This window comes from Meles meles, chromosome 3 (assembly GCF_922984935.1).
Source record: "Meles meles chromosome 3, mMelMel3.1 paternal haplotype, whole genome shotgun sequence".
NCBI classification, from domain to species: Eukaryota; Metazoa; Chordata; class Mammalia; order Carnivora; family Mustelidae; genus Meles; species Meles meles.
This window is the reverse complement of record NC_060068.1, coordinates 99387288-99956481: the sequence shown is the minus strand read 5'-3', so window position 1 is coordinate 99956481 and position 569194 is coordinate 99387288. Positions and strand designations below refer to the sequence as shown.

The window sequence follows — 569194 nt, the reverse complement described above, 5'->3', positions numbered from 1 at the left end:
TAGAGAAAGGAAATAATATGGAGACAGAAAGTAGAATAGTGGTTCCTGGGGCCAGGGGTAGGAAAGGGAGTGAGCACAAATGAGCCCACAGGATCTTTTGGGGGTGATGGAAGTAAATTAAAATTGGATGGTTACACAATTCTGTAAGTGTACTAAAAATTTTTGACTTGTCCACTCAAAATGAGTAGATTTTATGGTATGTAAATTATACCTTGATAAAGTTTTGTTTTGTTTTAGAAGAGTGATTTGGGTTGGAGGATAGGTAAAGAGCAGATAGGTCCCTGCTCTTAGAATGCTCAAGAGGCTCCAGTAGAGGGGTCTTCTAATCTGAGACGGTGATTTACAAAAACAAATGATAGAGCCAGGGAGAGGAATTGCGGTTTAGAAGGAACAAACCAAAGGATGGTCCTGGGCGGGGAAGGAGGATAGATGAGGGCCACAGGGAGAAAGGGAGAGGTCTCAGAATTTGCTGTCTCTGGTGCCGGTTCCCAGCTTGCAAATGGACTCCCAACACAGTCTTTCCCCTCTACTCCACACTCACGCCGAGACCCCAGAAACTGCATCCACCACCTCCTTTCCAGCAAAAGCCTCCAGGGACGCCAGGATGTTTTTCCTGACAGGGACGCCACCTATAGCACTGATGCTAAGAGGAAGCCCCTGGTAATGGAGCAGCATTAATAAAACAACAGATGATTTAGGGCATAGACGTTAAAAAAACAAAATTTCAAGTTGCAGAGCTGCCTGGGCGGCTCAGTCGGTTGTGTCTGCCTTGGGCTCAGTTCATCATCCCAGGGTCCTAGGATTGAGCTCCAGATCAGGCTCCTTGCTCAGTGGGGAGTCTGCTTCTCTCTCTGCCCCTCCCCCTGCTCATGGTCAAGTGCTTTCTCTTGAATAAATAAATAAAATCTTAAAAAAAAATTCAAGTTGTAAAGGACCTCAACAGTTTAAACTTCAAAAGAACCCAGACAAAGCAAATCAGTGGCCACGCTTTTAAGTGGCTTTAAAAAAATTTTAATTCCAGTGGAGTTAACCTAGTGTTACATAAGTTTCAGGTGTGCCTAAGTGGCTTTTGATAAAAGCAGAGCCGAGTGGGATCTCTTCCAGGACTGGGCCAGGTTTACCCGACAGCTCGGGTCCAGAAAATGGTGAATGATACTAGCAGTCATTTACTGGGGGAGTCCTCAGTGCCAACCGTGGGGCTCCACGTTCTGCAGGGAATCCTCAGGACAGTTCCGGAGTGGGGCACTGCTCCGACCGCCTTCTTACAGATGGGGACTCTGAGGCACATAGACCCGAAATTATTTGCCTGTGGGTCTGTAGATCACACAGCCAGTAGATGACAGAGTTGGGACCCCAGTGGGTCCGGCCCCAGAGTTAGGGACACAGAGGTGGTGTTCACAAAGAGCGTGCTATCCTGTCCCCCTAAAGAATCAACTGGGGGGGTACTTCCTGTTCATCATGTTTCTGAAACTGGTAGGGTTCAGCTCAGCAACAGGTGTTAAGCTCTTTGGCTCTGGGAATACAAAGCTTGTGTACTTTCCTTTCAGTGAATATTTACCGAGCCTCTCCTCTGCGCTGAGCCCTAAACATCCGTGCTAGACCTTGGCCCCCCAGGTGATGGAAGAGTCTCTTTTCTTAGGGACCCGCAATCCAGGTGGAGGGGTGAACCGGCGGGAAAGTTCAGGGACAGGGCAGTAAGAGGCTGGCTGTGGTGGGGCCTTCCTGTGCAGGGGCCCCTGGAGCAAACCAAGAGTCGGTGGGGGGCATCTCAGCCGGGACCTCAGCCCTGCCCCTACCTGCCCGTCTGCTAGATCTTCGTGGAGTTCATGCATGCATGTATTCGGTGTCCCTGTAGGACAAGCAGCAGAAAATAGCTCTTTCTTACCGGAGAAGTTAGCAGGGTTGCCGTCGGGTCCTTGAGAGTTAATGCCTCCATCTGCCTGCAGGTTTGCAGGCTCGAAACACTGCAGGTGCAGCTCGGGGAGGCGCAGAGTGGGTGGGGCTGGGCTTTGCGGGGTGGGGTGGGGTGGGGGGGCTGCTGCCAGGGAACTCACTGAACTTGCCCAGCCCCGGCTGCGGGCCGCTCTGTAGGTTAGCTCTCCGCGGTCCCAACGCCCTGCCGCCCCCTCACTCCCGCTCCCACTGTTGAAGAGGGTCACTGAGCACGGTTGGTGACGGCTTTGCTGTGTGGAGGGTTCCTTTTCCCCAGGGCCCTGGTCATGCTATTTTTTGGGACCACAGTCACCTTGCTTGTGTGGAGTCGCTTTGGCCGTGGGTCTTCCTGACCGGCACGTCCCATTACTGCGGATTTAGGGTCTTGGAGGGTTGTTTCAGGCCGCAGATGCCAGCTGAGTGGCAGTCTGTCTCTAAGGTAAGTGTTGACCAGGTCTGGCTGGGTCTAGAGGGGCCACTCCTACAAAACAGCACCCCTCCTCCTGTTTCTGCTGTTGGTTATGTGCCTCTGAAGTCCAGGGTCCCGCTGGCTGTCCTGCAGATTTCAAATTCCACAGAATGCGAGTCTGGAGATTGGGAGCCTGCCCCGAAAACACGAGACTGTTCTAATTGAAAGAGACCCCTCTGCCTTGTGTGTTGCTCCGACCGTGGACTTGACTTGTCCTATGCAGGCCCCTGGCCCCTGGCTAGCCGGGCGCAGGCTGGTGGGCTGCTGGGCTGATGCTTCTTGTTCTACCCATCGTCTTGCACTTTTTCCTGCCATGGATTTTGTTTTTGTTTATTAACAAAAATTATTCATGTTTTGATTTTTATGGAGGAGAAAATTTGGACGTCAATGTGAAGGCTCTTTGGGAAGCATGAGGATGGTAGGAAGAGAAGGCCGTGGATGCCCCTTGCCCATTTAAGCAGAACTTGAAAAAAATCACTCCTAGGCCCATTGGGACACAGCTGTGGTCCATATTGGGATGTGTTTTCTTTGAGCTTTTTTTTTCTTTCCTGAGAGGTTGTTTTTTTTCTGTTGTTACAGTGCACATGATAATTGTAGCTATGATCTTTGTTATAATGTAATGAGAGGCCCCGTCAAAAAGACCCTGGAGTCTCAGGGACTGATGTCACCACAGTGACATCACCACAGTGAAGATGACACGTGCTGGTTTTTTGTTGGTGCACACTGTCTTAGAAGAAGAGTCTTTTCAGCAGATAAAAGACTGAAATATTTCTTTAGGTACAGAAAGGTTAAAATCCTACTTTGGACACAGTCAGCCCATCCCTGGCTCCAGGTCTTTGTCTTGATAGGGTGTTATTTGTGGTTGGTTCTTACAGAATGACAGGTCCCATCATTTAGAGGAAAATCTAATTTAAAGAAAACAAAACACAATTCCTTTGCTATGTCCATTTCTTTGACCTTCTTTTTATAAAAAAGAACTGGATTGAACTATGACTCACATGCCTTACCAGCTGCATCAAGTGTACACTTCAGTGGTTTTTGATATTTTACTCTTGGCACCTTGGTGCCCATCCTGATGAGATGATTTCGTCGGCACTGACTAGAACCATTTCCATGACCGTCAAATCCAGCAGGTGGCGCGTGGCATCGTCAACAAACCTCCCAGCCCAGGATCGGCTGGGGAAGGAATACGCGGTGTTCAGAGCTATGGCGGTCGTCTGGTTTCCTGTGTCAGGTTAAGGAAAAAGAAAGGATGTTGTCATCCCTGAGTTTGGGAATTGCCTTTCTTTTAAAGACGGGAGAGCAGCTCTTGTGAGCTGAGCTATAGGTTTTGTCCTTCCTGTTGACTCTGGGAGGGATAAAAAGTTAAAAAATCTTGTTAACATCCTTAATGACTAAATATCACACTGCAAATCTTTGAAATGTTTGGATGGAGGGGAAGGAAGGCAAGGACTTGATTCCAAATATTTCAACTGGGTACATACAATGTTGGTTTGGGGAGCTTTGAGGCTGAGTGTGTTAACATACAAAAAATTAATCTTTTCAGCCCTTCATTATAAATCCTTGGTGAAAGTTCAGGACATTCTTCTAAAACTTTTCTACTTTATGCATTATTTTACCCCCGTGCTGAGTACTTGTAATTGATAAGAGTTGAAATATGCAAGTTGGAATTACTCTCATGAAGTAGGTCTCTAATTTTTACTGTCATAATTTTTTTAATTAGGTAAAGGAATGGATATTATCATCACTTTGTAGAAGAAAGTAAAGCACCCCAGAGATTTTGACCTGATAGTAGTTACACAATGGGTTACCGGTGGAACTAAACTACACCATGGATTCCTGATTCTGGTTCCAGCTCCTCTTACCAGGTAAGACTCTCAGTGGGACATCAGTACCTTGACAGATGATTTCAGGCTCTCTGTTCAGCGGGGGGTCTGCTTCTCCCTCTCCTCTATGCTTGTATTCTCTATTGGTTTCCTATTCCTGCTATAATAAATTACCATGAACTTAGCGCCTTAAAACAGTATAAACCACCTTACAGTCCTGGAGATCGAAATTCCTAAAGTCAAGTGTCAGCAGGGTTGAGTTCTTTCTTGGAGCTATGGGGGAGAATCCTTATTTTTTCCAGCTCCTAGAAGACACCTGCTTTCCTTGGTTTGTGGTCTGTCCTCCATCTGCAAAGCCAGCAACACAACATCTCCCTCCAAAACCCCCTCTGGTTTTCTTATGGCGTCTCCTTCTCTGACTCTGAGCCTACTGCCTCCCTCCCTCACTGAAAGCACCGCTGTGATTACATCGTGGCCACTAGATCATCCAGGGTCATGTTCCCATCTCAAAATCCTTACCTCACATCTGAAAAGTCCTTTTTTGCCATGTAAAGTCCTTTTTTGCCATGTAACCAATATTCACAGGTTCCTAGGGCACAGGCATCTTTGGTGGGAGGGGGGTTATTCTCTTCTGTGTGTTCTTAAAAAATAAAAAAGGTTGGTGGTTAGAGCTGACATTTGTTGAGACTTTCATATTTGTGAAACACTTCCCTAAATTTTATGTGTATTATCTCATTATCGTGACAATACTAAGGAATTCGGTTATTCTCAAACCGAGGCTCAAAGGTAAATGACTTGTTCAAGGTCACACTGCTGTAAGTGATAGTGCTAGAATTCAAACTCACATCTGTGTGATGCTAGAGTTAGAGTCCTAAGGTTCCCTGATATTAATATTCTGATATGTAAGGCAGGGGGTGTGGGTGCGGAATTTTCTAGAATGAACTTAGTCAGCCTTATAGCATCTTACTATATTAGTGTTCTTCAGAACACTTTATGAAATGATGAACTTGGTGGCCTTGATAGTGTTATCTGTGATGGCAATCTTCTGTATCTGTACTTTCCAATACTGTAGCCACCAGATACCTGTGGCAACTAAGCCCTTGAAATGCTGTTAGGATAGCTAAGGGACTGAACTGTAAATTTCCTATGGGGGTTGGTGCTGGGTGGCTCAGTCCTTTAAGCGACCGCCTTTGGCTCAGGTCATGGTGAAATCCTGGGATGGAGTCCTGGAATGGAGCCCCACTTTGGGCTCCCAGCTCAGCGGGGAGCCTGCCTCTCCCTCTCCTTCTGCCCCTCCCCCTACTCGTGTGTGCTCAGACTCGCCCTCTCTCAAATGCTTCTGCGAAGGATGTGCTTTTGGGTGGAAGATGACAGTAAAACAGGAATTTAGCTGTCATGAGAAAAGCCAGTGGAGATCTGTAGACCATCAAGTTCCAGTCTTTGATACACTATTTTGGTTGTTGGTTAGCTGACTGTGTCCTGTAAACATGGATGTCCTAGTGGAAGCATTCTTAATTGTTCAACAAGAATCTGTGAAGCTGGTGGTGCCTGGGTGGCTCAGTCATTAAGCGTCTGCCTTCGGCTCAGGTCATGACCTCAGAGTCCTGGGACCTAGTCCTGCATCTGGCTCTCTGTTCAGCGGGGGGTCTGCTTCTCCCTCTCCTCTATGCTTGTGCTCTCTCTCACTATCTCTGTCTCTCTCTCTCAAATAAATAAAACCTTTTAAAAAAATCTATGAAGCCATTCTATATAACTGTGGGTAAATCAGAGCAGTAGGACTAAGATCTTATAAAGTCTTTGAAGTCAATCTCTTTGGGGACACAGTATGTACTTTGATGAATGATCATCCGTTGTGTTACATAAGACAATACCAATGGAAATGCAAAGCAAGTACCAAGTTAATACTGTGGTCAATGGGGCTGACTCTTAATTTAGCTATGGAAAACCTTTTTTCAGATGAAATCTTAGGCAGGAGCCCAAAATTTGCAATAGATATAATGAAGCAGGAGTTGAGTGAATCATGGTCCTATTATCTGAGCTCTCTTCACTTACTATTGAGGTCCCTGAGGTGCATTTCTGAAATTCCAGAGTATATCAGTCACTGACAGAATCTAGAAAAGAGGTTAAAAGCTCAGAGGCAGGAAGTTCCTGGGTTTCTCAGGGAAGGCTGTCTGGGAGAAATGAGATGTGACACCTCCCAGATGACTTTATATGCATATTTTCAAATATATATTGTATGTAATTTTGTAGAGATGTAAATTTGCTTTTTCATATTCTCTCATAAATAACTTGGAACAATGGATCTACATCTTTGAAATGGCTGCTGAGTGTTCTGTCACATGTTTTTATGGGACTGGGTATAAGTTTGGGAGGAAGGGATTTTTTAAGGATTTTATGTCACTGATTGGAGTCAGGCCATTCCTGTCAACCTTGTGTATGTTCCTTACTTAGAACCAAACTTAGCGATTACCAGAGAGCCATTCTTGCCCATTAATGCCTCATGATGCTGGAGATGATTGAACTGGGTTTAAATCTTGCTACAGTCACCTGCATTTCCTGTATCAAGTGGGTACTGGGGTTACCTGGACAACTGAATATTGAATCTTGGGGTTCTTCACATTATCCATTATAAAGGCTTTGCTCACTGAATCTTGAGCACTTCATTTCATGAAGTAACTAATTCAAAGTCATGTAGTCAGTAAGTGATAGGCCTCGGATTTGACCTCAGGTGGCCTATCTTTGGCATTTGAGCTCCAAAACATTAATGTGTCTTCAAAATAAATTTTCTAATAACCGTAACCCTAGGTAATGAATTACCAAGGGGAGCTATGGGATCAGCTCCTGGGGAATGGTAGAAATTGTATAATAGACACAGAAACAGTTAGTTATTAGAAATAACTATTAGTTATTAGTATATTAGTCTAATAATTAGTTATTAGAAATAACTAGTGAATTAGTTATTTCTCCTGTGATAATGACTAGAATCTAGAGATTTTCTCATTAGAATCTCCTTTCAACTGCAGTCCTGTTTTCTAGAAAACAGTTCATCTGGTGAAGATGCTTCCATATATTTATTTCTGCATATTTACAAACAAACTTATATATATGTACCCAGTTGTGAATGGGATCCTATTAGATTCCATCAGGCAGAATTCTGTTCAGAGTATTTATTATGCTTATTATTTATTACTATTTAGTTATTAATAAATACTATAAAATACCCAGTAACTTGTCTTTAGAATTAATACTTGACATACTTCCTAAAATCAGACAAGTTTTTAAAAAATTTGTTTTGTCTTGTTTTTTAAGCAAATTCTATGTACAGTGTGGGGCTTGGACTCACCTGAGTTATTAAGGGTGATATTAAGGGTCGCCTGCTCTACCAACAGCCAGGCGCCCGGGAGTCAAATAACTTCTTGGTCTTGTTTTTTGACTTATATGGACAAACACCAATGACTGTCATAAAGCCTCCATGGGGCGCCTGGGTGGCTCAGTGGTTTAAGCCGCTGCTTTCGGCTCAGGTCATGATCTCGGGGTCCTGGGATCGAGTCCCACGTCGGGCTCTCTGCACTGAAGGGAGCCTGCTTCCCTCTCACTCTCTCTGCCTGCCTCTCTGCCTACTTGTGATCTCTCTCTGTCAAAATTAATAAATAAAATCTTTAAAAAAAAAAAAATAAAGCCTCCACTCCAACAAAGCCTGATACTTTTGAATACATTTTGGCATGCTTACTGATGTCTTTTGCTATTTCATTTGTGCTGTGTTTGAGACCTGTACTTCCGGTCACCACCGCAGTTTGATTTTTCCAGTTCCCATCCATTTTTAGTAGAAGTTCATGTAATCTACAGTGCAGTAACTCAGCTCTATCAAGAGGACGCGGCTGCTAAGCCTGAACGACTGTTGAGCACGCATCGCCCCCTGGTGGTAGCCGGAGGTACTGGCTCAGCGGATGGAAAACAGCGTGAACATTGTGTTCTCCAGGTTGTTGTTGAGTGCCAGTGAGTAACTGGCAAAAACAGGGGTGGCATGAAGGCGAGGGACTATTGTTGAAGGGAACAAAGACAAAAAATACTTTTAATTATGATAAAGACATTTCATTATAGAGAGAGGAAAACGAACACCGAGAAAAAAAGGTTAAAGATGCTTATGAGAGGGCAGGTGTACAGCCTTCTAAATTGTGCATTGAGGACCAGAAGCTTTGGTCTTCTTGGGAGCTTGTTAGAAATGCAGAACCCCAGGTCCCACCCCATAGCCACAGAGTCAGAATCTGCATTTCCTAAGACCTCAGCTGATTCATGTGCACCGTAAAGTGTGAGAAACGCTGGCACAGAGGACAAGTGTTGAGCTCTTGGACTTGAGATTCAGATAGAGCTGCGCTGGGATCCCAGTTCTGCCGATCCCTAGCCGTGTGCCCTTGAAAAAGTGACAAGTGCTTCGGCTTCCTCAGCTGTAAGTGAAGAAGACGTTGGATTATTGTAAGGCAGCCATCACCACCGTCACTGTCAACATTGAATGAGGGCTCACACGTCCCAGGCACTGTTCTGAGTTCTTCTTAATGAGATCTTGAAGGCTGTCTGTCTGGTGAATGGTAAATGCTCTTCAGTGGAAAAAAGGCTGGGTCATGATGACTGTAATCCTCCTGCAGCACGGTGTTGGAGCAAGCAGGTGGAATGGAAATGCCTCAACAGAAGACCTGAAGACTGTAGGGTTGGCAGGTGGGGGCCGAGGGCCGAGGCCTTGGAGGAGCTTTAAGGGCTGAATTCTCAAACTTGACCCCTCTTCATTTGTGCTGCAAAAAAGATTATTTAAGAAGAAACCAGTCTTCAGAATTCTTGCTTAATCCAATAAACAATAGGAAATCTGTTTAAAACAGTGGGCCTGAAATCTTTTGGTCTGAGGATTCCTTTACACTCTTCAAAATTATTGAGCTCCCCCGCTTAGAGTTTTTGTTGTGGGTTATATCTGCCAATATTGATCTTATTGGAAACTAAAAGCTGAGAAATTTTAAAAATATTAATTCATTTAATGATAGGTTAACATAAGTAGTAGTTTTTTTTGTAAGAAGTAACACTTTCTCTTTTTAAAAATTTTTATTTTTAAAATTTCTTTGCAGTGTCCCAGAATTCATTGTTTATGCACCACACCCGGTGCTCCATGCAACTCGTGCCCTCCTTAATACCCACCACCAGACTCACCCAACCCCCCACCCTCTCCTCTCCAAACCCTCAGTTCGTTTCTCAGGGTCCACAGTCTCTCATGCTTCATCTCCTCGAATTTCCCCCAACTCCCTTCTCCTCTCCATCTCCCCATGACCTCCGTGTTACTCCCTATGCTCCACAAACAAGCGATAATTAACTCTCTGCTATTTCACTCAGCGTAATCTCTTCCAGTCCCATCCATGTTGATACAAAGGTTGGATATTCATCCTTTCTGATGGAGGCATAATACTCTACTATATATATGGACCATATCTTCTTTATCCATTCATCTGCTGAAGGGCATCTTGGTTCTTTCCACAGTTTGGCCACTATGACCATTGCTGCTATCTACACTGGGGTACAGATGACCCTTCTTTTCACTACATCTGTATCTTTGGGGTAAATACTCAGTAGTGCAATTGCAGGGTCATAGGGAAGCTCTGTTTTTAATTTCTTAAGGAATCTCCACACTGTTTTCCAAAGTGGTTGCATGAACTTGCATCCCCACCAACAGTGTAAGAGGGTTCGCCTTTCTCCACATCCTTTCCTACACTTGTTTACTGTCTTTTTGATTTTGGCCATTCTAACTGGTGTAAGGTGGCATCTCAATGTGGTTTTGAATTGAATTTCCCTGATGGCTAGTGATGATGAACATTTTTTCATGTGTCTGTTAGCCATTTATAACAACACTTTCTAAAAGAAGAAAATTCTAGTGAGCTGTGTGGAATATTGTATGTCTTTGCAAATCTCCTTAACGCCTGGTTCAATAGAAGAGAGCTGGATTCTCCTATCCACTTCTCAGTCTGTTGAAGTATCATTCATCATGGAGATTCTAGGAAACTCCATTGTACACTCATGAAAGCAGGAGACTAAGAAAGGCAAATAACATTTTAGTATTATTAGAAAAGGGTTTTGATCTCGTGGGTCTCCTCTAAGGGTCTCGGGGACTCCCAGGAAACTGGTAGTTTAAAAGGTGAAAACATGTTCTTCATAAGCAAAAAGATGTAGTTGAAGACAAACTATTCTTTGAGATTGATTAATTGCTTAATGGGCCAGAGCTCTGCTGGGACCCCAGGTTGTACTTGTTCTGCATGAAATGGTTTCTGTGAGCATTAGACTTTTCAGCTTTGCTAAATTGGTTTGGGGGTTTATTGTGTTTCCTCAGGAGTCTTTAACTGGGTGCACTTGGCAAATTACCTTTAGGTTTCCAATTCAGCTGCAAAATATTTGACATTTTACATTTTTGGGCTGTTCAGCTGCTAGTTAGGAATGTGGTGATTAACTTGCAGGGTGGGATCCAAGCATTGCTTGGCTTTCCTGTCATATTTTATCTTCTAGAGGGAAGAGAATGGTAGTAAAAATAGAGCAGAAATCTCTAATTAAATATATGTCTTTCAAAATAGAACTGCCGGGGTAGCCTGTTTGGCTCAGTTGGTGGAGCCTCTGACTCTTGATCTTGGGGTTGTGAGTTTAAGCCCCACCTTGGGGAGAGAGTTTACCTAAAAAACATAGTCAATAAATAAAAATAAAAAAAAATTGAGCTGTCAAAGTGTGTTAAGTTGGAGTGGGCTATAAAAATCTTTGCATGCTGATTGGGAAGGTCTTGTAAGGTAGTGATAATGCCTTGCTTGGAGAGCTGCATTTGGCATGAGTTCAGGGACAAAGAGCCTCTGGTGTTTTGGTCCCTTTTTTGTGCCTGCTCCTTTGAGCCATGTTGGGACAAGAAGGTAAGCATCCAGTCTTTAGGGTAGGTGAATGCAGTGTTGCTCATTAAACTTGAGGACCAAATTGATATGTGTTAATCTTTTTTTAAAAAAGATTTTTATTTTTATTTATTTATTTCACAGACAGAAAGATCACAAGAAGGCAGAGAGAGGGGGAAGCAGGCTCCCTGCCGAGCAGAGCGCCCAATGTGGGGCTCAATCCCAGGACCCTGAGATCATGACCTGAGCCGAAGGCAGAGGCTTTAACCCACTGAGCCACCCAGGCGCCCCGATATGTGTTAATCTTATTCAGGAATACCAGGGGAAATTATTTCAAACAGACTCTTTTGGGGGGGGAACCCCACAAGACCTTGTTATACAAATGTCACAATTCTGAATTTTCTTCACAAATCTTAACTGTAATAAGAGAGCAAGTTGTATGTTTGGCATGAGCGTTCACTTCTTAAACGGTTGTCTGTTAAGGTCAAATTCAGTTTGTATTTCTTGAACGCCTACCCTGTGATGCTAGAAGAAGTTCGGGAATACGGCGAAAGAGAATTTTGTTTCTGAGAGGCTGACCTAATTGCAGCTGGTAAAGAGCAGACTGGACGGCGGTAGCTTTGTGCAGTTGCACGGATTTGCCAGCAGAGGGCGAGGGACAGCAGCACCTTGCTGCTGAGGCCACAAACGCTGTGTAACCCCTGCGAATTCTAATACCTATATAGGGTGTGGGCGGTAGAGACTTCTGTGAATCCGAGCAGGGTTCTAAGTTTCAAAGGACTAGGTTGCACTCATTGCTAGCTAATGGTTGCCTTGTATGAAGAAAGCCCCATTTTTGGTCAGATGTGCTTTTTCAAGAGAAGAAGGTCCAGATTTCTTTGTGAAATTTTGTGACTCAAAAAAAGTTCTTAATTTCTTTTAAAGCATCATTCAGACAAAAACAAAAAACAAAACAAAACAAAAAGCAAAAAAAAAAAAAAAACAACCCCAAAACAACAAAAAAAAACACATGTTCGTGAGCTGAATTTGCCCTGTGGTCTACCAGGACGTATAGAATCCTAGGATTATAAATGGTCCAGACTTACTCCTCTTTTTAGGAAAGGAAATTACCATCGTCTTTCTTTATAAGGGAGGAGAGTGGCATAGAGAAAACAAAGGTAGAGTTGTTTTAATATTTCAGGGGAAAGTCACACAGCTCTGAATCATGAGGAGATTAAAATTTCAAGGTGATGATAAACTTTTGTTTTGGAATCCTGACATGGGAGTTGAGCTCTTAGTCAAGAATTCTCCATCAACAAATTCCTTTTTGAGTGTTTATAAGTATTTATAATTGCTAAATATTTCCAACACGTCTCCTGTTGTGGGAATGACCATGCAATCTAGGTTAGTGGGATTGTTTGTCTCTGACATATTCTGTCTCGTTTCCCCTGACTGTTTGCATCCAAGTCAGTATGGTTTCTTGACTTGCGACTTGGGGAGCGTGGTGACCCTCTGGCTGATGCCCCAGTGTTGACCCTCACGTCCTGCTGCTCCTGCCTTCTCACAGATCTGTCCACATTTACTTTGGTCTTCCTCCAGATGGTTCTTTGTTCTTTCTATCTGTGCAGCAACTCGAATTTGGTCAAGTTTTTCCTGCTTCCGTGTTCCTTTTTACTCTTGAAATGCTTCAGTGGCTTCTGACTGCTCATGAGGTTAAAGTGAAAACTCTCTGTAGCCTGGTCCCTGCCTGCTCTTCTGATTGATCTTAACCATGTCCTCTGCTCTGCCCCCTAGCCACCTGGCCATGAATGTGTAGACCACATTTTCTTCCTCTCAGCTTTGGAATGAAACTGTTTTAAACCCTGGAATAGAGCTTGAGTTAAAGTTGAAGCCACAAGCCGTAAGCTCTCTGGCACACGATGAGAAAGGCTGAGTAAAGGGGATATTAACAGAAGCATTAAAAAATTTTTTTAAAAAAATATTTTATTTATTTATTTGACAGAGAGAGAGAGATCACAAGCAGGCAGAGAGACAGGCAGAGAGAGACGGGGAAGCAGGCTTCCCGCTGAGCAAAGAGCCCGATGCGGGGTTCGATCTCAGCACCCTGAGATCATGACCTGAGCCAAAGGCAGAGGCTTAACCTACTGAGCCACCCAGGTGCCTTAAAAAAATTTTTTTTTAAAAAGGTTTTATTTATTAGAGCAAGGCTTGATCCCAGGACCCCAAGATCATGACCTGAGCAACCCAGGTGCCCCTATATAAGTGTTTTTGAATTTGGGTTATTCTTGATCTTATATTAGAGACATAAAGGAAAGGCTAGAGGATAATGACACAGGAAAACATATAATTTTTTAAAATATTTTATTTATTTGACAGAGAGAAATCACAACTAGGCAGAGAGGCAGGCAGAGAGAGAGGAGGAAGCAGGCTCCCCGCGGAGCAGAGAGCCCGATGTGGGGCTCGATCCCAGGACCCCGAGATCATGACCTGAGCCGAAGGCAGAGGCTTTAACCCACTGAGCCACCCAGGCACCCTGGAAAACATATAATTTGAATGAAATCTCCATTGCTCATCTTTCCAGCATAAAGGTAAACTTTTAAGTGTTCACTTAAAAAGGGCAAAGAACTTTTCTGTAATATTCAGGGGTTGGCTTAAAGAGTTATCGTCTTGGAAACAACTTGACTTTGTAAGGAAAATAGCATATAGCATATGTTAACATGTTTGTAGAAGAATATGGATCACTAAATTTGTGATACTAACCAAAGACCATGAGTTAACTAGTCTTCCTATAATTAACCAAACAATACATTTAAAAATAAAAACAAATAAATATTATGAATCTTGGATGCACTCTTCTGCTCCCAGTGGTATAGATCAGCGGTGCCCTGTAGTATTTTCTGTGGTGATGGAAATGTTCACCTTTTGTAGTGCCCGGTAGGAAATGGGCTAGTGCAATTAAGGAACTGAATACTTGGTTGTGATTTTTAATTAAACTTTCAATTAAATTATTAAATTATTTAATTAAACTTTTAAATTTTAATTGGACTAGCCACATGTGTGTGTTGGCTACTGCTATGGTCTGAATGTCTGTGTTTCCCCTTCCCCCTTCCCCAACTCATGTTGAAATCCTAACTCCCAAGGTGATGGTTTTAGGGGGGAAGGTGATTAGGTTATGAGGGTGGAGCCCTCCCGAATGTGATTATTCCCATTACAATGAGAGGAAGTCTACCACCCAGAAGAGAGCCCTCATCTGACCACGCGGTGCCCTGATAACGGACCGCAGCATCCAGTCCATTTCTGTTTCTGAGCTTCCCAGTCTGCGGTATTTTGTTGCAACAGCCTGAACAGATGAAGACAGCTACTAGCTAAAGATGACTTGGTTGTTAAGAAAGTGCCCAGAAGACTTTGCTTCTTCAGGATTTACTTTTGTAAGTCAAAATGCATGGGTGATTTTAACAGGTGAATTTGAAAGTCTTGTGTGAACATGTTATTCTGACATCAGGCCTGCGCATGCCCACTGCCGGGAAGAGGCTTTCCCCCTCTTTCCCAAGCTGCCTTTCCTCCTCCTTCAGATCTTTCAGAAGCACCGCTTCTTCTGGGAAACTTGGCCTGATATTTCTTGGGAGACCCCGTCTCCCCTCAACAGCACCAGCTCTTCCCCTCCCTGGAGTAAACGTGTGCTGGGAGGCATGGCGGAGAGGCAAAGAAAAGGTGAGTTCCCCGGATAGGTGGCAATTGCTTTGGGCATGACTGTGCCGAACCTGGCGACGATGCAGGAGGTTTTCCATTTGCGGTGGCAGGCGGGGAGGTGCTGCCTCGCACTGTTGTCCTAATAGAGACTTCTGGGGAGCAGGGGGACTGAAGCTGGAAGATGGGAGACTTAGAACGTGCGAGGATGTGGTCATTCCGAAACAGTGGAATTGCTGGGGCTGGTCCAAAGCCTTGTGGAGAGCGGGGAGGTTGATTTACTATGATTCCAACCTGCTCGGGTGAGGCTTTCCAGGTGTGCGCGTAGAGGATGTTGATGGTTGGTACTTTAGGGTTGGGGTTTTGCCAAATCGGGAGCAAAAGAGGTCAGACACGTTGGAATCAGGAAAAATTGCTCTTCGTTTCTGCTCTGTTGTTGAGACATCTGGGGCTTCTTGGTGAATGTGAGCTGACTGTGGATGTGAAATCTTGGTGACGGACTCCGTTTGCTTCCCTTGTCTCTGTTGGTTGGGGGGGGGGGGTCCACAGAAGCAGCAGAGTATGTAGGTCCCACCCTCTTCCCAGGCCCTCGGCTGACTCAGGATGGAATTGTAGGGCATTGCTCTTGCTGCACAGGAGAAACCCGATGTGACGTCATCTTTGCGACATCCATACGCCACCCTCTGACTTAGAAATAGTGATGGTGAGAGACAAAATGCTTCTGACAGGGGAAGTGAATGAACCGGACTTTCACCTTTGGGGACCTAATGATTCAGCGACGACAAAGCTCTGCAGATATCTCATCCGGGATTCCTATTTATCTGGAAGGAACCAAGCTTATTGCCTGCTGGGTGGTTTCTGGCGGTCAGTCCGCAGGTGTGGTGTGTGTGATGGGACAACCCGGCTGACAGTGTGGGTAAGAGTCCCCTGGGGAGGTGGTTGCTGAAACGGGCCAGCCCTTCTGTGGCTGTGGCATGGCAGCTCAGTGAGAAACAGCTCCGTGGCACCTGAGGCCCTAAGCCCTGCCAGCTGCTGCTTCCTCAGGCTCTGCCTTGTTCTCTTGTTTTCATTTTTTTAAAAAAAGATTTTAATTATCCATTTGAGAGAGAGAGTGATAGAGTGAGCCTGAGCAAGGGGAGCAGCAGAGGGAGAAGCAGGCCTCCCACTGAGCAAGGGACCCAATGTGGGGCTCGATCCCAGGACCCTGAGATCATGACCAGAGCCAAAGGCAGAGGCTTAAATGACTGAGTCACCCAGGCGCCCCTCGTTTTCATTTAACAAGGATGATGTCCTTTTACTTTAAATCATTTCTTAGATGTATAGATACAATGAATGAATTCCAAAACAAGAAATAGGAAGGAGCTGGGTTTTCCTTGGCCTTCTGTCTGTGACTGCAGCCTTGCCGTCCTTTCCCCAGAGATGATGATTGAAATTAGTTGAGTGTGTATCTCTGTACATGGTTGGATTTGGCTTCTGCGTTGCTGAGGATTTAGATTTGGCTGTCTGTGATAGGGAAACTCAAATAAAAATAGCCCAAGTAAGCTGGACGTTTCTTTGTCACATAAGGAAAGTCTGGATGCAGCAGTCCAGGCTCTCACGGTGTCATCAGGGACCCAGGCACCTGTCTGCCAGCCCCTGTCCATTCTCTCCATCCTCAGGGTCACCTCCTGGGCCAATATGATGGCAAGAGCATTATTTCATTCTCTCCACATCCAAGGCCAGATGAGGAAAGAAGGGGGGGTTCTTACTTGCCCTTATTTCTGATTATGGCTCATTGACCCGGATTTAGTCATTAGGGCTATATTGACTTGCAAGAGATGCCAGGAACTGTAGTCTCTCAGGCAAATTCATTGCTACAATAAGTAAAGTCACAATTCTGTTATGAAAAAACAGCAGAGAAGGCAACTGGCAATTCCGTCAGGCAAACGTGTGTATATAAAAGTAGGTAGCATTATTTTTATTGATCATATCACACATAGGATTTTTCATCTTCTTTTTTCCTGAAACAATATGTTTTAGAGATTGTAACATGTTAGGACACACGGGTCTGTGTGTTTTTCATGGTTGCATAGTATTCCACATCACCAAAATATTGTGACTTGTTGAGCTCTTTCTCTGGGGGAAATCACTTAGGTTCTCTTCAGCTTTTCACTATTAGTAGTGTGGCCACGAACACCCTCAGATGAGGTTTTCTTGTGCATATTTGTGTGTTTTTTTTAGTCTATTCAGGCTGCTGTATCAAATCGGCAGACTGAGTGGCTTACACACAAAAGGCTCTTATTGCTCACATTTCTGGAGGCTGGAAGTTCGGGATCAGGGGGCAGCATGGTCTGGTTCTGCTGCGGGCTCTCTCCCAGGCTGCAGGCTCCCAACACCTTGCTGGGTCCTCACGTGGTAGGCGGAGCTGGGAAGCTCCGTGAGGTCTCCGAGGGCACCAAATGCCTTCATGAGAGCTCTACCTTCACGACCTCACCACAGATGACCTCCCGGAGACCCCACCACCTAACACCATCACAGTGGGTGGAAGGATTCCAACATGTGAATTTGGGGAGGACGTAACTCTTCACACCCTAGCAGGTGTCTTCTGGAAGACAGCCTGAGAAGTGAAATTGGTGAGTTGAATTTGACGCACGTTCACAGGGTATCTGGTAAGGCCGGATTCGCCTCCGAGCTGGCTATCCAGTCCTCCTCTCTCTGTAGGGGAGAGTACTACCTCACTTACCTTTGCCTATACTGGATGTTACATTTCTGGAAGGTTTGGGGCCCCTTATACCGGCCTCAAAGAAATGCCTGTTGAGACTAAAGATTTTGCCGGTAGATAGGTAAATTAGTTTTTATCTACAACTCCAAACTTCTTGTCTGTTAAGCAATTTTACCACTAACTTTGTTTCTAGTTTTGAGCTGCCTAGCTACATCTGGGTCATGGGGGCAACAGGATTTGTGTCGATCAGAGAACTCTGTGTCCTGAGAGCCCGTTAGTACCAGCTCACGCTTACTGAGCATTTCCTATATGCTTGACATGCTTATGTCCAAAGATCTTACGTGTTTTGTTGACCTCAGTAGATAGGGACCTTCCTCCCCACCTCCAAAGACGGGGAAAAGGACATACCAAGGAGAGGAAGTAAATTGGCCAGTGTTTCCCAGGGAGAAATGGCAGTGTCGGGATTCAAACAAGGCTGGCTAAGATCTCTTACAGCAACCTGAAATGCTGCACAAGCCTGTGGCCATTGAACATTTTAAACACAACCATTTTGACTGTCCCCATATGCACAGCACTCTGATAATGAGCGTTGTGGTTGCTGTGAGTAGGGAAAGGGACAAAGGAGTGAATGGGAGGGTTAAGGGCCATGCAGACAGCCCTGTCCTTGCTTTCAGGGTCAGCTCCTAGTGGGGAAGAGAGTGGGGGACTCAGCTAGTACTTGCCCGAGCACCTTCTGTCAATATGGACCTCATATTGCATAGTAAACTCTGTGTGCTAGGGCATTTCCTGGGCAGGTGAAGGTCCCTTTGCATGGAGTGGGGTAGGTCGTGGCAATTTCTGGAGAACCTATGTAGAAGCCACTGTATGCAAGAGCCTCCTAACCCCTCTTCCCTGCTGCCTTTGTCTCACACAGAAGGAGTGGCCTTTCAAAAATGGAAATCATACAGTGTCCTTTTACTCTGACACTTATTTTCTTGCTGGAATATGTTAGATGTTCTCATTTCAAGATCTTTACCTATGTTCTTTCTCTGGAATGCCATTCCTGGAGATCTTCTCAAGGCAGGCTTTGGGTCCTTGGAGGGAGGTGTTTCCTCCCCCGATCTGTTATCCCAGTGACAGCCATGTGGCCCCTCTGCCCCTGACCTCCTCTACTCCCTGGAGGGTCCTCACCTGCAAGTCCTCACGCATCACCGGCGTGTCTGCCCCATGAGGACACCTGAGTCCTTTGTTCACATTCGCATCTCTGCTTGGAAGAGTCTGACACAGTGAATGGTGCTTATGTGAACGAGGAATGCAGAGGGTCAGGTAGATCAAGGTGTAATTTGTTTGCAGCTTGGTTCCTTAGAACCAGCTTTTTCCTTTGAGGTGTAGGGGAAAATGAATATGTAATAGGCAACTGCTATCTGGCAAATAAATACGCAGTTTGACCTATAGGATCTCAGGCGAAGCTCACCATAATCCTGTGAGGAAATCGTTTCCCTTGGGCGTATGGGGAAGCTGAGGTAATGGGCATAGTCAGGACCGGAGGGCCTCCCCACCTCCCCCGCCAAGCTCTGGCCCTTCTCACTGCTTGGGAACTCAAGATTTCTAGCGGGTTTCTACTTCTTTGACACTACCCAGTTGGGTTCCTTAAAGATTCATGAACAAGGGGCGCCTGGGTGGCTCAGTGGGTTAAAGCCTCTGCCTTCGGCTTGGGTCATGATCCCAGGTCCTGGGATGGAGCCCTGCATGCTCTCTGCTTGACGGGGAGCCTGCTTCCCTTCCTCTCTCTCTGCCTGGCTCTCTGCTTACTTGTGATCTTTGTCTGTCAAATAAATAAATAAAATCTTAAAGATTCATGAGCAAGTAGTGCCTTCAATAAAAAAAAATAAAGGTGAGGGTCTCAGAACCAAATCCCTTTGGGAAACACCAGCAAAACTGTATCCTACTTTTAGCAAAAAACAATTACTCTCTCTTCCCTTGTGCTTGGATCTTAGCCGATCAGCTATTTTTACTTTTTAAAGTAGAAGCAAACAAAGCACTCCTCAGTTTTCTTGGGTGGCAAGTATCTGCCCTCCTACGTTCCCAATCTGCCCAGTTTTGCCACTAAATAAATTCTGTTAGACCGGCCTGGCTTGGCAGGAGACGACACATTATGTCGGTGTATTTAAAAAGTGGGTAATTCATTTGTTAAATGAATACGGCAATTATTAATTTCAATTTATCCTGTTTATTGGGAACAGCTGTTCATTAACATTTATTTAACTGCTAATTCTAGAGCCAGACTAATTACCTCAAACACAGCGCTGTGGTGTTCTGTACGGAGCAGCAGCCTAACCGCCCTGCCTGCCAGAAGACAAAAATAGTGAGCTCTCCGGGCTGCTGTTCTGCAGGTGACCAGGTGGGGGCTCTCCTCAGTCAGAGTTCAGACCCTGTGCCACAGATTTGTCCTCAGGGCAGAAAAGCCACCAGATGCTCTCTGGCCGCAGTGGCAAATTGTCCCTAGTGGCCAGGCAGGCAAAAAAATAAAATAAACAACAAAAAATTAAATAAAATAAAAATAAAATAAAATAGAAATGGTAAGGTCTAAGAACTCAAACAGCATCACTGGCTACATTTGTTACTATACTTTTGATTGACATAGAGCTGGAGAAATGTTCCTTAATAGTATAATATCACAAGCATGTATAATAATATCACAAGCATGGTGATAAACGGACCTTGATCCTCAGTCTGAAATTCATGGGACTGGTGGGAGTTGAAGCAAACTGGAGAGTGTCCCCCTGGAGGTCGGGCAGGGGTTTGGGAACTTCTTTCCAGAGGAGCTGGTTGGGAGTGTGGGCCCCAAACGGTCAGCTCTTTTAATTTTTCAAAAGCAACGGGATATACAGATTTTTATGTGAAATCTCCCCAAGTTTAGATGTTAGCTCAAATGGTAAAGGAGTACATAGTATATAATAAAAGAATATGACTGTGCCTTGAGGCCTAGCTGTTTGCAGATTTTGGATGAAGGCTGTCCCAAGATTTGTTTTCTCTGCAGGTAATAATCAGGTGGCTGGTGAATAGACTTGACTTCTGAGAGTAAATCTAATTTATTTGATTTTTCAGTCATTTCTTTGGTCTCACTACAAATATTCATCTTAAGCAAACTTGTTAACCTGTCTGTGCTTTATCATCTTTGTTTGTGAGACAAAAGAGTTTTGTTTTTTTTTTTTTTTGAGGTCTAAATGAAATTTTCATGATCTCCAACTTTAATATGACTTAAAACTATGTAAGAAACATGCAATTTACAGGATAAATTTCTTTGCTTTTCTTTCTATAAAAATAGTAAAGTAATTTTCATGTAGAAGCCATTTTGCTTTGGATTTTTTTTTTCCTTCTTCTCTTTTCTTTCTTTTCTTTTTTTGTCTCTTTTATAGACAAATCGTCTTGGCCATGGTCAAGAGGACCTCAGCTACAGTGTGTATGAGGATTATTCAAGGTCCTTGTAAAAATGCAGGTGCCAAGCCTGCTGGGGTTCTGATTACGTACTTTTGGCATCTGGTGGTATGCACCCCCATTGTCTCTGGGGCAGAGGGTCCCTGGAGCAAGCTTTGAGAATCTCGTGCTTGGTACTGGTGTCCATCACCTTCTCTGTCCCCATACTCCTCCCTCATGTGGGTGAATAAGCTAAAATCCACATTCTCCTGTCTCTCTGGCCATTTGGATTCTTGATGGAATTTCAGGTCCTGGCCAGGGGATGACCTTGAGATTTTGAAGGTAGTAGGGAGGCAAAGACCATTCTTTTTGTTTGCCCTGAGGTTTTTGTGCTGCCAATAAATGTGAATGTTGGTAGCAGCTGGACTCCATGTTCACTGTTTGTTCTTTTCTTCTGTTGTCTGGCTTCAGCTGTGGTGGTAACCATGGAAACAGCTACGGCTTGGTAGTTCCCTGGCAATCATAGTTCCTGCTCTCTGGATCATGGTTGTGATAGCTGATCATGTTCAAAGCAGAACCTCTTGGAGTCAGTATAAGTTAGGTTCTGCTGGGTAACAAACAACCTCAAAAATCTTAAGTGGTTTATCACAACAAAAGTTTGTTTCTTGTTTATGCTGTGTGCCCTGTGTAGATTGGCGAGGGTTGTGCTTTGTGTCTTCTCACTCTAATCTTCAGACAGATGAGGTAACCATCAACTTAGTCTTGACTAGGTGCCATGCAGAGGGACCAAGGGGGTGGAGGGGGGTTGCCTGGCAATTAGCTGCTCTGACCTGGAAGCAATGCTTGTCTCTTACTTTGAGAAATCAGTGATCAGAGCTATTCTCAAGTTTCACTAATCATCAAGGGGCTAGGAAGTGGTCTCTGAGATGGAGAGCTGAACTCCTTGGTGAGCAGGACTTAAGATTCCCACAGATGTCTAGAGGCAGCTCTTTAAATTACATTTATCTAACTCTTTGAGTGATTTTTTTTTCCCCCAACATCTAATCCCGGAATTCAATTTCAGTCTTTTCAAGATGCCTCGAGTGGTTTTTGTTTTCTGCACCAGTTTCTGACCAGTTAATAAATGCCACCAGTTTCTGACCAGTAAATAAAGGCCACCTTACGCTTATTCTTCCCCTACTGTGTATACTCATGACACACATATACTATCCTGAATTTGTATTAGTTTACATACATAATTATATTCTTTGAAAATGCTTAATCCCATTATGTGCTCACCTTTGATATTTCCACCTTAATCATCTCCATTACTTAAATGCTCTTTCTTATGTTTGTATAACTATGGCGTATATACCATCCATCAGAACTCTGGATTTCCAGAGTCCCTCCCCTCTGTGCATGACCCCTTTAGCAACCTTTCAGCTCAAGCCCCCATGACCACACTTCACAGAGGAGCTCTACACTCTCTGTCCAGCCAGTATAGTCTGATAGTTAGAGGGTAGCCCCTGGAGCTAGCTCTGCCATTTCTAGTAGTGTGACCCTTGGAAACTTCTCAATCTCTCTATGTCTCATTTTTGTGTGTATAAACTGGAGGTATTTTCTGTATAAGAGAGTTCTTTGAGCATAGATCTTTTAGAATGGTCTGGTTCATGATCAGTAAATTTTACTCAATTATACATTGTCCAGTGTTCAAAAAAAATAGGAGACAGAAATGATCCAATAGATGGTTTTGTTGTAGCACATAGCCTGAACATAGGTTGTCTTTAACTGACGTAGCTATATTCTTTTTTTTTTTTTTTAAGATTTTTAAATTTGATTTATTTCACAGACAGAGATCACAAGTAGGCAGAGAGGCAGGCAGAGAGAGTGGGGGAAGCAGGCTCCCTGCTGAGCAGAGAGCCTGATGTGGGGCTCTATCCCAGGACCCTGAGATCATGACCTGAGCCAAAGGCAGCGGCTTTAACCCACTGAGCCACCCAGGCACCCTGACATAGGTATACTCTTGTAGTTATCTTTGCATCTCAAAGACAAAGTCTTGGCTAATTGCTAGTATGTCTCTTACTACCTCATTCACACTGAGGAATAGTTAAATAGTGAATGAAGTTTGAAAAACCCTGATCCAGTCCATTAGCATACTTCTACCTTCTGGACAATTCTGGGGCCTCTTTAGTGAAGAGCTTATTCATCCCCGTCCAAAGTTTGTTAAGTTTTGTAGTTTGTAGTTTTTCTACAGCAGTGAGGGCTCAAGAGTGAATGTTGATCAGGAAGCACCTTTCTTATGCTGATACCCAAATTAACAGGCCTTGCTGATTTTACTGGTTTGCTCCTAGGCAAGCCCCTTACTAATAGATTAAATTGATTTGTTTCCCTCAAAGCTCAGCTCTCTTTCCTCTCTCCCTTGTTTCTGTTAGTGGTGCCACCATTTTCCTGGGTAAGTTTTGTATTTCAACTTCTCAGGATTGGTTGCCCGGAAAGAAAAATTTTTAGAAATCTGAAAAAATAGATTGAAGATCAGTCATAATTATCTTCCTTGGGTACAGGTTAGGCAGAAGTGGGCCAACTTGATCACTTCCTTAGCTATAATCACACTGGGCATTCAGTTTCTTAGCTATGACTTTATTTCCTCCATTAAATCTTTCTGGGGTGTATTTCTTCACTTTCCCACTGGTCAATTTCTACTCCCCATGAAGACCTAATGAAAACCTTACATTTCTTCTTTTTCTAACGGCAGTTTTAGGTTACAACAAAATCAAGAGGAAGTTAAATAGATTTCCCATCTATGCACTGTACCCATACATGTATAGCCTCCCCCATTATTAACAATCCCCACCAGAGTGTGTATTTTTCACCACAGATGAACTTCCATTAATTATAACCCTTTGAAGTCCAGAGTTTACCTTAGGGTTCACTCTTGGTGTTGAACATTTTGTGGGTTTGGATAAATGATTAATTCCATGTACCCATCATTATATTATGCAAAATATTTTCTAAAATTTCTAAATTTCTAAAAATTCCTTTGTGTTCTACCTGTTCACATGCTTCCCCTCAACCACTGAGCTTTTTGTTGTCTCTGTAGTTTTGTCTTTTTTTCCCAAGAATGTTAGACAGTTGGAATTATATAGTATGATTTTTTTAAAGGTAGACTTTTCAAATTGGCTTCTTTCACTTAGAATTATGCATTTCAGTTTCTTCCATTTGACAGAGAGAGATCACAAGTAGGCAGAGAGGCAAGCAGAGAGAGAGAGAGAGAGAGAGAGAGAGGAGGAAGCAGGCTCCCCGCCAAGCAGAGAGCCTGATGCGGGACTCGATCCCAGGACTCTGGGATCATGACCTGAGCCGAAGGCAGAGGCTTAAACCACTGAGCCACCCAGGTGCCCCATCTTCCATGTCTTCTTATGGCTTGATCACTCATGTCTTTTTAGTGGATAATATTTCATTGTCTTGATGTACCAATCAATGTACCTACTCAACCTACAAGGATGTCTTGCTTGTTTCCAAGTGTTTGCAATTATGAATAAAACAGGTATGAATATCCAAGTGCAGATTTTGTGTATAGATAAGTTTTCAGCACCTTTGGGTAAATACCAAGGTGTGTGATTGTTGGATCATATGGTAAGAATATGTTTAGTTCTAAAAGAAACTTCCTTTTTTGACAACTTTGGAAACTGTCTTCCAAAGTAGCTGTACTATTTTGCATTCTCTCTTCAGCAACGTATTGTTATGCCCAAGTTTTCACGTCCGAGAGATCACCAAGGAGCCAACACCGATGCAGTCACACAAGGGTTTATTTTACAAGCTTAAGCTTGGGCCCAAGTATACCCGGCACTGTGGAGTAGGGACTTGGACCCCGAGGCTAGTTAAGGCAAGGGTTTTTATGGGTCATTATAAGAGGCATGGGGCGGGGGAGGAGGAGAAGTTTCAGACTTTTCTGCAGTAAGCTGATGAGCTATTCCTGGGGTGTTGCATGGTGAGGGTACTTTCTTGGAACTAAAGCAGGGTGGGGGTTCCTGGAACTAAAGTAAAGTAGGGCAAGTTCAGCCCTTGGGCCTGAGATGGCTGCCAAAGCTAAGATGGCTGTACTTGTGCTAATGCTAAACCTGAGGTGGGATGGCCTTAATTTTCTTGGCCTCCACAGTATGAGGGTTAGATTTTTAACTATTAGATTTTTAATATAATTAGATTTTTGTTTATAGATGTGTTTTTAAAACTAGGTTGGGTTTTATGGATGGCAGGGGTGAACCACATCTTATTGTCATTTGTATAATCTTCATTGTCTTATTCATCGAGGCTTGAACAATAACACTGGATTTGAGAATTTTTGTCCTTCGATTGGTTGGCATGTGACGGATGGGTCTAGGGACGTAAATAGTTACTAGTTAACAATGAGGTTCAGAGACTTTGCAATTTTCTAGGAAGGAATGCAGATATGGCAAGTTATAACTGCCTGACGAAAGTTTTCCTGTCTACCTACCCATCCCCTCTTGACCTGGGTACCAATTCACATTCTTTGCTTCTCAGCTCCTTTGCTGCATTAGGTTAGAGAAACCTTATTTGTCCTCTCTGAGGAACTTTCCCTTCTGTTAGCAGTGATCACTTTTACATTTTGCATTTCTTTGCTTTTCTTTCTATAATCACTGAGTTTTTCTGCCAAAAGTCTGGAGACTTCCAGTATTCCCTGACTGTCTTTGCTCTTCATTGCGTCCCCAGAACACGTTACTGCTCCCAGCAGATGGGAAGCACTGGATAGTTACCATTTGGATGATACGCTATCCAGTGTATTAACTCTTAACTAAAGTTTGATTAGTTAATCTCCATCATTTTGCACTATCACTATCACAACTTGGGTTACACCTTGAACGTACTAGGATGGGTGAAAGATCCGGCATGGGGAAGTGGGTGGGGAAGTGAAGTATCTTTAAATAAATTATATATTCTAGATTATAGTAACTTTAAACACAATACTAATTTTCTATTGATTTCACTAAATCTTACCCAACACTGAATATGTGTTTTTTTTTTTTTTTTTTCCTTGACTGTGATGTCTCTTCTGAGCTCTCTAAGGCTTCAGGTTCACCATTAATACACGATCATATACCTTGGCTACATGGAAAACAAGCAATTCAAAGATATCTTAGGGCTGCTAGAAGTAACTCAAATCATACATTGAAGAGAATAATCCCCTTTCAGATTGTTAAAAGACCACAGTTTCTAAGGTATTACTTCACTTTTAATTTTAGTTCAAAGCCACTGATGAATAGGACTTGAACCATTGGTGAGAATTTTGCCCTTAAAAAAATCCCCATTGTACACAGCAGAGAGATGCAAAGAATTAATTGCCAGGTCGACCTTCATCTGCCTAGTTACATTGAGCTACTCCCGAGACTTCAGCTATATTTTTGATGCAAACAGCTTGCAAGCATACCCATATTCTTTTGAAATCATAAGGATTGAGCCTACATGTTAACTTCAGAGGACCTCAGATCTATCTTGCTTACACTTGGGACTTGAGGCAAATCATTCAAATGGAAGAAACTTCATGAGCAGAACTGAGGACCCTGATTATGGTGTGGTGGAAACTGCAACGTGGAGGGGAGGCCCTGGCATAATAGCACCAGTTTTGCTGTAGAGCTGGAGATGGTCCCCCAGTGTCCAGGTGGACTACGATGCATACCAAGAATGGTTCATGAGTGGCCTTGGTATTCCTTTAAAAAAAAAAAAAAGTTTGGGGCACCTGGGTGGCTCAGTGGGTTAAGCCGCTGCCTTCAGCTCAGGTCATGATCTCAGGGTCCTGGGATCGAGTCCCGCATCGGGCTCTCTGCTCAGCAGCGAGCCTGCTTCCCTCTCTCTCTCTCTGCCTGCCTCTCTGTCTACTTGTAATTTCTCTCTGTCAAATAAATAAATAAAATCTTTAAAAAAAAAAATAAAATAAAAAAAAAAAGTTTTATTTTTTATTTATTTGACAGAGAGATCACAAGTAGGCAGAAAGGCAGGCAGAGAGAGAGGGGAAGCAGGCTCCCTGCCGAGCAGAGAGCTGGATGCAGGGCTCGATCCCAGGACTCTGAGATCATGACCTGAGCCGAAGGTAGAGGCTTAACCCACTGAGCCACCCAGGCACCCCTATGCCTTGGTATTCTTTTTATTTATTTATTTATTTATTTGACACAGAGAGATCACAAGTAGGCAGAGAGGCAGGCAGAGAGAGATGGGGAAGCAGGCTCGCCGCTGAGCAGAGAGCCCGATGCGGGGCTCGATCCCAGGACCCTGAGATCATGACCTGAGCCGAAGGCAGCGGCTTAATCCACTGAGCCACCCAGGCGCCCCTGCCTTGGTATTCTTAACAGAGGCATTGGCCACTGTTGAGTGTCTACAGTTGTATCCTCTCCCCATGATCCCTCATCATGAATTCATAAAAAATGAGTCTATTTTTTTCAACTGCCTGTCTCACCCCTGGTGGCCAGAGTGGTAGTTGCTAAAAATAATGATAATTATAGCAATAATAGGAGCTGCCATTTATTGGCCATCTGCTCTATTCTTAGCCCGGTGCTAAGGGCTTTCTGGTGTCAGGTTGTTTATCCTTAAACCATCCTGTTGTCATGGATATGTCTCAAGACGGGAAAGTTGGCTTGGTGCTTATTTTCATGGGATTCTCCGTGGTGTGAGGTAGTGCCCTATCCCCAGGGCTGTCATACTTCCTCTCTCTCTACCTACAGCAGGCAGGTTAGTCAAGCAGACACTCAGACTGGCTTCTGAACTTGAGCATGAACATGAGAGACAAGAGGGCAAAGACAGGAATGATGAAATCTGTTTGGACTGCTGGTAGTAGTGTTCTGGACAGACTTACGGCCTTGTCTGTAGAGCACTGGGAGCTCTTGGTGAACTTCCATGTGTGCCCATTTATACTTTCGTAGATTCTCTTACAGTCTTCTTGACTGCAGCCAAGTATCGGGTCATCTCTATAAACTGAGAACTTTTATACCTATTTCACAGAACGGGAAACTGAAACTTACATAAATTATTGACCAAGGTTATATACAAGTATGTTGCAGGGCTGGGTATCTTACAGACAATGGATATCAGAATAAGTTGCTTCCATTGACCATCCATTGTCCAGGGTAAGGGACTCTTAGCTCTGCTTCTGTTGTCCATTAGACATGGTCACAGCATCCCAGAAATACAACAGAATGGCCTAGTCTTCACAAAGGACGTGTGATGAGATAAGCTGCCTTGATTTTCTTTACCCAGGTTGATCTATTAGACGTCACCCTCATCCTTTTCCTGTTCCCCTTTAAAAGCACCAAAGGATTGCAAACCCATGGGAGATATCAAATTAAACATAATTTTTTTGTTTCTTGAAATCTACAGTTCCAATTAAGAGAAAAAAACCACAACTGCATAAAACTTCATCACTGGAGCCCCAAGACAGGAAGCAGCCATAAAACGGTGACACACTGGAAACAAATTACATGCATTTATCAGTAAATGGGGCTGTGTATGCTAATGGGCTTCAGCTTGGGAACTTGAGGCTTGGCTGCATCAGGCTGGTTAAAAGCACAATTCATTACCAGGAGCCAGTGAAGGATACACTTTCAGAGCTTAGTGGCTGCTGTGGGTCCCCCAAGAGCAGCTTAGAGTGTGCGTATTTCTTTGGAATGAATTCTGCTGGACCGTGGTTGTGAAGAGGCTTCAGGGCAACAGGACCACCCTGACCCAGCCTAGGCATCGAACCCAAGATGGGCACTTCTCGGGTTCCTGGGATGTGTCCATTACTGTGCTAGGAGTTTATGGGTTGTTTTTGGTTTTGTTTGTCCTTGAATCCTCCAGACAACATTTTGAGACAGGCAGATGACCACCCTATTTTATAAGTGAGGAAATGGGGATGTGGAATTGTCCCTTGCTGAAGGTCCCATAGGAAGGAATCAGTACATCTTGATCCCAGTTTTTAGGTCTCCCTTGGCAGGCTGCCTTACCTCCCAGGACCTGTTTCTGAGGAAGAGGAGCTCTAATAGTCAAAGCATTTGTGAGCATGGGCTTTCAAATTGGGCAGACCTGGCTTCAATCTCTTCCTCTAACTGTGGGACAGATTAGACCTCCCACCATCTGTTTCTTTGTTCCATGGGGTTTTAATATGTTGTTGGGAGACATCACATTGGACCAATATGTGCCACAGTGTGGGGCCCATGTTGACAGTCAATGGTCATTGATACTGCTGCTCTTATTTTCAATGTGACTTGCCTTTGAGGCTTCTACATTCTTTGTGTTTATTAACCTCTGTCTATCTAAAGGACTGCAGGGATTCCTTTTCCCAGCTCTCAACTGTTCAAACTGTCGTCCCAATTCATGGACATTTACAGAGCTTTCCTGTGTTAATGCTGTGGACCTGAGTGCTGTCTGGAGTCAAATCAAAGTGGAATTCTATTCGTGAAGACTACTTCTTTTATTATTTTTTTAAATTGCATGTGACAAGATAAAATTCAAACAAATAAGAGCAAAACTGTCTTGAACTGAAGAGTGTATTTGGTTTCAGATCTGGCTTGATCTAGGCACGTGGTAGTAGGCATGTGGTAGGCACCTGGTGTGTCTTTCTGCTTCTATGCCCACGTTGCTTTCACTCTGTGTTAGCTCAGTTCAAACCTGAAACTAGTGATTACAATTCTGTATCTCAGGTTCATGTCCTTGGGAAAAGTGAGAGAATCCTTGAAAGTCCCAGGATTCACTCTAGACTAGCTGAGACAATTGCCTCCAACCTCACTGTTGAGTCCAAGGGGACTGACTTAATGATTGGTCTTAACAGAGGTGGACCCCACCCAAAGGACTGTGCTGAGAGGGAAGGCCGTCCTTTAAAAGGAACTGGGGTGGGCCTGCAGAAGGAAGGAGATGGGTGCTGGGTGACAAAATAACCAAATCCTGACAAGAACATAGTCTCTTGTCTTTCTGGTATGGTCTAGTGCAGGGATCCGCAAACTTCTGGAAAGGGCCAGATAGTAAATGTTTTAGGCTTTGTGGGCCATGTGGTCACTATTCAACTCTGTTGTTAGAGTGTAAAACAGTAGGAGGCAATTTGTAAATGAATGAGCATGGCTGCTTTCCAATAAAACTTTATTCATGGACATGGATTTGAATTGCATAATTTTCATGTGTTGTGGAATATTCTTTTGATTTTCTTGAACTGATAAAAATATAAAAGCCATGTCCCAGCTTGAAGATCCTACAAGAACAGGCAGCAGGCTGCATTTGGCCCACCCCTGGTCTACAGGTTAAAAACAAAAAATTTCCCAGCCCTCCCATTTCCTCCCATTGCCATGTTTTTGTTTGTTTGTTTAAATTTTAGGTAGTTCACATACAGGGCAATATTGGTTTCAGGAGTAGAATTCAGTGATTCATCACTTATGTAGAACACCCAGTGCTCATCACGAGTGCCCTCCTTAATCTCCATCATCCAACTAACCCACCGCCCCACCCACCTCCCTCCATCACCCCTCAGTTTGTTCTCTATTGTTAATAGTCTCTTAGAGCTTGTTTCCCTCTATCTTTTGCCACCCCACCCATATGTTCCTCTGTTTTCTTTCTTAAATTCCACATATGAGTGAGATCATATGGTATTTAGTCTTTGTCCAACTGACTGACTTAACTTAGTGTCATACACTTTAGCTCCATCCAAGTTGTTGTAAATGGCATTGCCGTAGTTATTTATCTCCTATCCCACCATTAGCAGGAGAAGTAGGACAGCCCAGGGGGGAGCCATTGCTCCAGTGTTTCATAGGTAGTGATACTCAGTCCCAAGTACCGATGAGCAGTTTTGTATTTAATGGGATTTTGTGGCCACTCCAGATTTTTATGTTGGACATGCCTATGAATTTTCTCTGTTTCATAAGTCCTGGCAGGCCCTTTAATCAATCACCAAGTATTTTCTTGATTTTCAGTCAGTCTTCTAAATAGCCACAGGAGGCAGAAAGAGGGGAAGAACCTTTGGATCTACTCTCTCTCTCACTCTTAACTATAGTCGAAGTAAAATTCTTGTTATTCTGCAAGAAAAAAATTAATAGTTTTCATTTAAAAACTTGAGCTCTTTCTCTTCCATGTATGTGAGTTTGTTGGAGGCAAATTATAAGTATTGAGATTTCCAGAAGACCAGCATTTAAGACTAAGCAGTAAGTCGTAGAGCTACTTTCAGATGTTTTTCTTTCTCTAGTAGTCTAGAAAAAAATCTGGAAAATACCTTTGTAAAAATTCAAGTCTAATTGATATAGAGTGTAATAATGTTTTAGGTGTACAATATAATTCAAGAACTCTATGCATTTCTCAGTGCTCATCAAGTAAGTGTATTTTTAATCAGGATCATTTATTTCAAGCCATCCCTCACCTGCCTCCCCTCTGGCAACCACCAGTTCCCTATAGTTAAGAGTCTGGTGGTTTTTTGTTTTTGTTTTTGTTTTTTTGGTCTCTTTTTGCCCCTTTGTTCATTTGTTTTGTTTTTTAAGTGCCACATAAGATAGAAACTATATGGTATTTACCTTTCTCTGACTTACTTCACTTCACTTACTTTACAGTGTAATACTTTCTAGATCCATCCATGTTATGGCAAATGGCAAGATTTTATTCTTTTTTATGGCTGAATAATATTTCTCTCTCTCTCTCTCTCTGTGTGTGTGTGTGTGTGTGTGTGTGTGTGGTGTGGTGTGCACACACATATGCCACATCTTCTTTATCCATTCTTTGATCAATGAACACTTGGGCGGTTTCCATAATTTGGTTATTGTATATAGCGCTGCTGTAAACATCAGGGTGCATGAATCCTTTTGAATTTGTATTTCTGTATTCTTGGGTAAGTACACAGCAGTGCAATTGCTGAATCATAGGGTAGTTCTATTTTTCACTTTTTGAGGAATCTTCATTCTGTTTTCCACAGTGACTGCATTAGTTTGCATTCCTACCAACAGTGCATGAGGATTCCTATTTCTCCACATCCTCACTAGCACCTGTTGTTTCTTGTTTTGTAGATTTTAGCCAGTCTGACAGGTGTGAGGTGTTAGCTCATTGTGCTTTTGATTTGCATTCCCCTGATGAGGGATGGTGAATATTTTTCATGTGTCTTTTGGCCATCTGAGTGTCTTATTATTTTTTTTTAAACATATAATGTATTATTAGCCCCAGTGGTACAGGTCTGTGAATCGCCAGGTTTACACACTTCACAGCATTCACCATAGCACATACCCTCCCCAATGTCCATAACCCAACCACACTCTCCCGATCCTCCTCTCCCCACAATTCTCAGTTTGTTTTGAGAGATTAAGAGTCTCTTATGGTTTGTCTCCCTTCCGATCCCATCTTGTTTCATTTTTTCCTTCCCTACCCCCCAAACCCCCCACTTTGCCTCTCAACTTCTTCATATCAGGGAGATCATATGATAATTGTCTTTCTCTGATTGACTTAATTTCGCTCAGCATAATACCCTCTAGTTCCATCCACATCGCAAATGGCAAGATTTTATCTCTTTTGATGGCTGCATAGTATTCCATTGTATATATATATACCACCTCTTCTTTATCCATTCATCTGTTGATGGATATCTGGGTTCTTTCCTTAGTTTGGCTATTGTGGACATTGCTGCTATAAACATTTGGGTGCATGTGCCCCTTGGCATCACTGCATTTGTATCTTTATTGTAAATAACCTGTTTTGCAATTGTTGGGTCAAAGGGTAGCTCTATTTTCAACTTTTTGAGGAAACTCCCTGTTGTTTTCCAGAGTGGTTGCACCAGCTTACATTCCCACCAACAGCGTAGGAGGGTTCCCCTTTCTCTGCATCCTCACCAGAATCTGTTGTTTCCTGATTTGTTGATTTTAGCCATTCTGACTGGTGTGAGGTGGTATCTCATTGTGGTTTTGACTTGTATTTCCCTGATGCTGAGTGATATGGAACACATTTTCATTTGTTTGTTGGCCATCTGGATGTCTTCTTTGCGGAAATGTCTGTTCATGTCCTCTACCCATTTCTTGATTGGACTATTTGTTGTTTGGGTGTTGAGTTTGATAAGTTCTTTAAAGATTTTGGATACTAGTCCTTTATCTGGTATGTTATTTGCAAATATCTTCTCCCATTCTGTCAGTTGTCTTTTGGTTTTGTTGACTGTTTCTTTTGCTGTGCAAAAGCTTTTGATCTTGATGAAGTCCAATAGTTCATTTTTGCCCTTCCTTCCCTTGCCCTTGGCGATGTATCTAGGAGGAGTTGCTGTGGCAGAGGTCAAAGAGGTTGTTGCCTGTGTTCTCAAGGATTTTGATGGATTCCTGTCTCACACTGAGGTCCTTCATCCATTTTGAGTCTATTTTTGTGTGTGGTATAAGGAAATGGTCCAATTTCATTCTTCTGCATGTGACTGGCCAATTTTCCCAACACCATTTGTTGAAGAGACTGTCTTTCTTCCATTGGATATTTTTTCCTGCTTTGTTGAAGATTAGTTGACCATAGAGTTGAGGGTCCATTTCTGGGCTCTCTATTCTCTTCCATTGATCTACGTGTCTGTTTTTGTGCCAGTACCATACTATCTTGATGATGATAGCTTTGTAATAGAGCTTGAAGTCTGGAATTATGATGCCACCAACTTTAGCTTTCTTTTTCAACATTCTTCTGGCTATTTGGAGTCTTTTCTGGTTCCATATAAATTTTAGGATTGCTTATTCCATTTCTTTGAAAAAAATTAATGGTATTTTGATAGGGATTGCACTAAATGTATAGATTACTTTAGGTAGCAAAGACATTTTCACAATATTTGTTCTTCCAATCCATGAATATGGGACATTTTTCCATTTCTTTGTGTCTTCCTCAATTTCTTTCATGATTACTTTATAGTTTTCTGAGTACAGATTCTTAGCCTCTTTGGTTAGGTTTATTCCTAGGTATCTCATGGTTTTGGGTGCAGTTGTAAATGGGATCAACTCCTTAATCTCTCTTTCTTCTGTCTTGTTGGTGTATAGAAATGCAACTGATTTCTGTGCATTGATTTTCTATCCTGACACTTTACTGAATTCCTGTACCAGTTATAGCAGTTTTGGAGTGGAGTATTTTGGGTTTTCCACATAAAGTATTATATCATCTGCAGAGAGTTATAGTTTGACTTCTTCTTTGCCAATTTGGATGCCTTTAATTTCTTTTTTGTTGTCTGATTGCTGAGGCTAGGACTTCTAGTACTATGTTGAACAGCAGTGGTGATAGTGGACAGCCCTGCCATGTTCCTGACCTTAGCAGAAAAGCTCTCAGTTTTTCTCCATAGAGAATGATATTTGCGGTGGGTTTTTCATAGATGGCTTTGATGATATTGAGGTATGTGCCCTCTATCCCTACACTTTGAAGAGTTTTGATCAAGAAAGGATGTTGTACTTCGGCAAATGCTTTTTCAGCATCTATTGAGAGTATCATATGGTTCTTGTTCTTTCTTTTATTAATGTGTTGTATCACATTGATTGATTTGCAGATGTTGAACCAACCTTGCAGCCCTGGAATAAATCCCACTTGGTCGTGGTGAATAATCCTCTTAATGTGCTGTTGGATCCTATTTGCTAGTATTTTGGTGAGAATTTTTGTATCCATGTTCATCAAGGATATTGGTCTATAATTCTCTTTTTTGATGGGGTCTTTATCTGGTTTTGGGATCAAGGTAATGCTAGCCTCATAAAATGGGTTTGGAAGTTTTCCTTCCATTTCTATTTTTTGGAACAGTTTCAGGAGAATAGGAATTAATTCTTTAAATGCTTGGTAGAATTCTCCTGGGAAGCCATCTGGCCCTGGGCTCTTGTTCTTTGGGAAATTTTTGATGACTGCTTCAATCTCCTTACTGGTTATGGGTCTGTTCAGGTTTTCTATTTCATCCTGGTTCAGTTGTGGTAGTTTATATGTCTCTATGAATGCACCCATTTCTTCCAGATTGTCAAATTTGCTGGTGTATCATTGCTCATAAAATATTCTTATAATTGTTTGTATTTCTCTGATATTGGTTGTGATCTCTCCTCTTTCATTTATGATTTTATTAATTTGTGTCCTTTCTCTTTCCTTTTTGATAATTCTGTCCAGGGGTTTATCAGTCTTATCAATTCTTTCAAAGAACCAGCTCCTAGTTTTGTTGATCTGTTCTATTGTTTTCTTTGGTTTCTATTTTATTGGTTTCTGCTCTGATCTTTATTGTTTCTCTTCTCCTGCTGGGTTTAGGCTTTCTTTGTTCTTTCTCCAGCTCCTTTAGGTATAGGGTTAGGTTGTGTATTTGAGACCTTTCTTATTTCTTGAGAAAGGCTTGTATTGCTATGTATTTTCCTCTCAGGACCGCCTTTGCTGTGTCCCACAGATTTTGAACCGTTGTGTTTCCATTATCATTTGTTTCCATGAATTTTTCCAATTCTTCTTTAATTTCCTGGTTGACCCATTCATTCTTTAGAAGGATGCTATTTAGCCTCCATGTATTTGCGTTCTTCCCAAATTTCCTCTTGTGATTGAGTTCTAGCTTCAGAGCATTGTGGTCTGAAAATGTGCAGGGAATGATCCCAATCTTTTGGTACCGGTTGAGACCTGATTGTGACCCAGGATGTGATCTAGTCTGGAGAATGTTCCATGTGCCCTAATGTGCATTCTGTTGCTTTGGGATGGAATGTTCTGAATATATCTGTGATGTCCATCTGGTCCAGTGTGTCATTTAAGGGCTTTATTTCCTTGTTGAACTTTTGTTTGGATGCTCTGTCCATTTGTGTGAAAGTTCCCTACTATTATAGTATTATTGTTGATGTGTTTCTTTGATTTTGTTATTAATTCATTTATGTAGTTGGCTGCTCCCATGTTAGGGGCATAGATATTTAAAATTGTTAGATCTTCTTGTTCGACAGACCCTTTGAGTATGATACAGTGTCCTTCTTCATCTCTTATTACAGTCTTTGGCTTAAAATCTAATTTATCTGATACAAGGATTGCTACCCTAGCTTTCTTTTGATATACATTACCATGATAAATTGTTTTCCACCTCCTCACTGTAAATCTGGAGGTGTCTTTGGGTCTAAAATAAGTTTCTTGTAGACAGCATATTGATGGGAGTTTTTTTTTTTTTTTTTTAATCCATTCTGATACCCTGTGTCTTTTGATTGGGACATTTAGCCCATTTACATTCAGGGTAACTATTGAGAGATATGAATTTAATGCCATTGTATTGCCTGTAAGGTGACTGTTACTATATATTGTCTCTGTTCCTTTCTGGTCTACTACTTTTAGGTTCTCCCTTTGCTTAGAGGACCCCTTTCAATATTTCCTGTAGAGCTGGTTGAATGTTTACAAACTCTTTTTGTTTTTGTTTGTCCTGGAAGCTTTTTATCTCTCTTTCTATTTTCAATGATAGCCTAGCTGAATAGAGTATTCTTGGCTGCATGTTTTTCTCATTTAGTGCTTTGAATATATCATGCCAGTTCTTTCTGGCCTGTCAGGTCTCTGTGGATAAGTCTGCTGCCAATCGAATATTTTTACCACTGTATGTTACAGACTTCTTGTCCCGGGTGGCTTTCAGGATTTTCTCTTTGTCACTAAGACTTGTAAGTTATACTATTAGATGATGGGGTGTGGACCTATTCTTACTGATTTTGAGGGGGGTTCTCAGTACCTCCTGGATTTTGGTGCTTTTTCCCTTTGCCATATTAGGGAAATTCTCTACAATAATTTGCCCCAATATACCTTCTGCTCCACTTCCTCTTTCTTCTTCTTCTGTAATCCCAATTATTCTAATATTGTTTCGTCTTATGGTATCACTTATCTCTCGAATTCTTCCCTTGTGGTCCAGTAGTTGTTTGTCTCTCTTTTGCTCAGCTTCTTTATTCTCCATCATTTGGTCTTCTATCTCACTAATTCTCTCTTCTGCCTCATTTATCCTAGCAGTAAGAGCCTCCATTTCTTATTGCACCTCATTAATAGCTTTTTTGATTTCAGCTTGGTTAGATTTTAGTTCTTTTATTTCTCCAGAAAGGGCTTTTATTTTTCCAGACAGAGATTCTCTAATATCTTCCATGCCTTTTTCAAGCCCAGCTAGCACCTTGAGAATCATCATTCTGAACTCTAGATCTGACATATTACCAACATCCGTATTGATTAGGCCCCTAGCCTTCAGTACTGTCTCTTATTCTTTTTTTTGTGGTGAGTTTTTCCGCCTTGTCATTTTATCCAGATAAGAATATATGAACAAGAGAATAAAATACTAAAAGGGTGGCAAAGACCCCAGGAAAATGTGTGTTAACCAAATCAGAAGAGACCCCAAATCGTGGGGAGAACAAAGGGAGTAAAAAGAAGTTCAAAAAAAAAATTAAAAGAAAAGAAAATATGTATAATAGACTGGTAAATAGAACAGAGCCACCTACTTGATTTTGGGAGTATTTTGGTCTCTTAGAAGAAACTAAAATTTTAAAGAAATTTTAAAATTTTAAAGAAATTTTAAAGAAAGGAAAATTTTAAAGAAAGGAAAACATATATATATATATATATATATATATATATATACACACAAACAAAAATAAGAGTAAACACGATGAAGGGATGGAATATGACTGTAAAGATGAAAATTTTTAAAAAATTCTAAAAATGTTGATAAGTTGGTTGGGAAAAGAAAGAAAAAGAAAAATGGAGAGAATTTGCTCAGGCTGGAGACTAGAACAAACCCTGTGCTAGATTTAGGGTATATTTTGATCTATTAGAAGAAGTTATATCCCAAAATTTTTTAGAAGAAAAAACCCTATGTGTATACAAAAGATAAAGTTAGATGCAATGAAGGGTAAAATATGACTATAATAATAAAGGTTCAAAAAGATTTTAATTTTTACTTTTTAAAAAAAGATTTTGTTTAGTTATTTGACAGAGAGAGAGAGAGATCATAAGTAGGCAGAGAGAGAGGGAGAAGCAGGCTCCCTGCTGAGCAGAGTGCACGATTTGGGACTTGATCCCAGGACACTGAGATCATGACCTGAGTTGGCTTAACCCACTGAGCTACCCAGGCGCCCTCAAAAATATTTTTTTTTTAAAGAAAGGTATTGTTAAGATAAACTACTTAAAAAATGTTAAAAGAGAAAAGAGTAAAAGTTTAAAAAATTAGAATAAGAACAAAAATAAAATTAAAATATTTTAATTAACTTTGCAAGACTAAAGAATCATGGGGAGAAAGCCATGAATATCATGCTTTGCTTTCCCCTCCTCTGGAATTCAGTTGTTCTCCTTGATCAGTGAGCTTGGTCTTGGCAGGATTTCTTGCTGATCTTCTGTGGGATGGGCCTGTTCTAGTGATTCTCAAGTGTCTTTGCCAGAGGTGGAATTGCGCTGCCCTTGCCAGGGGCCCGGCTAAATAATCTGCTCTGGTTTGCTCTCAGGAGCTTTTGTTCCCTGAACGCTTTCCATAGAGCTCTGGAGGACAGGAATGAAAATGGTGGCCTCCCAACCTCCAGCCCGGAGGAGCCGAGAGCTTGGGGCCCCACTTCTCAGTGTGCCTACGGAGGAAAGCGCTCAATCACTCCTCCCTGGTCTCTGGTCACTATCCAAGTTCACCCAGCCCATGACAGAGCATTTCTGTCTCTGACACACAGCTGTGTTTGGAGTCTCCAAATCCAACAGATCCCTGCCACTCTTTCAGGGGGCCTTCCCTGGATCTGCCACTTGTGGGGTCCCTGCTCAAAGAGCAGTGGTCTGACTGTGCCACAGATCACAGTTTAAGGTAACCCTGAGCTGAGAGCTCACTCCTCTGCTCCATTTCTGTAGCCATCTTCCCTGTTCTAATACCTGCGAGCTCTGCTACTCTCAGACACCCCTGATCCTTCTGTGACCCTGTGGGATCTGAGACCACACTGTCCCCGCGAGGGAACTACCTCCCACTTAGCCTCTGGAGTGACATCCCTCAGTGGAGCAGACTTCTAAAAGTTTGGATTTTGTGCTGTGCTGTTCCTCCGCTTGCCGGGAGCTGGCCCCTCCCCCTGTGGTCTATCTTCCCTTGGCTTTGGATTCACTTCTTCTCAGGTCCTACCTTTTAGAAAGTGGTTGATTTTCTGTTTCTAGAACTGCTGCTCCTCTTCTCTTTGATCTCCTGTTGGACTTGTAGGTGTTCAAAATGGTTTGATAACTATCTATCTGAACTCCTGCAACCTGCTGTCGTCTCAGCCTGCTACTCCTCCACCATCTTGACTCCTCCCCTTCATCCTTCCTGGATGTCTTCCTTGGAGAAATGTCCCTTCATGTCTTCTGCCCATTTTTAAATTGGATTATTTTCTTTCTGGGTGTTGAGTTTTATAGGTTCTTTATATATTTTGGATACTAACCCTTTATTAGATATGTCATTTGAAAATATCTTGTCACATTCTGTAGGTTGCCTTTTAGTTTTGTTGATTATTTCCTTCACTATGTGGAAGCTTTTTATTTTCATGTAGTCCCCAAAAGATTTTTTTTTTTAATTTTGTTTCTCTTACTTCAGAAGACATATTAATAAAGAGGTTATTTGGGCCAATATCAGAGAAGTGACTTCCTGAGTTCTCTTCTAGGATTTTTATCTTTCAGGTCTCATATGTAGGTCTTTAATCCATTTTGAATTTATTTTTGTGTATTATGGTGTAAGAAAGTGGTACAGTTTCATTCTGTTGCATGTTGCTGTCTGAACACCATATGTTGAAGAGACATTCTTTTTCCCATTGGACATTCTTTCCTACTTTGTCAAAGATTAATTGACATAAAATTATGGGTTCATTTCTGGGTTTTCTATTCCCTTGATCTATGTGTCTATTTTGGTGCCAGTACCATACTATTTTGATTATTACAGCTTTGTAATATAACTTGAAGTCTAGAATTGTGATTCCTCCAGCTCAGTTTATTTTAGCTTTTTGGGGTGTTTTGTCATTCCAGACAAATTTTAGGATTGTTGTTCTAGCTCTATGAAAAATGCTGTTGGTATTTTAGTAGGGATTGCAGGGAATTATATTTTCAATTTTTTTGAGGAACCTGTATTTTCCACAAGGGTTTCACCAGTCTATATTCCCAACAGTGCATGAGGGTTCCTTTTTCTCCACATCCTTACCAATACTTGTTATTTCTTGTATTTGTGATTTTAGCCACTCTGACAGGTGTGAGGTGACTAACTCATTGAATTTTGATTTGCATTTTCCTGATGATTAGATTAGTGATGTTGAGCATCTTTTCATATGTCTGTTGGCCATTTATATGTTTTCTTTGGAAAAATATCTCTTCAGGTCCTCTGCCTATTTTTTAATAGGATTATTTTTGGTGTTGAGTTATATAAATCCTTTGTGTATTTTGGATATTAACTCCTAATCAGAATTATACTTTGCATTTTATCTTCTCTCCTTCACTCTGTTGTCTTTCCATTTTGTTGATGGATTTTTGCTGGTTTCTTATGATAGACAAAACTTTTTCTTTTGGTATACCCACAATAGTTTCATTTTGCTTTTGTTTCTCTTGCTAGTTTCTATAGTTGATGTCAAGGAAATTACTATCTATATTTTCTTCTAGGAATTTGATGGTTTCAGGTCTCATATTTAGTTTTTTTTTTTAAGATTTATTTATTCATTTTAGAGAGAGAGTGAGTGAGCAAGAACGGGGGTGGGGGGGCAGAAGGAGAGAACCTTCAAGTTGACTCTTTGCTGAGTGCAGAGCCTAACATTGGGCTTGATCTCAAGATCCATGAGATCACAACCTGAGTGGAAACCAAGAGTTGGATGCTTGGTTGAGCCACACAGACACCCCTCACATTTAGGTCTTTTACTATTTTGATTTTGTTTTTGTGTATGGTGTAACAAAGTGGTCCAATTTCATTCTTTTGCATGTAGCTGTCCAGTTTTCCTGGAGGCATTTCCTGAAGATTCTTTTTCTCTTTTTTTCCCCATGGCATATTCTTGCTTTCTTTGTTGTATATTAATTGACCATATAATTGTGTGTTTATTTCTGGATCTATATTTTGTTCTATTGATCTCTATGTCTACTTTTGTGCCAGTACCATACTGTTTTGATTATTATAGCTTTGTAATATATCTTGAAATCTGAGATTGTTACATCTCTAGCTTTGTTGTCTTTCTCAAGACTACTTTGGCTTTCAGGGTCTTTTGTCATTCCATACACATTGTAAGATTATTTGTTCTAGTTCTAGTTCTATGAAAGATGCTATTGGTATTTTAATAGGCAATGTGTAGATTTCTTTGGGTAGTTGAACAGTTTAACAATATTCTCCTAATCCATGACCATGCGATATCTTTCTATTTACTTGTATCTTCTTCAATTTCCATCATCAGTGTCATATAGTTTTTCAAATACTGGTATTTCACCTCCTTGGTTAAGTTTACAGGTACTATTATTTTTTATTTAGGTATTTTATTATTTTGGTGCAATTATAAATGAGATTGTTTTCTTTTTTTTTTTTTAAAGATTTTATTTATTTGTCAGAGAGAGAGAGAGGGAGAGAGAGCGAGTGAGCACAGGCAGACAGAGTGGTAGGCAGAGGCAGAGGGAGAAGCAGGCTCCCTGCTGAGCCAGGAGCCGGATATGGGACTCGATCCCAGGCCACTGGGATCATGACCTGAGCTGAAGGCAGCTGCTAACCAACTGAGCCACCCAGGCGTCCTGGGATTGTTTTCTTAATTGCTCTGTCTGCTGCTTGATTATTAGTGTATGGAAATGGAATGAATTTCTGTATATTGATATTATGTCCTGCAACTTTACTTAATACATTTATCAGTTCTAGTAGTTTTTTTTTTTTTTTTTTGGTGGAGTCTTTAGGGTTTACAATATATAATATTATGTCATGTGCGAATAGTGAAAATTTTACTTTTTCCTTAACAATTTGGATACTTTATTTCTCATCTGATTACTGTGGCTGGAACTTACAGTACTGTGTTAAAAGTGGTGAGAGTAGACATCTTTCTCTTACTCTTGGTCTTAGAGGAGAAGCTCTCTGTTTTTCAACCTTTGAGTATGATGTTAGCTGTGGGTTTTTCCTGTATGGCCTTTATTATGTTTAGATATGTTCCCTCTAAACCTGCATTGTTAGGAGTTTTTAAAATCATGAATGGATGTTGTACTTTGTCAAAAGCTTTTGATATATCTGATGAGGTCATCATGTTTTTATCCTTGGTTTTGTTAATGTCATATATCACAATTGATCTGTGAGTTTTTTCTTTTAAAACTTATTTATTTATTTTTAAGTAATCTCTACAGCCACTGTGGGGCTCAAACTCATGACCTCAAGATCAAGAGTTAGACTTCCACTGACTGAGCCAGCCACATGCCCCCAATTAGTGAAATTTGAATCTTTCTTGCATCCCTGGAATAAATCCCACTTTGTCATGGTGAATGGTTTTTATAATGTATTGTTGGATTCAGTTTGGTATAGTCTTTAAAGTCTATTTTGTCTGACCGAAGTATTGCTACCCTATCTTTATTTTAGTCTCTTCTGAGTGATAAATTCTTTTCCATCCCTTCAGTTTCAGTTTTCATGTGTCTATGTCTGAAGTGAATCTCTTGTAGGTAGCATATAGTTTTTTTTTTAGTCACCCTTTCTCTTTTGATTAGAAGATTTAATTCATTTTCACTTAATGTACTTATTAATAGGTATGCCATTTTATTACTCATTTTATAGTTGGTTTTGTAGTTCATATTTTTTTTTCTCCTGCTCACTTTCCTTGTGGTGTGATGGCTTTCTTTAATGTTATGCTTGAATTTTTTTCTTTATTTTTTTCTATTTATCTATTACAGGTTTCTGATTTGTGGTTAACAATAAGTTTATATGTAACATCCTTTACATATAACAGTCTATACTAAGTTGATGATTGCTTAAGTTTGAACCCATTATAAAAGAACTAAATTTTTACTCTCCATTCCTCCCTCTCAGGTTTTACTTATATGATGTCATATTTACTTATATGATGTCATATGTTATGACATATTATGATGTCATAACCTTTTTTATTTTTAGTTTTTAAAGTAAGCTCTATGCCCAATGTGGGACTTGAAGTCAGGACCTGGAGATCAAGAGTTGCATGCTCTAACAAATAACATGGAGGACATGGGGAGATGGAGAGGAGAGGGAGTTGAGGGAAACTGGAAGGGGAGATGAACCATGAAAGACTATGGACTCTGAAAAACAACCAGAGGGTTATGAAGGGGTGGCGGGAGGGGGTGGGGTGGGGTGGGAGGTTGAGGAACCAGGTGGTGGGTAATAGGGAGGGCACGTACTGCATGGAGCACTGGGTGTGATGCCAAAACAATGAACACTGTTATGCTGTAAATAAGCAAATAAAAATAAATAAATTAATTAAAAAAAAAAAAAAAGAGTTGCATGCTCTACTGACTGAGCCAGCCACATGCCCCATCTTTTCTTATGTTAGTATTTACCTGTGACCTATTGTCATTTTCTTATTTTCTTATTCCTGATTTTGGTCTTTTTATTTTTTTCCTGCTTCCTTCTATTAGGAATTCCTAAAGAATTCACTTTAGTGTTTCATGGAAGGATGGTTTAGTGGTGATGAACTCTAACTCGTATTTGGGGGATTCTCCCTCTCCCTTCTGAATGATTGCTTTGCTGACTTGAATATTCTTGGTTGCACTTTTTTTTTCATTTTGCACTTTGAATTTATCATGACACTACCTTCGGGCCTTTAAAGTTTCTGCTGGGGGCACCTGGGTGGCTCAGTTGGTTGAGCGACTGCCTTCAGCTCAGGTCATGATCCCAGAGTCCCGGGATCGAGTCCCACATCAGGCTCCCAGCTCCATGGGGAGTCTGCTTCTCCCTCTGACCTCCCCTCTCATGCTCTCTCACTCTCTCTCTCTCAAAAAAAATTAAAAAAAAAAGTTTCTGCTGAAAAACTAGCTGATAGCCTTATAGGGTTTCTCTTGTATATTTGTATTTTTTCTCTTGCAGCTTTTAAAATTCTCTATTTATCTCCACTTTTTGCCATTTTAATTATTATGTGTCTTCATGTAGTCCTCTTTGTGTTGATTTTTTTGAGTGCTCTCTGTGCCTCCTTGATCTGGATGCCTGTTTCCTTCTCCAGATTAGGGACATTTTCAGCAATTATTTTTTCAAAAATTTGTGCCTCCTTTTCTCTCTCTTCTTCTGGGATCCCTATTACCCTTGATGATGTCATTGAATTCCTTTTACCTAGTCTCATTTTTAAAAAATTTTTTTTACTTATTTATTTGAGACAGAGAGAGAAAGAGCACACAAGTGGGGGGAGGAGCAGAATGAAAGGGATAAGCAGATTCCATGCTGAGTGCAGAGCCTGACATGGGGCTTGATCCTATGACCCTGAGATCATGACCTGAGCTGAAATCAAGTCTGATGCTCAACCAACTGAGTCACTCAGGTGCCCCAACTTATTCTCATTTTTTTTATTATTTGCTTTTCTTTTTGCTGTTCAACTTGGTTGCTTTCTATTACTCTGTCTTCCAACTTGTTGATTGTTTTTTTTTTTTTTTTTGCTTCCCTTATTCTACTCTTGATTCCCTCCCTCTGGTGTATTTTTATTTCAGAATTAGAGTTTTTAATCTCTGGTTCTTTTTAATATTTTCTATCTGTTGTTTGAAGTTCTCACTGTCATCCTTCATTCTTTACTCAAGACCAGTAGGTATCATTATGACTATTATATGAATTTTCTATCAGGCATGTGGCTTATCTTCATTTTGTTTAGCTCTTTTGCTATGATTTGTCCTGTTCTTTCATTTGAGATATAATCCTAGTCTCCTCATTTTGTCTGACTCTGTTTTTGTTTCTCTGGGTTAGAAATGTCAGCTATATCTCCTGATCTTGAAAGTAGTGGCCTTATGAAGAAGAGGGCTTTTAGTGTCCTGTCAGACAATACCCGCCTCTCACCAAAACCAGACATTTAAGGGGTGTCTCCTGTGTGTGTTGCATGCATCCTATTCTTATGGCTGAACCACATTTGTCTTTGGTCTAGTTGTCCACAATGGCTCTTTGCCCATTGTGGGTGAGGTGTTATCCTTGTGCTCTCAAGGGGGATGTCTGGGGCCTCCTTGGGTTTATAGTTGGGTCAGACCAAGTGTTTGCCCTTAGCTCATTTGTGGGGGTTGTGACCATACCCAACTGCAGGGCTCTCCCCTGCAATATCCTCTGGGGTATGGCTTGCAGTCAGGCCAGATGTCTGCCCCCACCCCACTGCTGGGGCTGCAGTTGACTTGGTGTGTGTGGTTATATTCCCCCATTCCCAGGGCAGGAGTCAGTCACTCTGCGGCACTTGTTGCTATCCTGCCTGCTTGAAAAACAAGTTATGTGAGACATTGTTTTGGAGGGGCCAGAGGGATAGATCCACAGGAGAACACAGGGGTGTGATGCAGCTTTAAAAAGCTAGATAGAGAGTGTTTCTGCAGATGTCAGCTTATCTAGGTAATGGGGGTGGGGAGAAATAGCACCCAACAACTCTTTTGTTCTCATAAGGATCCTTGGCCCTCCTGCACATGTTTTAAGATTAGTAAATGTTTTTCCTGTATAGTCCAGGTGTTTTTCCACACTGCTGCTTCTATGATCTCTCAGTAGGATTGTTTGTTATGCTGCCTTTTTAAGAGTGAAGACTCAGTTTCCTATTTCCTTATGGCTCTCCCACAGCTGAGTCGGCTGACTTTTAAAATCCCTGGATGCATGTGGAATTTAAGAAAGAAAACAGATGAGCATATGGGAATGGGGAAAAGAAAAAAAAATGGACAGAGGGGAACAAGCCATAAGTGACTCTTAATGACAGCGAACAAACTGAGGGTTGGTGGAGGGAGGTGGGTGGGGGATGGGCTAGATGGGTGATAGAGATTAAAGAGGGCGCTTGTGGTGAGCACTGAGTGTTGTATGTAAGTGATGAGCCACTGAATTCTACTCTAGAAGCCAATATTGCACTATATGTTAACTAACAAAATTTAAATAATGAAAAAATTAAACTACCTTGATCTAAACTCCGTTGGTTGTATAAACTCAAGAAGTTAAGTCCCACTGGTTTTCAAAGCCAAATATTATGGGGACTTCTCTTCCAAGTGCAGGTCCCTTGTGTCTGGGGTGCCTGGTTGGGGTCTGTTCTTTTCTCTTCTCTGTGCTCGTTGTGTCCCTCCCACTTCTGGTTAGTCTTGCTGGGAGTTTTGTTCCCTATACAGTCTCTATCTCTCCTACTGTGTTTAGTGTGGCCTTCTCTCTACAGTTAACTGTGGAGACTCTGGCCAGTCATGTAGTTTTCTGGGTCAGTTGCACTCATGTGGCTGTTACCTAGATGTATCCATGCGAGGAAGTGAGCTTAGGGTCCTCCCACTTTGACATCTTCTCAGGCTCCTCTGTATTAAGCAAATATCTTTAATTACTCATAAAGCTGAATTTGTTTCAAAGTTTTCATTTTGATTTTTTTTAAAAATGGAGACTATGTCCTTCCTATCTTTGTTATATTTTTTAATCTTTTTTTTCTTTAATAATCTCTACAGCCAATGTGTGCCTCAGACTCATGATCCCAAGATCAAGAGTCATATGCTCTATTGATTGAGCCAGCCACATGCCCCTTGTTCTTTTTCTAAAAAAATGATAGTAAAGGTAAGGTATTATTCTTCTATCCCCCCAAGACAAAAAGGCAAAATAATAATGACAACAACAAAAACTCCCCCAAACATGTGGATCTCCATTTTGGGGTTGGGTAGGTACAATTCATGAAATTCAAAGGTCTGAAAAATTCAAAGATCTAAAATAGGAAATTGAGTTCCATACTTTTATTTTTATTTATTATTATTATTTTTTAAAAAGATTTTATTTATTTGACAGAGCACAAACAGGGGGAATGGCAGGAAGAGAGGGAGAAGGAGAAGCAGGCCTCCTCGCTGAGCAGAGAGCTCCACGGGGAGCTTAATCCCAGACCCCGGGATTATGACCAGAGCTGAAGGCGGACACTTAATTTACTGAGCCACCCAGGTGCCCTGAGTTCCATACTTTAAGACACATATATATATACACATATATATATATGTATATGTATGTATGTATGTATGTGTATGTATATATGTTAATATGTTCTTATTCACATATATATGAATATGAATGACATTTTAAAAAGATTTATTTATTTTAGAGAGAGAGAGTTGAAGCTTAGTGGTGAGGAGCAGAGGGTGAGGGAGACAGAAACTCAGCCAGACCTGCATTGAGTGCGGGACCTGTGGCGAGGCTTGATCTCATGACCAGGAGATCATGACCTGAGCAGATATCCTGAGCAGAGTTGGCTGCTCAACCAACTTTACCACCCAGGTGGTCCCATCTTTCTTTTATATGAAAATTTTGAGTAGGAAACACTAGCTTATATGTATTTATTTATAAATTGTATATCTCTTACTGATTCCATATAGGTTAAATATTAGTAAAACATAAATACTTATATTTTTGAATTAATATAATGTATTTCCATTCTTCAATGGGCCAATTTGCATTTTGAAGGCCATTGGTTTGGTTTAGGAGATCAGAGCTTTAACAAGAAACTTCTGAATTTTAAAAAGTCAGAAAAGAATATCTCTTTTTTTTTTTTTTAAGATTTTATTTATTTATTTGACAGAGAGAGAGATCACAAGTAGACAGACAGGCAGGCAGAGAGAGAGGAGGAAGCAGGCTCCCTGCGGAGCAGAGAGCCCGATGTGGGGCTCGATCCCAGGACCCTGAGACCATGACCTGAGCCGAAGGCAGCGGCTTAATCCACTGAGCCACCCAGGCGCCCCAGAAAAGAATATCTCTTTAGCCTGTCCTGGCATCTGTAGATGGCCTTCAGATCATTTATGACCCTCTGGGGTCCTATGCAATGTGGTGTATATATAGTTATTTATCTAGAGTTTGAGTCATCACTTGAATCAGATTCTCAAAGATTAGGATCTCCAGAGAAAACTACTAATCCAGTCCAGCTGTTCCAAAAGACAGAAAAGAAAGAAAATTGCCAGAGTCAAGTAAATTCTGAACTCAGATGATATTTGCATTTACTGAATTCCTATTTCATTGCTTTTAGGACTGCTCAGATCTCTCTATCTAAATCTCATTTTGGGAGGATTAGGTATTCACAGACTATATAACATATCTTTTTTTTTTTTTAAATTTTTTTTTTATTTCTTTGACAGAGAGAAATCACAACTAGGCAGAGAGGCAGGCAGAGAGAGAGGAGGAAGCAGGCTCCCTGCCCAGCAGAGAGCCCGATGCGGGGCTCGATCCCAGGACCCTGGGACCATGACCTGAGCTGAAGGCAGAGGCTTTAACCCACTGAGCCACCCAGGCGCCCCTATATAACATATCTTGATTGTAGATTTTTTTTGCATTTTTAAGCGTTAGCAATACTTTATTGAAGAATAATTTTCAGAGTAAAATGCACAATTTTTAAATGTATAGCTTGGTAAATTCTGACAAATGCATACACCTAAGTAATCATCACCCAGGTTTAGATGCATGATTTTTCTATCACTTTAGGATCTTCTCCTGTTTCCCTTTGCAGGCACCCCTTCCTTCCCACCAGAGGCAATTGCTACTATGATACCTATCACTGGAGATTATTTTGGTCTAGATTTGAATTGTATATAAATAGAAACGTGGTATACAGTTCTTTTTTGGTGACTGATGTCTTCAGTATAATAATTTTGATACTCAAATAGTTGCATGTAGAAGTCCTTTTCTATTGTTAAGAAGTATTCTGTTGTCCAGATACATCATAGTTAATATAGTCTCTTGCTAGTAGGTATTTGAAGCATTTTGTCTTTGGTTATTATGAATAGTAATGCTGTGGACATTTGTATACATGTGTTTTGTGAACATACATGTTCATTTCTCTTAGAAATATTTCAGAAGTGAAATTTCTGGTTAGTAAGTGGGTAAGCGTTATTTAATTTGATTAGAAGCAGCAGAACTGTTTTTGTTTGTTTGTTTTTTACAGTGATGGTACTATTTTATATTCCCACTGAATGTACATGAGAGTTCAAGGTGCTCTGTATCCTTGACCACATTTGATACTGTTTATGTTTTAAAATTTTGTTATTCTGATGGATGTGTTGTGTTCTTCTCTTTACCTCCATTTTAATGGTTCTGAATTTCAGACACTTTTAAGGGTTAATATCAAAAGAAGGAGATTTATCAGGCAGAGGAATAAGTAAGGACAGATTAGAGGTTGTCTCTGACTCGTCAAATTCAAACTCAAAGTCCAAAGAAGGCATCTGTTCAGTTGTAAACTTGCCTGAGAGATTTATTTGGTAGCACCATTTTAGGTAGCGCTAAATTAAATGTGGATATCTCTTTTTTTCCCTTTTTTAAAAATTTAAATTCAGTTAGTTAACATATAATGTATTATCTGTTTCAAGGGTACTGGTCTGTTATTCATCAGTTTTACATAATACCCAGTGCTCATTACAATTTTACCCTCCCCAATGTCCATCACTTAGTTACCCCATCCCTCCACCACCCTCCACTCCAGCAACCCTCAGTTTGTTTCCTATGATTAAAAGTCTATTACGGATTGTCTCCCTCTCTGGTTTCATCTTGTTTCATTTTTTCCTCTCTTGCCCTATGATCCTCTGTCTTGTTTCTTAAATTCCACATTATCAGTGAGGCCATATGATAATGTCTTTCTCTGACTGACTTATTTCACTTAGCATAATACCCTCTAGTTCCATCCATGTCATTGCAAATGGCAAGATTTCATTTTTTGATTACTGTGTAATATTTCATTTTATATGTATATAAAGATTTGGATATCTCATTACTAGTCAAAGTGTCTTCAAAGAGATCACACTATACTGTAACATTGAAACAAAAGGTATTGTATATACAGGCTACCACCCATTGCAACTAAAGGCAGATCTTTCTAAATGCTTTGGAGTAGTTGATAGAATTTTTTAAGTTCAAAGAAGTGGGTGACAATTCATGTGCCTGAACTTCCTTGACTGACTTTAGTCAAAAGCTGTTTAACTTCCAGTGGCATGTATTTCAGTTAAGAAAAATACAAATGATGAGTTTAGCTGAATAGGAAATGAAGATAAATGTTACTATACTTTGATTTGCCTTAAAAGTATTTTTTTAAGCTAGACATACACATGATTTTAAATTCAAGTTTTGAAGGTAAACAGTTAAATATGTCCTTCTTCTTTTGTCTTCCTCGGGAAAGACCAGTGTTAGGATTCTTGTGTGTGAACTTCAGGATATGTTCTATACAAAAAAACAAGAAAATGTCTGTCTTCCCTTGCTGCTACCTGGTCCTCCTCCTTTTCTTCTTCTTTAAGAGATGAATGGGAGCGCAGGAGGCATGTGGTTCAGTAGTATGCTTTTCCCACTTAAAATATACTTTGATTTACTTTGAAATTTTATTCCTGTTCCCAACTAGTAACAGAGGTGTCAAGAATATAGCTGTGGGTTAGGGAAAGCTAAGTGTTACTACGATGCCAACAAGACTGCCCAAGGCCAAAAGTGATGCAGAAGCATCTTGATGAACTAGGCTAAGTCTCAAACATTGCTTGAACGGCTTCAGGAAGAGCTATATTGTTTATATGAATCCAGATATGCAGTTAGTACTTACTAAGTTAAAAATCATAGCACCTTTCCTATAATTTCTTTTTTAATTCCTTAAAATGTTATTTTGTTGGTGGTACCTCCTTCATTGTGAGGAAGATGAAATTCTAGGTATCTTTTCTTGGTTCAGGAACTGAACACTGCCTGTCTCTAGTGTCTAGAACCCTCTGAGAAGTTGGTCAAAGTTGTGAACTTTTACCCCAGAAAAATCCATATAGGTACAGATAAATTGATAGGGTTCTTAGATTACTCAAAGCAAATTGGTGCAAGTTTCTTGAAGCAGTCAGCTCTGATTTGTCTGGGGGAATAAAGGAAGATTGGGTTCTGTTGGTCGTCCCTCTCTTGGGATTGTTAGCACTGGGCCTATCATTTTTATTACTTTAGGAACTATCATAAATAAAAAAGCTAATGATAACTTTTGGGGGGGCACAGGTTAGAAGGTATAAGCTTACAAACGATTTACTCCCATAATTTCCTTTGGAATAACACATTTGTGTTTGGCTATTTAGAAATTACAAGCAGTAATATAGTTCTTAAGGGAATGAGCTTGATGTCAGAATGACAGAGGACAAGAGAAAGAGATCCAAACTCTGTTCTTCTACTTACTTTGCACATAATAATTGATACTTTGTTAGCCTCCCTTTTTAAATCTATAGAGTAGGGATAACCTTTCTGGGTTGGTGTGAAGATTATATGAAGTAACAAATGAAGCACAGTGTTGAGGTAAAAATGAGATCATTTATTATGTCAATTCTGCCCCAGTGACTGAAATCCTTCATATTTTGGGATTGTATTAGATGAATCCCTATCATATTCATGATTATTTTAAAAGATTAGTGATCTAATCACCTTGAGACTGAGAAGTTCAAGATCATGATTGCCAAATGGCACAAGGATAGTTAGAAACATGTGCTTGGAGTCCCACTGGCCACTGAAGAAAATGGGTTTATAGGGATACTAAAAATGTTAAATAAAGTTTGTGGAACGGAATGATCATTGTAATCGTAAACTCAGCATCTTTCTTGTATTCATACACATTGGTCTTCTCAATGCTAAGAAGCTTTTTATTATCACTGTTAAGCAACTTAAATGGGATCCCATTCATAACAGCAAGCTAGTAAACTAAATAGTGTGACATATGCTTGTTCTTGGGTTGGTCTCATGATTCTTGAAATTTAAAAGAAGGCTTAGAAGTATTCCATTCATGCAAGATTTGTTGACAACAGTGTGTTTCCCAAATTAGGCAGGTTCTCCTTATCTTTCTTGTTCAAGGCAAAACTCATCTGGCAGTCACTTACTGTTTTTCAACCTGAACAGGGAAGAGTCTAGCAGGGATTCTGAACCTAAGCAGGATTTTGCCAAGCCTCTGTGTGTGTGCACGTGCGTGCGCTCTTGGGTGCATAAGCATGCCTGTGCGTGTGTATCTGTGTGTGTGTGTCTGCATTTGTATTCTTTTCCAGTCATCTTCTAACTCAGAAGGGAAAAGACACTAAGAAATAAGGGCATGAGAAGTCCATTCATCACTGGGGTCTGCCTCTCTGCCTGACGAGTGGCTCCCTAGGGAGTCTTAACCAGGTGCTACGGAGTCCAAGTTCTTCTCCCCACCCCACCCCCAACAATCCTGGGAACACTGTAATTTGAGCCTGTTCTGTCACCTTCACCCCCAGGCTTTGCAGGATCTCCCCTCCCCCATTCATCTCTGGGCCCATCAGGGATGCGGGCAAAGGAAGCATTAAAACGGATAGATTGATAGCCATAGGATCCCATTGATCTTTATACGTGTTGAATATTATGTCAATTTTTCATCACTCAGAGATATCATTGCAGGGAAAAATCACATTAAGAGGAGCCAGGAAAAACGAAAGCTTGTAAATTCCTACCTGACGTAGTTTCTGGCAGCTCTAGAATTCAGTGCCAGGTCCTCTGCAGGTGTGTGTGTGTTGGGGGCGGGGGGTCTTGTTGGAATGCAGGAGACAGACTTTCTTTTAAAGATCTTTCTTCTCCAGCTTAACTTCCCACCAGCAAAAAAGCACCTTCCCATAAGGAGACATGCTGGATGAGTCTGTAAACATAATCCTTTGAAGCTTACTTCTAATTCTGACACCACCAAGACTTGGATATGTCTGAAAAGTGAGATCTTTCTCTCTGTTGACTCCTCAGTGAAGCATTTGCTTTACTCTTGGATGATACCAAAAATAGGTTTCAGAGAAGGTGGCCAATACTACAGGTAAATAGGAGTCAACCGAATATACAGAGCAATGGATGGAGAATGTGGGAGGGCAAGGACTCTGCCACCACGCCTGGACTCAACCTTTCCAAACCTTTGTTTCCTCATTTTGTGAGTTTAGGGATCATACCAACGTCAGTGGGTGGTTATGAAGAATAAATTAGGTAACGTAACTCACATAATTATGAATCCCCTAAGCCCATGGAGCTGCCTGTCCACCCTCCCTTCCTTCTTCCTCCCTTCTTTCCTTCCTTACTTCCTTTCCTCCTTTCCTTCCTCCCCTCCTGCACTCCCTCCCTCCCTTCCTTTTTAAAATAAAAAGATCTTTTTATTATATAGGAGACGAATGATGGAGCAGAGTATACCACCCTAGTCCTAGAAGGCCATAGGACAGGATGGATCCTAAAGGTTCATGATTTGCCCATTTCTCAGCTCCTGGGGTTATAGGAGTGCAAACTTCTAGGTTGTTGAAAATTACCCGATTTATTTAGTTTTCTTTTATCTCTTTAAAAAAAAAATAGACCTCTCTCCTTTCCCCCGCCCTCCCTTCCCCCATTATCTCCTTCTTCACTTGGCCCCTTCTTGGAGTTAAAGTCATGCTATCTGACAGGATGAAGTGGTGTCCTAGGTGACATGGAAGGGACGTGAAAAGCAGGGGGATGAGAAGCTGGTCTGGTTCTCCTCCAGTCCTGGACAAGCAGCCATTGATTGACGTTCTCTCTTGTGGGAGGCCCATAAGCAGTCTTACAGATTGTCTGAAGGCTCCTGAGGAGGAACATCTCTGCTTCTGGAGTGTTCTGTGCTGCACAGGGCTTCTCTTGGAGGCCTGGTCCTGCAGGCACTGCTCCCCTTTGCCAGCCTCCTTCCCACCACTAGATGTGAGTCCCTCATATCACTCCCCCAGAGAAATACCAACCCAGGGGCCATCCTTCCACTATGCGCACGTGCACTCAGTAGATATTGTCGGGGCTCCTGGCCGGTGCCTCACGAACATGGAGCCTCCATTCTGGCAGGAATGATCTGCCAAAAATGAGTCCCCAGCAAGTACACGGAGGAAGATTTTAAAGAATATTGAATAGGGACCTGGCAGATGCATTCCCGATAACAAGTAAATTAGCTTGTTACTGTTGCTGCTGTTCTTACTATTTTTTATTGACTTAACATAAAAAAGTCCTGGACCCATTAAAACAAAACATCAAATGGTGGTTCTGATATTTTGCCGTGTTCAGCTGGCCATGGAATCAGAGATGACAAGGACTTTAGAGAACATTTTCCCCAGTCCCTTGATGGAACTAGACAGACGCATTTGAAAAGACCCTTTGATTTCTTGAGGCTGCCTGCTTCTCAGAGGGTGTTTGAGTGATGGGAGCCATGCAAAGATGTGCTCAGAGATTTCTTGGTCCAGTAAGCAAGACATACAGCATATGAGATTCCCTTCTTGTAGATTCATAAACTGCATAATAAAGGCTTTGAGTCTTGTAATAAAGAAATCTGCCAGTCCTTGTTTATGGCAGCATTTCCCATGGCTTTGACTGAAGAATCTTCCGGCTATGGCCGTCCCAGCCTATAGGCATTCCTTGGTGCATTCTTGGAGACACTAGCTTAGCTAAAGGAAGCCACATTTGAAATAGGTTTGGTTTCCTGAGACATTTCCTAGAAGGAGAGATGTCAGCAACATCTCCTGGCCGAAGGCTGGAGCAGAGAGGCCGTTAGCGTTAGAGGATCTTTCCTCCCCTCCCTCGGCAGTGTCTGGCTTCCCTCTGACTTCAAGCCTCTACTTACCTGGGATGTGATATTTCTCATCCAGCTCCAAACAGGAGGGACTTTTAGGAAAAGAAATCCCTCAGGAATCCAGAAATTTTTTACAAACGAGGAGGCATATCATCTGCCCATGTAGGTTGTGAAAATATCAGAAACCTTATTTAAAACGGAGCCCGCCAGCCCTGTAGGGGGAGCTCTGATGTCCTTATACTCCTTGTAGTCTCGGTAACCAGCAGGAGGAGGGAAGGTAATTCCTATGTTGACAAGGAAGGACATTTTTTACCTAGGAATTTCATCTCCTGCTTTTGAGATGCAGATCTCTCCCCGCCCCAGTAACTGCACACTAACCCCTGCTTGCAGCCAGTGAGAAACCGCCACCATGTCTAACTCTTGTTCGTCTCCAAAAACTTTTGTTAAAAACATCACTCCCTGATATCCCCCTAAAACCTAACAAAATCTGACCTCTGTCTCCTCAGACTCACTTGCGGTTTCACCACAGCTCCCATGCCTCAAATGGCGATTTTTCTGCTGTCAAATCAACTCATTTTGCTCCTAGGATAACTGGCTGTCTTATTTTTAAGGTTGACACGGTTGATTGGTGAACTCAGATCTAAATGAATTGGGCTTCATCCTGCAGCCTTCCTGTCCTCTCCCTGCCCTGGTCCTGGGGAACTCTGTCCTCCCAATCAGTGTGGGAAGGTAAGGGGAAGTTTGCATGGAGCTGACAGCTAAGACAAAAAGCTGTGGAAATAGGATAAAAAATGGAATATCCTTGGGGTGCCTGGGTGGCCGAGAGGGTTAAGCTTCTGCCTTTGGTTCATGTCATGATCTCAGGGTCCTGGGACCGAGCCCTGCATCGAGACCCACATTGAGCCCTGCATTGAGCTCTACATCAGGCTTTGTAGTACGGGAAAATAATGAGGGATGTCAACGTAATTTTTCAGATGAGAATAATTTGGGTAAAGACTTAGATCATAAGTTCATAATATATACTATCTCCCTCAGTCTCCCAACAATGCCAGGATTCAGGTTCCATTATATTTCCACTTGACAGGTGAGGCAGTCTCAGAAATGTTACGTGATTCGCTCAAGGTCACACAACCTGTAAAGAAGGGAGAATTATCCAACTCTAGGCTCAAAGCTCTAAGACAGAATGTGATATGGCTTGGGTTGTGTGTGTGTGTGTGTGTACTTGCTCATGTGTTTGTGTTTGGAGGTATTTGAGAACATATCAAACAGCAGTTAATATTTTTATCAGTTCTATCTGGTCAGCTATAACTCTTATTTGGACAGCTCATGGTATGTTTGCTGAAAGCTAAAGCTACTAAAGTAGTTGACAATATTAATTTCATTAGTGTACTTTGATTTTGTAGGCAGCGTGTAGGTAAAGTCAATAAAAAATCATCTTAGGTTGCTATGAATTCTATGATAGTGGGCTCGAGTGGATGTTCTGTTTTTTTAAATTGCACGAAAGCCACCAATCTACAAGTCTACTTGATATCTCCTGGTACCCAGTGCTCTTGCATTCATCTTTGTTCATTGCTTGGATGTGAAGCGAACTGCCTGGAGCTGGTTACAGAGGCCTCAATTCAGAAATCTGAAGCCGTTATTAGAAAACAGGTGCACTGACTTACCAAGAGGAGAGGGAGGGAGAGAAAGGTTTGCCCTAGAGAGAAGGAGGGTTGTGATGGGTTGGTTAGGACCTGTAAACAAGGATCTGAGCCCCAGGCTCCTCTGGCTGTTGGCGAGTCAGCACAGATACTCAGTAACAGTGTTGTTCAACGTGTTGAAGGTCTGTGCCATTTGTACTTTTGACAGGAGTTTATGAGACATGTTAAAGCCATTCCCTGTCGTCGCTCGAGGAAATAATGTCATAAGATCCAATCTTCTTTGTGTTCCATTTTGTGAGGTGCTTCCTGCAAAAATAGCTTTTATGTGACCCAAAGCCCTTGGCTACTGCTGGTTTCTCCTAACCAGTGCAGACCAGCCTCACTGAGCAGGAGGCCCTCGCATGTGATTTTCAGAAGGGAATGTGTATTTGAAGGGATTTCACGGTTCTTTTTTGCCAAGAATCGAGAACAGCTGAGCCTGACTGTTTTGGGTAACCAAGAAAATACTCGGGGTTTGAGTCTCACTTTTTTGTTCTCCATGGGTGGTTAAGAGTATGGGTTTTGAAGCAGGATTTTTTTTTTTTTTAAAGATTCATGTCTTCTTGTCTTGCCAGCTGTTAATCGTGGGCAACAGAGGGAACACCTTTTTCTTTCTCATCTGTAAAATAGGGATAATGCTAACATCTCCTAGGGATGTTGTCAGGATACTTAAAATATTTTGCAGGCCTGACACAGAGTTAGCATTTAGTAAATGATATTTACCGTAAGAATCTGTCTTTTTCCTCTGGCTCACCGTTTTCCTTGCCTTAGCTCATAGTTTGGAGAAGCTGATAGGTTCCTTGGTTGTGTATAATTTCCTTCCTTGCCTTTTGCTCTCTAAAAACTACCTTGTTTGTTTATTGATTTGTTTAGTTGTTTCGTGTCTCTCTCCTCCCCTGTGGTGCAAGCTGGGTCTGGTGTGGGCCTGTGTGCACGATCCCTGGTGTCCTTGCTCATGTTGGTGAGCTCAGTGAGTGTTCACCAGGCTCTCCACATGTGTTACTGACTCACTGTCACCCATTTCAGTCACTTGCCTTCTCTTTCTTCTCTGGGATCCCCACATAAAGAGTGATTTTAGTTCAGACTGAAGGGTCCAGGCAAGGATGAGAGCAGAAAGATGACATTTGCTTTGGGTTGTTTTGATGACATCTTGGGTTAGGAGAACTTCTGAGGAAAGTAGGATGAAGACCACTAGGGCTTTTTTCTCTTCAGAAACTCATGTGAATGTATACATTAGGACCAGTCTCAAGGCCAAGAAAATTGCCTGAGCAATTTGGTAAAAAAAGAAGGCACACTCATAAGGATTCAGGAATGTTTTTTGGGATCTAAGGGCATGGATATCATCAGGCCTCGGGAGAGGACTGGGACCAAGGACCCTGGCACAGACATCTGCTTCTGTCTTGTACCTTTGCTGGTTGGCTTCTGCCTCATTGAAATGCAGTGTTTCTCAAATTGTAACTGAAACACAGGCAAAAAAGTGAATTACACCAAAATGAGAAAAAGAAGTCCTCATGTTCATTATTAGATTCCATAGTCTTAAAATTGCTTTGTCAGAATGCTCTGAGGGTTCCTGAGTGTTTACATACTCTCCATTTCTGTTCTTGATTCCCGCCAGACAGCTGCCACGGAGCTGGGTGGGCAGGCGTGACTGTTGCTCACGTGGCAGCTACAGAGTCCCTCACCTTGGCAGGCAAGTCCACACTCTGTTGCCAGAACCCAGACCAAAGTGAACTGTCATCTCAGAGCCTCCATGTGTGGCTCAGGCTTTTCTTAAAGGCCCTTCATGATCCTCTGGTCTGTGTGGCTGTGGCCGCTAGGTGGGGGCACAGAGTGAAAACATGGTAGCTGGGGGAGTGTCCTTGTGGGAACACAGTGAAGCAGTGAGCTGAGAAAATCCCTGAGAATGTGTCCTAAGGGGTGGTTTCCAGCACTACTGATTTCCTTTTCTCCTGAAAAAAGGCATCAGGGACCCCAAAAGGTATGTTTGAGTGTGTGAGTATGGAGGAGATAAATCATAAGCTTCTTTCCAGATTCCTCTCACCGGCGTCTTTGTAGGAAGGGGAGTGTTTCTACCGAGTGTACACTTCCTGCCAGCTGGGCTACTCCCATTTCTATGTCCCAGTATTTTTTTCAGCATATAACTTCCTGGCACTGACTCTTTAAATTTCGTGTGTGTGTGTGTGTGTGTGTGTGTAGATTAACTTTCTGTTCTGTGAAATGTCCATATGGAATATGGTCAGGCAAAGGTCTATATTTTTCCAGCATGGGTGATAGTTCAAAAACCTAGAGTAAGGGGAGTTACTAGAGTAAGGGCAGATGCCTAGAGTAAGTCGTAAATGAATTTGTCAGTGTCTTTCCTTAATTTACCTAAGAAAAGGGTGTAAGAGTATAAGATTATATGGACATAGGCCCTAGTTATAATTAATGCTCCTCTTTTCCATCTTTGTCTTCTTTGTAGAACTGGTCTACACAAAGATTTTGTGTAGAGACTTAGGACAGGGGAACCTGGGTGGCTCAGTTGGTTAAGAATCTGCCTTCAGCACAGGTCATGATCCCAGGGTCCTTAGATGGAGTCCTGCATCGGGCTCCCTGCTCAGCGGGGAGTCTACTACTCCCTCCCACTCTACCTGTTCCTGCTTGTGTTCTCTCTCTCTCAAAAGTAAGTAAAATCTGAAGAGACTTAGGACAATTTAAGTCCATTTATTTATTTTTAATTAATTAATTAATTAATTAATTAATTAATTTTAGGAGACAGAAAGTTTTATTACAGCTCCAATCAGAAGAGGAATAATACTTCTCTTTTGCAGATAAGCATTTGTCTGCTCAATATTTTCAGTTTTAATGGAGATTCTCATTGTTCTCATCTCTTCTCGTTTATTTTCACAGCAACCTGAGGTGACAGCAAAATAGTCATTTAGAAAACTAAAATGGAATGGGTAACTTATGTTCTTAAAATATTAGTACACTGAATTACAAATGTAATTCTTCCCAATTAAATAATATTAAATTGGGTATGTAAACTTTTAAAAAAATTTATTTATTTTTTCAGTAAAACAGTATTCATTGTTTTTGCATAACACCCAGTGCTCCATGCAATACGTGCCCTCCCTACTACCCACCACCTGGTTCCCCCAACCTCCCACCCCCACCCCTTCAAAACCCTCAGGTTGTTTTTCAGAGTCCATAGTCTCTTATGGTTTGCCTCCCCTTCCAATTTCCTTCAACTTCCTTCTCCTCTCCATCTCCCAATGTCCTCCATGTCATTTGTTATGCTCCACAAATAAGTAAAACCATACGATACTTGACTCTCTCTGCTTGACTTATTTCACTCAGCATAATCACTTCCAGTCCCGTCCATGTTGCTACAAAAGTTGGGTATTCATCCGTTCGTTCTTTTTGTTTTTTAATAAACATATAATGTATTTTTATCCCCAGGGGTACAGGTCTGTGAATCACCAGTTTTACACACTTCACAGCACTCACCATAGCACATACCCTCCCCAATGTCCATAACCCCCTCCCCCTCTCCCAACCCCACCTCCCCCCAGCAACCCCCAGTTTGTTTTGTGAGATTAAGAGTCATTTATGGTTTGTCTCCCTCCCAATCCCATCTTGTTTCATTTATTCTTCTCCTATCCCCCTAACCCCCCATGTTGCATCTCCACGTCCTCATATCAGGGAGATCATATGATAGTTGTCTTTCTCCGATTGACTTATTTCACTAAGCATGATACCCTCTAGTTCCATCCACGTCGTCACAAATGGCAAGATTTCATTTCTTTTGATGGCTGCATAGTATTCCATTGTGTATATATACCACCTCTTCTTTATCCATTCATCTGTTGATGGACATCTAGGTTCTTTCCATAGTTTGGCTATTGTAGACATTGCTGCTATAAACATTCAGGTGCACGTGCCCCTTCAGATCACTACGTTTGTATCTTTAGGGTAAATACCCAGTAGTGCAATTTCTGGGTCATAGGGTAGTTCTATTTTCAACATTTTGAGGAACCTCCATGCTGTTTTCCAGAGTGGTTACACCAGCTTGCATTCCCACCAACAGTGTAGGAGGGTTCCCCTTTCTCCGCATCCTCGCCAGCATCTGTCATTTCCTGACTTGTTAATTTTAGCCATTCTGACTGGTGTGAGGTGATATCTCATTGTGGTTTTGATTTGTATTTCCCTGATGCCGAGTGACGTGGAGCACTTTTTCATGTGTCTGTTGGCCATCTGGATGTCTTCTTTGCAGAAATGTTTCTTCATGTCCTCTGCCCATTTCTTGATTGGATTGTTTGTTCTTTGGGTGTTGAGTTTGCTAAGTTCATTATAGATTTTAGATACTAGCCCGTTATCTGATATGTCATTTGCAAATATCTTCTCCCATTCTGTTAGTTGTCTTTTGGTTTTGTTAACTGTTTCCTTTGCCGTGCAAAAGCTTTTGATCTTGATGAAATCCCAATAGTTCATTTTTGCCCTTGCTTCCCTTGCCTTTGCTGATGTTTCTAGGAAGATGTTGCTGCGGCTGAGGTCGAAGAGGTTGCTGCCTGTGTTCTCCTCAAGGATTTTAATGGATTCCTTTCTCACATTGAGGTCCTTCATCCATTTGAGTCTATTTTCATGTGTGGTGTAAGGAAGTGGTCCAATTCCATTTTTCTGCATGTGGCTGTCCAATTTTCCCAGCACTATTTATTGAAGAGGCTGTCTTTTTTCCATTGGACATTCTTTCCTGCTTTGTCGAAGATGAGTTGACCATAGAGTTGAGGGTCTATTTCTGGGCTCTCTATTCTGTTCCATTGATCTATGTGTCTGTTTTTGTGCCAGTACCATGCTGTCTTGATGATGACAACTTTTAATAGAGCTTGAAGTCCAGAATTGTGATGCCACCCACTTTGGCTTTCTTTTTCAATATTCCTTTGGCTATTCGAGGTCTTTTCTGGTTCCATATAAATTTTAGGATTATTTGTTCCATTTCTTTGAAAAAAATGGATGGTATTTTGATAGGGATTGCATTAAATGTGTAGATTGCTTTATGTAGCATGGACATTTTCACAATATTTGTTCTTCCAATCCATGAATATGGGACATTTTTCCATTTCTTTGTGTCCTCCTCAATTTCTTTCATGAGTACTTTATAGTTTTCTGCATATAGATTCTTAGCCTCTTTGGTTAGGTTTATTCCTAGGTATCTTATAGTTTTGGGTGCAATTATAAATGGGATTGACTCCTAATTTCTCTTTCTTCTGTCTTGTTGTTGGTGTACAGAAATGCAACTGATTTCTGTGCATTGATTTTATATCCTGACACTTTACTGAATTCCTGGACAAGTTCTAGCAGTTTTGGAGTGGAGTATTTTGGGTTTTCCACATATAGTATCATTTCATCTGTGAAGAGTGATAGTTTGACTTCTTCTTTGCCGATTTGGATGCCTTTAATTTCTTTTTGTTGTCTGATTGCTGAGGCTGAGGCTGTCAACCACTGTTGAATAGCAGTGTTGATAATGGACATCCCTGCCGTGTTCCTGACCTTAATGGAAAAGCTTTCAGTTTTTCTCCATTGAGAATGATATTTGCGGTGGGTTTTTCATAGATGGCTTTGATAATATTGAGGTATGTGCCCTCTATCCCTATACTTTGAAGAGTTTTGATCAGGAAGGGATGCTGTACTTTGTCAAATGCTTTTTCAGCATCTATTGAGAGTATCATATGGTTCTTGTTCTTTCTTTTATTAATGTGTTGTATCACATTGATTGATTTGCAGATGTTGAACCAACCCTGCAGCCCTGGAATAAACCCCACTTGATCATGGTGAATAATCCTTTTAATGTACTGTTGAATTCTATTGGCTAGTATTTTGGTGAGAATTTTTGCATCCGTGTTCATCAAGGATATTGGTCTGTAGTTCTCTTTTTTCGTGGGATCCTTGTCTGGTTTTGGGATCAAGGTGATGCTGGCCTCATAAAATGAGTTTGGAAGTTTTCCTTCCATTTCTATTTTTTGGAACAGTTTCAGGAGAATAGGAATTAGTTCTTCTTTAAATGTTTGGTAGAATTCCCCTGGGAAGCCGTCTGGCCCTGGGCTTTTGTTTATTTGGAGATTTTTGATGACTGTTTCAATCTCCTTACTGGTTATGGGCCTGCTCAGGTTTTCTATTTCTTCCTGGTTAAGTTGTGGTAGTTTATATGTCTCTAGGAATGCATCCATTTCTTCCAGATTGTCAAATTTGTTGGCATAGAGTTGCTCATAGTATGTTCTTATAATTGTCTGTATTTCTTTGGTGTTAGTTGTGATCTCTCCTCTTTCATTCATGATTTTATTTGTTTGGGTCCTTTCTCTTTTCTTTTTGATAAGTTTGGCCAGGGGTTTATCAATCTTATTGATTCTTTCAAAGAACCAGCTCCTAGTTTCATTGATTTTTTTCTATTGTTTTTTTGGTTTCTATTTCATTGATTTCTGCTCTGATCTTTATGATTTCTCTTCTCCTGCTAGGTTTAGGGTTTCTTTCTTGTTCTTTCTCCAGCTCCTTTAGGTGTAGGGTTAGGTTGTGTACTTGAGACCTTTCTTGTTTCTTGAGAAATGCTTGTACCACTATATATTTTCCTCTCAGGACTGCCTTTGCTGTGTCCCACAGATTTTGAACCATTGTGTTTTCATTATCATTTGTTTTCATGAATTTTTTCAATTCTTCTTTAATTTCCTGGTTGACCCATTCATTCTTTAGAAGGATGCTGTTTAGTCTCCATGTATTTGGGTTCTTTCCAAATTTCCTCTTGTGATTGAGTTCTAGCTTCAGAGCATTGTGGTCTGAAAATATGCAGGGAATGATCCTAATCTTTTGATATTGGTTGAGACCTGATTTGTGACCCAGGATGTGATCTATTCTGGAGAATGTTCCATGTGCACTAGAGAAGAATGTGTATTCTGTTGCTTTGGGATGAAATGTTCCGAATATATCTGTGATGTCCATCTGGTCCAGTGTGTCATTTAAGGCCTTTATTTCCTTGTTGATCTTTTGCTTGGATGATCTGTCCATTTCAGTGAGGGGAGTGTTCAAGTCCCCTACTATTATTGTAGTATTATTGATGTGTTTCTTTGATTTTGTTATTAATTGCTTTATATAGTTGGCTGCTCCCACGTTAGGGGCATAGATATTTAAAATTGTTAGATCTTCTTGTTGGACAGACCCTTTGAGTAGGATATAGTGTCCTTCCTCATCTCTTATTATAGTCTTTGGCTTAAAATCTAATTGATCTGATATAAGGATTGCCACCCCAGCTTTCTTCTGATGCCCATTAGCATGGTAAATTGTTTTCCACCCCCTCACTTTAAATCTGGAGGTGTCTTCGCGTCTAAAATGAGTTTCTTGTAGGCAACATATAGATGGGTTTTGTTTTTTTATCCATTGTGATACCCTGTATCTTTTGATTGGGGCATTTAGCCCATTAACATTCAGGGTAACTATTGAGAGATATGAATTTAGTGCCATTATTAGCCTGTACGGTGACTGTTACTGTATATTGTCTCTGTACCTTTCTGATCTACTACTTTTAGGCTCTCTCTTTGCTTAGAGGACCGCTTTCAATATTTCCTGTAGAGCTGGTTGAATGTTTACAAACTCTTTTTGTTTTTGTTTGTCCTGGAAGCTTTTTATCTCTCTTTCTATTTTCAATGATAGCCTAGCTGGATAGAGTATTCTTGGCTGCATGTTTTTCTCGTTTAGTGCTCTGAATATATCATGCCAGCTCTTTCTGGCCTGCCAGGTCTCTGTGGATAAGTCTGTTGCCAATCTAATATTTTTACCATTGTATGTTACAGACTTCTTTTCCCAGGCTGCTTTCAGGATTTTCTCTTTGTCACTAAGACTTGTTAATTTTACTATTAGGTGACGGGGTGTGGACCTATTCTTGTTGATTTTGAGGGGGGTTCTCTGCACCTCCTGGATTTTGATGCTTGTTCCCTTTGCCATATTAGGGAAATTCTCTCCAATAGACCTTCTGCTCCCCTCTCTCTTTCTTCTTCTTCTGGAATCCCAGTTATTCTAATGTTGTTTCGTCTTATGGTGTCACTTATCTCTCGAATTCTCCCCTCGTGGTCCAGTAGCTGTTTGTCCCTCTTTTGCTCAGCTTCTTTATTCTCTGTCATCTGGTCTTCTATATCACTAATTCTTTCTTCTGCCTCATTTATCCTAGCAGTGAGAGCCTCCATTTTTGATTGCACCTCATTAATAGCTTTTTTGATTTCAACTTGGTTAGATTTTAGTTCTTTAATTTCTCCAGGAAGGGCTTTTATATCTCCAGAGAGGGTTTCTCTAATATCTTCCATGCCTTTTTCGAGCCCGGCTAGAACGTTCAGAATCGTCATTCTGAACTCTTGATCTGACATATTACCAATGTCTGTGTTGATTAGGTCCCTAGCCTTTGGTACTGCCTCTTGTTCTTTTGTTTGTGGTGATTTTTTCCGCCTTGTCATTTTGTCCAGATAAGAGGATATGAAGGATCAAATAAAATACTAAAAGGGTGGTAAAGACCCCAGAAAAATGCACTGTAACCAAATCAGAAGAGACCCCAAATTGTGGGGGGGAGAAAGGGGATAAAAAGAGGTTCAGAAAAAAAGAAAAAAATTTAAAAAATAAAATAAAAAATATAAAAAAGAAAGAAAAAAATATATTTTAGATAAACTAGTCAAAAAACGTTAAAAAAGAAAAGGGTAAAAGTTTTAAAAAATTTAGCAGCAGAAGAAAAAAGAATGAAAAAAAATTGAAAAAAAAATTGAATTAACCGCAAGACTAAAGAATCATGGGGAGAAAGCCATGAGTTATGTGCTTTGCTTTCTCTTCCTCTGGAATTCTGGTGCTGTCTTAGGTATTGAACCTGCTTTCCTTGATAGATGAACTTCGTCCTGGCTGGATATTTTGTTTATCTTCTGGGGGAGGGGCCTGTTTTAGTGACTCTCAAGTGTCTTTGCCCGAGGCGGGATTGTACCACCCTTACCGGGGGCCGGACTAAGTAATCCGCTCGGGTTCACTTTTGGGAGCTTCTGTTCCCTGAACGCTTTCCGTAGAGTTCCGGAGGACGGGAATGAAAATGGCGGCCTCCTAGTCTCCGGCCCGGAGGAGCCGAGAGCCCGGGGCCCCACTCCTCAGTGTGCCCCCAGAGGACAGCACCAAATCACTCCTGTATCCCCGGCCTCCAGTCACGCTCCGAACTCACCTAGCCCGGGACCAGTTCAAGGTAACCCTGAGCTGAGAGCTCAGTCCTCGGCTCTGTCTCTGCAGCCGGCTTCTCCGTTCTAACACCTGCGAGCTCTGTGACACTCTGACACCCTCGATCCTTCTGTGACCCTGCGGGACCTGGGGCCACGCTGACCCCGCGTGGGCTTCACCCAGGTTTAGTCTCTGGAGCGATGTCCCTCAGTGGAACAGACTTTTAAAGTCCTGATTTTGTGCTCCGTTGCTCCGCTGCTTGCCGGGAGCTGGCCCCTCCCCCCGCGGTCTATCTTCCCATCGTTTTGGATTCTCTTCTCCGCCAGTCCTACCTTTCAGAAAGTGGTTGATTTTCTGTTTCTAGAATTGCTGTTCTTCTTCTCTTCGATCTCCGGTTGGATTTGTAGGTGTTTGCAATGTTTAGATAAGCTATCTAGCTGATCTCCTGCTACCTGATATAGTCTCAGCCTGCTACTTCTCCGCCATCTTGACTCCTTGGGTATGTAAAGTTTTTTTTTAAAGATTTTATTTATTTATTTGACAGACAGAGATCACAAGTAGGCAGAGAGACAGGTAGAGAAAGAGAGGGGAAGAAGCAGGCTCCATGCCAAGCAGAGAACCTAACGCGGGGCTCGATCCCAGGACCCTGAGATCATGACCCGAGCCGAAGGCAGAGGCTTTAACCCACTGAGCCACCCAGGCGCCCCAGTATGTAAACTTTTTAAATGTAATTTGTTCTGCTGCACATCTCTTTTCTCTGCAACACTTATTTTTTTTTAAGTGACATGCCACTATTACAGAATTTGAAAGCTGAACTTGTGGCAAAATGAAAGTACCTTCAGTTTAAATCAGATTTCTGACTTGTAACAGGAAATTAAAAGTTGTAAGAAAGGAAAAATTTTTAAAATTTTATTTTCATTTCAGTATAGTTAACATACAATGTTATATTAATTTCAGGTGTATAGTATAGGGACAGAAAAATTCTGTAGGTCACCCAGTGCTCACCACAGAAGGACACTCCTTAATTCCCACCACCTGTTTCACCCATCTCCCACTTTCCACCCCATGACCTCCCCTCTGGTAACCTTCAGTTTGTTCACAGTAGTGGAGAGTCTGTTTCTTGGCTTGTCTCGCTCTCTGTCTTTTTTTTTTTTTCCCCCTCGCTTGTTTGTGTTTTTTCATAAATTTCACATATGAGTGAGGTCGTATGGTATTCGTTTTTCTCTGATGTATTTCACTTAGTATTATACTCTCTAGGTCCATCCATGTCATTGTTAATTGAAAGATTTCATTCATTTTTAAAAAGATTTAAAAAATTTATTTATTTGAGAGAGAGTGAAAGTGAGAGAGATCTCAGAGGGAGTGGCAGAGGGAGAATCAGACTCCTGCTGAGCAGAGAGAACAAAGCAGGACTTGATCCTAGCACCCTGGGACCATGACCTGAGCTGAAGGCAGACACTTAACCGACTGAGCCAACTGGTGCCCCTAAATTCATTCTTTTTAATGGCTGAGTAATATCCATCACATACACTTCTTTATTCATTTATCTGTCAATGGACACTTGGGCTTCCTCCATAATTTGACTATTGTAAATAATGCTATGCTGCTATGTACACAGGGGTGCATGTATCCCTTTGAATTCATGTTTTGTATTTTTTGGGTAGATACCCAGAAGTTCAATCACTCGATCAAAGAGTAGTTCTATTTTTAATTTTTTTGAGGAACCTCCATACTGGTTTCCACAATGATTGCACCAGTTTGCACTCCCACCAACCATGCAAAGGGGTTCCTTTTTCTCCACATCCTCTCCAACACTTGTTGTTTTTTTGTGTTTTTGATTTAACCATTCTGACAGTTGTGAAGTGATACCTCACTGTGGTTTTGATTTGCATTTCCCTAATGATAATGATGTTGAGTGTCATTCCATGTGTTTGTCATCTGGATGTCTTCTTGGGAGAAATGTCTGTTCATGTCTTCTGCCCAATTTTAAATATTTGTTTTTGTTTTTTGGGTGTTGAATTTTACAAGTTCCTTATCTGTTTTGGATACTAACCCTTTATTTGATAGGCCATTTGCAAATACCTGCTCCCTTTTAGTTTTGTTTGCTGTGCAACAAATTTGCATTTTGATGTAGTCTCAATAGGTTATTTTCACTTTTATCCCTTGCTTCAGGAGACATATCTAGAAAAATGTTACTAAGGCTAGTGCCAAAGAAATTACTGCCTATCTTTTCTTTTTGGAATTTTGTGGGTTCAAGTCTCACATTTAGGTCTTTAATCCATTTTGAGTTTATTTTTATGTATGGTGTAAGAAAGTGGTCCAGTTTCATTTTTGAAATGAAATTTCATTTTTGCATGTAGCTGTTTCCAGTTTTCCTGGCACCATTTGTTGAAAAACATTGCATATTCTTGCCTCCTTTGTTGTAAATTAATTGACTGGAAAAGCATGGGTTTATTTCTAGACTCTCCATTCTCTTCTTTTGATCTATGTGTCTATTTTCATGCCAGTACCACAGTGTTTTGATTACTACAGCTTTGTAGTAGTTTGTTTTGAAATAGAGGATTGTGATATCTCCAGCTGTGTTCCTTTTCTCCAGATTGTTTTGGCTTTTTGGGGTCTTTTGAAATTCCATACAAATATTAGGATCATTTGTTCTAGTGTTGTGGAAAATGCTATTGGTGCTTTGATGGAGATTGCATTGAATCTGTAGATTGTTTGGGGGGTAGTTATGAACATTTTAAACAATATTCTTCCAACTCATGAGCACAGAATGCCTTTCTATCAGTGTTGTCTTCAGTTTCTTTCATTGATGTTTTATAGTTTTCAGAAGGCAAGTTTCTCACCTCCTTAAGTTTATTCTTAAGTATTTTATTCTTTTTGGTGCAGTTGTAAATGGAGATGTTTTCTTTTTCTGTTACTTCGTTATTAGTGTGTAGAAATGTAACTTGTTTCTGCGCATTAATTTTATGTCCTGCAACTTTACTGAAATCATTTATACAAACAGTCTTTTGGTAGAGTCTTGAGGGTTTGCTATGTATATAGTATCATATCATCTGCCAGTAGTGACAGTTGTACTTCTTCATTGCCAGTTTGGATGACTTTTATTTTTTTCTTGTCTAAATGTTCTGGCAAGGAATTCTCGTATTTTGTTGAACAAAAATGGTGAGAGAGGACTTCCTTGTTTTGTTCTTGATCTCATATAAAAAACCCCGAGTTTTTCACCATTGAGAATGATGTTAGTTTTGAGAGTTATATATGGCCTTTATTATGCCAAAGTATGTCCCATGTACACCCATTTGTTGAGTTTTTCATGAAAGGGTCTTGAATTTTGTCACATTGCTTTTCTGCATCTATCAAGATCAATATATGATTTCTATGTTTTGTTCTGTTAATGTGGTATATCATGTTGATCGATTTAAAAATGTTGAAACAATCTTGTATCCCTGGAATGAATCCCACTTGATAATGGTGAAAGATCTTTTAATGCATTGATAAATTTGGTTTGCTTATATTTTATTGATGATATTTTCATCTATGTTCATCAGGGATATTGGCCTATGGTTTTCTTTTTTGGTAGTGTCTTTGGTTTTGGTATCAGGGTAATACTGGCCTGGTAGAATATATCTGAAAACTTTTCTTTTCTTCTTTGTTTTTGTTTTGTTTGTTTGTTTTTGGACTATTTAGAGGAGAATATGTCTTAACTCTTCTTTATTATTTATTTATTTATTTTTAAAGATTATATATTTTTATTTGACAGAGAAATCACAGGTAGGCGGGGGGGGGGGGGGAAGCAGGCTTCCCGCTGAGCATAGAGCCCAATGCAGGACTCGATCCCAGGACCCTGAGATCATGACTTGAACAGAAGACAGAGGCTTAAACCACTGAGCCACCCAGACACCCCTTAACTCTTCTTTATTTTATTTATTTATTTTTTCAAATTTCTTTTCAGCGTAACAGTATTCATTGTTTATGCATCACACCCAGTGCTCCATGCAATACATGCCCTCCCTAATACTCACCACCTTGTTCCCCCAACCTCCCACCCCCCCCCGCCCCTTCAGACCCTTAGGTTGTTTTTCAGAGTCCATAGTCTCTCATGGATCACCTCCCCTTCCAATTTCCCTCAACTCCGTTCTCCTCTCCATCTCCCCATGTCCTCTGTGTTATTTGTTATGCTCCACAAATAAGTGAAACCATATGATAATTGACTCTCCCTGCTTGACTTATTTCACTCAGCATAATCTCTTCCATTCCCGTCCATGTTGCTACAAAAGTTGGTTATTCATCCTTTCTGATGGAGGCATAATACTCCATAGTGTATATGGACCACATCTTCCTTATCCATTTGTCCGCTGAAGGGCATCTTGGTTCTCTCCACAGTTTGGCGACCGTGGCCATTGCTGCTGTAAACATTGGGGTACAGATGGCCCTTCTTTTCACTACATCTGTATCTTTGGGATAAATACCCAGCAGTGCAATTGCAGGGTCATAGGAAATCTCTATTTTTAATTTCTTGAGGAATCTCCACACTGTTCTCCAAAGTGGCTCACCAACTTACATTCCCACCGACAGTGTAAGAGGGTTCCCCTTTCTCCACATCCTCTCCAACACATGTTGTTTCCTGTCTTGCTAATTTTGGCCATTCTAACTGGTGTAAGGTGGTATCTCAATGTGGTTTTAATTTGAATCTCCCTGATGGCTAGTGATGATGAGCATTTTTTCATGTGTCTGATAGCCATTTGTATGTCTTCATTGGAGAAGTGTCTGTTCATATCTTCTGCCCATTTTTTGATATGATTATCCGTTTTGTGTGTGTTGAGTTTGAGGAGTTCTTTATAGATCCTAGATATCAACCTTTTGTCTGTACTGTCATTTGCAAATATCTTCTCCCATTCCGTGGGTTGCCTCTGTAACTCTTCTTTAAATGCTTGGTTGACTTTACCTGTGAATGCATCTGATCCTGGACTTTTGTTTGGTGGGAGTTTTTAAATTACTAAGTCAATTTTATTACTACTAATTGGTCCGTTCAGATTTTCTGTTTCTTCCTGATTCACCTTTGGATGATTTGATGTTTTTAGGAAATTATCCATTTTTCTAGGTTGTCCAGTTTGTTGACATACACTTTTACATAGTAGTTTTTTATAGTCCTTTGTATTTCCATGGTGTTTGTTGCTACTATTTCTACTTTGTTTCTGATTTTATTTATTAGAGCTTTCTCTCTTTTTTTCCTTGATGGGGCTGGGTAAGGCTTGTCGAATTTGTTTATGTTTTCAAAGAACCAGTTCTTGTTTTCATTCATCTTTTCTATTGTATTTTTAGTCTTTATGTCATTTACTCCTATTCTGATCTTCATGATTTCCTTTCTTCTACTAACCTTTAACTTTGTTTTTCTTTCTCTAGTTCTTTTAGGTATAAGATTAGATTGTTAATTTGAGCTTTTTCTTGTTTCTTGAGATAGGCCTACATTGCTGTAAATTTCCATTTTAGAACTGCTTTCACTGTGTCTCAAGTATTTTAAATCCTTGTGTTTTTATATTCCTTTCTCTGATGTATTTTTTGGTTTTCTCTTTTATTTCTTTGTTGACCGCTGGTTGTTAGTAGGTTTAGACTCCATTTGTTGGTATTTTTTCCAGTTATGGTTTTGTGATTGATTTCTAATTTTATACTGTTTTGTTTGGAAAAGGTGCATAATGTGATTTCAATCTTATTAAATTTGAGATTTTTTTTTTTTGTGGTGTGATTTGTGACCTATCCTTAAGAATGTTCTATGTACATTGAAAAGATTGTGTATGTTGTTGGTTTTGAGTGAAATGTTCTCTACAGATCTCTTAAATCCACCTGGTCTAATGTATTACTTAGAGACACTGTTTCCTTATTGATATTCTGCCTGAATGACCTCACCATTGATGTAAGTGGAATGTTTAAGTCCCCTACAATTATTGTAGTAATGTCAGTTTCTCCCTTTATGTCTGTGAATATTTTCTTTACTTAGGGGGTCCTCTGTTGGGTGAGTAGATATTTACAATTGTTAGGTCCTCTGTTGGATTGATCCTTTCATCATTACGTAATGCCCTTCTTTGTTGTTTTTAAAGGCTACTTTTTCTGATACAAGTATTGTTATCCTAGCTTCTTTTTTTTCACTCTCATTTGCATAAAATAATAACTTTTTCTATTCTTACATTATTAGTTTGTGTGTATCTTTAGGTCTGAAGTCAGTCTCTTGGAGGAAGCATACAGATGGGTCCCCTCTTTTTTTTTTTTTTTAATCCATTTCACCACCCTATGTTTTTTATAGGAGCATTTATATGATTTACATTTAAAGTAATTATTAATACCTATATCCTTATCACTGTTTGGTTAATTGTTTTCTGGTTGTTTTGTAGTTCCTTTCTGTTCCTTTCGACTTGTTCTCTTACCTTGTGATTGACTCTTTTTTTTTAAGAGTTATGCTTGACTTCCTTTTTATTTTTTGTGTATCTGTAACAGGCTTTGGGTTTGTAGACCTCGGACTTCCAGGGCTGGTGTGGGTTGGGGTCCAAGGGCTTGCTGAGGTGGCAGGCTGGCCAAGGCACCTGGAACGTGCTCTGGTTGGTATGAGGAAGGTGGACAGGGAACCTAAACTATGATGCTCGCCAGCCCCTCAGACCTGGAGAGAGTTCCAGCAGCTCCTTGGTCTTTTTTGGGGAAAACAATCTATAGTCAGGTCAGGTCAGACAGATCTTCTCATGGTTCCTCAGCACTGCCCTGCCCACTGCAGTTCACTACATCAGGAGGAGGGGTTCCCTTCATTACTGTCCTTCTGTCTCTCTTGCTTTTCTCTGTGTGATCTGTTTGTGTGTTTGTAGTGTTTGTTTTTGCAGAGCAGTAGCTGCTCATCGAGCACTCCATTCTTCTATGCCTCTTCAGGAAGAATGGCTTTATCAATAAATATAGATTGGTATGTTCATGAGGCAATAAGTTCAGGGTCTCTCTATGTCACCATCTTGAGCCAGAAGCCCCTAGAGTTCAGTTTGTCAGCTGCCAAGTGTTACCGTGGTATGGTAATCCCATGGATAAGAAGTGAAGTATTATAGGTGAATAACTGAGTGTAGGGTTTGAAGTAAAGCTGTTGGACTCGAATCCTGTCTATCTGTCTCCAGTTCTAAGTGGAGACCGAAGAAATTCACTGGGGGAGGGTCGAAGGAGAGAAATGATGACTCCAGTCTGAGAAGACTCAGGGAAGGCTTCCTTTCTGGCATTCGAAGTAAACTCGGGGGATACTCCCACTGATGCTGCTGGCTACTTTTATAAAAGCCATTTCTTGCTTCTTCCTTGCCAAAAGAACCTGCTGTTTTTGGACAAGCTATCCTTCCCCAGTGTGACTCACAGATTTATTCTGTTTGATTTAAACCATAGGATGGCTAACAGTTACTTGTTTCTGTAAATAAAGTTTATTGGGATGAATTGTCCGTGGGTTTATGTTTTGTCTATGGCCACTTTGCACTGCAGAGGCAGAGCTGAGTGGTTGTGATGGAGCCCACACAGCCCATAAAACCTGAAATATTTGTAATGTGGCCCTTTTACAGAAAAAAAAAAGTGTTGATCTCTGATGTAAGTCATTGTGGCATTTTCAGTCCTCTTTCCATGGAGTGTCTGATTTAGGGATGAGGATGCAGCACAATTTTGGCCAGGAAGAATGGGCTAAGGAATCTGCTGGGTTTCCTTAGTAACCAAAAGAGGCTCTCAAGAAGGCCCCCCAGTTCTGCTAGATGTGTTTTTGACTGGGTGTGATCCCTCACGTTGAAGGTAATGTTGTGAGCTTAAGAGAGTGAGCCTTAAGAGCAAGAGGGTGTATTGAGGATGTCAGACTGATATACTGGAAAGTGTTTGTGTCCTTGATGGTGTCTCATAGCTGCCAAAGTAAAGATTCCTGGAACCATCTTCTCTCCAGATTCTTTGGATACATGGCATAATAAATTTTCGCTTCAGCCAATTGAGTCAGGGTTTTCTTATTTGCAGTCAGGAGCGGTAGGAAAATAACTGCAGACACAGTGTAAAGAACACATCTGAGTGTTGTAAAGCAGAGACTACTGAAAGAGGTTTCTGTCTACTTGACTGAGAACTACTGCTTTAGAGCAGGAGCTCTGCTATTAACCAAAGTGTGGTCCCTGAAATGACAGCACCAGCATTACTAGTTAGAGAACTAGGGAACTGGTTAGAGATGGAGATCCTGAGGCCTCACCCCAGATCTACTGAAAAAGAACCTTTGTTGGGGTGGGCCCAGTAATCTGGGTTTTAATGAGCCCTCCAGATTCTGATGCACGCTCTCCTTGGAGGACCACTGCTCTAGACAGGTCACAGATAGCTGTGAAATTACTAGGGATTTTTTCCCCTTTGCAAACGAAGGGTACCGTTTATTGGAGAAGAAGGAATGCATCAGAATAATTCTTTGGGGAGGTAGTAATGGTATTCATACCATGTGAGTTAAGAATTTGTGAAATATGGAGTATTGCTAGCAATAAGCTAATTAAATTTTAAAGAAGAAAAGAAAGGGTCCAGGTTCTTGGCTCATTTGCATTCTGAATACAAAAGGCCCTCTTTCTATGAATGTAAAACAAATCAAATTAATTATGCCAATGTTGTTTTCCACTGTAGATTAAGGACATTACATTCATCAGTGACACTGTACATTTTGAAGTCTATTAATTATCACTTCCTGGGGTAGAGGGGAAACTTGTTCTTTAGCAGCCTTTGCTGACCTCATTCTTGCAAACAGCATAATTTGAACCTTCTAAGAGAAAAGGTACTTGGTAAGGAAAAATAGAATGTAGGAAGATTTCAGGTTTTTCTGCAAGCAGTTTAAAGTATATGGATTTAAAATGGAAAAAAAATCATAAATGAAAACTTCGAAATGGGGACCACGCATTGGAAGATTTACAGGTCCTTGGCAAATTTCTTTATCACAAACATACACCAAGAGAAGATTTACAAAGCTCATCGGTCTGACTCAAGATCAGCCCTAAAAGTCATGACCTAAAGCAGGAAGAAAGAGGTGTCATTTCACATGCTGACTTTGATTGATTGATAGAAACTGCTCAGGTCCTGTTTTGGGGACAAAACACGTTTGTCTTAATCAGCCCAGGCTACAATAACAAAATACCACAGTGGCTGCCTTAAATAACAGGCATTTATTTCTCACCCTGTTGGAGACTGGAAGTCCAAGGTCAATGTGCCAGCAAAGTCAATGTCTGCGGGGGTTCCCTTGTAGGTTTGCTTATGGCTACTTGTCACCGTGTACTCACGTGGCCTTGTCTTAATGTGTGCAGGTAGAGGGAAGAGAGGAAACCAGTTCTTTGATGTCTTTTCTTATAAAGGCACTGATATTATCATGAAGGCTCCACACTCATGATCTCAGCGAACCTTAATTACCTTTCAAAGGCTCCATTTTCCAAATAGCATCAGACTGGAGGGCTTATGGCTTCAGGGTAGGAATTTGGGGTCAGTGAACACAACTAAGTCCATAGCCCTATCTCAGGTCCTGTCTGGCTTGGGGAGAAGGAAAGCTGTGTTGGATTGGTAATGTCTGTAATGGGCACAGGAATGACTGAGTTTTACATTGTTGGTGTTTGGTAATTATTACCCTTACCCTGATTTCACTTTTAGTCAGATGGAGTAACTTCAGTAATAACAGAAATTCAGCTCAAACTGTTTTAAGCAAGAAAGAGAACTTACTACTTCACGTAACTGAGTAGGGTTTTGGGTCCTGTTTGATCTCGTGCTGAAATGACACAAGGCTGGGTTTCTCAGCACCGTTGACAACACTCAAGGTGATCATGGTGACAGCAGCTAACACACGCAGCCCTTCAGTGTGCTGGGTTCTGTTTTAAGCACTTCAGATTTACTACATTTAATCCTCATAATGAGCATATGAGTAGGCGATAGCATTAATTCCATTTACAGATGAAAAGATGCGGGCATGGAGTTATTAACTTGTTCAGGACTCTGCAAGTAGTAGAGTCAAGATTTGAGTCTGTGTGATGTTTCTAGTGCCCATACTCTAAACCAGCGTCTGGCAAACCATGCCCCATGGGCCAAATCCTATGTCCATCCATTTTTAAAAAATTTAATTTTATTTTTTTTCAGTGATCCAAAATTAATTGTTTATGCACCACACCCAGTGCTCCATGCATTACGTGCCCTCCTTAATACCCACCACCAGGCTCACCCAACCCCCCATCCCTCTCCCCTCCAAAACCCTCAGTCTGTCTCTCAGAGTTCACGGTCTTTCATGGTTCATCTCTCCCTCTGATATCATCTTTGGTGAATTAACTCCAAGTCTATTACCCACTTTTCTATTGGATTTCTGGGTTTTGTTTGTTTTAGTTTTCCTTTTTAGATTTAAATTTTAACTTATTTTTTGCCTGGTGTTCTCAGTTTTTTTAATTGATTATTTTAAAGCTTATTATGGTAGTTGACATATAAATGATTCAGCAGTTCTGTACATTACTCAGTGATCACCACAATTAGTCTCCATCTGTCACCATACAATGTTATTAGAATATTATTGGTATCTCAATATTTTATTCCCCAGGCTGTACTTTTTTTTTTTTTTTTTTTTTTGGTGCAAAATGGTTGTTTATTAAAGCACGGGGGCAGGACCCATGGGCAGAAAGAGCTACCCTGGGGTTCTAAGGAGTGGCCCATTATATGCTTGCAAGTTGGGAGGGGGTTAGGGGTGGCATAATTCTCTAAGGAATTTTGGAAGCTAGGTTTTTAGGACCTTGAGGGGCTAGTTATTTTTGGGAAAAAATTATTCATTACTTGTAATAAAACCTTTTCATGAGACCTTTTAGATGTATATCAGTGGGCCATATGCTTGGGAATGATTGTCAACACTATCTTGGAGGGTTTAGAGATAAAGTTTCCAAAGGAATTGTTAAAGTAGACTTACAGGATCTTGGTTGACTTAATTTACTTAGCATAGTACTCTCTAGGTCCGTCCCTGTTGTCCCAGATGTCAGTATTTTAGATTTTATCCATTCTATTATGCGTGTAGTTGTTTTATACAGTTGTTTCTAGTGTTTTAATTTGTCTTATCCAATGACTTTTGCTTGTTAGTCATCTGTATATCTTTTTTTTTTAAAGATTTTATTTATTTCAGAGACACAGAGGAGAGAGAGCACACAAGCATGAGTGGGGTGGGGCAGAGGGAGAAGCAGACACCCCACTGAGCAGGGAGCCCACATGGGACTCCATCCCAGGACCCTGAGACCATGACCCGAGCTGAAGGCAGATGCTTAACCGACTGAGCCACCCAGGCACCCAGTCATCCGCATATCTTTTTGGTTAAGTGTCTGTTAAGATATTTTCTACCTTTTTAAAAACTAGCTTTTATATTGAGGTATAGTTGACACACACTACTAGTTTCGAGTGTAGAGTATAGTGATCTGACATCTTTTATGTTATGCTGTGCTCACAAGTGTAGCTACCATCTGTCATCATATAGCACTACTATAATATGACTAATTATATTCCCTATGCTCTACCTTTCAGTCTGGTGACTGATTCTACAACTGGAAGCCTGCACCTTCCACTCCCTTTTGCACTTTTTGACAATCCCTCTTTCTGCCTCCCCTCTGGCAGCCAGCACTTTTCTGTTCTTATCAATCTGTTTCAGCTTTCCCGCTTTTTAGTATTTGTTGATTTGTTTTTTACGTTCCACATATAAGTGAAATTACATTGGGTTTGTCTTTCTGTGACTTACTTTACTTAGCATGATACCTTCTAGGTCATCCATGTTGTTACAAATGGCAACATCTCATTTTTATGGCCAATATTCCATGTGCTATACACCATATCTTCTTTATTTGTTCATTTATTGATAAACATGTGGATTGCTTCCATATCTTGATGACTTTAAATAATGCTGCAATAAAAATAAGAGTGCATGTATCTTTTTGAATTGATAAATACCCACTAGTGGCATTACTGGATCATATCATATTTCTATTTTTAATTTTTTGAGGAATCTCCATACTGTTTTCCACAGTGGTTACAGCAGTTAAGTTTCTACCAACAGAGCACTATGTTTCTTCTTTCTCCACATCATCTCCAGCTCTTAATATTTCTTGTCTTTTTGATTCTAGGCATTCTGACAGTTGTGAGATGGTATTTCACTGTGGTTTTGGTTTGCATTTCCCTTATGATGAGTGATGTTGAGTATCTTTTGATGTGTCTGCTGGTCATCTGTATGTCTTGTTCAGAAAATGTCTCTTCCAGTTTTTAATTTTACTTGGATTATTTGGGCTTTTTTTGATATTACAAAATTTCTGTATGCATTTTGGATGTTAATTCTTTATTGGATGTATCATTTGTAATTGTCTTCTCCCATTCGGTAGGTTGCCTTTTTGTTTGTTGATGGTTTCCTTCACTGTGCAAAAGTGTTCATTTCGGCATAGTCTCAGTAGTTTGTTTTTGCTTTTGTTTGTCTTGCCTGAGGAGGTATATCTATAAATACATTGCTAAGGCATCTAAGAGATTACTGCCTATGTTTTATTCTAGGAATTTGATGATTTCAGGTCTCACATTTAGGTCCTTAATCTCTTTCTTTCAACATTGAGAGTGATGTTAGCTATGGGTTTGTCATATATAGCCTTCATTAAGTTGAGCTATGTTTCCTCTAACCCACTTTGTTGAGAGTTTTTATCATGAAAAGATGTTGAATTTTGTGAAATGGTTTTTCTGCATCCATTGAGATTATCATATGATTTTTATATTTTATTTCGTTAATGTGGTCTACCATGTTGATTTGTGGATATTGAACCATCCTTGCGTCTCTGAAATAAATCCCACTCAATCATCATGAATGATCCTTTTAAGGTACTGTTGAATGCAGTTTGCTAATATTTTGTTGAGAATTTTTGCATCTGTGTTTATCAGGGTTCATGCTTTCATTGGTCTTTTCCATTTTTTTTTAAGTTTCTATGTCTTTTATTTGCACTCTGATCTTTACTATTTCTTCCTTCCACTAACTTTAGGCTTTGTTTGTTCTTTTCTAGTTCCTTCAGGTGTGCACTTTTGATTTTTTATTTGAGCTTTTTCTTGTTTCTTGAGATAGGCCTGAATTGCTATGAATTTCTCTCTTTGAACTGCTTTTGCTTTGTCCCAGAGATTTTGGACTCTTGTGCTTTCATTTTTGTTTTTCTCCATGAATTTTTTGTCTTCCTCTTTAAGTTTTGCATTCACCCATTGTTGGTTAATAGCATATGGTTTAGCTTCACATTTTTTTTTTTTTTTGCATTTTTTCCCCTTATGATTGATTTCTAATTTTATACCACTGTGATTGGAAAAGATGCATGATGTAATTTAGTCTTCTAAAATTTGTTGAGACTTGTTTTGTAACTGACATGTGATCTCTCCTTTCCTGTAGAATATCCTGTAGAACATTCCATCTGCTTTTGAAAAGAATGTGTATTCTCGTGTTTTGGATGAAATATTCCATATATACCTGTTAAGTCCTGCTCCTCTGAAGCATTGTTCAGTGACACACTTTCCTTCTTGACTTTCTGCCTGAATGAGCTATCCACTCAGGTAAATGGGGGTGTTAAAATCCCCTACTATTATCATATTACTGTCAGTTTCTTCTTTTATGTATGTTAATATTTGTTTTAGGAATTTAGGTTTTCTTATGCTGGGTACATAAATATTACCATTAAAAATTCTCTTGTTGCATTAATCGTTTTATCATTATGTAATGCCATTCTTTGTCTCTTGTTACAGTCTTTGTTTTTAAGTCTATTTTGTTTGACACAGTTATTACCACCCTAGATTTCTTTTCACTTTCATCCAAATGGAATGTGTTTTTCCATGCCTTTGCTTCCAGTCCGTATATGCCTTTAGGTCTGAAGTGAGTCTCTTGTTTGCAGCATATAGGTACTGTTTATTCAGATGGGTGGTGTTTATTTATCCATCTGTCACTCACTGTCTTTTGATAGAAACATTTAGACCATTTACATTTAAAATAATTACTGATACGTATAGGTTTATTGTCATTTTCTTAATTGTTTTCTTGCTGTTTTTGTAGTTCTCGGTTCCATTTTTATTCTTGGACTCTCTTTCTTTATGGTTGATGACTTGCTTTAGTGTCACATTTGTCTTTCTCTTTATTTTCTTGTGTATCTATTACAGGTTTTGGTCGGTGGTTACCACGAAGTTCATCTATAACATCCTCAGTATATAGCAGTCCATATTAAGTGGATGGCATCTTAAGTTTGAACACATTCTAAAAGATTTTCATCTTTACCCACCCTCTCCTGTTTTATGTAGGTGTTGTCATATTTTACATCTTTCTATTTTGTGAGTCCCCTTACCTAATTTTCAAGATATAATTGATTTTACTAGTTTTGTCTTTTAACCTTCATACTAGCTTTATAAGTGATTATTCCACTCTTATTGTATGTTGGCTTTTACTCATGAAATTTTTTCCTTTTATTATTTTCTTCTGATTATGGTATTTTTTTTTTTTTCACTCAAAGAAGTCCCTTTAACGTTTCTTCTGGTTTAGTGGTAATGAAGTCCTTTTAACTTCTGTTGGTATTTGTAAGTCTTTTCTCTGCTTCAAATATGAATGGTAACCTTGCTAGGTAGAGTATCTTGGTTGTAGATTTTTTTTTTCTTTAAGCACTTTGAACATATTATCCTACTCCTTCTGGCCTGCAAGGATTTTTCTGAAAAATCAGCTGATAGCCTTAATGGAGTTTCCCTTGTATGTTACTACTGCTTTTAAATTCTTTAACTTTAGTCCTTGACATTAATCATTATGTGACATGGCTGGATCTTGTACTCATCTTGTTGGGAACTCTCTGTGCTTCTTGAATCTGAATGTCTGTTTCAGGTTAAGGAAGTTTTCAGTTATTATTTTTTTCAAGTACATGTTCTCCCCTTTTCTTTCTTCTCCTTCTGGGAACCGTATAATATGAAGGTTTCCTGATATTGTTGAATAAATTCTTTAACATATCCCTTTTCTAAAAAAAAATATTTTTTCTTTTTGCTAATCAGCTTGGGTGCTTTCCATTATCCTGGCTTCCAGATGACTGAAATGTTTTCTGCATTCTCTAATCTACTGTTGATTTCCTCCAGTGGGTTTTTCAGTTTGGTTATTGTATTCTTCATCTCTGAGTCATTCTGTTTTAAATATATATATATATATATATATATATATATATATATTTAATCTCTGTTGAAGTTCTCACTGCCTTTATCCACTCTTCTCTCTAGTCCAGTGAAACATCTTTATAACCATTACTTTGAACTCTTTGTCATGTAGATTGGTTATTTCCATTTTGGTTGGTTCATTTTTTTTAGGTTTTGTCTTGTTGTTTTGTTTGGAGCATATTCCTCTGTTTCCTCATTTTGCCTTTCTGTGCTTGTTTCAACGAATAGGCAGAATAGCTACTTCTCCTGATCTTGAAGGATTGTTCTTGTTTATGCTCATCCCCTGTGTAGACAGTGTTGGGTGACCTTGGCTGGCTGGCAGCAGCTGTGGCTGGTGTGGGCTGGGGTCTCCAGGCACTGTGTTGGGGCTGCACTGTAGGGAGGGCTGGAGCTGAAGTGGGTGTGGGCTCGGGTGATGTCAGAACTCTCTGCATAAGAAGTGCCCTGTCTGGACAGCTAAAGCTGCAGTAGGTACAAGGCAGGGGTTTCCAGGGTTCTACATATAGAAGTTACCCTGGTAGGATAGCTGAAGCTAAAGTGGGGATAAGCCAGGAGGTCCTGGGGCTCTCCGCAGAAAGAGTACTCTGCATGCTGGCTAAATCCCAGGGGGATGAACCAGCATGTCTTGGGGGTACTCTGTGTTCATGGTGTTTTGGTGGGGTGACTGGAGCTGAAGCAGGCCTGAGCCAGGAGGTCCAGGAGGGGTCTCAGTCTAGGGTAGCTATCAGTTAGTCTGGAGCCAAAGTGGTGTAGGACTGGAGTGTTCTGGGGTGCTTTGCACCTTTGTCACCTTCAGGAGATGGCTGGAGGTGTAGTGAGTGCCAACCAGAGAGGTCTGAGGTGTTCTGCACTGTGGCCAGCTTGGGCTGGTGTGGACTGTGGGCCCTGGGGCTCACTGAGGTGGCAGGCCAGTGATAGTTCCTGGAACCTGCTCTATCCAGGTGGAAAAGGAACTTAAATCAGGTGCTCACCAGCCCCTCTAACCTGAAGAGAGTTCCAGCAGCCCCTCCACTGTTTGGCAAGTTTTGAGGGCTGTTTTCTGTATACTCTAGTTGCCCTCTTAAACTGAGGTGGTTTTTTTTTTTTGTTTGTTTGTTTGTTTTGTGTGTGTGTGTGTGTGTGTGTGTGTGTGTGTGTGTGTCCCTGGTCAGATGAATCTGCTCGCAGCCCCTCAGTACTATCTTTTCCCCACAGCAGTTTGCCATGTGGAAGGTGGGGTTTCCCTTCCTTACTCTATTTTGTTCCCCTTGCCATTCTCAGTGGTCTTTTGTCATATAGAAGCTATTCAGTCTCTTCTTCAGGGAGAATTTTTCTATAAATAGCTGTAGAATTTCTGTGTCCCTGGAGGAGGTGGGTTCAGGGCCTTCCTCTGACACCATCTTGATCGGGAACCCCATTTTTTAAAATTTATGTTTTTTAAAAAATAGATTTATAAGAACCGTATTTTCCAGTGGGAGAATTCTACTCCTTTATCTCGACATATGCTTTGCCCACGGTTCTTGTGACTCTGATGCTTCCTTCTTTATTGCTTGGGATGTATCCCCTTATCCCATGTCTGCTCCCCAGGGCCCTCTTCTCAGCTAGCAGAGTTTTTATCTCCACTCTCTCTGTGCCATCGCCTCCATAAAGGCCAGGACACCTCGATGACTAGCTCTCCATTGTATCCAGTGATATTTAGGTCATAGTATTTTTTTTCCTTGGTGCTTGCTGGTAACCTCTCTCGACCTCATTGCCCTGCTGGCTCCTCAAACTCATTATGTCCCAAATTAGACCCCTTATCTGTCTCTTTTCCTCCCCCTGAACACTAGTCTCATTCCTTTAGTATCTACCTCTTTTCATACCATTGCTTATCGTCTTGTCTATTAACTGTTTGCTCTCATCACCTCAGTTTCTAAGTTATACTAATCTTACCTCTTCGGTTTTTCCTGAACCCTCAGTTCAGGCCCTCACCCTCTTTGCTGGACCACTTCAGCATCTTCCTAAGTAGGCTCCCTGCTTTTCAGTCTTGTCTACTTGACCTGTGTCATTTATACAGTTGCCAGAGTGATCTTCAAAAATGTAATCCCATCTGTGTCAATTCTCTTAAAAATCTTCTGGTGGTACTCCATTGACTGCTGAGTGACACCTAAGTCCTCTAAATGGCCCTCTGCAGTCTCAGCCTGCTACCTCTCCAGTACCTGAGCCAGTCCTAGCCAAGAGCTTTTCAGCAAAATCAAACTGTTCATTGTGTTTAGAGGTTGGTACTTGCCTTTGCTCATGTTTGTGCTCATCTGGTTAGCCCCAACCTCCTTTGGGATTGCACCTCATTTCATCCCGTCCAGGAGGTCAGATGCTCTCACACTTTACATCCACAATAAACTACACATATCTCTACCATTTGCATTAACCATGTTATGTTAAAGTTACCTGTTGGAATTACATTTTTATTAGGCTATCCTTCTTGAGGTTAGGGATCATATCTTTTTAATCTGTGTAGATTAATCAATGGGACATAATCAAGTATGAACAATGGTTTGATGAAGAGAGCGATGGGAACACCTATAACATAGCATTTGATTTTGTGAGTAGATGATAATTAATGTAGCGAATAAATGAAGTGGTCCACCTGTGTGAACCTGTGCCAGTGTGGACTCTAGTGAGACTTGGCATGGGACACGTCTCCCAGCACCACCCCCAGAACTGTCTTTGGCACCATGGGCAGAAATGTTGACAACTCTTTGAGTAGGAATTAAGACTTCATATTCAGAACCTCCACCTAGGCTTGAATAGACCTATTCGTTTTAGGCACATGGAAAAATAACAAAGCAACAAATAGCAAAGTGAAAATAACAAAGCAACAAAGTGAAATAAAGCTCATTTTGGAGATGGTTTCATTCTTGGTCTTCGAGTAACTTTCTGTGCAAACCCTGGGCAGATTACACCACTTCTCTGGGCATGAAAGTACCTGAGTATATCGAAGTGTCCTCACAAACTGTAATAGTCAATTACTTCTTATTACCAGGATAGTTATTCCATCTAAAGTGGTGTTGTGACTGAGGAGTATAACAAGCAGGTGAGAAAGGAAGTCATTACACTCTTATGTGGAGCCATATAATTTTATTACCAACTAAGCCAGCAGAGTTTTAATGTGTAAACGAATCCCCAGTTCTGATATAAAATGCAGTAAAAAAATTTACAACCTTTGTCTCCACGTTGTGTTCTTAAGTAGCTGGGAAGCACGCGCCATTCTGAGGGGAAGAATCATGAATTCAGAAATTATTCTCTAAGAGAGGACGATCTGTTAGTGGGGTGTTGAGGCTGTGTGTGTGTGTATGCACGCATGTGTGCATGATATGTTAGGAAGAATCCATCATTTGTTTAATGCTGGAGAAGATGGAAAAGCTGTAATTGCTTTTCTTGCAGGATTCAACCCTATGTCCCTCTTGGGACATCTTCAGAGACTGATGGGAGTTAGTTAACCATACTTATGCTGGTCAAAATGAAGAGCTGCTTTGAGCCATGTTCTGTTCCTGAAATGGCACATTCTTTTTGTACTTTGGAAGACATTAACTTTTGAACTGAGCTTCCTTTTCCATGATGGACACATTGAGTTTCTATGACATTTGTCACATCTTCAATGAATATACCCATCTTTGAGCTTCCGCTGATTCTTCCATCAACCAGCGTCTCTGATAGAACTAAGTAACCTTTCTGCCTTTTCAAAAAGAATGTGACAAATAAGCAATACCCCTCATCGTGTTAGGAAATGAAGGGCTGAAAAATGGAGGCTGCCATTAGATAAATGCCCCCATGGAATTAAGAAAACAACCCTGGTGTCCTAGCCCTGGCTTCTTCCTGTTAGAGTTCCACCATAGGCTAAAGACCCATGCTACAGTGTACTTTGGGGGCTACTGCTTTGTGACTACTATGTAACGTGACTCAGCCCCGTTTCCCCTCCACTGTGGACCAGGTGCTGTTTAACATGGAGTTGTTTGCTGCTTTCTTTGATATATTCAGGCTGACTGTTCATAAGGTACTTGCACTTACTGTTGGAAACCACTGGTCTAGATGAAATATGACTTTCAATTATGCCAGAGTCAAAGAAGCTGAAATAAGAAAGTCCAATTGGGGGCTCAAGTTTTTTTTTTTTTTTTTTTAACTAGAGTGACTTAAGCCTGGAGAATAAATTCCAGCATTCACACCTCACACGCTCCCCACCAACCAGACCCTCCGCCTCCCTCTAATTTATTGTTGTGCCTCTCAGCTGCCCACAGAGTCTCCATTTCTAGATTGTGGACACCTGGGCAAATGAAAATGCCAATCTTCTCCCATCCCTGTCTTGTTGTATTAGGCATGCACTAGGCTCCAAGTGATTTCTTTGGGGGAACTGCTCGCCTTCCCCCAAGAACATCCCAGGGAAGGTTTTCCTCATCTCTTGCTTCCAAGTGGAAGGGTTGAAAATAATAACTCTTGTCACTTCTCTTTGCCTTGTTATGAGGAATATTTAGTGCTGGTGCTGGGATGTGGGGGTAATATCTTGGGTGTGATAATGTTGCGCCCTGCATCAGTGCACATGGTATTGATTGTAAGCTGTCAACCTTTCTGCACGCTCTGCAGGGTCCCAGAAGCCTAGCGACTGCTGGGAGCTAGTGCATCAGGCAGGGACACATGTGCTCTACGAAGTAACTTTGTAATCTGAGCTTGGTGGCTTGCTCTTAAAGCATCTTGGCTCACTAGCTCTCAATTTTTTTTTTTTTTAAATTTCTTGACTCCTCTGAGTAGTCCTGTGATGCCATATACCAAGGTTCACATTACTCAAACTCCCAGTGGCAAACTGCTCATCTTGTAAGCTTCGTGGGAACAGAGGCTGTGCCTGTCTTCTTCATTCATTTATTTGTTCATTCATTCAACAAATACTTATTGAGCACCTACTATGAGGCAGATACTTCTTTATGCTTTAGGGATACAAAGTGGCCTTGGTCCTCAAGGAACTTAGGGTGGTCAGGAAAGACATCTCTAAGGAGCTGATACTTGAGCTGAATTTATCAGTATATCTCCTGTACCAGGGGGCTTTGTTAATATTTGCTAAGTTAGGAAAATCGTAATTCCTCAAGTGAGTTGTTTATAGCCTAGCTACTGAAGAATCTCTGATATGTAAATTCACTAATGATCGTTATTATTTCTCATATCAAGAGTTACAATCCCTTCACCCTATGTCCCCTTACTTCTCTTGGTCTGCCTCACTACTTTTTACTATTTAAGCATACCAAAATATTCTGAGTTCCTCAGATATATCATGTGTGTGCTTTTTTGTTTGTTTTGTTTTGTTTGCCTTTCCATGTAGTATATTGAGAACTGGAACACTCTTGTCCTTTCTCTTCCCTGGATAATTCATTCCCTATTTATCTATTAAGGATTGCCTTAGGAATCACGTCCTTTTGGTAGCTTCTGGTCTTGGTGAACTGGAGTTACTTCGCATTGTCCCGAAGCCCCAAGATACCCATTAGAGCATGTATCTTGCTGTTTTACAGTCCTAAAAGAACAATAGCAAGAAACATGCATGGGGTGCTTACTGTTTGTCAGGCACCATTCTCATATGTATTAAGCCATTCAGTTCTTTTGTGTACTAAATCATTCAATCTTCATAGTAATTTTATGAAATAGGTGCCATTCTACCCTTATTTTACCAAGGAAAATGAGACCTAGAAATGTCAAGTAATTGGCCAACGGTCATTTAGCTTATTAAGAGGTGGGAGCCCAGTTTCAACCCAAGACAGGCACCCTGAGCTCTTAACCATGACATTCTCCTATTACCACTATCTGTGAGTTTGTGTGTATCCTGCACAATACTGCAAGCCCTTTGAGGACAGGGACTGTCAAGACTGCTTCCCCACACCACTTTGGCGCTGGGCTTTGCAGGTCGTGCATGGTCAATCATTAAATATTTATTGAGTGAATAAATGAACAGATGCCTGAACATGACTCAAACTGAGCAGCTATTTAGAATGCTGAAATAGTGCTTTTCCTTTTGCCCATGAAGCAGTTCCCTTCCGTCACTTCTTCTCCAGGCTTCCTGTGGTTCTCTTTGACCCGCAGAAGGATTTACTAACTCGCTTGGGAAGGAGTGTACCCTGAGCCAATCAGAACAAGAGTCCCAGGACCTGTGGTTGGTCCCAGTTCCTTATGGTCTCTCAGTTTCTGTACAAGGGTGAATCTGGGAGAAGTGCTCTGTCCAGTTTGACTCAAACCAAATGCAGCAGCCCTTATACCTGGGGTCACAACAAAGGGTTATGGTTGGGAGGAAAGGAGCTATGAAACAGACCAATGTTGACTTCTCCGGGAATTGGGGGTAGGGAGTGGGTCAGGAAAATGGCAGTTACTAGATCCCTTATTTCTGGCCTGGTAGTGATTATTGTTCTGACAGCATCGAAGGCAGGAATCAGCAGAGATGGCAGATCACCTTGTTCGGCCACCGGCAGTTTAAGTAATGGTGCGTGGGAGATCTAAATTGGAAGACACTTAAACAGTAATAATAAGGTCAGGGTCACGGGTTGCTGACCTCTGTGAGCCACTTGACTTTACTCTCTGCTTTAGTGACAGATCAAATTTGTATTTGTTGTCAGCTGTCAGGTAATACTTGGTTGCAGAGAGATGGTTTGTATTCTCACAAGTGTTAAAAACAAAAACAAAAACAAGATAGAGTAGCTATGTATTAACCCATCACTGTGATGGAAAAAGTATAGGATCTGGGAAAGGACAGATCTTGATGAAACCTCTGGCTGGGTCACGATGACTGTGTCATTTAACCTTTTTGAGTATGTTTCTCGACTGTAAAAAGGTAACAACAAATTTACCCATCGGGTGATTGTAATGATTTTAAAAAGTGCCTATCCCATGCTTGTCATAGAATCAGTGCCCATAAATATGTTTCTTTTTATTTTTTCCGTCCATTTTACATTGAAATGCAGTACTTGGATATGGGGGCTTAATACACAATTGTTATTGGGTGAATGAAAGAAAGAAGGGCAAGGCAGTTCTGGCAAACTGAAAACAGGTTTCTGATGGAATGAGAGAAACGTCGACTTCCTGCTCTCACGCCATGTCCATTGTTGCTTCAGAACTTCATGTGTGTTGTTTTCTGTACTGGAAATGCCCTATTGCGCTTTGACTGTTGACTCAACCGCTTTAATACTCTGCTGAGATGTCATGTATTCTGAAAATCATTTCTTACCAGTCCTTGTTAACTGTTTCCTTCTTTGTATTATTTCTGCAGTTTACACATACCTCATTGTATTGTAAGTAAGTTAACAACATCCACGTTGCCCCTCTGTGCTGTCACCCCCTGGAGGGTGGGGGTGGGTGGCTTCGATAGCTCAGTAACCTCCACCCCCAGCCCTGCCCCTGGGAGACACGTGCCAGGCACTCACTTCATGAGTGATAGTGATCGACTTATGTATGGGTCAGGACTGGGACTTGCTTTCTGATCAGTAACTTCCACCTATCTGTATAAAATGTGAGATGAGATAGAGGATGAGAACGCTTGTGAACCGTGTAAGCTTAGTGAAGTTATACAATCTCTCTCAGCTTCCTTATCTGGAAGATGGAACCAATAATAGTATTGACATCTAGAATTTCAGGAGTAAATGAATTAACACATGGGAAATTGTTGAACCAAGTCTCGCCCATAATAAGAAGCACTCAGTAACTGTCAGCTATTGTCATATATTAGAAACATATATTTCAAGAGCTCTGGCTTACAAGTCAGATATGTGGAGTTGGAGACCTGGGTCTCTCTCTTCTGTGGCTGGGTTGACAGCTTGAGTCTATTTCCTCACTTCCGAGATGGAAATAACACTGGGATCAACCTCGTGGGCTTAAAGAAGGAAGTTGATGAGACATTACCGGTATGTCCTTCTAGGGAGTATTGTTCCTATTACTGATAATAGTATTGTTCCTATTATTGATAAATTTAAATTTATCAAAGCGATTATAAGTAAATACATTTCTTGTGCTTCTCCCAGTAATTCTGTGAGCTAGGACAGGTGGCTTTCTGAGGATTTGACAGGTGGCATGACTGATGTACACACTGAGTGACTTGAGGGAGCTCCTTAGTTACTTAGCAGGGAGCCAGGGGCAGGATCCACATTCCCTGTCTCCCCGTTCCACGTTCTTTCCATGACCACTCAAGTCATTCCAGTGGAAGGCAGTTCCTGAGACTTGGCTTAGGAGTACGGGGGGAGTGGATTAAGGTCTGGTTAAGGTCTGACAGATGCCCAGTGACTCAGGTGGCAGGGAGAGTGTTCTGGTGGTGAATGTGTGGATTGCACTGTCTTCGGGGGTACTGTCGAAAACACACCTGCCTCAACTACACATGGCCATAATGGAGGATGAAGAATTAGGGAAGGTTCCCTCATTCTGACAGCGGACTATAGTGTCCACCCCAGAGCTTTGCTGTTAGGCCTCTGAGAGCTTTCCTGAGACCTGCAGGCAATCAGCAGAGGGAATAAAAAAGCATGCATCCACAGTGGTGGAGGGAAGTGGGGTAGGAGGGGGGCTTTAGGCAGTTGCCCTGGTGGCTTGAAGGGAGGACAATCGTGGGCTCCCCCTTTGTTGTGACTGAGCAAGTTAGGGTCAACTTTCTGAATAACAGGCCCTAGAGTGTTGAAAAGAAGTACGTTGGAGATAGTTGACTGATTTCATTGGGTACTCAGTTAAAGGAATGTTCACTTCATCCTTGTTCCACCTGACTGCTGTTCTACATTCCATGTGCTGGTTTGCATAATAAGTGTTGATAAGGTTGAGTTAATTATGAGATCAATGAGAGGTTTAAGAAAACCACCAAGGAGAAGAGGCGCAGCTGGAAAAGGTATGCTTTGCCAGGGGTCTTTGCTTAAGGGAATTTCTCTGCAGACGTTGAGCTACTCAGTGCGGACTGCAGGTAGACTGTCTTGTGGAAAAGTCTGTTGCTTAAGAAAATCAATGAGAGGTTTAAAGATGTTCTATTTTCCCCCAGTACAGAGTAATGACAGGAGCCAGACTCGAAGGATTTTAGAAGCAGATGGATTCTTACTGCCTACTCACCTACCTACACCCCACTACTTTGATGCTCACTTATGTCTTTCTTCTTTGTTTCTTTGGATTTCTCTTCCACCTCCAGACAAGAAGGCGTGGATGTCTGTCCAAGTCTAGCTTTTGAAATGTCAGGGACTGTTTCAGTTGGATCCTGTCAAGAGAGCCTTGGGAAGCTGTGGCTCCCTTCCCTCCTCCATCACGGGCCATCTTCCAGTGTAACCTGATGGCTCATACCAAGCAGCAGGACACGCAGTATTTAGTATAAGGATCTTAGAACCAACAAACTGTTGAAAACGTGGCTAGTCAGCTCTCCAGTAGCTTTTAGTGTCAGCTGGAACAGGGACTGAGTGGATGATGACTACCTCTAGTACTGGGGCAGAAGGAAACTGCAACTGAAAATACCTAGTTCATTACCTGCACAGGGCAGATCAGTGCTGATACACGGTGGTGGCGATGGCTGCCTGAGGTCCAGTCTCTAAGGCCTTTCCCTCCTTTTCTGGTCTAGGAGTCTCGTATGTTTTCTTCTGGTGCATCCTTTGTTCAAATAGCTGCTCTCTGCTCTTAACTCTGAGATCTTTAGCAAATTCCTCTCACTCACTGGATCTCAGATTATAAATCTATGTGCTAAAGGTATGGGACTAGTTAGGGGATTTTATGTGGAGTCTATAGGTAGCCTGCAAGGGTGGGGGGCTGTGAATTCCTTAAAACCATGACCAAATTGTTCGTGTATGTGTTGTGGGGAGCACTCTTGGCTGCGGATAGTGAAGAACCACTGTCTGCTGGGACTCTCAGATGCCTCCATATGTTCTCTGACACCAGTTACTCCGTGTCCCCAAGTCTGATAAACATGTTCCCGGGGCTTCACAAAATGATTGTAGGTGGTGCCTGGGTATGATTGTTATGTCACTCGTTATGTGATTATTTTAATGGTGAAAACCCCACTAAAAACGGACATTTCCTGATTATTGTTTCTTCAGAGGAGGCTAAGTCTTGCTTCTAAAAAAGGTGACTTATATGACTAATATTACAGAGGTAGGTTGCTGCCTAAGTCTGAGCAACAGGGATCTCTCCCAACCCCCACCTGGTACCAAGAGAAGAGGGGAGTGTCAGAGGAGCAGAGAAAAGGCCATGAGGCAGTTGATAGTAAACTCTGGACAATAACTCACTGGTCCTTCCAGTTATCCTGATACCACAGTTCTGTAGAAGTTGGAGAAGTTTCTGATCCTCTCTCAGGTCTCCTCCAAGAACATTGTCACAGTCAGGCCAGGAATCCTGCCCAGAGAGCTGACATCTGGGGCCAGTGTGTGGGCAGCGCTTGAAGGGAGGCTCTCATTGCAGGGAAGAGGACAGACACTGAGAACAGAGTCACGTCTTCATCCATGTGCTTCTTCAGGTTTGAGAAGTACTTCTCATGTTTCAGTGTTTCTGAAATTGGGCGGCGTCTTACAAAATGCTGCTCCCTTAAATGCGAGATAGCTGTTACCTTGCCAAGAAGCTGTTATTTAAATGGAGAGTAGCTTAGAATGGAAAGAGGCTTCTGAGACTATTTTTTTCCCTCCTCCCAAGCAAATGACCCTTGCATGTTGGGACTTCTAATGAACACATCAGTCCAAAGAGAATCTCACTGTAAAAGAAACATGCTCATCTCATTTCCTGTTGACAAAAAGGAAATTAAAGGGAAAGCGTCACAGTGACAGGTATAGAGACACTAAAGCCTGGGTCCTGCTTCCTGGGTGCCTCCCACCTCCTCTCTGAGACTCCCCTATCCATTTATAAATCCTTTGGATTCACGGAGTCTCCTGCTCAGAGGTGTGCCACATAAAACCTTCTGGAACTTACGAGTCTGAATTCTAGGCGGCGGGGGAAGGATGAAGCAGACTGCACAGGTTCAAGCCGACTTCACGATACTGTGAAAGATGTCTGACTCCCCCATACTCCGTTTTTGGAGCAAGCGAGCCGTGTGGTGTATTTGTCCAGATGGTGAGCTTGGGGTGGGTTAGAAACACTTGATGAGACGGCACGAATCAGCATGTGCCTCGGCCATTTCTGTGCTGGCTGCAGTGGAGATTGATGGATTGTGACTTTTGGTTACCCAACCCAGGAAGAGGGGAGGGGGCTGCTAAGGAGGCGTGCCCCAGAGGAACAGACCAGCCTTTCTCAGGGGGCCGGGGGTGGTGCGCCATTGCTTCACTTAGAATGCCAGGTAATAAACAACCAGGACCGGCCTTTAGAAGTCAATGCAATAAATAAGCTGGAAAAGGTTGAAGAGAAAAAGCCAATGAACGTGTAAGTGGAGGATTTAAAATGACAAAAAGCAAGAGTAACAAAGCAGCAGATGGAATCTGGCCCCACATGGCCTTGCCAAGCTAACTCTGAGGAGCACTGTGTAGAAAGTGTTCTCTTTATGTCCCCTGGAGCATTCATGGGGTTTCCTGGCCAAATTCTCAGGCTGTTTCTATGGCGTTTCCAGAAAAAAAAAAAAAAAAAAAAAAAAGTTGTGCTGATGTGTCCCCTCCCTTCTCATTCTGTGTCCCCTTCGCTGCCTCATGACATAAATCTCTGCTTCAAATGAGACTGTTAATAAAAAGTGTGGCGGGGGAGGGAGATGCCGACCGCTTGTGATTTTTTCACACAAAAAAGTAGAAATTCTCTAAGAGTAAACGGTGTTTATTTTTTGTTGATTTTTTTCAATCAAATGGAATTGCTTAATTAAAAAAAAAACATCTTTTCTCTTTAAATACTACAGACAACCTCATTTTATCTCAGCAGACACCTAGAAACAAAACACTGGACCCACCAGAGAAAACTGGGCAAGAAAAGCATCAGAAATTCAAGTCAACTATGAAGAATTAGTGTTAGCTGGCAGCTCTCAATTCTAACCAGAAGTGTCTCAGAACCTATTGGGTTTGACAAAAGTTTCTTAGACCTGGGGATCTGGGAAAGTTGGACTCCTTTTAATTCTATCCCAATTGTTTTCTGCATAGGGAAATTAATGTCAATGCATCAAATGAAGACCCAAAGAAACATTTAAAAACATGTCTGACTAGTATTCAGTATGTGAGATTATTAAGTAATAACTTGTCCTCCTAGTTAACCTTGTCCTGGAATATATATAGGTTATTTGTAGCCGCCACTGCTATAATATTTTCTGAAGGGTGCCAAGCCGTATGCAAGATCTTTTTGCTAAAGTCCAGACTGTCGACACTGATCTCGTCTTTTCTCCGCTTGCCCCCTACGCACACTTTCCGTGGTTTTAGGATAGCCCGGGGTTTGCTGTTTTCCCTCGAGGCCTCCAGGGTGACGTCACGCTTGGTGTTTCTGTCGAACATCCTGAAGAAGTTGTTGTAGGAGCCTGTCATGATGACGCTGCGAGGTAGAGAGGAAATAGGGAATCACTGAGGGCTCTGGAGAAAGGCAGGAGCATATCCCCGTTGTCTTTCTGGGGCCAATGACACCACATCGTGGCCAGCGTCTGGCACCATCGTTTTACTAAAAACCAAAACCCAAGATCCCAGACAGACTGGCCAGTGTGACTATCTGTGGTCTCGGTTTTGAATCCCTAAAAGCAACAAGCTCTTGGGCTGGTTTGGAAGTGAAGGCTCATGATAATCCTCCTTGTTACTTACAACTCGGGATGGGTCCCCTTTTGGTTCTTTGGCTCAGTGAGTCCTGTGGTTGTAATGATCCCAGCTCTACCTTCCTTAAGACTGCAAGGCTGGAGAGAGGTCAGGACAGGAGGAGCCCTTTTGAAAACATCGGTTTTGCACACGGAAAGTGTGGTTGTGGGAGTGGGGCTGTGCTGCCGGGCCGCTAAGGCTTTCTGCTGCCCGCACGGTGGGAGAAAGGCCGGTAGAACAGTACACTGAGCCTCGAGCATCCTCCCCCTGCTAAGAACCAGCTCTCAATTTAGCCTTGCCAGCAAACTTTGCTAAAAAATGGATGTCATCGTGCTCTCCCTCAGGAAGAGATAAACAAATTCAAATTTTAGAAGAACTGGGGAGCGCAAAGGCTTGCTAGTGGGTTGACAGATGGTGTCCACATTTTTATAAGAGTTCTCCACCCTCAGGCGGATTTATGATTGACTGAGGGCAGTGACTGCCAAAGCCTTCCAGAAGCAGGGGACTGACTCTTTACGGGTGACAGTTTGCATATAGAGCCAGCCTGGGGTCGGGGTGGAGGGAAAGATCATTCTGTCTCGGTAACAACCAGGGTGGCTGCTGCTGGCGCGTGGGTGCTTGGCCTCATTGGTGGGTGAAGCCCTGGCCGGCTGGTTAGGGTTAGGAGGACAGCGCCGCCTCTGTGTTCACGTGGTGGGAGTGTGCAGACAGGTGCAAGGAAAACTGAGAGCCCAGGGCCACAGCCTGGGGTATGTGTTTCTGGGTGCTGGGTCAGCTGTGCTAGGCAAGCCAGTCAGGGGCTGGCTTGTGTAACTCTGGCCCAGGATATGGACGTGGTGAATGTGTTTGTCTGGGTAGTGGAAGAAGCTGTTGCTATCTTATCAGGCAGGGTGCTGAGCGCTGGAAACACCCCCCCACCCCTATCTTGCTCAGACTTACATAATCTAGATAGGCTTTACACCTGAGGAAAAGGGACTAACTTGCACAGTGTCACACTGGGACGAAATGGCCAGGTTGGGCCTCCCACCCCCATGTGCCTGACCCCAGGGCCCAGCACTCTGCCAGTGGCCTCACTGCTCCCCACGAATGGACAAGGTCTTCCTCTACTATGGCTCAACTTGGTTTAAACAGAGAAAGCCCTTGCTTTTTGGTTTTTGTTGGTTGGTTTGGGAAAAAAAAAATAACAACAAAACACAAAAAAACCCAAACCTCTCAACCTTACCTGAACCAAGAATTTTTTGGTTATGGAAAGAAATAGTGAAGTTATGAAAAGAATGTCAATCTTAGGATTCAGACTCAAAACTTCCTACTCTTGTCCTATTACTTACTAGCCCAGGAGCTGGGGCAGGTCACTTTACCTTGCTGAGCCTCAGTTTACTCAGCTATAAAATGGGGATGATGACAACAACCTTGTCATCCTGTAGTCAGGATTCTGTAACAGGATGTGTGAGAAGGTGACTGATACGTACTTTGTGAGTCTAGGTTAAGATAAGTTATTAGGACAATAACAAATAGAATTTATTAATAATGAAAAAGCAAAGAAATTGTATATGTAAATACAATTTTATATGTACATGTAAATACATGTCTTTATATAAACTACAAATAAAAATTAAAAACACAGGGCCGGGGCCAGCTACTTTTCCCCTTAGGAGCCTCAGTTCATACATCACAGCTTCTCTGCTGTCTCTTCCCTCTGCCCTATAGCAATGGGGTGCTGTGACTTGGGTCCTCTGTGATGTGCGGATTCTTTTCAGGTCTGCTAAGAGGAAGGCACATTTTGGTTCATTGGCAAAGGAAGCCAGGGAATGGCCAGAAACCACTTGTTTTTACTAAACGCTCCAGTCCCTGTATGCCTTGTCCCGACAGAAGGTAGTGTTTGCAAGCACTATGGTAGATGCTGTGTTCCTCAAAACACTAAATCAGCCCCTGGTAGCCTGTATCTCATTCTGGAAGGCGGGGAATCATCTGTATTTGTCAAACTAAAAATGAACTATTAGAAGGTAATATGAAGTATCGTTGAAATAAAAGGCCTTAAAACAATAATAAATCACTTTGAGGGACTATGATAAATGAGGCCAACTAGAATTCAGCTAATGAACCACCACCGGGGTTCACCTGGCCTTTGGCCAGGTCTACACTAGAAGCGTCTAGGGATAATTTTCCATCTAGAAAGCATACTTTGCAATAATTGGAACTGCAATAATTGGAACTGTTTACGCTGGAATTTACTGGTGCATTATTAGCGTTCTTCATTTCGGCCATGTTGACCTAGCTCTGGGGGGCATCTGGTATGTAAGAGATGGGATTTTCTCGTTCATGTCCCATGGTCACCTGTGTCAGTCCTGAAAGAGGATTCAGGGGTCTCACTGCATCCCTCCCTTACATCCAGGTCTGACCTCAAGGGAAACACAGGGACCCACAGAGTGGATTCCTGCCAGGCCCTGGGGCCTGATTCCTACCCCCTTTGACCACGCCGTGCTCGGGATAAATTGCCCAGGACCCACCTCTGGAAGGTTCCCCAGCCACAGAGCTTCTCTTACCTGTCTGATCCATTCCACACACACTCAAATTTATCAAAAATGCAGTCATTTTCGTAGAGGGAGCACAGCTTGCTGCGGAGGTAGTCATGAACCTGTTGGGGAAATACATCAAGAGGGTCAGTTACTATTTTAGAAATGCTCATTTCTGCGAAGACGTCCTCTGGGGATGTGAGCTGTTAGTTCTTCCAGTATACATGTGCCTGGAATCAGACAGCCTGGGTCTGAATCCAGGCTGGGCCCCTCTGCAACCTAGGATTGTCACGCTGGGTTGGTGAGCGGCTTACGTGGTGAGTGTGGATTAAGCAAGCTTGCTTAGGTGGCCTGTGGCCTGCAGAGGGGCCCAGTGGGTGAAGTTCCACTTTCATTAGCAAATATGCACAGAGGATGCCATTCATTTGGTCTTCGATTCAGCCAATGTTTATGGCCTGTGTCCTCTGTGCTTGGGATAGGCAGCGAGCAAACGCCGCTGGCCTGCTCTCATCCTAGCGTGGGGGCAGGTGAGTGTTCACGTGGGCCTCAGGAGGTGACGTCGCAGAAAGGAACACGGAGCTGTGCCATGATAATGGGAGGCAGCAGAGGCAGGCAGGCCAGGGAGAGCCTGGGGGCCGATGATGGCAGGGAGCAGAGCGGGAGGAAGTGGTCAGCCTCTCGGCATGTTTGCAGGGACAAAGGGGAGGATTGGTGGATGGTGCAACTGTGACACATGGAGAGAAGACAGGGGTGAAGATGGCTCCTGGATCTTTGTCTGGAGCCAGTGCAAGGTTGGGTTTGCCCTGTTCATTTCTGGTATGATCACTTGGAGAAGTGTGTGCAAGGTGAGCTGTTGCTGAGACTCGGATATGAAGGCTGCAGTCCCGGAGTACGGGCACTTCTCTCCTGTTTCTATTTTTCAGTGAAATAAGCAGCAAAGCTTGCAGATGAGAACGAAGAAAGGCAGGGATGCTGGGGAATCGAGGCGGCATGGCTGGAAGGCACTGGGGCCCCATGAAGTTCTTGGATGGGAATTTTACATGAGACCGGTCAGCCCGGTTGGGTCATTCACCCTGTGGTCCCGGAGATGTTCTGGGGATTGAAAAGCGCTCTGAGTCATTTGGACAGTGCAAGTATTTCTAACTCTGCAAATGACTGTTCCCAAATAGTCCTGGGTCTTGTCAGGGTAGCTGCCTCATTGCTTTGGTGACAGGAGAATCCATCTGTGGTGGCCCTTCTGGCATTGTGAGGTGGGGGAGCGGACGCGAGGGTGAGGTTTATGTCGTGCACTTGAGATCTCGGCTGTAAATTAACTCCTTGTCGTTCCCTTCCTCTTCTGCCACCATTCGGACATATGACAAGTGTGGCGTGGGAGGCCATTTCTGTCTGCACAGCTGCGGATCTCTCATGATTGTTAAGAGTCTTTGAGCAAAGGAGCAGAAGAGAATATGTGGGCAAAAGAAGGGCTGATTCTTGATCTCGACCATTGTTCGGCAGACCTTTTCTATCAAGGGCCAGAATGTGAATACTTATGTTTTGTGGGCCATAGACTTCTGTGGCGACCTCTCAACTCAGCCCTGGTAATGCAGAAGTAGCCACAGGTCACGTATAAGCAGATGAGTGAGGCTGTGCTCCAATAGCACTTACTTATAAAACAGGTGGGGGACAAGATGAGCCTCTGGGTCCCCTGATCTTTCTTGCCTTTTCCTGATGTCTCATTGACTTGTTTCTGGGTTGTGACAGAGGAAATAGAGAGCTGTGGCTTCTGAAGGGCAGTGTGCCAAGCGGGGAATTAATCCAGTGGGCAATTCAAGCCAAGTGTGTTTTTTTAGTCTAGGCATACCTTGAAGATACTGTGGGTTCTAGACCGCGATAATAAAGTGAATATCATAACAAAGTGAGTAGAAGTTAGGTTTACACTATATTAAGTATGCAATAAACTGCATTATCTTAAAAAAAAAACCAATGTATATACCTTAATTAAAAAATACTTAATTGCTGAAAACAAATGCTAATCATCCGAGATTTCAGGTGGGTTGTCCTCTTGTAGTAGAAGGGCATGCCTCAGTGTTGTCCTGACTGGCCGCAGGGGTGGCTGGTGAAGGCTGGCACGGGGACGGCAGTTTCTTCAAATCAGTCCAAGTGTGCCACATCCATGGCCTGTCTTTCCCAGGATTCTTCTGTAGCATGCGATGTTGTTTAATAGCATTTACCCATAGCAGAACTTCTTTCAAAATTGGAGCCAATTTTTCTCCAACCCTGCCCCTGTTTCATCAACTAAGTTTATGTGATATTCTAAAGCCTTTTCTGAAATTTTAACAATCTCTACAGCATCTTCACCAGTAGATTCCAGCTCAGGAATCCACGTGATCTGCTCATTGGTAAGCAGCAGCTCCTCCTCCTCTCAAGTTCAGTCCCATCCGTAGGCTCCACGTGCTATTTCCACCACAGCTGCAGTGGTTTCCTTCATTTAAGTCTGGGGCCTCCCCAACTTATCCACGAGGATGGGAATCAACTGCTTCCAAACTCCTGTGCATGTTGATAGTTTAACTTCTTCCCGTGAATTCCCTAGAATAACAAATCCTTTCCAGAAGGCTTTGCATTTACTTTGCCTACACCCATCAGAGGAATCACTAGGGCAACTCTAGCCTTATGAAATGTAGTTCTTCTCTAATAAGACTTGAAAGCCGAAATGACTTCTTGATCCATGTGCTGGAGAATGGATGTTATGTTAGCAGGCATGCAACAACATAAATCTTGTACATGAACCTCCGAGCTCTTGGGCGACCAGGTCCATCATCAGTGAGCAGGAGGACTTGGAATCCTTTCTGTTTTTCTGAGCAGTAGGTCTCAAACACTCAGTAAGCCATGTTGTAAACAGAGGGCAGTCATCCAGGCTTTGTTGTTCTGTTTATAGAGCATAAGCAGAGTCGATTTTGCATATTTCTTAAGGGCCCTAGGGTTCTCAGCATGGTAAATGAGCTTTGACTTCAGCTTAGTCACCAGCTGCGTTCGCTTCTAACAGGAAAGTCAGCCTGTCCGTTGATGCTTCGAAGCCAGGTGCTGACTTCTCCTCTCTAGCTATGAAACTCCTTGATGGCGTCTTTTTTCCAATTGAAGGCTGTTTTGTCCACATTGAAAACTGTTGCTTGGTGTAGTCCCCTTCATGAACTGTCTCAGCTAGGTCTTCTGGAGTACTTGTTGTAGCTTCTATATCAGCCCTTGCTGCTAATCTTGTGCTTTCATGTTTTGGAAATGGCTTCTTTCCTTGAACCTTATGAGTGTTTTATAAATGGAACCTCTCCCGAGCTTTACATTTTCTTCTGCAGCCTCTTCACCTCTCTCTGCCTTCACGGAATGGAGGAGAGTTAGGGCCGTGCTCCGGATTGTGCTTTGGCTTAAGGTGATGCTGGGGCTGGCTGGAACTCCTCTCTGAGCACTTAAACTTTCTTCTAAGGCTGTTTCGATTTCTTGTCATTCATTTGTTCACTAGCGTAGCACTTTTAATTCCCTTCAGGAACCCTTCCTTTACAGTCACTGGCAAATGGGCACAAGAGGCCCAGTTTTCAGCTGACTTTGCTTTTTACGTGGCTTCCTCACTATGCTTCCTCACTTCTAGCTTTTGATTTCAAGTGAGCGCTTGAAATCTTTCTTTCACATGAGCACTTTGAAGCCAGGGGTGGGTTATCAACTGGCCTAATTCAATATTGTTGTGTCCAGGGAATGTGGAGGCCAGAGAAGGAGGGATGGGGGAAGGGCAGGTTGGTGGAGCAGCAAAACACACACAACAGAAATTATTGGATCTCACCATCTCATATGGGCACTCTGTGTGGCACCTCAACACAGTTAAAGTAGTAATGTCAGAGATCACTCATCACAGAATTGTCCTAGCATGTACTACTACTACTACTACTACTACTACTACTACTACTACTACTACTACTAGAGCTTGAAAATGGTAATGGTGACACAGACTTGAAATGAGCAAGTGATGTTGGAAAAACAATGCTGGTAGATTTACTCAATGCAGTGCTGCCGTCAACTTCAATTTGAATATATGTATAAAAAAGGCAGCATTTGGAAGTGTAATAAAATGAGACATGTCTGTATTCCAGCTCTCCTACTTTTTGGAGAAAAAAATGAGCCAAATAGCTCCTTATTTTCAGCCTTCTCCCCCTCTACTCATTCCACTGATCTGATATGGAGCACTATTCAGGCAAGACATGGGTATATTTTGAGGACGGAGAAACTAGTTTTGAAAACAAATGGTTAAGCAGGTTTCTAGGATGCAGAACTCCTCAGAATCCTACAAGGGTCAAGGAATGGTAAAATTATAAGAAATGGAGAGTCATTATTTTATCTCACTATAATCACTAAAATTTGTTTTTTGTTTTTTTTTTGGCTCAGTCTATGTTCTTCACAAATTTTTCTTGACATACAAACTTTTGCCTTTGGCCTTCTGTCTTATAGAAACATCACAGGTGAATAATAAGCATCAAAACATGTGTGCTTTGGAAGTGTGGTCCATTAGTAGGAACCACATTGCCAAAAACTCTGAATAATTCTTGAAAGACAAAGTCAGGAGAGATCTGAAGGAAAATCCAGTCTAAGCCAGTATTTTCTCCTTCCCAGCAGCTAAATTTTGGTAAGCTCCTACTGCCTTGACTTGATGTCATCTAAAGAAAAAGAACACCGACCATGAAGGTATGTTACGTTTACATTCTGTGGCTCAAACAAAAAATAAAACCTTAGGGAAACAAGATGGACCTCTGTCCATCAGAGAAGAGGATAAGGTAAGATACATTGAGATACATCTAGAACACAGAGCAAGAGAAAACTTAAACTCACCCAATTTGATGCTTTTTTCTTCACGTTCCAAGTATTTGTTGTCCACGTTCCTATTGTGTATGGCCTTCTAGACACTAAACTGAGCCTCCCAACATAGAGGTTCTCAGATTATGAGCCACATGATGTGACTTGCCACGACCCTAATTATACCTGTGGAGGCCTTGTGTTGTAGATAATGGGACTGTTCATGAGGCCCAGCAAGTGGGAACTCTGCTGGTTGGTTCTGAGATTTCAGCGGTCAACAAACTTCTTTTGTAAAGAGTCACATAGCGGGTATTTTAAGCTCGTGGGTTATATCATCTCTGTCACACCTGTTGAACTCTTCCCTCGTAGTGTGAAAGCAACCATGTACCCACGATCAGGTGTGGCAGTAGTTTCAGCAAAACTTTTGACTAAAACAGATGGAGACTGGATTTGGCCTACCAGCCACCATTTGCCAACCCTTGTTTTGTAGGAGAGCTTGAAAAGAGCTGATGATACTGATGTTGACAGAAAAGAACTAATGATACTTAAGTCTACAGTTTCTCCTTCCTGGAAAGATGCTGGAGACCAGTGGACGCGTGTATGAAAATACAGAACAGGCACATTACTTAGTCCCCTCCCCAGGGAAAGCATTAGTAACTGGTGATGGATTATTTCCCACGGGGCCAGCCTTCACCATCTTTTTCAACAATGTTCTAGAAATTCAGTCACAGTTTATTTGCCATCTCTTACATAGTATGTTACCAATCTAGGTATAGTATATAAATTTGACTAAATTGTTTTGAAATATGCTATCTAAAGTTACACTTCTGTAATATTTCATTTCAGTATGTGTGTTATGAGACTTGTCTCAAAGTGTTTGACAAAGAGCATTTCCACATCTACCGGCAGCTGCACTTGCTTTGAGAATCACGCTCTTAAAATGCTGATTATTCCATGTCATAGTGAGCTTACTGGGTTCTAAACCCAGCTTTGCTCTTAAAGCCTTTCTCTAAAATGAAAGTACTAATTGCTCCTGCCACTGAAGAGACTAAATCCAGTTTTCTGTCATCCAGGCTCACCACCAGGCCACAACTCTGTCCATACCACCCACACTCCAGTTCTAGTTGTCATTGTCCTTTGTAACATGAGAGGTGTGCTGGAAGAGGACACTCAAGTTGGCTTCACCCTGGGCTGAACGTGAAGGTAAGAGCTTTGAGGCAGTTGCTGTGAAGTGGGGCTCTGAAGTCTAGCAGGATCTGGGGGGCAGGTGGTTCCAACCACAGACTATCTCAAGCACCTACATCCTCTTGAATTCTGGCCCCAAAACCTTCTCACAGCACCCTGCATTACTCACAGTTGGTCAAAGTTCTTGGTGTCCTCAATCTTCTCTCTGAATTTCTTCTGAAAGATTGGCTTGTCCTGTGGCCACTCTTGTGTCAAAGTGGGGTAAGTGGGCTCCCTGCTACTCCAGACAATGATTCTTGTTCTAAAGCCCTCAGTCCTTTGAAGCCATGTCACCAACCAAACTCCCTGCTGACTACCTTGTTACAGTCAGCAACAGTTCTGAGTTCCTCTGTCACATTCCTTGAAGCAATTCTAGCACCTGGATCTCCTACCATTATTCTTCCTGGATCATTAATCTGGTCTCTCAGTTACTTGGCCTCATCATTTTCAATGTGTTTTATCCCTTGCTTCCTTGGCCACATGATGTGACTTGCCATGACCCTACTTATACCTGTTGAACAAGTCCTGCTCTATTGCTACCTCTTTTTTTAGTTCACTATCTTTACCATCTGGATTCTATCAATTTTTCAGATCCACTTTTCGGTCTACTTTCCTTCATCCATTATTTCCTTCCTCATGTATCTGCGGTTCAGTGGTCCATCTCTCTCCTTCCATTTTACTCAACTGGATCCCTGAGCAACCCTGCCTCTCTCATGGATGAGTATTTTATAGTTTTCTTTATCACTCAGCTAATGACCTTGCTTCTTATTTTATGAGAAAACAGAAGCAACAAGAAGAAACCATCTATGGCTACCATCACAATGCGTCCGTCGCTATTTACTCTTCTCTCCTTCCTTTGATGGATGAATCACCCATCTTCCCACCTATAGCCTTCTGCAATGGACTCTGTTCCCTCAAGGAGTCAGCTGCTTGACTCTCCTGGCTTATTCCCTTCAGCATCAAAGATGCTGTGATAACTTCCTTATGCCTATATCCCATTCTCCTGTTGCCCTTTAGACTAAAATCCCTTGGAAGGACTACATGTAGTCCTTCTATTTATAGTCTCTCTCAAAACCCACTCCAATCAGACCTTCATTAATACCATTCACCTACACCTATCTCATTGCTAAATCCAATGGCCATTTTCAGTCCTTTCCTACTTGATTCAGCATTTGGTAGTTGGTGATTCCTCCTCCTTGAAATCATCTCTTTACTTGGCTCCTAGAACCTTACTCTCACACTTCCTCTTCCCAACCTGTGAACACTGGGCTCCCAGGGCACGGTCCTGACTGCTGCTTTTCTCTAAGCTAAGGTATACCCAAACTGAGACTGATCTGTTTACTTGGAATTTCTGGGTGTTTACTTGGCTCTACATGTCCCAAACTGAATCTTGATTCCCTCATCTACATAAAATGGCACCACCATTTTCCTAATTGCTCAGGATAAAAACCTTGGAATGATTCCTGGTGCTTCTTTTTCTCTTACATCACACATCCAATTTGTTGTCCAATCCTGTTCTACTATCAGCCCTTGCCAGAATATTGCAACAATATTGTTAACTGTTCTACCTCCTCCCACTCCCCCTATCGTCTCTCCTTCCCAACCCAACCGGAATGTTAGTCAGTGATGAAAATATTCTGGAATTGGAGGGAGATGAGGTTTTCACAGCCTTGTGAATACACTAATGTACTTTGAAAGGGTGAATATCGTGGTATCTGAATTATGGCTCAAGAAAAAATATGTAACTTAAATTCCTCTATCTAAAATTTTCATACCTCTTTTAATCTAGACCAAAATATCTTTAAAAAAGACTAGTTTATCCCTGCCTGTTGAGCTTTGCTTCTATTGCGCTCTTACTGAAATGTGTTTCTTCAAATCCTTTCTGCCTCAAAGTCTGGTCTTCATCTTCTAAAAAAAAGCCATTCTATTCTAAACACTGCCTTCTCCTTTGTTCCCTTTGTCCATAAATCTACCAGCTGTTTTGCCAATACTTAAGCCAACAAACTGTGTTGTCTTCTTGCCTCTTCTTTCCTCCATACTGAATTAGCAAGTGTGCCTCACAGACTTTCCTCCTACTTCTCTATCTACATGCCACCATTTCAGTGCCAATAGCGATCATCTCCTCTTGTCATTTCCAATGTAAAACCTTCTAATGGTTTCCGTTGCACTCAGCCTGAAGACAAAATAACCAAATCTTCTTTACCAGGGCTTACATTTCCAGACTCTTCTTTCTGCCCGTGTTCTATATTTAATATACAAAGAACTCCTTTCTGAACATAGCATCTATGAACATACTATTGTTTTGGCTAGTTTGACCTGGCTTGTCAGGCGGACTGATGCTGTGGCTCCATGGTCTTGGGACTATGGAGCCTGAGTGGGTCCCAACCTGTTTCCGTGGTGACCTTATCGGGTCTATGGCGAGCCCTTCAGGGCACCAGTCCGGGGTTTATATGGACTTGCTATGGCTAAGAGGCATCCAAGTCTCCTCCGGGAGGGTGGACAGGCAGGCATCTGACTGGTCTCTTCTCGGGAGGGGGACCCACGCTTTGTCTGTTTCTGCACCACCGCACCCATGAACATCACTGTGGGATCAAGGCAGAGTAAACCTACAAAGATTTTAAAAAGGGGGGCACCTGGCTGGCTCAGTGGGTTAAGCCTCTGCCTTCAGCCAGGGTCATGATCTCAGGGTCCTGGGATCGAGCCCCGCATCGGGCTTTCTTCTTAGCGGGGAGCCTGCTTCCTCCTCTCTCTGCCTGCCTCTCTGCCTACTTGTGATCTCTCTCTGTCAAACAATGAAAATCTTTTAAAAAATTTTTTAAAAAGGGATTTTTCAGAAGATGATGGAGTTAAGATGCATCCAGGCAAATTGAGAACTCTATGTGAGTTAGAATGGCCCACTTTAATGTCACATGGCCTTCAGAAGGGACACTGGATGTCCCAACAGTTCATCAGGTGTGACGAATTGTAACAGGGGAGCCAGGACACCCTGACCAGTTTCTGTACTGACTAGGAATTGCCCAGACCCTCCCCACTGGGTGCGATTCGCTTGCAATAGGCAGGGACAGGCCAGGGTCTTAACTGCCTCATCCAGGTGGCCCACAAAGACCAACAGAAACCCCAGCCTCCACAGATCCTCACTAGAGCTCCCTAGGATAAACCGTGCCCCTCCGTAGGCACCCCCGAGGCCATCAACATATGGCTCCCTCCAGCTCCAAACACTCCACCACCGTCAGTCTCCCTAGTGCCCCAGGCCCAGAGGATCCACTTTCTCCAGGACCAGTGGCCAGGCTTCACCCCAGACCAGGCCAAACACCCTCCAAATGCCAGTACGAGGGAAGCGAGAACCCGAGAGGCACGATAAAAACGGGATAGTCCAGCCCGGCCGTTCCATGCTGTATTATGAAGCCCACCTGTTCATTCTGGGAAAGGGTTCTCAGAGTGGCCCTGATGGCAGGTCTATAAGGCCGAGAGGCCCCAATCACCAAAAGGGGAGATCCCAGACCCTCTTGGCCAGTGATCAATGTGCCTACTGTGGAGGAAAGAGTCATTAAAAAAACCTAAATGTCCCAACCAGGTTAAGGCCCAAAAGCCCAGCTGCTACAAGGAAAAACCCCCCAAAGGGGACCTTATAGACCTTGCTGAAATAGACTCAGACCAAGGGGGACCAGGCTGTTTTCTTCTTAGCCCCCATGAGCCCATGGCCAAATAGGGGGCCAACCCGTGACTTCTATGGTTATACTGGGGCTGAGCACTCTGTTGTCATCTCCCTCATGGCCCCTTTCAGCAAAAGACTGCAACCATCCTTGGGGCTACCAGGACACGGACAATACAGCAGCCCTCTTGCCAGGTTCGTCAGTGTAAACTCGGGGGATTTTGTTAGTTACCTGATTGCCCCATCCCCCTCCTGGGCCGAGATATACTCTCTAAGCTTGGGGCTCAGATAAACTTGGAGGCCACCGGGCACACCAGCCTCCAATTAAACCGAGGGCAAAAGGAGATGGGGACTCGGTGCCAGCAATTACCACACCGAAAAAAATGAAGGCTATTCAGTGCCCAGGCCCAGCCAAATGGCCAGCCGGAGTTGAGGCTCACCTTCAGTATGGGCTAAAGACAGCCCACATGGACTAGCCCAGAACTGGGCCCCTATCCTTATTGAACTGATCCCGGGAGCCCAACACTAGAGGCAAAGGCAATGCCCCCTCCAACAAAAAGCTAAGATTGGCATTCTAGAACATCTGGCCAGACTTAAAGAAGCAGGTATTCTAATCGAGTGCCAGTCGGCCTGGACCACCCCACTCCCGCCAGTTAAGAAGCCAGGAGGGGGATATCGACCAGTCCAAGACCTGTGGTCCATCAACAAGGTAGCCGTCTCCCTGCACCCAGTGGTCTTCTAAAGGAAGTAGCAATCCTGCATTGTAAGGGACACCAGAAAGGAGACGACCCCATAGCATGGGCAAATCATCTGGCAGATGTGGCTGCCGAGACCACAGCTGGTAAGCACATGGACGGAGCCCCTTCCCTCACCATGGTCCTGACACCCCCGGAAGAAGTCCTTCTGCCCAGTTACACTAAAAAGAAAAAAAGGGCCATGGCTAAGGGAGCCACCCTGACTAAAAAGGGATGGTGGGTGATGCCAGATGGACGCGTCTTCATCCCAACAGCAATAGGAGGGCATTTAGTCAAAAAAGACCACCCACTCACCCACCTGGGAAAAACTGCATTAGAGGCCCTCCTCCAGAAGCACGGCTGCATCAGCCAGCTGCCAACCCTGGGCCGAGCAACCAGTGAGCGAAGCACAACCTATATAGAGCTATATATAATGCACCACGGCCCCCGCCAGGTATCCAGAGGAGGGGAGTAACCCCTCTCAAAGATCTAGAAATAGACTTCACAGCCGTGCAGCCGAGCAGGGGGGTTCAGATGTCTCCTAGTGATATTCTCTAAATGGGTCAAGGTCTTCCTGACCAGGACTGAGCAAAGCGGGGAAGTAACCAAAGTTCTCTTGTGGGAGATCGTGCCCCAGTTCGGCCTGCCATTAACAATCCATAGTACCAGTGAGCCCGTACTGTGCAGGTCTTGACCGTGTCTCTCACCAACACTTGGAGGCTCCATACCGCCTAATGGCCCCAAAGCTCTGGGGAAGTAAAGTGAATGAATTGCACCTTCAAGGGAACTTCAGCAAAGTTTTGTCAGGAGACTAGCCTCCCAGGGCCAGATCTGCTGCCCCTGGCCCTCCGTGCCCGCTGCACACCTGGGACACTAGGTTATTCCCCTTTCAAAATAGTGTATGGATGGCCTCCCCTGTGCCTGGGGAGCCTTCCAGGAAACTTACATCAGATTGGGGATAAAAAAAAGACAATTTCAGGCCCTGGGGGCCACCCTAAGTAAATGACAAAGGTAATACCATTGAGAGGACCCCAATCTCCTTAGGGTCCCAGGTGCACTCCTTCCAGGCAGGAGACTCAGTCTGGATCAAAGACTGAAAAAAGGGATCCCCTCAAACCACAGTGGACAAGGCTTCACTGTTATTCTAACCTTCCCTACTGCCCTTAAAGTCTCTGGTGTCACCCCGTGGGTCCACCACTCCAGAGTGAAAAAAGCCCATCTCTCAGACGAAGAGCCACACCAGTGGGAAGTCCTGCGAAACCCCGCAGATGCACTCTGCCTTCGCCTCCGACGAGACCCCAGCGACGGATGGACACCTGCTCGCTATGACCCCTAGTTCTCACCAGCACGATATCCCTCATCCTAGGGGTCGGACTCTACCCTGTTGCCCCTTCTGACTGGACTTTCCTCAGAGACGCCATTGTTGTGGTTTACGGAATGATCCTAGGGTATTTTACTGCCCTTACTTGTCCACAGGTTTTATCTGCTGTCTGGCTAGCCACGGTGGCGCCCTCTAAGGTTGTGGACCCCACTTTCATAGGCCCTCTGCTGTCTACTCTGAAGCACATTTCACTACGGTTTTCCTGACCCTAGTCAGTCCTGGTCTTTGGCTCTCCTCACTGCCTTCAGTTTGCCCGACCCAGTGAGGGGCAGGGGGCAAACTCTCGCATTACCATAACCGGCAAACGGTTCCCTTGGTTCTCCCCTCCTCATCGGCCTCGTCCTTATGCTCCTCACAGTAGCATTTAGTCCTTGTATTTTTAATGCCCTCACCAGTTTACCACTGCACCAATTGCCAAGGTCAGACTCCAGATGCTCCTTACTCACTACTGCCCTGTAGATAATATAGACGATGCCCTCTAAACCAGGTGTTTAAAGGGGCATCAAAGGGGGGGAATGATAAGGAAAATCTGTGTTCTGAGGCGGCTGACCAATCCAGCAGGAGAATCCCAGTACTGGCCCCAGGGCCATTCCGGGTTCCCCCCTCGCCCCACCGGCTGCCACCCCAAGAGTGGCACAGATACAGAAGTATAAGTGTATAAACAACGCCCTTTTTTTTTGTGCTCAGGGCCCAGACCTTGAGCAATTACTCTCTTCTGGGCCCACCGGTGTGAAATAAACCTCCGATCCTCGAAGCTTTCCGAGTGCCCCTTGGTTGTTTTGGGCAGGATCCAGCCTGCATTCCGTAACACCAGTACCATCTCGAGCATCACCACCTACGCAGTCCCCTGTTCATCCCTGGGCTTCTCCACCAGACCGTCGGCTCTAGGATAGCAGCACCATTGCTGTTTTGTGTACTTTCTACGTATACTATGCAGCCCACATTAAACGCTCAGTAGATACGGATTAAATTGAATTCAAGCTCCCTCCTTATGTACCCTTGTCTAATACCCTACGGCACTTACAGACTGCACCGTTTTATTCAATATACATGACATGATGATGTACGGTCTCTTACTCTTACGCATTGTAAGCCTTTGCAGCCAGAAGCTGATGTGGAGGTCTGCAAAGGAAGTGCTTTATGTACCTGTGGGTAGGTAGTGGTCCATACCTGGTAAGTCTCAATGGGGCGGTTTTCCATGTTGAGATCCCAGACTTTAACGGTCAGATAGTCTCTGGTCATGATATACCTCCCACTGTGGCTGAACTTCACATCCGAAATCGAAGAGATAATTTCAGAGAAAAACGACCTGTTGCTTGGATCTTCAGGCTCTTCAAAAACTGCAGAACCGAAGCAAAAACAAGAGAAAATAAGTACATCCTTATCAACTAACTCTACCACGTCTGGGCCAGCCAGAAAGCCAGCAGTCTCACTGGAGTAGAATCTGCAGGATGTAAGTAAGTTACTGATAGAGAACCTGGAAGCAGAAAGAACGTTCACTGGTTTTTGCATTTTCTTTCTCATGGAAGGACTCGCCCAGGACCCGTACCATCCAGAGGTCGGGCACAGAGCCTTGCCAAGCTCTAAGTCGACATACCTAACTATTTCACAATTTCCCTGGTCTCTGCGTGTCACTGCTCCTATCAACATTGGAGTCATCTGAGATGCTTAAAAAATGTGTTTAAGATACATAAGATTTTTGAGATATAAAACTATGTACCATAAAATCTGCTCATTTGTAGTTTAGAGTTCATTGGTTTTTTTCAGTATAATCACATAATTGTATAAGCATCACCACAGTCTACATTTCAAGCAATTTCATCAACTGCCCCCCCCACCCCCGAATTCCATACCCATTTGTAGTTAGTCATCATTCCTTACTCCTGCAGCCCTAGGAAATGACTAATCTGTTTTCTTGTTCTATGGAATTGCCTAATTTCCCATAAATGGAATTACAGGAGATGGAGTTTCCCTGTGACGGTTGCTTTCCTTCGGTACCCCCGTTGCCATGGTTTACCCGTGCTGTCGTAGGTCTCAGCCCTTCACTCCTGTTTACAGCAGAATATGGCTACATATCCATTGTATGGATACACCACATGTGGTATATCGATTTAACACTTGATAAACACCTGGGTTTCTACTTTGTGGCTACTATGAATATTCATGGACAGGCTTGTGTGTGGGTATTTATTTTCATATCTCTAGGTCAGTTTTTCCTCGTGGCTCTGAGCCTCACCTGATTTCCACTTTAGAGGAATGAACGCAAGCCTCCTCAGCTGGACAGCAGATCCCATCAGAAGCGGCTGTCCTGTGTCTGTCTACCTTGATTTTGAACTTCTCTGGTTCTAACTGAATGTACAGAATAAAGCTTAGGTATATCTTTTTTTTTTTTTTAAGATTTTATTTATTTATTTGACAGAGAGAGATCATAAGTAGGCAGAAAGGCAGGCAGAGAGAGAGGAAGAAGCAGGCTCCCTGCCAAGCAGAGAGCCCTATGGCTCAATCCCAGGACCCTGAGATCACGACCTGAGCCGAAGGCAGAGGCTTAACCCACTGAGCCACCCAGGCGCCCCAAAGCTTAGGTATATCTTGACCTTTCCCATTTCTATGCCCGATTGTTCTGCCTTCCTTGACTCAAACTCTTGAGTCCCTCAGAGTGTGAGGGACTCACAGATCTCATCTCTCACTACTATCTTAGCCTTAAATGATCTTTTTGTGGAAAAGCCCCCCCTACCCCAACTCGGTCTGGCCTGCTTTTTTAATAGGAGCTCAGGTACCCTCCCATTATTATTTAACAATCCTTGCATTTGCTTTTATCTCAACTGCTTTGTCAGCTTCTTTCTATGGACTGAAAGTCTTCCACACAAATGTTCAATAAACATGTGTTGCTTGATTAGAACCAAAGCTAGATCAGTGAATGAATTCTTTGCTGTCTGGGGGCTCAGCATATCTGATGGGGAGTTAGGTGCGTTTGTCCATACTTACTTTTAACCTATAACAATGGTAATTGAGTATGGTTCCACTTAACAAGTGTTTGTATCACAATGTTAGGCTACATGGAACACCATTCTGCAAGGTAACACATCCTCAGAGCTCTTTCTCGCTCAACACACTTAGAAAACCTAAGCTATAGTAATTTGCCTTTCAAACCTCGCTGAATTAAACTCTCAGCCAAACCAAAATACTAATTGTCACCTCACCATTTAAGAGAACCACAAAAACCCCTCATCAATCAGAACTGAATTGAGAATTAAAGCCACTGACACAGAAAAACCTCTTGGACATTAAGCATTCAGGAAGGCCCTTGGACTCTGAGAACATAATCGAGAACTAGATCTTCACATTAGTTTCTCCTGCACAGAACCTCATGAGGGTTGGGGACTTTTGAACTCCAGGCAGGCCCCATGCAAACATCTCAACAGACAAGTGGGAGCCTTGACGCATGGTCCTCTCCACCTGATGCACCTGTCGTAGATGGGACGGGATCAGCACACTGGCCCCTGCAGTCCATCAGTTTCTGCCTCTGTCACTTACCAGCTGTTCACATTTTATTTCCTACTCCAAGATTTCAGTTTTCCCAGCTGCAGAAGGGGGATGCATATTTCTTAGAACATATGATTGGCACACTGTAGGTTCTCAATAAATGTCAGGAGCTATTTTTATCCTCATTAGCATGTACTGGTTCTGTATCAGCCAATCATATTTTATTCCAGACTGAGACTTGGGGACTGAGAACTATAGAACTTGTGGGCTATTTCAGTGACATAAAGAATGTTTACAAGGTTATACTAGCAATCTGTTCTCTGTATACAGGGCTCATTTGGGATGCTAGGGCAGCGACCTCATAAAGCCCCAAAACGACAGCCCCAGAAGATGGAGCGGAAATGAAAGAAGACAATTCTCTCATCAGCCTACCACTAATTACTGTGTATGACCCAAGAGGGCAGGTTCTAGACAATGGACCAGCCATCACAGCACTTTGTGGCTTATTCCCTGTCTGTGCATATCCAAGTTTTAACATCCACTCCATGACTTCGTTTCATTCATTCATTCATTCATTCAGCAGCAACATTTCACAGTGTTGATAATGACTGTTTACAGGAAGCTTCCTATGTTCCAGGCTCTGCGCTTTACCTGTTTAATTCCATTTAGTCCTTACACTAATCTTCTCCCATAGGAACGATGCTCACAGATGTGAAAGACGAAGGCACAGAGAGGTTTTGTAACCCATCTGCGGACAGCACAGCTCAAGTGGGGGTAGAGCTGCATTTTGCACACAAATCCACCTGACTTCAAAGCCCTTGTTCTTAACCATGATGTAATTCTGCCCTGTCTCATGCCCAAGACCTTATTGGTGTAGCTCTGAACAGGCAACCAGGGTAGAGTCTACATAGAATCATGGAATCACAAAGCCAGAAGGCTCTTTCCCCCGGTTATCACACTGGATATTTTTTATTGTGTATTAATTAGATGATAGCGGGTAGAGGGGTGAATGGTGACTGCTCCCACCCTATCCTTTTCATATAGCCAAAGTCCTCAACAGAATCAGCTCATTTCCAACACAGTAGAAATACAGTTTCTACAATAAGGGCTCATGAGTTCAAGCTTTACATCATTATCAGCAAGCATAGGTTGGGGACCTCAGGACTTTGTATGACTCAAGACCCTCATATCGCAATAAGTCCAGACCCCCAGGCCATCTCTCACCCCTGGATTCTAATCCCTGTGGCCTGTCAGCAGCAAGACAACCTTTCTTCTCAATGCCCCTCTCCGCCAGTTTATATGCACTGGCTTTTAATGTATTTTGTGTCCCCTAAGATATAAGCTCTATGAGGGGAGGGGTTTTTATTTTGCCCTGCTGTAGTCCCTGAAACACAAGACATGCTCACTAAATATGTTAGCTGGACGAATACTGACAAGTTATTTTTAATTTCTACAGGAAGATAATATTTATTAACTTACTAGGTCCTGAAAGGAAAAAGCAATGCTCTATTCTCCTCGACTTTGTTCCAATTCTTTGAAAAGTATGAATAAATAAATACCTTCCATATCTTCCATTATCTGTAATTCAAGGTTTTTACTAATTCAGCCTGAACAATCATTTATCAGCTATTTGAGTATCTTTTACATGCATGCACACATATGCACAGAGCACTTAGTAAATCACCTAGAACATACAAAGTTTTTTTTTTTTTGGGGGGGGGGATGGACACATGCCAGGCCCTATATACCAAGGACACCAGGAGAAAGATCAAGTCCTACTCTCATGGAACTCACAGGCTAGAGGAAAGGACAAATGTTAACTGATCACATTTAGTTATAGACACAAGTAAGTGAGATTTTTACAGCATTATCGGAGGGAAAGAAAGGTGCTGGGGACCCAGCTGGAACACCACTGTGTGTTCCATGTAATTTACTAAACACATGGTACAAAAAGATTGAGTGCCTGGGCATTTTTCTTGGAGAGCCTTGGCTTAGCATTAACAATCCTGCTGACCTACATGGTTTTCAACTAGCTTCTAGAACATAAAGCCATTGGGAGGAGAAAAGAAGAGATCTTTGATATAGCAAAGACAAGTTTTGTTTCCTTTGTGAGGAAGGACTCTGGATGAGAATCCTAACAGCCCAGACTGAAGCAGTGGGGATGTGTCAGATTTGCCAACAGAGAGCTTGTGTCTCAGAGACCCCAATGACGACACTAACAGCAGTAATGGTATCTATACTTTCTGGTCCTCAGGCTTTGTATACATGATCCCACTTACACTCACACTTATAAGGAAGGTACTCTCACTGCCCTTACTTAGAGATGAGACCGGCCAAGCGAGGCCTAGTAGCTTGTTCAGGATCATATGGTTAGTGAGCAGTAGACAGAGGCTTTCAAAGGACCCCCTGTCTGCCTCCTTGTCACACTGTCTCCACAATCAGCCCTTCCCTTGCTCCGTCAATATCATTTCCCTGTTCAAACAACTGAATCAAAGTGGGCTCCCTACTTTTCTAGATGTACCTATGAGTGCGCACTTCTGTTCATCTACTCCTTCTTACCTTCCCATGTGCCCATATGGGAAATTGGAAAGACGATCAGCCTGGGAGTCATGGATGTTATGTTGGAATCCAGGCTGGACACAAATTAGCAGCCCCTAATAATACCTACTACTTGTTGAACAATTAAACTGTGTGCTTTGTATACATTAACTTACTCAATATTCACAGGTATTATGTCCAGTTTGGACAAATCAGTCTAGTCAGTCAACTCAGGCATGCGTTCTATTGCTCATAGGAGGCAGAGCAAGGATTTTAACTTGGTCTGTTGCCAGTTTATGTTTTTAACCTCTGATCTGCCTCTCATTTCAAAGGCTGGACCATCACTTGCTCTCTGGACCCATTTTCTTGTCTGTCATATGAAGGAGGTAGGATTGTCTACCAAGTGCCTCCCACCTCTCAGATCGTAAGATTGGTGAATCTCAGAGGTCTTGTCTTTTAATTTTCTTCTACCAATGCCCCTGTACTCTAGGCTAGTCTTCCCAAGATAACTTCAGCAGAGTACTCAGGAATACATTAGGAATTCTGGAATCTGAGGTCAAAAGAGCTTGGAAAACTCCTACTCAGTTTTGGGGGTTGACAATGCAATTAGCCTATTAGAGATGCTGAGGAGTCCTGCACACAGAAAAAATTTATTCTTTAGGAATTCAGGTTTTTCATCTTATGCGCTACCAAATTTTGGATGGATCATTCTTTGTTATGGGGCACTATAGGATCTTTAACATCATCCCTGGCTTCTGCCCACTAATTCCCTAAGCCCCAGATGGGACAGTCCAAAATGGCTTCAGAAATGGCCAACTGTGTCCTGGGAGGGTATGACTTGCCCTTGGTTGAGAACCAACAGCTTTTGTCCTGTCTTCACATCTTATTCGATCACACCATCTCCCTCCCCACTATTTCAATGTATTTTTTTTTCCCCACACATAACTTGAAGCCTATCATTTCTCTAGTATAGAGTTCCTCAGAATACCTGGGGTTATGATGCTATAGGCAAAAGCAACCGACACTTCTTTTAAGTCCTACAGGGTATATTAGGTGTCCCGTACAGAAAGAGTTTGTGTTATAATCTGTGCAGCTAGGAACATGTCTGCATGTAACTAAGCATATTCTCCTTAATGGAGTCTGGCAGAGCACTGTTCACCTGAGACAACTCAGACCACAGGATAACTGAAGATGGGATCGCAATCCTGGGAAAGAGGGGAAGCGATGAGACTGAGGAAGAGTTCAGAAGAAAACTGTTGAGAGAGGAGCAAGATGGTGGAGGAATAGGAGATCTAAATTTCATCTTGTCCCAGGAGTTCAGCTAGATAGGTATCAAACCATGCTGAACACCTACAAACTCAACTGGAGATCGAAGAAAAGAAGAACAGCAATTCTATGAACAGAAAAGCTCTCTCTTTCCGGAAGGTAGGACATGTGGAGAAGTGAATCTGACCTGATACATGGGAAGATAGATCACGGCGGGGGAGGGACCGCCTCCCGACAAGCAGTGGAGTACACAATTGAAATGTTAGAAGTCTGCTCCACTAAGGGATGTTGCTCCAGAGGATAAGCAGGGTGGAGTCCTCACGGGGACAGTGTGGTCTCAGGACCCTCAGGGTCACACACAGATCAGGGGTGTCTGAGTGTGGCAGAGCTCCCAGGTATCAGAGTGGGGAAGTCAGCATTCACTTATATAAAAACAGTAGTTTCCAATGAAACTAGGAGTTGGTTCTTTGAAAGAATTAATAAGATTGATGACCCCTGGCCAGACTTATCAAAAAGAAAAGAGAAAGGATCCACATTAACAAAATCATGAAGGAAAGAGGAGAGATCACAACCAACACTGAAGAAATACAAACAATTATAAGAACATATTATGAGCAACTATATGCCAGCAAATTTGACAATCTGGAAGAAATGGATGCATTCCTAGAGATGTATAAGCTACCAAAACTGAACCAGGAAGAACTAGAAAACCTGAACAGACACAGAGCCAGTAAGGAGATTGAAGCAGTGCTCAAAAATCTCCCAACAAACAAGAGCCCAGGGCCAGATGGCTTCCCAGGTGAATTCTACCAAACAGTTAAAGACAAATTAATACCTATTCTCCTGAAACTGTTCCAAAAAATAGAAATGGAAGGAAAACTTCCAAACTCATTTTATGAGGCTAACATTACCTTGATCCCCAAACCAGACAAAGACCCCATCAAAAAAGAGAATTACAGACCAATATCCTTGATGAACACAGAAAATTCTCACCAAAACACTACCCAATAGGATCCAACAGTACATTAAGAGGATTATTCACCACGACCAAGTGGGATTTATTCCAGGGCTGCAAGGTTGGTTCAACATCCACAAATCAATCAATGTGATACAATACATTAATAAAAGAAAGAACAAGTACCATATGATCCTTTCAATAGATGCTGAAAAAGCATTTGACAAAGTAAAGCATCCTTTCTTGATCAAAACTCTTCAAAGTATAGAGATGGAGGGTGCATACCTCAACATCATCAAAGCCATCTATGAAAAACCCACCGTGAATATCATTCTCAATGGGGAAAACTGAGAGCTTTTCCGCTAAGGTCAGGAACACAGCAGGGATGTCCATTATCACCACTGCTATTCTACATAGTACTAGAAGTCCTAGCCTCAGCATTCTGACAACAAAAAGAGATAAAAGTCATCTGAATTGGCAAAGAAGCAGTCAAACACTCACTCTTTGCAGATGATGTAATACTTTATGTGGAAAACCCAAAAGACTCCACTCCAAAACTGCTAGAACTCATATAGGAATTCAGTAAAGTGTCAGGATATAAAATCAATGCACATAAATCAGTTGCATTTCTATACACCAACAAGACAAAAGAAAGAGAAATTAAGGAGTCGATCCCATTTACAACTGCACCCAAAACTGTAAGATGCCTACGAATAAGCCTAACCAAAGAGGCAAAGAATCTGTACTCAGAAAACTATAAAGCACTAATGATAGAAATTGAGGAAGACACAAAGAAATGTAAAAATGTTCCATGCTCATGGATTGGAAGAACAAATATTGTGAAAATGTCTATGCTACCCAAAGCAATCTACATGTTTAATGCAATTCCTATCAAAATACCATCAATTTTTTTTCAAAGAAATGGAACAGTAATCCTTAAATTTATATGGAACAGAAAATACTCTGAATAGCCAGAGGAATGTTGAAAAACAAAGTTAAAGTTGGTGGCATCACAATTCCGGACTTCAAGCTCTATTACAAAGCTGTCATCATCAAAACAGCATGGTACTGGCACAAAAGGACACATAGATCAATGGAACAGAATAGAGAGGCCAGAAATGGACCCTCAACTCTATGGTCAACTAATCTTCAACAAAGCAGGAAAGAATGTCCAATGGAAGAAAGACAGTCTCTTCAACAAATGGTGGTGGGAAATTGGACAGTTACATGCAGAAAAATGACAGTGGACCATTTCCTTACACCACACACAAAAACAGACTCAAAATGGATGAAGGACCTCAATGTGAGAAAGGAATCCATCAAAATCCTTGAGGAGAGCACAGGCAGCAACCTCTTCCACCTCACCCGCAGCAAATTCTTCCTAGAAACATTGCCAAAGGCAAGGGAAGCAAGGGCAAAAATGAACTATTGGGACTTCATCAAGATCAAAGGCTTTTGCACAGCTAAGGACACACAGTCAACAAAACCAAAAGACAACCGAAAGATTGGGAAAAGATATTTGCAAATGACATATCAGATAAGGGTTAGTATCCAAAATCTATAAACAACTTATCAAACTCAACACCCAAAGAACAAAGACTCTAATAAAGAAATGGGCAGAAGAGATGGAGAGACATTTCTGCAAAGAAGACACCCAAATGGCTAACAGACACATGAAAAAGTTGTCAATATCACTTGGCATCAGGGAAATACAAATCAAAGCCACAGTCAGAGACCAGCTCACACCAGTCAGAATGGCCAAAAATAACCAGTCAGGACATGACAGGTATTAGTGAGGATACGGAGAAAGGGGAACCCTCCTACACTGTTGGTGGGAATGCAAGCTGGTGCAGCCACTCTGGGAAACAGTATGGAGTCTTCAAAAGTTGAAAATAGAGCTACCTTACAACCCAGTTGCAATCGCACTGCTGGGTATTTACCCTAAAGATACAAACACAGTGATCTGAAGAGGCATGTGCACCCGAATGTTTATAGCAGCAATGTCCACAATAGCCAAACTATGGAAAGAACCTAGATGTCCATCAACAGATAAATGAATAAAGAAGATGTGGTATATACACAATGAAATACTATGCAGCCATCAACCCCCCTGAAATCTTGTCATTTGCAACAATATGGATGGAACTAGAGGGTATTATGCTGAGCGAAATAAGTTAGAGAAAGACAATTATCGTATGATCTCTCTGCTATGAGGAATCTGAGAGGGAGGGCAGGGATTCATGGAGGGAAGGGAGGGAAAAATGAAACAAGATGGGACCGGGGAGGGAGATAAACCGTAAGAGACTCTTAATCTCAGGAAACAAACTGAGGGTTGCTGGAGGGGTGGGGGAGGGAGAGGGTGGCTGGGTGATGGACACTGGGGAAGGTATGTGCTACGGTGAGTGCTGTGAATTGTGTAAGACTGATGATTCACAGACCTGCACCCTTGGAGGAAGTAATACATTATACATTAATAGAAAAATAATAATTAAAAAAAGAAGAAAACTGTTGACTTGGGAGAAACCGAAAGCTAAAACCTCGTACATTACAACAGGGACAGAAGGTGACGGGAAGCATGCAGGGTGCCTGTGTGGGTTCTGGGGCCAGGAGAAGAGAGGCTGGAGGGAATCTCGAGTCTGTGCAGGGTGTTCCTATGTGTGGTTCCTTTCACGGGACCTCATGCTGGATGCTGTCCTGGAACTCCTGTCCAAGGTGCCATGGCTAAGAGGACAGGTGGTCCCAGGCTCAGCAGGCCCAGGCTGAACTCCAGCTCTATTGCTTCTAAGTTACGAAGCCTTGACAAGTGGTTTGCCTACTTTCTAGCTTCGTTTTCCTTAGCTGCCAAATGGAGCTAAGAGGAGTACCCACCTTGGAGGGGAGATGAGATAGATCTTTTGGGCTGAGCATGTGGCCTCATGCCTGGACCCGCAATTATAGGGAAGAAGATGCTGCTTAGGGAAGTGTGGTGTGAGAAGGGCCCAAACCCTCCTGTGTTCTCCCATTGGAGTCAGATCGGAAGAGCTACTAGTTGTGAAATGGATTTCTCTGTCTTCTAACCGCACCGGCACACAGACATGCAACAGCTTGTCCTGGACTATCCCTCGGAACGCACCTTCCCTGGGACAAGTGGTGGTGGCTGGCTGGCACGCGATGTCACTGCCGCCCTGGCTTGGGTGACTCAGGCAGAGGAGAGGCAGCATAAAGGAGAGAAGGCAGGCAGATGTGAAGGTGGGTTCATGATGACAGAGGCACAGACTCAGAATCACGCATGGGGTTTTAAAGGGCTCACTTGCGCTGACGCATCTTTTCCAGAGAAGGACAGCTGGCAGGCTTTTCTGGTGGAGACATGGCTGACTACCTCCCTGTGGTGGGGACACAACTAGAGAGGGGGGCAGATGGCAATTTTCCTTCAGAGAGATGCGGGCAACAGTCTTGCCCCTGGAGAGAAAAGGCCCGACGACCAAGATGCAGCCAGTCATCTGTCCTACCCAGAAGCCACATCCAGTCATTCTGCCCAATGAGAGAAATGGCCAGTGATTTTCCCAGGGAGGGTAAGAACTCCCACGGACTGATCATGCTGGCCTTCCTCCAGCTGAGGACAGTGAGAGAAGCTTCAGAATGAATTAGTGGGAATATACTACCACGGGCCTCAAGGCACCATCCCCAGACACGGGCTGCAGAATGGCAGAGGTCTGAGGTCACAGAGACTGAGATCAGATTAAGTCTCAGGATTTTGTGTTGAGAAAGAGTGACGCCCAGTGACTCAACCTTAGTGATTTGCTCTTCATACAGCCCTTCATTAGTTCTACAAATAAGTGTTCAGCAGTGAGTACCGCTGGAACCCAACGCACAGCATCATGGAGAGTAAGCGATACATCTAGAAGGGATTATGCTGGTCCCTGACTTTTCTATAACTTTGCAGAATAGGTCAGCATATAGGATATACTTTACCAACAGATCTTCTAATAAACAATCATTCAACGTTAAGAAATAGTGAGTCAACCCTCCCCCCCTTTTCTTCAGACAAAAGAAATTGACTACAACTCAGAGGGAGGAGACATAAGGAATATGTCTTATATGTCTTAGGAGACATGACAGGCGGGTGGGGTCTGATCTAGCTGATGGGATCGGGGAAGGCTTGGTTACAGGCTGAAGCTTGAGGGATCAATAAGCACTAGATAGATCAGAGGCCAGCAAACCTTCCAGGTAAAGAGCATGTAGCAAGAATTTTAGGCTTTAAGGGCCATTCAGTCTCTGTCACAGCTATCATAGTGTGAAAGCAGCGCAGATTATCTGTAAACAGATGGCCATATATTCCTATCAAGTGCTCCTCGTGGACACCAAATTTCAGTTTCGTGTAATTTTTACAGGTCATGAGACAGTATGGTTCCTCTTCGTTCAACCATTTCAAAATGCCAAACCCTCATTCTTCACGAGAGTTGTGCAAAAACAGCTGGTGGGCCAGATTTAGCCTGGAGACCCTAGATTGCGGACCCCTGATGTCGATGGTCGGGGGATGGTCAGGGTGCCTATGCTAGACAGGGCAGTCAGCAGGAATCAGCCCATTTCAGGGGGACAGTGGGATCGGAGGACAGCTGTTGGCACAGAGACATCCGTGGAAAGCATGGAGGATGAGACTGTGGCTTAGTGACGGCAAACGTGCTTTCCTCCAGGGCATGTGCGAGGTGGGTACCGGCAGATACGCTTGGGCTAGAATCTGTGGCCCGCCCCTTACAGGCCGGATGATTTTTTTCAAGTTTCCATAGCTTTCTGAGATTCAGATTCCTTATCTTTAAAATGCAGATATCATTTTAAGAAGCAGAGGTAGAAAAGCAGATAGAATGCCTACTGAAGCGGCTGGCCACGGTCAGCATCAACCAACACCAACGTTGCACAGTCTTCAACCCACATGCGCTTAAGGCGTGTGGACAGGCGTGGGGGTCATGAAAGTGAGCGAGAGAGGCGAGGACCCTGTGTGCTTTGGTTCTGTCTTCAACAAAGAGGGGACCCGTGGTTGAAATCTTTTTTTTTTTTTAAGATTTTATTTGTTTTGTTGGCAGAGAGATAGCGAGATAGGGAATATAAGCAGGGAGAGTGGGAGAGGGAGAAGCAGGCTTTCCACTGAGCAGAGAACCTGATGCAGGTCTTGATTCCAGGACCCTGGGATCATGACCTGAGCCAAAGGCAGACGCTTAACCAACTGAGCCACCCAGGTGACCCCCGTCCCGACTTTCTTTTTCAAAGAAAGAAAAGTTGTTTGTTTCTTCTGTGGTTGGTAGAAAAGTCTCCCTAAGCCAAAGATATCTATGCCTTCATTCCTGGAATCTGTGATTATCTTAGACGGCCAAAGGGAATTAAGGTTGCGAACCACCTGGCCTTAAAATGGGGAGATTATGCTAGGTTATCTGGATGTGCCTTAAGGAGTGGAAAGGGGCCCCATAAGGGAAAGAAGAGGCAGAGTGACCCAGTGGAACAAAGTTTCCACAGTCGCCTCTGGCTTTGAAGCTGGAGTAAAGGGGCTGGGAGCCAAGGTATGTGGGCTGCTTCTAGAATCTGAAAGAGGCAACAAAAATGGCTTCTCCCACAGAGCCTCCAGAAAAGAACAGAACCCTGCAGGCACCTTGATTTTAGCCCCGTGTCACACATCCTGGATTTCTGACCTTCAGAACTATAAGATAATTTTGTATCGTTTGAGATCATGACAGTTACTATGTTTGTGGTAACTTGTTACAGCAGCAAGAGGAAATTAATACGCCTCTTTCCCCATATTACCATCAAGGGAAGGGGACAGAGTGTGTATGCTCTCTTGCCCAACCAGACTCTCGGAATCTGCTCTGATGTCCCTGGGCCTCGAGGCAGCTCTGTCTCCCCATTGGTCCCTCTCAGCAGGGCTACTCCTCCAGCTGGTCCAGAAAGTAAGACAGCATGAGCTATGACCAGTCTGCTGCTTTTAGGGGAGCTGGTGAACCAGCACCGTTGGGCACCCTCTCCTCCCCGCATTCCTTCCCCTGCCCTGCTGCTGCACCCAGAGGCTGACATGGTCCAGAGGAACCAAGACAGAGCAGCTGCAAAGAGAACAAGCCAGGGGGCCAGACACCAGGAGGATGGAGCAGAACATGAGGCTACTTGTGATCCCCTGAGTGCTGGACATTCTTCCCAAAGCAATACCACTTCCCTGCAAAGATGCCTACCCTGCCTCCTCTCCCTGACTCCCTACTGCCAACAGCCTCATCGGCTCTGGGGTTAGACACTGATCATGAAGGAGCCTCAGTTGGACTCTGTGCTCTACAGAGAGGGGAAGCAGGAACCTGTGTTCTGTGGAGGGCGTACTTGGCAATCTAAAGGCTGAATTGGGGCCAACATCCCCAGATAAGTATATTAATCAAGGCCTGTCTGTCCTTCCTTTGGGAGGAATAATCACTTATTGGCCAAGCGGGGCTGCTGCCTTTCTGAGAACTGTCATTCTGGAAGGATGTTGATTGGAGATTTCGGAGCACATGATCTCCAGCCTACAGCGGGGGGAGGGAGGCAGCACCCGTCCACAGTACATGATGCCTTGGCAGTGGGAGTCTCATGAAGAAATCTTTTAACAGTGAGGCGTGGCTTCACTAATGCTCTCTGATTTGGTCTTTCCCTCCAGTACACCCTCTCTCTCTAAGGTGGGTGACTAGCAAATGGTGGGTCCTCATGCCCGCCGCTGTGTGCGTTCCTATAGCGACTGGGCTGTTGGGACATGACAACAGTGTCCTCAGGTCTCTGGGCTCACTCTGTACATGACAGGCTAGAGCCTTCTTGTCTCCCTAATTTCTGTCTCTGTCTCTCTCTCTCTCTCTCAAAATTTGTTCCCAGCAGGAAGCTTTGTGCAGCTGTTCCAAGAGAGGCTTGAGTTCCCTGGGGAGCTTCAGCCCAAGTGGAAGGGACTGTGAGTGTGTGGTCGTTATTAGGGGTGATTGCTGGGAAGCCGGTTGTCATGGCATCACAGAGACCAGACCTGCACTCCCAAGATGTCACCATTTCCCAGGCCAGATACATAATCACTGCAATGAGAGGCAGAAACACGGAAAGGAGAGAGGGGCGGCTCCCTGCTGATGGTAATCTCCTTGCAGAGTGAAGTCAGGGGTTCAAGGCTGAGTTGGGGGGGGGGTCCATCTGGACATGGGCCAGGTGTGGGGAGGAGAGGGAGCTGGTGTCAGCTGGTTATCGCTTCATTGTATTCTCATGGCTCTGCGGCAATGCCTGTGTTCCCGGCACTGCTTTCTACAGGAAAACATTGTTCCTAACCCACAGACAGTCAGACTCCTGTCTTGAATGTTCCTGGAGCTCCTGTGCATGGTATGGTATTAGCAACCATGTTGGAGTGGACGGAGAAATAGCCTTGCACCTGCCAGGCACTGTGCTAAGCGCTTTATGCATGTGATACTCCATTGTATTCTCTCAACATTTCTGTTTTACAGATGAAGAAATGAGGCTCCAAGAGTCACCTACTCCTAGCGCAGGCCAGGAGGGGCAGAGCAGGAATGTGAACCCAGCTACAGCTCTCAGGGCCACTACCATGCCCCATTCTACATCGTTTGTCCTCTAGTCCCATGACCAGGAAGGGTGAGCCCTTCACCCCAGAAATGGCAGGCACCAGAAGGCAGGGTTCCAGTACAAGCAATGAGTGGTTGAAATATTAAACGTCTGATCTGGGCATCATTAGCTCTGTGCTCTCACCCATCACGGGATTAGCCAGGACGGAGCTATCTCTTTATAGTAACACAGAGCTGCAGGGGCAAAGTGGAGGACAGTCACCAGACTGACAGCCCCTTATTACCAGCTGGCTATGCCCTCTCTCGTTCCTCACTGGCTCTATACACACCATCCCCAGATGGGCTCCCCTTCCCTCCAAAGAGCCTCCAGGACCTCAGAGAGAGGAAGCATTTTGCCATCGTTGCAGAAAATAAAGGCTGTGTCCCTCAGCAAGCACTCTGGCTTAATGACTTGCTCAGGGGGAGGACAGGAGGGACGGTCTGTATCCCGTTCTCATAGGGAATTTGGCTGAAGACGACGCTCACACACTTCCCTGCAGCACACTCTGGGCCCCTGCTCAGCGGGGGCTCAGGAAACACGGGAGCCGAGCTCTGTTGATGTCTGGAAAGCCAGACTCTACCCGAGGAGTGCCTGAGCCCTCCTCTGCCCTCCCAGGACCTGGCTTACCCAGCCGCCACGCCCTCTGGCCTGGTGAGGCAACCAGGGGCAGTATCTCAACGATGGGTATTCTTTCTCAACAGCTTCAGCCATGGGCTTTAGACCTGGGTCTGAATCTGGCTTCCGCCTATGACTAGACCTTTGACTTTGCCGAAGTTACTTGCTTTCTTGAGCCCTCATTTTCTCGTCTCTAACTCTGAGTTCACGGATTGTTGGGGAAAGAATAAAATACTAATAAATACTGAGTGCTTTCTGTGGGCCAGGCTTTATCTCACCGAATCCTCCTAACAGTCTAATAATGCAGGCTCCAGTCTTGTCCCTGTGGCGTAGAGGGAGACACTGAGGCTTACAGAGCTTACTGCAAGAAGTTAGACCCACACCGGGTTTGTCTGACCCCAGAACCAGGACCACAGCTACTGACCACAGGAGTGTGCATCCTCTTCCTATCCTCATTAAAACCTGGTTTCCAAACCACAAGCCTCACTGATACCTATAACTGGCCTTTAGGATTTACCCTCATAAACCTCAACAGAGCTGGGAACTCCATACCAGAAAGCTACTATGTGGCTGTTCTGGTCCACTGCTTCCTCTCGCGCTCCCTGTCTCTTCTTCTCCCTCCCACTGCCCCCCACCGGTCTCCTTCTGGACACCGGATTCAGAACCAGTCCCTTCCCTCCCTGAACTTCAAGAGCAGAGCTCTCATGTTCTCATCAGGACACCAAAGTCAGAACATCAAAAAACATTACGATATGACCCTTAAAGGGGGTTATTATCTAGACCTCAGTATTAAATAATATATGATTTTGTACTCTCGGCATGTATACAGGCCACAAATATTTCAGGAAGACTTCTAGGAGGAAAGATTACAACTGAGAAAATTCTGAGGGTCAGCTCATTTGCTTTTCCTAGGCACCGGGACAAGATAACACCCTACATCTTCATTTTCATCCTTGGCTTCAGAAACACAGCCCTAGTGTATTGTCAGGTGCATGCTACATTTTATCTGATGTTTGTTCTTTTATGAACAAGTCTCCTATCATTCGTTCATGAATTAGCATGCGGGAAATGTTGGGTGCTGTTCAAGGGTGCTGGAATGCTTCTGCTCCTTCCTGACCTCCCTGGGTATGCGCAACCGTGTGCTGTATTAACACACATCTGTATTTCTGTGGCTCTACACCGACACAAATACAGAAGTATCCCAGCAAACAGGGACTAAAAGATGCCGTGATTTGGAACTTTGAGGAATACCCAGGATACACGGAGGATATCTGGCATTGCAGTTCATTTTAACCATGTAACATGATAGTCAGCATAAATACTACGTAGTCAGCGGTTGCGCTCTCAGACACTGGGAATCTGAGTTCACATTCAAATTAAAACGAAGTTTATGTTAGAAACACCCATAGCTGGGGTGCCTGGGTGGCTCAGCGGGTTAAAGCCTCTGCCTCCGGCTCAGGTCATGATCCCAGTGGGATCGAGCCCCACATCCGGCTCTCTGCTCAGCAGGGAGCCTGCTTCCCCCCTCCCCCACCCTCGCCGCCTGCCTCTCTGCCTACTTGTGATCTCTGTCAAATAAGTAAATAAAATCTTAAAAAAAAAAAAAGAAACATCCATAGTTTCATATCCTCCTATGTGATGGAGGTAAGTCCACCAAACCAAGGGCTGCTTCTTCCATGGCTGCTTATCCCTCTGTGTTGAACACAACACCCGACTCATATTTATTGACCGGTTGGTTCCTTGCTTTGTTTGATCTCACCATCTTTTTCTCCCAAGCTGGGTGATCCTGTCTTCCCTTATGTCAACTCTTCAATGACAATTTCATGACATTTTGGGGATTTTGAAATGATACCAAAATTTCAAGATGAACGCGTTGACCCCAGAATTGAAGATGACCACCCATAAGATAAATCCTATTCAAATCTTTATGTTCAGGTTAAAGACGTGCCAGAAGATAGAAGAAAGTATCATTATAAGCTTGGTGGGGGTGAGCTTTCCCCTGCCCTCTGCTGCCTCTGGGCTGTGCTTGAGGACAATGGGAGGCTGGCAGGTGCTCAGCGTAATTCAGCAGATAAAGGGACCTGCACTGACGGGGCTGGGAGCTGCGTGAGTGGACAGCAGATCTCACAACTCAGTTGTTGATGCCACCTACTGAGCTGTCAAAATGGAATTATGTGAACAGCACAGGGGACTCGAATTAGCTGATATACTTAAACATGGGTCAATTACACACGTGAGAGATTCCCCATTCCCTTCTCTATCCTCCAGTGCTGGGCAAGTACGGAAGGTGGCCGTATTCATTAGAGGAAGAAATAAACCCACGATCTTTCGTCGGTGTATTAGATTTAATGTTTCTGGGTGTTCATTTCCTCAAGCTGCAACAAAAAGGAGGAACTACTCTGAACTCACAGGGTTTTGTGAAGATCAGTATGATAAAAAATGGAAGGGGCTCTGTAAATGATAAAATGCTAAACCATAAAAGGTATTGATATAATTGTTATGCCTTTTTTTAGGTGAATCTTATGTCCACAGAATTTGCGAGCTTCCTTCCCAAACGGTCTTTCCACTAGTCTATGCCAGCTCATTCACTGCCCTCCCTCTGGGCGTGTGCTTAGACCAAAATGCTGGGCATCATCCTGGATTCCTCCCTTTACCTCGCCTTCCGTGTCTAGGTTTCAAACAAGTCAGTTCACTTTCCACTCAAAGCACAGCCCACACGAGTCCAGTTTAAATCTAAGCCGCTGTTCTCTCTTGCCTGGACCATTTGATGCCTCTTCTCCCAGCATCCACTTTTCTTCCTCACATTTCATTCTTTCCATATCCTGAGTGACATATTTATAAGTCTACACATGGTACTTTTTTTTTTTTAAGATTTTATCTACTTATTTGACAGAGAGAGAGTGAGTAAGTAAGCATGAGGGAGAGGCAGAGGGAGAAGCAGACTCCTTACTGAGCAGGGAGCCCGATGCGGGGCTCAATTCCAGGACCCCGAGATCATGACCTGAGCCGAAGGCAGATGCCTAACCGACTGAGCCACCCAGGCTCCCCAAGTATGCATGGTAATCCTTCGCACAAACCTTCTTAGATTTCCTCTTTCCACTTAAAATAAAAGGCAAATGCCTTACCTTGCCAATAGGGCTACCAAGTTGCCCGAGTCCTAAGCCCTTAGCATGGCATACCCTGGGGATGAGGCCTGCAGATTATGTGGGGTGACCCCTGAATCCTAGTGATCTCCTAGTGACCTCTCATCAGTTCCCAGCAGAGTCCTCTGTGACCTGAGCTACCAGCCTGCTCCCCCCAGTTCCCTTCTTGCTGCTCCCCTCACCACACTACAGACAGAAAAACCAGTCTTCCTTTACCCCTCATCCTGGCAAGCACAGTCCAGAATCACAGCCTCTGCATTCATTGCCACTGCTTCTCCAGGAACACTTTTTACCAGATCTCACCTTAGCTTACTGGCCTGTGTGTATGTTCTCCATCTATCCATCCACTGGGACAGGGTGCCATGGGGCAGGAGGTATTCTCCTGGTGCCTAGACACAGAGCCTGGCACACCGTAGCCACAATCAGTATTTGTCAAATAAATGACTAGCTGGTTGATTATCATCATTTCAGAGACTCCTCTGCGCTTTATTTTGCCTACCTACAAATGCCAGTGCATTCCCAAAGCTAGAAATGGGTGAACACAGATGAGGTCAACCACCTTCTCATATATATAAAATGTGAGCCTTTTCATTTATATAAAAAGAAACGCCACGTGCAAACTTATCAAACTGCATGACTAGAGCTGTTCGATGTGCATTTGCTTAACACCTTCACTAGGCTAAGTGCAACAGGGACAAATAAAGAGCTTCAACCATTTAGTGGGGCAGATGGCCATGGAAACAGAATTTCAACTGATAGTATCAGGTGGTCAGATGGAGGGCACTGAGTCCTACTTGGTGAAACGTGAAGATGACGGTAGGCAGGGTTGACTCCTGAAGGAGGTCCATGTCCTAATCCCCAGAATTCACGAATATTTTACTTTTCATTACAAGGGGGAATTAAGATTGTAAATGAAATTAAGGTTGCTCATCAGCTGACCTTAAACTAAAATTAGTCTGGATTACCTGGACAGGTGCGGTACCCTCATAGAAGACCTTACAAGGGAAGAGGAAGGCAGAAGAGCCAAGTCAGAGATGTGTTATGCTAAAGGACGTGTCCCACTGTCATGGACTTTCAGATAAAGGGACCAGAAGCCAAGGAATGGGTGTAGCCTCTTAGAAGTTCAAAAAACGAAGACACGGACTCTCCTTTAGAGATTCCAGAAGAACACAGCCCTGCCAACACCTTGGTTTTAGCCCGTGGGACCCATGTCAGACTTTTGACCTACAGAATAATTAGGTGATATATTCACGTTGTTTTTAGTCATGAAACTTGTGATAATTTGTTATAGCACCCAGAGGAAACTGATACACAGAAGAAGAGGTGAACTTTCTGATGTCACCTGTGGTAGTAATAGACAGGCTACTCTAAGACCTATCCTGCCCAGGCCAAGGCTTCTCTTGTGGGGACATTTCTTCCAGGTATCCCTTAACTAAGGTTCTCTTGAATCTCAAGGTCAGGATGCTTTGCCAGTGAAAGCTTGTCATAGGTGAGGATGACAGGCAACTTGGCTTTGAGATGTCCCACGCCCAAAGCAGCCAGGTCCACTTACAACGTCATGGCCAGCCTTTCCCATCCCTTGTCTCTGGGGCTTCAGCCACATGCCTGAGCCACTTGTGGCTACACTCCCTTCTCACCTAAGGCCCCTAGTGAGGGAGAGAGCAGGGCCTGGGAAGGTGTCAACTGCTAATGAATGACACTTGCCTCCAAAATTAATAAGCCTTCTAGTTCTTAGGAAAATGCACTCAACTGGAGTCTCCAGGATGACTAATTGACAGAACTGGCTAAATTAATCAAAAATGGAAATGAGGTTGGGGAAAGGGGGAAGGGATTCTATTTTTACTCTGTGGCTTGGATCTTGGCTGCTCTGTTGTTAATGGCTGCTAAGCTTGAATGGGGTAGACACTGGGTTGGGGTGAGGGGAGGGCTGGTTTTAGTGAATTCTACTCCTTATAGCAAGTCTCTGGCTTTTCTCCAGGAGGGGGTGGTGTCTGTGTGTTTGTAATCCTGTCATCAGGCAAAAGCATTTTAATAAAGGGCCTTGTTTTTTTCACCTCACCGCCCCTAAAATAAACACTGTTAATTCTGTGAACCCCTTTTGGAAGCTGTGTCAAACCTCAGAGGTTTTAAGATTCATTGCACTGCATTGCCACTGATGTCTTCGGGCACATTCCATCAGAGACCAGGGAATGAACCGCAGCTTTATTAAGGGATCTAGTGGTCTAGGGAAGTGGGACTTGGCAATCGTTTGTAGATGAGGGTGAAGAACGAGATAGTGGATTTCATGTTCTCTGCAAGCGCAGAGTTAGTCCTGCAGTTGGAAATTACCGGGCTGGGGGATCCAGCTGATGGGGATTATATGAAATGGAGCCCTGTGAAATAATCCTTCTGGGTATTAGCAAAAGGTCACACTCCTTCGCTACCTGCCAAAGAGCCAGGAAAAGAATTGATTCTTCTCTTGGAAGCAGACAGACCTGGGTTCAAATGTTATTTTCTTCATTGTGATATGGGGCGCATGTCCGCACCTCTCTGTGCCTCATCTGGAAACAGCAGTTACCAGAACGAGTCTTCGTGGGTTGTCATGGGCTTAAACGAAATACAGGAGAGTCATACCCCCTCTACTATACACACGTCTGGAGGAAAATGGAATTTCAGATCTGGATTTTTAGGTTGGGCATCAAACTGTATCCCATCCACAACAGAATCAGGCTGTTCTAATGACTACACCATTCACTAGAACAACTCAGACTTGATGGCTTCGAGAGGTCCTATCTTTCCCCCATGACATGAAAAAGTCAGATCACCTTCACACCAGCCCCCTGACCACAGAGGGAGGTGCCCTGCAGGGTTGGTGCTGACTGTCCCTAGCCAGGAAGCCTGCTTTGTTTTCCTCTGGATGAGGGAGTGTTGAGGGTCCTATCTTGACTCTATGCAGCAGACTCACCGGTATGGCCTGGAAGGATGGGCCTCCCATCACTGTTGCCCACAGCCGCCTGGCCCCTCACCCTGGCCTTCTCTCCTCTCTTGGCTTACACCCCACTGCTCCCTACCCTACTCCCCCCCAGCTTGAGTTCTCCTCTTACCTCCCTGGTAGCTCGTACTCAGCCTCCTGTCAAAACCACCCGCTCTTCCCCGGTCCCTCTGGTGCATGTTGCTGAGCCCTAGGTCTCTGTCCGGGACTGTCTGCTCCTCCCCACTGACACCCTCTCCCCCAAGCCACTCACCCCCTCCCAGCAGCTCATGACTCCTAAATTCTCTCTTCAGCCCGCACCTCCCTCCTGATGTCCACACTCAGGTGTCCACGTGTTGCAGACCTCCCGACACGGGCGGGGCAGAGACTCCTCAATCTGGTGCCACCCAAAGACAATGCCTGGTCGTTCCACATCAACCTGCTCCTGCCTCAGTCTCCTCATCCCACTGTATGTCACCACTATGCCCTATGTCGCTCCAGACCAAAACCCATGAGTTATCTGAGGTTCCTCTGTTTCTAGACCTCTCCACCACCGGCCTCTCAGTGGTTCCGTGGAGCTCTGCCTCCTCAGGAGATTCTGCCTCTGTGCACTTCCTACCCCTTGTGTGCCCCTGCCCTGGTCAGAGTCCCTATCATTTCTTGTCCCAGCTGAGGGGAGAGCCTGCTCACTAGTCTCTCTGCTCCTAGCCTTGCCTCCCCCTAGAGTACTGGCCACTTCTCTGCTCAGAACCATCTACTGGCTTCCACCTCACTCTAAACAGAATCCAGGCGCTCCTCCTGGTCTACGATATGACCTCCTCTGGCCCTCAGCCTTTTCTGCCTCCTCCTCCACTCCGAGGCTCCGCCCACCAGCTCCCATCCTCTGGTCTTTCTTCTGTTCTTCCAACACACAAGGTTGTTCCCATGTGAGGGCCTTCATGCTTCGATGTTATCTCTGTTTGTCTGCTTCTGACAATGCAAGTCTCAGGTCTAAGGCTTTCCCCACCACTGTATGCAAATACCTCCAACCAGCGACTCCTTAACCCTGTTTATTTCTGCAGCGTTTGTCACTGGGTGACAGGAATGCATTCATTCGTACACTGGCATGTCCCCCCTCGCCCCAACTGGCATGTGAGCTCTGTCAAGACAGGCGTGACTAGGTGTTGAATAAATCGTAGCTGAGTAAGTGATTTCTGGCGTCTTGGTTAAGGGGTACAGGTCTGGGTCACACCCCAGCTCTGTCGCTGGAGAGCTTTTCGTGTTCTGTCACAAGAGGAACATCTGGTGGCCATCAGAATATCATCTCCCCTCTTCGTCATCTGTAAAATGTGACTCGTGATGGTATGCCCCTCACAAGGCCGTCAGGAGGTCTGAATGAGCTCGCTCCTTAGCTTACTTCCTGGGTGTCGTAACATGTTCTAGAAGTTAGCTGAGGTAGTGGCCCCGGACATGACTCCACCGACGGCTGTTGCTGCCGCTGCTCTTGTTCCCACTCTTAAAAGACACATGTGGAAGGGGAGCAGGGCAGCACCAGCATCCCAACCCTACCTGACACGGGGCTCACACAGGCCGGGCACTGTTCTAAGGCTTCACAGTGCTCTCTCCTGGCAGCCCCACAAGGTCTACCCAGAAGGTATGCATTCCCACCAGTCCTGTTTTATAGACTAGGAAACTGAGGCACAGAGAGATTAAGAAACCTGTTCTGGGTCACCCAGTTGGGCCACAGTGGACACCAGACTGACTTCCCTCCCCGATGCTGGCACCGTCTAAGCTCATGCGCTCAGTTTAGTCTGGAAGAAGGGAAGAAAGCCCCGAGCTCACAGGGAACGCTGTGGACTGAATGTGTGTCCTCTCTGCTATATTCATGTGTTGAATCCTCATCCCCAGTGTGATGGGATTCGTAAGTGGGGCCTTGGGGAGGTGATGAGGTCCCGAGTGGAGCCCTCACGAATGGGAACAGTGCTTTTATAAAACAGAGTCCCTGGAGAGCTCCCTCCCCCCCCCACCACGTGAGGACACAGCACGGTGACAGCTGTCTATGAACCAGGAGGCAGGTCCCCACCGGACACAGAATCTGCCTGGGCCTTGATCTTGGACTTGCAGCCTCCGGAATGGAGAGACATACAGGTGGGGTGTTTAAGCCCCCCAGTCTGTAGTCTACCACAGCAGCTTAAATGGATGAAGATGAGGTACACCCAGGGGGGCTGTTCATGGCCTCCCCCATCCCGGTACCTAAGACAGGTCCTGTCAAAGGGTGTGTGTGGAGGGAGCCCTAGGATTCCACTCTTGGAGCTCAGCATCCCCGTGGGGCTCTCCTGTTACCACAGACTTCAAATCGGAGAAGTGCAAATACAGCCCTGAGGGGAATGTGGAAGGCAGGCAGGGTGCCCGTGTCTCAGGATTCTGACCTCATTCCTGCCTGCCAGTCTCCATCTACACCCACTCTCTTCACCTGGCTGCATTCCTGTCCGCAGGTTGTTCGCAAGTCCAGTCTCTAGGGGCACCCTAGAGGTCCTAGAGGGACACCCTGCCCCCTCTTTTCTCCATTTCCATTTGAGGTTTTCACCTGCCCCTTTTCTCAATCACAGCAAGTGAGCCTGGGACCCACACCTGCCATTGCGGCTCCCAGGGCCGTGCTCCTGATGATAATCCTGTCTTCTGTTAGGCGCTGTGTTGTGTCCCTCACTGACCAAATTCTTATGTTGAAGCCCTGACTCCGAATAGGTCAGAACGTAACTGTATTGGGGCAGAGGGTCTTTAAAGAGGGAATTTACATTCAAATGACATCCCTAGGGTGGGCCCTAATCCAATGGGACTGGTGTCCTGGGAAGAAGGGAGTTTTGGACACAGACACATGCCAAGCGAAGAGGCTGTGCGGATACCGGGAGAAGACAGTCATCAGTAAGCCAGGTCTAGAGTAGACCCTTTCCGCACAGCACTCAGAGGTGAACCCTGTCAACGCTCTGACATAGGGCTTCTGGTGCCAGGGCTTCTAGGGCCAGAGCTGGAGATGATTAGGTCTGTGTGTTTAAGTCACCCAGTTTGTGGGACGTTGCTGCAGCAAGGCTAGTAAACAAATACACCCTCTTTCATCGGTCTTTTCCCATCCGCCTGCCTTTCTACCACGGATGTTCGGTGAAACCCTACAGTGGCCGGCACTACATGAAGCATTGATAATTCAGTGGTTGGTAAGATACGGTCCCTACCCTCATGGAGATTACATCCTAGTTGTGGGGACAGAAAAGGAAAAGCAAACATCTAGAGATGGATGCTATGAAAAAATAAAGAAATAAAACAGGGTAACGAGATATAAATAGGGTATAAGTGAGGTAAAAAGGGAAGTCCTCTCTGAGGAGGTCAGATTTTCCCAGAGACCTAAAAAAAATGAGAACAGTCCAGACAAGTAGGAACATGCTGGAAGAGCATTCCAGGCAGAGGAATAGCCTGTGCAAAGGTCCTGAGGTGTGTTAGAAGTTCAGGAAGAAGACCCATGTGGCTAGACTATGGGGAGCTGAGGTCAGAGAGGTGGGCAGGGACCAGATTCATGCAATGTACTGGGAAGGAGTTCAGATGTCATTTCTCTTTCATTTCCTAGGTTGTCACTGGTCCCATCTGGCCAGTTTCTCCACTCACCTGCCAATGGTCATGAATCGAGAAGGAAAAGCATGGTTCAGCCCAGCCAAGGACTGCTGCCATCCGCACCCTATTGTTTCAGGCATTAAAATCTCAAACAGAAAACCCAACTCTTGTCGCTACCGCCAGAAGGGAAAATAGGGAGATGAGGGAGCGAAGCATCCCTTCCAACCCCTGCTGAGTATGCAGAGTGAGGGACATATGGAAATTAATATATGCAGCTCTGATCACACGGATCTCCTTGGTATTTTGATTAAACGCCGACGGTTATTAAATACTCTCCTTCTCAGAGCTCATCTCCAAAAGCCAATGTTGCTTTTCATTCTGAACTCTGATGAACTGTCTCAATTCTGTTCACACACCTTGGCTGAGCCATCGTCGGCTGGCGTTTGAGGAGGATGGAGAAAATCAATATGAAATGTCAGGCGAGAGGTCAGACTGAGCTCGTTTTCCCAGCCGGCAGGAGCCGGGCCGCCGCTGCAGCTGAACAAAAGGGGGTGTGCACTGAAGAAGGTCGGCACTTTGGCCGAGTCAGGAAAATGAATTTTGTTCGCTTCTTAATTAGATTAGGAGGCTGGCGGCTGGCAGCTCAGAGCCCTGCGGCTGTCGGTGTCCGGGTGGGGGTGTGGCGAGGCAGGGCTGCGGCACAGGCCCATGGCCTGCTAGCTAGCTCCCATGCCCCCCTGGGGACTATCTCCGGGCTCTGCTTCTCTAGGGCTGGGTGACCCAGGCTGCACGGAGCAGCCTGTGGCTGAGCAGGCCTCCTGCTTCCATGGGCCAGATAACCCTTCCCTGTTCCTTTGCAGGGGGCTTCTCATGGGTCAGGTCACAGCTCAGCAGTTACTGCCTGGGGTGTACGCTCCTTGTCTCATTCCCTCCTAGCATCATGGGCCTCTCTTTCATGCTACTTTTTAATAGCTGAAATGTCTTGTTTGTTATTCCCCGATGAATGAGTCTTTCTTCCTTCATGCGAAGGTTTAATTTTATGTATCAACCTGACCGAGCCCTGTGGTGCCCAGATATTTGGTCAAGCATTATTCTAGGTATTTCTGTGAAAGTGTTTTTGGATGGCTTCTATGTTCAAATTGAAAGACAGTAAAGCAGATCACCCTCCCTAATGTGGGTGGGTCTCTTCCAATCAGTTGAAGGTCTGAACAGAACGAAAGGCTGACGGCCCTCCCCAAATAAGAGTGAATTCTTTTTAAGAGGCAATGTGGGAAGCTTAGGGGGTAGGGAAGGAAAAAAAATGAAACAAGATGGGATCAGGAGGGAGACAAACCATAAGAGACTCTTAATCTCACAAAACAAACTGAGGGTTGCTGGGGGGAGGGGTGTGGAGAGAGGGGTGGGGGAGGGGATGGTTGGGTTGTTATGGACATTGGGGAGGGTATGTGCTTTGGTGAGTGCTGTAAAGTGTGTAAACCTGGCGATTCACAGACCTGAACCCCTGGGGCTAATAATACATTATATGTTAATTAAAAAAAAAAAAAAGGGAATTCTTCTGCCTGACTCCTTTGAGCTGGGGCATTCCTTTATTCCTGGCTTTGCATCTGAACTGAAAACACTGGTTCTTCCTGGGTCACGGGCCTGCTGGCCTTTGAACTAAAACTATACCATCAGCTCTCCTGGGTCTTGAGTCCTTGGACTTGCACTGGAAATACACCACCTGTGGACTTGTGGGTCTCCTGCTATACCACTGTGGATCTTGGGACTTGTCGGCCTCTAATTTCATGAGCCAAATACTTCTAATTAATCTCTCTCTTACATGCACACACACATAGGTATCTAGGAGATACCTATCTACCTATCTAATCTATCTACCTACTTACCTACTTATCCCCACCTATTGGTTCTGTTTGTCTGCAGAACTCTCACTAACAAAGACAGGAAGCTCTAAGAGGGAGGAAACCAGGTATGATTTCACTCACATTGTGTCTCCAGTCTCTTAAAGTACCTGATGTATATAGTAGGTGCTCAATAAAAACTACTTAAACAGATGACTAATGAGGCTTCATATATCTGGAAAAAGGTTGAGGCTTTCATGCTGTGCCCCAGCTGCAGGCCTGGAACAAGGGGATTTGGGTCGTATGTGTCCCTTCCTGCCTCTTGCGTGCCTGGCAGATGCCTGCATCCCACACACGTGATGACATTTACTTCTCGTGAACCACCAGCCCGAGGAGGCTGTCTTGATGATTTCTACTTTCAAATGAGGAACATGGGGCTCAGAAGGATTAAATAACTTGCCCGAGGTCACCTAGTAATTGAATGTCAGAGTGGAGTTCTGTTTCCAAAGCTTCTGCTCAAAACCTTTCCAGCTCTGGCAGCTTCTAAGGCCTTGTCCTTTTCCCACACTTAAGGGTTCAGGATTCATCCCACCTCCTCAATGTTTGAGTCTGACTCCTAAGCCCAGGCTCGTGTCTGCCACACTGGGCCATGAGGACACTGGGCCCCTCGTGCCATCTCCCACATCCACTCTGGTCAGCAGCCCAGCAGCCAGATCTGCCTTCACTCACCAGAGAGGTCGGCCCCCTGAGGTAGTTCACGTCACCCCACACAGAGCATGTCCCCCACTGAATCCCAACTCTTCACTGTGTCCCAGTGTGGCTTCTCAACGGTCCCTGTTCCACACGCTGTTTAAGTCATCCTCAGGCGTTAATGCCCTTACTGAGTAAGTCGTTACTGAGCACCTCCTTATGCGCCAGGCGTTGGCAATGTGATGTGAGTAAAAACAGATTTAGTTCTTGGGGCACCTGGGTGGCTCAGTGGGTTAAGCCTCTGCCTTCGGCTCAGGTCATGATCTCAGGTCCTGGGATCGAGCCCCGCATCAGGCTCTCTGCTTGGCAGGGAGCCTGCTTCCTCCTCTCTCTCTGCCTGCCTCTCTGCCTACTTATGATCTCTCTGTCAAACAAATAAATAAAATCTTTAAAAAAAAAACAGATTTCGTTCTTAACCTCAGAGGAGCGGTGTCTAGAAGGGGAGAACAATGAACAACCAGTATCCATGTACCACGAGTGCCAAACTCTGATATGTCGCCCACGGTTATTTTTAAAAAAGGTTCCTTTCCCTCTTCCCTTCTTTCTGATTTCCATAGCCACCACCCTTACGTAGGTTATGAATTGCCTTTGTATTGAGACGAATGCAAAATGTTCTAATTGTCCTTTCTTCCCACCACGACTGTGTTCATCTTCCATAAAACATAAATTCTGTCACTCTGTTCTCCAGCCAAATGATCTCAACTCACTCTCTACATACTAGGGACTGTGTTTCTCAACCTGGGCTGCATGGATGTATCTGAGGGGGAGGAAGATACAGGGATGCAACAGGCAGTTCAGAAAGCCACAGGCTGTACACTGTATCTTTTGGACACATCCATTTTGCTTGAAATCTGGGAGTGGCAGGAGAAATGTAATTATTAAATCAAACTGAAAATCAACATTCTATGGGAGTAAAATGCACTATTCCTGTGAAATTTCAGGATAGAAAAATAAGACTTCAGAGTAGGTCTGTGGTGGTCGGCACCTCCCCCAGGGACTCTGGCCTCGGCTGTTCTGTCTGTGCGGATGGGCCGGGCCACCCAGGGCCTGCGGGAGAGGTTGGACTGCTGCTGGAGGCCCTTCCTGCTCTGCGGCCAGGTTCACGGCCAGACCCGCAAGCTGTGTGTACTCGGGTGAAATGCTTAAGAAGCACTGGCTGCCTCAGGAGCCAGACTCTGAGTGTGGTGTCCGTACTCAATGAGTAAATGAACAAACACATGAATGAGTGAATACATGAAGTCATGCGCAATTTAACTTTGATCTTCAAGGACCAACCTGATACAAACCATCACCGCTCTTTTACCTCTTTCTTTGATATTCGTTCCCCCAAACCTGATTCTATATGAAGGTTCCATGTAACTTCCTAACTTCAGCCTTTTGCCCATCCTGTCTGCACCACCCAGCACCGTCCCCCCTTCCCACCTAACCAGATCCTACGTGTGTTCAGAAGGACTACTCAGCCTCTGCTTTCCTTGTGACATCTATCACAAGTGTCCCACCTCTGCGGAACAGCCCAACCCCTGTCTCCACCACTCATTTGAGTGTTAAAACTGTGCCTGAAATGTTGCCTGGGTCCATCTCAGGTCATGAGCCAAATTTTACATGCACCAAATGCAGGAGATGACTTAGCTTTGCAGTGGACCCCTCAGAGTTCTCAACAGTAGAAGACACATCACGGATACAAGAAAATCATGCTGAAGGACTGAGAAGGGATTTTAGTCTAGATATGTAGTTCTCAACCAGGAGCAATTTTCTCCCCCACCCACAACCCCCGGTATTTCACGACATCAGCAGATCATTCTGGTTGTCCCAACTTGCTTTGGCCACTCACAACCAGTGGGGAGAAGGACAGAGAAGCTAAACATTATACAAAGGACAACACCCTTCTCCGAAGAACTATGCGCCCCAGACTCAACAGTACTGTTGTTAGAAATCCCTGTCTACACGATAGTATCCTCCTAACTTGTTTCCTTGTCTCTCTTTTCTCCCTCTTAGAGGCCAGCCTCTGACTGGGAGAAATCCTGATCTCGTTACTCCCTTGGTTACTCCAGTGGCTGCTCACCGGGTTGGAGAAAACACTCAAGTTCTTCGAGACGACCATACGATCGGACTCCTGCATCCCTCCCGAGCTCCAACTCACTTCCTTCTCCAAGTCCTTCCCTATGTACCAGCCTTCTCACTCACCCTGCAATCCAGCAAACGTTCCGATCTTTCGTGCCCCAGCACTTTTGCCCATGCTGATCCCTCTGCCTTGAATATGTTTCCTCTCACCAGCTTAGGTAAGTTAAGCCCTGCTCGAAGATCAGTGCCATCCCCCGCAGGAGCACATATTTATTAATCTTCTCTCATGTGCCAGGCCCTGGTTTAGGTGCTGGGGACACAGCTATGAAGAAGACAGAACAGGTCCAAAGAGCTAACGGTCTAGAAAGGCGCTCTCCAACAGAACTTCCACTGTGATGGCAATGTCCTACACGGGTACTAACATGATAGCCATGTGCCACATGTGGCTACCGAGCACTTGGAATGTAGATGATCTGAATTGAAATCTGCTGTAAGCACAGAATACACAACTGTTCATCGTTCCTCTAGGCCCCACGGCAAACTCATGCGATGGAAGTTGCCGTTTTACCTGTTTTGGAGATGAGAAAACAGGCTCGGAAAGGTTAGGGACAGATGGACATAGTCAGGCAGCCCAGAAGGGGTGACGCCTGGCTTTGACCTGGGTCTGTGCAGCTCCAGAACCCATAGTCTACACACCACCACAGTCTACACACCACCACAGTCTACACACCAGCTCCCCTGTGCGATACTTCTCATGCCCAAAGAGCAAGGAAAAATGATGAAAATGACACAGACATTCACTCCTGTCCTGGCCATACACTGACTCAGTCATCCTATCACTCATGTCAGGGAGTGAATCTGGAAACTGGGACAACGGGAAAGAAAACCTTCATTTCCTGGTCTCCACAGCCAACGGTAGAGGCTAAAAAGCAGAAGCTGATGGGGGAATGAAAAGAGCTTTGGTCCCCTCTGAGCATCTTGGCAGCTTCACGTTACTTAGCCTGACACTAGACATGGATTATCACTGCCTGCAGGCACTTCTCTGGGAGCACTTTCTTTTCTAGAAAGATCCAGGACCACCCTGTCCACCACAGTCTTCGCTGTCGGTGCCAGCACACTTCACCTGCTCACAGTGGTCTTAGAGCCTTTGGCTTCTAAGCACTCAGTCCCCACCAGTTTGGAGCTACTTCTCTCCAACAGTGGCTTGAAAACCTGCACAAACATGACCTTTGAGTCTGGCTGCTGCTTGTTTAACCCATCCCCTTTCTCTGAAGCTCTTCCCCGGTGCCCACGAGGGCCGCTGGGACCTCTAGAGTTCTGGCTCCCAAAGCCACACCCTCTTCAGGAAGGCACGACCCCCTTCCCATGGGTGTTGTTGTTCTTTTTTTTTTTTTAATTGATACGCCCAAAATATGACATTGTGTTAGTTTCAGGCATATGATGTAAGGGTTTGACGTATATATACATCACAAAATAATCACCAATAAGCCTAGTTAACATTCGTCACTCACTGCAGAGAGTTACAAATTCTTTTTCTGGCGAAGAGAACTTTTAAGATCTACTCTCATAGCAAGTTTTTTTTTTTTTTTGTTTTTTTTTTTTTTTTTTTTTTTTTTTTTTTTTTTAAAGATTTTATTTATTTATCTGACAGAGAGAGAGATCACAAGTAGGCAGAGAGGCAGGCAGAGAGAGAGGAGGAAGCAGGCTCACCGCGGAGCAGAGAGCCCGATGTGGGGCTCGATCCCAGGACCCTGAGATCATGACCTGAGCCGAAGGCAGCGGCTTATTCCACTGAGCCACCCAGGCGCCCCTCATAGCAAGTTTTAAATATGCAGCAGACTGTGATTAACCTCGTCACACCCCCAGCCGCCATTCGTGATCGCCTGCCTACTCTCAGCCTCTCACACAGTCCAGGCCCTCTTGACTGCGATGATCTGTCCAGAAGCCACCAGCCCCTGACCAGGACACGCTCCTCCCCCTGCCCCCCACCAGCCTGTCGCAGTGATCCCCAAACTAGTCTCCCTTCAGAGAACTCCTCAAGCTCATTCTCCCCACAGCAGCCAGAGTGATGTTAAAATATAATTCGGATCAGGTCACAAGGTGATGTGACCAGGCTCGTGTCCCATTCACCTGGGGATTCCACAACCTTAAGCGAATGTTGGTGGAACTGAACGTGAAGGGTCACCTGTACCAAAACATTAGATGTGGAGTGGGCTCCTGAGTCAGGCCAACGCCTGGACTTGGCCGCTGGAGGCTGTCAGGTGGGGACGGGGATCCGCGTCCTCTAGGCTCTCCCCTCCTCCTCCCACAGGTCTGGGGTCCGCCCACCCGGCACACCCCATCTGCGGTGTGAACTACTCACATTTGCTGTGCCTGTCACACAAGGCCGACGCCCTCATGTCACACAGCCGGATCGTCCCTTTGCTGCTGCTGTACACGAAGCTGTTGCAGTGATGAGGGTGGAACTCGGCCGCTGTGATCACTTCCGTGAGCTCCTCCATGTTGGCTGGCTTAATGTCCACGATATCTGGCACAGGCGGGTCAAGGACAGAACCGGGACAAAAAGGCAGGACCTCAGGGGTGACGAGAGGCAGCACCGCCTGATTTTCGTGTAACCTGCAAGTGTTTACCACATGCAGGGAATCCCAGAGGAACCCTGAGAGCACACAGGCAGGGCTTTCTGGTCTTGGCAGAGAGGCCCAGGGATGCCCAGGGCTCTGAGGCATCATTAGAACTCCAGTCTCCTTGGCCCCTTAGGATATTTCGTCCTCCCCCCAGGAAGAACATGCCCCATCGACCACCAGACTTATCTGCTCACGCTATCACGCTAACATGTGCTGAACTGCAAAGACTTTCACTTCTCCTCTGACAACAGTGGTCACGAAGCCAGCCCCATTCAGCTAAATAATTCAGTTTACCTGCATCTTTCCCCAGACTGCTGGGCTGATAACTGAGGTCCATAGTAGACTGTGAATCCTCTCCCATGAAATCTCTGAGATCTTTAACAGCACACCGGTGAGAGGAGCAGTGGCTGCTACTACTACTTAGTGAGCACGGACTCTAGGCCCATTGCTGTGCAAAGCAGATCATGTATTTTAGTTCAGTTAAGCCTCAGAACATCGGGATAACCTGTCCCTTCCCGATCCCCATTTGTCAAGGGTGGAGGGGGGGCCTGCCCCATGTCCCATGGCTGGAGGGATGGCACCAAGATTTCCTCTCAGGTGAAAAACTTGTGCTTTCGAGGAATTACGCGCCATTTCGCTCCCCGAAGATACATGGGACCTCACGCTTCCAGAAGCTGTGATTTGCTTTAGAGCTTGGCTGGGAGTTTAAGCACCCCCCAAAAAAGCCCTCCAGTTGTATGGTGGGACCATTTCAGTCTCCCATGGAATACATCTTTGTTGTAGCATCTGTTATTTTTTCCTTCTTTAGTATTTTCCTTTCTGATCAAGAACTATTATAACTCCATTTTTCAAGACCACACCCCTGTATACTGAAATGAAACATCTGGTCTTTGAATTATGGACATGACTCCGTGGGCACGAGGTCTGTCAGGAGGGAAGGGATGGGTCTGTGCCACCCCAGAGCTCGGGGGACCTGCATGCAGGTTGCGGAGGGGCACCTGGCTAAGGCCGAGGTGCTGTCTGAGGACCTGAAACTGCCTGTAAAGGCATGGGCTTATGACATGGATGGGCTGTGACATGGGCTGTCACACGGGAAAGCTGACCAAAGCAATTCCCACTTTTCCTAGACTTCCCCACTCGTGAGCCCCCTTTGTGACTGCGCCCACAGGTACTTCTCCAGTGGGGATCTGCTTAACACGTGTCCTTCCCATTGGCTTCGCTATCAACTCCCTTCGTTCCCTTAGCCTTGTCTAAGCTGTAAGCTTAGAAGTCATGAAACCATGGGTTTAAGGGGCTAGTCACATTTTAAATAATATATGTGAAATAAATGCATATCAATTAAGATAAAAATGTTGGTGTCTGTGCCAGGAGCTCGTCCACCCCGTTTTGGGAAACAGTGCCTCGACTGAACAAGCCATAACGTGACACAGACTCTGCTGTTAGGCTGGGATGGAGGAAAACCTTTTCTGCTTTTCATAAAGTTAGGGGCACAGTTCCCTCCTTGGAGCACACACGAGGTACAAGTAAATGTGCTGGTTTCTCCAGTCACACCAGCGAGGACATAGTCATCGGCTCCCACACGTCTCCTATGCTCCAGCAGGAGATCGGGCGCCATAAGGGCTCTGTAGTCTGTTGTGCCCTTCTCCCCTTCAATTATCTCTCAGAAGCCCTGTCGGGGCTTTCTAAAATTAGTTGGCGACTCAACTAACACTACATTTTACTGCTGTTTCCCCCACCAAACCAGATGCAAATATGACTTGGGTCTCCAGAGCAGGTGGGTCCCCTGGATTCACAAAACACTACCTTTCAACTCGACCGGCTGCCACGGTTTTAAATCTGATTGCAGTTAGCACTGCTTGCTGGGGCGCAGGAGGCTAGGCCCCAGGAGGCCCTAAGCTGCCTCTCTGATGTTCTCTTCTGCCCTCCCCCTACTCCCACACCAGACCGCTGTCCTGGGCTTAGGTGGCCACGGCTCAGGGATCGGGTGAGCAGAGGCTCGCGTGTAGCTGCTGTCAGATCTCATCGCCCTTTGGAAAGAGCCTCTAGAGCCTAGCACGACGGGGAGCATGTTTCTCTTTTCCTAAAATAGGGCACGAAAATCTGGTGTCAGCTTTCTCAACTGCTACCGGGAGAGCTCTAAAAACAAGCCTAACTGGAAGGGATCATTGCTGTGTGGGAGGGGGAGGTGCGACAGCTACTGTTATTTCTTTCTTACCTAAAAATAACGGCCCGAAGTCAGAACGTGTGAAAATGCAGTGCTTAAAGATATCCATGAAAGCAGGAAGGAACATCCTCCAGCACCCAGAACAGCACCAGGGGCATGGGCTCCAGACTCTGCTTCGGGCTGCTTCCTCTGGATCTAGGCTCCCTCCTTCCTGCACTCCCTCGCTCCCTCCCTTCCACCCAAGCTGGACGTTGACGCCTCCCCATCATCCCTCATCCCCAAGCATTGCCCTTTTGACTAGAATGTCTGACTCCACAGGGTTCGGCGATGGCTCCAATTCTCTTTAATAACTGTGATGCCAAGGACAGCAAGAGGATAATAATCAACAGTTAACATTTACTGAGTGCCACGCATTGTCTCATTTGACCTTCATCTCTGCCTTCTGAGGTTAGTACTAGGAACAGGCCTACTCTCCACAGGAGGAAGCAGTAACTGAGGTGAAGTAACCAAGGTCACAGGACTAGCAGGGGGCGGAGCTGGGATTCGAACCCAGGCTGTCTGACTTCAGGGCCTGGGAGCTTGGCCACAGGCTACTCTCCCTCCCCTGAGGAGGGGCCCTTCCAGAGACAGCCCTTCTGACTGCAGTCATCCTGGCTCTGGCTAATCCCAGAGGGCAGCCTGTGTTTTTTAAATTCACTGACCACTTTGGTGGTCACATTTTTCAGAATCAGAGTTTGGACACAGCATCTGACGCAGGATTCCTGTCTCCTATGATGGGATAATTATTTTTTTTCTTTTTTGAACCATCAACTGGAACAGAAACATATGGGATTTCTTGAACTGTTCACTGATGGAGGATATGCTGAGTTCTAAAAAAACATGCAGGAGGGGACTAGTTACCAAAATTCTGCAGCTGATGGGGATGAAGGAATGGGGTATTTCACAACTGCCTCATCCAGAAACCCAGAACCTTATTCTGTTCTAAAGGGAGATGCACGCCTTCGGCATATGTGGTTTTGCCCTTCATGTCGGGAGGGAAAGAGAAAAGAGATAAGCAGTGCGTGGCTTCCTGTATTATCTTGAAAACAGAATGATGCCTTTTGACAGTCAATTTTCTCTTCCCTCTGCTTCAGAACTCTCTATCCAAATTATTTCCCTGTTGTCCCAAAGAACTAAATGGCAAAAGCAAAGCATAACACTGGATTCATGGCTAATATACAAGGCAGACAGCCAACAGATTGCTATTAAATTAACCCTGGGGCTTGACAGATCTGTTCTTCCTGACCCCAACTGCTTATGGCATTCCTTATTAATGCTGAGCCCAGACAAATTACCTCTGCTAACAAAAGGGGTTAATCTGCTTCTCTGTTGGGACTCTGGAGGCAGCTCCGAGGACAGGAGGGGGCACAGCTAGTTTGGCAGCTGAGTTCCATGCTTGGAAGGCGGAAGGAGGGAAGGTGAGGGCATCACTGTGCCAGGCAGGGCCTAAGGCATCATTTAAAATAATAATTGAAGACACTGGGAGGTCACCCCTTATGGGATTGGCTTCAAACAAATAAGAAGCCAGAGTCATAAATTACATCACCAGTGGGGTGAGGGAATGGAGAAGGTAATGGCAGGATGCTAAGGGGTAGCACGGGGACCGTTCAAAAGTCATTTCCTTCATCTCCAATTTGCAAAAAGCTTTCTACCAAAAAAAAAAAAAAAAGTCTACTGCAACACGATAAAAAAAAGAGATCGACAATAAACTGTATATACAGAAATAGGGAAACGAGTAAGTAAATTTTGATCTTTGTTTTTGCAATGAAATTCTAAATCTGTTAAAAAGCTGTGAAACACTGCATCTATAGCATGATCATAAGGTCATTTAAAACTTACACTCTGAAACTGATGAGCCAAAAGGCAAGATTCTAAATGTTAGTAATAGTTCTCTCTGGGTGGGTCTATGAATTTTCAATTATCAGTTATCATTTCCACATTTTCTTTTAATCAAGTAGTATTTCAGGACAGGAAAAGACAAGGTATTATATGAGTTACATAGTATATATCTTTATACTATATATGGTATAAATATATATGTATAGTATAAATATATACATATAAAAATATATATATATAAACTTAGGTGAGAGAAGTTAGATACAAAATATACACACAGTCTGACCAGAGTCATGTAAAAAAAAACAGAGAAAGAGAGACAGAGAGAATACAGAATGGAAGAAAGTGTGGTTAGTATCTTATAGGGATTAGATGGAAGGTCAGCATGTAAGTTACCCTTTAGTAACTCTAGTTTACAAAGGGTAATTTACCTTTCCATTCACTCATTCATTCATTCCTTCACGTAAATCCATAAATATTTACAGAGAAACTGCTAGTACTTTTCTGGGTTGGAGGGGGCAGGGGTGGTTACAGCCATGATCAAAACATCTAAAAAAATCCTCCTGATCTGTGGAGCCTATATCCTAGCAGGGCACATGGTCACAAAGCAAGGCAGATCAACATAATATATAATATACTAGACAGTAATAACTGCTAAGCAGAAAAAGAAAGCAGGGAAGAGAGGGAGAAATGGTACGTGTGTGGGTTGACAGGGTGTGTGTATGTCCTAGGCTGAATGGAAGACGGCTTTCTGGATAAATAGAGTTAAGATTTTTTTCTCCTTTCATTATTTATTTGTTTTTCTCAGCCCTTGTAGTTGAATTAGCTAGCACGATGTTAAATTGTGATGTATATCCCCTGTATATACAACCAAAACTAAGAGGCGAGATTACAGGTGATTCTAATAATCTCCACAATAAATACTTATTTTTAAACAATAAAAAATAAAAAGTAGTTTCCTTGTGTTAGAACCATCCATGAGACAGGTAAGATACCAGAGGCCTGATCTCCATGGGTAAAGTTCAAGATGATACTGGGATAAATACCATACTTGGAACAAAATTGGGTCAGGAGATTGGGATTCAATTTGGATTCCAAGTCTGTTTTGCTTGCAGAACATAGGAAAGCCATTTTTTTCTCTCTCAGTTTTGATTTTTTTCGTCTTTGAATGGGCATAATCCTATTTACTCCAATAACCTCTGAGAATTTTGATTATGAAATAATTTCATGGAGAAAGTTATTAAATAGCTTTACAGTAGACTGAATAATCCCATCTTAAAAAAAAATTATTTTTCCACAGATAGCTTATGCATTAGTTTCGTGGGCTTTTGAAGCTGACGTCCTTGCATGCTTCTGTCTTTATCTGTGCAGATTTTGTTGATAATAACAATATTTCTTTTGTTTTTGTTTTGTTTCATTTCCTTTCTAAGCCCCACCTAAGCCGATCAAGGGCAGGAAAACTGAACAGGAGGCCTTTCTGCAGGCCAGGCTGGAGAGCGGAGTCTACACTGGCCTGGGAAAGACACCCATGTTCAAGAGCAGTTGAAGTTTTTCATGTTGCCGTAGTTAGAGTCTGCCAGTACTGAATGTGGAGAACAGTCTTAACCACATTAGAGTTGGATTTCCTTTTAGGGGACATGAATTGCTCCCCCCCCCCTTTCCAAAGTCTGAATGCAATCTTTGGATATTAAGTACTGATTACCAAGCTTCCAGATCTTATTAGCTGAATGGATGTGTTACTTGATGATAAGACACCAGCAATCTCTGAAGAGGACTCTAAGGGATATTCCTCTTTTAAGAGCTTAAAAAAAGCCAACGTGCAAATATTTATGGAGGGTTTGCCAATTGCTAGGCTCAATATGAGAGACTGACAAAGAGACACATGGTGCCACATTAGTTACTGCTTATGAGTATATAGTGAGCTACAAAAGACACTGGGCTGAGATTATCTTCATGATTTGGGGGAGGAGTACTTGAAAATCCCATAACTGTGGACTCTGCTATTCACGTGACATAGAGTTTGAATTCTTCCATTAGGAAACACCCAGTATTCCCTTCAAAGTTCAGTTCAGATGTTACTTTATGATGCGTTCTAGCCTTTCCTTCATGATTCTCCCTGTCCTGGGTCCTGTGTCCTAGCACCTTGAATATATTTAACATGTAGCCCATTTTATTAGTACTAACTGAGTAATTTGAGATGGTGAGATAGAGGATATCTCACTGGAGTATGAAGTAAGAGTGACTGAGATTTTAATCCCCAAGTCTGTGACCAGCTACATAATCTTGAAAGCCTTTAGACTTGATAGCTCATCTACAGAAAGAGGCCAGAAACTACAAGAGATGATGTGTAGAACATACCTGGTACTTAATACAGGCTCCAAAAATTGTTAGTCTCACCTTCCCTAGTATGAGGACATGTCTGTCTCCCTCCGTCCACATACTTGCTTTGCTGGTTTTGTGATATGTTAACTTGGTTAGGCTGAATCCCTAGTGTTCCCTTTGTAGGATATTTCTGGTTATGGTGGGCTAACACAGGCTCAGGAGGTTTGGAGGACAGAAGGGAAGAAGCAGCTGTTGTGTATCTCTCTCTCTCTCTCTCTCTCTCTCTCTCACACACACACACACACACACACACACACACACACACTCTTCCTCCCACAAGTTCTATTGTTAGGGAATCTGCTGTAAGAGATTCTACAGATGTGATTAAAGACCCCAAGAGGTTGACCTGAAGTTCATCAAAGGAAGATTATCCCAGGTGGGCCTGGATTAATCAGCTGGAAAATATTTAAGGGAAAGCTTAGGCCCTCCCTGAGTAAGTGACTCCTAAAGGCTGCTGGGTTCAAAACTGTTCTGTCTTCCTGACCACAATGTGTGGACAAGCTTCAAATCGTGCTTGTGCTATTCCAACCCACCTGTGATTTTTCCATTCCTGACTGATTCCCTTACAGATCCCGGACCTGCTTGGCCAGCCACACAACTGCAAGGCTAATTCATTTTAATAAGTCAGTCTCTCTCCCACTCCCTCCTGTCCTTTCTCTCTCTCTGTAGGCAGAAAGACAGAAGAACAGATACACACACATACACATGGTGCTCCCCCAAGAGTTTTGCTTCTCTGGTTGAACTCTGATTCATCTACCCTTCAGATTATAAGAGCTATAATACCAGGGATGGAGTTTTACTCATCTTGGCATTTCCAGTACACATAGTAAATGTTCAATAAATGTTTATGGATTTTACTTTAAGTCATTGTGACTTAGCAACCTTCCCTAGGCATAGTTTTTTAAAATGCAGAAAATCCATAGTAGGTCAATAATAGGTCAAGATGCCAGGCCTGGATACTGTAAATCGTTTACCTTTTTTTTTTTAAAGAATGGGATCCAGGCAACAAGATTAGAAGAACAGAGACCTGGGAAAATGTTACAGATAATAATAGCTTCTATTTATTAAGTCTCTTCTCTGTGCCAGGTGCTTGGCTAAGAAGTCGACATGATGATTTCATTTAATACTCACAATAACCTTACAAGATACCTGGTATTATTATCTCCCTTAACAGATGAGGAAATGGAGGGTCGGAGAGATGTTAAGCAACTTTTCAGGTAACACATATTTTAGGAGATAAAACTGGATTCCAATCCACTGAATGTGACTCCTGAGTCTAACTTCCAAGCTAACTATTACTAACTACTAAGCACTCCTAACAACTAAGCTCTACTTCTCTAGGAAGCTCAAAAAGCCCAAGAACTCTGCCTGGCTGCATTCTTGCCTGCTCCCTTGACAACATGAGGTCGAAGGGGCTTTCCCCGTGCAGAGGGAAATCCCTCATCTCATAAAATCCGAGGTATGGCACAGACAGTCAGCAGCCACATAAGCAAAGCACCAGACCTTCGAAAACCTACCAGGGCTGTCACTGGAATGCTCTCCTTTTACACTAGATGCCAGTCTCAGAGTGATATGTACATTTGTGGGTGGAAGCCAGAGCAGCAATAAGGGAGATGAACTGGTATCAGGCCCCACGTTTTCTTCAAAGCCTGGCTTGTAGAATCCCACCAGAATGAAAGGAAGGCCGCTGTCCAAGGTACTACAGAGAGACAAAAGCCAAGAGTTGAGGTCCCCTAATGAGGAAATCAAGTCCAAAAGGGCCTCAGCTTAGTTGACAAATGAAGCTGATGCACAGGGGCTGCTAAGACCAAGGTCATTAATGAAGCACCCTCTGATTCCAGATGTCTTCTCTCAGAGAGATGTTCTGTGTCATGCCCAGAGAACAGACTTCTGTAAGATGTGGCTTCTGCTGACCATTTTAGGCTTGCTTACACTATGTTCCACCACATTCTCTGAGCTCTAGTCACAATGGCCTTTTTAGAGTTCCCCCAACATTGCCATACTCCCTCCTGCCACATGCCCTTTGTACATGCTAGACCAATCTCCCCCGACCTCTTTGCCAAGTTAGCTCATACTCTTTCTCTTTCAGATCTCAACTCAGTCATCAATTCCTCTGCAAAGTCTTCTTTTACTCCCTTGTCTGAATCAGATTTCGAAAAAGAAGCATTCACACAACTGTATTTCCTTTCCTCTGTTTGTAATTATATGCTTATTAGTGTGATTATTTGATGACTGTCATTCTGAAAGCAGGAAATTTCTCTTCACTTTTCTATCCCCATGGCTTAAGTGCAGTGCCGGGCACAGACTAGGTACCCACTATCCAGTTGTTGAGGGCTGTATCTTTACTTTTACTTGACAGGAGCCTGTTAATAGGTCCCATATTGGACTAGGTAAAGGCCCGGTGAACTCATTCTTAGTCCTGAGGAGAGAGTTTCAAGCATCCGAAGTATACCACAGAAAACTAATTTGAAAACTAGGGTTGCTTCTTGCCTTAGAAAATCACTACCATAGCAATGAGTTGTTATTATTATCCTAAAGTAGTTAACCCATTAAGGCCACACGGTCTGACCATTTCAAGACAGAACCTGTTATATGAGACAAAGACAGACTGGCTATGGAGGGAAGGGAGAGGATTCAAGCTGTCACGAGGCCAGGAATGCTTCAATCTGATCTGGTGGTAAACACAAGGCCCTGGGCCTCAGAGATCCTGCAAGTATGTGGGATCTAGAGTAGAATGAGCAACATCTTGAAAAGAACATCCAACTGCAAAACCGAAGGAGGAGTCTAGAATGGAGAAGACCAGACAATGAATGAAGCAGAATAGAATCCACTGTATTATCATTCAACTTTTTTAGTTTCCTTGTTCTTTCCATGATGATCACCCTTGTTTTAAAACCTGTTGATTGCTCATTAGGGCACTGACCTAAGCATATATGTTTCTAAATGCATATATGCCTCTGTATATGTACAAGCATTATATGCGTCCATATACGTACATACATATATAGGTATATACACATATATGGATATATTTTATATGCAGTTGACCCTTGAACAATGTGGGGACTAGGGCCAGAGACACCCGTGCAATCAAAAATCCACATGTAAATTTTGGCTCCCTTAAATCTTAATGACTAATACCTTACTGTTGACCAGAAACCTTACTGATAACCCAAGTTGATTAACACATATTTTACATGCTATATATAATTATAAACTGTATTCTTACAATAAAGCAAGCTAGAGAAAAGAGAACATTATTAAGAATATCATAAGGAAGAGAAAAAGACATTTGTAGTACCGTACTGCATTTATCAAAAAAAATCAGCGTGTAAGTGGACCGGTGTAGTTCAAACCCATGCTGTTGAAGGGTCAATTGTATATATAAAACTTAACCACATACACATATTGAACATATAAATCTTTTAAATATAAATAAATAAAATATAATCTTTTAAAAAGTTCTCACAAGGGAGGTGGGGTTGGGAGAGGGGGAGGGGGGTTATGGACATTGGGGAGGGTATGTGCTATGGAGAGTGCTGTGAAGTGTGTAAACCTGGCGATTCACAGACCTGTACCCCTGGGGATAAAAATACATTATATGTTTATAAAAAAATAAGAAATAAAAACAGATCTGAATAAAAAAAATAGTTCTCACAATCGTCTTTGATAGAGCTCCTCTCTAAAGATCATGAAACAGAGGGCCGGATAAATTAAGAACCATGTTAAAGCTTCCATACTCAGCAAGTGGTAGAGCTGAGAGTGAACTTTGGGACTTAGAGAGCTTCTAGAACTTTTAGGACTCCACAGCTGTGTCCTCAGCTGTAATGCCAGTGTCACCAAATGCCAGGCAGGGGAAGTCATGACTATTTTTTAACCAGACTGCAAGACCGCTTGTCTTACTATTCACTTTTCTTCACATATACTTGCTCTGTAACTTAAGTGGATTTTTCAGGATCTATGAAATCATCAGACTGATATGATAGTTCTATTTTTCTAGTTGTCATGCTCATAAATGCTAATCCTGAAGACAAAGAAAGGCCCCATCGTGCTTAGAAGCCCCTTCACTACATCCCCGTGAACTCCTACTGTTTCCCGGGAGCCCCAGCATTCTAACCCGAACCATGTTTCCTAGCCTTCGTAGTGGATAAGAGGCATCATGGAAATGGCGTTAAACACTGTGTGATTTAATAAGAGCTGCCTGCTGGCTGGTGTTTTTCTGAGGGTGTTTTGAAAGCTGGCTGCGTCCTCCCCCAGAGGTGGCTACACTTCAGTGACAGGAGGCAAAAGGGTCCCAGTTTATACCATCAGCTCTGCACTTAAGGCAGTGTGGTTGAAAAGAACTGTATAGATACCAGTGATCATCATCCTCATGATGACGATGATGATTTTACATATGGCTGCTTTCAGGGTGAGTGGCACAGTCTCATTTGTATGCCAGCATCTGGCAGGCTGTCACACATCTGCAGAATATAACCTAAATTGTGCTATTAATATTTCCCCTTTGCATTCTCCCCAAGGCATCTGTCTCCCCAAATGCCTAAAGAAACCCTCCTCCCTCTTGAAGGCCTAGAGGCAAATCCAGAAAACATGTCACCTAGACTGGGGACAGCAGGCGCTCAGAGAGACAGCAGCTGAGACCAAGCAGATTCCTGGCTCCTGGAAAAGGTGTAAAGGGAGAGAGGGAACCACAACCCACATTCATCCTATTTGCAGCTGAACTTCCAGACAAAATCTGTAGGCAGGTCTTCTGAGGCTCAGACAGTAGGTCGAGTCTGCTCCATGACCAACAGGAGGTGCCAGTCATGGTCCTGAGGATCAGGTCTTAGTGCCTCCATCACAGCCATTGCTTGCTTAAACTGCCTTTCTTAGAAGACCTTGGCAAACCAAGAAACAGACTCTTCCATATAGAGAACAAAGTAATGGTTACTGGAGGGGAGGTGAGTGGGGGATGGGTGAAATAGGTGATAGACGTTAAGGAGGGTCATGATGAGCACTGGGTGACTTATGCTAGTGTTGAATCACCATATTGTACAGCTGAAACTAATATAACACTGTAAGTTAATTAACTGCAATTGAAATAAAGACGTAAGGAAAAAAAAAAGCCTTGGGCAACTATCAAGCACTTTTCCGTGGTGGAGACTAGCTAGCTGTGTACCGAAACCAGGTCTATATATATATATATATATATATATATTTTTTTTTTTTTAAACACACATAGCTACACTACATTTCCCAGCCTGCTTTGCAGTTAGAGGTAGACATGTGACTGACTTCTAACCAATGGGATTCATGCTATTTGAGGGCCTGGCCCAAAAGAGCCTCCTGTGTGGGGTTCTCTACAATATTTCCTTTTGTTGTCTTGACTGCAGGTCAGGCTGGTGACAGTGGGGAGCTGTAAGATGGAAGGACCTATTTCTTTGATTCATAGTTTGGAGGAGGTTGCTTTTTGGTGGTGATGATCATAATGGACTTTATAACAGAAATCATCTTCTTTGTGTTTGAGACACTATGTAGACTATTTTTATCAAAAGATTCATAGCTTTACTATAACGAACGTAATCTTTAAGTGAAATTTCCAGCGTAAATTTCATGATCACTGGGGCACTTGGGCGGCTCAGTCAGTTAAGCATCTGACTCTTGGTTTCAGCTAAGGTGACAATCCCAGGGTTGTGAGATTGAGCTCTGGGTCAGGCTCCCTGCTCAGTAGGGGGTCTCCTTGTTCCTCTCCCTCTGCCCCTCCCCCAGCTCATTCTCTTTAAGTAAATCTTAAAAAAAAGTAATCAACTGTTCACTGGATAGTTCCATTTCAGTGATCTATCACACTTCAAACTTGCCCTGGCTAATCAAAATGTCATTTTCTGTATCTCAGAATGTTCTTAGGTACTCAGATACAAGAATGGATCATATAAAGCCCCTTCTCTCATAGAATTTACACTTAAACATGGGGAAATCCAAAATACACACATGCATGCACACACACACACACAATTTCAAATAGTGATATGTACGTGAAGATAAGAGGGATAGAGGGCTATTGGTAGCTACTTGGTAGTTAATGGGAAAAGGGCCTCTGAGGAGGTGTCATGAGTTTGAAATGTGAACGATGGGATGTAGTTAGCCATGTGAACTCTGGGGACAGAGTATTCCAGAAAGAGGGGACAGCAAATACAAAGAAGAGACATAAGAACAAGGTTTATCCAGGAACAGAAAAGAGATGTGTTGGCTGAAGCAGAGTGAATTCAGGGAGAGTGATATGACAGGATATCAAAGAGGGAGGCAGGGACCAGACCATAGAGAATCTTATAGTTCAAGGTAAAGAACTTGGGTTTTATTCTAAATTCATTGGGAAGTTATTAGAGTGTCTTAAGCAGGGGAAGAATGAAATCTGAATTAAATACTGAAAGGTCCACTCTTTTATGGGAACGTGAACTATATAGAAGATCAAGAAAAAAAGGAGACTAAACAGGAGATTACTGTAGTCACGTAGAGGAGGGGATAGTGTCCTATGCTCATGTAGGGTAGCAGGAGTGGAGAGGGAGAGAGGGCAAGGAGCTGATCTGAGATATACTTCAGAATAAGCACTAGTAGGACTCATAGATTGCGTTGGGGGTAGGGAAGCTGGTTGAGTGAGAGAAGAAAATCCATACTGACTCCCAGGTCAGGTGCTCAGCAGCCTGGATAGAGAAATCATTACCTGAGAATGGGAATTCAAGTGAGGAGTCAGGGTTATGGTGGGATGGGCCACAGGAGAGGTAGGGAATAAATGACCCATCCACATTATGAAACAGAGACTCATTGTAATGGAATTAGAATGTTGGCTCAGATGCTCATTCAACAATTTTCTTGATGTTGCTGGATTTTAGCTAAATAGGGGACAGTAATATTTACATGAGGGGGTTGTTATATCAAATATACCTTTGGTGTATGGGGACTAGAAGGAAGCATGATGGGGACGTGAGGGTTGCTAACACAGTTTAGTTTCTTGATCTGGATGCTCATTATACAGGTGTGCTCTGTGGAAATTCATCAATCTGTAAAATTACAATATATGCACTTCTCAAATGAGAAGTCTTATCTTATAGTTGATAAAGTTGCAACTGACTTGAATTCATGACACACGAATGCCTCTTTGTCAATGAACTGACTCCGAGTTCCAACCTAGAGGCAGCACTGGACCACTACATCAGTAATTCAATACTTCTCTAAGTTTGTTAGGATGAAGGATGGATGCCGACACAACTGAAAAGGGAACAGCCCCCACAACTGCTAGGAGCAGTGGTAGTCATGGCTTCTTTCTCTTCTACTTCCCCCAAAGCTTGATCATACCTGAATACTTATGATTCAAGCCAACTGGTTATTGGCCCTCAGGAAAGGATACTAAAACTTTGATTGGTTATTTCAAAGTTCCAGAGGTTAATCCTCAGGTCATCAGCTGACATGTAGGTCTCATAGTCGCTGTTGACAGATATAGAGTTGATGTGATATGTGTGCGCGTTGGCAAATACTCTTCGTGGGGTGGCCTCCACCATCAGGTCCATGGGTCTTAGGACAGGCACCTGGGATGGAAGAGAAACAGAACACTTCAGAACCAAAACTCTTCACCAGGGAAAACATGTGCACGTTTATGTCCTTCACCATCACACACAAAATCAAGACCGCAGTTAAAAACTTGAGGTTAGAGAAGCAGACTGATAAATCCCAGGTTTCTGTCTCCTCTGCTGCTTTTAGTTTGATTGATTGATTGATTGATTGATTTTGGTCTATTCCTTTCAGTTTTACATCCTTCTCAAAGGTGTCACCATCACTGGCTCCTGAGAAAGTGAGAGAGAACTTACCAGTGCCTAACAGGGGACAGACTAAAAACAAAACAAAACAAACACAAAACACAGATGTGGTCCTTTGCCAGAAAGAAAGTAAAAGGACCAAAATGATTTCCCTTTCAAGGAAGTCATCTCTTGCAACTGAGCGGACTTGACGACTGATTCGTTTGCAGGTGCTCAATTAAGACTTCAGTTCTGGATTTGTTTCAGCCCAGGGGGTGAGGGGAAGAGGGCAGAAACAAAGGTTACATTTACTCATCTCAACAGTGTAACGTTTTATAAAACAGAATTTTCCCAGTTCAGTCTTGGAAGAGCTTAGCTCCTTCCAACTTTTGAGAGTTTTAAAATCAAATAAATAATTCAGAAGAATCAGAGTAGGGGCGCCTGGTTGGCTCAGTGGGTTAAAGCCTCTGCCTTCAGCTCAGGGTCCAGGGATCATGGACTCTTTGCTCAGCAGGGAGCCTGCTTCCCCCTCTCTTTCTGCCTGCGTCTCTGCCTACTTGTGATCTCTGTCTGTGAAATAAATAAATAAAATCTTTTAAAAAAAGAAAAAAAAAAAAAGAAGAATCAGAGTACTCTATTGCTGTCGTGCTAGACAGGCAGCGTGGAGGTAGGAAGAACTAGGGATCCTCCGAACACCAGGAAAGGGACGGGTGGGCAAGTCTTTTGTGAGCCCTCTCCCCCAATTATGGATGATGGTTTTAGAGCATAAGCTCAGGGATGGCAAGTACTGTAAGATCTGGGTTCTCATCACAGATTCATGACACGCTTAAAGGCTGTGTGACCATGGGTGATTAACAGTAATACCCACTACGCCCTAGTTATCAGGAAGGGTAGTTGGGATCTGTGGAGATAATATGTCCTTTTGTTCACCCTCCTTCTCGCTCTTTCAGAGACATTTATTAGGCTATATACAAGGTCCTGGGGGCAGTGGTAGAGCATTTGACTGCAAGGGCCGGGGGGATCCAACTGGTGAGCAAAACCAGACACTTCCTGCCTTCATCCAGCTGGTCTAGATGGAGGAGGTAAATACAAAGTCATGTCATAATAAAATGCAGTAAGTTTCCCAAAGGAGAGGATATCATGCAAGGGGGGATTTAACATGGCCAGAGAGTTCTGGAGAGCTGGTGTGAGGAAGTTTGGGATGGATCACTGTGAAGGATGAGAAGATGTTTACTAGTCCAGGAAGGGAGAGAAGAATGTTCTAGCTGGAGAAAATAGCCCATGCAAAGGTCCTGCGGTGGGGGTAGGACAGGAATGAAGGGCTGATAAGTCAATGTGGGTGAGACAGAGGTAGTGATGGGAACCTTGGTAAGAGATGAAGTAACAGGATAGGTCACAGGCAAGGCTCCTCCTCCAAAAGATTTTTGCTATTATCTTTAGAGAAATGGGCAGAAATAAAAAGACTTTCAGTGACTGTGGTATGATCAAAGTTTTGATGCAATCATTCCTGATGTAAGGTGGAGTACAAGGTAGAGAACAAATGAAGTAAAAAGTTGGAAAGGAAGATGATACACTATCAACACCAGTGAAGGGTGCATCCAAGTCAAGACTTTGTAATGGATTAAAGAAAGTGTCTCTGCTCTTGGGAACTCTCCTCACAAATAGTTATTGGGCATTTACGCCTCTGTGTCAATCATTCTTCATACCCTGTTCCTGGGAATTCTTTCACCACCTCTGTGAAATAGGGACTAGCGGGAGTACTATTGCAAGGAGAAAGTTCAGGTTCAGAGAGTTGAAGTCACCGGCCCAGAGCTGCCCAGCTAGAGGAGGCTGTGGGGGCTCTGAGGCATTGTCAGAATTTACTACGAGCGCCTACTTGACTGCAGAGCTGGTGTTCCTTGCACCGTCTCCCACCACACTCATGTATTGTACGTGACAGGAAGTGATGAATGGTCCCGATGTGACATGAATACACAGCACTGGTATTTGTGGAACCGACAGCATTACTGATAGTAGTAACTGTAGTGGTAGTCCACGAGGTTTACAGTTAAGCTGCCTCTAGCAACCTCAATATGATGTTGTGAGTGTTCCTGGTATTTGAATGGGGGAACGACTCTGTGTGCTTTCCAAAACACATGCCACGCTTTTGTAGTGTGTCATAAAGGAACTCCCCACCTGGTGCTTTGGAGGGCTACCTGTGCTTCCTCTGCTCGCCCCCCATCCCCAGATGTAGCAGAGCTCAAAGTGGGCTCCCCCGGGCCACAGAAGAAATGGAATTTGCAAGGACTTCCCGTGGCTCCTCCTCCTGTCCTCCCTGAGCCTCCTTCATTACGGGGCGGGGGCGCATTGTCTGCAGAGGCTTCCTGTGGCTCTGGTGACAGGGAGGGAGCGTGACAGCCGGGATCAAGAGGCATTACAAAGTGGGAACTGCCAGCCCAGAGCGTCAGCTTAACGTGACGGGGCTGCCTGCTAATTCAGGCTGACATATTCCATGATGTACCACTTAATGGGGAAGGCTCTGTGGAGGTGTCTGGGGAGGGAGCCTCTGATGCTTCCCCCAGATAAGGCAGAGGGAAGAATATCATTCAAGCTAGTCTGGCATCATTCCCATGCCCGGGGTGAGGCCTGGCCACTGCCTGATGATGCCCCTCACGGGAAGGAAGAGGTCTGGTTTAAGCTGGCCGGCAAGCCCATCAGAAAGCCCCATTGGGACCGTGCTTGCCAACTGCTCTGACTACCTAGTGCCTTCTGGGCCAGATAGGGAGAAGAGCCGGGCACTTTGCTCTGATTGGACCCACCGGCGCTCGTCAGGGCTTTCTCTGTACAACATTCATGGACACGACTTCTGTGTCCTGTGCCAGTCACTGTGGTGGAGCACCCTCACCCCCACCCCCGCCCCGAGTCCAGGGCTCTGCTTCACCCAGCCCTCTGCCTTCTCGGGGCAAAGACCCCGGGGAAGATTCTTCTGTTCACCCATTTCCCAGGGAAGTTTCAGGGAGCTAAAGTATCCCGTCCAATGGTCCAATGTCACACGGACAGTCAGCCGAGGGGCTGAACCGAGGCAGTGTGGTTCCTGAGTGAGCACACTACTGTAGACGAAACTACTAGAGGGAAATTAGAAATTGTCATTTTTCAGGTCAAAAATCATCAAATCTCCATAACTGCATGTGGTTCAGCCTAATACTCTGGAAGGACTCTGCTATGGCGACGTGACACTGACTCATGGAACAATGAATCTTGGAAGGGTGCTTAGAGCCTTTCCCAAGGACCATCCGGTGTGTGTGCACGCATGTGTGTGCCCGCATGTGTGTGCGCATGTGTGATGGGGATGGGGATTTAAAGCTTTAAGTTTTTTTTTTTTTTTAAAGATTAATTTATTTGACAGAGATCACAAGCAGGCAGAGAGGCAGGCAGAGAGAGAGAGAGGAGGAAGCAGGCTCCCCGCTGAGCAGAGAGCCCGATGCGGGGCTCATCCCAGGACCCTGGGATCATGACCTGAGCCGAAGGCAGAGGCTTTAACCCGCTGAGCCACCCAGGCGCCCCTGGGGATGGGGATTTAATGAGAGCCCTGGCTGTCTAGGTGTTACCTCCTTCATCACTCTTGACAGTCCGTTGGGATTCCCAATCCTATCTTGCTTAAATAAGTATTTCTGTGAATAAGGCAAGTGTGAAAACAACTGGCTCAGGCAGTACCTACTATGTGCGGATGAGGGAATCAGGACCCGCCGAGGTGAAATGCCTTGTCCAGTCACCCAGAGAGGGGCTGCCGGCACAGTCTGGGGTTCTCCCTCCCATCCCAGAGCTTCTTCTGCCCCCAAACCACGTGCCCAACCCATTTTTATAGGGCCAGAGCCCCCTTTCTGCCAAGTGTCAGAATGAAAACTGGACAAAACCCAGGATCAAGCCAAGACCTTTTAGCATGTAGGTCAAAGTCTCTTCCGAGCCATGCTGGCCATGGTGGGTGAGGCTCAAATCAGCTGAGACCAGGCTGCCCTGCACTCGCAAAGAGAAGAGCATCCCCAGGCCCCAGAGGGCTGTGGGATGCCCTTCACGTCCCTCCTTCAGGTGCCTCCTACTCCTTCTGCACTTGGATTCCGTTTCCCCTCATCGCCCTGAACCTAGTTCCAAAGGAGGATCACGCCAGCCCGGTTGGCAAGACAGCCAGCATTGTATGAGAAAATTAGCTGGAGAGGGTGCCACGTCCCAAGAGAGCAGTCTCAGAGTGTAACCTGCTGAAAGCTGACGCAGCTCTCATCTGTAATATTAGGGCGGTGCGAAGAGCCCAGAGAACCCCATGGCTGCTTCCTCTTCATCGCTGAGGTCTTTGTTCAATATCACCCCAGGAGAGGCCTTCCATGCCCTCCACCTCAGGTTTCACGCGTCCTCACTATCTTCTCACCCAGCCGGCTGCTTAGCAGGTTTTAAACATTTCAGCAACTCATCACTGAATTCTCATGAGCACGCTATGATTTAGCGTGGTAAATATTACGATCCCTGTTGCACAGATGAGGCAACCGAGGCCAGAAAGGTTAAGGAATTTGTGGCAAGTCACACAGCTGGTAGGGATGGCTGGCACACTTGACTCTGGAGTCTAAGCTGTCAGTCAATCTCGATTTTGGGCCCTGGAAGAGCATAGTGGGGTGTGTGGGACTGAGACAAGTAAAGAGACATTTCAGTGCAGGAGCTCTGTGCTGTGATGGAGGCCGCTAGGCACCGCCCAGGCCATGTTGGCCCAATGGGCTCTGTGTCCACCTAGGGAGGTGAAGGGAGACCTCAGAGGGAGAAGGTTATGAAACCGGGCAGGGTGCAAAGGGCTCGCAGGACTCCATTAGGCAGGGCGTGGTGTGGAGAAGGGAGGGGGTATGCTGTACTCAGAGGGACCAGCCCATGCAGAAGCTCAGACAAGAGAAAATGGAAAACGAAGAATGTGTACGTCAGTGTGTGACTCCACGTGTTTCTGGGGGAAGGTGGCTGTGACTTAATGAAGGGCTCAAGTCCCCCCTCTCTATGAGACATGAAGAGAGCCTGAACTGGGGAAGAGGGTGGGTGTGGATGGGGAATGGCTTTTGAGGGAAGACCAGAATGCAGTGCAGGAGGGAGCTGACGGCTGTCTGGGGAATAGCATTCTCAGCGGAGGGAAGAGCAGGTGTGAAAGTCGGAGCCCATGAGGAGGAGGAGGTGGGGGGGGGAGGTAACATTGGCACTTGAGGTTACAGTTCAGGAGGAACAGCAAGGAATCTTTGCGGCTGGGGAGGAGTTCGTAAGGGAGCAATGGCAGCAGACATGGGGTCAGGAATCCGTGCTGCATCACAGACGTGACCGGGAGGCTGAAGGAGCCGTCCAACACACTCGCCTTCCTGCTCAGAAACTCCTTGCTCGCTCTCCCTCTCTCACCACTCCTTCTGTCTCTCCCCACCTGGCCTTTGGTCTTCCCGCCTTGGCTCCTTTCTCATTATCTTTCCTGTCCCTCCTCTTGGAACATACAAGATCATCTTTCAGTCCCCAGAACCCATTTACTAACAAAATGAATGTTGCTGTCATTGGGCTTATTTGGTGACCATGCGGGCGATTCTTCACAATCTTCCATGGCACCGAGGTGGGTGTCGGCGGGTCACAAAGCCCCCCTTCAGAGACACACAGGGAAGCTGTGCAGAATCCTGCAGCCCGCTGCGGCCCCCACTTGAAACGACATCTGTGAAAACGCACAGCAGGAAGAGGCTAGAGGTGAGGACCCCCGTGCCTTTGAGCACCGACTCTTTACAGAGAAAAAACAACAGCTGTGTTTACCATGGCAACCTCCGGTGCCCCAGCAAGCTGACAGACTCGAGGCAAGGCTCAGAGAGCAGAGATGGCCTGATAGGAGCTACAGAACAGAAAGAAGATGGAGCCATGGGGAAGGAAGAGAGAGAGGGTCAGGTGTGGAAGGATGTGAATGGATTTCAGCTGATCGGTAAGCTTGGGTCAAATATGTTTGAGTCCAGCAGGCATGCATTTGAACACCCTTGGTTGTACACATGACATAATCGACATTATGGGGCCTTTTGAGAAAACTGCTATCAGTTTACATCCATGCTTGTTCCATATCTCCTTCTTGTTGTTCAACACAGGCTCCCCACCACTCTCCCAATAGAGGAGAGATACTGAGATACCAACATTTCATATTGGGACTGATAGGCCAAAGGACAGTCACGGGTTACGTGCTCCATGTCCTCACTTAGGGAGGACACAGAGCAATGTCATGACCACACACTGGACCCAGATAGAACCTTCAATAAACACTATTATATGCCAGGCAGTTAGCACACAGAGGGTCCTTAGGAATCTTACTGGAGGCAGATAAAACACAACTGCCTACCCTTTCTCATTGCTCCTAAACAAGCCCTCTGGGGAAGCTGAAACCATGGCTGTTCAACATGGAAAAGAAAGAGAAGAGAGCTGTCTACCACCTCCTTGGTGCAAGGAAACCGTGACCCTGGTGCTCGGGACCACAGGTGTAAGGCTGGGTGGAGAATCTGGGGTGATTTTTCTCTTCCATCCAGAAGCAATAAATGGTTAGGCAGGTGGAGAACCTAGGAAGTCATGGATGCAAGCCTCACTTCAAGGTTGCCACCATGTGTCTCTTTGGGCTTCCTTCAAGGAAATCCTTCACGACTCTCCAATGACAATTACTGTGAGTTCAGGATAAAGCCAGACTTCAGTGTCAAGGAAGACTGAGTAGGTAGCCTGAAAATGGGAGAGCCACTGGGTCCTCCTGTAAGTATCCTTGTTCCCAGACAATACAGCTTTGTGGCAGAGCAGCCATCTTTCAACAGGAGTATGTGATGGCTTCCCAACAACTATAGGGAACAGTTTTCAAGGTGACCATTTTGGGGTGACTGGGTGGCTCAGTCAGTTAAGCGTCTGTCTCTTGATTTTTGGCTCTGAGGGTTGCGTGTTTGCGTTCACACTGGGTGTGGAGCCTGCTTGGGATTCTTTCTCACCCTCCTTCTATTCCCCTCCCCACTCTAAAAAAAACATAAAAAGGCAACCATTTCCTCTTATCTAACTTCCACATATTTTCCTTGCTGAAACCAAATCATCTCAGGAGATACCCACAGCCCATCTCCTTCTCTTTGCAAAAGAAAGACAGAGAAGACATGCATTCACCCATCTCCAGTCCTACTGTGGTGCACCAGCCAAGGTATAAACACTTCTGGGAGAGATAAGTGGATGGTGCTTTTAATCTACACTCCACAAATGTCACCAACCCCAGCTCAATATAGTATGAATTTCTAATAAAGTTTTACTTCTTGTGTTTAATTATTATTTGTCAGAATGATGCGTTTATGTTGTTCAGGTCAGCTGTATTCTATTAATAATATTAGAAACAATTACATCTGTAAGAGAATTTCATATATTCATGGGGGGTACCTGTTTTTGTTGCAGAAATGATCAAAAAAGGCTTTTAGCATTTATTTGGGGGAAGTGAAAATACATGTTTCAAGAAGAAAAGCAATATAAAGTTCTGACTTTTAAAGAACTTGTTCCCATATTCTTTCAATGGACATTGGTGAGCATCTAGTTAAGGTGGTATTTAAATTCCAGTAGATGCATTAAAAAGGCGATATAATGGTTTTACTTTAAACTGCTTACGTTCAAAATACTCCTGAACTCATCTTCTGTAATTATTTACCATTACGATGGAAAATGCTTAGTCGTCTACATATAAATGTTCAGGAAGGCACAGAAGTTTTCAGACATCTTCTAGGGGGTGCATGAACATCAAGTCTACAGTGGTGTGGTGTAAGGGAATTTCGGAAGTAGACCTGGACTTGAATCCTGGGTGAGCCATTTACCAGCCACATGGCCATGGAGAATTTCTTCACCTTTTGCCATGTGAATGGTCCCTTGCATAATGTTACACATGGCAACTCTCAGTAGCTTTTTTGAGAAAACTCAGCACAGGGCCTGAGGTGTACTATCTAGAAAGGAAGAAATATTTAAGAAAAATCTACTTTGGGCAGGACAGTCTTGGGCACTTTGTGTATACCCTCTTACTGAACCTTCACGATGACCCTAAGAGGAAGGTGCTGATATTGTTCCCACTTTCCAGATGTGGATGCTGAAGCACGGGAGGTCATAATGCTCGCTCAAGCTGTGAAGCTGCCCTTGAACGTGGCAGTCTCGCTTCAGCCACTATGGACGCTATTATTAGAATTCTTACCATTAACTGCCAATTGCAGAAATACGGTCCATTTCAAGAGACTGCTAAAGGAAGACTTCAGGACTTTTTCTATTGGCTCTGGGGCTTAGGCGTCCCTTCTATCCACCCAGGGAATTCAGTCATGATTACAGAACCCGGTATTGCCGAGGAAAAGTGGCTAGTGGGATGACTGTTCACTGGGTAGCAATTAACTTCATCGGAAAACAACAACAACAACAACAAAACAGCTGAAGGCTTTTCTGGTTAGGACTTTTCCCAAATAGCTTCTGTCCACATTGTCATGAAAACCCTGGAACAATATGGTCGTTCATCCAATTATCAAACCAACCTGGGAGGCAGAGTCTGGCATTCTGTGTACCCATTATTAAAGGGTAATTCAGTGTAACAAACCAAATCGAGTATGTACAAAGACTGTCAAATAAAATAAACCACTAACAAATTCAATTACTTCCCATTTTCAATGGGAAGAATGCCAGTCATTTTTCATTTTAAAAAATATGCATCTTAATATCATTTTTTTTTAAAAACATGAAAAGCAGCAGGTGAAGGTCTCTTGCACTGTCTACACCATCGTTTATTTTCCACAAGCACATCTTTCCTGGTCCTGGGGCATGTTCTTTCTGAGAATTAATGAAGCATTAAGCCTCGCCCTGGTCAAAAAACTTGTTTCCTCCATGGACCAGTGGTGGATGGAGTTCAGAAAGCAAGAGTGATAGGTTGGCTCCGGTTTATGGCGACAGACCAGAGCTGTTTCCAGCATGAAACTGCCACTCAAGACCAGCCCGCCAAAACCCCCGGGGAATCCTATCCAAATAATATAATTTTTAGATTTCCCTGATCACACCCTTCAACAGCCTCAATATGTCCCTGATTTCTTTTACTGGCTTTGTCATGTAGATTGAAATAAGCCTTAGAGGAAAAACCCCTTTGGACCAAGTCAGGCTTTTGTGCTTCCATTTCTTAAATATCTGAGAATTATATTCTTTCATTTGACAAACATTTATGAAGTGCCAATCACTGCTCTAGGTGGTCCGTGTAGAGAGTGAACAAAACAGATTATTTGCGGCACTTAAAGTCGAATAGAGAAGAAAGACATTAAGGTCTCGAGGTAGATAATCCTGTCAACTGTCACTGCCGTGATAGCAGATGTACAGGGTTTCAAGAGAGGAAACAAAATAATGTTTCATTAAAAAAAAAGGGGGCGGCTCTAATTTAGATTGGGGAATACGGTGAATTGTTTTCAGGGTAGTAAAAGCTCACCTCCCCAGAGCAGGACTCTAGCATCCTCTAATCAGTGGCCAATTTTACCATTGGACAAGAGTGGAGATAGCTTTGGTTGTCACGGCTGGGTGTATGCTCCTGGCATCGAGTGGGCAGAGGCCAAGGATGAGGCTAAATGTTCTGTGAGGTACAGGACAGCCCCCAGCCACAAATCACTATCTGGCCCCCAAATCAACCATTGTGAGGTTGAAAAACCTAGCTCCTAAAGAAATCCATCAGATACAATGTCTAAATCTAGGACAGAAAAAAGAAACCCAGTATTAACTTGTATAATAGGTAGTGAAGAGTTTCTGTTCACAGAGATGTTTGGAATTAAAAAGTATAGATATATGTATACACACACTCATATAGACATAAATACTCATATACATATATACACATATATAATACACACACACACACACACACACACTTTTATGTACTTGGAAGACTTATCCTCTGTTACCAGCTATAAGAATGACATACAACCCATAAAAACTGCCTGAGGAATTAATATATATATATATTTAAACCCAATGTATCAAAGATAGTTTTTATAGCAGACCAACAATTTCATGCTCTTAGTGTCTTTGACTTCTTTTGCCCTTTCTGTGGAAAAGACAGGAAAAATATCTTTCCCTCAGAAGATAAACTCGCTATCTAATTACCAGTCCATGCAGCAGCCTGTAATTCTGCCAGTTTTATCTTTTTTTTTCTCGCAGACACTTCCATTTTCTGCCAACATTGCTATTTCTCAAAGCATGTTTCCCTGTTCACTGTCTTTCCTGTTATTTCCCTTGATGTTTCACATTGTGTAATTCTGCAGGGAAAAAAAGGAGACATCTTAAAATATCCCAGTAGGGGAAAATTTCAATTAACACTTATAGGTGGGGAAGGAGATGGGATGGGAAAAGGGTATAATTTCTGATTAGTTCGGTTAATCACAAAACTGTTTTTGTCTTGTTTTTCAACTGCTATTGATAAGAGTATTTCTAAAATCTATCCACACACTTTCTGCTATCAGTGATTAGCATAAATATCACTGAGTCTTTGATGACCAAAGACTGACACCACCTCAGGAGCATCAGACCACTTTCTGTCATTTGTTACTGTAGAATATACAGAACCAAGAAGAGAAATACAAATCTGATATTTACTTAAAGAATCGTAGATTTGGAAGTCATGACACTGAAAAGACGTGGAGGTGTACAAAGAACTTTGAAACATGGCCTTTCAAGAGATACGCACAAAGCTATACAAGTAGCTAAATGGTGTCAGTTCTGCCTCCCGCCAACAGATGGCGGTACTGATTACTAATGACACCATGTTTTAGAAACAATTAACTTACGAATCACCTTTCAGAATTGCATCCTCTGGTTCCCATTCCTGGCTGCATATCAGAATCAAATGAGACTTCTTATTAAAAATGGATGCCTGGGCCTGACCACTGGTCAGTTAAGTCAGAATGCCTGTGAGGTGGAACCCAAGTAATAATACTTCAAAAGCTCCCTGAGTAATATGTAGAGTCAAGGCTGAGCGCAGCCAATGAATCTGAGGGGTTAGATGGAAGGGTTTCCATACAACAAACTTGTACCAATGGTTACCTTTAGCGATATGAGATTATATGAGCTTAAATTATTATTATTTTAAATATTTTATTTATTTGAGAGAGAGAGAGAGAGAGAGAGAGAGATTGAGAAGCGGGTGGAGGTGAGGGAGAAGCACTGAGGAGGGAGCCTGATGTGGGACTCAATCCCAGGACCCTAGGATCATGATCCGAGCTGAAGGCAGACACTTAACCAACTGACCCACCAAGGTGCCCCGAGTTTAAACTTATTTTTATAGTTCTATACTGACTGAGGTTTTTATGTTAACTTTAAAGAAACACTCTAATGTTTTACATAAACAATTAAGAAGGAAATCATTTATGGAAGACAAAGATGACAGCAGTCAAAATACACAGAAATTTCCTAAAAACTGGTGAAAAGACAACTCATTAAAAATATGGGCACAGGATATGAAGAGAAAATTGAGAGAAAGTGAAAACCAAACGACCAAGAAATATATAGAAGTATGCCAACCTTACTAGTCATCAGGGAGATGCAAGTTAAGTTTGTGAATCTTTAATCTTATTGAAGATTAATCTTGTTAATCTTTAATTTTTACTTACAAAAGTTTTACTATATGCCAGTCACTGTTCTAAGTCTTTATCACTATTAATTCATCAAAACTCGTAACAATTTTATGAGGTAGGTATTCATATCTCTTTACAAAGGAGGAAAATAGACACGAAGCCGTTATGTGTCTTGCTTAAAGTCACACAGGTAGCATGTGCTAGAGCTGAGACAGGTACTTCTGTATTCTAGCAAGAGCATCCTTACCCTTAACAATTACACTCTACCCCCTCATCTGTAGTAGCCTTACTTGGATGGGTAAAAATTACAATGACTAATAATACCCTATCCTGGAAACGACAGGAGCAATTGGGCACTTGCTGGTTGGATTATGAACGGCAAGAAAATTCCAGAAGGTGACCTGGAAGTAGGTATTAAAACAAAATAATGTGCACATCTTTTCATGTGTAAACATCCTACTTTAATGGATATTACTCTACAAAAACGAAACAGTAGCTTGGGATAATACATGTTTGTGCACACTTACTGCAGCACTGTTAGTTATAACTGCACTGTGGCAAAATTTACAAACAACACAAATGTCTATCAGTAAGAGGATGATTTAACAACTTATAGTACACCCATACCTGAAAATATCTGCCATTATTTCAAGGAAGGATTGACCTGAAGAGATGCTGCTATTACTTAGCAGAGTAATGTGTATAGGTCTCAACTTTGTAAAGACAAAACCCAATCCTATCCATCTACTGATGTTAATATGTGCTTGTGTAAGCAAAGAGGAAGGTATGAAAAGACACACACCAAACTAGTAATAGGAATTGCACGAGATGTGGGTCCACAGTTTAGTATTATTTCACTTGTTGCTGTAACCATGAGTTAATTTGGGAGCATAAAAGAAAGAGCAGCAAAATCCCAATGTCTAATGTCTTGCCAGGGCAGGATTCTTAGGATTTTTCAGTCTGCACCAGACTCCTCCTGGGAAGATTCTTTCTGGGAAAAAAGCAGCTCTAATGAGCACAACTTCCTCATTCCTATGAGCTCAGATCTACTTTCTTGCACGGTCTACCTATTCTAGGTCATCAAAGAGCCAGTCCAGCCCCTTCCTCCATACAAAAGCACTTGCAACACTTGAGACCAGCTCTCAACCCATCTTATGGCTCATTAAATAAATTATACCAAGACCCCAATCTTCATACCCCGCCAATGCTAAGGGCTGCTTCATCTCTGCTGAAGCTTTGCTTTACTGAACACATTCACCAGTTCTGACCATAGATTCTTCACACAAAATGTGTGTTTTCCCCTTTAAGTAGTTTAAAACTGATTTACCTCCCTCACAGTACATATCATGTGCTCAATTAAAATTCCCAGGTCTTTTTTTTTCCCCTAAATTAATGTATGTCAAGTCAAAGGTCTTCTACCCTACTTGAGTTTTTTAACTTGAGTATGATTTCCTAAGTTCTCCCTCATCCCCCTCCCCCAGGATTTACCCCTTTATTTTAAAAGTGAAATACGGGGGTGGAGAAATGATACGTGTGTGAGTGTACAAAATTATGAATTGTGGACTCTGGATAACCAGATTTTTCTGTATAATGAAGAAGATGGGTGAATGAGTTCAGAATTTGGAGAACACAGGATTGTGTCCTGTAGTTTGGCTGCAGAATGGGAGGTACCTGAGATCTTCCATTCCCCAACAGCAGGGCTGAATTTGAAATGTAATAATCCTGGAAAAGGAACTGTTACATGACGTGGGTGAGGGAAGAGATAGCTCTGGAGGAGAAGTTTTGCTAGTTCCAAGGAGAGAGAGCAGGGAGAGGCAAAGAACAGAGGTGAAGGAATGGGACCAGAGAGAGAAGAGTGTATTTGAGAAAAGCAGCAGCACATAGGACCTCCAGAGAAAAGGAATGGCAAGATTCCAAAATAGGAATGGAGAAAGAGAAGAAAGCAGCAGGCAGGGGTGTTGAGGGGCAGGAAATCATTGAGTCCAGACGGTTTAGACGTCAAGAAACAGAAACCACCACAAACTTACTTTTTAGAAAAACTCCTATAAAACAAAATCAAGAGGATTATTGTAGGACAGGAAAAGCCTGGGGCTTGTCAGGACTGGAGATGGCATATATGAGATAGAATAGGGATGTGGCATGTTGTCAGGGACCTGGGAACTATGTTTTGCTTTTCTCTGTCTCTCCAGGGCCATCTGGTCTCTCTCTTTCTCTCTCTATTTTTTTAAGAGAGAGAGCATGGTTGCCCCAACCCCCATGTGAGTTGGGGGAGGAGCAGAGGGAGAGAAATCCTCTAGCAGGCTCTCCACTGAGCATGGAGCCCAACACAAGCCTCGACCCCACCACCCCTGATATCATGACCTGAGCTGAAACCAAGAGTCGGATGTTCAACTAACTGGGCCATCCAGGCATCCCTGGGGTGGCCTGGTGTCTTAACCTGCTTTTCCCTGGATGTCTGGCCTTTTCTCCTCTCCTCACCAACAAAAGTTAACTCCATCTGTTCATGAGAATGACTGTGGTTTCCAATGAGTCCCTCTGATCCTGTTTCCATTACATTTTCAAACCAAGTGCTCATCACTATTACAAAGGAGAGGAGGAAGAAAGGTAGGAAGAATGGAAGAGTCAAATCCTTGTAAAGAAATCTCATCTTGGGTACCTGGGTGGCTCAGTGGGTTGAGCCTCTGCCTTCAGCTCAGGTCATGATCCCAGGGTCCTGGGATCGAGCCCCGCATCGGGCTCTCTGCTCAGCAGGGAGCCTGCTCCCCCAACCCTCCTGCCTCTCTGCCTACTTGTGATCTCTGTCAAATAAATAAATCTTAAAAAAAAAAAAAAAAGAAATCTTATCTCTTCCAATTTATGTAATCACCTCCACGCCTCACTTCCAATGACCCCTTTCTTAAGTCCTCCCACAGGCTGACTGTGCCAGTTCATAGAACTTCCCCCATTCCTCATGCACACATATACTCAGACCAGTGGAGAATTTGGCATTTTAAGAGTCCTGTAGAAAAGGATAAATTTTCTAGCTTCCTCTTTCAACCTGGCACTATTCTGACAGCCTTCTTCGAATCATTTCCTGACTAAAGCTCCAAGTATTATAATTCAGACTTCTAACAGTGTCTTGTTCAAGAGCAAAACACAACTGGCCACTCCTCCCTGGATAGAAAAGTTATTGTGTTTGGATGCTGTTGTAACTGCCCTTCAATCTTCTTCAGGCAATGAACCCATTTCTTTTAACTCTCTCTTCCCATCTTCTCTCAATTCCCTAACAACATTACAAATTGTGACTTGTCTGTGGCAATCACATACCTTTTAAGACCACATTGTTACAGTGTATTAAGAATAAGAGTTTAGGGGTGCCTGGGTGGCTCAGTGGATTAAGCTGCTGCCTTAGGCTCAGGTCATGATCTCAGGGTCCTGGAATCGAGCCCCGCATCAGGCTCTCTGCTCCGCAGGGAGCCTGCTTCCTCCTCTCTCTCTGCCTGCCTCTCTGCCTACTTGTGATTTCTCTCTGTCAAATAAATAAATAAAATCTTAAAAAAAAAAAAGAATAAGAGTTTATCCTCAGTAAAATCTGGTAATTACTTCTGGAACAATCAACTATTTTAGATGACTTATGCCTGCTCTGGTTCAACCTAACACTTTTGTGTTATTATTCACTAAGACCCTGGGATGTGTTTTCCACACATTCGCTTCCTCTTTTCATATTCTACGCATGAATGGTAGGATTTTCTCTCTGCATGTACCAGCACTGTGCTTTGCCCTTTTAGAACTGAACGCTATATCCTATCTGTTCCCCTCAAGTTTGTAAGGTGGGCATCCATTTCCTTATTCATTCTTGACCTCTTCTTTGTCCCCGAGTTTTGCAAAATGTGAGCCTGTACAATGGTGGAGAGCAGGAGGGAAGGCGCAAGAATGGAGCTTACAGCCTTCGAGGCTGACTCCTAGGACTATAAACTCTTAATTTTCTTTTTTTCCTGAAGGGAGGAATATGAATTATTTTCTCAAATAGCCAAAGCAGGGGACCCCCTTTAAAAGCCATAAATCTCTGAGGCTAACAGTTAAAAGGAAGGGAAAACTAATCATACAGATGGAAAACAGGACAAATATGCAGTTCATTGAAAATCACTGCAGTTGAACACCAAATTACTCCACCTGATTTCTACTTCTTTCACATTCTCCTGAGAATGCATTTTGCATCTAATCTGGGAATAATAATTATATACTGAATTGCATTAATGTGTGGATTCAACTATATATGCTTAGCATAAAACAGAAAAATGAAAGAAGGAAACAAATTTAAATAACTTTGACTATTGCAACTGCATTTGGCTCAGTGGAGAGAAGCCCTGCACGAGTATGAGGTGGGGAGTCAATCTGTGCTTTCCTCAGACCAGTTGATTGTGGGTCTCATCTCCTAGCATCTTGATATGCTGAATGAGCTATTAGGGTATAGTTAGGGTATAATTAGGTATAATTAGGGATGCCTGGGTGGCTCAGTTATTAAGTGGACGACTTCTGTTTTTGGCTCAGGTCGTTATCTCAGGGTTGTGAAATCAAGCCCTGTGTTGGGCTCCACAGTGGGTATGGAGCCTGATTAAGATTCTCTCTTTCCCTCTCCCCCTGACTCTCCACCTACCCCAGCCCCCACCCACCTATTAAAAAAAAAATAGAGCTGTTTTTCATAAATGGCCTTTCAGATTTTTTTTGGATAGCTTTCTAGTGAACATTATTCTTTTTTTTTTAAGTTTTTTTTTATTTTAAGATTTTATTTATTTATTTGACAGACAGAGATCACAAGTAGGCAGAGAGAGAGGAGGAAACAGGCTCCCTGCCAAGCAGAGAGCCCAAAGCGGGGCTCCATCCCAGGACCCCAGGATCACGACCTGAGCCAAAGGCAGAGGTTTTAACCCACTGCACCATCCAGGTGCCCTTTTAAAGCTTTTTTTTTTTTTTTAAAGATTTTATTTACACGTTATTCTTTATATGGTACATATCTATATAGAATTACTATTTTGTACAGAGATTACAAAAACTAGGTACTGTATATCTTATGGGTGATTTAAGTTTTTTTTAAGGAATATTTGTCAACAAACCTGACTCTTGCATTAGATGACTGTGGAAGCCAGCCTCTTCAAAACTGCCACTTTGCTGTACCTTTTACAAATACCTACGATTTCCCATATGTCACTACCTTCTTTAAGCATCACAAAAATCCCACACAGTTGATACCGTTTTATAAATATTTTATAGATATTTAAAGAATTGAAGTTCGGTGAAGTTAAATGACATAAGTCATAAGGTCATTTGATTAGGATCAGCAGAGATAGGATCCAAGCACAATCTGAATTCATGGACCATACTTTCCTTTTATGTCATGGACTCTAAACTCTTGACATATTTCAAGCTCTTTGGCTTGTATGAGGGGTGTTCTATCTTCTTTTGTCAAGGACTACATAGAGAATGATATTCTAAATACTTTAAAAAGTTAATGTAACTATTTGTAGGCAATATTTGTTGTGCACTTACCAAATGCAAGGCACTATTGGTATACTACAGCTATGAAATAATCTTTATTAGATTATTTCTAAATAACCTAAATTTAAATAAATCTAATTTCTAAGTAGCTCAGAAATAGAGTATAAAACAAAGAGTGAAATAATATAAGCAAATCATCAAATAATTTGTAGGAAGAAGCCAATAACAGGGTCCGGGTAAGTCATGATAAGGACTTTGGAATTCATTCTAAGTGATAAGTGAAACCAGTGGAGGCTGTTAAAATGGGAGTGAGAGATCTTATTTGCATTTTCAAAAGCTCCACCTAAGTACTTTGTGGTTATCAGATTGTTGGTGGGTTGCGGGGAGTGGAGGGTCAGTGAATGTAGGAATAACAATTGGGAGGCTTTTTAACATGGACTGGTGGATATAGGTTAGAAACAAATTAGCAGAACAGAAAGGTAATGAAAGAGAAAAGAAAAAGTTACAGATATAAGTAGCTACCTTGAAGCAAGCACAGTAAAACAGAGAAAGTGGAAATCAGACTTAACAACATGGTTTATAGGCTTGAGGAAATGACAAAAAACAAAATGAAAAGGTACAAAGATATAAAAATCAATGAAGAACCAATTATATATACACAAAACAAAGAGGACCCAATGAATGTATAATTGTTGGTTATAAAAATATCAAAAGAAGTGAACATAAAAAAAGATTAAAATGTATTTATAAAAATTCTGTGAAATAAAGACTCAAACCCAAGATTGAAAAGATGGGAAGGGTATAGTAATCCAAGAAAAATAGAAAGTTCAATACCAAGGCATACCCTAGTGAAGTTATGTTACCCTAAGTATAAAGAGTATCTATGGGTTATGCAGATCTTTAAAATGAGTCAAGTATGAGAAGTAGAAATAAAGACTGGCTTCAGACTTTCCCCCCACAGGAAACTCAATGTCAGAAACAAACCAGTGTCCACAAAGTTATGACAATTTCATATGCTTTCAGGCTGTGATTTAGCATAGAAGCAAACTTTTATGGCAGGCAAAAAAATCAGGGAACACAATATTTTTAAGCTTCTACTAGACTGTAAGCTCCAGGTCTATTTCTAAATTGTTTTCCATTTTATCCTCAGTATCCAGGAAAGATGGCATTACACATAGTAGGTACTGAGCAAGTGTTTGTTGACTGAATGAAAAAAATTTACATAAAGAAAACTGGAGATTTTCTCATTCAGAGATACCTAAACTGATTTTTCATCTTATGTGTCTTAAAGAGAGAAAATACAGATTGTTCACATCTATACTTTAAGACTTAAATTCATTTGTTTTGGGGTAAGGATTACGTATCTTCATTTTGAAAAAGCTTCCTCTTCTTTTTTTTTCCACCTTATCAGCTTTACCCAGACTATTACTTGTTTAACATTTTCTTTAAATGAATCTGCTTTTTATTTAACTTTGTTAGGGAACTTTACATCTAGCAACACATGAAAAAGTTTCTGTGAATTGCAAAAACAAACAAACAAACAAACCAAAAAAAAACCAACCCACCCCCAAACCCAAAACAAAAAAACTATTCTTAATCTACCAAAACTAAAGCAGGAAGAAAGAGAAAATTTGGACAGACCAAATACCCCAATGAAATTGAGTCAGTAAATGAAAAACAAACAAACAAACAAACAAATCCCCCAAAATTAAAGTCTAGGACAAGATAGCTTCACAGACAATTCTACCAAGCACCTAAAGAAGAGTTAATACCTAGTCTCTTTAAACTATTCAAAAAATAGAAGAGGAAGGATAACTCAGATTCATTCTACGAGGCCAGTATCACCCAGTTACCAAAAACAGATAAAAACATTAGCAAAAAGATAAGTACAGGCCAATATCTCTGCTGAGTCCAGATGGAAAAAGTCCCCAACAAAATATCAGCAAACCAAATCCAACAATAAATTTAAAAAATCACAGACCATGATCAAATGGGATTTATTCCAGGGATACAAGGATGGTTCAGTATTTGCAAAACAATTAACATGATACATTACATCACAAAGAGAAAGCATTAAAAAACATGATCATTTCAATAGACTCAGAAAAAAGCAGTTGACAAAGTACAAAATTCATTCATGATAAAAACCCTCCTGCAAGGTGGGTCTAGAGGGAACATACCTCAACATAATAAAGGTCATATATGAAAAATTCACAGCCAACATCATACCCAATGGGGAAAAACTGAGAGCCTTTCCCCTAAGGTCAGGAATAAGACAAGGATGTCTACTGTCACCACTGCTATTCAACATACACCAATCAAACAACGAAAAGAAATAGAAGGCATCTGGATTGGTAAGGAAGAAGAAAAACTCTTGTTATTTGCAGGTGACTTGATAGCATATACAGAAAACCCTAAAGAGTCCATAAAAAACGACTAGAATTGATAAATAAACTCAGGATACAAAATCAATGTGCAGGAATCTGTTGTATTTCTAAACACTAACAATAAAGCCGCAGAAAGTGAAATTAAGAAAACAATCCTAATTACAGTTGTACCCAAAACAATAGAATATCTAGTAATAACTTCAAAAAGGGAGGTTAAAAGACCTACACTTTGAAAACTATAATACAATGATGAAAGAAATTCAAGATGACGCAAAGAAATGGAAAAGACATTCCATGCTCATGGATTAGGAGAACAAATATTAAAATCTACAGACTTAATGTGATCCCTATCAAAATACCAACAGCATTTTTCATAGAGCTGGAAAAAATAATCCTAAAATTTGTATGGAACCACAAAAGACCTCAAATAGCCAGTTTTGAAAAAGAAAAACAAAAGGAGAAATATTGTAATTCAAAACATCAAGTTATATTACAAAGTGGTAGTAGTTAAAACAGTATGGTACTGACATTAAAGTAGACACATTAGTCAATGGAATAGAAAAGAAAACCCAGAAATAAAACTACAACTATATGGTCAATTAATCTTTGATAAAGGAAGAATGAATATACAATGGGAAAAAGCCAGTCTCTTCAACAAATGATGTTGGGAAAACTGGACAGTTACATGCAAAACAATGAAAATGGAACACTTTCTTTCATCATATACAAAAATAAGTGCACAATGGATTGAAGACCTAAATGTGAGACCTGAAATCATAAAAATCCTAGAAGAGGGCATAGGCAGTCATTTCTTTGATATGAGCAATGGCAGTACTTTTCTAGATGTGTCTTCTGAGGCAAGAGAAATAAAAATAACCTATTGGGACTACATAAAAATAAAAAGTTTCTGCACAGTGAAGGAAATAACCAACAAAACTTAAAGACAACCTACTGAATGGGAGAAGGTACTTGCAAATGACATACCTGGATAAAGGGTTAGTATCCAAAATATATGAGGAACTGATATAACTCAACACCCAAAAAACAAATAATACAATTAAAAATGGGTTAAAGACATGAACAGACATTTGTCCAAAGAAGGCATGCAGAAGGCCAACAGACACAGAAAAGATGCTCAACTTACTCACCATCAGGGAAATGCAAATCAAAATTACAATGAGATAGGACCTCTCACCTGTTACAATGGCTAAAACAAAAAATATAAAAAACAACAACTGTTGGTGAGGATATAGAGAAAAAGGAACCCTCTTGCACTGCTGGTGGGAATGCAAACTGATGCAGTCACTGTGGAAAATAGTATGGAGTTTCCTCAGAAAGCTAAAAATAGAATGCCTTACAATCCAGTAATCACACTACTGAGTAGTACCAAAAAGTACGAAAATGTTAATTCAAGGGGATACATGCATTCCTATATTTATAGCAGTATTATTTATAATAGCCAAACTATGGAAGAAACAGAAGTGTCCACTGATAGATGAATGTATAAAGAAGATAAGGAATACTATGCAGTCATAAAAAGAAAATGAAATCTTGCCATTTGCAGCAGCGTACATAGGGCTAGAGAGTATAATGCTAAGTGAAGACAATCAGAGAAAAGACAAATACCATAGGATTTACTCATATGTGGAATTTAAGAAAAAAACAACAAATGAGGAAAGGGGAAAGAGAGAGAGAGACAAACCAAGAACAGACTTAGAGAACAAACTGATGGTTACCAGAAGGGAGGTGGGTGGAGGGATGGGTGAGATAAGTGATGGGGATTAAAGAGGGCACTTATCAAGATGAAAAAATGTTCTTATATTCTAGCCAGATGGGTCACCTGGAAATCCTTAGCTACCTCTCAATCTTAAAAAATCAAAATTTACAGGGGCTAAAAAGTATTTATATCAAAGTGGGACTTTGGGCTTGATACAATCAGAACAATTTTAAAAAGAAACAAGAAAGGAAAAACTTCATGTGTTATGTGATTCAATATTAATTAAAGCTGTGTCTTGTACCAACAGAAATACATAGCCTAGACTTCGGGAACAGAGTGATATTAGACAGTGACCAGCATGGTACTGGGGACACAGTAGGTGATTAATACATATTGGTATCACGTATCAATAGGTAACGTACTTTGTGTCCAGGCACAACAGTGGATCTTTGGAACGGGACAACAAACAAGATGGTCTCAGACTTTCTGTGGCTCAATGCTATTTTATGTGCCTTTACACAGTTGGGAAGTGCTAAATGTTTCCTTTGATGAGTTATTTGCATAAACAAATGGAGAACTGGTACTCCTGGCTGGCCTTGTGTAGCTGCAGATTCCAAACCCAGGAAGGTGTGACGTATGGTCTCTTACTCTTGCTTTCTAGAACCCTAATAGTACCTAATGCTTCGAGGGGGCTTGCCCTATTCCACTCCATCAAGCACATGACGTGATTTATCTCGTGCAATCCTCACTACCACTATATGAAACAAGGACAATCTGTGAGGGGTATCCTCGGACACGGGGTCCCATCCGTCCCGGTGAACAGAAAACCGCCTACCTGGCGATGACCCAACTTTGGCTTTCCTTCTATTGTATCCCTTGCTACTACCATTAAATTCCGTTTCCTTATCGTGGTGTGATCGGAGAAGGAGCGTGGGACTCCAACGGTAGTCTCATTAACTTCAAGCTATTAAAGGGGAAAATGCGGAGAATCCCGGCAGGTGCAGATGAGGCCAGTTGGGCTGAGAATTAAGTGAAATGATAAGCAAGATAAAGGGAGAGAATCAAGAGAAGATTTCACTGGAGGTTAAGAGAAAAATAATGAGCTCTTTTTTAAACACAAAAGAAGGACATAAGTGCTGGAGAAGGAATCCAGGCTGCTGGAGGCTGGCAGGGGGTAATTTATTGATTGACAAGTAAGAATGTGCCCAAAAGAGAAACACAGAGGAGGAAAATTATTTGCTGCAGTTTTCACCATGGGAGATGTCCAAGGAGGCAAAAGATGTAAATTTCCCATGGGAGAAGATTATGAAGTAAGATTCTTCAAGTCCTCCGAAGGAAAAACACTGCCTTTTTTTTTTTTTTTAAAGCCTCCATGTTGTTGATGAACAAGCATCAAACCACCAACTCACACATCAAGAAGTTGGTCTGAAACTGTTTGGAATATAGGAAACTGGGACTAATTATTCCTCAGTCTCATAACGACAGGATCAAAGGAGACCGAGATTCGCTCAGGGAACAGACTCAATGGGTTTCTGTGGGTTCTCCCACAGAAAGGAGGAGAATCTAAGACTGGAGGCAAAGGAAAGGCTTCTCATCGGGGAGCGTGCTGGAGAGGGGATGCCTCAAAGGCCACAGGGAGCGTAAGCAGAGTTGGTCCAAATGTTACAGATGCAAGTTACATGATCTATCTTGACAGGGGAAGTTACCAGCAGAAATGGAGATGCCTAAGGATGGCTAGGGGAAATGGAACCATAGTACAGTTCAGCATGTAAACAAAGGGCGCGGACACCCCTCTCCCCCTTTACAAGGACAATCTGCAGCTGTTCAGGCTGGGGTGGTGATTTAACACTCTCTTGTTAATTTCTAAGTCTTTGAAGGCATCTGACTCTCGGCTCTTCCCAACTATTTACTTATCCTTCACCAGAATGCTTTCGCTTCAAATGACATTCTCTTTTAGATATATTTATAGATCTATAATTTTTTTTGTCTTTAATTATAGAGAAGAAGATAAACCCAGCCCTTGAGTTATGATACCAAATATAGGGAGGCATTTTCATTTTTTAAGGTTACAGATTTAAGCAAGCTAAGTTTACAGACTGTTTGGAATTTCAATCTTTCAACATATAAGGCACTTGCAAATGCTTCTGCATATATATATATATATATATATGAAAAAAATATATATTTTCTTCCCTAGGAGGGCCCAACGCCAATAAAGCTCATCTGTGCATGAGTTATAGCTTTTTCCCTTCTGATAATCAGTAAGAATTATACAAAGGCATAGCATTGTTAGCAAACAGAGAGAGCAATCTAATTCCACCTGATCATTTGTTTTTCCAGAACATATCTTACCACAGATGCTGGCAGGATGGTTTCTATAGAAAAGCGGTCCAATTAAGGGGGAAATTTCTGTTAGGTCAATTTTAATGTCCAATGCGGAATCTGAATTTGTGAATATGAAATAGATTAATAATGCTCTTGTGCCAGGGGAAAAAAGAGAATTCTTTTCTCAGTGGTCAAGAATAGGAGAAAACAGCAAGAGTTTTTTTTTTTTTTTTTTGGTAAGGGAAAGTGAGATACATAAAAGGTTACCTTCAATGCTAACAAAATAAAGACAGGTCTAACATCTGAGCGTGAATCCTTTGACCTAGGTAAAGAATTCTGCACTTTTGCTGACTGATGGCTTGGAGGCGGAGGCAGAGAATCTAAAAGAAGCCTTGTCACCAGAATCCTGGGCCAACTTTTGACAACCTTCCATGAACTATGGGGCTATCATCCTAGAGGCCACTCCCGTCAAAGAAAGGGCTGTAGTTTCTTCTCTAGGAAGCACAGAACTTTTCTCAGCTCAGTGAGAACTTAAAAGTTCACCGGTCACCCAAAAAAGGTTGATAGAGCATGGGAACATACCTCGACTTTATCTAGAGACTCAACCTGATGACTTATTTTCTGTTATCTCCTTATCTTCACTTACAGGGTTTTTCTTTTTTTTTCCTTCCCAGTTAGAGTCTGTCTGTCTGTATGTATTCATATATTTCTGCATCTTTAATGGGAATGTCCTTTAGGCCAGTGATATGAACATTCACTGAAGAATCTTAAATACTGAGGTTGATGTGGCTTAGGCAAATGACCTTGGGTCCTTTGATCGAGTTAGAAGTCTTTCCTTTCCCACCTATTCTCAAAACTATATGTTCTCATCTCAAATTAATAACTGGGGTTTACTGATGATATCTTTGTACTGAGCATTCCTAATTTCCAACCTGAAGCTAGCTATCTAGTACTGAATGGTTAATACTAAAAACCAGATCCTATGCTGGTAAGTACTATGATGTAGGGCCCTCTTGATGGCAAAATTAATACTTTGAAAGCTTAAATAAAAGGCCCAAAGCAGGGGCGCCTGGGTGGCTCACTCCATTAAGCATCTAACTCTGATTATGCCTCAGGTCATGACCTCAGGTTCCCGGGGTTGAGCCCTGCATTGGGCTCTGTGCTTAGTGGGACATCTGCTTGAGGATTCTCTCTTTCCCTTTCCTTCTGCCATGCACCGCTCCCCCCACCCCTCCCTCGGTTGGCTCGCACACACGCTCTTAAAAATAAAATAAATAAAATAAAAGGCCCCAAGCCATACAAAGACAGAGCTGGGATTCGAATGCAGAGTTCTTCCTCTAAACTCTTGTAACTGCTCTACTAGACTGTCTCCCACAACAGTTCCAACTGTGGGCTTTCCCTCCCTTACCAGAGGATAAGTGGAAATAAGTCGGCCTCACATTTCTTCTGGCAACAAGAACATTTTGCTCACACATTCTGAACAAACAAGCAATTATTCTGCTTTATTTTAAAGTATCCATGTGACTTGTTCGCTCAGCTCCCACATCCCTCTGTGTACTGTCTTGACTCATATTTTGGGTTTGTTCAGAGAAAATAGACTGCATTTCTAAGTCCTAGGGAATTTTAACTGGCAGCCAACACATTTTGGGTTGTGTTGTGATTTTGAAGATATGCTTCTCTTTAAAATACATGAAGGCGCAAAAGAAGAAAGGTTCCTCGATCACTGGCAACAGGAATATCTGAGCCGACAAACCACAGTTCCCTTTGAATGCAGGTTCCAGTGACCAAAGCCCCTTTCAGAAGCCTGGGGAACTGGTCTGTGCTGGAGAATGAAGGAGTTCCCCCACAGGTGTGTCTCCTCGGTCTACTGGGGCCCAGAAGACACACAAGGCAGCATTCCTTAAGGTCTGCTGCCCAAGTCAGTAGTCTGGGCTTACTCAGTGCTGGGGCTTCTCCCACTGGAGCCTTCCAAGGCTCCCACATTCTGCTAGCTCTCTGTTATTTTACAGAACCTACCATGAAATGAATATTTGAGTACCATCCGATCATTTTAGGCTTTTCAATTTTTACTGAACACCTTCAGATCTGCTGTCCTTCATTCAAGCCTTTTCTTTCTGTTTTAGATGGTTTTCTGCCCCTAGATACACCTTGATATCCTGGACTGTGGGACAGGAGGTTAGTCTCAGATGGTCCCTGGTTATCTTGGAGATTTTTGGCCAGTGACAGAGAGAAGAAAAATGATGACAATAACCATGATCGCTCTGGTGATGACACAGTAGGGAAATCAAGGAGCACAGAAAAAACACGTGTAATACCAAACGGGCTCCCCCTCTGGAGTGCGGGAAAGCTTTGGTGGCCACTCTTTTAGATGGGTGGTGAGAGCCCTTAGTGAATGCCAGAGAAATAAATCGCCCCTTCCTGGAGCCAGTGGGCATTTGTCTCTGTTGTTCCTCTGGGCACGGGCTCTGTTCTCTCTGCATGGATGGCAGAGCAAATCTTGCTTCGGAGGCAGTCAAGAGCTTTTTAAAATGGTTCTGCACTGCTAACCAACCTCAGTCACTTCTTTCTCTCTGGCCCAGTTCTTGCATGGAAAATTGAGGTAATTTATATGTCGTAAGCAGTCCTGACAGGTGCACTCCGTCTTGGCTTCCTCCAGCCCCAGGACTAATCGGAAGCTTATCTTTTCCTTTGTGTAATAGGGAGCTGTCAGGTTCTATGACCCTCCAAACAATTCAATCACTCATGGGAGGGTTCACCTTGGAGGGAGGACGCCTTCATACTGGAGAAGGTCCGTGGAGGCCACGCCCTGACATGTATCAAAACGGTGGCCAGCGAGAGGCCGGAGGGCGACATGGCCACAGCAACAAGATGCCGCTGGCTTCCTCCATTTAAACCCTTTGCGTCTGCCAATAACTTCCTGGTTTGTGCCGACAGCTTTTCTGCAGTGATGAATATATCTGTCTTGGGTGCTGAACATTCAGCTATCAGTGCAAAGAAGGGCTGTTTCCAAAAAGGACCAGTGCAGAGAGGAAAGGGCTCGCACTGCTCTTGGAAGGGAAGAGCAGATTCCTTGGCAAGGTCTGTGATGCCCAGCACGTCTGGCCACGACCTGCCTGCCTTGTCACCTGCACTGTGCTGTCACCACACATTTCCTCGTGCTCAGGATTCCGGAAACTCTGGCGTTTGTTCCATCTCCTGCTCACCTGTGCAACCTCCCACCTCACCGCCTTGGCCCACAGCACGTCCTCTGCCTGGAATGTCCCTCCCACTCCTCGCCTCACCTACCTCCTGCTTCAGCTCAATTAGTAGTTGCTCAGGAACTTGTTCTCTGCTCTCCCCAAATGGGTCAAAGTCTCCTGTCTGTTCTCCTGTGTACCGTCCACCTCTCTTCAGCAGCCCCCACCGGTGTCAGTTTCATATTGCGGGGGGGGGGGCATTTGATCTGTGCCCTTTCCGACCAAAAGAGACTGTAAGATCCATGAGGGCAAGAACCGGGTCATGTTTGCTGCTGCCGCCTCAGGGCCCGTCGCAAGGCCTGCTTAGAGTAGGGACTCAAGAAATCCTTGAAGATTTAGTGAGACCCGGGTGGTGCGTCTGTTCTTAGTTGATTTGACCATGGCATAGGGCAAAGGTACATTTAATCAGGACTGATGTGACAGTCAACTGTGGCTTCAGGTGCAGGGATGACTTTATTGTGGGAAACAACAATGGGGACCAAATATGGCTGTCTTTGGTTACTTCTGTCTCAGTATCTAACCTCACAACTCCCGAACTCATTGATAATTTTATGTACCCCCACTTCCCTCACTACCCCTCCCCCAATACTTTTCTCAGATGCTCTTTGAATTTGGAGAGCAAATGATTTTTTTTTTTTTTTAAATCAAGCTCTCACATGTTTTCTAAACATCTGCTTGTTTGTAAATGCAATGGAATAATTGGAGGAAGTTGGCTCCCCTTGTGTCGAGATATTTTGGCATTTAAATGGGGCGCCTGGGTGACTCAGTGGGTTAAGCCTCTGCTTTTGGCTCAGGTCATGATCTCAGGGTCCTGGAATCAAGCCCCGCATCGGGCTCTCTGCTCAGCGGGGAGCCTGCTTCCCCCTCTCTCTCTGCCTGCTTCTCCACCTACTTGAGATCTCTGTCAAATAAATAAAATCCTTAAATAGGCAATGTCCTTATTTAATTCAAAGTTGCAGAACTCTGGACCCTGAAATAATGAGAGGAACTGGGATCACAGAGCAGAGAAGCAAATGCTAAGGAGCTCGGGCAGGGCTGACAGCAGCATCAGGCAGGGATGCATCAAGTCGGTACGCTTTTGCTATCAGACAAAGGGGCATAACCACCCAGTTTCTCACGGATGGTCAGCCCCGTGAGGGCAGCCATTTATATCTGGGACCATGGATGTGTAACCTTCCCTTTACAAATGATGATTAGAGAGATGCTAAGCTATACAGAAGGAGACATTTGTGAACAGGGATGGTTTCTAGATCAGCTAATGCAGCGTTCCTGCTGCAAGAGGTTTCTGACAATGTGAATAAAACCTCCATTGGCTCAGATGGTTGAGAACCCTGGATTTTGGGGAAGCTGGATACCATGATGGCTAAAAGGGGGGAGTCTACTATCAGAGAGCCAAGGATGACTTCTTGTTCTGTCCCTTGCTAGTGAGCAACCCTGCACAGACTGTTAAGCAGTTTCCTTATCTGAAATGGCAACAACAGTTTTTTTGGTTTTGTTTTAAAATTTTATTTATTTGTTTTTGGGGAGAGAGGCGGGGATCACATGTGTGAGCGAGTGGGGGCAGGACCAGAGGGAGGGTAAGAAAGAATTATAAGCAGACTCTGTGTGGAGGGCAGAGCCTGATGCGGGGCTCGATCTCACAACCCTGAGAATCACGCTCTAAGTAGAAACCAAGAGTCAATCGCTTAACAGACTGAGCCACCCAGGTATCCCTGGCAACAACATTCTGAAGCTCACGGAGTTCAGGTGAAGCTTCAACAGGGAAGTAAGCAAGGTGTCTGGAGCTGTGCCAGACACCGTTAAGTGCTTAGTTCATGTTAATGAACTTGGAAGTGAAGAATCTTTCCCCATCAATGTGATTCTGAGAGGGCAAGGCAGGAAGAGCAGAGTGAAAATGCCACCAGGTGAACGCCTTCTTCCTTGACCCAGTTCTTCCAGCCAGCGATTCCCGGAGTGAGGTCTACTGCTGTGCAGCTTGAGGTAACAGTGCCACAAGCTGTTTGTTCGTGGTCGACGATAAGACAAGGAGCTTAAGACAGAATCAATGCATTGCCTCCTTCACTGAGAAAGTCCGGGTCTGGAAAATAAAGTGTCAGCTGAACAAGGCAGTGGCTGGGTGACGTGATGATTCATATTCTGGTACTTTATCTGTAGACTGGCACTGGGCCAAAGGCCACATTTTGAGGAGAATGTCATAAAGAAAAGTGATCCCATGAGCTGAGCAAAGGGCTTTTCATGTGATGCCCTTGGTCATGGTCAGCTAAGTTTGGTGGAAAATATCGCATGTCATGTATCTTTTTTGGAGTCTGATATCCTCTATCAGTATATTAAAGGTCCCAAGAAACCCTGAAGTAAATAAATTTGTTTAAATGTGTTTAAGTAGGGGTTTCCCCATATACTCTTGAGCAAAAAACATGTGTGAGAGTGTGTGTGTGAGAATGTGTGTGTGTTTTTATCACTGCCTTTAACATTTTTCTGGTAAAGGATGGAAGCCCATCGGATCACAACGAATGACAAGGGTGTGACCTCATTCTCCTCCGTTCAAGCAAATACAAGTTAACATCCTTAGGTAGAAAGTTCTTTTCCTTCCAGCTCAATCATTCTAAAGAATCCAGAGAATTAAATATTTTTTTCTGTTGATAAAAATCTCCTTTAAACACGGAAGTACCCTTATAAAATGTCTTCCTCCAACCAGGTCCTTTGCACTCCCTCAAAAGGGATCTTCTTATACATTAACCTCTAGGGAAATAGTTAAAATCTTTTTCTCAGATAAGGACAGGTATCGAAAATGCTACATCAATGTATCAGGTAAAGCCTGGTTTGCAACATACAAGGACCAAAGTGATCCTGTCTTCTGAACTTGATGCAAAACCCATCTGTATTCACTATTTTCTACAAAAATTTTATGGATAATGAGCAGGAGCCCTAGAATTTCTTCTGTGGCTTCAAATTAGTTCTTTGCATGAGCTGGTTGCAGAAGGGATCTAGGCACGTATTTCTGATCTCTGGTTCAGCAGGTCTAACTAAGACGATTCCGTTCTCGGTTTTGTGAACGCTCTAAGGTTTCTTGGGCCGTGCATGCCCACACACGCAGACCCGAGCAGGAGTCACTTCAGGGGATGGGACTTATCCCTCTCACCGCAGCAACAGTGAGCTCATATTTCAGAGCCAAGACCTAGTTTGGGGACAGTGTCTTTCCCATCACACTCATAATTCAGGTAATTCCACCTGAAAAATTCAGAAATTGGAGGCCCTTTTCTCCTTGAACCATCCAGTTGTGCCTGGATTTTCTGCTTACTGTAAAAATATACAGAGAGCTAGCTCTTGAAAGGAAAAGATGGGTGAAACTATACTGATAACCTCTCTTTTGAGAAAAGTCCATCTGGGTCTGTGTGGATTAGGTTTGAGACAAGGACAAGATCCTTGCTTGCAGGGCCTGAGAAGGGCCAGCCGCTGGCCTGGCCTGGCCAACCTTACCACACCTCTGAAACGCACACGAGTTAATGACTGACATCAAGAAGGGAACAGATTGCAGTCTAGAATACAGTCCTGGCTCATGACTAGAAGATAAACCGCATAGGCCATGGAAACAACAAATTTTCTTCACTAACAGGATTCTTTTCTTTTTCTAATATTAGTGTGCTTCTCAGCTTCCCAACCGCTATGGGAAATTATATTTACCAGTTCCTATCACATGCAAGAAGCCATGGTAGCCTTCAAAGGGGGTAAGAGCAAGAGACAAAGTGACCTTGATCTTAAACCAGGTATAGGATTCTGCTTATATTTACATTAACACTGGATCTGATTACCACACTGGAAAGGCAGCAGAACAAAGGCAGCTTTCAGATGAAAGAAAATATTTTGTAGCCCAAGAATGCACTCTGAATCTGAGGCAGCTTTGGAGTCAGTACAAACACAAATTCAAAATCAGGCACAATGGATTGCTGGTCCCCTGACGTCACACTGCTTTGAATCTTTACAATTATATTCATCAGACTTTTCCTGAAACTCTTGGTCTCCGGGTGACAGACAAGAGGGGAGGGGAGAGGAGAAAGGGAATAATGCTGACCATCCACTGTTCACAGGGCATCATGCCACATACTGCTGGCATATTACCGTATTTTATTAACAGGAGTGATTTCCATCTTACCAATGACGGCTGATGTGTGGCCTGTTCCCTTTCCTGGAGACCTGCCGTATGGTGTTAAGATCAGAGACTCCGGAGTCCGTGAGAATGTGGTTAAAAATGGGACTGCCACTTAGCATCTATAGCCTGTGAGTAAGTCATTTCAGCTCTGAAGTAAAGTTCTTCATCTGTAAAATGGGTATGACAACAGCACGCCCCCCACAGGGTTGCAGAAGATGGTGTTTGTAATGTACGCAGCAGAAAGTCTGGCACACGGTACATATTTAATGAGTGTCTGCAAAAGAGTTCTCTCTCAGGGCACACTGGCCATCAGGTGGGCTGCCTGCTGATTCCATAAGGACTAGGATGGGGAAAGAACGTGAGTTTTGAAGGGCAGAACCGCTCACAGGCAACCTAAACTTTGATGGCTTGTGGAAGCTTACTCCAAATCAGATCACTCAGAATAGGGCCAACTTTGTTTTGATAATAAGGTTGCCCTCAGATTATTCTATGTAGTACCCTGAGGTAAGGGGAAGGAAGAAGTCAAAGAAAGAACTTCACAATGAAACCAGAGAACCTTCCCCTTGGAGCGGAACTTTCAGGTCATCATCGTGCCAACGCCCCACAAACCCAGGTGGTCTTCGGGACTGGGATAGAGCTGAGAGGTATGGGAAGGTCCCTTGGCTCTGCTCCCGCACGTTCTGAGTCAGTGAGCTGGGAATGATTTAAGCCATCCCAGAGTCTGATCATCACCCAGGTTTGGTAAACCATGACCTAGTTCCAGGCATCCTTTCTGCTCCTCCTTCCCCCAGCACCACATGGGAAACTCACCTGTGCGCAAGACACAAGCAGCTTCTACAGTTTCCTTGACAGGCTGTCCTCTAGTTCCTGCTGACTCAGAGTATGGTTTACATTGCATATTCAGATGAACAGACCAGATATTCTCTTTTGATATGAGAGGAAGGATAGTAAAAACATGAATTCCAGTCCAAACACTACCACTCACCAGCTGTGTGACCTTAAGCACATTACTTAACCTCTCTGACTTCTGGTCTGACATCTCTCTCTCTCTCTTTTTTTAAAAGATTTTACTAATTTATTTGACAGAGAGAGTGAGAGAGCACAAGCAAGGGGAGCAGCAGAGACAGAAGGAAAAACAGGCTCCCTGCTGAGCAGGAAGCCCAATGCGGGGCTCTATCCCAGGACTCTGGGATCATGACCTGAGCTGAAGGCAGACACTTAACCGACTGAGCCACCCAGGCTCCCCTGTTCTCACATCTCTAAAATGAGGTTTATTTCAGTCCCTCCGTAAAGGCTTTATCTCAAAGATAAAATCAGTCAATATATGTACACTGTCCCTGGAACACAGCAAATCCTCAATAAATGTGGGCTCCTCTCATTATTATTCCAACAGAATTAGTTCCTTTGCCCAACATCGAACACAGCTAACATTGTCTCACCGAACACTGGCCAAAGAACAGGACGGAGATATCCCCAACACTCATCCCCACGAGGCGAAGTGCATCAAAATGCAGAGGCTTGTCGGGGAGGGTCGTGCCCGAGGTTCCTGTGGAGTGCTTTCTGATCCCATAACTGAAACCCCATGACACAGACAGATACAATCAGATAATGATGGCAATCAATAATGATAACAGAAATTATTATTTATTTTCATAAACACAGACTATGTGCGTCCCGCTGAGTTACACACATCACATGCCAGCATTCTCTTTTGGGGCAGTCAATCAATGGGAAATCTCAATATCCACCAGCCGGGGCAGGAGGGGGAGGGACGGAGCGAAGGTTGAGAAATTACCCACACCAGAGTGACACGTTCACGGAGTTAATCTAATCCAGGGGGCCATTGCAAGCCTGTGAATATGGAACAGGCTTGATTGATTTTTCACTGCAGTAGCTAAACACTTCATTGTTGTTTGCAACAAATATAAGGAAAGGAAAGATGAAAGTGTGAAAGGGTCGGATATTAAGTCCCAGCACAGCAATAAATCACAAAATGAAGCCTAGAAAAATTAAAAATGGGTAGGGAAAGGCTGTATCTGTGTCCTAAGAGGCTTAGGGTATCAAAGCACAAGAGCCAAAATTAAAATCTGGGCAGGGCTGGCGGATCCTGACTCACCCAGTAATCTTCCCTGAACCTGGGGTTATCCATCGTCCATGGGTACTGTAGAGGTAGCGAGAAAGCATAAGGGTTGTGTCTAGACAGCAAGTATTTGCTTCTCAGAGCCTCAGTTTCCCCCTTTTGTAATGGGGATAATTACATCCTTACCATTAGAAAGAGGAAAATACCAATTCATGTCCTACTTGCCTCCCAGGATCCATGGGAGCATCCAATGAGATCCCCAGCGTGAAAGACCAAATACCCTGCAAGATGCATCTTGGAAACCCCTTCCTAGGCCTATACCTCCTTTCCCTCTGTTCTTCCTCTGATACAGCAAACTTCTGCGCTGGTCTCGCAACCTTTATCCTCTCCACTGTTTCTCAAAGAGCAGCCCAGGGACTGCAACGCACCAGAATCACCTGGGGGGGTTTCAGGAGGGGTCTGGTCAAAGATTCACTGGGTGCAACTCAGACCTTCTATGCCAGAAGCCCTAGAGGGAAGGGACTGTACTCAACAGAGCCTCCCAGGTGCCCATGAGGCATTCTGAATTTAAGAACCACTGTTTCCATTAATTTCTGGTTGCGGGCACTTGCATCCTGTTCCTACCTTCCTCTTGAGGAAAGGGAGGGTGTTTCACTCATCTTTGGGAGATCCACTTGGCAGTACGTACCTAGCATACTACCTGACACACAGCAGGCACTCGCCAAATAGGATAAAATACAGTAAAAAGTTCTACATGTCAGATGCCATCCCCCTTGTTGTCTCAATCAGGGGCCACACAGTACACAGTACTGAGTAATGGGGAAGGTCAGGACCTCTGGGATCACAGAGACCTGGGCTCCATTCTTGGCTTTGTCATTTATTATCTGTGGGGCCTTAAGCCAGTGCTTACCTCCCCGAGCCTCTGTTTACACATCCCGTAAAACGGGCATGATGCCAAGTCACAGGATTGCAATGAAGAAAGAATTGTAAATCACGCATTACACACTCTCAGCCCAGAGCCGGTCCCTAGGAAAGGTTGAATACAAGCAGTTGCTTAACATAACCCCCTGGTGTGTTTAATCAGTTCTTTAGAAAACAGATCAGGTAGTTCACTAGCTGTTTCACTGAAAGGATCACTTTTGGGAAAAGAACTAGTCTGTTTAATCAACCTTACTAAGCCGTGACCTGTTAGCCACAATCCTCAAAATGACCCCTTGTGAGTTCGGAGCTGGCAAACGCTCATGCTGTCCGAAGGTGTCTGATGGTGGCGGGGGGATGGAAGGGGGGGCTTGTGCATGTGTCCAAACAGCCATGGGCAACATTTGCAAACATCAGGGTCACCCTACATGGAAAAATGTTAGTCCAGAATGTCACGTGTGTGTCTGGAGGCTGAGAAGAAGACGGACTCAGTCTCCAGCATCCAGCTCATATATAAAACAGCAGGTCATTTCATCTTTCTAGAAGAGTGCACCCACTGTGTCCCCACCCTGTGACAGACAAACCTTTGCAGCCCTCAGTCCTTGGTTCCCCCTCTTCCCCCAAAGTAAAGCTCATGCATTAAGAAAGCTCTGCTGAAGAAGTCCAAGGTACACAAAGAATGAAATTCCCCTGCTCTCCGATCATGAACGAAGATCTTCTTAGAAGGCAGAAGCTATACGGAATCCTAATGAATTGGATAGATTTGGTTCGCATCCCAGTTCTGCCATTGCTAGCCATGAGATCGTGGGTAAGATCCTTGCCCTCGCTAAGGCTGTTTCCACTTCTGTGTAATGCATTCATTTGACAAATATGTGGCCCTACCACATCCCATGAGTTGTAGGTGCTGGGGCTGCGGGAAGAAAACCCAGTGTGGCTCTTGCTTTCCTGGAGGTGGAGGGGAGGTGGAGGACCAGCAGCAAATACACGGGTGATATCTCAGGCAAGGATACAGACCAGCGAGAAGGGGCAGGGTAAGGCCACCGAGGGTGAAAGGGAAGACCCCAGTGTATGATTTTCCCTAGGGAATTCTAGGAGAGCTTCTCAGAGGAGGCAGGCTTTGGATGATCCAGAGAGAATAAGAGAACTTACCCGGCAGAGTTACTGTTAGACTACATGACCTAAGGATATGAAATCCAACATCTGGGATAGAGTAAGCACCTAATAAACATGGCCATTGTTGTTGTTGTTATTATTATTATTATTAGCTGCAAGGAATATTTGGGTAAACTCCATTAGAAAACTGGAATTCATCACAGCCCCTTCAGTTTTGGCAAGTCACAGCGTGGGAGATCACACCTTCTGATATCTACATTTGTAACTGGTTAAAAAACATTCCAATCTGGCCTAGGTTCCCAGGGCACTGGCAGCGAACCATAATGAGGCAAATAATAACTCCAGGCTCCTCCTGCCGGGAGGAATATGCTAAGTGTGATTTCTCACCACCCAGCTCCCATCCCAGGCTGATGAAGTTACTACAGCTATGAGTTTCTGTTGCCTAGAAAGGGCTCTGAGGGCTGCTTACATCTTGCTAGTGGGAGGCTGGACAGGAAGGCCAGGAGAATCTTGCTAAGCAGAACTCCTGAAGACCCCAGGGTCATTGCTCCTGCACACTGGGGTCAGGGATCTGAAAACCCACTGTGTATGAATGTGGAGGTAGGAGAGAAGGTGGAATGGGTAGGGAGAGAGAGAGACAGGCATCCTGATCTGGAATGATAATGGTACTAATGAGGAAGAAAGCCATTTCAAATCCTCCAACGTGTGTGTTCAAGTGTTAGAGCGATAGCTCTTGATTTTTAGTCCCAGCCTTGGAATCACCAGTTGGCAGGCATTGGGCAAGTCACTTCTCTTTCTGAGTCTGCACCAGATTTAAGGGCGCAGGTCCATGGCAAAGGAGATCAAGATTTGGTTCTCAGTTCTATGTGACCCTGTGCACATTACTTAACCTCTCTGAGCCTCATCTCTACAATGGGTAGTTGATAGCAAACTCTACCGCGGGTGACAGCTAAGGCAGACACAGTGTGCGGCACGATGCATGGGATATAATAAATGCTCAGTAAATACTAGATACCAGCATTTTCACTGGCCCTTCCCCTGGCTGTTCTGAAGGTAAATCAAGGGATTAGGTAAGAAAACATTGGTGATATAAATGGCACTTTACAGCACTAAGGTTTTGTTATTAAATTATCATCATGAGTATTGCTTTGAATGCTATATACTTAGCAGTCAATATGGTTTTCATAGAAGTGCTTCTCATAGCCTTTCTGGATAGTGAGTGATTGGATTTACAAGGCTATCTCTTCTGCGAAAAAAAGAAAAAAAAGGCCACATTCTTGCTTTGAAAAGCTGAGGCTCCTAGCACTGAAACGGAACAGGTTCATTACTCAGTGAGGATTAATTAGCTGTCGGGGATTATTAAATGTTCTCACTCTCAAGACCCACACAGAACTGGAAAGTATGAAAAGTGAGCAAGAGGTAATCGTAAGACAGGGAGGGGGGAAACGCCACAAGTGCTAGCAATGCAAATTTCGAGAGAGGAGCATGTTAGTAAATTACAGTCTGATTAATATCATGTCAGCTCATTCTCTGTTTGGAGTCATTGTTCTGAATCTACGGTCTTCAGGGATGTTGGCGGTTTTTTTTCCTCTACTACTGGAATCAAAACGGAAAGGAGGCTGGCCTTTTCAGTGTTTTCATCCAAAGAAAGCCGCAGTGTGGAGGATTACACTGAAACGTAGGATACTGGAAAGCCTAGGAAAGTAGATTGGGTGAAATCAAATATGGGTATTTACATTATTATAGCAAATGTGTCTCTCAAGTTGATGTAATAACTATTGAAACGATTGAAAAGTAGCAGAGGCCCATAAAAAAATGATAGCTCAGGGGAGCCTTAGAGATGATAAATTCCAGTGACCACAGACCCCTGTCTCAACCCTGATGAGCTTGTGTTAAACACGTAGATCTCACTGGATCTCCTCCCTCTGCTGAAGGGAAATCACTGGGGTCGGGTCCCGGGAATCCGGAGCTCGCACGGTGGATGTAAGAGCACAGACTCTTTAGTCCTTTGTGTGGCAGCCTGGAAACTAAGCCTGGACAGAAGAAATGTGATTTGCTGGCCCAGGGTCACACAGCTGGTTAAGATGAAAGCAAGAACCAGAATTAGGGTTTTCTAACTTGCAACTACACCTCAAGGCCTCCTTCCATGTTTGATGGGTACCGAGCCTGATTCAACATCTCTGCTCTAAGGGAAACATACACACAGGCCTTCTCTTCATCATGGGGGCCACATCTCTGAGCACCAACCACAGGCATACAAAATCCTATGGGATGCCAGGGACGCCAGGAACTACAGATGGCATCTGAGAGGGTCTGTCCACAGAGCAAAGTCAAGGTGACATCCGGGCAGAAGGTCATAGTGTGAACCCCCCAGTGGCACCCACAGGATTGCTAAGTTCCATGGGGCCAAAGATGATCTTATTCCCCTTGGGCAGCTAGCAGATTGTCTGCCACTAACTAGGTATCAGTGATTTGCTTGTGGACTGAGTACAACAGTATAAAAAGTACATGAAAAGGAAAAGAATATGAACTTTCTCATATCAGTAGGGAGTAATAACAGCTATGATAACGATAATGATGAAGATAATATCATACCAACAGCAGGGGACAAACATTAATGAGTGCTTTCTGGGAGTGAGACACTCTAAGGATAAGCACTTTGGCACACACAAGACAGTGTGGATTTCTCACAAAAATCCCAGGAAACAGTGAATCCTTGTAATGCACAGGGACTTGGCAGGCACAAGGACTTTAATTAATATGCCCAAGGTCCCCAGCTGGAAAGCAATGGAAACCACAGTTCTGACCCAGGACAGACTGACTCAGTGTCCAGACTCTTCACTACCCTACCCTTGGCTCTGCAAAACCCCCAAGCCTTTAGAGCATTGGGCCAGCCTGATACGGAAGATTTGCATGGCCGTTCTTTAGGCTGGAGGCACAGGCTGACAAGAGGAAACAGAGCCAGTCAATGCTTATTTGCTCAGAAGACTGAAGACCAGATACCCATGAGTACAGGGTAAACACCAGACAGCTTAGCATTGTGGCCAGCAACGAGGCTGTGTTCACAAAGCAGCTGCTGGGGGTACCGGGGTGGCCCAGTCAGTTGAGTGTTTGACTCTTGGTTTCAGCTCAGATCACAACCTCGGGGTCATGAGACTGAGCCCCATGTTGGGGTCTGCACTTAGCAGGGAGCCTGCTTGAGATTCTCTCCTTCTCCCTCTGCCCTTCCCCCTGCTTACACTTTCTCTCTAAAATAAATAAATAAAATCTTAAAAAAAAAAAGCATCTGCTGCATAAAGAGAGGAACAAAGGAATTAATGAACAAATAAACAAGCGAGCTAATGGGCACACACTGATCATTCAGCTCCCGTATCTGCTTCTAAACCTCGAGTGACAACCTCTTTTCTGCGCATGGGCTGCGCTATGCCTTTTCGGTTTTTGGTCTTCAGTAGAGCAGCTGGTATCTGAAAGCACGTATCTGACACAGTTTTGAAAGCCCCTCGGGGCCAGGGCTGGTCTCAGCATGTGCCTGCTTTGCCTCTCATGTTAAACACATCCAAAACCACTCACCACCGAGTCCTGAACCCCTCTAACCCATCCAGAGAGCCTTCTCTTAAAAGTTTGCTTTTTAGAAATCCATTTTTAACACCATTTTCCTAAGAGACCTTTCCTGGTCTCCCAGAGTCAAATATAATTTCTTCCTCCATTGACAAAACTCTGACACTCCCTGCATTTATCTTACTCTATTTCGTGCCATAAGTATTTTTATAGTAGACCTACAAATCTCTTCTTTACCGGACTGTGGATTTCTGGAGGGCAAGAAGGGAACCATTTAGACCAACAGGCGAGATCACATATTGAAGACCAGCCATGGAAAGAGGGCTTTCCAACCGCGGCACATTTTTAGTCAAGTATGAGGTTTGCTGTATACACAGAGAATCTACAAATAACTTGCCTGACCAAAGTTCAAAAGGGTTAAAGTGACCACATGAGATTCTGGTGAGGAGCAGAATTCAAACCCAGGCCCATTACATTCACAAGTTCACATTCTGAATCACAAGATTCCAGCTTGCCATGTGGATAGTCCCATCCCCTGCCCTTGAATACAAAAGACACTCAGAACATTTTTGATGGAGAGCAGACAGAGGCTGAGGATACAGTAAGGCACGACAGTGGCCACATGGCCAGTCCTGGGGACATAAAGGAAGGACACGCTTCTGCAGTCATCAGAGCTCAGACCTGTCCTCCTCCTACCTCTGCTTTATCTCCTTCACTCACACATGACGGTTGCAACCAAGAGCAGGACGCAGCCCACAGCCACACCGGGGAGTCCTTCCTCGGTGCCCGGTGACCAAGAGAAGCAAAAGACAGGGGCCAAAACTGCCCCGGGACTCACCCTCAAGGTTGTGATGGTGGCGGGATCCCGGAGCCGGCCCTCCTCATCTTTCAGATTGTAACCTTCTGGCCTCTTATCACGCTCGCTGACTTTCCACAGCTTCACGGTTTTATCTGTGGAGGGCAGCCAGAGGAAACCAAATTACAATGAAAACCAGCTTGTCAGGGAGTTTTGTGTGTGGAGGGGTGGGGTGGGGGAAGCAGGGGGAGGTGGAGGTGAGGACGGAAGGAACTGCTGGTCAGGTCAAGGATTCAGGGCATCACCTCATGCTGTCTGGAGGCAGAGCTCATGTTTCAGAACAAAACCATATATTGTGCCTAGACCAGTGGTTTTCCTGATGATGGCCTATGAAATCTGGAGCTTATATTTTATTTTGGTTCATTCAGTAAAATTGTTTTCAACAAAAATATTTATTAAACACTGAACAAGAGCAGTCACATATACAGAACTAGCTGTGTCACTATGTTATTAGCACTGGTCATGGAAAATTTATTTAATGCTCACTACAACTCCGAGAGGTAGGTACCCCCATTTCTGTGTCCCACCCAAGCAAGGACTGTCCTGGCCATGACCTGAAGGGCCCTTGGTGAGCCACACTTCCTCACCCTTTGGGTCTCACTGTCTGCCCCTCTGCCCCCCTCGCCCTGTGCTCCTGCCACACGGCTTCTCTACAGTCCCCATACCTGTTGTCCCCACTCCTGCCTTGGGCTTTGCACTAGCTCTGCCTTTTCCTGGAAAGCCCTTGACCCTCTTCTTCACGTGACTTGTTCCTTCACCCTGCTCTGTTCATGTTCTACCCCTAGAGGGGCCTTTCTGAGCCAGTCGGCATCAGAATGTCCCCACCATTCTCTTCGCCTGCTCCTCCGGCTTCAGGGCCTCGTCTTGCTACTAACTCTGTGATAACGGCTTTGTTTCTTCTCCCTCATGTGAATGTAAGCTCGCCAGAGCCAGGGATTCTGTCTCGTCCATTACTACACATCTAGCACGTACAACGGCGCCCGGGACACAGTATGTTCAGTAACTATTAGGTGCGTGAACGAGTGAGTCCCATCTATACCATGCATCTTGCTAGCCGTACTCAGAGATATCAAGTGGTAAGAACATTCATCCAAAAGCTCCTTTCCCCTTGCAGTCTCCTTGGAATCCCCCAGCTGGAAACTGCCTTTCTCCCCCGTGTGCTGTTCCAGTACTTTCCATCACTGGCTGACACCTGTCATTCGCCATAGCAATAAAGCAGGGCAAGATCTCCAATGGGTACGGGGGTGAGGCAGGCAGGGGGAACGAGTGAGAGGGGCTGGGGGCTCTGGGTGGCAGGAGATGGCACACCCCACCAGCAGATTTTTGATCCCATTTCTAAGAAAACGTGTTTGGGCCAATCAGATCAAGGTGTGGGCCACGTGCCTTTGCAGACTTTCCTGAACGGGTCCTGCATTCATTACTTGTATGCATTCTAGGTTTTCTTATAGGAGGCAGGGACTCGAACGCCTTCCTCCTCTGTATCTTGCTCTGCGCCTGGCCTGCACGGGGTAGGCTTGGGAACCAGACAAGCTTGGGCCAGACGCTCACTCCCTCTCCAGCCAGCCACATGGCCAAGGACAGGGATTCCCAGGGAGCAGGTGTATAGTTTCTTCAAGTGACAAACGGGAGCACCAGATTTATCAGGAAAAAGAGCACAGAATGCCCCATTCAGTGTGAACTTCCGAGAAACAACAAATGACTTTTTAGTATAAGTATGTCCCAAATATTTCAACCTTATAAATAAAGGCACCTAACTTCTCTATGCCTCGGTTTCTTTACTTGTCAGTTGGGGAAAACAGCACCTTCCCCCCGGGGCTCTCAGGAAGACGGAATGGAACACTGGGCATGTAGTGTTGAACACAGGGGTGGCCTGCTAACAATGGTTGGCAAAGGGCGGCTGTTATTAGAATTTGCAAAGGGGGCAACTATTCTCTGATAATAACATGTTGCTCTGTGACTGTGACAGTTTTATCCTGTGGTGATGTCAGCACATCCCGTTTCCTCTGCAATACTGTGGGGAGATAAGCCGCCTCTCCCCCAGCCTCTAGTAGGGTTCCCTTTCTCCATCATCCCCTCATCCCCCTTCTCCACATCTCCTTGCCAAAGACCTGGCCTTCAGAAGTCTGAAATGTACCCCATCCTGAAGTCGGCTTTCAGCAACCAAGGCTACTTTAACAGGTCAGTGCCCCTGTTTCCTATTATCTGGGGACAACTCCAGCTGGTCATGTGTGCTGGCAGATCTGGCCAGGCTGCTAAGTGTAAGGTGTGTGTGCCCTGAACCATGTGCTCCCTCGGCCTGTACTGGGACAGAAGGCAGGGAAGCCTTCCCCAGCCCCAGAGTGGAATTTCTGCACTTCCTGTCCATACGCCGGCAGTCCTCGGCTCTTACCCTTTTTGGATGCCCTGTGCCCGCAGGCGCTGCATTTCAGGGTGAGAAAATGAAACAAAAGCCCTGCTTTATGCAGTGGCTGGATTAGTGACTGGTCAGCTGTGACTAGAACAATGCAAATCAGTGATGTTTAACACCCAATATTTCCTACTGCTGGGTTTTGGAATATATCCTGTCCCCTTTGCAAGGCGATTCTCCTCTTCTTTATTCTTATTATGAACAATACATTGCAACACAGGGAAATAGAGAAACCACAGGTAGAACATAAAGAGTAAGAGTCAACTATAATCCGGGGCGCCTGGGTAGCTCAGTGGGTTGAGCCTCTGCCTTCGGCTCAGGTCATAATTTCAGGGTCCTGGGATTGAGCCCTACATCAGGCTCTCTGCTCAGCAGAGAGCCTACCCCCCCCCTACCTTTCTGCCTACTTATGATCTCTCTCTGTGTCAAATAAATAAATAAAATCTTAAAAAAAAAAGAATCAACTATATATAATCTCTCTGGTCAGGGATAATCCTTGTTAATGTTTCACAGAGATACTTGTATTTTTTCTCTGCGTTTTTTTTGGGGGGGTGGGGTACAAACTTGTAGCAATACTGCATACACAGATTTTGTATTTTCTCATTTCCTTCTTGTATTACACAAGTGGCAAATATAATTGCAAAAAATAAAAATGAGCCAGAAAGTGGAAAAAAAAAAAGAAAAAATTAACATTTCCCTCAATTCTGCTAGACAAAGAACACTATCAGGAAAATTTTGTATACATCCTTTCATTATATTTGTGTGTGCAATTATATCACCTTTTAATATATGTAATGTGCTATGCATAGTTTATAATATGCTTTTTTCCCAATCATACCTATCCATACTAACATCTAGTCCTATAAATATCTACTTTAAAATAATAAGAATTTGTTAATAATTAAAGGTCAAATAAAGGGAGATTTATCAGTAAATTATGGAAAACTCATACAAGTGAATGCTATGCAGTCACTGAAAACGTGATGATATTTTAGAAGAATATTTAACAACCAGGAAGATATTCCTGTTGTTAAGTGTTATATTATTAAGTAAAAAAAAATCTTGCTGCAGAACAGCGTACAGATTAATCTCATTTTTTTTTTTAAAGATTTTATTTTATTTATTTGACAGAGAGAGAGATCGCAAGTAGGCAGAGAGGCAGGCAGAGAGAGAGGAGGAAGCAGGCTCCCTGCGGAGCAGAGAGCCCGACGCGGGGCTCGATCCCAGGACCCTGGGATCATGACCTGAGCCGAAGGCAACGGCTTAATCCACTGAGTCACCCAGGCGCCCCGATTAATCTCATTTTTGTTAAGAAGCAAAAAGATTTATCCATTTATCTACATCTCTGCTTTTTTCTTTAAAAGACATTAATACTGGTTCTTTCTAGGTGTAAACATTGTATTTTCTTCTTTTTGCTTCCCTGTTTTTTTTCTAATTTGTTTTTATGATGAACACACACTATTTCGGTAGCATGCAGAATAAATCAAGTATATCTTTCCCTCTCATTATAAGAATTAAGACAGAAGTAGAAAGCTAGAAGTAGAAAGCAATGTGTTTTCACCTGCCAAGTAATTTCAAAGTCTAGATTCACAATGGAATGTTGGTTTTATTTTTCATGAAAAATGATAAAGTTGAAAATATATGCCAGCAGAACATAAAAACTACACCCAACTGTAATGAGATAAGCACTTTTTTTTTTTTTTTTAAAAGATAATTGATGGCGAATTCAATCCAATTCCCTATGGCTGGGTTGCCTGGAGTCATTCTCGACTTTATTATCACACAATTTTTCTTGACTTAGTATCTTGAAGCTTTGTGGATAAAAAAGTGTAAGAAACATGTGGCTGTTACTATGAGTAATGACTTTTTCTTTTTTCTGGCTCGCTCTCTGAGTAGTTTATCATTACTTGTGGCAGCTTTTAAACACAATCTTATCATCTATCTTCATTTTCTCTTTTGTACAGTAATTCCAATTGTCTTTCATTAATTTTTGCATGTTAACCTATTTGGCTTAAGGGGAATTCTCAACCTCAATATTAGTACAAAAAAGAAAATCACATAAGAACATGGGAATTTTTCTTCTAAGAATCATTTTGAGATGCTGTTGGCATATGAAATAGCATCCCAAATGGGAAGATAATATCCTTGTTAATCAAAAAACTATTTAAAAACTCAATTAACAGAACATTATGCTATATAATTAATCTTCATTGCATTTCAATGATTTCCATCCCATCGCCCTCCCCCCTCAAAGCAGCTAATAAGTCTTTGGATTCTATAGTAATAATCAATAGGGTAAATTTCATAATATGAAGTCAGCTAGACAGAGCAGATACTCAGACAATCTACCTCTGCCTGAAACAATTAAGCCAACATCATCAGAAGTCTCTTTTATTCTAAAGGGTTGGATAGGCAGAGCCTATTTTGCATTTACCAGCGAAACAAACAAAAAAGAGGAAATATTCATGTGGTCTGGCTTTCAAGAAATCAGGGGTGAGAAAAGTAGGGTGAACAATACAGACAGTTCTGAGAAAGAATTAAAGTACTGAGAATCTGGAAAAACAGATGAGTGGAGATCTGGTCATGTTGACATAAGCCACACGGATAGCCTCAAACTGGCTATTTCAGAAGTGCGAGTGTCTAGACTTGGACCCTGGCTTTATAATCAAGAGAGTTTGGGTTCATATATGTTAAAAACTTCTCCCCCCCCTTTTCAGAAGAGTAAAATAAAATTTGTTGTAAAAACTTTAGAAAGTGAAAAATGATAAAAGGAGCAAATCTACAAGACACTCAGCATGCACGATCCAAAATTAATCATGCTAAATCTTGCGATGTGTTTCCTTTCTGACTTCAGGGACACTAATATATGTCTGATCATATTACATACATGTGAGCAATACCTTGTCAGTGCTGGGGATCAGCACAAAGCAAATTCCTAGCTTCTTGACTTATATTTAAATGTATATTCCTCCTAGGCAGACTCACACGTAGGATGAAATGAAGCATTCTTCAGCTTATTTGCTTGATAGAGGGTTTTCAATTTTTATACATTAATCTTCTTAATTTTACGCTAGTCAATTAGTGCCCTTTAGTATATGATTTTATTCTGAACTTTTCTGAGTGTAGATGGCTTCTTTCAGCAAGGGTATTAATGAACCTTAAGGGTAGGTCTTTCCACTGTATAAAGGTTTACCATATTAATACGAATCTCTATCCAACCCTCTATGTCCTCTCTCTCTGACCTAGTTCTATCAACTCCCCCTAAAACAACAAACGGTATCGGAAGAGTGTGGAGGGAGGGAGAGAAGAACAAATCACTTCTTGGTCTATTCTTTGGTAGGCTCCCCACTCTTCTTGACCTGTGCTCCTGGCCTAGAACTTGATGGTGTAAGAGAGACACAGCCATCTCCTTTACAAACCCCCAAATATATTCAGGGATTAATAATTCCTACTCTGTATGCCAAACTCATAGGGATGGCATATTGAGTTTTCTGAAATGTCTTCCCAGAACACTGAGTAAATCTTAAGAAAGGAAGTCATATTCTAAAAACACCTGGAAACCATCTGCATTATCGAAAGCTATGGATAATAGGTCTCTCACATAATTTGGTCATAAATTTGTTATTTTTGAAAAGAGTAAGTGCTATGTACTGGGGGCCTATCCTGGGCCAAGTACTCGGGTAGACATCTTGCAAACGCAGTCTGGAAGTTTTTCAACAGCTTGCAAGGCAATAAGAAAAACTGAGCCCCAGAGAGATTGAAATACATGGTTTGCTGATTTTATCTCTACAAATACCAAACAGGCAAAGTCACCTCCACATACCATTAGTAGACAGAAGGAAGTAGGCTGCATTCTGCTGAGGGAGCCATCTTATTTTATTGATTTTTTCTTCTATTTCTAAGCTCTTCAGGTAATCGAACTCGGGTTCATGGCTCTGGAATGTGCTGTAAACATTGTATTCACCCCTACGATGAACCTGATTTTTGCTCTGTAGGAAGAGAAAAAAAACACATACACACACACACAGAAGATGAAATCACGTAAGCCAACTACAAATTCACCAATTCCTTCTTTTTGGGGGCAGAGTCATTGGGGTGGGATGGGCAGGCCATGTCAGTGTAGAATGAGGGCAGAACCAAGGCAACAAGTTTACCTTAGCTTACTGGCCTCCCCAGCATTTGATCACGAACCCCTCTGTTGGTCAACACTGGGACCTTCAATATAAAACTATTTATTTATAAATTATATGCATGAACTTCTGCACTAATACATGGTATATATAACATACACAGAGGAATAGATATTAAAATAGGATCATTTAGAAATACATATCACTAGAAATTCTAATCTTTTCTTTCTATGTCCTAATGGATGTCTTGGACACCCTTTGGAGTGAGCCATCCCACACCTAAGTCCACACGTCTATTAATCCCTCACAAAGACTCCAAAGCTATGGCATCTGTACCTTTCACTGGCCTTTTAACATCTTACCAGATCCTCAGAGAACCTCAGAGAACCTCTGAGAGGTCGGCAGTGCAGGAAAATGGACAAGAGAGACTCAGAGGTACTAAAACGACCTCTCCAAGGTCACACAGCTTATACACAGCAGTTTTGGTCATCAGATCTCTCCCTCCCCCCATTTTCTTCCGACATGAGCGACAAAACAGACCTGAGTACAGAGATGCCACTGGAGTCCCTGGGAGGACTGTTGGACTTACCCCTTCCGCCCGCCCCTGCTTCCCCCCAGCTCCCTTATGCACAGTGCCCACAGCGGGAACTACATTAAGATGCTATAACGAAACTTTAAAGGAAAGGATCTGTGGAAGGGGGAAAGGGTAAGAAGAAGGGTGGAGAGGAGGACAAAGAAGGTGTTAAAGAAAAAGGAGAAGGGAAAAAAGAAGAGGGAGTTTTTATTTCAGGTGTTTTAGGACCGTATCACCAAGAGCTTCCAGATTCAGGCTTTGCAAAACTGTCCTCACGAATTCAAATTCGGGTCTTACTGAACATGTATGTGTTGCAGAAGCTGGATTCTGAAGAAAACGCTCAATTAAAAAAAGATCATATTTCTGGATGGATATTGAACATCCAAACCCAAGTCTCCATGTACTCAACTTGATGGGTGATGGTGCTGATGGTCTGTATTGAGCATATTTTGAGGGTCCTAGGAGCAAATTCTCCAGGGGTGGAGCGTGCATCACACAAGTCAAAAGCAGGCCTGACTTCCATGTTGTCTCCTGGCTTTGCTTCTCAGGCTTCGCGTTCATTCCAATCCCAAGTCTCACCACAAAGCAGAACACCCAACTGTACGCTCCTTTCATCGACGTCTATTTATTTATGGGACAAAACCATCCTCCTTTGGAATATGTGTCCCCCTTCTACTACCGACTCAGGCTTCCCAAAGAGGTCAGTCAATTAAGACAGGTGAAACCTATAAGAGCTACCGGAAATTGTGGCACGGATTAAGATGGGCAATGTGCTGCTACCCATAAAGGGTAATTTATGTTAAATAGTGGCTCTGGTTCTTCTTTATCATCACTATGGACCTAATTGGGTTTTCTTTTAAGACAGAAGAAGGTTTTTGAAAATCAGTTTTAAAAGGACTTTAAATGCTGATATCCTGCTTACACTACGGAGACAGCCAGTCCACCTTAACAATAAATTTATAAGAATGCTGATTTGCTACCATCCAAATCAGACTGTCAAGTGTGTGTAGTATGTGCCAGACCAATTAGCACTCGGCAGCTCTGGAAAAGCAGGAAAAATTCCAGGTCACGAAGAGCTATTAGTTCCTACTTGCCAACCACATTTTCGTGTTTCCAGGGCCAATGGAATAGGCCTGGTGCCTGATTTAATGCTGAACACTTGAATTTATACAGAACCCCGAGGGATCATGATGCCCTCATAGAAATTAATTGCAAATAATGTGCAATTACCAAATATATCACCTCTAAATGAGGCTTTCCTTTTTTTTTTGAGGGGAGGGGGAACATAAATGGCTTTGAGGCACAAATCAGGCTTTCAACTGCTTGGGAAGTCTCTTGTGAAACCTTCCTCCTGCAGTGGGCCTCCCCCTGCCCTGGGCCTGGTGAATCTGCAAGGCAGGCGGTAACAGATGGGAGAGGTCCTAGAACACACACGGGCCTGCTGGAAGCTCCGGGACCATGCCAGGGGAGGCCAAGGAAATCAGATTGGGCCGAAATTCCCTTCTGACAAAAACAGAAGCAGATACCAAAAAAAAACCCTCAATTTATATGAAAAAGAGAAACAATTCCTAGTGAGAACCAAGTCTCAGTAGGAAATGGGCTTTTTGAGATTCAATTCACTGGAAGTTCAAACTCCTGGTCAGCATGCACAGAGCACGGAGCTCCAGGGACCTTTGTGACACCTGCAGTGAAGCACTGGTCACGTGCATCGTCGAGATGACACCTGGCGGGATCTCACTCCCTTCGGGAGGATGAGCTAACGCTATCTTCTCTACGGACCCCAGGTGTCCTTTTCACATTTGTTGGCAAAGAGCTGTTTTTTTGTTTTTTTTCCCTCCTACATATTCTGCAGGATACCTGAAATCGGGAGACCTTATTTCAATGGCTGGAAGAGAAATCCCACTCAAAGAGGAGTTCTCGGCTCAACAAACAGCCATGGAATTTCACAGGTCAGATGGGAAGTGAGGTCATTTTCAATGTGCAACACCCAGGTTGGGCCAGATTAGGCCATGCCCAGAAAAGGCTCTATTATTAGGTGCTTTTAGGAGCCTGAATGTGGAACTGTTGATGTTAATGACTTTTTGGCAGTTTTTAGTTTGCTAGCAAAGCAGCAAGGTTTAGGGCGACACATGAGGATTAAGGAACAGTAGGAGACCTCCTTTAAAAAGAGAAGAAAATGGGCATTTTGCATTCACTGCCACTTACCTCTTGCTCTCGTTGAAATATTACAACCCGACCCCCCTTGTCCCCTGTCGCTAGTAATTCTCCCGTGTGGTTGAATTCTACCGTAGAGATAATGTCAGCTGAAAAGGAGAAGACAAAGGCAATTAAAGTAACTGCACACTTACTTTGAAACGATAGATAATAGATATACTTTTCTGTGCATTGAAGGGCTCTAGGCTTTGTCTCTGCAGTGGAATTTACAAGGATTTGATGCTCTGTATTTTAAGCGCCACGAGAAATGGCATTTGAGAAAGTCAATTTCCGAGATGCCCACACTGCAGGGTGGGCTCTTGGAACATCTGGAGAGAACAAAAGGGAAAAACACATGCAGACCCTTTTGTTAGGGGCAAGAGATAACGCATTTCTTTAATGGCTCTAGGAAATGGCTTTTTTTTTTTTTTTGGAGAATTTCTACCCCACCCCCACCCCCCACGGACCCACCCAGGATTTTTTGCATTCTCCTTCCTTTTACACAGAGAAACTTCCCCAAACAGGTTTCAGGCATGGCTATTCAGAGCGGGGCTGAGGGCTGTGACACACATGGGTGGAGGGGCCTGGAAGCTCAGACATGGAAAATGAAGGGACGGAGCAGGATTTCACTGGGACACGAGGAGGCAGGAATTCAGGAGGGTCCCCACAAATGCTCCAGCTTGACCCATGCTCCCTCTTTCCTGGAGAGCCCAACACACCCTTTTGGAAGAGCACAGCCTTATTCCAACCCCAGGAGCAAGGTGCTGAGAAACAGGGTCACGAGGTCAGAGGGGACAGGGCAATTTGTACTCTGTATTTCAGAACGAAGAAAATACACAGGCGCCAGGAACCCAGATCACAGATAATTGCTGAAGGAATGCCAGTCTGCCAGGTCTTTCTTCAACCCTGGTTACCCTGGAGGAGCACGGACAGGTAAATTACCTATGATTGGATTTATTAGGGCTATTTTTAGAAAAAATGTCAGAGGTTAATTCCTCTGCAATTATTCTCCTGCAGGGCTCCAACAATTGCTACCAAGAGTGCAAATGAGTTAAAAAAAAAAAAAAAAAAAGAGGCAGGGGAATTATGACGATGGCCTTTGACAGAGGAACATTCTCAAGATTATGTCCATGTGAGGAAAGCAAAGGGGGAAACAGTGAGGTGGAAAGCGAAGGCAATTACTCCTGAATAATTCAAATCTCAAATCTCACTTTAATATCATTTCAGGATTTTTTTTTGTATGACTGGTTTATTCAGGTAAGTTGTGTAAAATTCTCCACTTTGCATGGAATTACCCTGTTCCATATGTGAAAATGCTTCTAATGGTCATTCTTTGTGCAGAAGTAAAACGAGCAGGCACAGGCCACAACCATTTTCAAGCAGGGCATATTTAACAGAACAATTCATGATTTCCTGTTTTGGCCTCTTAGATGTCTGACCTCAGGGGCAGCAAATTCAAAGCCCCACAGAGCCATGCGGAGCCAGGGTGTGAAGCAAACCAGGTGAGGTAGAAAGCCTGTGGCCCCTCTTAAGGGTAAGTGGCTACTCAGCTTACACCAATTGTGGATATGAAATATTTCATGTGTTGTTGGGTTCTTCCATTTTAAAAAGTTTTTTAAAATAATATTTATACTCAATCATTTCAATTTTACATATTGTCAACTTTTTTTTCAAAGCCATGACATTAAAAAAAATAATCTAGTCTGTGGGCTGAATATGTTTTGTGAGTCACGAATCTATGACTTCTGGTCTACCAAGTCTTTCTTCAGGAAAGGCCACCCCATTCCTTACCGATGATCTCAACTAGAACTCTAGTCTGTCCACTCAGGGAGACTCCTCCAAATGAAGGCAACTTCAAGGAAAGACAGTCTAAGCTGTGTGGTTACTCTGTTCCTGATCCAAGTTCAGAAGCCCATTTTGGTAACAAGTGCCCCACTGCGGAGAAAGCAAGCCCAGCAAGGCTGGGAAGCCGGCACCACAAGTGAATTACTAGACCACTTTCCTTTGTTGGAGTGTATGTATGTTAGCAAAGCACTTTCAGGTAAAGAGGAGAGAAGGAGGCTGTTCAGAGTTTGCTGCTGCCTCAGAATGTCCTTCGAAAGCACTTGAGCGCTAGGATATGATTCTAACACTAGTTCCTGCTTCTGGCTTTTCAGTGAGGGTTGAGCAACGGGGCTATTCACGAAGCTTCCTGACTTGCGCAGAAGCTGAAATGGACGTGGCTATTTCTTCTCACTTCAGGCTTCTGTCAGGTACCTCTGCATGAGGCAAAGCTCTCAAACTGCTGAAGACATAAACACTTCCCTGAAGGAAAGAAGGGTGGGGAGGCTGGGTACATTCGTTACCAGAGTCACATTGAGGTCTTTGGGGCCAACAACTGGCTTAACTTCAGTCTACACCCTTCCTGTTAACAGCACTGTTGACACAGGCTCCAGAGTTCTGGAAGGTGCACTGGGAACCAAAAGATGGGCCTTCCCTTTTAGCGAAGTTGGATATCTGAAGGAAGAGTTAAGTACCTTTCCCAAGGTCAGTCTTTGTCTCAGTTTCCAAGAAAATGTTACCCCAAGGGAAACAAAATTCCACTCCCCCAGAGACGACATACACATTTGTCCTTTTGTCCAGACTCTCTGTGAAAATGTCTTCACTCTCCTTTTTGGGGGTACACAGGTCAGAACAAGGTAGGGCTCAAGCTCACAGCCGAGGCACATGATCCAAGCTCATGTTATTAGAACTCTGCCTTACGAGGGATCCAGGCATGGCCCTGCTCCTAAAAATGTCCCATTTATTTTCCAAGTGTTGTAATTATTTGTGCTATGCCTTCCTCAAGAACTTGTGAGAGAGGGGCACCTGGGTGGCTCAGTCATTAAGCGTCTGCCTTCGGCTCAGGTCATGATCTCAGGGTCCTGGGATCAAGCCCCACATCAGGCTCCCTGCTCACCCTCTCCTACTTCCCCTGTGTTCTCTCTCTCGCTGTGTCTCTCTCTGTCAAATAAATAAATACTTAAAAAAAAAAAAAAAAAAACTTGTGAGAGAAAGGCTGATTGGCATGGCAGGATTCTCAAATTCTTTAGTCCTCTTGCCAAGACCTTAGCTTTATTTTAATCCTGCCACTCAGGTGGTATGTATGTTAGGTTGTTTATACCAGCTATTGTCTACCTTCCTTCAGAGCACAGGCCACTGCAGCTCGAGTTAATACCTGTTTTGAACTTTCATGTTTCTGGACTCATTTATCATTGCTAAGCCCGTAGGTGCAACCAGAATGCCTTACCGCCCCATCCATCTCTGCAGATCTTCATCTAGGACTGTTTAATAATTGATGCCAACCTCATGAATCACCCCACATTCCAATTTCAGGACACTCAAACTTCTGATACAAATACTCTTGTCTGCAACAGGCTCTGGGTAGAGCAGCTGAAGTCAGAAAAGCCAGGGCGCTGCAGGTTGAGTATAGAGCTCTTGTTGAGTATAGAGAAGACACGGCGGGAACCATCAACTAGCGAGCCCTACGACAACAACTTCATCTGAGATCACGATCAAAAGTAATCAATTCATCAAATTCAATAGGACGTTCACCTTTAAATGACATGTGTACATGACAACTCATTTTATCAAATGCCGAGCGAAATCACACGTTATATAAGAAGCTGTAAACTGGGGCATTTTCCCGTCTGTTCCATAGAGATGTGGATGAAGTACATGTTTTTGACTTCAAACAAAAACCAGAGGCCAAAAGCAGTTATGGAGGTCAAATGTAGTTAACATGATTTTTTAAAAGGAAACCCCGGGAGGTAACATGTTTGCCCTGTTCCACATTTCTGTGTGCTGATTTCATTTCCACAAGATGGTGGCCCGGTAACCCCATTTCACCGCTAAGCCTGAGTTTTTCTCTCTAAATCAATCTTTGCATCTTACAAAGGTTCCAGACTAGTAAATTCCTACATCAAGTCTCCATTTACCTGAATAATGAAACTGACCTGGCCCTTAGATGCCTATGTTGAGGCTGAAGAAATGGAGGGAACCTCCAGCACATGCCCTAGTCTCTCACTGCTCCCGCGGGGCTGGAGTCCAAGCAATGCCTGGGCTGAGCACAACGATTAGGTGATGTACCATCCAAAGAGCAGGGTGACAATTTCCATAAAATTCTGGCTCAGTTTAAACCTGGAGAGGACCTAAAGCCAAATCCTCGGTGGGACAAGGTCTTACTGACCAGGTCAGGAGCACTGGCCTCTTCACATCAATCATAGAGATGCAGATGAGAAGGTAATGCAATTTAGCCTTCAGAGCCCATTAAATGTTTTATCTCTCATCTAAGAAACATTTGGGAGGTAATACTATAAAGTCATTTACTCTACTGAGGTCAGCTAGCCAGTTCTGTCCACTCAGTACTGGGCTGTCTTCTGGATGGTAAGTTGGGCTCTAGGCAGATCTGTCTGCTTCTGTATCAAAGAGGAGGAGGTGGTCAGCCAAGATGCGAAACAAGTGTCTCAGTGGATGACAATGGCGAAACACGGTAGTGGCTGGAAAGTTTGTGTTGAGTGGGATTTGGGAGGTCACATGCAGGACGAAGGGCTCTGATTAATTGGGACTGGGTCCTGAGTTGCACAGCGAGGGACAGGGGGCAGCATGTGTACCCTTTGTGGTCACTGCCTAGGGGCTTGTAGTTACATTGGCAGTTATTCTGTGGCTCATTAAATAAACAGGGGAGTCTCAGGCTCCTAGCAGGTATTAAAATTACTCCTTCCATCTGCATAAAACTGTGGCCTCCTTCTTGGGCTCTGGTTCACAGCCCAAAGTCAGCATCCATTTTTCTCGGATAGGGTTTTCTCTGTTAAGTTTTGATAAATGAAATAGTGTGTTGGAGTACAGTTTCCATCAAAATAGGGGGATAAAAGGAGGTCTGGTTATGGCCACAGAGGATGTGCCCAAGTATGCCTGCTGGGATTGGGTCAAAATGGCCTAGTTCTTTGAAAATTTTAATACACTCTAAATTAAAAAAAAAAAAATCAGGCAATAAAACAGTACATATGCAATGACTGCAATTTTTAAAAAGTATTGTCGTTTTAAAATATATCTTTTTTTTTTAACTGGTAAAACAATGTTTGCTTATTAAAACTCCCTTTAATACCAAGATGATGCTTAAAACATAAAATGAAATTTCTCTTACAATCTAACTCTCTGGAAAATAATAATTAACTCCTATAAGGACACACACACACACACACACACACACAATTCCAGACCGAAGTCTGTCAGCCAGAGTCCAGAATGACGTTTTAGTGTAAGATGTGAATGATTTAACTTATTATAATCTTCTTTCTAATTTTTCAGGATTTTATAAATTTTTTTTTTATCTGGAATATCCACCTTGAATAATTTTTAACCTGTGAACAATTTTCATTGGTTTTCAAACTGCATAGAAGATTTTAGCGTTTATCTCAGTGCTTCTGTAGACTTAAAAAAAAAAAAATTCTTTCTAATTTCCCAGAGAGTAAAATTCACTCTTTGTGCCATATAGCTTTTGGAGTTTGGACCAATGCATGTGGAGGTGTATCCACGATGCCCAACCATGATAGAGAAGTTTCCAAATGTTAAAAACCATTATGTAAGGACAGAGGCTTCATACTGTTGGTCTCTATGGATAGGGTTCGGTTGGGAACCAAAGCTCCTTCCTCACTAGTGAGAGTCAAAGATTTCATTTTTTAATCTTACTGTTTAGATATTATCACTGTTGAAAATTGTGTCTTCAGAGGGGCAGGAAACAAAACTCACCAACATGCCTTTGTTAGCCCGTACCACAAACCTGGCTTATGCATAAGGTTTTTGGCCCGTGGAGTCAACATTTGCTTTGTACTGAAACAGAACTGTGTTCAGTCCTTCGTTCGGGAGTAGCATTAGCTTCTTAAGTTGGTGTATTTCTCACATTCCTGTAGCTCAGTTCTAGTGACAGAAGTAGTAAATACCAAGCACTGAGCAGTGAAAATAAGCGGATCTCATTTTGCTCACTAGTTTTATTTATTGGCAAGAGCTGCCCAGGGAAGAAGATTCTGATGTCATAGCTGGGCTTGTTCGGAGATTGTGGCGACCAGTTGGTGAATGTCTGGCTTGGGTACGGAAGGAGCCAGTACACAGGCCACGTGCTTGCAGTCCTGACCAGTCCAGTGCGTATCACACACACTCACTGACTGATCCAGACTTGATTCCCTTGTCACCGGACCAGTGCCTGCTCTTTAGATCCTGAATCCTTTTCCTTTCATTTGAATTAATGAATTCTGTGCGTATTGGTTTTAACTTCCATCTGGCGCTGGTATTCCTCCTACATCAAAGAAAGCAGGTAGAAGGGTCCAATAGTCCCCATTCCCAAGATCTTTTCACAAGTGCTGCTTCCTATGCAAATGGCAAGCACGGTGCTGGAAAATGGGCATGGGTTCATGTCAGCCTGCCTGGGAAGACCAAGCATATTAAGGGCAAGCAGGGTGTTAGGACAGATACTTTCAGTTAGCTACTCCCACCAGGTCTTTCTCCCTTGCCTGTTTCCCACTACAGAGGCTGAAAAATCCAGATTCTTGCTTCCCAGACTCTCTTGTGTCTAGGGGTGGCAATGGGAATGAAAGATGGTCTGTGAGGCACATAGGCAAGTCTTCTGGGGGGTAAGGAGGCAGAGATTCTGGGAAGAAGTTTTTCTCCTTGAATAAAAGGAAGGAAGCAAGGGAGGTGTGGTCTTCTGGTTACACTGATATACTCCTTGTGTAGAGCTGCTTTTTTTTTTTTTTTTTAAAGATTTATTTATTTGCGAGAGGGAGACAGCGTGTTAGCAGGGGGGAGGGGAAGAGAGCGGGAGAGAATCTCAAGTAGACTCTCCACTGAGCGTGGAGACAAACATGGGGCTCCATCTCATGACCCTGAAATCATGACCTGAGACAAAACCAAGAGTCAGATGCTCAACCAACTGAGCCATCCAGGAGCCCCCATACTACTGATTTCTCATGTGATTTTATGTGGCCATGATACGTGAAGCTGTGACAGCCATCAGGTGACCATGAGGTGACCAGGGCAGGAGGCTGAATATGACAGAAGAAAGGGACAATGTCCTTGGTGACATCACTGAATGGCAAAACCTACCTCAGGAAGAGCCTATGTCTCAGCTTGTTAAATAATACATACCAAGTGGTAAAAGCCACTGTCAGATAGATTTTCTGTTATTTGCATCTAAATGCATACTAACAGACATGTCTTTCCATCTTTGTTTTCCTCATAGCACTTTGCACGGGGCCAGACTATTAATGTCAGCTGAACTGGGAGAAAAAAAAAAAAGAAGATTCTTGGTCCCGCAGCCTCTGTGCACCAGCTCTCACACACACATTTTCATGTCAGTTTATCACGTGACCAGAGTTCGTTCATAATTGCTTAGTTCCCGGCATCGAAGTGGTTTGTTTCTCCCCCCTTCCCCTGTGTGGAAATGGTACATTACTTGTTCGACCATTCAGATATGAAAGCAGCCTAATGAGCATCCTCCTGCCTTCAACTGGTCATGGGGTCCGTCATAAAATTATGACTTCAAAGGGACTGAGTCATGCTCTCTGTAGGAGCTAAGTTCTCCCGGTTAAGTCTGGGGAGCCCACCATGCTTGCTGAGCTGTGAAAATCCAGATGGTGGGAAGCCAGTGAGTAACGAACGCCATGCTGTTTCTATTAAAATGCACAAAGCTTCCCCACACTGACCAAATCCCCAGCACTAACCGGGTGTGGGATGACCCAAGACATGTGGGTTGATGGAGGCTGCCTTTCATTCAAAATAGGTTCCTACCACACAGAAGCTAAGAAGAAAGTTCCTGTCATTGGGACAAGACCTGCCCAAAGGCAAAGTAGTTTTAGAAATTCTAAGTCCTCCAAACACAGAAAAATCCAGTGGGAAATTGGTAGCAGTCCAGACTTGCCTACAAGCCTGCATGGTTTATAGTGGAATCTGCTGTCAAGGTATCTACCATCTGTTCCCCACTCTCTCAGAAAGCGGAGGAGTAATTAACTGCCCGGGCAATGCAAACTCTGTCCATCATTCAGCTCTATTATCTCACAACATGGGTCTCTAGCACAGACCCTAAAGTCTGTGGGACTCTGGGTCCGAAATAAGAAAGTTAATCAAGACTGTGTGTCCATACAGGAGATCTGGGGCAGGCAATGTGCCACCCAAGCACACATGACATGGAGTCTGTTTGGCACGTCTTTGGTCAACAATTCTGCTGTGCCAGAGGCTCTCAAGTTAGAAAGATGCTGCACCTGCCTTGTGGGAATGAAATGCCCACATGTTTGTGTGTTGGCTCCAATTTTATTTATTTTGGGAAACCTTGTAGGACTTCTCCCAAAACCCAGATGGCCTCCTTTACTTGGCAGCTCCACTGCTCCCCATTCTTCTCCTTCATGACAGCCCTCACCACTTACCATTAGGACTTAGCAACAGTAATAGGACCATTTTAAATGTCGTTCTCAGTCTCTGAATTGTGAAAAGGAACTGACTCATCATTGAACTCAGGCTTAGTGTCTTAATATGTGATGGATGCTTCTCCATTTTTTTCTTTAATCTATCACTGAATGAGAGCTACAGAGAATCAACACCAACATGGGCCACCATAGAGAGAATAACCCTAGACAAAGTGTCAACGAACAAAATATTTATGTTGGAGGAATGTAAGAAACCTATTTTAAGGGGTTTGAGACAATGGGATGTTCTTAGTTTGGGGTGAGTATTTTATGACTTTAGAACCACAGAGACTGATCAGTAAAGAACAGGTTTCATCCTAAAAAGCCTTTGTCATATTGCCGGAGATTTAAGGATCCTATGAATTACAGGAAGAGAAAACATCAAATGGGTTGGTGAAGAGAGGATATCGGGAGAGGGCATGGAGGTAGCAATGACACACCCAAAGTGGATTTGGAGCAAATAGGTCTGAAATGCAAGGAATCTATTTAGTGAACACCTAGTATGTGCACATCATTGGGCTGGGTGACAGGTATTTGCTATAAACAAAACACATATGGTCTTTGCCTTCAAGAAGCTTTCAGCCTAGAGGACTGGAAGCAGTGTAAACAGGTATATGGTAAAAAAAAAAAAAAAAAAAAAGTTGAGAGGTGCCTGGGTGGCCTAGTGGTTTAAAGCTGCTCTCTTTGGCTCAGGTCATGATCTCAGGGTCCTGGGATCGAGCCCCGCATCAGGCTCTCTGCTCAGCAGGGAGCCTGCTTCCTCCTCTCTCTCTGCCTGCCTCTCTGCCTACTTGTCATCTCTGTCTGTCAAATAAACAAATAAAATCCTTAAAAAAAAACATTTTTTAAAAAGTTGGAAAATGGAAAAGAGTTCATTCATCAAACACCCTATAATGGAAGTCTTGGAGCCAGAGAGTAAGAACCCTATTGTTTGACCTAGAAGGCAAAAGGAAGTCGCTAATGAAACTTAACGGTAACTCACATGTCATCCATATTCTTGCATTCAAGAAATCTCCTAGGGGTGCCTGGGTGGCTCAGTTGGTTAGATGGCTGCCTCCAGCTCAGGGGACGATTACAAGGGTCCTGGGATCGAGCCCCACATTGGGCTCCCTGCTCTATGGGGAGTCTGCTTCTCCCTCTGCCACTATCCCCACTCATGTGCATGCACGCTCTAAAAAAATAAAAATCTTAAAAAAAAAAGAACTCTGTATTTTCTCTGCAGGACAAACTGAATAATAAATACAATATGTCCATGTGCTAAATTCTAGATAGGCCTAAAGAATGAAACAAGAATGCAGCAGGACAAGATCTGGATTTTTCCTCCTAAAACATGAAGTTTCTATGTCAAAAACAATAAAGATGCTGCTATCAGTTTACAAGGTATTATACAATGATGATTTTTCAATGGTCTTAGCAAAGAAAATATTAAGTATTGGAACCAAATGTGCCATTTACAGTTCTCTGAATCAGTATTTTTCTTTCTCTCGGATCCTTTCTCTCTTCCCATCCCACTCCCTCCATTCTTCAGTCTCTCTCTCTCTCTGTCTCCATGGCTAGGCGTTGTGGTGTTTTGAAGATTATAAAAAATTATTATTCTCAAGGTGCCTGGCTGGTTCAGTCTGTAGAGTATGTGACCCTTGATCTCGGGGTTGTAAGTCCGAGCCCTATGTTGGGTGTAGAAATTACTTAAAAATAAAATCTTTCAAAAAAAATATTACTCTCGAGGCCATCTGTGGCTCAGTTAGTTAAGTGTCTCTCTTGATTTCAGTCCAGGTCGTGATCTCAGGGTTATGAGACTGAGCCCCACAATGGGCTCTGTGCAGGCTCCCTTAAGATTCTCTCTTTCTCCCTCTGCCCCTCCCCCCCAAAAAATTACTCTTTCTTGGATATGTTTATTTTAAAATACTGAATATAATACTTAACACATAATAGCTAAACAGTAAAAACTAGCATAAATAAACTAGTGTTGATGTCCATCACCAGCATGACACAAAACTTAAAAAAATATTCTTTAGGCAAAAGCACTGTGGTACCTCCTTAGCTGTTTTATATCCACTGAAAACTGGGTATTTATAAAATTCATTATATTTAATTTCATGTTCATGTGGCAATTGAGGTATCAACAAATAATATAAGATGTAGAAAAATCAAGAAATAGTAAGTGTGGATAGATTTATTCATAATTCCACTTATTCACTCAAAAAATATTTGGGGACCATATCTTTCATGTGTTGAACACTACCCTAAGTATTGAATATACATCCATTAGTAAAATAGGTGAAATATTTGTCCTTATGGCACTTACAATCTACTTGTGCAAAAAAACCCCAACAGTCAATGTTATAATAAATTGCATCGTATGTCATGTACTTTGGGAAACAAACAGCTGAGTAAGGGACATCAGGAGTTTGGGAGGTAGGTGGGAAGCTTAGGTTTGAAATACAGGGGTTGTGAGAAGCCTCCCTGAGCCGACTTGAAAGCGAGGAGAGAGGTCACTACGTGGGTGTCTCAAGGAAGAGTGCTTCCTGCCGACAGGGAACAGAAAGAAGATCCTCAGAGAGAAACATACGTGTGTCAATAAACCTGCATAGCCAGAGCCGTGCAAACAAGGGAAAAATGAGATCAGACAAACGACAGACTCAGGTAATGGAAAGCTCTGAGGACCACAGCAAGCACTCTGGCTTTTACTAAAAGTGAAATGGGCACAGCAATGGGTAGATGGTAAATTTTGTGTTATGTTCCCTTGATCACAATTTTTTAAAAAAAGTGAGAAAAAAAATGAAACAGAAGGCCGCTGGAGAGGACTGAGTGGAGGAGTGAGATGGTCTGATGTGCGACAAGTATCACCGGGGGCAGACAGCAGAGGGCTGAAGGAGCCTCAGGAAGGGTGTGGCCATAATCCTGGTGAGAGGTGGGGGTGGCTGGGACCGAGGGCCGGCAGTGAGTGGAGAGCAGTAGCAGATGCTGGATGCATACTGACCCAGTCGACTTCACAGCATTTGCAGATGGACTGGTTGTGGGTACGAAAGACAGGATTCAGGATGATTCCAAGGTTTCTGCCCTTGGCAGCCAGAATGACGGAGTTGCCTTCGCTGAGATGGGAAGTTTGCGGGTGAAGCAAGCATTTTGGGGGAAGACGAGATACTCTGTTTTAGGCGTGTGAAGTAGGAGGGGTTTATAAATAAAGATACTGACTAGATTAATCGGAAATACAGTTTAGAGTTCAGGAGGGGGTCTGAGTTGGGGATATAAACTTGGGAGTTCATTAACATTTCGGATGATATTTAAAGCCATGGGACTGGATGAGATCTCAGGGAGTGAATGTATGAAATAAGAGGAAAGCCAAGGGCTGAACTTTGGGGCATTCCCAATATCTAAGAGGTTGGGAAAAGAGGAGGAATCAGGAAAAGTGAAGAAGGAGCAGCTGGTAAGAGAGAAGGATGATCAAAAAAGCTGAGTGTTGTGGATGCCGGTGAATTTCAGAGGAGAGAGAGATCAACCGTACCAAACACTGCTGATCTGCAAGGTAAAAGCCTTCAAGTGACCTTTGGATTTGAACCTTGGAAGTCATTTTTGATCTTGTCAAGTGGGGTTTCTATGGATCAGTGGGGGTGAGTTTGGTGGAACGTTGGAACGTGTCAGAGTGAATGGGAGGTGGAGAATGAGAGAGAGTTACAGTGGACACTACCCCTCAGGGAGTTTTGCTGAGAAGCCTAGCAAAGAAACGAGGCAGAAGATGGTAAAGGACGTCAGGTCCACAGAGCGTGTATTTATTTATTTATTTATTTATTTATTAAAGATTTATTTATTTATTTGACAGAGAGAGAGATCACAAGTAGGCAGAGAGGCAGGCAGAGAGAGGGGAAGGAAGCAGGCTCCCTGCTGAGCAGAGAGCCTGATGCGGGGCTAGATCCCAGGACCCTGAGATCATGACCTGAGCCGAAGGCAGGGGCTTAACCACTGAGCCACCCAGGCGCCCCTATTTATTTATTTTTAATCATAGAAACAGTGGCATGTGTATATGCTAATGAGAAAGTTTCAGCAGCTAGGGAAAAATGAATGGTGAAGAAGAGAGAAGGTTGAACTTCTGAATGAATGCAGGCACGCATGCTTGAATAAACAAGTCAGTACCCAGGACTGCTCCACCACTGAGAGATGAAATCGAATCTTCCCAGGTTCAATTCCCACCCACGGCAAAAGATGGTTAAGAAGAAAAATGCTATGGAAACCCTATCTTCATAGAAGGTTTAACAGGACCTTCAAAGCACGTAGTATTGCAAGAATTTCTCCCACAGAACAACATATCAGATGTCCATGTGATCACCCTGAATCAAAGAATAATGTTTTGGTTTTCTTTTTGTTTCTTCTTCCCTTCCTGCTTGTCCTCCTCTTCTCTATCCCTCTTTTTCTTCTTTCCTTCCTCCCCTTTCTCTTTTTCCATGTTCCATCCCTCCCTCCTTCCTTCATCTTCCGAGGCCAGGAGCAGAAAGGACTCTATTTCTTCTGTTGCGATACAGCTCTAGGTCCATTACCTCCTGTCTACAGATTGGAGAGAAGGTTGCTCAACTGCATATACTTCTTTTTTTTTCTTTTTAATATTTTTTTAAAAAAATTTATTTATTTGACAGAGAGAGAGATCACAAGTAGGCAGAGAGGCAAGCAGAGAGAGGGGTAAGTAGGTTCCCCGCTGAGCAGAAAGCCCTATGCTGGGCTCCATCCCTGGACCCTGAGAACCATGACCGGAGCTGAAGGCAGAGGCTTTAACCCACTGAACCACCCAGGTGCCCCTCAACTGCATATACTTTCAAATGCTAAGTCAACTTCAAGATCACTTGCACATGGGTAGCCTGACCTCCTCATGGCCTTTCTTGGGTAATTTTCACCATCATTCTTAATATCGCACAGAAAGAAACAAGTCTGTCAGAGCAGAAAGAAAAAACCCATACTCTCTCTGGCCCTGTGGAAGATTTATAGACACTTTGCAAATAGCCAGACCCAGGTGACGGTGCCAGGAACTTTCCAAGTGATTTGCAGATCTCCCTGCCAGGAAGTCAGTCTTCAATGGAAAACTCTTCTGGCTGAACATTCCTTTATTACGGTGTGGCTGCCGGGAGAGGATCACAACTGTCATGCAAAAGACCTTCTGAAATTAACTAGCTATTTGCCTGGCCTTGAGATATTTCAGCCTCAGAAATATACCACTCTATCAAAGTTTTCTTTCAAAACAATGATTTACTGATCTGGTCTACTATGTGCCAGGCATAGTAATAGACCCTTTACCTGAACTCTCTTCCTTAACCTATATTTTCAGGCTCATTTATCGAACACCTTCTTTGGCCAGGATCCATGCTGTGTGTTTTATATGATGTCATCTAAATGTCACTTGGATTCCACGATTTCAGTCTCCTCCTCCATTTTTCAGATGGGGAAATGGCTCAGAGACATGAAATAACTTGCCCACATCTGGAAGGCTAATAGGGGAGCTGGGACTGGTACTCAACTCTGGTCCCAGAGCCTACATTTGTCACCTGCCTTTGCATCCTGCTTCTATTCCCTCTGCCTTCTATTGTTTCTTGTCCCTCCTTGCTTTTGTGGGTCATTCTTTTTTTTTTTTTTTTTTTCCTATCCTGTCTTCGTCTTCCACTCATAGATACTTACGGGCTTTATTTCTTAACCTGGCAGGTTGGATCTTCTGGGTTCAGCCTTAACTTTTCCATCGATCGGCTGTACTCCTTGTCACCCACCCGGCAATTTAGCAACTTTAACTCCAGGACCCTATGCAAATGCAGTCTGTGCTGACTGCCTGTGAAGCAATTTCATTTTCCCCAAGATCTTCTTTCCATTGCGTGTGCCTGCTGACATGTATGTCCCTGGAGGCTAAGATCTTATTCCCCATTTTAGTCCAGGGACACAGCTTAGGGACTGGCACTTAGGAGAGTTGCACAAAATACCTGTTTAGTGGCTGAATGAAAAAGTGAACACACGAATCCTTCAAGGCCAACTCAAATGCCACCTACTCCGTGACACCTCCCGTGAGCTCCCCTGATTGGAACATAATCCCTTCCCCCACACAGCTCCCCCCAAGTCTCTGGACTATCCAGAGGTACTTACGTAGCTATTCCCACGTACACAGCTACATAACAGAATGTACTTGTTCTCTCTCCTTAATGAAATTTATTTCACTAAGGGCACAGTTCCTATTTTACCCATCTTTGGCTCTACCAATAAATGCCATGTAAAACTTGACTAACTCAGTGTTTTCTCACTGGGCACGACTGTTGAATTATGGTACAAATGTTAATAGATGCTTTGCTATTCTGTGTGTGTGCATGATGTTTCTTTAACAAGACGATAAGTTCCTTGAAGACAGAATCCCATTTATTTCTTTAACAGATAGCATCTTTATCAGTATCTAAGATCTCAGAGTGCAGATGATATAAACAGTCCCCATGCGGAGTTCTAATATCCTCACAGGGACAGCTGAATGTTGGCCTATGCAATGCACATCACAGTTCTTCCCGAAAAAGAGAGTCTCACATGCTCCATTTCTGTCTACAGCTTATTATTGTTGTTTTAAAAGGGTCAGGACTGTAGGTTCATGGCCTGGGACATCTTTGAAATAAACCCAGTACTTGAGAAATCAAGTGCCAAGCCCATTTTCAGAAGCACTTTCTCTAAGCACAGCAGATGTAGAGGAGTGGAAATAAGGAACATATTTCCATGTCTGTAAGTACTCTACTTTTGGGGACGTATCAAATACTGATTCCAACCATCTAAGTTATTGCCCTTGGGGAGTATGGAAAAGCTTAGGGCACGAGAGAGCCAGTAACTGTGGAATGCAGTAGCAAAATTCGTTTCTATCCAACACATACTATGAGAGGTTCTTAGCCTTGATTGTGATGCATTGATTATTTCCTGCAAAGTCCACGGTAAGAAATTTATTTTATCAGGTCATAAGAAATAAAACTGTCAAACACTCAAGATACAGACTTAACTGGCCACAATCTCAAATCGTCACCTGAAATTAAATCAAAAGTAAAATGTACCAGAAGCCATTTTAAGGAAACCACTGGAAAATAGAACCTTTTGGTAATTTATCACTAAGCAAACAGTAGAAACTGGCCTTTTTCAGCCACTCAAACCTCATCTTAAATCCTCTCCCTGACCCCCCCACTTCCCTACATTTTAGCACCACCAATTTGCTTTCCGGATCTCGTAAATGCCGTGCTTCCTCCCACTCTGGGGTCTTCAAGCATGCTGCTCTCTCTGCCTTAACTATTACTCTCCCTCCTCCCTTCTCCTTGGCTAGTGCCTATTAATTTTTTAAATTTCAGCTTCACCAGCACTTCCTGAGACAGACCTTTTCAGACAGCGTGTATTAGAGTCAGTCTACACAGCTCTATACCACTTTTTCTTTCCCTTGAAAGCGTCTACCCGAATTCCTTGTTATAGATTTGTTTGGGGGTTTATTGTTAATGTCCGTCTCCCCTATAAGCCTGTAAAATTCACTGGGGCAGGGATCACAAGTAAAAAGGTGAAAAAAAAAGTAATTTTTTTCACCTTGCTATTCCTGCCTGCAGCTCCATCTTTGACGCGTAATTGATGTTCAATGAAAGTATGGTTTTTCTAGAGTATTTGTTAATCGTTACCCTCTAATACTATTCTTGTCCTCATGCATGCACGCATACACACACCACAGACACATTTGGTTTTCAGTCAAATTGGGTGTAGCCGCCCTGTGCAATCATGAAAATTTAAAAACCAAATAAGCCTCCCTCATTCTCTTCAGGATCTTCATTTGCCTTATTCTCCTAAGCTAATCACACACATGAAAACTCACACACTGTAAAATGTATCCACACCCTTCTGATTCTTAAATTCTTCCCTGTCTAAGCCAGTCTCCACCCTGTTCAGTTTTCAGGAAGAAAGAGAATAGAACACCAGAGACCGGGTGGGAAGATCTTTCTACGCCAAGAAGTCTGACCTAGTGAACTATTTCAGTCACACACGCGGTTTGAATTGGACTGCCTGATTGCTGAGCAGGGCTTCCCGGATGAGACAGTTTATTAGCAGCTGAGCCAGCTTCCAGGACCTGTCCCTCTTTACTCGGCATGCCTGCAGTTAGCAGAGTGACAGAGTGAAGGCTGCTTGAGTGCCGGGTGCCAGGGAGTCACACGGAATAAGGGGTCTGAAAGAGCTGGCTACCCAGAGGCACCAGCCACAGCCTTAGGCTCAGGATCCCCGGTGCACGCATCTGAAAATGAGGCTTGCTGTCATTGGAAAACTATTCGCTGAGCACCTTCTCTGTGCCTAATCCTGGGCGTGGTTTTGAGAAGCAATTCTGTGAGTCAACAGCAGTCTCCCGGCCCTGCTTTCAATGCCAGCATCACTGGGCAGAATTCTTTACTTCCTTTCTTCAGCACCGTTTACCTAATCTGTGCGATGGGGGTGGTATTATACAGAGGCTGAAATGAGTCAGTTTATGGAAGGTGCTCAGCATGGACACACACAACCACTAAATAAGAATTAGAATAATGCTTTACCCAAAGTAATATAATGAGTGGTGGACAACATCCCTTTTGATGTCAGAAAGACCCCATTCAGCTTTGCCATTTATGACAGACATGCCTTTGGACAAGTCCGCTGAATTCTCTGAATCTCAGTTTCATTATCTGTAAAATCGAATGATGCAGGTGCCATTCTGGTAGTACGTTATAAACACTAACTACGGAAGGTACGGTGCCGAGCACGGGGCTTAGCACGCCGTAGGCGCTCGGTAACTAAGATCATGTGTTATTGCTCCACGTGGATCGCTACCTTGGATCCCAGAGAAGCAGAGCAAGGCCCCACACTCGGCATCACAGGACCAAAAAGTCCAGAGAACACCAACAGCAGTGTACGGACATATCTGGACAGCGGGATTGTTTTCTTGCAACACCACAATGTTAGTTCACATGAAGATCTCCCATTTGTGGAACAAGATGCTGACATTTAGAAATTAGGAGGTTGTGTAAGAACAATGCAGATTCTCTATTTCTTAGAAATCAATAGATTGGTCCCACTGGACTGGCATCCCCCCACAGCCACTCCTGGCGTGGGCTGGGAAGTAGCTGCCTCCTTTTAGAAGGGCGCAAGGTCTTGAACTGACCTCATCTCCCACCATTCCCTACCATTCCCCAACCTTGAGGCCAACTGTCAGCTCCCCTTTGTCCTCCTAAGGTTGTTCTCTGCCGCTCTGCCTTCATTTGTGATGTTACTTGGCTCCTGTAGGCATCTGAGTTAGCCGTTGCTGGTCTTGGGTGCTTGCGGGCTTCCTCTGGAAATGGATACCTCCATGAGGCTACAGATAAGGAAGCAACCCCTTTCTCCATAGAGCCTGAGGCCATTTGTCTACACTGGCAAACCAGAGTGTGGAATGAGTCAATTCTACAGCTAAAGACTGGCCTCTCCATGGAGCTGAGCACATCCTTAAAGAACAGCCTCCCACCCAAAAGTTGGCCCCATAAATTCACAATTTTACTCACCCCGAGTCTTCTCCAGTTCCATTTAGACTGAGGGTAAAAGATATGGGACAAAGGTTAGGGGTGCTATACAATAATGCTTTAGAGCTGAATTTTCTAAAATATATCCTATGCGTTATCAGTCTCTCAAGATTCTGATCTATGGGTGGAAAATGTCAAAATACTTTTGGGAAATAGCTCACACTTTATCTCACATCTTGGGGACGCATCTGGGCAAATCAGTAAGTCAGAAATCTATAGGAAACAAGTTCATTCATAATCCATCACCGAACACCTACTACGTGCCAGAAACTCTTCTTGGTGTTGGGGATTCAGCACTGATAAATAAGAATGCTGAACTCAGGTAAGTTACTCTACCATGGAATGAAGAAGGATGCTTCCCTCTGTTTTAAAAATTTATCTGACTATGCTATGCTCCTGGGAAATACTGCTACATGCATAGTGAATGTGATTTGCAGAACTTCCAGAACCCCTTCATGATAAAAGCATGGTGGATATTTTTCCCCTATGAATGCCTAAACAAGTAAGACCACTCCAGAACCCTTCTCATTCAGAGAAATCCACAGTTTATTTCTTGAGAAGTCACTGAACTCCCTAGGGCAGACTTATGTGGGAAGAACCAGAGGCTCCCCTGGGGTCTCAGGTGTGGCCAAGGTTTTTCTGAGAATATTATACAAAGGGTTAACTTGACTTTCACCTCCAAAGTGGAGTATTTTTCTCTGCATCTGTTATGACCCAGTTGGAAATGTATTTGTTTTTCACTGTTTAATCTTCTGCATCACCCACTGTTGATTAGATTTAATTAATTTATGTTTCTAATGAATTTAGAAACTCACAGTGCTGTAGCAGGAAAATGTTCAGACAGCATCTGGCCACCAAATGGATTGATTACCTTGTCTGCAAAAGTCTTTCAAACATCTGGGGCCCGATTTTGTGAAACATCCAGAAGCTCTTTCAGACATAAGCAACACCCATTGAGGGGAGAGAGAGGGTACTAGAAACAGGTAGGTTTGCTTTGATTTGTAAATCTGGATTCTGGCACTCCCCCAACATGAAATCACAATTTGCTGCTCATTGGCACAATTTCAATGGTGCCAAACAGACTGATCTGAATGTATTTTGTTTGACATAATCAGAATCTACCAGGCCCGAGCCCAGGCTGCCACCCTGTGAACCTCTTTGGCTCTTCCTTCCATGAGGAGGCTCCCACTGATCATTAAGATGAAACATTTATAGAAAACATTCAGAGAGAAGCATTTTGCTCTCATTCATTCAACAAACATTACTGGGGACCCACTGTGTCTGGCACTGAGCCACTGTACCTCTTCATTAGCTGCTCTTGGCAACCACTCTACAAGGTAGGCAAACATATGACCAAGTACTATACAAAAATAATTACTAACACTAACATCAACACTACTAAGGGGGATATAACAGGGAGAGACAGACACACACATACACACACACTGGACACTATATGAAGCACTTTCTATGCATTAGCTCATTTAACCCTCACAATAAAACCATGAGGTAGATGTCATTATCATCCCCATTTTATAGATAAGAGTACTGAGGCACGGGGAGCTTATGTGACTCACCCAGAGTAACCCAGCAGCCTTTGGCAGAGCCCTGGAGCATAGGCAGTCTACCTCTACTCTGATCCACTTTGCATTACTGGGTCTGCATAACATTTTTGGAAGATCTACTATGTATTAGACACTGCCCTGGGGATTAGCTGCACTACATTTTCATCACTCACATCCTACACAGTGGGTATCACTATTTCCAGTCAGGGAAGCTGAAGCTCAGAAACATGAACTTATCAAGGTCACAAGGAGAGTCAGTAACAGGACTAAGCCTTTAGTCAGGTCTGGAGGACTACAGAGGCCACGTTTTGCCCGCTGTGTCACTTGTTCCTAGACAAGAGGAAAGCGGGGTGCACGCCTTGTAGCGTGCTCAAGGCTGTGCAAGGAAGCCTGCCGGACGAGTCAGAGCAGAGGGGTGGCCTGGCAAGTCAGCATGCCCTAGACCGCTCCAGAAAAAAGGAGATAAAGAATGTAAAAAACCTAAGAAAGTCACTTCATCTTAAAGAAGGAGGGGAAAGATGCTGGAAGTCTCATTGCCTGACTGGTTTTTCTGGCTCAACATCAGAGAGAAATGACGGACAACTTGGTGGGCTACTTACAATAAAAGCAACATGGTGGGCCACACTACTCATCTGAAATGTTCCCAGTGATAGATACTGACTGTTGCGCAATCAGGTGACCAGGATAACACGCTGAGAAGACCTGGTGTGACAGAGGATCATTTACTAGGTCTGGCTACTTCTCTCACTTGAAAAGCCCCTTGTATGTGACCATTTTCCTCTTGCCCAAGCCTCTACCTCAACATGGCCACCTGTCTTCTTTGTTTGCTTGTGCATGCTCCTTCTTCCCTTGGACCCATTTCCCTCCCAATCCCCGTCCTGGTCTGGCTCACCTCCTTTTGTCCTCAAGTCTCAGGTTGGGCACCTGTTCCTCCAGGAAGCCCTCTTTGACTTCCCTACTAAAGTCAAAGTGCCCGTCTAAAGTGCAGCCTGGGCTTCCTCCTATTTTAGTACTTGCTATGAGGGAAAGTAACCGTGTCTCAGTTTGTTGGTCTTCTTACTGAGGGAGTGTGTTGGTTACGGTGGTAGCCCCAAAGTAAGGGTATGGTACACAGTAGGTGTCCAACACACACTGAATGGAATGAACAGAGGGAGGGAGGGATTGTGAACCTTATAATGCCCTCTTGGCTTTAACATCTCTCACCTTCATGGTCCATGCTACATCCTAGAAAGTCATTCATCGGTCTTTAAACCTCCACCATGCCATTTGCTTATTTATTACTTCCTTTGAACACTCACAGACAAGTCAGACAGTGATAACTTGGGGATGTGGAGGAGTTCAGTCAGAGGGGGCATGGAGTCCTAAAAGTGTCCTATACCTTGATCCTTGATCATGGTGATGTGGGTGTATAGGAATGTAAAAATTTTCGAGCTGAACATGAGTAACCAATGCTCTACTCAAAGTAATTAATACTTTAGTATAAATAAACAGAGCCCTTGAAAGCTCACTGCGTTGACAGGATAATATGCAGACCTCTTTGCTCCAGAGTTCAAGGTTCTTCACTCATGGCCCATTCATCAACTTCCTTGTTCAAACTTCCTTCACTAAAACACAGGCCCTGACCATCAGGCAGGTCCCCAAACTCTTGTCACTCACTCCCACCTCTATGCTTAAAATCATGCTGTCTTACCCAAACTGTTCATTTCCCTTCCTTTCTTTTGACCTTTTGGCAGCTCCTCTCATTCTGGAAAGACCAGAATGAATCTTCCTCATGAATCTCAGTAATCTCCCTCATCTCTGAACCTTTGACTACTTTGGTTATTCATACATGACAACATTTCCTGAAGATGGTATGCAACTTGAAGGAAGAGACTTTATCTTATTTCCAATTTTTGTATTTAGTATAGTACCTGGTACAATGGTATTCAGGGTTCTAAATATGTACTTGTTCTGAATACATTGAGGGCCTATGTATGTGCTCAGACCCTCAGCAGTTATTACCTCATATAGAGATTAAAAAGGCAGGTTGCCCGTGTCCTCAAGGATGAAATCTTAGTGTTGCTGCTAAAACCATGAACTTAGGAGTCATGCATGGTTTCAAATCCAGGTTTTGAAACTCACTGGTTCTGTGATTGAGTATATGCAGCTGTTGTCACAAAATCTCTATTTCCTCATCTAAATAATGGGGACTTTCTCATCAGGGTTGTTGTGAGAATTACATAAGAACATAATGATTTTATTAGTGAACACTCACTGCATTAGTCATATTGCCAAATAAGAACAATCCTACCCAAATACAAGTCCATGCTCTTAATAGTGTCAGGCAAAAGATTCAGCCCAGTGACTGATTCATAGGAAACATTGAACACATGGCAGTTCTTACCAGAGTTATTAAACAGAGATATATAGTTTCAGGGAAGAAAACCTATGGACTGGTAAAAATAGAGAAGGCAAGAAAAGTGGGCATATTATGAGATGCATGCACGTGCACATCAACACAGAATGAATTTAATCCAAAAGAAATCCTTTGGGAAATTCCATCACATCCCATTACCACGGTCCCAAAGGCATGAGCTGGCCTCTGATCTTTACATATTTAATATCTTTGAAAAAATTCTGAAACCATAACCATCCTGACATGGTACATGAAGGCAAGTGTATACGGGAGTTGTATGCAAAATCGTTGTACTTTACTTCTGGCTCCCAGAATTCTTTAATCATCGTAATTCCTTGTACTTCTCTACCAACTTTTGACCTTGCGGATAGCTCTTTGATTGCTCAGTTGGATCTGACAGCAAGGAATGGAGAACAGTGAGGAACACGTTCTCTGTGTGCTCTTACACACTCACTGAAAAGACAACAGTTTAATAATTCTAATTCATATATACTTCTACTCATGCAATCAATAATTCATGGCAATTCCTCTGCAGCATTTTAGTGACAACAGAAAGGGCAGTGTGTTTCTTCTCTTCCCTTTGCCTTCCTTTCTTCACTTAGTCGTGCCTGGAGCCCAGAGAGGACAGAATCTCAAGAAAACAGTTTCCATGGTGATTCTTCCTTTGAGTACCCAACTGTATTTCGCTCTTTCTGGAGTGAATTAATGCTTTTTATTGCTTTCATGCTGAATATATTGAAGATTAGATTTGAGTTCCTCTGCCGTGATACAGTTTTATCAGGAAAATAGAAAGAAAAACACAGCATGAAGAAACCCTATCTTTCTTCCACTACACTCTCGGAAAGAAAAAAAAAAAAAGACATTTCAGAGGGAGAAATAACCAGTCACAGGGAAACGGATGGAAGTGTCTGGAAGCTTGGATATGCATATGTGCATCTCAATGTTAGAAAGCCTGTCTTGAAAGGAAATTATCTTAATTCCTCCATATGTTGAAGGTGGTATAAGTTGACCACAAAACACCGAGTTACAGGAAATAACCTGATTTTTAATGTACTAATTTCTTCTCAGAACAGAAAATACAAAAGCACATAGAACAAGGGAAAGCATAATACCTTCCCTACTCTATTCTTTATTAAGGAGTCTTGCTTTCTACTAAAGCTAAATACCTGAACTTCCTTACCATTCAAAATGGTTAGGGGAGGGGCGCCTGGGTGGCTCAGTGGTTTAAGCCGCTGCCTTCGGCTCAGGTCATGATCTCAGGGTCCTGGGATCGAGTCCCGCATCGGGCTCTCTGCTGGGCAGGGAGCCTGCTTCCCTCTCGCTCTCTCTGCCTGCCTCTCTGCCTGCTTGTGATCTCTGTCAAATAAATAAATAAAATCTTAAAAAAAAAAATGGTTAGGGGACTCTCCCAAGATACTCTGAACTTCCTGCCCAAGAACCAGTCCCATTAGTACTTAACATCTACTGTACCGCTTCCCCACCAGACCCTAAAAGGGCGGGGCCTGTGTCTTCCCCACTCAACCCCTTGCACCTACACAGCACTTGGAGGGAATGCAAATGAGGACAAGGAAACTATGAATGGGTAACTCTGAGGCACGGAGGTCTTCCCTGTGAAACATCAACAGGCTGCTGCAACAGAGGAAGAAGGAATCATATAAAATGAGAAACCAATCTCACCAACAGCTATTGGTTTCACAGTCTCTCCTCGGTCTTGAGACAACTGGGAGTTAAAGAGAAGAATTGGTGTTGGGGGGCCGGTTGTGGGCAAAGAGCAGTACCACCCAATGAGGCTTCCTTCTCCACCATTACACACCCACCCCACATGATCTGGAGTCAAGTCATACCTAGGCATCAAATAACTGGAGAAAACTGGGATTTTAGCCAATTTGAGCCAACTAGGAAGCTCCTATGCCAAACTAGGTGGTGTCCCAGGTACAGAAGGGGACAGAACTGAGCACAGGAGTTTTTGCCTCCAGAAAGTTCAGAGTTCAAGAGAGATATTTTGGGGGATCCCTTGGAAGAGGGTATGGCCGAGTATAAACACAGACACCCTTGATTACTGGAAACAGTGCCAACAACTAATATTTACTCATCAGTATGTTAGATACTCTTTTAAGCACCATATATACATGAACTCGCTAGATCATCACAACACAACTACAGGTTAATAATATTAGTTTAATTAACATAGAAAGAAACTGAGGCTGAGGAAAGCTATGTCACTTGCCTAACATCCTAAAGTCACTTAGTAGCGGAGGCAAGCTTCAAATCTGGACAGTATGGTCCTTTAGTCAGTGTCTTATCAACTACAAGGTTCTGACTCAGACTCAGACTCCTGGAATCTCACTTAAGAAAACTAAGAAGTTAGTAGTTAGTAGAAAGTAGTTAGTCTACTTTTGCTATGTAAATTACCCAAAGTCCATTATGTTCATAAATCCTGGGCAATCTGCAGGGTTCTTGGATGGCCATATAAAATCCAGATTCCAAAAAGAAAAGCATATTTTCTGGCTAAATAGATGTGTGAACAAAGTGACTTACATGGCCTTCTAACTCTAACATACATTATGGCTCTGGTTCAAGGAGATGTTTCAAGAGTAAGCACCAAAAGACTGGGGGTTGGGTTTCGTCCTAGAGAACCGGCATACTCCAGTTGTGAGGTGGTTCTACAAAGGGGTCCGTTTGGAACTCATTTTCTAAAGTACCTTTTAGGAAATACAAGATTCACTAACTGTATACTAAATTTCACTCCAGAGAAAATAGTGGCTAGAACAAGCTCTCAGTATATTAGCTCAGAGACTCTTTGATTGTAAAGAGTGTGGATCCCTCAACTATGGTAAACATACCCATTAAAAAGAAAAAGGACAGGAAGGAAGTGTATGAGTTCAGAGTGCAAGATTCTAAAGCTTTAAAATTTGCTTTTGCCTCGTTGAGAGAAATTGCTCAGTTTTCTGTAATAGGTATTTATAATTTCGTTTTCTTTCTTTCTTTATTTTTTTAGGATTTTATTTATTTATTTGACAGAGATCACAAGTAGGCAGAGAGGCAGGCAGAGAGAGAGGGGGAAGGAGGCTCCCTGATGAGCAGAGAACCCAATGCGGGGCTCGATCCCGTGACCTGAGCCGAAGACAGAGGCTTTAACCCACTGAGCCACCCAGGTGCCCCGAGTATTTATAATTTTAACTATTACAAAATAACTCACTTAAAAAAAATGCAATGACTCCCAACAAAAGGAAAACAAAGATGGAAGACAGAAACATTGATTTAGTGACTGTTATCTCTTGGAGATCAAAATTAGGAAGGAAAAAAAGTTTGACCTCCAGCGTTATCTGTCCTACTGCATGACTCGCATACCATACATAGAATATTTTAAATTGAGAGTTTTCTTCCATGGTTAGTAACAAGAATTACTTCTTATTAGGCAGTGAGAAGTGAAGAGTGTTTGTCTATTTTTCACCAAGGCACTGAATGGGGTTCAGAGACCATGTTCTTCCCACACCCATATCTCAGAGTTAACAGATACCTGTGGGTCTGTTGGACCCCAGAGCCTGTTGGTTAACACTGCTCTCCTACCCTTCCCAACCGGACCAAATCATCACCAACATGGGTGAAAGATTCACTTTCATCATTAGAAAGAACAGCCTGAAGAGTCGTGGGGAGTCTGATCAGGAAAGGTAGGCAGAGAGTCTCTGCATTTTCAGACGAAACTGATGAGGTCTTTGAGGCACTAGTGGGAAGGGGGAGGGAGAAAGCTCTAGGCGCCTCCAAGGTGTGAGTTGGGAGAGAAAAACACAGATTAGATATGCCTTCCTGCCGGAGCTACATGTGGCATGCCAGCTGGCTCCTTTTCCAATTGCCTCTTTATTAGCGAATCCAACAATCATATTTTGCTAATCTTCTCATAAATAAAATATCATACATATCAGAAAGGCATCCCTGATGGCAGACTGCACTGTGAGTTCGCTAGAATGGATGAAGGGAAAACACGGCGCTTTTGGGTACGTGTAACCGTCGCAATTACCGGCACTGTAAACGTCGGCAAAACCCGCAGCATGGCTGGGTCCTTGGTGTTCGGTGCCTCCCCAGGAACACAGTCTGCTGCTGGGACTTTGCTGGGTCTTATGGTATCTGTTTAGGGACTCTCTTTTTATAGCACTTGGCAGAAAAATAAAATTATTTTGCCAGAGACTTTATACCGTACTATATCTGTTGCTAAATAATTAGCATCTTAGATAGCAGAGAGAAGGTCAACTCGCATTTCTGAATATTCTCCTCTCCCTCTTCATTTTCCCTGGCCCCCCAGAGAGGATAACTGCGTAATTAAGAGCTCGGGCTTTGGAGTCCGATGGATCTGGGGTCAAAGCACAGTTCTGCCACATATTAACTGTAAGATCTTGGGAGTGTCAGTCACTCTTGGTCCCAATTTTCTCCTTGGTAAACAGTGAAGAAAATCTTGCCTGTTTTATAGCTTAGTGGGGAGGATTCAGTGAGATAATGAAAATAAAGGAGCTAGCACCAGGCCTGGCATCTGTTGAGTCTTTAATAAAGGTTAGGACAGGGGAAGAAATGGGACTTGAGGGACAAAGATGTGGGGGGCAGACTGGGTATGTACATTGAGTTTTTTTTTGCCTTTCATTCCTCCATGAGAAGTTTATCATCTCACAATGGGTTCCAACTCATCTGTCCATATCGTTGGCTATAGCTTTCTTTTCTCCCCCCGAAGTTAGGACCCTAAATATATCCCACTGATGTGATGATTAAGATAAGGTCCAAGGACTTTTCCCTCATTTACTGTTTAAAAACAACCTTTTGTGGAGATTTCTGATGGATCGCAGGGATATTTATGACTCGGGCCTCCTGAAAGGGTCCCTGATGCTGACTCATTCATTACACGGGGAGAGAAGGAGGCAGCTGAAATCATCATTCATTTATTCTGCTTCTCAGTGACGGGGAAAGGTCAGAGGTAAGCCACTCAGCAGCGCAGGGCTCAGTAGGAGAATCAGAATTTCAATAACGTCTCTTGACCACAAGAGAAAAAAGAGTTTTAACAAACATACACTCATGAAAAGGTTTGCAAAGTCCCGCTTAACACAAATGCCGCAGCAGCGCTAAGCGACAGTATTCTATGGGATGCCTCCGGCTCTCAGCTCCCAACTCACAGAAACTCCGGCTCCTCTGCAGAGGAAGTGAAAAAAACCAAGTGACAGCTGACAGACAGGGAGGACGGACAGAAATAGAAAGAAGGCGGGATTTGGAATTTCCGCAGCAACTCAAGGCCTTGCAATGAGGAACGAAGAGCAATCTTGCAGAAATATAAGGGGAAAGAGAAAAGCTTCCCTAAAACAAGAAAAATAAGTGATGATCATTACCTTGCACAGTAACAGCATCCTAACACCACCACCACCAACAGGCTATAATTACCAGTAAAGACAACATCTATTTACTAAATGTAAGTTCAGGGGGCGCCTGGGTGGCTCAGTTGGTTAGGCGGCTGCCTTCAGCTCAGGTCATGATCTCAGAGTCCTGGGATCGAGTCCTGCATAGGGCTCCCTGCTGGAGGGGGTCTGCTTCTCCCTCTCCATCCTCACACTGCTGCCTGCACCCCCAGGCTCATGATCTCTTTTTTCTCAAATAAATAAATAATAAAATCTTTAAAAAAACAAAGAAGTTCAGAAATACGAAAACCAAAAAAAGAGGAAGTACAACAGCTAACACTTCTTTGAGTACTTTGCATCAGGGATGGGGCTACAAAGTCTAAATCTGTCCTTTCACTTCATCTTCAAGCAGTACTGTAAGATTGGTTCTACTCCTACACACACAGCTCAGGAACTCGATCGAGGCTTAAAAAGGTACAGCACTTGCTCACGACCACACAGTTAACCAACGAAAATGGTCTCTAAAGCCCATTTTCTGCTCTCACTGCTTCCGTAAAGCCAAGTTATGTTGAAAGCACTGTCCAGTGCCTATAAATGACTGACATACACATACCATAAAAATCGCTTTGGATTATTCTGCATTACCCTTGGCTCTACGTATAGGATATGAGAGAAAATGTGGGTCTTATTTGGACTTCCAGGCCACTGTGAACCCTTGGCACTGCTACCTTTACAAATGTACATCAGTGGGGCTGCTGTTTCATAATCCATAAACTATAGACAAGTAGCACGTAGCACATTCAGTGTAAATTACACGGCAACAAAGGATAAAATTTATTCTATTTCCAAAGCACAGGGCTGGGTGGTACAAAAAGTTATAATAGCATTTAGAGGATTGTTAAAGTTCACGTGAGGTCAATGTCAACAAATATTTTTGCAAGATATGAAACTGGAGGAGGGGACAGCTACCAAGTTTCAACGCAGCAGATGCTCCCAGCAGAGCCACTTTTGCCCTGTATTTTAAATAAAGGAATAACTTCTCTAGAGCCCATCCATCAACATTTGGTTTTTAGCAAGAAACATATGGTCTAATAAAGTATACACACCAAGGCTTAAGACCAGAGAGACAAGACGATAGGATACAGAGTCCTTGAAAGAAGACTGTTCTTTCTAAGCTTGGGCTAGAGCTTTAGAGCAAACCTCTGTTGGTCAAGCCTGGAGTTGGCATCCAGGTTGAGAAAGGCAGCTGTAGATATAGGGCAGGGAAAGTAAAGCAGGAACACACACACACGCAAACACCCTTGTTCTCATAGTAAGTGACAATTACTATCATGGCGGAATTCTGCTTGCCAGAGACCTACCTCAAGGTCTTTGCAACATACTGGTTGGATAGTACCGATCTTCTGTATTGGATTTAGTTTGAATCATGACAACAATAATAGTAGTAATAGTAGTGGTGATAGCGGGACTAGCAGTAAAGCGATAGGAGAAGTGGTAACAACAGCTAATGTCCATAAGCATTTCAAGGCACTGTTTTAAGTGCTTTATTTATACATATTATCTCACAGGGCTATTGGGAAGGTAAATTAATTAGGTACTATTATTATCCCCCCTTTTAACAGATGGAGAAATCTGTTAAGTACTCTGAGTGTGATACCTCATTTGCTTTCCAAATTACCTATGTCGGTACTCCACCAGTCCCATTTTACAGATGAAGAAACTGAGGCACAGAATGGGTACATGTTCAGAGTTCCACAGCTAATAGGTGAAAGAGCTGGAATTCTCACTCCCAGGGTTGCTTAACTTCAAAGTTCATGTGCTTACCTGCTATCCTGTTGGTGTCAGTATTCCCCCTGATCCCGTGACCATAACCTACCCCCTCCTCCTGGCCTCCAATCCTTCTTTCTCCCACTCTCTGCCTGTTCTAGTGAGACTGAGATGCAACATGTCTACTTGCTCAGCTGACACATGGGATGAAAATCAATTCCTACCTCAAAGGGCTGGTTTGATAATGGAAATCCTACAATACATGGAGAGGGTTTGCGCAGTACCTCCCATTTAGAGACTCGATACCGATTACTGGAATCAGATCACGGCTCTCACCACCCTCCCTGCTCCCTGCCTTTCCTTTCCAGGTCCCGAAGGAAGCTGAGGACGTACTTCCAAGGAAAGGAAATAAGAGGGCCAAGGGTTCATGTGTGAGAGGTGAACTGAACCAGATGAGAGGCAAGGGAGAGGGGGGAGCAGTTTTGGATCTCATTGTTGGGAACTCTCATCTTTTTAATTATTTGTATAAATCACTTGTCTGTGAAAGCACCACACACCAAAGCCTCTGAGTGTGCCGATGATAATAAATTGGGTAGCACAATAAATAGTAAGGGAGCCTAGGCTTCCAAATGAAGAGGATTTAGATCATTTAAATCCTAGGCTATGGGTTGTCAAATCCAGTTTAATACTGGTAAGTGTGGGATAATAACTCATAGCAAACACTCCTCCCATCCCCAACCCCCCAGCCACAGCCCTTCCAACCACTTCTCTCACCCCTTGCAAACAGAAAGAGCACCCCAAGGGGATTTTCAGAATGAGAAGGGATGGTATATACTGACCAGAAATGAGCCCAAGTTATTACATAATAATCCCAGACGCCTCAGCTCGGGCTTAGAGCAAATACGAACAGCTAATAGAAAGCTGCAAGGTTCGATTAGCTGCAAAAGAGATTCTAAATCAGAGCAGGTTTTATACTATTAAATTGGATGGGGAAAAGGAGTCTCACAGTTGGATATAGTGGAGAGATGGAAAGGATTAGGGAAACAGAGCCATGAGCATTGCTGGCTGGCTGAGGAGTGGGCTCGGGGTGGAGTCAACTTGGAGGGCATTAATGTCAAAGCACGAGTCAATTTAGTCATCTGAATGGCCCATTCTCAGTAGATCTGGCCGTCCTTCCAGGACTAAAACATACATTCAGACACAAGGCCTTGAGGGTGACAGAAGTAGGATTCTACTGGGTAACCCTGGAATCTCAGCAGATGGAATAGTTAGTCCTTGCTTGATGTGATGCTGATGCATTATTTCATTAATTCAACAAATATTTATTGAACACCAACTATGTGGCAGGCATTGCTCTGGAGCTGAAGATATACCACTACACAAAACAGACGTGACAGTGACAATACCAGCAACGGACCGTTTACACCATGCCACGTTCTTCATGTGCATTAGCTCCTTCCAGCCTCACAACCATCTTGTGATTCAGTTACTGTTATGAACTGAACTCCCACATGAAGCCCTGACCCACAACGTAATGGCCTTTGAAAGTGGGGCCTTTGGAGGGCGGTCAAGTTTAGATAAGGTCATGAGGATGGGGCCCTCATGATGGGATTAGTGCCCTGAGGAGAGACCAGATACTGGCACAGGATAGAGAGCCCAGAAGTAAACCCGCACTTATATGGTCGATTAATCTACAATAGAGGAGACAAGAATATACAAAGAGGAAAGCACAGTCTCTTCTATAAGTGGTGTTGGGGAAACTGGACAGCCACATGCAAAGGAATGGAACTGGACCACTTTCTTTCACCACACACGAAAATAAACGCAAAGTGGGTGAATGACCTAAATGTGAGACTCGAACCCATAAAAATCCTAGAAGAGGGCACAGGCAGTAATTTCTTTGATATCTGTTGTAGCAACATTTTGCTAGAAAGGTCTCCTGAGGCAAGAGAAACAAAACCGAAAATAAACAATTGGGACTCTATCAACATAAAAAACTTTTGTACAGGGAAAGAAACCAGCAATAAAATGAAAAGACAACCTAACAAATGGGGCAAAATGTTTGCAAACGATATATCCAATAAAGGGTTAATATCCAAAGCATATGAAGAACTTATACAACCCAACACCAAAAAAGCAAACATTCTAATTAAAAAGATGGGCAGGGTAGGATATGGGCATGGGATCAGAGGAAACACACACACACACACACACACACACACTGAAATATTATTACTCAGCCACAAAAAAGGAATGAAATCTTCCCATTTGCAACAACATGGATGGGCCTAGAAGGTATTATGTTAAGTGAAATAAGTCACACGGAGAAAGACAAATACAGTATCATTTCACCTACATGCGGAATCTAAAAAACAAATCAACAAAAACCAAAAAAGCAGAAACAGACCGATAATTACAGGGAACAAACTGGTAGTTGCTGGCTGGGGTATGAGGGTGGAGGGATGGGCAAAAGTTGGGGAAGGGGAAAGGCAAGGGACAGACTTCTGTTATGGAATGAATAAGTCATGGGAATGAAAGGGACAGCACAGGGAATAGAGTCAGTGGTACTGTCATGGCATTGTGTGGTGACATACGGGAGTCACACTTGTGAGCACTGCGTAATGTTGAGAGTTGAGAACTGTCAAGTCACTATGTTACACACATGAATGTAACATTGTATGTCAACCATACATCAATTAAAAAAAAAGAAAAAAAAGGAAAAATAAAATAAAATGACTTAAAAAAAGAAGAGAGGAGACACCAAAGACCTTGCTTTCTCTCTGCCACACGATGACACGGCAAGAAGGTAGCCACCTGCAAGCCAAGAAGAGAGTTCTTGCTAGGGAAGTGAACCAGCCAGCATCTCAACCTTGGACTTCTCAGCCTCCGGACTGTGAGAAATAAATTCCTGTTGCTTAAGTCACCCAGTCTAAGGTATTTTGTTACAGCAGCCTGAGCAGACTTACAGGTACTATTATCATCAGCGTTTTATAAATGGAGACACTGAAGCTCAGGGAGGTTAAGTATCCTGTCCAAATCATGCAGGAAGAATAATCCTGACATCCAAACTTCATCTGTCTAAAGTGCACTGCTTTTATACAGCTTCCAAATGACGAAGTCAGCCCTAACAGCCTCTGTGGGAAGGGATGACATCTCTGCCAGCTTTCCCACACCCCGGCACCACCCCCTTTCCTAAGTGTGTAGGTGGGGATATTTCACAATTGGTATTTGAGCTACAGTGGATTAGAATGCCGTGGCTCTGGTACGGTCTGGTAACTACCACTGGAAGTACCACGGGGCTATGAAATCAGGATGGCAGCTTTGTGTTCTCACCCCTGCTCTGTCACAACCCCATAGGATGCACCTCTGGGTCACTTTTGGATCTCTAATTGGTGCTTTTTAAAAATCAGTAACTTGGGGCGCCTGGGTGGCTCAGTGGATTAGGCCACTGCCTTCGGCTCAGGTCATGATCTCAGGGTCCTGGGATCGAGCCCCGCATCGGGCTCTCTGCTCCGCAGGGAGCCTGCTTCCTCCTCTCTCTCTCTGCCTGCCTCTCTGCCTACTTGTGATCTCTCTCTCTGTCAAATAAATAAATAAAAATTTAAAAAAAAAATCAGTAACTTATTTATTCTCAAGCCCAGTACTGCCCAACAGACGTCATGGGAGCCACATACATAATTTTACATTTTCTAGTAGCAACATTCAAAAGAAAAAACAGGTAGAATTCAACATTTTAATTTACCAAATTTCATGAAAATATTATGATTTTGGGGCACCTGGGTGGCTTAGTCATTAAGCATTGGCTTCGGTTCAGGTCGTGATCCCAGGGTCCTGGGACCCAGCCCTGCATCAGGCTACCTGCTCAGCAGGAAGCTTGCTTCTCCCTCCCCATCCCCCTGCTTGTATTCCCTAACTTGCTATCTCTCTCTCTATCAAATAAATAAATAAAATGCTTAAAAATATTATGATTTCAAAATATAATGAAAGAAAAAAATATTAGTGAGTTCTCTTTCTCTTTTTTCTTTTTTTAAAAAAAATTATTTATTTGTTTGAGGGGAGAGAGAGCAAACAAGAGCATGGGCAGAGGGAGCTCACAATTTGGGAGTAAGTTATATACTATCAAGATTCTCTACAGGGAGCTCTTGTGTTCTCAACATGAGGTTCTTTTTTTTTTTTTTTTCCTTTTTTTAAGATGTATTTATTTATTTGAGAGAGAGAATGAGAGAGAGAGAGAAAGAGAGAACACTGGGGGGGGGGGGGGTCCAGAGGGAGAAGCAGACTCACTGCTGAGCAGGGAGCCTAATGCAGGACTTGATTCTGGGACTTCAGGATTGTGACTGTAACCTGGGCCGAAGGCAGTCACCCAACCAACTGAGCCACCCAAGCGTCCCCCACATGAGGGGACCACATGAGGTTCTTGAAAGAAGGAACTCATAAATTTTTACTCCCCAAAGTATTTTACAGAGTGCTAAGTAAATGACGTGTGATCATCTCTTAATTAACTGGCCCAGCTCTGTTCCTGCTTCTGTGTGTTCCAAGTAACCAAGAGTCAGATTCCTCATGGACAAAGAGTGGCTTGGTCAGACACTGTTGAAGTTCTAATTATAGACAGCACTTCTTAGAGAATAAAGAGGTAGGAGGGTTCTCCATTCTGACTTATACTTGAAAGTCTTATAACTAATTCTGTTGAGAGTTTTTTTATTAAGTTGATTCATTAGTAAATTAGTTCATTCAAAAGTTTATGAACTATTATGCATTAGCCAGTATCACTAGAACTAAAAACATGCTCGTCCCTGCCCTTGAGGGTATCATGTCTGATGAGGAATACAGACAGGTTAGGAGGTAAATGTAGCATAGTACGATAGACACAAAAATAAGGGTAAGTACAGAGTACTATGGTAACAGGTAGGAGAAGCACCTAACGAACTTGAGGGTATCAGGGGAAGTTCCCTGGAGAAAGCATCCAAAGTCTACTGGCAAAGGACAAATCAAAGTCAGCCTGACCAGAGGCAACTGGCTGGCTCACTTGGTTAAGGGTCTGCCTTCAGCTCAGGTCATGATCTCAGGGTCTTGGAATCGACCCCATGTTGGGCTCCCTGCTCACCAGGGAATTTCTGCTCCTTCTCTCTCTCCCCTTCCCCTCACTCTTGCTGTCTCTCTCACTCTCAAATAAATAAATAAAATCTTAAAAAAAAAAAAAAAAAGTCAGCCTGACCAAAGGGTAAAGGATGGAAGAGGGAGGCACACCAGGCAGAGGGGATAACTCATAAGACCCACAGAGCAGTGTACATCTGGGGACCAATAAAGACTTTAATGTGATAGGAGCAAGAATTGCCAGGGCGGGGCAAAAGAAAGAGGTATGTCCACATGAGACTGGAGAAGTAAGATTGAGGTTCATGAGAAAGATCTTCATGGACAACAGCAAGAGGAGACCTCAGGGTTTAAGGAAAGAAATGAGAATTATGCTTAAAGAACATTAGAGTGCTTGCATTGTTTCATCATGATACTTCTCACATTCTGTGGCCACTGTTTGTCTATGTACCTCACCATTATACTGACAGCCTTAAGACAAGGCTCCTATCTCTTTGTATCTCCAGTGCCCCAGTAGACTACCTCCTAGATAACTGATGCTCAAGACTTACTTTCATGAGTGATATATGTAGGGAACCTTGGTAGATTTGAGGGGACTCAGTCTGTTGAGGAGGTATAACCAGAGGGGTCCTTAACTTAGATTGCTTGAAGATCCTGAAATTAGGTGCAAAAATTTGGGTGGAGATATGTACAAGTTTTAGGGACTGAGAGATCATCACTTTCTTGAGATTCTCAGTGGGATAAGACCTCCCAATGACTATGAAGCACTGAATAAATGGAGAACCTTGGGAAATACGGTTTTAGAGCCCCTTCTAGCTCGGGAAGACCTCTCAGAAGCCACCTGTTCAAGGACAGCTCACACTAAAGGCAGCAAAATGAAGGGCAGATGTGGATTTCCAAGTGGAGAAGATGGAGAGGCATAAAAGAGACCAGTTCCGTGGTGGGAAGATGATGTGTGCAACAAAAGGGAAAAGAATCTTGGAGACAGCACAGCAATTTCCTTCATGTCTTCTGAATTAACAATCAATAGCTACCCAATCTTAAAGAAAACTGCCGTTGTAAATGAAGGGCCCTTAGAGGCCCAGAACCCAAGGAAGATCAGGTACTGGTTGTTATTACTGGAAGAGAAAGGACCTTGTGAAACCCACCTCTATCCCTTTCTCTTCCATCAAATTGGGTCTGCTTAAAACTTAAAACTTAAAACAGTATTTTTAAATGATAGCAATCACACACACGCGCACACACACACACACACACACACACACACACACAATTTCTTGCTAGGTATTCATTAAAATTTTACAATAATTCTGTCTCAACGGCAGAAAATTGATTTTTCTTATATTGTCTAACATTTTGAAAAATAATTAGCATGTTTTCCTCTTATAGGCATCACACCTGGAATTCAAATGGATGGAATTCAAAATTCCATTTTGAAGGAAGAATGGTAGGATAAAAAAATGCAAAAAAAAAAAAAAAGACGATGATGGCGATGATGGTCACAGGATAGCAGAGTACTCATTAGTATTTCACAGGCCATAATCATAATCACCACAAACAAACAAACAAGCAAACAATAAAAATGCAGATTCCTGGGTCAGGCCCTGGTTCTAATGAATCAGACTCTTTAAGGAATCCAAAATTTGAATATGCAACTTACAAACTCCCCAGGTAACTCTTATGCTCACCATCGGGATTTTGAAAATACCTAGTCAACAATGGTCAATCACTCTCAATAAGGAAGGTTTGAAACTAGGAAGCAACTTTTTTCTCCATATATCTATATCTATCGATCTATCTATACACACACACACACACACACACGTGTCGTAGACACTAAGAGGGCATGGGGCAGAGGTGAGCTTAACACATCCTCTTAACTTTTCATTTAGTGATTTAGCAAAAGTGATTTTTTTTTCCCACCTTCCAAAACATTTTCATGTACATTTTTAAAAATAAGCTTAAAATCTGAAGTTGGAGGTAACAGTGGCAAGGGAAGGAAGGCAGTATAAATTATGAGCTGACAATGATACGTACCCATACAAATTCCACATTTCTGAGAAAAGAGGATGAAACCACTAATGGCATCCTTGTAGACAGCTATTTTCTTCAAAACCTGGGAATTTTTCACCCTCTTGCCATCTAGATGCCAGGGGAATCAATAGCTAAGAGTATTAATAACAACCCAAGGGGTTGTCTCTCTTAGGGGGTGGTGAGCCATCCCCAGGGCTTCGAGGATCCTGTAGGATCAAGAAGGGCTGGGTTTTCTACAGCTGCCAGTCCTGCCTGTGCTGGAAAATTGCCTTCCAATAACAAGACTACAATTTTAAGTCACCCAACTTTTAATTTATTCTGAAATGTTATATTTGATACACCCTTGTATGTCATCCTAAATTCTTTTGAAACGAAGTGGAGTAAAAATACTCTAGTTCAACGATCCTGTTTTGACAGATCAATATCAGCCTAGTTTCCAAAAATAAACAGGTGGACTGAAAGCTGTTTCTATGCTTCTAGGTAAGAAACCATATTTTCTGTGGAGGGAGACTTGTCTGGGTTTGCATTTCACTGGTGATTCTTCATGGAGGTAATGGGATTTCCTTAATCGAGCCCATTAGACTATCTTCTTGTAATTATCTCAGGGGCGAATCTGTCTATGTAATGGGCTCTGGAGGAATCAAACCTTCAGGTTCTTACAAAGGAAAATGTTGTGTACATGTCAGAAGAAAACCGTTTTGAAGAATTACTGTCTAACCATCTCAACAACAGCCGGGGGAACTTTGTTATGATACTGCAGGAAATTGCTGGATTGGGGACTTTATTGCTCCAAAGGGGATTTCTTTTTTCATGGGCGTTTTAATAAATCTAAAATGTGCATGACGCCAGTGGCACGGGGGACTCCACACCATCTGGTGAGGTTTGGGCAGGCTGCTGCCTGCTCACTATGGGAAGATACCAGAATCTTAAGGTTGGAGAGATTGCCAAAGCTCTGGACGGCTTTGGGTGTAACTAATGATCAGCTCTGCTCCCTTGCTGGATTGGGCTGGCCATTGTCCTGTTTCCTTTCATCAGGACCACAAATGTCCTGACCTGGTGGACACAATTTTTCACCCAGTGCAACCAAAAGATATTCACACTATGTGGTGATATTCCAACTTCCTCATTCTCTCTCCTTTTTTTTTTTTTTTTTGCAAATTTTAATGTGTAGTATAGAGGGAGTAGATCCACAGTTTAGAAAAAATCATGAAAAGCTAAGAATCCAATGGTGATGAACAGATAATAATAAGTAATAGTAATTGTTATGCATTGATTTGACTCCTGGAAAATTCGTATGTTCAAGTCTTGACCCCCATAATGTGATTTTATTTGAAAATAGCATCACTGTAGATATCATTAGTCAAGATGAGATCATGAATGTAGGCCCTAATCCAATATGACTGGTATTCTTATAAAAAGGCGAAACTGGGACAGAGAGATACGCACAGAGGGAGAACGCCGTGTTAACACATAGGAGCCACCGGATGAGGCATCTCGAGGCCAAAGAATGCCAGAGACTGACAGTTCATCATCACCAGAAGCTAGCAAACAGGAGGCCTCAGAAGTGCCCAACCCTGCCAACACTTGATCTCAGACTTCCAGCCTCCAGAACCATACTATAATAAATTTCCATTGTCTAAGCCATGCTTCAACAAAGTTCATGGTACTTTGTCATAGCAGGTCTCATAAATTAACACAGTCCTACATGAACCGGGTTCCATTCTAAGCATTTCGTTTATATTATCTTTGAATCCTCTTCAACAGCAGCCTGTGGTCTAAAGATTGGTGTGACTTATTAATTGGTAGGAAACGAATGGCTGGGCGATGGAGGAAGAATTCTCTTCTTTCCCTTTTTCCCCACCAACAGTACATTCTAGTGGGGTTTTCGCTAACCCTTGGGCTGCAAGGGACTGGGGTGTGAAGTAGAATTCACAGGATATCTGCATGTGTGACTTTGTTTAAAATGTATAAAACTCTCCCACAAGGCTACCAAAAGAAACCATGTTTGGGACTCTCCCCGGTTGTGATGTAGACGAGGACGCTGTTTTCAAAGAAGAAAAGGGGAGGCAGCTCCTGTGTGCCTAATGAGAGGGGGACGGCATGAATTTTAACCCAGGGATTCTGCGGGCATTCTTTACTTCTGGGCTAAATGCCTGCGCCCCCAAGCCTAACCTGATCCAAACCTCTCCAAACCCTAAGGCTCTACAGTGCTTCAATTTTTAAAAATTTCCTTTTTGATACTTCTTCAAACTTATTTCCATTCTCTTCCCTGTCAAGTTGATTTTTCCATGCTTCATTCCAATAGGCCCTTCGCGGGACCAGGAAGAAAACGGACACCACACGATGAAGTCCAAAGGATACGGAACTGTACACCACACCATAAGCTAAAATGTGCCCTAATATGGCCACCAAGTCATTCAGCCAACACGGCGGCCCATCAGGCTGCTTCCATATTGAGTGATCTGTAGTTGGATTACCAAGATTAAACCAGTCCCGATGATGTGCAAAAGTGGGTCCATCTGAGCTTATTGATTCTTTCCCACTGAGAGGGAACCACAGGTTAGTAGGCAGAAATCAATTCGACTGCATTAAGCTAAGCCAAGTGGAGATCTATTCATATCATGCTTGGGAACATCTTTATAAAAATGGCCATTTTTTTTACCTGTATACAGACACATATACTTGTTCATAAATAAATACTATGTATTTGCACAAATAGATACCAGCTTTTTCTTCATTTCTATAATATTTAAAAATCTGAAACAAAATAGTGCAGAACACAAGGCTGTTCTCCCACCTCCAACTGTGATTCTTTTTTTTTTTTTTTTTTTTAAATGAAAGAAGCTATTTGTGTTGGGATGTCGTGTACTTGGCTAGTTTCACAGCACCCCAGATTTCAGGACGGAATGGCAGAGCAGACACGGATACGCTGCAGCCAAAGAGGCAATGGGAGCCATTTGCTCTTGAGGAAATCATCATTTTTGGCTCTTTAGATTAAAGGAACCTGGCTCTAGGCTTCAGTGCACCATCGGGAACACAGAATTCATTCTCTTTTCTCTCCTCCAGTGAGAACACACAGGCTAGGGCTGAAGAGAGCTTTCAGAATGAACAATGGGTGGAAAACACTGCCCTTCTAGCAGTGAGAAATGTGAAATTCCACTCCTACCCGCACATGTGTCACCAGGGAGCCATCCTGTGTGCTCCATCAGGACTGGGACAGGAGCCAGGCCATCACTGGTACTCAGGGGCTCTGCCTTAACCTAAAAAATCATCAGAAGAGCCAAAGGGGGCTTCCTCTTCATTCCTCATCTCTAAGAAGTAAAGAACACCATATTTTACTGCAAGAAACTGTGATTCTCATTGAGAATATCTTAGAGTTCCTTTTTTCCATAGGCAGGCTGTCTATCAACTTCCTTGCCTGTCTTGCCTGCTAAGACATTTATCCTCTGCCTTCATGACCCTTCCCGGCCACTCGGGTTCTTTAAATGCATTGTTGGTTCTCTGGTGGGTGGTCTGTAAACCAACAAAGGCAGCTTCAGCAAACACACGGTCAGCACCACAGAGATCAGGCAGTGAAGAGACTAGGGGTCAAGTTTATGTTCAGTTTAGATTATGAACTGTCCATTCCCAATTCAGTGGAAAAAGCAATCATTGACCAAAACCTTTCAGTGGTTCAGAGCTGCGCACCGTGGCCACAGGAGACGCCTGTGTCTTTGTGGCACAATATAAACTACACCGTCTCATCTGCTTCTAATTACAGTGTACCTTGCGTCCAAGAACACCTTGCGGGAAGGCTGGGTCTGAGTCTGCAAGCCTGGGTTCTCACCCTTGACCTGCCATATGCCCTTGAGCAAGTGACAGAACCTCTCCCAAACCACAGCTTCTTCAAACCTAAAATGAAACACAGGACTTCAACTAATAGTCCCTGGTTTTGAGCTTTTCTTTGTGCACATAAAAATAATAAAGGCTAGATTCACCGTGCTATTACGGGAGACCTGATAAGAAAGTGACTACAGAAGCTTTTGTAAGTTGCTAAGTGACGTATGCTAATTTCTGCCATATGGGCAGGAGAAAACTCTTTAAGAACTTATCCTTGTCATGAGCAGTCTGGTACAACTATCGGTGTCCTGTAATTGACAAATCACTAAACCTCTCCGAACGTTGGGCTCCCCACCTCAACTGCCTGCCTTCCGCAGGAGGAGAAAATTAAGTAAAGGAAGGGTAAATGTGCTTTCAAACCATAAACTGCCCTAGAAACACAAGCAGTTATTGTTTAGAGAACTTGTTCTGACTTTTGGCATTATGATGCACACACTGTTAGTTCTTGGCTCAATGACAGATTTTAATGGGCCTGGCTATGAAAATCTTATAGAGTTATTACATGCTACACCTGTGATGGCCGTGCGGCATGTTAATCAAGACAATTAGGCTGGGGACCCAGAGAGTGGCTTTCCACCACTGTGCACCACCCTCCTCACTTTGAGAGGGAAATTAACAGCTGCTTTATGGTCTTTCATATCATCTCACTTTCTTGGAGAGAGATCCCAATCAGATCCACCTCGACAAAGCGACACCTATCACCGATGCCAGGAAAGACACAACATCTGTGAAGAAATATTAACTTTGACTTTGGAAAGGTTTTTCAGCTGGGAGTAAAAATTTAAAAAAACGTTGCATGCAGCACTAGCTGGATAAAACAGCCCCTGGGGTGACAGCCAGAATCAGAAGAAGAAAGTTGATCTCTTTTAAGTGATATATTGGAGAGAAAAAAGGAACAGGGAATGAGCAGATCAATTTAGCTCTCCAAGAATTTATTCTCCTGTCTGCAAAAGGAGAAGGCAGCTCCCGGGGCAGTACCACTCTGTATGCTCCCAAGCTCCTCATTAACATCAGCTACACAACCCTCTGGAATTTTCTTCCTTCCCCCACCTCTTGATAGGTCCACCTCTTCTGAGAAGCATGACAAATGCATTTTGTTGTCTGGAAATCTTTTCACCCTTGGACAAAACAGACTGGGTTGGTAATTAGTGATTAAAAAAATGGCAAATATAAGTGCTTGTTACTGGGCGGTCATAAGACTCTGAATTTACATGCATTTACATCCTTAGCTCCTGGCAAAAGGCGCTATGCACATAGTTAACACCTGTTTTGCAGACAATGGAAACTGAGGATTTGAAGGGCTAACCTAACAAGCGTCTTCGCAGAGTCTGGCCTGAAATTCAGGTCTCCTGACTGCAAGGTTTCCGTAATATTGTGCTGCTTGTCATCTGTGGAATGGATTTTAATACCCACTACTCAAGGGTTGGGGAGCAGGCCTGACTAGGACTACACTTGTCACCTTCTAGGTGCTTCAATTAGAATTTTAATTATGAGAGAAGAGGAACTTCCTGAATGGCTTACTATCTCTGGAAATGAGCCTGGCATGACAGAGTGCATCTGAAAGAGAGAACATATAAAATGGTTCAGCATCCATTTCATTTGTTTTAAAAATGAATTTATTTATTTATCTGAAAGAGAGAGAGCGCGCGCACACGCACGACCAGGAAGGAAGGAGGGGCAGAAGGAGAGGGAGAAGACGCCCCACTGAGGGTGGAACCTGGATACGGGGCTCGATCCCAGGACCCTAAGCTCACGACCCGAGCCGAAGGCAAATGCTTAACCGACTGAGCCACACAGGCATCCCTCCAGCATCCATTTGCAATCATCTCCTCTGCCTTGGCTGAGTCAGAGGAAATAACGCTTGTGCCCTAAAGATTACTGTCCTGGGGACTCAAGTATGTCCAGTAGCAGGCGGCTCACTCCCACTGGGAAGATCCTGGAGCATGATGTTTCGTCCAGGTCTCCTCTACTTTGCTTTGAAAAGAGGCCATAATGAACCATTATGCCCGCAGCTTGCCGTCTATGCAACCAGTGTGCCCTGTGGTATCAAAGCACACTCGAAGGGTGTTGGGAGATGTTTTAAATTTTGAGGGAAAAACAGCAATATTTAACATCTGTCAGACACTGCAAGAACCAGCATAAGGAAACTCACTATATCAACATTAGTGTCTATTTTTCCCCCTTGAATAACATCGTATTTTTGCAAAGTTGGTTTTGGCAGCTGATGCGATTAAACCCAAGTACTGCACCAAGATCAAGGCAGAACAGACACAAAGGGTGGCGGTGTTGAATCTGATTCCGAGGTTTAGAGGCCGAGCGGAGTCCAACAGGGACATATATGTCGCTGTACATAATTGCCGAATGAAATTAAATATGGTTTCTTTCAATTTATGTGTACTCTTCCCCCCCCCCCCCCCGCCAAACAGTTACTAAATTCTTAGGCTGCGCATACTTGTAAGTAGTCTGGACCAAACTAGTTAATAAACAGAAGTGTGGCGGATTTCATCTGGCCTGGGAACACCATGAGAGCCATGACTGCAAGGACTAAGCATGCACCAACTGAGACACTCGGGCCAGTTCTGCTCGACACCAGCCCTGGTTTACCCTGAAGTGTACCACGGGGGACCCTGCCTCTGATTCTTAACTGCAGGCCCAATACACGCTAGCTCTTCAGCTCCGTAGATGCATGACCCCACTCAATTCATCTGCAAAACAATGTGAGCATGAGACTTCTATGATCCCCCATTTTTCAGATGAGGACAAGAAGCTCAGGGGGGCTAACTGCCCAGGGTCACTTAGCTAATAAGTGGCAGAGCAGGGATTGCATCTAAGGCTGGCAGATTTCCAAAACCTGTATTATACTTTAAGCTTTTAATTTTGAGCTAACTGTAGATTCACATTTCTTCCTTCCTAAGAGATGGTACAAGGAGGTCCTATGTACCTTTTGTTCAACTCTTCCCAATGGCAACATCTTGTGAAACTATAGTACAATATCACAACCAGAGACGGACATCCATACTGTCAAGATACAGACCACACTGCCAGTACGTCCAGGATCACTCATGGTGCCATTTCAGGGCTGCATACCCACTTCCCTCCAACTCCCTCTCCCTCACCCCTGGTAACCACTAATCTTGTCCCCATCTATGTAACAATCTTGAAATGACATAATGAGAGACATGGAAAATAGAGGAGTGGTTGCCAGGGGTGAAGGAGAGGTCTATCATATATCATACCATACCTAAGACTATGGGATTGGATTTTTTTTTTTTTTTAACTCAAGATATTCTTCTGCAGATTAATCCAAACTGTATGTACAAAAAATCTTGGTGGGATTTCTCCTACATACCAATGTGGAGAAAGTTAACATCTTTACTGCATTAAGTAGTCCAGGTCTATGCTTTGAAATACCCAAGTAACAACACTTGTTCATTTTGGGACCGGGGTCACAAATTCCATTGCCCAAAAGGGGCCCATGCACCAGGGATGAAAACATGCTATATCATTCCTTTGCCTGCAAACTGGATATAGACTTTTGTTTCCCTCCCACATGAAAACAATAACTCAACCCAATGTTAGATGACAAGAAATTGTCAACCCTAGCATTAGACATGAATAGGGAGTGGTGGAGATGGTGGCTTGCTTTAGAAAGCACGCCCCCTAGGGCCAGGGTAGCTGCTGCTCAGTTCCTCCAGTTGTTGAGAACGTGGAACAACATTACTATGTCTTCTAAATTTTCAAGAGAAGCTGAAAATCCATTTCTTAAAAATCTAAAATGTTGACAACCACTGCGGATGAAATTAAAACAAAACAGGTGAAACACACACCTCGGTGGGCTGGATCCAGATGACCAGTGGCCTTTCTGGGGTTTCTCAGTTGGAGGAGCCAACAAGAAAAGGTGCTCAGCCTCAAGGAGCTGACATGGCAGCAGGACCCACAGACAGATACCACAAAGCAACAGCTCATGCTCTGCTATCAGTGGGGGCTGCAGAAGCACATGGGAGGACACTTCATTCTGCTCTGGGAGATCAGGGATGGCTCCCTGCGGGACTGAATTTACACAGCACCTCAAAGTAGCTGATTCCATATGTGCTATTTCAACCATAGCGTCTAAAGCAAACATTGGTAGGATCGAAGAGCAGAGTAAAGCTCTATTTCTGCGCATCAGAGAAGGTAATAAAGAGGTCATAGAGTTCAATGTTTCTCCAAATGTCATGTCACTTGTTAGAAGGAATTACAAAGCAAAAGCTTTCCAGAGGTGAATGGCCTCTTGATCATCTTAGAATAATTCCGAGCTTCTTAAAATCACTTACTTGGTCTTGTGGGGTCTGACCCCAGGCTGCCTCTTTGGCCTCCTCTTTTCTCTCCCCACTCCTGACTTCTGTTTTTCCAACACACCAAGACCCATGGTTTTTGCATTTTGTCAGTCAGCCATCCATCTACCCATCCACCTAATCACCCACCCATCCATCCATCCATCCATGAAAAAGTGGTCGAGGACCACCATTCCAGGTACTGCAAATACAAAAGTGAACAAGGCTGATTCATTTCCCACTCCCATGGGGCTTATATTGTAATAGCAGAGACAGAAGGACACACATAACCTGCCCCCTCTGTTATGTGGAGTTCTACAAAACCAAGTTACAAACATAGGCAATTGGAAGCATAGGAAAGAATGGCGATGGCCATTTTCAGTAAGGGTTGGGGAGGCTTCTGGTTAATATGTGAACAGAACGTGAATTACATGATGGAGCAAACCACAAAAGCACAGGGTAGGTGGGGGAGAGCTTTCCAGCAAGGGGAAACCACAAGTGCAAAGCGCCCGAGGTGGGAACATGTTTTGCCTGTTCCTGGAGGAGCGAGAAGGGCAGTGTGCCTGAAGCAGGACAGCGGTAGAAAATGGGGTTGGAGAGGAGGCCAGATGACATGAGATGACAGGAGGCTTCAGTCAGTCCTGGGATTTTACGCTCAGGGTGAGGAGGAGCCACCAAAGGATGTGGACCGGGCAGTGATCGGATCTGACGTATACAGAGTAGACAGTGATGGAGACGTGAAAGTGGAGATTCCTGACAGGAGGTTATTCCAACACTCCAGGTGAGAATGACGATGGGCTGGACCAGAGTGGCAGCCGTGAGGACAGGGAGAAGCTGAGCAACTTGGGACATCTGGAGACAGAGACGACAGGAGTGTAAGAGGAAGGATTCAGGGATGATACCAAGGCTTCTGCCCTGAGTAACTCATACCTTTACTAGCATCCAAGACAATTCTGTGCCTGTACCTTCCCAAGGCTGGCTCCTTACCACAGGTCAGGTCTCAGCACCATATGCCCTCTTTGGAGACGCTCCCCTGACTAACCCCCAACTTGTTAGTTGTTCTCAGTTTAATCTTCATCTGAGGACTTGGGAATATGTGAAATTATCTTATTCATTTTATTTGACTAATTTATCATCTGAATCCCCTGACAGAATGCAGGTTCCGGGAGATAAGGGTCAGATCTAGTTCCCGGCTACATTCTCCATTCTTAATTTGGTGTCTCCATCAAAGGACATGGTCAATGACTATTTGCTGCCTGAGGTTCGGAAGGTGTGAGTCAAGTTAAAGAAGTCTCCAGGTTTTGTCAGTGTGGCTTCTCGCCCCCCGGCCAAGCCTTTAGTAAAGCAATTAGTTAATGAACTAAATCATACTGATGATTCTGTCCAAGATCTGCACCAGGCTCTGCAACAACAGAAATGAGCGAGAAAAGCACAGACCATAGCCCCACGGAGCTCACAGCACCCTGGTGGAGACGACAGCAAACAATCTCCCAGATGTGGGCTTCCACGGTGCCAAGAATTCAGGAGGGATGTGATACCACGTGTGTTCTGGGGAGCTCAAGGAAAGCTTCTGAGAGGAGATCTACAGAAATGGCCACTGAGGCCTCAGGGATCTCTAAGCATAGCATACGCTGTCACTATAGCATTTTCATGGAGCTTCTTGTGAGAAAGAAAAAAAAAAAAAAAACACATCAAGGCGAAAGGTGAACTAGCCCAGCCTTCTCATGCACTAGGGTTCAGCAGGGCTGGGAACCCAGATGGAGACGAGCAGTCATCTCATGAAAGAACTAGAGTTTTGCATTTATTGTGACATTTGAAAAATGGCAATGCTACCTAGCTCAACAGGACTGTTGAGAGAATGAAAAGCATTAATGTCTATAAAGAGCCATGCACAGTGCCTGATACATAAGATGCACAAATTATCTGGTAATAATTACAACAAGATCTCAAAATCTTGCAGGTATTAATCACATTAACACTCTTCCTACATACACATACCAAACAGCATTGTACCTGACCCACAGTAGGGGCTCAATTAATATAGATTGAATGAACGACAGTTGCCTCACTGATACACTACTTTGAATCTGCCCAACCATTCTCACTCATGATTGGACAGTAAAGAAAGAGCAATAAATCAGACCAAATCTTTTCATGTGGCTCACTTGTCCCAGGGTAGGTATCTGCTGTTAATTATTGATAATATTGCTTATTGATCAGGATTGGGAGCTGCAATTAATGATTCTTGCCAGCCAAGGACACTTAGAAGCGCGAACAGAAGGAAGTCAGTCTGGTTATTAGGTTTAAAGGGAGGTTAAGTTATATGGTGGAAGGACTCAGAGGATTCTGTGATTTTATGCATCACTAACTTGCAATAAGAAGGCGCAGCCAAAGTCCAGAAATAGTTGCTGCTAAAATGGCATTTAATTTTGCATTGAAATCCACATGCTGGCTTGTGCATGTGATTTCTCAACTGCTACCATAACAGAGGAAGTCATTTTGAATGAACAATAATCAACCTGGTTCTCCAGGGGCAACTTGTACCTGAGAACCTCTGAGTCCTTTGTAAACAACAGTTAAGCTTCCCTGTCTCCAGAGGGATGAGCTCCTGTATTTTTGTTTAAATCAAGCAGAGTTCAAGCAGAGAGGCTATAATCATGAGCAAAGTTGGAAAATTCTCAGGCCTCTTCCAAAACCCAACTCGAAAAAGGCAAAAATACTCAGGAAGCCCCCTAAGCTATTTGACCTAATAATGTTCTACCACAAGCCCCGGTCCCCACCCCCCCTGCCCCCAACTGTTAGGAATGAATGGTTGGAAATCAGAAAAGTCATTCTGGAGGGCCATCTGATAGCAACGGTTACAGTCAACATACACTTCAACTTGCTAATTCTACTTCAGTGCATTTTTACTGTGAAATCCCGGGATGTGTGCTAAAGAGACACTGGGAAAGCACTCTCATTGCTTTATCTATGGGAGTGAAAATATGAGATCAATCTCAAGGGGTGTGTATCCCGACAGTAAGGATTACATAGATAGTGGGTTAGTACACAGCTGTTGAAAGAGTAGATTGGCACATACACTGAGTCAGTATATATAATCTGTCTATAAGAAGACACATTATTACATGAAAAAGGTAATTGTGGAATCCTATGTGCTATCTGTGGTGGTTTTTAAAATGTGTCCAGAAATTCTCTGATACTCCTTTAGCAGCTGGAGCTTGATTAGCCTCTCCTTGACTGTGGGCCAGACCTAGTGACTCCCTAATGCATAGAATATGGCAGAAATGACCATGGGCCTCTTCCAAGACTAGGTCACGGGGTATTCCTTGATCACGCACGTTTACTCTCTTTTTTTCTTATCACTTGTTCTAGGTGAAGCTAGCTACCACATTGTAAGAACACTCAAGAAGCCTCATGGAGAGGCCCGTGGGGCTGGGAGGGGCTGTGTCATCCATCCAGCAGCCCTGTGAATGGGCCACCAGCAAAGCAGTTCCTGCAGCCCCAGACCAGCCTTCAAAGGACTGTCATCCCAGCTTATATCCTGACTACAGCCTTATCAGAGAGCATATTCCAGGACCCACTAGCTTAGCCACCCCTGCTCCCTCTCAGAAAACACAGAAGATAAAAAGCCTTATTTTGAAGAAAAAAAAAAAGCCTTATTTTGAAGCATTAAGTTTTATGGCAGCAATCGACAACTAGTAATGCCATTTATATAAGCATAAATTGTTTTGGTGTAATACATGCACACATAGAGACAAACACCTGACAAATAGAGAAAGCTCTGGAAAGAGATATGCTAAAGTGACTCCAGGGGTCCCCTCTGAGGGATGGGGTTAGGAGGGCGCAGGGGAACTTAGCTTCACCTCTTCTGTCTGTTTTTGTTGTACAGACTTTATAAATGCTACTGGCTGAGTTTTTTTTCTTAAATACTAAAAGGTTGGAAATATAACTTAAAATTGCACCACTTTGGAATGTCATGGCAAGTCTGATAAGTCTGAGGGTTACCTTTGATCATCTCCAAGAAATAAGGTTGCTTAGCAAACTTGTTTAATAATAAGCAAGGTGATTAGTGGGGCTCTACAACTTTGTTAAGCAGGCCAACTCCAGTCGGTTATTCTTAAAAATCATCTCAGCCTAAGTCGTTTATGTTAAATGATTATTTTTACCTGTATTTCTCATCTATTGGGAAACCAGGTCAAAGAGATCTTTATTTGGACAACACCGATTAGTAATACCCTTACTCTCAAAGAGTAGCCAGAGTCTCTCAGAAGTGACAAAGTTACCTCCACTGAAAATGCCAAGTTATATATTAATACCTGCTGGTCTTACCAAGCAGTTTAAAATCAAAGGGGTTTTATGGTCTGGCCCAGGTTGCACAAATGGTATTTTTAAAGTAACTTTGTATTGGATTTGCTTTAGGCTTGTGCTCATTTGTTTTTCAACTTAGAGCCTGGGGATCTGCACCATCCAGTGTAAGTTTCGTGGAAGGACCCTGATCCCTGTATCTGGTTAGACTGGCTGCAGGCACCAAAGGCTTCATGCATTTTCAGTGGAATGGGGTCCAGAGCTTCGTGCAAAATGCCTTATGGGTGACTGACCAGAAATTCAATCACAGCACATTCATTTCAAAAATCCCTTTCATGTATCATTTAAAAGCAGCCTGCATATTTAAAATTTGCATGTCTCAGATTTTGGAAATGCAAGAGAAGAATGGATTCCTGTTTAGGTTTCAGGACAAGAGGAGGGAATACACAAGAGGCATTTCCTTTCCTTAACTATTGGGTAGATTGATTACTACTGAAACCTTCTGAACCAGCAGTTCCAGAACATAAGCCATTGTCCCACGGAGCTCAGGAATAAGAATAACTAACATTTATAGAGCATTTTACACTCTACAAAGTGTTAGCATTCGCTGCCTCATTTAATAGGCCGAGAGGCCCTTAATTATGCTTTTCTGATGAGGGGACAATGATTCTTTCAATCCCAGCATCTGCAGAGATTACTCTAGTTTCCCTTTCATAGGGACACACTAAAGAGCTCATGACGCCAGCTCAAGCTTCCCCAGCCTGGGAAAGAGTACGCTGGAGCAGGTGTGAGATGGGTTAATTTCCCCGGGCTGCAGCCTGCTCCAAGTTTCTTTCCATGATCTCAAATGTAATATGTGACTCTGCTCTAGGAAGCCAGGAGGGCCCCTCAGCAGCTTGGGAGCCAGATGCCTGCATGAGAATCTTGGCTCTGTCGATCTCCAGCTGCACAGTCCCCAGCAGCTTTGTTTCCTCTCCTAGATATTGAAAATGATTTAACTTCTCAGTTTCCTCATCTGAAAAATGGGGCTGACAATAGTGGTACCATCCTCGTAGGGCTTTCATGAAAATTAAATGGGGGAGTTCAGAAAGAGGGCTTAGGAGTGTGTGCCCTAGAGTCAACACTTTGCCACCATGTCTCCTGTGACAGTGGCGTCACAGCTGGATGGGGCGCGAGACACGTTCGTCATTCATCCGTTCAGGGTATCAGTGAGCAGCTCGCTGATGGGCACAGTGCCAAGCTTGGAGGATATGCCAGATGCATTCCCTCCTGTCCCTCTCCTCACAAGGCTTACACTCCGGTGGAGGAGGTCCAGACAAGACCAAAACGAGATAAAGGCTAATGAAGTGGTAGGAGAGCCAAACTGGAGAGGTGAGCTAGAGTGAGGGCTAGAGGATGGATGGGAGCATGGTATCCTCTGATTTTACGTTGTGAAAATCCAGTCTTTCAAAACATGGGGGGCAGAACCATCCTGGTGGCATGAACTCATGGGTGAGAGCCATGCAGGAGGCAAGAGTGAGGCGGGTCTGAGAGGTAGGTAGGGCTCATAGGCCCTGGCCAAGTGCTGTGGTCCTGTCCTGTGTACACACGGCAGCCACACTTGGGGGGCAACTAAGTCACATGGTTCCACGTCCATCAGATACATGTATGACATTTAGTGCCAATTTATGATATATAATGGTTACACATATAACCATTACACATATACACATAGGTTTAAAGACAGCACTGGCCATTGTGTGTGGTGAGAATGGTGGAATGGAAGGACTAAAGTAGTAACAGAAGAGTAACAGAAGAGACACAGGCCAGCCGGGAAGGACAAAGCGCCAACAGAGTTCTCAGGAACGATGGAGAGAATGGGAAAAGGGAGCATGGCTTGGGGGGACTTTGAAGAGGGCATGGCTTTTACACATGCAGTGCTGCCCGGAAAACACAGATGGCTTCACTAACAGTCGTGTATTGTGCAAAGAGGCCATATGGATCTCCCTGGAGTGCCCCAAATTTAATGTGTGGATCTCGGAAAACTGCAGGTAGATGCAGCATGGAGGAGGAGATGTCGGACTATTTCGTGCCTCCCAAATTACCCTGGTACTTAGACTCGCCGGTGGAATCAAAGCACAAGGAGCTTTCTAAAATAACCATGACTTGATCAGCACCCAAGTAGAATCCTTTGCTCTGACCTCATCTTGGCTTCTTTGGTCTAAGGAAACCTAAAGAGCCTTCCATTTTCTACAAGGCATCAAGGTAAAAGGAAACGCTCCCATGGGCTGAAACCGAGCAAATGTGGGCAGAGCCATGTCGGAATGAAAGGATGGAGGAAGTACATGGAAGTCCCAGGGAGAGCTGAATAGACCGGCACTAACAAAGAGCTTGCATCGTGACACGACGGCTCAGCTAGTTTGGCCCACATCATAGTTCCATTTATGCAATATTTCTGCCTGGTAGGCCACCCCCCACCTCTCAATAGCAACACCAGGGATGGCAGCATTCTCTAGAACTGCTCATACACGCATTCTCTTTGGATGAGCGGTTTATAATGGTCAGATGACAGACATTCCAAATGACTGCCCGGAAGGTTCAACCTGCAGCAGCAAGAGAGCACGTGAACTAGCTTTGGAGGCGTCAGGTTCGAGTCACGCCTCTGCCATGGAACAGCTCTGGGAATCAGGGCGGCAGCCTTCAGCCTTTCAATTTGTTTCCTCTTCGTTGAAAGTTATCAACATCCCCCTCAAAGACTCGTCCTGAGGATGAACTATGGTGTATGTTCAAATAATGGATCAAATTAATAAAACACAAAACAGTGCTACCATCATTATCACTAGATCGGCACGAAGTTGGCTCTGTAGGAGGCAAAAAAAGAAAAAAAAAAAAAAAGAAAGAAAAACAAACAAACCCTGGTCTGATTTCAGCTCACCCCGCATCCCCAGCACCCAGCAGAGTAACACCAGCTAGAAGGAGGGACTCAGTACACACGTGGTGAATGAGAGAAAGAGGCAAGAATGAACGAAAACCACTCTAGGGAACAAATGAACACCCCCGTTTGTGGGGCGGAGATGATCTCTCCCGCTGCAGGGCTGCGGATTCGGAGCAATAGGAGGGGCTAGCTCTGTGCCACACACTAGAACTTCACAGTGAAATCTGGGATGGGACGGGGCCCAACAGCCGCTACTGTCTCCTAAGCACGTCCACATTGGAGCTCTGCTTTGTCCTGCATGGAGTGTGTTTTCAAACGGAATTAAAGCCCCATGCTTTCCTAGTGCGGGCTTTTCGTTCGCTTCCTCAAGCCATCTGCTCTTTTATCTGTCAAAACTTATTGATTTTATTTGAAAACTTTTAATTAGAAGCTTCCAGGCAGGGGCAGAGTTAAGTTTAGACGCTTCCAGCTTGTCTCATCCCTGAACAGCTGCAGTAAGGCAATAAGGCTTAGGATTTAAATTCATTATTATCTCCACGCTGATGTCACTTTCTTTCCCCTGCTCTTGCATTGTTCCAGGATGTTACATAAGGCTTAGGAGCCACCAGACTAACACTGCTTCTTAGAAATGACCTTTCAGGGAATTTTCCTTATGTGATGAGATGCTGGTAAAGCAAGGATAATAAAGAATACACTTCCCTTCTACTTCACCTTTTACCCAAAGATGACTGAAAGCTTAATGAACATTAATTAAGCCGATCTCCTAATGCTCCTGGAAGAAAGAATTATCCACTGCAGAAAACCAAAACTAAATGTAAAGGCCCCTTACCAACACAGTTAGAGTCAGCCAACCACAGAACGGATCCCACCTTCAACCTTCCTCCACTATAGGCTTAGGAAGCTCCTACTCATCCTACAAAACCCTGTTCAGGTATCACCTCCCCTAGGAAACCTCCCATACCTCTACCTTCCATGACCAATTAGGTGCACCCCTTTCCATTCTACTCTCAACATTTTCTGTATGCATCTCCCTACAACACTTATTGAAATTTCTGCAGTTTGCATTCTTTTTTTTTTTTTTTAATTTTATTTATTTGACACAGAGAGATCACAAGCAGAGCGGCAGGCATAGAGAGGGGGGAAGCAGACTCCCTGCTGAGCAGAGAGCCCGATGCGGGGCTCGATCCCAGGACCCCGAGATCATGACCTGAGCTGAAGGCAGAGGCTTAAACCACTGAGCCACCCAGGCGCCCCTGCAGTTTGCATTCTTGTTTTGTCTCCCTAGAGCCCAGTTTACTCAGAATATGCACCCATTTTTCTCACCAAGGACATGTACAAATTCATTATTTTGGTGTTCTCTGAATGTCTCCTGTAGTATGGCACGTAGCAGATATTCAATACATCTACGTTTAACTGGACAAGATTTCTGTTTTGTTTTGGAAACAGATTTTTTAACTTATTTTTAAAGATTTTTTTTTTAAGATTTTATTTTTAAGTAATCTCTACACCCAACATGGGGCTTGAACTTAGAACCCTGGGATCCAGAGTTGCATGCTCTACCGACTGAGCCAGCCGGGTGCCACTAGATTTTACTTTTTTAGAACTGTTGTAGGTTCACAGAAAAATGGAGCAGAAGGTACAGAGATTTCCCATTTACCCCCTGCTTCCACACATGCATAGCCTTCCCCATTACCAACAAGCCCCAGCAGAGTAGTGCATTTGTTACAATTGATGAACCTACACTGACACATCGTTATCACCCAAAGTCCATAGTTTTACATTAGGGCTCACTCTCGGTGTCATACAATCTATGGGTCTGAACAAATGCATAATGACATGTAGCCACCAGCGTGGTATCACACAGCCTAGTTTCGCAGGCCTAAAAATCCTCTGCTCTGCAGGATTCTGTTATCGGTCATCAAAGCACCCTTTCTACAGCGCGGCTAGAAAACTCTTCGCTTCTAATTCAGCACCAAATTGATTTCAAAGGACAAAACAAAAACAGGAGAAGACCTTCTCAACCCAACCTGCTCTAATTTCTCTATAAAATAAACCAACCAGCATCCTCAAGAGCTTGTGGTTAAATTTTGTGGTCTAGACCACACCGAGCAAAGCAGCTTCTACTCTGTTTGCCTTACAAGTGTTTTCAGGGTCCTAAAAGATTTAATACTATGTCTCATGCCTAGACCAGCAGTTTTCATCCTGCTTTGCACAGCAATACTCATTCCTGAAGGGCGCATGTGGGATGCTCTGACTGGCGATCTATCTCCACTTTCTCTTTGACTTGAGAGGGGACAGGGACATCTTTGAGAGGGAAGGACGGTATCCCAATTTGGATCCGCTTTAACTTGCAGAAGAAAGCAAAACATTTGTCAATTCCAGTGCTTTAGCTACCATTAGTAATTATTGTGCTAAGTCTAACCATTCCCATGAAATACCAAGAGTGTGTTACGACACCCTATTATGCCTGTCTGGCCTGATACAGGATTCTGAAGACAGAGCAACCAATGTTCTTATAAGTAACTTTAAGGTCAAAGGAAGAGCTTTTCTTTCTTTCTTTTTTTTTTTTTTGAAGTTGACAAATCATTTTTACATTATGAAAAAATTAAATGAGATAATTGCATACACAGCATTTAGCACAGCATGTAACACAGAGCAAACACCCAATGAATTCAGCTACTCTGTAATAACAACATTAATAATTACTATTTATTGAGAGCTTATTATGTGCTAGGAACTATGCCAACTGAATTTTCTGTTCCTTTTTAAAATTCCTGACAACTCTGTAAGGTATTGTTTTAATCCCTGTGTTACAGTGGGAGTAAATTAAATTTTGTAATTTTCACTGGGTTGCAAGCCATTGTAACTTAGCAGGTGAAGAACAGAGTCTATCTGCCTTCAGAGTCCAATAAACTATCCTGCCACTCTTTAAGGAAACAAGGGGCATTGATTAAGTGTCCATGCCCTATAGTGTGTTCAGCAGGTGCCATACAGGAGGGAATGAACTCTGAGCCCTCCAGCAAATTAGTCTAGTTGAAAACAGCAAGATATCCAGGTGGAAGATGAGTAGTGGTAAGACAGTGTATAGTGAGCTGTCAATTAAGTATTTCATCTCAATGTGCTCCAGGCTTAATGGAGGAAGAGACTAAGGGGTTGGAGAGTTCAGGACAGACCTCAGAACTTGAGATGGACTTGAAACTGTCTGTATGATCTGCATACTCTGCTGTGATTTTGTGAGTGAGGAATGTATTGGAACCACCCTGAAGGGGGTGGGGAGTTCTAAACTTCACTTCCCTACCCCTAACAGACGTACCTAAAGAATTATTGAACAAACTGAGGGTTGCTGGAGGTGGGTAGGAGGGATGGGGTGGCTGGGTGATGGATATTGGGGAGAGTATGTGCTATGGTGAGTGCTGTGAATTGTGTAAGCCTGATGATTCACAGACCTGTACCCCTGAAACAAATAATACATTATGTGTTAATTAAAAAAAAGAATTATTGTTGAACTCTGCCATGGACATTGATGGCAATATTTAGAGTGTACTAACTGTGAGTGTGGACTGTGCAATCAGACTATCTGGGCTCGAATTTTGGCCATGCCTAATCTCTCTTTGAACCTGTCTTCCCATCCATGAAAAAGGAGATATTGATTACGGTAATATGAAAATGTATAGAAAGCTCCTAGCATAAAGCTCGGGTCTAGGGGATGTTCAGTGCATGATACTTAATGTCAGTAGTACTGCTTTGGCTTGGTGAGGGAGAATGAGGGTGGGAATCACTGATCTAAGATAGAGGTCAGAGCTCTATCTCTCTGAGCTCTATGCTCTGAACTCTCTGCCAAGAGCTAGTCCTGGACCCGTGGCAGGGAGGGGGCAGATGAGGTGCTGACAGGCGATGTAATTTCAATTTATCTTGGGACCTAAACTTTCCAACCTAAAGACATCGTTGATAGTTCTTCTTAAACAGCTCTGACTCCAAATGGCCACTTAAACATAATGGAATGGTATGATTTCATACAACACGCTCTTGGGACTAGTAGAATTCCTTGAACAGATAAAATATTAAAGAAAAAAGTTAATGATGTTGGCTAAAACCCAAGAAGAGTTCACTTCAGGCTACTGAATCATCTTTCATAGGAGATTTTAAGAAGAGACAGTAACACTCAACAATGTGGGACCAATGGTTTGACTATCCCTGAATTCGCTCAAACGTTTCCTGGATGTTTCACTTTCTCCATCTATTAAACGTGGATAATACTTGTGCTGGCAGCTCTATATAAAGAGTTGTGAGGATTAAATAAAGGAATGAATGCAAAGCATTTAGCATAGTTCTAGGCATTTAGTTACCACTCAACAAACATTCAGAACTCACCGTTCCAGATGCTGGGCTAAAATTTGGGGCTACCCAGATGAATGAAATATCTAAGAGCTCTCCTAATAGTTTTTGGTAGTTGTCTCTTGCATGTCTGCAAACTCTTCTAGGACAGAGTTCTGGTCTCATTCATCTCTACCCATCAAAGAGATGGTTATCAGAGATGAATCTCTGCTATTCATGTCTTTATCAGAGATCTCTATATCATCTAATATCAGAGATCAATCTCTGGCATTCATCTCTACCCATCAGACAGGGAAGCTTAACAGTTGTGACTTGAATGAATGGGTACAGAAGACCCAAACCCTGGGTTTAAGAAACTCCTTGGAGGGAAGAGAGACATGTAGACAAGAAATTATAATGCAGTGTAACTGGTGTGGTCAAGGGGCTTTGGGCCCTAGGTGAATAGCACCATTGTGCAAGAGGCAGAGCAGACCAAGTTCAGGTCTGCGCCGCCCCGGGTTGGCAGGTAATAAGTAACGTGTGGAGTACACCGACATCTGACTGTAGTCACTCCAAGTTCTTCAGTTGAGCTGCTGTCATTTGGCTAATGTTCCCCACACATAGTGCAGTGACCTATGACCCTCCTGGCCCCAAGAGCAGCTCTGTGAGCCTGTTTTGTTAGATTTCTGCCCAGAGCACTTGGCCATAACAAAGTGGAGAGGGGAGAAATCAATACAACCTGAACCGAACACTCACTTAAAACATTAGCCTTCAACTCTGGATTCACGCCCATGTCACTAACATCCAAAGTGCTTTTGCTCCATGATCTGCTCTGAGCCTAGTAAGTAAACATGAAGGCGGAAAAAGAAATGGCTCCAGGGCACAGGCAGGGAAAGGCACTAGGTTATAAATGGGAATGCACACGGGGAGGGATTCCCAATGTGGCAGGGTCGAAGGAACACGGCCCTTTAAATGCGAGCTTGTGACCTTAGGAATGTTCCTCGACCTCCCTGAGCCTCAGTTTTCTTATTTGGAAAGAGCAGTAAGGCTGTTTTGTCAATTCTGGGAGCATTAGTGCACGTCGAGCCCCCAGAACACAGCCTGGCTCCCGGATGACATTCAGTACATGGTAGCTTCTGAGAACAACTTCTCTGCCTCTCATAAGGAAGTAGGCAAGGCCAAATGCAGTGAAAATCTTTCACTAACTACACGAATCAACGCTATACCAACGCAGGCTTTCACAGCTTTGTGTCAGGAATACTTGCTAAACATTTACCATGTGCTACCTACTCAGTTAAGAGTTGAGGACCCAGAGGTGGGTGAGACAAGGGGCAAGAATATAAATCATTTTAACCAGATTCTGAAGCAACACTTACAGAGGAGAGAATGTACCAGGTGACAGGATGCACGGAGAGGGGCAACCAGCTCAACACAGAGAAGGAGCGAGCTGATTTGCATATAAAGGATAAGGACAAAGGCCGCCTTGGGAGGAAAGGGTGATAGGGCATTCCAAATTAAAAGAAGACAAAGACAGGGGTGCCTGGGTGGCTCAGAGGGTTAAGCCTCTGCCTTCGGCTCAGGTCATGGTCTTGGGGTCCTGGAATCAAGCTCTGCATCGGGCTTTCTGCTCGGCGGGGAGCCTGCTTCCCCCCACCTCTCTGCCTACTTGTGATCTCTTTCTCTGTGTCAATTAAAAAAAAAAAAAAAAGAAGACAAAGACGGATGGAGATAATAGGGGGGAGTGTGGGGTCGTGGGACCTGAGGCTGCTGCCAGGTCACAAAAGCCCTGTGAGCCCATTTTGGAGGGAATGTACTCTGAGAAGGTATGAACAGTCAATTTTACATAAGGGGGCACCTAGGTGACTCAGTCAGTTAAGCGTCTGCCTTTGGCTCGGGTCATGATCTCACGGTCCTGGGATTGAACTCTACATTGGGCTCTCCACTCAGCGGGGAGCTTGCTTCTCTGCCTCCCTCTGCCTGACTCTCTGACTGCTGGTGATCTCTCTCTCTCTGTGTCAAATAAATAAATAAAATCTTTTTTAAAAAAAGGTTTTGACGTAAGGACAGATTTGCATTGGACACATTGCTTGGGCTTCAGGGTGGAATGGGAAAAGCTACTATTGCACGAGTAGTTAGGGTATTATTCCTTCATTCCTTTCCAACCCAAGCAAGTACACAAGTCTACAGCCTCTTCTGGGTGGTCCGAGGTGGCAATTACACAAGCAAGGATAATTTCTGGACACCTAATCTTTCCCTCGCAGACAAGTGGATTTAAGCAGGCCTCTCTAGGTGCTCATGCTCCCTACTTCCTCATCACAAATTTGTCCACGGCTGCTGTGTCTGCAGGACTGAGCTCATTACTCTCCATTATCCATCCCCATTCAATAATGTGGAGCTCAAGGTGGAGGTCACGGGTTCCAGCCCTGCTGATGTCTGCTCAGGTTAAGCAAACTTGAGTCCTTGTAATCTCAGGAGGGGGGTGACCATGCCAGCCAGGAGAGGTCTGTCTGTACGGATCTCTTCCAGTCCTCTGAAGAGAGGGACACATAAGCCACCCGACTGAACATACACACATATATGTCTGTCCTCTCCTACCTAAAGCATCCTAGATCTTCATAGTTATTAATAAAATATTAAGTTACTCCAGGTAATCACCTATTTGACTGCAACACATTTAAATTCATTCTTCTCCAATATAAGAAGAGCTAATGAGCCAAATGATTAACCTCATGGTAGAAAACAGAGAGATGTAAATAGGCTTCAGAAATAAGTAGATTTTTATGCAAAGTGTGTCATATACACTTTCTTATTAAAATCTGTATCCTCTATTAAGTTCTAAATACATGAGGACTTTTCATTTGTTGTAGAAAATTTAGTATTAAGTTTTTGTTTTTTTTTTTTTTTAGATTTTATTTATTTGAGAAGGAGAGAGAGAGAGCAAGCAAGAGAGAACAAGAGCTGGGGGGAGGAACAGCAGACTCTCCACTGGGCAGGGAGCCCAGTGGAGGGCTTAATCCCAAGACCCTGGGATCGTGACCTGAACCAAAGGCAGCCGCTTAACCTACAGAGCCACGCGGGTGCCACTAGGATTAATTTTTAAAAGCTTACTCAGTTGTAAATTATAGTCATTGTTCACCCACAATGTCCACATTTATAAAGTAACGGACATAGTTTTCACATGACATCTGAACACGTTCACGTTCCTTAGCCAGAGGGAGCACAGGAGACCCACGACGAGGCACTGCTTGTTCCCACCCAGTACTAGGATAATTTTTGGAATTACTCCCATTTTGTTAAAAACAGCCTCACAAAGAGGCTTACCAAGCATAAGAGAGGTAAGATAAATTTATTCTCTTTTCCTCATTCCTCTCAGCCTTCAGGTGAGTCTGCATCAAATGGCAGGGCCCAGAGCACGGGGAGAACATCAACCCCACAGTATGAGAAGTGACCCCCATCCCTTCGCATAGGCCTCCGACCTTAGTGATGAGATGCGTGCTGCCCTAACCTGCAGAACACAGTCACCTTGTTACATTCTGCCCAAAGTGACAGCATCAAGACCTGAAACTCTTCCTTCACGTCTAGAATGCTGGCTGCGAAGCTTGGATCCAGATTCTTCCCACAATGCACAGATTATTTTTAGAACTTGGTTTCCTCATCAGATTTATAGAGAAGCAAGTTAATTCAGACCTTGTACCACAGGAAGTGCCTGGAAAAAAAAAACCTGATAAAAGCAACTCATTATTCCTCCCCAAGAGCCATCAGGGAGACTTTAATTAAGTCACCCTGACACACAGAACAGCATCAGCCGGAACACTGTTTCTCATGTCCTCCCTTACAAATCCAACAGTCACCTTGGCAGAGCGTCCAGACCCATTTGTCATCATCTAATGATGAGAGGATTAATTAAAATGGTGGTTCCTCAACACGTGCTCTTGAAAGAAAGGGAGTATTATTAAGTCACTAATAAGGAAATGAGGAAAAGAGAGGGAGTCAGTGGAGTTTCCTGAAAGGCTCTCCTCACTCTTTCGGCAACATGGTAACCATCAGCTCACGAAGACTTGCCCTCTCACACAGCAGTCTTTGATGTACTTTTGCTGATGATGAAGAAACAATCACATTTCATACCAAAAGAGAAAATTCATGGTAGTCCTTTTAGGGTAAAACAGGACGCCTGGAAAAACCCGGAGAACTCAGTCTCTAAGTGAACATGTGATTAGAGGAACAACAGTTTTTCAGAACTATCGCTCCCTGTAAGTTCGCACCCCAAGGAAGAAGAGCTGTGAATCACTCCTTCAAGGACCAGCAGACAGGGAGGAGGAAAGGCGTCTGGGGCTTTCTGCCGCTGAAAAGAGCCAAGTTAACACTTGACCAAAAGTGAAGTGGAAAACATGTAATTCCTTCCAATAACAAGAGCTACTATTATTACGGCTAATGTGTGAAGTTCTTTACCTGAATGATTTCATTAATCCTCTTATGCTCCTCTGAAGGTGAGTTTTATTATTTCCAGTTTGGAACCACAAACCAGAGGCTCCGAGAGCTAAATCCTCCCAGTCTCACGGTCAAGTTGTGTTCTGCTGGGGAGAGCCTCCACACCCCTCCTCTGCCCCCCCAGCACCCCCGGGGGAGCTTAGCAGAAGCAGGAAGGGCACAAATAGGGGCATTCCTGAGTTTCTCCTTGCACATGCAGGGAACTCACTAAACCTTGAGGGTGAGGAGGCAACCACAAAAGAGGCTGGTTTCAGAGAGTAGGGAAGCGTCACATAGGATCGAAACTTGAACCCTCACGCGCACTGCTCCCATCTTACCTGTTCCGAATCTCAACAGCTCAAAGACCCTTCAGGCATCTAACCTCTAAGCATATTGTACTGAATTCATACTTCCCCGGGGGCAAGCAGCCCAAGTTCGAGATGCTCCTGGCCTCATGCCCCTAAGGCCATCTCCAGCTTTGGCTGGGAAACCTGACTGCCCACCTCCATAGCTCATTCCTAAGGCGGGACCCAAGGAACCACCCTGCCAACCGCTCTGCGACAAGGACAGAAGAGCACCAGGACCTTTGAAATGGTGGGTGCTTGAGCCAGGACTCCTGGGGAACACTTTACAACCCGAGGCGCTCTAAAAAAAAATCTCCTCTTAGGGATTCACAGTGAACATTTCCATTTTAAAGACTCTGAAAAGCCTGGGGTTAAAAACTTGCTCCTATTTTGGGGTAGCCAACACTTTCCTAACATTTTTGGGGGTGACCAGAGTTTTAGTCCATCCCCTTGTCACCATTTACCCTGAAACTCCTTGGGGAGACCCTCATCCATGGTCGCAGCCTCTGACTCTGGTCTTTTCAACATTACTCCTGCTAACTTGCCACCCTTCTTCCTTTCTACAGCATGAGCTTCTTAAAACATGAACTGTGTCTCACTGCTTCTCTGTAATCCTCGTTGACCTCCCTCTGCGTTCAGGTGAAGTGCAAACCCCATTCCACAGCCCCTAAGCTCCCATACCACTGACAGAGCCCACTCCCGTGACTTTGACATTGACCATTTCTTTCCCTCAGTAATTTCCAGCCTCACTGGCCTCCTCCCAGTTCCTAAACCAGACAAACCTTTCCTGTTTCTAGACATCTGCTCTTGCCTCAGTCTGAAATATGACACTTTATGGCTTCTTGTCCTTCGGGTCTCCATCTAGCCATCCTCTCTTCAGACAAAACTTTTGCAAGCACCAAAGGAGCAACCCTCTCCCTCACCCTTCTCAATCCCTTACTACCTATCGCAGTGAATTTGTGAAGTGGGGTTCCCTGACTAACGGCATCCACAGTAGCTGTGGGCACTTGTCAGAAGCTCAAGTTCTCGGGCCCTGCTCCAGACCTGCTGACTGAGAAACTCTGGGGTCAGGGGGAGCAGTCATTTGTGTATTAACAAGCCCTCCAGTGGATTATGAGGCACACTAAAATTGCACTGTCCCGTGACAGCATCCTGGCTTTTTCCTGCGTGTTTGTCACCAACTGTCATTATTTTTTATTTAGCCTGTTTTATCCAAGTCCCTTGCTAGATTCATAAGCACAGTAAGGATAGGACTTTGGCCAGCCATCATGGCAGTCCAGGACTGTGGCTGACGCTAATTACTATCTCCTGGATGAATGAATGCATGGAATACACCTCAGGGAAAACTGGTTTAAATAGGAGCTGTATTAGCTGATGGCTTAGCTTCAACTGTCATAAGCCACATGCCCCAGTTTTACTCTTCATTCATTTACTCAGTGTTTATGGCCATGTTTTAAAGGCCAGGTACTGTTTCAGACAATATAAATACAAAGAAGAGCGAGTCCTTGGTCTAAAAGAAATTAGAGGCAAGGGGGAATTGTAAAAAAAAAAAAAAAAAAAATCCAGGTAAACACACAATGATCTCAATCGGCTAAGTGTTATAATTAAGTCTAGCAAAACCCATCAGAAGCATGAGAAATGTGCATGCATTATCTTTGACCTAGTTTTTCCAGTTCTAAAAGTTAATTCTAGAAAAATAATCGGGAACATACATGCAGATTTATCAAATTCATGGTTATCACAGCATTATTTATATTAGCCTAAACAAAAATCAGAAAAAACCTAGATGTAAAAACAGAGAGTAATTTAAAAATTATCCTAGCTATAAGACAGAAGGGTAAAAAAACATTGTATTTTGGAAGAATTCTTAATAATATATGGACTTTTTAACAATATACTGTTAAGTTAAAACGCTGTATGAAATCATTTTTATAGTATATACACTGTAGCCATACATATGCACGTTGTATAGAAACACACTTAATAAATTGGACATAGAAACATACTTAAATACATTGGAAAGGTGCTTACTAAAATAGTAACAGAAGTTACTAGGTGGTGTGATAACAGGTCATTTTTCTCTTACATTTCTCTGTATTTCCAAATTTTCTACAATGCACTACAACAGTTAGAGAGAAATGTCAAGGGCAATGGGTCAGAGCAGAAGGAACACATAAACCTGTTATGTGGCGTAGAGGGTTTCAACACAGAGGACGTGTCGTTTGAGCTGGGACTTGAGAATGCATGGGAGCTGGTGTCAAGGAAAGGTGTCAGCGCTGGCAGGAGCCAGGGAAGCGTAGTGTGTTCGGGGGACAAGAAGCAGCCCAGGGAGGATGAAGCGGTTTTAGACATTTGCAGCAAATCTCTGCAGAGGTTTCCAGTTGCAGCTCTCCACCAAATCTACAGAGAACAAGCTGTTTGTTTACCTTCACAAAAGAAACAAAGCCCCATATGGACAGCGGCATTCTTTATTAATCAAAATCAGAGTTCACTTATGCATGACGGGCCATCCATGCTCCACAGGGCTCCCTTCTCAGCATTTTGAAAAGCCACAGACAGGTCTTCCTGTTTTGTAAAGGATAATACAAATACATAGAAACCATACCAATGGTTTCACTCTGGCTAGATTATTATGTGATAACATCAGATGGCAGAGGAAAAAGGAGGACCTTGTATCTTAGAGCTCTCAGTGCTAGATTTCTAGAAGCAGGTCTAATCTCATGGTCTGGCCATCGTCAATGGTCAGGATTACTGAACGAGCAGTAAAATACCTCTCTGATGCTCATTCCCATCGCTCAGCACCAAAACATAAATTTCAAAGGCATGATAAGTGGCTTGACAACCTGGAGACAGATGATAAGGTCTCAGCTTCTGATCACTGAACACAATAAATCGCTTACAAACCCGGTGCTACTAATTTTTTTTTAAGACCTATCTTTTGCTGTCAATCATTTTCAGGTCAATGACATGAGAACCTGTTGACGTGAAGCATACTCAGATTTGGGTAAAATGCAGTTCAATACGAATTTTGGGAAAGATTCATGCGGTTTAAACACAGAGGATTGCCCTGGAGGTGATTTATAGGAGAGGTTACAAACACAGATGTCAGTGGAGGAATGACAGAAGATCAGTTATCTAGCAAACTCAGTTTTCCCTTCTGCAACAGGAATCAAGTTTTAGCCGGGCACCTGATTAGGTACAAACATGTTTCAGATTCCCTTGCTGTGGCAGACATGCTAGAAACTCACTGAACAATCTTTCCATTTTTCTTGGATACTCAGCCTATCAGTACTTCCCAGTCTCCTATGCAGTTAGGAGAGGCCACGTGACTGAGTTCTAGCCACTGGGATAGAGGTAGAGATGGTACAACCTGTATTCAGTGCCATAAATAATACGCAAGCTGAATTCTATCTGGGTTCCCAATAGCCAGGAAAAGGAGACATTCAAAGACCCACGTACATGAACTCAGAATGTATATAACCTCTGAGCCAGAAATCCTCCTTCACGGAGGCTATTCTATAGAAGCACTGGAGTCATTTATACACAAAGAATACACAGAGGGTCACTTATATGGGCGCTCATTGCAGAATTGTTTATTATAGTAGACAACTGGAAACAATTCGATTACTCCACAGGAAATTATTCCACAGGAGTTAAATTATGTTAAAACCCATACCACAAAATACAATGCCGTCTTTAAAAGAGAAGATGGCTCTGTTTGCACCGACTCAGAAAGACGACCAAGAGCTGCTGCCGGATACTAAAAGCAAGCTGCAGGGGCGCCTGGGTGGCTCAGTGGGTTAAAGCCTCTGCCTTCCGCTCAGGTCATGATCTCAGGGTCCTGGGATCGAGCCCCACATCAGGCTCTCCATTCTGCAGGGAGCCTGATTCCTCCTCTCTCTCTGCCTGCCTCTCTGCCTAGTTGTGATTTCTCTCTGTCAAATAAATAAAATATTAAAAAAAAAAAAAAAAAGAACCCACAGCCGACTTGGGTCAGCACAAAAAAAAAAAAAAAAAAAAAAAGCAAGCTGCAGGGTGATTCAGTCCCTAAGCCAGCCGACATTTATGCTGTTTGTCAGGCACTATTCCAGGCACTGGGGCTAACCTAGTCAACAATACACACGAAACCCCTTGCCCTATGAAGCTAAATGCATATAGAAGGTATTTTTAAACATCCCAACTAGTAATATAAATGTATTTATTCCCAAATATATAGAAAGAAAATCCATAATGCTGAGCTCTGGAGAAGGGAGTGGAGATAAAAAGAGGGATATTAACCTCTTGGTCTATATTCTTTGGTGTTGTGTGAATTCATCTGACGGGAATGTATCTGTGCACTGGAACTCATTGTAGTAGAATGTGTCCTAGTAATGGACCCCAAGCCCTGCCCTGCAGAACCCCTCAGGGGCCATTCTTCGGAAGCAGGGAGGCATTTCTCCTCCCTCCACCACCATCACGGTCATCTATTTTATGTATTTAGAGCTGCAGTGAGCTTTCTTTTGATCCAAGGCTTCTGCCGCAACAAAAATGTAAGAACAGCCCGTCTTGCTCATTATCAGAAAATTACTTTGATACACAAAAGAATAAGGAATAAGCCTCATCTGGGCCTCAAACTAGACTGATCCCAGATCATTTAAGGGTTTTGATTGTCTGTTTTGATTTACTGCTAAGGCTCCTCTGCCTATAAAGGTCAAGACTTCCGCTTTTCAGACGTCAGATATCACTCAATAAACACCATGGATGAGTTCGGAGGTGGAAAATGCATTTTCGAATAGAAGAGTTTTTGTTTTATTTTATTTTAAAATTGTGTTAGCCCCTAAAAGACCCCTGTAATAGCAAAGATAAAGTTAATCCAGCAATGTATTTACCACAGCAAACCTCCAGAACAGAAACACATTACTTCCCTCTGATGGAATTTTAAATCCGCATGAGGGATTAAACAGTATTATCCAGCTGATGGAGAGCAACTTGGGAAACACAATGGATTATGGGGAATGACCATTCTGTGTGCCATCGTTTGTATTCTAGGAAGTCCTTTTGGACCTTCCATGATTAATATGTCTGATATAATTCTAAGGAGGTGGTGTCTTTTCTAACTTCTCATTTCTTCTTCTCAAAAGGTCCGCACAAAGCAGCGTTCAACTCCCTTTCAGACTGCAGTTGACATAATCCAGACCGAATTACAACCGTGAGAATGGTCTTGCTTCTACAACTCCTCCTTAGTTTGGTTGACTAGGGCAAGCAGAGTACATTCCCCCTTGTATTAGCACATCCACTATGGCTCACTTTAAAAAAGAAATGTTGTCTGAAAGAACACAGAGTGAATGGACTGAATTGACAGAAAGAACCCAAAGATTAGCAAAGTTCCTTCTTTATTTTGCCTTCCTTTCCACTTGCTTCTGTGTCGGGTGATCTAAGACCTGTCCTATGTATATAAAATAAAACAACTAAACAGAAAATTGTCTCTCCTTGATCCAGCATTGCCTGTAATATTTTAACCCCAGGAGTCAATCTTTATTATTGTGAGCTATTTCTTTTTTTAAATGTGAAACATCCAGATAATCTGTCTTCCTAGGACCTGGGAGAGCCTTGCTACATAGACCATCTCTTCCATTAAATGTCTCCTCCTTCCCTGACCTCAAGACAAATCTGTAGCAATGTGTGTTAAGAAGTAATGCCAGCCACAAGAGGAAATATCTTAGCACTTAGAGGTCAACATAAGAGAAAAAGTCCATTTTGTAGGTTTTGTGATTTCTGTGGACTCAAGCATTGGATTAATCATAAGCAAGATGAAATCTCATTTTTTTTGATTCTCTGGGATATTTGTTCTAACTTGGTGAGTGACAATTGCTTTTTGTTTCTGTTTTTCTAAAAACTAAGAGAAAAGTTAACAATGATGATATTTGCAATCTCTTTCACACACAGTGAATTTACTAAAAGTTAGCTATTATTGCTGTTATCATTACTGCCAGTAATACATTTTGTCATAAACTATATTTAAAAATACAGTTTGAGATCCAGGACTACATAGTAAAAAGCTTCTCAGATTAAATTTTAGTAAACTCAAGGAAAAACTCCCTCATGATGGCAGATATAAAAAGTAAATGCACTAACATTGCTATTGACCTCAGAAGAATAAAAAGGATTTTAAGAGAATGCTAGTAACAACTGTACACTAACAAACTGGAGACTCAGAGAACTTAGTTCTCTAAGAAACTGGACAAAGTCCTAGGAACACATGAATTACTAAAACTGACTCACAAAGAAATAGAAAATCTGAACAGACCTATAACAAATAAAGAAACTGAATCATGAATTAAAACCTCTGAAAGAAAAGCCCAGGATCAGACAAAATCACTGGTGAATTCTACCAAAAAATTTAAACAGGAATAAACACCAGTTCTTTTAAAACTTTTTCAAAAAAATTGAAGAGGAGAAAACACTTCTTTATTTATTCTATGAAGGCAGTATTATTGTGATACCAAAGCCAGATAAAAACACTACAAAAACAAACAGAACCAACAAACAACAACAAAAAAACCCCACTACAGAACAATATTCCTTAGAAATATATGTAAAAATCCTCAAAAAAATATTAGAAAATTCAGCAGCATTTTATAAAGATTATTTATCCCTATGAAGTAGGATTGATTCTAAGATTTCAAGTGATTCGATAACTAATAACCCATCAATACAAAGCACACTAATACAGTGATTAAAAAAACACACACTATCATCTCAATGGATACAGAAAAAGCATTTAATAAAATCTAACACCCTTTCATGAGAAAAATACTCAATAAAGTAAAAATAGAAAATAAAAAACATCCCTAACAGGATAAAGGTCATATATGAGAGATCTTTAACTATATTATTCTCAATGGTAAAAGACAGAAAGCTTTTCGCCTAAGATCAGGAACAAGACAAAGATGTCCACTCCACTGCTTCTATTTGACACAGCACTGAAATTTCTAGTCAGTAATTAGGCAAGAAATAAAAGCCACCCAAACTGGAAAGGAAGAAGCAAAACTACCTCTACCCTTACATGACAAGATCTTTTATCTAAAAAAAAAACCAAAAATAATAAAAAACCCCCAAAGAATATAGAAAAAAAAAATGTTCATCTCCCCTTCCAGTTTCCCTCAACTCCCTCTCCTCTCCGACTCTGAAAAACAACCAGAGGGTTATGAAGGGGCAGCGGGGGGGGGGGGGGGGGGGCGCGGGGGGGGTGTGGGAGGTTGAGGAACCAGGTGGTGGGTAATAGGGAGGGCACGTACTGCATGGAGCACTGGGTGTGATGCCAAAACAATGAATACTGTTATGCTGTAAATAAACAAATAAAAATAAAAAAATAAAAGAAAAAAAAATGTTATAGCTATAGCTAATCTACGAATTCAGCAAAGTTAAAAAATACAAAATCAACACATAAAAATCAGTTGTTTTGGGGCACCTGAACGGTGCTGTTGGTTAAGCATCTGACTCGTGGTTTCAACTCAGGTTGTGATCTCAAAATCATGGGATAGGGCCTGTGTGGGGTCCACACTCAACATGGAGTCTGCTTAAGATTTCCTATCCTTCTGCCCCTCCCCCAGCACACATGTACTCTCTATCTCTAAAATAAATATTTTTTTAATCAGTTGTATTTCTATCACTAGCAATGAGCAATCCAAAAGAAAATTAAGAAAATAATTTCATTTATGATAGCACATAAAATACTCAGGAATAAAATTAGCCAAGTCAAGACTTGTACACTGAAAACAGCAAAACATTGCTGAAAGAGATTCAAGACCAAAATTAATGGGAAAATATTCAGCATTCATGGTTTGGAAGACAATATTGTTCAGATGATACCACTACATGGTAGTATATATGCCCAAAGTGATATACAAATTCAATGCAATCCCTATCAAAATCCCAATGGTATTTTTTGTAATCTAAAATTCATATGAACTGTGCAAGCCTCATGAAAAGCTGCCAGCTAACAACATACTCAATGGCAAAAACTGATGTCTTTTCCTCTAAGATCAGGAACAAGACAAAGATGCCCACTCACTAGTTCTATTCAATATAGCATTAGAAGTCCAAGCCAGAGTGATTAGGCAGGAAAAAGAAAAATCAGAAAGGAAGAAGCAAAACTATATCTATATAGAGAAAACTTATTAGATCTAAAAAACCCCCTGAATGAAACCACAAAAGAAACTGTTACAGCATGAAATTCAGCAAATTCAGCAAAGTTATAAGGTATCAAATCAACACATGCAAAAAAAGTGCATTTTTGCACACTAGCACTGAACTATCCAGAAAGGAAATTAAGAAAATGACTCTTTAATAATAGCATAAGAATTAATAAAAAGCTTAGCCAAAACCCACACGGAAGACTAGTAACTGAAAACTACAAAACATTGATGAAAGAAATTGAGTTGCAAAGATATCTTGTATTCATGCAATGGAAGACAATGTTGTTAAAATTTCCATACTACCCAAGGAGATCTACAGATTCATTGCTATCCCCCCATCAAAGTTCTCATGGCATTTACACAAATAGAAAAAAAAAATCCCAAAATTCATATGACACCACCAAAGAAATCTTAACAGCCAAATAAAACCTTAAGAAAAAAAGAACAAAGTTGGAGGCATCACAATTCCTGATTCAAAATATATTAACAAAGCTACAGTAATTAAATAGTGTGATACTGGCATAAAAAAACATGCATAGAGACCAAAGGAGCAGAATAGCGAGCGCAAAGCTAAACTCACTTACATATGATCTGGTGATCTTTAACAAAGCTGCCAAGAATACACAATAGAGAAAAGATTGTCTTTTCAACAAATGGCAATGGGAAAACTGGATATCCACAAAAGCATAGGACCCAGCAATCCCATCACTAGGTAAATATACCCCAAATAATTGAAAGCAAGGATTCAAACAGATACTGTACACCCATGTTCATGCAGCATTATCACAATAGCTAGGAGGTGAAAACAGCTTAAGGACCCATCAACAGATGAGTGGGAAAAAAAACCTAGTATCAGAAGGACATTCTGAGACATGCTACCACACGGACGAATCTCGAAAACATTAGGTTAAAGGAATGAAGTCAGACACAGAAGTGCAACTGATCTGATTCCACTCTTATGAAATATCTAGAATAGGTAAATTCAAAGAGACAGAAAATATACTAGAAGTTCCCAAAGATTAGGTAGGGGGAGAAATGGCAAATTATCACTTAATGGGTACACAGTTTCTGTTTGGGACGATGGAAAGTTCTGGAAATAGTTCTGATAAAGTCGCACACACTATGAAGGTAATTAACGCCACTGAATTAAAAATGGTTGATGTAGCAAATTTTGTGTATTTTATGTTATATATTGTTTGCCACAAATAAAAGTAAATAAAAAATCTACAAGTAGGATTACCTGCTGAAGTTAGGAATAGTACCATGTTGTTACATATATAGAACCATTCACAATTTTTCTATGCATAATTTAGAAAACAAAAGTAACCTTTACTTGTTAGAATTTATTTTTTTTGCCTAATATAACAGGGACAATTTAAATGATTCAATTGACTTCTTCAGTTCTGCCTAATATAATAAGAAAGGTACATAAATGTTTAAAAAAAATGAATGCACTGCTAGGAGGGATTAAACTTGCCTACACTGGGGACATTTAGGAAAAAGTCGATGATCATTCAGCAGGAAAATGTTGGAAGGAATTTATACAAATGGCAGTGTGTTGGACAAGGTAAGGGTTCAAAGTACCTTCCATTTTTGAGAGCCAAAGCCTCTTGAGAATTGTATACAACTGCCAAGCTTAAATTATTTCTTTCTTCCTCAGGCAGTGGCAAACCTACAGTTTCCAGCATTCCTGGTGAGAATTTACTACCTTGGTCTGGTGGCAGCTCCAATGAAATTATTCTCTGCTATCATTCCCCTGCCCCAAATGTCCCCAGAGCGTATCAGGTTTCGTAAAGCAGATCACCTTAAAATAGTTCTTAAATACAGAATGGACCAGATTCCTCTGTGAAATTGTAATGCAGAAAATAAGGCTCTCAGGGTGCCTGGGTGACTCAGCTCAGGTCATGATCCTGGAGTCCCGGGATCGAGTACCGCATTGGGCTCTCAGCTTCATGGGGAGTCTGCTTCTCCCTCTGACCTTCTCCCCTCTCATGCTTTCTCTCACTATCTCTCTCTCAGATAAAGAAATAAAATCTTTAAAAAAAAAAAAAAAAGAAAGAAAGCAAATAAGGCTCTGTTAATCCTCAGTGTCTGCACTCGAGTGTTTCCAAGGAGAATATCCGGGCCACAACACGATCAGGAAGGCTGTGACCAAGAGGGGAAGGTGATGTGCCCACAACCTGCCAACCTCAAACACGCAGCCTGTGGGGAGGTCCTCGGAGCACAGACTGTCATGGTGATTGTCAACGTTGTCAATTCTTGATCTTCTTCCTCCTAGGGACTGTGTCTTACTCACCCTTGGTCCTACTAATGGCATACAGCATCATTCCTTTCACACGCTCCATCACCGTCTCTCAGAGTTAAATGTTCAATTCCTCCCAGACTTCATCGTGAGTTTTCTAGAACAAAGACGTCTTCACGGAGATGGGTCCGTGGCTCAAACTTAGAAAGTGGAGGCAAGCAACCGAGGTTTCTGAATACAAAGCTGGGCCACAGAAGGCTGATATGGAAAACTGCGAATCTAATCAAACACATCTGTGCCTTACATTCTCTACCTGCTGTCTTGCCCGGAAAAAAGATACTTAAATCCCCATTAGAGGGGCAGGGCCACCCAGCTATGGAAAAACAGAGCTGGACTCCAGTCTGCTTTGTGGGGCCTCAGCATGGCGGCCCCCTGATCAACAAACAGTTCACGTGGGGGCTCCAGGGCGAGGCAGGATGGACACAGCTGGCTGACACAGCAAGCTGTCGCGAACAACAACAAAAATGTCACTTGATTCGGGGGCCAAGCCAATCCAGCTGGGAAATCTCTCCAAGAAAGTCACAGGAAATGCCATTTCAGCTCGGATTCTCTTCGTCGGGTCAGAGACTCGAGTCTCCCTCAAGTCAGAGACTCAAAAAGAGCACTCCACCCAGCTGGGGTCAACCCAACAACACCCGAGCGCCTCCTCCTTTGTTCTTTCCAGAGCGATTTTAGCTCTTTTGGAGAGAACACCAGAGAGACCAAAGGGGCTGCGTGCTGGAAAGGGGACCGTGCCCACTTCTCATTTCCAGAAAATGGATTGCCCTGCTCGCCAGTGACTCGTGGATTTTCTATCATGAGATCTGAACCCTGGGCCTGACGTACAGCGAGGCACGCTCTTGGCATTTGCAGAAACCCTGACATCCCACACGGCAGGTCATGACTGGTGTCAGACAAAGGAGCATGCTAAATGACTTCCAGCCCGAAGACGAGGCCAGTTATTACCGAGCTGTACTTTCCCCAGGTCTGAAGACTCATAGCGCTGGCACTGAAGCATGCCGGGGAGGAGATAAAATTTAATTAATAATTTCCTTAGAGGCCAACAGTCTATTACAACTGTGTTCCTTGCTGTTTCCTGCAATGACCTTATAGCTCATAAACATCACGGAGGCACCCTTAGTCATAGTCTCATCCCCAGGTTCAATTTATGGCTCAGGCTGCCCGCATAATCAGCGAGACTGAAATAAAGATTTTCAGACACTTTTGCTGGAAACGTTGCAGGGTCTGCGGAAGGCAGGTGTGGGCCTCCCTCCCTCTGCGCAGCTGAGGGTCTGCGGTAGATAGTGTGATTTCCTGGATTATTACTATGCATTCTGGACAAAGCTGAAGATGAAGGGCAAGTCTCCTCCTCAGTTACAGGGGGTACATTTTGGGTTTTGTTAGATTAGACTAGAGAGTCAGGACACTAAATTAGGTAGTTTTTACGTATTCTGACAATGGACTTGATCTCATTGTTTCTTAAAAACACAGAATTACAAAAAGTGATGTAACAGGAGGGGATTTTTTTCTACTACAGTAAAAGATAGTTCCTTTACTATGGAAATACAATTCATTTTGGACTTATTACGTGAACATTTTGTAGAGCTGTGGCGGAAACAAAGTTTTCATTATCTTTGGGAATAGTGGCTGGCAGCAAATCTGGAAAACTACAGGTTTAATAAGTATCTGTTGAATGAATAAGTCCGTGAATTCATTGTGAGATATTTTATATTTTGAATTATAGAAAATATGGACATTTATATAATCAGAAAAATAACAATAAGATCCACTACAAATGATAATCTCTACCTTCTTAAAATTAAGAGCCAAACTTGGCTGACTGCATACTGCCAGACTATGGCAGGCACCAGGGGTAGAAAGCATTTATAGCAAGCACTGGTGAAACTTTACAGGCTGCATGTCCAAGAGCCAAGGTAATTCCCTCAGCTTTCCAGAATAAACCCCAAACTTGAAGTACAAGGTATTTTACTCTTATCATTGGCATATTCCTCTCCCCATCCTATGCTGTAGCTAGATCGCTCCTCGTGCCCTTCAAACACCCCAAGCTTTGCTCTGGTGTCTGGTAAGCATCGCAAAGACCTGTTGAATACTTGAGATAAAGAGAGAATTCATCACTATGCCTTTAGTGTTAGCATTCTCTCTGGTAGGGTGTTCTTTCCCAATTGCTTGTCCATCACAACTCTCTTCATCTTTCTCTCTCCACTGGTTTCTCAGAGGCTACCTCAGATAATACCTAGAACACAGGGATGCCCTGTTGGTGTTCATCTCATTCATTCATTTATTTCCTCAGTCACATATATCCCATCTCATTTTCAGTGGTTAAGGCAACACACATGTTGGTTGAGCTGCACGGAAGGAGAGGAGTGTATGGATAGTTTTGTGAGCACGGAGTCCTCAGTGCCCGGGGCAGGCCACCTTGCTTCCAGTTCTCATCCACATCCCAGCTGATGACATCAGGAAGTACAATTTACCCTACTGACAGAACTTCAAATTTTCTCGGGACTGTGCTAGCCTCCTTACATCACCTTACTTCTCTCACACACCCAACACCACCCTGATCTATGTATCCCTCTCCCCATGTTACAAGTGAGGACACCAACAGAGACAAACTAAGTAAACCAGTCTTCAAATCCCACAGCTAGTAATGGCCATGTCAGCATGTGGATCCAGACCGAAGTCTGAAACCCTGCTCTTAGTCAGCACATGACTCCGTCTCTCTCTCTTGGTGTCACATCAGAAACAGATGTGAAAGCGTCCACTGAGTTACATGCTTCAGGAAGAAAGCTTGGACGCTACGGTTGCCTGTCTGATGCCAGCTCTCCAAATATGTGCCGTCCCTCGACCACCTGGACATTTAGTCTGCATGAACGCAAACATCTGGATATTTGGAGAAGAGAAGCTCACGCAAGCGTTTCTGATTTTATCTGAGTGCCTGTCTCTATATAATGCCCAGGCAAGGCATTTTTCCTGGAAACAGAACATAGAGGTGTGATTTTAAAAAGTTTCAGGTAAAGAGTATACATTGTTTAATTATTACCAATGGAAATAAGAAGTTTCCTTTCAATCTACCTTAGTGTTTCACAGAATCAATGTTGCCCTAATATGCTACTCCGTGAAAACAATTCATGTGAGCCAGGTCAAATCCAACAATTCATGTGAGCCAGGTCAAATCCAACCGAGGTTCAAATAAAGGGTGAAGGAAAATGCTGAGAATGAAGTGAATTCTGGATCATTGCAGATTCTTCACCATCCAACGTCGTAATAGAGGTGGGGCTCCCTCTCTCTCCCTCTCTCTCTCTCTTTTTTTAAGGATTTTATCTTTTATGACAGAGAGAGATAGTGAGAGAGGGAACACACACATGAGGGAACTAGAGAGGGAGAAGCAGGCTCCCGCCAAGCAGGGAGCCCGATATGGGGCTTGATCCCAGGACGTCAGGATCATGACCCAAACTGAAGACAGATGCTCAGTGACTGAACCACCTAGGCACCCCGAAGTGGGACTCTCTTTTATAGCCACTGATGGTCTTAACATGCTACTTCAAATCAAAACAAAGATACCATTTTATATCCCCTCTGCTTTTAGGATATCTGTTTCAGTATGCATTGAGGATGCTCAGGATGCAGAAATTTTCATTAAAGAAGTTACAGGCCTAAAGCATACCTGTGATCTCTCACCAACTTGAAGTCACGAAGTGCAAAGAGCAGGCTCAAAGCAGTTAATACTGCAGCCTGACCTGCTAATGACTACCTTACTCCTTCAAATCTTGCACTTACTGCACAAATCACAGTGTAGCAAAAGGTACGAGAGCCTCCAAACCTAACAGCTCAATAGCTCTTTTGTCTGTCCACGCCCCCCCAATGGAGCTGGTTCATTGTTTTCCAACCAGTGCTTCATATATGCTGACCACCTTCATGTATACCTGAACAGCTTCTTCATTTCCCTACATCAAATGCCTGACTTAACTGAGGAGAGACAGGATGTGTGTGTGTGTGTGTGTGTGTGTGTGTGTGCACATGCACGTGTGTGCGTGCCTGGTGGAGGGACAGAGGGAGAGAAGAGATAAAGAGACACAGAAAAGGGGGAGGGTGATAGAAATGTGGATACAACAGGGTCTTAAGGTAATATATTCATAAAGAAAAAATTCCTTAAAACTGCCATCACATGTTCTGACACAAATTCAGCTTTTAGGAAATTTCTCCCCAATATGCAAAATGATATAGATATAGTAAAGGTTAAAATATGGAAACAATAGAAACAACCAAGTGCCTAAGAATAGAAGCCAGGGTTCATAAATTTAAGGGCATTTTTAGCAGCATACTATCCAGCTATGTGGAAGCCATGTGATCGAAGAATATTTCATGACTATTTGTGATCTGTTTCGATTACAGATGTGCGAATGGTCATAGTCTCATTCCCAGGTTTAATTTAGGACACAGGTTGCACTGTGTTATCAGTGGGACCGAAATGAAGGTTTTCTGAAGCTACCACTGGAAACACTACAGGCTCTGTGAAAGCAGGTGTGATGATTTCCCGGGAACAGGAAATGAAGTCTCCCAGGACCAAGGACTTGAGCGACTCAACATCAATTCCATCTCAGGGCTTTGGGAAATTTTGGCATTATCTGGTTGGGGACAGAGGGATCAAGACACAGTGTTTCTGCCTTAGTGATTAATAATTCATCACATCAAGAGACTATCAAGCAGAAATAAGATAAGAGTATGTGCACACATCTTCTGGTATGTGCCTCTTTGTGTGTGTTCAGCAAATAATTCCTGGATCTGCAGAACTTGGCCCATCATGGAAGATGTTCTGCAACAGGCTTTATCCTTCCTTTAAATGAAAATAAGAAAATAGAATGATTTAGTCTAGTCTTCCCCCAGTTGCATCCAACTTCCATCCAACTTTGTCTGTATTATGAAATTATGGCAAAGAAGATGTTCTCAGTGAAGATCAGTGAATTGATCTATTGGTCTCTTTGTCTGTTTGTCTTTCTGTCTGGAATCCCATATAGTATCTCAGGAACTACGAATAAAATACGAGTACAGTCTCAATCCCCTAATAAAATTAATTTTGATGTAACCATGTTAAGAAATGTCCTCACTGCTTTTATGTCAAGGTTGTTTCCATATCAACCTGAAAAACTGCTATGAAAATTCTTCAGGCCTATCTTTTTTCTTTCAAAGATTTTATTTTTTTGAGACAGAGAGAGAGAGAAAGACAGGGAGAGGGAGAGAGAGAGAGAGAGAGAGAGATGCACAATCAGGGAGGAGGGGCAGAAAGAGAGGGAGAAGCAGACCCTCCCACTGAGCAGAGAGCCCAATGCGGGGCTTGATCCAGGACCCCGAGATCATGACCTGAGCTAAAGGCAGACATTTAACTGACTGAGCCACCCAGGAACCCCTCTTCAGACCCATCTTAATTAAGAAACATAGTAGCACTAATAGTGCTGCTAGAAAGTTGATTCAAGATGACTCTCCTTGGGACACTTCCTACTTAGTAACTTAGTAAATATTTTATCTCTTGATGATGGTAAATCAGAAGTAACATCAATTCAGAATTGGGATTCCAAATATATGCAACGTAACTGTATGTTAGTTCTTAATTTACTATTAATAAGTGCTAGATCCAATTGATAAACATTAACATAATTTATTTTTTCCTAGGTCTTAGTTCTTAATAAGAATGACAGCCAAGTGGATATTAAAACACAGTTCCTTTTTCTATGAAGATAGCTATCTCCATCTCACAAGAGAAGGTTCTACTATCTTGACTTTACAGAATGCCAGTTTCCTGATGAGTTCAGTCTTAGACATACTGACAAGTCAGAACCATGAAATTTTAGGAATGGACATACCAAAGTTAGAAAGAAATTCAGAAATACATAAAAGGGGGTGGAGAATCAACTTGTAAAATTTATGACTGGTTAGGATTGCCAAGAGAGAAGCCAAGAGAAGACAAAACTTGCCCGTCACCGTGTAGAATACTTTTGGGAAGGGTCCCCTCACCAGAGCCATTTCTGAGCTTTACTAGGAGGGCGCCCACCCCCAATTCCATGACTCTCCACTTTTCTGTGGCACATGCTTCAGGGAACACTACTTTAAATCCATTACCGTGGTTCACACAGGTTGTCAGGTTCAGTGCTCTCCGAGATAGTCAGCCAGGCACCTTCCTGCTTATCCCACATCCTGATATGGAAGACACCACCACTTACCCCAGACTCCTGGCTGCCACATGGCTCCACCAACCTGTGGAGCGGCTGATGATCCCTGCTCAACTGCCCTTCTTGGGGGCCCAGGTTACTCACAGGCAACTGAAGACAGCTGTGTTACCCTCCTCTTTCTCTGAGCTTAGTTTACAACACTTTAGTGAATGTGGGTGCTTCTTCCTAACAGATAGTTTTATTTCTTCACCCATTTTTCAGTATCATCTGGAGAGGCAAGATTTGGTTTTATCTTCCCCTGCCTCTTCCCCCAACCCCCAAATGGCAGAGAAAAAAGGAAAGACACACTTGAATATGATGTAACCTAACAAGTCCCTTCTTATGAGAGATCCATCTTCAGAGAAAGAGAAAAGGCTCTGGAAAGCAATAAGATGATAGAACCTCTAAAATATATGTATATTTTAATGGTCTTCAATTCAACCATCTCAGAAGACTTCATGGCCCAGCTAATGACAATTTCACTTGATATTTACTTTATGCTTATCATACTCCCAGTCTAATGCATAATGCTTTATAGGGTTTATTTTGCTCATCCCTTACAACTCTGTGAAGTCCTTATTATAAGAAACCCCCATGTTGTAGATGAAGAATGGAAGCATGGGGACAATCTGTCCAAGGCCATTTGGCTCTTTACTAGCAGGTCTAGGATTGAACGTTATGTCTGCAAAAATCAAACAAGAACGGTGCTTAGAGCCATTGAGTTATTTGCCTTCCCGTGTGTGTGTTGAGGGTTGCAAGCTCTGATGCTGGGCAGGACATTGCTAGGAGTGGAGCAGGCTGGGAGGAGATGAGGGCAGCCCTGAGTTCTCAGACTTGACCTATGGGAGGGCACCTGCTGTCCCTCTTCAGCTAACTGTGGGCCAAAGCATCAGTGTGTTCACATGGCCAGAGGATCAGAGTTTTCAAGGGAAGATGGAAATATGGGTATTTCTTTAACACTGTGATTTTTAAATATTAGCAACTCATTAAAAAAATATTTAAACATTGAGCCACCTCTCTATGGGCCACACCTAAGCAGAGGCAGAGTTCAGGTCCTGTGCCCACAGTTTCTGACCCCTGCCTTTGTCTTTAATCTCAAACCTTGACAGGTGTGATCATACTGCCTTAGTAACAAGAAACATCTCTGGCCCGACCACTCCATTTCTCCCTCTGTCTAGTCACTGTCATAAGCAACAGGGCAGCACACTTCTTTCCTAGCGTCTGCTGTAGGAGGCAATGCTAAAACTGAGCAGGCTTGGGAGAGGCCGGCTCTTCCAGCTGGTGATAGCATTATGTCTCTCTCTCCCCTCCCGGCTGTTGTGGTAGCATCTTGGGAGTTGTCTCTGGCTTCCTAGTGTGGTTCAGCTACACGCAGGCTCCCCTGAATTTAGATAGCTATTTTGTGTGTCTTGAAGGAGAAAGAAAAAAAATCCCCATGAAGTTCTGAAAAATAGTTTAGCTTCAGCTTCCTCTGTTCAAATTTTAGAGGTGAGAGTCATTTCCACACTCAGCAAACCTCATTTTTCCCTTCAGCACACCCCATTCAAAAAAAGTACGGGTAATGTTTCTCCAAAGTAGGGAGGTCAAGTTTGGACAGAGAAACCTACAATTTTAGCATTAGGTGATGTGAAAAAGCTTTAAGATCGTTGCTGAAGGGGTATTCTTTAAATCCAATCCTTTGGTGTACAATTAGATCTCTTGCAACAGCAGAGGAAAACCTCTCTACTTTGAAGTTCAGACTCAAACAAACCTCTATGTTCATTCATCCTCCTGAATTTCTCCCAGAGACCTTAGCATCAGGAAATCGATCTTGCTCACTGTTGTCTCCCCAGCACCTGGCACAAACATTAATAAGTATTTGTTGAATAAATGAATAAAATGAAAGAAGGGCTCAGATCAGTTGGGACCGAGATAACATCTATGCTGTGATTTATTCATTCAAATACGTTGGAATGAACTCAGGTCCCTATGGAGTGTGCTTGAAGAACAAAAGGTGGCTGCTGTTCAGATCACTAGGAGACTTTTGTTTTGCTGTGTAGGGTGGAATCTGAGGGCAAGAGCTGATTTTCTCAGAACAAAGGCGGGGGAGAGAGGATTTCTGAGTGGAGGTGTGGGTAAGTAGGAGGGAGAAAATACCAGAAACTTGAGTGGCACACGAGCAAGCCATGGGGAGAGAGAAGAGAGACGACGGGGTGTGTGATGTACCTCCCCAGCCCAATCTCTCTATAAAACCTTCAGCGAAATACTCACTGTCATCAAGGATTTTGGAGTTAAGCAACACAGTCTTTATTAACAGCGTAACCAACACGCATGTTTGACATGGAAAACAAAGATGAATATAACTAAGTCCCCTCCTCGGAGGAACAAATCATCAGGATAAAACAGCCAGAGAAACAAAACCTCATACAATGTGTTCTCACGCTGCTCAGAGATAGTTGAAAAACACCAGTGATTTAAACAAAGGCATTCATTGCCCATTTCTGGTGTGCTGGTCTCATGCCGGGCCCTAGCAATACGGTAGCAAAGGAGAGAGTCAAAGTCCCCTCCACTCAAGGAAAAAGAGGCATTTAATCTAAGGAATGGGATAGAATCCATGATCGGGTCTCTGAAGGGAATAAAGAGGGGGTGAGCGATGATGATGATGGATGGGATTCAGCATTAACCAGGTGGTCAGGTTTGGTCTCTCTCAAGAGCAACAAGTGAGCTGAGATCTGAAGGATGGGAAGAAGCCAGCTGCACAAAGATGTGTGGATAAAACTTTCCAAGAAGAGCAAAGAGCTTCATCCAAATGATCCAAGGTGGCACAACGCAAGTGATGAAGAGGAAGGTGTAGAAGATGGTCAGAGAGGCAGGCAGGGGCCAGATCGGGAAGTCAGAGAACGTGACTAGGACTGCAAGAATAACGGGTGGACTGGCAAAGACTCAGAGCTGATGACTGGAACGTAAAGGTAAAATGTAATCACAACACAAGGGCCTTGGCACGCATCATCTCTGGGGCGATGTTCTCAAACACTGGCTCTCCAGGGGGCAGGAAATAATTTAGTCTAGTTAATTGCCCTTCGGGACTGCTCTGTGTATGCATGCAAAACTATGGATTATCCAGTCCCAGATGCAAATGAAAAGGGCACAGTAGGTCACTGGTTTTCCAGAAGACTCTTCTCACTTGAGGTAGAAGTGAGAATGCCAATTAGCCTCATTTCTGTGGAAGGGAACTGGGAGAGGAGAAACACCCAGAGAATTGTGCTTCCGATTGGCTTGCAAATCATAACAACCACCCCAAAATTAAGAAAAGAGAAAAAAAGCTCCTTTGCTCTTGGGACCTTAAATGATTAGAAAGAGTTGTTATTTGGCTGATTTTCACACTTCATTAGCATATGCATAATTTAACAAGGGAACATGCTGGGGGCTGGCACGGGTAAGGGCAGCTCTCCATACCCACGGACTAAAAACTGGGGCAGCGGCATTGGGAGCGCTTAATTATGCCAGCAGGGCAACAGAAATGAGCATAAAGTGGGGTGAGCACACGATGGAGGTGTGGAACAGGCACGGAAAAGCACTCTGGTGTCTGCTTTCACCCACAAGCACACCTGCTCTGAGAGTTGTAAGACAGGCCTGAAGGTTCTTCCCAAGGACAAAGTCTCATGTGTTAATGCTCACATTCCCCACTCCACTGGCCATTAACACCCTATATCAGACAGTCACATTTCCTTCTCAAAAAATCTGGGATGCCAAGAAGGGTCGAGTATAATACTATGGTGGTCCATATCACATTCCACTGGGCACTGAAGAGAAGAATATGGAAAGTGGTCTTAGGGGCTGAATTGAACGGACTCTAGGAGAAGGCTCAGACCTTCAAATTTCACTCCTGGATTCCCTGATTAGATCCCCAAACAGAGAACCAAGGACAAAATTTACAACCAATCCTGTAATTTAGTTAACATTTAGACTTTCTTTCCTCCACTCAAAGTATCCCTTAAATCCCAGGATGAAAATAAAGAAAAAGCTACCTTCAAGGAGAGGATTCAACTAGGCCTGGTCACCTGTAGTTCTGGTCTTATTTCTCTGCTCATAGCCTTGGAAGGACACACAGTATAATTCAGTAGTTGGTGAGTGTAATCAGAATGGTGTTTCTAAGAAGAATAAGCAGGGAGTTTTACAGTTCTTACACTGTATCTCACACTATCACCCCATTCAATGTCATGTAACTTTAAAATTGTGACTATATCTTATTGATCTATCTTGGCCAATTTGTCTATTTGGAGAGGATTTACTCATCTTTTTCTGCTTCTGATACCTTCTCAGCATCATCAATTTCCCTTTCTTCTGTTAAGAAAACCCTATTTTTTCTTTTTCTGAATCCAATCTGCTGTGTGTGTGTGTGTGTGTGTGTGTGCCTTTAAGGCCTGAGCTAATTGGCATACTCCGTCCCCCTCTCAGCAGTGATTGGGCCAAGCACAAAAAAATACTCCAACTTGGACCAATGAGAGTGAGGTTCAGGCTTCCGCTGCTGCACTGAGAAGACTGTAATATATTACTTCACTCACTTCACACCAACTCTTCACAGCAATCCAAACATGTCAAACATTTTCATACCTCTGTGCTTTTGCAGATGCTATTCCACTTCTTGAATGAATGAAGAAATCCATCAGTTCTTCCATATGTTATTTTGGCTTGAATCCCCAAACCTTATGCTATCATATTTAACTTAATAAGCATGTACTCATTACCGTTACACCAGACCATCAGCTGTCTCCCCATCAACCATTCCTGCCTTCTTCTGCCAACAGTCCCCTGGCTTTCCCCCTTGCCACCCTCAAGTCATGTGGGTAGTACTCATCCTTCCCTCAACATCAGAGTTAGGCTCTAACTGGCTCGAGTCCACCAGGCAGTCCATCCTACTGAGTACAGGGAATAGACTCAAGGTTAGCCACTGAATCCAAACAAACTAAATGAGAGCTCAGGATACATTTCCTAAGGACTTAAGAACATGGGAAACCCTGCAAGACATCAGTCCATTTTCCACCACAAACAAAGAGCCTGCAAACAGCTGCGGGGTCTATAAAGTAGAGCGGAGAGACTGTCAATCCAGTGCGACATGGCTGAGCTCTGGATCAAACCTTACCTGAAGTTAGTATTCTTCCGAACTTCTCATTTGTGTGTGCCAAATTTGTGATTAGGTAAAATTTGAGTAGGATTTTTCATCATGGTAACCAAAATATTCCTAACCAACAGTGTGACAAATAAGGTTAAATAGCCTAGAGCCAAGGAAGAACCCTGTGGGGCGTTACCAACCATGTTCTAATCAAGTCCAAATTGTTCATGCATTCATTCATTCAACAAATATTTAGACATTTGTTATATGTCATGTAGTGTTTTAGGGCATTAGGGGTATATCAATGAACAGAACGAACAAATAGCCTCTTGAAGCATGGATTCTAGTGGAAGGGGATATTTAGTAAACAATCACGATGATAAGTAAATAAAATATATTGTATTTTAAAGATGACTACGAGCAGATAAGAGGTCAGTCCTATCAAAAGGGCCAAAGGTAGTAGGGGGTTACAATTACAAATAGCTACTTAATAAAGGCTCCTCAGAAAAGACAACACTTGGACAAGGCTTCAAGGAAACTGGCTATCTATGTGGGTATGGGAGAAGAGCAGTCCATGCAGAAGACACAGTCAGCACTAAGACCTTAAGTTCTCGTGACTTCAAGCAACAGCAAGAAGGCTGCTGAGCATGAAGGCAGCAGGAGTGAGGTCAGAGAGAAAACAGAAGAGCTGATGATGAATGACCTTCCAGGCCACCGTAGGGACCCTCTTATACTGAGTGAAAGGGAGAGTCTTTGGAAAATTATGAACAGAGAGGTGATAGGATCTGGCCTCAATTCTGATGGGAATTAAACTGCTTACTGAATGGAGAATAGATCTGCGTGTCAGAGGCAAAGGTGGGAGCAGGGGACTGTTACACAATGCATGATAGTGGCTTGGATCAGTATGGGAGCTGTGGAAATGATGAAGAGGGACGGGGTTTTGAGCAGAAATTAAAAATACAGCCAGTAGGATTTCCCAATGCATTGTATGTGGAGTGTGAGTTAAGAATGACTACAAGGTTTCTAGCCGGGGGAGGAAGGAGGAAATTTCCAATTTCCCTGAAAAAGGGACCATTGCAGGCAGAAAAGGTTTGTTCAGGAGGTGATCACGAGTTCAATTTGAAAATAATAAGTCTGAGGGGCACCTGGGTGGCTCAGTGGGTTGGGCCGCTGCCTTCAGCTCGGGTCATGATCTCAGGGTCCTGGGATCGAGTCCCACATCGGGCTCTCTGCTCAGCAATGAGCCTGCTTCCTTCTCTCTCTCTCTGCCTGCCTCTCTGCTTACTTGTGATCTCTCTCTGTCAAATAAATAAATAATTAAAAAAAATTAAAAAAAAAAAAAGAAAATAATAAGTCTGAGATGTTTTAGTAAACATCCGAGTAAAGGATCTCAGAAAGTTGGATATGTAAGCCTGGAGTTCAGGAGAGGACTGGACTACAGAGCAAAATTTGAGAGCTGTCAGCATTTAGGTAGCATTTTCAGCCAGAAAACTAGACAAAATAACAAAGGGAGCAGTTGTAGATGAAAAGAATAGATTCCAAGGACCAATTCTTTTAATCAACTCATTTAATCCCCAAGATAATCTTATGAAGTCAGTTATTACGGCTACCCTAGCTTTACATTTAAGGAAGTCGAAGTCTAGAGATGTTACGATCATACAGCAACCTGGCCAAGAACACAAATGCTCGTCTGTCTATCAACACTTTAAATTGGCATGCAGGGACCGACACCCAAGCAGTCTGGCCCCAGAATCTGTGCTCTTAAATATTACTCAATATTGCTACCTGTTCCCAAGAGGAATTGTTTAATCATCTGGTAGATGTTTAAGTTTAGCAATAAATAGAGTGCGTAGGACCAAGAAGTGGCCCACTAAGCTAGAAGAATTCAGTGTCTTGCCTCCAGAGCTAGAATGGGTTACAAATACAATGCCCAGATAATAGGAAGAGTTGGACTCAGGAGCAGGAAGACCAGTTTGCTCACTGGTCTTCATACTTAGTCAAATTCAGTTGGGTGAACCTGAAAAGATACAGGTTACTAGGCAACCACTATAGACTTGATTCAGTAGACACTGAATGGAGCTTGGGAATTTCATATTGACAAGCATCTCAAGAAATTCTCAACACCATTTTCAGGAACACTGTCATAGGAAATCTACATTGGCTCATCTCTGTCCAATAGCTGTTCACCCAAAAGATCAATAAGATTGGACTTCCCTTCATTTTAGCTTCACATATAGGACAGAGACAGAAGAAAAACAGCTTAGCTTCTCTTCATTTTAGCTTCACATATAGGACAGGGACAGAAGAAAAACAGCTTAGCTTGGAGAAAAAGTTCGAAGTTCTTCACAAGGTTCTTTAGTCTTACTTTGTTAACCAATAGTCAATTTCCTACTTTAACTAAAACTGATCTTATTCTTTACTTATTCATGCCAGTACATGAGCCAGTGCCTGAACTTTGTACAGAAGAGGGTGGACTGTTACTAAACACACACTGAAAAAAGGTAAGATGTGTGAGCAATTAATGCCGTGCATTTGTCAGTGGAATCCCATGCTTACTTGGACCTCTCGCCCAATGGCAGTTACGATCAAAGTGTAATAGCATTTAGCTTCAGGCCGTAAGTGAGTGGCTACACTTTATAAAACACTGCCAAAGCAGATCTATAAATATAAGTGGTTTGGTATGAATGCCCACTTCCTTTTTACCTCTGGTCAAAGAGATAAGCACAGAGTTGTTCAGAAATGCACAGAACTCCAATAATTCTGCAAGCATTTGAGTATGTCCAGGAAAACATGAGGAACATAGCTAATATTTGTTCCCCATTTGGTCAGAATCTAAAGGTAATTGCAGGAATGATTTCCTCCAATATTGAATACGATCACCAAATGTTTGCACATCCTATTGCTTTCTGTTTCTACTTAGGGCTTTGAAAACAGCCCTTACAAATTGTCTCTATTTTGGTGATGTGACTAATCACCATATTAATATGGTGTGGTTTCATTTTTATTTCAGACCCACTGACTCATCCCATTTATTGGTTTAATTGGGAGGCTATCAAATAGAATTGGACTAGTTTATAAAGCAGGATGAACCAAGCTAACAAACAGCGATTTCTCTTTCCCACCCACCCCCCATTTTTGTGCAAGTGAAAATATGGGGGCAAGAAGGAATAAGTTCTCATTCCCAACCACCAAAGTGTCCGGCCACAATCCATTCTTTTAACCATGCAGTGTTAAACATTTGCACAGCAATATAGTGTCATGATTAAGATTGTGAACTCTGAGCTACATGGCTGTGAATACATCATCAGTTTCTTCGCCTGCAACTGGGGCTGGTATGAATATCCACCTCATGAGGAACGTTAAGAAAATTAGATAGGATAACACACAAAACATCACTAGCATAGTGTCTAACCCACACGTCCTCTGCCTCTTGAGGGACTACCGCTTTTATCTCTGCACAGAACTGGGAAACACACAGGCTTCCCCAGCTCGGGCCCCTGGGCATTTTGCTATGGCACTCAGCTGCTCGGCGACTGCCTGACAAGTGTCTCTGCTTCACCTCTTCCCCTGTAGCTGCTCATTCATTGTGCTGCTGACTTGGATGATGGACCACCGACGGATACCACCACCCACAGAAAAATGGCACTTCAGTGATCTAACATTGGAAGAGGGTTTCAGAAATGCAGTGGCATCATCTTCTTACCAAATTGAGGAATGAAAAGAAACAAAGGACATCTTCATGGTGGGTCCACACATGTGCCGGGGAAGTGGGTGCACTCCAGTGATCTGCTTCCAAGTCTGTATGTGACCGGTTATCCCTTAGTGAAGCCATTAATTGATGCCAGAGCCCCGGAGTAAGCAGAACTTGAAATGACCCACCTGGTCTTACCATGTAGGACACCATTTTTATTAAGAGACAAGGTATAGGTTATTGGGAGATACAAAGCCACTTCCCTGGCATCTGCATGCTCTGGTAGCTGCACATGACTGAGTACATTTTTTTCTTTCCTTTTCCCTTCAGGGAGTGCCCCCGATGTGTAATACACCGTGCCAAGTGCCTTGGGGGAAACAGGCCATGAACTCAAGATAATGATAACCTATGGAACACACTCTTTTACCAACAAATGCCTAGTAAAGGACATAACTGATGCTTAATAAGGATGTGCTGAGCAAATGAACAAATATGTCATCTGGGTAGTCCCATCTACATGCCCAAGGTAGAAAAAGAAACTAATGAAGTCACAAGCTTCTGTTGGTGAAATGCATGGTCAAAAGGCATTCTTTGTCCTTCAGCTCCCAAGCCTGGCCAAGAAGCACAAGCTTTCACTCAGGCCATGGATTCCCAATGAGAGCATACACCTTGCACTTGCTGCATTAGCCAAGGTCTACTCTGGTCTTCTGGAGTGACTTAATGGAGAGCTGCTGGCAATGGGCTGTTTGTCTTCACCAAAGTGTGCCCCTATCCCAGAGGAACTCCACCTTTCAAGGTGGAAGTTCCAGTCAGCTCTTGGGAATGTCTTCAGAGTGAATCCTTTGTTAGCTCTCAACACCCCTACTATGTTCTGTAGCATGGATCCATACAATTGCAGATGCTGTTCCAATCGCAATCAACAGAGTAAAGGGCCCTCATGTATATCCTAGCAGCTATTATCTGTAGCGTGAATACAACCATGCTTCAAAGGGTTTCAAGATACCCCAGAACGTGAGGGTGCACCATCTGTGGATTCTTGTCATCACAGAATGTAAATAATTGCTTTTTAAAAAATCCATGCCACTATTGCTAATTTTTTCATTTCCATGAGCTACACCACTAACCACCTCTGGGTATTTACACAGTTTATCTAATTATGCAGTGGTTGTGAGCATACTGAACCTTATACAGTGCAGCTGTGTATACTGAATCCACCCTCCTAATTTCTAAAACTGGTTCTCTTGCTTTTGTTTATTTTCTGTACTATTAGCAGGAGGACAATGATGCCCATCTTTTTGACCTCCAGGAGGGATTCAAGTTTTAAGAGCTGAAAAGCTCAAAGACGCTGCCTTCGTTGTGTGATATCACAGGATATATTTGGCCCAGCATGCTTACAGGCACCTATCTGCTGGGTTACTGTCATCAGATGGTATTTATTGAACACGCAGTCACTGTCTTGTGAGCTCCAAATTAATGGGTGACTCCCGAAAACCTAATTTTAAAACATTATCCCCGTCTTTGTTATCTGTATTTGTTTGTTTCAGGGCCTGACTCTTTAATTGGCACTGAGGACTCCAACACATGACTGCAATTTTCCTTGGGAAAGCTCAGAGAGCGGCTGCCTTAAGACGCGCTGGGGGTTAGTTCCTGGAGTTCGGAGGGTGGCAGGAGTCTCTCCAGTACATGCCAGGACTCCAGAAGAGAACCAGTGCTTCTCTGGGGTGCAGGGCTCTCTGGGTTGCAGGCCCGGAAACGGACAAACAAGTCATGGTCTCTGGGGGCTCCTCCCCTCTGTGGCCACCCTGCCCTCCGCAGGCATTATTCTGATTTTCTGTCTCCTCGGGAGATTTCCATTGTGATCCCCCAGTTTCTGCAGGAGCCTGGGGAGCCTGGTTTCAGTCCTCTGATGGGCTATTCCCTTCCAATCCTTTTTGATTCCCTCAGAAGGTGAACTGGCCCATTCCTTGCCTGTTATCCCACCTGTGCTCACTGTTGCCTCATTCCGCTTCAGGTTTTCATCTTCCACGGAGACTTCCTGGTCCAGTATGTCCCATCGGAAGGATGAGTCATGCCTTTTGCAATCCCGACTTCCCCTACCTTCCTGCATATAAAGCCTTTCCCACTGGTCATCTGTTTCTCTTACCCACAACTGGCCTGGTCCTTGACTGAGATCTTCCCTCCAGCACATTCTCTGCTGATTGGTCCCAGGAGCTCCTTGTAGACAGATGGGCACAAGGAGTAACCTTCACAGGCCGTATACCCGGCGGCAGAGCACTGAGCCTGGAGCAGATGCTTAAGAAGTATTCTTGAGCAAACAAGTGCTTTTAATTAGCTACGTACTCCAGAAAGTTCTAGTGAGGTTAAAATCAACACCTAACATAATTGAACCACGTGCTGGTATGAAGTACAAAAACACTAAAAAACAACAACAGTAAAAAAACGAGTATTTACTCGGCAATTGACAATGTGCCGGGCCTGTGGCTAGGGGCTTTGCTTGGGTTTTCCTTGAACCCTCTCAACTTTATGAAGCAGGCGTGGGTGTTCTAGGTGGAGAACTGAAGCTTTATCAGCTCACTTCCTCGAGGGCTAATGACTGGCAGATCTGGGATTCAGGTCCGTGTCTGTCTGATCTGAGAGCTGGTTCTCTTAGCAGCTTTCCTACATTGTCTTCTTTTTCCTTGTGGGCCCATTAAGAAAGATCCATTCAGGTTTAACCAGGCTGACTTTGAGACTTTATAAAACCTTATATGTAAGGACAGGTGATGGACACACGCAGTACTCCGAGGTGACTTTTCAGTGTCCGTAGGGAATGGTTGCTGATTCTCATCCCATGGCAGACAGAACGAAGCCATTGCCTAAGAAAGTTTACCTGTTTTCTGGTTCTTTGGTGGAATAATGATTTCTTCACTGAACAAGGAGGGGGCCAATCTAGGTCATTAGGACAAATCTTGTTCCCTGGCTATCCAAGCTTCTTCTGGTCTTTGTCTTAAAGGTTAAGTCTACCAGGCCAATTTAAATATGAACACAGTAAAAATTTTAACTAAGAGTGAGGGTGGTGGGGGGAGATTGGGAGCATAAGGAGAAAGTAAGAGAACATGAGAAATTTGGGGCAGTGGTGGTAGGGAGTTCTGTTCACTTTTGTTAAATGCCAGTGCTCTATGAAAGTCCAAAGCCAATAAAACAAGTGTGAAACCAATAGGGATTTCTCATCCCTCAGGTTGCTTGAGGCAATGCATACTGCATCCCTGAAATACGAAGTTTTGCAAGGCTGGGCTACAGTTACTCTCCCATGCTGCAGAATGGCACCGTGCCAGCCAAGCCTGGGACAACACATGCCCACTTTTCAGTCTTGGGTGAAAAGTGCTATAACCCAGAAGAACAGAGGGGAACAAAAGAGATTCAGCAAGAATGGGAATAAAGCATGAATCACAGACAGAGGAGATTACCATCAAAATCTTAAAAAAAAATCTGCCAAAGCTATATAGCTTCCTGCTAATGACTGTGACTGTAATTTCTGCATATTTTAACAGATGTTCTGTTTATAAAACTGCAACCGGATTTAGGGGTTATGAATAAAGCCAGGAGGCCCTGGAGATGTTTCTTTGTATGATTAACTGACCACAGGCCATTTGTTTTACAACAAAGATGCTCAATGATCCATAGTCCATGATTTATACCAGCCCATGTATACTAATGGCTGATGTCTCCATGGTACTTCTCATTAGCATCTGAAGGGGGATTGGAGGAAAACAGATTATGGGAATAGCTCCCCATTGCTCCAACATGATACTTCATTAGTGGGTGTGGAATCGATCCGAAAGAAAGCTAAGATAATCATAAGCTGAAATCTGAATTATAAATTACAACAATTAAGGGATCCAGTTCAATGATAAAAGAAAGAATATGGCTTTTCATCTCCCTAGCTGTATGTACCTTAGTAAACCAGGAACGAGAGGATTTTTTTTTTATCTTCCAAATAAAAAAGAAATCACATCAATATTCCAATAATAATAAACATCAGAATAGTACACACTTGTATCGATCACTTAACTATGCATCAGGCATCTGCTGGGTCATTTACATAAATTATCCCACTTCACTCTCATGTTATGTATTAACAGGATCCCCGTGGACCGGAACTGGAAAACATTGCGGGTCACTGGCTACTTGTTCCATTTCTCATGACCCCTCTGCTTCGCTCTTGTGTGTTCTCTGAGGCTCTCCCTACCAAACGCACCTGAGAGAAAGACTATACATATATATATGGACTGTATCCCCATGTGCTTATTCACATTCCTTCCTGCCTGTGTCACAGCCCGACTTAACTTCGTGGCTTCATTTCATCCTAAGCTCTCAAAGCTAAACACCTGGGTGGCATTTTTTAGTCTAAATTCCCCAACGAAGGAATCTGATAGTCTTAGCTAACTCTGTTTTTTTTGGGGGGGAGGGGAGCTGGAGGGCGATGGGTACTAGGCCACATCAGAGGCTGTGAGCCTATCTACTAATTGGTTGTCTTTTTTTTTTAAAAAGATTTTATTTATTTATTTGACAGAGAGAGAGAGAGATCACAAGTAGGCAGAGAGGCAGGTGGGGGAGGGGGAAGCAGGCTCCCCGCTGAGCAGAGAGCCCAATGTGGGGCTCGATCCCAGGACCCTGAGATCATGACCTGAGCCGAAGGCAGAGGCTTAACCCACTGAGCCACCCCGGCACCCCATTGGCTGCCTTTTTTGGTCAGTCTTTTCCTTCTGGGCCAACCAACTGTGGTGCGACAAGGTGGGGTATGATACAGGGCCCAGAATGGGGCCCTTCTTTGAACCCCCTGAGTGGAAATGGGAACAGGCCAGATTCCTTTAGATGGGGAGGTCACCATCAGTAAGTCAAGTTCAGCCCTGAGGACACTGGGCAAAGGCACAGGCTATGAGATCAGGCTGCCTGCATCTGTCTCATGTTAGCTGCAGGACTCCAGGCAGTTATGGAGTAAAACTGAATTTCATTCACTCATCCATAAAATGGGACCATTATAATTAATGTGGTTGTTATGGGAAGGAAATGGGGATATAGGTGCTTAGCACAGTACTTGCTACAGAATCCACATTTCATCAATCCTAGCTATGACCATAATGCTTGGACTATGTTTCATTAATGATGAGTTGTAATTGCAATAACTTCTCTGCAGACAAGCCCAAATTCAAGGACCAGCTAGTTTGGAAGTGGCCTCACTTAACCGTGCTGGAAAGAGATGGAGGAGCAGCTGTGTGTGTCCATCATTCACATCAACTCTGTCATTTTGTTTTCATTGTGAACCAATCAAAGTTGGTTCCTCAATTGGTTCTTATCTCTTGAGGTCCTTGGTGTTTCACAGAAGTTAGGGGGTGTCCTAGGCCTTCCTCAATGACCCTGACAAACACCCAGCAATGCCTGGGGCTTCAGGAGTAACAACCAGCTCTGAGGAACTCACCGCAAATCCCAAGTCCACAGGTTCATGTCCTCTTTTCTCACATCCAGAGTCCCAGCTCCCAAAACTGTTCCCCCTCATTTTTTTCTGGAATGCATCAGATCCTTCCTCCCGTTTAAAAAGTCTGGGTCAGTACCCAACATCTGGCAGAGCTACCCCCAAGTTTATAGGATAATTAAATTCTACCCAAGAACTCAACAGGGGGTGGCAAATGAGTACCTGAGGGCGTTGCCTGGCCCTGGAAGTTTCATCTGAGTGGAAATTATCACTATTTGTGGGTATTTGTGAGCACAAGAGAATTAGTAAGTGCTCCTGGAACATCATCTCATTCCATCTGCTGCCAAAGTTCACAGTAAGTACCAAATCCAAGGGAGGATAATGAATTACGTGAAAATGAACTTGTGCTTGGAATTTCAATATCCCCAGGTGATGCAAATAGGCGCATTTGAACTTGCTCTGAAAGATCCCAAGCTTTGGGACCTGAACATATGGTCCAAATTATTTAGCCAGAGGAGACCTGGGATTTCCTCTAAGTAGGGTTCTGTCTGCGTGTCGGACACTCCAAGTCATGGTGGGAGTGGGACAAGAATGTATCAAGGTCTTTCAGCAAAGGGCATACTCAGAAAAAAGGAGACCAAACCTTTATGTTATTCTCCAAGGCTCGGAAGCCAGCACCAGCTATACAAGTCTTTTGAACCCAAAGGATTTGGCGGAGTTGGAAGGAGTCCAACTGTGGCTATTAGAATCAACACTCAGATAAATTTTACTTGTCTTCACTGTCGAGATTAGCAAGATGATCAAGGAGCTAAAGCCAAAGCCATGAGGAATTTTCATGTCACAGAGAAAGTAGGAATGAACTTAGCTGATGGGCGCCTCCTTCTATATGATTTAAATGCTACTTCTCTCTCGGAAACATGTTTTTCCGTGGAACCCATGCCTGGCATTGTCGATCCTTCTGAATGCTTTACAGCTATTATTACTTAGCCTGAATTAGAGCACTTTAAAGCATGTATGGGGAGACTAAATCCCCAGGCAATTTGAGATGCCAAACTTTCCTACATTGTGTATTTGTCAGTGCTGTATAAAACGCACCATTGGAACGATGCAAGACCAAGCAAATGCCTTGTGTGGGATTGTGTTGGGTAATACCCAACACGGTGCTGGGTTTTATCAGCCACATTTGTTAACTTTAGTACAATTTAGACACTTTTAAAGATAAAGGTCATTAATATTTCAACACATCATTAAATTTAAATTCAGAAGTGAGAACTGTTCTAAGTGAGAATCCAACCAGTTGTAATTAGGCATTTAATAAAAATTCTCTATGTGCAGAGAAATACTCACTGGATATTGGGAGGAAAAAACCACAACAGAATGAATGTTCAAAAAATATTATATTCTAGCTAAGTCATGGGGTTTAATTGGAGCCATTAACGAATCTAGCAAATTAGGTTTCTCAAAACCCAGCTATGTATGTAGCTCCTAAAAATATAAGGAAATCTCAGCCCAGTCTGCCCAGTGTAATGATTAGGAATGCGAATGTCAGTGTTAGGCCCAGCCGTGTCTAAGCCTGCCACTTATAAACTATGTGACCTGCGGAAAATTATTTTGACTCAGTTCTCCCAACTGCAAAGTGGGCAGAAAAGTGGGAAGTACCTCCCACAGTTGGCGTAAGGTTGAAATAAAGCGATAATCACAGCTAATATTTATGGAGCATTACCAGGCACTATTTTAGGCATCTTAAGATATTTTTAATTGAATCCCCCCAATGAAATAGACTTTTTAATCTCTTCTTAATCACAAGGAAACTGAGGCTTAGTCAAGATCATGAACTTGTGCCGGGTGTCAAGATGGGCAGCTGGTGCACAGGAACTGGAACCCAGGCCCATCTGGTCATGGAGTTCATGGTTCTGACGCACAGGTGCACAGGCCTTCTCCCCTCCACCTCGACTCTTGACCCACTGCTCTTCCAACCAACTACCTTCTCAGTTCCACTGGAAGCACCTCGACTTGCCAGTAAGTATTTGCCAAATGAACGAGTGAGCCTTTGAATATTGTTTCTGCTCAGGAGCCATGAGGAGTCCCTCAGTCTGAGCTCCAAGTACAGCTAAGACTGCGGAGCTTTTGAAATTATTGATGAGCTGTACGCTAATCTTTTCAAGTTGGAACAAAAAGGGGCTGACCGAATCATTGTCAAATGCGCTAATGACCTTGTCAACAAACCAAAGCAATGTGCTTGAAGAAAAGCATCACGTTCAGTGGCCCCCACTCTGTGCTGGGCACCAGATAAGAAACCATGCTGAGTAGAGACAAGGCAACCTGGTGGGGGCTTGGTGTCTGGGAGGGATGCACAGCATTGTACTGTTCTCATTCCAGGAGCGTGTGACTTCTCCAGCTCCAGGGGCTGCTTCGGCCCTCCAGAAAAGGCCACTGGGTCCCAAGATGACAGCATAAACAAGAGCAATTCTCTAGCAAACGGTTGGGGGTCAGATTTTATGTGCTGAGAAGAGATTAACTTTACTGCATCAAGAAGGATTTAATTGCAGGCAGCGATTAGCCAAACGATTAGGTCAATAGAATGCAGGTCAAACTGCACTCAGGGATATCCATGGCTTTTCTGACATGGGAAACCATTTGGGGACCCTGAGTAATGACAGCAGAGTCATCTGCAAACCTTCCCAAAGACCAGATGGACTCTTTTCTGTACCCAGCAATGACAGCGTGCTGACTCAAGGAACACTTGCCCCCCTACTCTTGGAACTGGAGAAGCCCAATAAAACAGCTGGGATCCTTAAATGCTGTTTTTAAAAGTTGCCTGTTGTAGCTTTTCTTCCTCTAATTGCAGCAAAAATCAATGGTTTTGCAAATTCAAAGCAGAAATAGCTTCCCCATTTAGTTAAGAAGCTATTTGGGCAGAAGATGGAATTTTTGCGCTAGCCAGAGCCCTCCAACTCAGTCAGGGCTCTATTGCTATTAACCTGTGAAAGGAATTCAGCGACAGCCGTGGGACTCAGTAAGCCAGATATGCCTAGAGTACAAACTAGGAGAAAAATGCAGAGATTTTTAAAGTAGTTTTTTATTTAAAGTCTACCTTACTGGCTCATGAAACATACCAAAAAACAGATTACACATACATTATACATCTCCAGGGAAAAGCTGTGTTTGCCAGTTCCTCCAAGCTGGGACCCCAAAATGAGCGGCTCCATCTGTGACCCAGACCCAATCGTTGGAGGCCACATATTCATTTTAATTATCAACAACTCAATGCATCTGAATTCCTAGTTCTTGATATTTCTCTTTTAGAATTCCAATCTCATGATGGCAAAGACCCAGAAAACCTGCCTGACCCTAATCATGGCCGCTGAAATCGATGAAAAGATCACATCTGGGGAAAAAAGCCAACTCTTTCTCAGTTCTCTGGGAGGTCAAGTGCCATTTCCCTTGTCTTGACAAAGCATTCGGGAAATGAGAGTAATGATAATATGAACGGAGTGGACCACTGAACATATGGGAAAGGAAGGGGGTAGATTTAGGTGTGTGCCTGGGTTACAGGTGTACACACATGTACACACATGTACACGTGCACACACATCCCTTTATCTGGGGTCACCCAGAGCCAGTAACAGGGACCGTAACTGTCCTAAATTTTAATGCCTCCTCACCGAGTTGTTTTAGGAAGCCATGCGGCTCATGCCTACCAAGGAAATTTTTCCTCTTCTCTGAGAGTTTGCTGCTTCATTTCCACCTTTCCCAGTTGGAGCTACCACTCATTTTCAGGCTCCCTAGGAATAAAACATAGCACTCTAGGAAATGGCTTATGCACAGGCCTTAAGCACACTGCCCCTGCTCAGCTTGTAATAAGCTCTAGGAGGGGCGCCTGGGTGGCTCAGTGGGTTAAGCCGCTGCCTTCGGCTCAGGTCATGATCTCAGGGTCCTGGGATCGAGTCCCGCATCGGGCTCTCTGCTCAGCGGCGAGCCTGCTTCCCCATCTCTCTCTGCCTGCCTCTCTGTCTACTTGTGACCTCTCTCTGTCAAATAAATAAATAAAATCTTTTAAAAAAAATGCTCTAGAATCCTGTGTTTGTGACGTAGAAAAGACAAAGGAGAGACACCTGACTCTTTCCACTCTGTTTTTTGGTTTTGTTTTTGTTTGTTTTTTTTTTTGGTTGGTGTTTTATTTTGTTTCTGAGTGGGATCTTAAATGCAAACTGGCCCCTAAATTCCCACAAAGTCATACCAGATCTGGAGTTTCCTCCAGATGGAGAAGGGAGTGACACAGGTGCCCTGGCATATAATGGAAGGAACCGTGAGATCAGAGTCAGCACATGTGAACATTAGCTCCAGCTTCATGAGCAGTCACCACCAGGAATAGTGTGACCAAGAGGAGTCATCTCCCCGCTTTGTTATCCCTGGTGGGCTAATGGAAAAGGAAGTACGAGACCGAAGGATGGTTTACGAAGTGCCGAGTCCCATGTGATAATGCAAGAGACGGTAGCTGCCCAGGAAAGTGCGGAAGGTCACGTGACACTGGCACAGGAAACACGGGAGCTTCATCTCAGCCTTGGTTCTACTTCTAGTGGTCCCACGCCCCGAATCCCCCCACTCCGGGTCTCCAAGTCCTCTTTGGAAAGAAAGGGTACTGGTCGTCTGCTCTAGAGTCCAGGAGCTCGACAACCTGGACACAGTGTACATGGCCCCTTGGCCAGCAGCCTCTGCAGGTGCTGGTGGCCTGGAGAGATGGGCGCCTCGGGCCCCACCCTGATCCCTGGCATCAGGACCTGCATTTCACCCGGCTCAGCTGTTTGTGCACGAAAGCCTGAGGACCACTGGTCTTCAAAATCCCTTCTAGCTTTACCATTCAGTCATTCAATCATAAAGGTCCAGAGCTGGGCAGTTTCACAGAACGGCCATTTCATGAGACTCTGCAAAACTTTCTATGCATGGGTGAGGGGGTGTGCTCGTCCGGTCAGCTCTCTCTGTGGGTCCTCTACCTCCCTCATCACAAAGCTCATCAACACTGCTATCCAGATGTGTTTCACATTAAAGAATACCATACCAAGTTTGCTGAGTCCTAAATTGTACCAGATACGTAGTATTAAGGATGTTCATATAGTGCTTGTAAAGTATGCCATTTAAGACACAAGGCAGCCCTGGGAAGTAGGTCTTATTTTCATCTTCATTCTATGGATAAGAAACATGAATCTTGGAGAAGTTAAGTAACTTGTTCAAGATCACACAGCAGGAATCTGCCTGAGCTGATATTTGAATCCATATCTCATACCGGACTACACACGCATGTGTAACCACCATGGGACGCGCCCTCCCCAATTACTTGGTTAAAAGTTCCAGCGCACATTCTAAGTATTCCCATTCCACCCTTGTACCTGGCACACCATTCTTGATACTCTCCCTCCAATCATACAGTATTTTACCACTGTGCCATCTAATGCAATAACCAAGAGCCGCATATATTCGAATTTAAAATAAACTAAAAATTCAGTTCCCCATTCAACTAGGAATATTTCAAGTGCCGAGCAGTTGGGGCACCTGGGTGGCTCAGTCAGTTGAGCATTTGACTCTGGATTTCGACTCAGGTCATGATCTTGGGGTTATGAGATTGAGCCCTGTGTTGGGCTCTGTGCTCAGTGGGGAGTCTGCTGGAGATTCTCTCTCCCTCTGCCTTTCCTGCCCAACCTGGTCTCACACATACTTCTGCTCTCTCTAATAAAGAAATAAATCCTTAAGAAAATTGCTTAGTAGTCACACGTGCTTAGTGACTACCATGTTGGACAACACAGATATAGAATATTTCAGTCATCACAGCCAATTTTATTGGATGGCGTTGTTTTAGAAAATCAAATGGCTGAAAATTATTACTCCATCATTAGCCTTGTCCCTTATTTTACTACTTCTCGGGGCTGAACAGTCTTAAATGCATGCTCAGAAAGTCATCTCCGCACCCGTCCCCCACGGAGTATGATGCTCTCCGGGGAAGAACTGAAAGACCTTGTATATCCAATAAGATGAGAGCCCTAAAACTTGACCCTGATCTCAAGTTCAAAGACCACATCCACAGAGGAGACGTGAGGCTTTGGTGTGCATTGCTAGCCTTGCAGCCTTGGCCTTTATGATTCATTGTGACAACTACTCATTTCTGTCAGGGGAAAAAAAGTCCAATCAGACAGAGTTTTATTTCCTCCCTCAAATAAAACAGACCTGACTGGCCAAGGTATCTCCAGGGACACCCGCTATGGGGCCTTAAATTACCCAGTAACACTTCTAGTCAATCCCACTTCTATGTTGGAGTTTGCAATCAACATTTATCTCTATCGGACAGACCATCTGCAGGTTTCTAATACCACTTTTGTTATTACCTTGTAAATGCAAAATCCTCGAGGCAGAAATGCCAGCTGCTAACAGCAGAGTATGTATGAGCGCCCACTTCTCCAGTGACGGATGTCCCTGGTCCAGGAGTCTCAGAGAAAAATATACCAAGGATTTGCCCAGAAATTGGGTCTTATATGGATCCAATATCAGGGTGTTTGGGGGTCAGTTCTCTCTAGTGATCCTACAGACAAAGAATGACCTTCCCTTTCTCTACCACAGATAAAGCCTTGACAGGGCTGTCACTCGTTCTATATTAGAAATTGAGGCAAATAATGGGGACAGACACTCTTACCAAATGCTCACAACCAGAACAGTTTCTCTGACAGGTATTCATAAATAAGAATAGCTATTATTTATTGAGTTCCCTGCTTTCATTTCTCTACTAATTTAGCAAATGTTTACCACGTGGCTATTTTGTGCCAGACACGCGCTATGATCGATCCATCAGGTCCCTAACAGAAGAGTTCAGACTCTCACAGAACTCCCAACTTAGTGAAGGAGTGAGACCATCGAGTAAGCACACAAATAAATGGATAATGACAAATTTTAATCATGGCTCGGAAGTGAAGAAATAAAGTGCTATGGTAGAAACTAACAGGAGAGACTTTACTTAGATGAAGTGGTCAGAGAAGACCGTCTCTGAGAAGGTGGCCTATTAGCTAGAACCTGAAGGATGAAGCAGGTAGCCAGTGTGGGCAGAGCCTGCGACCAAGGACAGGGAGTTGAGACCAAGAGGTGGATGGAGGCCAGATACTGCTGGGTCAGCCTCATAAGCAAGGAGTTTAGATTTTCTACTAAGAACAAGTAGAAGTAACTTGAGACGTGAAGCAGCAAGATGACATGTGTTTTGATTTTAAAAAGATCATTGTAGCGGAGGTGTGAAGAATGGATGGGGGGGTCAGGGGTGGGGCAGAGAGCAGAAGGACAGAGATGGGGTAAGGGCTAGGTTCTACTCCAGGTGAAAAAGGAAGGCAGTTTGGACTTATGCCATTCTATAGAATGGAGACAGAGAGAAATGGAAGAAGTTGCAAGCAAGGTATTTTGGCAGAGTACGGAAAGGACCTAATAGCCATCCTATTGTGTGGGGTGAGGAAATGTCTGGAATGAAAGATGACTCCCAAGTTTAGGTGTGAGCAGCTGGTGGGCAGTGGTGCCTTTTACCAGCACTGTGTTGGATGTTTTGTATTTATTATTTGCAAGCCTGATGATTAACCTTGCAGAAGTTTGTGTTAACATGTCCCTTCACAAATGGGAAAACTCAGAGAGATCAAGGCACTTGCCCAACATCACACAGTTTGTGAACCCTGAAGCCAGTATTTGAGCCTTTGGCTGGTCTTCAAACCTCACGTGCACCTTTCCCTTTGACTTCATTGCTTCCCCCCAGCATTTCTCAGTTGTTGGCTTCAAATCCTCACAGCTTTGTCTCTGTGTTGGTCCATATTAAATGTTGTCCTTGGCTCAATTCTCTGCTCAAAACATTCCTTCTGGAGGCGCCTGGGAAGCTCAGTAGGTTAAAGCCTCTGCCTTCGGCTCAGGTCATGATCTCAGGGTCCTGGGATCGAGCCCCACATTGGGCTCTCTGCTCAGCAGGGAGCCTGCTTCTTCCCTCTCTATCTGCCTGCCTCTCTGCCTACTTGTGATATCTCTCCCTATCAAATAAATAAAATATTAAAAAAAATTCTTTCTGTATGGAAACCTCTGTCCCCTACCTCTACATCCACCTAGTTAACACTTACTCCCCCAAATCTTAGATGTGGCTTCCATTCTCCTATCTTTGTTCCCTTAATGGATATCAAACTTTATAGCAATGAGTTATCTAATTGTTTGATTTCTCCACTAGACGGTAAGCTCTAGGAATGCAGGACATATGTGGTATGTCCATCACTGCCCTGCTAAGGCCTGGCACAATTCCTGAACCTATTCAGTGGTAATTCAGTGAACACTTACTAAATGAATTCCTAGTCACCGGTCAAGTTGAGAGGATGACTCATCCAATTTGATGAGTCACCCAAGGCATCAGGAGCCTGGATTAGTGTTCCCATCAGCATGCTGAGGGGAACTGGAACTTAGATCTGGGTTAAGTTTGGGCTTTTATTACTAACTAGTTAATTCTGTGATGTGTAGAATTTCTCATCACCTCTCTGTACCTTGGTTTTCCCGTCACTCTAAACAAAGAAAATCAAAACCCGGCTCTCTTACCTCATGGGATGAACAAAAACATCCAAACGTATGTGAAGGGACATGAAAGGTATAAAAACCCCATTTGCTAGCTCATCGACATAACATCATTTCCCATTAGCATGTCCTAGAGCTAAAGTTTCTGGAGTCCAGCAGATCAGAAGAGACTTGGCTTTACTATGTAGCTATTTATGTTTGGGCTAGTTATCTTCTCTGAATTGAACTAATGAGGAAAACAGAACTAATTTCATGGGGCTCTTCTGAACATTTAATCAACTCTAGTATATGGCTGTGTGTGTGGGTGTATGTGTGTAACAAATAGTACAGAGAGGGAACAATACCTTGTGCATAGGAAGCGCCTAATAAACTTTAACCTTTTTATTATTCTCAAAAAAAAACCCACAAAAAACCCAAAATCCACCTCCCTTTACATACACACACACACATACACGCGTGCACGTGCGCACACACAGAGCCCACGTACCAACTCAAACTCTACATCACGAATTTGTGCCTGGGTGGCTCAGTCAGTTGAGTATCTGACTATTTCAGCTCGGATAGTGATCTCAGGGTCGTGAGATCAAGCCCCTCATGGGCTCATGCTCAGTGTGGATTCTGCTGGTCCCACTCCTTCTGTTCCTACCCTTACTTGTGCTCGCTTGTGTTCTCTCTCTCCCCCCTTCTCTCTAGCTCTAAAACAAAATCTTTAAAAGAATTTTGGTGTTAAATTATTTGAGAATGTATTTTGGAAAATGTCGCTGAGGATGAATATTGTCATACTCAACCTCAGGAGCCACCTCTTCAAGTCCGGTTTCTGTAGTTTTGTACCTCGGAGCAGGTCATTTCAAAAGCAACATGCTCCTTTAAGCAGGACTGCCACTTGACATTAGCATGTAGCTCTGTTCAGTGGGGACAAATCCAAATGAAGGCTAGCAGCTGCCTGATCCTTAGTGAATTGAAACAGGCCATATGGGAAGACAATTTTTTTAACTTTTTTTTTTTTTTTTTTTTGGTTTTATTTCTTTATTTGAGAGAGCAAGCGTAGGGGGACCACAAGCCAGGGGAGGGGTAGAGGGAGAAGCAGCAGCAGACTTCTCTCTGAGCAGGGAGCCTGTCCTGGGCTTGATCACACGCACATGCTTGACTAAGCCACTGGGGCACCCCAATTTTTTAAACCTCTTAGCATCAGGGCAGCACTTCCTTCTAAAACTCCACTTCCTAATTCCAAATCAAAGCCTTCCATTTTCCACGCTCTGCTCTGTTGCTCCTCCAGTTATTAGAAAATCTGTGGCCTGATATTCGGCTCCCAAATAATGACCAAACAAAAGACAAAGGGCCTTGCTTAAGGAGCAGCAAGAATAAATGGGACAAAGGGTGCCTTGACAGATGGCAAGAAGAGCAGAATCCAGGATTTAGTGAGGACAGAAATGGAGAGAACATTTGGGAAGAGTCCTGGCGAGATCTCAAGAGTTTAGATGGGACAGAAGTGGAGAGAACATCACAACCAGGAGAAGGCAGGAAGAGGACAGCAGATTGTGGTGGTTAAAGCCCTGGGCTCCAGCACTTGCTAAACAAGGACTCTCTGAACCTCTGGCTCCTCATCTACAAAATAGAGAGCATGAGGAGGATGGAGGCACAAAAAGCACTTAGCAGGGTGTCTAATATTAAAGATGCATTCAATAACTGCTTTCTTTTAAAAGATTATGGGCAAAAAAAAAGGAGGTAAAACACCCCCCTTTTGAAATGTGTACCAAAAGGAGACAGTTAAAAAGAACTTGACCTTCTTTTGGCACTGTGCCCCCCCCCCTTTGTTTTTTGGATGATCTTAGCTTTCAGATTTACCAAGTTTTCCAAATGCTGCCTGCTTCCTTTGTATGGTCTTCTCTACAAGGAATCCAAGGAGGATCCATTTATATTACTTCTCCAGCAGCGCCAGCATCTCCTCCAGAGCACCCCCAACAAATGTGCCCTCTGGCTCTGCCTGCACTAGTCGGCTGGGGGGTGCAGGGGGAAGGGCAGTGCCTCCAGGAAGGCCCTTATTCCCTGAGAACTTGGCAATGAAAGCTCTTCTCAGTAAGTCAGCGCACACCTCGCTGTTAGTAGCAATAACTAGTCCTAATTAGACCTTCTGGAGTTGAAACCCTGTATTCCTCTTCCAGGCAAGTCACGGCACACCACTCCCCTCCAGCAGGCTCTCTCGGTAGGCTGCTTGTGGGCGGAGATGCCGTCAGGTTCACTGTTATCTAAAGTATCTCACCGAACACTCAGCACACAAAGGTGCTCGAGAAACATCTGAAAGAGGGATATTCATCCAACAAAGGATTTAAATATCGACTACAAGGAGTGGTGACAAGGAGTGGTGATCTCAAGTTCCTTCAGGAGCCCAGGCGTGTAACAGAAATAAGGAGGGGTGTGGGCGGAGGCTAGTTGGGGAGTGAATGTGCTACCTAGAGGCATTTGAATTCTAATTGTTTTTGGAAGAGTCCATTAGCAGAACAAACCCGTTTACAGCTGAGTTGTTGCTTGGGTCACTGGAGTTTGTGACTCCATTTTACATTCCGTCCCCCTTCATCACTTCAATTAGAAATGTGAATGTCGTCAATTACTTCCTTTACAAATGCTAACTTCCAGCATCCCTAAGGATGTGCAGGCAGGACCTTCAAAACTTAATTATTTGAAAATTCATTACCTTCCCCTGAAAGCTACTTCCTTGCAATTTTTACCCAATGGTCCCTTTGAGGCTGGCAAAACAAATTGAATTCCTTTTCTGTTTGATTTGCCTGCAAATATTTAAAGATATTTACCACCCCTCTAACCCCACTAAATCTTTGTGAGATTAAAGTTCTTTCAGCGGCTCCTTATGTCAAGATCGCAAAACTCCCACCGTTCTGTCCATTCTGCTGTTTCCTCTTCAAAGCGGAGTTCCGCACAGTACGTACATGTTATTAACTATAGTGGGAAATTTTGGCAAAGATCTAAATATACAATAGGAAATTGGTAATTTTTGATACATTTCTTAACACGGATGGTTTATGCATCTATTAAAAAGCATGATGAAAAGCCTAGACCTATGTTCCTATTAGAACAAGTCACATTACAGAATGTTGCATACATCATGATCCTATTTTTACTTAAACTAATTAAAACTAATCTGCATAAGATAGAATGTAGGAATGAAAATATTGTCCAAAAATTACTTCTATGATCAGGAATAAAAACACAAGTTTTTTTTAAAAATGTGGTTTTCAGAAATTAAAAACTTCAGATTACAGATAATTTAACATGAAAAAATTTGAGATGGATCCTCCTTTGATCCAGGTCAAGGTTTAAAAATCAGAGTCCTCGGGCGCCTGGGTGGCTCAGTGGGTTAAGCCTCTGCCTTCGGCTCAGGTCATGATCTCAGGGTCCTGGGATCGAGTCCTGCATCGGGCTCTCTGCTCAGCAGCGAGCCTGCTTTCCTCTCTCTCTCTGCCTGCCGCTCTGTCTACTTGTGATCTCTGTCAAGTGAATGAATAAAATCTTTAAAAAAAAAAAAATCAGAGTCCTCTGGGGTTATGGACATTGGGGGAGGGTATGTGCTATGGTGAGTGCTGTGAAGTGTGTAAACCTGGAGATTCACCAACCTGTACCCCTAGGGCTAATAATACATTATATGTTAATAAAAAAATAAAAAATTATTTAAAAAAAATCAGAGTCCTCAATGGGAAGAGAGCTTCTAAAACCTGTGTGTTTAGTCCCTACCCCACCTCCTCCAGCTTGGATAGTCAGATGTGGGGTGAGCTGGGAGAGGGGACTTACGAGTATATTTGGAAAAAGACTCTTCGGTGATTTCCATGCATACCACTGGTTAAGAATCAAACCAGACACTAGATCTCTGTTAATGCAGTCAAACATTATATCCCTTCTCTTGGCAGCCACATCATTCTTTTGACTCACTCTTAATGTTAACTAAGACCCTGGAGGCTTGTTTTGATGAGCTGTTCTTAAGGGCCATTCCCCTCCCCGTGTGCATGCAGGTGGCTCTGCGAGACTTCAGGGAAGATATTGGCATTGATCCCCATACAATTCATGTTATTATTAGGTTGGGCCCATCAATCTAGACTGTCAAGATCTTTCGGTTCTGGCTCCTCCTCCCAGCTGTGAGTAATTCTAAAACTCAATCAGAATGACATTTAAGTACTTATTATACAAATGTCCTCTTTCTCAAGGTAAACATTCTCAATGTCATCTACCAGAAAGCCCAAGACCTTTTTTATTTCACCGTCTGACCTGGACATCCTCTGACAGGTGCTCTTAGGACAGCCTTGTCAACGACACTGAGGACAGAGGCTGTCTTTCCCCTTTCTAACTGGATCACAGAATACAATTTGGAAAGGTCCTTTGTTGCTGCTTAAAGGTCTCTAACTACCGTGTGTAAGCACTAAATATTTGCTTACTATAAGACATGTTTTAAATGTATTAAACCATGTAAAATAAAAACATGCCCCCAACCCCCAACACACTTGCCAAGGTGCTCACGGTTCACAATGTGGCCTTATACAGAAGGTTCTTGGAGCACTTTTCTGCTAGGCTTGGTTTTATCTCTTTCATCAACAGTCAAATGTTTCTGCCAGCCACTTCATAATTATAATTTTATTTCGGTATCAGTTTTAAAAGCAACACTTGATCATTGTAACTTCCAAAAACCATGTGAAGCAGCCCAGTTCATACCCCTGAGAGGCAGAGCAAGTTCGTTTTGCTGGTGCTTTAGCAACCTGACTGGACCTGATGATTTCTGAGCAGCCTGCGTGTGGAACGGAAGACAAGAGTCCTTCCCATATGCTAGACTTTGTTGGGATCATCTAGCCAGCTGAAAAAAGTCACAGCTGCCCAGGACATGTTCCCCAGAGATTCTCACACAGTGGGGCTGGAGCGGGCCTCAGGACTACACTAGTACCTGAGGCTATACTAATGACGGGCAGGGTCTGGGCCCAGGGGACTCCGACTTAAGCTTGGGCTCTGGTGCCGTCCATCTTGCCTTCTCCTCTGGGCTTCCTTAGTTCCTCACCTGCCAGTCACATCACTTCCCAGCCGAGACATTCCTAACATGAATCCAGCAGCCTCTGTGTCTTCTCATACTTGAACCCCCAGCCCCATATTTTCTAAGAACTTACCTTCACACAGGTTAAAATTCAACCAGGCTGCTTATTCCATGCATCCTAAACTTTCTGTATGCCTATACTCCTATTGTTCTCTTTCCCTGACCTGTATGTACTCCTTACATCTGCTTATTTATTCCTGCATTCTTTGAGGTTCTGGTCAGACGCTGCTTTGTCCACAAAACCCTCCCCGATCACTGCCCACTTCTTGCCTCCTTGATAAAGTGATCCTCTCTTCCCCTGAAACCTCTACTCCCTTTCTCCTATTTGGGGCGCTCACCTATTTCACTCCTGTATTGTAATTTATTGACTATATCCTCCAATTCCAACTAGATTACAGGTCGATTTATGCAACAAACATGCATTAATACATGAATCTACAAATAAATGTACAAAAGCAAAGAGGGGGAAGGAATCTGGAAGAAGAATTAGTGAGACCCCACCTTCCCCTCTGCCGGCCAGAAAATATTCAAAGCATCCAATCCATCAGCACCCAGCCTACCAAGTGCACACACAGAGCCTGCTTGGTGGATCCCTGTCGGCATATTTGACTATAAAGAACTTAGCTTATCTCCTTTGCTGGTAACTCAGGTTTATTACTATTTAAATCTTTCCCCATGGTCCCCGACCTAGGAGACGATTCCTTGGAGGAAAAGGGGAGATGCTGCAAGACAGGGGGGCTGCCAGACAGAAGAACAGGTGTTGCGTATATGCCCCCTTGGAGGGCTCTGCTATCATCCAATCTGACCAGTGTACACATCGCTTAAAGCTATTCCTTGATCTTAGGTAAGTCCTGCCTGATCCGGCCCCCACTTCTCTCGTGGCCTCATTGGATGCCATCCACTCACCTGTTCGTGCTGCTCAGTCCCACAACCTTTCCCCCAAAGTCATGTGTTTCTCATGGCCTTGCTTTATGCTTCTCCCTCTACCTGGCATGGCTGCTCTACTCCTAAGGGTTATCCTAAAGGTCACGTCCTCAGGGAAGTCTTCCCTGGTCCCACAGCACTATGTCAGATGATCCCAGCACAGTTTACAATGACTCTGTTAGAAAGGAGCCTTTGATCTTGGAATAGGTATTCCTTCTATGATTATTTGATCAAGACTTCTCTTTCTCACTAGATTTTGAACTCCATGAGGGGAGGGAGTGAAGCTTTCTTATTTAGCTGCTCTATATCCCTAGCATCTGGCATGCTTATCTATGGCACATATATTGTCTAAATAATATAAGCTGAATAAACAAATTGAAATCTGAGGATATCCATCTGTGCTTAAAAACAACAAAATAAGACAATTAGGTATGGAAAAATCATGGGGATTTTTGCAAAGACTCCAACTGTCTTCTCTCCCTTCTCTTGGTTGATGGATATTTCCTATACACCATCATCTCACACAGAGATTCTTTAGACTTATAAACCACTAAGCCTGTTTTGAAAATACCTCAGAGAACCCTCATCAGCATCCGCCCCATTGTTTCAAGGGAAACATATTTTGAGAACCTACTATGCACACACACTATCCTCCAGGCATCTTAGGTTATTTGATTTTCTCAATGACCCAGTAAAGTCTGTTCATTATTTTTATTTCACAGATGAGAAATCTGAGAGTCAGACAGACTAAGTTACTTGACCAGATCATAGAACAAGTGATGGCAGGAATTGAACATTGTTCAAGAGATAATCAATGGAAAGGACGCTGACCTGGCAATCAGGAGGTGTGAGTTTTAGTCCATCTCATTCCTTGGGTGACCTTGAGCCAAGTGTGTAATCTCTGAGTTTGACTTCCCTGTATACAGGAATAAGACCAGGCCTCCAAAGTTTCTGAATAGGAATCAAGTACAGTCTGCTATAAAGAGTGATTATCCTGCCTCATTCTCCCTACCCTCAACCAACAGATGGCCTTCTCCTCATTTGAAAATCGAACACTCCTACCAAGGTCAGTTGTGCCTGCAAATCAATGTAGGCTTTCTTCTCCTGCACAAAATCTCCAGCTGGAAATCAGCTCTAATTCTTCCTCTTGCTCAGGCCTTGCTGTGAATAATATATTTTGAAAATGAACTATTTTGGGCCAAGAAATCTGTAAATCAGAGCTGATTCATCACTTTCACCATCAGGCTCTTGCTCTCCTGCTTCTTCTGCTTTGTCAGATGAAGACATTTTACCTCCACAAACAATTTCTCATTGGGTTTCATGGAGAGTTCGCCTCAATATTCTATGCAAATGATTAAAAACATGAAGAGGGACAGAGTCTGAAGAAATAAATCTCAAGTAAATAAAACTCAGGTGGGATAAGTGTAGTCAGAGACATAACCATAGTTGAATCAGAATGGAAAGCGACATGGCACCTGCCTTTGAATGTGCTGATTCCAAAGGCACCAATTCATGATCGTCACAATTACTAAAGAAGAGGTAGATAAAGACTATTCCAGAAAATGTACTACTTAAAAACCAGCTCTAGTTAGCTTTAGAACTCACGTAACTCTTACCTATAAGATTTACCTTTCTAACTATTTTTCTTCGATAAATACATACTGAAATGAATTTGCTATGTGGAATTATGGAGACAAAGCCTTAAAAACATGCTGGGTAGGGGCACCTGGGTGGCTCAGTGGGTTAAGCCTCTGCCTTTGGCTCAGGTCATGATCTCAGGGTCCTGGGATTGAGCCCCGGCATTGGGCTTTCTGTTCAGTGGGGATCCTGCTTTCCCCCCTCTCTCTGCCTGCCTCTCTGCCTGTTGTGATCTCTGCCTGTCAAATAAATAAATAAAATCTTTAAAAAAAAGAAAAACATGCTGGGCAGACTCGAACAGCCAGTTTAAAAGTAAAAGCAACTGTCATGGCTGTTCATTTGTGGATTATTGTGAACTGGCTTGTTTTCTTAGAGGCACACATACTCCTTCAGAAACCCTCCTTCATGCAGTGGGAGCTTTGGATGCTATTAAGAGCAATGTGATCACAAAAGCATACCACTGCAATATGAGATGGGAAAGGCCAGCTGTGTGGTGACCTTTCCTCCCCATTATTCTTGCTCTAGGTTATACCTTCTCTGAGATTTGGATCTTCTTTCCTTATCCGTCTGCAAAGGTGGCATCTCCCCGTGGATGCCAGGCTGCTCAGACTCATTTAGTCCCAAATTTACCACCTCCTCCTCCACTCTCCAAACCTACCTCTGCTCCTGCCTCTCTTATTTAGGTTCCTAAGCCTGCGGGCACACCACTGCCAAGCTAGAAACCCAGGATTCACTCTGCACACCTCTCTCAGCTGTGCCTTGATGTAGACAGAAGCACTACTGACCTTATTTCTAAAATAACATTCCATACATCTCCTCCTTTCGCTATATATGTCCCAAGTGGCCTTCGTTCTGGCCACACACTGTCTCTTACCTGGATGAGTGCACTAGCCTCCCCCCAGACCTTCCACCTGTCACTTCATCTGTTTGAAAGGGTCATACTCTAGCCACATTCCGCCTCTCACCATGTCACATACCATGTAACTTCGCCATACCCCATATAAATCCAAAGCAGGAAAAGACCTAAAAATACACACATACGCTCACTCTCCCTCCATGTCTCTCTCTCTCTCCCCTCTTCCCAACACCAAAAATTAAAACAAAACAAAACACAGATAACACTAAGCACACAGAAATACAAGAGCACAGATTCTGTAGTTAAACTAACTAGACAGCCATTCCCCACATTCCATACCCCTCTCTCACATTTCCTATTTCTGCTTAGGATATTCTTTTCTTCCTTCCTTCCTTCCTTCCTTTTTTTTTTTTTTTTCCACTTTTTTCCTTTCTTTCTTTTTAAGATTTTATTTATTCACCAGAGAGAGAGCTCATAAGTAGGCAGAGAGGCAGGCAGAGGGAGAGGGGGAAGCAGGCTCGCCACTGAGCTGAGAGCCTGATGTGGGGCTCGATCCCAGGACCCTGAGACCATGACCTGAGCTGAAGGCAGAGGCTTAACCCACTAAGCCCCCCCAGGGGCCCTAGTATACTCTTTTCTAAGATGACCATCCTTCACTATCACATCACCTGATCATGTCCCTTGAAGCTCTTACCCTTCCAGATCAAGTTCAAAGCTATCCTTGTTTCTATGAAACCAGCTGAACTTGTCCTCCCTCCTTCTCCTCCATGCAGTCAGACCACTCTATAACATGCATAACCCAGCATAGCAACAAGGTTTGTTAGCCTGCCCTTCCTGCTGGGTAATGAAATCCTAAAAGGCAGCAGAACTTAGCAGTAGAGTGTGGGCTTTTGGGGCAAAAAGATATGGGCTACAATCCCAGCCAACTCTTACCAGCTTGGGAAAGTAAATTCTCTGAGCCCTCATCCTCTCATCTGAAAAACAGAAATAATCCATGACTGCACTTATCATGAGCACTGAGTAATGTACAGAACTATCAAATCACTATGTTGTTAATCTAAAAGTAACCAAACACTGTATGGCAACTATTCTTTAATAATAAAATAAAAATAGAGATAATCCCATCACTAACTTGATAGGGTTGGAATCAGAAGTCAATGAAAAAGACCACAGTATCTAGCACCTAGTTAAAACTTAATAAAATGGCAACCATTATTATTAAAACCATTTGAGGGCCCTGTGTCCTGTACTCAACAAATGTGTAACTGCATGAATAGATTCAGCTTTCAGCCCCTTCAACTTCATAACCATCACATCAGAGCTTCCCAACATTTAGGTGGGAGCCAAGCAAAGGAGGTACTAATGTCCTCATTTCACTCATGGGGAAATGCAGATGGAGAACACAAGTAATTTTGCCCAGGACTGAAAGTCAGTTGCTCAAGTGAGAGCGGAACTCAGCCTTCAAAAGTTGTATTACAGGTATAACATCTTCTCACATTTTAGAAAACGAGCATACCTAAAAGTGGCAGCTCTGTCCGGACATTTACACTATGCTGCATAATTTCTAAAACATCCTTATTTTACAAGAAAATTAATTACTAAAATAACCAATCAGTAAGATCCAGAACCAGAACTGGCTCCCCAAATTAGAGCAGAGCCTTGCAAATGAAAACACAAATTTGAAAAAGAGATCTTCTGGAAAACATAAATCAGATTATGTCATCCCCTTGCTTCCAAACCTGCTAATAACTTCACACAACCCTCAGAATAAAGTCATCCTCTTTGTCATGGCCTCTAAACCTCTACATAGTCTGGATCCTGTCTACCTCTTCTGCTACTGCGTCTTTACTCATTAGGCTCAAGTTGCACTGACCTTCTGTTCCTCATACTCTCCAAGCTCATCACTGCCTTAGGACCTTTGCATTTGCTGTTTCCTTTCAGAGAGTCCTCATTCCCTAGATTTTACTCATCTTGGTTCCATTTTGTTATTTAGGTCTTAGTGTCAACACTTTCCCTGTCTACTTTATCTAATGTGGGCTCTCCACTGCCCATAGTTTCTATTATATCATTAACTTGCTCTAGTCTCTTTCTGCCACTTATCACTATATAAAATTCTTATTTGCTTTTTGGATCGTACTCCCCCCCACCATGATAACAGGAAAAAACCACGTTGATCGTGTTCATTACTTTCTCTAGGGCTAGAACACTGCCTGGTACATAGTAGGTATTTAGTCAACACTTGCTAAATGGATAAATACGTAAGTTTCTTTTATCACCAGTAAAACATCAGCAAAGTTCCTTCCATGCATTTACAATCTAGACTGATAGAAGATCCTTGTAACTGAAAGCAATACAGTCCCCAAAATATGAACTTATAGGAAAAAGTAAACCAACACTAATCATAATTCTTATGTCTTTCAGAACAAAGGACTCTTGTTTTTATTTATATCCAAGGAAAACAGTCTTTTGGCAAAGGAAACTGTTTGGAGACACTCCCTCCACTTGAACCAAGAGGTCACACATGCTTCTTCTGCAACTTGGAGCTCAAGTCCCTGTTCTGGTTTCAATTTGGAGATGTTATCTGACAGCCAGCAGGTCACTTCTTATAGTGGACTTGCTCTGTTGCCAGAGAGTTAACTTACAGGACTTGTCACATGAAAAGCAAAATATGCATCAAGAGGGAAAGAGGGACCTTTAAAGTAATTTAATTTCAGGGTTAACTTTAGAATGATACAGAAACTTCATTTCTATGTTATGGCACCTAATCCACTTGAAAGCTAAAAACCCTGAATAGTGACTTAATTAGCCATGCCAAAAACACATTCTTCTCAAGCAGAAGGATGAGATGATCCTTCTCTCTGTTCTCCTGAATTCTCCTCCTAATAACAAAAAAATAACAGCCTCCACAGTCTACCTGTAACCTAGCACAGTGACTATATAACTCAGCAGGACAAAAGTCCTTATTGCCTCATTTCAGGTTAATTTTAAAAATCAAAGTCGGAAAAGACTCAGTCATGCTTATGCTGAAATGGTCCTTGATTGTAAGCCAGCAAGCACCATCCGAAAGGTTAGGACTGGGACTCTATTTCTTTCCTGGATCTCTGGGGGTTGGTGCACATGTGAAGTGAATCCAGGCACAAACTCCAAGCCCTCTCCCAACAAATTCCATTTTTAAACATCTGAACCACAAATGTTTCTATATCAGATGCCACAGGAAGTTACAGAAAGCAAGGTTTGTATTGGATATACGTACTTGTGTCAAATCTGGTAACATTATAATTTACTATAGATCAAAGAACTTATTGAATGTGAGGTCATTTCTATTACAAAAGCTCAGAGCATAGTTTCATTCTCTTATCCCAGCCTTAGAAACCAAATAGAGAGGTGCCTGGGGGGCCTAGTCAGTTAAGCATCTGACTCTTGGTTTCAGCTCAGATTGTGATCTCAGGATCGTGAGATGGGAGTCCCACGCCAGGCTCTATGCTCTGTTTGAGATTCCCTCTCCCTGTCTCTCTGCCCCTCCCACGTATACTCTCCCTCTCTCTCTAAAATAAGTAAATTTAAAAATTCAAACAGAGGGTGCTTGGGTGGCTCAGTGGGTTGAGCCTCTGCCTTCGACTCAGGTCATGATCTCAGGGTCCTGGGATTGAGTCCCGCATCGGGCTCCCTGCTCAGTGGGGAGTCTGCTTCTCCCTCTGCCTCTGCTCCTCCTCCTGCTTGTGCTCACACTCTTTCTCTGACAAATAAAAAAAATAAAGTCTTTAAAAAAATAAAATAAAAAATCAAATAAAGGGGAAACTGGGTGGCTCAGCCAGTTAAGCATCTGCTTTTGGCTTAGGTCATGATTCCAGGGTCCTCAATCAAGCCCCGTGTCAACTTCTCTGCCTAGCAGGGAGTCTTCTTCACCCTCTATACTCTCCCTCCCTCCCCTTCTCTCTCTCTTAAAGAAATAAAATCTTTTAAAAAAATCAAAGAGTAATTCATGACATTGAAAAAAAAATCAAAGGGTATGTGTCCAAATTGGTGCCCAGAACTGACCTTGCCTCTGTTTATGTTCCTTATGACTACCTCTTTGGTCTAAGGCCAATTAGTGCAGATATTGCTTGTTTAGCATCTATGTTCTACTCTTTCCAATTTATGAGCCAGCTTTTAGGCTACTTAGGTCCCTTCTTCAAAAGCTATAGGATTAGCATCTATGGATTTCCATTTGGTCCTTATCATCACAGAGAGGAGTCAGCCATTCATTGAATAATTGAGTTTGGGGAAAAGCACTGAGTAAAAGGGGAAAAAAGAGGTTACACTAAAAAAAGTAGACTCATGAAACTCAACTGTGCTAATTATTCAAATGGGCTTTAACAGAGATGGAAGGAAAGCTGTAGGAAAGCACTTCACAGTAATTAATTGAGCCTCTCCTCATTCTAAATTGAGAAAAATAAAAAAATCAATAATTTAAAATGTGTCATACTTATTGACACTAATGAAACCTCCTGAATAAGCATTTAATGCAACTCCACTGCTATTTTAAATTTACGTTCATCACTGAGTGAACATTACAAGGTCAGGTCAGCTCCCTTGGGCTTTGCAGAGCTGATGCTATCAAACAGACAGTACTTTGTTCGTGCTGTATATGGAACAACCCTTTGGAGAGTTGCTGAGCTGTCCCCGGTGCTGAAAAAAGCTGTTCTTTCCCCCTTTGGTTCAGCAGGAGACACATACTCAGAAATGACGTGGTATCTCATAGTCTAGTTACCCACATGTCCATGTTTATTTGGGAAAAAACAAAACAAAACAAAAACCCAGACTCTCTTAAGACTCTGATTTCCTAGAAAGCTGTAGTTTCATTATGCTATCTCTGTAGAGCCTCTCACTTTACTCTTTTTTTCAGCTATTAACAATCACATTGAGGTATATTAATTTGCATGTGCCTGCATTTTTCTCCATGACGTAAGTATTTTACCTCCAAATAAACTGCAAGCTCAAAACCTGTGGGAATACTTACGGACTTGTTGGAATACTTGGTTTCAAATTTAGGCTTCATTACTTATTAGCTGGGTAGCTTGGCTGAGTTAAGTTACTCTGTGCTTCCGTCTCCTTCTCTGTGAAAAGAAGTGAGTATTCTCCCAGTTGCTAACTACTGGGGAGGGTCAAAATGAACGTATTTCAAAGTGCTCTTCAACATGCTATAAAATTATAAGCATTTATCACATCACAAAATTTTCTCTGTAACACAGATTTTTTAAAAAGAGTTTATTTACTTATTTGACAGAGAGAGACACAGCAAGAGAGGGAACACAAGCAGGGGAGCAGGCAGAGAGAGAGGAGGAAGCAGGCTTCCCGCCGAGCAGGGAACCTAATGCGGGGCTCCATGCCAGGACCCTGGGATCATGACCTGAGCCGAAGGCAGAAGCTTAATGACTGAGCCACCCAGGCGCTCCAATCACAGATATTTTTTAACACAGCACTCACAATATAACTTTTGTTGTCTCCTTCAACTCAGAATGGGTCTGTGAAAATTCAGATCCCATCTCATCCCTGGGGAATCTTAGGAGTAAAGAATGTACAGAGAGACTGACTCAGAAGAAGGTAGAAAAGCTAGAATCTATAAAATTCAGACCCCACTAAATCACTGAAAAATTAAGGTCCAAACTCTCAGTCATCTCCTGGCTCAACAGCAGCTCTTCTCCAGGCTTCCTTCCATTCACTGATACGAGGCCTCAGTTAGCAAGCTATGTATACACAGATCATCCAATTTATTCTGAATATTCACATTTTGCAGATAAAGCAACTCATCTTGAACTAAATAACATGCCCAAATAAAGGAAAAGTGACAGAGTCAACATTTAAAACCAGGTTATTCTGAATCCAAAGCTTATTCTCTTAATCATGTCCATAGCTCCCTAAATCTGAATGGGTCCTTTGGATGTAAGTTAACTTTGAAGTTGGCCAGAATTTCTTGGGTCTCATACTAGAGCAGAACTTTTAAGAATAAATTATCTAACACACTAGAAACCATAATGAAAACACTTTTCTTTTGGTGGGGGGGGTGGACAGGGAGAAATTTACCGTAATCTTTGCCTTGTGAATGCTAACCTGATGTAAAAAATACCCTTGATGATATGATGCAACAAATCAGAAGGGGAGTCAACAGCAATCACAAGGGCAATGACTTACAAATGACCAATACAGCATCACCAAACCAACTGAAAGTTATTACCCTGCATCACCAAGGAATTCAAATAACATGTATTTTATTTTTTTTCCTACCAGAAATCAAAACCCCTCAACCCCAATAATTATATTTTAAAATTTCATTTATTGTGCAACTCCTTCTATTTGAATCCTTTCCATTCTTAAAGATCCATTGATAGTCTCCTTCCTGCATGAATATCCACAGATGGCTCCAACTCCTAGTAATTTAATTTTTGTCTGTATTAATATCGCTTCTGCCTACACCAACTATTACGCAACAAGTCACCTACTATCCTGGGTAGCTCTCTTTTTTCTCAGGTATTTAATACGTATTAATTAATAAGATATAATTAAGACATTTATACTTTCTTTCTCCAGTCTTATTGGAGACTGACTCACAGTAGGTGTTTAATATTTGAACTGAAGTTGGCACTTAACTAGACTTGACTGAAACTGCTTACTGAATTTCTGCTTTCTCCCCATCTGCTTGTGGATCGCGTTAGGGCCACAATGTGGAGGCTGTGTATGTGTGTGTGTGTGTGTGTGTGTACACGGGATACTTGAAAACGTATCCTTTGTGCAAAACATATCACAGGAGCTTATGCATGTAATTGGAATAAATGAAGGACTGAATAAATGAGCCAGTTAAATTGACAGGGATTATCTTACACTGAAAGCCCACACTCCCAACCTGACCCTAAGAGCTATTTGTAGGAAATTTAAAATCTAGTTCAAGTAGATAAATTATGTTCCTAAAGGAATTTATTTTTTGCAACAGGAGAATCACTTTTAAAGAAGCATAGGCAATAAGTGCTTCAAAATTTGGTTCCCAAGTGTATATAAAAAAGGTACGATCAATCATAAAAACTTACATGGGAATAAAAGGGAAAGGGCACCCAGAATACATCAATTATTTTCTCAGTGTTTTATAGCAAGAAAATGCTGAGGCATTGTACTTCAGCACAGAGCCGAAAAGAAATTTGTATGAATCCTTTTCAAAAGCATGCAAGACATTGTTAACTCCATATACTTACACACTTATTCAATAATACTTACTGCAGTAAATGCTGGGGTTAGACAACGGAACAAAAGCAGTATGTTCCTGACCTCATAGAACTGACATTCTAACACATAATGAGAAAATAAAGCTCTCTCCCATTCGTTTATACAGTAAGTGTTGTTCAAGAATCAATTCTGAGCATAACACTGGGTTTTTACTTTCTTGGCCTGGCTACATCTCTGATTTTACTCAGTGTAGAACAGATGATACAAGCAGTTAATCTGATTTAATAAATCCTTTAATTCTCTTGGTAAATACTAGAAAAGCAAGGGGATCATGGAGAAAGAGGGTCCAGGAATAGACTTTAATCTCTTTTTCCATCATCTTCCTATTCTCTTAAAGAGAAATACTGAGAGAGTTCCTTGAGAGAGCAATCTCAGCTTTGCTTAGGGGAAAAAGAATTGGGAGTTCCGGGGATATATTTGGGGGGGTGTGTGTGTGTGTGTGTGTGTGTGTGTGTGTGTGTGTGTGTGTGTGTGTAATAGGCAAGGAGGCTTTCGTTCATGGTGGATGTCCTGGCTCCTGCAAAGTTCATGGTTCAGGGGGTTAAGGACCAACCCTCTCCTGGCATGGACATGCAGATCTCCATGAAATCTGCAATCCATGATGCACATTCTCTAGTCAAATCTTTTCCCCCTCTTTGCTTTGTTGTGATTTTTCTACTATACTCTCAAGTATTCCTCCCCCCCCACCCCCCCAAACTAAGACATTCTCTTGCAATTTCACATGTAGTGTCTGGATTAATAGAACAAATTCACAAGACATCCTAAGGGAGAAACCTATGTGTCAAAAACCGTATCAATAAAGTAACACCCACAAACTAAAATCAGGGGCTGATGCATTGTTTTAAAAATGCCCCTTATTTATAGATAACTTAATTGCATTAAGTGCCAAAGAATGTACTGCTTTCATTGTAATGAGTTTTTATGGTCTTAGTCTTTGGAAGCTCAGATTCCATCTGTGACAGCAGACTGTGGAAGAGTTGGGCTATTAATAGCTGCTGGTACACACTTACTCAGAGCTAAGAAGCCCAGGGCTGTAGAGACAGCCAGATGGAGATAATACCACAGGGTGAGTGTATGGACAAAAAGATGATCTATTTTTTTTTTCCAACACAAAACAGACAACACTAAAAACACGACAATCCTGTTTTATTGCAAGCCAAACACTCTGAGGAAAATTTTTTCCTCCTTTCTAATACTCAGGACTGGTTCTAAATCACATGCGATTTATCATTGTTTCTGTTGTTCAAATAACTCCTTACATAGGTTGCAAAAAGAAAAACATCCAGGTGGGTTAACAACCTCAATTACTAAAATGAAATCCTGACACAGATATCCGGTTTCCTGATAGAGAAAATCAGGAACAAAGCAATTTGGCAATTATTCAAGGGAAAAAAAACCCTATGATACTGGACAGTCTTTTGAATCAAAAATGTTTTCCCATACATAGAAAAAGGAACAAAAAACCAGAATGAATAACACATCAGAGATTTCTTTCTATGAAGAAAAGATTCCCCCCTTCTCCAAAAAACCCGATTTAGTGTGCTCTAACATGATTATGGTCTTAGTTCATCTTTATTTTAATGATGGTATGAAAACACACTGCAAGACAAGAGTTACATACCTACCATACCTAACGTCATGTTGTGATTCTTTTGGGCCAAAGTTTAAGGGACAACAATCCTTTTTTTTTTTTTTTAATTTATAATAACTTGTCAGGTGAATAAGAGGAGAAACTATTTTAAATATGTGATTTGTCACAAAACTGGCTAAATTCTATGTTGGTGGGGTTGCACAAAATGGGGGTTTTAGGTTTCTGAAGTAAAGGGATATTCATGGGAACGCTTACACATAGTGGAAAACAGTATCATTAAAAAATGGGCAGGGGATCAGCACATCATCTTGTCTGGTCTGCAACAAGGGTAGAATCACACTGTTCTCATGCAGACAAGCCCAGCTGAAGGCAAGAGGTGCAGCTTCAGCTAAGAACTCATTCTGTTGTCACACTTTGAGGAAATTCCAGGCAAGTTGGGGGAGAGTGAGGCACCCTATTTCATAGAGATCCCATATTTCATAGAGATATCATGCAAGAGTCCAAAAAGTAAAACAAGTAAAGTAAGCAAGTAAAGCAAATCTATACAGAGGAGACAAAGGTGGCCAGTTCAAACGTTGGGTATCTGGGATATTTCAGACTGTATCAAGAATGCACAGTCTATCCTATGAACCCCCATTTTACTCAGGTAACTAGCTTTACTTTACAGGCAAGTTCTTTTCTTTTTAAAATAAAAAATGGTCTGTCATAAAATAATGATAATCTATTTTTAACACAAACAAATTGATTAATAGTTCAGGTTCCAGAGCCACACTGCATTGAATTTACTGTCTGTGTCTGCATCTGTCTAATTGCTTAAAACTGGGCAAGTTTCTTAACTTCGATAAACCACTATTTTCTCATCAATGACAAAGAGACAGCAGGATTGTGAGGGTTAGAGACGATACTCCATGCAAAACTTATTGCTCGGTGCCTGGTGTATGGTTCAAATGCAACAGATGCATCTCCTTTCCCTCTTCTTTTTCTTTATGATTTCTTTGTACTCTGTATTACTACTGCATGTACAGTGCTTCTAAAAATTAGATCTGGGCGTAAATCCTTCCTGGGAGAGGCTTTGATCAATACTCTTCAGTTCACTCATCTGTTAAATAAAGCTGAACCTATCTACCTTATAGGACTGTGTGAAGTAAATGAGATAATTCATGCCATGTGCTCAACACACTCTCTGACACAGGCTAACTCTGGTGCAGGAATGAGTTCCCATGATTTCACCATCCTAATCCCATCCTTTCAATAAGGTTGATGTGGCACTTAAGTGCAATAATGTATACAAAGCAGAACCACAGTGCCTGAGCCTTAAACCTTCTTCTTCCAGCCTGGTTAGTAAGACTGCATGTATCACACATTATAATTATGGTGTCTTCTGTATGAGAGCTTTAATACTTACTGTTTCCAAGACCATTAGGTGACTTGCTACTACACACTAGCATTTCACAGAGCAACTGAGGTATATGCCTAACATGCTTATTGCAAACTAAAGAGATACTGTTCCTCTTCACTGTCATCCTTTTGTTAATATCAGAGAGCCAACTCCTTAAAACAGTCCAGACACTTCCAGCAGATAGATCACAGGCTGCTTTTGCTTCTCAGAGCATTTCCAGGCTTGTTGTTTTGTCATTTCTAGCAGTACTGTTCCTTCATTTTTAGCATTATCTTTTCTAAAATTTCCACATTAGCTCATCACCTTCAAATACTTTCAGCACTGATGTATCACGCTCATCGGACAATATCATACGGGTGTGTGCAGTGTGCAAGGCTCGGAGTGAGCACATTCTACAAAGAGATTTTTACCTACATTCCTCAACAGTGGGGAGACTTGACTGTGCTGCTTTCCTGCTCATGCGATGTTTACTAACTCGCTAATAATTTCATTGTCATCTTTAAGCCTTCAGTAGTCACAGCAAGAATACATGCAAAGATCTAAGGAAGCTAAGTTCTCAGGATCCCTTGAAACAAAACCTGTCTGTACCGTCATACAAAATTCCCCAGCCTGTTTGAACACTGGCAGTAGAAACATGGCATTTTCCACCTTGACTTTGCCTTCAGTGTGACAAGGCAGTGTCTAACTTCAGGGCATTCAATGGTTATGAAATCTTGACACTTCACCTACTGTGGGAATGACATGTTTAAACAGTTGCTCCATTCTCCCAGGCATTTTCATATTAAGCTCTGGTGAATGGAAAGTAATGAGATGGACCATGAAGTGCTCTGTCAGGCAAGTAATGCTTCCCTCTCCCTCCTTCTCTTTCTCCCTCTCTCCTTCTCCCTGTCTCTCTCTCTCCCACCCCCTAGTCTCCTCTGAGTAGCACAGCTGACAACTTCAAACATTTATTAATATCGATCCCCTTGTCTTCTAGCAATCAATAGTGAATGTCCTAAGAACCAAATAATATTCAATGTGCAGAACTGTATTTTCACATAATACTGCGGGGAAATTAGAGACAACTTATTATATGAATCTGTTTATCTCTTTAAGATTAAGAAATTACTACTACTTCTAAACAGATTTCAGGGTTTTAGATAACGCGGCTATAAAATAGCCCTGGGGAAATGATCTTACTACTTCTCTGGTTACATTAACTTATTGTCTAATGATTTCCTTGGTAAAATATGGTTTTATGATATCTAGACTTCTTAAAAAGATACCTGCTATAGATGGTAAATTGCTTGTCTTCTATTAATGTTAGTACTTAACATTTCTGAGGGCTTACAATGAATGCACTAGGCAAGATATTAGGTGTTTTACATATAAAATCCACTTCATTCTCAAGCGAACTCTGTGGAGGTAAGTCCCATTATTATCATTCATGTTTTATACAGATAAAGATATTGGCATTTTGAAAGAATGGTGACTCAGTTAAGGTTGTAACAAATTAGTGGCAGCACTAGAATTTAGAATTATTCTATTTGACTCAAGAGCCAAAGGTTTTAACCACTGCTTTACATGTCTTTCTTGGTGAAATGTACTATTGTTTAGGCTTATCTATAAATATTACAGTTAACTCACCTAACCTCCTTGTTATTCAGGTCTCATTAGCAAGGCACAGAGCTCCAATTGGTGCTACAATACTGATAACATTTCCATACGAGAAGTCCTAAATCTTCACAGTTTTCAGAAAGGTGAAGTGGTTTGGTTTGTGGTCCAAACGTAGACTTCAGATACCAAAACAAAAGATGATCTAAAAAATTTCTTAAGGATCTATCTACCCATCTGTGCTTATAGTCTAGTAGAATAGTTAATACCTAATAATCATTCAATCTAGTATATTTTTTTTTCATTTATTTGGAGAGAAAGTAATGCTAAAATGTTCCTTTAAGAACTTTTCAAGAAACTAAAAATTGTGAAATGTGGCCAAATCAAGAACAAATTTCAGAGATTGTTCTGAGTTCTCAGTCTACTGCTTTGTAAGGTAGCACAGAGCCCAGTTCCACAGGTGAGCAGGCCTGCTCTGTCCCCTCTCAAGGCACTGTTAGTTCTAAGAAAGATGTTCGTCTTTGGTGTGTACCTGTCCACACTGAACCTGGGGAGAATGACCACTGCCTCACATCCCTCCTTCCCCTCAAGTTTGTAAGACTTGGAGAATGAGAACATTGTACAAAACCTTAGAACTCAGTGTATTGTAACCCTTGAAGTCTACATTTGAATCAACAGAGGCTCAGAGAGGTGCTGAGGTGCTGAGTTGGCAGAGCTGGGCCAGACTCAGGTCCCAGTCCTATGCGTCTACTACCATCCTGTGCTCCCTCGCTCGTGTAGGCAGTACAGTGCAAGTAACTGGTAGAGGATCATCACTTGTGAATAAGGCCGACAGAATGTCCTCACTGATTAATGTTGTTCACCAGATACTGCTTTAACAGATGCTGCTAGTTCTGCCTCAAACATAGCCTGTATATTTTATTAGTTACAGCCTAATGATCTGGGTTGGAGTCCCAGCTCCACTAGGCATAAGCTATGTGACCTTAAGTAAGCAACAAAACTTTCCCAAGCCTGGGTTAGAAAGTAGTGACCATACCACCAACTTCACGGGGTTGCTTGTGATGTATACATGCAGTAATTCATATTTAATACTCAACAATATGTCTAACACATAAACACTCTATTATTTTATTATTATTATTTTGCCACATCGTGACAGGAAATTCACATTAGGCCAGCAAGTAATTCTGTCTCTGACTCCCTGCCCATTCAGTTGCCAATAAACCCACTGCACTCAAGATACCACTTGCTAGGGGTGCCTGGGTGGCTCAGTGGGTTAAGCTGCTGCCTTTGGCTCAGGTCATGATCTCGGGGTCCTGGGATCGAGTCCCACATCGGGCTCTCTGCTCAGCAGGGAGCCTGCTTCCCTCTCTCTCTCTCTCTGCCTGCCTCTCTACTTGTGATCTCTCTCTCTGTCAAATAAATTAAAAAAAAAAAAAAGATACCACTTGCTAGATCTCAAATGGGCAAAAAAATTCTCACTCCCCACTCACTTGGAATATGAACTCCCTGTAGAACTAGCTATGACGTATTGTTTGGCTGTGAGCTCTCACAAACTTCTCAAGCTCTTCACTGGGAAATGTCTCCAGCTAATGTGCTAAGAAAGGTCCACTCATAATCATATGGTACTGATGTATAGCCCAGTACCCAATATAAAGGTCCACTCATAATTGTATGGTACTGATGTATAGCCCAGTACCCAATATAAGGCTATTCTGTCAAGATAATAAATAGTATTGCAATCTATGGCAAAAATTGCATTCAACTTCTGGTTTCCCTTGCTTAAGGGTACTGAGTCAGTGTGAGAGATGACTCCAAATTCCAGCTAACTGTACTCTGCTCATATTTTGTAAAGTTGAGCTGGCCCTGTTTAGCTATTAGGGTAATTCTGTTTGCCTGCTTTCCTGAGATGAATCCTTTAGAGACTGCTGCTCTCTCTACTCCGGGACTTTTCAAGGAGGCAGTGCTTGGGAGGTTCTGTGGCTTTGCCTAATGAGTGGCAGCCAGGTTTCTGTCATCTGCAAAACACAAATTATCTGTGGAACTCTGAGACCTCTTCCTTGTAGAGACAAGTCATTGCCAGAGGTCACAGAGATAGCTGCAGACACAGATTAGTATTAGGACATATTGATTAGTCTTCTGGTTAGAGCTTTATTATGTAATTGACACAATCCTATCTTGGTGAGGCAGGGTGACATTTTGACAGTTTGCAGCCACCGCACTTGCCTTATGCATCAAAGACAATGGAGGGCTATGTTTCTCTCAAGTTCACAGGCCTCAGAATCTATCTCCATCCATCTATCAATCAAATATGTATTGAAGACTTGGTGTTCTGTGCTATGACAATAGCAGCATCAATAATAATGGTAAATAGTGTCCTGGAGTTTATAACTTAGAAGTGAAAATAGTCCATATGACAAAATATGTTAGAGTCCTATAGGTGCAGGCAGAATAAATCGACGAGGCCATAATGTGGCACAATGAAGTACTAGGACAGCAGTGTCCGATAGAAATAAAATGTGAGCCACATATGTAATTTTACCTTTTCTAGTCACCACATTGAAAAGTAAGAAAAAGTCCAGATGAACTTAATATTACCTCTTATTAATTTTATATCCTATTTATCTTATATTTTATTTAACACAATGTATACAAAATATCATTTTATATGTAATCAATATTAAAACATTACTAATGAGATATTTGGCTCTTTTTGGCACTCACCTCTGAAGTCTGGTGTTTATTTTACACTTACAGGACATCCCAAGTAAAAGAACCAAATATCAAAAGCACAGTGGCTACAAGTCACATGTGTGGTGACCTTACTGGATAGCACACTACTAAGAAGTTCAAAAGAAGGAACAATTGCTTCTAGAATAGAGGAAACTGGAATTGAAGAATTTGACTTATGAGAGATTTGGATATCTGAGCTGATTTCCCTAATGTGCTTGCTCCCTAGTCCCATGTCTCACTCTGCAGTAAAAGAATGTCTTTCTCAGTGTTTTATGAACTCCTTGTGAGAAGATTCTATGTTGTATCCCTAACACTGAGCTCTGCATACACTCATTCTGGTGTTCATGTCTTTACCCATTAAATAAATATATGCAAGAAAAATAAAAATGGTCACCTACCCCTTCTCAGATTCCATGTTGTTATTTTGCATACAATCTCTCTAACATTTATAATAATGTTGCAATGAGGCACTAACACCTCCATTTAATAAGAGAGTAAGCTAAAGCATGGATTTAAGGATTTCTAAAGATCACCGTGCTAGAAAGAAGGGAAGTAGAGGGGTACCTGCACACACACCTAATTGGAGAAAGAATATTTAGACATTTAGAGACAAGGAGAAATGTAGACTAGACTCTAGGGTGAGCCATAGCACAAAGTTAAGGTGGGTCTGGGAACAGGGCTCAGGTGTCTGTCCTCTATGCCATCCTGAGAGAGACAGAGAGAGAGAGAGAGAGAGAGAGAGAGAGATACTAACGTACTGAAGACTAATAAGCTTATTTAACAAACCTTACATGGCATTTTATATGTATTTTTCCCTTGGCCCTTTGTTGTGTCTCTCCAGGTAAAGATTCCTTAAAATAAGAAACCAAACCAACTACTAGTTTCCAAAGGCAAAGGGCACTTTGGGTAATGAGAACCAGAGAAACTCCTGTGAGAAGAGGCACTGGAGATTTAGCCCAGTCTTCTCCCATCTTCAACATTTCTGAAAAATGGATATCCATCCTCCCCGTGTAAAGACCATCTCCCAGGACCATTCCTTCCACTCCTGACAGGCTGAACTCCTGAAAGGGAAAGGGAAGGCTGAAAGAAAGGGAAGAGTGTTCCCTTTCTGATAGCTAGTCTCCTGCCCTTTAACTTCTAATTAGAAGCTGGCTCTAATAGTGCCCTACATAATTCTCTCCTGCAGACAGGCATCACATTTCTGTGATGCTGGAGGGGTGGCAGAAAAGCAAACAGGACCAGGGACTCAGAAAAAACAAAACAGCCCCCCCCCAACCATAGATTCAAATTAAGTCCTAAAACATAGATGCAATTTCTAAAATATTTTTAAAAGCTTGTACTTGTGCCAGCTAGTAGATCAAATGTAAGCACTAGAGCTTGTTTGTCCTTACAAACCTTAGTATTTTCTCATTGTTACTACAGCTTAGAAAAAGACTTATTGAATCTGCTGACCATGCTAGTCATCAGCATCTTGGAGAGCCAGGATTCCATTAAAAACAGGTCTACAAACTGGAATGATCAAATGAGATAAAGTTCTAATTTGCTGACTTCTTGGCTGTATTTGGACAGCCACTAGCCCCCACCCTAGGGTGGAGAGGAGCAGAAAAGAATGCAAGTAGTGTCACCATTTTTGTAATTTTATTCACCCTTCTTTCCAAATGTTTATTTTTGCTTCCTTGGGGTATCATGAAGAGTGTGTTATAACACGATCGTTTTGAGTTTTTGCCAGAAAGTCAAGTTTATCTTTAGCATCATCTCTGGGCAAATAGTACAGACAAAGGAAAATAATGTTTCAGGCCAAATGTTGAAAACTTGAGTCTTGAGTAGCCTTAGCTGAAAGATCGAAGGACTAAAAAGAAAAGCTAGCAAGTTGGCTCTGTTTTTTCTCCTACAAGAATGTCTAGTTAGAGTAGGGGCAGTAGTGGAAAGAGGATGGGTTTCAAGTATCAACAGCTTTGAGTTCAAACTCACACTTGATCAGTTGGTGACTTAATTCAATATTTAATTGAATGACTCCTCTGTGGCAGGCACTTTGTCCTTACAAAACTTAAAGGAAGTTAGTTACTTCTCTGAATCTGATTGTAGGTTGAAAAGAATATGTATTACTATTAGCAGGGCTCTTATAATTAATGAGATAACACATGTAAAATTACAAAGCTCAGTTCTTAACCATACAGTAGTCATTGTTTAACAAATCTTAACTTTCTTTTGTGTTCAGAATAACCAAAAGTTGAGTTAACTTTTGATTTAAAAGAAGAGTTCTAGGGACACCTTGGTGGCTCAGTCAGCTTAGTGTCTGGCTCTTAATTTCAGCTCAGGTCATGCTCTCAGGGTCCTGGGATAGAGCTGCCTCAGGCCCTCTACCTGGGCTCTCCTGTCTGGGAAGACTGCTTATCTCCCTCTCTCTCTGCTCCTCATCCTGCTGTCTCTAAAATAAATAAATAAATTTTTATAAATAAATACATAAAAACACAGCTCTAGTACACAAGCAAAAATAAAACCAACAGACAATTCCAGGCTCTAGTACATAAGCAAAAATAAAACCAATAGACAGTTTTAGACACTCCTTAAATACCCCCAAATCTTTTGGGGAAGTCCATTAACTATGACAATGAGACTTCAAAAATCAGTCACAGATACTAACAACTTCCGATAGACCTATTTCGACTTCAACTTGGTTTTATGCAAAACAAAAATAAGTTGCTTTTCTTTCCATTAGCAGTAAGTATGGTATATGTAGCTGAAAAATCAGAGCAATAAACAAGGCTGAAATGTTAGAATTGTTCTTTCCAAGTTATCTGTTGATTGCCTGTAATGTGTGAGGCATTGTGATGAGATCAGAGTAAAGAAAGAACAAATAGGTCCCCAAACTGAAAGAGCTTACTCTCTACTGGGGTAAATGATGTCTGCCCTCAAGAAGGCTAGAAGCAAACCAGAAGAAAAAACGAGACCAGCATGCTTTAAATTCAAGTTGCCAATATGCTGTTTTATAAGCATTAAAATATGAACTTGAGTCTCTAATATAGGGATGATTCAGAAGAGATTGACATAGTGAGGTTTTTTGGGGGGGGGAGTGGGATTTGAGCTGAGACTTTTGAAGATTAAGGAAAATTATTCAAGGTCTTCTACTCTCTCTTTGAAGATAGAATGCATCAAAACTCAAAGCACCATCTACCTACAATAATGCCTTCTATTCTTGAATCCATATTGTCCCCCACCAACCCCATGATTATTCACTAATACAATTTCTACCTGGGTTCTAGCTCATCCAAAAGGCAACAATAACTACTCCTGCATGGAAAATGTTTGGTTTAGCTATCACCACAGTGTTTTTAAAGGAACTATTCAGTCCACCTGTCTCTGTTTCTCTCCCACCCACCCCCAATAAAGGAAGGAAGGGAAGGAAGAAAGAAAAGGAGAGAGAATGAAATAATAGGAGAATGGGAAAGAAAGAAAAGAGGGAGGGAAAGAAGGAAAGGGAGGGAGGAAGAATGGAAGGATGGGAAGAAGTTGAAGAAAGGAAGGAAGGAAAACTGGCCAGGTTTTTTTGCACTGCTTTTAATTTCTAATTTTGAGAATACACCATTTCTACCTCCCCAAATTCCCTATAAGCAGGAGGTGATCACAACCCAGACAGCTGGTGTTGTCCCTCCTGCTAGCCAGAAAGGGAATAAGATCAGGGTAGTAATGAAGAATTTTGATGTCAGAAAGATTTTAAAATTGTAAATCCTATTTGGACTGGACAAGACTCACAGGTGAACCCTCTGAGACAGGACGTCATCCATATTCCCTAACCACAAAATTCTGAAGCAATAGCAACCACACTCCATTCTTGGCACAGAGTACAACATTCTCCCCTTGATGTACTGCACAATAATACCTCAGTCATATTCTGCACAATTATTTGTCTCAACTTTCTTTAATATTGTGAAATGCTTGATTAACCATTGAGGGATGAATGTCATGGGAACCAATGACTTCTCTGAAATTACATGGCCCATTTTATGTCCATGGCTTTCTTGGCAGTTTTTCCCTATGGAGAAGGCCCTTAGCTTTCATCAAATTCTCCAGGAGTTTTGTGAGTCCTCCAAACCTGCACTCCCACCAAAAAGTTTAAGAATCCATATTTTAAATCTACCAGGATCAAATTTCTATTTGTACCATTTCCAAATGGCTATACTCCAGCCATAAACTCAAAAGAAAAAAAATGACACACTTGGATATTTCAATGTTTTTCTGTGTTATAACAGCCAAGTACTAATTGTTGGAAGGTTTAGCTGTTAGACTCTCAATTGGGACATTAGATGAAAACAATTTTTAAATCCAAGTTTTTCCCCATCTTAATGCTTAAAAATTATCTTGATATCAGACTCTGTAAATAATGGTCAACTGGGGTCTTAATATGAACATTTTTTATTAGCTATATAATGAGAGTATTCTTACTGTGCACTCTGCTAGGGAAGTACATAAACCCATTACTTTGGCGCTTGCAATCAAATTGTTTTTATCAATAAAGTAGATTATAAAACTATTCCACTCTATCCTGTACTGATAGAGTACAGAAAATTGGGTTTTAAATAGTCCCAAGGGAAATACATTCCCAACAAGCTCACATCCTATTTTATACATTCCTAAAAGAATGGCCTTAACAGGCTGTACAATCACAAAAGTCATTGGTGTTCTCTCATGAGAGAAAAAGTACAAGTTAGAAAATATAATCTCCCTCTCCAGTTTGGCCACAACTGACCATGTGACCCTCTACTTCTCAGCCTCAGCTTGTTCTCTATAATTTGAAGGTCCTCCTGCTTGCTTCATCAACTTTACAGCTATCATGACCATGAGATAATGATTTCAAAAATACATTGAAATATTATAGAATGCCAGACAAATAAAAGCTCATCTTTTTTCCTGGCCTTCTTGGATATTTTTTCCTTCTCCACACACACACGAACTGTTAGGAGGACCCACCAGGATGTCACTATGGCTTTGTAGACATGTGTTTTAAAAGCAGCCAACCACTTATCTGGAAATCCAGAAACCGGAGGCAGGGCAGAATACCTAGATGCCTAGCTCCACTCTGCAAACTCATTTCGGAAAAAAAAAAATTGACATGCCATTCAGAAAGCACCCTGAAAGATATGATTCCACTACAAAGAAGAGCTCGACAAAGCCAGCTAGGTTTAGCACCTAGACATCTTTCTTTTCAACATTTTTGCCTCTATAGATCATTATATAGACTCCACGGATCTTTCACACACATTATTCCATCTTTCATTAATAACACTGTTTAAGATGTATAGAACACACTTTATTTCATCTTTCACTTGACTGAATTTCTACCTTTAGTCTGCAGAGTAGACTAAAGTTAAGGCAGTCTTCACAATCAAAAAGGCTTAGGAGAACCTGGGAGGTGCTGTTGGTTAAGCCTCCTACTTTTGGTTTTGGCTCAGGTCATGATTGCAGGGTCATTAGATTGAGCCTTGTGCTGGGCTCCACACTCTGCATGGAGTCAGCTTGAGATTCTCTCCCTCTGCCCCTCCCCCCCCCACTAGAGCTCACACTCCAAATCAATCAATCAATCTTTAAAACAAGAGATTTTAGGGCACTTAAATATTTCAACTTCTTTCTATAGCTCACAAAGTCCCCAGAGACCCCACCACCACAGACTCCTCTCCCACCACTCTCCCCCTTCATCAACCTTTAGCCATACTCATTTTCTTGGGATTCTTTCAAAGGAACGCAAGCCTCAGGGCTCTTGCCCATGCCATTTCCTCTACTTCATCTATTCTTCCTCCACTTTTGTGTGTGGCGGACTCATTTTCATCTTCATCTCCCAGTTTATGTCAACTCAACTGAGATTCTGTAAAGCCATCCCACCATGGTTATCAGTATCTCAGTCTCACATGTGTTTCCATCACAGATAATTTACAATTACTGCATTTACTGGGTTTTGTTTTATTTTGCAGGTCTCTTCCACAAACTCATAAGCTCCTAAAAGGATAGGCACCGTGGGGGTGGGGGGGCCAGTTCACAATTAAAACACCAGTGGGTAAATCATAGCCCATGCTGATAGAGTAGGTATCCCACTGGACACTCAGAAAAACCTGTTGAGTGAAAGTAACAGGCTATTTGAATATGTACACTAAAGTTTGTTGGCATGTGCATGTATTAAAGAAGAAATGTAACTAACTTATTTAAAAGTTATTTCTTTAGGAAGCATAAAGCCAAAAACAATTTCTGAGTCAGATTTTGGAAGCCCTAGACCAGAGATGTCCAATACAGTAGACACTAGCCACATATGGCTATTGTATATTTAAATGAGGCTAGTCTGAATTGGGTGTGCCCTAAATAAAAAATACACCCCACGTTTACACAATGTTAATGCACATTCTTACACAATGTAACAAAAACAATATCTAATTAGAAATTTTTGTTTATAATTTTTATCTCTATCATATGTTGAAATTTTCAATAAACTGGGTTAAAGATATTAAAATTACTTTCACCTACTTTTTAATGTAGCTACTGAAAAATTTACTTTTTCACTATTTCTTTTCAAATTTTATTTACATTCAAGAATTAACATACAGTGTATTATTCATTTCAGAGGTAGAGTTCAGTGATTTATAACACCCAGTGTTCATTATATCATGTGCCCTCCTTAATGCCAGTTTCCCCATCCCCCCACTCCCTCCTCCCCTCCAGCAACCCTCAGTTTGTTTCCTATGGTTAAAAATCTCTTGTAGTTTGTCTCCCTCTATGATTTTGTCTTGTTTTATTTTTTCCTCCCTTCCTCTATGGTCCTCTATTTTATTTCTTAAATTCCATATGAGTGAATTCATGTGATAATTGTCTTTCTCTGATTGACGAATTTTGCTTAGCAAAATACCCTGTAGTTCCATCCATGTTGTTGCAAATGGCAAGATTTCTTTTTTTTGATGGCTGAGTAATAGTCCATTGTGTGTGTGTGTGTGTGTGTGTGTGCATAATCTTCTTCATTTATCTGTTGATGGACATCTGGGCTCTTGTATTATATCTATTTTTTCATTTTATTTTTTATTTTTTTAAAGAGGGAGAGAGAAAGCAAGAGGTGGAAGGGCAGGGAGACAATCCCAAGCAGTCTCCACTCAGAGTGTGAACCCTGACCATGAGGGTTGGGGGGGGGGGGGGCTTTAGCTTACAACCCTGAGATCATGACTTGAGCCAAAATCAAGAGTTGGATGCTTAACCAACTGAGCTACCCAGGTGACCCTCTATTATATTTCTATTGTATGATCCTGGTCTAGAACATTCTGGAGTAAATGTGATTGTTATGTGCTTATGGCTTTTTTTTTTTTAATTTTAAACTCTCTATAATGGCATATACTAGTGTATATACATGTAGAAATCTCAAAGTCACTACCTAAAATTCATAGTATCACCTTACAGTTTTTTTTTAACTTTATGCAGATATCAAGAAATTATCCAGGTATTACATGCTATAACACATGTGACTCCTAGGTAGAAACAGATCTTCACAAAATTGTATGATCAGCATTTGCCCTAGTGTTAGCCTTCATATCCTTTAACCCTACTTCGAGTCACCACCATAACCTAGGCCACCATAATCTCTCACCTGTGCAACTGAATTCACATCTTAACTGGTCTTCCACCTCCTCTGTAATTTTTTTTTTTTTTTTCAAATAGCCAGAGTGATTGTTCTAGAGTTCAAGTCTTATATTGACCCCAGGACAAAGTGCAAATCCTTACTTCAGCCTTCAATTCCAGACATAATGCTGACCCGATTTACCTCTTCTTTTCCTCCTTCTTAGACTTCACATTCCAACTATTCTGAAATCTTTGAAGTTCAGAAAGGTGCCACGCTTCCTTTGGCTTGGGAAACTTTGTTCCTTCTGCTAGAGCCCACACCCACTGCCAGCCCTCCTTTTGTCTGGTCTGCGCTTATTCTGCTCCCAGTTTAGGGCCAGAGAAGACCACTCTGCAGGATTCATGGAGAGGGCAACTCCTGGCCCCCATGAACCTTTCCCTTGCTGCCACCATCACCAACAGAGAGCTTATGATATACCAGGCATGTGTTAAGCACGCTCCCTGATTGTCCCATTGAGTCCTGTGAGAAGACAGCCCCCGCTTACATGTACCTAGCACAGGGTGCCAAGACTTGTTCTATGCTCTTCACAGACAGTCCCCCCGCCCTCAGGACAACACACAGAGTTAAGAACTAGTGCCCAGATAGGTTTTGTCAATCACCCAGTTTGTTGCTAGGGGCTTGAGTTCTGCAATTTGACCTCACAACCTATTCTGACTCATGGCAGGAGTTATCGCCATCTTAGAAAAGATAAAACAGAAGATCAGAAGGGTTAAGCAATCTGCCCAAAGTGGTCAAGGCAGGATATAAAAGACCAGTTAGAAGCCCATTATGTTTCTCTCAAGGACCCTATACACCCTCCCAATATGTCTTACAATTGCCTACTAGCTTACTAGACTGTAAGCTTCTTTAATTTATTTTTTAAGATTTTATTCATTTGACAGACAAGTAGGCAGAGAGGCAGGCAGAGAGAGAGAGAGAGAGAGAGGAAGCAGGCTCCCCACTGAGCAGGAAGCCTGATGCAGGGCTCAATCCCAGGACCCTGGGATCATGACCTGAGTGGAAGGCAGAGGCTTTAACCCACTGGGTGGGGCCCACCCAGGCGCCCCACCCAGGCGCTCCAAGCTTCTTTAATTTTTAAAGAACAGTTTTAGGTTTACAGAATAAGTGAACAGATAACACAGAGAATTCCCAAATACATCCTGCAGACTTTCCCTATTATAAACATATCATGTTAATGTGGTACATGTTATAATTAATGGACCACAAGTGTTAGTAACTAAAATTCATAGTTTACTTCCTATTTCCTCAGTTTTTACCTCATGTTCTTTTTCTGTCTTAGAATCCCATCTAGGATACCACATTATACTTAGTTGTCAGTCTCCTTAGGCCCTTCTTGTTTGTGACAGTTTCTCAGACTTTCCTTGCCTCTGGTGACCTTCCCAGCATTGAAGAGCATGGTCAGGTATATTGTAGGAGGTCTCCCTACTGTAACTTGTCCGGTGTTTCTCTCATAAATGAAGATCACAGAGGAAAGGCGCAATTTTCATTACATCATGGGTCACTACCATCATAACTTATGACGACTCATGGATTTTCATCACTTAGTTGAAGTAGCATTAATCAGGCTTCTCTTCAGTCAGTTTACTCTTCCTGATCCCTCTTCCAATCTGTGCTTTTCTTTTTTTTAAACCATTCTAGCTGTTTTATTGCTGTGGTTTTTTTTTTTTTTTTTAATTTCTTTTCAGCATAACAGAATTCACTGTTTATGCACCGGATCACACCCAGTGCTCCATGCAATACGCGATCTGTTCTCTTTTGATAGAAGTCTCTATGTGCAGCGCACACTCTCAGAGGAGTGGAGAGCTACACCCGCTCGCTATGCTCCTTGAGGCTGGGTCACCTATATAATTTATTTGGAGATTTTTCTGTCCTTTATTAATTTATCCAATTATTTATTGATATTAGTACAGATTTGTGGATATTTATTTATACTTTGATATATAACCCAATACTACTAACACTCCTTTTTTTTTTCTCTTGAATTATTCCACTTGAGACATTAGGAACTCTTTTGGTTGGCTTCTGTGTCTCTTTGACATATTCCCATTAATGCATTTTTTCCCCCAAGCACCTCCCTACATTTTGGCACTAGAAATGGCTCTAGCCTCATCTTGTAGATTTCCTTCTCCAGTCCTACCATCAGACACTTCTGGAAAGATTCCAGGTTCCTTTCATTGGATAATGGTTTTAGAAATAAAGAGGTGGGATGCCTGGGTGGCTCAGTTGGTTAAGCCACAGCCTTCGGCTTGGGTCATGATCCTGAGGTCCCGGATCAAGTCCCACATCGGGCTCTTTGCTCATCAGGGAACCCGCTTCTCTCGCTGCCTCTGCCTGCCTCTCTGCCTGCTTGTGTGTCCTCTCTTTTTCTCTCTGGCAAATAAATAAAATCTTCAAAAAAAAAAAGAAAAAGAAATAAAGAGGTGAGTGCTAGCTGTACCTCTTGCTATGGGAGTGTCGTTTAGGTGTTCTCAAATGACAAAGGAACAGGTGTATGTACATAAGCCCATGTATATACACATACTTATAAATATCTCTACATGTAATCACATGTATCTATATGAAGTTAAATCTGAATTCTTCCCGGTGTGTCTAACTCTAATTCATCGCCACACGGATCGTCTAAGCTTCCAGCCTTGCTCCAACAGTCAGAAATGACGGAGCTTCGTAAAGGCAATAGCGGTGCCTTAATCCAGGGCCATATCCCAAGGATAGTGCTTTTCACCTCTAATGCCCATGGGGACTTCCGGTCCCAATAATTTGAATTCTGGAAGGGAATACAGATACAGCTGCAAATGTTACCGAAAACAGATTTCAAAGACTAAAATCACAACAATTTATTAGGGCAACAGTGTAAGAGGGTGCACAAACAAAGGTCTGATTTAAGTGTGTTTATTCAACTCCGTGAAGGGAAAATGACAGCAATACATCTAAGCTACACAAAAAGGATTCAGGCTTCCTTGAAAAGGATTCAAGTGGCATAAAATGGTTTGTTTCTCCACAGTAATTTACATTTATTAAAATAGATAATAGGCATAATCATTGTCAAAATAGAGCTTCCACCCTGCATAATGTCTTAATATATTCTCGAAGTTCCTGACAAACAGGCACAAAGCCACGGCAGATTAGACTCTAAGTGGAGGATCACTCTAATAGCCCAGCAGAAAAACCAATCTCGCACTTCTAGGAAGGAAAGAAGACCTGAGAACAGCCTTTGAAGGCGAAGGGTAAAGTACAAAGGGAAAAATGCTAAAGTGGGGCACCAGCTAGAGGGGGAACCAGGCTCCGATGTGACACTCTGCATTAATGATGCTAATTTATGTCTGGGTGAGTGCGCGTGCAGGACACAGAGGAAATCTGAAGAGTCTATATCGTACCACGGCGGAGCTCATCTTCAGTCTCTCAGAAGGGTGCATGCTCTACACTGGAACGGCCTCACATGGGCATATATTATGCAGATTCTGTGTCAGTTTCGTATGAACAAATCACTTGTCTCCTTAAATCTATTCTGGAGCATTTCCAATCTGTTCTGCACATGGCAGCCAGAATGATCTTTCTGAAAAACAAGAGGGAACGCGGCTCCCCATCTTCCCTACATTTAAACATTTTAACACTTCCCTTTATTCCTAGGATTAAAAAAAAAATAGCAGAGTCCTCTTCTACCATCAAGGTTTGGCAAGATGTGGCTTCTGCCTAATGACAATCTTGTGAGAATTCAAGCCACATGGGGCATCTTTCACTTACCTGGACACGAACTCTCTGGGCTAATACCGTAGGGCCCTTGGTCATGCCATTCTCTCGCCCTGAATCATAACTCTTGCTCCTCTTCAACACAGCTCACTCCTGCTATGGCTTTAGGATTTAGTCCTCTCACTCCTTCACCAGGGAAGCTTTCCATCTCCCCGCCCAGTAGTTTTTTACACACACTCACATCACCACAAACTCTTCCTTTACAGTGCCTGTCACAGTTATAATTGTACGTACATCTTGGTTATTCTGGATTAATCTATTTCCCCAGAGGGTCTGTTACTCCAGATCCCTGGCACCTAACCCCATGCCTGGCACAAAGTAAGTGTCCAATACATAGCTCTCGAATAAACAAATGAAAAACGACCGCCCCATCTCCCCACACTATTGTCAAGGCTTTCTTGAACATGAAGGCTTGCTTTAGATGCTGAAGAATAGGTCATTCCATGCCAGGAATTTGATAGGTCACTTTGGTGATGAGTGCAGGAAATATCACTGCTAGGCTTTAGTAGTTTCCACAAGAACAGGAGGTCCCTTCTTTTATTATATGGGTTATTAAGGCAAGGAAATGGAAGTTTATTTCTTTTATTTTTTTTAAAGATTTTATTTATTTATTTGGCAGACAGAGATCACAAGTAGGCAGAAAGGCAGGTAGAGAGAGAGAGGAGGAAGCAGGCTCCCCACTGAGCAGAGAGCCCAATGCGGGCCTCGATCCCAGATCCCAGGACCGTGAGATTATGAGCCGAAGGTAGACACGTAACCCACTAAGTCACCCAGGAACCCTGAAATGGAAGTTTATTAGTGCATTATATGTATTATATGGAAGTGGATAAAAGCGGATGTGAAAAAAACCAGAAAAGCTCAGCTGTGGTGCTGATTCTTTACTAATCCTAATACTTAAGATCATTTTTATCAAGTAATTTTATTTCATGATATCCCAAATGCTACGACTGGTTTTCAAACTCTAATCATTGTGCCTGCCTTTCCCTCAACTAATGTTTACCGAACGTGTTTATTACATGCCAGTTCCTGTGTTAGACCCTGTGATACATGCTGAGCAAGAGACCCAGGGTACTTACTCTAAGCGGAGGACATTAACAACACAGATTGATAGTTATTTCAGATTAGTGTGTGACTCAGGTTCATAAGTAAAGAAGTCATGTTCTATGTGAGTGAGATTCCTTCCATTGTTTCAACATGACCTTAAGATGCCTTACTGGGGTAACCTGTATCGTTATTGTTCTGTGATATCAAGTAGATCACAGAATTTTCTTTTTTTTTTTAATTTATTTTTATTTACTTATTTGTCAGAGAGATAGAGCACAAACAGGGGAAGTGGCAGGCAGAGGGAGAAGCAGGCTCCCCTCTGAGCAAGGAGCCCGACGTGGGACTCGATCCCATGATCCTGGGATCATGATCTGAGCTGAAGTCAGACGCTTAACACACTAAGTCACCCAGGCATCCTAGATCACAGAATTTTCACCTGATGAAGGATTCGAGGCTTGTATGTTTTAACTTTACAGTCTCCCTTAAGAATTTAAATGTTTTTCTTCCCCTATTTAAATAAATGACTAGGGAAAACACAAGGTAGATCTTTCCCAAGGAGTCACTATAATCCCTCAAAATCTCTATTGCCAGTTTTCATGTACCCCAAAAGGATCAGAGTGCCTTATTCGCAACAATACATAACTCAATAGAGCATCTGTTTCACGCCAAGAGATTTCTCATTTGTTTTAGTGATCAGTAACTCAAGAAGTAAAGTTAGTCGCACAGAAACCCTAAGGACACCTATGGAGAAATAGTAAAGTTCACCAAGACTGAATCACGGCTCTCTTCCCAACCATTAGAAACCTTAAGACCGAGGACGGTAGTGGCAGCATAACTGCCCTTGACAATTCTGGGTTAACGATTGCTGGATGAATGAGGATACTTTGAGAAAACGAGGTGGTCGAAGCACGGGACCATAGGGGAGGGAAAGAGGAAAAGTAATAATGAAGTGGTTAGCTCATCAAGAGGAAAGGCCACAGAGAAGGGACACCATATCCTTTTTGTCCCCTTTTGACAATGGCCACAGCTGCATCAGTGGTTGCTCAAGAAACTGGGAGAATCGCAGGACAGACAAATGGCAGCTCCGGGGAGCCGCGGCTCAAGACTTAGGCTCTAGCCTATTGTCGTCAAATGAGAAGAACAATCAGCAGACTGATAAATTCTTCTGTTTACACTCCTGAACAAATAAACTAATTGCATCTTTGTTTTTAACCTAACAAATCAAAACTTGATTACAGGTCATTAGTGACCATTAATACACGAAACTGTTTGCATTTCCCTGGTCCATCTGAATTACAGTCTTGCCTTGCACACCAGCTCAATCAAACTTCCAAAGGGAAACCCCGTTATCAGGCCTCAAGCGGGACCAGAAACAAACTCACGATTAGCCTCTGCGATTGAACTGTGATGCAGAAGAATTCATGATTTGGGTTCAATGTTGAACTGGTCATTGCTTTCATAGTGGAGACATGCTCTTTGGGCCCAAAGAGTCTGCAGCCACCTCTATGACCATTTTCAGTTGTTCTCAATGACTGCTAATGTTGCATTGGAGAGCAACACGACGCTGCTTATGGGATACTGGTGTAGACAATCCTCAATTTGTAACACGGTGGCTGATTAGAGCACGGATAAGGACAGAGAGCACATAGGGGATTGTCAGAAATATCAAGGGGCAGGAAGAGGGACTATTTGGCAAAAAAAGGGAAGGCAAGGGAGGGAGGGAGGGTGTGTGTATGTGTGTGTTTAGGTGTGTGTGTAGGTCTATGTATATAGTACATACATATGCACACATCAACTAGGGAGCCCAGAATTTTAGGAAGTCCAGTCAAGGCTTTGGATTACCCCTACTAGAAGCCAAGACTCTTAAAAATAATTGGATCGTGGCCAAGTCTCCATTTCATTTTGTGCTGAGCAGTCACAGAGGGGCAGGGAGTGATCAACAGAGATTAACAATCTCAGAAATATTTGAGGTCTTTAATAGCAACTGCTGTTTGGGAGCAAATCGCTGGTCCATCTCATCTACCATTCTGTTGCTTCAAAAAGCGTCTCCTGGGGAAGGCCAGGTTTGACTATTAACATGGGGAGGTCAAAGGATGAGAGGAGGTGCTAATAAGGTCAGGGACGATAGCCCATGTATTGCTGAAGCCATTTTTACTCTTTAATCTAGGCTAGCTCCTGAGCGCATGACTCATGCCTCAGTTCAACATGTGCAAGGAGAGTCAAGAGTTCCACGCAGTTTAAAAAGCTCTTTCAAATGAACAATCCTGCTCATCTTTATTTATATCTGCCCCTAAAAAAGTGAGATTATTAATAACACAGTAATGGTGGAAAATGCGAGCTCTTGAGTCAACTTCTGTTTTTAAGCCCTGGCTTTTCCACTTACTAGTAAGGTGACCTTCAGCTTACTTCGCTTTTCTCAGCTTCAATTTTCTTGTTATCTGTGTTGGGACCCACAGAGAATGATGGTACCTCCATTCACCAGGTGACTGGAAAGCTCTAATAGGTAATGAACGTAAGGAAAGTACTTAGCTTACTTCAGCCTGCTACCCAACAAGTGTTCAGTAAGGATTAACTGCTATGCTTTCTGTCTTCCTCTACCAGCACCTGCCATGGCCGCCATCTTGGCCACCATCATTAGCACCACCTCTGCCCCCCACAGGAAGATAAAGAAACTAAGTCTTCAAGACAGACTTTCCTGAGCTACTCAATGACTCGGGGAGGGTGAAGCCATTATCTTCTGACCATACCATTCTCCCTCCCTGGAACGCCTTTCCTGCTTCCTCCCTCTCCTCATCCTTCGGGTCTCAGCTGAGCCATGTCTTTCTTCAGGACCCCTCCTCTGAGCCCTTTCACATCATCTTGCAGCTCCCTGTACATCCCCATCACAGAACTTCTCATCCTGCAGTGTCATTACTTGTGGTCCTCTGTCCCCTACTGGTCCAGGTGTGCCTTAAGGGCAGACACCAGCTGTGTGTACCTCACATCTGCATTCCAGGGCAGAGCACAGCACCAGACACACACGTGTGGAATGAATACTTAGTAAATGGAAGGCTGATGGCAGACTCCTTTCACACCAGCCCGCCACTACACCGAACTGTATGATTTCTCACTGGAGCACCGTTTGGGAAGTCAGAGACAATCATACGTGGCTTTTTGCCTTCCACTGCTTTTAAATAATCTTAGCCTTATGATGAAAACTCAAGGCAATCTTAACTGAATTTTAATGGATTCCATTTCCCAAGCAAGTAGCTTAACTTGAGAAAATGCCTTGAAGTGAGGCTTACATTATGTTAACACACACACATTCATTCATTTTATGCCCCACACTCAATCACAGAGCTATGCACAATGCTTACATAGTTAACAATCCCCCAGCATTTTGAAAAGGGCACCATCTTTGTACTTGGAAAGGATTTTTCAGAAACAGTTGGACTTGATGAGGTACAGCGAAAAGCAGTCTTCCTCACAACAAGCTCTTCAAATTCTGACTCTGAACGGTCTCTTTCCCACTTGCCGCTTTTGTGCTTTTGGGAGTTTTCGAGTCTGACATGACACAAGTCAGAAAAACATGACCAGATAACAAAGTAATCCAATCCCTTTGGTCCCCTCTTTCTCGGAGGAGGCAAAGAGGGAATGAATGTTGGCAGCTCCAGGGAAACCCATTTGAAGTCTATCTAGTCTTATCTCATTAAAAACAGCAACAGAGACCAAACCAAATGAAACTCAGACCCCCAATCAAAACCGCATTAGAACATACTGGAAAGGTTACCTGGCTGGTAAGAATGAAAGAAAGGTTCATTGAAATCACAACAGATGTAAAGTCTTAATTAAAATGGGTCAGACAGAAAAATGTGGAATTTTTCTATAGCAAGGAAAGAGCTATAGTCTACCTCCCAACACAAACACCACAAGGTATTTTTTGAGAACAAAGCCTACTCTCTCTTTTGTTATATAAATAAAGCACAGTAGCAATATAGCCTGTGTGGAGTCCATATAAAAATATAAAGCTAAGGCCGCATAATCCCCTCAGGACATAATTCCCTCAAGTCAAGCCTGACTTGACTCACCCATACACTTTGGCTGATGGAGAATATACAGAAACATATATCCATATACACAAGTACACACATCGGCTCTTCACTTTCTTCTCCCTTTAAGTCTTCAACCACATCATTCATTTTCCAAGAGTAAGTCTTTGCCTGGAAACTCTTCTTTCCCCATACCTTTCCTTAAAAGAACCTCTTCTGCAGGTCTTGCTCCTCGACCTGACTCCGAATTTCTATTCCTCTCTGTCACAAACTCCACCTCAGGAGAGAATTCTCTGAGGACTCCTTTTCTCAAGTAAAAATTAGAGTCCCTTTGTACCAGAAGGGCCCCAAACCACAGCCGCGTGTGGAAGTTGTAAATAAAGCTCATCAGTCTCACCCCATCGTTTGAAGAAAGGAAAACAAAGCTGGCAGAAGCCTTCCCGCTCCTTGATCCCAATCAGGTGGGATGGCCCCGTGGTCATATTAATAAGGCCTCCAAGCATTTATTCCAGGGTAGAAGTTATTGTCTTTCCTACGTAGTAATTTCCCCATTTCCTTCCTAATTCAAAGTTACCATTTAGCAAGGCCCTTCATTCTTCACTGTCCAGAGTAAGAAGCCCTTGCCTCTTTCCTCACCTCCTGGCCCAGTGCTTTTTCTCTGTGAAAGCAGCTGATCCATCTGTCTGATTCTCTAGCCCAGTCCGCATACTTCGCCAGCGTCTACACAGTCAGGTCTAGTCCTACAGAGCCTCGCCTCTTTCCTGGTTAGCTTTATAACCAGTCATTACTTGTCCCTGCTCTGTACCAACACATTTCATCAAAACAGGTTCTGAAAACAGTAAATCAAATGGTGCTTATTATCTACACTTTCTTTTTGAAACGTGAGTTAATTGATTTGCATCCCCCAGAGCAACTTTTATGGGACTGGAGCTATTCAACACTTCCATATTGTTATGTTATGAAGAATAGTAGGTATAAATAATAATACTAATACCTTTATTTCCACAGGAGCTTTCATCTGGAAAATTCATGCTTCATTATTCTGCCACTATTCTGTGTCTTGGGTTCTCTCTTGGCTCCTGTGACAAACATGGGGTTCAGATCCAGACTCCAGGAGGAAGTGATGCTTCAATTTTTGGTGACATACAGGTGCATTACACACGCCCCAAGCCCCCCCAGAGCCTCTTTGGGTAAGGTTGCTCCTGGTCTGTCAAAATCCAGACTGATAACGATAATACAGCCAACATTGTAAAACTTCTCTGTGGCTCAGCCTCTCCCACTGTTAGTGGGCTGCCTTCAGCTTCTAGAGAGCAGGGGTTCCCAAAGCGTCGCTTTCAACCAGCAGCAGCGACTCTCTACCTAAGACGCCACTAGAAATCAAACTTTTGGGCTCTTTCCCAGTCCTTTTAAATTAGAATCATTGGGAGGAGCCTAGCAATTTACATTTAACAAATACTTCAGTTGGCTCTTGTAACCATTAAGGTGGAAAACAACGGCCAGAAAACACGTGAGGAGTTTTGAGGAAGCTGGGGGCTGTCAGGAGGACTGACCCTGATGTAGTTAAAGAGGGATCATGAAGGCAAGGATACAAAGTTTTTGAGGTAAGTAAGGCTTCCCAGCGGAGGGCTAGCAGCAACGGGTCTGGTACACAGAACTTTAAAGCAACTGAAGTATTCAGAAACGGAAACGGGGCATATCCCCCATTAGAAGAGGCTCTCTTTCTCTCAGTATCCAGAGGTATTAGGATTATACTGTGGGAGAATCTATGAATAAGGCAATACAAGAAGTCATAAAAATAAAGCTACAAGACTGAAAAACAACAACAAAATAAGCCTTAGCAAGAAGCTTCAACATACCACTAATATAGAAAGACAGGTTTATAATTTATTTATTATCATTAATTTTTTAATATCTCAAAGCTATTACCTTTAAAAATGATTCTACTGATGCTACATAGAGTAGATAATGGATTTTCATTTCCTAATGTTTTGTTTCATATTCCGAAAAGGGCAGCAGTTGGCTTAGACTCTCATAAGATTCCATATATTATTATATGAGATATTTATTATTTAAAAGAGGTCAATTACCACCATCCAGAACTGATACCAGACCAGGTATTAAGGTTAGGGTGTTATTTCTCCTCTGTTTTGTAATGAAAACAACCACCTTTTGACGGTAATGATTTTGTTTTAAGATACAGATAAATGAACTAATATTAATTAAGATACAACCAAACATTAGGTAGCATTTATTACATACTTGATACTGACTACATCACATACACTGTCATATTTAATACAGCAACCTCAGGAAATTCAGCTTTGTTATCTGTATTTTATAGAGGAGACACCTGTGCTTAGCAAGGTCCAAGAACTCGCCCAACGTCACAGAGCAAGCAAGTGGAGGTGGAATACAAACCCACGGGTCTTCAGAGTCAGTGTTTTCAAACTGCCAAGTTTATTTGTTAGTATAACCCTGACTTCTAGGGATTTGGAGGGCAGAAAGAATGTATGGCCTAGTGCAAGTAATACTTGGGACCAGTTAGTGCTTCTAGAAATACTAAAGAGAACCAAACAACCACTTACTGATGTTAAATCTAGGTCAGGTACTGAACTAACCACTGTACAACTATCGTACTTAATGCTTACAATAACCACAGAAAGTTAGCTGCTAGTATTACCCTCACTTTACATATGAGCGATTACGGTTAGATGATTTAAGTAATAAGCCCATCTTCTTCATAAAGAATTCACTGCTCATGTATTTAAATGGAAATGAAGCAAAAGGAGTAAACAGCATGGCATGTAAGAATCGCTCAGTAAATGTAGCTTTGCTACCCTTATACCATGTTCCCAGGCAAAAGAATGGTGTTCGTGATGATTCATCCATTCTTTCTCATCTCTTTTCTTGCTTGCTTTAAATGGCAGATATTTGGGTGCCATATGCAGCCATGAAAGAGAACAAAATTTACTGCCTTCTCCACATCTTCATACATGTCAAACTAGCTCTCTGAGGCTTGCACTAAAGACAGAGGCCAGGATGTGACCTCAAGATGCTTCCATTTGGAATAGTAACAATGAATGACCTTAGAAACGAGACATACGGGGCGCCTGGGTGGCTCAGTGGATTAAGCCGCTGCCTTCGGCTCAGGTCATGATCTCAGGGTCCTGGGATCGAGGCCCGCATCAGGCTCTCTGCTCCGTGGGGAACCTGCTTCCTCCTCTCTCTCTGCCTGCCTCTCTGCCTACTTGTGATCTCTCTCTCTGTCAAATAAATAAATAAAATCTAAAAAAAAAAAAAAAAAGAAACGAGACATACTCCACACCCATTGCTCAACAAAGGGCTGTGACATGCCAAGTTGATCCACCCAGAGAACCTTGTGTTAAGGATGTAGGTGGCCAACATCTCTCAGAGAGAGTCAGCAAAAATGAATGCTTTTTCCCAAGACTGCAAAATTTCATCCAGTTGGGAGTTCAGTGAAAGTTGATTTCATTTTGTAACATCATGGGAAGAGCTTGGTTTTACGGATCAGATCTCTGCACCTCTGTCTTATCTCCATCACAAACCGGCTATGTGATCATGGGCAAATTGAGAGCGCCATTTTCACATTGAGGAAAAAAGAAACTCATTCTCCAATTTTTGGGTGCAGAGTAGGTAAGAACTTTCTACAAATATTTTGTAGAAATATAAAGTCCTTTCACAAGTTTCAGATGGCATTACCATCTGAAACTTGTGAAAAGTTTATTTTATGTAACTCTTTCCTTGCCTAAAATTAAGTTACTATCAACCTGGTTAAAGCAAGTTGGTTCACCAACAGGCTAACTTAGAAGACAAGAGGAAGAGGGACAATTTAAACTTGATAGTTAGCTCTATCGAAGATACCTGTGGAACTGTTTGCTCAGTTGTTGTGATGGTTAAGAGGGATTCATTTCCATTGGATTTACTTCCCTGTAAGCTTGGCAAATCCTCCGATCAGTGAACATCAGTATGAAATAGCCTGAGAAGCCTTTCCATGCAAACCAAAAGGATTATCACCAAACCACTATGTCACTAAACAGGACACAAACACTCTCAGTAGCTCAAAGGGAGGCTCAGTAGATTGTGCCAAAGATGCCTTTGGGTTCCTGTTCAGATTTCAAGGTGCCAATTTACTCTCCCTTGCATGTCTACATGAGAGAGTAGCATTTGGCCTCTATGGAGATTAGTTGGGACAGCAGTGAAAGGAGATAGTGTGAAGGACATTTTTATGCAAGGAGAACAAAAAAGAAATTCCATCTGGAGTTAAGTGTGGAGAGATGAATCAAAGATAGTATGTAGCACTATTGACTATTTTTACAGTCTCAGTGGGAGGATTCAAACTAGACACTAAGAGCAGAGAGGAAAAAATTCAAGGAAAGCATTTCTTTGGTGCTTTTACATTTATCTTGGACTATGGTTTCCCTGAAGTTATCTGAAAGATTAAAATGGCTTTGTGATGAGACACCGTCATACCCCTTTTCCTATTATAGTTCTTTTCTTAAAATATTTTGTAGGTCAACACACATGGGTAAAACTAAGGATGACAAGTATACATTTTCCTTGGACCTATACCTGGAGAGGCACATTCCTTCTTTCAAGTCACTAGTGTGGGACCATGGAGCTGATTCATCTGGCTCTAGATCACCTTACCAAATTTACTTTCAGGACACCAAAAACAGAGCTTGTGGAAGTTGATCAGATGAGAACTATGGCTGAGAAGGAAACTGAAGCCTCTCCGACATAAAACATGCCATACTCTCTGAAGCCAAGATCATTTCGTGGGTGGAAGCTGGTATATTTTCAGGCTTATGTTTCTCTGATTAAAACACACCCATGTTCCGTCAGTAGCAGCCACATTGCAATACACTACACTTGACCAAGTGCCCCCATACGTACACCTCTCCCGTTGGTCTGGTTGTCAGAATTCCACTGATTAAACATTTAAAGACTGGCCTTGGCAAAACAGGCCAGAAATTCCTACAGGGTAATTAAAACCACCTTCTGTGTCAATAAACACAGACTACGAGAGCCTCCGTGTGCAAAGGGGCTGGCTCTGACCCTCAGGCTCTAGGACATTTTTCCTTAGATGTCTTTTCCACCATCGAAATAGATTTTCACTGACTCCCCTAGACCCTCTCCTGGCCCCCTTATGAAGTGATTGGCTGAGGTCAGAGATACCACCTTTCCTTTACTGTTTCAGCCTAGACACAAGACCAAAGTCTCTGAACCCAAGGGCCGAGCTCACTGCCAAAGCCCCTTCCCACAGACCTATAGCTAAGAGAACTCGAATGGAATTCTTGTTACCAAATTCAACAGTTAAGAGTCTTTACGTGTCACTACTCTTCCAGGGTTCTCACCGATTTTCCTCTGAAGAATAATTAATGTGACTTCAAAAAAAAGTAAGGACTCAGGTGGATATTTACTACACTGATACCCACAGACTTGTTCTTTGCATGTAGTAGACATTCCATGAATTGTTTTTCACCATAATGACAGCTTTATGATTCCTATTATGTAAACCATGTTTCTACTTATTGAAAACTATCAGACATTAGAAAATAAAAATAGTGAGAATTAAAATTTCATCAGCCTGACCTAGCCATCATTCATATTCTACTAGATATTCTTTCCTTGGAATTCTTTATGGACACACACAGAAGTTTATAGGAGAGGAATCATACTATCTATACACTCCTGCCAGCATGGATGAGCTTACCTTTAATTGTTTAATAGTCTTTTTTATACTAATTTCTCTCCTCCCCACATACCCAATGGTAATAAACTTCAAGATACTTTTTCATACTTGTGTCATCCTATACCAACTTATACAGCACGAGTGAGGTTTTCGTTACTTAACTGATACTTGCTGAAGGGTTAAAGAGTAAAATAAAAAAACAAACACAGAACCACCAAAATGAGTGACAGAATAATAGGCTATGCTCTTAATTAGCTGCTACAATTTCCAAGTGATTGGAAAAATCATAAAGTACATCTTTAAACTCCAGTGGGGGTAGGAGAACCTAGCTTGAACATGTCTGGATGGAGTTGTAAGTTTAAACTCCCAGGTAAATATGCACCTGGCTAACTAGAGACATTACCAATCTACTCTCCAACTCAAATCAAGTTCAAAACCACTTAAAAAGTGCCCGTGTGACAAGGAGCTCACTATCCTCTGTAGGATAAACCAAGGAGGTGAAGGGGTGATGACTGTCTTCCAGCAGTTTCTTTCTAGCTGGGGAGACAATGTGCAGGCTATCTGAACTTGGACTTTGAACTTGGACTTTGATGTCCACATCCATGAAATGGGGATAATACCTGTATATCACAGCACTGTTGCTATGATTTTTAAAAACTTGAACTGAGAAAAAATTTCTCAGGGAATTTTTCAGGGAAAATGCAGAGTCAAGGCAGGACATGTAGGTACCAGGAAAGGGGAAATTGTATGTACAGAAGCAGGGAGCAGGGATGAGTGGGCGGTACTGAGGACTCAGCACAAACTCGCATGGTTGACTTGAATGTCAGTTAGGAGAGACTCAAAGAAATGAGGGGACAGACAGGAAGCAATAAGGTTTACAAGTACAGGACAAAAGGGTCAACAGCCCAATCTTCTTAAAGGGCCAAACACAAGCAGGAAAACATTTTTGCCTTTTCAGCACGTGCCAATGTCTAGATCAAGGCCATCCAAATGAGTGACTCAAAGGCAACCTACTTGTCAAATAACTGGAGAAAGAAGAAGCCTGGCCCACATAACAGGCTTAAATCCAAGCTTCTGAGACTTATAGGAAAAATTCTGATCGGAAAATTTCCATCTCAAATTGTGCTGAGGAAGCTCAGGGACTGAGTAAGCATGTTGGCAACAGAAGCACAATATGATAATCAGACAGCTTTTGCTTTTTTTTCTTTTCTTTTTTTTTTACCCCTGTGCACAAGTTCTTCAGGTTCCAGGGAGACCTCAGCAAGTCTTTGATCTCTGACCTGTAAGGGATCAGAGAGCCTTCAGGGAAATACACTTCATTCACAAGTGGAACTGCATGAAAAACCTTCTTCTTACATCTTTTCAAGTGACCAGAGGGCTCTGACTTTCAAAACATAGAAGGTTAGTTTCAGCCGGGCTAATCCTACAGAACTGGGATGGGATTAGGTATTGGTCATTGCAAGATACGTCAGTTGGGAGCACTCAACTGTGCCAGTCTTTTCTGTTAGCTCAGGGTTCCAGTGCAGCTCTTTCCTCCTCCGTTGTATTCCTTTTTTTGAACTGGTACTGGTGATGACTTCCTGGAAGCATGTTCCTATGGCTCTGTGCCGCCCTAATCAATACTCACTCTCGCACCCCATCGCACCTGCCCTGACTTCCCAGACAGAAGAGGAAGGACAGGTTGCTTTTAATATTACACCCCCAAGTTATTATTGAAACTTGATGTTTCTAGAAGATGTTTTCATACTTTTAACCCTTTAACAAAGCAACTGGGTCTCTTACTGACCACCACAAATCTTTATCCATTCAAATGACCATCCATCTGCCCAGCCCATCAGCCAGCTAGGTATCTTTCAATTTTTATCTGCCTAACTCTTGGGTCACAACCTATGTTCAATTTTTTAAAACTTCATAAAGATTTTAAGTTAAAAAATGTCTCTAATACTTTGTATTCTCACTTCACAGGAAGAAATATGCCCCAAATACTCAAGCAAAATGGATTGAGACTTCAAATCAACTCCCACCTACAATCCCCAGCAACTGCTAAAATGCAGAGAGCCCATTTATTTTGAAAAAGGATCAAAATCACTCACTAAAAATATAATCCCATGGATGTTTATAAGATTATACTTCTCAATTTCATTAAATCATGCACCCAACTTTTGGAGGAGAACTAGAGATGTCTATAAGTCTTAAGTCAATGATAGGCAAAGTTTAGTTTCCTTGGATTTACCTGGGTTCAAATTGCATTCAACCACACATAGCATTAATAGAAAAAGAAGGAACACAGATTTCAGAAATGTCAAATATGAACCCCAGGAGAGGGCTAGCTCATTAAACAACCATAGTGGTTGTCGTCATGGGTCAATCATTCTTTGAAGTCACCTACTTATCAGTTTGAAGAAAATTAACATTTCTGGGTCACCGGGTTCCATATACTTATCTACAATGGATGCCCTGGAACCATGAAAGTCATTTTATTTAATATAGGTGGGCAACTAAATCCCAGAGAACAAACGACTCACCCATGTATTTAATGGCAGAGGCTGAGAATTGAGCTTGCATCCCCTCTCAGATTGGGTAGATGTATGTGGGTTTTGGGGAAGGACAAGGACAAAGGAGTATATTAAATGTCAGTGGTTATATCTTGATGAATTTATTTCTAATCTTCACCTGCATAAATTCCCTCTGAAAATCTGTGACAATGTGAGGTAGAAGAAAAATATAGATCAGGAAATGGTGGAAAAGGGCCACAGCTACTGCAAAGGTCTTCCTTGGTAGAGCTTTTTCTAGAGAACATAGTAACTATTATCTAGAAACTTAATTGTTTGCATCTAGAAACTTACTTATACCATTTAACCCAGGAATCTTGACTTCAGAAATCTGTTCTTAAAAAAATAACTAGAAAGGATTTAGATTCATGCAATTATTTATCACACAATTATCATAGCAAAATATTGGAAATACTCTAACTTCCAACATTAGATGAATGGCAAAATTGTGGTTGAACTATATGATGTTAAAGAAGAAGGCTCACAATTTTATTTAGAATCAAAACAACAATAGATATGATACCATTTTACATACAATTCTAGTATTATCCTTCCACTGCCCCTTTCTCTTTTCTCTTACACACACACACTGTCTGGAATACATTGAAAATATTTGTAATGATTATGTCTGGCACTAGAGGTAAATTTTATTTTCTTTTTTACAGTTTTCTTTGTGGTCCAAGCTTTTATCAGTGAACATATATTTTGTTCTCATGGGCTCTTTTCTTTTTCTACATAGTATTTAATAAGATTTACATTCATATGCTTATGTTTGTGTTTATTTCAGGTGTGTCTTCCCAATAGAATGCAAGTTCTATGAGGCCAGAGTCTTTGTTTTGTTTGTTATTGTTTGCCTAGCATTTTTTAGCACGATGCCTTGTATATAATAAATATTTTAATACTTTTTTTTAAGTGAGTATGCAGTGTACATTGGGGGGACATACTAAAGGAGGTGTGCTTATATTTAGGGATTCTAATGGCCTAGCAAACATAACAATGTGTCTAGTCTCTAGCTCAAACAGCATGCTATTCTCCTTGGTGTACTTTTGTCTCCTAATGTCACAAAAGACCCCCCCCCCAACCATGAAGACAGCATTTGTCACTCCTCATCACTATCAGAATCCTGCTAAAACCCGACTTTGACCATAAGCCATTCCTGTTTGGGAAAGCTTCTCTCTAGCACTTAACTGCAACCATTCACTTGGAAGGCCAACATTTTTTGAACTTCTATTGGGTTCCAAACATTTTTTTTAGAATGGGAGGGTGGGCAAAATACCATCCAAGGGCCAGCACTTGATTCTGTAGAGTTTCTTGCTAGAATACAGCCATGCCCACATGCAGCAATGACAGGGTTCAGCAGCTGGGACATAGACTGTATGGTCAGCAAAACCTAAAATGTTGACTACCTGACTTTATAGGAAAGTTTATCAACTCCTATTCTAGAATACCTACACTTGTGCAATTATTATCCTATTAAATAGTTATTCTAACATAAAGCTTAGGTCTGAGAGTTTTGTAAAAACAACAACAAAACCCAAAACAAACCCAAACAAAAACACATTATTTTAACATACCTAAATTTGTTCCTAAGATCATCCATTTTTGTGTCAGACACACTTGAGTTTTAAGTCCTGGGTTTGCTGATTGACACTGGGCAGATCCTACAAATTCTTTAAGCCTCAGTTTCATTAGCAGTGAAATTGGAGCCTATCCCCTCATTTCCTTAATAAACATGTAATGGGTGCTATTTGTCAGGTACTGTGCTAGGAGATGACTATTGGATAATGGTGAATAAGACCTAAAATCTCACCTAATTAAACTTTAATTGTACATACTTTCTGAGGTTTGCTGTGAGGATTAAATGAAACAGACACACACATGTGCACAGATCTGTATCATATACACATCAATATAAGGCACAAGATGTACAAATAAACATACTATGCAGTACATCATATAGAATATATAGAGTACAGAGAACAGTACTCAGTTCCTGGTACACTGCAAGCACTCAGTGCCTGTGTCTCTTCTTCTTCGCCACAGATAAAATGGAAGCTCTTTTTCCTTTTTTTAAAGATTGATTGATTGATTGATTGATCGATCGAGAGAGAGAAAGAGTTTGAGTGAGAGGCAAGAAAAAGGGAGGGGATCTTAAGCAGACTCCATACTGAATGTGGAGACCCACGTGGGGGCTTGATCTCGCAACCCTGAGATCATGACCTGAGCCAAAACCAAGAGTGGGACGCCCAACCGACTAAGCCACCCAGGAGCTCCATGGAAGCTCTTTTAACGGACTTCTAAGAAGCAGACTCATTGGATGAAAAAAGTGCTTTCCACTGCCTCTATAAAATGGGCCTATAGCCTGCTCTCTACTCACAGCTAAATTAGCAGGCTCGTCTCTGGGACAGACACACTCCTGCTTCTCGTAGCTGAGGCGCATGTTTACTACAAGGCTGTTCTGTTTTGCCCCTTATCTCATGATGCCTGTTATACGTGTTAGTTAATAAAATGTCTTGGAAGGTGATGAAAAGAAAGGTGTGGAAAGTTAGGAAAGGATTATTTCATATGAAAACTAAGTCGGATGCTTTCAAAAGATGACAAAGAGCTGTTGGGTTAAATGTGGGAGAGAGAAAAGGTCGGGGCCAGTCGTAAAAAATCTAGAAAGATTGGTGGTAAGTTTGCTTCTCACATGTTTGTACTGTTATTCACCTCAAGGAAACTGAACTCAGACATGGTTTTTGTCATTTGGGGTGTGGTTTGTAGAAGAGAAATATAAGCTCCAGTCAGCAGACTCACATTCAAAGATGAAGCCTTGATTCTGCAACAGACCCTTCATCAAAATTAGGCAATGCTATTTAAAATAGCATTTAAACATTTTTTTTTCAGCCTTAATTTTTCCAGCTGACCATCAACCATTGGTCCCAATAGCATGGAGTAAGAGAGGCATTCTTTTGAATGTATTTCTCACATACGAATAATAGCATGCTAGCGTGCTGCCTCAACCCCTGCCATGTTTTCTAAGTAGAAGAAATAATGAGAGACAGAGTGACGTGTCCAAGGCCACAGCACTAGCCCTGTCGGAGACAATTCCAGAGCCATGCAGGGTCTGATTCAGCCACCTGATGGAACAGAGACGCAAACACAGTGCAGACTCACAAAGCCTGACTCGGAGGCCGAAGTGCATTTTGAGCAGGACAGAGTCTCCTCTGCTCATATCCAATAGGAACTGTGACCTCATTCACCTCCTTCACCTCACTGCCCAGCACAACCAGCACAGCAGCTGGCCACAAACCCCATAAGGAAATTTTGTTGGACGGGATGGCTTTTCTTTCCTCCAGTAGTGCAAGAAACGGGAGCCTTCCTGATTTCTGACAGAACAGGTCGCCTCCAAGGCGTGTACAACAGCAGGGGAGACATTTTATTGTGCCTGTCAGCCCGTGTCACGGAGAGCCCAGCCTCGCCGATTGGCACGTGCTTGTCGCTGTCAGCGTGGCAAGATGAGCAGCACCCTGCTCACCAGATGGTTATTTGTTCCACCAGCCACCTTTGCTGCATCCCCGGTTCACTCCAGCCCAGGACAGTCTCCAGCATTCATGCTGCAAGGCTGCTCCTGCCAACAACTTTGCCAAATGGCTCCTCTCAAAGTCATGGGCCTCCCAGACAGACTGGCTCCTCCATCTGCAGCAGCTTTTGGCAAAGAGACGCTTCTCTTTCTGGCTCCACCTCTTGGCTGCACCAGAGACTTCTTGCCAGAAGGGTGATCTGACCCATCGGCTCTTACAGCCAAGCCTGGAGTTGTGGGAGCGATTAAAGCCAGCGTCTGTGTCCCCCACGCTCACCTGTGAGCACGATGTCACAACAGACTTAAGAAGAAGACGTAAGGAGCTAAACGACACAAAGCGTCAAACACAGACCTAGGGCGGCGTCACAGAAACTTGGAGCCAGAAAAATCTAGAGAGAGCATGCCACCCCTCCCCCATCTTCAGCCTCATTTTAGGAGATTAGGAAACGGAAGCCCCCAGAGTAAAAGTGCCTAATTATGACAGTGGGACTGGGAATAACACCCAGGTCTTCGGATGTGCATTCTACATCACTCCGAACCCTTCTGGTGTTCCCTCTGCTCATTTTCCAAATCTTGATAAATTGGACCTTTTGTATTGGCCTTGATTCAAAATGGTATTTCTGTAGAAAAAGGAATCCTCTTTTCCCTTTGTCAACATCATGACTTCTGTTTGAAACAGGTGTGTCCATCTACTAGTCTGGCAGACCCGGAAGTGACTTCTGTTCTGCCACTCACTAGTGGGTGACCTTGGACAGGTAATCACCTCATCCTGCTTCAGCGTTTTACTTCAAGGAGGTAAGTACAGTATCAACCTCTGGAGTTCTGAGGACTACATAAGAAAAATTTAGAAAGTTTAGAAGTTAAAAACTTTAGAAGTTTGTTCCTGGCACATAGCAAGCCTTCTACAACCGCTACCAACTAAACTTTACGCTTATCCACTCAAATCTAAAATGGTTATAGAATACACAGTGCTAGGCATATACACGTAGATATGCTAGGTGTTTCCATATTCGACATGAGGAAATGCCAGTGCACGCAGTTATGGGATTTATCTAAGGTTCATTAGAGAAGAAATGAAGGACCAAAATGTCCTTCTTGCCTCTTTGTGGAGAAATAGGAGCCAGTATTTTGGCTTTAAAGATGGTGAAATCAGGAAGGAGAATCTTTTTTGTTTGTTTGTTTGTTTTTTAAAGATTTTATTTATTTATTTGACAGAGATCACAACTAGGCAGAGAGGCAGTCAGAGAGAGAGAGAGGAGGAAGCAGGCTCCCTGCTGAGCAGAGAGCCCGACGCGGGGCTCGATCCCAGGACACTGGGACCATGACCTGAGCTGAAGGCGGAGGCCTTAACCCACTGAGCCGCCCAGGTGCCCCTGGAAGGAGAATCTTTGAACACAAATGATGGATGGATGGATAGATGATAGAAAGACAGACAGTCACCACAGCATCGTATGTAATATAAAAAGCCAGAAATACTCTCCATCCATCCACCAGGGAACTACTAAATAAATTATGATACCATCATACCACAGTGCACCATGCAGCCATTACAAAGCACAAGGCAGCTGTAGGTGTCCTGACATGGAAAGATCTTCCGAGATCACTGAGTGGGAGAAAAAGCAAAGTGCAAACAGAACAAGCAGTATGCATTCACTTATGCAAACAAACAATCCCTCCCACAATATCTATGTGTACATGTATATTTAAGTGTATGAAAATACATCCAAAGATGGCCGCGAGGAAGCCTAGTCAACTAATGACAGCGCTAACTCCAGGCAGGGCAGTGGGATGGGTGTGGGGATAGAGGATGACTCATGCTTTGCCTTGTCTATTTCTTTAAGTTTTTTTTTTTTTAATAGATAAGTAATCTTTACACCCAACATGGGGCTCAAACTTGCGACCATGAGATCAAGAGTCACATGTTCTACTGACTGAGCCAGCCAGGCGCCCCCACTTTGTCAACTTCTGTAATGTTTGAGTCCTTTCAAGTAAGAAGACACTTGTATTATTTGCCTGATTAAAATAAAGACATAGACAGAGGACTGGACAGGACAGTGACAGGACTATAACGATGGTGAACCAACCGACCTCCTAACTCGGGTGTTCCCGGCCCCAACTTGACTTCTGAGCAATGTTACTCTCCGAAGTTTCTTATATAGCTCTCCTCTTTGGTACGCCTTCTGGTGACATTTTGTACTTAAGGATCCGAGTTTTGTCTTTCAGACCACCTGGGAGTGCTCGGCACCTTCCTGCGGTATCTGTGAGGGCCGTTTGCAGCTTGTCTACCCTCTGCCCCTTTGTGAATCTATTGAGCGTCACAGAGATGAGCCCCCCACATATGTGGGGGAAGCAGCCTGCCATTCTGTGACTACTTCAGGTTCATCACCTGGTGCATTCACAACAGCGGAGTCGGCATTGCAATGCACGGCGAGGAGGAGACTGTCGGTCCCCCAGCATCAAGCTCAGCGCAGGTAAGGTACTCTCTGGCACACTTCTTCTAGCAGACCTCCCCTTTCTTGGGTCAAAATCCTGCCCTTCAGGGTCTCTCCAGGTCCTGAGATCCCGTGCATTTTTTTGCTCCTTACCCACAGAGTCCCCTTCATGTCTCTACATTTGCTGGAAGCTATCAGGTCTCTTTCTTTCCAAGCAAAGACAACCCCCCTACACACCTATCACTTTCCATTACCATGACCCCTTCTCCAAAATTAATACTAATGAGTTTTCTGTGGATTTCATACATGCGGCTCCTACCATCATCATTTCCCACTCTTCCCACAGTGAACTTGGAGCATAAGAATTCAAGGGTTCCTGGGTCACTTGAAATAAGGTTCCTAGTGGTTTTGTAAAAACAATATGCTCCCAATGAGATAGCTATGTCAGATCTGGTCTATTTGGATTTTCAGCCTGATTCTAGAGTTCTGTTGGAAAGGCAAAAGAAGGCAGATTGATGGTAAAGATGACAAGTTTGGTGAAAGCAATCTCCTTAATGGGGGACAAGGCCAACAGCATGGGCGAGTCTTTCTGGCCAAAAACGAGGCCTCACACACCTCTGCATTTATATGAAAAGGATAACTGCCATCACGTACCTTCTTCTACCCATTCCTTTTGTTGCCTGAGCCAACTACAGGAGTTGCTACCATTTTTGGAGAATGGGTGCCCCAAAGGTCCAGGGGAGCCATCCCAGCACAGCCTGGAAACTGCACTGTTGACATCCTATGCTAAGGGGGAGGGACATGGACTAATGCATAAAAACCTAGCTAATTCTCACAATTTGCTCAATTCCATAAATATTTTCCTTCTTTCCTTATAGAGTAGAATACATCTAGAGGAGAAGGTCAACTAAGGATCCTGGCATTGGGTGGAAAAGTTCAACTTCCTTCCTGTGGGACAATGGTGAAGGCTCAGACAAGGGCACTGCCCTTCTAGAATGATGGACAAAGTCAGTCCAGCCGCACTGAATGTGCACCATGGGGATAAATGCAAAAGAGAGAATATAACCTGCATTTCCCCCCACTTTAAATCCTGACCAGAGGCAGCAGGGGTAGGAGAAGAGCACGTGCCTCAGGTCCAGGCAGTCATGGCTTACAAGCTGGTTTTACCCCTTACAAGTATGTGACCTTCCATAAGTTTCTTTGTTTTTCCAAAGCTTGAAATTTCTTGGTCTGAGAAATGAGACGAATGCAACCATTCTCTCGTGGTCGTTGAAGGAGATTAAATGAGTACACATATGCATAACACCTAGGAAAATGCCTGGGATAGACAGTGCTTGAGAAACCTCAGTTCTCTTCCCTCAGCTAAGTGCTGAAATTGGGCCCTCGGTTGCTTCGTAAATGCAAATGCCAGAGTCTAGGAATGTCAGTCTACAGCTGTGCTCTTTTCATTGAGCATTACCAATATTTTGACAGAACTGGCCTAATATTATTCACCCCAGGTTCATTGGCATGTTTCTGACCAGCCCTCATAAAGGGCCAGAGATTGCCCCTGGGGACCTGGATGCTAATAATGAATACTCGCTAGTGATTTTCAATGCACTCTGGTTATTATGTTTGGTAGCAGAACATTTCCCATCCCCAGAAAGGTCATTTACAATAGTAGAAGGCTGCTTCTTTCCACCTTCCATTTCAGATTTTTCTGAGACCGGCAGAGAACTCAAACATTCATCCATATGCATTGGAAGTACTATTCTGATCTGGCATTTGCATACAAATATCAAAGCAACTTAAGGAACTACAAGGCAGCTCTCCATCATCTGACACCATCTCCTTTTATTTTTCTACTGCCTTTCCAGCCCCTTCATATCAAAAGCCATTTTCATGTACCGGTCCTACTTGCACGCATCTTAGCTTCCCTCTTGAGTGTGTGTGAAATGGGGGTGGGGTACAGGAAGCAGGGACTTTTGCCTTCTCACTTTTATTCCCGTGCCCCTAGGAAGCTGTAACTTTTCAGAAATCACACAGATCTCACTCAAGTCTGGAGACCCTCTCCACTCAACTCACCCAAGACTGGACTCTTCTTATTCTACCCCCATTGCTGAGAAATGGCCATATAGTGCTCTCTGAATAATTTCAGCATGTGATGAGTTAGGTTTACACCAAGGCATTCCATTGTGGGGTCCTTTTTGTTACAATTGCTTTGTACCAAGCCAAATTAAGTTTCCTTGTTCTGCCCTGGAGTGCTTTTCTCTTGGCATCTCATCTATTCACATGACTTTAGATACTTTTAATGTGCTGCTGACATCTCGAATTGTACATCTAGTCTCGATCTTGTTTCTGACCTTCCGACCCAGATATCTAACTGCTTGAGGGTCTTGCTGTGAGGCTAAGTGGCTCACACACCCCCTCAGACCAATCAATTTCCAAAGTCTTTTTCCAGTGTCAGTGAGAAGTTCCGTTATGCATCCAGTCTCATGGCAAAGTCCTGGGAGTCGTCCTTGACACTCACCTCCATCTACTTCTCTATCTCTGCCCTATCTATCACATGAAGTAAGTTATATCCATCCTTCTTCTATGATGTATCAGAGTCACCTAATTCTCTCCATTTCTATCACTGCCACCATCCTAGAGTACAGCTGTGGCATTCTAACTATTCCCCTTTTGCTCTATTCATTTCCTCCCCGGCCCTCTGACCCCACCCTGCATAGCAGCTAGACTGAGCTTTGAAAAAACAAACCTGATCATATTACCATCCCGATTAAAATCCTTTAATGGCTTTCGATCCATTTTTGGATAAAGTCCAAACTCCTTATGGTCAAATCTCAACATGATCTGGTCTCTGACCACCTCTCCAGTCTCTCTTTTGTGACATTTTATTATGAAACATTTTAAATAGTCAGCAAAATTAAAAAAAAATATAGTCACTATCCACTGATGGACCCCCCCTCAATTTTACCATGAACATTTCATACTTGTTTTATCAAGTATCTATCCATTCATCCATCCATCTATCCATCCATTCATCCTAGCATGGATCTTTCCTGGTTTTGGTGCATTCCAGAGTAAACTGCAGGTTCTGGTCCAATTTTTATCACTCTTCCTCTTGTTCCCTATATTCCACAGGCAACTTTCTATTCTTCAAATCAGTCATACGATTTTAAATCTCTGGGCTTTATACCTGTTGTCCCTTCTACCTGAATTGTCTTCACCTCTTGTTAATTTCTGACTGATCCTTTAGTTCCCAACTTAAAACTTTCTCAGAGAGGCTGCCTCTGGTCCCCCAGACTAAATTAGATCCACATTCCTGCCTTATATATGATCTAGAGGCACACTGTGCTTTTCCTGAATGTCACTTATCACCACTGGTAATTACATATTTATTTGCCAAATTCTTTAACGTCTGCCTCCTGCGCCAGCCTGATACCACGTCTGTATTGGACCATGCTGGATCACCTCTGCAGAAAGTCAGCTAATATTTGTTGAAGGAATTAAAGGCAGAATGAATCAATAATTATGTAATAATAATAATATAATCATAAATCATGGAATAATAAATTCATTCTTCCTTTAATGTGTAAATAGTACAGGTTTTTTAAAGGCCTCTGCGAGAAGATGAACTTATTCACTGCCAGAATGTAACCAGCAAGGACACTAAAGCAGGTAACTAAATGGCAAGATCCATGGCTGATTCTCTAACAAAGAAGAGACTGGTAGGTTTTAGTGACTTCTCTCCTATCTCCACTAGCCATTCCCCTCAAGACCATACCCAGTCAAGACAGGATCCAAGGAAAATGCGTGTTTGCTATGCAAATGTGCCTGTACTGTACTGAGGTCATTTACCGAGGTCCGGCTTTTTCATTAGGCACTGTCTTGAGTGCTTTCCCTGTATTAATTTTTTTTGCTGTGGCACAGGTTCTATTGTTATTCCCATTTTATAGCTAAGGAAATTGAGAACAGAGTAGTTATTTTAAAGCATGTTCCCCCGGAGCGCCTGGATGGCTGTCATTAAGCATCTGCCATAGGCTCAGGTCATGATCTCAGGGTCCTGGAATGGAGCCGGAGTTGGGCTGCCTGTCCAGCAAGGAGCCTGACTCCCCTCTCCCACTCCCCCTGCTTGTGTTCCCGCTCTGTCTCTCTCTCTGTCAAATAAATAAATAAATATAATCTTTAAAAACAACAACAACAAAACAACAAAAAACATGTTCTCTGACTTCCTCTTCTAACCGGATTGCCATTCCGGTAAACTCAGCTAGGAAAAACATTTATTCTGTCTGTGGCCTCACGGAAGAGTGGGAAGATCAGTGCATACAACTCTCAAACTGCCCTAATGGAGAGAGGGTTTTGGTCAGTTCTAAGTCTGAAAATAAAGAAGTCCACTGAGAGATCAGAGAGATTTGAGAGATGAAGCCTTGGTTAGGACCCCCAGAGTTCCATATCTGAAAAAGCCAGTAAAAACATTGTGTTGACTTTATTTCTGTAGTCATTCCAACCCCACTTTTCGCCATATCTACTCCCATATACACAAGTTCAAATGATCCCTGCCAAGAATTTGACCCCAGATAAGAATACAATTTATACATGAAGATAACACCATAGTGGTCTTCCTCCTAACAGGAGCTAATGGTTGAAGGAAGGAAAATGAGGCAGTGCAGAATTTCTTAGCAGAAGAGCACATGCTTCAAATGGTCTTGAGTTTGAAGGCAAGCTCTTCCCTCATTGTGTGACCCTCACAAATTAGCAACATCTGTGGGCCTCAGTTGCCCACTTTCCTTATTTGCAAATGTTAATAGCATTCACTTAGCAGGACGTGGAGATATTGAAATGTTATATTCAAAAAGCTAGGCAATGACATGAGAAACAGAAGATGCTCCAAGATGATAAGTTGAAAAAGGGAAAAAAGATAAAGATCGAGGAGGGTGGTAACTTCGATGCTCAGAATAAAAGAAGACTCATAGGAAATGTCTTTAATAAATATACATCATGTGTTCTTTTTCTTCCCTGTGGTGGTGGGGGGGCGGTGGGTAGGCAAAGGAGGGGACGGAAGGAGGGGGTGTTGCTGGGGGAGAAAGGGCGGAGGAGAGGGGAGAGGGAGAGAAAATAAGAGAGAAGAGCTTGGGTAAAAGTGTCCTTTAGCATTTGCATTGCTCTTAGCTGGCTGAACTTGCCTGCAGCTACCACTTACAATGCAAATTGAGCTTAGAGTCCTTCACACTAACTACACAGCAAAAACCTTTCAGCTTTAAATAGAATACTGCAGTGTGGAATGATCTGAGCAAAGCAAAGCAAAGAAGAATTTAGAGATAAATGTGAAGGAGATTTTGGAGGAAAAACAAACAAACAAACAAACAAAACCCTTGACATATCTGGCCAGGTAGAAAAATGCCCAAATATCAAGGAAGACAAAAAGCAAAGCAAAGTCTGTAGAAGGACCTAGAAACTAAGGTCAGGTTTAAGAGAAAATGGATTGAAGTCAATAAAGGAGAAAGGTACTTCTGAGGCAAGCCCTCAACAAAGAGGATTTTAAACAAATAATATTTTGATCTGGTGACATTTCAAGGTGTACTTGGCACTTTCAAGGTATTCTGCAGAAGAGAGAGGATGGATTCTTGCTCCCGTGGCCAGCCACACATGAATGTTCCCTAAATGAACAGATTAAGACCATAGAGAACTTCCTGCTGTACCCAACTTCTGCTGTTTACTCTGTCCGAGTTGCATTTTTTTCCCCTTCCTCCCAGACTTTCAATAAGATCAGGTAAGGATGCCTGAAGGCAAATAAAGGTTTTGTTTAGTTTCCAGTGTGGTGTGTGTATATGAGAGACGGAACATTCTGAGAGGTTGATTCAGACAGAAAGATTGTCGAGAGCGGTCTGCTATAAACTCATGCCTCTTTTTTGAATATACGAACTCAGTTATTTTACCCAGAATCGGAGTTTACAAAAATGCCATAAGAAAGGACCAAAGATCAGGGTAGTGCCTGGAGCCCCCAAAGAACTAAGGAATTCCATTTTTTAATTTACTCCTTCATTCTAGGGATGATACTCCCATTCACACAGCCCCGATTTGCCCATCTTCCCAGCTCAGTAAGTTTCCTGTGCCTGCGCTTGGAGGCATAATGCAATCTAGAAGAAAACATGAAGGCGGCTCTCTTTCTTTGTTGTCACAAACAGAAAGAAGAATCACCCGGAAAAACCAACAAACCCAAGGCCGACTTCTCTCTTGGATGACATGCTCAGACATGGAGCTAGTCGTAATCTACCTGGTAACCGAGTCAGTGACAAAGCACCTGAGATTAAGAAGGAACATCTTATAACCACCCTGTCATCCTGCAAATGAAAAGACTCGGCAAGTATGGTGTCTGTCTGGGGGAGGGACAGGCTGAACATCTCTTAAAAGCCGTCTCTAAGCTCCTGAATGGCAGAGCTCATACAGGTCTGCTTAATCTGTCTAGCACCATGGACTCATTAGGCTGGGCACTCTCCAATAATGATGATAAATGAAGAATCTGTTTTCAATAGCACGGGGCATTCTTTATTACCTAAAACTTACCGGGATGTTTGTAGACGATGCCACCTTTGCCCCCATATTGTATCTTTTTTTCTCTTTCAGAGTTTGAACTTTTCTACTACCCCAACCCCATCACAGTTTTCTATGAGTCTTGATTTGATTAAAGATTATAAAAATTTTAGTATCCAAGAGTACCGAGAATTGTCTTAAATTATCATACGTGCACTATTTTCCTCAAGCATTTTCACACACATTTTCTCACGTGGACGTTACAACGTGATAATGCAACACTTTATATGCGTGGTTAAGGATAAGGGCCTACAGGTAGAAAATGAAAGCAAAAATGCAAAAGTTTTGGCATTTGAAAAAAATGCCTCTACTCTCTATTCACACACAAAAGGCAGAATGAGATTCCACCTGCTGACTTTCCCTGCTTGCCTGCTAACGTCAGAACAAGCCCGGAGAGAGAGAGCGAGAGAGAGAGCGCCACGACAATTTCACCTCTTGGCAAAGCTCGGCTTACTGAACCCTCTTGCTTTCTGCTGGCTGTTGATTCAGCAGAAACTACTGCTGCAGAATTCATAATGGTGATTTTAAAGGCCCCAATGATCGCATTGCTGGCCCCACGTGTCAGACTCGTTCGCTCGCTGCTGGAACGCCGTCTCCCCAGCTACCTTTTTATTTCTTGCTAATGCACTTCCAAGGAAAGAAGGGCTCGCCCTTTTGCAAAGGGTCTTTTGGGGTTCTGATTGTCTGAGCAGGTAACCTGGACAGAGTGATAGACCGGCAGGAAATGAAACCATGCCCTCCCTGCCGCCACGGAGAGACACATCATTCCGTCAGGATGGGGGGAAGGACCTCGGATCCGACTGGGGCCCTTTCTTCTCTGCCCCTCCAAGATCCCGGCAAACGTCTTGGGGGAGGGGTCATCTGCCTTCACGGGGTCATTTTCCCAGTCGGGAGCCCCACCCTGCAAAGCCTGATTCCCCGAGGGCCATTTTAACTCCCGTGGGCGCCGGGTCCACCTGCTGCTGAACGCCAGGCTCGCCTCGCGGAGCCCGGGTGGATGTGGGGCGCACCGGCCGCTGCCCCCGCGGGCCGAGCCCCCGCCCCAGCCCCCGGCCGGGAGGAGTCTCCGCCACTCGGCGCCCGGCTGCCCGCCGAGCCCAGCGATCCGCAACTTGCGCCCGGCCCCAGCGGCGGAATGCGGCGGGGCTGGCGTTACCTTCGGTCGCATAGCTGTGGTCGCGCAGGAAACTGTTGTTGATTTTGCGGGTATCAATGTCCTCCTCCATTGACAGCAGGCTTACTTGCGTGGGAACCAGAAGCCGGCAGACAAGTATCCATGATCCCTCCCCGCAGCCAGTCTCACAGGAGAGGGGGGCAGGGGAGCCGGTGGGACTGCACCATGGTCCGAGCCTGAGGAGGAGACGGGGAGGCGGAGAGAAAAAAAATAAAAACCCGGCAATGGAGCTGTCACCTCCTCCACTCGGGATCTCCGAGGCTGCGGCGGCTCCTCCCGCGGTGCGCTCACTCCAGCTCCAATTCCCAGCGAGGATGCTGCGCCCGGCTCCGCTGCCTCCGGGTGCCAAGATGCGCCGTGCCCCGAGGGGTCCGGGCCCGCCCGCAGCCCGGGAGGCGCTCACAAGCGGCGCTGGGGAGATGCCCAACAGGTTCCCCACGTTGGCAGCCGCTCCAAAATGCAAAAAAGGTCCCTCCTCCCCCTGGGAGAGCGGGCGGCCGCGACAAAATGGTGCCTTTCTGGACCCGAGCTGCAGTGGCGAGATGGCAGGGGCCGGATTCGGGCTGGGCCGGCCGGGAGCAGGGTGCTGGTCCCACGGGAGGGTGGCTCCGGCTGGCGGGGGCGAGGAAGGCGGCGGGGAGCTGGGCAGGGCGCTGCGGCCGGCGCCAGCGCACTCACCCTCACACCCACACGCGCGCACTCGCAGCTGCTGCCGCTGCTGCTGCTGCTGCTGCAGAAGGAGGCTGGAGGCGGCTGGTGCATTAAAGGCGAGGCTCCTCCCAACCGCGTCAGCAGCCCCAGGACTCTTCCCCAGCAGCGCTGGTGGCCGAGGCAGAGGCTGCGGCTGCTCTCTGCTGCAGTGGGGCGCACGCAGCCGCGAACCGGCACCTGGACAGCAAGCAGCGAGCCGGCAGGTTCCTGGGAAAACCAGAGAGGCGCTCTGGCAAGCGCCCTCCAACCGTGCCACGCGGCTAAGGGCGGCGTTTACGCGGGCCCCCAGAGTCCCTAGCTCGCTGCCTTGCTCCGGACACCTGAGCTTCAGGACCGCGAAGAGAAGTGGGTCCCCTGGGCTACGCAGGGAGACGGGTCCCTTTCGCTCACCCTTGGGTGAGGTATGCGGTACCTTGATAAAGTTCAACGGCGAGGCCTGGGGTTTGAAGCCTCAGAGAGGAGAGAATGAGAAGAAGGGCTGCCATAGCCTAATTGAAGCTTCCTGGGCTAGGAATAGAACGGGGAGCAGAACTTTTCTGCGACCACCTACGACTTCTCCATTCCAGACAGAGTCAACATCCCCTTCCTATTCTAGCCGTCTGTGTCTACGCAGGCAGAGGGAAGCAAGAGGGTTGAGTTATGAAGCCAGGCCACATAGTCAGTCTGAAAAAGTCCACCTTCTCTATACCTGTGCATTTTGTTTTGGACCAAGTGAAGCAGGCCCTCCTGAAGGTCTTGCTTGTGAAGACACAGCAAGCACTGTAGGAACGGCGTACGTTTCCTCCCAACATGGAAGGGACACCGGAGCCCTGTGCCCGCAGAGAGCCACTGCTACCCTGAAGCGCTTTCAAAGACCCAATAAACAGAAAAAAGAGACCTGCCTCCCTACTACACCTAGGAAGCATATGCAGAATTCTCACCCCTGATGTTTCCCCATATTGCAAATTCAGTATTTAAAAGAAAACTTGATCACTACCCTTATGAAACCAATAAAATCATTTATGAAGCTACCCAACTCCCTAAAAAGCCAAACTGGAAAAGCGATTTCCCCGTTTTCCTCTTGTAGAAGGTATTCATCTCAGTGGGCATCGCTGCAGGGAGAGACATCAACAGACGTCTTGCTCAGTTAAGCTCCACAAGTTGAGCTAGATGAGCCTAGAGGGACCTGTGAGTTAATTATATACATACAATGCTTCGGCTAATGCAATTTAAGAAGTATTTGAAGTTCAAAAAAAATGGGAAAACAAGTTTTTAACTGAGGTTGGGAATTGCCATCCGATTTCCACAAAGAGTGGATGCTTCCGGCAGAGGGGAAATGGCATTAATTCCATCTCCAGAAAGCGAGAGGAGGAGAGTCGAAATAGTCTTTGATATCATTTCTAAGGGACGTTCAGCTTACAACAAATTCCATTTGATTCTCGTTTGATGGTGAAAAGTCTTAACATACTTGTTTGACTATTTGTTCAAAGTTCACAAATGAAATTCTGGTAACGGATGTAATTCACTCGCCATCAGTTCACGGCTGACTCTTCCACACAATGAGCTGTATCCCTCACCAAGTCTCCGGTGGTCAGCTCATCTGTAGTTACACAGTTCAGCTTCCCTTGCTGTTAAGCAAAATGAGGAAGGGTGGGCAGAGGGGAGAAAAACTAAGTTCCTCTCAAAGTGGTAAGAAGACATTTTGCTTTCCTTCGAAATAACCTTAACTTGTGACAGGAGACCTTGGAATCGTATTTGGAAATCCTCCCCTTATCTTCCTGGAAGGTGGGCTAGATTGGAACCAAGCTGCATGATGAAGTGGGTAAGCCCAGGCTCAGTGGCCAGGCTGTGCTTGAGGAATTTTCCACTGTAACCAATGGGAGAAATGTCCCCTCCATAGATTGAGTTTCTGGGTTTTACTAAATTTTCCCTTTCACGTTTCCTGCAGCATCCCTCCTGCATATATTCAACAGTACAGGCAACACAGATACATCATGGGTAAGGAGATTGCAAAGTTTCAACCTTGTGGACCACTCTTTCCTACTGCGAGCAATGGGGAGACAGGTCCTGCACCAAAACCAAGAAAAATAAGGCTGTTGGCTTTGTGCTTGAACACAATGACATGTAGGAAAGAGGTCAGGGGATGAAAGAACCCTGTGCAATCCTGTGGTGGTAAGAGGACCATAGAGACCATTTCTCAGAAAACCTGTTGACCTTCTTTCTATGTCTCAGCATGTCAAGTTCTTTCCAAAAGCCTTTGAGATATGTACATGCCAACCGATGCTCTTTCCTCATGTTCTTGACATTCTTCAGCATCTCAGCTCAACCGTCTCTGCTTCCCTGAGGCATCATCTGACCATACCATAGTCTCTTCCTCTAGAATTTTGTCTCTACATCTTTTTGTTGTTGTTGTTGTTCTTCATGGCTCACTGAATTTTGTAATAGTTGTTATCTTATCATCATAAACCATTCCTTCTGTATCTCTGATATTAAATGTCTGGCACTTAGTAGGTACTCAGTTATCTTTGCTGAATAGACAAATATTTCTTCAATGAATGAATAAATTACTGATGTGCTCAGTATTACAAATATTTGTAATATTTAGGTTTGCTAGCTCAATCCTTATTAAAATTCCTGCCAACCTGCCCCCCACCCAACAAAACCTGTTGTGAGCCAGTAACTTTCTAGTTTCTAAGTTTATTACAATTGAAATAATTGTCTTACTCATTTCTGTATGCATATGTACCAAGAATATTTACTGAGTGCTTAATATATGCCAAGAATTATTCTTGGGCTGGGGATACAGTTAAAACAGAGTCCCTCTCATCACAGAACTGAAATTCTATCTTCTCCTTTTGATAAAATGAACTTCCTTAGAAATACAACAAATGCATTATAAATCAACAGACTATCGCGTAACACTAAATGCTAAGGCTCTGATTATCGAGCACAGCTGATTTTCTGACACTATTGTGTCCTTGAGTAAGTCACAAGATTCCCCTGAGACATTTTTTAAACCTCTACATTAGGGGGAAGAATAGTATCTACTTCATAGAGTTATTGTGTGGATTGAATGAGATAGTATATTGAATAATCCTGGAAAGAAGATACTACTATGACTTGTTGAATATTTACTATCATCGCCACTACCGATAACAAACAAATATTGAAGCACCTACTATGTCAGCCACCAGGACAGGACTGAAGACTCAGCAAGACCCGTGCATAAAGTGTATAGTCAGCTTCTGCTGTCGTGGCACTTAGTGTCTAATTTACAGTTGATGGAAAGGAAGTCATAAGCTACAAGAGGGGCAGCAGAGGACACTCTGAAAGACTGACCCAATCCAGGCTTGTACTTACACACACAAAAAGGCCAATTACATATACACAGGCTTCTTAAGTTACACAATTCAGCATGATGGCACGTAGACACATTCTTTTTTTATCACCCTTGTCATGGCCCCTCCCCCAACACTGCCATCCACCTTCACCCCAGTTAGGTCAGTGCTGCCCACACTGGAACCTTGCAGGTCATCCCGTTCAATTAACCCATTAAATAGCTACAATTTTATTAAAACCTTGACCTAAGCCAGTCTGGAGATTCTTAATATAGGCTTTAGGGGTCAGAGACAGTCCTGGTTTGTCCCAGCTCAGGCATTTGTGAATTTCTTGACCTTTGGCAAGCAATTTAACATCTCTGGGCCTCTGTGTTTGCGAAATAGAAGAAAATAATAGAAACTACTTGAGAGTGTTGCTGGGTGGCTTCAGAGCATCCTAATTGCTCAGCACTAAAATGTCAGTCCCCCCCCAGCCGTGGCTCCTGTGTACCTCCACCAGTAGAGAATGGGACAGATGAACTACAAGTAGATCATTTATGTGAATACAAGTGACTTAGAAACTGGAGTTTTACTCCCTATCGGTCTGTCCTACTGGCAATCTAGAAACTGGATACATAAAACTTTACCATCCTGCAAAAAGTCCTTTAGAAGCCATCAAATCCTGTGGAATTAGGATGACCCTCTCTACGTGCAGACCTGATCATGTTTCTCTATTGTGGACTCCTCCGAAATCCCTCTCTAACATCACTAAGCACCGAATGCACGACTGTCCCTCTGGTTTATGTGTTGACTGCTCAGTGGGTAATCTCCTGAGTTTCCAGCAAGCTTCGCCATTCCTTTTTGTGCATGTCACTAGAACGTGTAATGCACCACACGAGTGAACATTTAACATGGCATTTAACCTGGGAAAAGAAATCAAAACATCTCACTCTTAAAATGTTGTATTAAATCCAGATTCTGCATACTTAATGGATTTCACAGAGTAAAATGCTCCTTCAGTTATCCAAGTACAGTAATTTATGCAAAGAAACTGTGGACGCTGGAGCTGCCATGGACTGGCTATTGAGAGCCGAACGTGCCGATTATACACATCTATTTCCAGCTCTGCTGTGAGGGACATCACGTTGGTAGCTTAGAATCTGAAATATGCTACAGTTGGATATTTATATCATGGAAAATTTTTAAAAGCCCTTTATAAATCAGGGCTTTCGGGTTTTTGTTTGCTTGGAGAGTCGATTTTTAAACAGTTAGCAGCACATCAGTAGAAATGCAATAGTTGCCACCGTACCATCCTGTAATCTATGCAAAGTTCCTTCCAATTCTCAGCATTTAATCTCCCAAACTGTGTCAAATTCCAGAGCATCCCACCATCCAACCACACTTGAGCCATCATGTTAAATGACTCTTCAAATCCTACCTTTACCATGAAGCTTTCCCATATCCATCAGAGGAAACCCGATGCCTTTGTTAGATCCCTTCCCGGCTGGATGTGCTATTGCTCTGGTAGACCTGGAAGAGACTGCCCCATAAGGGCCCTGACAACATAAGGAATGTCAAGTGCATGCCCATTCTCAATGAATCGTCCTTTTCTAGTGTTCAAGCTCCACTGTCTCCTTACTTTTGTTCTGGATTTGCCTAAATGCAAAACAAAGACATCCACTCTGCCTGGTTTCATAGATAACTCTTCCAAGTGTCATGTTAGGATATGAATACAATGAGAGAAGAAGAAAAATCTAAGAGTCCAGATCTGAGAGTCTGAGAGAAAATATCCTCTTGTACCTTTTCTCACTCAGTGGTTTTAGAGTTAAATTTAGCTAGGCTGAATAGTTTCAATTTGCTTTATATTTATTCGGTATATGGTGAGGATTTACAAAACCCCTTCGGCAATACCCAAGGGGTATTATCTAGTTTCTGATGACATTTCTCAAAATAAAATTTCATATAATTTAAATGAGAATATATATTGGGAATTATCTTTCAAATTTCTTTAAGAGGCACCAAGCAATAACACTTACAGAATATATCCTAAGAAAATCATCATAGATGTAGACAAAAAACTCGCCATAAGTTTCTTTCTTTTTTTTTTTTTTTAAAGATTGTATTTATTTATTTGACAGAGAGAGAGAAATCACAAGTAGGTAGAGAGGCAGGTAGAGAGAGAGAGAGGGGAAAGCAAGCTCCCTGCTGAGCAGAGAGCCCAATGTGGGACTCCATCCCAGATCCTGAGATCATGACGGGAGCTGAAGGCAGAGGCTTAACCCACTGAGCCACCCAGATGCCCCCATAAGGTTATTTCTCAGAGCATTGTTTAGAATCACGGAAGACTGAAAACAACCCAAATGTCCAACAGAATTGGCTAGGCAAATTATGGTGTGTGCAAACAATGGGAAAGTACTAGGCCATTGATAAAACATTAGTAGCTAACACTTGTTTGAGCATATATTATGTACCAGGTGCAAAGGGTTTTACCAGCATTATCTCATTTAATTCTAACAGCAGCCCTTAAAAGGAAAGTACTATTATAACCACCATTTCACTGAAAGTGATAGAGATAAATAACCATAGTCAAACAAAAAGGAGCCTGGTACTGCATACACGCAGATGTGTGTGTACACGTGTGTGTGTGTGTGTGTGTGTGTGTGTGTTGGGGTGGGCTGAGACCACAGTACTGAAATCACGCTTTGCTAGATTCCGGTTTGTCTCTTAGAAATGAACAATAGCCTCCCACTTGAAACCCACTTACTACTGTGTTGGTGAGGTTGTGGCAAAATGGGAACCTTCGCACACTGCTTGTGGGGTTGTATAATGGGACAGCCACAAATAGTCTGACAGTTCCTCAAAATGTTAAAGCAGCCCATATGACCCAGTAGTTTCCCTTCTAGGTATATACACAATAGAATTGAAAACCCGTCTTCACGCCAAAACCTGTACCTGAATATTCGTGACTGTGGCCCACAAAAGCTCCAAAGTGGAAACAACCCAAATGCTCGTCAGGTGAACATGGATGAAATGTGATCTATCCATACAATGGATTATCCTTCTGCTATAGGAAGGAATGACGTACTGGCACATGCTAAAACATGGATCAACCTTGAAACACACTAATTGGGAGAAGCCAGTCACAGAAGACTACACGTTATGTCACTACATATTAGGTGATTCTATTTATGGGAAATGTTCAGAATGGGCAAATCCACAGAGACAGAAAGATGAGGTTGCCAGGGGCTGGGTCGGGGGATGGGAGTGTATGTTTATGGATTTGGGGGTTTCTTTTTGGGGTGATGAAAAAAGTTCTAAGTTAGATAAGGGTAACAGTTGCACAACTCTGAATATAGTAACACCACTGAATTTCAGTATGCTTTTTAAAAGTGAATTTTTATGGTATAGGATCTCAGTAAAGCTGTTACTAAGGATTAAAAAAAAATCTCTGCTATCAAAAGCCACTGTTACTTCTTGGAGTAGGTCATGTTCTTCAGTCTATTATGAGTACAAAAAAATGTAAGGGTATGTAATGATAAGGATAGATATTTATGTTATATTATTTTAAAAAGTCAAAAAACAGCATATTCTGGTTTCCCCTTTCTTGATTAAAAAAAGTGTGTGTATGTCAAAATCCATATATAAAAATACTGTGCAGTGATTATGTGTGGTCATCTTTGTTGTTCATATTTTTGTCAAAGAAAATTTAGAACAAGTATTATTTTTATAATAAGAATATTTTAAAAATATTTTTAAGGTGGGGAGGGGCAGAGGGATGGAGAGAGAATCTAAAGCAGACTCTATGCCCAGTGCAGAGCCCTGGGGCTTGACCTCACAAGCCTGAGACCATGACATGAGCTGAAATCAAGAGTTGGATACTTCACTGACTGAGCCACCCAGGTATCCCTAAAGTTTTTTTTTTTTTAATGTTATGAAACGCTTTTTTGGATGAAACCTTGTATGGGAAAGGTCAATAGTCATTTTCTGCTCAGGAGGTAATTAGGACACAATATAAATGTATAGGCTACCAAAGGCACAGAACGACAACCCTGTCCGATAGAAATGTAATGCAGGCCATGCTCGTAAAATTTTTAACCTACTACATTAGCAAGTGAAAAGAAGCAGATAAAATAATTTTGATAATATTTTAAAAATGCTTTAGAAGGCTTTTGGGAAAAGAAGATATTTTCTTTAGTCTATCAGAAATATTATGATATCAACATATAATCAATATAAAATTATTACTGACCTATTTATACTTTTTTTTTCAATCCCAAGTCTCTGAAATCTGCTGCATATTTTACACATACGGTATCTCTCAGAGCTAGCCACATTTCTAGGGCTCAATAACCCCATGTGTGTAGTGGCGGCAGCACAGGTACAGAGGAACTTTTCCAAAAAGTGCCATTCGAGGTGCCTGGGTGGCTCATTCAGTTAAGCCTCTGCCTTCAGCTCAGGCCGTGATCCCAGGGTCCTGTGATCTGGTCCCATGCTGGGCTATCTGGTCAGCAGAGAGTCTACTTTACCCTCTAGTCCTCCCCAGCTCCTGCTCGCTCGCTCTCTCTCAAATAAATAAAGAAAATCTCAGGGGGGAAAAAAAGTTCATCCCATTCACAAAATGGGTTTTATTATATTTTTTCTAAGAGAGATTTTTTTATCTATTAAAGACTTGAACAAGATTGTCATGCTAAAACCGAACTAAGCAACATGAATATAACAGGCTTCACGACTATGTTCAAGTAATACCAACTGAATATGGAAAAAAATAAACACATGCACACACATATATACACACACACACATATATGTTAAACGGAACAGTATAATTGAACTCAATCCACATTTCCTCCTACAACCAGTAAACTAGTCTAATAGAGGAAAAAAACCCGATTCTGAAAGTGCTAAAATGACACTATAAAACAATATATAATAGAAGAAAGGTGTAATTCAGTACAGTTATCACTCGTTTAGTTCGAGCCTATGGCTTCAATTCCAGCTAGAAGAAGAAGCCACATTGCCAGATGTCACTTCCAAAAAAAGGATTTCCACGGCTGACTCTCTGGACTCTCCCACGGCCACTAAAGGTGGAGAAAGGTAAAGATACAGTGATAGGAATCTGACTGAGAACAATTCATTGTTTTAGATTGAATTAGAGTAGAATTTTGTGGTCCCATCCTCAATGGATTAATTTCTGAAGACTTGCTAAATTAGATACACCATTACCTTTCACACACACACACATGTGTACAGTTTTGTGTGTGCAGCTGAGCTCTTCCTCCTTCCTAACACTCTCCTCACTGATTTCCTGGGCACCACTCTTGCCCCATCCTCCTGCTACCTCAGTGCACGTTCCTCCTCCAGGGCATGTGCGGGTTCCTCCTCACTCCTTGATGGCTAAACGTACAAGCACCCTAGAGGCCTAAGTTCTTGGATTTCTCCATTCACAGTCCCGTCTCACAGGACCTCCTCCAGTCTCATGGCTTACCTCTCACACGATGACTTGGATTTTGAGTACCAGTCTCTCCTCTGACCGCCACACTAGTATCACTCACAGCAGATGTGGCACCTCAGTCCCTAGTGCTCCCTCATCCCTGCTCCCCCTTCCTGTTGCTTGGTTCCTCTCTCATTTCCCACATCCTTTCAGTCCATCTGCAACTCCTGCCAGCTCTAACTTCAAAACACATCCAGAACCCACCACTTCTCACTACCTCCTCGGCTGCTACCATGTGCCAACTACCATCTCCCATCACCATGATTGTTTCAAGACTCTAAGAAGCCTGTGATCCCTCCCTTGCCCCCTACAGAATGGTTTCTATGCAGCGGGCAGAATGGTCCTTTTAAATGCAAATCACTTCATGTCACTTTTCTGCTCAAAGCCCTTTATTGGCTTCCTACACATTCAGAGTAAAACTTTCTTAAAATGCTGGAAAGATTTGGCTCCAACTCTAGCCCTATCCTTTTATTTTTTTCTCTCCCTGTTCTTTACCTGAATCACCACCAACTCTTGTTTCAACTCCCTTCCCTGCGTCTCCCACAGAGACATGGTGGTGTCCTTACTGTTTGCCAGACACACCAGGAAGAGCACTCCCACCCCAGGACCTCCTCATCAGCTCTCCTCTCGATCCTGTGCCTTCCCTCAGACAACAGCAGAGCTCCATGCTTGACTTCATTCCAGTGTCAGCTCCAGGACCATTTTTGTGAGATTCCTTCTCTCACCATAGAAAATAAAATTAAATAGCACCCCTCCCTCCCAGTCCTCTCCCTCCCTGAACTGTTGCCTGACAGTACCTATTGATTTGGCCTTGGTTCTTATGTCAGTAGAACCCAATTTCCAGGGAGACAGGAATGTTTTTGTCCTTTGCTCTCTATCTGGCACCTACAACAGTGCCTGGCACAGATTAGTTACTCTAAAGACTTTTTGAAAGAATAAAAGAGTCAATGTGTGTTCGCTTAACAGTGAAGATCTATCAGGAGGGAATCTTAATGAACAATAAATCTAGGATGCTTATAAAAATTTGGTCTTGTCCAAAGAGAGGCCTGGCTTTTGCTCCAGGCTTCTGGGAAGTAATGTATGTCAGACCTGATAGCAATGTCTTTGTTTAGAGTGGGGGTGGCCACGTTTAGCAGTTTAACTGCCAGGCTGGCCACACCAGAAAGACCGTGTGATTTAGGGTGGAGGATTTGGGCCATAAGCTATAGGTTGACCTGGTGATGGAGTTCAACCGTATGGGCAATTGATTAATCAATCAATCATGCTTATATAATTGAACTCCAATAAAAACTCCGAATACCAGGGTTAGTTAAGCTTCCCTGGTTAGCATACTCTGTGTTATCATACATCAGTGGAGGGAGGTTAATGTGTCCTGAAGACAAATTCTGAGTTTGGAACCCTCCCTGACTCTGTCCTATGTATCTGTTCCTTTGGCTGCCTTAAATATAAATAAATAAATAAATAAATAAATATATATATATATATATATATTTATTTATTTATTTATTGAGAGAGAGCGAGAGAGCGCGCGCACGCGCACACGTGCAGGGGTAGGGAGGGACAAAAGAAGAGGGAGAGAGAATCCCGAGCAGACTCCCCCTCCTGCTCCACTCCCTGATGCTTGGATTCAATCTCATGATCCTGAAATTATGATCTGAGCCAAAATCAAGGGTCAGACACTTAACTGACTGAGCTACCCTGTTGCTCATCCTTTGCCTACCTTTAACCTGTATCCTTTCCTTATAATAAACTGTAAACAAAATATAATAACATTCTGTGAGTTCTATGAATCCTAGCAAATTATTGAGATGGAGGATAGCTTTGGAAACCCCTCCCCCCTCCGCCCACCATTTGCAGTTGATGTCAGAAGTGAGGACAATCTTGGGAACTCTGCGCTTTTCAGTTTGGCTAACTCTAGGTAAGGCTAAGCCCATACCAAGAAAGTCTCATACTACAGGAGGCTTTCAGACCATTAGGGCTAGCCTACCATTTTGCTGAAGAGAAAACAAGAGCCCAGGGCATAGAACTGACTTGCCCAGTTCCCCCAGCAACAGACCGTGAGCAACAGACCGTGAGACAACCCTGGTGTCTGGCTCCCATGCTAACCCCTCTACAGGGACTCTCTTCCACTTTTCTCTTCAACACACTGCTTTTTCTTAAGAGGGTAAACAGAAAGTTGTTGGGAATTAAGTTGTTCACTCCCCAGAACTCTGAGGTCACTATCAAGGGCAGGAATGACTACTGCTGTCTTTCAAAAGTCATGGGGGCCCACCCTGAACAACACTGAAGTAACAGAGCTCCACACTCTTCTTCATCCTCATTCTCTCTCTTTTTCTGCTCTGAGATGGGCCAGGTGGAGCTGCGGGAGGGGCGGCATCCATCCATCCTCAGCAGAAGAAGTCTGGGAAGGAAGCCTGTATGCTCACATATAATCAGCACAAATTACCATCTACCTATAGTATCCAAAATCCATAAAGAAATCATCAAACTCAACACCCAAAGAACAAATAATCTAATCAAGAAATGGGCAGAAGACATGAACAAACATCTCTGCAAAAAAGACATCCAGATGGCCAACAGACATGTGAAAAAGTGTTTAACATCACTCAGCATCAGGGAAATACAAATCAAAACCACAATGAGATATCACCTGACACCAGTCAGGATGGCTAAAATTAACAAGACAGATGTTGGTGAGGATGTGGAGAAAGGGGAACCTTCCTACACTGCTGGTGGGAATGCAAGCTGGTGCTGTCACTGTGGAAAATAGTATGGAGGTTCCTCAAAAAGTTGAAAATAGAGCTACCCTATGACCCAGAGAGTAGACTACTGGGTATCTACTCTAAAGATATAAATGTAGTGATCTGAAGGGGCACGTGCACCCGAATGTTTATAGTAGCAATGTGCACAATAGCCAAACTATGGAAAGAGCCTAGATGTCCGTCAACAGATGAATGGATAAAGAAGATGTGGTCTATATATACAATGGAATACTATGCAGCCATCAAAACCCCCAAAATCTTGCCATTTGCGACGACGTAGATGGAACTAGAGGGTATTATGCTAAGTGAAATAAGTCAATCAGAAAAAGACAATTATCATATGATCTCTCTGATCATATGATCTTGTGGGGAGAATGGAGGGAAAAAAATGAAACAAGATGGGACCAGAAAGGGAGACAAATCACAAGAGACTCTTAATCTCAGGAAACAAACTGAGGGTTGCTGGAGGGATGGGGTAGTTGGGTTATGGACATTGGGGAGGATACATGCTATGGTGAGTGCCGTGAATTGTGTTAAGACTGATGATTCACAGATCTGTACCCCTGAAGCAAAAATACATTATATATTAATAAAAAAAATTACCCTCTGCCTACAGTATCATGTTCTGCCACTTTCCCCTTCTTTGGAAGAAGACTTCTAAGTGTAGGCATTTTGGGAAGCTACAGGACATATCCCATGATAAACTGAGCTCATCATGTGGGAACACATTTTGATAAGTTCAAAGTGTTATGCAGCCAAGGTTAACACCCTGGCCGTTACTACACTAGTGAGAAAGACAAAGAAGCTGAATTCAAAAGTCAGACGGGCCTTGAACTTATAACCAAGTCTGTAGATATTTTAAAGCTCAATAAATATTTATGGAATAAATACAGAGTGAAAATAATTATATTAAACATGTCTCAAATAGAGACCTCTGTAATTTCCATTTGGCATCTGACAGGGCTATAGGGGTGAGCGAAGTATGACAAACAAAGTTTATGAATTTACATCTGAAAAGGAGCATGGGCCCTGAGTGCTGACTTTAACGTTTTAGGGTCACAGTTCCTTTTGAGAATTTGATGAAGGTCTGGACTCTCTTCCCAGAAAAAAGCCTAGTTTCGAGTACTTTCTGCTTCCAAATGCTGACTCACTGTGTCTATTTCATGCACAGGAAAAGGAAAGGGGGAAAAAAACCTGGGACAAAAGAAAGGTCCAAAATTAAATGCAAGTTTAGAATTCCAGTGCGATCACCTCCCATGCATATTTTTATATGGGGAATAATAATAGCGCTCACATATATAGCACTTAATACTAATGCTGTAAGGCCAGATGTAAGAGTCCTTTCTAAGATGGGTCAGCAAAGTATAAGAGGCAGTCAAATGCCCGACTTTGGAGAAAGAGACTGCTCACAGTCAGATCCTGGCTCTGATATTTCCTAGTAGTATAAACTTGGGCAACGGCCTTAATCACTCTGTGCTTCAAATTCCATTTGCAAAATGGTAATCATAACAGTGTCTACCTCATAAGGTTGTATGTTAAATGGGTTCACATATACAAAATATTGAAAACAGGCCACAGCACATCACACACACCCCATCAGTGTGCCTGTTGGTATGAGACGCGGCATATTGTCACGATTGTGTGCTCTGCGGCTGTCCACGTGGATGCCAGATTTTTTCCCTTTTCCAGTTCTCATTCTTGAATTCTTGAATTGTTTTGGCAGCTCTGCTTCTTCTCCTCCAACCCCACCCCTTTCTAAGGAGAACTCAAAGCCAAGGTTTCATTGCAAGGGAGTATCAAACTGTTTATGTCAGTGGCTCATCACGGAAGTATGTTCACTAGACATCAAACATTTTCTGCCTGCCTACTATGTGCACAGCACCAGTCTTCTTAGGTGTTGGTAAGGAACTCACAACTTGATTACAGAGACAAATGCTGAAGTTCATGGGCAAATAAGAGACTCGTCAAGTGCTGGCTAACCACAATGTAAGAATTTAGAGACACCCAGCTGAGTGAGAACAGCCCCCAAAAGTAAAATGGACAATTCAAACACCTGTGCCGAGGTCTGAAGGAGGACGAGCTACATAATACTTGAGAAAGTATTAGGGGTTTCAAGACTGACAGCAGAGGGGCTCGGTGCACATGCCCTCGTCACGTGGCCCTGGAGCTGGCGGTGCCCTGAAGGATGAGGGGGAAAGGGTGGGGTCGTGGGGAGGGAGGGGGCGGGGGAGGACTCACAGAGAGATTCCAGCCTGCAGCAAATTGGCACTTCCTATGTTTCATGTGCTTTTCTGCTTCTGTGTTTTTTCTTACATTTCTTACATTTCTCCTCCTAACTAAAAAGATTTGCTTATTTTTCTACCTATGCAAATGCTACGTAGCCTTCAAACCATAGCTCTCAAGTCTTAGCTTAGAAGGAACATGAGAGAGTGCAAAGAGCCCTGGGGTTGCCTTGAGAAGAGCTGAGGCCAGGTCTGCCTTCCACCGGCTTGGAACAGCAGTCCAGTCTCTCCTCTGATACTCGCCTGGGGAAACTGATTTTAAAGTCTCTCCCGGGGTGATGGGAGGATCAAAAGGCATCTCCAATACAAAAGATTTTTGGAATAAGAATTTCTCTTGTTGATCAAGAGCTCCAAAACTTTTTTGATAAAGGCTTCTTTAGCTTGTACAAACAATAAGTCGTACATGCTCTAAGTGAACACACACACACACATGTGCAAACACATGTGTCCCTTCCACTGTGGCCTCCTGTCTGAATTTGTGATCTTATTCTCTATTTAACTTCTTAAGGTCCTCAGGCATTTAGACTTTACCCCCTTCCAACCCACCCTCCTCACTAAGGGAGCATGATCTTTATAACTCATCGATCTGAACCTCTCATTGTTTTAAACCCTTGTGTGGTTGGTTCCTCATTCCAAAACCCAATGTTACCAAACTACTGGTGTCTTTTGAGGTGTTAATCAGCATTCTGGACAAAGAGGTGTGGAATTTGAGAGAAAAATAAAGTCACGATGTATGTCTCTTTTGTACACTTACAATCACGTTGAAAAGCTCTAAGAAGTCCTGTAACTAGGAAGTTAATTTTTGTTTAAACTAGAATTTTCCATATTAATTTGATAATACTAACATCCTACGAGAAACTTGTATTCTGTAGTAAACCTCTGGCTAATGCTGGCCTGTAGGATGACAAACAAACTCTTCAGCTTGATTTATGGAGCTTCCACAATCAGAGAAAGAGACAACAGAGAGGGAACACAAAGAGGGGGAGTGGGAGTGGGAGAGAGAGAAGCAGACTTCCCACTGAGCAGGGAGCACGATGTGGAGCTCCATCCCAGGACCCTGGGATCACAACCCGAGCTGAAGGCAGATGCTTAACAACTGAGGCACCCAGGCGCCCCTCTATTTCCAGTTTCTTAAAGGACTTTGAGCTCTGCATCTGCTATGCTCACTTCCAAGAATGCTGTCTACCACTCATCCCTTCATTTATGCCCTGGGGATCTGTTACTCAGTAGGGTTCAGCTCAATTGCCCTATAAAGTTTTCTCTGACATTCTTGGTAACTAGATTTCAGTGGTTAACTGCTTCTATGGAATTTTGCCATAAAAATAATTGCCAATGTTTTCTGAACATCTTAGTGTACTGTAGGTAATCCTACAAGAAGATCAAAATATGCCTACTTTACAGATAAGAAATAACATAGATTAAGCAACTCACTCATTTTTCTGTGTTTTCTATCTTTCGAGTGGTACCCACTGTCCACCTAGCCGTCCAAAACAGAAACCCAAAAGACATTTTTTAACACTTTTCCTTCTATCCTATATCTAGTCAGATGCCAGTTCTTATGAATTCCAGCTCCCTGGGAGCCAAGAAATCTGTCCCTGTCTATCCATTCATATCATCATGAGTTTAAGTTCGGCCATTATCTCCCAGCAATTCCTGTAGTAGTTCCCTAGCAAATCCTTCATTCTCCATGTTGATATAAGTACCATCACCTTAAAGTTCTGATTATGCCAACTGCCCTGCTTAAAGTCCCTGAGTGACTTTCCTGACTCTTAGAGGGAAAAAATCCCAAACCCTTAACACAGTTTAAAAGACCCTTTAGGGAAGGCTTCTGCCTACTTCTTTACCTTCATTTCATCCAAAAAGGATCTCACAGTCTACACCGGAAGGTCCAATGAGCCTCTCAAAGTTTCCCAGTCTTACCAAAGATTCCTTTGCCTCTGGACCTTGGAACACAGTTTTTCTTCTTGAAATTATCCTCCTTCTCATCCTTGCTCTGTACTCCCCAAGCTTCCTAAATGTAGACGGAGATTCATGCTTTTCCTCTGTGACCTCATAGCATCCGGGCATCATCGTCTTTTTTCCTGTGAGATCTCTGGGACCAGGGGCTATGGACTCACTATTATATTTATGCCTAATGCCAGGCCTGCCACAGAGTACTGCTGTGGACTAATCATTTGCTGAATGCCTGAATGAATCAAGGAATAAATAAATGGATGAATGCAAGTAAAACTAAAAAGGCAGCTTGGGATATTAAAAGAGTAGGGATTTAGAGCTTGATCGCACCTCTCCGCTTGTCTTTGTCCTCCACATCAAAATTCATTGTTCTTTCAATTCCCCACAAGCCCTTTTCACGTCAACCACAGGGCCTTTGCATCTGCCTGGAATGTTCTTTCCCTTTCCACCTACAGTTAATGCTCCTTATCCTTCACATTTCAGATTACTCATCCTTTCCATAGAGAAGAATTTGTCCAAAGTAGACTGAATCAGCTCCTTTACTATGTTATCCTCATGGCACTATATGTCTTTCCTCCATCCTTCTCACTGCATTATATTTCTATATCTGTGTTTATGATGGTTCATTTAGTAACTGCTTCCCTCAGAGACAGTAAACTCCACAAGAGAATCATGTCTCCTTCTTATTCACCGTGGGTTTCCAATGCCTAATACTGTGCCTAACACACAAAATAAAAGTATGTTAAATGTATTCATGAATTAAAAACTCAGGGTCTCACCAGCAGTTTCTTGGCTCATTTCATTACTGTGTATATAGTAGGGCTTGAAAAGAAAACATGGTTTATTAAATGAAAGATCAGAACTGATTTTCTTTCTCCAGTTTATAAGTAGTTCTCAACTCGGATGCTGAGGTGAATATATTCATTCCTATAAATTTAGCAACATTTGTGCATGTCCACACCACCTTCTAATGTGTTTATATGTTTATAGCTTCCCTTGAAACAAGTGTGAATGTTATCAGAAGAATCCGACCTCTGCTGGATCCTGGACTCTACCTTGTTAGGCAAATAAGGAACTGCAAGTCGATTTCTCACAGGAAAGGACAAGAGCTCTAAACTCACAGATTCAACAGCGTGCACATACTTGGGAGATGTCAAAACTTGTCATGTCATAGATGAGCCGGTGATTCTCCAGCAAGTAATTATTAAAATGGCAAAACAAATAATCTTTTGGAGTCATTACTGTTTGTCAGTTCACTGGGTATAAATAGTACTGACTAGATAGCCACCTGGCTCAGTTTTGTAATACATTCAGGGCTGAGCAAAATGAGATGAGCTTGAACAAAGGCAGAGGGAGGGCCTGAGAGAGACATTAAAGAAAGCTAATTCTACGGCTTGGGGAGTTCCACAAACCTGGATGTGTTCATGAAGTCCTCTTTGCCCATATCTGAGAAAAGATGGTAAGCAATTACATTATAAAGGCTGTCTAGCTCATGATCAAATCAGCTGCCATTGACAAGTGCTTACCACCTGTCAGGCATTGGGCTTACGTCTTTATGTACACTTTACTTCTCTTTCTCTCTTATCCACCTCACAAGGGAAGTATCCTTAGGGCCATTGATCACTGAGGCAACTGAAACTCAGAGATGTTATCTTACAGCAAGCAGAATGGAGTAGATCTTGGATTTGAACCCAGTATTACTCGACTCTTAACCAACTACTCCATAATGGTTTCATTTACGTTTCCCCATGGAAATCTCAGTTGAAGTTCTTTTACCCAGTAAGTATATACTTAGTATATAAGTATATAAAACCCAGAAAGCTATAATCCCCAAAATTCTTTGAAAAGAACACCTAAATAGTTACCAGAATGATTTTTCTCTCAAATAATTTGTTCAGTTGGAAGTGTCCTGTAATGTTGAGTGTTCATGACACTATAAATAAACCTTTGGGTATTTTTACTATTGAAAAAAAATTTAAGTCTTTCTCTGTTTTTTGGTGATTCACTTCTCTACTACTCAGAACATTATATACCTATTCATTGAGTACTGAATACTCCAGATTTAAAAACATAATGGGGATTTAATACATGAAAATAGAGAAACTTGGTATAACTGGGGAAAAGTGGAGACAAACTGTCAAAGAAGAAAGGTTTTCTACTTTAAAACAAAGTTGTAGGGGGGCATCTGGGTGGCTCAGTCGGTTAAGCATCTGACTCTTGATCTCAGGATCGTGAGGTCAAGCCCTATATGCCTATGTAAAAATAAATGAATAAATAAATAAACTAATTAATTAGTTTATTTATTTATTTAAAAAAAAAACAGTGTTGGAGAATGTAGAAGTAGACCCTCTGAGAGAGGCTGGCTTTGTCTCTTAAGGAGATAATGGTCTTCCCTGATTTAGGAAAAGCAGAGAAAGAATATTAAGGGTAAGAGTAAACTGAAGATACATTTATCATCTCTTTTTTCTAAGATCTCTCTTAAATGACAGTGAAGTTGCAAAGCAGATTGACCTCACAACAATAAAGAGAGTATAAGGTGCGGGGCATTAAGTGAACTATGGATTTCATGTTTCTGGGAGAAGAAAGGTAGACAGAAGGATAATGATGATGAAAGGGAGAGGTGACATGAGGCAAAATAGAGCATTTATCCACCTTGAAGAAACCTGGAGAGGTTCAGGACTTAGAAATACCAAAAAGGATGTATGAGGAGGACCAAAAAATGGAGAGGATGCTAAAATAAAATCTGTAGAAAAATTGATTCATCTTCCTTTCATCCCCACTGTTCAACTCTATCTTCTTCACCTTGGGAGGTGAAAAAAATTTAAACAGTTTGGGGTATACTAAAATGGTGATTATGGGCATTGGGTGTCCAAAGTGAAACATTCTACCTTCTGGCATTTAGAGATCCCCAAATGCAAGTTCACTTCCCTGACTGCTCACTCTACTATGAAAACACCCAGTGATAAATCCTATTCATGTTCATTCAACTGCTCTGTTGATTCATTCTCACATATGACAAGGCAATGTAAGATCATCTGGATGATTGAATAAAATGTGTAATATTAAAAAAATCAAGAAAACATAAAAGTAGATACTGGTAGACACAAATATACTATTAAGAACATAGATAAATAAATACTAATTAGCACATGCAGAAATAATAAAAAAAAAGAATAAATGAACAAACCAAGAGGAAGATGTTATTAAAAGCAAAGGGTAGAGGATAGAAAAAAAAACCATGAAATGAAAAAAAAATATGGCTAATTTGATTTTATATCATTGGAGGGTTAAAAGTCACAGAACAGAAGAGAAAGCCCAGAAATAAACCCATGTATATATGGTCAAAAATTTTTTGATAATGCCAAGAAACACAGTGGGGAAAGGATAGTCTTTTCAATAAATGGTGCTGGGAAAACTGAACAGTAACATGCAAAAGAATGAAACTGGATCCCCATCTTACCCTCTACACAAAAATGAACTCAAAATGGATTAAAGACCTAAACATAAGACCTGAAACTATAAAACTCTTAGAAGTAAAAATAAGGGAAAGGTCTTTAACACTGATCTTGACAATGATTTTTTGGGATATAACGCTAAAGCGCAAAATTGAACAGGTGGGAGTACGTCAAACTAAAAAAGTTTCTACATGACAAAAGAGACAATCTAAATGAAAAGGCAATCTATGGAATGAAAGAATGTCCACAAACAATATATCTGTAAAAGGGTTTTTATCAAAAAAAATAAGGAACTCCTATAACTCAACAGCAAATAACAAATAGTCTAATCAAAACTGAGCACAGGACCTGAATGAAGACATGCAATTGGTCAACAGGGATAGAAAAAGGTACCCAAATCACTAATCAAGAGGGAGATACAAACCAAAACCAAAATGAGCTAACACCTCACACCTGTTAGGATGGCCATTCTCCAAAAGTCAAATGACAACAAGCATTGATGAGGATGTGAAGAAAAGGGAACTCCTGGGCACTGCTGGAGGGAATGTAAAATTGATATAGCCATGATGGAAAACAGCATGAAGGTTCCTCAAAAAATTAAAAATAAACCTGCCATGTGATCCAGCAATTCCACTATAATCCAAAAACAACAACGACAAAAAGAAATCACTATCTTTAAGATACATTTGTACTCTCAGGTTCACTGCAGTGTTCTTCACAGTAGCCAAGAGACAGAAACATCCTAGCGTCTGTTGGACAAATGGTTAAAGAAAATACAGCATTTTAATGTGTACACACACACATGCACACACACAATGAATATTATTCAGCAAGGAAATCCTGCCATTTGCAACAACATGGATAAACCTGGAAGACATTATTCTAAGTGAAATAAGACAGACACAGAAAGATAATATTGCATAATCTCATACGCAGAATGAAAGAAAGAGAGAGAGGAAGGAAGGAAAGAAAAGGAAAGAAAGGAAAAGAAAAGAAAGGAAGAGAGAGAAAAATCCAACTCACAGTAATAAGCGTGGTTACTTAAAGCTGGGGGATGGGAGAAAAGGAGAGATATTGATCAAAGGGTAAAACCTTTCAGTTACAAGATGAATATGTTCTCAAGACCTAATGAACAGCATTAGGTGGCTGTACTATTAGGTGACTATAGTTAATGGTTATGTACTGTATAAATGAAATTTGCTAACAGTGTAGATCCTAAGTGTTCACACCACACATAGTACAACTATGTGAGATGATGGATATGTTAATTAGTTTGATAATTAATTTGATTGTGGTCATCATTCCACAATGTATACTTATATAAAAACATCACTTTGTACACCGTAAACACATACAAGTTTTATTCGTCAATCCTACCTTAATAAAGCTGGGGGGTGTGGGAAGTAGGACAAAAAGATAAAGGAGATATTGAAGATAATGAAATTAGGAAATTATTCTATGAAGTCCAACATCCATATGCAAGAAGTAAGTATCAGGAAGATCAGGAAATCAAAAGGAAAGAAATTATTAAAGAAATACTTGAAGAGAATTTCTCCCAGTTAAAGAATATGAGTCTTTAAAATTGAAGAGACCTATTGGGTATCTATAAGGATAATTTTTGAAAGACCGACAACTACATAATTATTTTGAATCTGCAGAGCACCAAGGATAAACAGAATATCCTAAAAGTTTCCTGGAAGAAAACAGAGGTCAAATGTATGGTTCACTCACTCTATCTATCTATCTAACACTTATCTATGTACTCTCTACACCCGATATAGGGCTTGAACTCATGACCTCTTCTGACTGAGCCAGAAAGACATTCCTAATTAGATTGGAATCTTCTCTTCAACAATATTGGTCCCTTATAAAAAACAATTAATCAACAACTTCAAAATTCCAAGAGAGAATGCTTTTCAAATAAGAATTCTATACTATCAACTGAGTGCCTGAATGACTGGGAAAACTAAAATTTATTGAGCTATCTCACTCTTTTGCTAGATACCTTACTAGAAATATCAGGAAAACTTTAAGGGTAGTATTATTTCACCATTCCCAGGGAAGATCTGCTTAATAGGTCAACCCAGTGAAAAAGCTGCCAAGTCAGAAATTACACCTAAGTCAATCTGCTACTCTTTTTCTAGACTATACCATTTGGTCTTTGACTTTTTAATTTATTTTTATTATTTTTTTAAAAAGTAGGTTCCATTCCCAGTGTGGAGCCCAATGCAGGGCTTGAACTCATGACCCTGAGATAGAAACCTAAGCTGAGATCAAGGGTCAGCCACTTAACTGACTGAGCCACCCAGATGCCCCAGCACCAGGCCTTTGAACACACAAAGGTGGACTAGCTGACATGGTGTGGAAGTAAGGAGAGTCATCCATTACTGGGACTTTAGAGCATAGGGTAAGCCATAGCCACTTGTAAGGGAGTGTTAGGTCATTGTTACTACCTGGGCAACTTTCAAAGGGTAAATACAACTGAAGAGATTTCACAGATTGAGGTACACCCAATTTTCAAGTCAAATGCAATGGAGAAACTCTCATTAAAGATGACTGGCTTAGGGGCACCTGGGTGGCACAGTGGGTTAAAGCCTCTGCCTTCGGCCCAGGTCATGGTCCCAGGGTCCTGGGATCAAGCCCCGCATCGGGCTCTCTGCTCAGCAGGGAGCCTGCTTCCCCTCTCTCTCTCTCTCTGGCTGCCTCTCTGCCTACCTGTGATCTCTGTCTGTCAAATAAATAAATAAAATCTTTAAAAAAAAAAAAAAAAAAAGATGACTGGCTTAATGATGCTAACTTAAAATATCAAACAAATTCAAACCCAAGCACAGATTTCCCCTACATTTTAATGCTCGTTTTCTATTTCAGCCTATTTCCTGAATCCCATTTATTCACTCATGAAACAAATATGCATTATATCTGAGGACCTTCCCTAGGCACTATGCCAATGATGATGAATGAAATAGAAAGTCTCTGTCGTCATGAAACGCTGTCTGTGAAGATAATGAAGAGGATTTGGTGAAAGAAAAGAATGCAAGGGGGAGGGAGGCTTGCTTGGATGGCAAGATCTGAGAAGGGCTCTTGAGCAGGTAAGATTTCAGAGGATTCAACAGATCCAGCTGCGTGAAGAGGTACTGTGACAGGTGGTGCTTCGCAAAACAGGGAACCGTGGTGTAAATACCCCCGAGGTGGGGAACAGTTTAGGGGGCTCAAGGTACTGAAATATTGGACCAAAGTAGTGGAAAGGGAGGATGGACCAAGATGAAACTAGAAAGCTAATTAGAACCATTAGCACACTGGGCCTGTAGGCTATTGTAGGAAATTAGAATAAAATTCAAGCTGTGCTGAAAACCCTTTGAAGAGCTTAAAGCACAACAGCGACATGAACTTGTGTATGGCTCTGTGTTTTATCTACTTAAGGACCTCATCATGTGTGTGTTCCACAGCATCTCAAAACCAAAACCAACAGACATCACCTTCCTTGCCCCAAAGTCTTCATCTCTTTCCACGGCTCTCCTCTCCCTCTAGTCCCTTCAAATACCTACTGAGAATCAACTCTTTGTCCAAATACTTCCTGGGTCCCTAGAGTAGTCAAAGAGCAAAATATCTCTACCTTTACATTTTCAATTTCCTCACCCCTACATCCATTCAGCAACCACATCCTATTAACAAACTACATCCTGCTGCAGAATGTCTAATTCTGCCTAGTTCTGGCTTTTATCACTGGTTTTTTAATATTAGTAATAATAGCAATAGCACTATTGCTACAACAACAACTATTGCAATCCCTTCTAACAGTGCTTACTATAGAGCAGGCTTTGTTCTGTGCATTTTATATAAACTAATACATTTATTTTTCATAAAATCCTAAGAGGTCTAGATCCTCTGCCTCTTCATAGTGTTCTTACTGGTTGCTTATACTCTTTCGAATCTATCCAACCCATTATATTGACAGACTGATGGTATTTCAATGCTTTCAGAATGACATCTCAACTCCTTAATTTGGTCATCACCCTCTCAGGGTCTTGTCCTAATCTACACTTCCCCACTTGTTACCCACTTCTTCATGTAATAGATTTTTGCTACACTGGAATTAATACATTTGTAATTATCTGAATGCAGCAATTCTTAAATTGTAGTCTGAGCACCCTTAGGGGTCTCTGAAACCTCTTTAGGGAGTCAACAGATCAAAACTGTTTTCATAATACTTGGAAGTTAGTCCCGTTTTTCATATTCTCATGAGTATTCAGTGGAGTTTTTCAGAGGCTACATGATGTGTGATATCACAACAGACTGAATACAGAAGCATATATGAGAACCCAGCTGTCCTCTATGAACCAGACATTACAGAGATTTATAAAAAATATAAAACAATGTTGTTTTTCTTACTAACATTTTGTTTAAAAATATAGTAATTTTTCACAAAAGTATGTTGTGGGTATTAATATGCAAAGGATTTTTATTGCTTTTTACATTTATTTGGCAGAGAGAGAGATCACAAGTAGGCAGAGAGGCAGGCAGAGAGAGAGAGGAGGAAGCAGGCTCCCTGCCGAGCAGAGAGCCCGACGCGGGACTCGATCCCAGGACCCTGAGACCACGACCCGAGCCGAAGGCAGCGGCCCAACCCACTGAGCCACCCAGGCGCCCAGATTTTTATTGCTTTTTAAAAATGAATTAATAAACATTTCTAAAATCTGTTTCTTATTTCTAATAAAGTAAGTATAAGAAGGCAATTACTCAAATTAAGGATCTTTGGGGTCCTCAATAATTTTTAAGGTTGCAAAAGTATCCTCAAATCACTGGAGAACCACAGTCCTAATGGTTAGGAATATATGGTTTAAAATCAGGTTGGCCTGGAGGTGCTGAAAACCTTTTGACCTCAGGAAAGTTAAAGTTACATCAGAATCCTGAGTTTCTTCAATAGCAAAATGGAAATAATAATTAAATACCTTGTAGGCTAATAAAACCAAAATGCTTGAGCCAGAATTGGTACAAGTAAACGTGTAGCAACAGGGAAATTCTGCCATTACCCTCATCAACATAACAATCATTTTTATTGTCATTTTCCAAATGTGCTCTGGCTTCTCAGCTTCTGAGTCATTAGTGACCTTATCTCCGCAGGGACTATTGTCTTAGAGAATTTCTTACCTACTGAGAGCCAACAGCAGTAAGATCATATTTTGTAGAATTGCGGGGGGAGGGGTGGGGTGGGGTATGTGGTGACTCTCTCTCTCTTCCTTAGACCCATCATTCAGGCGTTAGAGGTAGCCCTCTCTGTGTACTCACCCCAGAACCAAAGAAGGCAGACCTCAAAAGACCCAAGCGTTCTATTCTCTCTTAGTTTCTAACTACACTTTTAGAACTTATGGCAGGGATATTAATCTTATAGTCTGGTGCCTGGGAGGGGAATAAAAAGGACTTTTGAAGATCAAAAGCTTGGCTTTAAATACTGAGTACCAATGCCTGCCAGATTGAAAGCTTGGCATATATTCTATGAGGAAGGAAAAAAAGGGAAGAATGCAAGCCGATTGCATAAGAGCACTATTATGAAAGGAAACCAAAGTCTGACCAAGTGGCAGGAAGCATGAAGATCAGATGGGCAAGTCTACGATTGGATGTCCCCTGAATTTATGATAAGGCTCATTAAATTCAGTCCTGAGCAAGGCAGATGAGTGGTAGAAATCACAGATTATGGAAAATCTCACAGACAAGAGTGGGGACTGGTGTCTCAAGTTCTAAAGGATAGCCATACGGTTGTAAACTTTCTGGAGACAGAGAAACCTCACGTCTAACAACTATGGGGCCCGAGTGACAGTGGTGACAATTGTTCACGTAGACTGCTGAGTACATCTGCTTGGAGTCCTGCAAGCCCAGCATCAGGTGAAAGAGAATGCTGGAAATTTCCATGGCTTCCTGAGAGAAAAGCAAAAACAGTTAAGAACGTGTTGGTAGACCCAAAGTTGCCAAGCGTTAAACGAGCGTGTGAACATTGGACTGAAGATACTGCATGACCACATTCACCAGTGACAGAAAATAACATCAATGTTAGGAAATAGAAAAAAGTCACACCTAAGCCAGGACTGGGAGAAAACATAAATTAAACACACTTGATAAAGAACTTCTACCCAGCTTGTTTAAAACAACGCTTACGACCCAAGGATAAAAGACAAGTTGATAAGATGAGGGCAAAATAGTTGAAGATACTTACCCAAAGAAAATGTACAAATGGCAAATGTTCGAACACTTAGTGTTGGCTAATAGTGTTGAAAATATGTTCAACACTATTAGTCAATAGGGAAATGCAAATTCAAACCATAATGAGGAGCACTGTATACCTGTGAGAATTGCGAAGGTGAAAGGTATCAAGTGTTGGTGAGGATGTGGAGCAATTGACAAGCTCCTGCAAGAATGGTGGGAATGCAAAATCACACTCTGGAAAATAGTTGGTAGTTTCCTATAAACACGCACTATTCGGTCCACTCATGGACATTTATTCAGGGGAAATAAAAACATATGTCCACACAAATATTTGTATTTGAATGTTCCTAACAGCTTTATTCATAATAGCCAAAGACTGGAACAACCCAAACGTCTACCAACTGATAAATGCCACAGTCCTAACAATATACTACTTACTATGCAACGACTAAATGGAAGTGACCACTGATGAGCCTAACCTAGACACATCTCAGAACCTTGTGGTAATTGAAAGAATTGCAAAATGAAAGGCTATATGCTGTATGATACCATGAATGTGATACTCTGCAAAAGACAAACTACAGTGACAAATGGCAGATCGCTGGTTCCTAGTGCCAGATGGTGGGAAGAAAGGGTTGATTTCAAAAGAGCAGAACATAACTTTTTGGGGTAATGGAAATATTTTCTGTGCTGTCCAATATGGTAGCCCCTAGCCACAAATGACTGCTGAGTGCCTGACATATGGTTCATATGACCAAGGGACTGGATTTTTCATTATAAATAATATAAATTAAATATAAATGAAACTAAAAGTTACAGTGGAAAACTTTAAATATGTTTGGAGCAAATTGGGTCTTTTAATCCTTTTTTTTGGACTGTGAATCTTATAAAATCTAAATACAAATCATGCATTTTTGATGAAAATTTTGTATCTGAATTGTGATATCCTGTAAGGGTAAAATACACAATGAATTTCAAAGAATTAATGTGAAAAAAGATGTAAAATACCTTGTTGATATATTTTTATATTGATTACATGTCAAAATAATAATATTTGGATATATTAAGTTAAATATATTTTATTATTATTATATAATTTATTATTAGAATTAATTTACTCATTTTTTCCAACTTTTTAAAAAAGGTAGACCAGAAAATTTTAAATGAAATTACATGGTTTACATTATATTTCTATTGGACAGCACTATTTGGTATAATGATTGTGGGAATGGTTATAAGACTGTATGCCCTCGTCAAAACTAATTGAACTATACACTTAAAACTAGCAAATTTTATAAAATAAAATAAAATAAAAAATACACAGAAAATAAAATATTCATATTTTATAACAGAATAAAATTAAGAAAATATAATATACATCAAAGGACACCATCAGGAAGTCAAGATGAATTACTTCAGGAGAAGGGAGAAATAAATTACTCTTGTGGAGTGGTACGAAATGAGTTTACACCTGGAGTCAAGGATAAAATGAGTAACACCTGGGAAGGACTTGATGCTTTATGCCTCATGGGGATAAGATTAGTGCCATCTGGAGTAGGGACAGGATGAGTTATATCTGGAAGGCAGCACCACAGGGATAGAGGCCCATATGGGATGCCAGAAAAAGTAAATACTCCTTAGCTGATTCCCATGAGGACAGAGGATGGAACAGGGACTCCATTCTGATAGGGAAAGGGAAAGGTACAGGGTGGTTGGGTATGTGTGAAATTGATTGTTTAGATCTTAAATGATCAGTTTAAGTATGAAAGTCATTGCATTACCATGAAGTGGCAAGACTATCTCTTCTGATATCAGCAGAAGCGGAAGTTAAAATCAATAAACAAAGATGCATTTTTGTATCAGTGAGTTGGTGGGCTATGGTAACTATACATTTTAAGCCATGAACATGCCCAGAGGTCAAGCTCTTTATATACATTCCCATATTTTGTCCTCTAAAATCAAATGATATGATCCCCCAAACCGTGGTACCCAAAGTGACATGAGATACCTTGGACACCACAGCAAACTCCCAGGGGTGATGTGGCACATATTACATTCTTGAAGGAAACGCACCTGTCAGATGCCATACAAACCGTTAGCATGAGGTATATCGGAGTTTCAACATCAGATTGTGCTATATGTCACATTGCTGCAAAGCTTAGTTTTCAGTGGTGGCTGTTTCAAAATAACTATGGTTTGAAAATTAATATGGAAGCACAAATCTGGTTCCAAGTTTGAGGAAATTTTTCAGTGCTCAACAGGTACTTGTGATGACATACAAATTAAATTTTTCCTCCTAAATTATATTTATTTTTTCAAAATGCTACTCACTTATCTGGATGAAAATATGTATTAAGTTGTTTGGAGCTACTTAACAGAGATACTGTTAGATACTTTTTTGGCCTAGGGGATCTGTGAAAGAATTACTAAGACAATAAGGGCTCTGGGAAGTAAGCAAGTTTAGAGATCTCTGCCCTTCAAGATTCATACTATTGTTTCCACATTGTAGGAGAAGAAGCTCGTAACCTGAGTATGGAGGGATTTGCCCGAGGGCAAATTCTAGTAGGCACCAGTTTGGGGGGTTCATTCCATGCTCCCCTCAACGTAAAACTCATGCTCTTAACCTTTTAGGTTTACTTTAAGATCCTTTAGTACAGCTTGTAGAGATAGTCACCCAAGAAAAGGCAGATGGTCCATGGAGAAGCAATAGTGGAAGAGGAGTTCCCTCGGGGGTTAAGAGAGGGCGGTGGGAGGTCACAGAAAGAAGCACGGTCAGTGACCCTGACTGTTTCTAACCACCAACTAGTCCCACAATTGAAATTTACACTGAGAGATTAAGTGACTTACTTGGGGTCCCTTGAGGACCTCATCCATCCTCCTAGGGTATAATATCCTACCCCCATTGAAATCAGAGGAGAAAGGGAGCAACTTAGTATTGAGTCAAGCAGTTCTGGAGTTCAGTTCCTTAGCTTCTTGGGTGTTCCTGGATGTTTATTCTAACCTCAATATGCTTCCAGGAATGACAGTGTGACCCTTTTCTTCTCATGATGGTCCGGGAGCATTTTCCTCACAATTATGCATGTATTACTATCCTCTTAAGAGGTCAGTAAAACCTTTCATTTAGAAACCTGATTTATTTGCATCCATAATCTTCCTGTTCGTTAGACAATCAGCATAACACCCTTGCATGAAATACTTTTAACTTGCCTTTCCAAAATATAGAAGGAAGCCTCCTGAATAATAGAAGGCATTAACTATCTTAAGCAGGAACCCATTTGCAGATTAAATTTGCCGAAAGGTCAGCTTGCAGCTGCCACTGCATTGCAAACTCCCCACGTGTTCTCTGTGTCACATACTGTGACATATCTCGAGAAGAGTCAGGGTCTTTTCCAGTCTGCTGATTCTCTGTTTCAATTAGAATAGATTTAAGAGTCCCCCAGCTCTGGTTTCTAGGTGGCCTTGCACAATATTATTAATAATTCAATCATACCTGTGCTGATAACAGATTACATTTATACCATCCCACAAAAAAAGCCCAAACAGATTAAGGACTACCCCATGGCTAATTTCGTTACCAGTTTCATATCTGATTGACATCTATTTATCTAATTGCAGCTGGAAGATTTAATTTTCATTTTGTTGGCTTAGAATTAACGAGAAAACCTGTTTACTTTTTAAATATTTGACTCGTTCTTTCTCATCTCCTGAATAATGTTGAGACAGTCCCTTCCACGGGGTGAATACTATATTTTATCAGTTTTCATTTTCTGAATTCATTTCAGCCAAGTCAAGCTATTTACACTTCGAAGCCTAATATGAAATTTAATCTTTCATGGCAAATAATTTCATTTTTATGGGAGGCCAACAATGAGGTGGGCAGCAGAGTGTTCATTTGGAAATTCAGAAAATTCTAGAGACAGAAAACCTCTTAAAGAGCTCACCGGCCCTGGATTTGAAACCTGCTTTGATTATTTATGAACTTCCAAGTAACCCAGGATAGTTTGCTTGACCCAGATTTGAGACAAGTGAATTGTCTCAAAGTGCACAAAATGTAAGGTGTAAGGTGTTGCCTCTCAGGCTTGTGGCATGGCCTGTGACTGAGTCCCTTCTTCCTTAACTTCTGTGCTATAGGCTCGTAGTTTGCTTCACTCCAGTCCTGGCTTTGATCTCAGAACATCCCCTGCTTTATCCGCTAAAATGTGCTGGCATGAGAAACCTTCCTCATGGTGGTCTACTGAGGAGGAAATGAAATAATTCATACCTTAAACATATTGCCTGGCCCATAGGAAGCATCAATCAATGTTCAATGATGTTGTTATTAATATAGTATATTACTGTTATGGACTCAATTGTCCCCTGCCCCCATTCATATGTTAAAGCCTTAACACCCGAGTGACAGTTATTTGGAGGTAGGAACTTCGAGACGTGATTGGGATTAGATGAGGACATGTGAGTGGGGTCCCCATGATGCGGTTAGTATCATTATAAGAATCTGAGCACACAGCAAAAAGGTAGCTCTACGCGAGACAGGAAAAGGGCTCTTGCCAGAACCTGATCATCCTAGCACCCTTATCTTGGGGACTTGCCTCCAGAACTGTGACAAACAAATTTCTATTATTTAAGCCACCTAATTATGGTAGCCCAAGCAGACTAAAACAATAATGTTGTATTATGCAATTTGATTGTGTTACACCTAGCTTTTCAGTTGTTTCTTAGGCTCTTTTCAGAATAAAGTAGAAAATCATTAACATGTCCCCCAAACCTAGATTGTTCTGGTCCCTGCATACTCTCCAGCTTTATTTTCTAATAATCGTCCAGCTTTATCTTCTAATAATCTTCCTGAAAACCTCTGCACATCAATCACACTGGTCTTCTTTCAGGTTCTTGAACACAACATGCTCATCTACCTCTGTCTGCCACAGGACCTTTGCACAGGCTATTCCTCATCTAAAAATGCTGTCCTTTTTCACATAATTAACCCCCTTCTACACTCCATCATTTCTTTAGGGCTTAATTCAGATCTGTCAGACATTTTCTTGGTGTTTCAAATAAATCACAGTTGGTTCTTACACATTTATTTATCTCTCTCTCCCACTAGATGTTAAACTCCAAGAGGACAGGAACCCTTTCTGCTTTGATTGGCAATTTATCCTCAGCACAGTAATTTATAATCAATGGGTGCTTAGTAATTGATGTAAAATTAATACTGCCACTTCTCCCTCCTTGTTAAGACTATTCTCAGTCAGGCACAGGGCATACAAGCCCTCATATGGAAGACTAGCGCCTTTTGTATTAACAGTTCTAAAAGGCTCTGGGACGAGTTCCAATGTGGAGGAGTGGTTTCTCTGTATGAACTAATGCTTGGACACCAGCTGGCTGTGCTACAATTCAACTCAATTCTGATACTATCTACCATATAGATTGGAGGTTCCCTCCTTCCATTTGATTAATTTGCTAGGGTGGCTCACAGAACTCTGAGAAACATTTTCCTTAGTATATTACCAGCTTATTATGAAAGAATACAAGCTAGGAACAGCCGGATGGAAGAGATGAACAAGGCAAAGGCATGAGAAAAGGGCTCAGAGCTCCTGTGCCCTCTCTGAGGGTACCACTCTCCCCAAATCTCCATGTGTTCACCAAGCAGGAAGCACCCCAAACCCTGTCTTTTGGAGGTTTTATGGAAACTTCATTACATAAGCATCATTGATTAAATCACCTGCAACTTTGAATTGCTCTCCCCTCCCCGTAGGTTGGGTGCCACCAGAAGTTCTAACCCTCAGGCACATGCTTGGCTGAACTGGCAACCACCATCCAGCCTTAGATATTCTCCAAAAGTCACCTCTTTATGCAACAAAAGACATATTTATGGCTCTCATTGCTCAGGCAACTCCAAGGTTTTCAGGAGCTCTGTGCCAGAGACAGGGATGAAGACCAAATGTACCTGTTTCCTATTGTAAGTTACAGTATCAAAGATTCTTATTGCTTGTTTTCCTCATAGTGAGCCCAAAGGATTCTTCCTTCTACATGGCCACACTCGGGTCCTATTTTCCTCCATAGGTAGTCACCTTCTTTGCATATATATTGGTTAACAAGCGTTAGAACAGGAAGCACTCAAAATCTGGCAGGGTATACACAGTGAATACAGGCACACACTCTGCACTGAGGGTTGTTTCAGCACAGCACGGGGAGGGCAAACCACTGCACCGAGCTCTGATTTAAGTAATGTATTTCAGTAACTGATTTAAGTCAGTTTCCTATGAGAGGTATAGGATACCCTAAGGAGTATGGTCTTCTACTTTGAGGAACCAGGGTCCCTGCCTGAATGAAGTGACTCTGAGCTAACACCTCAGAATGAATAGGAGTTATACAATGAATAGGAGAGGGGAGGAAGCCAGTCTTCTCAATGATTGAGAGCAAGAGTAGAGGAAGGATGACGAGGCATTCGGCACATTTGCCAAGAGGGGACCTAGTACACAATTTTTTCTGTTCTTTCAACATTCACTTGTTCATTCATTCATTCATTCATTTATTCATTCATTCACTTACTTACTCATACCCAACACTTAGTAAGTCCCTGCTGTGTGCTAAGTATCAGACTTAGTATGGAAATAGTGTAAGAAAAAAGGCAGATGAGTGCCACACTCTTTGGGAGATTATATACTGGCATGTGAAAATCCTATCTGTCTAAGGACTTTCATCCATTGCAGGAAATGTTGTTGAAAATACCATGTGATCAGCCTAGTAGGTAGGTCCCCGTCTAATGCTTCATTCAGCCATTCTTGAAATGTAGTTGTGTGGAGACTGTCTGGTCATAAGGGTAACATATTTTGGAGGCAAGACTGAATTTTTAGTTGGCTAGAAGTGTCTATTTGCTATGAGCTCAGAGGTGCAAAGGGAACCAAGTACTCAACACACACAAAAAACAGGCTAAACAAATACATGTTATCACTACTAGGCTGATGGGAGAAGGCAGAGGGAAAGAATGGGAATTTTGGAAAAGGTGTTCTCCACATGTGACCGGAGCAGAAGCCCTGTACTTGAGAAAGATAGGGAGGATTCCCAAGGCTTACTATCGTCTCCCATAACTACTGTGACTGGTTATCTTACACCAAACTTTCAAACTACCCCTATACCCAAGACAGAAAAATTAAAGGAATTTCTCTGTTTAGTATGAATGGAAAGAAATAGAGGCCACTATGTATTTCCAGGAAGACAAAAATTTTCTCTGCATACTAGGCCTTCTTTTTTTATTTCCTGGTTTTCCATATTTTTTTAGTATCTTTCACATTAAACAACTCCCTCAGTTTCCTGATCTCCTAGTTACCATTACCCATGAAGACCCTAAAGACATGGTTCTTGACTTATATGATTATCTCTAAATCGAAAAAATGAAGCTGAATGAAACATGGAGAATTTCAGGAACTTGACCATAATCTCAAATAAACATAATACATATGTTTTGGTTACTGGCGAGAATTCAAGTTCAAGGACTAAAAGCTAAACTTAAATCCTTTAATGGATTAAACTGTAAGGAGAGATCCTTAAAAGCAATGGGACGATTTAAATTCAAATTACCTCCTGTGTTCTGCTGAAATGGAACTAGCTGATGCTTTCTACTTGCCACTTGTGTGGTCTTCAGTGGGATTTTTCGCTGGGGCTAAACCAACTCCAAATCTATGGGTTATAAAGAATCAGCAGAGAACATGACATACGGTGGAGAGCAGGTGGGTTTGAGAGAAAATATTAAGTATGTATATATGAAATCACAACAAGTATAAATATTTAATTTCTAATGTTTGGAAAAGAGGGTTTCTTCAAAAGTGGACTTTAATGCATATGTAAATTAATTAGAATTCATGACATTCCTCACACAAATCATTATTTCAGAAAATGATGCAATCATTTCAAATCAATATTGACATTTTGAATGTTACAATACTTTTAAAGATTTATTGCAGTATATTTTCCCTTTCCCCTAAAGAAGGCCTTCTATCATGAGCAGGAAAGCAAGATGAAATGCAGAAAAAGCTGCATGGTTTTCCTTTGTCAAGCTTGTGTAAATTGAGTTCAGAAACCATCTGTGAGGGCTGTTGGAAGCAGTGGTTGGGGTTGGTGGTGGTGGTTTACACAACTGTCCCACTGGACTGCATCCTGGTACCTTATTACAATCTATATAAAGGTCACATCCAAAAGCTAATGGTCCGTGTGTTTTCCTGGGCACCATTTCTCATCTCTGGTGACCTCCAACTTTAGGGTGTGTGCACAACTATCTCTAAATTTGATCTCATGGCACAACCTGCTAAACAAAGTACTTCAATGTGGGAACAAATGAGGTGTCCAAAGGAAGCAATGAAACTACTATTGTTGCAAAAATATGTTGCTGGCCGTTGGCCCTAAATTAAGCACGAAACATCAGTGGGTCATGTCTAGTGAATGAATACTATAGGACTGGGTTTTATGAGCACAGCCATCTTCTTTGGCTGCATGATGATGTAGGAAGCAGATCTGGCACCCCAACTGGGAGTGCCAAAGAGCCCTATTAGGTGTTGACCCATCATGTGTGGTACAATTTGGTGCCCAGGGACTTGAAGTCCTCCCTAGCTCACAAGTTTCTTGCTAACTAGCCTACCACTTTCTGCCTTAGAATCAACAGTGGCTTCCATAAAAACCATTCCCATCTGGATATCCCAGTCAAAATGCACGCACTCTGAAGCTAAAATCCAATGTATTTTTTTTCTTTCCTTTTTCTTTTCCTCCAAATGTCTTTTATCAACAAATCCAGCAAATGTGCTTTCTAAATAGCTCTCGAATATGTCTTTATCTATCCCTACTGCCTCTCCTTTGGTCTAAGGCATGGCCTTCTTACTGGGTCTCCTGCTTCCATTTTTGTCCCTTGAAATCTATAATATGCAAGTAGCTAGAGAAAAACATTTTTAACAATTATGAATTAGATCATGCCATTCCTCTACTTAAAATTCTCCAATGTCTTCCCTTGTGCTCAGAATAAATTCCAAATTGCTTATCCTGGCATTTAACGGAAAACATTCTTCCCACAGCCCTTTGCAAACCCTAGCTCTCTCTCATTCATGTACCTTTTCCCTCTCCCACCCCATCAGTCAAGAGAAGTTATCCTCCCTACACACACACACACACACACACACACACACACACACACAGGGCACATACCACCTCCAATGGTAGGCCTTCTTCATAAGAGTTTCCTCACTGTGAAATTTCAGCACCCTGGACATTAAGGCTGTTTAAAGCTGCTGTTCTCTTACCCTGAGTCTAGCTGTCACATCTAGGTGCAGACTTTAAGAAGGACTCTGCTCTATTACATTTCCTTAATGAGTGACTCATGGATTAACTGCCCTTCGTCCCCTGCCCGGATACGATTTCATTTGGTTCATATATTATTACATATTCTGAGCCACTATAGCAAAAACCAACTTCTATTCATTCCTTCCCCTCTGACCTAGTTCTTAGACTAGCCTCCTCTTGTCTAGTGTTTAAAAGCCACGGACAAAGACAAACACGAGGAAACCTCCATCTCTACACTTTTACCGCAACTTTCTTTCCTCACGCCTTTTTGCAATCCAGTTGTCTTAAGGAAATTTAGACCTTATTGCCCTAAAAGCCTCTTGTCCTTCCAGGGATGATAGAGAAGTCATTTATAAAAACCGGACAAGTCAAACACATGACTTTCACTTTGGGGCCCGCTGTGATTCCCACTGAAAGCTCCTTGAAGACAGTGCATTAGTACAACACTTCTAAAGGAAATCAATAACTTTATTCACTTCGAAGTGCTTTGTACTGCATCTGGCCCATAGTTGGTACTCAAATATTTGGTACAAACACTGCACAATCCACAACAAAAAGAGGCAAAGTGTTGATGTTTTAAAACTGTATTTGAGTTATTTAAATTCCTTCCAACTCAGAAGAACAAAAAAGAAAATTCTAACCAGATGTTACCTATTGTTTTGAACACTCAGAGAACATTCTCTCTCTGAGGGTATAGTATGATCTCATCATACAGCTAGTTAATCCAATGATTACAAGTATATACACTCAGTAGAGAGTGACAGAGGAAAAAAAGTAAGTCGTTTCTCTCCATCTTTCTATGTCCTGGCTGCTGTTGTACCCCCATCACCAAACACAGTATCTGGCATATGATTGGCATCTAAGATACCTGGAATGAATGAATGAATGCACACATGGGTAGGTGATAGAGCCAGGATTCTAAGTCAGACTTGTCCTGATTCCAAGCCTGTGTTCCAGAGCTAAACTGTGCTGACTTTCTTCATTCACCTGAGCAGCAGCGATGCTGTTTTCTGGTGCTATCCTTCGAGGTGTATGCTCTCCTAACTGTCATTACCTGTGTTTGCGCTTTTCTCACCAAGAGCCTGTAGGTGCCTTAGGGCGGAGTCATGCCTAGTAGGACATTTCTCAGAGCCAAGAAAAGGAGAATCCCTGCTTACTGGTGTCCATCATTTATTCTGTGTTTAATTAAGAAATTCATTTTATAGATAAGAATCCTTACTTATAGAGAGGTTCAAAGTTGGGATGCCTGGGTGGCTCAGTCGATCAAGCCACTCCCTTCGGCTCAGGTATGACCCCAGGGTCCTGGGATCAAGTTCCACATTGGCCTCTCTGCTCAGCGGGGAGCCTGCTTCTCTCTCTGCCTCTGCCTGCCACTTTGCCTGCTTGTGCTCTCTCTATCTCTCTCTGACAAGTAAATAAATAAATAAAATCTTCAAAAAAAATTTAAATTCACTTTTTTTTTTTTTTTTTTAAGACTTTATTTATTTATTTGACAGAGAGAGATCACAAGTAGACAGAGAGGCAGGCAGAGAGAGAGAGAGAGGGAAGCAGGCTCTCTGCCGAGCAGAGAGCCCGATGCGGGACTCGATCCCAGGACCCTGAGATCATGACCTGAGCCGAAGGCAGCGGCTTAACCCACTGAGCCACCCAGGCGCCCCTCAAAAAAAATTTAAAGAGAGGTTCAAAGTTATTCCCAAGGACACACAGTTAATAGCAGAGTTAGTTTCAAAACATAACCGACTTGGCCTCTTCACATTCTTTCGCAAACAAGGAGGGCTACACATAAATAAATGATCTGTCTCCTGGCTGCCAGTCCATATTCCCTCTAATACCACAGTGACCACCACCTTCAACCTGTTTGGCCCTTCAGCCCAGTCTTCCTCTATAACCTAGATGCAGCCAGATCAGAGGACAAGGAAAGTGAACAGTCTAATGACCATAAAAATGTTTAGTTCTTTCCTCAGTTTTTACTGAGCCCTGTCATGGTATCTGCGACCCGAGGATGCAAAGTATTTATTTAAAAGTAAAGTACCAAGTAATCTGACATCTCCCCTCGGCCGAAACAAAAGTGAGTCATCTCAGGCACAGAGGGACCTGTGTCACTCTGCAGCCTACCTGTGCTTTTCACGGGTGCTCTCAAACTGTGAGCATGCGAACGCCTCCCCGCCCCCCTGCCTTCTCTTGAAAACATATCATCTGGCCCACCTGCATTTTTGTATTTAGGCTCCGGCAAAGAAACCATTATGAAATTGACAGAAATGCCAGAAAGCAGGATGACTTCACTGCATGAGAACTCACCGAGGAGGTGGCAGGCAGAGGCGTGGAGGAAGAAGAGGAAGAAGATACATGAAGAGAAATTTGCCTTTGGGCTTCCCACCTCTTTCTGCATGGTGTCGAGATGAGTTTTACAGGCCTTTCAGAACGAACATATTTGCTCCATAACAAACCACCCTAAGTCTCTTTCCACAGAGCACGGCGAGACTTCGACCTTTAAACTGAAGCTGGTAATCTTAAGAGTAATGAAGAAGTTGGGAAGGGTACCAACAGCACATACCACTGACTGAATGGGGGCGGGGGGGGGGGGGGGGGGACGAGGTGCTAACACTGTGCTAAGCCCTATTTGTACGCCCTATTTTATTCCATCCTTACAACTCCTCCCTGTGTCACTCCCACTAAAACCCTTTAAGGACCTTGCATTGCCTTTAGGATAAAGGCCAAACGTCTTAACAGAGTTTATGAGACCCTCTAAGGCGCCATCAACCTTTGTGCCTCTCAACCTCATTTTATGTACTCTGCACCTCTCGTGAATGGTTTGGCTTCACCTGTACTCAAACACTTCTGGTTCTTCCAAGTTTTTGTGCTCTCTCTTGCCTATAGGCTTTTAAATACATTCCCTGAATGTATTTCTTCTACTCTTCACCTGGATAACTTGAACTTTCCCTCAAATCTTTAATATCTTTCTCTCAGGGAGACCGATCTCCAATTCCACCTAAACTAGATAAAGTTCTCTGTTGTTTGCTTCCCTGATTCATTCTGTTTCCTCTTTTATAACTCAATACCTGTAGTGACTAGTTGGATATCTTTGCTGCTAGATTTAACCTCTGCGAAGGCTGGCAGGCGCCGAGCCTTCTTATCACAGTTGCTACCCTCACACGGAGCCAATAGCCTAGAGTAGACCCTGAATGAATAAATGGAAATCAATTATATGCAAGATGTATATTTGACCATTTCCATTCTGTAGATGAGGAAACAGATTAAAAAGTGTTAAGTAACTTGCCCAAAGACACACACTTAGCACATGGTGAAGCTCAAATCTGAACTCAAGACTGATTCCCAAACCCCAGTTTGCACTCATTTCACAGCATGGCCTTCTCAAAACTTCCTCCAACTCTAACGGGAAAAATAAAGAAAATTACTATGGGATATTCCTCTTACAGAAAAACTGAGTATAGAAAACTTCTGGGATTCAAGGAGGTGATCTCTCTCCCATCTGATTTCAAAGCTACCTGAGAGATGCTGGGTGAGTCTGAGTCTTTCTGCACCTTTGGCACAATGGTGTGCTTCCCCCCAAATATTGCTGTGATCTCTCAGCTGTAGGTGGTGGATAATAAGTAACCCATAGCTACAACTTTTAGTTCTTCCCACAGATCTCCATAAAATAGGGAAAGTGAGTTTCTCACATTCTGAGAGAGGTTGCCCAGGCAACAAAGACGGAGCCAGAGCCAAAGACCACCTAGTTGAGACCCGATGGAGTATCCACACTTTCTCCCACACCGATGCCCCTATCAGGCCCACTTCACACATCTTTTCAAGGAAGCACCACTGAAAGATTCACCTGTCCCAACTGGACACAGCTTGTTAAGAGGTCCCCATGGGCAGCCAGCCGGTATCCCTAGATTCTTGCTATGTGGTCACGTGAAAAGCTCTGTGCTTAATTTATAGATTATACCAGAAGAGCAGCTCTAAAGTTGGAAACAGCTCAGTAGTCCCAATTTTGTGGCTTGTAAGGAGGTTAAAAAAAAAAAAACAAACAAACCAGGCCATTGAATTTAATATTAATTTTCAAAATTAAGTCACTCTACTTTGTATATAATGGCAGTCGCTGACACAGCACTGACACTTCACGGCTGATTAATAACAGTGTGATTTTTGATGAATGTGCACATCTATAAAATGGGCTTATAAATATAATTACCAAAGGTTGTGTGTGTGTGTGAAGAGCCAGAGACAAAATGCATGTAAACTGCTTAACATACTATGTAGCATACATCAGCTCTTCATAAATGAAAGTTATAATAATTATTAGGATTTACTTGAGTTCCTGAAAAGGTAGCTGGACAGAGAGATGAGCAGACTCTTCCGTTGAGTCTTTCTGCTGGCTTAAGTTTCGTGCAAAAGCCCAGCACCGTGTCTGCCCCTGTAATCACCAGGGACATGGGTGATTGATCCCTCCAGGCACGGGCTGTCTTCACCGTGCCCTATAAAGCCTTCACCAAGACCAATACAGTGAGAGGCACACAGTGTGTGCTCAAGAAATGCTTGTTGACGCTGTCAACACTGGGACGTGCAGGCAGTTCGAAGCACCGTCGGCACTGGATCTTTAGAGGAAACTGCACCCTCCTAGGAGTCATTAAACGAGTTCTTCAGGGAGGGCAGTAACAACACGCCACCTGATTGCTTTGTTCAGAAGTACTTTCCGACTGAGCTACCCCAGAGGAGATGCTGGTTTTTTGCTACATAACTGTGGGACTTCCAGTTCCTACTAGGAAATGGCTTTTCAGGACGGCTTGCTGATGCTTTTGTGTATGGAGGGGAGAGCCACAGGGCAGAATGAGACTTCTACCAATCTGCTCCCAGTCTCTGGCTCACTGTTGTGCCCTATTATGCTCTGCTCTGTGTGTGTATGTCTGTGTGTGTGTGTGTTGGGGGAGTGGATACATCAGTGGTACCCATTTACCTTTAAAAATCAGGTCCAAATCTCATTTAATTCTATGAGAAATTGACTCTTAGAGTATAACTTAAGTACTTCTCCGGAAGTACTTTATCCTTTAAACAGCAAAACCTCTTTGGAGAGAATTAAAATGGAAGAGGTATAAATGAACGCTTCTCTAAATTAAGTAGTTTCTGGCTGAGCAGACCAAATTAGCCTTTTCTAGGGTGCAGAGTACAATACAGGGGCTCTGGTCTTTGTTCTTGAGTGAAAAATTCAAGAGGGGACATCCATTCCAAAACAAATAACCTCCAAATGCTAATTCTGCAAATCTAAGGCTTGTGACTCGTTTATATTTGTGAGTCACCTCATTTTTGCTATTTTGAAAAACAAACCACACAAAGTAGTAATTAATAAAAGATATCATGTCTTATTAACGTTCATATAGTAATTACCAAAATCACAAATCCATCTGCTAAGTAGTCAGCAAACAAGACAAACGACTGAGCTCAGTTAAACAGATTACCAAATGCCTATGGGAGTATAATCTAATAGCCCCATTCTAAGCCAGGAATAAAGCAGCTACTCCTTTTGCCATGTGGTCTCATCTCCCACACGAGGCAGGACAGAGCAATGGAGACATCTGGCACCTTGCCCTCTCTGGAGAGAATGTACTCTTAGGGGAGTGTCAATATTACTCACCTAGCTTGCTCTTATAGCTTTTGTACTGACACTTAAGATTTGGTTTCTTAAAGAGTCGTAAGAGAAAAGACCCAGAAGATGTCACCTAAAGTTAAACACTAGTCCACTAGCTTTTGCAATAAAATGTCTATCACGAAAAAAAAAAATGCCTATCACGGAGGCTTCTTGCCTACCAGCGCTGAAAACTTCCATCTTCCTGCAAAGTTCTGTCATTTTATCCCTATTTCTCCTACAGCATTCAGCCCCTGCACACATTTCAAGTCTCCTCTCCTTGACGGGCATGCAAAGAACAGCAGCTGTCTTACTGACCTTTCAAGTGTAACACCCCTAGTGCTCTTAATCGTGATTAAGACACCTGCCATTTCTTGTGATTACAAATGTGCCAGTCACCTGGGTGAATGCTTTATTTTTTTCCAATTTATTTTATGTTATTTGATATTCACAATGGACCATAGAGGTAGGTATTCCCTCATCGAACACATGAGGCAGCCGAGGCTTGGAGAGATAGCATGACAGAGCTGGGATTCAGTTCCAGATTGGAGACATACCAAGGCCTGTGTTCTGAAACACTATACTAAACTCAATGTATCCTGTAAAGCGTCTAGGTCAGGGCCAAGTACGCAGCAGGTGCTGATCAACACCAGTGCAATAAGTGAATATCTTAACATCAATTCACTCTTTCTTCTCCTTGGTAGTTAAGGCTCAGTCTTTGCAGTTTCTGCTTTCCTGTGCACTTTCCCCAGGGGTGCATGACGGTAGAGGTTAATTTTACTACCGGCTATCCAAAAATGTCAAGAAAGGCTCCCCTTACCTTTTTTCATATCAGAAAATAAACACCTCTCCAGGACTCTACCTCCCAGTCAGTGTCTGCCAGGATGATATTCACAATTGGGCACATTCGATGACTTTTCATTTGTATTGGTATTACTCACATGTTGGACCGCAAGCTAGATGGTAGAAGGCAGCCCAGTGTTCCGAGCACCTCCTCCCAGCTGTCTTCAACATTCTGGCCCTATAGTCACATGGAGGGGCGTTCAGGGCCTGGTGGTCACTGACTTCACAATAGTCAATGTTTCCCATTGGTGGGGGTAATGGGCTTTTGATGCCTTCACCCTCCCAGCACACAGCATTCTCTCTCCATCTGGGAACTGCTTCTCCTATGCAGTCCATGTGCTTAGGGGAAGCATAGCCCTCTCAGCTCTAGAGTAGAAGCCCAACTGCTTTAAGCCAATCAGCACATCCCACTGATCTTTTCACAGTGATCAGTTCAAGCCCAAGACAGGGTGCAGGCCAATGACAGACAAGGGGATGTCTGCTGGGACTTCTGGGAACAATGCTTTCCAGCTCAGCAAGCTTTAAGGAAAATAATTCTCTCTTGCTGGGCATTTACACAGCCTAAGAAGGATCAAGAAGGTATGAGAAATCATTCTGGATCTCCAAAAAAATCCAGCCATAGGATTAAGCAAGATACCACAGAAGATCAAGAAGAAAAACAAGCAAACAAAATTGTTTTTGTTGCTATAACTCAACCACTTAAAATGTATTCCAAAGCTTGGACTATTTCCGGGTTTTTTAGTTACCTGAGAGTCTATGATTGCCTTTTTTAATTAAGCCAGTTCTGAGCCAGATTTTCTCTGACTTGAAACCAAAAATACTCATAATATTCATGGGTGACAACTTTGTTTCAGGCTCACCATCAAATTCACTTACTTTTTTTCCAGAACAGCAAGTATGACAACGGTCTGAAGGACCAAAGGGGAACCACCGTTTATCGTAAACTGTAAGCAGGCAAAATTTACCTGTCAAAGCCGGAGTAGGATTGGACTGCATGATTTAGGGCCATGATCTCACAGAGTGCTCTCAAGTGTGAGAACAGCAAACTGCATTCCTGCCAATTATTAGTATGGTAGTCATAAAGCCTAATTATGAAGACACGATGAGATCACTGCACAGCTGAGCCACGAGATAACGGCCACCCTAACAGGCCCATCAGCTTGCCCCAGCATGGTGCCCATGCCCCCTTCCTGGGTTCCCTGTATACTACAGATTGTCAGGTGAATTCAGGAATATCAGCTACCGGAAGGATGTTCTTTTCGGAGACTGCCTTTGCGGACAATGACAACTGCCCTTGGAAACCACAGGGTCAGCACAAGTAAGGGAACCACAAGTTTTAATGCAAAATAAGGTGTGGCAATGTGTAGTCACAGCTGCCTCACGTGGATGTGAGAGATTAGATCCCGTCTCTTGGACTTTGAATTGTGAAGGATGAGCCTTTCCCAAATTTGAGATTCAAGGATGGGAAAGGAAAAGACAACAGGGAAGGACTAGAACTGAAGGTACTGTGTCCCCAAAGGAAGATTATGAAATGGGTAGGAAAATGGGATATGGCAACCTCTTGTCACAGGTCAGCTTCATAGGTAAGGAACTTGTGTGGTCACAGAGCACTATGCTCAGAAGGACCCCTTGTTTTTCTTTACAATCTGCTGCCACCATCTTGAAATTCCTAATACTTTTCAAACAGGGACCCTGCATTTCATCTTGACTTTGGTCCACAACTTAAGTAGACCATCCTGCTTATTACAGACCTTCAGTTCCCTCTTTACTAAAATCACACAAGAGCAGGACGAGGGGAAATTTTACCAAACACCTGCCTTAGATTTCCAATACATCTCCTGTCCTATTTGGCTCTCTGCTCCTCCTTGACTGCGGCCTTTGTATTGAACAAATATTTTAGTGGATTTACTGTATTTCCATGATTCTGTAGATTTACTATATTTCTTTTGTGTTATTTTCTTCGTGGCTACTCGAAGGATTGCAATATGCATTATAGCCTATGAAAGCCCTCCTCAGATGAATATTAATTTGAAAATTTAGAAACTTTGCTCTAATATCATGCCATTTTTCTTACCTTTGTGCTATTATCGTCATATATATTGAAACTACCTGTTATAAATGTTACAATACGGTATTAACATTATTATTTCATAAATTCCTATGCCTTTTATTATTTATTTATTTGACAGACAGAGAGAGAGAGAGCACAAGCAGGCAGAGAGGCAGGCAGAGAGAGAGGGGGGAAAGCAGGCTCCCCAGTGAGCAGAGAGCCCGATGCAGAGCTCCATCCCAGGACCCCGAGATCATGACCTGAGCCAAAGGCAGAGGCTTAACCCACTGAGCCACCCAGGGGCCCCAAATCTTATGTCTTTTAAAGAAGTTGAGGAAAGATGAGAAAAAGATGTATTAATGGAGTCTTTTATACTGACCTACGTATTTATTATTTGCACTGCTCTGCATTTCTTCCTGTGGATTTGTGTTGCTCTCTGGTTGTCTTTTCCTTGAAGGACTTCCTTCCTTCAGTATATCTTACAAGACAGATCTGCTAGCGACAAATTTACTCAGCCTTTGTTTATCTGGGAATGCCTTTATTTTGCCTCCATTTTTGAAGAACAGTTTTGTTAGATACAGAATTCTCATTTGACAGATATTTTTCTTTCTGCGTTCTGAATATGTCATTCTACTGCCTGCTGGCCTCCATGGTTTTAGATGAGAAGCCAGCTGTTCATTGTATCGATGTTTGCCTGTATAGGAGGAGCTGTTTTCTTCTTGCTGCTTTCAAGATTTTCTCTTTGGCTTCAGCTTTCAACAATTTGACTATGATGTGTCAAGGTGTGGATCTATTTATGCTTATCATACTTTGGTTTCTTTGAACTTCTTGGATGTGTAGATTAACGCTTTTAAAAAATCAAATTTTTGAAGCTTGGGGCTCTTAGTTTTTTGAATAATTTTTCTATCGCTTTCTACTCTGTCCATGTGGGACTCCCATGATATGGAGGTTGTTATGTTTAATCTTATCCCACAGGTTTCAGAGGCTCTGTTCATTTATGTCTGTATTCTTGAGATCGGGTAATTTCTACCAATTTCTAATTCATTGCTTCTTTGTTCTGCACTCTCACACCTGCTGATGAACACCTTTACTGATTTTTTTTTTTTTTTTACTGCTATTGTACTTTTCAACTATAGAATTTCCACTCGGTACTTTTAATAATCTTATGTCCTTATTAAGAATCTCTACTTTTTGGTCTATTGTCACACTTTCCTTTAATTCTTTGAATGCAGTTTCCTTTAGCACTTTGAACCTATTTGTAATAGTTGCTTTGAAGCCTTCCTTTGTCTGCTAATCGCTGGTAACACAGTGATGGTTTTTATTCACTTCTTTTTTTTTTTTTTTTACCCAAGTATGGGCCACACTTTCCTCTTTCTTGGCATGTCTCTTGTTTCTTAAAAATGGAACTTTCTAGTTAATACACTGCAGCTACTCTCATTCTGGTATTTTTTCCCTTGGAGGTTGTTGTTGCTGGTGTTTTGTTTGTTTAATAACTTGCCCGGGTGGCATCTATGAAATCTGTATCCCTGGCAGTCACTAATTCTTCTGCCAAATTGTTGTTTTAAATATATATCCTTCATTTTTAAACCTGGATTGCTAGAGGTCGTTCCTGTGTCTGTTCAGCTGAGTGGTCAACTAATGATTGCACATCGACTGTGCTCTAACACCTCGAACCAGTAAGGCTTCTCTCCATTGCTATGGGATATGTTTGTGGGTAAGGGAGCACATTTCAAATTCATGCTGTTTTTTAACCTCCTAGGTTTCAATTCCCTCTGGGCCCTTTTGAGTGTCGGATGCTCATGCACTCAGACCCAGGATTAACCAGAAGTATGTGAAATGCTTGTGCCCTTCTCAGTCCCCACTGGATACATAAATAACCTGAGCCAGGAATATGCTGTCTTTGACCACAAACGTGACCTGTGCCTGGGGGAGCCCATGATTCTCCCTATCCACTGACCTCCAAGATGCTCATTTCTACTGACAGCTTTGTTAAGTGTTTGCATTGCCCACCTGTCCAAAGTGGGCGAGTCTCTTCAGTACTGGCAGAGAGGCTGCTGATCATCACGGCTGTCCCTACCTTGGCAGAACCTATAAGCTGCACGGAGGTGGATGGAGAAGCCGGAGGCTAGAACTTTGCAGATTCCCACTCTTGCTACCTGAAGCTCAGTGGTTTTTAAAGCATAAACACTTCTCAGATCGTTTTGTGTCTTTGGCTGATTTCCAAAGGTTGTGTTTGTCAGTTCTTCCAGCAATGTGGTCACATCTGGGGGAGAGAATTTGTCCAATCTTTTCCCAGAGCCACAGCTAAAAGTTGCCCTCTGTCTTGGGTTTTGACTTTTTCCATTTGTGCCTTGAGTCCACAAATTATGTAGACCATCCTACTTATTACAGATCTTCTTTTTCTTTATTCTCCTTTCATGGAGCACATTTTATACACGTAAGCCCAACATACGCTAATGGCTCAAGAGCAATAAAATTATTCTTACACCCCAAATCATTTCAGCAACAAGTTGTATACTGTTATTGCTACAAACCATGTAAACTGACTTGGTAAGTTGAAAGCATTTATTTATTTTTAAAGATTTTATTTATTTATTTATTTGACAGGGATCGCAAGTAGGCAGAGAGGCAGGCAGAGAGAGAAAGGGAAGCAGGCTCCCTGCTGAGCAGAGAGCCTGATATAGGGCTGGCTCTCAGGACCCTGGAATCATGACCTGAGCCAAAGGCAGAGGCTTTAACCTACTGAGCCACCCAGGCGCCCCAGCTGAAACCATTTCAGTGAACTCTCCAAACACCAGTTGCTGCTTATCCCTAGTCACGTGGCCCTTCCTCTCAGCAAAGAATGGCAAAAATCTGATCCTGCCCTCCTGGCTCACTCGGCACTTCACAACTATAGCAGATAACACTAATCATTAATTTCTTGCCCACCCAGGCATGGTCCCAGAACCTTCCTCAGACAGAACTCCAGGCAGCCATTATGAAGTTCAGGAGATGAGACCTATTAGACCTACCTTCTTCAAGTCCCCGAAGCTGAAGCTTGTAAAAGTTCTTCCTACTACCTTCTCTGCTTTTATTCTCCAGTCAAGGATTTTGGGTTTAGTTTCCTGAGAAACACGTCCTTTTTGGGCTTCAGGCACATCTCTGGTTCATTTTTTCTCTTCTGGATCTCCATACTTATTCCTTAGGTGATTTCCTCCATTTTCATGATTCTAAACTCCATTCACTTATTGACCTCTCTCAAATCTATATTTTTAGACTGAATCTCTTCCTTGGACTCCAACTCCTTGTGTATATTCTTGGAAGTTTGAAGGGCAGCCCAAGTGACCATGCCCAAAAATGAACTCCTGATTTCCCACCTGGAGTCTCTTCCACTTTCTTGTTGGGAGTTTTGCACCATCTTGATTGATATTAAATTCATTCTCCCAGATGCTCAGACCAAAAAATTAAAGTCATCTCAATCTTCTCATTCTCAAACTATGTGGAAATCCTGTTGGCTGTACCTTCAAAATAAATCAGAACCCCTATGCCCTCTTACAGTGTCACTGCTACCATTCTGGTCGAAGCCCCAACATCTCTCACAACATCTCAGGTATTCTTATACCTGATTTCAATACTTCTTTGTTTTTTTTTTGTATTCTATATTCAACATAGTATCCAGAGTGTTCCTTGATCCCTGATATTCAATGCTCAACATAGTGACCAGAAGGTTCCTCTTTAAAAGTAAGGCTGATTGTGTCACTCCCCTGCTCAAAACACTGCAGCAGCTTCCCATCTCACTCAGGAGAAAAGCCAAAGGCTTTTCAATGACTTACATTACACAGTATGTCCTGCCACCCCCTTAAGTTACTGATCTCATCTTTCACTTATACTGCCTCCTACTCCTTTCCAGGCGTGCTGTTCTCTTGATGCTTCTTGAAAATGCTAATCCAGGTTTCTACATACTTTGTCTTTGCAGATTCCTCTTCTTGAAATGCTCCTACTTCAGATATCATGTGGCTAATTCTCTCATCCCCTTCAAGGTTTGGCTCAAACACCACCTTTTCAATAAAGCTCACCTTGAGCACCCTATTTCAAGTTACACGTCCACCCTTTCCATCTGCCTCTCCCTCAACTGCTATCCTTCCGGCTTTTCTTTCGCTCTCATCCTCTCACTCTTTTCTATATTCACCTTTTCCCCCCAGAGAATATCACCACCTGCAGTATGACCGAATTTACTTACATTTGGTTTATTATTTCTCTCTCCCCCTCTCTGGAATGTTATAACTCAAAACGGGCAGAAATTTCTGTTTTTTCACTCACACCTCATAGTTTCTAGAGAAGTGCGGGGTGCATAACAGGCATTCAAAAAACATTAGTCGAATGAATGAATCAGTGGCGGATCTATGGTTCTGATATAAGTAGGTGTTTTTGAAGACAGAGATTAAATGTGAGAACAATTTCCAAAGAAACTTCAGGGGTACAGTTTAAAGAAATGTCAAGAAAATCTTCATGAAAAAGAGGAGTGGGTGGTTTAAAAAAAATTGAATGGGATATTATACCTTATCTTGACAAGTCCTGGGGTACATTAGCATATTAAAGGTTCTGAGAAGTCCTTAAGGCAAGAAATTGAGAACTTTATCTTTCTCTGGCTTTTTTCAGAATCATTTTTAAAAATTTTTGATTTTCTGTAGATTGAAAATTATATGCTTAGGTGAAGGTATTTTTTCCCCCCAAATATTCCTTCTGCTCCATTCTTTTTCTAGTATTCCCATTATGCATATGTTACATCTTTTGTAGTTGTCTGGGGTATTCTTTTCTGTTTTGTTTTTCTTTTCAGTCTTGTTTTCTTTGCTTTTCAGTTTCCAGGGGTTCTACTGATCCATCCATTAGCTCAGAAATCTTTCCTCAGCTGTGTCCAGTCTACTAATAAACCCAACAAAGGCATTCTTCATTTATGTTATGGTGTTTTTTCTGTCTAGCGTTTCTTTGTGGTTCTCTCTTAGGATTTCCACCTCTGCTTACACTGTCCAGCTGTTTGTGAATGTTGTCTACTTTATCCATCAGAGCCCCGAGTATATTAATGATCATTGTTTTAAATTCCCAGTCTGATAATTCCAAGTGTTGCCATATCATCCTCTGTCTCTTTAAATTGAGTGGGGTGTTTTGTTTTGTTTTGTTTTCGCCTTTTAGTATGCCTTGTAACTTTTTCTTGATAGCTGGGCATGATGTACTACATAAAAGGAACTATGAAAAATAAACTTTAGTAATATTATGGAAAGATTTGAGGGGAAGGGAAGTGTTCTGCAGTCCTATGATTAGGTCTTCATATTTTAGTGAGCCTATGCCTCTGGCCTATGAACTTCACAAGTGTTTCTCAAGTTGTTTCTTGCCTCCTACATGGAACAGGATAGCTAGAGTGGGCTGAAGTTGAATATTTCCCTCCATCCATGTGGAAGGCCAGAGATGACTGGAACTGGGTATTTCCTTTTCCCCAGATCAATTAGGCTCTGATAAAACCCCAGTAGATTGGGCTCTGGTTAACTAAGTAGGCAGGTCTTGCTAAGAACTAAGTGCTCTGGCATATTTCAAAATGGGTCCTTTCCCCCTCCCTCGCTGGAAGAACAAGGGGATTTTTCTCTGATATTTACTATGAGAATCTAGTTGACCTCTTGGAGGTAAATTTCATAAATTGTAACTCGTCCCCTCCATGACTGTGTCCCCTTGGACATTTTAACTCTCAGAACTATCCACACTGAGCCTCCAGCAATTCGTCAATTATAGTTCAGGTTTTCCTACCCTGACACTGGTTCCCCAAATTACTTCCACTCATGAGTCTCTACTGCAGTAAGCCAATACTCTCTATAGTCTCCTGTCTCTCCAATCCTGGGGGCAGCAGTTTATCCTGTATCCTCCCCTCTTTTACAGATCCAAGAAGAATTGTTGACTTTTCAGTCCATTCAGCTTTTCACATATTGTTAAGATGGAATGGCAACTGCCAAGCTTCTTATATTTGGAACTGGAAACCAGAAATCTTTTTTGGGGGGGGCACAATCTGAAACTTCAAAAAAGGTTTATATATAATGTATAAGTAAAATGAGTAGCAGCTGTAAGCTTGGGCTCTGGAGAGAGACTACCTGTGCTTATATTTTGACTCTGCCCTTTATAAGAGTTATTTCATGTCTCTAAGCCTAAGCTCTTTTTTATCTGTAAAATAGGGATGGTAGCTCTATCATAGTTCAGGGTAAGGATTAGGTAAGATAACATATGTAAAGAGTGTCTAGTACATAATAAGAACATGTACTTTTTTAATGAAAAAATTATTTGAATGCTTATGATCTTTCAGGTATTATCCTGGATGTCAGAGATGCAGAAGTAGAAATTGGACTCTGGCCTCATAGAGCTAATGTTCTACAGGCAGGAGAGAAACTAGAAACATATAAACTAGTGAACATTTTCTGATAGTAACAGAGTATGAAGGAAACAAATCAGAGTTATGTGATAGACGGGAATGGAGGAGGGCTTTAGATTGGGTAGTCCAAAAAGAATTTTCAGAGGAAGGGGCACTTGTACTGAGAGCTGACCTGTTGGGAACCAGCCAAGCAAAAATCTTTCTGGAAAAACAACAGGGGTACATCAAGAGCACACGTGCAAAGACAGAAGCAGGTCTGACTTGATCATGATTGGAAGAGAAGTTGATGTGACTGGTCATGGAGAATATGGGAGAGAAATAGCATCTGTATTGCTTTAAATAATACCAAGAACTCTGGACCTTTATTATTATTTTTTTGGGGGGGGAGGGGAAGAGGAAAGTGGTTTTAGAGGGATTCTAGCAATGATTCACTGGTGTGGAGAAGAAGGGAGATGCAATTATCAGAGTCCTGGGATTCCGGAGGAAGTGACCAGCCTGTCTTGAATAGGTTTTCCAGGCCGGGGTGGTAATTGCTGCTCTCCACTACTCTCCTCCCACGCACACCACACACAAAGGGCAGTGGGGTTAAGGTAGATATGAATGAACAACTCAGAGGACAAAGAGATATGAATTAAAAACTCAGAAGAAAAGGTTCATACTTGAATTTTACTAATACTGTGGTTCCCTGCTCCCAAATGTTCTCATTCTTGCTGAAGCCTACACTCATTTCTCTCAGTTGACATGTTAGTCTAAAAACTCTCTTTTGTATACTCTTTCTTCACCTCCCTCTCTTTGGAGGGCAGAGACAAATCCCTTGGGTATGACTAAACATCCAGAAAAATGCTCAGCAAACACTGCATGCTATTACTTTAACTGGTAAAAACTCAATTATTTACCCTACCATAATTAAGTCCTTTTCCAGACGCAAAACTCTCCCCACATGCTGAGTGAATATAAATTTTCATTGGTGTTCATTTGACCTTGCCAAACTAGCCTGAAAATTGTGTCCCCTTTTGCCAAGAATAATTTTTTTAGTTCTCTTCTCAACAACTATAGTTGAAAGGAGAGAGTGATATCTCTGTAACTCAAACCAGATCCTTTTGCAATAACACGTTGGCAAGTGACAATGTGATGAAACTGTTTTATGCGTGCATGTTTTTGTTCCCTATCTTAATGTTTCTGAATGCAGAACGAACCTGTTTATTATTCTGCTACACAATGGAAAAGGGAGGTAAGAGGATTGCTGACCTCTCTGTAGCTTCAAGAAAGTTTCTTAACAAGAATGCTTGCTCCTAACGGCATCTCTGGAAGTGTCTAGGAATAGCACCCACTCTCAATCATCTCTCTTTCCTAAATGGAAAGCATTTCCTTGACTAATCTAAGCCCAGTCAAGGGTACCCTATGACATCAATCCAAATATTTAGTGATTGTTTGCCTACAGGGATTTATTCAGATACTATCTTCCTGTTTTCTCAAATTCTTGGCTTTTGAGGCATTTCATTATTTTTAGTAACTCTGGCAGAAGGTAAGCGAAAGGTGTTGGAGAGAACATTCAGGCTGCCTTTAGCTCCTCATTAGCAGGTATGGGAAAAGCAAGTGTAGGTAGGTGGTAGAAAGGACCGAAATCATGAGGTTCAAGAATTCTCTATAATAGGTTTTCATTAATCCCACCTTAGTTTGTTCTTTCATGAATAATTGAGAATTGACTCTAAATGAGAAATACGTCTCAATTATCTTAATGATTAATAAAGAATTTACTTCCTCAAAGCTTCAATGGAGACTAGAAGAGGGCTGTGTGAAGGCACAGTGGGCACACCTCTGTGCATGAGTGTGCATATCTGTGGGAATTTTGTCTGTCTGTAGTGCAGGTGTGAATGGATTTGTCTGAATTCTTTTCCCCAACCTACAGCAATGCATGCAGGTCTGGTCATTAACAAGAATGTGGTTTATTTCCCAACACCCATCCCTAGGCATCAGGATTCCAAAGTCTGAGAATAGTAGATAAAAAGTAGAAAACCTGATGCATTTTCCAGGGGAGAAATCATTCCATAGAAACAGATACAGAAATAACAGATAAGGAAGTAAATAGAAGGACTTCAACACACTCATTCTAACTATGGTCAAGGGTGTAACAAACAAAAAACCTGAAAATAATGAGAGAAGAAATGGAAGACATAATTTTCTAGAGATGAAAAGCACATATCTGTATTTTTAAGTTCACTGGATGGGATTAACAGCAGGTTATACAATGCAGATGAAAAAAGATCAGTGAGCATTATGACACTGCCATAGAAATTATAAAAAATAAAGCACAGAGAGATAAAAACTAAACAATACACACAACCTATCCTGAGTTTACAGGATAAACTCAAAGTGTTTAATATCATTGTAACTGGAGAATCAGAAAGGGAGAAAGCAGAAAAACAATTCAAAATTATAATGGCTGAACATTTTCCCCAAATTTTATGGAAATGAAATCCATAGATCCAAGAAAGTTAATACACCAAACCAGTATAAATAAAAAGAAAATTCAGAATTCCAAGAAGTTCCATGAAATCTCAGAATTCCAAAGTCGTCGGAACTTCCTTAGTGTGTACTCAGTTTGTACTCATTTGTTTCCACTCCAGGGAACTGGGATTCTTGAATTCAAAGGCTCTCGTGTTCTAGAGCTTATCAAGTTATCAGCCCACCCCTTGGTTTTCTGTCTTGGTTTTAAGGGATCAATCAAATTACCTAAGATATCAAATCTTGGGACAACAGATATCACGAAGAACCTGAAGTGTGTAGGGGGTCCAGGTGGCTATTCCCTTTTCCCTGCTGCTGAGAGCGTCTTTGTGCCCATCACAGTTGTGAACTGTGACAAGCATGTTTGCAGAGCAATGAGAATATATAACCAACCACCTAGTGCTTGTTAAGAGATACTGCATATGGAAGCATCCCAAGAGAACCTTGAGAAGGAGAGTAGGTAGAGAAAGCTACATCCATCAGAGAGATTATAGCTATGGAGGTCTGAGTGAGGCCTTGAGAATTGGGAGGAGAGCCCAGAAAACAGTGTTTCTTTACCTGTAACAGCATTAAGCATGCTGAAATGTCCACGTGGGAATTATATTGTATGCTGTTTTAATTAAGGCAAATTCTATTCTACTTGGAATTGTAACTAATTCTGTTTGAACTTTGAAAAATTCTGGTTTAAAAAAAAAATCCTTTGCTTCAGCAGCTGAGATGTCAAGCAAAAGGGATTGGATAATAATCCCATGTGTTTCTAATTGGATGAATTGTTTGCTTGTAAAGTTATTTCCTAAGTTTTTTTTTTTTTTTTCAATTAACATATTAGATCCTTGAGGAGTACTTTGGATAAATGCCCAAGTTGCTCTTTGGTTAAGTGGAACAGCACAAAGTCTTGTGTTCTGGGAACCCAGCCCTCTGATTAGTGAGCAGGTCAAACCTCACCTTAATTATTTCTTTTAAAAATCAAAAGGCTTTTTATGATTATTTGAGAGGGTTGCTGTTGTTGTTTTTCATTCTCTGTACAATTACCATTTTGGTTATGGCACCTAATTTTTGAGGGAAAAGTAAAAGAAAAAACCCCTACTATCAACCATACTTGTGATGCTATTAATTACCATTTTACCATTTTGCTTTGTTCTGAAATTTCTCCTTCAGGCAGATTTCCAGACATCCAGACAGGAGCAAAATGAAACACGTACACTATGAGCATGTGGCTTATTGTGACAAACAGAATGTTTAGGGACTAAGAGAAGGTACTCTTTCACAAGTGAGGGGAAAATAAAAAATGTGTGTGTGTGTGTATGTGTGTGTGTGTGTGTGTGTGTGTGTGTGTGTAGGGGGGTGACTGGCAGAGACTCTGGTCTCAAAAAATGTATGTACAAGTTTTCTAGGTTTAGCTGTAGCTCACATTTTAAAACCAAATATTTGAAGCTTAGATCCTATTTCTTCAAAGCTGAATCAGAAATTAGAGAAAAGAACAAACTTTTAAGAGTGAAAGGTGTAGTTAGTGGGAACCAGACTGGTAATTGGCAGGGCTAGCCTGGATACAGAATTGTGAGGAAGGTGGGACTTACCTTTGGTGTGGAAAAGTAGATGGGACATCGTCACTCTCCTATCCAGTGCATTCCTACTTTACCAGTTACTGTTGATTCACCAGTGCACTTAATCGCTCATTCCATTATTCTGTACTAAACTTCTACCAGCTCCCAGACACTGAAGACACAACAGAAACCGCAGCAACATGCAGCCTGTCCTTGTGCTACTCACAGTCCAACAAAGGACGGAATTACACAAGACACAGCTATGCTGCATGAACCACGCTAACATGGGCGATGGCCAAGTAGCTCTGAGAGCACTTGGAGGGGGGGCATCCAATAATATCGGGGGGATGGTGTTGTGCTTTCAGGAAATAAGTTTTCTGGGGAAGTGACATTTCAGCAGAGGCCCAAAAGCCTAAGCCAGAGAGCAATGGGGGAAAGAAAAAAGTTGTCATTGTGGTATGCTGGAGGAACTACAAGAAGTTTGGTGTGTCTTAGGTGTGAAGTTTGGTAGAAAACATGGCTGGAGGAGAGAGCAGATCATAGAGCCATGCTGATGTGAGACCGGACTTGTGAAGTCTGCACAGGCTTAGAATCAGATGCTGCTGAGTTTGATCTGCAGTTCTGATCTTCCCCGGCTACCTGGGCAAGTTACTTCACGTGGTAGCCTCCCTTTCCATGTCCATAGAATAGAAATCTACCTACTTCCTAGGATTGCTTGGAAAATTAAATGACTGAACATGTATCCAGGTGTCAGATCAGACCATTCAATTATTGGGAGCTATGTTTGTTCATTCTGCAATGGTCAAATACAATGGCATTTCCACATGGAACAAGATCTCAGAGAAAGTGAGCTCTATTGCCATGATTTTCGGCATCAGCCAGGCTAGGTGTGTTGACGTTTTGGGGTAGACTCACTTCCTGATATGTCTCACTTACACATCCCTTGTAGGGGGCCGGTCATATCTCTAGTGCCAAGAGAACAAAGATTCCCCAATAGAAGCAATGGGCTCACTTGATAAAATATCATTTTAGTCATTCTTTTCATCTCCTTGTATACTGTCCTGATCATTCATACTGCTAAATAAGATCTTAAATTACTATGACATCTTTCACTGAAAGGATACAGGAAGTAAATGAAAGAAACTAATAGCCATATGCAGGGTTACTAATACATGAGATAGCATGTTTTTGCTAGCAGTCTTAAGAACCCAGTAAGCAAGGGAAAAAATACTCCAACGCAGCTCTAGACAATTATTATGAATTTTCTTTCCTTCTTTCTTTCTTTTTTTTTTTTTAACAAGACTGGTCTATTGAGATCTTATAGTCTTTTTGATTGCTTTTCACATCACTGGGCTCAAACTAACAAAACCATCTCTATAGACAGGGAGATTGTAGAAGGTCATTCACAAAGCAGAAAAGCTCTCCTGAGCCAAATAGAGAAGTCTGTTACCTAATTTCTTTTTGCTCCTAAGGCTGTGGACTTAGTTTTTCTGCATAAGCATTTTAACACACCTGTGCTGAGAATGTGGTCCATACCACACAACTGGGATCAGAGACAAAAGACATCCTCTGTACTCCAGAAGAGCATTACTCGGCTGGGGGAGACAGCCAGTAAGTTAGCATTTCTTTCCCCCTCAATGTTTCCCCGTGGCCAGCCCCTATGTTAAGTGCTTCATATGTTTTATTAGAGTTGATTCTCCAAAACGACCTTCTGAACAAGGCAATACTAACTTCGATGTGTAGATAAGAAAGTGGAGATCAAAGAGTGATTACAAGTAACTTGCTCAAGGGTAGATGAGTAACATGGGGCAAAGCTGGGCTGAGCTGGGGGCGGTCTTCCCAGAGTCCTGCTCTTGAATGCTAGGAATGCCCCGCGTTCCTTATGGCAGGGGAAGAGGTGACCACGATGTGTGGCTTCAAGTGGACTAGGTACTGTGGAAGCAACACAGACAGAAGGCAGGGACAGAGGAAAGGAGAGATGGAGCGCGAGCCACTTCCCAGAGGAGGTAGCCTCAGCGCTGAGATGTGAGGGCTGGGCAGGAGGTGGCCAGGTGAAAAGCTGGCTGCAAAGAGACACCCCTTGAGTGAAATGAGCAGCGCTTGTTCTTGCCAGAAGAGAATGGCCTCAAGAAAAGGCAGGTAGCTCTGAGGAGCACCCGGTTATCTGTGTCGACACAGGCAACGGGTGTGACAGATGATCCAAGATGGATGTCTACATGGCTTCTGTATAATGTTTTTATTTATTTATATCCCGCCTTGTTCCACAAAGGTTTCGAGGTAAAATTCATTACACGGTTTTTATGCAGTGACCTTCTTAATTAAGTTTTTCTCAGCACTGTCATGTTCATCTCTGTATTCCCCGAGCCATATGCCCAGTAACGTGAATAAAAGTTGAATTGAATTTACATATTTGGAGCACGCTGTAAGTAGTTAGCAAGGGCAACTGGTCCCAGAAGCTTGGTGGGTGGCAAGGGAAGCGGGGCCAACACTTAAAATTGCCTAGACTGAATACCGTATTTCACTGGATCTAAGATGCCTGTGATCAGAGGGCAGGCTGCTCCTTCGCGTGCTTCTAAGAGAGGAAGAAAAACACTGCCAATTACACTGAAGCACAGTGTTGAGTCCCTACCTATGGCAGAATGCAATCTGTTTTCAGATATGTTCAAATACGAAAAGCTGCATATCTTTAAACAGACGATATATGGTGATGATGCTACCCACCCCCCAATAGTCAGAAATTCTAAAAATTAATGGCACTCTGATAGAGTGTGAGAGAAGATGAACACTCTTAGCCCATTTTGGATGCCAACTTGTCTCACCACCCAAACCCTAAGGACTTTGGAAATACTTAGCAATTGTACCTCTAGGAATTGAACCTAAGGGAAAAAATATTAAAGTTCCTAAGGGTTTATAAGGGTAACATCCTAAAATTATATACAGCCATAAAAAATAAATATCCTAAATTCTTCATTATATATATAAATGTATAATGTTACGTATAACATTATGTAATGTAATATATAATGTATAATGTAATGTGATATATAATTAAACATATAAAATGTTAGAGTTATACAATAGCTTAAAAGATAGGAAAATATTTATTTACATGGAAAAACATTTTATACTACATTAAGTTTTTTTTTTTTTTAAGATTTTATTTATTTATCTGACAGAGAGAGAGATCACAAGTAGGCAGAGAGAGAGGAGGAAACAGGCTCCCTGCCGAGCAGAGAGCCCGACGCGGGACTCGATCCCAAGACCCCGAGACCACGACCCGAGCCGAAGGCAGCGGCCCAATCCACCGAGCCACAACTCTGGTAATAAAGAAAGTGCTTTAAGACAAAATTATTGCTGTGAAAGAAAAATACATTTATATCCGTATTTATGTAGGAATAAATTTTGTTACATATAACAAAATTTAACAGGGGTTGTCTGGATGAAGGGATTTTAGTTACCTTTTTCTTTTCCCTGTGTTCTAATTTTTCAAAAACTGGAAAACCAGATACTAGCTAGACTTAGACTGTTAAAGACTTTTTATTTAAATTCAATTTAATTAACATATAGTGATTATTTGTTTCAGAAGTTAGGATTTAGTGATTCATCGGTTCCATATAACACCCAGGGCTCATTCCATCAAGTGCCCTCCTTAATGCCCGTCACCCTGTTACCCAATCCCCCTCAATTCCCCTCCAGCAACTCTTGGTTTGTTTCCTAGTGTTTGGTGTTTTATAGTTTTTTAGACATAGACTTTTCAGTAGATAGTGTAAATGTGGATAATGGAAAACCAACTAACTTGACTTAGAAACATCATTTTTTATGGAATGAGCTCCTGAATCTTTCCTTTCCTAAATGGGCCTGGCTGGGTTGGCTCCAACTGAGGCCCTGTATAAAAGGTATGGAAAAGGCTGTTTGATTCCCAATTGGTTATTTAACCTCACCACCTTGAGTTTTCCCTCAAATGCTGATACTAAAAATAAGAAAATAAATACTGCAGACCACAACTATGCAACAGTCTGGGGAACTCCACTGTCTGATGTCATATTAATCTCAGGAAAGTATGAGGTCCTGAGCTCAGGCAAGTTCCAGGTCCTACAACAAGGAGGGAGGGTGATGATCAGAAGTCAAGGTTAGACCTCAATTTTTAGCATGGCTAAAATGGAAAACCTCCAGCTCTGTATCCGAGCACCATACCTGCTACAAATCCACATTTTTTGTTTTTTTTTTGGCAACTCATTTAAAATTCTTCATAGATGAAGTCATTTCTTGAGAGATGAAGCCTTGGTGGCCTCAACCCCACTTTGATTATATCTTTAGGGTGAACTGGTCTGCTCAGAGTTCACAGGAGACATTGTTTTTGAATGGCCCATCATACAGTTCCTGCTTGACTAAGTAGGACTGTAGACTGAACGCATTCTACTTATAATATTTTATCCCCAATCTTGAGTTGGGTATATTTTGATGTGATTTGATGCATTTTGAATATAGCTTTATATTTCTTTATAGCTTGCTCTAAAAAATAAGCTGTCCTTTATACTTCCAAGGATATCTAATTCTTCCTTATTTCAAAGCTCAGTTAAGATAAAAATTTTATTTTGCACTCAATTTTTACTTGTTTATACACTTGGATTTGTCATTTCATCTGTCAGCTTTGCAATTTTGATCCACTTGTCATCTCTCTGTTATCTATAATCTATCTTTCTTTAATATTGGACAGTTGGAACCTAAAAGCATAGGATTTCAAGTGACATGGAAGCCTAGGTCAAAGGGAGGGGGGACAGTACTTGGGGAATGTCTGGATATTCTCGCAGGCATTTACTGTTTGTCTTTCTTGCATCACTTTTTTCTTCTTCTGGATAACGGCACCCTGACTTCTTTAGGGAAACTTACTCTTCCTCCCATACATTGTCTCAATAGGGCTGCCAGTTCCACTGCCTTGCCCTTGCCTTGCTCTCCGGCAACAGATCCAGGCCTGGCTAAGGAGAGTACGCCATCTACCTGGTCAGGGTAACTGACTCAGGTATGGGGACCTAATCCAAAACCAACCATCACAGAACTTGTCTGATATTATTTATGTGTGGACACTGAAAGGAGTATTTTTCTCTTGTTCTTCATCTTAGTTTATGAGCCATGGGAATACATGTCTGGAGCTAAGCCCTACTTGTTCTGACCATGTAGGAGAAGGCTGTGAGCAGGAGGGAAAATGAGGCCACCAGACAGGGACAACCAGAGCGAAAAGGGAGCACAGTGATAAACAGACACATTTAATGATGAGTCCTTAGAGACAGGATGCCACATCCACTCCTTAATTTCCCGAAAAAAACTCTTTCCTTTTTTTACTATAAGCCTGTTGGAGTTGGGTTTCTGTCATTTGAAGCCGCCCAAGTTCTTGACTAATCCTTGGTCTTTTGGTTACCTTCCAAAACACACTAGGCACATACGCCTGCTCTTTATGCACATAGAAGGGGCTGTGCTCAGTTGAATTCTCTACCATCAGAGCATTCAAACAGGTACAATTTGATTAAAGTGCAGTCAGTCCAAAAAGAATGTGAGTGACTAAGCCCCGGGGCTACATTCTCCATAAGCTGCAGATTTACCGTGGAAGTAGCCTTGTCTTTGGTTCCTCTGCCCTTGTGTTTAGACTCTATCCTGAACTGGCACGTTCACCCACTCTTGATGCAATTAGATCGCCAAGTTTACTTTGCCAAAGACTCAGCACAGTCAGAAGGCCTGGGTTTCCTGCAATCATGTCTTTTTCTTCTTAAGATTACAAAAGACCACTTAGAAAGAAAATGATTACGAGCCTAAATAAGATACAGGAAGGTTTTATAGCAATCCAGGCTGACTTGAGGAGGCAGCTGGAAAACAAGACCCTCCTCCTCCCATCCTCTCCTCTCCCAAACAAATGCCATATGTCTGTTCACAATGCATTCTGGCTCACTGCTATGTAGTTGACCTTCGATACTGAAAAGATGCCAAAACACTTGGGACCTAGTTTTCCTTTCAGCTCATTGGTATAGTCATATTTAATACAGTTGAGGAAAAAATGAGAACTGTGATAAGGAGGTCTGTAATTCTTTAAAGTAGTGTATCAATGAGACATATCTCTATATATTTCATGGTGATGGTTTACAGAAGAAGTCTTTGGGGGCCTTGGAAAAGAATGCTTCTGTTACCTGGGGGTGCATTCAGACCACTTGAGTATTTGTGCCACCGCTGTAATACTAAAGAAGTAAGACATTTTGACTTTCTTTTCCTAAGTTCCGTGCATTAACTCCCAGATCACTAAATTGGATGCAGAACTGTTAATAACGGGGTTTGTGATTCTGTGTGGCAAGGTAGATGATGTTTCTTTTTACCACATCCAGAGAGTAAATGGAGTCTCTTCCTTTAAAATACAATGGATTTTGCATTGGTTTTCTAGGGCTGCTGGAGCAAAATACCACAAACCGGGTGGCTTACAACAGCAGAAATGTATTATCTCAAAGTCCTGGAGGCTGGATGTTGAAATCAAGGTATTGGCAGGGCCATGCTCCCTCTGAAACCTGTCAAGGAAGGATTTTTCTTTGCCTCTTCTAACTTTTGGTGTTTGCCAACAATCTTTGACATCCCTCGTCCTGTAGACTCATCACTCCAATCTAGGCCTCCAGTGTTACATGGCTGTCCTCCTACTGTGCGTCCTTCCTCTTCTTCTAAGGACACCAGTCATACTGGATGAGGGCCCACTGTAATTCAGTATGACCTCATTTTAATGTGATTACATCTGCAAAGATCCTATTTCCACATAAGATCACATTTTGAGGTACTGCTGGTTAAGACTTCAACATATCTTTTAGGGGGATACAGTTTAACCCCGAAGAGCTCTATTATGCCAACTGTAATGCATACTTCTTGTTAAAATATTAAAATTATTAAGAAATATATGGAGAAGATATTAAAAATCATCTACATTTCTACCACCAAAAATAACCAAGTTAAAAATTTGGTGAACATCTTTTCAAATGTTTCTCACACAAACCAAATGGTTTCCTTCTGTATCATTGAAAGTAAGTCAAGTTGAAGGACAGAAGCAGTTAAAGATGTCTTTAGAGTCATACAAATTGTAATAAGTAATGCTACGATAGGCTGTTTTTTCTTTCTTTTACTCTCTCTCTCTTTTTAAAATTCCACTTATACAACCACCTTTTTAGGATAAACGTCTAAAGACAAAGTGTCTCAGTAGGAAGAAAATATACATTTTCATTTCTATTATCAAGTATTCATCCATTAAAGGTTATTTACTTCCACCAATAATGCATTTAGGGTATTTACCCTAAAGATACAAACGCAGTGATCCAAAGGGGCACGTGCACCCGAATGTTTATAGTGGCAATGTCCACAACAGCCAAACTATGGAAAGAGCCTAAATGTCCATCAACAGATGAATGGATAAAGAAGATGTGGTATACATATATACAACGGAATACTATGCAGCCATCAAAAAACACCAAAATCTTGCTATTTGCAATGACGTGGATGGAACTAGAGGGTAGTATGCTAAGCAAAAAATGTCAGTTAGAAAAAGACAATTATCATATGGTCTCTCTGATATGAAGAATTTGAGAGGCAGGGGAGGGGGGTGTGCAGGGAAGGGAGGGCAATATGAAAGAAGATGAAACCAGAGAGGGAGACAAACCATAAGAGACTCTTAATCTCCGGAAACAAAGTGAGGGTTGCTGGAGGGGTGGGGGGTCGGAGGGGTGGGGTCGATGGTTGACAGACATCGGGGAGGGTATGTGCTATGGTGAGTGCTGTGAATTGTGTAAGACTGATGATTCACAGACCTGTACCCCTGAAGCAAATAATACATTATATGTTAATTAAAAAAAAACAAAAAAGAGACTCTTAGTTTCTCTCACCTGCTTTGCCCTGATTATAACTATTAATGAGATATATGTTAAAACTTTATATATATATATATGACTATTTATAAATAGATTCTCCTTTATGAAGTTCTAAACCATGGTTCTCCTTTATTCTTAGGTAACAAACATGAATCCATTTTTATCTACTGTTTTCATAATTTGGTTTTTGATCTTTAAACCTTGACCCATCCAGAACTGTGTGTGTGTATGTGTATGTCTGTGAGTATGGTATGAATCTGCAATCCAGAGATTTCGATGGAGTTGAGTTTAATTTCCTTGTCTTGTTTTTAATTCACTCTAAAAATTTGTATGGCTTAAGAATGTGAAAGGGGAAATTCAGTCTGTTTCCTGTTCCTCTTTCCAAGGGATCAGATTTACTTAATAAAAGGCCCTATACTAATTCACAGAACAATGCATCTGCAAAAAGGAACCGGGGACATACTGTTCAACACACAGTCACTAAGCAGTACTTTTAGCCTCAATACCAAAGTTAATTGAATTTCCCAGCATTCTTGCAATAACTACCCCCTTTCGCTCCCAGTCAAAATAGTCTGTGAGGCTGTGAGAACAAATGAAGTTATAGGGTTAATCTTTAATCCATTCTAATTTGTTTTCTTTAAACTGCAACATTGGCACACTTGGGTCTTGCTAATTTTCACTAGTTCAGGTTACTTGCAAATCATCTCCCCAGCTCTTTAAAACAGATTTGAGGTTAAGGTCCCTGGCTCAGAGAGAAAAATTTTGATGGCAAGAAAGCTAAAACTCAGAGGGAAGTATGTTTATCCCCAGAGCAAACTGGGAGAGAACCGTATGAGAGGTCCTGAATCAAGCTTACCGAAACAATGTTTTCAGATAAAATGAGGACAACATCCCGTAGTATCTCTTTCTCTGGACCCTCACATGGATTCACTACTGAAGACCAATTACTGCCCCAAATTGCCATTTTACACTGTCCTTTTACGGTCAACTTCCCATTAGTTTTGTGGGTGATTCTGTCTCTTCTCTCAGTGTTATCAACATTCAAGGAGAAGCAGCCTCAATGACTTGTCTCAGGTGGATGGCATTTCACGTTAGTGGCTTGCTATTTAGCTGCAGAGATCGGCCCCTCCAACCTTATCTCTTTAAATGAGTAAATGAATACAAATTAAAGTTTTAATCTCAGACTGTAACATAAATGGTATTTTCACTACAAGGAGTTTCACAATGGTCTCATTACTGTTCCTAAGTGCAACACATTGAGACGTTTAAATTGTCAGTTGCTACTACATATATTCTTTGAGAACAGGTATCCAGGTAACCATGGCAATGGTGTCTCCAGGCAGGATGGGAGTGGGGTGGGAAACTATTTCATTAATTGAAGGGAAGGGACTGAAAAGAAATTTTCAAGCTGTAGATCAGAGAGAAAGGGAGAGAGAGAGAGAGAGAGATAAAGAAGAGGTAGTTTTCACAACCGTATTTTTTTTTTTATTATTAAATTATGCAACCCGGAGAAACTCCAAAGAATTTGAAAGGTTTAAAGAAATCATAAGATTAAATAAAGCAGCATCCTTAGCCTTTCCACATTATTACAGTGATTGACCTGTACTAGGTTTTATGTGGTTGGGTTCTTACATAGTTTGATTGAAACTCAATGTGTTTCCTGAGAAAGCAGAATTGTGTCCTATGATTTCAGGGGAAAAAATGGAAGAATATTCACATAAGGAAGAAGGCTGTGTAGGCGGTCTAAGAGCTCTATTTATTTCAAGCTGATAGCACCTGAAAAAAGCTGATATTATCAGGAGAATTTTATTTTCAAGCTTCCTTCCTTGCCCTCCCCCAACTCATGGTAGTCAACATTAAAAAAGATATGACAGACAGCACACCATTAGCTTTCTCTCCCCCCCCCCCAGTATACATAAAGTGTAAAGAAATAATTGTGAAGAAAAGAGGGCATGTGGATGACATGGAGAAAAATACCGAATGTCTGATATGGTTTCTCAGAGGAGGCTAATATTTTGCTTTCATTTAAAAGGTGCTACAAATTGGTGATTAGATCAACTTCTGTCATTTAACCAAAAGTACCCCTGTGTAACTTCCTGCTTTGACTCTCTGCCAGACATTTTCTAGCAGACAACTTAGGATTTGTAAAAACCCAATTACCCAGATAGACATCCTGACTTCTAATATATGCTGGCCCTAGTTTATAGAATTTCTCTTCAAATTAGGCCAACATATGGCACCTTAGTGACCCATGTTGAATCTCTCCAACTCCTGATGAATGCCTCTTTGGTGCTTTCTGTGTGCTGTATCATCTAATTATTCAGGAGGAAAAATAGCCAGAAAACATTAGATGCAACCATTATCACCAGGAAATTAAGACTTGGCTATATTCTTAGGATCCATTCCTCAAAAGATAAATCCACTTTTCCTCCATCACTAGGAGAGGCCATGCAGGAAATTTTATTTACAGAATTAGAGAAAGCAATGTAACTGAGCAGGTAGTTATTAACCAAATACATTTCACTTTAAAACAAATACTTCTGGGGTGCCTGGGTGGCTCAGTGGGTTAAACCTTTGACTTCGGCTCAGGTCATGGTCTCAGGGTCCTGGGATCGGGCCTCGCATTGGGCTCTCCGCTCAGTGGAGAGCCTGCTTCCCCCTCCCTCTCGGCCTACTTGTGATCTCTCACTCTCTGTCAAATAAATAAATAAAATCTTCAAAAATCAAAAATAAAACAAATACTTCTTTTTTATATAATTTCTTTTTAAATTTATTTATTTGACAGAGAGAGATCATGAGTAAGCAGAGAGGCAGGCAGAGAGAGAGGAGGAAGCAGGCTCCCCGCTGAGCAGAGAGCCCGATGTGGGACTCGATCCCAGGACCCTGAGATCATGACCTGAGCTGAAGGCAGAGGCTTAACCCACTGAGCCACCCAGGTGCCCCAAAACAAATACTTCTTTTCTGCCAAACAGATTTCTATCTTGGAAAGCTGTGAATTCCCCAGAATGAGGCCATGATTCACGGTCTGCCTTAGAAGAGCTGCTTGGGGCCCTCTAGGTCCAACATACCGACTACCTTGCTCCTGACACAAATGACCATAATAGGATTGAGCCGTGGCCATGGGTGACCAGAAGGCAGAGCGGAATTTCTTACATTTGGGTTGTTAATTCTAGTGCATCAGTGAGCTTCTGAGCCAATTCTCTTATTACTCATGTGGATTCTATGAAGTGACTCATCTAAAACCTTTTACGCTCACATTCCCTTTCCCAAAGTATAGCTGCTTGAGGAATGCCTTATGTGAAGGGGACACAGTGAGCCAGTGGCTAGTAAAGCACACCTCCCCTGAGGTAAACTGAAGCGGTCCACTTTCAGGCAGTACCTGACACAGACACACAAGGTCCTTTTTTTGCTCCCTCAAAGGTGGCTCTGAATTTTGTGCGTGGAGCCTACTGGGACACCAGCAAGAGCTTGCGTGCTAAACGATGCTTAAATTCACGGTGATCAGTCCTTCCCTTCTGAGTTGTGAGGTGTAAGTTAGAGTATCTTATTGACGTTGTCCCGTCAAACAATGTAATCAACGGTGTCACTTTTCTGAGCGCCCCCCCCCCCCCACCAAGTCTGCTGCTTGGTCTCAGCTTTTCAGGTGACTCTGAGTCTGTTAAGCTAGAACTGTAATTGGTGAGTATTTTCATTACCCAAAAATCCCACTAGGACTGCCAGGCCAAGAGATTACCATTTGTCACCGAATGTGGATGTATGGAGAAGTGTACGTAGAATATATAAAACCTTCTGCATTCTGATTTGCATTGCAAATGGAGAAGCTAACCAGAGGTCTCGGGGAAATAACATAAATAAAACATGGCTTCCCTACTGTAAGTGCTCAGTTCATGCCAGGGGAGGCCTAGGCTGTTCCAGAAGGATTGTTTCCATCTAAACAATTCCCGTCTCGGGAACTTCCACTCTAAAGCGGCTGCCAGGAGGATGGGGATTGGGTACTTGGGGAGGGGCTGGTCTAATGAGGCGACTTTGGCAAACACTCAGCAGAGTGAGCCGGGAGGCTTTCTCTAGAAATCCAAAGCGTGGTTTGTGATCCCGTATCTTGTTCTGTGGTGAACATCCTCACAAATGAAGGGGGGACAGAAATCTGCTTTTCAACTCCGTATGGGCCCAAAAGCATAAAACAGAAGTCTCTGCATGGCCAGTGACCAAACAAAGCTCAGTGCTTAAGGCTAGAAAGAAACTCCATAATACAAGGTGAGAAGGGTTTGGTCAGGTTACAGACAATGTACACAGACTCTCAAAAACTGAACTTCTATTCTAGCGGCCATTTGTTATGCTTCATGCCCCCCCCTTTTCAGCCCCCCCCCCCCAGCATTTAGTTACTCTCCTTGTGAACATGATACCCCAGTCCCACTCTGAGGTGCGTCTCTTCTCTGCCCAGGGGCTCCGTGACTACTTCATGACTTCCAAAGTCCAAGTGTGTGACTAAGGCTAAAGCTGTCTCTGCATTCCACCCTCTGGGGACTGGGTTCAGGATGGCGGGGACCAGCGTAGGACTCAAATCTCCTCAACTGGGGTCAGTGAAGTTGGTTTCTGCGGGTTTTCTGGAACTGTTAGAGAAGTGGACTCTCTCGCTTGCTGAGTTGAGTATGTGGAGCAGGAGAGGATTTTGTTTTGGGGTTGCAACCAGAGAATGAAGCTAAGAGACAGAAGTCAAGTTGGGAGACCAAGAAAAAGACACTAGAGGCTTAGCACATGGTTTGAGGTCTTCTATCCTTGTGCCAGCCCGATTCTTTGACTCTGTTTAACGAGGCAAGACAGTCTCTTGTTGCTTAAGTCAGTTTGAATCAGACTCTCTATAAGAGTTCTAGCGACTATGCACACTTCTCCGGTCTCATCTGCTGGTACTGCTCTTCCACATTTCACCAACAGCCACTGCCTTCTTTGGAACCACCATAAATGCACTTAGCCTAAAGCCTGTCCACACACACTGTGCATTCTCATGCGTCCATACCTCTGGTCGCATTCCACTAATGACCTTTCACAGTTCCAACCAAATTCACCTCTTGAAGTCTGCATTACGGTGTTTCTCCTACTCACCTCAAGGCGAAAATTAAAACTTCCTGAGCTGGATTTGTAGAACCATTTCCCCTTACTCTGTAGAACTTTAACATGTCATGAGAATATGTTTTGACATTGTGTATCACTCCTGTGAAGTCTGTAGTTCCTTAGGGTCAGGGACCTGATGCTTTATTCATCATTCAGAGGCAAGAAGTGCCCTTAGAGGGTGCCTGGATGGCTCAGTTGGTTAAGCATCTGCCTTTGGCTCAGGTCAGAATCCCAGCGTCCTGGGATCGAGCCCTGTATTAGTCTCCCTGCTCAGTGGGAAGCCTACTTCTCCTTCTCCCTCTGCCTGCTACTCCCCCTTCCTGTTCTCTCTCTGTGTCAAAAAAATAAAAATAAAATCTTAAAAAAAGAAGAAGAAGAAGAAAAAAGAACGATTAGGCTCAGATGCTTCGTTTGGACCCAGACTCTGTGTGTTCAAACACTGGTTCATTACTTCCTATGGTGGGGTGACTTAAGTACATTACCTACCATGTGCCTCAGTTTCCTCATCTGTAAAACTAAGGAAAATGCTAATATCTGTATCCCAGGTTTCTCTGAGGATGGACTGAGTCAATCTATCATGGTAAATTTTCAACAAATATTATCTATTATTATTCTGTTTCTAGTGTCTACTATTACCTGGCGCAAAATAGGTACTCAAAAAAACAAATGCTACTGTGAGAAGAAGGCTTATGCTACATAGAAAAGAAAGAGTAAGAAATCACTTAATCCTTATAACTTTATTTTCTTTCTTTCTTTCTTCCTCCCTCCCTTCCTCCCTTTACTTTCTTTCTCTCTCTTTTTCTTTCCCCTTCCATCCTTCCTACCTTCCTACCTTCCTTCCTTCCTTTTTTTCTTTCCTTCTTTCTAGAGATTTATTTATATATTTGAGAGAGAGAGAGCACATAAGTGGGGGGAAGTGGCAGAGGGAGAGAGACTCTCTAGCAGACTTCCTGCCCACGGGAAGCCCAATGTGGGACTTGACCCCACAACTCAGATTATGACCTGAGCTGAAATCAAAAGTCCAAAGCTTAACCAACTGAGCCATCCAGGTGCCCCTCACTTGATTTTCTTAAGTTCATATGTCCCTGTAAGAAATCATGAGGCATTAAAGAAAAAGTTTTGAGATTTGCTCATACTTGTTTGGTGAAAAAAACATGTGTTGACAGAGAATTAGGCTAGGCTCTGGGAATCTAGATTGACTAAGATAACATCCCTGCCTTTAAGGAGCTCATGGCTTAGTTGATAAATTTGAGGGTAAATAAGAAACTATAATGGAGTGAATGTGTAGTAAGAGAAGTATGGATACATCCCATGGGGACTCAAAGTGGTGTGTCCTACGATGGCTGCAAATAGGAATTATCTAAGAGTTTACTAGAGACATGGTGTCTCAGGCTCCATACCTGAAATTTCTGAAATACCACCTTGGGGGTTAGGTATCTGCATTTGCAACAGTCTTCATGGGTGAATCCTGAAATAGAAGACACGATGGTTATCTTTGCCTGGCTGGATCCAAGAAGGCTGCGTGGTGGAGGTGATGCCTATCCTGGATTCTCACCGATGCTGAGGGGCTTGCCTACTCCTTGACAGGAGCAGCACAGCTGTGCTTGGAGAATAGCTTTCCTGGTGCTGCTGTCAAAGACACAATTCAGAGCCTGACAGTTGTTCCGTAGATCCCAAAGTATGTGACAATTTTTTTTTTTTTTTACTTTGAGTGTAGTGGTCTCAACCTGGTTATGTATTATGTAATACACAGGGGGGTGGGGGAGGGGCCCATCCCCATTTCAGATTAAACTGGTCTGCAGTGATGCCAAACAAGTGATAATAAATGTGCAGCTAAAAAATTGTCATTTAGACAGTCCACAGTGTCCCTAGAAGGACTCTAAGTACTGGCCCAGCATCCGCCTGAAGGTATGTCAAGAGGGTGATCAAAGCTATGATATATTTCATAGATTTGCAATTAACAAATTAATGCTTTTGGTGCAATATAGGCAACACAGGTGTGCTGTGCACCAGGTAACTAACTGCACATAACAAATATTTCATTCTTAGCGCCCAGATGTTTAGGCGGTACTGGATGCAGCCCCAAGAGTGTGACTGCTGTCATTTGTCAGCCCTGGCATGCTAGTTCTGTGATGGCGTACAGTCACATGGGGAGATAAGGTTGATCACATGCATTTGAGATTCTTCATTGACTGTGAGGCCCGGGCAAATGGCCCTCTGTCTGAGGTCTCCACTTAGCTTGACCATCCTTCCAATTTAGTTTTGGAGATTAAACTCCAGATTTAAATTACTCACTATTTCTGAGTGTGGGACCCTGGGATCTCTATTTTCTTAAAGCTCCTTGGTGACTTAATACAGCTGGTCCACCCCAGTGTTTTAGAATCACTGAAATTTATTATCTTTAGCACTTTGTCTTCTGAAGTTGTACAGATAAAAAATTCTGTCTACCTGAATAAACTGGAAATATCATGATCTTCATTATCTTTCTGCAGGAGGAAGGGAGTAATTCTCTCTTCCTTGACTGCCCTTTGCATTTTACTTTTCAGTGAGTGGATACATTTTCTATAATAATATTTATCATAACCAAACAGTACCATAAAGCACTTGTGGTGGCTTTTTTTTCCTCCATCCTTTCACTCATTCATTTGAGTAGTAACAACCTCCACCATTGCCTATGATCTTAGTGAAACTGTCAGTCAAGATGCCCTGCCTATGATCCAAGCTCACATTGTCTCTCTTAAGGCTTTGGACCTTGAGGTGAGCAGTGCAAGGACAGAAAAAGAGTAAGTAAATAAATAAATAAATAAGGTTGGGGCCAATTCATTCTGAGTAGCTTCCAGATGAGAGAAATGTCTAGATACCTTGATCTGCCCTGACTCCTGTCCTTTGTCAGCCAGGCTTTCCATTTGCAGAGCTACCCATGGAAGAAACAATGTTACAAGCAGTCTGTATCATGTGGCCCGGTAGTAGGTCAGGCCAGGGAGAGTGTGAAATATTATATGATTAAATATTATATGATTAACCTTGGCTGTTAGATGTGTGAGTCACATTCTTTGAGTCACATTCTTTAGAAAATGGCCAACCTAAACTGTTAGCCACTGGAGACCCAATGATAGCAAATGAATGGGGACTGGCAGATAATTAAGTGAAAGGGATGGGGGATTATAATCAAAATAAATTTGGGGATTCAGCCACAAAGATTACAAAATACCCATCTTAATGTAATGGTAAAATGTACTTTTAAAAAAAATACCATTTAGAAGCTCTTGCTTTACAAACCATAGGACAAATGAGTGGTACCAAGATATATGCCTTTCCACTAATCAAAACAGATCACTGAGTTATAACTTAAAAAATATAAGGAGAAACGGTCATGGATACACATCTGAATAAAATTACTGATTATGAATAAATCTGTAATACGGCTTCTTGTACATTGTTTACTTCATTTACCTGACCTACAGTTGTTGCATTAAAAATACATACACATACACTTATAAATTTATATTTACAATTTATAATATATCTGAAATACAATAGTCCAAGTCATTCACAAAAATGTTACCAAGGCATTCTGAGTATATATAATTTTACCATCTGGGGAACAATGGAAACAGCCAGCTGTCAGCATGGAACTAAACTAAATCGCCACATATAATCATGGAACAAGAATTTTACTTTGAACTGAGGGGAACTTCACATCATTTAGATGGGGAGAGGCAAAAATGAATTCAGGTATGACTTGAATTGGTCAAATACTTGTCATTTAAATAACAAAATGATCTTCAGTGATACAAAACTGAATCTGATGAATTTACAGAAGGAAACAAATCCCAGTGGTGAAGGAATGAATATGATATAATGGCTACCATTCGTGAAACAGTTGTGTTAAGGATTGCACTGAGCCCCACTAATTTTACAATAATCTTCTGAGTTACTTACTAGTCCCATTTAACTCTTCAGAACAGACTTAAAAGACGACAGTTGCTGAGACAACATCGTCCAATGATGATGTAAGAATGCACACATCTAAAAACAAATGTGCGTATTTTAGCAAGACTTTCAAAGCCAGAAAACAGGTAGATGTGTTTCAGCAGAATTGTAGAAGCTTTGTTAAACAGCATCAACTACTTTGGTCAGCCACTAAGGAAGGACAGAATTCCCCATTATCTCTAAACTGGGGTATGAGTGCTCTACTGATTGCTATCTGAGGTCAACTGGGGTATGCGTGTATGTGTAATTTTCTTTTCCCTATAAATACCATGTTACATAAGCATGTCCTAAAGATGAAAAGATAACATAATTCAGCTTTACCAAGAGAAAGCTTTTCTCAACTTAGGGAGCATGGGGTCAATTTCTTTCCTGGCTCGGAACTTACCACTCTTTCTTGAAGGTATTGTCTTAGTATTAATTCTCGAGGACTCCTGAGTGTATAAGGACCCTTAGTAAAGATATTGCCTTGCTGATGTGGAGTAATCATTGTCAAAATGATGCTTGGGCCAGTTTTTAAGACAGTAGGGTCAGTTGTACCTCTGGAAACTTACAAATTGAAAAGAGTCCAGATCTGCAGGAAAATACGTGCACCAAATGCATCCCTGTGTGCGCGTGTTCAGGGTATGGGGGTGATGGAATTACTGCACATTCTCTTCACTCAGTCAGCACTCACCTACGGAAACCTGTTTTCTGATCAGTACAATAAACAAAGTGCATTTCCACAGCAAAGTAGCTCCCAAACTTCACTATGAGAATAGCCAGCATTTCTTCAACTCCTTCCTATATGCCAAGACCATGATAAATATCTCCTCTCCCCACTGCCCTGCCAAGTAGTTATCATTTCCCTCTTTCACTGATGAGGCAACAAACCTAGTCAGGTTGGATTGTTTGACTGTGAACACACCTAGTGAGAGGCAAACCACACTTTAAACCTTAGCAATCTTCACCAAGAGCTCTCATTCTTACTCATTAAGCTAAAATGTAATATACTAAGGTTGAAGCCTAGGAATGGAAATAATTACAAACCCCCAGGTGATTCTAATGCATCCAGCTCAATATGGATCCCCAAATCCACTGGTAAGTCTTTAATGTGAATATAAATCACCCAGGGATCTTGTTAAAAAGCAGATACCTATGCAGTAGGTCTGCATTTGAGCCTGAGTGTCTGCATATCTAACAAGAACCAGGTGACGCCGATGCTACTGGTCCTGAGACCACATTTTGAGCAGCAAGTCACCAGAGCATAGCACTCAGATATACAATGCTTTAAATTGTCCTCTCATAAAATCACGAGTTCTTGTGTTACCAGATAAATATAAACACCTTAACTATAAGCATCTTGTAGAATACCTCCAACCCATAGCAATGTTAGATCTATAGAAATGAAGTCATGCAATGAATACTTATTGAATGATTCTTGAGAGAAATGTTCTCTTTTAAAACAGCACGAGATGGACTGGATCAAAGGCGTTTGCTCTCAGTACTGATTTACTTCTCAGTACTCTGATTTACTTCTACAGGGAAGAGGTTATGGCTTCTGTCCCCATATCTGGTCACCTGACAGGTTATAACTGCCAAGAGTCAAACTTTGCAGGAGTTCTGTAGAAATGGGCTCTACAGAATTACCTACAAAGTCATTAGATCACAGAATAAAAGGCAAAGGACATGTGTTCTTCCTGATTTACAAAAAGATGTAACTAACTTGAATTAAACCAATTCTCTGGCATCAAATTTCCACATATTTGGTGTTCATAACGATTCCTATTTGTTCTTACAAGGTCCATGCACAATTCTGTTTCCTGTACACTCAAATCCCATGAGGGGGAAGACCTCTGCCTGAATTCTTGACTTGCACTCTTCGTTCTCCTATCTGATCCACAACTATGCGGAGCTGTCCTCACAGAAAACTAATTGCCCCGGTCACTCCCCAAAGAGCTCGCTCATGATTTTATCAACCTGCATTTGACCAAAGATTAGTCGTTTGATCTTGGAAAGAAAAATATGTCCAACTTAGTCAGCCAGCTTTTAAAATAACCCAGGATATTGTCATCATGCTTTTTTTTTTTAATAGCCACTTCAAACCCAAAGTGCCCTCCATTCCTCTCATTAACTCCCCCAAAGCCAAACACACTAGTTCATAGACTAGAGAGTTAACCTATTTCAAAAAAACCAATACAGACATATATGTATATGTTCTAGAATTGCTAATACATTTGGGACTCAAAAACATTTCTTATTGGGAAGACATGAACAGCCAAGGCATTCTTCAAGTGGAACTCAATGTCCAATAGGTAACTGCCTGTAATAAATATCTTGCTCTCTAGAGAAATGAGTTTCAAACTGTAGAGGACTTAAGTGGTTCCAGGTAAGTCCTATTTAGAAATGCAGCTTTTCAGATTCTGTGCCCAGCAATTCTGACTCGGGAAATGAGGAATCAGGCTCAGGAATCTGCATTTTCATAAACCTCCCAGGTGGTCTTGGTGTAGAAGTTCAGAGTTTAGAATAGGAGCCAGTCATGTAAACAAATAATTTCAAGGCAGCGTGACAAATTCGAGGATAGGAGTATATACCATTCACAAAGCCAGCAGTGAAGAAGGGCAGAGTGAGACTTTTATTTAGTCCAGAGCAGCGAAGGCTGTTAGGGATGGTTTCTTCAAAGAGCGTGTTTGACTTGAGACTTGAGAGAGAAGTAGAAGTTCAGCCAGATGCTAATGGATGGGATATAGGCAAACACACACATCTTCTGAGGAATGATCATTGAAGATAAATTTAGGGAGCAATGGGAGAAGGGAGAGGTAGCTGGCACATAATCTTATGTAGGTTATATGCTATTAAACCTTGGGGGCGCCAATCCATTATAGTCATAACAATTTTGTATTGCAAAATTGCAATAATAATAATTATTGCAAAATTGCAATAATAATTATTGCAATAATTTCTTTCATATAGCAACAATATTTCTTCAAGAAAGAGTGTCTGTTTCTAACTTGTGCAAAGAACACTGGGCTAGTTGTGGGGTTAGAGGAGAGGAAATGCAAGATTCAAATGCCTTCTTCCCTACTTGTCAGTCCCCTAGATATACGTATTCCTTGATAACAAAACAGGAAATCCTAGAGGGAAGTCTACAGCTACACCCCACTGTGTGGACCCCACGTCAAAGGTTATACAGTTGCTCAAAATATAAAGTGATCTTTGGTCTGGGGAAAAAGATCAAATAAATGGAGAAGGGGGGAAGATCACCACACATCATATTTACTGTGTTTTTTTTTTCCCAAATGTTGGTGCCAAGACATTAATCACAGAATCATTACCCAGAATTCCTCACATAGGATGCCAAGGAGCTGTAGCCATAGATTACTGGGGGTCTCACCCTTTCACACTCAAGACACCATCTATGAGGAGTGCATCTTTCATTTCCCCTGAGGGACCTTAGGATGACCTGTCTCTAGCCCTTATTTGTGTCTTTACCAGCCCTCCATTCTGGAGGGAGTGGCAGTCTTCATATTCACTCCAAATATTTCAATCCTAGAGAGGGGTTTTCAGTTTGAAAGGGACTATCACCTAGTTCATCTGCCTACATGAGCACTTTTTTCCAAGTAGGACATATTTTCCTTTTCCTTTCCCCAAAAGATTTTATTAATTTATTTGACAGAGGGGGAGAACACAAGCGAAGGGGAGTGGCAGAGGGAGAGGGAGAAGCAGACTCCCTGCTGAACAGGGAGCCCAACGCAGGGCTCAATCCCAGGACCCTGAGATCACGACCTGAGCCAAAGGCAGATGCTCAACCCACTTAGCCACCCAGCTGCCCCAACGTATTTCCCATCTAAGGAAAAGGGAGGAAACCATAGGGTCAGTGTTGGTGATTTACTGTAACCAAAGTTGTTATTTTATTATCATAGCTATTAAAAACAACATTTTCTCATCACTTTCCATGTGCCTGTCAATTGTCCTAAATTTTTATATTCATGGTTTTCATTTAATCCTCACAAGAATTTCATGATCTATCTATTATTAAACTCCATTTAGATAAGAGCACACCAGGGTTCAGGAAGGGTAAGTAACCTATCCTGAATCACACGGCTAATAAATAAGAGCCAGGATACAAACTCAGTGTCATCCACCTCCAAAGGCCACAGTGTTAATCAGTACATAATACTGTCTCCATCACTTCTGCTTCAGATAATGAGCTTTATCATCATAGTACTTAACCTCTTGTGAGCTAAGTTCTTTCTAGGTCCTAGCTCATTTAAACTTGACAGCCACCTTCTGCACTGAGTTCTATCACCTACAGTTCAGAGATGAGAGACGTGAGGCAGAGAGAAATTAAAGGAGGTGCCCAAGATTCTCCAGTTATTAAGTGTCTGGACATGGGATCCAAATCATTCAAAATAATTGTTGAGATATTGTTTAAAACTGTCCCCGATCCTGTATTATGTGCTCACACAGCAGTCTTAATTCAGCTAAATCCAACATTTTTGAGGTGCTTTAACAAACATCTAGAAAAACCCACTGAGTAATCCGGGTTCCTGTTTCAGTTCACAGTAGAAGCCTAGAAGTTCTCAGTCTAAGATCTTTGTCTTTAAATGTAATCATTGAAAACTAACCAGAATTTTATAGTGAATGCTCAAAACCTGTCTGCCTAGTGTGTCTTGTTGGCATAAATTTCTTCATCCAATTGTTCAGTGATAGACATATGTTTACTGACAGCCTGATGTTTCTGGGACTGGGGAATCAGAATGGATTAAGACATGATCCACATTTCAAGAAGCCTAGAGTCTGGTGGAGGAGACGGAGAAGGAAGCCAGTGATTATAGTACAGAGTGTAAAGGACTACAATAGATGAGGAACTCCACAAAGTCAGAATCTCAGTCTTATTCTGCTTTATCTCCACCCAGCACCCAGCCCACTGCCTGGCAGAGAACAGGAACATGAATTCTTACTAATGCTGTGCCCAGCAGTAGACAAGAGAGGAGGTGCTAAGGCCATGGGTGTGGAGGAGGGGCTAAGTCAGCCAGGGGTGGAGCAGAGAGGAAAGGAAAGGCTTCTGGATCCTTGAAGGTGGTGTTTGCAATGGGTATTGAAAACTGAAGAATTAGCAGAAGTGGGGCAGGCAAGGGGAGGGCTTGGAGACTCGAGGATCAGATGAACAGGGAATGGACAAGAGCACTGAGAGAGAGTGGTGATGCTGGTAGTGGGTCTATGAGGGGCTCTCTAGATTTGGCTGGGAGACGCACAGAAGTGTGAACCGGTTGACATCATGAGGGAGAATCAGGAAGTCTAGAGCACAGAAGGAGGCAACAATGAGAGACGGACCTCAAGCCGTCAATAGGATGAGCCAGATCATGTTTCTCAGGCTAAGGATTTTTCAGCCTGACTCTGAAAACCATGGCAGAGCCATTGACAGGTTTTAATAGGGAGAAGTCCTGATCAATTTCAGTTGATTATAACATCCGAAGCTTTCTCTCCTGGCCCTCCACAGGGATGGCTTTGCTAGATGACGCTATAGACAGCTGCGGCAAGACTTAACGAATCGTCGTCATCCTACCTCCTGTTCAGGTCTTGGTCTGCCTCTGAGGTTCTTCCTGAGGTTCCCTTAGTCCTCCTGAGAGTAACCAGGGAAGTCGCAAGCCCCTTTTTGTGCTCCAAAGGGCATTCCATCTATCAGATACTCTCTCATTCCACACCGATAAAAGCTACCGGGAGAAAGACAAGCACACGCTCTTTGAAATGAAAATCCCCCCGGAATCTGAGCAGACAGAAGAGAGAGGCAGAGTAATTGGAATGGAAAGTCCCCATTCCTAAATGGAAGTGGACCAGGTAGCAGGGACAAATCTAAACAAATTAGACTTACAGCGCAGGTCAACGTCTTTCAAGCATGGCATCAGCCCTCAATCCCAGGTGACAGGTTTTCACATGTTTGAGGAAGATATGTTGTAACTTTCTGAAGCTAGTAAAATGACAGGTTTTATTTCCAGCATGTTGAATCCGCAAGCCCTTTTTCATTGCAGGCGGCACCCCCACTCCCAATACCTTCTCCCATACTTTATTCTATTTTTCTGCCTTATTTGCTATTTTCTGATCATAAAAGCAATTTGCACTCAGTGTACGAATTCCAACAGTAGGGAAAAAGAACTAGGTAAAAATCATTGTTCACGCCCTGACCTTCCCAACCAGAGTAAATAAGGCATCAGCTTTTGGAACGATTCTTCCCCTGCCTTTGTCCTCATATGCACAGAATGTTATTGTTTTGTGGTTTTGTTGTTATTGTTGTCTTTTAAAAGAATATTAGCTGTATAATTTGTCTTTTTCTACTTAATTTACTGTGAATATGTAGTTACATCATGATTTCTAAAGCCTGCAGAATATTCCATTTTCTGGATACACCATAATTTTATCAATCTCCTCTTCATACATACTTGGATTACTCATAACAAAAAAAGCTTATGGAGAGAGAAAGCTATGATAAGCATCCCTATAGTTCAATCTTCTTATGTTTCTATGCTTATTTACTTAAAATAAAATTCAAGAAATGGAATTGCAGAGCCGAATCGTAAGCACATTTAAAACTTGGGCTTTGCATTGCTGAATTGCCCTCCGGAAATGTGGTATCTCTACAGTCTCACCAAAAAAGGTATCTGTTTTGCTCCATTTTTAGCAACTTTATATATCAGGTGAAAATTAGCATCTCATTGTTATTTTAATTCTTTCATTATTGGTAAGCTTGAATACCTTTTCATATAACTATTAGACATTTACTCTTTTTATGAATTGCATTTTCATGTCCTTTGCTCATATTTCTGTTTGGTGACTTTTTTTATATATTAAGAGTATTGAAATATTAAGAGTAGTTTTATATATTAAGAAGATATATTAAGAGTATTTTGAAAACCCATTTTGTAGACAGAAAATTACAATCTGTTCCAGTCACCTACAGACAGCTTCCAACATAAACTCTGTCTCATATCAGTACGAGATGGTTAAGCCATGATTAAGCCTTAATAATCCACAGCCAAAAAGACCTTAGTGCCCCCATGGAAGAGCTCTTTTCAAAAGAAATGAATCACAACCCAAGGGATTTTCTATGATGGGCCAGCTAGTATTATAACCTGCGGTCTGTGACCCACTTTTGCTTTGGCAATTTCTGGTCCTTGCCTGTGTGTGTCCCTAGAGAACGGAGCGAATCATGGAGTGACCAGCAAAGGTGATTTAGAGCAAAGTCTGGCAAAAGTTGATTTTGCTAGTTTGGGATTCATCTGCTGAGATAGTCAGCTGTAAGCTTCAGGGAGAAAGGAAAGGGCCAACAACCCCACCTGACATCTCCCATTCCAGGTCTCTGTTTACCTGGTCTACTTATCTGGCACGGTGGGGGCTCTTCCTTACACGCATGTGTGTGTTCCAAGCCCTAGAATCACTTGAGATGTGAAGAGCATTATGATTTTCCTCTGTTGGGTCAGTCTGGGGTTTTGCTCAGGCCAACCCTTCCCCATCCCCTCACCTTCACTTGGCTTCCAGTGCTTCCCTTTTTCATTTTTCAGAAAGAGGGAGAAGGATCTGGCAAAGCCTGTGTGTGTGTGTGTGTGTGTGTGTGTGTACACACGTGTGTATGCATTCACACCAAAAGCAGGTAAGAAGCTTTAAGGATAAATAAGCTTAAAGCTAAAAGTCTTAGAAGCCAATACCAGCTGAAGCCCCAATCAGAGATACCATTTCAGAATTACAAGCATAAGCTTACTTGATTCTGATCACCCTTATTTCACAGATGGTCAGGAACTTGCTGGAAGCCACAAAACAAAATGATGGCAGAGGTGACACTAGAACTCACATCTCTGTGACTCCAGACCCGTTTCTGTGAGGTGATAATCCCTCGTGAATCACCATGCCCACTCCCCGCTGTTGTGTAGGTGAGTGAACCAAAGTCCAGTGGGCTAAGCATCTGGCCTAAGGCACTGAACCTACCTTAGCAGAGCTGAGGGGAGAGCGCAGCCCCCTCACTGGAAGGCCACAGTGGGTCTCCTTCACTGTGCTGACTCATCTTTCAGACGACGATGCAATTTTCTCATTAGAGAAAACATTATTAAATGTGTACAAATTGGATTGGGGCAATTAGGCAAGAGCACATTTTGTAAAGTGAGCTAAACCCCATACTCTTTGCTTAGCTCCCTATTTAAGCCAAATATTTCCCTTGGGCCTCTATAGCACCCCTCTGTGGTAGTCAGAACCTGGTGTCAGCTACCTTCAAATCAAAATCAACACGAGCCATCAAAGTGGAAGAGTGACCGTCCTCACTGAGGTTTTGTGGAGTTATGCCCTGGCCTGGGCACGCTTGGGGAATTTCCTGTGAAAACACTTCCCTCTTAGCACCATGGGGAGCAGGCCTGTTAGGGGCTGACATTTTCCCTCTCTCCCCTTCTGCTTTGTGCTCCCTGCTCCACTTCTCACTGGCTCCTACCTCTTCCACCAGCTTAGTTCCTTACCCACCCTTGGATTTTCTTATTCCTCTACTACATGGAACTGTCGACAGAGCATGTTGTAGTACTTGAGCATTTTCTTAGAGTTCCCCTTTTTTTCCCAAGTGGTTTCTGAGTAACTACGTTGGACAAGTATGGCATTCTCTGTGTTTTTCCTCCATCTTTTCCCATGGGTACTGTTATTATCCCAATTTTCACAGAATGTAATTACCCCATTTTAAGGAGTCTGAAGGTCAAGGGGGACAATTTGCTCGAGTCACTGTTAATATGCTGCACAGTGTGAATTCAAACCTACGTTTATCTGACTCTCCCAGTTCTGGCTTTAATGGCACGACTCCCTAATTCATTGTACAGAAATCTTACCATCTTTACCTCCTTCCAAAACATTGTATGAAAAGATGGTCCTCCCAGAAAAGAAAAATTAAATTAGGTTGACCTTTTCAGATCTTGTTGGGAAAGTTTCACAAAGATGGCTCTCTACTCTGTGTAATTTCCCTTTCTTGAGGCTGGATTTCCTCTGAGGACACTTCATGTTCTCTAGGTAGGTGAGCCTTCTGAACACAGTCCTTAAGATAGTTGGATGCTGGGACTAGGAGATGATTTCATTTTGTCCATAACTAAGTGAAGCAGTTCCTAAGTGTGCTCCCAAAATATTCATTCTGCAAGAGACTCATAAGCATGGGGTTCCATGACCAAATACTTTGGGAAACATAGATAACAAAAATTAAGCCATTGTTTTCCCAGCTGTGGTCTACTGAACATTATTGTGTGAGCCGTTAATGGACATGGTAATAAAAACAGTTTCGGGTCAAATAATTTTAGCAAACTGTACATATTCTGGTTCCCTCTTGGAAATTCATAGGAAATATTAGCAAATTAAGGGTTCTGACACGTCCTATTAAAATGTGTTGAAATTTGTTTGACTGGATGCTTCTCAGATTTATTTGATCTCAAGGCCTTCTTTGAACTTAAAAGCAGCAGCCCACAAGGGCCCACTCTAGACAGGCCTCTGGCTTGAATTCTGATCTCCTGTACTCTGAACGGAGTTGGCGGAGGATCCTCTTTTGGGAACTGTGGCTGGGCAACCGTGAGCTAGCTGGGCAACTGAGAGCAAGTCACTCTTCCCTAGGCCTCAGTTTCCCCAGATGTAAAATGAAGGAGTTGCATTAGATTGTCTGCAATTGCCCATCCAGTTCAAGTCTACCACTGGTGGGGCCACAACCCAAAATATCATGATAAACTACATTTTTATCTCCTTAATCTCATTCAGTCACCCAGAGACAAAATAACAATCATCTTTTCCAAGCTGTAGAAATCTTAAACATATAAGTATTAATTTGCCCTATCTGCTAGTGAAATATTCTCTCGAGTTACATTATCACTTACTGTTTTACAACTTTGAAGCTATCTTTGATCAGCCAGCTCCAGGATAATGGGAAAGCCCCCTGGAACCTCCAGCATGCTTCTAGTGAAGCACTGTGAGACCTCAAGCAGGAACTTCACCTCTCTGACTTAGATACGTCCTCCATAATGACAGTTGGCCCTTGATTCTTTTAAGACATCTTATGAGGACTGTCAGTCTCAGTTTAAAAAAAAAAAAAAGGTTCTGTCCTCCGGTTAGTCACCTGTCACTGCCTAAGTCTTGAGAAGTGTTTCTGCTCTCACTTTCTTTCCTTTGGTCCCCCCCGCCCCCATCATTCCTAGAGCTTGGTTAAGTACTCCATTTGATAGCATTAATCCTTGTGTTACATGGATGAGAATATGATACCTTAACATGGGAGACAATTTGTTCTGTTTCGGTATACTTATCTTGGTAAAATTTCTTCTTCTTTAAATCCAGAGGAACACAGTGATGGTACTATCTGGACTTTAACATCAGACAAATCTAGATTTGAACTCAGCATTGCTGCGTACCAGCCGTGCATACCTAGGCAGGCTGCTACCTTCTGATCCTCAGGTTCTTCATCTATAAAGTGGAAGTCATATGAGTCACTGCCAAGCGAGTGCAACAATGCAATGTAATAATTTCTGTAAAGCTCTCTCTACATTACCCTGGCATGTGTATGCTCCATCACAGCAGTTAAAACATTGTTTATTTCAGACATACAATGAAAGGAGAGCCAGAAGGAAAACTGTCCCTGAGCAAAGGCCAGCAATCCTGCACAGCCTTCGGAAAGGATAACTGTAATTAGTGCTCCCAGCAAATGTTCATTAGAGGGCCTGCAATATTCATGCTGGCCAGAGGCCCTCTTTAATTAACGCTTTCATTGTTCATTATTGAACACTGCCACCTGGTGGATGGATAGACCACATGCAGGCAGCGAAATTGCTGAGGCTCCACCCGCTTCCCTGGCCAGACAGGGTCCTTGAGTCCACCTTGCCCACACTGCTTTCAGCATTTTGATTTGGAGCTAGGCCCATGGAGAGATCTGTGGATTCCTGTTTATGCAGACTCCCCTCCATCTTCATGCAGTTGTCAGAGTGACACAACGTGAAAGCTGTGCTTCTCATTGGCCACATGATCGGAGCCGAAGAGCAGCTTTCTCTGACAGTGTGATCTGAAGGAGAGCCCTCCTCTGTCACCCTGACCCAATCACCTTTTTGCTTTCTACATAGAGCATATCATTGCCTAAAAATATACAGGTTCCTTTTCTGTCTCTCGCCCCTTTCTCTCCCTGACTGGAATGGAAGGGAGCCTCCCGAGCACAAGGTCAGATAAGCTGTAAGCTGTATTTATTCCTCACGACAAACACAGGCCCGGCACACAGTAGGCGCTCAAGAATGTTGTTGCCTAGAGAATTAAAAAGAGCAGTGATACAGCATTAACGTTCATGGATTCTTCTTTACTTGCCAGACATACAGCTAAACTCTGTACATAAATCATCTCATTTACTCTTTATCATCACCACGCTGGTGGGGGTAATGTCACCACTCATGGAGCATCAGAAATTTCTAAGACCTAGATGTGCTTTTTTCAGTTCAACAGTCACTGCGCCTCCTCGGCCAGCAGTATAATGTCGTATATTATTTAAGCCTTTCTCTTTTCTAGGCTATGTTATATAGTCTGACCCATTTTACAGATTCAGAAGGTGACTCTCATAGGAATGAAATTCTCCCCCCAGAATTATTCAGCTCCTATTTAAAACCAGGTCTTGTCTAAATTCTAAAAGTCCTGCTCTTTTCACTAAACACAATGCCTTCTATGGGACACATGAATAAAAGGCCTCCCTTAATTGTGTCCTGGTAACCCAAGCCTGAGTTTTGGCCAAGCATCTGAAACAAGCCTTCCCCCAAGCTGCATCTCAAGCTGGACTTTTCTGTAGTCGGGTCTTTATTGGCCCACAGACATCTTCTGCATCTTCACTTCAAAGAAAATGGTTAGCTGAGATTCACTGAGATTTTAGTATATCCCAGCCAAGGTTCAATGATCTCATTAAATTCTTACAACAGCCCTGCAAAATTGGAAATACACACACATACACATATGTACATAATATATAAAATGATATTATTCCCATTTTACAAATGAGGAAACTGAGGCACAGAGAGGTTAAGTATTTTCCCCATGGTTATCGAGGCTGTAACCCAACATCTGACTTGAACCCAGACAGTCTGCCTCTGGGATACACTCCTCAGCAGAAGCAGATTCTCTAGGGACCTCATCCTAGTGCAGTCCTGATGCTCTAGAAAACCTCAGGGCACCTTACTGGGTACAGCACTTCATGCAGAGTTTCAGCTCAGAAACTGTGCAGAAGGTGAAACAAGGCAGGACCACCAGCACACCCTGCGGCTCCCTCACCTTCCTGCTTGCAGACCTGGCCTACGGTTACTCTTCAATTAGTTTCCGTCTGGAGGAACAGCAATTCCCTAGGGGTACACAGGCCAAAAAGAGAGACCAACTCAGCCAAAAATCCAAAAATATCTTCACTGCTGTAAGCAAACTAGTGATGGAGAGAAGGGAAATTTCCCCTTCAAGTCTTGGACATTTCTCAACAACAGCCCACTCAGCTTATGTAAGCGGCCTTCGCCACTGAGGAATGCAACCAAGGCCCCAGGAATCTAGGCCAATCCTGCCCGGTACGTGTTAACAGAAAGCTATTTAGGGCCTACCCACAGGCCCTGTGGGAAACTTGACCCCCGGGGCTGTCCTGGCTCAGGGGACATAAGCAAAGAGGTTTCAGGGAATACCCCAGGGGTGGCCAAGTCAATCCCTTAATGTTACTTCAGACAGCTTCTACCCTTCCTTGAACCTTTCTTCCTAAGCAACGGGCCACGCCAGGGTTCAGGGAAGTTCTTTATATTCCATCATTCATGTTTTCATCTACTTACACATTTTCAATAAATATGTCTTAAGCCCCCGCCCTGTTTCAGGTCAGTGTCAGGTACGGGGAACACCAGAGTCAGTTAGACACAGCGGTGAGCCTAGGCGAACAACAAACCATAAATCAAGCCTGGTTTGTGGCCTTAGACACTTTCGTGTGTAAATCCACCCATCACTGACATGGCCAGTGTCAAGCTACCAATCTTTGGTCGCTGAGCTTCAAGTCGGGACAAGGTGCACAATATAGAAGTCTTGTCATCTCCAGAGCACAGAGTTCGATGCAGTCATTAGGAAGGGATGAGTTTTAGTCTTTATTATTTTCATTTTAAACATCATATACTTGATTGCAAACTTATATAATGTAACTTTGGATCGTGGCCGTGTTTACCCACCAGCTTGCAACAACCCTGCACGTTTAGCAGCTGGCTCGGGGACACTGGTCCTGTCAGCCCCAGCATGGCGCTGCTTAGACACGGGCTCATTGTGTAGGAAGTTGACAGGCGAGATGAGGAAAAACTAATAATGGGTAGGAGCTGCTTTGTGAGACGGAAGCACAAGGTGCTCTGGGAGCGTGTGGGAGGGAGATCCAGGCAAGGGCTGGGTTTGGGGAATGCCTTCTGGGGCACCTCTGAGGCTGGAAGGAAAGCGAGTGTGAGCGACGCTTCCTCCATCTGGAACCCAACATGCGCAGAGATCTTAAGGGAGGCCAGACAACAGAAACTTTGAGAAAAAGCAGTCTCCAACATGCGCAGAGGTCTTAAGGGAGGCCAGACAACAGAAACTTTGAGAAAACGCAGTCTTTCATTATGGCTGAAATCAAGTGTCCAAGGTAAGACAGTGGCATGAGAGAAGAGGAGGGGAGGGAGGAGAGCAGACCCAGAACATAGAAACCCCATTCAAGATGGCTCTGAGGTGAGCAGGGATGGCAGCGGGAACCCATGAAGGTCTCCCATCCCCCATTAAACATCTCGTCAGGAAGATCATTCTGCCTGCAGGAAGGGAAAGAGGTGGCATGTGGGCAAGCCCAGAGGATGGGGCCACAATCTACGACAGAGATAAAGGTGCCTGCATGGTGGAATGGCCATGAGTTTGGAGAAGAACACCTGGAATCAAGAGTCCTTTAGGAGGTTGTAGATGCAAGACAAAGTGTCTGTGTGCATGTGCGTGCATGTGCGTGTGTGTGGGTGTCCTGCAAGGTTGGGGGTGTGCTGAAGAAAACTAAGTCAAGAATGATCCCGAGGTCTCTAACAAAAGCAACACCAGGGACGACTGGAAGAAGGAGCCAGTGAAGGAAGAACAGGTCATTGGCTTGAAGCATGGTGAGTTTTGCTTTAGACAGTTCACCTTCTGGGACAGCCAAGTGACCGTATCCAGGGGGCAGTGGACTGCATAGGCCTGAAACTCAGGACAGAGATCTGGGGCTGGGAAATAAACTTGGGAGTCATCAGCAAAAAGATGATACACAAAGCTGTGCGTGTGAATGAGACCGTCCAGGAGCGAGTCAGAATAACTGGAATTAATGGGCCACCTAACCAGTCAGCACTGTCTGTCCACTGTCCACTGTCCATGTCCTTGATGTCTTTCTGTCATTACAGTCGCCTTACCGTGCAGGTATTATTGTGACCCCCACCCCACCTTTTGTGGATCGAGGACACTTGTACGGTAGCAGGCAGAGCTCAGAGCCGAAGCTGGCCCATCCAGCACCCAAACCCACACACTTGGAACCGCAATCCCGGGCTGCTTCTGTATCAAAATATACAGACTAAGATGAGAAGACTGGAAAAACAGAACCCGAGCAAATGAATATTTCAGTTGCAGGAGGAGGAACTTACAAAGGAAACTGTAAAGCATGGAGTGCAGGTGGGGGACGTGAGGCTCACCCTCGTTAAGATCAAGTTCTGAAAAACCTCACCACAAACAACGTAAGTGATTTGCCCCCCTAAAGCTGAGAGTCACACTGCATTTGTTAACAATCTTTTCTGATCATAAAAGCAATGCTTTATCCTTACAGAAAAACACAGAAGATACGCAGACATAAATAAAAATCACCATGATGAGACCACCTAGAAACAATTGCTACAACTATTTGGCACACCTTCCTCTAGACTTCTTTCCTACACGTAAAACAAACAAACAAAACCCAAAACAAAACAACAAACAAAAAACAAATGGTTATTTCTTTAAAACATTTTTTCAAAGTTATATTTTGAAAGCACATTTTATGGTTTCAAAAGTACACATTTAAAAATTATGCATTTATTGCTTTTAAAGATACACATCTTAAAATCAGGATTTATCTTATAGTCAGTGGTATTTTACAGATAAATAGCAGCTTTTTGTTCTTAGTTATACATGAAAGAATGCTATGTTTTGTAATCTGTGACATCTTGGCTTTTGTGACATATGGTAGGTGATATAGTCATAGCTTTCAAAATTCAAAATACAGTAAAAGGTGTACAGAGAAAGATCTATCTCATTCCTTCCTACTCTAGTGCTCCTCCCTGGAGGCAGATGAAAGCTTCTAATTGTCTGCCCTTCCAGATACATTCTAATGCACATACAAGAAAACATTACATATGTCCCTCTCTCTTCAAATACATAGTAATACACTATCAACTCCACACTAGGTATCTTGAACTTTTTATAACTTAGTAATATATGTTGAAAGTTTTTTCATGCCAATTACAAATTTTCAGTTGAAAAGATGTGTCACAATTTATTAAGAAGTCTCCTACTAGAATGCAAACTGGTCCAGCCACCATGGAAAACAACATGGATGTTCCTCAAAAAATTAAAAATATAGGTAACTGGCTGGCTGGCTTAGTGAGTTTGAGCCCCATGCTGGGGTAGAGATTATGAACAAAAATAAAGAAACTTAAAAAAATTTTAAAAATAAAACTACCCTAAAACCCAGTAATCATACTACTGTGATTTTTGTTTCCTAACCAAAAATATATAAAAATACTAACCAAAGGGATATGAACACCCCTATGTTGATAGCAGCAATATTTATAATACCCACACTATGGAAGGAGCCTGAGCGTCCATTGAAAGAATGAATAAAGAAGATGTGATACACACACACACACACACACACACACACACACACACGAATATTACTTAGTCATAAAAAAAAGAATGAAATCTTGCCATTAGCAGCAACATGGATGGAACTAGAGAGTATTATGCTAAGGGAAATAAGCCAGTCAGAGAAAGACAAGTACTATATGATTTCACTCATATGTGGGATTTAAAAAACAAAGCAAATGAACAAAGCAGGAAGAGAGACAGACAAATCAAGAAACAGATTCTTAACTATAGAGAACAAACTGATGGTTACCAGAGGGAGGTGTGTGGGGGGATGGGTGAAATAGGTGATGGGAATTAAGGAGGGCACCTGTTGGGATGAGCACTGGGTGGTGTATGGAAGTAATGGATCACCACATTATACACCTGAAATGAATATAACATTCTATGTTAACTGTACTGGAACTGAAAAATAAATAAATAAATAAAGAAGTCCCCTACTGGTAAACAGAGTTATTTCGAATCTTTTGCTAAAGCAATGCCATTATGAATAATCTCATGTATTTGTACACATACTGGTATATCTATCAGGGAAATCCCTAGAAATAAAACTGCTGAGTCACAGGGTAACTTCAATTACTTTGACAGAAACTGCCAAATTGACCTTCATAAATGTTCTTTCAATTTACACTTCTTTTAAGAATACATGAAATACTGGGGCACCTGGGTGGCTCAGTGGGTTAAAGCCTCTGCCTTCGACTCAGGTCCTGATCTCAGGTCCTGGGATCGCATCCCGCATCGGGCTCTCTGCTCAGCAGGGAGCCTGCTTCCTCCTCTCTCTGCCTGCCTCTCTGCCTGCTTGTGATCCCTCTCTCTGTCAAATAAATAAAAAAAATCTTTAAAAAAAAAAAAAAGAATACATGAAATACTGTTTTCCTACACCATTTCCATACATAAAATGTTATCAGTCTTTTCATCTTTGCCAAATTGATTGGTAAAAACATATCTTTAATAAACCTTTTATTTTGGAATAATTTGATTTTACAGAAAATTTGCAAAGATAGCAAAGACTGTTGCTAGATACCCTCACCTGATTTCTTCTCACAGTGCTGACATTCACACAATGTGATCATGAAAATGACAAAACAACATTGGCTTATTGTTGTTAATGGAAATCCAGATTTTATGTGGATTTCCACAGTTTTCCTACTAATGTCCCAGGATCCCATCCAGGAAAGCATACTGCATTTCATTGCCGTGTCTCCTTACTCAGGTCTGTGACAGTTTCTCAGTCTTCCCTTGCTCCATGTGACTTGGACAGTTTTGAGGAACTTGTCAGTATTTTGTACGATATCCCTTACATGGGGTTTGTCTGAGATCATCTCTTATGACTAGACCAGGGATGGTGACCTTGTTCATTTGGTTAAGGTACTTTCTGCCCAATTACTCTACTCTATCATGACTCTTCTTCCCTATTCCATAGCCCATTTATTGGATATGAATTACTAAGTCAAGTCCAAACCTAGAAGAGATATCTTAGTGAAACCACAATTAGAATTTATCTTATGGGGGCACCTGGGTGGCTCAATGGGTTAAAGCCTCTGCCTTTGGCTCGGGTCATGATCTCAGGGTCCTGGGATCGAGTCCCACATTGGGCTCTCTGCTCTCAGGGAGCCTGCTTCCTCTCTCTCTCTCTGCCTGCCTCTTTGCCTACTTGTGATCTCTGTCTGTCAACTAAATAAATAAAATCTTAAAACAAAAAAAGAATTTATCTTATGAATGAGAATAAACATCTCCTGAGTTTAAGAACCATCTGTATTTTCTCCAAGTTCTGTTATCATTTGCTCATTTTTTCTGTTAAATTGTCATTTCTTTTATCAATTTCTATGAAAAATAAGCTACTTTTCTGTAATGCTATTTAAACATTTTCACCATTTCTTCTATGCTTTTATTGTGTTTTTTTACAACATAGATTTAAATGTTTTAATGTAATAAAACTGATCTTTTTTTTCTTTTATGATATAGGTTTCCTTTCACACTTTGAAATAAATATGCTGTTTCATGATAATTTTTTTTAAATATTTTATTTATTTGACAGAGAAAAATCACAACTAGGCAGAGAGGCAGGCAGAGAGAGAGGAGGAAGCAGGCTCCCCGCGGAGCAGAGAGCCCGATGTGGGGCTCGATCCCAGGACCCTGGGATCATGACCTGAGCAGAAGGCAGAGGCTTTATCCCACTGAGCCACCCAGGCACCCCTCATGATAACTTTTGAGATGTTCCATGGTTTTCTTTTTTGAAAATAAGTCTCTTTTGAAATTAAGAGTTTACTTGGAGTAAAAGTGGGTAGGATCTGATTTTATTTCTTGTCAATATGGCGACCCAGTTGCCCCAATAACAATTTATCGAACAGTCTCTTACCCAATAAATTATTTTTCAGGAAAAAATCATAGGAACCTCAGCCCCGTGCATTTCAAATTCTCATGTTCTTTCCATAGAGACCGAGCAAAAAAACCCCAAATATATAGTTAAACAAAGAAAAGGATTCCGAGGCTAAGAATTCCCCCCATATGAGTCAGCCCCAATGTAGAAAGGAATGCTGCTTGATTGTATGGGGTACCAGTATTTGATACTGGAATGGTTCAAGGAGGTCTACGGGCCACACTGATTAAAGGGGTAAGTAGCATAATTTACTTATATTTTAAAAACAACTTTGACAAGGTTCTACATAAAAACCAGATGAGAAATACAAGTGCCCGTGTCCTTGGAGAGGACCTTCTCTCGGAGACAGTCACTGCTTTCAGGAGAACAATGGGTATGGCTGTCTGAGTCGACCAGCTTTGTAAAGACGACAGAACAAGTGATCCTTGTTTCCTAGAGGTCCATTCTGGGCCCGTCCTTAGTTAAATCTGCATGAGTAATCTGGAGGACTAAGAGCAAAATGATGATTTTTGTTAAAAAGATTTTATTTATTTGTTTGTTTGTTTGTGGGGGGGGTCCAGTGTTGGGGGGACGGGCAGAAGGGAAGGCGGGGGAAGAGAAAGAGACCTTCACAGAGGGAGCAGAGACTGACAGGGCTCCATCTCACCACCCTGAGATCACGACCTGAGCCAAAATCAAGAGTCGGGTGCTTACCTGACCGAGCTACCCAGGCACCCCAAAATGATTTTAAATTTTTGAGCAACAGTGATCTTTTTACAGATTGACTTTCTTTTTCCTTGCTTGAAGAGCCAAGCAAATGATGTCAAAAACAGTAAATGCTTATACATCTTTTAGAAATTTGGGCAGGAAAGTATTATATGAACGTAAAGGTATATAAAGGCAATAAAGCACTTAAAAAGAACAAAAAGGTCAAGTAGACAGAAAATGAAGGGTCCTGCTCTGGAGTAGGGTTTCGTTCACACTCCTAATACCACACACTAACACAGTCCTCAACTCTGTGTTTTATACGGCTGGAAGCCCTTTACCAGAGTCCGACTTTCCTAATCCTCCCATCCAGCTACAGGGTCGGGCCCTTAGGCTATCTGTCACTTTCACACATTCGAAAATGGAGGCCCACAGAGAATGAGTAACTATTTAAATGTCACACAGCTTGCCAGTGGCAGAGGCGGGTTTGCATCAGGCGGCCCAGCCCCACAGTGCACGTCTGAATCACGGGACGCGACGCCTTCCTAGCCGGGCTCCAAGCGGATGGGCGTTCATTATCATAGGACGCATTTCCACGCTAGAAGAGCTGTGGGTCCACCATAGTCATCTTTGTATTTTCAGATTTGGCCTATTACTGGGCATGAACTAGATGCTTACTAAATTCTGACTCCCTGAATGTTACCGTGGAGGTATGATCAAAGTCTTATTCAGTCATTCTCGAGGTTAAGGCAGGAAATTCAATTATTTTCCCAAGGTCTTATAAGGAGCCTAGAGTAGACAGCCTCTAAGAGAACCCCCAAATGCCCACCTCATGGTATTCGCATCCTTACATATTCTTCTCTCCTTTAATTGGGGATGGACTTAGTAACGGGCTCTCAACAAATACAATACAGTAGAGTGATGGGATGACAGGCCCGTGATTCATTAGAAAAGACTGTGGCTTCCATTCCGAACACTCACTCTGCCGCTCTGTGGGGTCCCTCTCCTGTGGGGGAGGCCAGCTACCGCACAGTGCAGCAGCCCTGAAGAGATGCCTGTGTGGGTTTACTTGGAAGCAGATCTGAGGCCTGCCAACCACCTTGTGAATAAACTTGGAAATGGATCGTGTAGACCCCCTGGAGCCTTGAAGTGAAACAACTTTGGCTGGTAGTTCGACTGCAGCCTCACAAGACATGTTGAGCCAGAGGCACTAGGGATACCCTTCTGCTGCCTCATCAATAGCACCCCACCTCCCCACCCCTGCGAAACAGAGGGATGAAGAAGGAAATGGAGTGGACAGAAGCGACATTTTAAAATGTTCTCAAATTTCTCTCCATACATCCTCCTGCATTAGAAGTTCCTTCTCATTCTCTTTGCTCAGGCCAAAAAAATCTTTGGAGCCATCCTTGAGTTCCCTCATTCCCTCATACCCCATATCCAACCCATCAACAATTCTACCAGATCCACCCTTATAGGACAGTCAGAATGTAACTACTTCTTGCCCCTCTACTGCTACTGGAACCTGGCTCCGGTGATCTTGTCCTTGCTTCCTGCAGTAGCCTCCTTCCTGATTTTCCTGCATTTACTCTTACTCTCTAGAGTCTTATGCTCATCACAAGACACAGAACAATCCTATTAAAACATCACTCTCCAACTCAAAACCATCCAGTGGTTTCCATTTCACTTAGAGGAAAACTCATGTCCTTAAGAAAGGTTTCATTTCCTACTTCTCCCCTTTCCGGTCACCTCACTCTGGTAATACTGGTCCGCTTGCTGTTCCTCAAATAGGCCACCTATGATCCTACCTCAGGGCCTTTGCACACTCTGTTTCTTCTAACTGAAACACTTTTCTTCCAGGTAACTGCACCTTCTTAATGTTTTTTCTCATATGTGCTACTGAGGTCTTCCCTGATTCCTCTAAAATTATACCCACCTTGTCCTGATTTCTTTTTCACCATTGCATTCAACACTTATAAAATTCCACAAAATTTTGTTATTTATTATGTTCATTTTTTTGTTTCCCCTCACTAGAATGTAAGCTTCAGGAGAACAGGAATTTCACCTATTTTATATTTCACCTATTTTGTTTATGGCTGTATCTTTACTGCTAAAAGTAAAGTACATGACATGTGGTAAGCACTCAAGCAATAGATCTCAAAAGAATCAATATATTAACACTGAATCTTCCCACTTTAATATATATGTGTGTGTGTGTGTGTTCATACATATTCAATATTACATACAAGGTATATGTTGCTTTGTGTTCTTCAATACAGCTTTGTGTTTTTCTTGTCTTTTAGCCATCCACAAAATAGAATTTTATCCTTTCCATTTGAAAAACTGAGGTAGACTGGTATCTATTGTTATGGAGAGATGTCTACAGTATATTTTTACAAAAATAAAGAAATGCAGAACAGTATGTCATATGATTTCATTCTGATAGAGATAAAAATGTGCACATGTATCCATGTTTCCTCACTCCAACCCACCAACACCCTTTCTGGAATTAAAGATATCCTGAAGGTAGGGTAAGAAGAGGATACCTTGATAATAGAGAAAATGAGGCAGAAATCCTTTGATTACAAAGCAGGAGATGGTACAACAAAGAGAAGGTCAATTTTGGCAGGAGAAATGGCCTAATGGTCTGATGAGTACTCTGACCTTTGCCTCCTTTACACCTTCCCATCCCTCCCTGATACAGTTTCATCCAGAAGGGGATCCTGATGATTGACAATCCACCCTAGAGACTAAGGTTAGGAACAGGGGTGAGGAAAAAAAGACTAGAGTGAGAGGAAGATTGAAGGGGGAGAATGGAGACTCACATGTCTGAGCTAAGATTGAGTTGAATTCAACTCCCTGTGGACTGAAGGGGGATCATATAGGAGAGACTTGTATATGAAACCAAAATATTATCTGTTGTTTTGTTATTGATTCTCATTTTATGATACTATAGTCTCTATGATACTGATTATTGTCTTTTTTTGCATTTGATTTGAGGCTAATATATAGTCTCAATTTTGTAAAGTTTTATACATGCTTGATAGGAACGGCCTTCTCTAATTTGTAGACACAGTATTTCATACACATCCCTGTTTGCTACATGACTCTAGCTAACTATTCAAATATTCCGTATCCTTACTAGTTTCTGTGTTTTGTTAGACCCATCAATTTCTGGGAAGAGTGTATTTCTACATTTTTCATATGGATACTCAAATTTAAGAAACAGGGAATCCTGAAAAGATTGCCCTTCTCCCCTCTGGTTTCTTGGTTTTTCTCTTTTTCTCTCTTCTTTTCCCTTTGCTCATTTCATTTGTTTCTCAAATTCCACACATGTGTGAAATGGTATTTATCTCTCTCTGACTTATTTCACTTAGCATAATACTCTGTAGCTCCATCCATTTCATACAAATGGCAAGACTTCATTCTTCTTTATGGCTGAATAACATTCCATTGTGTGTGTGTGTGTGTGTGTGTGTATTCATACCATATATTCTCTATCCATTCATCTGTTGATGGATACTTGAGCTGAGCTGTTTCCATAATTTGGCTATTATAAATAATCCTGCTATAAACATAGTGGAGCATGTATATCTTTGAGTTAGTATTTTTGTATTCTTTAGGTAAATACCAAGTAGTACAATTGCTGGATCACAGCGTAGTTCTACTTTTAATTTTTGAGACACCTCCATACTATTTTTCACAGTGGCTGCACTAGTTTCCATTCCCATCAACAGTGCAAGAGGGTTCCCTTTTCTCCACACGCTTGTCAGCACCTGCTGTCTCTTGTATGGTTGATTTTTAGCCAGTCTGACAGGTATGAGATGATATCTCATTGTAGTTTTGATTTGCATTTCCCTGATAGTAAGTGATGTTGAGCACCTTTTCATGTGTCTGTTGGCCATCTGGATATCTTCTTTGGAAAAATGTTTATTCATGTCCAGAAGTTTCTATTCTGTCCTTACTCTTGAATGAGAGTTTAGCTGGATAGAGTCCTCTACATTGATACTTATTTCATTTTTCTTTAGGGTTTGAATCAATTATTTTAGTAATTGTGTTCTGGCCCTCAGTGTTGTTATTGAGAATTCAGCTCTCTGTCATTCTTTGGGAGGTAAGCATTATCTTTGTTTCTGGGAATTTTTTGCTTAATTAAACTCCTTTATGTTGACATAAATATAAATTCACAAGCAGTTGTAAGCAGTGAGAGAGCCCTTGTGCCTTCTATTCTGTTTATTGTTAATTGTAATATCTTGCAAAACTATGGTATAACAGTGCAACCAGGATTGGCGTTGATATGATACAGATACAGAACATTCTCATCACCCCCCATGGATCCCTCATGTTGTCCTTTAATTTTTAACTTTTATTTTTTCATGTTGCTTTTATAGCCATACCTACTACTTTCTCACTTAAACCCTATATTGGTCTGTGACAACCCCAAATCTGATCTTCAATTCTACAATTTTGTTATTTCAAGAATGCTATAGAAATGGAATGGAGAGATTAAATATATGAATTGAGACAATGAATATCCAAAATGGTGTCATTTTACCAGTTCGAGTGAACTATAGAGATCTTACTTGTCTTTATATTCCTTTACCCCTCTCTCCACCAGTTGTAAATGATTACCTTAAATGTTTCCTCTACATGCATTGAGAAACACATCAGATAGTTATAATTTTTGCTTCAACCATTAAATATATTTAAATAAATATAAATATAATTTAGTTTTTAGAAAATTAAAAAGGAGAAAGGACATCTAATGTATTTACCCACAGTTTTGTTTACTATCTTCTTTCTTCCTTTCTGATATTCCAAGTTTCATTCTTTCATCTTTTCCTTTTTATTTAGAGAACTTGCTTTAGCAATACCTTTAATGTTATTTTGCTAGTAGCAAAATCTCTCAGTTCTCCTTCATTTAAGAATGTCTTGTTTTCTCCTTTATTTAAGAAGGATATTTTCACTGAGTATTAGATTCTAGGTTGGCAGTTCTTTTCTTTCAGTTCTTGAAAAAGTGGACATTTTCCTTTTGATCTCTGTGATTCCTGATGAGAAATTTGCTGCTATTCAAATTCACTTCAGTCTCATGCTTTTCAAGATTTTTTAAAAAAGATTTTATTTATTTATTTGACAGAGATCACAAGTAGGCAGAGAGGCAGGCAGAGAGGGAGGGGGAAGCAGGTTCCCCACTGAGCAGAGAGCCTGATGCAGGGCTCCATCCCACAACCCTGGGACCATGACCTGAGCTTAAGGCAGAGGCTTTAACCCATTGAGCCAACCAGGTGTCCCAAGACTTTTTTTTGTTGCTAAGATTTAATTTATTTTTTTGAGAGAGACTGAGAGAGTGCAAGTAGGGGAAGGGAGAGGGACAAGCAGACTTGGCTCTGAGCACAGAGCTTGATGGGGCTCAATACCATGACCCTGAGATCATGACCCAAGCCAAAATCTAGAGTCAGACAATTGACCGACTATGCCACCCAGGTTCCCCTACTTTTCAATATTTTTAATGAATCTTTACTTATTAGGAATTTGATTACAATATGATTTGGTGTGTTTTTTGCATGTTTCCTGTTTGAGATTTGCTCATTTTTTTGAATTTGTAGGTAGGCACGTGTGTTTTTACAAAAATACAAAGCAGGGGCACCTGGGTGGCTCAGTGGGTTAAGCCTCTGCCTTAGGCTCAGGTCATGATCTCAGGGTCCTGGGATCGAGCCCCATATTGGGCTCTCTGCTTAGCAGGGAGCCTGCTTCCTCCTCTCTCTCTGCCTGCCTCTGCCTACTTGTGATCTCTGTCTGTCAAATAAATAAATAAAATCTTTAAAAAAAATACAAAGCGTTAATCCATTATTTATTTGAGCACCTGGCCTCCAGTAACATGTGTATTATGACAGATAATATGTGACTCTGAGGTAAGACCAAGAATAGGTGTGGCAGCCCTGTCTCCAGTGAGTTCTAATTCTCTACTAAGTATCACACAGAGTATGGGACATAGAATGTGTACTTTGTAAGTTGCCACTGTGTGATCTTGAGCAGAAGTTTGGTCTCTAAGCCTCAGCTTTCTCAATGGCAAAATGGGGTTGATAAGAACAACCGCATGGGATTGCTTGGAGGCTCTACACCAGTAGTAAATGTGAAACTCCTTGCTCATAGCAGGGGTTCAATAAATGACTTGCTATCATCGTCATCATTAATGTCGTCATCCTCATTGCCACATTACCCAGAAATATCCAACATAGTTTTGCATGAATCTGAGTCACATACAAACCCAATTCTGACTCCCTATGTGAGAACAATGGAATGGTTTGTAGCCATTCTCTATGGATCCAGAGCTGCTATTTAAGCCAGAAGGCAGGAACAGGCCCCAGAGCTATGTGTGACCTATAGAAAATTACCTATCATTAAAGCACTGTGTTTTTCCTCTGGGTATGGACCCACGTCAGGAATAACTGAGCAGATTTTGGGTTCTTGAGGTCAAGACAGGCCGTCAGAAAATCTCTTCTGGACATTTGACTCTTACGCTGCTCTGTCCCAGCTAGGTCAGATGGGCATGTGCCACCACAGTGGTCCATTTCAACAACTCAGTACAACTTAAGCAAGCTTTTCATGAGCCATATGTCAGTGGAGCCCAGCAACAACCTGGTGAGGTTGGGAGGAAATTTTATAGGGAAGAGGGGACAAAGGTAAAGGCCCAGAGAGACCATAACATGCCTAACCAAGCAAATAAGAAGCTAAGTCGGAAAGGGACTCAGTCATTCAACAGGTATTTGATGAGTACCATCTTAATTTGGGTTCCTTTATAAGCCAATCCTGAGTCAAGGATCTGATGGTGAGAGGTTTATTTGGGAGGTGATTTCAGAACATTGATAAGGGAGTGGGGAAGAAAGAAGGGCAGGGAAGATAGCCAATAATGCATTCTTAAACAATTGAGTATTGGGGGCCACTGGAGCTAAATCCAGGTGTAGGACATATATCTCAGAGCTATTTTACACGAGGGACAAGAGAGCTACTGCAGTATTTACCCATCAACTCCAACAGTCCTTCCCTGGTGCTGCTCCTGGGATTGTTAATTCCCTGGCATCTGCGACTGTTTGTGGACCTGCTCTACACACACTTCAAGCACTGATGGTCAGCAGGCACGCAGGCAGACATGGAAATTGTGAATGGTAAGGCCATATATAGAGCATTTCCTTCAAGAGGCTATATACCCAGCACTATACCAACTGCAAGAGATGCAGTAGTGGTCAGAGGAAACATAATTCTTGCTTTTGTGGACTTTATTATTTAGTGGGAAAGATCAGCAAGGTAAATAGATAATTATGATGCAAAGTGGTAATGGCTGTGATGATGGAAATATAGTATGCTTGGGAACATACAGGAGGGGCCTCCACCCCAAGGTTGGCAGGACCAGGGGTAACTTCTCAGAGGCAGTGGTATCTCAGATTGAAGTTACCACTCTTTTGACTCTGAGATTTCCAAAATTCTGTTCCTTATGCCCCAAATACCGTGTTCTCCATCCTCATCCTCCTATCCTCCATCCTCTCCTACGTATTTGTCGTATCTCCATGTGTATGGCACTTTTTTTAAAAGATTTTATTTATTTGTCAGAGACAGAGAGTACACACAAGCAGGCAGAGAGGCAGGCAGAGAGAGAGGAGGAAGCAGGCTTCCTGCGGAGCAAGGAGCCCAATGCGGGACTCGATCCCAGGACCCCAGGATCGTGACCTGAGCCGAAGGCAGCGGCTTAACCAACTGAGCCACCCAGGCGTCCCTGTATGGCACTTTTTCAGAGAGGCTTTTCTGAATCTCCACACTGGGTTTTACTTCCCATCAATATGCTTCTCTAGTAATTAGGATTTACATTAACACTGAACAGAAGCACATTCCTTTTTCATTATTGTCTCCTCAATACTTGGCCCAGTTTCTAATATACAGTAATTACCAATCATTATCTGTTGAATGAAGGAAGAGATGATCTGCCTATAGAAAAAGTCACACTCTCTGCTGAGGTTGCAGACCCAAGGAAAAATGAAAAAAATTAGGGGTGTGACTGGTGACAACTTTTACCTTCTGGGAACTAATCCTCTAAAGCTGAATGTGTAGGTTTGAATTCAAAGAAGATGTGGGCACTTCCCAGTTGACTGAAGTGAACAGTGATCCTCTGCCAAAAAGTGGGAAGGAAATAAAGACTGCCTTTGGTATCCACCCACTTGCCTTCCCACAAGTTTAACTTTACATTTCCGGAGTAGTTACTCCATGCCAGGGATCATCTTCTGGGGAGTCAGAGGAAAAATGGCATGCAGTGTCCATTCTAGTGTGCCAGATTGTGAGCCCCAAAACACAGGAGAGAGGAAAAATACCCAAGATGATGGGATGAGGTCACCCTCTAGACTTACTACTGGTGGGAGAAATGAATCCTTATTATTGGATGGAGCTAAGTGTTCCACATTCACAAAATCAGCAATATAAAATTATGCAATATGTCCTACTTTAATTTGTTCTGAGGCAAGGTTCAAACCTCAACTCTCTCATTAGAATGAATGAAAACAATGACAACATGGTCATGGTTTGTGCAGGAATCCTCAGAATCCTAGAAGCATTATAAACAACTGTGCTTACCTTTGGTTATATTTTAGTATCAAGGAGAGCAGGAGGAATGTATGGGTGCGCTCATAAACAGGTCCTCATTACGGATATAGTTAAGCTAGGCCTATGACAGATTCACCAATAAAAATGCTAAAATCAAAGAGACAGAGAAATTGGGTCTCATTGGTAGACTAGCGAAAACTTCACAGAGGACAGCTTGATCTTAACCTTGAATAATGGGGAGAATTATGGGTGTTGGAGGAGACAGTTGTAGGGGGTAGCTTGAGCAAAAGAGTGCAGAAGTGGTTCAGGGACTTCTAAGTCCTGTGGTAAGGCTGGGACATAGGTTGTACGGAAGGGAGTGTAAGGACATAAAAGTGAAAAGGCAAGTTGGGTTGAGGGAATGAGACAACTTGAGTGCCATACTGAGAAGATGGGACAGCTGCCTTATCATAGGGTCCTACTTTTTTTCTCTTTTAAAGCTATATAAACTTGGATTTAAGTGAAATCTAAACTGAAACCCCAGATGTATAACAGATAACTGAAGACCGTTAAGCAGGAGCACAGTTTGGTCTTAGAGAACTCTGGTAGCTGTCTGGAAGACTGATTTCAGGAGGAGCAGAAAGAATTTGGAGGTTGTAGTGACAGAAAGCCGGGCGCTCAGCAGCAGGAGAGATAACAGCAAGGAGGAGACTGCTGGGAAGACATGGTGGCTCCATTGGGACATAGAAAAAGGAGTTTAAGGCAACCCTGAGACTTCCAGTTTGGGGCCAAGTTGATGGTGTCATTACATAAAAGGCACCCAGGAAGGGGGCCTATTCAGACTCCATCCCAACCCATTAGCTCCTACCCTCACACTATGGCCCCACAAGACCATCTAGGATGCCCCTCCCTTTCCCCCTGTAGGCCTGTCCAATTTCCCCACTCTTTGGGCAGCCTGGCTTCATGACATTGGGAAAAATAATTTCTTTGAACTCCCATTTCTATTTCTATTATTAGAAGACTGAGACAGGTTGGCATCTACCTCTGAAGTTCTGCTTTTTTCAGACTTACTCATTCTGCCAGGGCCAAATACACTCAGTTAAGTTTTCAGGGCATCCTCATCTTCCCACTAGGTACAGCTGTTTACACAAGGCATGATGCCTTACAAAGGAATGTAGCAGTAATGGTGGATTTGGTGGATTGTAAGCAGCAGACACCGAGGCAGGTCTGGAAAGGAAGGGGAACACTTCTGGTCCTGAAATCCTTCCAATGTAGCTACCCCTGACTCTGGCTCCCGGTGAGGACACCAGTGACTTCCATCAGCAACCACAGATGACTTAGGACAGATGAGGGCATCAAGCTTGGTCACCCCTAGGCAGTCAGACCTCTGGGTGGGCCTTTGGGCATAAGACGGAGCAAGCAGGCACTAGAACCAGAAGAGGGGGCCTTTGCTGGTGCCTTACCCATTCAGACAACTCCATTAATGACACCTTTCTGAATAAAAATGGGGTTCTCGATGTGAGCACCCTGGACTGGCAACATCAGAATCACCTAGAAACTCATGAGACATGTAAATTCTAGGGCTCCCCACCCACCACCTGAGACACTTAGGGGTAGGGGCTGAGGATAGCAGTCCCTGTTTTGACAAGCCCTGCAGGAGATTCTAGGGCACGTTAATGTCTGAGAACAAATGAGTTAGAAGATGGAGAAAAAAAAAAAAAGAAAGAAAGAAAACTGCATTACTATTCCTAAATAATACATGAATATATTCATTATTGTGAGCTGAAGGCAGACCCAGCAATATAATGTGGTACAAATTTTAGAATGGATGGAATTTAATTTTTTTGTGAATAAAGTAGTTACTTTAGTAAAGCCTAGCAATATCTCTATGGACAAAGGAAGAAATTACCCGAGAGGCTGAGGTCTAAAAAATTTGGGTAATTAAGGCAAATAAGTGCTGGGTTTTTATTTGTATCATCTTAAATGCTTGGGTTTTTATACCTACTTTTTTCTTTTTTAAAGCTATGTAAGCTTTGATTTAAATGAAATCTAAACTGAAACCCCAAATGTATAATAGATAATTGGGTTGTACTCTAGGGAAATGGAAAGGGAGTCAGATCTCCGCCTTGTGCTCCTCCCTCCCTTCTTCTCCCTCTCCCAACCCCCACTCCCCATTCCTCCTCCAGCAGCCCACAAGGCTCCAGGCAAGGCCCATTACTGCAGAAAATAGCTTTAATTCCCTTTTCCCATTGCATACCCGATGCAAAGGCTTCAGGGAAATTCTATCATATTCCTGGTACAGGCATTTTAATTAATACAAAAAGGAAATTTGTTTTTGTTGTGACTGTGTTTTTCCCCTGAAGACCAAGGATGGGGGAAAGGGAGGGGACTTCACCTGGGAAAGGCCCTTTCAAGGACAAGGTGAGCACAATGAAAAGGCAGGTGTTTCAATCATCTTTGCAACCCAGAGACTGAGTCACCTGCCCAGGAATGTGCTCACAGCAAACACCCTTAATTGAGTCCAACAATCTGAGAAGCCTATTAAATTGCAGCTCAGGAAGTGGGAGCGACTCAGTGTCTATGTCTGTCACCGCGTTTTGCCTGAGCAGATGCGACTGAATATGCCGGCTTCGTTTCTCCCAGGCTTTTTCCTGAAAAGAAAAGCCCACCTGTATTTGGATGTTTGTGTGCAGCCTTCTAGAAAAATGGCAACCTGACTCTGCCAGCTGTTCCATCCCCTCAGACTTTGCGTGCGTCAAGTTTCCTTTGGAAAACACAGTTACAGACATGTTGATCCAGAAGGGGTTTTAGGCACCTTCTAGTACAGTGGTTTTTGAATGATTTTTCTTTTAGAAACGAATCTCCATCTTCAAAATAAATGTTACTGAGAAATAGATGAAGAGGAAGTTTGTTCCAATTGCCCCTTCAGCTACCCACCCCCGGCCCCCGCCCCATCACCCACTGACCCATAGGGATGCAGCAAAGCCTAGTTTGAAAAACACTGGCACAAAGAGACTGAGCTCAAGAAGTAAAAGGCCTTTCCAAAGGTAACAGGGCTAGAGAGCGAGCCTGGGTTAAAGATAAATCTTTAAGATGAGCTTTCCTTTGCAGTCCATATGCAAAAGCCCATATAGTCATTCCTTCAGTGGGCATAGTTTCTAGGCACTCACTCATTCATTATTTTTTTAAGGAAGTTTTATTGAACACCTACTATGTTCCAAACACTCACTAGCTGCTGGAGACCCAATGGTAAGCAAAAGATGTCTTTACAAAGTCTATTGCATTATAAATGCACTCACTAAATGGCCACACACATGTTAAATGTGTTATTTGTGTTATGCAGGAGAAGAGAAAAGCCCCATAAGAATGCATGACTGCTTGTCCCAAGTGAATTTTAATTCCCTCCTCGGTTTCTCTGTTCTTTAGGCAAACACACAATTAAAAAAAATATACGACAGAGAAATCAGGAAAGCTTTCCCTAAGATGCAAACCCCAAAGTGTAACAAACTGAAAGGCAGATTGACTGAAGCAGAGAGTCAGGGGAGAGGTGGACTGGCTAGGAACAGCCAGGACCATGGCAGACATGTGAAGATGTCAGTTTTACCCTAAGAGGAATGGAAAATCAAGAACAGTTTTTAAAGTTGGGGAGAGGACAATTTATACAGTCAGACTAGAGTTTCAAAATAATTTCTGGGCTTCTCGTGTGGCATTTCAATTGAGCAAGTGCCCAAGGGCAGACACAAAGTACAGTTTGGAAGCCAAAGTTGATCAATGATGAGTTGATTCTGAATGATGATAGTTGGAATGGAAAAGTGGACACATTTAAGAGTTACGTGTGCATTAACGTGGACAGAATTTAAAAGTGGAGGGAATACAGAAGATGAGGACAAGGGGAGTGGAAAGGATGATGCCTCGTTTATGCTTTGCGGACTGTGACCATGATTATTGCCATGAGACCTAGGGGCAATAATCCCACATTTGCCAAGCTATTGGTTCTCAACTTTGGATACACATTACAATTACCTAAATATTGGCACTCAAATCCCATTTCCAGAGATTGTGGTTTACTCAGTTGGGGTGAGGTCTGGCCATTGGTGCTTTTCCCAGTCTCCTGGGGGTGATTTTAGAATGCCACCAAGATTTCACCAAGGCTGAAACCCAGTGCTCTAAATTATCCCCCAGAGGATCTCATGTGGTTTCTTCTCTATTTGATTGTACCTCACCATAAACAGAGACTGGCATGATCTTCAGTGGCAAGTTGATTTGCCTCTGAGAAAGAAACAGATTTGCATGAAATCCTGGCAAATGGGGAATAGAGCAGATTGGGAAGTAACCAAACACACCTGGTCAAGGGAAGGGGGGAGCAGTGCAGTAGATAAGGAAGGACCCCAAACTCACAGAGAAGTCATAAACTCTGTCACTAATAAGCAACTTGCTCATCTATCAAAAGAAGTCTCTGGACCAGCCCAGTGGTTCCCAAACTCAAGCTCACCTCAGCATCACCTGGGGGTCTGGTTCAAGCATAAATTGCTGGGTACCTCCCTCAGAGCACTGGAAGGAGTAGGTATGGAGTGAAGCCTGAAAATCCAAACAACTGGAAACCTCCCAGGAGATGCTGATGCTGCTCCAGGCACGAAGACTGGGATGAAGGTACCATTAACAGAGAGAAGGAACCCAAGAGAGATCCATTCCTAAAGAAAGAGATCTTGTCTTTATTTAAATTTTAATATTTCCTGTATCATAACATTAATTTTGATTTTTAAACAATACTGCATTAACATATTATTTATTTGACTCCTGAGGTCTTTGGCGCCCTTGTACATTTTGCATCCAAAGAGAGGGTCTCATTCACTGGATTCTAATCCCAGCTGGCCAAGGGCTACGTGCAAAGGACCAGTGAACCAGATGAGTTCTAAGGGCCCTTCAAGCTGTAACATTTCATGAAATGAGAAATAGGGTGGTGGCAAACAGAAGGAGCTCTGAAGCTAAGCTGCCGGGGTTCATGTGAGGTCAATGAGCTCTGTCATTTCCAAGATGCACAGTTGCGGGGAAGTTGTTAAACTCCTCTGGGCTTCTGTTTTTCCTCAAGCATAGTGTCAAGATAATAATACTGATCACATGGGTTTGTAGTAACTGACTGAGTTAACACACAGAAAGCACACAGTGTGAGCTGAACGTGGTGGGCAGTCGCAATCATCAGCAAAGGCCCGTGGCTTTCATCCCTCTGGAGCTCTCCTTCTGACAAGGGTTACCTTGACTTCTTTGAGGCTGAAGACTCTTTTTTCCCCAAGGCTTCACAGTACTTATCCAGTCATACAGCTTCTTGTTTCTCACCATTTTCCAATTTGTCCCTTATGGGTTTGCATCTCTTCTATCCCAAAGAGACCATCTGCAAGGTTACCATAATGAAATGCAGCATCTTATACAGAAGTCTTTAGAAAAAGCAAGACAAACCTTGTGGAGCGGTGGTCACTATTTACTGAACATCAATGAAATAACGAGCCTGTACCGGCCACAGAATTCAAGAATCATCTCATTTATTTTGTGGAACGGAGATATTTATATAACGGGGAGACTGACAGTCATTGGCTTCTGAAAAGTAAGTTATGGTTTCTGCAAATGTAGTGAATATTTGTCCAGTTTTGTAATAAATGAGTGTTCCCAATTTGAAGATTCTGGGGCAGGGCTCTAGCTTCTTTAGAGAACCAGATGAAGTGGATGGAGAGGTCTGCAGGGAAGGAAGCCCAGACCCTTCATTCAAATGTCTTCATGCTGGAGTCCGTGCTTTCTTCCCAGCCTCATGTCTGCCATTACTCACTACTCGTTCTCACCAAACGGACTTTGCTGTTTGTGCACTATATAAACTCACTCCCTTCCTGCACTGGTCAGGCTGTTTGTCCACCTGCAGTGGCCATCTCTGTTTCTTCCATATCAAAATCAGATTCATTCTTTGAGATGAAGCTCAAGTGCCACCTCGAGGGACTCCTTCGTGATTCTCCGTGTTCCATATCACTGTGGTGGTTACCGTCGGCATCCATCAGGGCGCCCTCTGACATCTGGGTTTTCCATTTGGGACACCATCCTTGTTGTGTATCCTTCGTAGGAGGCACTCAACTCTAGGTTTTGTTGGGTTGGTTGTCAAGGCAACATTGGTTGACTGTCAACTTTAATCCACAAGCAAAATAAAAGAACCCTAGGTTATACTCAGAGAATTGGTCTTGATTTTTTTGCTGTTCCATTCTCATCAAAAGCATGCTTAAGTGCTATTCATGAGTCAGAGTAACAGACAGATGTGCCCTTAGATCAGGCCATTCAGTCCTCTCTACGCATCTATACTTTAATGCACAATCTACCTGAACTACCAAATATTAGAAGATGATCCCTATAAAACCTATTGCTATATTCCTGTCAGAAAGCCCTTAAAGAAAACCTGCACTGTGACTTTATTGCCCACTGGAGAAACTGTTCCCATGATTGAGGACCAAGAAAAAATGTACTTCCAAGCAAGTGGTGGGCTTTAATCTTGTTGATAGCCATGAATCCTGTCTTAGTGTCTCTTTTGCCCTGGCCAGGAGAAAGTTCCGAGTAAACATCTGTAAGAGTGCTGACAACACTGACTCCATTGTCGGCCTCCGTCTTGTCCATGCCTGGGCAATGACCACCCCCCCCACCCCCGAGGATATGTGTTTTAGGCCTTGTGGAGGTAAATGTAAGTCCTGCCCCAGAATCCAGGAGGCTTGTCCTGATCTTCCCTAAAGGAGTGGCTGCTCTGAGTAACTAGTAGTGATTATGGATGCACAGAAGGCCACACTTCAGATAACCATCCTGTGACCTCACCACCATGCCCCTCACTACATAAAACCTGTGGGTTAAAGTTCTGATAGATGTGGAGAATAGGGATAGAGAACAGCTCGTCAGTGTCCCCGATCTTCCATGTCTCCCAACGCACTTGCCCCCATCACTAAGTTCCCCTGAATACAACTCTGTAAATGGTATGAAGAGGCTTGATTTTTCCATATTGTCCTTCCAGCTGAGAGGACACTTTACTGATATTCCTCTACTTTCTAACAACATTGTATAGAAAGTTTCGATGTGCACTGTTTATGTTTATCCTGTTCCCGGTTTCACATTATTCCCCTAACTTTATTCACTTTCCAGTCTTTCTTCCATTTATTTACTATTTTCCTCTTTGCTTACACATTCCTATAAGATACTTCAGATCTTTTTATAAAAAAGGTAGGGGATGGCTTCTTAAATAAATAGTATTTCCTTGAAGGCAGTTAATGTATTTTATTTGTTTTGGATTTCCAATACTAAACCTAGAACTTAACAAATTTATGTACTTTTAAAAGGTAAAAGAGGAAAAATGGGGAGATGAAGGAGAAATTCAAGCTGGCGGTAGAGGTATCTATGTCCTACTCATACAACTAGATAAATAGCAGGAAAAAAAAAATCAAGAAATATTTTAGGACAATGGAAACCACACTAAATATTTTAGATAGTGAAAGCCTAGAAATGCTATTTTGCATATTTGCAACCAATTTTTAATGTTGTACAGATACTTTAGTTTACACTCAGATATCAGCTTAAGTAGACACAGCCACCAACTTAACAACTATCCCAAGTACAAATGGTATTGTTAAAGCAATTATTATTTAACTTTCTGAATCTTGTTTATGTACTTTTCTGGTTCCAGATATTGTTACTGGAGAAAATTCAATGCACTTTTTAATACTCAGTATAGCCATTCTAATAGAGAAATGTCGTGAGCATAAAATGACATGAGAAAACACTTTGTAAAGTTAGAAGTCTTAATAAAAAGCAACGTGATATGTATTTATTCACGAGCACAGACTTTGCAGGGGCATTCATTTATCTGTCAAAAGCAAATTCCAATTTTGTGGCCTAACATAAAAGGGTTATAAATGCAGTGTATATAAAGCATACATATACCAACACACAACAGCAATTCATAAAACCAAGAAACAGTCACTGTTGAGTACATGTTCTGTGCGGAGTCATCCAAGACTCCTCTCTTTCTCACAAACTCCACATTCAGCAGGTCAGCTAATCAGACCACCACCAAACAACTCCAGAGCTGGACTGAGCCACCACCCTCCACAACCATGAGAGCTCCCAACTGAAGTCGCACTATTGCCCTTGTCCCTTTTCACATATGCTCCACAGAGAGCCTGAGTTCTCCTTGAGAAGCCTAAGTCAGACTATGGCACTCCTCTGCACAAAGCCCTCCAGTGATTTCCCATTTCACTCAGAGAAAAAGCCAAAGTTTTTGCTATGCTCCTCCTCTATCATCTCTCTGGATACTTTTTCTCCTACTACCCACTCCTCACCCCTTGCTGGCCATGTGTCCTCTTTACTGTATTTTAAATATGACAGGTATATTTATGCCCTTTTCAGGTTGCGCTTGGTACCTTAAATGCTCTTACCCAAAATAACCACATGGCTCATTTTCTTACCTGTTTTTTGTTTTTGTTCCTATCACCTTCTCAGTAAGACCTTTACCTACTACCCTATTTAACATACGAATGCCCTCCCATCAATACTCAGGAACTCTCTATATTCTTCCCTTGTTTAGTTTTTGTTCATAATAATTATCACCTTCTAACTCTCAACTAATCTCTCTCTAGCTCTCTCTCCATATATAAAACAACAAAACAATCAATTCATATGTATGAGTTATACATATAAGAATTATTTGTATATATATTTCTATAATTGTTTATTTCTATATGTATTGTCTATGAATTTTTTCTTTGTATACATATTTGCATAATATGTATATTATTTGATAATATATGAATAAAATGAACATATTTGTTCATTTTTGTATGTGTGTATATACACACACATGCATATATATATGCATATATATGCATATATGCATATATATATATATATATATGCATGTATTGTCTATTTGTTAATTATTTGTTTCTTCCAAATAGAAGGACTCCATAAGAGCAGAAATTGTTGCCTCAGTACGTAAAACAGTGTCTGATACTTAATAAGTGTTTATTGAATGAATGAACCATCCCAGACTCTCCTTCCTCCAATCAATTTTACAGACTTCAGTGGTATTAATTTCTTAGGTCATTGCCCTGTTCTAAATTCTCATTGGCTTTCTATGGCTCTAGAAGGAAACTCACATTGCTCAGTAAAAATAGTGACTTCCTACCCACATTTCAGTTTGTGTTCTCACTACTTTTTTTAAGGCTTCATCCAAGCCGATCTCTCTTGCTTAGCATTGTGTATGCTGCACACTCTACCACCTCTGTGACTATATTTAAACTCTTGCCTCTGCCTGGAATGTCTTCCTCTCCCTCCCTGAAGATCCAAAATTTAATCATGTTTTAATGCTTAGACCAAATGCATCTCCTCCATGGAGTCTTCTCTGGTCCTTCCAGCAGGAAGCCATCTGTCTTGCTTTTTTCTGAGTCGTACTCTTGGCTGACTCTCTCTCATAACACATCATGATATTGTAGAGATCATAGCACAAGGTCAAGAGTGTTGAGACTCAAAGTGTAACCCTGAGCATGTTCTTTAGCTCTCTGAAGTCTTAGTTCTCTCATCATAAAATGAAGATGATAATAGCTTACATTATGATTATGAGTTAAGCCAGATAATGGAAGTAAATCTGATTTTCTCATTGTCATCACCAACGTCATCTTTGCTTCCTTGGAACATAGTTAAGCTGTTTTTTCTGCTGAACTGTAAGCTTCCTGAAAAATGGAATAAATGTCTAATTCACCTCTACACAACCCAGATACTCAGTAAATATTTGTAGAGTAAATTTGAGAATCAAGACCGTGACTTTGTCCTCTAAGTTAAACTAAAGACACTTGTTAAAAAAAAAAAAATCACATTTTTTGGGGGGAGGAAAATCATATTCTAGCAAGCAAATCCATTCCTATGTGACTTTTAGTTCTCAGATCTTGTTTGCATTGAATTTGAAGCTCACTAGCATTAGGTTTTCTTATTGTATTTCTCAGTGTACATAAAGAATTCATTAGTTAAGAAAATACCAACCTAAATCTTTCTGAAAGAAGCCCAAGGAAATGTAAGGTCAGGAAAGAAAGTTCAAGAGCAAAAAAAAAAAAAAAAAAAAAAAGTTCAAGAAGATATAAAGGAGACAATCCCATACCCAGATGGCTGTAGAGTTAGCACTCAGTCAGGGACAGAAAAGACGCAGGTGCTGAGTGCTATGAGAACACAAAGGGAGGGTCTTCAGTTCCTTTGTGTTGTCTATAGTACCCCCTAGAAGAAAGCCTGAGCTGAACCATAAGAGATAAGCAAAAATTAGTCAAAAAAAAAAAAAAGAGAGAGAGAGAGAAGTGAAATGCTAGGCAGAAAACATGGCATAAACAAAGGTGGGAAGACCTGAAATAACATGAAATAGGTTGGATTTTATGGACATTTTCCCATGATTACAGCTTCTATTTCAGGGCAAGGAACAGAAAAATACAAGGTACATGGAGAATTATGGGCCACATCATAGAATATCTTAAACACCACACTCTGAAAGTTTGTTTTGTGGGTGAAGGGGAACCTGGAAGAGTTTGAAACAGTAAAGGTACCTGGTCATATATGTGTTTTAGATAGATTTCTCTGGCTGGATGTAGAGGCCAGACCTGAGACACAGAAGAATGAAAGCAATAACAAAACAAAGAACAAAATAAAACAAAACACAAAAACGGGTCAAGACGCTATTGAAAAATTCCAAGCTATAAAAATGGAATCCCTTGCGGAGAAAGGGGAACCCTCCTACACTGTTGGTGGGAATGCAAGCTGGTGCAACCACTCTGGAAAACAGCATGGAGGTTCCTCAAAATGTTGAAAATAGAACTACCCTATGACCCAGTAATTGCACTACTGGGTATTTACCCTAAAGATACAAACGTAGTGATCCAAAGGGGCACGTGCACCCGAATGTTTATAGCACCAATGTCTACAATAGCTAAACTATGGAAAGAACTTAGATGTCCATCAACAAATGAATGGATAAAGAATATGTGGTATATATACACAATGGAATACTATGCAGCCATCAAAAGAAATGAAATCTTGCCATTTGCAACGACGTTGATGGAACTAGAGGGTATCATGCTTAGTGAAAAAGTCAATCGGAGAAAGACAACTATCATATGATCTCCCTGATATGAGGATGTGGAGATGCAACATGGGGGGTTAGGGGGATAGGAGAAGAAGAAATGAAACAAGATGGGATTGGGAGGGAGACAAACCATAAGTGACTCTTAATCTCACAAAACAAACTGAGGGTTGCTGGGGGGAGGGGAGGTTGGGAGAGAGGGAGGGGGGTTATGGACATTGGGGACGGTATGTGCTATGGAGAGTGCTGTGAAGTGTGTAAACCTGGCGATTCACAGACCTGTACCCCTGGGGATAAAAATACATTATATGTTTATAAAAAAATAATAATAAAATAAAATTTTTTAAAAAATGGAATCCCTAACCAGGGAAGCAGAGCAACTGAAGAAAAGGAACCAAAAAACTGCAGACAATACAATCAGGTGGATTGGGTGGTTGGTGTAAAAAATGGATGGGAGGAAGGAAGAACATGAATTCCCACGTGTTTGGATGAGTGGGCAGAAGGGGATGCCCATCACTGAGAAAGGACACTGAGGAGAAGGAGCAGAATAGTGGCTGGACATGTGGGAGGAAGATGATGATTCAGTTTTAGTTACTCTGGAACATCAGTAACTCAGCCTTAACCTTGGGGAAGAGGTCCTCGCTGGAGATAATATTTTAGTGTTATCAGAATACAGGGTGGTTAAACCACTGGAGTGCATGAACTTACCCAAGGACAGAGTTCATGTCATTCTGTTCACCAGAATTGTGGTGAACACCCATGGAAAGCAGAGGAGGAGCCCACAGAGGAAGCAGAGTCAGAATGCATAGAGAAAGAGAAGAGGAGAATCAAGTAGAAAGTAGAGAATTTCAGAAAGGAGGGAATAAGCAAAGTGTCAAATATAACTGCAGTGTAAAATAAGACACGAGCTAAAAAGTGTTCTTAGATTTGGCAAAGCCTTTTTACATTAGACAAGGAGCAAGAAGAAAAACAAGAAAGGGTTAAGCTTGCTGCTTGGAAAAAGATGATGTAATGTTAACAGATGACAGCGAGAGAGGAGAAGCATCTAAAATTTCCATTGCTTATCTGTTCTATCAAGGAGAATAATCTTCCGACTGGAAAGGTATGCCAGTGGCCTTAAGAGGGAATTAAAGCCCAAGCTAAATGAGAATATAATGAAGATGGCATTATGTTGTTTTACAGATAAGGAATTCCTCCAGGCCTAGATGAATTATATTCTAGGACATACATACACACACACACACACACACATGCACACAGAAACTCTGCAGTATCGTTTTAGAACTCCTATCAGAAAACTTTAAGTATCATAGATAAAAATGATGTCAGGGGTGCCTCAGTGGCTCAGTCAGTTAAGCTCCAGCTCTCAGTTTCCACTCAGCTGGTGATCTCAGTGTTGTGAGCTTGAGCCCCTCCTCGGGCTCTGCGCTCAGCATGGAGTCTACTTGAGATTCTCTGTCCTCCACTCCCCTCCCCCTGTTTGCACATGCCCTGTCTCTAAACATACAAATATCTAAAAAAAAATTTTCAAAGATGCTAAGAGACTGGTGGATAACCAAAGGAAAAAGGAGCTAATAGAAATTGTGTTCAAAATATATAAAGTGCTATCATGTAGAATAAGACAGAGTAGATTTATTATGACCCAAAAAGGCAGAACTCATGTTAAAGGGTAGAAGGTGTAGAAGGATGGATTTCAGCTTATTATATAGAGAAGGACTTTTCATCATTCAGTCATGACATGAGCCAGTCTGAAAGGCAGCAGTTCCTGGCTTAGCTGTGTTTGAGTAGAGGTTGACCGCCATCTGTCAGGATGGGGAGTTGGACTCGATGTGGCCAGGCCAACACCTGGTGCTCATGCCTTTGCCCACCCTTAAGAGACATTACTGAATGGAAACAGCTCCATTTCCTATTGAGCTTAGAAAAATGAAATAAATTGTATTTGTCATTCCTGCATTTCATTACCTCTAAGTTCCCTTCTAAATAGGAAAGCCCATGTATTTAGATTCTAGAAACAATAGTATGCATAGTTTCTACAGTGAAAGTTGAAGTGATGGCAAAAAAGAAACAGCTCAGTTAACTAAAGTATTTGGGAGCTGAAGTATGAGTGTTGTTGTATTAGATTTCATTTTCCGTGGGACCCATGCTGGGGAACCAAGGTTGTGGGGTGAATTAGGCAGTGTTCCATGCTGGCTTCAGACTATCAGATTCACGCACAAATATTTAATGATGTCCTTCTGGTGCCGGGCACAATGCTAGGTACAGCTACTGCACAAAAAATGTGTCAAGACCAGCACTAGGCACACTTAGAACAGAAGGTGATGATGTTATAAAAGACTTTTTGCCATCTCCCTCTTGGCCAGTTAAAATGAATTAGAATGATCAAAGGCATTAGCATTGAGTTCTTGCTTTGTATAGTTCAGCCTACAAATCAAATACTGCTCTCTGTTTATTACTGACAGGCCATAACTCAGAGAGAAAGGTTCAGAGAGGTCACTATTTATGATTACCCAAAGTGTTTCATTTGCAAGAATTATAAATGGAAAATCTGGCACATAGTTAGAAATGTAGATCTTCTGATACATAAATTTGCCCCATTGATTTTTATGTATTTCTTAAACTGTGCACTGCTGCTTTCAATATTGTTTTGGAACAGATTGTCCATAAATATTTAAATAACTGCTGTTCCACAATCAAAGCTACTCACAACGGTAGCTGTTTGAAGATACAAATACGATCAGCTGAGGTCAAGAAAAGCAAGTTGAATAGAAAAGATTCAAGGTAAATTATTACCAGGTATGACTCCAGTCACCAAAAAAGGGGAAGCTCGTAAGACAATGCTTGTAATATATCGGGTGTTCAATAAATCGTTTTGGATGAGATGTATGCGTAAGGGGAGAGAAGGGAGATTTTAGGCTTTCACAACGGCAATGACAGAGCCACAAATCACAGTGCAGTTAGATCTGAAGCCGGCTATGTAAGAGATATGCTAAAAACACAGAAGGCTTTAACACCAAAATACAGCAAAGTAGCCTTTGTCTGAACAGCGAGTCTAAGAAATTTTCTCCTTATGTGACCTGAATACCTAGTCTCTCCATGGTACAAGGAAGAGATGTTAGTCACTTAAACATGGTTCTTAAAATATCCTAGAGAAGTCTTCCTCAGCCTGCTAGACCAGGTCCAGTGATCCTGTAAGGCAGCTATGGGAGTGCTCTGCTCACATCTTCCTTCAGGGAAAATATGCTGTGAGGAGTGTAGTTAGCTGAATCTCCAGCTGCCACACTGTGACGATCCACCACAGCACCCACACTGAGGCCACGCTCTCCCTGGGCTGTTCCCAACCAATGAGTAAGTGTAGCACATGCACGAGACCCATCCATTCCAGACCTAACAGAGGATTCCTCTAGGAGACACTCTTTGCTCTGGAGCTTCCCCTTAATCTGGCCAGGGCTTTCTCAGAGCTGTATAGCTGTCTTATTTTCTTTCCACCCAACCTTCCTTCTCTCCTTATACAGGTGTCAGATTCACATCACTATCTGCAACTTTCCCTACTCCTTTTTTCTCTCCCTTTTTTCCTTCATAAGCATTCCCACTAATAAATCTCTTAACATTTTAAATTCAATCTTGGCGTTTTCTGACTGGAGAGCCCAAATGGACATACCCAGCTATGTACTCTCAAAGTGCTTTGTTCTTTTTCTTCAAAGCACACATATTTTGTAAGCAAGTACTTATTTATGTAGTTGTTTGATAAATGATTCTCCTCCCATCAGACTTTTGATTTCCATTGGAATTAAGAAATCTTTCTACTTTATTTCTAGAATCTGTCAAACAACCTAGAAAATTACAAGTTTTTTAATAAATATTTACTGAGTGGATAAATGATAGTGGTGGTGCCATATCATGAAAGATTTGAGGGTTGTATTAAAGAAGATAGAACAAAATAGTAACAATCAACTTTGGCAAAAGAAGGAAAGCAGGAGGGGTGGAAAGACAGAAGGAAAACTGAAAATCACCTAACAGAACTTGTAAATTTACTTAAATTGTACCTTTCTGCTTCTGGGGTTTTAATAGGGATTAAGAGAGAAGGTACAGGCAGCACTACAAAGATCTCAGAGCTCCAATTCTCAGAATCTGGTACTAATATATTTATTTTAATTCTTAATTTCTAATAAGTACAGTACTGATATAATAGTACAGACTAGACTAATACCTGGTCGACATTAGTCCTGTCTTGGAAGTTCAGACATGTGTATACAAACTGAAAAAAGAAGAAATTTTCCAAACCAAACCAAGCAAATTCCCAGGAAAACTGAGAGCTTAGGGATGTGTTTGAAGGAAAAGGCTACACAACCAAAAATTTCCAGGATATTGTGTTATCCCAGGTGACACACTGTCATTAATTCTTATAATCACTGCAAAACTTGAGAGCTCCCTTATGCCATATAGAATTGAGAGCATATGTTAACAGATGTGAAAGTAAAATAATAATAATAATAATAATTTCTGACTTCTGTTTCTGGCCATGATGGAGCAAGTGGTACTAGACTAGCCCATCTAGTATCACCACTAAAAATCTAGACAGAATGTGAGGGGGGGAAAAACTATTTTCAGATATAAAACAATGACTAACAGAATTGTAATCCCTTAGAGAAAGAAAACAAATAAGCAGAGCCTTGTAATTGCTCCTTCAGTCTGGAGGCACTTGATGGACCCCAAGGTAAGAAAGGGGCAGCCAAGCAAATCACGACCTTCTTGCTGCACTGATGAAACAGATAAGACGTCTGCAAGTCTAAACCAGCTATAATTTGGAGGCAGAGGGATAGAGAACAGAAAGCAGAGGAAAAATTCAGCAAGTATATAAGGGAAGTCTTCTTGAGTCTTAGACTATATATTAAGAGAGATATGCCCAGTTTGAGACTCCACAAGCCTGGAAAAGAATGACCAGTGAGTCTAAAATATTGGGAAGGTATAAACTGACTAGCTATGAGAACTACCCCTCACCCTTAAGTGGGAGATTTTAACCTGAGACACCCAGTAGAGTTCCCAGAAAGGCCATACCCCAGCAGCATGGCTAAACCAACCAAAGAATGATAGCTCATCTAGGCTTGCCCAAGCAAAGCTTAAAATACACTTTAAAGGGACAAGATTATTAACAAACAAATTAACTATCAGAATGAAAGGCGGGGCGCCTGGGTGGCTCAGTGGGTTAAGCCTCTGCCTTCAGCTCAGGTCATGATCTCAGGGTCCTGGGATCGAGCCCCGTATCGGGCTCTCTGCTTGGCAGGGAGCCTGCTTCCTCCCCTCTCTGGCTGCTGCTCTGCCTACTTGTAATCTCTCTCTCTCTCTCTCAATCTGTAAAAAAGAAAAAAAAAAAATTAAAAAAAAAAAAAAAAAAAAAAAAAGAATGAAAGGCAATTTTCATTCAATAGAAATAGCTCTAAACACTATAGGGAGGATGGTATTATTAGTCAAAGACTTGGTGGGTATTAAGGAGGGCACGTATTGCATGGAGTACTGGGTGTGGTGCATAAACAATGAATCTTGGAACACTGAAAAAAAATAAAATAAAATTTTAAAAAGATTGCTGAAAAAAAAGGTGTATTAAAAATATATTCAAGGATTCGGGGCACCTGGGTGGCTCAGTGGGTTAAAGCCTCTGCCTTTCGCTCAGGTCATCATCCCGGGGACCTGGGATCGAGCCCCGCGTCGGGCTCTCTGCTTGGCGGGGAGCCTGCTTCCTCCTCCTCTCTCTCTCTGCCTGCCTCTCTCCCTACTTGTGATCTCTATCTGTCAAATAAATAAATAAATATCTTTAAAAACAACAACAAAAAAAAAAACAAAAAAATATATTCAAGGATTTAAAGGAAACAAGAACATAGTGAGAAGAGAAAAGGAATCTACAAAAAGGTACTTGAAGAACTTTTAGAACTAAAATACAGAATGTCAAAAAAAAGGCAGCAGCTTAGGATGAGCTTCAAAGTAAATTAAACACAATAAAAGCAAAAATCACTGAAACTGAAGACAGAGAGATAAAACTATCTGAACTGAAACACTACTAAAAAATTGCTAAAAAATGAAGAGAATGTTAGTGATCTGTGGGAAAAGATCGAGCCACTAGACACTCCAAGTGGAGTGCTAGAAGGCGAGTTAGAGGTGGGCACAAAAAGTACTGACGAAGTGATAGAATTTTCCAAATTTCATTTAAAAATAGAAACCCATAGAACTAAAAATTTAATAAAGCTCACTTAGGATAAGTTAAAAAAATCCTTGTAAGGCACGTAATAAAATTACTTAATAGCAGTTACAAAGGTAAAATCTTCAAAATAATCAGGGAAAAGGGCCCATTATAGAGGGGAAAACACTTAAGAATGACCACTGACTTTTCACCATAAATAGTACAAGCCATTAAGATAATGGACAAACATCTACAAGTGTTGAAATAATTTTTTAAAAACTCTATCAACCCAGAGCTCCATAACTAATGAAAATATCTTTCTATCCTTCAAATATGAAGGCAACATAAAGAACCTTCCAGAGAAGACAGAAAAAGGTGAGTGAATTCATTGCCATGGAAAGGATTGTTGATATGAATTCTGATCTACATAAAGGAATGAGGAAGACAGGCAATGGTAAACACCTGAGTAATTATAAAAGACTTGGTTTTCTTATTTTTAATTTTTAAAAAAATTTGACTTACTAAGCCAAACGTGTGGCCTACTAAATCAAAAAGACTATTAATGAATTGTATCATATATATATGTGTGTGTGTGGGTGTATAATCACATACCTATACACATATGTGTATGGACATCCTATGTAGAAATACTGATACAAAGACCAGACAGGGAAAGGAATACTGCTGCTTACATTACACATAAGGGGTATAATACTTAAACTATGATGGTAGATACTTATTTTAAGCCCTGGAGCAACCACACAAAAACAAAATGAAGAGTTATACATAACAAGTCAATAAAGGAGAAAATATGCTAAAGATAGGCAATTAATAGAAATGAAGGCAGAAAAAGAGGAAAAAAGAACAAAGACCAGATGAGCAATTAGGAAAAATGTCAAGACAATCAATTTAAAATGGATTAAGAACACCAGTTAAAAAGCAGATTTACACATTAGATAAAAATGCAAGCCCCAACTAAATACTGTCTTCAAAAATGCACTTTCAGTAAAAAACTATAGGTCTCAAGTGAAAGCATAGGAACAGGCACATCATGCAAATAAGTCTAAGAGACATCTTATATCAGAAAAAACAGACTGAAGGACACACTATATCCCTAGGACCAAAGAGGGCATTTTGTACTGATAAATGGGTTAATATGTCAGAGAGATATAATAATATTAAATGTGTATGGGCCTTACGCCTGGGTGGCTCAGCGGGTTAAAGCATCTGCCTTCAGCTCAGGTCATGATCCCAGACTCCTGGGATCGAGCCCCGCATCGGGCTCTGTGCTTAGCGGGGAGCCTGCTTCCTCCTCTCTCTCTCTGCCTGCCTCTCTGCCTACTTGTAATCTCTATCTGTCAAATAAATAAATCTTTAAAAAAAATGTGTATGGGGCCTATAACAGAACTTCAAATTAAGCAAAACCAACAAGAATGAAAAGGAGAAATAGACATATTTACATTTATAATAGAAAACTTAGACATTCCTCTCTCAAAAACAGATAGAAGTAGAGTGAAAGCCAGTGATAATGCAGAAGCAAACAATATTTTAAAAAGATTTTATTTATTTATTTGACAGAGAGAGATCACAAGTAGGCAGAGAGAGAGAGGGAAGCAGGCTCGCTGCTGAGCAGAGAGCCCGATGCGGAACTCGATCCCAGGACCCAGTGATCATGACCTGAGCCAAAGGCAGCGGCTTAACCCACTGAGCCACCCAGGCGTCCCAGAAGCAAACAATATTATTACCCAATTTTCAGTTAGCTGACACTGAAAAAACACAACACCCAATACCTGAAAAAATACACATTCTTTTTAAGTGTATATGGAATATTCACCAAGAGTGATCAAATACAGGGAGGCAAAGTAAGTCTCCAGGAATCTGACCTGCTCCGTTTCCGACCTGGGCCGGTTCACCCCTCCTTAGGCAACCTGGTGGTCCCCTGCTCCTGGGAGGTCACCATATTGATGCCGAACTTAGTGCGGACACCCGATCGGCATAGCGCACTACAGCCCAGAACTTCTGGGCTCAAGCGATCCTCCTGCCTCAGCCTCCTGAGTAGCTGGGACTACAGGCGTGCGCCACCGCGCCCGGCTTCTCCAGGAATTTAAAAGGACTCAACTCATACAGAAAATGCTCTCTGGCCACAGTACAGTAAATGAAAAATCAGTAACAAAATCCAGAATATCCTCAATTATTGGAAATTAAACAATACCCTTCTAATTAGCCTATGGCTCAAAGAAACCACAAGAGAAATTAGATACTATTTTTAACTGCATATCGATGGGAAAAAACCCAATATGTCAAAATTCATGGATTGCAGATAAAGAAATATTTGAAAATTTGTAGCTTAAAAGTTTATATCAGAAAATACTAAAGGCTTAAAATTAGTGATCTAAGCTTATATGTAAAGAAGCTAGAAAAAGAAGGGCAAGGTAAAACCAAGTGAGGAGAAAGAAGGAAATAAAGTTAGAGCAGGAATCAAAAACAGAACAAGTAGTCCCTTTATAAAGACCAGGAAAAAAAAAAAAGAAAAGAAAAACCAAATTAACAACATGAGAAATGAGAGAAGGAACCTCATTACCAATCCTACAGACTTTAAAAGGGAGATACATAAGTATTATTAACCACCTCATGCCAATAAATTTTCCAATTTAGATTAAATAGATAATTTCTGAAAGACACAAATGAACACAATAGACACAAGAAGATACAGAAAATAGGAAAATCCCTCTATTACTTAAGGAATTGAATTTACCACAAATAAAACCCTTCCCCAAATCTGGAACCAAATGGCTGAAATGGTAATTTCTATCAGATATTTAAGGAAGAAATAATCTTCTTATTTAAAGTCTCTGAAAATGAGGGAGGAGGAAACAATCTTGAACATGTTATTTGAAGGCCAGTTTTGCTTTAACACTGAAATCACACACAGACACTATAGGAAAATAAAACTGAAGACCAATATCCTGCTGATCAAATGTATGATAATCCATAACATAATATCAGCAAATAGAAGCAAGCAATACATAAAAACTGCAATTAATCATGACCAAATGCAAGACTGATTTAAAAGTTAACCTATGGGGCGCCTGGGTGGCTCAGTGGATTAAGCTGCTGCCTTCAGCTCAGGTCATGATCTCAGGGTCCTGGGATCGAGCCCCGCATCAGGCTCTCTGCTCCGCAGGGAGCCTGCTTCCTCCTCTCTCTGCAGGCCTCTCTGCCTACTTGTGATCTCTCTGTCTCTCTCAAATAAATAAAATCTTTAAAAAAAATAAATAAATAAATAAAAGTTAACCTATTACGGGGCACCTGGGAGGCTCAGTCGGTTAAGGGTCTGACTCTTGATTTTGGCTCCAGTCACAATCTCAGGGTCCTGAGACTGAGCGTCACATCAAGCTCAATACTGGATGTGGAGCCTACTTAAGATTCTCTCTCTTCCTCTCTCCCTGCCCCTCCCACTGCTTGGACACACTCTCTCTCTTCCTCTGTCTCTCTTTCTCTAAGAAAAATAAAAAGTTAATCCATTGAATCCATTATCTTAAAGAAATAAAAGAAATATTATATCATCATCTTGATAGATACATTTGATCAATTCAACATCTAGTCATGATAACAGCATTCAGAATTGCAGAAAATTTCTCAATGAAATAAAGGGTATATGCAAAAACCTCTAGTTAACATAATACTTAATGGAGAAATACTGAATTTTTTCCCAAGATTATGAACAAGGGAAGGATATCTATTCTTACCACTTATATTCAACATTCTATTAGAGATCAAGAAGGGGAGAAACAAAAGAAGAAAGATATTGGTTTTTTTTTAAAAAAGATTTTATTTATTTATCTGAGAGAGAATGAGAGTGAGAGAGAGAGCATGAGAGGGAGAGGGTCAGAGGAGACTGTGGAGCTGGGAGCCTGTGGAGCTGGGAGCCTGATGTGGGACTTGATCTAGAACTCCAGGATCATGACCTGAGCTGAAGGCAGTTGCTTAACCAACTGAGCCACCCAGGTGCCCCAAGAAGAAAGATTTTCAAAGGAAAAAGTAAAACTGTCCTTTTTCCAGATGACATGATTGCGAAGGTAGAATACTCTAAGGAATCCAGCAAAAAGTACTAGAGCTAGTAAATCAATTTGCTTAGTTCTCACAATTGAAGGCTGAAATACAAAATTTAGTTTTATTTCTATACAGTAGAAAAAAATATTAGAATATGAAAGTTTTAAAATGCCATTTACAACTGTAGTAAAATATTTATAAGATAAATTGAAGAAACCAGAATGACTGGAGAAATATATCATATTCCTGAGTCAGACTCAATAGTGTTAAATGTCAATTCTTTCCAAATTGATCTAAAAACTCACTGCAGTCCCAATCAAAAGTCCAGTAGCCTTTACTCTAGAAATTAACAAGATGGTTCTTTCATGTAGAAATTCAAAGGAGGGAGAAGGGGTGAAACAATTTTGAGGAAAAAAAAAAGGAACAAAGTTGGAGGACTAACAATACCTGGTTTAGAGCCATTAATAAGGACATTGATAAATTTTACTTGATCAAAATTAAGAACCTCTGCTCTCTAAAAGATGCTGTTAAGGGAATAAAAAGATGAGCTCCAGACTGTGAGGAAATATTTTAAACCATATATCTGGCAAAGGAGTTATATCTAGAAAATATGTAAAGGACTCTCAAAATTCAATTACAAACAAACAATCCAAGAAAAAGTGGGCAAAATATCTGCATAGACACTTCACCAAAGAAGATATACAGATGACAAAGAACATGAAAAGATGCCTAACTTCATGTCCTTGGGAAATGCAAATTAAAACCACAATGAGATGGCACCATAAACCTACTGGAATGGCTAAAATTAAAAAGATTGCCTTTGTCAAGTACTAGAAAGAATGTGGGGAAACTGGAAAGCTCATACATTGCTGGTGGGATGTAAGATGGTCCTACCACTTTACAGAATGATTGGGCCATGTCTTAAAATATCCCCCTATCGTTTTATCCAGCCATTTACCTAGAGAAAAGAAAGCATCTCTCCTCAGAAAGAATTGTCCATAAAGCTTCACAGCTGCTTTATTTGTAATAGTCCTATGCTTCTTATAACCCAAAAGTCCAGCAATAGGTAGACAAATCAAATATGGTATATCCATTTATAGGAACACTTCTCAGCAAATAAAGACTGAACTGCTAATACCCACCACAAAATTGATTAATTTTCGAAACGATGGTCCTGAGTGAAAGATGCCAGAAAAAAATACTGTGTGATTCTATATACATAAAATTATAGAATATGCAAACTAATAGTGACAGAAAGCAGGTCAGGGAAAGGGAGAGATTATAAAGGAACCCAAGGGAACTTCTTGGGGATGATAATGATTTCCATTCCCTTAATTAGTGACAGTTTCATGGATGCATACGTATGTCACAACTTACCAAACCATACACCTCCATATGTACAATTTACTTTATGTCAAATATACCTCAAAAAAGCTTTAAATAGGCAAACTATTGGAATAAATGTTTCTCAAAAAAGGTATAAATGGCCAATAAGCACACAAATAAATGTTTAATATCTTTAGCCACTCGGGCGATAAAAATAAAACCACCGTAAGATATTACTATACATGTACTAGAATGCCTGATACTGAAAAGAGTGGCAGTTGCAAGGGTTGGCCAGGATATGAAGACACTAAAACTCTTATGCACTGCTCATGAGAGTATAAAATGATACAACCACATTGGGAAGGAAATTTTGCCATTTCTTATGATATTAACATAACTTAGCACATGACCTAGTAGTTTCACTCCTAGTGTTTACCCAGCGGAAATCAGGAGCTTGGATTTATAAAAAGCTTTGCAAGAGAGTGTTCACAGTAGTTTTATTAATAATAGTCAGAAACTGGAAACACCACAAATATGGTATGGTATGGTATGGTATGGATTGGTCCATCCATACGATGGAGTACTGTTCAGCAATAAGAGGAAGGGACTGTTAGGATATGCAAAACATGCATAAGCCACAAGAATATTTTGTTGAGTGAAAGAAATCAGACATACAAAAAACTTTCATACAAGTGCATTTACATGATGTTCTCCAAGGATAAACTAACCTACAGTGATAGAAATTAAATCATGGTGTCATATAAAATTGTGAATGTACTAAATACCAATGAATTGCTCACTTCAAAATGGTTTGTTTTAGGTTATATCAATTTCACCTTAGTTAAAAAAAAATCAGGTGTGCTGGAGGGGCTCAATCAGTAGAGCAGGTAACTCTTGATCTCAGGGTTGTGAGTTCAAGCCCCACATTGGGTGCAGAGATTACTTAAAAATAAAATCTTTAAAAGAATTAAATAAATCAGTGCATATGACTGGGATAGGAAGTGAGAATATTCACTATAAATGAGCACAAAGTAATCTTTTGGAATGACGGAAATGTTCTGTATCTTGATTGTGGTGGTGATTAACAGGAGTATACATTTGTTAAAACTCCTTGAGGAGTGTCTGAATGGTATAGTCAGTTAAGCCTTGGATTCCTGGTTTAGTTCATGTTACAGTCTCAGAGTCATGAGGTCAACCTCAGCATCAGGCTCCACACTCAGTCTGGAGTCCACTTAAGACTCTCTCTCCCTTTCCCTCTGTTCTCCCAACCCCTAACTCTCTCAAATAAATAAATAAATCTTAAAACAAAAACAAAAACAAAAAACCTCCATGGCTTTAACTTTTAAATGGATGAATTTCATTGCATGTACCTTCTGTCCCTATAAAACCAATTTAAAATGCATTTCCTCAGTTTTTTTTGGCAAGGATGGGCGCTCAAGCTGTCTATCTGGGACAATGGAAGGTAAGCAGAAGTCAGGGGGGTGAGGCTTCTAGGATATCTTTTTAGCAAGAGACAACTTGACTGGAATGGTAGCTTTGTGTTCCCTCTTCTTCATCAAGATATTTGAAGTCTACTTTATCTACAATTTGCCATGCTCTCTGATTGCTGGGTGTGTTTAGCCAATATGGATTCGGATTCACGATGGAAGAGAAGATGAGAGGTTAGAGAGGTCAGAGGATTTACACTTCGGTGTTTTTTCCTATAAGGTCTTCAGTTGTCTCTTAATAGAAAATCTTGGCTTCCTCTCAAAACAGAGGACTCAACAGAACTTCTTTTCTGGTTTCAGTAACCTCTTCTTTTTGATTTTTTTCCCCCAAAAGAGATAACAAATTTCCCCATGATCAATTATTTAAAAGACCACCTTTCATTTTTTTTTTTTTATACTTTTTATTTATTTGACAGAGAGAAATCACAACTAGGCAGAGAGGCAGGCAGAGAGAGAGGAGGAAGCAGGCTCCCTGCAGAGCAGAGAGCCTGATGTGGGGCTCGATCCCAGGACTCCGGGATCATGACCTGAGCCGAAGGCAGAGGCTTTAACCCACTGAGCCACCCAGGCGCCCCTCATTTTTTTTTTTTTTAAAGACCAGTAGAGGTACTGTTCTACAATGTCACTTTTTGAGAGACTCAAAGTCCACATAACTGTGGGTTTGTTTCTGGACTCTAATATGTTCCATTGATCTGTTTGTTTATTCTTGTGTCTAATACCAATGTTTTAATTTACTACATAGCTTTAGTTCTTATAGCTTTATAAGAAATCTTAATAAGTGGTAAATTCCTCCAATATGTATTGGCTATTTTTCACCCTTTGCATTTGCAGATAAATATAGAATAACTTTTCAATTTCCACAAAAATGGTTCTAGAATTTTGATTAGAGTTGTCTTTCTCTACATGTATTTCTCAACAAAGTTGGGACAGAAGAGACAATTTTACAATGCTGACTACTTTAAATCTGTGAACATATATCTATTTAAATCTTCTTTCTATTGGTAAAGTTTTAAAAGTTACTTTTTGTGTTAATGTTTTGACCTTTTTTCCTTAGATTTATTCCTAAGTTTTGTTTTTTTTTATTGTTTTTATAAATGGTAAAAGCTTAAAAAAAAGTCTCCTAAATGTTTGTTTCTATTATGTGGAGATAGGACTTAGTTTTATTAACTAGAAACCTTGTAAAATAACTTCAAATTGTCTATAAATACATATTTTCTATTTACACAATCATGTCATCTGCTAATAAGGACATTTCATGTCTAATTTCCAATATGTATTTTTTTTTAAATTTCATTCTCTCGCTTTACTCTGCTGTCTAGAAACTCTAGTATAACATTGAATGGAAGTTGTGAAAGAAGGTTTCTCTGTATTATCAAACTCCAGGAAAACGACCACCTTTTTACCATGAAGTATACTTTTTGGTATAGGGTTTTTGTTGTTATCCTTAATCAGGTTGAAATGTTCTCTTCTATATGCAGCTGAGAGATTTCATCACACATATTTATAGTACAGATTTATAAAATTCAGCCCAAGAGCCATTGTTTTTAGAGGTTTTTTAGTCCACTTATACTTGTTCTGTCTCTCGTTCTCCTTTTTGTCTTCTTTTGAATCAATTATACATTTTTTTAACTCTAAGATTTTCTCCTCTATTATCTTGTTATTTTTACACTAGTCTATCCTTTAAAAAATGGTTACACTAGAGATTACAGTATACCTCTATTAATTACTGAGTATAATTTTCATGAGCAGTTTCACTACCCCCCCCAAAAGCTAGGACCTTCTTAAACATCTTAATTTTCCAATCTTCTCATCTCTGTCTCCTGCCTTCTACTTTTTTTTTTTTTAAGATTTTATTTATTTGTCAGAGAGAGAGAGTACACACAAGCAGGCAGAGAGAGAGGAGAAAGCAGGCTCCCTACAGAGCAAGGAGCCGGATGCGGGACTCAATCCCAGGACCCCAGGATCATGACCTGAGCCAAAGGCAGCAGCTTAACCAACTGAGCCACCTAGGCGTCCCTCCTGAGCCTTGTACTTTTTTCCCCTATATTTTAAACTGTTTTTATTTTCAAAAATTTCCATCAGTATTCAACACTTTTCATTGTTGCTTACTCAGTTCTGCATTTTTAAATGTGTCTGCTTGTAATAAGCATTTTCAGGTTTTGTTTCTTGAAAATGTATTTGTTTTGCCCTAATATGTGAAGGATATTTTTAGAAGATACAGGATACTAGAGTGGCTGTTATTTTCCTTCAACATCTTAAAGCTGTCACTCTGCTAACTGCTGGGGTTCCCTAATTTTTGTTGAAAAGTCAAATGTGCAATTGTTTTCTCTTTGGTGGTAGAGCATTTTTATGCCTGTTTTTGAGATTTTCTTTGTCTTCAGTGTTTAGTAGTACTACTATGATGTACCTAACTATAATTTTCTCTTGACTCATCTCAATTGGAGTTAATACACTTCTGGAAACTGGAGCCCCCAATGATGTGTATCAATTTGTAAAATTTCAAACCAGAGTCTTCTCAAAGACAGATTTCGCCCATTACCTCTCTTCCTTCCACTTCTTGGACTCCAGTTACAATTGTTAGACCTATATACTATGTCTCATTTATCTTTTAAGCTAGCTTCTTATTTTTCATACTTTTTTACTTCATTGTTTCTGTCTGGATTTTTTCTTTTTTATTGATATGACTTCCTGTCAATATCTTCCCTCCTGTTGTAGTACAGCAACTCTTAACTCTAGTGATCAAGTTCTTAATTTGAATTATTGAATGTTTTTATGCTTTTAGCCTATGATTTTCATCTGTTGCTATTAGGATCTACCTTCCTTTTCCCCTTTCCCATGTACCCATGCATTTGCCTCCACCAAGCCACTTTTCTTATTATTCTCATAACATCTGTGCCTGCTCCCTCGAGAAGTCTGAGGTTTGCTAGATTCTACAGAGCTATACTGTCCCTAGAAGCTTTCTCTTAGAAAAGAACCCACTATGTTGCTTGGTTGGAGTCATTAGATATGATTGGCATATCAGATACCTCTCCACCAGGCTTGGAGGGAGCATCACTGATTCAGAAGCATCCTGGCTCAAAAGTGGGAAGATCACAGTTGATGTCAGAGTTCCCACAATGCAGGAGTTTGTCCTTCCTCCAAGAGCAAAGCAATTACTCATGTAGATGACTTGGGTGGATGAATTCTGGTCAAGAGAGTACCATCCTACATCACAATGCTGGGCCGTACCCAGAATCCCATTAAAATAGAAGACATCATCTGGTATTTCCTGAGGATGAAGGGCTAGAGAGAAGAAGATGGGGGAGAGAGCTCAGCTTATCTGCTCAGTAATGCCACAGGGCTCTTTCCACCTTTAAGTCTCATTTGCTAGTTGTTCACCTGTACAATCTATAACTATTGAAGAACTCCCAGAGCTTGGTTCTTGGCCTCCTTCTATTTTCAGTCTCTACTTTTTTGCTTAATGATCACTTGGGCCTCTGGCTTTAAATCCTACCTGTTGCTTTAATGTTGTCTACTTCCCAATATTCCAGATGCAAATATCTAATGGCCTAGGAGATGTCACTTCATGGACGTAGAACACATGACTCAAAGTTAATCTGCTTCCAACACAACTGTGATACTACTACACAGAAGCCCCCCTGAACAATTATTCAAATATAGCAACCCAAGATTTACTAACACATCCTTCTGTCCTTATTTTATCAATAGTGGTTTGGGTATCTGATATTTTATAATATTTACTTATTACTGATAGACTTCTTGCTCATATTAGAACCTAAGTTCTACTAGAACAGTGGTGTGCTTATCTTGCTTCCTACTCCTTGACCAGTACTCAGAATTTGGTCCAGAGCATAGTAACAGAAACTGCCTATTTGCAGGGTGAATGTGAAAATATATCCATAGCTAGACTGTGTGTCATTCTGTTGAGATGACATCTGGCCAGAGTGGAGTTGGGATACAGTTTTATCCTCATTCTTTGTTATATGTAAGGCTACATCACAAGTCACTCATTCAATAGAGGAGTGCCACTCATAGACCTTCTACTGACACCACATCCACTTATCCAATCCATTAGCAATCCTATCAACACTATCTCTGAAATAATTGATCCTAAATCCAGCCTTTATTCTCCATTACCTCTGCTGCCTCCTCATCCAACCTCATTCCTCTCTATCCAGTCAACTGGGATAGCCTCCCTGCATTCTCCACACAGCAGCAAAAGGGAGACTTGATAAAAACAAAGTATAGGGGTACCTGGGTGACTCAGTGGATTAAGCCTCTGCCTTTGGCTCAGGTCATGATCCCAGGGTCCTGGGATCGAGCCCTGCATCAGGCTCTCTGCTCAGCAGAGATCGTCCCCCTCAGTCTCTGCCTGCCTCTCTGCCTATTTGTGACCTCTGTCAGTCAAATAAATAAAATCTTTTTTTTAAAAGGATACTTATAAAAAACAAAACAAAACAAAACCCCAAAGTATATTATGTCTCTGACCTGCTTTAAACCACCCAAGGCTTCCTATCACATGTAAATAAAACCAAGCCCCTTATTATAGCCTTTGAGGACTTACATGGTCTGACCCCTGACTCCCTTTATGACTGGTAGTACCACCACTCTCTCCCCTGCAAAGTTCTGTCTCACTGCCCTGCTTTCTTTTATGTTAACATACCAGGATCATTGTTGCTTAAAATCCCTTTTACTGTATTCCCCCTATCTGGAGGAATCTTCCCTGGTGTTTGTCTGGTATGGCTGATGACCTCACATCCTTCAAGTCATAAGCTTCTCTGACCACCCCACCCTACCTAAGGCCACACAATCTTTTATTATCACATTCTTATGTTATATTGCCTTATATTATTTTCTTCACTGTTCTTACAACTAGCTGCAGTTATTTTTTCCTTTTGATTGTCTGCTTTATTCAATACCATTTTCCCAGTATATAAAACAACATGTAACACACAATAGGTGATCATTACTTATTTATAAGACATGTAAGAGAATGAAAGAATTGAAGACAAGTAATCTCTCACACCATTGTTGTCCCATCATTTCTTTGGGAAGAGTCCTTCTTTAAGACTTCTTTATTTAAAAGGAAATAGAGGGAGTAAAGTCTAAAATCTGTAAATTTTCCCCTTGCCTACACTGCCTCTCTTCTTATAGAACTATTAGCAACTTCTTATAATAAAAATAACTTCATGTATTTTGATCTCTTATTGGTACCAAACAAGGTGCTGGATTATCCCATCGATTTATCAAATTAACCCTCTGCATTAGATCCTTTCATAATCTATACTTCATAAATCTAAGATTTGGATGTCTCCATTACTTTCCCAGAGTCACAAAGCTAAACAATATCTCATCTTACTTTCTCAAGCGAACTTCAGGAACCAAGAAACCAAGTAAGATAAGGAGGAGTTTTACATCATTGTTAATTTTTTTGCCCAACAATCCTTCTGGTTATCAGTAATGGTAGTGGAGAAGAGAGGGAGAAAGAGGTGGAGGGAGATAAGGAGGATATGTGTGAGAGTGAGCAATTCATTTCATGATGCCTGGATAAAACTTTGATAGCAGACTCTGAACTCCATTAATTTAGCATCAACCCCAGAAGGAAGGATAAGCCAAAGTCAGGTCACTGTCTGTGAATCTTCTCTTCTAGTATTAGAACAACTCTCTAATTAGTAGATTCTCAAGGCTTTCTGTTCAGGAAAAACAGCAAGCTGACTTCACCTGACCAATTCATCTTAAGGCTTTGCTTGACCAATTCATTCTGTTATCCAAAAAACAAAATTACATGAGAAACAGAAACTCATTTACACACTCCCAAGAAGTGTACTGTTTGAAATAGGAGAGACTAGGATAAGAGAAAAATAGTTGAGAAAACTCTTAGGAAGATAAAAGTTTACACAGACCAAGAGACTGTCTCTATGCAACCTCAAATATCTCAGTGAATATTTCACTGAAGGAAAAAGAAGGTTTAGACGCCCAAATAATTGACTAAACTTTTAATTTTTTATCTGGTTATTTGGCACAATGGAATTCTAATCACACTGAAGCACTTTGTAAAGTATTTTAAATTGTAGCTTCTGTTCAACAAATTTTCTTAGAATTTTAGTTTTCTTATATTGGTATCTTGAACTACAAAGTTGGATATTTTTATGTATTTGGGAGATCAACTTCAACCTTAAAATCCATTGAACACAATCATGCAAACCTATCATTAGGAAGGCTGCCTCCTGGATTGTAACAATTTAGTGATGGTTTACTTCTTGTTGAGATCAGTCAATGGTGGATGCATTAGAGGGTAAACATATTATTTGGTGTTTTAACTATATGAGGAAACACTTTCTATGAATTAACTCATTTAATTGCACACCAACCCCATGAGGAAGGTACTGTTATAAGCCAGTTTTATAGATGGGTAAACTATATGTCACAGAGGTTAAATAATTTTGCTCAAGTTAATATGAGGTAGAGTCAGGTGAACCCAAGCAGTCTAATTTGAGAATCCAAACATGCCGACATGCAACTCTTCAGGGAACCTGTAGTTTCTTTGGGAAAAAATGGGAGCTCAGGTCATAACCTCAGGGTCCTGGGATGGAGGTTTACTTCCTTAGGGCTCCCTGCTTAGTTGGGAGTCTGCTTCTCCTACTCCCTCTGCCCCTCTCACACGCCTGTGCTCCCTCTAACTCTCAAACAAATAAATAAAATCTTGAAGAAATATAGAGAGACTTGTATGTACAAAACTGCTAAATCACAACAAAAGGGCATGTGGGCTCAGTGGTTTGAATGACTCTATACTATGGGCTCCCTTAGTGCTCAAATCAGTCAAAACTCAAAAGAGAGGGATTCCTGACATCATAATCCAGGGAAACAGAGCAGGGAAACTGATCTTCATCTGCTTAAACCATAGATTAAAAAAAAAAGTAGGATGGGAGCCTATCTTTAAATCTGGGATATATATAATCATACATATAGGGGCGCCTGGGCGTCTCAGTCAGTTAAGTGTCTACCTTTGGCACAAATCATGATCCCAGGGTCTGTGGATGGAGTCCCATGTAGTCTCCTTGCTCAGCAGGGAGCCTGCTTCAGCCTCTGCTTGTGTGCTCTCTCTCTCTCTCTCTGACAAATAAATACTGGTAATCATACATATGGACTCAGATTCTCTGTTACCTAACTCTCAAATTTCCTTGTATAGCAGCTGCCTTTGCCTTTTTTCTAAAAGACTAGTTCTGCTCACAACAATCTAGTTTGTCTGACAAACAAGCAGCTGGCAAATCGAGGGTGTGATATTGCGCGCTGTGAAGAGGGAGCGAGACAGGCAAATTCTTATTCCTGTCTACCTTATGGTTCTTGTGCCACTTGGAATTTTATTGCCAGTTCCCCAGGATGGGTGTTTGGTGCTAAATGAGAGTTTGCCGCTGGGCGGTGTGTGTGCACGTGCATGCACATGTGTGTGGAGGGTGAGAGAGGAAACGTCGTGTGCCACGGGGAAACACACATGTGTGCCATCTGTGGAACAGTTCCGCCAACTGCCAGTACCCCAGGAGTGGGGGAGGAGGAAGGAGTCGGGCTGGAAATAGCACTTCCTGGCTGCCCACTCACAGGCTTGTTGCCAGAAGGATTTATTTTTTTTCCTCTAGGTTCTAGTCTTCAGATTTATATGAAAAAATGATGTTGCTGAAGCTGGGGAGGAGATGACTTTTATAAAAATTAGAATGCTTAATTACAAGTCTCTAATTTCCTGAGGTCAGGGAACCATGTCGGTCTTATCCACCACTGTATATCAGCATCTAATACGCTACCTGGCATGAAGTCAGGACCTAAAAATATTTGTTGAATGAATAAATGAATAATAAATAAACATAATATTTCTTATTTATGGGATCAGCTCTTCCCCGCGAATTACTCTCCTGGGTCATTGAGAAGCTGGCAACACAGGTTGCATTAAAAATATGGGCTATTCTTATAACCAAGGCTCTTTGACCCATTAGCAACACACACCCAGATGTTTTTTGAGGAATGTGTAGAGAACAGAATTCGGTCAACAAGAATTTACTGAACTCTACTCTTTCAGCGCTGCTAGAGGGAATTGGGGATGATGCCCTGAACCAGGCAAAGAAGTTCTTGTTGTCACAGAGCTTTCCCTCTTGTAGGTGAAGCAACAAAACAAGTGAACATTTAATATGACCAGTGGTGATGAATGCTATGAAAAAGTAGGGAAGAGAGGAAAAGAAAGATGAAGGAGCACTATCTTATACAGTGTAGCCCACCATCTTCCCTGTGGAAAGCACTGTTCAGAGCCAGGGCTCAATTAGGTGAGGATTTCGTGGGGTCTTCCTCTACGAACTACACGGAAAACTTCAAGGATCAGTGGCATCCAACATGAGGAAATTATTTTGCATTTGATTGTTCAGAAATGTATTCATGAGTGGCTGGGGGGGTCAGGGAATAAAAAGATGGCAAGAGTGATCAAGGAAGTGAACTTCTAGGGGCAACAATGGAGGGATTCTAATGGCCAATATGCTTTGAGCACTTACTAGGGGCTGGTTAGGTCTTTATGTTCATTATCTCAATTTATCACGGAAGACTCCCACGAGGTAGGCACTGTTCTTATCCCCTTTTATGGCAAATGAAGCACAGAAAACCTAAGTAACTTCGTCGAAGTCACTCAGCTAGCAGACGGAAAATCCAGTATTATATAAAAGCAATCTGATTGCAGGGCTCAATCATTAAATAATTCCCTTACAGATGTAAATAAACTATTTTTTAAACTACTAATATATATTGCTTCTTTGGAAAGCTTAATGAGTTATAGGGCCTAAACATATGAGAGAACTTTTTTAAAACAAAGCTGCAAAACCTACCACGAAAGGATACGAAGGTTCACGTTCCCATTCCCTGACTATAGCAAGCTGATTCCAGTCTCCACGTCTTTGAGCTTGCAGATCCCTCTGCCTGGAATGCCCTTCCCTGGGCTCTTCGCATGGATGGCATGGATGGCTCTTTCTCATTAATCAGGGTTCAGCTTCAGAGGGAGCTCCTGTGGACCCTACAGCTGGTCGCCTGCCATTCCCATGACTGGCTATTCTATTTACCCTATTGTTATTTTCTTCCCTGCCCTTTTTACTGTTTGAAAGGTCCCTGTTTTTGAGGTCACTTCTGGTCATCCTTTTCCCCTCTTAGAAGGCAAGCACCCCGAGGTCAGGGGCAGTGGCTGCTTTGTTTCCTGAAATTTTTCCAGAGCCTGATCTCTGTCTGATACCTCATCCGACTGAATTCATGCTGTCCCTGGGGTCTGCAGACTCAGCTGCTAGAGGGCTGCTAGAGGGCTTCACTTCTACAGAAGATCATGCTACTAGCAGCATCTGCCCACCATTCTGTACAGAATGAGAACACCAGATGGGAAAAGAGAGATCAGCACAGGGGACGTAACACGTACTTGCCAGTAAGCACCAAGAATGAGCTGTGAATGCTCTGACGGCTGCCAAAGAGACCAGGTATGAAGTTAGGTACACGCAAGTTCATTATTTTAATGTCACTTGAATCTCTTTGTGTGGCTCTAGCTCTAATTTGGTTGTCACCCTATTGATGACCTAATGCTTGTAATGCCTTATTACCTGTCAGCCCCCATGAGAACCTAAAGTCCATGACAGCAAGGATCTGTGTTCTTACCTGTGGATACTGTCTAGAATTATCCCATAGAGTGGGCACCCAAGAAAATTTATTTATATAATTTATTTACTAAATGGGCCAAGAAATGAGCCAACATTATTGTGTCTGTAGACAAAGATGGGGGAAGAACAGAATGGAGAGCATGTTTATTGAGTCGCTGCTAAGCCCCAGGCACTGTTACAGCTGCTTGGACCACACCTTTGATTTGTTTACCCTGTTCAGTTGCAAGCTTTGGGAGCCTAACTTTTAAGAAGCTAAAATTTACAGGGCACCTGGGTGGCTCAGTTGGTTAAGCCACTGCCTTCGGCTCAGGTAACAATCCCGGAGTCCTGGGATCGAGTCCTGCATTGAGTTCCCAGCTCTGTGGGAAGTCTGCTACTCCCTCTGACCTTCTCCTCTCTCATGCTCTCTCTCACTCTCTCTCAAGTCTCTTAAAAAAAAAAAAAGAAAGAAAAAAGATAAGAAGCTAAAATTTACAGAGTAGAAGATACCTTCCTTCTACCACGTTATAAAATCAGGTCCTGCTGAGGAAGTGTTTCTCTAAATGAAGGCTGGGGATCCCCGGAAGCCTCAAACTTCAATCAATTCACCGAGGTCTATGTTATGACCTGACAATGCTGTGTCAAATAAATAATTTTGTATGATGCCCAGAGCATATCTGAGGATCAATAGAGAATTAAACTAAAGCCTCCGGCTCCGTTTCACCTATAGGATCATTTCCATTGATCATCTCAGTTTGAATTTATCTGAATCGGAGCCAAAAATACAATTTCCAAACAGAAGACTGTAAATGAAGTGAATTTGGAGGAGATTGTCCCCAGCATGTAGAGCAAGCTCAGCCTGGGTCAGTTCGACGGGAAAGGACAAAATGCAAGTTGGCACAGTGGAATGTTTAAATGTAGCAGAAATTGGAAAAGAATCAGTTCAGGCAACACGTGTCCTCCCCAAATCCCCAGCCCTGAGCTCTCCACAGTCAAGGTCGGCCTGTTGCTTACCAGTGCCTAGGAGGCACAACATGGGGAGATATGTTTTATATATGTGGCCCTAAACTACTTGGTTGGGTACCCAATGTGGGAAAGATAGCACTTGGGAGAAGATTCCTGAAGGCTTAATATCTGATAGTAGTCTTTTCCACTGATTGTGTGTATAAATAAGGCCAATTTCAAAGAAAATGAGCTTCCTTTTAAAAAGTGTAAATAATCACGCAGTTTCAAGTACCTCACTCAGCCTTTTCAAAGTACCTGTAAGCTGGTGTTCTTCCGAGGGCTTCTCAGCGCTCATGCTCACAATGTGACAGGAAGTAGACTCTTCATACAGTTTACCCTTGAGGGGTTTTCTCTCTCTTTTATGTAGAGTCTCTACTCAGGTCAGCACATTAGTCTAAGATCTTCACAGGACTGTTAGGAACAGCGAAACCACTTTTAAAGGGGGGACAGAGGCCAAAACACCACAGTGAAGCCACAGGCTGGGTTTCAATGCTGGCTCTTAAACTAATTAGCTGTGTGGTTTTGGTCAGTTCACTTAATCTTTCTGCAAGATGGTGGGCGGGGCTCTGACCAGAACTTGGCGTCTCTTCCAGCTCTGGCTCTCTGGTTTGATGCCAATTGCCAGGACCAGCGGTGCCCTCCCCCCTCACAGGCTGCAGCAGCCATTCTGAAAATGGCTCTGTGCACAGGCAAGGCAGGATATCAATGTCCTTTTGCATCTGAGACCACACTAAGAGCCCTCCTTATGCAAGTCTGCAGCCACCCAACCTCCAACCGAGAGATCAGGGTGTCTATGAACAGTGCACTGAACCCCTGGCCCCCACCAGCATCACCCCCTAAGGCTACAACAGGAGTTCCCATGTCTCAGACCAGACATAGAGGGAGGAAGGAAACCATGCAAAATTCAGTGGTGTTGCTTATGTTTTTCTACTTTTCTAGTGGCGTTTTTCTACTTTCTCTTATCCTAGGACAGGGTTTCTTGAAGGTCTACACTTGCTCAACAGGCACAGGGGTTCTTAAAAGTTGTGGTTCTGGGGCTCTGCTCAGGATGGATCGATTCCAAATTTGAGGGGGTGTGTGAGCCCCTGAATCTCTATTTTAAACCAAGCACTGCAGATGACCTTTGTGTGTATGCGAGCACTTGGGAACCAGTGCCCTCCTAGAGAGGCAGCATCCTGTGGGTCTCTGCACTTACCCACTGCCGCTGCTAACCATGATCGTTCACCATATATTCAACAAAGATGTGTCACCAACGACAACATGGCAGACACGATGTCAAGCAAAAGTTCAAAGCACCTGCTCTCAGAGACTTAATGGGCTAGCAAGAGGAAACAGGTGATAACCAGATGCAAATATAGAATAGGCGGGCCAGGGGGGCCATCTACGAAGTAAAATGAAGGGCTAGTGCTCAGGAGGTGTAGATCAGGTAGGCAGGAAAGCCCACTGGAAGGGTGGTATTTGTGCAAAGACATACAAAAAGTGAGGGAAAGAACCATGGGGTTGGGAGACGAACACTCCAGGCAGAGGGGACAAGTACAAGGTCCTGAAGAGGGAACGTGCTTGGGCTGCTGGAGGAAGAGCAAGCAGGCCAGTGTGGCTGGTGTGGGCTGAGTGAAGGGGGAGGTAACAGGAGGTCATCAGGGTGCAGATCTCTTAGGCCTTGTAGGCTACTGGAAAACCAGATTTCACTGGGTAAAATAGGAAGTCATTCACAGAAATGGTCTTCGAACAGGGACATTCCATAATCTGAAAGGCCGCTTTCCTGGAGCATGTCAGCTTTATCTCTAGGGTGCCCAGTGCTCTCAAGTCTGGACTGGTGGGGGGGTGGGTGGAGCCATGATCTGTGGTGAGGCTATAGTACAGTTTTGTTTTCATTCCTATCTATGGTCCTATGCTTATGTTGGGATGCCCTGTTTCTGGCCAACTGCCTGAAGACAACCTAAAATAGGTATTTCACTTGAGAATTGGGGCAAAGAGTAAGAAAGTTTTGCTAGGGAAGGCTGGCCCCAGAGGGTCTTCATTCTCATACTCACACATTTACTGATTCTAACAGCCTCTCGTGCGAAGGCAGGGTGGGCAAGGAAGACATTATTTTCTGTACTCCCACGATGGCACGGAGGTAGGGGTCCTGGTTCCCCATCTCATGGACGAAGAAATGGAGGCTTAGTCTGAAGCAAGTGGTCACAGGAAGTGTTGGAACTTGGATTCAAAGGTGAGACAGTGAGAGCAAAGCCTGTGCTTTTCCCTGCACCACAAGTGGAAGAACAAAGCTCCGGGGCCAGCCTACCTGGGGTCAGGTCCTACCTTTCTGCTGCTTGCTAACTGGCTGACTTCGGGCAGGTTATTTACTGTTCTGGCCTCAGTGTCTGTATCTGTAAAATGGGCATAGTAGAAGTTTCCTCTTCGCTGTTATTACAACTAAATGAGCTAATACACAAAAACACTTAGAACAGGGTGAAGCCCCTTAAAGCTCCTTGTTATGACCATGACTGTAGCTAAAGTCAGAGGAGGCTATTTGTAGCAAACTGGAATCTTAAGCCTGCACACAGTACAAAAATCATCCTCATAAAGTACAACAATCATGAGGAAAAGGCCTCAGATTTGTGATTTGAGAAGAAATTGACTGCAATAATTTTAAGAAACAGAGTCTAGCTCAACTTAAAGATCTAAAGACAGTCAGCAGTGTCCTGAAGCAAAAGGGTCAGTTTTGGCAGGAAGTGAATTCTCCAGTTCTCTGAGTCGGGAGTGCTGTTCGGGACTCAGGGATCCCAGGAAGGCTAGACTGTTTCGGAGGCCTGCTCCCAAACAGATGTTCTAGGATTCTTTCTAATGGGATGGAAACAGGTGGCCCAAGGGTTGGGCCCGACTTTGTTTTCCTTGCTCACTGTCTTTTCCTTTTTTTCTTTAACTAGACCGTGCTTCCTTTAGGGCTCCAATACATAGTTTCCCGACAGCCAATATCATGCCTTTTTGGTTAATGTGCTACCTGCTGCCTTCCTGCCGTATTTCACATTGGAGGCTTTTACCCACATGCTTAGACATTCCCCCATCTTGGGTATAGGACCATGAGAAAATGAATTAATAACGAAGGTAGAACAGGGGTTCCTAACCCTTACCCAGGAGACTGACTTCTGGTCGGTCCTCTCCTGAGAAGGTCACCTTGCTGTGTCTACATGATTATACGCAGCTGGGCAGATGTACCATTCTATCTAGAGGCTTTGACGGAGCAGCCATTTTGTGCTGAACAAACATGATATGAAAACATCTTTAGTGGTTTGGTCCCAACACAGAATTTCTCTTCCTTCTAAATATCATGCTTCACGAGTGTTGTGTCTGGCAGAGCACACTCGATCTATTTTTCAGTGCTGGGAATGTTTACTGCCTCTTCAGAACAGAGCATAGCATATTCCTACCACTGCTCATTGAGAAGAAACTTTTTTGGGCTGGATGTCAAGACAATGGACAGGTTTCTGCACTGGATTTAGATGCCAAATGCACCTTGAGGAATCTGGGGGCATACAGACTGTTATAGACATGTTCCCCCGAAATGCAAGGACAGGGACTGCTTTTAGTGGCCAACTCCCCAAGATGTATCCACTCACTGCTTAGCCCTTCTAGTCTGCCAGCAGTCAGACGAATCTTCTCACGTTGCAAATATGGACTTTATTTTCCCCCCAGATTCATACCCTTCAATAATTTCCAGTTGCTCTTTGGGTCAAGGCTATAATTGCCATCAGAGAGGTGTGCAGAACCCACCACTCTATGACCTATTTCTTCACTGTTCTATTGCGGAGTCTCCACGTGCCTATCATACTGACCTTCCTTAAGAATCTCACATTCACCAATGACCGTCTGGTAACAGGGCCTCTCAAACATGGTCTCCTTTCCCTGGAAAATTCTCTCTCATTCCACCTATATGTGAGTCTTATTTCTCCTTCAGATCTCAGCTCAAGAGACACTTTTTCAGGGAAGACGTCCTCCTCTTCCTGGGCAGTCCAAAACCCTATTAGACCATGTTTCTCTACGTCCTTGCCACTAGTACATTTGCCACAGTTAACAGTAACCTGATGATTCGGTGTTCCAGTAGGGCGGGAACCATATGTATGTTTATCCCTGGTGAAGCCACTGCCTAGCCCATCTCTGACATATAAGAGAGATGTTCTTTATACACGTGCTTGTAATTTTGGAATTAACAACTAATTTCTCTTGCAAAGAGGTTCACTGACCACTCAATTTGCTCCTACAATTTCTAGGTAAGGGACATTCCCACGTATCAACCATAGGATGCAGAGCAGCCTTTCATGCATATCTTTGAAGTCAGGTATCCATTTGCCTTTTGTTTGCTTCACCTACTAACTGTGCTTTTGCAGCTACTTGGGATGATAAAGGCTTTGGCCATCTCGGCCCATCTTTTCTCCCAGCTCCATCTGCCAGGGAAGAAACAATGACTCAGAAAACTAATGGGCCAATCTCTCTAACGATGGTGATGATTTCAGCACTGCTGATTTCTCTATTCAATTTATAAAACTGAGTGCAAAGGAAGGAATTGCCTTGGGGTACAAGTACCAAAGACAAACAGTGAATTCGCAAACACACATCAGAACTGTCCTGGCCAGTGTTCATGACACACAAGCAGCAAAGGTGATGAATGTTGAAGGAACTGAAGAATTCAAAACCGAACCTTTTTTTTTCCCCCTTTGGATGAAAACATGATGGTGTGGGAGGAACCCAGGATGTGCCCTCAGCCACCTTGGAATAAAGAAACTGTCACAGTAAGTACAGGGACCATCTACTCAGTGGCCGTTAGGCACACTTCACTCAATGTCTTTAGTCCTTACAATAGACCTGGAAAGGAAACCTAATTCCTTCTCTTTTACCCTTGAGAAAACAGACACTCAGAGGATAAATACCTTTAGTCATATTGGGAACTCGCATTTAACTGATTCCGAAGCCCAAGTCTGTTCCAACTGGATAGCTCACCTCACCAGTCCTCTCCCAGGATCTTCACTGGCAAAACCTGCCTACTGGCACGCATGATTATTGTGATAATTATCTCCCCATGAAAATAACGCCTGGAGAGCGCCTGACTCCCAGTTGGCTCTTACTCAACATTATTCTCTGTCCTCCACATTTCTTATCAGCTGCTGAATTCCTTACGATTTTATCAGGAACTCCTAGAAATCAGTTACCATTCCCAGCTTCTGATTTAATATGGGTAGCTCAGGAGGGGGACATACTTCACAAAGCACTGTCACTTAGTCTCACGCCAATACTACCATGTTTTATTATGTTGCAGTTTGACTCCGAGGCACAGCAGGATTAGGCAATTTATCAAGGGACATCAATGTCTAGAGAAGACCAGAACATTCGTGTCTCTGGACCGCTGGCCTAGGATTCTTTCCATCACTGCACTGCATCAAACTACTCAGGGCAAAGGTGACTTCTGAGGCCTCCACTAATATGAATCATATTCATAGTAACAGCTCTCATTGAGCTCTTTATATGCACTGGATAGCATGCTGTATGCTTTGTATGAATTATCATGTTTACTCACTAAAGCAACTCCTTGATATGGGCATAATTTTTATTCTCCTTTAGGAAGATGACAAAACTAAAGTCCAAGAAACTGAATGACTTGGGCTGAATAAGTTTTATTAAAACTGAATGTTTTAGCTAGTACCCAAATAGACACTCTTGAAGCAATCCATAGTTACCGTGAAGCAGACAAAGGCTCAGTGAAGTTCCACAGAATGTGTAAACGAGTAACACTGACCTTGAATCTTCCCAGGACAGCCACTTATCTGCCAGACGTCAGGCACCTTAACCAAAGGCGATCTCTTCTTAGCTGCAGGATCTTACTCTATCAGTTCAAAGGGACCCACAACTGATCGTTCTCTTTCTCCCAAAGCTCCTCCCTTTGAATATATTCCTCAGCCCTAACCATTGTTTCTCATAGACTCAAGTTCCCAGCTCTTACTATTCATAGGATTCACCAGGGTAGGGGTGCCTGTGTGGCTCAGTCGGTTAAGTGGGTGCCTTCTGCTCAGGTCATGATGCTGGGGTCCTAGGATTGAGCCCCTTGTTTCAGCAAGAAGTCTGCTTCTCCCTCTCCCTCTGCCTCCTGCTCCCCCTGCTTTTGTTCTCTCTTTCCCCTACCCTGTGTCAAATAAATAATCTCCAAAAACAAAACAAAACAGAAAGAAAGAAAAGAAAAGATTCACCTGGGGATCTTTTAAAACTAGGATTCCTGGGGCCCCTTCCAGGTAATCTGATTCAATAGGGACATGGTGGAGATGTCCCTGTTCATTTGCCACAGCTGATTCTCATGCCTAATCAGGTTAAAAAGACCTGTTAGAGTTGTGTATGCATGCCTTCCTCTCCCCCACCAGACTGTAACTTCTTAAAATACTGATGAGTCCTTTACATCTTTTAAATTTCCATGTGCTAAGAACAGTGTTTAAAATGCTGGGGGTGCCTGGGTGGCTCAGTGGGTCTAAGCCTCTGCCTTTGGCTCGGGTCATGATCTCAGGGTCCTGGGATGGAGCCCCACATCCGGCTCTCTGCTCAGTGGGGAGCCTGCTTCCCTTCCTCTCTCTCTGCCTGCCTCTCTGCCTACATGTGATCTCTGTCTGTCAAATGAATAAATAAAAAATTTTTTAAAATTCTGTATTTATGCATTGTATTGTAAATCCAGTATATTATGGAGCGGATAAGAACCTGGGCTCTAGAATCTAACAGTCTGGGTACAAAACTCTGATCTACTCCATATTTGCCATGTGGCTTTTGGTAAGTTATCATACCATTTTGTGGTTACCTCATCTGTAAAATAAGGACAACTAAACGTCGTGATGTTTTCCTGAGATTTATGAGAGGTGGTGACTAAAGTATTTAGCACAGGGTCTAGCAAATTACAAGCCCTCACCAATGCTAGCTATGTAAGTAGGCAAAAATGATTCAATCAGTATGGCACTACGAATACCTTTATGTGACTGTTGCTGTGGTAAGTACAGTAGGGGATACAGAAGAAATACTATATGCTGCCACGTTACTGAATTGCTGTGAGTTCTAGCAGTTTGGGTGTGGAGTCTTTTGGTTTTTCCATATAAAGTCTCATGTCATCTGCAAGAGAGAGAGTTTGACTTCTTCTTTGCCAATTTGAATACTTTTTATTTCTTTTTGTTGTCTGATTGTTGCTGCTAGGACTTCTAGTACATTGTTGAACAACAGTGGCAAGAGTGAACATCCTTGTCGTGTTCCTGATCTCAAAGGGAAGGCTGTCAGCTTTTCCCCATTGAGGATGATATTCGTCGTGGGTTTTTCATAGACAGATTTTATGTAGTTGAGGAATGTACCCTCTATCCCTATACTTTGAAGTGTTTGAATCAATGTACAGAAATCAGTTGCTTTCTTATACACTAACAATGAAAATATAGAAAGGGAAATTACAGAATCAATTCCATTTACTATAGCACCAAGGACCATAAGATACCTAGGAATAAACCTAACCAAAGAGGTAAAAGATCTGTACTCGAGGAACTATAGAACATTCACAAAAGAAACTGAAGGAGACACAAAAAGATGGAAGAGCATTCCATGCTCATGGATCAGAAGAATAAACATTGTTAAAATGTCTATACTGCCTAGAGCAAACTATACTTTCAATGCCATACTAATCAAAATTCCACTGGCATTTTTCAAAGAGCTGGAATAAACAATCCTAAAATTCGTATGGAACCAGAAGAGACCCTGAATGGCTAAGGAAATGTTGAAAAAAAAAAAAAAAAAACTGGGAGCATCATGTTGCCTGATTTCAAGCTTTACTACAAAGCTGTGATCACCAAGACAGCGTGGTACTGGCACAAAAACAGACACATAGACTAGTGGAACAGAATAGAGAGCTCAGATGTAGACCTGCAGTTCTATGGTCAAATAATCTTTGACAAAGCAGGAAAAAATATACAGTGGAAAAAAGTCTCTTCAATAGATGGTGCTGGGAAAATTGGATAGCTATGTATAGAAGAATGAAACTTGAACATTCTCTTATACCATACACAAAGATAAACTCAAAATGGACAAAAGACCTCAACATGAGGCAGGAATCTATCAAAATCCTAGAGGAGAACATAGGCAGTAACCTCTTCAACATTGGTCACAGCAACTTCTTTCAAGACCTGTCTCCAAAGGCAAAGGAAACAAAAGTGAAAATGAACTTTTGGGACTTCATCAAGATAAAAAGCTTCTACATAGCAAAGGAAATAGTCAACAAAACAAAGAGGCAACCCAAAGAATGGGAGAAAATATTCACAAATGACACTACAAAGGGCTGATATCCAAGATCTATAAAGAACTCCTCAAACTCAACACACACAAAACAGATAATCACATCAAAAAATGGGCAGAAGGATGAACAGACACTTCTCCAAAGAAGACATACAAATGGCTAACAGACACATGAAAAAAGTTTCATCATCATTAGCCATCAGGGAGGTTCCAAGCAGAACCACATTGAGATACCACCTTATACCAGTTAGAATGGCCCAAATCAACAAGACAATAAACAACTAGTGTTGGAGAGGATGTGAAGAAAGGGGAATCCTCTGACACTGTTGGTGCAAATGCAAGTTGGGCAGCCACTTTGGCAAACAGTGTGGAGATTCCTTAAGAAATTAAAAATAGAGCTACCCTATGATACTGCAATTGCACTACCGGGTATTTACCCCAAAGATACAGATGTAATAAAAAGAAGGGCCATCTGTACCCCAATGTTCATAGCAGCAATGGCCATAGTAGCCAAACTGTGGAAAGAGCCAAGATGTTCTTCAACAGACGAATGGATAAAGAAGATATGGTCCATATATACAATGGAGTATTACGCCTCCATCAGAAAGGATGCATACCCAACTTCTGTATCAACATGGACAGGACTGGAGGAGATTTTGCTGAGAGAAATAAGTCAAACAGAGAGAGTCAATTATCATATGGTTTCACTTATTTGTGGAGCATAAGGAATAACATGGAGAACATTGGGAGATGGAGTGAAGTGAGTTGGGGAAAATCGGAGGGGGAGACAAACCATGAGAGACTGTGGAGTTTAAGAAACAAACTGAGGGTTTTGGTTGGCGGGGGAGGTTTGGTGAGCCTGGTGGTGGGTATTAAGGAGGGCACATATTGCATGGAGCACTGTGTGTGGTTCATAAACAATGAATCTTGGAACACTGAAAAAAAATTTAATTAAATTTAATTTAAAAAATCAGAAGAAATACTGTTAAGTCTCATTCACTGAATACTGACAGGCATTTTTATAAAATTGCAAAAAATTTTTTTTCACCTTCATAACAATACCCTGATATGTTATTGTTGGAGAAGGAAATACACCAGTTAAGTAAATGAAGGTTACCCAGTGAGTAATTTTCTGTGTGAGATTGGAACTCAGGTTCATCTGGTTTCAGAGTCCATTCTCCCTACTTTATTATTGAAAGGTTACATAAACCTTCATTCATATACCCATTCATTCAATCAACAAGTATCTATTATGTGCTTATTATGTGCTAGAAACTGTTCTAGGTGTTAAAGATATGTAGGAGTGAACAAAACAGAGACAGCCTCTGCTGTCATGTAGCTTACATTCTACAGGGCAAAAGAAGGGCAACAAGTAAGTAACTGGGTACAGGACACATCCAGTAAGAGAAGGGCTAAAGCAGGGTAAAGGTAACTGGGGAGTGTGTGTCTGTGTGTAAGAGAGAGAGACAGAGACAGAGAGAGATTTGGGGGGAGGGGGAGCTTGGGCAATAGAAATAGAGAGATGGAAAGAGAGAGATCTTAGGCAGGAAGGCCAGGAAAGTCCTCTCTGGTAAAGAAACATTCAAGTGATAGATTTGATAAGACGTAATTGGATTCTGAATATTTTTAGAGATTAGACCCAGAGGATTCACTGTAGAACTAGAAGAAAGATATGAGACAACAATAGAAACAAAGAATGACTCCAGGTTTTCTGGCTGGAGTAACTAGGAAACTGGAGTTCTCGTTCCTTAAGCTGGAGAAGAAGTTGGACAAGCAGGTTTTTCTCAAGGGGAATGAGGAGTCAGGTTTGGAGGCCACTACTGCATCCTAGTGGGAATGCTGGGTAGGCCATTCGAGGCACTGGTCTGCATTTGGGGTGAGAGGCTGGAGCTGGGGATACAGGTTGAGGAGACGATGTCTCATACCATGGGGCTGGTGGAGGCCACCTAGGAGAAAGAGCAGGTTAAGGAGAAGCCTCAGGACTGGGCTTGTGTGTTTCTGGTTCAAGAGGGGGAGGAGGAATAGGTAGGAGTCTGAGGACTGGCCATGGCCAGAGAAGGAAACGGAGAGGAACTCTGGGCCCTGAGGCTGAGACAAGGAACCCTTTTGGGAAGGAAGCAGTGACTGCCTATGCCAAGGGTGCTTGAGAGCTGCCTTGGGAGGAACCTGGCTGAGAAGGATGGGCCAGATCAGTGAGAGGTCCATGGGGGACTCCCCCAAGAGCAGCTTTGGCAGGAAATGAGAAAAGAGGTGACAACTGTGTAAAGATGACTCTTTCAAGGAATTTTTCTGCAAAGAGGAGCAAGGAATGGGCAGTAGCTAGAGATGGATACAGGACTGTGAGATGAGTATTTAAAGCAGGGTGACTGACAGTCTGTTGGGGAACCACACCAGCGATCCTGTAGAGAGAAAAGCCTTAGTGATGAGGCACAGACAGCGGACAAGTGCAAGATGAAAGGCTGGAGTTGGTGTCAGGAGTGGGATCCAGCTCCCCAGTATGGAGCTGGCCTTGGATGAAAGCAGGGACAAAACATCTACTGTGTGGAAAATGTAAAAAAATAATAATAATAATAATCCAAAGCAATGTCAAGCAATGTAAGATTCTGTCTCACTTAATCCTAGGTCAGGTGGCCTAATATTACCTCTATGTTATAAGAAAATCACTATGCACGTGTGGGAAAGGCTTTAAATGTAGCTGAGAAAATGAACAGTCAGGGAAAGCTGTGGGTGGAAGTGTGTTTGATATGGGCCTGAAGAGTGGGCTGGTTCTACATATGTGGAAGGGGCTAAGAGAATTCCAAAAATATGAAAAACAAGAATTCCATAAATACATAAAAAGGCACAAAAGCAAAGAATGGATCCTGTTGTAGCATGTACCTCAGAACCAGAATGCATGGGTTCTAATCCTAATCCTTGCACTTCACAGCTGTGTGACTTTAGGCAAGTTACCTAACTTCTCTGTGTCTTAGTTTCCTCATTTACAAAATGAGGATAACAACAGCTTACCTCAGAGAGGTTTATGATGAGGAATACACACAACTGTCCCTACATCCACAGACATGTATATGTTGGAATTATACCAAATAAATAATGAGCATTGTATGTTTTAGTTATTATTTTATTATCATTTACAACATGATAAAGAGTTAGAAAAATGTGTATTTTTCTGAACATGGGTACAGGCTTCTAGTAAGCCTGCTTTTGGGGGTCTCTGGAAGGTATTGTGCTTCTGAGTTCCTCCTCCCAAAGGAGAACCATGGTTACATGGGCAAACTGGTCACTCTCCCATTCAGTGTTTTATTTATGAAGCATTCCTTGACCATCTACTCCCACTCAAGTTCTGTGCTAACCAGGACTCAGAGCCTAAAGACAAATGGCAGAATTCCTGTGCCCAAGCTGCTCCTGGCCACCAGGACACAGACATGTGAACAGACTGGGGCCATCCAATTCGAAGGCTGTTCTCATGCTGGTACTCCGGAGGAAATGCGTCAGGTACTAGTTAAGAGCACTGACTTCTGATTCCGAAAGTTTGGACTTGAGTCTTACCTCTGTGAGTTTACTAAGTACGGCCTGTGTGTCACTTTGCTCCCCTGTAACATGGAGAGAGCAGCATCTGAGATGAGATCGCATGAGCAGCAAATGAGATGATACTGGCCCAGCCTGGCACACACGGCCAGGGATCCTTGTAGTGCTGCTTGGCTTCTCCTTCTGGAGCCTTCTTTCCACAACTGTTATGGTTTGCATGACTCAGAATAGCAAGTCCTTCTTTGGAACTCTTGAGGAAGTCTTCCTGGGAAGCCTCAACTGGAGCTGACTTTTAAGAGATGAGCAGTGTTTTACAGCACGGAAACATGAGGGCGAATTCTCAGGGAAAGGAAATGTCTCAGGGCAAGGCACATGACCCTGGTTCCTTCAGGAAGAGAGAATACCTCTGCTCATCTGTTCAAGGGCCTAGAAAAGACCCTCCCAGGTTGGGTGCCAAATTAGGCCCACTAGAAAATATCAGGCAAGGCTCCTCATACTTGACTGGTTCTCTTATCTTTGTCCTGTCTGAAATGGGTTTTTGGTTTTTTGCTTGTGATTGAGATTCTGTGCCTCTAATCCTGGAAACAGTTCGCTGGATGAATGCTTCCCCACCGTGGTGGAGGGAGTGATGTGTCCTTCTAATGAGGTCCACAGAGAAGGAAAGACAATCCAACTGTACTCTCAAAGCCCTGTTCGTGCACCAGCATTATTTAGTTGGCCTTTTTCCTCTTCATATTTTCTAATTTTAAGGTAAAGTAGAGCATGGTCATAAAACCAGTCCCCTCAAGTGTGGCTACGAAAAGTACCCGACCAGCAGTGGTTAAAACAGCTTGCATTCCTGTAGCAGCTAATGCTTTGTAGAATGTGTTTTGCCTGTGTTTTAAAAATGTGTCCCCACAGCAGCCTTGGTATTTGTCATCATTCCATTCAATAAAAATTTGTTGACTGCCTACTAAGTACTTGGCATTGTTCTAGTGCTGGGGGTATAATAGAGGGCAAAACCACATGTGGGTCCTGCTCCCATGAAGCTTTCAGTCTAGCAGGAAGACAGACATTCACAGAACAGTTTCACCAGGCCATTTATGATGACAGACTAGGACAGGTGCTCTGAAGCAGCCTGGTTCTCTAAGAGCTATGACCATCGTGACCCGAGGGCCAGGGATGGCTTCTTGGCTTGAGCTGAGAGTCCAAGGCCAGAATTAACCAGGAATGGGGCTAGGGAAGAGAGAAGCTTCCCAAAAGTCTATGGTGGGAGGGAGATTCCCGAGGGACCAAGAATGGTCTGTGTGGCTGGAGACCAGACAAGATGGCATATGCTCAGAGTCAGGAAAGTCAGGCAGGGGTTAGAACACGCGGGGCCTGCTAGGCCATCGGAAACCATTGAGAGGTTTTCAAGGCAAGCATTTTTGTGTTTGGGGCGGGGGGGCGTTGAGGGAGGGAATACAATTGTATATATATATATATTTTTTTTTTTTTTAATATTTTGAAAGTGAGAGCAGGAAGGAAAAACAGCTATTATCTGTGGACACATATTGTTGATTTACCCTACCTACGAATGCATTCCTATATCATCTGCTCAGATAATGTCTGGGACACAGTAAGTGCAATAGAAGTGAAGGTCAGTTATTATTATTGTTATTGTTATTATTGCTACTACTATGATTATCACCATGTGTGGCATTCTGAATGTCTTTCTTTGTGGCCACCCTATGGCATATCATCATTCATGTTTTACAAATGGGAAATTAAGACTCTGAGAGGTTAAATAACTACCCAACCTCAGCCAGTTGGCAAGTGGCCGACCTAAAATTCAAAGCCCATGATATTTCTGTATTGAGAAAACAATGTCAAGACAAGCTGGGCAGAAAACTGTCTTTTAACTAGAATGGTTCCATCCTCAAGGAACCCCAGCAATTGTTGAAGCTTTTTTTTTTTTTTTAAAGATTGTATTCATTTATTTATTTGAGAGTGAGAGAGTGAGCACGCAAGCCGGGTGAGGGACAGAAGAGGGAGAGAGAGTCTCAAGCAGACTCCACGCTGAGTGCAGAATCCAGAAATGAGGCTCGACCCCACCACCCATGAAGCGATAACCTAAGCCAAAATCAAGTGTTGGGGGTTCAACCAACTGAGCCACCCAGGTGCCCCAGCAATTGATGAAGCTTTTGGAGTTGTTCTTGAATTAATCTTAAAGGGATGGTTTGGGTATTTCTACTTATTTGATGTTCCCAGGATATACACCAATTATTCATTCTCTGCCTCTTCATTTAAATAAAATATGAAGTTTGCAACCATAACTTTTCTAGAAGAGGCTAGAGGGCAACATAATAGCTAACAATATAAAACCTCAAACGCCTATCCATTCTCACATACATTTCTTTGCAGACAAACTCTAAGTAAGTGTAACTAGTTCCTGAGGGACACTGTGATGGGTTTGAGGAAGCTCTTCATTACTTAAGATAATGTAATAAAAAAGGGTAACTTGACAGCCTAAGAAAGTACAGGAGACTACAAAACAGACAGCACCTATCATGTACCAAGCTTCCTAAAGAACTAGAATGATCACACTGAATTCTCAATATCCAGGGAATAAGTCTCTTTATTTCCATTTTTTAGGTAAAATTGAGCATAGAGCAATTAAATGACTTGGCTCTGCTTACTTGGTATTTAACCCATGCCTTCCCCGCTCAGCTCTGGCCCCTCACTCACAAAATTAATGTTTGCCATGTGCTATTATCCCTACCCATTGTCTGTGAGTGTCACAATAGATTAAAAGACAAGTCTCCTTGCCTCCCACCCCCTAAACCTGGCAATAGGTGGCAAATTAGAAATTGTTTTGATGGGAATAAAACGGGCTTTCCATTTTGATGGAGCACAAAAGTTAAATTTGGTTAAATAACACTTCAAGAAAGTTCTTGGGGGTGGTAGTTGTCTGTATGAGGTAGGAACTTTAGCTCAATTAATATACAAAACAGCAGCAGACCACGTATTTGGGTTCTCAAAATCTAAGCTAGGAGGAGAGGACGGGGGACCAATCAGAAATAGAAAAGTCATCTAGGCATCTTCCTATATGAGTTTAGGTCTTTTGTATATGGGAAGTTCCCCTGGAGATTTCTATCCATGCCATTCCCTATCCCTCCCTAATGCACATAAAGACTTAATAAGTTTCTCTCGTAAGAGGAAAGATTTCTCAGTGGGTCGTCTCCTATAACCACCAACAAAATTTTTAAGGGAAATATCTAATGGAAAAAAGTCCTTAGGATACCAAGTTCTGTGAAAAATATCATCCTTGGTCTCAATTCAAGGGTCATCCCAAACTTCTACTTGCTTTTCCCCGGGGGCAATGACTGAAAATCACTTCATGGAATAAACACTCCTCTTGTTTTCTCTACACAGCCCCCGATCCCCAGCTCCTACTCCGAGGAGGAGGAGGAGAAACAAGGGTGGGTTTTCGCAACAGGCTGCTCACCAGCTCCATTCCAGAGAGTGAGGCTGGACAGAGGGTACAGGCAGCCTCTCACTGCCCCAGCCCTCTTCAATCAGTACTGCTCGTAAGGCAAGCCTCAAGCTGAAAAGCAGCCAGCCAGCCGCTTTTCTTGAAACTGCTCTTTTTCAAGGATGTAGCAGATCAAAAGAAACAGGCAAATCACACACAGAATATGCACAACCGGCTACTGGCTCCAGAAGCGTTGAAACCTGCAGCATTTAGATGAAGGCAATTGCCAGAATGTTGATGAGGTACGTACACACACACACACACACACACACATACACATGCACACAGAAAGTACACATACACACACACACACAGATGCAGAGTGTGATAGGTTAGAAGGTAGCAGAGGTCCCCAAAAGGACCAGCGACTGGAGACTGTTTGTATGAGGCTCAGCTCACCCTTGTCGTAAGGCATTAACTTAGGACCCCCACAAACCCCATTTCCAGCGAGCGCTGAAAGTCAACTGTGTCTTCTTGCTCTGCAACCCAAGTCCAGACTCCGAGCAAAACAATCTGACAACCGACACCCCACAGTCATGTAGTACGCTAATACTGTTTTGCTAATTGCTTTCTTGGGCATGCACCAAGTTATTAAACAGATAGTGACAAAACAGAGAGCTTGGATAAATGTATGTGGCAGCACCTACTGAAAATGTTCCTCCTTAACACGAGTTCCAATTACTTGTTTGCTTGTGAAGTGGAATAAGGGAAACTGGCAAAATATTTCTGATTTTTTTCCGACTCTGCTAGATCAGCTTTGAGATCACCTTTGCAATATTATTCTGCCCTTTAGAAAATACGTCCCTTTCCTTACAGAAGACAGACTGATTTTAGAAGCAGATCTAAGTCTGTTAGATACAAGCTTTTGCCAGGAACGACAGTCATCTGCTAGCTACAGAAAGCAGTATCAGCAGAGCCTGTGGGAAGTCATACACCAGCCCACTTTTTCCCACCCACCCAGACACTCTCCCTCTCTGGTCGGTACCTTCCGTGTGGCAGCTGGAAGAGAGGATGGTATTCGGAGGTCTGAAGATGTAAGGCAGGTAACGAGAGAAGCATTTCATCTTCCAACAAAAATAAAAAATAAAAATCTAAATAAAAAACCAGTCTCCTGAATCCATAAGGATTCTCTTGGCCTTTAAAGCTGGCTACATCACCATATGTTTATGTAGGTTCTCCCCTGGATCTGCAAAGCTGGGAAGCCCGAGGAATAACTGGAGATGGGGCCCATTTTGCCATCAGCGCCAGGAAGCACTGCCTTACATTTCTGCATGCAGCTCAAACTCAGAAGCCCCCAAGCAAGCCGGGATATAGCCTCTTCATTGGCTGCAGCTTCTCCGAGCAGGATTTGCTGAGTAAGTCAGTCCTGCCTGTAAACACACGCTGAAATGCCCTGCCTGAAACCTCTACCTTTTCCCGTGTGGTCAGTTTCTCCTCGAGGCTGCAAGAGAAATCCAGCAGGATAGGGGAACCCTGAGGATAAGTGACCATCTCTTCTTCAGCAGGAAGATCAGATGAAACAAAGGCAGCACAGTGTTCCACCCTGGAGAGGGAAGGCTGTTACAAGAGCCACCCGTAATGCCATGGGTCTCAAGAATATTAAAGTACAGTGCAATGAAATGGGTCTCTGTCCTTGCTTCGTCTAGATTTAGCTCCATGGTTTTTTAATACGAAAGTGCAAACAATAGCACCATTTATCATTTAGGTGAAGCCCAAAGCTGGGGTGCGTAGCCGGTGACAGAGGACTAACACAGACGGATTCTGTGCTCCACGACAGGCTTTTTTTTTTTTCCCTGCCAGCCGTCACACCAAGGCAGCAACCTGGTTCTGAGTTATTTGCTGTGAGAATTTAAAGCCACAACACAAGAACGGAGGCTAAGCCCCAGGAAACTGACCCTTCACCGACCGGTGTGCCCCGATGGCATGGAAAAAGTAAGTTGATCTAAGAATTATATGACTTTACCCAAACATTCAGATTTCATAAGAGGAAGAGAGGGAATGAGAATACCCCTCATTGAGGACAGGTTGAACCACCACATAAATTTGGATGGGGGAACTGGTTTGGTTTTGACCCATCAAATAATAATGATTTTGGAAACCTTATTACCAGAAGGCAAGCACAAGGTGTCAGTCTGGGATTGAAAAGTTCTGCCAAAGACACCATTGTCTATGCTAGAGAAAAGGTGATTGTCCTTTGTGCTGCATTCGGAGACACAAGGAAGTGATGTAATGGTCTATAAAAGAAAACCAATATTGCCATGAGAGGGATTTTTAAAAATAAGATTTAACATCAAATTTTAAGATATGATTTAATATAAAAATATAAAATGTCTTGCTCTAATTGCACTAGAAAGGATTAAATACCTAGGAATCAATTTAACTAAGGAGGTGAGTGAGAGACCTGCACTCTCTGAAAATTTTAAGACACTTGTAAAAGAAATTAAAGACAACACAAACAAATGGGAAGACATATCGTGCTCATGGATTGTAAGAATTAATGTAGTTAAAATGTCCATATTACCCAAAGCCATCTACAGATTTAAGGCAATCCCTATCAAAATAATAATAGCATTTTCCACAGAACTAGAACAAATAATCCTAAAATTGATAAAAAAAAAAAAAACACAAAAGACCTCAAATAGCCAAAGCAGTCTTGAGAAAAAACAAAGCTAGAGGTATCATAATTTCAGATTTCAGGATATACTACAAAGCTATGATAACCAAACAGTATGGTAATAGCACAAAAAGAGACCTATAGATCAATGGAATAGGATAGATAGCCCAGGAACAAACCCATACAGATGGCGAACAGACACACGAAGAGATAGATACTCAATATCATCAATCAGCAGAGATATGCACGTCAAAAAACACAGTGAGATACCACCGCACATCTGTCCCAATGGCTGGTACCAAAAAGACAAGAAATAACAAGCATCTGTGGGATGTGGAGAAAAAGGAACCCTTGTGCACTGTTGATGGGAATGTAAAATAGTGCAACCATTGCAGAAAACAATACAGAGGTTCCTCAAAAAAATAAAAATAGAAATGCCTTATGATTCAATAATTCCACTACTGGGCATTTACCTAATGAAAACAAAAACACTATTTCAAAATAATATATGCATCTCATATATACAGCATTATTTACAATAACCAAGATATGGAAGCAACCCAAGTGCCCATCAATAGATGAATGGATAAATAAGATGTGGAAGATATATATACGAAATGGAATATTACTTGGTCATGAAAAAGAATGAGATCTTGTCAAGTGCAACAATATGGGTGGACCTAGAGGGTATAATGCTAAGTGAAACAAGTCAGAAAGAAGAACAAATATCATATGATTTAACTCATTTGTGGAATCTAAAGAACAACCTAACAAATCAAAACAAACAGATTCTTGAATAGAGAGAGCAAACTGATGGATGCCAGAGAAGTGGGTGGGGAGATGGGGGAAGTAGTTTTGGTGGTTGAAGAGGTACAAATTTCTAGTTATAAAGTAAATAAGTCACAGCGATAAAAAGAACAGCAGAGGAAATATTGTCAATAATATTGTAATAATATTATATGATGACAGATGGTGACTACATTTACCACGGTGAGTACTAAGTAATGTATAGAATTGTTGAATCAGTATGTTGTGTACCTGAAATTAATACAACATTGTATATCCATTTACTTCCTTTAAAAGAAACGTGTGAGGGCACCTGGGTGGCTCAGTGGGTTAAAGCCTCTGCCTTCGGCTCAGGTCATGATCTCAGGGTCCTGGGATCAAGTACCACATTGGGCTCTCTGCTCAGCAGGGAGCCTGCTTCCTCCTCTCTCTCTCTCTCTCTGCCTGTTTCTCTGCCTACTTATAAAAAATAAATAAAATATTTTAAAAAAAGAAATGTGTGCCTTGAAATCTGGTAGAATATTTTTTTAATCCTTCATTGCTTCTCCTCTTTGAAGATACACTTAGCACTGGAGAAACATACTGGGCTGTCCAGGGAAGCAAGAATTTGGAGCCATAACGTAATTATGGTCTTTTTCCAGGCCATGATATATAAAGAGACCCTTCCACCAATATGCTTTCTGACTTTTGGATCATTTGTGACAGGATGACAAACTACTGGCAGAGACAGGATGTCTAGCCCCTCAAAGGTCATATAATGCATCACTTCCTTACACCCAGGCACCTGGCAAGGTTGGACCATCCCAAGTAAGGCGCCATTTTAAACAATGCCTAAATGGTCTGGTTTAGCTGTATGGGTCATCTTAGCTTCATGACACAAGAGCATATCTGGAGCTGTCTTCCTGAGAGGTATTGTACCTGCGACCTGTATTGAGCGGAGTGGAAAGAATATGGGCTTTGGGGTCAATCTGACCCAAATTTGAATCCCTATGTATTCCATTTACCAGTTGGGTAGATCTACACAAACTTTAACACCTGTGAGCCTTCGCTTTCTGCATCCATAAGATGGGACCAATGACAGGGTTTTCCTTGTGCCTTCTCAGGCTGAGTGAGACAATAAGTACACGGACGAAGTACCCATTGCCCTATGACCACGTGATCAATGGTTACTACTAATGCCATGTTTACAGTTGCTGTGCACCTGCTCTGACCTTCTGTGGCCAGACAAGAATTCGAGAGCAGGGACAGAACAGGTGTGATGAGGAGGGTGGTGCCACAACTAGATAGCCAGTGTTAAAGCATGTCTTTGAAACTGACTTACCTGTCATCTAAGCCTCATTACATAGCTAATAGGGATAATAACAGAAATAATCACACATGATATGGTAAGGGTCAAAGAGGATGGCTGGTATGAAGAGTTTAGTACAGTGTTTAGCAAAATGTAAGTGCTTCCTAAGTTTAATTGCTATGTCTACAGCAGTAACATCAGCCCTGAATCACAGTATCTCATTGCATTTACCTACCCATCTTGTCTACATAATGAGACTGGAAACTTCCTAAGGGAACTCTCAATGTCTAATTCATCTTTGTACCCCAAGTGCCTAGCAGCGAGTACTCAATAACTATTAGCTGAAGGAGTGAATGAATGGATGGATGTCTAGATGGGTAAATCAATACATATGGGAGAAAACTTCTGAAAGATGTTTGAGACTGCTTTGTGGAGGTCTTTCACAGCACAAATGAATTTGAGCCCATTATAAAGCTGGAATATATTACTCAGGCAAAGCTGTTAAGGAATTCATGAATTGACATGCTTCCGCTTGGCATAATTTAGTCTTAAATAAACAGTAGGCATTTAGTATATACCTTCTAAGTCAATAGTCCACTTAATAAATACTTCCGAGTAAGAAAACATTCACGGATTATGCTGCCCATAATTAAAATGAAAAAACTAAGCAACTCCGCCCCCTCCCAAAAAGCCTATCTCCTTCATTAGAAGCAAAAGATCAGTGAGGCTGGCACCCAAGTTCCAAACTGGCCGCTCCAGTCCAGCTCCAGTCAATGGAGTCAATGATCTCCATTGAAAGCACCTTTTCCAGTCCCACTTTAAAATGACTGATCCTGTGCCAGCCCTGTGCACCCCCCCTCCACGCAGATGTAGAATGGGCCAGGGGCAGAAAGAACTGATGTGGAATCTCCTCATTCAGAGGATCCCAGTGCAGTTGGTTTGCGCTGTACCATTTCGAGTGTTTCAGTGTCCTTTTGTATCTTTTTTTTCTCTTTGATTCTCTGAACCATTCCATTTTACAGATGGGAAAACAGGCTGAGAGCATGTAATCATTATCAAAACCAGCCTCACTTAGGGAACTTGCAGATTTCAGAGCCATCAATCCTATGAATTCAGACTCTCTCTCTCTTTTTTAAGATTTTATTTTGGAGAGAGAGGGCAAGAACAGGGAAGGAGCAGAGGGAGAAGCAGACTCCCTGCTGAGCAAGGAACCCACTGCTGGACTCCATCTCAGGATCTGGGAATCATGATCCGAGCTGAAGGCGCTTAATCAATTGAGCCACCCAGGCGCCCTGATTCAGACTCCCTGAGGACAGACAAGGAATCTGCATATTCCATATGACAAGTGATTTTTTTTTTAACATATAATGTATTATTTGTTTCAGGGGTACAGGTCTGTGAATCATCAGTCTTACACAATTCACAGCACTCACCATAGCACATACCCTCCCCAATATCCATCCCCCAGCCACCCTATCCCTACCCCCGACCCCTCAGCCACCCTCAGTTTGTTTCCTGAGATTAATAGTCTCTTATGCTTTGCCTCCCACCCGATCCCAACTTGTTTCATTTTTCCCTCCCTACCCCCTACGATCCCCAGCCCTGCCTCTCAAATTCCTCATATCAGAGAGATCATATGATAGTTGTCTTTCTCTGACTTATTTTGCTCAGCATAATACCCTCTAGTTTCATCCACATCGTTGCTAATAGTCCAAGTGATTCTTATTGGACTTTGAGAACCTCAGGAGTGAGGCATTTCATTTCATGCTTTGGCTTGAAAGGTAAGGGTTACAGAAAGTTTTTCAAATACTCTTGTTCCAAATCATGTGCCTCACTGCTTTGGTCCAACATTTTGTTGGCATTAGTGAGTGATGGAGTGATTTACTGACTCCTGCTCTAAAGGAGGGTGTTTTCCAGAAAAAAAGAGAGAGAGAGAAAAAAAAAAGAAGGACTAATATACTATCACATTACAACTCACCGGGGTTATGATGGAAGGAAGGGGTCTGAAAAGATTCTTGGGGATTACAGAGCCTCAAAAAGTCCATGTCAGAGATCCAGTCTTGGGCATCAGGCTTTATTTACAAAAAGTGCCCATTAAAAGGCAATTATCTTACTGGGAGCCACAATGAATAAATAGTTGGCAGTAATTAACCCCATCAGCAGTCTGAGAGTCTTATATAGCAAATATCATCACAGATAAGAGCAGGACGACCAAGAAAGGAAGGGTCTTTCTAAGGAGACAAGGAGACAGGAGGCTCAAAGGCATTGGCAGAGACGCCTGGAGGGAGGGCCCAAGAGCACAGAGCGATCTCTGAAAGGGAAACCAGGAGCCCAGGAGGAGGGAAAGATAAAGGTGACCCATTTTAGGTGCCATGTGAGAAGGGCCTTGGAGCCTGGCAGAACAGAGCCTAGAGACAAAAATTTCTCAGATGACTTCCACATGCCAGGTTCTGACATTCTGTTGCAGAAAAAAAGCAATTAACAGGGAGATTGTTGAGTGATGCACTATGAACTGGGGTGTTCCAAGCTTTTCTCCAGACCACCTCCTGGGAGATCAGAAGCATTCGCTTTGGTGTTGCAAAGCCCCAGCTGGAGCCCTGGCCTCAGGGCCTCCCAACAGCCCGCTGTGTGGTGCTTATTGTCCACCCCCACTGAAGCCCACTTCTTCTGGGAAACTTACCCTGATTGTTCCCTTTTCACATGTCCTTACAACCTCCTCTAGGGGACGTTTCATCATTACAGTTTTTCATTTTGCTCAGAAGGAAAGTAAATCCCAAGAAAACAGAAATTAGATTATTTAAGATGGGTCAGGATGAGCATGGCCAGGTTTTCACTTTGAAGCCAAGGCAAAGCAAATTCCTCTTCATTCTCAAGTCTTAAATAAAATGTCACATCTTCAGGGAGCGGCTACTTAATACCTTAGACTGGGCCAAATCCTCCTGCTACAGGCTCTCAAATACCATCCTTTCCTTTCAAAGCACCCGTTCATTACTGAACATATTTATTGAGCATCTACTTACGTCTGGCACTGTACATGGTGCTAAAGAAACAATAGTAAACAAGACAGATGAGATACCTGCCCTTTTCTTCAGGGGTAATTATCATTCCTAACATACAAGGTGGTGGCGAACATTACATGAGCCAATTCATTAAAGTGTTCAGAATTCTATGTGGCATGAAGTACTGTTCCATGACTATGATAATTACTGTCAAGTGTCTAATTCCTTAGGCAGGAAGGTAGAATTTTGACTTTTCTCTGCTGAATCCTGAGCACGAGGTTCACTGCTTGGTGCATAGTAGGAATTCGATAAGTTTGTGCTGTTTGATCTGAACTGAAACAGGCAGAATTCTGACATAATTTTCATCCCCTCCCCAATAATCTCCAGTCAGTATGTGAATTTCACAGCTTGGTACATTCTGATTTGGAAGGAAGAGGAACCTCTTGGTTAGTTCCTTTATCCATTCATATAATCTTTTCAGCAGCTATTAAACACTAGGCTTCCAGAAGCCAGAGATAACCACAGTAAATAATACATTGAGGTTTAGCTCATTGAGTTTATATTCTAAATGAGGGAGAGGGACAGTAAACAGATAAACATTATATCAACAAAATTATCTCAGATTGTAAAAAGGAATGATCCAGTAATTCATCCGAAGAAAACAAAAACACTAACTCAAAAAGATAGATGCATCTCCATATTTATATGCAGCATTATTTACAGTAGCCAAGATATGGAAACAATTTATGTGTCAAACGATAGATGAATGGGTAAACAAAATGTGGTGTGTATATATACACAGTGCAATATTATTCAACCATAACAAAGGAGGAAACTTGCCATTTGCAACAATGTGAGTGGACCTTGAAGATATAATGCTAAGTGAAATAAGACAAAGACAAATATGATAGGATCTCACTTATATATGGAATCTAAAACAAAACAAGCAACCCCCTTTCCCCAACTCAGATACAGAGAACAGATTGGTGGTTGCCAGAGGTAGGGTGGGTGAGTTGTGGGCAACATGGGTGAAGGGGGTCCAAACGTACAAGCTTACCAGTATAAAATAAATATGGGATGGAATGTACAGCACGGTGACTGCAGTTAGTACTTTATTGTGTATTTTAAAGTTGCGAAGAGAGGAGAACTTAAAAGTAAAAGAAAAAAAACACCGTAACTATGTATGGTGATGGACACTAACGACACTTACTGTGGTGATCATTTCCCAGTATATACAAACACGGAATCACTGCACTATACACTCCAAACTAATATAATGCCATATGTTAATTATACCTCCATTTTTTAGAAAGCAGAATGGAAAAAATAAAATGAGGGTTGTGGTAGAGAGTGACTGCTTGGCTTAGATGGTCAGGGAGGGCTTCTCTAAGGCAGTGACATTTCAGCGGAGGCCTGAAAGACAACTTGCCTGGCCAAGAAATGGTTTTGGCTCGTTCTCTTATTCAACTCTGCGGCAGCCTGTACGTTTTCTTTCAGAGCAGTTTTGTCTTCTATTTTAATTAGTTAACAATCTAATTCTTTAAAACTAATAGTTTTTTTCTGAGATCAGCGGGAACACAGATTATGCTGTGTTGCTCTCCACGGCACCCCCAGACTTCCCTGAGAGGCCGGCAGAGACCTGATTCACACGGCTGATGGGGAGTCTGGACCAACAGCTCCCATGGTTCTCTAGGCATGTGACTAAAGCGAGGAAGAGGTGGGCAGCTACAGATAAGCCTAAAGAGGATTTTGAAGACAGAGGACAGGCTCGATTGAAAGCAGATGCGAAGGGAAAAATAGAACCTAGCTGGTTACAGCAGAAGATTTTGGCTCTCAATGAAAAGACTCTACAGCGAAAAGCAAACTAAAACCAAGCACGTTTTCCACCAAATTTTATATACTAATTCTCACAGGAGCTACAAAAAGTAGACAGCCTCTCCTCATTTATGAAGAGATATCAGAGCAAGTAGGTAATATTTTTTCATTCGAAAGCATACGAATAGGACTTGATTTTCATAATGATAACAACAGTAATGACATCAACCATCCAATCTGAGCTCTTCTGGGGTCCTGACCCTCTGCGAACCACACTGCCTAGGACATCTCATTTAATCCTCTTGAAAAACTTACAATAAAGTCAATGTTATTATTTTATTTGCTTATACATGAGGAAATTTGCACAGAGACGTTAAATAACTTGCCAAGTGTGAGCCAATGGAGGGACTAAGTTTCCTGTGCAGACTTCTCACTCCTACCCACCCCCCTACCCCCCAGTCTGGATGCTGGGCTGTTTCCCGCGCTGCACGATCTTGACATTCTCTTCCCTGGTAGTCTGGTAGAGAAAAAAGCATGCAGAATGGCACTCAACTTCTGTGTCTACTGATATGGAATTGGTGGGTATTTGATCAGGCTGGTCAAATTTACTTCCACCCTATTGGAAAGAAAGGAGCTGCTAATGACTAGTGTCATTATGTGGGGGAAATATAACCAAATCCACACACCTACCCATCAATACCTCCAGAGATTTAAGATGAATTTAAGGGTTACTTTTTCCAAGAAACAGTGCCAAGAACCACGGGGGTGGAGAAATATGTAAGGCAGAGAGTATAAAGGTGAGTGGGGAGGTAAGACGTCAATGAAAAATATGAATATATTACCAATTACAGAAGGGCCTAAGAGCATTAACAGATAAAGTGCAGACTAGGAAAATATCACATGCCATTGGGACATTGGGTTGGATTCCACAAAGACTTCCTGGAAGGGGCAGCATCTGAGATAGGCTTTAAAGGACAGGGAGAATTTGAATCTGTGGACCTGGGAGTGAAAAGAACACGCTGGTAGAAATTAAAAATTAGAGTTTGTTAGTAAGGAACCTCAAGAAATATTTGGGGAATAATGCATACTTCTGTTTATTAGTCTATATAATACCATGAAAGACAGTTTTTTAAAAAATTTTTTTAATTAATTTTTTTTCAGCATAACAGTATTCATTGTTTTTGCACAACACCCAGGGCTCCATGCAATACGTGCCCTCCCTATTACCCACCACCTGGTTCCCCCAACCTCCCACCCCTGCCCCTTCAAAACCCTCAGGTTGTTTTTCAGAGTCCATAGTCTCTTATGGTTCGCCTCCCCTTCCAATTTCCCTCAACTTCCTTCTCCTCTCCATCTCCCAATGTCCTCCATTGAAAGACAGTTTTTAATGCTACTTTATGAACATGAAAATAGTATTACATTTCCTTAAAATTTCACTACATCTCTATTCACAACTCAAATTTACCCTACTTATTCTAAACTAATGGCATTATGACACATTTTATTTTATTTTATTTTAAAGAATTTATTTATTTACTTGACAGAGAGATCACAGGTAGGCAGAGAGGCAGGCAGAGAGAGCGGGGAGAAGTCTCCATGCTGAGCAGAGAGCCTGATGCAGGGCTCCATCCCAGCACCCTGAGATCATGACCTGAGCTGAACGCAGAGGCTTAACCCACTGAGCCACCCAGGCAACCCACATTTTAAACCTATAAAGCAGATTCCAACTTCACCCTTTGGGCCAGACACTAATTAGCTCTCGTTTGGAAATAGGAGACTTACACCTCCCTTATCTGAGCCGGACAAAGAACTGCCCAATTATTCAGTCTATACAGTGTCTCAAAGCCTTTGGAAGAAGAACCCATTCCAAAGTCCATCCAGAACATGCTTCCATTTCCTCAAAAGGATGTGCTTTGTCTGCTTCTCTCCTGCACATCTCTGGGCTGTAATTAAACCATGAACAAATGAAAACGAATCAATATGCTAGGATAATAATAAGGCATTTTTTAAGGCTATCTCTTTGAGCCTTCATCCCTGGGAGTAGGCAGCACCATTTGCTTCTGGACAGATGAGAACATTAGAGGATTTTGAGGTAACTCAGCACATGAACCCAGGTGGCAAGACCTCAGCTTTCTGACCTTTAGGCCACCCTTTAGATAGAAGAAGGTAGAAAAGGTTTGTGGGGTGCCTGGGTGGCTCAGTAGGTTATAGCCTTTGCCTTCGGCTCAGGTCATAATCTCAGGGTCTTGGGATTGAGTCCCACACTGGGCTCTCTGCTCAGCGAGGAGCCTGCTTCCCTCTCTCTCTCTCTGCCCACTTGTGATCTCTGTCAAATAAATAAATAAAATCTTAAAAAAAAAAAAAAAGAAAGAAAAGGTTTGAGGGATCAGGTTTAATGCCTTCTGTAGAAAACACTTTGAACACAAGTTTTCCCTTAATTCCAAGAGGCCATAATAGTAAATCTTTGAAGGGGGCAGGGGAGAAAATGGTCAACCTGTTGTCCCGAGGTATGGAGAGAAGACTTGCTTGTTTAGCAAAGACGCCCCCACGGGATTGCCATCCTGTACATGCAGCATGCACAAAAGTTCTGTGTGTCCTGCAGAGCAATTTAGTTTTTGATTCAAATGTCAAGCCTTTTGAGAGGCTACGTATTCATCCGTCTCTTGCATTGGGAGAGAGTTACACACATTCCTTTCTATTTCAGTCTGTGAGTTTCTCTCTACAGCTGGGTTGATGCACGTCAGCACTAGTGACGTTCTGGCCTGGATAATTCTTTGCTGAGGGTGGAAGTGGGGCTGCAGGTGGGAAGCGGGTGCTGGGAGGGGGAGCTCTCCTGGGCACTCTAGATGTTTAGCAACATCCCTGGCCCCAGGCCACAACATGCCAGGAGCACCTCCCCACCTCGGTGGTGACGATCAAAAACGTCTCCAGATGTTGTTAAGTATCCCCTGGGCCCCTGCATACACACACAGAGAATTACAGACCAGGGCTGGAACCATGTCCACGTGAATTGTAACTGTAAACAAGGCAACTTTGTGCCAGCAAATAACCATTTGATGAACAGTCAGGAAACTACATGCTTCTGCAATTCTACGTGTCTTCATTTCCTCCCCTCACTCTCTCACATGGCTGCTGTGTAAATCCCATGAAACAATATTTGTAAAAGGGCTTATTTGAAAATAGAATGTTGTTGCTCTTTGGTTTACCTGGGTCTTTAGGCAACCACTGATGTTGGCATGTTGGAAAATGACAGCTCTATTTTGTAATAAATAAATAAATAAATAAATTTATTTTTGATTTTTTTAGAATTCAATTTAATTACATATAGCATATTAATGGTTTCAGGGCTAGTATCTAGTGACTCATCAGTGCTCATTACTTCAAGTGCCCTCCTTAATACCTATCACCCAGTTACCTCATCCCCCAACCCACTGCCCCTCCAACAACGCTCAGTTTGTTTCCTGGAGTTAAGAGTCTCTTATGATTTGCCTCCCTCTCTGTTTTATCTTATTTTATTTTTCCTTCCCTTCCCTTACATTCATCTGTTCTGTTTCATAAGTTCCACATATGAATGAAATCAAGTCTTTCTCTGACTGACTTATTTTGCTTAACATAATACCCGCTAGTTACATCCATGTCATTGCAAATGGCAAGATTTCATTCTTTTGGATGGTTGAGTAATATTCTATTCTATTGTATATAATTTAGATTTAAAGGAATCCCATGAATGCAGTCTATATACAGGGAGTCGAAGGCAACAGTAAGAAACATCTCTCTTGTCACTAAAATGAATATTAGAGTTTCCTGCCTTCATGGCCATTGCTGATTGGAAAGCTGGTGTTAATTCATGCACTCATGCATTTGTTCAACAGATACTTGTTAAGTACCACTGTGTGCCAGGCACTGTGCTGGGCACTAGTGATAGTTATACAAATTGTAGCTGTAGTTGGCACATCAGACCCGTCCTGCCTTATGGAGGTTATAAGCTAGTGGAGAAAACATATAAGGAGAAAGGAAACTATAATGCATTTGGCAGGTGCTATGAAGGGTAACAGCCTGGACCTCCTAGAAGGGCCACCAGGAGTTAGGGGAGGCTGGCTAGGGCAAGTGACACTAGAGCCAGGCTCTGAATGATGAGGAAGGGTTTGCAGGGAAAGAGAAGGTGAGCAGTGTTTCTCGCAAAGGGGAGAGCATGTGTGTGGTGCTGGAGGAGAGAAGCTATGGTGTGGAAGGAAATGCAAAGCACAGAGTACATGCAGGCAAGCAGTGACACAGGCTGAGAACACCCTAAGAACAATGAAGCCCTTTGAAAGCTTTAGGGAGGCAAGCCACACATGTGTGCACTAAGAATACTACTGTGGCTCCAGTGTGATGAATAGAAAGGAGGTGGTCAAGACAAGAAGGAAAATGGGGGAAAACCAAAGAGACTGTTTCCACATCCAGAGAACAGAAGATGGCATCCAAAAGAGAATAACAATAATGTGGTTAGAGGGAAGTCAAGGAATTCGAGAGATCATTGGAAATATTTAGGAGGAAGACTGACATAGGGTTTAGGATAGATGAGCATGTGTATTGAGGGAAGTTAGGAAGGCAGGGTCAAGGATGACCCTAAAGTATTTGGGTGGGCTTTCGGAGAAAGTAACTGAAGTTGACTACAGTCATTGCTACTAATAACAAAAAAAGTGATAGAATGTTTATGGGTTCCTGCTAAGTGCACGTGCCTAAGTATTAAAAAGCATTATCTCATTTAAGTCTTGTAATATCCTTATTATATAGGATCTATATTATTCTTAGTATATCAAACTCAGGATAACCTGCTCAAGGGCACAAATCTGTTAATGACAGACCCAAGATTCAAATCCAACTTCTTGACTCCAGAGCGCACTCTGAACCACCACATATGACCATTATTAATTCATTGGCGTGTTTATCTCCTATATTTAAATCAGAAGTCTTTCAATTACTACTAACAAAACATTTGAAGAAATCTCCAAATCATTTAAGCTCTTCGAATTTCAATTTCTGTAGCCAAAATCTGTGTATTAGAATACCTCCTTTTCAATGTTGATATAAAGATTAAATTGGTCTCAATACTAATAATGAGAGAGCAAGCATTTACTGAATGCCGACTATATCCAAGCCGCATCATAAAATACTTCATGTGTGTTAGTTCATTTAATCTTCACAAAAGCCCTTGAAGTAGCTTCAACAATAATGTTACAAATGAGGCCACTGAGGCCCAGACAGAAGAAATGCCATACTCAGAGTTACACAGCTGGGGTGCAAACATGGGTTAGCATTTCTGAAGCCTGTACTCGTCACCACTGGGTTATGCTGCCTCTTCTAAGAAGTGAGATCTTAGGACGTCCCTGATGCTCCACGAGCCTAAGGCCTGGAGTACTATATATGCTCAGTGCTGGCTGCCATATTTATTCAGTGTTAAGTTTATCAAATTTTTTGTAAGTGCCCGGAACTATGTTAGGCAAACAAGATAGATATGGCCCTTGTTCTAATGCCTTTCTTGGAATTTTGGAAAGCCATTTCCAGTCATGATTTTTTTCCCCCGATTGGGCAAGGAGCATGCAGTTCAGTGTCTACATGTAAGAAACAAGTGGCTGAGAAAGTGGAGTCCAGAAGATTCTATCTAATAGACATTTGGTCACCAGAGGTCAGGGAGCACAGGTTGATGGTATTTTTTAAATTAATTTCTTTCTTTTTTAGATAGAAAGAGAGAGAGAGAGCATGCATGGGGGAGAAGGGAAGAAGGAGAGGGACAAGCAGACTCCACACTGAATGCAGAACCCAACACGGGGCTCAATTTCATGATCCTGAGATCATGACCTGAGCCAAAATCAAGAGTTGCACACTCAGCTGACTAAGCCAACCAGACGCCTCAGGTTCATGGTATTTTTTAACTAGAGGAACTATCCGAGAGTTAACCTAACCCTATAACGTCACACGGGAGCCTGAGTTGTGGAAACATGAAGTGGTTAGGTGGCAGAGGACACTTGTGGCTTTGGTTGCATCACTCCTCTTTTCTGCAGCCCATTTCCTCTCTCTGTAAAATGGGGAGATGAAAAACGACCTTCCAGTTTCCTTCCAAGTCCTCTATGCTATGAATCTGCATGTTCAAATCACACAGCTACCCACTTGCTCATTAACAACATGCAGACAAATGATATTTTTATTGGGAGTCAAGAGCAGTAATTAATTGTTCATGTTTGTGGATGATGTAGGGACAATTAACTACCTATGATTCTCTTTTAACTGCTTTGGCATTATGTTGATAGAACCCAAGCCTAGAATCTTCCACGGATGTTTACTGTTCTTTCCAGGGAGGAGGCTTGTTTTGGTTTGCAGCCATAGGTAAGTTATCCTTTCAGTAAACATGGGAGTCTGCTGGCCATTTTAAAACAAGTTTATCAAACTTATCAGATATGAAACATTAAAAATAAATAATTGTCTGGTGGCTGGGGTGACAGATTTTTAACATTTTCTTGGAATCTGCTTTCCTGTGCGTAATAGCTAACATTTACCTAGCATTTGCTCTGTGCCTTTTCCAGCCTTTACCCGGATTATTTGATTTGTTCTCAAAAAAACCTACAAAGGAGAAGCTATTATATTCCGCATTTGACAGAGGAGAAAAGTAAAGTTGAATGAAACTAAGGTTAGGTAACCTATTCAAAGTGACATAGAGAGTGGTGGCACCGGGACTCAAACCCAGGCTGTTCAGAGTTTATACTCTTTTTTCTTAGTGGAGTTGACACACAATGTTACCTTAGTTTCAGGTGTACAACTTAGTGATTTGACAAATGTACCCATCATGTTATGCTCATGCTTTTCACTGTAAGTTCCCTCTTTATGATGCCCTCAGCTTTCTATTACAAAAAGTACCACTTTCTGTGAAAAGAAATGCAAGTATTTAAAAAATAATACCTGGGGGTTTTGGTTGGTTTCAGGTTTTTGGGGTTTTTTTAAAATAAAGTTTATGAATTTTTTTTTAGTTTTAGTTTCATGAATTAAGCTGTGATTAAGGAACAATACTTTTAAGAGACAGCTTATCTTCAACAAGCTGTAAATGATGTATTAAAATCCATTTGCTCTCAGGTATGTCTGATGAGAAGCTGGACTTTACATGAATGTAAAATTCTGAGACATGTATGAATGAGAAGTTGTAGAAAATTAACACCAGTTTTCCTTGGGAAATAAGCACTTAATATCAATATTTGGAAGTCACTACTGCTTGGATATCATTTGTAAAGACCTGTCAGTGTGGAAACTGCCTGGTAGGTGTGATGGATGGTTTAGAGGAAGAAGCACACACTGAGAAATTACTTGTGCCAGAATTTAGGGAAAGATTGCCTTACGCTGTGATTAGGAGAAGCATTCCTGAAACAATAGTTAGTAACGACTCTTTAAAAAACACCTGATACAATTATGGAAATGCCACACCTAATAAAGAGTAACATTTTTTTTAAAAAAGACCCCATGTTCCCTAAGCTACAGAGTGAGAGGCACCACCAGTTCTATGAGCTCCCAAATTTAAGGGATCTCAACAATGCCTTGAAAATCGATCTCTGGGCACTAGAACCAACATTTTATAAGTTCCTGGGATGGTTCTGAGCAAAGATGTGTGCACCACAGTGAGCCACAGACCATGGGCAGTTTTCTACTCTGAGAAGTAAGGTCTGAATATTGGAAGCACTAGGTGGGAAGCACTAACCAAACAATAAAAAAAAAAAAAAAAAAGTTTGAGTTTAAAGGTGAGGTTGAATTTTTATAGTATGACTCTACAGAAGGTCATGTTACTGAAGTTCTCCGTTGAGGTGAAATGTTCTCAGCTTATGTGGACAGGCAAATGACCAGTCCTCCATTTTACTAGTACTGCTTCAAAAATCAGTGTATGCCCATCCTTAAGATCCTCTAGCAGCTTCCCATTGTCCCCAGAATAAAACTCCTACAATTTACCAAGGCTTGCAAGGCCTCACTGGAACCTGCCTCTGCTTCCCTCTGCAACCTCACCCTTCTCCCAGTCATCCTGCGCTACCTTCTGGTCAGACCAAGATTTCTTGTTCCTCAGGGCCTTTGCACCCACTTCCCTGGGTTTATTTTTTTTTTTTTTTAATTTTTATTTATTTGACAGAGAGAGAGAGAAATCACAAGGAGGCAGAACAGCAAGCAGAGAGAGAGGAGGAAGCAGGCTCCCCGCTGAGCGGAGAGCCTGATGTGGGGCTCGATCCCAGGACCCTGAGACCATGACCTGAGCCGAAGGCAGAGGCTTAACCCACTGAGCCGCCCAGGCGCCCCCTGGGTTTATTTTTTTTTTAATTTTTTTAATTATGTTATGTTAGTCACCATATCAAACATCATTAGTTTTTGATGTAGTGTTCCATGATTCTTTGCTTGCATATAACACCTGGTGCTCCATGCAATACGTGCCCTCTTTAATACCCACCATCAGGCTCACCCATCCCCCCAACCCCCTCCCCTCTAAAACCCTCAGTTTGTTTCCCAGACTGTTTCACAGTCTCTCATGGTTCATCTCCCCCCTCTGATTCCCTTTCGTTTTTCCTTTCCTTCTCCTAATGTCCTCCACGCTATTCCTTATGTTCCACAAATAAGTGAAACCATGTGATAATTGACTTTTTCTGCATAACTTATTTCATTTAGCATAATCCCTTCCAGTTCCATCCATGTTGATGCAAAAGTTGGGTATTCATCATTTCTGAAGGCTGAGTAATATTCCATCGTATATATGGACCACATTTTCTTTATCCATCTGTCTGTTGAAAGGCATCTTGGCCCTTTCCAGGGTTTGGCTATTGTGGACATTGCTGCTATGAACACTGGGGTGCATGTGCCCCTTCTTTCCACTACATCCATATCTTTGGGGTAAATACCCAGTAGTGCAACTGCTGGGTCATAGGGTAGCTCCGCTTTAAATTTCCCTGTGTTTAAATGCTATCCCAACAAGTCTTTTGAACCTGGCTTCTACTCATTATTTGGGTCTTAACTCAAATGCTGCCTCTTAGAAGAGCCTCCACAGAACGACTGTTTAGGGGAGCAAAACCCCACCTCCTCACATGGCCACTATAATGTTACCACATTTTATATCCTTTATAACACCTGTCATCATCTGAAATTATCTTATGTCTTTGTCAGTTTGTTTACTAGTCTGTCTCACCACTAGGCTATGAACTTCATAACACTGGAGATGCCGGCGATTTTGAGTTCTGCTGTGTTTCCGACACCTGGTACCCAATACATATTTACTGAATAAATGGTTGAATGAAATCCAATTTTCTTTTTTTTTCTCTAAGATTCATTTACTTATTTATTTATTTTAGAGAGCAGGTGGAGGGGCAGAGAGAGAGGGAGAGAAAGAATCTCAAGCAGACTCTCCACTGAGCTGGGAGCCTGACACAAGTCTCAATCTCACAATCCTGAGATCATAACCTGAGTCGAAACCAAGAGTCGGACGCTCAACTGACTGAGCAACCCAGGTACCCCTGAAATTCAATTTCTCAATTTTCTTACTGCTATCCATAGTATTATAAATGTAGCTATACTCTTCTGAAAAAAAAAAAAAGCACTACATAATAAATTAAAAATAACCATGCTAAAGAAAAAGGCTTGACACTTATTTGAAAGCTTCAGCACAAGACCAGGAACCATCTCACAGTGTCCATGTGCTTAATTATTTAGTCTCAGTTTTGTTTTTGTTTTTGTTTTTTTTTTATTTTACTCATTTATTTGACAGACAGAGATCACAAGTAGGCAGAGAGGCAGGTAGAGTGAGAGGAGGAAGCAGGCTCCCCGCGGAGCAGAGAGCCCGATGCGGGGCTCAATCCCAGGACCCTGAGATCATGACCTGAGCTGAAGGCAGCCGCTTAATCCACTGAGCCACCCAGGCGCCCCTAGTCTCAGTTTTTAAATCCCATTAACAAATAACATGGGCACTAAGTAGAATGATGCTGAGCCAGCTTATTAGTAATATAAAAAGAAAACAAAAGGCAAGTCATCTTTTCACACACCCAGACCCCAGCTTCAAGGTAATCTAGGGAAGGTTGGCATTTGGGTTTGCCTGAACCAGATGTTTTACAAAGAACAAGCCAATGAACCTCCACTTTTTGCCCAGTGATAGCAAGAGAAGTGGCGAAACCACCTCTTGCTTCTTCCCATAGAGGCTGCCATGTTGGGACCACCAGGAACTGCACCCCCTTCCCCGATGCACCCAGATTCTATTGTGGTGTCCTCCACTCAGGGATGGCAGTCCTGGACTATGCTCAGATGCAAGCCTGATCTGTGAAGCCGCTTAGCTGAGCTCATTCTCTGTAGCAGTGTCGGTTTAGAAGGCATGTGACTCCCACTGAGGCCAAGGGGCATCTAGAGAAATTTTCTAGGGACATCTGGGGGGAAGTCTTTGCGGTTTTGTTTTGTTGAAGCCAAACAACCTTTCATTAGATATTGTCATGTCTATCTGAGTGTGACACCCACAATGGCAGCAATTGTTTTGGAACAAAGCTGATGTTCCAAGGGCAGCCAGGCAGGAAGATGGCATGAGTGTCCCGTGCTATACTTCAGCCAGGGAACTAATGAGCTTAAGGGGTTCCCTGCCTCAGGTCTTACGTGAAAAAATGGATTACCACCATAGCCACTGAACTGGAAGGCTCTTTGCTTTTGACCTTGGCCCCTAACCATTTGATACTGACCTGCTGTTAGAAAGAACGTGGTATAACCAGGGGTTCTGCCCCATTTAGGCAGAAGAGCAAGCCCTTCCAGTGGTCTGGGAGGCCCTTGCTTGCGTTCACCTGCCATCCCCTCTGCTCCCATCTCTCACAGCTTCCTCCTTTGCTCACTCAACTTCAGCCACTATTAGCCTCATATCTAGTCCTTAAACTTACCAGAGAAGCTCTTGCCTCAGGGCATTTGCACTGGCTCTTACCTCTACCTGAAACTCTCCTCCCCAGATATCCATCACTTGATCTGCCTTTTTCACATCACTGGTCAAATGTTATTTTTTGCACCAAGGCTTGACCCTCCTATTTAAAAGAGAAAACACACACCCCTCCCCCTTACTGATTTATTTTCCTCTACTGCACTTACATCCTTATATTTTATATTCTACTTATTAATCTATTGTCTATCTCCTCCGCTATTGAATTCCCAGGCCCTCGAATACCTAGGACACAGTAGGCAAATATCTATTCGTGGGTATTTGCAGAACGAAGGAAGGGAAAATAATTCTTTTACCCTTCTAGGTATTTTGAAATGAATTTTCTGTTGCAGCCAAGAGCATCTTGAGTGATGGATTTCCATTGCAGTGCCTTGTAACCAGTGCCCAGCATTTTGAAGACAGTCAACCATGTTTTAAATTCAGAGTCAGTGCTTCTAGAATAGAGTACCCCTCACCCAAAGCCATCAATCCATTTGTGTAGTGAAAGATGAGAAGTAGAAAAATCACCTGTTTATGATTCAAAAGTTCGCTTTCTGGTCTCCATGAGACCTTGGGCAATTTAAAATTTATCTCTATCTGCCTTAATCTCCTCATCTCTCTGAGGAATAACCCATCTACTATCTGTAATATCTATACTATCTCTTTTATCTCTGTAATGTGGGATTTTTAAGACCTACTCTAGTTATGTCCTCTGTGGGTTATAAGAAGTAAATGACCCACAGGTGTTAAAAGCAAGAAAGTACTGTGTATATTTGTACAGTATTGTTTTGAATGAGCTCTTTTATTCTCTGGAAAGCATTCATTATTATTGTGTTAATAGTAATACTGAGTTTTTTCATTTGGTGATATTTATTACTTACCAAAGGCTATATTCATTCAATAAATATTCACTGAGCCCCTACTCAGTGCCAGGCTACTTTCCCAGGAGCGTTCAAACACCAACTGAGGTCAGACAGGTGTATTACCGGGAAAAATTTCGGAGTCTCAATTATCTCCACTGTAAAATGAGGGTAAGTTGCCTGGGCATTGTTGTGACATTGTTGAAATGGGATAATATACTGAAAGTTATTATTATAAAATCTGGCTTAGTGAAGTCTGATTAAATAGAATTATCTTTTTTATTACTTTACCATGGCCAGGCCTTGTATAGTATTTTCAAAGATCTTATTAACAAAGCCTCTCAACATCATCCCAAGATAGCCCAGAAAAGATGAGTAATTAGTCCAAAGGACTAGATGAGCCCTACCTGAACTAGGGTCTGTAAGCCTAAAAAAGCCTGACTAATTCCTATTCCTTCTTTAGGTCTCAGATTGGCTGCCACCTACTCCAGTGAGCTTTCCTTCTCTTTCCTCTACCCCACTGTGGGTTGGGTTGTGTGACCTCACTCTTTTTGTAGCACTTCCGTACTCACACTGGATTGTCATTGACAACCACTTGTTGAGATCTCTCCAGGAGAGTATAAACTGCTTAAAGTAGGGTGGGGGAGAACAACAGTGTAACAGTGTCTTGTTCACTCAGCCCAAGGCCTGACACATAGTAGGTGCTCTATAAATATTTGTTTTTTAAACACAATTCATGTGGTTGGCATTCGGGCATGGGTGAAATGAATAGCCATAAAACCTTTTCACTTTCTTGGCCTGGAGTGTGTTTAATTACCTAATGCTTACAAAGAGAACAGGATGTTTGACTTTTGTCCTGTGCAGAGTGCAGAGAAAAATACCAATCTGGCTGCTCCCATGAGGCGTGTGCCATAGACCCTCAATGAAAAGCTGATGCTGGTGAGTGGTTTCCTTGCAAAGGGAAGTCCTCCACCTAACACATTTGCAGGGAATGTCTGATCTTTGCCCTGAGAAATGCAGGCATCTGGGGAATCTTTCAGTTTCCCTTCAGGGGAGTGCCTCCCCTCCCCCACAGAGCCTGCAAGCTCTAGGCAAGCCAGGCTGCCTTCAGAGTACCGCAAGACTGCAGCTCTCTGCACCAAGATGGCTTCCATCACAGCTGAGAAAAGTGCTTTCATCTTGTGGTAACTTGTTAATAATCAGACCAGTTTTGCTTCTAGTGGATTGGAGCCCTGCACAAAATAAAGTTACTTAGGAAATCCCTTTGTGGGCTACAGATGCATAGAGGAGATCCAAGCTTCCTTCTGACACAGAGAGGAGGGGTTTTTACTCCCTTCAGTGCCTGGGGCAGAGCTAGGCTATGCAGTAACCTTGTATTTGCTGGCATTCTGGTTTCCTTTAAAAGCACTCCAAACATGCTCAGATGTCTCTCTCTCTCTCTATCCCTTCTGATATAAGGAAAGAAAGACTAGAATTTCTCAGTGGATCTCTTGGATCAATCCATGTTAGAATTATTGGGGATGCCTGTGAGTTTTTTTACTCCATCCCAGGGGCTGGGAATCGGAATCTCTAGGGACAGGACCTAGGAATATGCTTTTTAACACCCTCCCAGATTATTTGCATGCACAATGAGGTTTGAAAATCATTCAGTCACCTAAGGTCACTAGCTAGGTAGCTTGCCCAGTTTCAGATTAGTGCCTGATGAATAATCTTATGTTGGTGGCTTGGCCTGGTCGATCCAGAAAGCTTTGGTCCAAACCAACAGCCCTTCCTCCTGAAAGTTCTTACCAAAGCCTTCACTACACCCTGTCTCCTGGAGCAGAAGAAGCAAGCAAGCAAGGCTCCATTTTCTACCTCCTAGGCTAAGGTCTGTGGCATAACATTCTAATTACTCCATGCCTTGTAGGTTGCACAGACAGCTAAGAAAGGTTATTTGTCAGTCACTGACTTCTCTCTATAAAACGAGAAGGTCACAGTCTTTACACTGCTTTGAGACAACCCAATCAGAGTGAGTGAGTTAGTTAGTTAGTTATTTAGTTATTTATTTATTTATTTATTTATTTATTTATTTATTTATTTATTTATTTACAACAGCAGAAAATCATAATCCCTGAAGGGAAACTGAAAGATTCCCCAGATCCCTGCATTTCTCAGGGCAAAGATCAGACATTCCCTGCAAATGTGTTAGGTGGAGGACTTCCTTTGCAAGGAAGCCACCCACCAGCATCAGCTTTTCGTTGAGGGTCTATGGCACGCGCCTCATGGGAGCAGCCAGATTGGTATTTTTCTCTCATTAGAAAATGGAATCAAGAGAAGGCCTCATCCATTCCCTTACGTGAGCCCCATCTTTTTGGAGGGAGGGGAAGGAAAAAGGGTTATGCCTGTAGAGTAAATCAGAACGAGTATCATGGTTATCGCCCATCAATAAGATGGAATGACCTGTATGGACAGATATTGCAGAACTGCGGGTTGAGGAACAAACAAAATAGCCTAGAATCGTAGCATCAGGAGGAAGACAGCCACAGAAATCCCATCAGATAATTCTGATCTCTTCCCAAGCACAGAATCATGAGCCAAATCTGAAGACACCGTCTCAAGTCCAGAGTGGGCAATTTCCACCACGGGAAGTGCCCCAGTGATGACACCGTGGAGAATGCCTCATGATGAAATCAGCCGTGTAATGTACATGCTGCACAAATCAGATACAAGAACAACACATGCTGAACCTCTCAATGTGTAAATGTCTTACAAGGACTCCACGAAGTGAACAGGCTTAGAAGTCACCCTAACCCTAGCAAAACAGGGGAAGCTTTAGACCACTGACGATTGTGGGTTGCGTGATGTATGTGAGGCCATCCAGGACAGTGGGTCCAAAGACCATGGATGTGCTGATGCCTCCTTCATTTTAGTCTTGCCTCCAACTCCCATTCTCTCTCTGAAGAGCCACACTCATGGATACAACTTTCTTCTTGGCATCCACCCCTGAGTGTCTTACAGACATTTCATGCTGAATATGTACAAAATGAAGCTCATAATTTTTCTCCCTATGCTGCTTTGGTATATTGACTATTTTGAACTAAAGGTGTTTAAAAATAGTATATGTAGGGAGCGCTTTCACAGAATTCCCCTTATCTGTCTACAGACAGAGTCTCCAAAAGGAACTCAGCTGTCACAAATCCTCTTTCTGGAAGTTTCGTCAACCAGGGAAGATGGACTCTTATTCTGGGAGAGACTAGAGCAGACACCACCCCTGGACAAACTGGGCCACAAGCTATCACACCTGTCATCTATTATTTAAAAGGTCCATTCCTATGTCCTAAAAGTAATTTTCTTTCCTCTAAGAGGAGTACCTCTCTCCTTCCTTCCGCTGTTCAGATGATGTATGAAAGCTCATATCTCAGAGTCTTTCTGCATATTCATGTTTTTCCTGTGACGTCTCCATGTACCATAACATTAACAATAATTTTGTGTACGCTTTCTCCTATTAATCTGCCTATTGCCAGTCTATCTCACAGACTGAGCTATTGAACCTCAGAGTCGGGGAGAGAATGTCTTTCTTTCTCCACACCCCAAACATGTTTTCTTTCCAGGTTTCCCAGGCTCTGCAACGGGTGCCCAGACACCATCCAGTCACTCAAGGCCAAAACCTAGGAGCCATCTTAATTCCTTATGATATCTCTCCCCAAAAATCCAGTCCATGATCTCCAAAATATGTCTGGAATCTCTTTTCTTCTCATTGTCTGTACCTTCTCTTCTCTAATAAAGCCATGTTGTCTCTCAATGGAATTCTAAGAATTTATTAAAATGGTATCATTTTAGTCCTTAAACTCCTTCAAGAACAAGGAATCCCATTATTCTTAAAATAAAGTCTAGACTCTGTAAGGTGACCTAAAAGGTCCTGTGATCTTGCCCTGTCCTACCTCTTTGGTAGGTTGCCCACAACCACAGCTTCCTCCCACCCAGCTCCTGTCACATTGAGTGTGCATTCTTTGTGTTTCGAAAACATTGTCTTTTCGATGGTGCTGGGCCTATATGAGTACTTGTTTATTAATTCCTACAGTGACCAAGGCATGGTTCTTTGAACATTGGCCCATTCCATTCCCTCAGACCTCAGCTCAGGTGTCACCTCTCAAAGAGACTTTTCCCCACGCCCTGTACTGAAGTGATTTCCTCCAAAACTCTCTCAAGCCACCTGTTCACATCTTTCCTAGTGTTCATCATAACCTCAGGTGATCTAGTTTTATACTTTTTTTACCGGCTAAGACTTTCATTATAAAATATTTTTCTTCTTACTTGTACATCATATAAATTATTAGATATTTTAAACAACACGGCACATAGAAAATGGAGGTATATCCCAATGATATAATCACAGTAACAAATCATAATTACTGAACATTTTCTATGTGCTGTGTTGTTTAAAATACCTAATTATATTCTAATAACTGTTCTTCAGGTAGATGTTTTTATCTCAATTTTCCATATTAGGAACAGAATAATGAAAAATCTGAGATAACTTGGTCTTTGACAAGAAGAAGCAAGGCCAAAATTTAACCAGGTATTTTATTGTAAAACATAGGCTCTTCTCAGGCTACAACGTAAGTTTTCCTGCACAAATGTAGGGTAGCTATTAAGCATGTTCATAGCAGTGTTATTATAAACACTGAATGACAATTGAGGAAAATAAATTAGGGCATATATACTGTTCATAATATGAAATATGGTCACTATATATCATTAAGTTAAAATATCTATTAATAATAATATAATATCTATTAATAAAATACTATTTCCATTATGACCTTTTGGGTTATATATATGTATGTATGTATGTGTGTGTGTGTGTGTGTGTGTATATATATATATATATATATATATATATATATATATTTCATTATAAATTAAATTAACCAGTCCCCTTTGCAGTTTCTGGCACATGGCACTTGTTTGTTGACTGAATTAATTGATGAATGCACATAGTCCAGAGACTAGAAAAAATTTGCCACAAACTTTAGCAGTATTGATCTGTGGATTGTGAGATTATGAATGAAATTTCATATTTTTTTTAGTTTTATTTTAAATTCTCTAGACTGAGAACATACATTATGGTAATATAAAAGGGAAAGAATAAACGTTGTATTTAAAAAAATTGTTTAGGTTCTATCTTGAATTACTTCTCCCCATTAAGTCTGCCTTTGTATCCCAAAAATATGAGTTTTCTACTTCTTTTGTACTCAAAGCACTTTAGTTTTGAGTCAAAGCACTTCTTTAGCTCACTTTGCCTTGTATTACTTTTACTGATATAATGCCTTGTTCTTAGGCACCAATTCCTCTCCCCCCATAAATGGTGCATTCCTTGAGAATTTTTATTTACCTTTATTATCCTTTCATTTTCTAGGGCAGTGCTATGGATATAATAAAAACTCACTCAATGTTTAGTGTTGGGCTCATAGTATTATTTATCTACTATCCTACTCAATAATTTGGAATACGAAAAATATTAGCCTATTAGCAGTTACCAAAGATACACATTTAATTAAATTAACAATAACAGTGCCATGCTGAGCCATATTAGAATCTAAAGTAAAGGAAAAATAAATCAGTAATGCTGTTCCTGTCTTTATGTAATATTTTGATACTTTATTTGTCATGAATTTTTTTATTAGTTCGGTTTTCAAAAATTTTGCACTAAAGTATTTATCTTTATTTCTATCACTTCACCTAGCCTCTGCTCTACTTTTATAATACAGTATTAGTGGTTTATGCAAACTGAGCATCTTATAGTAATCTAGGCACTGTATGTATTATATGTATATTTATTCTATATACATATAGAATTATATATAAAAATACATATGACAGGTATATATGTGTTGTGTGTGTCTGTGTGTGTGTATATCTTTCTATCTACACATAACTTTATTCAGCTAGCACTCACTGCCATTCTAATGGATGTCTGTATTAACTACATTTTGCATACAAGGAAACTTAAGCACAAAGACATTAAGTCACTTTGCCAAGGTAGCAGCTAGAAGAATTTATCAAACTCAGCACCGAAAGAACAAATAATCCAAGCAAGAAATGGACAGAAAACATGAACAGACATTTTTCCTGAGAAGACAAATAAATGGCCAACAGATATATGAAAAAAATACTCAATGTCACTAGGCATCAGGAAAATACAAATCAAAACCACAATGAGATATCTCTTCACACCAGTCAGAATGGCTTAAATTAGCAAGTCAAGAAATGACAAGGCACCTGGGTGGCCCAGTCAGTTAAGTGACTTGCCTTCAGGTCAGGTCACAATCCCAGGGTTCCAGGATCAAGTCCCACATCTAGGATCCTGCTCCACAGGGAGCCTGCTTCTCCCTCTCCCCCTACCCCTCCCCCTGCTCATACTCTCTCTCTCTCTTTCTGCCAAATAAGTAAATAAAAACTAAAGAAGAAGAAGGAGAAGGAGGAGTAGGAGGAGGTGGGCGATGGGGAGGGAGAGAAGGGTGAGAATGGGGAAGAAGGGAGAGAAGAGGGGGAAGAGGAGGAGGAGAAACCACAGATGCTGGCAAGGATGCGGAGAAAGGGGAACCCTCTTACACTGTTGGTGGGAATGTAAGCTGGTGCAGACACTCTGGAGAACAGTATGGAGGTTCCTCATAAAATTGAAAATAGAGTTACCCTACGGCCCACAATTGCACTACTGGGTATTTACCCCAAAGATACAAATGTAGTGACCTAAAGTGGCACCTGCATCCCAGTGTTTATAGCAGCAATGTCCACAATAGCCAGGCTATGGAAAGAGCCCAGATATCCATCAACAGCTGAATGGATAAAGAAGACATGGTATATATATAACATATATATCATAGATGTATGTTAGTATCCAATCTGATTCTCCTCTTAAAAAATATTTATCACTTTCTCCACCATTTGAAGTGGTTTTTCCTGACACAAATTGGCAGTGAATATCATTCTGACTCAGTGAACAGTCAGTTTAAGTATGCTACTTACTCATTATGGACAATCATGGCAACCATGTGAGCCCATCCTCGGTTCACCTGCATCCATGATGACCATCTAAGAGCTTGCATGGCAAATGCAGATTCCTGGGCCTTCCTCCAAACTACTAAGTAAGAACCAGTCTTCAGAACAATGTTTAAAGAGCTGAGGTTTTCCCATCCTACAGACTGGGTTGAAACCTAACTCAGCCATTTATTAGCTCTAGAGCCTTTGGCAAAGAACTTGGTCTTGTGTGTGTTTCAGTAGCTTCAGTACCCTCATAGGTAAAGTGGGGATAAAAATACCTACCTCTCATAAGGTTTCCATGAGGATTGAATTAGAATGAAGGTCTAATTATAATGATATTTATCACAGTTTACAAATACAGAGTACTTTCAAACTGTCAGGCACTGTGGTAAGTGCTGTACCTATATTACCATATTAACTTCTCCCAAGCACTTAGCAGGGTCCTCACCACACAGCGAGTACTCAAGAGCGAGAGCCTGAGTAGCCACACAGATCATTGTAATTGGTGGGGAGCCAGTCACAAACACAAGATTTAGGTCCAGAGGCTGAGAGATGGATAACCCAGAACAGGCCAGCCAGGCCGGTGGTCCCCAAAGCCAGCCTGCTGCATCAGAATCATCCGGGCGAGCTCATTGAAACACATGGTCCTTGAACTTCTAACTCAGTAGCTCTTGGGGGACCTGGAAGTCTCTATTGTTTAAAAAGCAGAAAAGCTGGGGCATCTGGGTGGCTCACTGGGTTAAAGCCTCTGCCTTTGGCTTGGGTCATGATCCGGGGGTCCTGGGATCGAGCCCGTCATCAGGCTCTCTGCTCAGTGGGGAGCCTGCTTCCTCCTCTGTCTCTGCCTACTTGTGATCTCTCTCTCTGTCAAATAAATAAATAGATAAATAAATAAATAAATAAATCTTTAAAAAAATAAAAATGAAAAGCAGAAAAGATTTTGAATTGTGGTCAAGATTTTAAAGCCATCGGTTAACCTGAGCTGCAGATTTCTTGAAATTCCTGAAGTGAGGGCATAAGTCATTTTTTTCTCCTTACCTTTTTCATCTACAAGGCCTAGGACAAGGCTGCCACATAGAAGTGCTCAGAAATATTTTGGATCCAATGAGCATAAAATGGGCCTAACAAAGCCTGTTTTATCTGCTTCCCAGGGGCTTTATGAGAAGTGTTTGTAAAGCCCCAGTTTATGTGCACCTAAGAAATAGAAGATGTCATAGAGTAGTGTAACTTTATAGATTTAGTTATTAACTTCTTTTACTGTGCCTTCTCTCACCCTTTTAACAGAAATCATTTGGTTTGGAGGTATCCACCATTATAGTGGGTTTCAAAAATAAAGTATAGCAAAATTACAGATAAAACACCTCCTCCAAATTACTCAAAATAATTTTTACTCAGAATTAAAATGCTACAGAAGAAGCCAAAATTCCACATGCATATAGGCATGTTAGTTTCCATACTGAAGTTCAACCCTGTCAACTCTTCACTGCCTCATTCACTTCTCTTAGCTTTAGACCCATCTTACAGTACATCGGTTAACCGTACCTACTGCTGACACAACACAGCCTGTTCCAGGTGCCCCCATTGTGTTCCACTAGAACAGTGAGCCCTCCAAGGACACCCAGCGGGGCCATTCTAGCTCCTTCCAGTTGCCTAGTATTCAGCTATTTTCAAATGCAGACATCCTTTGGGAGAGTTCTGGAAGTCTCCAAGCTCGGGCTTATGAGGGGAGAGAGTGAAGAGACAGAGAAACAAGTTCTTCAGGAGGAGGGAAACGGATACATTATCCCAAGTAAAGAGCCTACAATATGAAAATCTCCTGAGAGCCAGGAAGGCAGTTATGTGCTGATCCTGGGACTCAGTGTAGACACAGTTCATAAGACTAGAATAAGTCTTCATTCATTCATAAGACTTGAATTCTTCACTCTCCCTGTGGGCTTCCTCTACCGAGAAGCAAGTGATCTTTAACAGAGAATGGAAGGAAGAGATTAACCTCTGACCATGGGCCATGCTTGGCCTCACAGTCCTCCAGAGCTGACAGACAGTCCTGAAACATGACTTGCCTGCATATAGCCTCTCTCTCTGCCCAAAACTATCTCGCTGAAAGTTCACTTCAGTGCTGCCTCATTGGTGGGAACAAAATAAGCTTTAAAAGAATAAAAGGGTAGAAAGAAATCATTAAATCTATTTCTAGCCCAGAAGGCTATTCCGGGAAGTGTGGGACCTTACATTCATGGACACACAGATGAATGTTTTCAAACCTGAAACCAGCACAAACCCCCAAGGAGGCAAGAAAAGAAGGGGAGGAAACTTGTCCTACCTTCTGTGGCTCCAATCTCGATGGTGCCTTTCACTTGGCTGAAGCACCATAGTGTGTCCTGGGTGAGCGTCCCAATTCCTGAAAACAACACAAGGAGACATTTCAGCTTAGGTAAGAGTTCCCTGTTGTCCTTAACAGGCCAACAGGGAGGGAGACACATTTCTAAAAGGAGGCTTGCCCACCGGGTATCATCCCGTTGGAGAGGAGACCCTAACGAGCACTGGGAGAAGGGCCCGTCTGCGAGCAGCGCGTCCTGCTGTGAATCACGGCTCTGTCCCCTCCATCTGACCACGCCACCACCAGGACTATGAAGCAATCGGAGTTGGTCCCTTCTGCCCCTGGCAGCGTCCTAGCGCAGGCCTGCAGTCACACCCTGTGTGACTGCCCCTTTTCATGGGAATACTAATGCTTTCGATTGTTTTCCTTCTGTGGTGGTGGGGAGGAGAAAGAGGCAGTTCGTTAGGGGAGAGAGGAAAAGAAAGACAACTTTTTTTTTTTTTAAACTGGTTTCCCAGCTCGCCCAGCTGAACGGCCAGTAAGGGGTCAGACACTCAGAACTTGCGTCTCTCTTGTTCACTTCTTGACTGCTTGCCAAAGTCCGAGCTGACTGCAGAGGAGAGGAAAGCAAAAACAGGACGGGGGGCTGACAGCACTGTGGAGTCAGCGCTGACAAATGTGACCTACTTTGTTGCATGGGGATTTCTGTCTCAAATGTGAACCGAACCTTTGGTGGGGGAGGGGTTAAATTCTCCGGCTTTTCTGGCTTCCGGTTTCTACAAATGTATGTATCCAATTTGAATGCATATGCTAATATATCTACAAATATATTTATTACTGTATGTATTCAAGTCAGAAAAGCCCTTTTCAGAGGACTTCTGAATTGCCGTGGTGCCAGTTTGGCCTTCTTGACAGCCTGGCTGATCCCGTCAGTTCAACTAGGTTTTAAAGTTAAGAGGAATATTTCGACATCAAATTGGGGGAAAGGCTATCAATTTAAGAATGGTTATATGAATAGGGAAAAAAAAAAGTATCAAAGTCAAACTGACCTTTTCAAAATGCACACAGAACTAGAACTCAGTAGCCAGCCCCAGTGTCAGCGGCAGAATTTCCCTGAACTGAAACCTTCATGTGAAAGGAGGGCTGGGGGTGCTTTTCTCACGTGCTTTTCTCACTGGGGGTGACCTCACATTTGAAGGAGGCTGCATAGGGTCACTATTAAGAGCACACATGTGGGGTGCTTGGGTGGCTACATTGGTTAAGTGTCTCCCTTCAGCTCAGGTCATGTTCTCAGGGTCCTGGGATCGAGCCCCTCGTCAGGCTCCCTGCTCAGTGGGGACTCTGCTTCTCCTCTGCCCTCCCCATTCATTCTCTCTCAAATAAATAAAATGTTTGAGACTCTCTCTCTCCCCCTCTCCCCCGCCCCCTGCTCCTCTCTCTCTGTGTCAAACAAATCCATCTTTTTAAAAAAGTGCTTAAACCAATCAAGCAACTTAATAAATGATATTATTATTGACAAAGATCCTAAGCTATTCAATAGTAAAAAAGAATATTCGCTCAGCAATTTTCAGCAAGTTATTACAAGTCAAGTACAGTGCTAAGCACTTTGCATAGATGATCCTCTTCTTACCCATTTTACAGGTGAAGAAACAGAGACCCAGGAAGTGTTGGTAACTCATCCGAGGTCATACCTAGCACACAGCAGAGCTGGGATTCCCCCCAGGCTGTCTGAAGTCCAGTTTCCCCGTGTGCTGAGCTCAGCCTGCCCATTTAACAGTTAGGGCTCTGAGACCCAGAGAGCCTGCACAACTTAAAATGTAGTCACAGTTGAAAGGCTGAGCTGGAATCCAGCATTCCATGTCTGTTATCGAAATCCCTATGTCTCCTTGAAGGTTACCCAGGAATAAAATGTCCCAATAAAATCAGCAGCTGAGAGAGAGAAAGGAAGGCATTTGGCAGCATTTGTTAGAGGCTACTGCTGATCAATTCTTGCACGTCTACTGCTGGCCTTGGATTTCAGCATCAGGCATGCTCTGGTAAGTTCTTACTCTTCCTGTGAGCTCTCACTGGCCCTCTCTCAACTGCCAGTCCTGCAGACGAAGCTGTGATAAGCTCAGTTCTTAGGGAACATCAGCTACTGAAAAGGGTCTTCCTGATGTTTGTCCCGGCACAGTTCCTGTATCACTAGTCATAACTCTGGGTGCAGGCACTACTGACCACAAAGCCTGCAAAGTAAGCAGACACACACACCCCCTTAAGCAGACTGAGATGAGCCTCTGCATAGGGATTCTCATTGCTTCGGGGCATTTTAGCTTTAGAAGGAAACTTGCCTATGTGCGAAACCAACTTATTTCACATTTGAAAAATCAGGTTATAGAAAATTACCAACTTGCTATGAGTCACAGAGGAATCATGTGACCAATTTGCTGCCCGTGACAGCTCTGACCATCACCCCGAGATAGGCTGCCTGGGCCTGTGAGCTCTGTTGATTAGAGCTCAACTGAGTAGTTTGAGAAATCAAGGCAGCCAAAGCTTTTGTCAGTTTTCTTGTCCAGGGCAGTATTTGATTGGACCCAGTTTCTGTCGCCCACCAAGATCAAGGCCAAATGATGCAATCAATGATCTCAAGAGAGTTTGGGCTCTGCCATCTCTGTCCTAAGAGTGCCAAAGAGCAGGTGAAAACTCAAATGTCAAATGGGTTAGGATGTATATGTGAAAAGCTGGCCAAGAGTAGGGTACTCAGAGGAGCAGACATGAGTCAATGATCAGCTCTGGAAGGGTGGGATGGTGGACATGGAGGACCCAAGCCTTGTCTAAAGGGAGCAGCAGCTACTCAGATCCAGCTGAAAACTGCCATGGAGGATTCCAGCTTAGTTTTATCTAATTGGCTTTTTCCAAGAGAAGCCATAAATCAAGATTATTATGTGAAAACTCCAAATTTTTAAATGGTGTCAACTGATTAAAATTAGAACATTATGTGGCTCATACAACACAGGGCAAACACATCACATCTGCAGGCTGAATACGGTCTTTGTGCCACCAATTTGCAAACCTCTGGCTAGAATATGTGAGCTGAAAGACACCTTAGAGAATACATTACCCATCTTTACAATTTGGCAGATCAGGAAGCAAAGCCCCCAAACGAGAAAGAACTCCCAACGTGGTAGAGTTATTTTATCTGCGACTTAGGACTCAAAGGTGAAAATTCTAATTCTTATACCAGATTTCCTTTTACCTCCAAACTACCACCCATGGTGATGGTTTGGTGAGATTTCTGTCTAGATTTAATGAATGCTCTTCAGGGAAGTGTATTTGATTGCTAAAGTGGATGACCGAGAGAATTAAGCTGACATAGTGAGGAAGGAAAATTTGTTTCTCTTAAATTACGGACCGTGACAGCTTCCCTAAACGCTAGTGCCAAATGACACTCCAGTTGCTATGGTAACGGTGTCAATAAGCAACATTCTCTACGAGGAAGCTGATGCAAATACAGTAGCTAAACATCTTGGAAGATGCTCATTTCTCTGTCTCCACAGCTATGGCTCAGGAAGGTCCTGAGTCTCATCTACTGAAAGGCCAGGAGGTCGACCCACTGAAGGCATACACCTGTCTTCTTCCTAGGATCATGTAATAGCTGATTTCTGAATCTGGTCAGAACTTGGAGATCATTTGGTCCAATTGCCTCATTTGAAAGCAGAGGACACAGAGGCACAGAGGGGGCATGGCCATGCAGGGAGCTGACAGCAGCTTTGGAACCAGATCCCAGGGCTTCTATGCCCAGCACAGGCTCTTCTCCTTGTCCTGCCCCAGCAGAGCCCTTCAGAGTTGAGGCTGGCCTTTGTGCTACCTCTTCTGTGCCAACTTGGCTGTGTGAATACAATGAACAGAGGGTAGGGCATACAGCAAATAAAGCTCCTTATTGATGGGGAGGCCCCTGTAAAGAGTTGTTTTCATGGACTTGGCATCAGCAGTGTGCTCCTCTCTGCAGAGAGAGGGAGAGAGAGAGAGGTGATCCTTGCCCAGGGAAATTTTTTCTGAGAAGAATGTGTTTGGAAATTGGCTATAATATAAGCTGTAGATGTGCCTTCAGCTCCTTAGAAGGAGTTTACAATTGTGCAAGCCTCTGTGATGTGTTGTTACGATACCATGAGAACTTAAGGCAGGCACTCAGGATGAATGGATATCTTGACAAAATACCAGCTCCAACTTGGTTTAAAAATCTTTCTATTGAAGATGCCAGACTTCAAAGAGAAGAGACACAGCTGCGCCAGAGAGTGTGACAAACAAGGGCTTTCCATACTTAAAGTAATAAAAGAGAGACTTTCGGTTTTTTTGTGTTTTTTTTTTTACTCCCTACCTCAGTGCCTTGTATATGGCTCAGCTTTAGCAAGTGCTGCTCTGTTTAGTAAAGACTAGTTACTTCTATGTCCCCAGATTGACAGCAAACTCGTGAAAAATAGGAGCAAGCAGCAAAAAGAAATAGGTCAGATTTTCAATCAAATGTTTCCCTTTCTTTGCACCAAAATGAATCAACCATTAGAGAGATTACACTAAAATCATCATTGGATGGAGCCCACTATATTTAGTTCACTGGATGAATCCAAACGACAGTCAAGCAAATTGCTAACTGGCTAAACTCTTTCAACAGTCCATCTGATGATGGAAGAAAGAGAAAGGAAGTGGAAGAAAGTGGCTACTTGGACTGATTAATAGGAAAATATAATCAACAGGGATCCATGGAGGTGATCCAACACATGAGTGAGGAAATCTTGGGCTGTCTGGGACACAGTGCAGCTACTCACTCTTTATCACTTTCTTGATCCTGTGTCCTCAGAATTCATTTGCTGACCAAAGAAAAGGAGTTTTACACTCTCAAATAAGTAATAATGCTGCAAGATGCCTCACTGGAAACTTCACTCTCTCTTTTTTTAAATTCAAGTTAGCTAACGTATAGTATAATATTAATTTCAGGAGTAGAATTTAGTGAGTCATCACTTACATATAAAACACAGTGCTCATCCCAATAAGTGCTCTCCTTAATACCCATCATGCATTTAGCCCATGCCCTCACCCACCTCCTCTCCAGCAACCCTCGGTTTGTTCTCTGTAATTAAGAGCAAAATAAGTCAGTCAGTGAAAGACAAATATCATATGGTTTCACTCGTCTGTGGAATTTAAAAAACAAAACAGAAGAACACAGGGGAAGGGAAGGAAAAATAAAGTAAGATAAAAACAGGGAGGGAGGCAAAGTATAAGAGACTCTTACATATAGAGAAACCTCATTATTTTACAAAACAAAGGAAATGGAGGTGCCAAACATCCTCAAGATTGATGCAAATATTTTTATGTTACATACTGAAAAAGTAAGAGGAAAATTGTTACTTCTCACCCAATGCATCCAATCCTGTCAACCTATTTTTGTCTTTAGTGTTAAAGTGTGTTTCCTGTAGATAGCCTATACTTGGATTTTTTTTTTTTAAATTCAGTCTGAAAATCTCTGCCTTTCAACTGGAGTGATTATAACGTTCACAATTATTGAGCTTACTGAAGGAAGTTTGAATCTATTATGTCTTTTCCTATTTGTTTTCTTCTGGGTTTTGTTTTCTTTCTTCACTTTTACTGCCTTCTTTTGCTTTGTGGGATATTTTCATGATGTTATTTCATCTAATTTTTTTAGTATTGAGTTATAGTTTTTAGTTAGCTATTCTAATGGTTGCTACTGGCTTTCTAGTATACTTAAACTATCAGTCTGCCATTTAGTGATTTTACACCACTTCACACATAGTGCAAAACCTGAATTGTATATTTCCATTTCTCCTCTCCCAAATTCCATGATATTGTTCCTCCATAGTCTATTTTCATGTTATAAACCTCACACTTTATTATTGTGTTCAAATAGTCCATTATCTCTTATAGTGATTTAAATAATAATAAAAAGCTTTCATTTTTACCATATGGTAACAACTTCTGGTACCCTATTTTTTTTCAACTTCTGGTACCCTTAATGTCTTTCCTCACTTCTATATTTCCACCTGGTATCATTTTCCTTCTGCCTGAAAACTTCCTTTAACATTTCTAATAGTACAGATCTACTGGATATGAATTCTTTCAGCTTTTGTATGTTTGAAAATGTTTTTAAAGTATATTTTAACTGGGTATGGAATTCTAAGTTGACAAAGGTTTGTGCTTCAGTACTTTAAAGATGATGCTTCATTGTTATCTACAACATATCTGATGTTCATTTTATCTTTATTCTTCTGTATATGTCTTTTCTCTTCTGGCTGCTTTTAAATTTTCCCTTTATCTCTGGTTTTGAACAGACTTTTATTTCTTCCATGTTTCACCTTAATTTTTGAATGCATGTAACAGAATTATAATGACTGTCTTAAAGTCCTTGTCTGCTAATTCTAACATCTGTGTCAATTCTGGATTAGTTTCAATTAATTCTCCTCCTCGTTATGGGTTGTATTCTCCTTTGCAGGCCTGGTAATTTTTTACTTTGACAGACACTGTGAATCTCACCTTGTTGTGTGTTGTGTTTGTGTATTTTTGTTTTCCTCTAAGTGTATTTTTTGCCTTTCTCCTGGGAGACAATTAAGTTGGAAACAGTGTGATCTCTTCAGGTCTTGCTTTTAAGATTTATTAAGCAGCACCAGAGCTCAATTTAGTTTCAGGCTAATTATTCTCATTACTTTCTGAGTACTTTGCAGAGTATCATATGAATTAAGAAGTTGTAGTTTGGCAGTTGGGAACAGGCACTAATACCTGGTCCTGTGTGGGCACTGGGTACTGTTCAATCTAATCCTCTTGGGTGGCTCCTATAGTTTCTTCACAGGTATACACTGATCAGTACTCTGCTGAGTACTTGATGTGGAGCCTCTCAACGTTCCTGGAGTTCCCTTTCTGTGCACATCTCTTCTTTCCTGTTCCTTGTCCTACAAACTATAGCTTTCCTGGTCTCTCTGACTCTCTGTTCCATCTCCTCAACTCAGAGAAAATTCTGGGATCTGCCTGGGGTCCTCTTCTCTATGCCATAGCCTGAGAAATCCCTCAAGGCAGTAAGCCAAAGCAATTATGGGGCTGATATTTTTTTTTCCCTGAGAGAACACTGTCCTTCATTGTCTTCATTGATATCTAAATTGATTCAAAAGCCATTGCTTCATTTGTCTTATTCTTTGGTTATTGGTCACAGAAATGAGTGTACATATAGTCCCTATTATTCCATCTTGGTCAGAATCAGAAGTCCAATAAACTAGAGCAACATTTTTTATAGGGTTTCTCCAGGTTTGAGACTCTTCCTTCAGTAGATCTGCAATGAGCACTGAACTGATATTTGGACCAGGTTTATCTGTTTTCTTCACCTTTTTTTTTAACCATTGAATATTTTTTTCCATACAGCCAGTTATTAGTGGAAAAAAAAATAGAATTTTACCAAGCTATATTTACATTCCGCAACCCTTTGCTCTTCAATCAGGTGTTCAGAATTATTTTGCCAGCTAATGTTTCCAACGAATCAAAACATTCTTTGGTCTTAAGAAGTTCCTGGCTTCCCACTGTGGCATCCTATCATCCCTGTGACCTCAGCTGTGTCTATCCTGCATACCACTCCCTCAGACCATGTTTTGAAAAAGACAATGTTAACCAATGATATCAATTGTTCATGAGTTACTACTTTATTACTTGTAGCCAAAAGCACTGTAAGAAAGTCTTTAAAAAATTCTTACAGAATTCCTGAGAGCAGAAATTTAGGTTGCCATAGAAGACTATTTCTAGAGATAATGAGTATTTTGATTCTTAGTCTGCCACACTAGGCAGGTGAACAGAATCTTACTCATATAAAACCAAGTTTGAAAGTACACAATCAAAACCATTTATGATATAGTTCTGGCTTCCAACAAGATTACTGTTTCTACACCAAAACCCACTACCAGCAGCAGACTCCATCTCCTTGAATAGTTTATCATTACCTCTTCCACTCTGTATCTTTACTTTGTACTTATGGCAAAGTGGTGTGTCAGGAACTTGCCTATGTCATATCCATCTGTTCCTTCTATGTATTAACAGATTTTCCTGTTTAAACAACAAAAACAAACAATACCACTTGTGATCTTGGACTCCCTTGCAGCTAAGGTTGCCCATATAACTCTTGACCACTTCTGCTATGAGTATGTGGAAAGATTTTGAGTTTCATGATACACCTGCTGCTTTTCTCCCATTTACCAGGGCTCCACTTTTTCCTTTCTGAAACAATACGTGATGACAGGAGCTATTGTAGCCTTCTGGCAGTCCAACGACAGAGAATCAAAGAGACCTTGACCCTGGTATCGTCAAGCCACTGAACCAACACAGCAACTGTCTGTCTGCAACTTTTCATGGAGGAAAACAAAACAAAGCAAAACCTTGATTTGTGAGAGCTACTCTTTATTCAGTGACAGCTGAATCCAATCCTCCATACCAAGTGGGGAAAAGGATGTTATCTCTGCATAACTGCACAATAATTTTTATTTCTTTCACAATAAAAACCCAAGAGTCATTTTTAGATTTTACAAGGTAAATCAGTTCAAGACAATGCATTTTCCTCATCTTCTGCCTCACGACTTTCAACCATTGTCCGAAATATCAAGTGTCAAAGCACAGTTAGCCCTACATTATAATTCTATTTACACCTCAGTTTATAGACTCTGAATTCATCAAGGGCAAGACCTGTGTCTTAAAAAACACCTCCTGGCACCTATTAAAAGATCAGGAGGTGATCGTTTAATTGAATTAGAATAGAAGGAGAAGAAGCCCTTACTCTCATACTGAAAGCTCATCCCAAAAAATAAACAGAAGGAATCCGAAGGGAGCCAGAATACAGGGCCAGTGCTTTGTCACTGTACCAGTGTCACTCCCCCACAACACAGGCAACATCACCGGCTGTACAAGGACGGAAGTGTCTTCTAGCATCCTAAAGACAAACGTCTTGCAAAAAGAAGGCTTGATAGATGATTTAGCAAATCCTCCTCCATTTGCAGCACTTCCTGTCTATAATTACATTTCCCCAAAGAGGGCAACATATTTAAAAAAAAAAAAAAAAAGAGCTGTCCTATTTACTGCACTGCTTCCCTTAAACTGGTTAGTGAATTATAAAGCACAAGTAGCAAAACGCCAGACGATGCCTCTGCTCCTTTAATCTTGTTTGCTCCTCTGCCAGTCACTGACCCACCACCGATTGCCCTGGATCTGGCGGGAGTGGTTTTCCCTGGCTCATGGGGTCTGAGAGCAATGACAAGCAGTACCAGCTTAAACTGGATTTCTTCCCAGGCCTGTACATAAAGGTCAGACGTGCTTTCAAGGCCTGAAACTCCTGAGTCTTGAGTCTCTGACAAATGAAGCCATCTCAGTATGAGATCATACTTTTACTTCCAGGCTTCCAAGCCCATATTTGGGCTCATCTTGCTATAAAGGGAAGGATAAATTGAACATAGCCCGATGGGAGCAGGAAATTTAGACGGCTAAAATTGTTTTGTGATTTTATACATCGGACACCATTCTCTTCAAATCCACAGGACAGCAAAACTAAGAAAGATCACTTACAGTGTAGAGCCTTGAGAATTTTGAATAGATCAGGAAAAGCAGAGTTGAAAAGCCTAGTTTCCTTACAGGCTGGGGGGAATGGATTTACAATGAGGATTTTTAAGTGAAGGCTGAATTTGCAACCATTCATTTCAACACGCACGCCTAGACCACCTGATAAATAATACATTTGTATTATGCTTATGAAACATGCAAATGGAGTCCAATTTGCAAATAAATGCCTTGAAGAATTTTTTTACAACTTCAGAGGTAAGTAACCGAATCCTAGGATTCTCTATTCTTATTTGTGAGGTTTTTATTTTATTTTGTGACAGCTGCCATCAATTCAATTAAACTCTACGGCAAATGAAATTTTGGTTTTTTTTTTTTTTCTTGCTGATAGAAGAAAATGATCAAAAAGTTGGCAAGATGGGAAACAATAAGCCCATTTGCAAACAGGGAAATCAAACAGTGCCACATTAGAATGCAAAGGAGGGAAATCCAGTCAGCTAAGCAGGTACAGCCTCACTTATTATCCTTGTCCTTCACTCCCCTCCATTCTCAACACTCCTTCCTTGCTATGGAAAAAAGGCAGATGCAATTAGAATCTGCCAGGTGAGAAGCTACAACAATGCTCTAACAGCAAACGGAGAGAGAAAGCAAAAACTCGCAATCTGCAGCCATAGAAAATACTGCAGGGGATGGACATTTGAATGTGTTCCAGGATCCTAGGGCAGCCCCTGGCAGCCACCCAGAGCACAGGAGGTAAGCATGCCCAATACTGGCTTCTTATAAGCGGAAGCGACAATTGCACTTGACGTATATACCCGCTGAGATATGCACATGTAGCAGGAACATGCATACAGAAATGGAAAAACATGACCACTGAATTCCCTTTACACATTACACATGTTCTCTAGTCCTACAGCTACTACCATTGAGGCTCTGCTTCATGCTTGGCTCAGAAGAAGCACAGATCATATGGTCTCCACAATAGCCCCATGGGTTAAGTGATTATAAGTAAAAAAAAATTTAAGCACAGACTGGTGAAGGGGCTTGCTCAGGGTCATATGGCTAAGTGTGACAAAGCTACTATTGGAAATCAGGTCTGATGAGACTAAACTCGGGCTTCCCATCTCCTTTCTTCTCCAGTTAGGTGCTGATGTTTTGGAAAGCAGATGGTATTTCTGTGACCCAAATTTGATCCTATGTGTATGGTGGAAGCTTGCTGGTTAAAAGGCATCTCAGTGTTCTTTCAGTAAATGAAGGATTCATTAGTAAAGGTAAATTGGTAAATTCAGATTTTTTTCTTTTTTAAGATTTTATTTATTTAATTGAGAGAGAGTGAGAGAGAGCATGAGAGGGGAGAAGGTCAAAGGGAGAGGCAGGCTCCGCACAGAGCTGGGAGCCCAATGCGGGGCTCGATCCCAGGACTCCAGGATCATGACCTGAGCCGAAGACAGTTGCTTAACCAACTGAGCCACCCAGGTGTCCCTATAGATTTTTCTTAAAACTGCACACATGCCAAGTACAGAAGGCACAGCAGAGAGAGGGGAATAAGAAAGGAAAACAGAAATCAACCACTGAGACTTCATCAGTATAAAAACCTTTGCACAGCAAAGGAAACAGTAGACAAAATTGAAACACAACCTGAGGAGTGGGAGAAGATACTTGCAAATATCTTAACAGATAACTGGTTAGGATCCAAAATTTATCAAGAACTTCTCAAACTCAATGTCCAAATAACAAATAATCCAATCAAGAAATGGACAGAAGACATGAACAGACATTTCTCCGAAGAAGATACACAAATAAATGGCCAAAAGACACATGAAAAAATGCTCTATGTCCCTCGACATCAGGGAAATACAGATCAAAACCACAATGAGATACCACCTCACACCAGTTAGAATGGCTAACCTTAACAAGTCAGGAAACAACTATTGGTGAGGATGTAGAGAAAAGGGAACCTTCCTTTTTTTTTTTTTTTATAAACATATAGTGTATTTTTATCCCCAGGGGTACAGGTCTGTGAATCGCCAGGTTTACACACTTCACAGCACTCACGATAGCACATACCCTCCCCAATGTCCATAACCCCCTCCCCCTCTCCCAACCCCACCTCCCCCCAGCAACCCCCAGTTTGTTTTGTGAGATTAAGAGTCATTTATGGTTTGTCTCCCTCCCAATCCCATCTTGTTTCATTTATTCTTCTTCTGTCCCCCAACCCCCCATGTTGCATCTCCATGTCCTCATATCAGGGAGATCATATGATAGTTGTCTTTCTCTGATTGACTTATTTCACTAAGCATGATACCCTCTAGTTCCATCAACGTCGTCACAAATGGCAAGATTTCATTTCTTTTGATGGCTGCATAGTATTCCATTGTGTATATATACCACATCTTCTTTATCCATTCATCTGTTGATGGACATCTAGGTTCTTTCCATAGTTTGGCTATTGTAGACATTGCTGCTATAAACATTCTGGTACATGTGCCCCTTCGGATCACTGCGTTTGTATCTTTAGTGTAAATACCCAGTAGTGCAATTGCTGGGTCATAAGGTAGTTCTATTTTCAACATTTTGAGGAACCTCCATGCTGTTTTCCAGAGTGGTTGCACCAGCTTGCATTCCTACCAACAGTGTAGGAGAAAAGGGAACCTTCTTAAACTGCTGGTGTGAATGCAAGCTGGTGCAGCCATTCTGGAAAACAGTATGGAGGTTCTTCAAAAAGTTAAAAATAGAGCTACCTTATGATCCAACAATTGCACCACTGGATATTTACCCTAAAGAAACAAATGTAGTGATCCAAAGGGGCACATGCACCCCAATGTTTATAGCAGCAATGTCCACAATAGCCAAACTATGGAAAGAACCTAGAAGTCCATCAACAGATGAATGGAAAAAGAAGATGTGGTATATATATACACAATGGAATACTATGCAGCCATCAAAAAAACCTTACCATTTGCAACCACATAAATGAGACTAGAGGATATTAAGTGAAATAAGTCAGCCAACGAAAGACAACGATCATATGATCTCCCACATATGTGGAATTTAAGAAACAAAACAGGATATAGGGGTAGGGAGGGAAAAATAAAATAAGATGGAATCGGAGAGGGAGACAAACCGTAAGGGACTCTTAACTATAGGAAACCGAGGGTTGCTGGAGGGGGGTGCCTCAGGGCCTGGGGTAACAGGGCAATGGGCATTAAGGAGGGCACATGATGTAATGAGCACTGGGCATTATATGCAACTGATGAATTACTAAACTCTGCCTCTGAAATTAATAATCAACTATATGTTAATTAATTGAATTTAGATAAAATAAAATTTTAAAAAATAAAGAAAGGAAACACAGTTTACTCTTTGATGACCCGAGTTTCTCCCCTCATGCTTGTTCTTTCAGGGGTAAATAACATAGCTCCTGACCTCTTTTCTGCTTAGAGTGCAGGCTGCTAGAAAGTGTCTCCTGAATCAACTAGGTGTGGGGAGCGCCCCACAACAATAGACAACATGTTTCACCGGCTAAACAACCCCAGTGAATTAGATTCAGGACCTTCATCAGGGAGAGGAGCTGCTAAGGGAGAGGTCACCCTGCGGTGCATACCCCACTTTCTGTCTCCTCCAGCTTTGTGCAAAAGAAGATGTGTCGATTATAAATCATAGGAAGAACAATTACAATGGCAGGAAAGACGGAGTGAGCAGAATGTCACGGGAACTGGGCCATTTCTCCAAGCTCTAGGGCTGATAAAATGCTATTTCTTATGGCATCATTTATTCACCTAATAAAGTGTTCCAGAAATATTTATTGAGAACCAGCTATGTTCAAGGCTGTGGGGGATGAAAAGCAAGGTAGTTTTTCTCATGAAACTGACATTCTAGGAGATGGGAAGATACACAGCGAAATAAATGCATAATTGGTTAAGTTGTGGTAAGTTCTGTAAAGCAAAAAGAAGCTGCCTAAGGAGAATAAAATCCGTAGGGGAAACTAGTTTACTTAGGGTTAGAGAAGTCCTCTCTAACAAAGTGACCTATGAAGAGAGACCTACACAAAGTGAGTGAGATGGACAGCTAAGAGAGGTCGTTCAGGGAGAAGGAATGGCCTGTACAAAATCCAAAAAACCGGTAAGTGCTCTGTGTGTTGGGGGAACACTAAGGAAACACTGGGACCACAGAGGGAGCAGGAGGCAACAAGGACAGAGAGGCCATGCTGACAGGCAGATCAGATAGCGCTGAAATGTTAAGAACATTGTGAAGATTTTAACTTCAACTCTAAATGAAATGAGAAGTCAATGAAGAGTTTTAAGCAAAAAAGTCACTTTGGCTGCTGTATAGAAAACAAGAGTGAAAACAGAAACGCAGCCAGTAAAGAGGCTACTACCATAATCCAAGGGAGAAATAGACGAGAATGGGAGCACAACAAGTTGTGAGCAGTGCTGCATGCTGGGTATGTGACAAAGGGGGACACCAAAATATCTTTGGCCTAAGTGACTGGAAGAATGGACTTATCATTAACTGAGATGGGGAGGAGGAGAGTGGGAGGTGTTTTGTAGGTGTTATGCTTTGACGCTGCTAGATATTAAAATAGGGATCACATACCACCACCTGCCATTGCTATGACTCCTAACTCTGGGACAAAGCTATCTTATTCGATAGGATGCATGATTTTTATTGACATCCATTTCGCCCCCACGGAGTATGGTCCCTGAGAGAAGTGACTATGTCTGTCTATCTCCACTGTGTTCCTAGCACCAAGCCCAATGCCAGGTTTGTGGCCAGCACTTGGTAACTAGTGAATGGGTGAATGGAGGAAAGCATGAAGCAGTGAGTCCTCCCACTGGTAAGAATACCAACGTGTGGTAGGATCTGGGTCAATGAAAACTTCCGGGTAGAGAGCCGAAACGTGGCCCCAGTGGAACAACCCACGAGGATACGGATGCAGTGCCTTCTTCTCTTTGGCTCAAATCATACCTTTACTTCATTTTAAGATTTTCAAACGCTGATTTTTTTTTTTTTTTTTTACTATTACAGAATTTGGGAGAATATAAAGGAAACACATTTCCAAAATAAAATACAGTAGATTTATTTCCCCAATTTTAAATGGCACCGTGGCTGCCTCAACTCAAGTTTTCCATGTACATCAACTTGAAAATTCATTCTAGGGTTGCTCCCTGGTCTCACGCAACTCACCAGAACACCCCAGTCACACGGTTTTGTGCTTCTGACGTCATACCCTGAGACACTCATGCAAGCATTAGCTTTCTCTTCAGTCAGGGCTGGCAGTGGCCCACACTTTAGTGCCAGGAGGAACCTGCACCCCAATCCCCAAGACAAGCTGATCTTCATGCTTAAAATTCCAACACTGAGAGGCCTTTCTCTGCACTCACCTTCCCTTGTCAAGAAGCCTTTAATAGGATGGGTTAAGAAATGAATCCATTATTTTCTAGTCATGTGTTAATAGACTAGAATGATCTCTGTGTGAATGAGTGCACCTGGGAAGGGATGGTTCATTAAGGACATCGAAGACTAAACTCAGTATGGGGGTCCTGAAGAGACAGTGAGGGTGGCTAGGAGAGATCTCACCACTTTCCCGCTTGGCAGTTCAGGGGACCAAAGATTTAGGTATTTGGCAGCCAAGGGTATGAGTGCTGGTGTTTTAAAAACCCTCCATCCTGCTACACAGAGGCAAGGGTAAAGCAGTAAAGCCTTAACTGTGGAAGACAGACCTGTCCAACCTTTAGCTGAGAAAAACTGTTTCACAGTCAAATAAGTTGGAGGTGTTCTTCTTATCATGTCCCTTCCTTCAGTATTGACATGGGACATCATTAGCAGGTTAGATGCTGGAAGAAGCCTTATATTTTAGAAATCTGTTTAACCTTTTTTAATACAGCATTTTCACAAATCTACTTTCATAGGTTAGCACATAACTTATAAGAGGTGGGCTGACTCGCCTTACTGGGAAGTTGACAGTAGGAAAGAAAGGAGGCTGCCCAACACTGCACAGTATGGTCTGTGAGCAGGTTCAACAGACCCAAGTTCAAATCCTCCACTAAACTACCTGCTGGCTTTGTGGCTCAGTGAGTTACGTAACCCCTCTGTGGCCTGTAAATGGAGGACCTAATTTGTTTTCACTTCTACTGCATGTAAAATATCTTGATATGGAATAAATAGTAATGAGGCTCTTATAATCTGGGCTCATTTTATTCTGCTTTTACGTTTGGTGAGCACTCTGGTTAAGAATAGCCAGCAGCAGAGGCTAACAGCAGGGGCTCTGGATTAAGATAGCTTTATGTCAAATTCTGGTTCTGCTGTGTACTAGCTATGTGGTCTTGGGCAAGTTATGTGACCTTGCTGAGCCTTAGTTTCCTTATCTATTAAACAGAGCTATTGGGAGAATGAAAATAATAAAGCACAAAGAAAGTCCAGCCAAGGACAGCACAGAGTAAATGGCACAGTAAAAAGCTGCTACAAGTGTTCTGCTTTCCATCTCTGGCTTGGCTATGATCTATCTCCTTAGTCCCTAAGCACATTTGATCCTGGCCCCAGCACCGCCTACAATGGGGTCCCCCAAATGGCTTCCCTACCCCCATTCCTAAACTGTAGCTTCCTCCTTGGGGCAACTGGTGCTTGTAATTTCCTTCCAGATCCCTGGCCCAGCTGCAGGGAAGGAGAACAGACAATGATTTCTCTTCCCACAGCCTTCCACGCATTAGTTTTCCCTGCATGTCTGACGTTTGACTTCTAACTCCCCTCGGGCTGTGATTACTCAGGCAAAGTGAAGTGGACAGATGGAACAATTATTTGGAGAGCTCAGCCAATGGAAAACAAAACAAAAAGATGGAAAAGAAAACCCTACACCAAACCTTGCAGTTGAGGGGAAGGAGTTTATAGGTTTAAATTATTCTTATTGCCTGCTGGCATCGATTGCATTTTCCAGGTGATTGCTCAGCTCTCCCATTAGTGGGTCCATATAGAGAAATGATATCTTCTTAGATATCGGCACGGTGAGTGGCCCTCTCTGGAAACGATAGGTGTGTTTGGGCAAGGCTTGTCTATACAGCTAATTTTTGCCAGGTGACTCCAGTCAATTCATTAACTTTTGCAATAAGAACAGTCCTGTTGCCATATTGGGGAGAAAAGGGTCTCTGCATATAATAACAAATATCACTCTAGAATAAAGTAAACTTGAAAAATCTTGAATTTGAAAACTTTCTGAGAAGACTCTAATTCGTGTTTCATAGACACGGCACCCAGCAACTCATGGGTTCAATTCCAGGCTCTGCCATGCTTTTATGGGACCACCTAGTGTAAATTACTTAGTGTCCAGGCAGGCCTCCATTTCCTGGTTTCCCCATAGGAGAGAACAGCACTTACTCACAGTGCAGTTAGAGGAAATAGTGATGTATATGCAGGCTTTAGCCTGGTGTCTGCCACACGGCAAATCCCCAATAAACTGTGACTATGAGTAATGAATCACTAACAAAGAGACTTTTGCTTTGAATTACAAAAGGTAAAGATGCAAAACCTGGCACTCCTGATGATGGCAGCTCAGGCCTCATATTCTATGGATTTTGAGCTCTTACTTGTCTGGTTCAGTTCATAGACTTCTTTGGTTTCCAAATCTTTGATGCACGTCTCTGTTCACTGAGAGATACCCATCTACGTGTATATGCTTGCACGTACCTACATACAGGAGACTTTCATGTAGTGTTTGGAGTCAGTTACTCCCCAATACAATGAAAATGTGATTCAATCCCAGCCCAACAGGGGGTAAGATTGGCTAGGGAAGCTAAAGCCTTTAACCAGACTTTTAAGGTGAAAGTGACCCTCTGGGCAAGAGAGCAGAACTCCTGCTTTGGCTTTCCCTAGACACTATCCTGCCTCAACTCCGGGAGACGTGCCACATAATACAAGGCCATACATGTTGTGTTTCAGATTTTCTGCTATTCTAAAAGGAAAATCAAGGGCAAGCTTGGTTGGCTTTAAGCCTAAATTTTTCTCATGTGTGCAACAGGGTTAGCCAAAGAGGTTCAAGAACTTTCCTGAAAGACGATAAAAAACATTAACTACTACATACTGAGCATTTAATATACCAGCCATCATTCTGGATGTTTTACAGGAATTGTCTTATTTAATTTTCTTATTTAATCCCTTCAACTATGTTCCTAGAAGGGAATCATTATTAAGTTTTGTGCATTAGTCAGGGTTCTCCAGAAAAACAAAATCAATATGAGAAAGAGAAAGGGAGAAAGAAAGAGGCAGGGAGAGATAGAGATTTATTATAGGAATTGGCTCACATGGTGATGAAGCTGAGAGGTTTCATGATCTGCCATTTGCAAGCTGGAGACCCAAAAAGATATTGGTGTCATTCAGCCCAAAGGCCAAAGACCTGCGGGGCCAGTGGAAGTCTCAGTCTGAGGAAGAAGGTCCGAGAACCTGAAATGTCAGCGTCCAAGAGCAGGAGAAGATGGATGTCTCCACTCAGAGCAGAGTGAATTCGCCCTTCCTTCACCTGTTCATTCTACTCAGGCCATACTCTCCATGTATCAGACGATGCCCACCTGTGCTGGGGAGTGTGCTTCTCTCTTCCAAAGACACCTTCACAGTCATGACCAGAAATAATGTTTACCAGTGATGCAGGCATCCCCTTCACCCAGCCAAGTCGATATACAAAATTAACCATCACATAAGCCTACTTTGTAGACACGAAACAGGCATAGAGAGCTGAAGAGACTTGACCAGATGATATGACTAGTTAACTTGTAGCCTTTCTATTCCAGAACCAGAAGTCTTAATTGACTGCTCTACCGCCTTTTGAAAGGATTAGTTTCAATCTGGGAAAGAGCAAGAGCACCTGTTTCCCTAGAAAACACTTTGGTCTTGATTGGACCCACACAGCCAATCCATGGCCACCTGTAAGGAAACCTAGACTTGCATCCCAGGTCTGTCTTAAATAACAATGACAAAGACAATTGATACTAATTCAAGTGAGATAAAAATAACCACTACAATTTACTGAACAAAAACTTCATGGCAGCCACCAACCTCAGCACTTGAAAATTAACATAACAAACCAGTGCCGCTCTGGTATCTGATCAGCCTGCGTTTTGTGTCTAACTCCACATTGGCCAGCTGTGAGATTTTCAATAAGACATTTAGTCTCTCTCTCTCCCCCTGATTTTCCTCACTATAAAAATAAAATTGGCTGTGAGAATGAAGTGAGATAATGTGCAGTACACACATACTACCTGGAAAGTGGTGGTCCCCAACAAACGTTACGTTGCTATTATTCCTCCTGTACAAGATGAAGACACAAAGTCTCTCCGAGATGTGGATAAACCACTTGAGAGAGGTCACAAGGCTGGCAGAGTCTGTACTTGGGGTCAGTTCTGTCCTCTAGTCAGATGGAACGGGCTCTCACCCAGCCATACTCCTGGAGCAACTAGATGACTTACTTTAAAAACCCAGGGTTTTGGCCCCCATCCTGGGGCTGGGCTGTTGCAGGGCCAGGTCAGGATCCCCTGCTCCAGCTCCTACACTGCATTCTTCTCCAGGTCCTCTCTCTCTCCTCCCACGTCAGGGATTATGGCTGTTATCAGTGACTGCAGAGAACCCGCCTATCTTAGCTTGGGGGGCTGTAACAAAACACCATAGATGGAGTGGCTTAAGCAACCGAAATTTATTTTTCATAGTTCTGGAGGTTAGAAGTCCAAGATCAAAGCATGGGCAAGAGTGGGTTGTGGTCAGAGCTGTCTTCCTGGCTTCTAGATGGCTGCCTTCTCTGTGCTTCCTCATTTGGTGGGGGTAGCGGGGAACAAGCTCTCGCTCCTTCTCCTTCTGGGGCCCTAATCCCATCATGATGGCTTCTACTCTCATGGCCTCGTTCAAATCTAATTACCTCCCAAAGGCCACATATCTAAATATATCACACTGGGGGTTAAGGTTTTAATACACGAATTTGGGGGAGACATAATTCAGTCCATAGCACCTTCCTAATTAAGTTTTTTTTTTCTAACTCACCTCATTGGCCATAGGCTTATTGGCTGAGCACTTGTTTGCTGGGCACTGTACCCAAAGGACTATTTATATGTTCATTATATATATATTTGATTTGGTCTGCTTTCAGAAAAAAGAAGAGGTGCCTTCTGGAAGTTTAAAACCATCACAGGAGACACTGACAAGAACACATGGGTTTGCAGGCTACAAAAAAAGGGCAATTTTCCCAGCAGTTGTTTGCACGCCCTGGGTGGTATTCTGATTCACACAATGATGGGCTTCTGCCCCTCTAGTCATGTATTCATGCCCTCAGTCACGGTGGGAGTGAAACGTTTCTGCCCTCCCGGGTATTTGTTGCTGGGTACATCCCTGAGTCATCAGTTGGCTCTGGCTTTCAGGTGCCTGAGCAGAAGCAAAAGGCAGCAACTGTCCTAAGTGATGACCTGAAAAACTCACATCTCCATGCTCCTCAAATAAAAATAATACTGAGCATGATAGCAACTTACCTCTACCAATTGCCGACTGTGTGCCCAGTGTGATTCATTTCATCTTCCCGGCAGCCCCAGGAGATGAGTCCTATTCTACCCCTTTCTGCAGAAGTGGAAATTGAGGCTTAACAAGGCCTGGTTATGTTGCTCGAGGTCACGCACAAGCCAATATATTGGGGAGCCATAAAGTCATGTACTTTCTGGCTTCAACCAGCCTGTTTCATCTCATGAAATGTTTTCTCCTATTGACTTCCCCTAAACACCTTGGCTTAGGAATAGGGTGCCTTATTGGCCAAGGTTTTTCACATCCTGGAAATGGGATAAATACACAGCGGGCAGGGAGGCCATGTCTGTCAACATGAAAGACCCCACCATCACCGGTCTGGAGAATCGAGAGTATAGAACAGATTCCTAGACCCAAACCTCATTCCTGACAGTATTAAAACTAATTGCAAGAGACAGCCACCAAGATAGCTGGGCAATTACAAATCCAATTTAATGCATTCTCGCTGATTTTACTTGTCACATACTAGAACTAGAATCAGAACCTAAAAATCACAGTGAAGTTGGAAATGCTCATTAAGGGGATCACAAATAAAGTCTGAAGATTGAATTCAATTAGATTTTGTCAGCATCACTTGGTAAGAGACGTTTGCAAACACCATTTCCCCATTCAATGTGTATTTCTCACATACATTGTGCTCCAGAAAGCATTCGAATTTGAAGAAAGGTGATGAGCCATTTCTCTGGCATTTGTGCCCAAACTTCTTTAGCAAAAACAATTCTCATGAAGTAGTAAATGTGTATATATTAAGATGAAGGAATTAAGACCAAGAACCCATTCTCCAGAAGAGATGGGGCTGCTTGTCACCAACAAGGCCCCACTTGCAGGGCCCGCTCCTGGTGTCGCTGGGGCCCAGATGTGCCTTCAGAAGCCATCTCAGGTGACTTCCAGTTGAGGTCTGGAACATTCAGTGCACCCGCAGAGGTATCTCTACACATACTGGAGATTGACTCTTTAGAATCAGAAGTGGGGCAGAATAGTGTGGTGGTTAAATGCACAAGTTCTGAGATCAGGTAGGGGTGGATTTAAACTGGGGTCTGTGACCTTGACCCCAACTTCTCACCACTCTGTCTTGGGCTTCAGATACAGAATGAAGATGTGGATGACAGCCACTTCCTAGGGCTACTGTGAGAATTATATAAGCCGCCCAAGAGGCAGAACGAAGTAAATAATGAGAATCAGATGTTATTATTTCTACCACCATCACCACATTACTACTACCATTACTAGCATTTTCACTACTATTACAATTCCTTCTCCTCCACCTACCATTACTACCATTTCCACTACACTACTACAACTCTTGTGTTTTCATAAATTTAAAAAATATCTTTTCCATCCTCCCTTTCTTGTGTCCTTTTACTCCTTCTATTTAAAATGGGGAATAAAATTGTTTTTCCTGCCAAGTGAGTAGCTTGAGAATTGGAACATTAATTTATTTGAACAGATGTGTATCAGTGTTGCTCTAGATAAAAGGTGCCTGTATTCTCTGACATATTTCATTTAAAAAAAAATGAAGTATAGGGTGCCTGGCTGGCTCAGTCCAGAGAGTGTATATCGCTTGATCTCAGGGTCATGAGTTCAAACCCCAAGCTGGGCATGGAGCTTACTTAAAATATAAAAAATAATGAAGTATGGATGATACATAAATTCATATTTCAGCTCATGTCCCACCCCCTTCCCAAAGCTGTTGGATCACATTGATGTCTCCCCTCTCTGTAACAGCCATCATCATATTCTCTAATTCTTTCATGCTTGTGAGAGTTATTTTCCCAATTAATAAGCTTTCTGCAGTCAGACTTTAGCACCAGAAACATAGTAGGCCTTCCAAAAATACTGATATTTGAAGATGGGACTTTAAAAAAAAAACCTGAAATTTCAAATCCTATAAAAATATTGAATTGCTCATGTAACCCAGAGCCCTGGGTTAAGACAGGGGCAGTTGGATCCAGGAGCTCAAAAGATACCTTAGGGTCCAGTCTCCCTATCTCTCAGATCTGTTTTCCTTTCTACTCTTTCCAGGGGGACTTATGTATCAGTGGTGCTCACGTCCTCATAGCAACAAGTCCAGGGAACAGTGACCACCCTTCTCCAGCCACTCTTAACACATGCCCCAGGGAGGGTAGCTCTGCACTGAATAGGCTTCAGTCATGTGTCCACCCTGGAGCTCCAAATGTAAGGTCAGCCCCATCCAACCACCTGAGACAAGTAAGAGGAGAAAAGATTTCCCCCAAAGAAATTTTGGAATAAGGGAAATGGGCTATAGATGGGGGAAAAGCCTTTATAAAAATGTGTCTTGTCTCTAAAAACAGTAAAAAAAAAAAAAAAAGTGGCTACTCAATGCCAATTTTGAGATTGATAGATTCTTACTTATCAGTCCTCCAACCTAAATCCGAATCTGTTTTTCCTTCTGCCAGACTGACAATTCATGGCCAGATGCTAAAAATGTGGAAATGGTTCACTCACAATTAACATCATTACAAAGTTTGCATTAACTCAGGGATGGCAGGTTGTACCTGGGTGATTCAGTTGGATAAGCGTCTACCTTTCGCTCAGGTCATGATCCCAGGGTCTTGGGATCCAATCCCGAATCAGGCTCTACCCTTGGTGGGGTCTGCTTCTCCCTCCCCCTCTGACCCTCCCCCCTGCTTGTGCTCTCGCTTTCTCTCTCTCTCTCAAATAAATAAGAAAGTAAATAACTCAGGGACAGTGAGTTTACAAAGGACTCGTGTCACCTTCTCTCCTTAGTATGCTGCCCCTTTCCCCATGCTCTGCGGGAAGGAATCCCCTCATCCCCTGAACTTCGGCTTTATTGAGCTCACGAATTTGCAATGCCACTCACCATATGGTGTCTCTGTTCTTATGTATACTAGTCAAGACTGCTTACATGGTAGAAATCCCAATTCAAAAGATTTCAGAAAAAAATTATCAGCTCACAAAACTAAAGGGACATCAGTTTAGGGATAATTTTCCTTTGCAGATGGTTTAGGGATAGTTCTCCTTCACAGAAGGTTTCATTCAAGGTTCTTATGATGACAACAGTATAGAGTTTTTCTGTTTCTTGACCTCGACCTCATCCTTAATATTTACTACATTCTCAGTTCCACTGCTCAAAGGCAGCTGCCACAGCTCCAGCCATTGTCTCGTTTCCCTCTAATGGACAGAGGAAGCAACTCTTTCTCATCATTACCATGGTAATTTCATTGTTTTGCACTGGCACTGGTTGGAGCTTATGCTTCTTTTGAATCAGTCACTGCCAAGGCAATGGAGCACACTGACTGCCTGAGGTTGAGGTCACATGCTCCATCCCAGGTCTGGGTGTAGAGTAAAAATTCAGTCAAGAATGAGGAAAAGATCATTCTCAGAGGAGTATCCAATTTGGGAACAGGAAGAAAACTTTATACAAGGGCCATGGAAACAACTAAAGGCAGGGAGGAAGAAAAGGCTATAGGTGAACCCCTGATTTGATCTTCCTGACACGTCCTAATGCTTCAGTCGGGACTATCTCCCTTGGGAAAGCATTTGATAATGGGCTTTGGAATCTGGGAATCCAAAGTTACTCATCAGTTTAATTAGCTTTAGCCTGTGCCAACTGAAAGTTTTCCACAAGCAGTTGCTGTTTACTCCCGTACTTGAAAGATTTCTTGGTAAAAGCACCAGGGAAAAAATAATTCATGTCTTAATGAGGCGGAATGCTTACCTTTTGGCCCCTGGAGTTACAAACTGGGCTCTGGAGTCATATGACGGGAGCACTAATGCCCATGTTGGAAAGGATTTTGAATCGCCACTGACAGAATCAGTAAACTGATTTAGTAGAGTCTGCCTTGATGCGGTAATTTACCTTACCTTCTGAGCTTTGCTCTGTTTTTCGGCCCAGAGAAAACTGAGTGGCTGTAGTAGT

At 42.4% G+C, this 569194-nt stretch overlaps 1 protein-coding gene across 7 annotated transcripts; it reads right to left on the bottom strand.

Moving 5' to 3' along the window:
* Positions 1 to 92182: 92182 nt before the first annotated feature.
* On the bottom strand, positions 92183 to 545536 carry PPP2R2B (protein phosphatase 2 regulatory subunit Bbeta). 7 transcript variants are annotated; one of them, XM_046000715.1, is made up of 11 exons: positions 545367 to 545535; positions 545185 to 545262; positions 365504 to 365697; positions 203735 to 203832; positions 200649 to 200814; positions 194401 to 194513; positions 154625 to 154802; positions 140558 to 140722; positions 108619 to 108788; positions 95676 to 95767; positions 92183 to 92881 (listed from the first exon to the last, which is right to left on the bottom strand). In XM_046000715.1, exons 2-11 carry the CDS (start codon positions 545232 to 545234, stop codon positions 92602 to 92604), a joined length of 1506 nt encoding a protein of 501 aa, XP_045856671.1. In that variant the 5' UTR covers positions 545235 to 545262; positions 545367 to 545535; the 3' UTR covers positions 92183 to 92601. The 7 variants fall into 7 exon arrangements, with proteins under 7 accessions (XP_045856671.1, XP_045856672.1, XP_045856670.1 ...); XM_046000716.1 differs by lacking the exon at positions 365504 to 365697 and having other exon boundaries at positions 545367 to 545536; XM_046000714.1 differs by lacking the exons at positions 545185 to 545262; positions 545367 to 545535 and adding an exon at positions 515532 to 515856.
* Positions 545537 to 569194: the final 23658 nt, after the last annotated feature.

Coding starts and splice junctions, on each gene's coding strand:
- PPP2R2B (XM_046000714.1), bottom strand. CDS start 515,605: ATGCTTCTCTCGTTACCTGCCTTACATCTTCAGACCTCCGAATACCAT. Junction 200,815..203,734: donor TATTTCAACGAGAGCAAGAG/GTAAGTGGCAGT, acceptor CTCTTCCTACAG/AGCAAAAATCAGGTTCATCG. Junction 154,803..194,400: donor CCACCATCACAACCTTGAGG/GTGAGTCCCGGG, acceptor CTTCCATCCCAG/GTGCCTGTCCTAAGACCCAT.